Raw genomic sequence first — 576,716 nt, 5'->3', positions numbered from 1 at the left:
TCAGAAAGAGAAAAACAAATACCGTATGCTAACACATATATATGGAATCTAAAAAAAAAAAAAAAGGTTCTGATGAACCCAGGGGCAGGACAGGAATAAAGACGCAGACGTAGAGAATGGACTTGAGGACACAGGGAGGGGGAAGCGTAAGCTGGGACGAAGTGAGAGAGTAGTATTGACATATAAACACTACCAAATATAAAATAGCTAGCTAGTGGGAAGCAGCCACATAGCACAGGGAGATCAGTTCAGTGCTTTGTGACCACCTAGAGGGGTGGGATAGGGAGGGTGGGAGGGAGATGCAAGAGGGAGGGGATATGGGGATATATGTATACGTATAGCTGATTCACTTTGTTATACAGCAAAAACTAACACACCATTGTAAAGTAGTTATACTCCAATAAAGATGTTAAAAAAAATGACATATGGGCTAACCAAGGCTAAAATATAATTATATTAATAATATATATTTTAATAATATATTATAACTTAATTATAATATATTATAGACAGACTATGTCATATTATGTATATATTTCTATATTATATATAATAGTATAGTATACTATAATTTATAGATGTGTGAGTGTATAAATTATTATGTGTATATATACACACACATACACACACCCACACATACACACACACACACAGCAGTAAAGTCAGAGTGCATACATAATTAACAATAAAGCTTTCAACATAGCCCTGACCCCCTGAAAGATGACCCCAACACACATGAGGAGGACCCTTGAGAGTTTAATCAACAAAGTGGAAAAGATGGGGGCGGTAATTGTCTTTCTCTGTTCTTCAGAACAGGCAAGCTAGCAGGGGGTGCAGGATTGAGCTTTGGGAATGAATGAGAGGAAAAGGCAACCTTCAGAGAAAAAAAATTCAGGTTTTCTCCTTTACTTCCTTAAAGATTTCTCAGTTTGGGTAATTATTTCTAGCTGCTTAACAAACATCCCCCAAATCTCAATGCCTTTACACAAGAGAAGTTTATTTTTTCTTCAATGAAACAATTCAATGCAAGGATTCAGTGGGCAGCTATTGACACTGTGATGCGGGGACCCAGGACCTTCCCATCTGGTGGCTCCACAGCCCTCACCACATCTTCTCACCCCTCCCGCACCCACGCAGAGCCTTCCAGTACTCTGTGCCCAGCATATGCAAGTGGAGGCAGGGAGAATGGGGGGGACGGCACAGGAGGTTTGGGCAGGGCTGGGATTGACACACATCACTTGTGCCTAGAGTCCGTTGGCCTGAATTAGGCACCTGGCCACACCAAACTGCCCAGAGCCTGGGACGTGTAATCTAGCTGTGTGCTCCAAAGAAAGAGCAAATGCATTGTCATGAGGGTATAGCAGGTTCTGTCACAGGGGCTTGGTGTTCTGGTCCTTGACTTTCAGAGTGGCTCAGGGAGAGTCTGCCAAATGTTCTAAGCAGCCCTGAGAGGACGCCTGGCAGGCCCAGCCAGGAATCTGGCCAGTAGATGGAGGTCAAGGTTAGATTCCATAAGGCTGGAACTGGGAGCCAGAAGAACAACCAAGCCAAAGGCTACTGGATGAGGGAAAGCTGAAACTGAATCCCCAAAAGACCAGAGTCCAGAGGGAGGAATTTGCAGGTTAAGTTACAAAGCCAGAAAATCAAAAAACAGGAAGGAGGAGGAGGAGGAGAACTTGGGTGGGGGGTGGGGGTGGCAGGTAAAGGAAGAGAAGGAGAAGGAGAAGAGGAAGGGTAGTGGTTGGGAGAAGAAATGAGAGCCATTCAGAAGGAAAGAGCGGGGAAGGGTGCAAGCACAATTGGCCCAAATCCTAATGGAGGTTCCTGGGCCATGGTTAGAGGCCAGTGGCTGTATAGTGTGGACACAGGTCGGATTGGCCCAAAAATCTAGGAACAAGAACTTTTCAGAAGAGTAAGAAGAGGAGAGCATAGTTGACGTTTATGGGCTGAATTGTAGCTTCCCCCCAAATTCGCATATTGAGGTCCTAAGCAGTCCCTCAGATTGTGACCTTATTTGGATATAGGGTCATTGCTCATGTCTTAGTTAATTTAAGATGAGGTCATAGTGGAGTAGGGTGGACCCCTAGTGCAATATGACTGGTGTCCTTATAAAAAGGGGAAATTTGAACTCAGACACACATGTAGGAAGAAATGCCATGTAAAGATGAAGGCAGAGATCAGGATGAGGCTTCTATAAGGGCAAGAAATGCCAACGATTGCCAGCAAATCTCCAGAGGCTAGGTGAGAGGCATGGAGCAGAGTCTCCCTCACAACCCTCAGGAGGAACCAAGCCTGGTGACACCTTGATCTTGGACTTTTAGCCTCCAGACCTGTGAGACAAAAATTTCCTGGTGTTTCAACCACCCGGTTTGCAGTATTTTGTTCCAGCAGCCCCAGCAAACAAAAACTCTATGACGCTGCAGAAATAACTTCAAGAGAGTCAGTGCAGAGGTGGTGAGCGCTGCCCAGGGTGGACACCATCTCTAGCCATCCTGCGACAGGGGAGGGGCGAAGAATGCTAGGAAAGGGCCAAAGCAGCGCTACCTACAACCACTGACCATGTTTGTTATACTCTGTTTCCTACCAATTCATCTTCATAATAAACTGTGCTAACTGCATGTGCCTGGCTCCCAGGGTATGAGGAAAGAACACAGCTGGTCCTATGACGTCATTGTCCCAGGTGCATCCCCACTGAAGGAAAAATGGTATATTCATAAAAGTTTTCATCAGGACCCCTGAGTCGGCCGTAGTTGGCAGGAGGACCAGTAACAAACATAAAGCAGGGCTAAGTGAGTGGTAGAGGAGATCAGAGGAGAAGAGAGCTGGCTGTGACCAAGGCTGGAAGAAGTGGGAATTGACCTGAGCCTTGAAGGTTGAGTTCATTCAGGAAAGCAGAGAATAGAGAGAAAATTCCAGGCAGCTAAAATAGTGCTGTGCACGGCTCTGTAATAGTCCTGCCACGCGTGGTACAGCTTCCTCCTCTACCTCTGGGGCAGCTATGACATGGACGCTGAACAAGCTGGCTTCATGGGGTGCCAGCAGAAAGCAACTTCACCATGCTCTCACTGTCGCTTTAAAATGTATTCAGCTGGGGAAGGTACTCACGCCCTAGGAGGAAAACGTATACAATCCAGTGAGTTTTCTGATCACTCTTAGTTCATAAAAGCTGATGTCCCTTTACACCACCAGAGTCAGATATTAGAATGCCTCTTCATACAATAATCCTTGCTCCAAATTTGACTCCAGGTTAAATTGTTTCTCCTTCCCTAGGTAAGGCTTGTGCTAAATGAGAAGCCTGGACCTGGGGCTTCTCTTCCGTCAACTCGCTAAGTGGTTTCTGCCACACAGCCCCTACCCGGAGTCAGAGAAAGGGGAGGGAGGAAGGTCAGAGGTACGTGAGAGTCCTTGCTTGTCTGGTATTTCTGTAAGCTGGCTTCATGCTCTCCGAGCACAGCAGGCATTTAAAGCTGACTTGTTTTCTTAAGGGATGCTTTTGTGAATCCTTTGGAGACTTCTCCCCAGTTGCTGAGGAGCTCTGGCCCACAGCTCTCTTGATGCAGGGGATGGAGTCCCTGAGTTCCCACTGATGTTTTACTCCTTCCACATGTCCCGGGAATGTGGCCATAGCGCCAGCTGAGGTCTGTGCTCAGCTCTAGGCGGCCCTCTGGAACAGAGTCAGTTACGGTCCCACACCAGCTGTCTTGCACATGTATCCCTGTCTGGTCCATGAAAATAGTCATGCATCCTTATCCCTGACAAACTCCCAGAAGACAGGCTGCCAATGCAGCCACCTTTCCTTTGCATCAGCCATCAGCAGCTGGCCAGCCCATCTCTAACCATTCAAATGTCCCAGATGGGAGTCCGACTTGGGTCCAATGCAACCTCTAACTTCTCTCTTTTTTTTTTTAACATCTTTATTGGAGTATAATTGCTTTACAATGGTGTGTTAGTTTCTGCTGTATAACAAAGTGAATCAGCTATACGTATACATATATCCTCATATCTCCTCTCTCTTGCATCTCCCTCCCATCCTCCCTATCCCACCCCTCTAGGTGGTCACAAAGCACCGAGCTGATCTCCCTGTGCTATGCGGCTGCTTCCCAATAGCTATCTATTTTACATTTGGTAGTGTATATATGTCCATGCCACTCTCTCACTTAGTCCCAGCTTACCCTTCCCCCTCCCCGTGTCCTCAAGCCCATTCTCTACGTCTGCGTCTTTATTCCTGTCCTGCCCCTAGGTTCTTCAGAACCATTTTTTTTTTTTTTTTTTTTAGATTCCATATATATGTGTTAGCATACGGTATTTGTTTTTCTCTTTCTGACTTACTTCACTCTGTAGGACAGTCTCTAGGTCCATCCACCTCACTACAAATAACTTAATTTCGTTTCTTTTTATGGCTGAGTAATATTCCATTGTATGTATGTGCCACATCTTCTTTATCCATGTGTCTGTCGATGGACGCTTAGGTTGCTTCCATGTCCTGGCTATTGTAAATAGAGCTGCAATGAACATTGTGGTACATGACTCTTTTTGAATTATGGTTTTTCTCAGGGTATATGCCCAGTAGTGGGATTGCTGGGTCATATGGTAGTTGTACTTTTAGTTTTTTGAGGAACCTCCATACTGTTCTCCATAGTAGCTGTATCAATTTACATTCCCACCCACAGTGCAAGAGGGTTCCCTTTTCTCCACACCCTCTCCAGCATTTATTGTTTGTAGACTTTTGATGATGGTCATTCTGACCGGTGTGAGGTGATACCTCATTGTAATTTTGATTTGCATTTCTCTAACGATTAATGATGCAACCTCTAACTTCTAACCACTGTCCTGGTGGCCCTGCTGAAGCTCCTCTCCAAAGACATGAGGTGAGGGGAAGCACCTCGCCCCATCACTTCGGAGCATCATAGAGCCCAGCACACAAGCTGCTTTTGCCAAGAAGTCCTCTTCCTACTAAATCATCTCTTCTTCCAACACTTTCGCATCCTGATGTGGGGTCAGAGGCTTAAGAGATAGCTAACTGACTCTTTACCGCATAATTTTTACAAATTCCTCTGGGCGGTCCATCTCATAGAACATTATGATGTATCGTAACCTATTACTTTAGGGTTTCAGCCAAAGCATCCATGTTAATGTCCTTCTATATAACTCTTTACTCTTCTGTAAATTCCCCACAAGCAAAGTCCCGACCTTTTCATCTTTGTAGCCCAGCCCCAGACACACGGTTCAAGAGTTGTTGGTTGAATGAACGAACAAATGAACTGATAGATAGTGGAGAATTCTATACAAAGCATGTTCCTCAAACATTAAGACATCAACCTGGCTGGAGAAGAGAATTTGTTTAGGGAAGGATCGGGAGCCAAGTTGGGAAGAAATACTCAAAAATATTTGGAGCATAGGGAACTATAGACTGGAGATCAAGGAGCGGAGCTGAAACAGCATGAACATCAGGGACTTATGGACGCAGGTGGACCCAGCTCTGCCCCTTGGGTTAACTGTAGACCAGAGGCGAGTTACTTAACCTCCGTGACTCTCAGCATTCTTGTTGCAAAATAAATACTATCATTCCTATCCAGTAAGGTTGATATGAAGTTTCATAGAAACAGTGGGTACAAAGCACCTGCTACAGGGCTTATCAGAGTAAATGATTGACGTATAGTCACAATAACAATTTAAAAACCATCTTTGAGTGCTTGCTATGGGTCAGAGACTGTGTCAAATTCTTTCTAGGCGTCATTTCATTTAATCCTATACAAAGCCCACAAGACAGGGAGCAAGTTAGCCTGATTGTAGCACAAGGAACTGAAGTTAAGTGGCTTGTTCAAAGTCACCAAGCTATCAAGAGAAAGACCTGGGATTTAGAAGCACATCTCTCTTTCTGCAGAGCCTGCTGTCTGTCAGCCTGACATCCTCATGCATCTTTAATGAAGGATCATTGCATGTCTTCCATTTAGAGACTCTAGGAAACAAATCAGAAATGGTGCCAGATCTCTAGGAGCAAACATACTTTAGCCCCCATGCTAAAAGCAATTATGAATTCTCTTTTCTTGACTAAAAACAAATCAGTGATGTTGGGATCAAAATATTTGTTGAAAATCTCTAAAGAAATGGGAAAATAGTAGTATAATTGGACCACATCCTGTGGATAGTGGCCCTTGGAGAGTAACAGATGAGCACATGGGTGAAAATGCTTAGAAATCTGGGAAGTGCTTTTAAAAGGGGGGTGGGGTGGGGCAGAAGGTTTCCAAAAGACTCGGGAGAGACAGGTCCCCCTCCCGCAGGCTCAAGTCCATTTCTCCTGTCAAGATGTTCCTCCCACTGAATGCTAATTGATGCAGTCACTATGGAAAACAGTATGGAGGTTCCTCAAAAAACTAAAAACAGAACTACCATACAACCCAGCAATCCCACTACTGGGCATATACCCTGAGAACACCATAATTCAAAAAGAGTCATGTACCACAATGTTCATTGCAGCTCTATTTACAATAGCCAGGACATGGAAGCAACCAAAGTGTCCACTGACAGATGAATGGATAAAGAAGGTGTGGCACATATATACAATGGAATATTACTCAGACATAAAAAGAAACTAAATTGAGTTATTTGTAGTGAGGTGGATGGACCTAGAGACTGTCATACAGAGTGAAATAAGTCAGAAAGAGGAAAACAAATACCGTATGCTAACACATATATATGGAATCTAAAAAAAAAGGTTCTGAAGAACCTAGGTGCAGGACAGGAATAAAGACACAGACATAGAGAATGGACTTGAGGACACAGGGAGGGGGAAGGGTAAGCTGGGACGAGGTGAGAGAGTGGCATGGACATATATACACTACCAAATGTAAAATAGTTAGCTAGTGGGAAGCAACTGCATAGCACAGAGAGATCAGCTTGGTGCTTTGTGACCACCTAGAGGGGTGGGATAGGGAGGGTGGGAGGGAGACGCAAGAAGGAAGAGATATGGAGATGTATGTATACATATAGCTGATTCACTTTGTTATACAGCAGAAACTAACACACCATTGTAAAGCAATTATAATCCAATAAAGATGTTAGAAAAAAAAGAGTTTCCTCCCACTGAAAGTAGAACAAGAACACTAAGGAGAGAATGAAAGGCCAGAAGAGAAGAGGATATTGTGGGACAGCATCCCCCTAACTTTACAAAGCCCAAACCTCAAAGAAATAACCACCCCTGACCTGGAAAAGCAAACAGAGAAGGGCTGGGGTAGGCTTTGAGGCGACTCAAGTCTTGTTTCATCTGACACTAGGACCAAAAGCAAGAGTGACCTGGATACTAAATTCTAGCAACATTCCAGAATACATTATTAAAAGTAGATTGTTGACATTGAAGAATACAGATGGCAGGTATTAGGCTGCCCAGGTCTAATCCATGAGGCCAGGATGGATGGGCAAACCCAAGGGTTGGATATCGTTGGGGCAGGCTGGGAGAAGAGCTCCCAAGGGTCTGGTGGAGCCAATGGGGCAGGTGATATCCTCAAGCCTCTCCACTGGGGCCTCAGAGCTTCAAACAGACCCATAGCATACTTAGCTAATAACAACAAAGATGATAATAATAACAACAGCAATAATAGCTGCTGTGTGGGTGCACTCAGAGTGTGTCAGGTGCTATACGGAGTACTTTTCATATGTGAGTCACCTTAATCCTTATCACAATCAGAGTGAATATTTTAATCACCAGTAGATGAAGATAGGGCAAACAAGACACGGAAGCATTAAATGACTTGCCCAAGGTCATGCAGCTAGCAGTGGTAGAACCTGAATTTGAACTCAGGTCTCCAATTCCTAAGTCCATATTCATAATCATTATGATACTCTGCACATATTAGAGGAACGAGAGCTAAACTGGAAGCCAAGATGAAGATATGAATAGAGAGTGGGTGGGCAACAGTCAAAAAAGAGAAAAGATATTAGGATCTGGAAGTAGAGTGCCCCAGCTCTATTCCTTGTTATCTAAGTAACCTTCAGCGGGTTACTTCATGTTCCTGTCCTTTAGTTTTCTCATCCATAAAATGGGAATAAAAATACAAAGTATTTCCTAAAGTTGTTGTAAGGAATCTATGAGTGAACAGAGTGCAAAGTACTTGGAACAGTATCTGGCATTCCCCAGTGCTATTTTAGCTACTATCATTATTAAGGTGGGTGGGCTAGGCTAGGTGTTTATTACTCCCTTCCTGAGTGTCAAGACTCATGAGGAACTTCTTCAAGGAGCCATGGTGATTTGGAAGATGATAATATTGGTTTACCTACAGTTAGGCTTGGAAATACATGGATTTCCTTTTCTTAATAGGGTTTCAAACTGGGAATGTTCTAAGCATAGCAAACAAAGCTTTGAGGTTTCCTATGATATTCTGGTAGCAACAGGAAGCACTGGGATCTGGACAAGTGTTGCAGGTGGTGGATTCATAACAGGTAGAGGATGCACCTGTAGAAGTCCATTGATGGATCCATGTGATCATCGTCTACTGGCCTGGCTGGGGCTTTAAACCAGCCATCGGCTTTCTTACTAATTCAGGAGGAGATAAAGAAGGCATGCTCGTCCAGTAGGCAGGTGACTCAAAACTAGGAGAGAAAGCAAATATATGGGATGATCGACAGATAAATGCTCAAAAGGACATAACTTTTCAGATCGGGAAGGAGGGACAAACTTAAAGGATGGAATGTTCAGGAATCAAAGTCCTGCACACAGATTTTGAAAACGGAGACTGGGAAATGTCTGGATGAAAGGGCTTAACAGTAATTTTCACTGAGAAAGAGGAATAAGAAGAAGGAGGAGGAAAAGAAGGAGAGTTGGGGAAGTTCAAGTGTATGCCCAGTGCAAGTCAGCCATATGATACAAAAGCTCAGAAACTGAACGAATGTCAATGATATTTATTAGACATACAAGCCCTTAACAAGAAAGGCAGGAGCCCTGAGCTCTGCAGCAATCAGGTCAAGACTTAAGTGCTGTGTTCGCTTCTGGGGAGTGATTATATGGAGGAAAACAATAACAAACTCAGCTGTATTCAGGAGAGAGGTCGGGGTCTCAGAATCATGTCACATCTGGAGTAGCTGATGGAATGAGAGGTGTTTTCCTTAGAGAACTGAATCTGAAAGGGACCAGGCCAGCTATTTTCAATATTCGAAGGGCTGTCATGAGAACAAGGTATTCAATTAGTGCTCTGTGGCTCCTGATGCAGAGTTCGGATCAAAAAATAGAAGTGACAGGGCAGCAGATTTCAACCCAAAATATAAGAATAAAAGGAACTGAGCTGCTAAAAAGGGTGGGGGATGGATTTCCTGGTGGTCGTGCAGTATTCGGAGTTTTTTGGATCTGCAGAGCCATTTGAAAGAGTTACACTGGGTAACCTTTCAGACTGCTTTCAAATCTAAGACCCCATCATCCTTTGACATGGTGACATGGGCTTTTGTCAGTAGGCAGCAGTAAAAACTATCAGAATTTGCAAAGCTTTTTTGCAGGTTACACGTCTCTTTCATATATTATCTACAAGAATACTCTGCAAACCTGGACTTTTGCAAAAAGGAATCTTTTCATTGATTGACTTATTTACTCATTCAACAGATTCCCCTTGCATGCCTGCTATGTTTCAGTCACTGTTCTAGCCGTAGAGGATACAGCTATTTTTAAAAAAGCACTCTCTGCCTCAGGGGGTTTATAATATAGTGGCTGCAGATAGGTAATAAATACATATGTCAGGTTCTGTTAACCTCTGCGAAAAAAAACAAAGCCATGAAAAGACACAGAAGAATCTTAAATGCATGTTACTGAGTGAAAGAAGCCAGTCTGAAAAGGCTAAATACTGTATGATTCCAACTATATGCCATTCTGGAAAACTATGGAAGACAGTAAAGAGATTAGTGGTTGCCAGGGGTTGGGAGTAAAGGGAGGGATAAATAAGTGGAGCATAGGGGATTCTTAGGATAGTGAAACTACTCTGTATGATACCATGATGGTAGATACATGTCATTATATATTTGCCCAGACTCACAGAATGTATGACTTGAAGAGTGAATCCTACTGTAAACTTGGACTTTGGGTGATAATGATGTGTCATGTAGGTTCATCAGTTGTAATAAATGTACCACTCTGACAAGAGATATTGATAATTGTGGAGGCTGTGTGTGAATGGGAAATCTCTGTACCCCACCATTAATTTTACCATGAACCTAAAACTGCTCTAAAATAGATGATAGATAGATAAATAGATAGATAGATAGATAAATTGATAATAGATGGATGGATGGGTAGATAATAGTTGGATGGATAGGTAGGTAGATAGAACATAGATAACAGGTGGAAGAAAATAAAGAATGAAACAGCACTAAAAAAAATAATAAAATAAAATCAATTTACATCCATTAACTCATGGAAGACACACAACAGCCTGGGGATGTAGATAACTGTTGCCCCTTTTCTACAGCTGTGTAACAATCAAGCCCCAATGTAGGGATAAGACCACAACTATTTTATCACACAAAGAGAATCTGTGGGTCAGGACACGCAGGGCACAGTGTGGGGTGGCTTGTCTCTGCTCTGTGGTATCTGTTGGGCCTCAGTTGGGAAAATGCAAATGGCTGGGAGCAACTCGAAGAGCTGGGGGCTGTGCTCATCTGCAGTTATTCATTCACATGTCTGGCTCCGGGGATGGCATGACTTGAAGACTGTGGACCAGAGGCCTGGCCAAACTGGTGTTCTCTTCATTCTTGGTAGGCAGTTTTCTTATATGCATCTCAGAGCTCCACGAGCAAAAGTACCAGCAAATGAGGCTGAAGCCACCTGGCCTTTTATGACCCCATCTCAGAAGTCACCACATCACTTCTGTTGCACTATGTTCGTCAAAGCAGTCACAATGAATTCATCCAAATTCAATTCACCCAATTCAATTCAATTCCATGCAAATTCAAGGGAGACACGGACCTCTCAAAGAACTTGCAGCCATGTTTTGAAACCACCACACTATTTTTGCAGAGGGAGGAAAATTAACACAATGTGGGTAAGTAACTTGCCCAAGGTCACACAGCTGGGTGGTGAAGAAAGTCTGTCACAATGACTCACATTACTCCTTCCTGACCACCTTGTATAAAATAGCAATCCCGTTCCCCTTCCCAAGACTTCTCATCCTGGTTGCATTACTTTATTTTCTCCACAGTACTGATCACCCCTGACATGACCCATGATCACTGAGACTGTGTCTCATTCACTCTTCTGTTCCTATCCACCAGGACAGTGCCTGGCATGTAATAGATGCTTTAAAAAAAAATGCCAAATGAAAAACAACATCTCCTTTTCTTTGACCAATACCAAGTATTTAAAGAAACTCTAGGCTGAGTCCAAAGAGTAACACACAGAGTGAGATCTCTGAAATAACACTGTTTATGTCAATTAAGTTCTGTACATGCAAAGCACTGTATATCATACCAGAACACCTACAAGCAGAAAGATAAATGTCAAATACTTTAGAATGTTGCCTATGGGGAGAAGAGGATGGGCATCGAAAGGAAAAGCAAATAAAAACATAAATAGATGCAAAGATCAATGAGAGGGGCTTTGCAGGAGCCAATGGTGTTAGGATGACAGTGTGCAGTTAACTAAAGAGCTTAATTAACTCGACCATCTGCATCTGCGGATCAGGTTAAAAAGAAAAGTAGCACAAGTTCTTTGGAGATTTGGGGGGGAAAGACCTCAAATTCTTTGACACCCCTTCCAACGATGCAGCAGAAGTGATGCTACGTGACTTTAGAAGCACTAGGCCATCAAAGGGATTTCCCCTTCCAGAACACTCCCTCTCAGAAGCCAGCTGTCATGCCATGAAAAAGGAAGCCCAAGCCACAAGAGATACAGCATGGAGATGCTGGGTCAACAGTCTCCCTGCTGAGCCCCACCTTCAAGCCATCCCTGACCAAGTACCAAACATGTGAGTAAAGAAGCCTTGTTGGAAGTGGACCTCCAACCACAGCTCTGCCAGCCCCCAGATGTTAGAGCTACCTCCAGCTCAGACTCCAGACATCAAAGAGCAAAGACAAGCCATCCCCTCTGTGTCCCTATTCAAATTCCTGACCTGCAAAATCTCTGAGCCTCATGAGATGATTGATTTATGTCACTACGCTTGGAGACAATTTATAACTCAGTTTACAAACAACAGAAACATGCTACTACTACTCAACTCCCTCTGTTTCCCCCAATGAAAAGGGTGCCTAGATTAGCTGAATATTCTATGTTTTCAAAAGAACTGAAAAAAAAAAAAAATGCAGAATTCTTCTTCTGATTTTTAAAATTTAGTAACTATCCAAAACTTTTTCTAAAATACAGTGGAGGGCAAATAAATCCCATCTGCTCTTCCCAATTGGCCCGTGAGTCACCGATTTGCAAATTAAACTGTAATTGAGTACTGTCTGTCGTTCCCCCAGAGGTTTGTAAGATCACGTATGTTTATCTCCGTGTCCCTCACACTTTACAGCCTGAAGATGAGACTAACCAGGGACTTGATCTCCCAGCACTGGGTTAGGTCAGGAAATTACCACTAACTGGCAGCCCAGCTTTGGGCTTCACCTCACTTCCCTTAACTGACAAATGGGGGCGCCAGTATCTACCTTAGCTGCTTCATGGGCTGCTGTGAGGCTAGTTTCAAACAAGCTTGTGTGTAAATAAGCAATTTGTAAAGGATGATGCCGTGTGTACTTTTAATGGGCCACATGGTGGCTCCCAAAAAGATATGTCCATGTCCTAATCCCCAGAACCTGTGAACGTGACCTTGCTTGGATAAAGGGTTTTTGCAGAAGAGACTAGGTAGGCCCTAAATCTAATGATGAGTGTCCTTATGAGAGACACAAAGGGAAACATACATGCACGGAGGAAAAGACCATGTGAAGATGACAGCAGAGATTGAAGAGATGCAACCACAAGCCAAGGAATGACAGGCACCTGGAGCTGGAAGAGACAAGGAATGAAACCACCCCCTGGAGGTTCTAGAGGGATCGTGGCCCTGCTGACACCTTGATTTCAAACTTCTGGGCTCCAGAGCTGTGAGAAAATAAATTGCTGTTATTTTAAGTCACTCGGTTTGTGGTCATTGTTACATCATCCATAGGACACTAATACAGTACATAGCAGAATGGTCATGGCCTCACTATGGATTCCTTTGAGAGTTGCATATTGTGGGCGCTTTGTAATCCATTGGTCATCTGTCTGGCCACTCTAGCTTGAGGAGTCTCCTCCCTGAAATCACCCATCTGGTCACTAATCAGTAATGCCTTGTGAAATCACATCCATTCTGGGATGAATTATTCAAACCTTGCGTTGTTGTTCAATATTCTCTTTTCTTTCCTGGTGAGAAGCTCCTGGAGGTGGTGAGCCATTGAACATAGCAGACATCCTGGAAGGGTGGTCCCCAAACCACCTTCATCAGAACCATCTAGAACAGGTCCTAGAAATGCTAAATCTCAGACGCTGTCCTAGACTTAGTGAGTCAACTGCCAGAGGTGGGAAGGATAAGAGGGGATTGAGAATCAGTATTTTGAACAAGCTCCTTAGATATCTGCTATGCTCACTAAAACTTGAAAACCACTGACATAGGAAGGAGCTATCGTGGCCTTGAGTCAGACAGCCTGGGGCTGATTTCTAGCCCTGCTCTTCACTATCCATTAAAAGTTTAAGTCTCTAAGGGTCAGTTTCCTCCTCTGTAAAATGGAGATAACAAGGGTGGCCCATCAAAGGGTTGTGCTAAGAGAGAGTTTGCATGAGATCATGCATGCAAATCACCTAGTGCAGTTGCTTAATAAATTCCGGTTATTGTTAACATGATGGGGATGGCGATGGCGATGATGACCCTACCCCACTAATCACATAGGCCCAGGCCACCCATATTCAGTACCACGTGAGCCTCGGGAGTGGTCCCCCCAGTTCAAATCCATCATTCTCCATCATGAGTCACTCACTGCAAAATTCTAATCTGATCATTTTTTTTTTAATCTGATCATTTTTAACTGATGAAATCCATATCACGTTCTCCAAGAAAGAGGACGAATATAATGATGACTCAAATCTGTCTCTTTATTTAGGCCTTCTAAGGCTATTGGAAGACTTTGGCACATGTTCTTCTTAAAGGAAAAAGAAAAAGAAAATCCTGACTTTGTCAGTCCTTTGCTTAAAGTCATTTGCCTACGCATGGCGCACAGTAGCCCATGTGACCTCCTTCAAACCACCTCTCCCATCTCACCTCCCTCAGCCTTCTTCCCTTAAACATTTGCAGCCTGTAAAAAGCCTGGTACAATTTCAATCCCCTATGCCTTTCTACATGCTCTTCCCTCTGCCTCCGATGCCCTTCTCCTTCCCTAGCCCATGCCCACTCATCTGTAGCATTCACATTCATCCTGCAGGACCCAGCTGAACCATTACCTCCTCTGTGAAGCCTTTCCTGATTCTTTTGTCTCACCCCAATTATCCCTAGAGCTGAGCTCTTCACCCCCTTTTCTGTGCCACCTTCTCCCCATCACGTACCCTACATAACCTAGAACCTAGGGTCCCAGGCTAGGACAACAGACTACCTGTGTTTAAAGCCCAAGGCCATGACTTATTCGTTGTGTGATCTGATCTTTCTGGGCCTCCATTCCCTTATCTATACAATCTGAATTGTTATAAACCTTCAATGATGTGATTCTTGTTAAGTATTAAACATGGTGCCTGACACATGGTAAGCAACTAGAAATGTTTGCCACTATGGTTATTATTCTTCAGCATAGTCTAAAAATACAAGTAAGGTCACCTCTTTATTTTGTTTTCCAGACATCCACAGAAAAGTTTTAAAGACCATCAGTGAATCATAGAAGCCCAGGCTTAGGAGGAACCTCAGAGATCATTTGCTCCAACTCACATTTAACCACAACAGGTCAACATCATTGTCACTCAGGGTAGAAGCCAGAGGGCTCTGTTTATGTGACCAACAGACCCAAGACAAAACAAAACACTTTGCAAAAGTCATTCTCACAACTTCCTTGAGAAACAGGTGTGAAGCAAGGACACAGAGCCTCAGTTTTTAGATGAGGAAACTGAGTCACAGAGGTAGCGTGAATGGCAAAAGGTCACACTGTCAGCCAAGAGGGCCAGTTCCTAGATAGCCTCCCCCATCCATCAGTTGATAATCTCAAGACCAGGAAGTTGTTTGGGTCACAAATAATGTTCTTGTGGGAAATGAATGTGAGGAGATAAACATGAGGTTATGAGAACCAGAGCAATGAGGTAATGTTCAGGCTCTTGTTGTTGTTCTTACTGAACATTTGTTTTCTTTAATTCCAGAAAAGCCTTGTTATGAGAATAGGTGATGAAGCATCTGGGGAGGCAGCAGGGCCTCAGAGAAAGCAGGGAGGAGATGTAATCAGATGGAGCTATGCTTAAATCCCCTGACTGCCACTGGATGGAAATTTGGACCCCTCCTGCAGGCTCTGAGAACTTCATCTTCATCTGTAAGATGGAGGTAATGGTAATGCCTCCCTTATGGAGTTCTCAGTAGTATTTTAGATGATGTATCTAGAATCCTTGACACATAAATTCATTCTACAAATAGCTACTATTGTGATTGGACCTGTTAGGACAACTGTAAATGTAAACTCCTTAGAAGGAGGTGGAAAGTGTTTGAAAAGATTGGCTTGAGTGTTAAGGAGTTAGTGCCTAAAGGAAGTAAATATTTGTTGAGCACCTGCTATGTGCCAGGCACTGTTCTAGAACTCTACAAATGTGCTCTCATCTTGGTCTGCTCCACCCCAGGCACAGCACCTAGGAAGCATTCAATAAATATTTGTTATTTATTGTATAAGTTGAAGGTATGAATTGAATGAATCATTCATTCATTGAATCCCCACAGATCTGTCAAATAAATATTATCATTTTCACCTTATAAATGAAAAGAACAGAAGCCTGGAGTGAGGAAACCCCTCCTCCAAAGTCACATAGTAAGTAGAGGAATCAGACAACCAGGCAAGGCCCCTTTTGAAAGTGTTTTTAGCTAAAACACAAAAGATGGGATGGATATAGCTAAGGCAAGAGCATAGGGAAGAGAAGTCTAGGTCGAGGAAATAGGCCATGTGAAAGCTGTGAGGTTGGGTGGAGACCAGCATGTTGGAGGAGCCAGGAAAAGGCCAGTGTGGCCTGAGCACATAGACCGTGGTCTCAGATGAACTCGAGGAGCACGGTGAGGGTCAGAGCAAGTAGGAGATTATGAGCTTCAGTCAAGATTTTGGATTTTATTCCAGGCACAAAGGGAAGCCTTTGAAGCATTTTAAGCAGAGAAGGGACATGATTCAAATCTCATCTTGGTGCTGTTTCGAGAATGGCCAGGAAGAGGGACAGGAGTAGAATCCAAGAGGCTATCGTAGCAGAAACCCAGGCAAGCGTTGCTGTGGCTGGGTCCCAGGTCGAGGGCAGTAGAGAGGGGGTAAAGTGGAGAGTCTGGAGGAAGCTTTGGTTAGTAGACCCACTAGACCATGCTGCAGGTTGACGTGGAAGGTTATAAAAAAGTGAAAAATGAAACTCAGTCCTCTGGCCTAAGCCGTTTCCTGGGGCTTTAAGCTCTAGATGAAAAGCAGGTGGAGAGAAGATTAAAAGCCTTATTGGGGCATTTTAAGGTTGAAAGCCTTGTGAGACATCCAAGTGGAGGTGTTGGGATGAGACCTAAAGGCTGGCTGGAGACCTGCCTTAGAAAGTTCTTCATGGAGGAATGGTATTTAAAGCTGTGGCAACGTATGAAATCACCTTGGTTTGGAGTGGAGGACGGGGGAGTTCAATATAACATAAGAAGTGGACCAAACCCTGAGGAACACTAATATTTAGAGGCTGGGAGGAGGAAGAGAAGGAGAGGAGAACAATAAGAAGCAATTAGTCACCAAGGAGGAAAACCAGGAGGGTTTGGGATGTTTCAGAAACCAGGACCAGTCAGAATGGCCATCATCAAAAAGTATACAAATAAATGCTGGAGAGGGTGTGGGTGAAAGGGAACCCTCCTACACTGTTGGTGGGAATGTAAATTGGTGCAGCCACTATGGAAAACAGTCTGGAGATTCCTTAAAAAAACTAAAAATAGAGTTATCAAATGATCTAGCAATCCCACTCCTGGGCATCTAACCAGAAAAGACAAAAAACTCTAATTCGAAAAGATGCATGCACCCCAATGTTCATAGCAACACTATTTACAATTGCCAAGACATGGAAGCAACCTAAATGTCCATCAACAGATCAATGGATAAAGAAGATGTGGTATATATATGCAATGGAATATTAATCATAAAAAAAATGAAATATTGTCATTTGCAGCAAAATGGATGGACTTAGAAAACATCGTACTAAGTGAAGTAAGTCAGAGAAAGACAAATATTATATGATATCACTTATATATGGAATCTAAAAAAATAATACAAATGAACTTATTTACAAAATAGAAACAGACTCAGAGACAGAAAACAAACTTATGGTTACCAAAGGGGAAAGGGGGGGGGGGCGGATAAATCAAGAGTATGGCATTAACAAGAGAAAAAAAAGAAAGAAACAAGGAGAAGAAACTGTCATCGACACAAAGGACATAGAAATCTAGAGTTAGAAGGTCAAGTCAACTTGTTCAACTGCCTTGTTTTCATATGGGAATCTGCAGCACAGATAGGGGAAGTGGCTTACCCAAGATCACACAATAGATAACCTCAGAAGAACTTTCTAACAATGAGAACTATCGCCCAGGAGTGAGATAGACTCTCCTTAGGCAGTGGACCCTTTGCCACAAAGAGAAGCTGGATGGGACAACTGGATGCTAGCGACAGTCCTGTGTGTCCTCAGGATGATCGGGAGGGGCAGGGGGTGGGGGGATGACAGTGGAGGAGATTTCTCTCAATTCTAAGGCTGTAAAATAGGTGACTCTCAAATATAACTAGAACACTTTGGATCTCAGGATCCCAGCGGTCTCTTTCATGAATGAAAACATGAAGATCCATAAATGCAAATAAATGACCCTGTTGATGAGCAATAGAGTATTTGCACAAATCCGTTTACAAAAGCACGCATCGCAGAAATTTCTTGCTGATGCTCTCTAACGATGCCAGGAAAGAGATAAATTGTATTAGCGGGCTTCCATCTGGCTCCCCACTCTGTTGGGAAACCTCTGTATCTGTACTGTGACTGAAAAGTATCAAGAGCTTAGAGATGAAAGATTCTGCATCTCCAATGTCCCGTGAACTCAAGATGTGAATCCCAGATCCCACCACTCGCGGGAGCCCAGGTCCACGGTCCCCTCCAGGATTCGCGGGCTGGGGCCTCTGTGCAGGCATCTGCAGAACAGAGTGCATGACCTTCTGTAAATATTATCTCCATAAGTTCTCTATGAGACAAGCGGGTGAAGCAACTCAACCCCAACGCTTGGAGGGAAGTGGGGAAAGATAAGGCCACTGAAAGAGCCCTCAGAAGTAAACCCAAAAAACCTTTCGAACATTTTAGGGCTGGGGTTAAGTACCTCTTTCACTTTTCTTCCCTTTTTCACCACTTCTATCTTCCTATGGGCTTTCTCTTTTTCTCGTTCTCTTCCCTCTCCTTCCTTCCCTTCTCTTCCCTTCTCTTAGGCCCAAGTGCCCATGTCATCTGGTCACTTTATTTAGTCCCAGATGCTAGGAGTAGTACAATTTCTAACATGACAAAGATCATTTGGTCCCTAAAACATAAAAGAAGGAGGTAAAGGTGAGTATGAATGAAGATAAATCTTTAACTGTACAGAGGATGAAAGAATGAGAGGGAAATCACACTAGGGGCAGTGATTCTATTTTCTCCCAAAGTAACAATATGGGGTGAGGGGCATTAGGAAACTGAGGAAGAGCTGCCAAGTGGAATAAGAGAGAGAGCTGGCCAAGGGCCACCATGGGAATATTAGATGGCACTGGGCATCAGTGGAGTTGACACGCTGTGAAATCGTGGTGACACCAACCAGCCCAGCTGTGTGTTTTGCTCCAGTAGGGCTCAGAGGCCAGGGTACAGGAGGACAGAGCTGTGGAACTGACCAGATTGGGGGTTTTTGATTGTGACAGACAACCAAGGAGGCAAAGGCATTATCAAGAGAATCCTTCTGATAATCAACCAAGAGCCCAGGTTGAGTAGGGACACAGTCAAGGTGAGAGCCACTGACTGACCAAGAGGAAAACAGATGGGAAAACATGAAGGGGCCAGACATTTGGAAGCCAGAGTCAGAGGAGGAGAGACTGAAGGTAAAGGTTTCAGAGGTGGAGGTATTTGGTGTTGACATTAGACAGAGTATGACTATGGGGTAGGGATGGAGCAGAGGTGAAGACCACTGGAGTGGAAAAGGTCAAAGAATGAGGAAGCAATGATGCTGAAGGCATTGTTCTCATGGACACTGAGTTCAGTCATGAGGAGGGAAAAAGCGAAGTGCAAGGAAAGACACTGAGCCAGGACCAGTCTCCAGTGAATGGTGGGGAAGGGAGAACAGCAGTTAAAGGATGGTGTGAGCCTCCAAGGAGAAGGCAGCATGATAGGAGGAAGGCACAACAAATGTCTGAAAGTACCAGTGGGAAGTTACGAGGGAGCTGATCCACCACTGTGAATCCACCCAGGTGACGGGTTCGTGCAGGTTCATGATGCTATTAGTCTCTCTAGTTTTGAATAAGTTGGAAGTCTTCCATAATAAAAAGTTGGTGGAAAATGGACTTTGATGGGATAAGACCAACAAGAAGATATTTTAACGGGCATACATAAATCCTAGGTTTGAGCTCAGAATGGGGGAGGGAAGCCAGGTGTCAAGAATTCCTGTGAAAATGGTCTGGGAATTTAGTTGGCCCCAGGAACAATGGGCCAGCGAAGTGAGGCATCTGCTATAAAAGTCAATCCAACTTTCGGCCAAGATCCCAACAGGATCCTCTGTGTCTAGGTTTGCTAAGGCATGTCTGGGGTAGTGTGCTCTGTTCTAGACCTAGAATTTACAGGGAACATTGTCGAACCCTACTTACTGCCAAGTTCAGCCTAGAGAAAATAAGACTCAGTTAAGGACACAGAAGGACACGGTGGTGGACTTTCCAGGAAGGCAGCTTTGGGCTAAATAAAGGGATTTTCTCCACATCAGGAAGTAGCCTGGAACATCACACTGCTTCTCGACATTTTTCACTCTATCATCCCTAAGAATACAAGAGGAGGATAAATATATCCCTTGAGGTATCAGCACAGACTAGAAATGTCTCAGAAATGTGTCTGGTCTTTAAAAACTGTGTGGATTTGCATTCTATTCAATGATATCTTGAGCTGGCGAAGATGATGATCTAGAACCTTGCATTCACCTTGCAGCTAGTCTGCCACTAGCTCACTATCCCATATTGGGGTGTAACCCTGGGGTGACTTACCCCAGGGTTAGACTCATAAACATGTAGATAGAGCTCTTGCCACTTCCCAGCTCTGTGTTCTTGAGCAAGTGAGTTAACCTCTATGAGTCTCCGTTTTACTCATCTGCAGAATGGGATTCTTTATATGAACTTTACTGTGTTTAATGAATGGACGAGATACTCTACATAACAATTACAACTATCATTCATTGAGCATCTACTGTGAATTCTGTATAGCCAGTTCTGCTGTAATGCTTATTTGGAGACATGAATTTGTCTCAGCACAATTGATGTATTCGAGAACCGTTGGAGCATAACGCAAAGTCTGTGTTTGCTTATGTGAGATTTCACCTACGAGAAATACTGGATGCACCCAGCTGAACCAAACTATGTAGGAGTGTGCAAAACACCCTTCAAACATCTGCCAGCGATCTCAGTTGCAAACACAGGGTGTGTGTGTTGAGCCTCACCTGTGCACATCTGTATAACAACTTTCCGAGTGATTTCAAATAAGCCTCCTACCACTACTTCACAATAACTCACAAGCTGCAGCCCTTCGGACACGCACTTACCCAAGTAAGCTTTAGCTCTCTCTTATGATAAAGTATCATATTTATTATAGTATTTATGCACTGCTTAACCATTTAATGTGTAAAACTGTATTACTGGGGTTTTTTTTCAAAGATTCTTTACTGAAGCAACATGTTTTGTGAAAAAAATCAAAGTATGAAGCAAATAATTTCAATCTTGCTAAAAAAGATACATACGCATTGCACAAACCATATCTTGGGAAGAAACAGATGAATATGTTCGAAACCTGCTATCTTGGGCTGATGGGATTATGGGTAAATTTATGGTAAATTTTCCATGTATACAAGGATGTATACATCTTTTGTATACATCTGTGTACTAAAAATGCACACAAAATGTTGTATTACCGTTTTGTTAGGTTTCTATATCTACCTATCTCACTTGTGACATTTTTAAGTGTTTTTCCCCAACCCCCTTTTTCCCATAAGCCCTGTGGTTTTTATTGTGTGATTTTTTGCATAGTACCATGATTTTTAGGAACGCATATATTTTGTTCTAACAGATCTGGCTGTACTAAGCAATTTACATGCTTTCCGTTTTCACTAACTCAGTGAGATGGATGCTAATATTGTCCTCACGTTGTAGGTACTCAGTAAATGACAGCTGTTGCTGTTACTAATAATAACATGAAGGAAGTCCAGGATTGTAAAAAGGGCCCTTGTCAGCACTGCCCCTTATTGATGGTCAAGCACTTGAATGATCAATGATGGGTTTTTGTTTGGGTGGTGGGGGCCCTTCCATTGCTCACATTCTCCAGTTCTGGAGCTCTCTGGCCAAGGAGACCTAATCAGAGGCCTTGCTGAGCCAGCCCCGTGGCTGCCATTCACCCAACAGACAGGTCAAGCAAGCCCATGGCTTGGCAGTTCCCTCCTGTTCAGACCTGTGGGATGTCTTCTTAATCTATCCCTTCCTCCGTGACTCAGTGACTTCACTAAAAGATCAACTGATTGATTTGCTGAAGAAGTGTATTATTACAACTCAGCCAAATACTTTCCATAGAATCTGCATAATTACTTATGGCCCAGATGTCTGCAACATCTGTCACTTCCTGTCCTGTGTTCTCCCTGAAATGAAGACCCAGAGTGAGTCACTGGAAGATTCATGCAATGGATTGGGATTTGCTCCAGATGACCACCCAGGTCCCTGTAATTCCCAGTGTCTATTTCTTCAAACCTTCCTTTTGGATTGCTTTTTTGGAATAAGTGACCTCTTGAAATCAAAAGCTAAGAAGCTCATTTGTTCATCAGTCAACACATTTGACTGAGAGCCTCCTTCAGGCTAAGCTCAGTGCAGGGTACTGGGAATAGAGCTGGAAGCAGCACAGCTGACATCGTCCACCCACATGGAGCATACAGTCTAACGAGTTCATAGAAATAATATAACACAGTCTACATATTTTAGGCATGTTTTCAAATTAAATTGTGGGAAATGTGCCCACAATTCTTCTGTTCATCGGATTTCTAGGGCAAAAAAAATGGCAAGTTAAAAATTTCAGCTTTGTTGCTTTCCAGATTTATCACCTTGAATAGTTTGGTTACACTCTGTAAAAGCCTCCATTTTCTCATCTATGAATGGGGACCATGCCTATATTGAAGTGCTGCTATTTGAATTACAAAGTATATGGTACATAACGCATCCAGCACAGTGTTAGATGACATCGAAAATATGTTAGTTGTTTGAAACATGTTAGTTGCCTCCCCTTTCAACTCAACTAGCCCTCATCCTTTAGGGTAGCAGGCACCTAGCACAGCGGCCTCCAAGCCAGTGTTTCCTGAATGTTCATCCATGAAGGAAGGCTTCCCTTATGCTTGGGATTCTCACTCCAGCCCTGGTCCTTGTGGGTTGGGATTTAGAAGACTGGGAAGTGTTAGCCTTGGGCTAAGTTTAGGAGAAACAATTGACCAAAACGTCTTGGCATGAGATAGCCTCACCCCTCTGCAGGCGCCTATCTGGGCCCCCGGAAGACCCTCCAGTGTTCTGGGTGTGATGAAAACCAATCAGTCACTTGGATGGGAAAAGAGAAGCAACAGAGGAAATTCCCTGGTGGTCCAGTGGTTAGGACTCTGTGCTTCCGCTGCAGGGGGCATGGGTTCAATCCCTGGTTGGGGAACTAAGATCCCACATGCTGCACGGCGCAGCGGGGAAAAAAAAAAAAGAATTTCTTGATGGTGACAGCAGAACATTAAATCAAGTGTGGGACTTCTTAAAAAAAAAAAAAGAAGAAGAAGCAACAGAAGCCATGGCTCTCCCTCGTCCACATCTGCTTTGTTCCTCTGAAACTGAGTTTTCTTTCTCTCTCTTAAATGGTCATTTTAATCCATAAATCCACTTCTCGACTGTGTGCGACAGAAACATTTCATTGCTGATTCATTTTTCTCCAGGGGCTAAGGCGGGAATGATTCTGATATCCATCAAATTCACAAAATTTTTTTATTTCATTATGAAATAAATGATAGCTTATTTTCCCAGCATTGTCAGGAAATGAGTTGTGAGAAACCAACATGTATTACTTGCAAGCTGCAGCTTTAGTTTTGGGTCTAGGTATATAAACATGTGAGAGAATTCCAACTGCAGTATCATCTCACTTCAGTCACTTTTCCTGAGGACTTACCAGAACTGCATTAAAAGATGTTGAGTACCCTATGTACTAGGAACTTTATATACAGTATCTCTAACCTCTCAACAATCCTGGAAAATAGGAATGATTATTCTCAGCTTACAAATAAGGAAATTGAGGTCCAGCGAGGTTGAGACCAAAAAAATGCTTACTAGCACACTTCTTGGGATGAGTCAGGAAACGGATGGCCTTTCTTGACTCTTCTGTGTCCCAAGGAATTCGGGGCCAGAGCACCCAACTATGTTCATATAATTAAACTCATCGAAATTGTGTTCAACAATCCATTTCATTTTTTGTTAAGTGCCCACTTGCCCCCTGGTCAGCAAAGTCCACACGGGTAAGGATGGCATTTGTTTTGCTCATTTGGTCAACAACTATGTGAGTCCCCTGGATGCCAAGCTCCAGTCTCACTGCTGGAGACTCAGTGGTGATCATGGTGGCATTAGGTCCTCGAGACATTACAGTACAGCACTGAACTCTGCAGCCCCAGTTCCCAGCTCAGGACCTGGCACACAACAGGCATTCAGTAAATACCATTCACTCCATTAACACCTGGAAGTCAGGTTCCCCATTCCTGAGTCCTCATGTGCCCACGCCTCCACCACAGTGCCTCTTGGTGTGTCCTTCACAAGGTCTTTTGTGATCTGGCTACTTCCTCCTACTTCATTCTCACCCTTTACGACCCAGTAGTGCCAAACCAAACAAACAGTAATCAAACAATGCTCTCTCAGATCTCCCTGACTTTGACCTTGCCATTCCCTCCGCCTGCATTGGAAAGCTCATCTGATTCAAAACTCCACCCAAAGCCACCTCCTCTCCAAAGCCTTCTTTGACCCTAACTGCAGACCTAGCTCACTCCCCTATGCCCTCTTGAAGCATCTGGTTTATACCTGCATTCAGGCATGTATCACAATGTGCTGACATTAATTATTGCCTTGCTGCTTTTGCAACTAAGCTGTGAGTTTTGGTGGATCGATAGGCTCCATGTGTTCCTCACTTGCTTCATCTTGTATGTGTCAGGAAACTTCCAGCTGTAAGAGCCAACCCAACTAAATGGCCAGAAGAGTAAAGACATTTAACAAAATAAGAAGCCTTGGAATAAAGAGACTCCAGGACGGCTTGATTCAAAACCTTAATGAACCCTTCGGGGTCCTCTCCATAATTTCTTTCTGCCCTTCCTGTTAGCAATACCTCTCCTTATCCTTACAAGATGGCAGCCACAGTTGCGGGCATCACACGTGGGCACAGCAATGCCAGCAAAGGCAAAATGTGGAGAATGGAGAAACACACCCTTTCTGATATCTCTTTTTAAGATTGCAAAACCCTTTCTCAGTCATCCAAGCAGATTCTCCCTTACTTATGGGCCAGAAATATGTCACATATCCATAACTAAACCAATCTTGGGCAAGAAGAACGAGACCACCTTGATGGCTGAAACTAATTCTTTTTCTCCCTCCAAAAGACATAGCTTCAGAGGTGGGTGAACAAAATCAGGGCTCTGTTAACAGGGAAGAAGGGTTGGAAATGGATTAACTTGACACACCAGTAAGTGTCTGCTATACCTCTTGTGACTTTTTACTACCCAGATTCACCATTCTCCTAAATAACACAGTTTCGCTGGCTACAGTGAAACTCTTGCTTACGGTAGACCTAGGTAAAAACTGGCTGGTTTATTGGAGGAAGTTACCAGGTCCCCTCTAGCTGGTTTCCACTATACAGGACCAGCTCCATCCAGGTCCTACTGCTTGCTCTGGATTAGTGCTGTGAACTTATTCATTCACTAAGCAGAAATGTGTTGTGTTCCATCCTGTGACAATTCATGAACAAGGTGCTGGGGACAAAGAAAATAAGCCACAGACCTCATCCTCAAGTAGCTCCGTCTACTGCTCAGTCTCATTGGATTTTTTCCACCAAAATATGAGACAGGCAGGGAAGACACTCCCCTTGTACAGATTAGGAAATCGAGGTACAAATTAGCAATGTAATACTCCTCCCAACACAGAAGCTCTTCTCCAACAGAAATGATCAGACATGCAACCAGCCAATTATAGATCCAATCCTTGATTCTGGTCAGTTTACAGACAATGACTCTATCTGAGATTTACTCCATGAGGTAAGGTGGAAGATAAAGCAACTCATCCTATGAGATGTTCCTGGCAAGAAAATGGTTCTAGGATCAAATAATTTTGTGACATGCAGCCTACTAGCCCTACCGTCCCTTGAAGATTCACAAATCACTTTAATGCACTGAAGGCTCTGAGAAGCCCTTCAATAAATAAGCTAGTTCAGCTCAGTGGGTCAAAATTGTATTTGCTCACAGAGCACTTTCTCATTTCATAACCCCTCCTAATATTATTCATGCATTAAATAAATAGTTATTGAGCATCTACTATGTGACATGCACGATATACTTTTGAGCAAAACAAACATGTCTTCATGGAGTTTATAAAGTAATGGAACAAAATTCCACACTACCAAGAACAGTGCTTACTGGGGTAATAAATATCCATATAGAATTTTATGGTTTACTAAGTATTTTTATAACTAATTATTTAAATTGATCCCCACAGGTATTATTATCAATCCAAGGTGGCACAGATGAGAATCAAATCCAGGACTATCTCCCTGAGAGATTATTATCTACATCATCCATGTGCTCTAGAATATCCTTGGGCATATTAGTCAGATGTAGGTACAGTAACAAAAAGCACCAAAATCTTGGTAGTTTAAAAAAACAAGAAACCTAGAGGGGTGGGAATGGGAGGGTGGGAGAGAGACGCAAGAGGGAGGAGATATGGGGATATATATATATATATATATATGTATAGCTGATTCACTTTGTTATAAAGCAGAAACGAACACACCATTGTAAAGCAATTATACTCCAATAAAGATGTTAGAAAAAAAAAACAAGAAAAACATATTTCTAGATCATGTTTCATGTTGATGGCTGAAGGTCAGCAGTGGTAGATCTGTGTAACGGACTGAATGTTAAGTCCCCCACAGTTCATGTATTGAAACCTAATGCTCAGGTTGATGGTATTTGGAGGTGGGGGCCTTTGGGAGGTGATTAGGTCATAAGGGTGGAGTGCTCATGAATGGAATTAGTGTCCTTATAAAGGAGGGTCCAGGGAGATCACTAATCCCTTCCATCATGTGAGGACACAGCAAGAAGACAGCCCCCTACGAACCAGGAAACAGACTCTCACTGGACATTGAATCTGCCAGCACCTTGATCGTGGACTTCCCAGCCCCCAGTACTATGAGAATAAATTTCTGTTGTTTATAAGCTACCGAGTCTATGGTATTTCTGTTACACAGCCTGAACAGTCTAAGACACTCTGCTCCATGTGTCTTGGCATGTTGGGATCAAGGAACAGCATTTATGTGTAGTGTGCTACTCTCATGGCAGAGGGAAAAGGCAAGAGAGCTCACAGAAGCTTGTAATGATTCATAAAGACTTCTGCTCAGACATGGCATGTGTCACATCTGCTCACAAGCTACTGGCCAAACACAAAGTCAGTCAGGAAGGCAGGGAGCTGTCCTCCTTCCTCCTGTGGGAGACACTGCTGGCCACATGGCATTGAGGAGGAGGGACACGTGCAGTCTTTTTACAGGGAAGGGTCAGGGAGTGAGTAATTGTGGATGACAACACAATGACATGGAAGAGAGAAGAACAGTAGTGTGTAGAGTTATAAAGATGGACTCTGAAGCCAGATCAACCTGAATTTGAGTTCAGCTCTGTCAACGATTAGCTGGGGGATCTTGAAGGTAGAAGATAAACTTCAATCCTCAGTTGTTTCATCTATAAAATGGGAATAATGGTGTCTACCTCATCGGGTTCTGGCAAAGATTCAATGAGATAACTCCTAGGTTCTTAGCACAATGCCTGTTATAGTAAAATCCCTGGTGAATGGCACACATAATCATGCCAGAGTTTCCTTCGCATCTAAATCAGTGGTCTGGGCTTCCCTGGTGGCGCAGTGGTTGAGCATCTGCCTGCCAATGCAGGGGACACGGGTTCGAGCCCTGGTCTGGGAAGATCCCACATGCCACGGAGCAACTAGGCCCGTGAGCCACAACTACTGAGCCGGCGCGTCTGGAGCCTGTGCTCCGCAACAAGAGAGGCCGCGATAGTGAGAGGCCCGTGCACCGCGATGAAGAGTGGCCCCCGCTTGCCGCAACTAGAGAAAGCCCTCGCGCAGAAACGAAGACCCAACAGAGCCAAAAATATAAATAAATAAATAAATAAATAAAAATAAAAAATTAAATTAAAAAAAATTTAAATCAGTGGTCTGCAAATGAAATCGCATGAGTGCTTACAATTCTTACTCCTCCTCGTGCCATTCTGACCCTCTCTTGGCAAGTCTGCATCTTCCAGCCTAGAAGAGGCCACTGGGTCCACAGTGAAGTGAAGGAAGAAAAACAAAGAAAAAGATAATGTGACAAGCTGTTCCTTTAGAAGCTGCTTAATCATAGACAAGTCAACCCTAGTGACATATGCAAATGACATGCCCAGGAACAAGTAAATATACCTTGGACTCCTGGTATCCAAATCTGGCTTTGGAAGGAGAAGAAAATTTTCTCAGGAATCAAAAAATGAGTAAGTGAAGGCTTGCAGGAGGAAGGTTAGTGTGGAAGGCCCCAGACTCTCTACTACCAGCCTGGGTTACCAGGAGGACAGGCCATTCTCACCCTCTCTACTCAAGGAGGAAAACAGTCCTGTTCCCACAAGTTCTAACTGTTAGGGGCACAGGCTAGGTACACCTCCTTCCTCTTTGATAAGGGGGGCTGGTTTCAGCAACATGAACTCATGGCCTTGCAAACCGCATCGAGGTCATTGGCAATGGAGAGGTTGCCTCACCATTTTCAGTGATGACCCGTTGAATCTTTGGGGTAAGATGTAGTGTAAGAAGCATCTCAGGGAACTCTGGGACTCCTCCCCTGTTCTGTCAGAGAGAGAGCAAGAGTCTCAGAGTAGCTTCTCTGCTTCTTACGAGAGTGTCTGCAGAGGTTCTGAGTGTCAGGAGTCTTACACCAGCTCTGCAGCCTCTGCAGAGCCCAATAGCTATGAACGTAGACTCCTGCATTAGCCAACCTGGCTCAAATCCTAGCTGTGTGACCTTGGGCAAGTTACATAACGTATTGAGTTTTGGTTTTTCCATCAGTAAAAATGGGGATGTTCATAGAAGTTATTTTTTCCTCCTCATGTTTCAATCATCCTCACAACTCTCATTACCACCATCAGACAGGTGACCAATAAATCATCCACTGAATTAATCTATAAACTGGAATCATTTCTCAAATGAAACAGCAGGACATCAGAGACTTACTTTTTTTTTCTATTTTTTTCCAGCTTTTTTGCGATACTGTTGACATATAACATATGTAGGTTTAAGGTATACAGTGTTATGGTTTGATACAGGTATGTATTACAAAATGATGACCAAAATAATGTTAGTCAAAGGCTCCATCCTCTCACATTACCATTTTTTTCTTTTTTGTGGTGATAACATTGGAGATCTATTCTCTTAGGAACTTTCAAGTTTTTTTTTTTCTCAATTAATATTTGTGTCTCGAAGGACAACTTTTTTTTTAAATTAAAGTGTAGTTGACTTACTATATTATATTAGTTTCAGGTGTATAGTGATTCAATATTTTTATAGATTATACTCCATTTAAAGTTATTATAAAATATTGGCTGATATCCCCTGTGCTGTACAATATATCCTCATATCTTATTTTATACATAATAGTTTGTATCTCTTAATCTCCTACCTCTATCTTGCCCCTCCCCCATCCCTCTCCCCACTGGTAACCACTAGCTTGTTCTCTATATCTGTGAGTCTATTTCTGTTTTGTTATATTCATTCATTTGTTTTATTTTTTAGATTCCACCTATAAGTGATAACATACAGTATTTGTCTTTCTCTGTCTGACTTATTTCACTAAGCATAATACCCTCCAAGTCCACTCATGTTGTTGCAAATGGCAAAATTTCATTCTTTTTTATGGCTGAGTAATATTCCGTGGTATATATATATACCACATCTTCTTTATCCATTCCTCTGTTGATGGACGCTCAGGTTGCTTCCATATCTTGGCTATCGTAAATAATGCTGCTATGACATAGAGGTGCATATATCTTTTTGAATGACTGTTTTCATTTTCAAGTATTATTAATTATAGTTACCATGCTGTGCATTAGATTCCCAGAACTTTTTCATCTTCTAACTGGAAGTTTGTATCCTTTGACCAACATCTCCCCATTCCCTCCACCCCCAACCCCTAGCAGCCACCATTCCACTTTCTGTTTCTATGAGTTTGACTTTTAAAAAAATTCCTCATATAAGTGAGAACATACAATACTTGTCCTTCTTTTTCTGACTTATTTCACCTGGCATAAGGGCCCTCAAGATCTACCCACATTGGTTCAAATGGCATTTTATGGCTGAATAATGTATATATTTTAGGCTAAAAAGGGACATTAGATCCAATAGTCAGGCTGGAACCAGGAAGTTTGAATGGATGACACACTTATTGCCCAAACTATTCACATCCTCTTAGCACTACCACCACCATCACTCAGGTCCTGCCCAGGGAAGGACCAGCCGCAGACTGAGTTGCACAGCTCAGCCCACTGGTACCTCAAACTAGGCCCATCCCAAACCAGCTTCTTAATCTTCTTCCCCAAACCTACCCCTTCACCTGCATTTACTGTCTTGGTAAGGGCACCGCTCTGCCCAGTCACCCAATGCAGAGACCTGGGGATTATCTCAGCTTCTTCCCTTACTTCCCAGACCTAGTTAGTCACCAAGTCCAACTGATGTGTGAGATTTCTCTTCATTCCCTGGCTCTCCTGACCTCATCTCCTCTCACCTGGACGTCAGCAGGTGTTCTCTCCATCCCAGCTCCCTGGATGCTCTAAAACACGGCTGCTGTTGGACTTTAAAAATAAACAAAGCAGGGGGCTTCCCTGGTGGCGCAGCGGTTGAGTATCTGCCTGCCAATGCAGGGGACACGGGTTCGAGCCCTGGTCTGGGAAGATCCCACATGCCACGGAGCAACTAGGCCCGTGAGCCACAACTACTGAGCCTGCGCGTCTGGAGCCTGTGCTCCGCAACAAGAGAGGCCGCGATAGTGAGAGGCCCGCGCACCGCGATGAAGAGTGGCCCTCGCTTGCCGCAACTAGGGAAAGCCCTCACACAGAAACAAAGACCCAACACAGCCAAAAATAAATTAATTAATTAATTAATTTAAAAAAACAAAACAAAACAAAACAAATCATACACGTGTATACAGTCATCTTCCCTGATTTAAAAGGTTGGAGGGAGTAGACTTTAGATTTTATCTGGCTCTATGTTTTTCAAACTTGTTTAATCATAAGAATTACCTTAGGCACTTGTTAAAAATACTGGTTCCTGGGCCCCACCCTCAACCTACTTACTAGGAATCTCCTAGGGAGGCGCCTGGGAATCTCTTTTTAATAAATGCCTCTTATGATTAGGCAAGGTTAGGAAACACTGACATAGCCTACTAGTTAGAATGAGATTCAGCTGGACTGGCAATAGGTCCAGAATCTTGACATAGAGAGGCTTAAATAATATAAAGATTTCATCATCTTACACAACAGAAAGACTGGAGGTAAGTCATTCTGGGTTTAGTTTAGCAGCAGAGTAACATCACTACACTAGGTCAGCATCTTTGCAATTTTCATGGGCTTTCCCTCATGGTTACAGAATGGCTGCCACCACTCCATATATCAATCTCACATGACAGTATCCCAAAAAGGAAAAAGAAATAAAGAGAGAGAAGGCACAAAAGAAGCTTTCCTTCTGCCATTTTCTCCTTTTATCAAGGAGAGAGATTTTTTTTCCCCAGAAGTCCACAAGCAGGGTACTGGTCAGAGCTGGGTCACGCATTCACCTCTAGTCTAGACCAACAACAGGAAAAGAGAAATGGAATTGCTATGATTACATTAAAGCAATGGTGACTTTTCCCTGTGGCTTGGCACACTGCCACCCTAATAAAATCAGGGTTCGGTTAGCAAGGAAGAAAGGGAAATAGCTGTTGGGGGCTCTGGGAATCATCAGTGCTGTTCACCAAATATCTCTAGTTCTCCACCCATTCAAGATACATGGTGGGATTGCCCTTCACATCTCTGTCCAGGGAAATGTGAGCAAGGGTAATCTGTGTCACTTCCGGGAATAGCTTTAGGAGCCAGTACAAGATTTACCACATTCTCTTTTCCTACCTTGAAATTCATGGGTCTGAATTCAAGGAGCTGGGTCCCTGAATGACAATATGAGAATCCCCTGCCAACCCCCAGTGGACAAGTAAATAAGTAAGAAATAAACCCGTGCTGTTATAAACCACTACTAAACAGGGGTTATTTGTTACTGCAGCATAGCCTGGCTGGAAGGAGAGCCTTGTAGGCCACACAATCTGGGAAGTACGGCACGGAAACACCCACTGGGGATACTACCCAGAAGCACCTGCAAGAAAGTTTCATCTGTGGCAGGAGGCATTTCTCCCTTTGGAAGAAGAAAGTGGTACCCATGGAGAAGATGTGGCCATTTTTCTTCCTCTTCCCTGCTGATTCTGCCAAAATCCAGAAGGCAAGTAATCCCTGCAACAGAAGCACTTTACTAAGTGCTTACTATGTGCAGAGGCCTTCAAGTCTATTGTCCACCAGCAACCCCATGAGATTGCTGTTATCACTCCCCTTTTCCAAATAAGGAAATCAACATTTAAAGAGTTGAAGTAACTTGCTCTGCAATGTATAGATAGTGAGTGTCAAAGCTCTGATCCAAAGCCAGTCCATTTGACTCCTCTCATGCTTGTTATATGACAAGGACCTGTGTCCTGGGGCCAAGGAGAGCACCAGCTGTGAAATCTGAGAAGCTGTGGAAGATGCCTCTCTTCCCCAGGGACCAGGGAAGTCCATGATCTGAACATAGCCCATCAGGTCACGTGGTTCATATGAAGTGCACCAAATCACCAGCAAATGGGGCAGATGGAAGTAAAGGCAGCACCCTCCCAAGTCGTCCTCATGCCCCCACTATTTGTCATCTTCTCTCCGTTTCACCTCTATCCCTCACCAGCAGCTACAGGATGATTCCATAACAGCAACATCATCCATCAAGATTATTTAGGCAGGCGCCGGGCTGGCCCAAATCATAAGGAGAACAGAATCTCAGGTTCTAGAAAGGGCAGGAGGGGTGGAATCTAGACAAACAAATGCAACAAGGCTCACAAGGCAAAAGATAACCCTATAGTTGCCATTCACCATCCCAATCTCTATACCTTGACATATGAAATTTTGTCCATATGGGATGTTCCTTCCAACTCCCTTTTACTACACTATATCTCTAGCTCCCCCATTGGACTGAAAAGGTGTGAATCACAGGGAGTATGTTTTATCCACTTTCACATCCCTTGAACCCAACCCATTGCTTGGTACCCAGTGAGTGCTCTGTGAATACACAAATGAATACTATAGCTCAACGGGGTCCTGGATCTTCATGTTTCTCCAGCACTTTACTGCCTACAAAATGCTTTAACTTTGTGCTTCTCAACAACTCTCTGAGTCAAGCAAGGCAGATTGTATCCCCCCTTTACAGAGGAAAAATCAAGCCTCCAAAATGTCAAGTGACTTGGCCAAGATCAACAGTAAGCAAGGGGTACAGCCAAAAAGCAGACCTTGTTAAACACACAGCAGGAGCACAATAAATACTTATTGAGGAGACAGGAAGAGAGGAGGAGAAATCAAGAGAGAGAGGAAAGACAGAGGTGATTTGGATCCAACTCCAACTCAATAGTCTGACCACCTGCTCATGATAGTCTGGTGATACCCATGTTGAGAGACTGAACCAATGATTGTTTTTATAGCCAGAAATAAGTGGACACATTTCCACTTTGACGGATTATCAAACAGCAATTTTAGTAATGTTGTTAGACTGTAGTAGAGATAGAATGCAATTTAGATATGCATATCCTATTTCTCATCACCATTTATCCATCAGCTTTGGAGGTCAAGCTGAGTTCAATCTTCCTCAACAGCCGTACTTTTGGTTTCAGTCTCCCCATAGTGACTCTGACTCCTGTAACTTCCATTCCAGCACATAATGGGAAAGGCACGTGTCCAGAGTCTGGGAAGGTAGGGTGATTCTTTTTTGTTAAAACGAGACAAGGAAGGTTTGTTGTAACACTGGTTTTCCTCAGATACCCAGCCTTGTCCACACCTCCACAAATATACCCTCTCGAACACACTGTTGTATAGTTTAGGAAACTCCTCATGGTTCTGCAAACAGAGATGGCTGTTTGCATGGAGTTTTTAGGCAGCCTTAGCAAGCGTGATGTTTGAATCTTTGGAATCATCTGTTTTTTATGTGTAAATAAACAGTGGGAGGAAAGGAGAAGGCATCCATACAATCTTAATGAACAAGATCCCCATTGGTCACCAAAAGAAAAAAAAGACAGCTTAATGGGCACAAGGAAGCTATTTTTCTAGTAATTTTTCTGCTCAGCTCTCCTGGGAAGAGGAGTGGCTTCTAAATTAAAAAGAAAAAATGATGCTCTTGAGTATATTTTTTTCTGTCATTTCATTGTCTTTGATCTTGCGTTTCCTAAGAAAGAAGCACTTAACCTCGAGTGTCAGATCAATGTTGGAAATAAATGCTTTATTTTAAGATCCTTTTCTGGTGCATAGAAACTCTGTGAATCAGGCCAAATCTGTATCTTCACCTATGAACTTAAACAGAATCAAACAGTGGGTGGCATTCAAACAACCAATATGCCTCAAAGCAATTGGCTGAATTCAGGCATATTACTGGATTTTCCATCCACTCTTAATGAATTATTTTTGAGATAGCAACTATTTTCCAAATAAAATGTATTTAACTAAATTTCACCATTCATAATGTTTTAGAACCAGTTTACATATGGATACTAAACAAGTGGAGTCTCCCTTCACCGAATGGCGGATTCTCCACCAATTTATCTTGAAGGGAGGTGAAAGTCCCCTCCAGTTGCTCAAGCAGTCTATCATGGATCTGTTTGAATTCCCTTTTCAAGTGAATGAAGTGTATTATGTTGCCATAAGGATACTCCATCATCTATAATAAATATTCATTTGCATGTATCGTGCACTTGAGCTGCATGACTGATGAACTCCAGCTCCGGAAATGAATGGGAAACTCGCTAAGACAAATGTCACTTTTCAGTACTGTTCTTACAGATAAATTGCAGTTAGATTTAAACAAAGTCAGTAATTTCATGCTTTCCAACTGGTACCTGATTCAGTTCAGGCAACCCCAAACTCTCTATATAACAATGCTAACACGCAATTTGATTGGTTGGGTTTTGGCAAGTTCTACCAGGGAACAGTCAACAATTTCTGCTCAGTGGTCTTATTACTGAAATACAATTATGCGAAGTACACTTGCCCAGGTATTTATGCAATTTGGCCAATTTAAAATTTGGGCAGGTTCATTCATGGTTGGTAGGAGTATACAAAGGTACAGCTCTTTGGGAAAGCAATTTGGCCACTATGCTATAAAATTGCATTCACTCTTTGACTCAGGAATCCCCCATGGGATTAATCCAAACTATTTGTAAGGGGTCTATTTATCCCCCAGTCCTCTGGGGGATTCTTATGGAGGGAAAATTCTGCACTCTAGAAGAGTCAGAATCCTCTCGTCTCTCATGCTGTTCCAAATGGGAGAGGGAGACTCTTCTGATGGGTGCATTTGAGAGAGTGGGTCCAACGAGAGCCTTCTCACATGTCAGACTCCCTTTCTCCAGGCTGCTTTCCAGGAGGTTTGTTTTGTCCTACGTTGAGCAAGAAGAGATGTGAAGTTCAATCCAGGGGAAAATGTATTAGGAAATCCGTATGGCTGATGTCTTCTTCTCTGTCCATCCAACCCTAGCCTCTCTCTCTCATTGTACTGGATCTTGTGAGAGGAAGAGAAAAGTTTTCATATATTAGCCTTCATCAAACATCAGCAAGTACTAGACTCAAAGATATCCATTGTGGAGTTATTTATTACCCAATAATGGGAAAAAGTGTAGGAGCGTGAGCCACTCTAGGTAATGTGCAATGTTAGGCAGCCATTTCAAATGATGTAAATACAATGTGTAGAATTTGCTCTAAAATAGTGAAGCAAAATTGAAGGGACAGGGGGCTTCCCTGGTGGCGCAGTGGTTGAGAATCTGCCTGCCAATGCAGGGGACACGGGTTCGAGCCCTGCTCTGGGAAGATCCCACATGCCGCGGAGCAACTGGGCCCGTGAGCCACAACTACTGAGCCTGCGCATCTGGAGCCTCTGCTCCGCAACAAGAGAGGCCGCGACAGTGAGAGGCCCGCGCACCGCGATGAAGAGTGGCCCCCACTCGCCGCAACTGGAGAAAGCCCTCACACAGAAACGAAGACCCGACACAGCCAAAAATAAAAATAATAAGTCAATAATAAATAAAAAATTAAAAAAAAAAAATGAAGGGACAGATAAAACAATACTGGCAAAATATCAATAATTGCTGAAGCCACGTGACGAAAATGTTGGTGCTCATCATACTGACTTCTCTCTAAAACTAATCAGAAAACAAATGAGACGTGTGTCACACTCATTTAACTTCTATGAAAACTATTTGAATATTTATTTTATGTAAATGTTTATTTATTTTTCATATACGATAATAAATGGTGCTTGTTACCTGCAGAGAAAGTTTTATAACTTGTAGCAGGGCAGAATGGGCAAAGTTTACTGATGTGACCTAGTTCAAAACAGTGTGTACTGAAACATTTAGATCTGGAAAGTGCTATGGAGTATACATGCCAAGGTGTTCACTTTCTTTACTGTTTTGAGGAAGTAGGAATTGATACCTTCACCCCTAGGCACCTCCCATTCTGTCCCCATTGAGATGTTTCAGGTGCAATTTTCTTGCATAAGTTTGTAGAGAACTCTTAAAAATAAAGTGTATCTAGACTTAACAAATATAAAAGCAAAAACTCTTAACACACAATCCAACAGCTGTGCTCCTTGTTATCTACCCAAATGAGTTGAAAACCTAATGCTCAGAAAAACCTGCATGCAAATATTTATAAGCTTTATTCATAATTACCAAAGCATGGACGCAACCAAGATGTCCTTCAATAGTTGAGTGGGTAAATACTCTGTGGTACATCCAGACAATGGAATATTATTCAGTGATAAAAGTAATTGAGCTATCAAACCATGAAAAGACATAGATGAACCTCAAAATACTGTATTATTCCAACTATATGATATACTGGAAAAGGCAAAATTGTGGAGAACTAAAAGATCAGTGGTATTGCCAGGGACGCAAGGGGAGGAAGGAAGGGATGATTAGGTGGACCACACAAGATTTTTCCAGCGGTGAAATTATTCTGTTTGATACTTTAATAGTGGATACATGTCATTTGTTTGTCAAAACCATGGAATGTACAAGGCAAAGAGTGAACCCTAATGTAAACTGTGAATTTCAGTTAATAATAATCTATCAATATCAGTTCATCAATTGTAACAAATATACCATACTAATGCAAGAAGTTAATAATGAAATAAATTGAGAGTGGGAGTTGGGAGATATAAGGAACTCAACTTTCTGCAGAGTTCAGTAGACCTAAAACTGCTCTTGAAAATGGCCTATTAATTTTTAAAAACTGATAATTCTAACACAATGGCTGCAATATCATCTCTGCAGCCAAATACACAGAGATAGCATCAAAAGTGGTTAAGAGGTCAGTGGAGTCGGCCAGCATGATTATCAGAGCATCACTTCTCTAACACATTCTTTCATGGCCAAGGCCAAGAGAAGTCCTCAGTGACATCTGAGACCGCTTCCTTGGATTCTGCCAGCTCCTGCAGTTCCTTTACCTCTGGGGAAACTTAACATAGTTGGGAATGAGTCAGTGGGTAGAGCATTTGAAAGACTTAAAGCCAGACAACTCATACATTCAACAGCAACATCTAATCGATGATACTAATAATATTTATTAAGACTAAGCAGCAAAATCAAAATGCTTACATAGTACTGAATTCATAAAGGGAAACACAAGGATGCAAGATCTTGTAGGAATGAAACAATGAGGAGAGTGTGCTCTGAATTGAGTGTTATGATTAATATCAGATTCTGGACACCTGTGGTCCTAAAAAAAGTCATTATGTGTGAAATTTGATTGCAATGACAGTTAAAACTGCACTTGAAAATGTAACAGGAAAAAAAAAAGAAGACAGGCAGAAAAATTCAAAAAGAGAGTTGTGATGTCAAGATGTTGCGATGTGTGTGATTATAACATGTCTATACAACTTTCACCATTTAACTACATTTTTTAGGGAAGTTGATCATCAGTCATTTGATTGTTAAACAATGATTCTATGTAAGTACTATGCATTCTTAGGAATTGAATCCTTGGGTATGGAAAACATCTTTTATGTCTCAGGCTCAAATATAAAATGAGGAAATTAAGCCCAGAAATTTGCTGAAGTCCTCTCATTAGTAGAACCAGGACTAAAATGCAAAGCTTGGATCTTAATTCTTTTCTTGGGGAAACATTTCTAACATTGACTGTACCAGCCCTTATTGAAATTCTTGTCTACAGACCCCACTAGATTGTGAGAAATGTTATTCTGATTCATTTCTGTCACCAGTACTCAACCTGGTCCCTGATACGTAACAGGTCCCCAATAAACGAACCAATGATTTCTATTCAATAGTGCCCAGGCTTGTCTTTGAGTTGATCCCTCACCAAAAATTGTCAATTCTTTGGCATCCAGCCTGATCTCATCTTATATTCTTTTAGCATCTTTCTGAACACACAATATAAGGCTAGGAAAACTGTCGAAGACTTGACTGATGTATGAAGAGAAATTTTAAAACTGACCAATTTACCAATTCATTTGGCCTCATTGTGGTTCATTGCCCTTGAGCATTTTAAACCTTACAGAGTTATAATAATGCTTCACATTCTATGTTCCAGAGACTGTATGGGGCATTTTATGTACAATTTCTTAGTCATCACGGTTTTATGCAGTAAGTATTGCTTATGCCCCTATTTTCTAGTTGAGTAAAATGAGGCACAGAACAGCTAAGTCCAAAGTCCACAAGTGCTAAGAAGTAAAGCAGGAATTCAAAGCCAGACCCCAGAGCCCAAGTTCATAGGCATCCCTTTGTCACGCCTGTTCCTTACAAGTAAGGTCTTCTCCGGCAGAATTTTCAGGACAGGAATAAGAATTTTATCCACAAAGGATCCTGGTATGTTTTTGTGATTACCAAGTAAATCTAAGTGGCGTTATAGTGTATTTCATCCTTGTTTCCATACAGCATAAAGTCCGCCAATGTGCTGCCATACTATTTGACTTAACATTGACACAAGGAGATGAGAAGTCAGATCACGGAGGTAACGCTGTCTTGATTTCCAAACAGGTGAAGTCTGGCAAACAACATATTTTCCCACTCGACACTGACTACGACCCCAGAAATTTCTGAAGCTGGCAAAACAAAATGTAAACATTGTCAGTGCTTTTAATAAATGATAGTTAATAAAACCTGAAAAGATTATAGCTCAGAAACTTCACTTCCTGTGTTTCCCATTATTTAATAATTTATTATATGAAATCCATTGACCTTTCAGTGGGCTTTTTTTTTAGAGGAAGCTAGAGCCTGAATTATGGTTTAGTTACTTTACTGAACAACATTAGCATACAAATAGGACATCAATAACCAATTACAATCTCCATCTTGGCGAAGCAGTTCTCTTCCAGAGCCTCTGTGACTGCTAACTCAGCCACTTAAAGGTCTCAGAGCTTAATGATGGTGGCGTTCAAGGCTCTCCTCAATCAACCCCCAGGGGGTCTCTCCAACCTGATGTTTCCAATATCCTGTTCCTCCCTCTGGCCCAGCCGGCCCACCTGCTGCATCCAAGCGGAGTCCAGGCTCACTTGCCAGCGTTCCTTATCTCATGCTGAACCTGTTCACCCAATCTCTGGCTCTTTGCTTGTGGGTTCCATGTACCCACCTCCCATTCTTCATTTATTCAGCAGATGCTTATTGGATCCTGGCTAATACCAGTCACTGGGTGACTTTGGGGAAACACCCCAGGGTCCAGGTAGACATGATCCCTCCCCCCTTGAAGCTACAGGCTAGTGCAAGGGTCAGCAAACTTTCTCTCTTAAGAACTCGGTATTGAATATTGTAGTTGCTGCAAGGCCATACGGTGTCTGTCCCAGCTACTCAGTTGTGCTGTGGTGGTGGGAAAGCGGCCATTGACAATACATAAATGAATGGATATGGCTATGTTCCAGTGAAGCTTTAATTACAGAAAACAGACAGGATGCTGGACTTGGCCTGTAGGACACAGTTTGCCAACCTCTGGTTTAGAGCCTGGACTCTGGAGTCAGAGAGAACCGGGTTAGAAGTCCAGCTACCCTCGCTTACCACTGTGTGGCCTTCTTCAAATTATACTGTTTCTCTGCACCTCAATTTCCTCATCTGTGAAATGGGGATAATAAAACAATCCATAGGGAAGGCCTTGAACAATCTATCTCTCACTGATCTCTCCTAACCCCTTTGTAACCTGTCTCCCATTCCTGACTCCATTTCTGCTGTGTTGATCTGCTTTCCCAGCCCAGTATCATCATAGTGATGCAGTCCCCAATGCCCGGCACTCTCTCCCTCCTACTTGTCACGTGCTCAGCTCCCATCCATCAGGGTCCAATTCCAGACTTGGTTTCCTCTAAGGGGCCTGCTATGCCCATCCCATCTAAAGGCCCCCCCATGCACACAGGGAAATATGTCACTGGTCCTCCTCTGTCTCTGCCCCTCATTTCTTTTTTTTGGAGCACTTAACGCAACTTGTATTTGTTTAATTCTTCATCTTATGTGCCTCCACTAAAATATCAGTACCCTGAGTGCAGAGATTTCACCATTGTGTCTCCAACATCTGGCCCAGTGCTTGCCATGAACTGTCAGTCAATAGACATTTGTGTTGTTAATAAATAAATCAATAAACATCAGTAGGTGAATGCATCTCGGTCAAGGAAACGGCCTGGTGTTTTCTCTCTCCCGCTGTTATATCAAGCGTGGTAGACCACGACTCATGTTTCTTCGCAGACTCCATTTCCTTTCATATTAATTCTACCTTATAACATGGCTATATTGTGATTTCTGGAAGGATTAAATCACTGACTTGCATCATTTAATTTGAGTGTGTCCCCAATGTCCCATGCTGAGCTACCTCTAGAGTTCCTATGGTTATCTTCTTATTTCTGGTGAGATTCACTTCCTTCTATGGCAGAACTGCTTGAGACCAAGGACCAGAAGGACCAAGGTAAGAAAAGCTGAGAGGCCTGGGTTCTGGTCCCAGCTCTCTCCAACTAGCTGTGTGACCCTGGACAATCCAAGTAACCTCTCTGAACTTGGTTTCTCCTACTCTAAAGGAAGACTATGAACAGTTTTAGTAACAACAATCTAATACTCTTCGAAGCACTCCCCAGCTGTTGAGCCACTGGTGTGGGCAGGTAAAAGTGAATAAGAAAAATATTTGAACACACCTGCTTCATAGGAACAAACCGCTTCAAAACACATACTCCAATGCTATCCACTCTTGTAGAGCTCTCAGCCAGAATGGACTTTCCGAGGCCAAGCCAGTCTCTGAAATGATTAATTATTGTGACAGCAGAAAGGTAGATGAAGCGACAGATGGCCGGGGTGAAATAGTCTAGAATCACCTGCTATGAAATTAATTCCACATCTTGGAGGCTCGGGGCTCAGAACACCATGCAAAAAAAACGACTGTTGATAAATCGTGTGTGTTTGCGTGTCAGCCTCTCTGCAAACACCTAAATAATATATGTCGTGTCATGTTTTCTTTCCTCCATCTCGTTTTAATACATTATCATTTATAGAAAACTGTGGGGAACTGTGGACCATCAATCAAGCCATTAATTACTGAGATTATGCTAATGAGATGCCTGGAGTGTTTGTTTCCCGGAATAGCTGCTCCCCCCAGGGAAGGATGCTCTCAGCTCTCCCCAGCTCAGCCCTCCCTGCTTAGATCAGGAACCGGTGCCGTGGTGTTCTTCTTAAAAGGGCACCCAGCACGTCGGCACTGGCAAGGGGAAGATTTACCCAGCCAGAGGGCAAAGGCCAACAGCTTCTCTGGCAAACTGCAGACGAAATGGGAACATTTGAAACACAAAGGGGAGAACTCAGCTAATGAGCTTAGAAGGCCTCTGCCAGTTGTCACTCCCGCCAGGGAGCAAAGTGGAGGAGGAAAACAAAAATGAAAGAAAGCCTCCCAAATAAGATACTCTGTCAGCTGGGATGGCAAGAGGGGGCCAGAACAGCAGTGATTTCTATTCGTGCGGAAGAAAATGAGGGCAATGAGGTTGGTGCCAAAGGAGAAAACCTCGATTATAGTAACTACCGCTCACTAGGCATTTGTTGGCCACTGTACCGCATGGCTGCTCGTCAGAGGAAGGGTGTCACCCCTGCTTTTATCAATAGAGATTGGAGAGGTGACTCAAGGTTGTATGGCTGTGAGGAGATTTGCCCCACCTCCTACTCAGGGTGCTGGAGTCCAGAGTTTGTGTTCATTCTGTTTTGTGTATTGTATACATATTAAAACTCTGTGCACTTAAAGTCACTCTTTTGAAGTCCTCCAGAGAAACAGAAAATGGGTGTAGCGGTCCATATCTTCAAGATGCTTCAAGATGAAAATCGCAGACTAGCTATGGGTGGCACAAGGAAGGCTTGCGGTGACGGAGCAGTTCTGTATCTTGGCTGTGGTGGTGATTGATTAATCGAATCTATATATGTGATACAATTGCATAGAACTACACACACACACTCAGGAAGGCAAGTAAAACTGGTAGCCAGAGTAGGCTACTGAGTAGCTACTGAGTAGCTATTAAATGGGAGGCAAGATGAAGAAGCCATGTATTGGCCAATGTCCATGCTGAATGATTTCCAAAGGTTATTTTGTTTAACATAAGATCATTTTCCCTCCTTACCGAGATGTGGAGGCTGAGTTCTAAGGAAGGCAGCTCAACAATTTCCTGGTTGTAAGTAATGGGTCCAGGATTCAAACCCAGGCCAGCTGGACCCCAGAAATCACCATCCTTCATCCCTTGTCACCTCATTGCCTTTCCTTAAGGTAAATTCTTTTGCAAGCAACCTATTCATTTGTACTTTGGTTGGTGATATTTTGAACCATGAGCCCAGATTCAGGGCTGGCTGGGAGCACCCACTCACCTGAATTTAGCAGCAAGACTAGCTGGGGGGTAGGAGCAGGGTCTTAGGAGACAGATGGATTGAGTTGCCTTTGGAAAGGCTCTAAAACTCTCTGAGCCTCAGTTTCCTAGGCTACAAAATGGGGATAAAAGCAATAGTACTCATCTTGTAGGATGAAAAGAGAGAGTACCGTGGGTCCACATTGTTTGTTTGGTATTTAATGGTGGCAAGAATTAATTTGCTATGTGACCTTAGGCAAATCTTCTTCTGTCACAAACTAATCCAAGCCAACTTGCTCATTTATTAACTATATTATGTTAATAAATATTTACTTATTAATTTTAAAAAAGAAAAGAGATAGTACTTACAGCAGGCCCAGCCTGGTTCCTGGGACAAGGCAAGAACTCCATAAGAGTTAAATATTATAAGTACTTTATGTACATCCATCTTCTTTCTCCAACTAGATTCTAAGCTCTTACTGGATGACAAGTTAACTCCTATTCATTTTGCATTCTGTGCAATGCCTAGAACAATATGTTCTATCTGTTACAGGTTAATCCACAGCGCATTCCCCCCAAACAGTCTTTTACTGGGACTGCAAAATCTGGGAGTGCCCTTTCTATTTCCTGTGGCTTTCCATTCAGGACTCTTGGAAAACTTCAGCCCCAGAACAAATATTAGGATAGGCCAACCTGAGCACGGTTGTCACCAAAAGCTGGAAATTGTGTACATATCAGAATTAAACGGCACATCTTTTAGGCGCTGTTTGGTTTAAGGTGGTTGGTTCGCCTTGTGTTTATCCAGGAAAGACTTTCCCTCCTAGATTTCAAAATCCTAATAACCCATTTTATTATAATTGGAAAACATATACCTGAAAGCACACCTTAAAATGTAGAATGTGAAGTCTTTTGAGAAACAAGTTGCAAAGGTGGCCAGTTTTTCTGGTTGTTATGTCACAGTCAATTAACCAAGGAATATCAGACAGAAAAATGCCAGCAAAAGAAGCATCCCACATTTGTCTGGCTCCAGCACATACAATGTTTCATTTGACCATAACTATAACACCAGTGAAGGTCATTGTTAGACCCATTGTACAGAAGGGAGAAAGTAAGATATCCAGAGGAATAGTCACATGACAAAATACAGAACCATGAGAGGGAAGAAGCAGAATGTAAACTCAAGGCTACTGACTCTAAACCAAGGTTCGTTCCTTAAGACTTATTACAGCAACTACATTTCCAGAAGAACCTCTCCTTTCTGATCAAGGATCTTTTTCACTTTTTACAGTTCAAACAGCTGATTCATTAGTAAGTTTCAACTTTTGCTTGAACCCGAGCGATGACTTTTCCCCTTCTTGACAGCAGTATTCAGCCTTGCCCACCTAGCAAACAAGATGCTTTTTTTTCTAGACCGATAGAGCAAACACACCAGTTAAGAGGTAGGCACTGTAGACCCCAGTCGGAGCTCTCCCATTAATCTGCTGTACAGCTCACTGTGCTCTGCTTTAGTTCTCCAAATGGGAACTGCAGCCGTTAACCATTTCATTGGGTTGTTGTGAAGAGAAACTTAGATAACATATGTAAAGCATTTTGTAAATGTTGCAAGCACTATACAGATGTAGGCATCATTATTACAAAGGCAATAAAAGGATTGATCCCACTGATAAATGGTGAGGATGTTTTCGTGCCTGCGTAGTTTCCAAGAAAGGCAGTAATTGCACTTGGCAGCTAAATCCGCGGCAGTTAACCAAAGCCGAGAGTATTGGAGAAAGGCACAACTTGGCCACATCCAAATGATTTTAAGAGGCTCTATAAAAATAAACACGTATTCCAATATAATTAATTCCAGTTCCGTCAATCCTTCCTGCTACTTGGAGCAATGTAGCTTGTTATGAAGCAATTATCCTTTGAATCCTTTGAATCCCTGCTGACCATTTTCAGTTTTAATTGTCTTGCCGGGTTTGAATGTTATAGTTCAAATGCAGCCAATTAGCACAGGCCCGGCCATCTCGTGATGATCCCCGTGCAAAGAACACTCCTTGAAATCCCTGGTGGACTTTGTTCCAGATTATCCCAGTAGCCACAGTTTATGCCCTCAGGTGCTATTTGGGGGAGGCAGGGCCAGCAGAGGCTCAGAGAGAGCCACGTTCACCAGGGCTCAACAAAAATGTATACAATTCTTATAATGCTAGTGTCCAGGATATCTGGGCAGGACGCAAGCCCTTGTCACTGGAGATGTTTAAGCAGATGACACAGGAGGGATCTGAGCATCTGGATGAGGGTGTGGAGAGGCAGGAAGGTGACCTTTATGATCACAAAGATGTCTTCCTTCCCTTAGGGTTTATGGTCCAATGTGATTTGGTAAGTGAGAAAACAAATATGGTGGAGAAAAAATGGCTTAAGAGTGTCAGCTTTGGATCCAGGATACGTAAATTCCAGTCCCAGTTTTGCCATCCACTAACTGAAAACTGTAAGATTCAGAGCAAGAGGGCACATCTCTTCAAGGCTTGTTCCGTTATTGATAGGAACAATTGGTATTTAACCTCTCTGTGCCTCAGTTTCCTCATCTGGAAAGTGATGATAATAGTAGTATTCACTTCGTAAAGTTGTTCTGGATATTAAATGAGTGAGAACATGGAATACATTTAGCATAGTATCTAGCACTCAAGTGCTCAGTCCTGAAGCCATCTCATCACCATCATCTTTATTCTCTGTTTTTCACTGGTTATATAACTGCTGTTCCTACCTCCTGCCTGGCCCCCTGCCCCCTGCTCCTCTGCTCCTCTGCCCTCTACCCTCCACATTGCTGTTGGATGCCCTCTCTAAATATAAGTCTAATCCTGTTCTTCATTTGAATAAAGCCCTTCTGTTTTCCCCAGCACCTACAAGACAAAGCCCACGTTCCTCAGCCCAGTGGATAATGCCCTTCAGAGCCAGTTCTGCCCTCTCTCTCTCATCATCATTCCTTCCCCCATTCCTCCCGTCTCCCTTGCAGCTTTTTTCCCAACCACTCATTGTTCTTCAGGTCCCCAGTGCCTGCCACACTGTAGGTGCTTAAGGCATATTAGCTATCCCTTTTTTAGGTCAATGATCTTGGTATATCATTCAGCTATTTACGGAGGGAGTTTAAAGTATTGGGAGAAGTTTGAGTCCAAATCTCAATTCTGCTGGGTGGCATTGGGAAAGTGTCTTAACCACTCTGAGCCTCCATTTCCTCATCAGTAACAGATGGGAATAATAATTCGTTTGTCTTAGATTAATGATAAAGAATATATGGGATAACCTGTGTGTTGCTTCTACCGCGATGCTTGGCACACAGTGGGAGCTCTAGAACCTCTGGCTTTCCTCCTTTATTGAAATCTTCCCTGGAGCCAATAAGCAGAGCATCACCAGGAAAGACTTAAACACCCAGAGCAGGCTTCACCTGGCAACAGATTTGGCTGTAAAAATACTCAGTGGTCAATGACCGACACAGGCACTGTGCTTGTTTCTGGGGACAAAGGGGAGGAGCACAGACAGTGTTCCCATTCTCGGGAAGTTTAGTCTCACTTGAAAGACCTCAAACCAGACCTGCGGGAGTTCACTTAGTGAAGCAGGTTATAAGGCAAAGAGGAAATGCTGCTCACCAGCGGGTTCTGAGAGGGCATAAGTTTGAGAACCTAGTCCTTCCCCAAATTGGGGAGAATTAGTCAAGCTTGTCATTTCCCTCATTAAAAGGCCACCAAGAATGAGGGAATAATGTCAGAGACCCCTTCAGGGACTTCCTGATGAGTGGAGAAGTCCAAGCCACATTGACAAAGGCCATGTTATAAGGCTTCACCCTACCCAGCTATGTTATTCAAATCTGAATTAAGTAGCAAAATTATAGAAAGACTGCTTGTCTCAGACCTTTGGGATCACTCCAGGTAGGTGGAATCCAAGGGTGATACATCTTCCGAATCCGTCATCAGCCAAAACCCACCCTCACCATTGGGTCCACCGACTGCCCCATCATCCTCTAGATCCTTCCCTCCCACTGTATGTTGGGTGGATTTCTTTCCCCTTCAAGGTTGATTTTGATACATATTTTATTTCACCTGGTTATAAACATAGGGCAAAGCATGATGCATGACTTATTTGTCTACGTTACTATGCCCCTGGGGGATTATCTGGTGCCTGAACTCCCATATCCTTTCCTGAGAAAAGCCTGGGATTTGGGAAAATGGAAGAGAGAATGGGGGAGAGAGTTAGGAAGAAGAAGAAAGAAAGGGATGAAGGAGGAAGGGAAGAAGGGGGAGCAAGGAAGCGGGGGATGAATTTACCAAATTTTGACCCTGAGGCAAGCACTACCACATGCATGTATCTCATTGGAAACTCTTTGTAATGGAAGTTCTAGTAACAGTATTTGACTTTTATAAACAATGGCGTACATGAATTGAATTAAACAAATATATGGTTTTAAGTGTCCAGAAATGACCAGGCACCCATTTACAGATGAGGACACTAAGACAAAGATTCAGCAACTTTCCCAACACTCCACCATTGGATGGAGAAAAAGGGAATCAAACCCAAGTCTTCTGAGATCAAGTTTTTAGCTCTTACCCCACCAAGAAGGGGGTATTTGGTGACCTCTCTTTTAATTGATGTGCTGCCTTGCTCCCAGAAGGATTTAAGGCACTTTCCATGACTCTTTTCAGTTTCAAAATCCCAGATTTTCCTATTGCATCATCCCTGCAAGAGCAAGCCCAGACCAGGTGACTGCACTTGTGGTCAAGACCACTTGATCCCTGTGTGGAAGGAGCACCCCTTGCTGTGGTCAAGGTTGCCACCCTCAGACATTGAATGGGACCCATGTTAATACGACCATGAACATCAAAGTTTGGGGCAGTATTTCCTGAGTCCCTTTCTGAGCTATTTCCTCGCTGATACTGGTCCATCTGGAGTCGCCCTGAAGGGTTTCCTCTCAAAAGTTAAGGCTAAAATTTGGAAGAAAAAAAAATAGGGAGAGGTTATTCAAAAATCTATACTGGTACTTCTGAAACTCTAATATCCATACAAATTACCTGACATCTTGATAAAATATAGGTTCTCATTCAGCAGGTCTGGGGTAAGGCCTGAGATGTTGCATTTCTAATAAGCTTCTAGAGCTTGACGCCGAGTTGTGAACTAAAATTTGAAAAGCAAGAGTCTACACAACTCATTATTATTTTAACTCAAAGATGCCCAGTAGACTCCCATTTCTGTCCAGGGACCAGATTTACCTTCCAACCTTAAGTTAAAAAAAAAAAAATTTTAGACAAAGCAATAATTTTCAAGACACTGGATCTCAGGTGGTAGACAGTGATCCCTGGGAAGTGGAAAACAAACAAGACGAGCCCTGTAATTGCCCCAGCTTATTGCCTGGAGAGAGCTCCCAGGTCCTAGCACGGGGAGGGGCAAGCCAGGTGGGGCGTGGCACACCCCCAGATTGGAGGAGCTGGAGCTGAGTATCTGGAGAGAACAGGGTGACTAGACTTTGCAGGACTGAGGACCGGGGAGGAATGACTTGCACAGAGAAGGAAACCCAAAGATCTACACAGGGTTCCCTTCAAGTAGTCAGCAGAATACAATTCAGCTCCTGTTTGAGGAGACTACCCAAGTCCAGGGGAAGAACCACCTGCAAAGATTAGAGGGGACACCCTACAGTACACAGCACTCTCACAGAATCAGAAAAAGTGCCTGTTGGCACCAGCCAGACTAGAAAACTCCATAATGCACAGGCTGTGGTGTGGAATGCTCAGAAGGGTATTGCTTCAGTGGGGGAACATCAGCCCTTTACTAAACACAGCCCTAGTCCCACCTAAAAGAGCTTAAAAGTGAGGAGAGACCTGAAAGGAGAAAATTATTTCCAAGGAACTTAACTGCATCCCATAACCACACTCAAGAATATTTGTAATAATACAAAAATATCCAGCACATAACAAGGTAATGCTACATTCACAATGTCTGGCATGCAATCAAATATCAGTCAAATTACCAGACAAAGAAGCAGGAAAATATGACCTCTACTGAGGAGGGAAAGCATTCAATCAAAGCAGAACCCAAACGGACACAGATATTAGAATTAGCAAACAAGTTATAATAACTGTACCCCATAGGTTAAAAAAATATGTAGAGACATGGAAGGTTTAAAAAGAGCCAACTGAGCCTCTAGAGAGGAAAATTACAATGTCTGAGATGAAAAATACACTGGATAGGACTAACAGTAGATTAGATGTTATAGAAGAAAAGACACAGCAATAGAAACTATCCAAATGAAGCATAGAAAGTAAAAAGGAATTGAAAAAAAATTAACACAGCATCAAGGAGCTGTGAAAAAACTTCAAATAGCCAAATATACATATAGTTTGAGTCCCCAAAGAAGAAGAGAAAGAAAAGGTGGCAGAATATTATTTGAAGGAATAATGACTGAAAATATTCCAAATTGATAAAAACTACAAAACCTACCTGCCCAAGAAGCTCAAAACAAAAACAAAAACAAAAATAAACAAACAAGCAAAAAAAAAAAAAAAACCCAAGTTCAATAAACACGAAGGAAACTATATCCAGGAACATCATAATCAAACTGCTTAAAAACAGTGATAAAGAGAAAATATTAAAGCAACCAGAGAAATTGACACTTTAAAAGCAATACCATTTACAATAGCATTAAAATAGAAAATACTTAGAAATAAATCAGACAAAATATGTGCAAAAACTAAACAATGAAAATTATAACACGTTGCTGAGAGAAATTAAAGAAAACCTAAATAAATGGAGAGTTATATTATGTTCATGAGTCAGAAAACTCACTCTTATTAAGATGGCAATTCTCCTTGGCAATCCCAATTAAAATCCCAACAAGCATTTTTGAAAAAATTGACAAGACAATTCTAAAATTCATATGGAAATGCAAATGACCTAGGATTGCCAAAACAACTTTATAAAACAAGAATAAAGTTGGAGGGCTAATATTATCTGATTTCAAAATCAGATAATACAGAATAATCAATAGTAAAGCTACAGAATCAGAGCAGTGTGATATTTGTATGAACAAATATCAATGGAACAAGAGTCCAGAAATAAACCTACACATATATAGACAATAATTGTGACAAATATGGAAAAGCAACAATGAAAAAGGATAGCCTTTTGAACAAATGATGCTAAAACAAATGGATTTTGACATTGAAAAGAAAAAAAACCAAACACATTGGTCCATACTTTACTTCATATACAAGAGTTAACTTAAAATGGATTATAGACTTAAATGTAAAACCTAAAACTATAAAACCTATAGAAAAAAAATTAAGAGAAAAACCTTCATGACCTTGGTTTTGGCAAAGATGTCTTACATATGACCCAAAAGCACAATCCATAAAAGAATAGAATGATCCATCAAACTTCATAAAACCTAAGCATGTCTGCTCTTCAAAAGACACAGGCACAGACTTGAAGAAAATCTTTGCAAATCACAGACCTGACAAAGGACTTATATTCAGAATATATAAAGAACTCTCAAAATTCAACAATAAGAAAACAAAAAAGAAAAACAAAGAGATTGAAACAGACACTTTAAAGAAGATCTGTGGATGGTCAATAAGCACATGAACATATGTTTGTCTCCTTTAATCATTAGGAAATGCAAATTAAAACCACATCGAGATGCCACCACACGTCTATTAGAAAAGCTACAATTAAAAAATCTGATCATGGGGGCTTCCCTGGTGGCGCAGTGGTTGAGCGTCTGCCTGTCAATGCAGGGGACACGGGTTCGAGCCCTGGTCTGGGAGGATCCCACATGCCGCGGAGTGACTGGGCCCGTGAGCCACAACTGCTGAGCCTGCGCGTCTGGAGCCTGTGCTCTGCAACAGGAGAGGCCGCGATAGTGAGAGGCCTGCGCACCGCGATGAAGAGTGGCCCCCGCTTGCCACAGCTAGAGAGAGCTCTCGCACAGAAATGAAGACCTAGCACAGCCATAAATAAATAAATAAATTTAAAAAAAAAAAAAAAAAAAAAAAAATCTGATCATACCAAGTGTAGGTGAGGATGTGGAACAATTAGACCTCATAAGCTGCTGGTCAGAATATAAAATGGTACAATCACTTTGGAAAACAGTTTGGAAGTTTTTTTAAAAGTTAAATATATACCTACCGGGCTTCCCTGGTGGCGCAGTGGTTAAGAATCTGCCTGCCAATGCAGGAGACATGGGTTCGAGCCCTGGTCCGGGAAGATCCCGCATGCCATGGAGCAACTAAGCCCGTGCACCACAACTACTGATCCTGTGCTCTAGAGCCCGTGAGCCACAACTACTGAGCCTGCATGCCACAACTACTGAAGCCCACGGGCCCAGAGCCTGTGCTCCACAACAAGAGAAGCCACCTCAATGAGAAGCCTGCGCGCCACAACGAAGAGCAGCCCCCGCTCGCCGCAACAAGAGAAAGCCCACATGCAACAACGAAGACCCAATGCAGCCAAAAGTAAATAAATAAATAAATATATACCTACCACCTGATCCAGACGTCCTTCTTCTAGATATTTATCCAAGAAAAATGAAAAGATATGCCTATACAAAGACTTTTATATAAATGTTTATAGAAGCTTTATTAATAATATCAGAAAACTAAAAGCCACCACATGTCCACCCATAATGAATGGATAAACAAATTGTGGTATATCCATACAATAGAATACTACTCAGCAATAAAAATGAATATAACTGCATCAATATGGATGAATCTCAAAATAATTATGCTGAGTTAAAAAGCTAGACCAGGGACTTCCCTGGTGGTCCAGTGGTTACGACTCCACACTCCCAATACAGGGGGCCCGGGTTCGATCCCTGGTCAGGGAACTAGATCCCGCATGCCGCAACTAAGAGCCCACATGCTGCAACGAAGACCCGGTGCAGCCAAATAAATAAATAAAATATATATTTAAAAAAAAAAAAAAAGCTAGACCAAAAAAAAGAGTACACAATATTATTCCATTTATGTAAATTTTTAGAAAATGGAAACTAACATCTAGTAGGGAAGGGGGCAAAAAGAGAAGGAGAGATTACAAGGGGGTGCAGGATGCTTTGGGAAGTGACGGGTGTGTTCATTATCATATTTGTGATGATGGTTTCATGGATTTGTACATGTGAAAATTTGACAAATGGGTCACTTTAAACGGGTCATTGTGCGTCAGTTATCAGCTCAATAGAGCTGATTCAAAAAGAAAAGATGCCTGATATACTGAAAAAAGTCTCAGATGAGAAAAGAAGCAATAGCAAAGAAATAAATAAGAGGAGGTTAGGGGGAAACCTGAATCTTAGGTGCAGAATCATGCTCCCCAAACACTTTATTGCCAGAACTGGACTTTGGTCTCCCAGAGTTCAGCAGATACAAAGCAGACTGAGAAAAATATTGAGAGCAGATCAATACGCTACAGCCTCGGGTAAAATCCAAAGTATTCCGGCAGAGCTGGGCTCCTTAGAGATGTGTTTGACTGAAAAAATTGGGTGACTTATTTAGAAGGAAGCACATACATACACACAAACACATACACACACACAAATACACACACACCATACACACACACAGAAGCTTAAAAACAGTGCCAGTAACCAGTGTGAGAAGATGAGAATACATTTAAAACCAACTAATCATTCTGAACTTCTGATATTGCTGATGCATCAGATAGTGGCAGCTGGAAGATAGGAATGTGAGTTGAGAAACCAGGGAGGTCTTAGTGAGTCAAAGTTTCAGACCAGAAAGAGGACAGGAGAGGAGGGCAAGCAGAGGGGCAGCAAGGGGCAAGACAAAGCAGACCCGTGTTCATTTCACTGCCTAGAGGCTCTGCTGAAATGACCAACGGACAAGCATCAGCTTTCAGCGTTTGCTACTAGTTGACACAAGTTAAGAAAGGCTGAAAGGGTTCACCTGAATGCACCCTTCATTTGGGGAACAAAGAAGCTGGAGCTCTCAGGGGAGAAGTGATTTTCACCCTAAAATCGAGCCTGTCATGACTATACACCACACTGAGCTTGTCTTTTTTTTTTTTTTAATTTAATTAATTAATTAATTTATTTTTGGCTGCATTGGGTCTTCGTTGCTGCGCATGGGCTTTCTCTAGTTGCAGCGGGGTGGGGGGGCTACTCTTCGTTACAGCGCGCAGACTTCTTGTTGTGGTGGCTTCTCTTGTTGCGGACCACCGGCTCTAGGTACGTGGGCTTCAGTATTTGCAGGACACTGGCTTAGTAGTTGTGGCTCGTGGGCTGTAGAGCGCAGGCTCAGTAGTTGCGGCGCGCGGGCTTAGTTACTCCACGGCATGTGGGATCTTCATGGACCAGGGCTCGAACCCGTGTCTCCTGCATTGGCAGGCGGATTCTTAACAACTGAGCCACCAGGGAAGTCCCTGAGCTTGTCTTAAAAAGAATCTGAGAGGCAGAAGCAGTAGATGCTAAAGCCAGACTTCCTGGCCTTATGTCCTCTCTCCCCCCACTTCCAGGGAGTTTGACATGTTATTAAGCCTCAGTTTCTCCATTTGTAAAATGGAACAAACTGATAATACCACCTTGCTGGGGCTGTATTAGTCAGGGTTCTTCAGAGAAACTGAACCAATAGGATGTGTCTGTGGAGATAGATTGAGAGAAAGAAATTTTAAGGAGGACTTGGCTCACATGATTGTGGAAATTGGCAAATCTAAAATCTGCAGAGTAGGCTGGTAGGCTGAGACCCAGGGAAGAGTTGCAGCTTAAGTCTGAAGGCAGTCTGCTGGTGAAATTCCTTCCTCCTTCAGAGAGAAGAGAGAATAAACACACTCAACCAAGCAGATCAGCTTAATCCAACTTGGAGTCCAAGGAGACACATGGATTCAAATTTTACCCATAGAGGACGAGTAGTAATAAGAACTATCATTAATTGGCTGTACTGCCAGACCTAACGTTCAGTTTTCATTACCTCAAATCCTTACGACTCTAAGAAGCAGATCTTTTAATCCCCAGGTTAAAGATGAGGAGACTGGGGCTCACAAATCTCTTTTTTTTTTTTTTTTTTTTTTTTTTGGCCACACTGCGCGGCTTGTGGGATCTTAATTCCCTGACCAGGGATTGAACCCGGGCCCCCAGAAGTGGAAGCACAGAGTCCTAACCACTGCACCACCAGGGAATTCCTTGGGGGTCACAAATGGTAAGCAATGTGACCCAGCCTGTCCAATTAAGAATAATAAGGGTATGATTTGCAAAGCATTTTCACATTCATCATGTCATTTGATCTTCAAATCATCTTAACATGCTTCGTTTTTCTCAGAACACTGTGTTTTTTTCTCTACCATTTTACTAAGGTATATATTTCACAGATAAGGAAACAGAGGCACCAAGAGCTTTTGAGGTGTCTTAGCCCAGGTCACATACCTGGTTAGCTGCAGAACTAGGACTTGTGCCCCATTTTCCCATGATAGCTCTTCCTTGCTTTCACTTATATACGACCCTGCCTTTCCACTCACTGCCTTTCCAGAAAGCTGAACTGCTGGTATCTGCCACTTTACCAGGGTGGATGAATACCGGAGTAATTGCCCAACTTAAAATAACCCCTTTAACTTTCTCCACCACCTCCCATCCAAACAATGGGCTCCCACCAGCTATATTTGACAATATAATACCTTATCCCTGCCTTGGTGAATTAGACCAGCAATGGGCCTCTGGCTCAAGCTGAGCTGATCAGATTCTCTGCCTCAAGAATTTGGAATTACACTGAGAGAACGTCTCTTTCTCCATGCGGCCAGTACTGTCATGTGTCTACTTGGAAGCTTAGTCGTAATAATAATGTGGAAATCATTAGTGGTGTTTGCCAGATATTTCCAGCTCCCTGCTTTCTGGGCATGTGGTAGGATTGCATTTTCTGGGCCCCTTGTGATTGGGTGGGTCCCTGTGCCTAGTGCCTGCCAACGAGTCGTGAGTGGATCTGCTACGTGTATTCCTGTGCAGGCTCATTTAATTGCTGCTGCAAGACCTTCCAAAGTTCTCTCTACTTCTCCCTCAGAGGCCAGGAATATCTGGCTGATTTATCAGCCTGGGTCTCAAAACGAGGAATCATTGAGTGGACCTCCCAGCCAACTTGCAGTGGATATGCAGTGTGAGCAAATACAAAACCCTTCTTTGGATAAACTGCTAAAGCTTTGGAGCTGTTTGTTAATGCAGCATAACCTAGCCCATTCTGATGGATAATTACAGAAATAAGAGTAAACCCTTAAAAACCACTGAGGTTTGGGGATTGTAACTGCAGCATAACCTAGACCAAGGGTTGGCCAAGTATAGCCTGTGGGCTGTAGTTTTAGAAATAAAGTTTATTGGAACGCAGCCATGCTGACTTATTTACATATTGTCTATGGCTTCCTTCATGATATAACAAAAGTACTGAGTAATTGCAAAACAGGCCTAATGGCATGTAAAGCCTAACAAAATTTACTATCTGATTCTATCTAGAAAAAGTTGGCTGACCCTTGACTTAGAGCATCCTGATTAAAACAACAATAGCAAAAAATTATATAGGGGACTTCCCTGGTGGCGCAGTGGTTGGGAGTCCGCCTGCCAATGCAGGGGACACGGGTTCGAGCCCTGGTCTGGGAAGATCCCACATGCCGCGGAGCAACTAGGCCCGTGAGCCACAACTACTGATCCTGCGCTCTAGAGCCCACAAGCCACAACTACTGAGCCCTTATGCCACAACTACTGAGGCTGTGCTGTGGAGCCTGCGAGCCATAGCTACTGAAGCCCACGCGCCTAGAACCCGTGCGCCGCGACAAGAGAGGCCCGTGCACCGCAGTGAAGAGGGGCCCCCGCTTGCTGCAACTAGAGAGAGCCCGCGTGTGGCAACAGACCCAACGCAGCCAAAAATAAATAAATTTATTTTAAAAAATTATATAATAGTGTGACTGTGACAGGTGCTGTTCTATGTGTTTGACATGAATTAATTCACTCAGCCCACACACTGACTCTGGTCTCCCTGCCTCCATGCTTGCCTCCCCTGGTCTCCTTAAATCTGTCATCCACACAGGAAAATCAAACCACGTGGGTTTAAAATTATTCAGTGCCTTTCCATCACTACCTCCCACCTGCTATTAAGAAAAAAAAAAAATCCAAACTCTTTCCATGACATACAAGGCCCTCCATAGGCGCATTTCTCTCTCGAACCTCATTTTTACCACTATTGCTATTAATTTTACCCTCAACACATTTTGCCCATGATGTGCCCTCCACCTGGAACATCCTTCCCCTCCTTCTTGGCATAATTAACTCTACACGTCTTGATCAGGTTCTATCTTCTCAGCAACGATTCCCTAGAACCTTCCACCCTGACCCCTCCAAACCTGGCCATGTGTCCACATTCTGGGCCCACACACTGTTCTGTATTTATCTCCATCTTGATCACTTATCACATTCTTTGGCAAGACTAGTTCTTTATCTAGCCATCCATTGGTGGACCATGAGTCCCCTGAGGGCTGGGGCTATGTCTTGTTCACATTTATCCGCTCAGGCCAAGCATAGTTCCTAGGGAGGAAGTACATATTAGACACTTGTTGAAATAATATCAATTTTCTTAGAACCCGCGTTGATATTTATTTCCATGATTATTGACTTGGGGAGGAGTGGGAAGGTGTTTCCTCTCCTCAGTTCAGAACCAAAGGAGAAATAAGACACAGAAGATCCAGATGGAGATCAAACTATCTTCCAGACGGAGATGTGTTACTGAGAAATCTAATTGGAGAATTGAGCTTTAGAGCTGTAGAGTTACAGGGTGGTGTGTTGCTTTAGCACCCTGAGTTAGGCAGACCGACCACCCGCCCTGGCTGAGCTGGAAAATGTGGGGTGTCCCCAGGGCAGGCAGAGCCTGCCCCAGTGAGCTTGAAGAGTGGAGCGTGGAGAAGGTGTGTATCCTAGGCAGGCTGCCCCCAGCAAGAGGGAAGGGTGCCAAGACAATGCTGCTCAGTCCTTCTCCCAAACTGCTCTCCTTAGAGAGGGCGGGAGAGGCGCTAGAAAGGCTGCACGCCACAGAATCCCCTCGGCATGCAAACAGGAAGCCTGGGAAATGGGGAACTCCAATGTTATTTTTTGCATCCACAGAGAACTTTGCAAGTAATAAAGTGCTATGAAATACATGATCTGTCCTGCTCTCCGATAGTATAAACTAGGACGTGCCTGTAAGTGGATTCAACAAACTTCTTCTTCCAGCCATCGATGGGTTAGCTGAGGGTTGGTTGTAGCTCCTATGCTGCCTCCTGGCATGGATTTGTCAGACTTTTCCAAAGGCGGCAGTGCTGTCGGTTGACATTCAAGCCCTCAGCATGACCAGGGCCGGAGCGAGCAGACAGGGGCCTTTGTGCCCACGCCCCTCCACCCCACCACCATGAGATCTGGACAAGATCTTCAAAGGCTGAGGAGCTGAGGGGTGGAATTTTGGAGCATGAGAGACCCAAGATTATGTCATGGCACTGCCTTTACTGGCTGTGTGTCCCTGGGCAATTGACATACTCTCTCTCTGAATCAGTTTTATTTTTAGCCAAACCATTTCATAGGCTACCACGATTGTTTAAGGCAGGGATAGTGGACATCAGACAAGGGTTGTAAGGAGGAAGAGGGGAAAAGTTCAAAAAATACTTCCAAGCTAATTCTGCAAGATTCTGGGAGTGATGATGAAGGTGAGGGAGGAATACAGACTTTAAATTGGGGGTATTGGATGGATGGCGACTCTGTGATTAATTAACATTAACAGATAGAATCAAACTGGGGGAAGAAGACACAATGAAGACTGTTAATTCAGTTTGGGACATGTGGAGTTTAAGGTGTCCAAGGACACCCAGGGAAAGGTGTCCAACAGACAGACGACCCTAAGGCTTAGGGAAAGAGGACCAGGCTGCAGATGGACGTGGGCATCATAATCACCATGTGGGATTTACAACAATGAGTTGAGTTTCACTGAAGTATTTAAATAGTAATATTTTCATACAGTCATCTCTCCCCCAAACCCCATTTTATTGCCTTCATAGCAGCTATTATCATTGATAGACTATATATTTTGAGTGTGTTGTGGCTTGCCTGTCTCCACTATAGGATGTGACTTTCATGAGAGCAAAGATTTTTGCCCATGTTGTTCACTGCTCTATCCTAGCATCTAGAGAGTTACCTGGCACATAGTAGATGCTCAAAACTTTGTTGAATGAATAAATAAATGACCCTACCATAGAAGTTCACCACTGTGTTAGTTCAGGAATGTAACAATGCTAGTTGATGTAACAATTCTCAATATCTCAGTGATACTATTGACATTTGCGTCCATATGCTATTTGAGTTGTGGGGACCATCTCGTGCCCTGTAGGATGTTTAGTGGTATTCCTAGACTTTACATCCTGGCTGCCAGTAGTATGCCCCATCCCCCACTTGTGACACCATAAATGTCTCCAGAGATTGCCAAGGGACACGGTTTATTTTTCACTCACATCACAGTTCATTGTGTATGGTCCAGTGGTCTCCAACGTACTTATTCAAGGACGAAGTCTCTTTCCATCCTGAGGCTCTGCCATTCTCTAGGGCCTCAGAGAGGATTATGTGAGAACCTAGCCTAGAAGGAGCATCTGTCATTCCACCCACATGCTCCACCTAACTGCAAAGAAAGCTGGGAAATATAGTCTACCTCTGTGTCCAGAATGAAAGGAAATGAAGTTGAGTGAAGAACCCTTATACACTGTTAGTGGGAATGTAAATTGGTGAAGCCACTATGGAAAACAGTAGGGGGATTCCTCAAAAAATTAGGAATATGATCTAACCATTCTACTTCTGGCTACTCATCCAAAGAACACAAAAACACTAATTGGAAAAGATATATGCACCCTTATGTTCATTGCAGCATTATTTACAATGGCCAGGACATGAAAACAACCTAAGTGTGCATCAATGGATGAATGAATAAAGACGTGATGTGTGTGTGTATATATATATATACACACACACACACACAATGGAATAATACTAAGCTGTAAAAAAAAAGATGAAATCTTGCCACTTGTGACAACATGTATGGACCTTAAGGGTATGATGTTAAGTGAAATAAGTCAGACAGGGAAAGACAAATACCATAGGATTTCATTCACATGTGGAATATAAAAAACAAACAATAAATAAACCAACTAAAAAAAAAAAATAAACATGTAGATAACAGAGAGCAGAGTAGTCGTTACCTGAGGGGATCAGGGGGAGAGCAAAATGGGTAAAGGGGGTCAACATATGGTGACGGATGGAAACTAAAGTTTTGTGGTGAGCACGCTGTGGTGTATACAGAAGTAGAAATAGAATGATGTACACGTGAAACTCATATAATGTTATAAACCAGTGCTACCTCAATCAATCTATCTGTCTATCTGTCTCTCAGATACTTGTTGCTGGGAGAACTCAACAAACACGATCCAAGGGATTCCTGAAGCCAGCCTCTGTGCTAGGCACAGAGGCCGTTCTCTCCCTCGAGGTACTCAGTCATTCTCTCCCTAAGCCCACTGCAGGCTCTTCCTGAATTAAGGTGGATCATAAACATAGAAGACCTACCTCAAAGCTCATTGTTGGATTACCACCCAGCACCAAGGGAGGAACCATCCTGGTTAAAATTATCAGGTTTGCCCCATCTGAGAATCTCTGGGGTTTTACAGTTTACCTCTTGCAACTATCTCCTCACCATCCCAGAGGTACTATCTGACTCACCTTCAGAACCCTGGTACTTCCTCCCCCAAATCCCTTTTCATCTAACAAGTGAGAATATTCGTAGTGCTGTGTAATGCCAGTCCATAGTAGAGGCTCAATAAATACGTATTGAATAAATGAATGTTTATTATTCTCATGCCTGATTCTGACTTCTGGGAACGGTGCTAGGGGTATCTCCTACCTCAGTCCCAAAATAAATACCATCTTCATTTGCTTCCCTGGCCACATGGATGCCACTGGGCAGTTCCCTCTGAAGCCATTTCCACTGCTAGAATGCCCTGAAGGAGGTCGTTCCGTTCGCTATGTGGCGGCCGCTGTGTCATTTTTAAGCAATGCATATTTTGAATTTCAAAGGCAATGTGTTAAGTAAAAAGGGACATTGTTTCGTGAATTTCCTCCAATGTTATCTCATTTACCTTTTAACTGGGCTTACGTGTTTAAACTTGCCTCTGGAGTCTTAGTCACTCAAAACACAAACACACACTTTGTAGAGAGAGTTTGCCATCCGTAAGATCCACGGGGCAGAGGCATTTGATGATTTTTTTCTTTTTTTTTTTTTTTTTACATGCACTTTCCCCTTCTGCCACTCTGAGCTTAGCTTAGTTGTACCTACTCTCCCTTTTGAAATGCTATCTCTGTCAATCTCGTCTGGCTCATTCCCTTAAGCTGCTGTCTTTCGAGAAGCATTTCAAGGGAAATACACCCTGCACAGTCTCATCAAGCCTCAGGAATGTCTTTTGACGACACATGTTTGATCAATACAGACTCCATTTCTCTCTTCTGCTTTCCTCATCACAATAACTACGGTCCCTCCCAGATATCATCAGCACGCCAGCCCCAGAAGGGCCGTAATGAGGAGGCCTTTCAGGAGATTAGAGCGAACATCTCTAATTGGTCCAAATTTCAGTACAAGAAGCAGAGGAGAGGAGATAGTCTAGGAGGCTGAAAGCGCCCAGGACTCCTCTGAACACCAGCCTGGGGCATCTCTAGGAACAGAGAAAGGCTGGCTGGAGAGTGTGGAGTCCGTCCCCAAAGCACTATCTCTGTTATTGCCACCTCTCACCTACTTCGATGCACGTTAATTCCCAAAGATCAGTCCAGAAGTTAAGAATCTAAAATTCCCCATTCTTGATAATACTCTGCATAGCGCTCATGCTCCAGTCATGATGACTTTTTGCAATGCTTCTGTCATGGGTTGAACTGCATCCCCGCCGAAAGATACACTGAGGTCCTACCCCCTGAAACGTATGAATGTGATCTTATTTGGAAAGAGGGTCTTTGCAGGTGTAATCAAATTAAGATGAGGTCACACTGTAGTAGGGTGTCCTTATAAGAAGAGGAGGTGTGACACTGAGACATGCGGGGAGGGTGCCATGTAAGGACGGAAGCAGAGATTTGAAGTGATGCATCTCCAAGCCAAGGAATGCCAAGGATTGCCAGCAACACCAGAAGCTAGGAGAAAGGCGTTGAACAGATTCTCCCCTAGAGCCTTCGGAGAGAACATGGCCCTGGCAACACCTTGATTTCTGACTTCTACCTTCCAGAAGGATAAACAAATTAATTTCTGTTGTTTTAAGCCACCCAGTTAGTGATACTTTGTTATGGCAGCTCTAAAAAACTAAAACAGCATCCAACCTGCTCCCTCCTGCCTCTTTTCCTCTGTATGGGACATTCCCTCTGCCGACTTGAGTGCACCATCCCCTCGAACCTGCCCCAGGCCCTGGAAGGTTGCCCTTGGTCTTTCATAGCCTCTGCTTCCACACCCTAACACTCTCCAGGGTGCCTTCTGAAGGTCTCTCTGCGCCCACAAGTCTGTGTCTTGGTCAACTTTGAATGCTCTGCACAGAACCCATTGCTTAGTGGACATTCAATAAAGGGTGAAAGAGGAGAAAAGTAAGGGAAGCTGCCAGATGGAGGAGGTGGGTCATGTCTGAGGTCAAAAGTGAAAAGGTTCAAAGGACGTGGCTTAAAAATCAGGGTACGAATGACTAAGGTCATCATTTAGTAAACAAAATTTTTATACAGTTCTAAAACTAGCAGAGGCAGGTGGAGTTTGGGAACAGTAAGTTAAGGGAAAGTCCAATTCGAAATGCAAAACCAGAGTTAGAGAGGCCAATGAAAGCTGGTGAACACGAGTCGTCCGGACAGAGACAGGAGCTAAAACAAGGCACTCGGGCTGGGGGGCGAGGTCGACAGGGATATCCAAAGGAACTTTGAATTGTGCAGAAACATATATTGCTGGCCTGGGACACTTACCTTCCAGTTTCAGCCTTGGACCCATCTTAAAGACAGTGCCCATATGTGACTGGCATGAACAAGGATTCATTTACCAAATCCCAGCACGCTCACCCTGGGGGACAGCGGCAGATGATTCATCTAGGAAACTTGGGAGGATGGCTCTTAGCGAGAACCTCCTGAAATGACTAGTAGTGGGTTTATGGGACTCGTACCCCATAGGATAACTGTTGCAAACAGGTGTACAGTGATAGGGCATCAAGGGCCTCCTGTGGGCCTCCATAACAGTATTTCATTTAGACCCTGCATCCACCAGGTGAGGTAGGTGTCATTATCCCCATTTGATAGATAGGAAGACTGAGACTCAGCCAGGTTAAGTGGCTTCCCGAAGATCACCTACCTAGTGAGTGGTCACCCCATTACCTCTTGCCCTATGTCCTCCCAGGCTACCTGCGATGAATGATGTGTGAGAAAACACGTTGATATTTGTTGAATGCCTTACAGATAGAAACAATAATTACTATTCAGAACTCTATTGGCCAGAGGTGTTCCATAGTGAAAATGGCTGCCTCCAAAAGTTGTATATTTGCCCACCCCTCACTGAAAGGTCACGATAGAGAATATCAGCCCCATAGGTGGAGCAGGTGCCCTCAGAAACCCACCTCGCTCTCAGGTTCCGTCCTGAACGATTTGCCTTCACCTGGTGTTCCTTGTTGCTCCCCTCCTCTTTGCCAGATCTCACTTATTTCTTCATTCTCTCTCTGAGCCCCTCCACTTCCCATCACTCTGCCTGGAGCTTCCCCTGCCCTACTCCTCCATGTATCCTTCTGGACTCAGCTCAGAAGTCCCAGAACTCACTGTGGCTTCCACCTGTGGTTTTACACCCCATCTGCTACACTGGTCTGTTGGCATATCTCTCTCCCCTACTGGGCGGTGAGACCCTGGAAGCCGGGGCTGCATCTCACTGACGTACCCTTAGTGCCCAGAACAGAGCCTGGCACGTCAAGACTGGCATGTTGATTCTACACTGAATGCACAATTACAGACAGAACTCCGGCAGTCCACACGCACTCTGCGTCTCCTCTCCCCTCTCAACTCCGCAATTCCACACACAGGCTTATTGATAAAGATGACGCCAGTGGCAAACTGCAGACCTCTTCTCCTTGTCTGCCACTCTTCTAGAAGAGTTCACCCTCTGCAAAGCCCAATTTGCAGAGTGGTAGAAACGGGGAGAGTCATGGCCAATTCCTAGAGCATTGGAAGGATCTGATGGAGCCTGAGGGGGATGGTTGGGTTCTCTTTTCTTCCTTAAATAGAATTTTTTTGGCTGAGGTCTCCAGCAGGGCACTGGTTTGGTGAGGCATCTCCCGGATTTCCTCTGGTCCCAGGGCCCCTGTGAGATTACATGTCCAGTCTGCATGTACACTTCTGGATAACTTCAGTTAAAAATGAGGAAAATGAAGCAAATTGGAGAGTCCTTCCAAGGGGCTTAGCCAAATAATTAGAAAGGTTGGTCTGGAAAGACTTTGAAAAATTTGACCTTTATATTATTGGAACAAGCAAGAAGGATCCAGACTTCTGAACCAGAGAACATTCCCAAAAGCCCACATACGGAACACGGCCTGTGGGTTCAGGATTCCACCTGGGAACAGAGACACGAGGAAAAACCACGAGTTTATTTCACATTTATAAAATAAGATTACAGGCACGGGCTGGCTTTGGAAGATACAGAGAGAAGAAACTGTCCTTTCCCTCGGGGAATCATAGTAAGTTTGGAAGAGGAAAGTCAGAAGAATTACCCAGCTCAACATCCTAACTCCATGCCCGATATACTCTTTCCAATTCGCATGCTTATCAGATGTTCATTCATGCAGGGCCTTTCAAATTTTTCACGTTGTGGACCACTTCATGGAGGGCAAAGACCATGTACCCCATCAACAGAGCTGTAGGAGGAAAAATTACTAAGAGGTCTGGGATAAATTTGCTTGCAATGCTAGTGAATGCTTTCTTCTTTGTATTAATGTTACAGTTGAATTAATCATTGATACTCAAAAGCAGTATGACAAGAGGCCAAGCCTCAGATCACCAAATAGACCACAGTTGGAGAACATTCATTCCTGTTTATCCTTCCAGACTCATGTAGGATTTCACTTCTTATAGGAAACCTTCCTCCATTCCCTGTTTTATTCAACAGGATAAATTCCTCCTTACCCTTTGCCTTCAGTGTATCATGCTGCACCATCATTTCTCTGTGTTTATTTGTGTGTAGGTCCAGCCTTGGACCACGGGCCAACTTCCCAAGGGTAGGACTGAGTGTCTGCCCTTGCCAACTCCCCAGGATTTATCACTCTGACTAATGTCATCAATGAGGCCTAGTGATGATCTGTTGAATCAAATTGACATGAGTGTAGAAGAGAAACCCAGTTCACAGGCTGTCAGGTCTTATATGTTAACCGTTTGAAAGCCTTAACCTCGTCCTCAGCACAAGTAAATGTGCCTTGGAAAGCCCATCAATCTGAAAATCATAGGCCAACTAGAGGGATACATTGCCTTGCAGAGACACCAACCAAAATGACAGCCAGCTTTCACTGCTCTGAAGTCACCTACCTGTGTGAAACTAAATTCTCCACTAATAACATGGAAAAGTCTACTGAGTCATTCTTGACCAAAACGTGGTTTCCAGTTACCTAAACTTCTCCAACAAAGAGATGATCCATCACCTACGCAGGTTCCTAATTCTCTCAGGGGAGTTTAATAGACTGGCTATTGGCCAGATAAATCATCCAATTAACCTTCCCTGCTTGGCCTCAGCCCAGATTTCCCGCCTCCTCCTGCAGGGTCTGATTCATGCCCTATGACACCTGCCAGCAGGGCCCCCGACCTGGTTCCCAGGGGAGGACAGGGCAGCCTAAGAGAGCAAGGCAGAGAGGCGGGGGTGGGGGCGGGGGGTGGAGGGCACAGCCCATGGCCCTCGGGGAGGGAGGCTTCCCCAGAAGACAGATGTAAGCAGGGCTCCAGGCACACGCCGCGCCTGTTTACCTGGGAGCCTGACACTCCGTGCTGCGAGAGTTCCTTCATGGACAGATTGCAGCCTGCAGATTACTCAGCAGCAGCGCTGGTGAGCCCGAGGGGAAGCAAGAGCCTTCACAAGGAAACCGGCCCACGCCCAGGTTGCATCTTTTCTCCGGGAAATTTGCCCGGGGCCAATTCCTATGCCAGCTGCCAAGAGAAGCCAGGCTGGACTGTACTTGGGGAGGTGGGGCTTGCTGGCGGAGCTACTGCAGGTTGGGGACTTGCTTCTCATCCCTAATCCATTCTCCCTCCACTTGTCTGACTTTTCCTGTGTATTCTAGGGCCTGCCCTCCTGAGGGCCCAGGATGAACCAGTAGAGACAAGCACGGAGGTCCCAAAGAAGGTATTACCAAGGGAAGATGGCAGTGGATGCTCGCAACGGCCTTGACCTCCCTCTCCCTCAACTACTGTCTTGCATCATCTGCTCCATCCTCCACAAAACTCCAGAGTGAACGCCCTAGAAGGCTCATCAGAACCTCTCACTCACCTTCAAGAACCCCTTCAAAACCTCCTTGTTTGCACTCATCAGAACTCATTAGGAAGACAGACACAGCCTCGCCTCTGCCTTCAGTCTCCCCAGACTTGCCTCCAAGGTCCAGGGTAGCACCAAGGAGTGATGGGGAGTTGTGACCCCCATCACCTCCATTGGTCGCACCCTATGACGCGTTGGTCTTTCCCCAATCTCACGTAGAGGGCTGTGCCCACACAACTTCACGGTCCTCTCGATTACCCCCCCAAACCCCCTTGAATACAGAGAATTTGGAGCTATCATGCCGAAAATGCCTAATCACATTTTAGGCTCCAGAGTAAAGCCAACTTGCATTTTCCCAAACACACCATGCTGGTTTTTATCCGTCAAATAGCAATATTTCTGGAGCCAGACACTGGCAACGCCATCAGGAACCACAGTCAGACCCAGCGTTCTCAGAGTCCCCAGGAGGGAAGATGAAACGGAGCAAGCAACTATGCCTTTGCACGGGCTGTGCCCTCGGTCAGGGATGTCCTTTCTCCTCTGCTTCCTGGCCCGGTAGCAAACTCTCACTCCCTCTTCAAGACTCAGCCCAAATGCCATTTTATCTGTCAGGTCGTTCTTAGCCTTTTCCCGGTGATATACCCTCTGGGTTCTCATCCTGTCTTGGTCCATTTTGCTGTGTGTCTCTCCTCATAAGGATGCAACCTCCCTGGGGATAGGAATCACATGATCTCACTTCTGCAGTCTCATGATATGTGCCCAATAAATATTGGTGGGTTGACAGAGCGCCATCTCATAGCCTCTTGGATCGCCTTCAAAATAGAGCCCCAATCTGACTAGCTCACAGCTCCACCGCCCCTGCTAGGGTCCAAGGCCCCCTGGACCTCCACATCAACCACCCTGGTCTCCCTGCTTCCAATCCTTCTCCCTACACAGTTCTCCATTCAGAGGCCCGTAGACCCCTTACAGCATAAATCCCATTACATTGTTCCCAGTTCAAAATCCTCTACACTCAGTCTTACCCCAAGTCCCTGCCACGGCCCACAGGCCCTATGTGAATGGGCCCCAGGTAACTCGGGTACCTCCCCTCATTTTGTCCCCACTTCCTGTCCCTCATGGCAGCCACGCTGACCTGCTTCTGAAACCCACCAAACACGCTCCCACCTCCCAGCCTTTGCCCTGCCGTTCCCTCTTCCCAGACACGTTTCCTTCGACACCTTCACGCCTCACTGCTTCCCTTCCCCAGTTCTCTGCGGGCTTCCCTGGCCTCTATCCGAAACAGCATCCTCCATGACCCAGCCTCCCCTTCCCTGCTTCACTGCTATGTTTCTAGCACTTCTCCTCATTAGCACTGGCCTTGTGAGATGTGCTCATTGACTTGCTATTGGCTGTTGCCCACACTCTGTGCCCTCAGGGGCCTGAGGTTTGCCCCAGGCCATATGTGCCACAAGTCTCTCCTGAGTAAGATGCTCTGGAAGCCCCATTTCCCACTCCTGGGGGCAGACACTAGGGGATCTTGGGGTGGGGGGGCGTGAGGCCGCCTTCTCCTTCTCCCCCGTTCTGGGGTGGAGCCGTGATCATGGAGCTCCTGGGGCAACAGTGGGGCTTGGGGCGCCCACTCACAGCTCGGCACTGATGAAAGGCCTGTTTGTGGGCCCTCCCTCACCACAAGGGCTGGCTCAGGAGGGTGGAGTGTAACCGAGGTACCATCATGTTTTGGCAAAATCACACTCTTCAAACCATTTCCTGGCAGAATATGGGGCAACTTGAGCAGCGAGGACTGTACAGATTCACCAGTGTCTACACTGCAGCTAGGGACATAATCTGGTCACAATCTTCCTCTGCTTGACAGCCCTGAAGGACCCCCTTCGCTTCTTTCCTGGGGCTTCCTGGAGCTGACAAGGCTTTCCAGATGAGGCTCCTGACTTTCTGTCCACACCCGACTCTCTGCGCAGTCAGGAACTCTCCCCACTCCGGACATTCACCACTTCCTACTCTTTGCTCCAGCTCTCCTAAAACCTGCGGTTCCCCCGAGGTGCCACGCTCTCTCAAGCCTCTGCCCCTTGCCTTAAGCTGCTCCTCCTGCCTGGACCACCCTTTCCTCTGTCTTTGGTGAATACCACCCATTCATCTTTCAAGCCTCACTTCAAAGACACCACCTCCATGAAGTATTGCCTGACACCTCCTCAGAATTTGCCCCCAACCAGACACAAATGCTCTCCTGGAGCTGCCTCAGAGCAAGATCAGGTTAGCAAATACTTTGTAACCAAGAATAGGCATCACTGGCGACTTCCCCATAGCTAAAGATCGAAATGCTGTGGGTTTTTTATAAGCAGATTCAATTTAGTTCAACAAGCATTTATTATGTAACTGTTTAAGCCAAACACATTCACAAATACCTACTGAATTATAGTAGATCCCTACACTCATTACCTGGATAACCAAAAATTGACTGTTTTTAAGGTTCATGACTTTTTTTTTTTAATATTCCTAAGCTTCTATAATCTTAGCCATATTATCAGAGTCTCACTGTCAGAAGCATTTGATGCTTGTTCCTAAAAAGGAAGACTAACAGACTTTTCTGGAGTCAGTGCACAAATGAGCTAATTTGCATACTGTTTGAATATAGTTAATGTTGAATTCAAGGCTGCAACGTTAAGCACGTAAGAAGATGAAAAGAAATTAAGTAAGAATCCATCCAGCACTATGGTGGACACAGGCACTGATGCTTTAAAAAGTGTGGGTTTTCACTGAGGTTACAGAATCCATTCAAAATATGAGCTAAACGGACTACATCTACTGTCACCACCCTGATCCAAGTCATCACACATACAAATTATTGCCATAATTTTTCAACTGTTCCACTGGTTTCTTCCCTTGACCCCCAATCTACTCTCCACGCACCATCCAAAGTGACACTTTTCAAAATGTCAGATCACATCGTTCCTTTGCTCAAAAACTTCCAACGGTGTCCTAGAAGCATTGCTGTCCTGACCCTGTGCCCTCTGCCTTCACCTGTGCCAACCAAAGGACATTCACCTGCAACTCTCTGCCTCAGAGCCTTTTTCTGTGGCTGGGAAAGCTCACATAGCCAAGCACAGGGCAAGCAGAACGTGCCAGATAGTTAATGCCCTTGGACACGCCCTCAACCGTCAATGGCTGGGGAACAGCGGACCATGACAGTGTGACGGCATCCTCTACACCGGCCCCCAGAGCTCCCAGGAGGACCAAGCTCTAGCTGCTCACAGTGGCAACCAGCTTGATGATGCCCTATTCTTGGTTTCTTTTTCTTCCCTGTCTCACTTCTCCACCCCTCTCCTGATATTTCCTGGAATCACTTCCCACATAAACCACCCAGATCCTAGTCTCAGGATATGCATCCAGGGGAACCTACACAAGACAAGTGGCTTTACTGCCTCGAGAGTAAGGGCCAGAGTCTGCGCTGTGGCCCACGAGGGCCTCCACGTGCTGCCCCTGCATACGTTCTCCCCCCTGTTCACTCCATTCCAGCCACTTTGGCTTCCTGGCTGTTTCTAGAACATTCTAAGCATGTGTTCAACTCAGAGGCTTTTCTGCTACTTCCTTTTCCTGGAAGACTTGCTTATCTGTTTATAAGTTTTGTGTTTATATGTTTATGGTCACCACCACCATCTCTCCAAGTAGAACATAATCCCAAGGAGGGGAGTGACTTCCTCTGTTTTGGTCACCGTACCATCTTCAGTGATTAGAATAGTGCTGGACACATGGTAGATGCTCAAGAGATATTTGTTAAATTGCTGAATTCATGATGACACGAGTGAAACCTGACTAAGACCAGTGAAAATCCTTGTGAAACACCTGCAGGCCCCTAGCTATTAGTATTGGAACCACTGCAAGGAAGATTTCATCATGAATAATCCAGTCCTTTTACTTTTGATGAGGGCCAGAGAGGGTGAGCACAGTACCTAACATCACACAATTCCTCAGCAGCAGAGCCAAGAGAAAATTCCAGCTCCACCTGGGTTGTGGAGGGAAGCGAACCAGTCAGGCTACGTGTAATCTCAGGCATACCACTTGTAAGCTTTGTGACTTTAATAAATAACCAGGGCAAATTTCTTAACCTTTCTGAATAGATGTTTTTTCATCAGTAAAGGAGGATGGTACAGCTATTTCAACAAATTCAGGTGATTACATACAATAACAAGTATAAAAAAGTTTGGCACATAGTATTGAATAGATGTTCATCAAACCTTAAGAAACACTAAGAGACGCTCAGTAAAGACAGCATGCTGACAATAATAACAGTCATACTTTGTTGAGGCTGACAATGTCCCAGGCACAGTGCTGGGAGACTTCACCTGCACTATTTCATTTAATCCTTACAACATCCCCTGAGGTTGGTACTGATTCTATTCCATTCTACAGCTGAAGAAACTGAGGCTCATAGAGGTTTCCTAGGACTTCCCTGGTGGCGCACTGGTTAAGAATCCACCTGCCAGTGCAGGGGACACGGGTTCGAGCCCTGATCCGGGAAGATCCCACATGCTGCGGAGCAACTAAGCCCGCATGCTGCAACTACTGAACCCCACACAATCTAGGGCCCATGCTCCGCAACAAGAGAAGCCACTGCAATGAGAAGCCCACGCACTGCAATGAAGAGTAGCCCCTGCTCACCGCAACTAGAGAAAGCCTGCGCGCAGCAACAAAGACCCAACGCAGCCAAAAATAAAAATTAAAAAAAAAAAAAGAGAGGTTTCCTAGCTTGCCCAAGATCACGAAGATGAACTCCCATTGGTCTGCCCCTGGACGCTGGGCTCCCAACCACGATGCTGTACTGCTTGAAGAGCACGGCCGTTATGTCCTTGGAGATCTCTTTAATATCAAAGACTTGTGAAATAGAGAGGACACACTTTGCTCCCAGCAGGACCAGGCTAAAGGCATTTCCCCAATCTGAGAATAGCTAACCCTTTGAAATCGCGGTAGAGGGAAACTCTTTGAGCTGCATTAGCCATATGTTCCAGGGCCTCCCAGTTCTAAAATCGGGAATCCAATTTGCTATCATTTAATCCCCTCTTTACCCTAGGTAGGAAACGTTCCTTCAGAAAGTAAAGTCACTGCTTGTGTGTGTGCGTGTGTGTGTGTGTCTTTGTCTCTCTCTATCTCTCTCTCGTCTCTCTTTCTGTCTCTGTCACTGTCTCACACACACACGCACACACGCACACACACACACACACACACACACTCTATCTCTCTCTCACCTTAATTCACTGATCCCTCTAGCCCAGTGATTCTCAAAGTGTAGTTCGTTGACTCACAACATCAGCGTCACCTGGGAAGTCACTGGACATGCAGAACCTCAGGCCCCACCCCAGACCTACAGCGTCAGACCCTCTGGACTCCTTGTTTCAACGAGCCCTTCAGGTGATTCTTACATATACTAAAGTCTGAGAAGCACTGCGTTAGCCTGCAAAAAGCAACCTCTCCATTCTCCCCGCCCCCTTCTCCCAACTGAGCTTAAGAATACATCACAGCTCTTCTTGGCCTTTAAATGTCAAGGATCCTGAGCTCAGAGAACAAGGACTCTGCTGGAAAGGCCAAGCCGAAGTCCTGGTCTGGTAGGGTCGGGGCTCCAGCCTCAGCCAGAGCCGCGTTTGCAGCCCACTCAGAAATCACAGCTTCTCAGAAAGGCGCCTCCCTTTCATGCGGAAAGACAATAAAATCCACAGTTGGAAGGACAGTATAAAAACGGACCTGGTAGGGAAGCAGCAACCTCCAAATGGAAGGAGCTGGCTTCGGGGAGGGGAGGAGGGGCTGAGACGAAGGGACCCTTGGGGCCTGGCAGCCTCTGCAAAGTTACCCCTAAACACTTCCTCGGCTCAGACACCCAGATGGCCTCATTTGGTGCGGCTCACCCACTTCAGTCGTATAAAGAGCGATAAAGGAAGACAAGGGCGGAATAACCTCTAAATAAAAGATGAGGTAATTTTGAAGGCACATTAGGGTTTTATGTGTATTATGGCTCGTGGTTTTTTATTCAAACCCAGGGACAGGCAGCTGCTCAACCGCGCGGGGCTGTCACCCTCATAAAGCACCAAGGCCGGCCATGCAAATGGTCCAGGGCTGGGATCCGCGGCCCCGATGGCTTGGGGAAGGATGGGGAAAAATAGGGAGAAGACATTTTCCATCCTCTCCGCCTGAATTTCATTGCAACAGGCATTGCCACCGCAAGAATAAAAATGAAGTGTTCTGGGCTCTGCCCTGCCTCTCGGGTTTGTGTCTCGCAGAAGGGAGGGTCTCCGGGAGCCCTTCATAGTGCGATAGAGACAGGTCCTGAAATGATGAGCTTGGCTGGCGGTAATACTTGACAATTCAGAGAGCATTGCTTTTGCAGAATCGAAACGTCCAAATATCCCAGAAGCCTGGAAGAAGACAGGAAACACCTTTTCAAAGGGGCCAAGAAGATTCTGGGTAGGAAAACCTGAGAGGACAAAGTGGATGACCCAGTGCAGGGTATTTCACCATTTATTTTTAGGCCCCTCAAGGCAATAAGGAAGTCGAGCTTTCCCAGAGGTTAAACTAACCTAAAACTAACCACGGACTTCTTTGCTCCCTGTTTATCACGTATGAAACTGGGATTGTGCCACAAAGTCACAGCTGAATCATGATCTCCATGAACACCATTAAGGCCAAGGGTGTTCCCTGAGCACTTCTTTGTGTCTGCCCGAAACTAGGGGCTTTACAGGCATATCTTCAGCACCCCGTAGGGTAGAAGATTTATCCCCACTTTATAGATGTAAAAAGAGGTGCAGTAACTCACCCAAGACACAGCAGAGGAGCTAGGACTCAAATCTGGGTCTCCTTGACTCCCAGTATATGCAGCAAATGGTTTGAGGATATTACGTCTATGGCAATAATATTAGAGATAGTTAACACTAGTGAAATACTTACCAAGTGCCAAGCACTGTTCTAAATTCTGTATGACCTCATTTAATCCTCACAACAGTAGGGAATTGAGGCCCAGAGAGGCAAATTGAAGAGTGAAGTTCTCCCAGCTAAGAAGCCGAACATCCAGGCCACAAACCACAAGGGAATGTATACAAGAGTCACATTATGTTCACCACTTTTTACGTTATTAATGTGTTTGCAGCACCTCCTAGTTACCGAGCACCATGGCAGGCACTTGGAGTGGATAGAAGCCCACAAAGATGAGTCAGATGTGGTCCCTGCCTTCAGAGCAGCTTCTAATCTTGTGAAAGAGAGTCTGAGACATGCCGACGGGGAATGAAAGGGGCAGGGTGAGTTTATACTCGGACCTTCTGTAAACGTGAGGCCTTCTGTTGACAGTGAGGTCTCCTACACCTGGCCTCCTAGATGGTTTCACTGGATTTGTTCCCATAGATACATGTAGACACAAGCAAGCTTTGAAAGTCCCCAGTGTCAGCCAGCCTAATTCCCTGGGTTAGCAACAGCCAAATACAGATGCTTCCTGCATCCTTTCAAGGACTAGCTAGCCCAGTGTTTTCCAAATCCTGGAAAGGGCATCCAGGTCTCCATCCCCACCCCTGAGATGCAAGAACTGTACTGTTTTGAGACTGCCTTGGCTATTTGTTGGTACCCCCCTACCCCGGCCTGAATTCCCCTTACCCTAGCAGAAAGGGGCATGGTGAAGGAAGGAAGGGAGAAAGGAAGGGAGGGAGGGAGCAAGGGAGGGAGGGAGGGAAGAAGGAAGGAGGGAAGGAAGGAAGGAAGGGGGAAAGGAAGGGAGGGAGGGAGCAAGGGAGGGAGGGAGGGAAGGAAGAAGGAAGGAAAGAAGGAAGGGAGAAAGGAAGGGAGGGAGGGAGCAAGGGAGGGAGGGAGGGAGAAGGAAGAAAGGAAGGAAGGAAGCAAGGAAGCAAGGAAGGGAGAGAGGGAGGAAAGGAGGGAGACAAACCACAGGATCATAAAATTGGGAAGACCTGGGATTCCTCCTACCCAGGACTTCCACTCCAGAGCTGTATGATCTTAGGCAAGTAGTTTAACCTCTCTGCACGGCTATTTATTTTTCCATAAAATAGAGATAATTGTTGCAGTCCCCTATAGCGAGGTTGTGAGGAATAAACGGGTTAACGCACGGAAAGCTCTTAGAAGAGGGCTACTATCTGGAAAGCACTCCATAAGCATTGCTCATTGCTATTCAATTTACAAATATTTATTGAGGACCAGTGAGGGTTAGGACGACTGATGTGCACATGGTTCATACAAAGCACGGTGTCAGACATATTCCAGCTTTTGCAGCAGCCCTGGGGTGAGGAATCCCAGGATCTCCTCAGGCGGAGAGTTCCAGCATAAAGAGGCCAGGGCTCAGCGGTCCATGGGCTCCAGACAGCCTAGGATCAAGCCCTGATCCCTCACTTACCAGCTATGAGAACTTGGATGACCCAGTTATCTGTTTCTTCATCTATAAAGGGAGGGATAATGACACTACTGCTTCCTGGGGTGTGTTGCAAAGAGATAATCCATGAAAAGCACATACTACAGGGCACAGAGCAAATGCTCAAAAATAGGAGCTATCATGATTATGTTATTATCATCTGACTCATCTTTTCCAACCCGGCTTAAATGGTACCTCTTCCAGGCAGCCTTCCAAGCTCTCTCCTGTTAAAAGTTCTAATCCCTTCTATTGATCTCTACCTCTCTCTAGGGGAACTTATGACTTTTTATTTGATTTAAATTATTTATCTTTTATTTTATCCACCCCACTGGACTATGGGCTTCTTGAGGGCAGGGACTTTGTCAATTTGTTACAATATGCTCTGACCAGTTTCTGGCAAGTAGCAGGTACCCACTAAGTTTTGCTGAATAAATGCATGAAGAAATGACTGAATGAGGGAGGTGATTATGCTATGCCTAGGAGGAGAGGTAGGGTCAAGGCAGGTGGGAACTGGGGTAAGAGTCGAGGTTTACAGGAGCTTAGAACATGTGGGGAAAGTCATGAAGACATGTTTTTGTGTTTTGCTTTGAACTGACACTTTGCGCCAGAAACTTGTCTAAGAGCTTTACGTGTATTGAACCATTGACCCCTCTCGAGAACCTGGTGAGATGGTTTCTATTGTCATCGTCATTTTGCAGATGAGGAAACTGAGAAAGAAAGGGTACTTTGCCCTCGGCCACACAGCCAGCAGGAGACTGAGATGGGGTTTGAACCCAGGCATTTGGGCTATGGGTAATACCATTCAGGTTGAGTGTCATAGGACACGACGACCTGTGAAATGGGCTGCTCAACACTCCCAGATGGCAACCCCTCACTGCAGCTCTAGCTCCTTCCTTCTCTGGCCCCAGGGGATCCAGCCCTTCCTGTCACCACCTCCTCTTCCCATTGCCAGGGTCAAGAGCCCTCTTCAAAGGTCTCCCCCCAGCAAGCCCCATCCAGGGCAGGCCACTCAGCAGGTACAGTCCCGCAGCAAATTTCGCAGACCTGTCCCAGAGTGGAAAAGGTGAGGGAATAGCAAGCTTGGGGTTGCCAGATGAGTGAGTGTGGTGGGAACATCCTTTGTGCCAGCTGAGTTGAGCTCTGCACACCTGGCCACCGGCAGCCCTGGGACATCTGGAATCCTGTAAATGGGGTCTCCGTTCCATCCAGACAGAAACTCCTACTCCTTATTTGGTCCCTCTGTTCAGCTGAGGCCAAACCTACCTCTGGGTAGGGCAGAGGGTGGAGGGGCAGGGCCACCACACAGCCAACACGCCTACCTGGGAGCTCAGGAAGGAGAACTGGCGTTTCATTCCTTCCCCTTAGCCAGACTGTCCTGGTGGATATCCCACTCAAGTACCTTCTATCCATCCAGCCCCAAATCTGTGAGCCCCTCTCCAGCCTCTGCCTGCCCCCCATTATTCGCCCAGGAAGCCCAGGTTCTCATCAGAGGCTGTCCATTGCCTTGAACCTCAAGCCAATCAGCCAGCCAGCAAATGTGCAGTGAAGACTCCCACGAGCCGGGGCCTCTGCTAGACACTGGGGACCAGCCCCCAGCTCCTGGTCTGACAAGCATGAAACCAATATTCACAAATAATGAATTACTATGTGATGAGTGTTTCAAGACACAAGACACAAAGGGAGAGTGAAGGGGAAAAGCCGGCATTTGAAAGTGGAGGGCCGGCTGGGAATCATTAGCTGAACGCCGCTATGTGCTGGGAGGCCTTTCCTTCCCTTTGAGAGGCTTGCCAGGTGGTGTCTGTGGACACAGTCTCCTGAACAGCCCCGCGTGACCCACATGTCGTGCAAGGCACAGGAGATATGGCCTCTGCCCTCCAGGAACATCGCCTTTGATTACTCGTTAACCGATGCAAAGATGGCAAATGAAGGCTACCAGGAGGTTTGCTTCCGCCTATCCAGCGGAGTTAGTCAGTGTTCACCCGGTGCTTCTGGAAAGGAGCCAGGATGCTTCAGCCCCGGCAGCCCAGCGCACCGGGAACAGAGGCGTCCAGTGCATGATTGTCCAATAATTGAATGAGTGCATGATTCAGAAGAAAGTGAGGACAGAAGGAAGAATCTGAATCCAATTAGGGAGAAGGATGGCTCGTGGGTAGGATGACTATATATCCCGGCTTGCCAGGGACAATCCCAGCACATACCTATTATCCTAATGTAATTATGACTCACACCCCCTTTCACTCTCAGAAGTGTCCCGGGTTACATGATCTATTAGATGGTCACCCAGTTTAGAGTACCTTTTGTAAAGAAATGCAGCTTTGTTCTTATTCAGATAGTAACTGCGGATGCAGGTAAACGTTACCTAGTACAGGTGAGCTAGAGAGAGGTCAGCCAATGGCGGCTTGTGTTGAGGGTCTGGGGTGTGCACCGGAATCTAACCTTCAGCTGTGAACTTTGAAAAACTCCAAGGAGGATGAAGATTTGGGTAGAACAACTCACAGGAAGCAAATTCTAAATGGATGGACCCAAGAGTCAGGCCCTTTAATGTATCATCAACAGTGGGCATTATATCTCACAAAAAGCAAATCATTCATTTATTTGCCTTTCTTGAGCTTCAAATTCATGGTCTTTAATATGTAAGTGATAGTACTTGTTCCACCTCCTTGCAGAGCTGTTGTGACTATCCAATGAGTTAATGCATATGCTTTCTAAACTGGGAAGTGCTAAATCAGCACGAGGTGTTATTGGTTATCATTAGTTAATTAGATACCATTATTAAGTCTGAACTGCTCAGTTATATCAGCTTTCACAAACACAGCTGACACGCACTGACTTCCCCTTCCCTATGGAAGGCATGAGAACCAGATCACACTCTTTTTTTTTCTCACTGCCAGCATCTGACCTTCCTCTTTGCTATTCGTCTCCTTTACCACAGGCAAAGCCTGCTGCTTGGCACCTTACAGATGCTCAATAATTTTGCTGACAAATAAATAAAAGAAATCCCAGCTCCCATGTCACCTCTGGGAAACCTGCCTCAACCTCTCCAGGCAGAATTATTCACCAAAGCCTCTGACAGATTCTATCTTCTTTCCTACATTTGTTCTCCAACTGGACTTCAGTGTGAGAACTGAATTAACATCACCTGAATCCTGCTTCTCCAGGGCCTGTGGAGAAGTTTCTCACCTGTGCCTCTCTCTCCTCCTGGTGCCTGACATCCTTTCCAAACAAGGCACTTAGTAATGGTTGTTAAGTGGATGCTTTTGCATCGCTTTAGTTTGGTATGTTTCTGCACATGCTGTTCCCTCTGGTGGTACCCCCTTCCCTCTCTCCATCACTTGTTTATCTCCTATCACCCTCCGGATCCCAGCTGGAACATCACTTCCCCTGAAGGGCCCTTGATGCTTTCCCAGATTTGGAGGAATCCTGGTCTCTTAACCCCCTTGGGAGCATCACAGATCTCTAGTGCTCACCTCAGCAGGAACATTACATTATGGGATTCTTTTTTTAATGTTTGGCTCCTGAACTGGACTGTAAGAAGCCAGAGGGGAACCAGGGACCAGAGCCCACGCCTGTTTTGTGCACCGTCATGTTCCCAAAACCTAACATAGCACGTAAAGGGCAATATAGTGGTCAAATAAATGAATCAATGTGATAGGAGGACACTCTAATGGAAATGTCCAGAAGACGCTCCAAAGACCAGGGTGGGCATTCTGCCAGCTCCACCAAAATCATCATTGTGACCACCTCTGATCAAGTGCCTCCAATGAGTCTGGTCCTGAGATTTGTGCATATATATATATATATATATATATATATATATATACACACACACACACACACACACACACACACACACACTCATTTAATCCTCCCAACAACACACGGAGGAAAGATTCTTATTTTACAGATAAGAAATATGACACACAGCTCCTAAATCTGAATTATATCAGAGAAACACTCAACTGAACAATTTTCTCAACCACGTTGCCCACAAGTCCTTAAAAACTATGAAGAGAGGCGTATACTTGAGAATGCATTAAAGGGCCTTAGAAAATTCTAAGAAATATTATTTAATGATGACTTTTACTTTTTTGTCCTAGTTTTGGTTTCTTGTACATATGAGGGTGTAGGAGGGAGAAAGCAAAGTGATCTGATTTTGTTTTCCTGCTTTCTCCTGAAACTGCATTCTAGCTCTGTTCTGAGAATCCTGAAGGAGGATGGGAAGGACACCCACCTAGGCGTCGTCCTGGGCAAATCTCTTCTCTCTGTGACTGAGTTTCCCCACCTACAAAAGGTAGATAAATAATACTTACCTCACTAGGAGTTTGGAGATTTAATGAATGCTTGCAAAGCACTTTGAGATTGGAGATGAAAGAGCCTTCTTAAGCAACTGTTAGTATCAGCACCTAAGAGCAGTCGGTCTCCGAGGAAATGTAATCAGGATGAGGGATGCGGTGCAGGCCGCTCCTGGGCCACCCTTTCCTCCTTAAGAAGCCATATTGGGCTTTTCCCTGTCTCCTAAACCTGGCATTCTTGCCACCAGGTCCCTGTCCATGCCATTTCCCTGCCCGCAATTCCCTCCCTCCCCTTCACATATTTAAACTCTCTAGGAAGAGTTCAGGTCCCATTTGCTCTGCAGTCTTCCCTAACCATTCATTCATTCATTCATTCCTTCAACAAGGCTTGGTTGAGTGCCTACTGTGGCACTGGGAACACTGTTAATTAAGGATTCTTGTCCCCATACAACAGAAGTGGAGACTGAGGCTCAGACAAGTTATACAATCCATCCAAGATCACACGGCGAGTTACTGACTGAATCAGGATTGAAACTCACATTTCCCAGGCTCCAAAACCCACAGCATTTCATTTACTTTGTGCCACCTTCTGCCACAAATCACAGTACGTGGTCCAACAGGGAAAGAATTCTGACTCACTTGATTATAATTTGCAAGCTCTGTACAAACTAGGTGGCTAAATCTCATACATGGGTTGTCCTTGAAATTCCTTTCATAACTAGGTCCCTTTCAATAGTGTCGCCAAGGGAGTGACTTGAAGTTGGAGTGAGAGGAAAGCAAAACACTTCATTCTAAGGAAAAAACAAACAAACAAACAAAAACACTTCTCACTCTACAGGCTCCACTTCACAAGTCCTCTGGCCAACGCTGCTTCAAATCAGGTATTCACCTCTCAAGTGAAAACTCCAAGCATCTCACACTCTCTCATTTTTGATGCCAGGGAAAAAACTACGGGAGAGTAGATAGTAATGTGGGTTTTGAACAGACCAATAAGAGATTCCTGCCCTGTCTCTTACTGACAGCAAGACCTTGGGAAAATCAGTAAAATTCCCTGGCACTCAGTGTCCTCGTCTGTAAAATGGGCACAATGATGGAGATTGGCACCCTCCCACGGCCACACACCAGTAACTCAAAAAGTCATACAAAGTAGCCAGGCCTGGAGTCTAATTATAGGCATTGTCTTCAGAATTGCACACAGGGCTTACAGTCCACAGTATTCAACTACCTTATGTTCTGTGATTTTGCTCTGACACTTCTGCCATAAGAGTAGTAGGCCATGGACGGCTTTTCCAAGGTGCTGTGGAATTCTGCACATGGACTCATTCTGACTTCCTTTCCTTTTACTGGAGCTCGGTGGAGCTCGGCTGTTATCGAGACAGTTAATCATTGCACCAGTCCCATGGGACTCAGGCTAACCAGGAGGCAGAGGACAAAGTTTTGTGGTCAGCACACAAGAGAAGCTAAATTTCCCCCAGACTCATAAAGAGCTCCTGAACGAGAGGCTGCAAGTGGGGTGCATTTGGCCACTGAGAAGTTTGGGTTGGCCACCCTTTGAAAATTAGATTTTATAATTAAAATTCAATTTCTGGCTTCTCTTGACACATTAGAAAAAACTGGCAAATTTGGGCCTATATTCTGGCATGGCAGCAATCGCCTGGGGCTGAGGGACCTGGGCTGTCCACTTCTCCCTGGCTCCAGCCCTCAGGCACAGCATGCCACACTGGAAACCACCTGCTTCACTCATTTGCATTACTTGCCTAGGCTTGGCAGGCAATTGTTTTCTATCCCTAACTGAACAATATCCAGGACTTAGAACATATTGTTGCTTCTGCCTGGAAGGGCCTTACTACCCCAACGCTCTTTCTCTGCCACACTGACTCTTACTTAGGACTCCTACTCATGCTTCAGGACAAGCTCATGTATCACCTCCTCCAGGAAGACTTTCCTGATGGCCAACGCCACCCTTCCCTGACTGGCTTCCTGAGTGTTTCCATTATCTACTGCTGCATAACAAATTACTTGAAACAATAATAAATTGGTACTGGCCGTTGAGAGGAGGTGTCAGTTCCTCACCACATGGAACTTTCTATAGGGCTGTGTATGTGTCCTCATGATGTGGTAGCTGATTTCTGCTAGAGAGAGTGATCCCCAAAAAAGGGCGGAAGCCACAATGTTTTTTCTGACCTCGCCTTGTAAGTAAGTCTTGCACCATCACGTCTGCAATATCCTTTTTTCTACGTGGGTCAGCCCTATTCATGGGAGAGGGGACCGACTACATAAGGGCATCAAATATGAGGATCACTGGGGGTTGTCATGGAGACTGGATACCACATTGAGTTCCAATCGGCCTCCAACCTCTGTCCTGGCACTTTTCATGCTGTATTAAAGTTATTGCCTTACCTATCTCTCTCACCAAAACTATGACTTATTAAGGGATTGTCTCTTTGATCCTGATATTCCCAATGCTGGCAAATAGTGACTGTAAGCTCCCTGAGGGGACAAATCTTTGTCCGTCTTATTTCCTGATAAAGCTCTAGCACCTAGAACACCGTAGGTGCTCAAAAACTAATCGTTGATGTAAATGAATGGGTGAACCAATTTACTGGTACCTCCTGGTCTAGATGTCAGAAAATTTGCCATATTATTTTAAATCATAGATTAAGAAAATTCAAGATTCTCTTTTGGTTTACAGAGAAGGTTCTAGAGATGCTCAGAGGTGGATCAACCTATGAGCATTTGTTCAGGCCACAAAATGAGATCGTGAGCCAGAGGCTTAGCCCTGTGCTCAGCATGCAGTGGGCGCCCATCCAGGCTCAGATCTTTTCTGTCACCTGTCACCTCTTGATACCCCTCCACCCAGCCTCATCAATCCCCATCATTCCTACAGCGTGATGCTCAAGTGCATGAACTCACTGAGGACGACTGGGGGTCAATCCCAACCTCCCCTCTTCATTAGCTAAAGAAGCTTCAGCAAATCACTGAGCCTCTCTGTGCCTCAAGTTTCTCATCTGTAAAATGGGAGTTAAAACAGATGCCTTCTCGCATGTTTGTGGTGAGGACTGAATGAGATCATGAGATCATGTGATCATGTGTTTCCCTTAGCACTGTGCCTGGCACAACTCTAAGAAGCATTTAATAAATGCTAAATATCATCATTATGCAGCACTGAAGCCGCAAGGCTGCGATGGATTATATTACAAACGTCAAGAAAGGGGCTTCCCTGGTGGCGCAGTGGTTAAAGAATCCTCCTGCCAATGCAGGGGACACGGGCTGGATCCCTGGCCCGGGAAAATCCCACTTGCCGTGAAGCAACAAAGCCCGTGTGCCACAACTACTGAGCCCACGTACCACAACTACGGAAGCCAGCGCACCTAGAGCCCGTGCTCCGCAACAAGAGAAGCCACTGCAATGAGAAGCCGGCGCACCACAACGAAGAGTAGACCCCGCTCACCACAGCTAGAGAAAGCCCGCGCGCAGCAGCGAAGACCCAACGCAGCCAAAAATAAATAAAGTTTTTTTAAAATGTCGAAAAGGTAGATGTAATAAACAAACAGGGTTTTAATGTCCCCGTTAGTAGGGATTCGAGGATTAAATCTATTCTAATCCCTGTTGTCTGGGTAATATGCCAGGTAGGCATCCTCAGATACAAAATCACTTCTTCTACCTTTCGTCTGAGGAGGGAAAAAAAAAATCAATGCATTCTTGTTTTCCTCTCTTATCCTTTGCTTATTTATATACCAAAGAAGGTTACTGTGCAAAACACCATTGTGTGACCCATAAATAATGACCAGCCCGTTCGTGTAGTCAACATCAGCACAGAAAAGTTCTAAATGGATTTCTTTTGTCCGAATCTTTTTTTCTGTCCCAGATCTGACTCTAAACTTAAATACAGGCAACCTGGCTGGCATATAAAAGACCCAGTTGACCTGCTGACCCAGTTTGCAGAGACAACACCGCACAGAACCACCTTAGCAGCGGCTGTTGAGAAACCTCCTGGCTGCACAAGCCGAAAGCCGCTGCTCACTTATTCACTCTGATTAGTCCTGGAGCCCTCACTGTACGTGGGCCCTGGACTCAGAGACGTTCGTAAGCTGTGCCGACACCCAGCTCTGTCCAGGGCTGACTTGAGTCTTGTATCTGTCATGAGCAAAGAGTAACAAAGGCTTTTCTGAAGTTCCTAAGAGAAGTGGCCAACACTACTACTTCTAGATCTGAGAAAGCCCACCCGTGTCAGCTCCAGGATCCAGCTCTTCCCAGTAACAGCGGATTTTCTCTATAGAGCCAACATCCATCTTTTTTTCTCCCTTTGTGTTGCCCTTGTCTGCTGTGCTATTCCTGCTGAGGAGGACAGAAAGGCAAAGCAATCCCACTGGGCACGGCTCTACCCACAGGGATAGGAGACTGAAATAACGGGTGATGTGGGCTCTGCCCTGGGGATCACCCTAAAAATATCATCTCATGCCTACCACCTCAACTTTTGGAAGCTGGTTGTCTGGTAATCCCAGCTGCTCTGTCTTTACTTCCATTGGAATTCAGAGTCCCATAGTCATTGAAGAAATCGCAGTCGGTCTGACTTTTAGCACTTTCCGGCTGACAAAGGCTTATCCTGTGTTGTTATTTCATTTGCTCATATGACCACTCAAGTATGTGTGTCAGCCCCAATGTACAGATGGCAACACTGAGGACTTGTGAGACAAAGTAGCTTGCCCCGAGCCATGTGGTTAATAAGCAGTAAATCCATGAGGCCAAACCATGTTTATCCACGCTGGACCTTGTGGTGTGGCAGAGTGGTTAGGTGTGTGGCCCCTGGAGCTGGCCTGCCTGGGATCAAATTTGAGCTCTTCCCTAGAGCCACCTCATCTGTACAATGGGCACAATGCTAACAGTGCCTGTCTAATAGGGTGACTGTGAAAATAAAAGAAGGAAATGAATACATGTGGCTCGCACGTAGTAAGTTCATATGAAGACTTCCCAGCTGTGACCATCTATGACCCACTGAGACGGGGACTGCTACTTGGCCCCCTTCTTCCAATAATAAAACCCCAGTTTTCCAGCCTTCCAGGCAGCAAAGTGTGGATATAAACTAAGTTGTTCCCAAAGGGATGTAAGTGGAAGTGGGGTATCTTCCAGGAAATGTCCTTTTGGTCAGGAGACGCCCATTTCTCTGCCCCTTCTCTTGGCTGTGGTTCACTGGGCACATGCTCTTGAGAGAACCCTGGAAGGAGAAGATGGAAAGGAGAAGGCAGGGGAAGAGCTAAGCAAAGTGGTGACTTGAGCTGAAATCTAGTCTCAGCCTCATCCCACAGGGAGCCCTAGGATGTGAAGAGCACCATAGATCCACCATTGGCTGTGAACCACCCATGAAGAAGGGATGTGCCCACCTGTGGTCAGGGAGGGTACCTCCCAGGCATCTCAGGGAGAGGGGACTTGTATTGGTAGAGGACAATTCCCCAGAGAAGGGTGCAGTTGTTGGCCTTAGGGACCACCCACCCCAGCAGCTGGATCCAACAAAGGAACTCTGGGTGAGGCTCCATCAGCATCCTCTGTGTTACTACAAGTAACCAAATGCCACTTCCTCCACAGGGTCTGTCCATTCTCCCAACTAGAAGTCATCTCCAAGCCCCCATAGCATTTTTACTTCACCATTCTTATAGAACTTAATTTTTTTAACCTTGTATTGTAGCCATTCTTTATGTGTATTCTCCTCCTACCCCATCCTCATCCCTACAAGAATCCCATGAGACCCACGATGGAATTGTCCATCAAGCCTACCACTGTATCCCCAGTAGCTAGCACAGTGGTTGGCACATGGTAGGCACTCAACAAACTTGAGTGCTACCTTAGACGTCCCAAGATGCTGATAATACAATGCCAGCTCTTGGAAATATGTGGAAGAAAAGATTAATATTGAAATTTGAAAGCCCGGATGCCAATAAAAACTATCTTCTGCAATGAGTGTAGAGGGAGTGTCTGGCGGCTTCAACAACTCAGGGTGTCTAACAGGATGACCTTGGAGTAAGCACCTCTTTAATTTTTTGTCTTATGCACCTCACTCACATCACCCTTGTCCCAGCCCCAGTGCCCCAAATCATAAGATTGGTAGGCAGTATATTCCCTGGGGGTGGTATTCAATAATGTATTTGCCAATGACTTATCCCTGGGCCAAGCACTAAGGTCATGAGTTGAGAAACACAGTCATTTTCTCAAGGAGTTCCCAGAGGAGGATAAAAACATGAATAAAGACAATTTCAACGCAAGGGAAGAGGCATCAAGATGGAAAGAGCTACAAACAACAGCCCTGAACTCTGCATGGGTGGAAGCGATCATGGCAGGCTTCACAGAAGAGGTGATGCTCAAGCTATGTCTTGAAGGTTGAGGAAGAATTTGACACAAAAAGACAATGTGCCGGTTGTTTGATACAAAAGGACAACGTTGAGGTGAGAGAAGGGGCAACGTGGATGCAAAGGGCAGAATGATTCAGAATGGTCAAAACCTTCTGGGTCAGAAAATGGGTCATCTCGGATTCCTGAAAAGAAATGTTCATCCAGGAGATTTCAGGTTGGTGAACACATCAAGGTGCTGGGAGGGTGATGCACCTGGAGGGGGCATGAACGCCCTGGGTCACCACCCCCATACCTTGTCCTATGCATCTCTTCCATTTGGCTGTTGCTGAGCCGTATCCGTTATAATAAACCAGTAAATGCAAAAGAAGAGAAAGAAAGAAAGAAAGAAAGAAAGAAAGAAAGAAAGAAAGAAAGTAAGAAAGAAAGAAAGAAGGAAAAGGAAACATTTATTTTTTAAACATTTTTATTGGAGTATAATTGCTTTACAATGTTGTGTTAGTTTCTGCTGTATCACAAAGTGAATCAGCTATACATATACATATGTCCCCATCTCTCCTCCCTCTTACGTCTCCCTCCCACCCTCCCTGTCCCACCCCCTAGGTGGTCACAAAGCACCGAGCTGATCTCCCTGTGCTATGCGGCTGCTTCCCACTAGCTATCTATTTTACATTTGGTAGTGTATATATGTCAGTGCTACTCTCTTACTTCGTCCCAGCTTACCCTTCCTGATCCCCATGTCCTCAAGTCCTTTCTCTACGTCTGCATCTTTATTCCTGTCCTGCCCCTAGGTCATCAGAACCATTTTTTTTTTTTTTTTTAGATTCCATATATATGTGTTAACGTACGGTATTTGTTTTTCTCTTTCTGACTTACTTCACTCTGTATAACAGACTAATAAGTGAATGGACGAAAGGGGAGAAGGAAGGAGAGGAGCAAAAGAAGGATAGAAAGAAAGAAAAGAGGGGACATGGCTGCTCAAGTAGATAGTAACATTATAATATTATAATAATAATAATCATGTGTTGAGAATCAACAACATTTCAGAAACTTTACATCCATTCCCTATCTCATTTAATCTTCACCATGATCCTGTAAGATAAGAATTAGAAACCCCTGTTTGACAGGTGAGGACCTCCAGGGGTTTAACGACAACCCAGCATCCTCTAGCTGGTTGGAGGCATTGCTTGGGTCCACATTTGGGTCTTTCTGACTCTATCCAAAGAGAGCTAGCTGCTACCCACTGGTATTGACCTTGGTGTTTGAAATCTGTATATCTGTACCTGAAAGGGTTTATAAAAGTTGGTTGAATCCACTGAATTTCTGAACAGTCTTCTTCCCAGTTGATTGTTAATTCCTTAAATATTTTCCCTACCTTAAAAGGATGGCAGGTTCATTAAGCTATGAGACAGTATCCGCTCATTAATGCATGCTAAATTGCCATGCAATTTCTATAGAATTAAATTACATATTCAATGAATAAGCAAATAATTCATCAAAACTAATGTTACTGTTATGAATGCCAAACTAAGATTTGGGCCATTTACTTATCAAATGCTGATTTTTAAACACTCACAATGAAATAGTAAATAAATCATCAACTCAAAAGTTGAATTTGGTATTCTGGCTCAATCAGGAAAATATGCATAGTACCAGGTACCCTCCTTGGTTTCCAAATAAGGTGGCACTCAGAAATATGAGCCCATTCATTTTCATTCAGCTGTGTGATTACAGGTTAAGGCTGTACGGCCAAAATACACACATGCACAAGCTCACGCACACACACATAACCAAGCATAGCATCTGTGCTACTTGATTGGAACCATATGCAAAGGCAGTAAAAATAATTAAAGTGAATGTGATATTTTATGGGTTCTACCTGACCCTGAGCACCAGCAGATTGAGATATGGAAGAGAATCACCGCCCTGCTCTAGAATTCTTGAAGTATAGTCCCTAGACCCACAGCATCAAGATCACCTGGGAGCTTATTAGACATGCAAATCTCAGGTTCCACCCTAGACCTTCTGACTCAGAAACTCTGGGGGTGTGGGGTGATTCCTCCAGGTGATTCTGATACAGCAAATGTTTGCACCGCTAGTCGAGCTGTAAAAAATAGCAAAAGAGCTTGGGATTATCCCTTACATAGACCCAGGTTTGAATCCTGATGGCTACATACCCGTTGTATAACCCTAAAATTTAAATTTTCTGAGCTTTGCTTTTACCGTTTTTTTTAAAAAGGTTAAAAGATGAATGTGACCTCCTTCCTAACACTGCTGGTGGGTTCACAGAGACGACATGGGCATTGCTAGCACAGGGAGAGCCCTAAGGTTAGTTGCCTTCTCCCTTGCATTGGATTGTGTTGAAGATTCAGCACCATCCCTCTCCCTTCTAAGTTCACCTCCTCATTGCACAAAGGAGACAGGGCTCATTTCCCAGGATGCCTTTCCTTGTGTGGCTCCCGGTGAGAGTTGGCCAGTGAGAGAACTCAGGCTGATCTGGAATAGACAGGGGAAGAGGGGCCGTTTGCTCGGGAAGCAGTACCAGCCAGGCTGTGAGCGCCACAGCAGCTTCCCAGAGGGTTCCTGAGAATACCTGCTTTCCTGCCATAGTCCAGGAACTTTGGATGGTGGTTTCCCACACATTCTTGGGAATGAGAGCTCATGAGAACCTGTTTGGCTGCTTCAGCCTGAGACCAGCCGTGGTAGTTTCCCTGATCTTTCCTCCTCCAGCTATTCCAATAGTCCTACATGCCCCTAATGCCTTTTAATAAAACCCTTATTCCCTGAAATCTACAGAGTAGCTCTTGTTCTCCCAACCAAATCCTGACTTATTCACATCTATTTACCTCCCTTACTGGGAAAAATATTCTTCCCATAATAAACTGAAGGATTTCACTTCCTTTAGAATTGGGAGACTCTCCTGGTTACCTAAGGGCACCCCCAGAAAACGTGCAGTCCTCACCACACACGGAGCGTTCTTCCAAGAATCCAGTATGTTCACTGGCATGTTATACTCATATTTCTGGCCTATTTTTGCTATGTTACATAACTGCTTAAAGATTTTCTACACTTCTGAGTGTGATTTTGCATTGTTGTAAACCCCCTGCCCCCATGGAAACCAATCATCATTCTTTATGCAAATCGATGGGGAAATATGATTCAATTAACAGAAATTTGCTTAACTGTCATCAGGCAATGGCTCTTTTTTTTTGTCCTTTTATTTTATTTTATTTATTTATTTTTATACAGCAGGTTCTTATTAGTTATCTATTTTATACATATTAGTGTATACATGTCAATCCCAATCGCCCAATTCATCCCACCACCACCACCCCCGCTGCTTTCCCCCCTTGGTGTCCATATGTTTGTTCTCTACAGCTGTGTCTCAATTGCTACCCTGCAAACCAGTTCATCTGTACCATTTTTCTAGGTTCCACATATATGCGTTAATATACGATATTTGTTTTTCTCTTTCTGACTTACTTCACTCTGTATGACAGTCCCTAGATCCATCCACGTCTCAACAAATGACTCAATTTCATTCCTTTTTATGGCTGAGTAATATTCCATTGTATATATGTACCACATCTTCTTTATCCATTCCTCTGTCGACGGGCATGTAGGTTGCTTCCATGACCTGGCTATTGTAAATAGTGCTGCAATGAACATGGGGGTGCTTGTGTCTTTTTGAATTGTGGTTTTCTCTGGGTATATGCCCAGTAGTGGGATTGCTGGATCATATGGTAATTCTATTTTTAGTTTTTTTAAGGAACCTCCATACTGTTCTCCATAGTGTTTTTATTGGACTTTTAATGTTTCTATAATGTCATATTAGCCATTTTTCTCCCCTCTTCCAGAAAACAATTCTAAATATAAGAGGCAAAATAATAATGAAACCTCCAATAGGTAAAACATTGACAGCACTTCAAAGCCCTGTGATATTTTATCTCTGGTCATCAGGTATTCTCAGATTCATACAGAGGAAGAGACTGAGGCACAGAGAAGGCATGAATGTTACATTGGGTCACAGAGATTGTGAGAGGAAGAATGATAACAAGTACTTTAGTTCCCCCAAATGCCCCAATAAATCCCAGGTCCCTGTTGGTTGGAAATGTCTGTGATTAGATGCTAAATAAATTCTCTGCTCCTTAGGAATAAATTCCTTATTAGCAGAATCAGGTCAGAACCGCAGAAGTGGCGCTCCCTCTCTCTCTCTCTCTCTCTTTCTCTCTCTCTCTCTCTCTCTCTCTCTCTCCCTCTCTCGGAAGAGACTTTTTGGAATTTTACTCATGCAAATCTGAACAGGGATTTGAGTACTTTGGCTAAAAGGTCTTTTCCAGAACATGGGCAGGTTTCCAAACTTTTATTTTCTAATGAAAATTCCTACTGTTTTGGACTTCTTGGTTTTCCAAGGCCATGGCTACCCAATCTAGCTGTGGTAGGGATGTCATTACACTAAATCAGTCAAGTTCTGCAATGCAGAATTTTTCCCAAAACCAATTCATGGAGATGGTATCATTGAGGATATGGAGGAGGGGAATGTCCTAACCAAGACATTGGTCCCATCGATTTTCAAATTGAATACAGAAAATATATGGAGGTAAAAATGGAAGTTGTGGCATATTCGAAAATGAGGTTTTTAAACAAGATGCAAAAGATCATCAAAATAAGTGGCAAAGATCTGTACATAACTTGTTCAAATCTCTCATACAAAATTGAGTGCATAGAAAGAAACTGTGCTGCCCAGAAAATGACAGCTTTTCTCTTCTAGAATGAGTTGGTCTCTCCAGGTCACCCTCTTGATCAGGACCTAAAATAATCCCACAAATAGTTTCTCCCCACGGTCCATAGGAGGTGTAGAGACTGACAGAGGATACTGGGAGATTTCTTTCAAGAGAGCTATTCCCGCATCCAAAGGGAGGTTTGCTTCACTGTATTAGCTATCCTTTACTGCATATCACACACTCCAAAGCTTAGGGCTCAAAACAACAATAATGGTTGGTGACTGCTCATGGTCAGCTCTGGCTTGGGCTCTCCTGAGGTTGCAGTCAAATGTCGTCCAGGGCTGCATCATCCAAAATCTTGACTGGGGCTGAAGGATCCTCTCCAAGGTGGCTCACTCACATGCCTGGCAAGTTGGTGCTGGCTTTTGGCCAGGTCTTCTGTATGATGTAATCACCATAGGGCATCTTGAGTGTCCTGACAGCATGGCAGCTGCCTTCCCCGGAGAGAGAAAATCAAGGGATCAAAGACCTACCCTCGGAAGTCACACCCGCGGCTTCTGCAGTATTCTATTGGTCACACAAGTTAGCCCTAATTCTGTACAAGAGAGCGCGAGAAACAAGAAGCTAGGATCATAGAGCCATCTTTTTTTTTTTTTTTTTTTTTTTTTTTTGGTTCATCCTGGTAGGTTTTTATTTTTTTATTTTTTTTTTTTTAAACATCTTTATTGAAGTATAATTGCCTTACAATGGTGTGTTAGCTTCTGCTTTATAACAAAGTGAATCAGTTATACATATACAATATGTTCCCATTTCTCTTCCCTCTTGCATCTCCCTCCCTCCCACCCTCCCCATCCCACCCCTCTAGGTGGTCACAAAGCACCGAGCTGATATCCCTGTGCTATGCGGCTGCTTCCCACTAGCTATCTATTTTACATTTGGTAGTGGATATATGTCCATGACACTCTCTTACCCTGTCACATCTCACCCCACCCCTTCCCCATATCCTCAAGTCCATTCTCTAGTAGGTCTGTGTCTTTATTCCCGTCTTGCCACTAGGTTCTTCATGGCCTTTTTTTTTTTTTTCCTTAGATTCCGTATATATGTGTTAGCATACTGTATTTGTTTTTCTCTTTCTGACTTACTTCACTCTGTATGACAGATTCTAACTCCATCCACCTCATTACAAATATAGAGCCATCTTGAAGGCAGCTAGCATTCAGCACACTGCGTGTGACTTATGCTGAGAAATCTAAACGGGAAAAGGCTGACTGAAGCAGTAGAGTCAGCAAGTGCGGGGCAAAGGGTGTGGGTCTCCCATGGACCAGGTACGGACCTCTCTGAGAAAGATCCCTGCCGTGGAGTCATCTTAGATTAGAAACAAGGTGAATATTATGGGCTAGAGACAGGGCCGGCTTCACACACACTTCTCAGACCTGGGTTTAATGCTCAGCTACTGCCATTTTGAAATTCTTAATACTTTTTGAACAACGAGCCCCATGTCTGCATTTTGCACTGAGCCACACAAATTATGTAGCCAGTCCTGGCTAGAGGCTAAGGAAGAAGATAATCATCCATGGAAATAAAGATGCCATTGCCCTGTCCAGGAAGTATGGGTGAGAGATCCCCAGTGATGGGGTTCCCTGAAGAACCCATGAACGCATCTCTAAAAGAGCCATCCCTAAACCGCTGAGAAATCTGAAAAGGTATCTAATTCCTAGATTTCTGTTTTAGCCTGGGTTCCTCCAAAAAGCATAGCTTTAGACAAGGTCTTGCAGGCAGGTAGTCTGTTTTGGGAAATGACCACTAGATACAGGATTGGGAGTTCAGGAAGAGCACAGTGCAGGGAGGAGGGAAAGCTGGTCCACGGTTGCTTCATTGAGCTCAGTTGTCTGTGGGTGACCCGGGCTCCGTCTCACTGGGAACCGTCTGGGAGGTTTGTAGGGTGCCCCTCAGGATTAACCTTCTGAGACATGGGGAAGGGGAGCATTTGCCTTTCAGGTGCCACCCCCGCTGGCCAAGTGTTGCCCCACAGGGTTCCGATCCCCTGTGCAGACATCAGAAAGGCTGAGCGGGTTCCATTGGCATCCTGCAGAGTGACAGCAAAGAAACCCTGGGACAGGAAGCAAAGAATACGCTGTGTTTCCGAGTTGCTCCTGTTTGCTACTGGCTGTTGAAGCAAGAGATGGCGTAAACCGTCAGGCTAAGAGGATGTGAGGGGCTCACGTGGCAGTGCCATCTCCGTGCCAGTGTCAGCAGAGTGAAAACCTTCCTGCTCCTCCCTGAATTCCAACGCTGGAGGGCTCAGAAGCCTTGGGTGGCGAGATGGGGAGAGAAGGACCAGCAAAGTATTGGAGAAGCCAACTCTCTACCCCTTCCCCAACTGCTGGCTTCCCTCCTGAGCTGGAGGAAGGCCAAAGTCTCAACCGTAATCAACTTAGAATAATATGGTATGAGACATTTTAATTCCTCCATCGAGACACTGTTTGATGATAAAGTGAAGAGGGACCAGGATAATCCTGGGACCTGAGTTTTCTCCTAGGACCATGAGGGTTAATAGGCCCCCAGAGCGGACTTAAAGGGATGGGGGGCGGGCAAAATAAAGCTCCTTTAAGCTCACCCCCCAACCCCCAACAACTCATGCTTGTTCAACCTAACAGAATATTTTCGAAATATCCAGACTGCACTTGGGTAGAACAAGAAGACGATGTTAAGGAGAGCGAAATGTGCTGTTATCGGAATCTCCTTCACAGCACTGAGATGGAAGCCAGAACCAGGTCCCTTTCACAGATTCTTGCTTTTCCATAGGCTGTTTTGTTTATGTTTTTGTTTTTTAAATGTATATACTTTTTTTTTTTTAAAGGTATGTTTATTTATTTTTGGCTGTGTTGGGTCTTCGTTTCTGTGCGAGGGCTTTCTCTAGTTGCGGCAAGCGGGGGCCACTCTTCATCGCGGTGCGCGGGCCTCTCACTATAGCGGCCTCTCTTGTTGCAGAGCACAGGCTCCAGACGCGCAGGCTCAGTAGTTGTGGCTCACGGGCCCAGCTGCTCCGTGGCCTGTGGGATCTTCCCGGACCAGGGCTCGAACCCGTGTCGCCTGCATTAGCAGGCAGATTCTCAACCACTGCACCACCAGGGAAGCCCCATAGGCTGTTTATTCTGCCTAAAGCCTCCTCTTCCGCCATCCAATTCACCTCCCCCCTTCATGTGTCAGCTCAAAGGTCTCTTTCTGACAGAGAGGGGAGGTGTGTTATTATTTATTGTTGTCGTTGTTATTATTATACCATATTTTTTCTGCCTATAGCAAAAATATCCAAGAAAATTTAAAAATTAGAGCAAAAAATGACATAAATTAAAAGGCTCTGAAGAGGAAAGACAGAAACTTAAGAAAGGCTAGGAAATTACAACAGCATCTAGAATGACTGCCTGTAGCTCTATGCACACCTTCAGTTACTGACAGGTGCTACAGGGGAGCTGAAACTTTGGTTCAAATCCCATCAGCAGCTGATCTGCAAAGGGGCACCCGATCCCGTCCAGTTAAGGCAAAGCTGAACCATTTCTCGGGAAAAAGAGGTTCGTTCCTGATGCTGAGGCCAGTTGGATGATTGCCCTCCTAGCATTCTCCTAAAGAGGACTCACCATGTCCGCATGTTAAGTACCATTCTCCACAGCATCTTTTCACCAATGCTTTTGTATAAGGTCTCCCCACCCGTGACAAAAGCATCACAACCAGAAAAGAATCCCCTAGAACCAGGTTGGTCGCCGGCACCTTTGGGCCACCCTAACGCCCCTGCAGAGCACTTACCATTCCCTGTCGTAATCGTTTCTACATGTGTCTTTCTCTCTTTTAGTCTGGAGTATTTTGATGTCTCACACATCCCTGTGCCAACCCTGGCAAACATTTTGCTTGGTATACATACCAGGAGTTCATACATATTTTCTGCCTAAGTGGGAGAATCACAGATTCACGCTGTTATACTATGTGAGGCAACATTCAGGGCAGGAGACAAATGATGAATAGGTGTCATTTAGTCTGGGGCTCTGGAGAAATAGAAATCATATAGTAACTGGATCAGCTTGCCTCTAAGATGCGAGAAGCCAGGTAGGAGGGAAGAGTCTGAGTGAGGGAATCAGAACACAAAATGCAGAGATCTTGGCTGCAAAATTTCTCAAGACTTGTGTCAGTGCCCATGTTGGTTATTTATTTCTCCTGGTCATTTCCCCATAGGGGTGAGTGATAAAATTCTTTCAAAATAAAAATATCATTTGTGTTAATCTTGAGGCAACAGAGAAGGAAAAACTATCCCACGGTCTGCATCCCTCTTCATGTTGAGTGGATCTGTCTACCCAGAATTTCCCATACTGTATATAGAATGCACGAGCCAATGGTATCTGATCTCCATTCCTTCAACAGTCATTAACTGAACCCTATTGTGCTTGGTACAGAAGATAAAATGATGAACAAGGCACAGCCTTTGTCCCCAAAGACTATTTGTCTATTTGAATCTTTTTAACGATGAACTAGGTTTCTTCAAATCCTAGTGTGGTCTTCTGTTTACCAAAAAAAATACAATTTACCGCACACCTAAGTCAAAACCCACACCAAGACTTAACACACTGCAATCTTGTCAAGAAGACACATCTGAAGTGAAAACCAGAGATGGTATGAATCCTCAGAAGAGGGTAGCAGCCTACCCTGCAGTTTTGTGGTTTCCTACTCAAACCTTGTATTTTCCCACAGCTCTATGGGATAAGCCTTCAATGCCCCTCTTGGGTGATCATGTTCTGGAAGATTCCTGAGATACGGAATGAAAGAACTAAGAACGAGTTAGATTCCTCCTACTCGACTTTCATTACAGAAAAAGCAAATCCACTCCTCCCGTCACTCAGATGGGACAGAATTCTCTTCCATGATGTCACAGTGTTACCTCCTTACTCACATGAGTCCAAAGGTGAAGTACAACTTTCAGAGAGAAAGTTGGCCAACATGTCCAATCTCAACACAAATGTGTGTTATTAAATATACACTAAGCAGAACCCCAAACCAAATCTAAATGTGCTTTAAAAACATTGCTGGGCTGGCTTAAAATATTCTGAGACCCCCTTCCAGAACACTGGGGAAGATATTGTTACACAAAGTCTCATTGCTGGCCAGTGAATATCTGAACAGCGTTTCTCACTATGAACATAATTTGAGAAGAGCGGCTCCCTTCTGAACCCCTATTTTTGGTTCACTCAAAAAAAATTTTCTTTCAGCCCTAAGTTTCTCTGCCTTGGTCTCTAGTCTGAGGACCATGTCCTTTCTGAAGACTTCGGCAATTTCTGTGGAGCCATGTTTAAATTGGGTGAGTGAAAAACTAACTCTCTTTAATAAAAGTGGCATTGTTTTGCAGTCAGGTAATTCCAAGTGGGCTCACTTTTTACTTTCCATGGGAATAGTCCTTGAGGAAGAAAGGGCCTTTGTTGAGTTTTGTTTTGTTTTGAGAACAGTCAATTGGTTCTTTCTACCCTTGCTTCTGGGGTGCCAATCTCTCCGAGAAAAACCACAAAGTTCAAGCAGAAGTAGTGAAAAAAGAAAGAAAAGAAAGAATCTGTACTGTATGTAAACCCAATTTGTCATTATCTGAGGTTGTTTTGTGTCATTCTTGCCCCCCACGCACAGACCCCAGCCTGCACCTTGCACACACAGAACCCCCAGCCCAAAACTCTTTGTTTTGTCCCTACTTCTGCATATAAAGACATGTGGAGGTGAAATTTTGTTATAAATGTCCTCTTTCTGAAGGAATCCTGCTTTCTGAGTTTCTGTATAAGTGACTTCTTACCTTCAAACTTACAGAAGTTGTTCTTGTTTGGCTTCAGATAAGTGGTTGCGATTTTAATTGTTCTCAATTGGTCCGTTTATCAGTGCAACTGTTTCAGTTTCTTCAAGACAAATGATTAGGTCCTCCAGTCTTTATCAGTGTGTTTAAGTGTGTTCTTCAGGTGTGGACTTAACTTTGCCCTCCACTTCCGGCAGCCGTTTCCTTTCCATAACTAGGGTGTCGATAGTTTGAACACACACACACACATTTGCTCTGAGTTATTTTGGAAAGTTTATTATCTACCAGTGACAACAAACCAACCACAAAAGAGTCGATGTTTTCTCAAAAAGGAAGCAATATTCTATATCTGAGTATGGGCTGGGAATGGAGAAAAATGAAAGAAATGAATAAAACAGAGAGTGATAGGAAAAACTAGGAGATCTCAATGGCTGAGAAAAAATAGAGAATAAAGTATACGAAGTGCCTACGCTAGACCAAGCACAGGAATAGATTCTTTATATTTTCTAATTTAATCCTTGGGACAGATTTGAGCAATAGGGAACATTACTATCTCTTCTACAGCTGCAGAAATTGAAGTTCAGAAAGATGAGTTGCTTGCTGAATGTTATATAGGCAATAAGTGGTGGAACCTTGCAATAAGCCCAATCACTTTCAACTTTTTATCAATGAAGTAACAGAGGTTCAGAGATGTAAAGCAACTTGCCCAAAGTTATCCAGTGAATCAGTGGCAGAGCTGCAATTCAAGCTAGGTCTGTTCCTTCAAAATACAGTAATTTCAAGGCAAAGTCCAAAAAACAAGAAATGAAAGTTGTATAAATATATAAGACAAGACAATCTTGCCCTCATTTAAATACATCTCAGCCAGCAACCATCCTAGGAGTCTACCAGAGGAGAAATATAGGTGTTTATTAGTCAGGATAGGCTAAGGTATGCTGCAGTAACAAATAAACCATGAAGTCTCAGTGGCTTAACATAACAGATGTTTGATTCTTACTCAACAGCCACTTCAGGTCACGCAATTCTTTGCAGCTTTCTTTGGTGACTCCAGGAGCCAAGCTTCTTCCATCTTGTGTTTCCACCATCTCATTAGAGCAATTCCATGGTCAGCCTAAGAAGAAAGAGAAAAGGGTAAGTGTGGTGCTCTTAATTGCCTGTGCTTGGAAGTAACACATATCACTGCCACTCACAGTTCAGTGGCCAGAACAAATCACTGGCCCGACCTTCCTGAAGGGGAAGCTGGGAAACCATCTTGTGTGCACTAATGGTCTGTGCAGTATGTCCCATCTTTCCTCAGCACCATTCTTGAGTTTTGAGTATCTCTGTAAAAAATGAACACTACTGAATTCCCTTATAGGCCTATTGGGAGAAGCAACAGGTTAACTGCAAAATGCTTTGCAAATTAGCAGCAGAAAGCTGAGTGATGATGGTGCTTTTTAGAGGCTCTAGATATTCCTGAGAAATCTGGAGATTACTATTACAACCGTCAATGCATAGTTAAGGAAATGCTGGGGGACCCTCCCGCCTCTACTTTGAAGAAGAGCTGATGACACCTACATTTTCAAACACATTATGACTGGTTATCCTCAGAACAAAAGAAATATTCTACATTCAGCTTCTTTAAAACAAATGGAGTGTTTAACATGTCAGACCTTTTGATTCCCACTGGAAGAAGTATCAGGTAAGCTTATATTGTTAAGTGAGATATGTTTAGGGAGGGATCCCTTTAAATAGTCACAGGACTTGATCTTAATGGAGAGGTAATCAGTGAAATCGATCCAAGCTAGCAGGGGATTCAGATTCTTCATCCTCAGGCCTCATCTTCTTTATTCATCACATATATCTACAGCACGCCACACTCTGATTAGGTGAAAGAGTATTAGTCAGCTCCTTTTATTTTTCACAAGTGACAGAAACCCAACTCAAACTGGCTTAAGAATAAGAAGGGAATGTCTTGGCTCATACAACTAAAAAGTGCCACATGGGAGACACTGCCTGGGAGTGAAGCCAACACAGAGGAAAGCAGGCCCAAGAGAAGGAGAGGGTAGAGTTTTGATGAGTTGGCCAAGCCCCTTGATCCAACTGTGCCTGAAGGAAACATGCAGTTAAGTAAACAATAAATTTGGGGTTTTTTTTTTTTAATGTAGTGTATATTGTTTTGTTTGTTTAGACTCATTAGATATTAGTTTCTAGTGTTTACAACTGAAAGACCCCTGACCAGTAAACATGCTGAAGTATTTGGGTGTGGTTTATAGGCCACGGGGAGCTAAGGAAGGATAGGATTAGGAACAAAAGCACACAATCAAGTTTTCCTGTGACAAAAGCCACTGATCTGATCTCATCGTCCTTCCTGAATCAGCATTCACCTATTTATCCCATTGATATTTATTAAACACCGACTAAATGTCAGGCTCTGTTCTAGGTGTTTTATATAGACCTGAAGAGGGCAGCCAAGTCTCTGCCACTGAGAAGTTTATATTTTAGTAGGGGAAGCAGACAACAAACAAATGTGTAGAATGACTGTCTTTGGTCAAGTGGGAAAGTTTGATGAGCACTGCTTTAATTCCAGGGAAGCCTTGTATGTGGAATCTAAAAAAAGGGTACAAATTAACTTATTTACAAAACAGAAATAGAGTCACAGATGTAGAAAACAACCAGGGGGTAAGGGGGGGAGGGATAAATTGGGAGATTGTGATGTACATATACACACTACTATATATAAAATAGATAACTAATAAGGACCTACTTAGCACAAGGAACTCTACTCAATACTCTGTAATGGCCTATATGGGAAAAGAATCTAAAAAAGAGTGGATACTTGTATATGTATAACTGATTCACTTTGCTGTACACCTGAAACTAACATGACATTGTAAATCAACTATACTCCAATAAAAAATTTTTAAAATAATAAAGGAAATAATAATTTTTAAAAAAATTCCAGGGAAGTCTCAATTCCAGGGAGACCAATTGGTCTCATATTCTGACCCTGGAGGAAGAAAAATTTTAGGGTAAATGTCATTCCAACTTCCCTTCCTCACCCCTGAGATAGTAAATTTCCTCTTCTTTTCGGCGCTGTTAGCCATTCTTTTTCATTAGCCAAGAGAGCAGTGGGACATATGGAAAGAACCTCAAGCTATAAGTCCATGGACCTGCAGTGGAGTCCCAGCTCTGTACCAATAAGCCATCCCTCCGGTGCCTCTCTTTCATAGTTTAACAATAGAATGGATTGGACAAGACAAACCCTGCTTTCTGTGGCTCCAAGAGCAATGTGAGAGATTCTATTGTAGACATCTACCATGTTTCCTAGTTCATGGCACATGCACAATAAATATTTACTGAATTAGTTCTTGACTGACTGATTACTGAGGTGCATGGGAAGATAACAATCTAATACCTGCAGCATGAGAACGTGGATATCAGAGAAGACCACAGTTACATAATTCTCTCCAAATTATTTGGCTACAGGGTTTATTGTGTAATTCCCTCCTGGCAAGTTTCCTGAGAGCAGGGATTTTGTCTGGTTCATGGCTGTGGCCCAAGACCTAGAAGAGTGTCTGGCACATAGATGGTGCTCAATAAAATGAATAAATGAGTGAATGAATACACTAAGGATTTACAGAGTGAATCCAGGAAGGTTTATGAAGGCAGCAGCATTTGACGAGAACCTAGAAAGAGTCTTAGAATTTCAAAAGTGAAATTAAAACTTGGCTTTAGCACTAGCAAGTCAGGAGCAGTATTACGATGGATTGTTCACCAAAAGACTAAAATTGGAAAATGGTCCAGGAAATAGGTTGGAAGAGCCAGATTTGGAGAAGCATGAATGGAACAAGGAAGTAATACATAACGGCTATCTACTGCTGCACACAATCTACCCAAAATGTAGTGTCTTAGAAAAAAAGAGTAACTTTATGGTTAAGAAACCTGGCAAACACTCCTTTAACCAAGTGTCAAAGTTAACATCATCAGTGCTGTCAATTGGATCGCATGATAAGGACAATTCACTCCAGTGGTATTTAAAAAAAAAAAAAAAACCCATAACCCTGGCCTAATCATGAAAAAAAACGTCAGACAAACCCAAATTAAGGGACACTCTACAAAATACCCAACTAGTACCCTTCCCAACCTCCAAGTCATGAAAACAAGGAAGACTGAAAAACTGTCACAGATTGGAGAAGACTAAGGAAACACATTAACAAAATGAATGTTGGTGTCTTGGTTTGAATCCTAGAATAGAAAAGGGGTATTAGTGGAAACACTTGTAAGATCTGAATGATATCTACAGTTTTGTTCACAGTAATATACCAATGTTGGTGTCTTAGTTTTGACAAATGTACCACAATAATGGATAAGATGGTAACATCAGGGGTAATTGAAACTGGGTGACAGGTATATTACCTTTTCAACTCTTTCATGAATTTTAAATTGTTCCAGAATAAAAGGTTTATTTTAAAAATGAAATGCTTCCAAATAACAACCATTCATTTAGTGCACAGTCATGTGGGTAGGTGGTTGAGACCGGGCTCAGCTGGTTCTTCTAGTTTTGGCTGGGTTCACTCATGCGCACACAGTCCCCTGTGGCTCAGCAAGGCAGCTCCGCCTCTGGGGCTTGGCTGGCTTTTCTTTTCTTTCTTTTTTTTTTTTTAATAAATTTATTTATTTATTTATTTATTTTTGGCTGTGTTGGGTCTCCGTTTCTGTGCGAGGGCTTTCTCCAGCTGTGGCGAGCGGGGGCCACTCTTCATCGCTGTGCGCGGGCTTCTCACTGTCGCGGCCTCTCTAGTTCTGGAGCACAGGCTCTCCAGACGCGCAGGCTCAGTAGTTGTGGCGCACGGGCTTAGTTGCTCCGCGGCATGTGGGATCCTCCCAGACCAGGGCTCGAACCCATGTCCCCTGCATGGGCAGGCGGATTCTCAACCACTGCGCCATCAGGGAAGCCCTTGGCTGGCTTTGAGCAGGTGCGCCTTGCCTCTGCCCCACCTGGTCTCTCATCCTCCAGCCTTGTAGCCTGAGTTTGTCTTCATGGCGTCTGGGCAGGTTTTCCAAGAAAGAATCAACAGTAGTACACAAAGCTTCTTGAGATCTAGAGTTGAAACTGGCACGCCATCAACTCCATCTTGTCTTAATGGCCAAAGCAGGTCACAGGGCTGGCCCAGATCCATGGGAGAAGAAACAGATATACCTTTTGATCAGGAGCTACACCGGCATGTTACAAGAGGCACGAATTCTTATCATTTCTGCAATCTGTCTTTCATGTGGTGTCATTTAATCCCATTCTCCTTGATCCTTAGAGCAGTTATGTGTGGCCAAGAGAAGTTCAGTGAAACAGCTTCTTGTCATCTGTTTGCAGCCATTGGTAAGTAGAGTCTTGGGGTAGGGAAAGCAAGCATCAGCAGTTCTCACTAGGACTCCTGGTATCTGCAGAAGAACTCAGACCTTGCAGACATAAATCTGAATCCCAGCTCTCCCACCTATCAGCTCTGTCCTCTTTGCCAAATGTTACCTCTCTGCACCCCAGTGTCCTCCTTTATAATATGGGGATAACAGTAACAATGTTAAAGTGTCCTTATAAGGATAGAATGTATATAAGGCAGTGTCTGGCCCCGCCTCCATCCCTCTTTCCAGCATAGACTTGACTGTAGGAGAGGAAAACATCACCATGCAAATCTCACTGAAGAATTTGCAAGCTCAGTGAGGCATCACAGCTCTGCCAGAAGGGGCAACTCAGAGCAGCTTCTGGTTCTGCCTGGTCTCTTGAAGGACCGGACCATCTTCTGTAGAGTCTGAATTGAACAACAGTTAACTAGACACCAAACTTCAGGTTAACACACCCAGTTAAGACGGTGCTACCATTCTCCCTTTATGGAGAACCAGGAATGGAGAGCTTGTCACATAGCTATGGAGTGAGAGAATAAGGATTAGAACCAGGCTGTTGGACCCCAAGCCCAAGCTGGCAACTACAGTTATTGGCCCCACCCCTAGCTGTGTTATCCTCCAACACGAGCCCCCGCTTAACTACAGGCTCAGTTCCAAACACGGTATAGTCCTTGATGGAGACTGGGGTGCCCTAGCGACAAACTCGGAGCAGCGTTTGGTCACTAAGGTTCTACTTTAAAAACTCCAAATACCCTTTACTTTCCCCAGTGGAACTATTTCCAACATTGTTATTCCAACTGCCCTTCCCCCTCCCCCAAGAACTACAGTTTGTTTAGAAGCAAAACATGAGGGAGTAAGATAATGAGAGTTTGAAACTACCAACATGATTCAACCCCAAAGCTCAAATGGAAGAACTTAGAGCTTCCTGTCCTCCCCCACTGATAGTCAGTGTCTCTAAGTCACCACTGAGGAACGAGGAGAGGTGTGAAGATGCAAAATCCTACACTTTCAGAGCTGGAAAGGAGCTAGTCCATTGCACCACTAGTCCAATGCTTTTATTGCACAGATGCAGAAAGGTAAGCCCAGGGAGACCAAGTGACTTGTCCACAAGGCTAACTGGAAACGTGAGAAATCCAAAGTGCTTACCTGCCCAGGACGGCCTTTGACAAGGACATTATGAGGCAGTAGAACACATAATGTTATTTTGCAGAAAAGAGAATGAGTTAGCAGATCAAGGGCATCCAGAGTGTCTGGGCAAAAGCTGGGAATAGGACTGCCTTCTGACTCCTAGTGCATCATGTAGACAACAAAGACTCTGTCTTGTCTTGACTCTGACTCTTTACTGTGTGTCTTTAGGTAAATCATGACTTCTCTGAACCTCAGTTTTCTCATCTATAAAATAGGGATAAGTACAATCATACCACAGAGCTGCTGAAGGGATTAAAAGGAAAGAATGGTAATCATGCTCCCTGATATTTACCCAAAGGAGCTGAAAACTTATGTGCACACAAAAACCTGCACACAGGTGCTTATAGCAGCTTTATTCATAATTGTCAAAACATGGAAGCAACCAAGATGTCCTTCTGTAGGTGGACGGATAAATAGAGTGTGGTACCTCCAGACATGTCTGTTACTCAGTACTAAAGAGAAAGAGCTAAGAATGCATGAAAAGACATGGCAGAAACTTAAATGCATATTACTAAGTGAAGGAAACTAATCCAAAAAGGTTATGTACTGTATGATTCCAACTATGTGACATTCTGGAAAAAGCAAAACTATGAAGATAGTAAAAATATCTTTGGCTGCAGAGCAGGGGGTTGGGGGAGAGGATGAATAGATGGAACACAGAGAATTTTTAGGGCAGTGAAAATACTCTGGATGATACCATAATGGTGGATACGTGTCATTACACATTTGTCCAAACCATGGAAGTACAACACCAAGAGTGAACCCCAAGGTAAACCACGAAATTTGGGTGATTATTATGTATCAGTGTGGATTAATCCTTGGTAGAAGTGTACCATTCTGGGGAGTGTTGTTGATAATGAGGGAGGCCACGCATGAGTGGTGGCAAGGAGTATATGGAAAATCTCTGCATCTTCCTCACAATTATGCTGTGAGCCTAGAACTACTCTAAAAAAAAAATCTCTTTAATTTTTTAATTTAAAAAAGTAGAAAAATGAAATAATGGTGCATCAAGCTCTTGATGTAGAATTTAGCATGTAGCACACATTGCATGAGTGATAGCTGCTTATATGATGATTTTAGTTCCAAATCCCAAATTTTTACAAAATATTACTTAGTAATGGAATATTACTTAGCCATAAAAAGAAAAAATAATGCCATTTGCAGCAACATGGATGGACCTAGACAATGTCATACTAAGTGAAGTAAGTCTGACAGAGAAAGACGACTATCATATGATATCGCTTGTATGTGGAATCTAAAAAAAAGATACAAATGAACTTATATACAAAATAGAAACAGACCCACAGACATAGAAAGCAAACTTATGGTTACCAAAGGGGAAGGGCAGTGGGGGGAGGGATAATTTAGGAGTTTGGAATTAACAAATACACACTACTATATATAAGACAGATAACCAACAAGTATCCACTGTATAGCACAAGGAACTCTACTCAGTATTTTGTAATAACCTATAAGGGAAAAAAATCTGAAAAAGGATAGATAGATAGATAGATAGGTAGATAATGTATAACTGAATCACTTTGCTTTACACCTGAAACTAACACAACATTGTAAGTCAACTATACTTCAATAAAAATAAATTTTAAAAAATATTATGCTTTACCTGGAGTTTTAAAAAGGTTTTGATTGACTCCCTGGCCTCCATTCAACTCTTTTCCTTTTTCTTTTTCCACAGAAAAAGTAATTTAAAGTGTCACTTTAAACACACAGAACTTTTGTTTGAGCTCTGATATATCTAGATGATTTATTCACAGAAGGTAATCTGCTAATTTAGGCACCTTGTTTCATGGCCAAAACTCTTTCCAACTCATACAACTCAGCTTTAGCCACTTCCCCAGAGACAAAATCTAAATGCTGCTTTCTGTGACGGAGATCCCCATTTTGATCCTAAGTAGCAGAAAAGCACTAGGTTTTGTTTTGTTTTGTTTTGTTTTGTTTTGTCTTGTTTTGTTTTGTTCTTCCTAGGCAGCCTAAAGGAACACAATTCACAATCCATGTGGGAAAGCCTTTCCTCTGGGTGTGTCTGAGTCTGTGTTCCCAGTAGACCTTGGGTCCACTCCCTTTCTCCTGATCTATCTCTATGCTTAAATAAGTTATGCAGTCCTATCTCTCAAAAATTCTCACCCATCAACACATTTCACAGCAAGAGGCTTTGTACCTAAAACCTTTGACCTCAGAATTTTATCTTATCCCCTTCCTGGGTCATCCAAGACATTTCTACCAACCCAATGGAGTACAGGTGAGGCTAAACAAATACGTGTTGAAAGAAAGAATGACTAAATATTAACAGGTAACATTTATTGAGTATTTATGATGTGCCAGCAATAGAAGCACATTATATGCATTATCTGATTTATTCCTCCCAAGAACTCTATGAGGTAGATACCATTATTATTCCCATTTTAAAGATAAGAGGACTGAGACTCAGATTTTTGACCCAATTTATAGAGCAGGGACAGCAGGATTTGAACCTGAGGGCTTCTTTTCTCTGACCACTCACTGCCCACTTCATCAATTATGAATGTGAGAATAAACAAGTGAATGGATTATTGATAAGAATGTCCCAATTCTTTCTTCAGGTTCTTGGCCCTCAAATGGCTATGTATGGGTCTGTTGATCTTCCCTGACATCCTATTTCAACTGTTTGATTTAACTGATATCTTTCAGGAAGCCAAGGTTGGCTAATCCCACTTGCAAGGAAAATTTAGCTTTTTTTTTTCTAAATCAGGAGATCTACCACAATGGATCACATTTTCCCAGTGACTTAATCATAATTTTTGCTCTCCAATTTGAAAGTCTCTATTCTGCCGTCTTCACACTGCCTGAGTTTGAATCCCAGCTTCATTGTTTACTAACTGTTTGATCCTAGAAAGAAGATTTAACCTTCTCATGTAGTAGTCACCTCTTCTGCAAGGTATAAATAAGAATGATATGCATCTGAAGGGGTTGCTGTGAGGTCTAAGTGATGAATACATGTCAGTGCTTAGAGGAAAGTTTAAAGATTTCCATCTTTCCATCTTTCCAAATCTTCTCTCCATCCTCTCAGTGTGTCTCTGGAATTGCATTTGTAACCTCATCTGGAGACAAGGGCCAACATCTCTCTGTGAACGAGGGAATGGACTAAATGGGCCTCCTGCCTCCCCCTCCCACTCCCCATCCTGGGTTCCATGTTGAGATATCCCAAAGAAATAAAATATTCCCCTGGTAAATTAAACTAAAATAAAATGTTTGAAGACTCCTAACCTCCCAGGGTTCGCTAAGGCTCTTCCAATCACAACATTTTCCATCTTAAGTCCCGTCACACGCTCTGGGAGCAGCCTCCAGCAGCTCTGATTGTCTACCTGCAATGTGCATATCTTTTCATTGCACTGTCAAGTGTAGCCCGTCGTTTACAGGGGAGCAGGCCTCTACTCTGATAAGGTGTAAAAAATGAGCTACAGAGGAATAGTCCAGCATATGTCCTTCTGCCTTATCTGCAAATCCGCTTATCAGCAGTTTTATTGACGCTGTTCAGGCCACCTCACTCTCTTATCCTCACCAACAAATGCCCTCATTCAGTCTTTCTTGGGCTCCTACAGGAAAATGCACCAATAATGTAGTATCTGCTTTTTTAAATTGGCATATCTATTAAGATGTGCTTCCATTGTTTGTGTAATTATTAGATTTGTCCCCACTGTTAATCAAAGAAATGCAGATTAAAGCAAAGCTTTTCTTAGAATGATAATATACCCAGTGCTGACACTGTCATCTATATTAGGGGCAGTCTAAATCACTACAGCATCTTCTCTCTGCTAGTACTTTAGCAATAGACATAAAGGGCCTTGCAAATGCTTCTGAGTCAGTAATTCTACTTCTGTGACTCTACCCTGAGGAAATAATCCTAAACACAGAAAAAAACCTTTGTGCCCCAAGATGTTCAGATCGGTGTTATTTACCATAGCAAAAGCGATGAAGCAATTTAAACATTTTTTTAAAAAGGAAATGGTTACATGAGTTATTTTATAATCACTTCACAGAATACTTTGTAGTCATTTAAAACTATACTTTCAATTACACTGACAATTTTGTAATATCATGTGAAATGGGGAGAAAAGCAGAATACAAATGTACATATATAGCCTAATTATAAGCATGCAAAACAAAACCTTTTGTTTAAAAGAAAGATGAGAAAATATAAAGACACTAATAAATGAATGTTGTTATGGTAATGGTTCAGAGTGCTGTGAGAGTGAATAAGTGTTCAGATTTAGACTGGAGGGTCAGGGAAACCTCTCGGAGAATCTAGAAGTTAGCCAGGGAAAAGGACTACTCGAGGCAGAGGAAAGAGCGTGTGAAAAGGTGCTGAGTCAGGAAAAACACAACAAATACGAGTTAACTGAGGCACTGGCTACTGGGTGCTAACCACGCATCTGAGTCTTCTTTTCAGATTTGCACTTCTATCCAGAACTGGGAACTAAAATTTCCTTGTATGTAATAAGGGTTAATGTCATCCTCTGAAAAGAAAGCTTGCAACTAAATGCCTGACCTTGGCATGTCATGGGGAAGTGTGGTAGTAACAGCACTTATCTCATGCAGTTGTCATGGAGCTAAGGATTCCCCCACTTAAGCACTTAAAACAGGGCTGGCAAATGGCCAACAAGCGCATGAAAAGATGCTCAATATTACTAGCCATCAGGGAAATGCAAATCAAAGCCACAATGAGATACTGCTTCCCACCAACTAACGTGACTGTAATAAAAAAGACAGATAACAACAAGGGTTGGTGAGGTTACGGAGAAATCAGAATCTTCATACACTGCCAGTAGGAATAAAAACTGGTGCAGCCACTTTGGAAAACAGTTTGGAAGCTCCTCAAATGGCTAAACATAGAGTTACCATATGACCCAGCATTTTCATCCCCAAGAGAAATGAAAACCCATGTCTACACAAAAATGTGCATAGGAAAGTTCATAGCAGCATTATTCGTAATAGTAAGAAGTAGAAACAACCCAAATGTCCATCAACAACCCAGTGGATGAAGAGATAACAAAAATGCGATATATCCATACCATGGAATATTATTCATTAATAAAAAGAAATGAAATATTGATAGATGTTACAACATGAATATTGAAAACATTGTGCTAAATGAAAGAGACTGTCACAAAGGACCACATATTGTCTGATTCCATGAACATGAAATAGCCAAAATAAACAAATCCATGGAGACAGAAAGTAGAGTACTCAATGCCCGGGGCTGGGGTGTTGATGGGAAATGGAGAGTAGCTGCCAATAGGTACGGGGTCACTTTTGAGGGTGATGAAAATGTTCCAAAATTGATTGTAGTGATAGTTGCGTAACCCTGTGAATATACTTAAAACCATTGAACCATGCACGTTTTTTCTTCGGCCGCTGCCTCATGGCTTGCAGGATCTTCGTTCCCTGACCAGGGATTGAACCCGCACCCTCAGCAGTGAAAGCATGGAGCCCTAACCATTTGACAACCAGGGAATTCTCGGAACCATGCACTTTAAATAGGTGAATTGTATGATATGTGAATTTTATCTCAATAAAATTGTTATCAAAAAATAGGGTCAGACAGATGGGCACATAGTATGTGCTTAATGTTGGCTAATATCATCATTATTCAATAAATATTTCTTAAATACCCCTTTTCTCAGGATGAAATTTTTCCTTATAATGAGAGCTATGAATTGACCAGGAAATTTTATAAATCAGGGGTCATAAACTCAAAGGCCCACAAAGACCAGGCAGAAGCCAGAAAGAGGTCATAAATAAAGTGAGGGTGGCCAACATAAGGGAGTGGTAGAGACTGAGGCAAAATGAAGAACCTAAGGCCCTTCTGAAACAGTTGACTGCTTCTCACCTCCATCCACATGGGACTCTAGGCCCCAAATTACCAAAGCTGACTTTTCAAGGGAAGGCAGACATTCAGATCTTTACATGAAATCTATCGACTTCTAAGTATTGGCACCTGTTTTAATATGTTATAAATACTGAGAAGGTGAAAACTTATATCTGAGGCAACATAACAGCAGGCAAATTTTGGTCTTCAAGCCGATTTGCTATCTCTGCCCGAAGTAGTTTAGCATGATTCCCAAAATGGTCCCCTAACCTCCTCCTTCCTCCCTAAATTCTGGTTTACCCTTCACCTCCTCTGCCAACATTTATCCAAGCTACAAAGAGAGACAGAAGAATTCATACATAAATAAAGAGTCTCAAAACATTCTGGTAGATGCCAAAGTAAGGGTAGGGTAGCGAGGAGAGGGGTTGGGGGCACATAGGTTTTGATCCCTAATCCAATTAGAGAATCCTACGACAGAGTTTTTGTTCAAAGACCAAACTTAATTTGCAGTCGTTTATCTCCAGTGAAGCCAGTTTTCATTAATTTCCAGCACAACATTCAGGTAAACTGGCCAGAACTTCAATATGTTCTTATTTAGTGTTTAATCCTTTAATGCATGACAACAAGTTGTTTCAGTTTTATGCCACACTGTCTGCAGCAAGCATCCAAACGGGCACCTCCTGCCTCTCCTCCCACCCAGTCACTCAGAGAGGCGTCAGTATAATTATTTGAGGAGTTGAAAGGTAAAGAGCAAGGAATAGGAAGGGAATTGAGCCCGCAATTATGCACTAATGCTTCGACAGGGAAGCAGATGGCATGCCTTGTATAAATTATTATTTATGCACGGAATTCCCCTCTGCCTATTACCAAACCAACCCTTTTAAAAAATTCTTTGTTGGGCCTGTGAAGTCCCCTGGCCAGTTTCCAACATCGACTCCATCTCCCACATCCCTCCCTGCAGAGATGCAGCGAGGGTGAGAATTCCAAGATGGCCCGCAGGCAGCAGGCAAGGGTTTCTGAAGGTTGTAAATATGTTTGGACTGAGGTCACAGAGAGGAGTCCACTTTCTTTTGCAGACCGAAGGCGGGGGGCAGTGACCACCTGCGTGTGCAAGCAGAAAGCAATGAGCAGGTCACCCAGCCTCTGCTTCACCCTCAGTAATAAGACCTACTGTGTATAGGCACCCACCAAGATGCCAGTTCAGGCAACACAGCTTGGAACTTATTATGCATGCTCTCACAGAATCTTTGCATAAGCCCCCGAGGTAAGCAATAGCACTCCTATCTGGAAAAAAATGAAGAAAGCGGAAGCTGTGAGATAAAGAATTCTGCTAATCCTAACGACAACAAACCAGCTATGATTTTTGAGGACAGCTTGTATTCTCAGTTAACCTTCGGGACAAGTCTGGGGAGCAGTTATGGTTGTCACCATCTTCTACAGATGGGGAAACTGAGGCTCGGTTCAGTGAAGTCATCTCTCGAAGGCTCCACACCCAAAGTCAATGCAAGAATTGACTTACAGGGACTTACAGGGATTCCTAGGACGGCCAAGCTGTGTTCTTTCCTCTGTGCACCACAACTGCCTCTTCCGCTGCCCTCATCCCCTCACCAATACAAAAGTCTACTTCTCAACACAGATATTAGCTGCCTCATGAAATTTTCCAGCAGAGAGAGAACCAAGCCCCTTGGAGGACAAGGACTCGTCTATTTCTCTGTATCCGCTGTCTTGACACTCATGTTGTCCTTGATCCCTTGCCATTATACACCAGGGAAAGGGTAGCAGTGAGAAGTAAAGTGTTCTATTTGACTCCTCCAGCATTTTCTAAAGGAAATTGGCCCTGGTTAGCAGCAGCAGCAGCAGAGACATGGCAAGTGCTGGGCATCAGGGTTGACTGAGGCTTGTGGTGGAGCAGATTCAGCCAAGGCTGTGGAATCAAAAGGATTTGGGTGAGGAATTCCACCTCTACCACTCACTGTGTGAGTTTGAACAAGTTCCTACAAGACCTCAATTTTATCCATCTGTAAAATGGCATATTAATCTACACCTCATAGGATTACTATGGAGATATAATGAGATAATGCAGCGGCTTTCTAACATTTTTAACTGACAGTTAGAGATGCATTGCATCTCACATTATAACCAAGTTCATACAGAGAAAGAGAGAGAGGATTCATAAAACCATACTTAGTAACATTCTTTGATTGCTTTAATATCTTCTATGCTAGCCCACTTTTGTGAACTACCACACCACTACCAATTAAATTGACTTCATGACCCAACAAAGGGTCATCACTTTCCCTGTGAAAAGTCTGACACGAGCTTCTCCCTGGCCCAGGTCCTATGACCATGTTCCCACACCCCACACCTCCCTTCCTCTCTTCAATTCTGGCAGGATTTTCCTCTGGGTGGGATTATAAAATTGTGAGGAAAGAGGCCTGCAGGGGGTGCTGTTGTGAACTTTGGTTTAGTTTTTATTTTCTTGCTTTTGTTTTTTGGTCAGTGAGTCCAGTTCACTGGACTGACTCATCTGGATGACTTCTGCCTTTACCCTCTTCCCCAACTATCTCGGGGCCTCACCTATCATCAAGCACACACGAACAAGGCCCACCCATCAGTGGAATGGAAGCAAGGAGGAATTCTCAAAGCTTCTCTCTCTCTTTGGATTAAAACTGGGCTGGGCTGGGTATGTCTTCCTCTTGGGAGCTCCCTCGAATAGTGTTCATTCAATAAGCATTTACGGAGGGTCCACCATGTGTCGGGCACTGTGCTAGGCCTTTGAGATCACAGACTCCGTGAATGGCAGCCCTGGACTTGTGCAACGTGGAGGCTTTCTTGGTGGATGCCAATGTGAATAAGACACAATCCATCCTGGACTTTCCTGGTGGTCCAGTGGTTGGGACTCCGCACTTGCGATGGGGAGGTGTGGGTTCGATCCCTGATCAGGGAACTAAGATCCCACATGCCGTGCAGCGCGGCCACAAAAAAAAAGAAAAGAAAAGACACAATCCATCCTGGCCAGAAGCTTCTGAGCCAGGAGTCACAAAAACCCATAAGAGCAGTAAACTTTTAGATTTTCTATCACAAAAGCATGAGGGAACAGTTAAGAATCTCAAGGGAAGGGGAAAGTCATCAGGAAAAGCTCCTAGAAGGACATTCTTTAGCTGGCTTACTAACACCTAAAAGCAGAGATCTCAGACAGGCAGCCTGCGGGCTGAATCTATCCCACAGACAGGTTTTGCTTCTACATATAATTTTTTAAATGAGTTGCCAACATTTGAACACCTGAAATTCCACCTTCCCTGAAAAACTGGACACGTTGCCACCAAAGGGCCCATATTGAAGGGCAACACCCCATAGGTGCTGAGTAGCTGCTGCCAGCTTCACACAGGCAAAATGTTCTCCCGTTTTTCACAGTCCCCACCACTCCCTATTGACTTCCTCATCAACATTCCCTGCTGGGCCCCTGTAATCATCCTAGTCTGCAACCCTTGATCTAAAACATGATGGGGGAAATGTGGGTTCGAAGTTAGAAAGAGTTTCTAAATCTGGGTGTTAGGCTATGCTTTAAAGGAAAAGCTTTTCCAATGTCTGGGTCAGCTCACCAGGACAAGAAAACAGATGCAAATTCCAGCAGAAGCCTTATCCGGCCAGGAACCAAAATACTTCCTTGTGCTCCAGGGCTCCCAGGACCACACCCTGGGGATCAGCCACTGGACAGCACATGAATTCAGTCAAAGGAGGGAAATTCTAACATAATGCCTGGATTTGTATTAAATAAGAACAATGCATAATTCAACCTTTCAGATCTTCCAGAATTTTGCTTTTTCTGGATGAAGGGGTCTATAAAATGGCATACGCTTGGAATGGTCAGTCAGTCTTGCAGCAGATGGAGACAGGAGAGGGGTGGGTTAGGAATTAGTCACCAAGCATTACGTAATCTCTTTGGGAGGAGAGACTCCAGGTTCTCATCTGTCCAAAGTCAGGCTTGTATTCATCCACCATTTTTCATGCTTGATGAAGTGATAGGGGACAAAAATGTCACGGAACTCTCTGGGGAGCACCATGAAATACTGATACATTAAACTTCAAAGAGCTCAATCCATAATTTTCTGCTAAATCAGGGATCCATTCTAACAATTGCTAGCATTTCTGAGTGTACGCCAGGCACCAGGCTCTGTATCAAATGCATTATCTCATTTAATCCTTACAACATCCTCAGTAAGAAAGATGTTCTAATGACTGGTAGTCCCATTTTACCGATGAGAAAAGTAGGGTACAGAGACATCATGCAACTTGCCAGATTTAGCAATGAACGAATGAGTGAGCAAGATTCAACGGAGTGGGGCACTAGGAACTCTTAGGAACCCACTGCAAGCCGATTCTAGCAGCTCCCTGTAGTAGGTGAAAGAGGAAGGAGAGGCAACGGGGGAAACGGAAGAAGCAACTGGAAATGTGGCAATAACATCTGGAGAAGGTGGAGTTACCCTGGGATTCTCACCCTGACCTATCAGGGCTGATACATTTCTGTTGCGGGGCTGTCCTGGGCACTGTAAGTCATTTAGAATCATCCCTGGCCGCTACCCAGTGTATGCCAGCAGTAACACCCCTTTGTAACAACCCCAAATGTCTCCAGACATTTTCAAATGTCCCCTGGAGGCAAAATTGCCTTCAGTCGAGAACCACTGATTTACAAAAGAAGCAATTATTTCCAACAGCCATCAGTTTCCCTGGCAGCAGCAAAGTCAAAATGGAAAATGGGAAAGGGCCATTGGCTTTGGTGATCCACAGTCTCTAGGTACGTTCAAGAAATTTCCTTCTGTAGCAAAGTCCATTTAAAAGTAGTTACGGAGGGAACAGAATTTAAAAATAAGAGCAACCAAGGGTGAGCTACTCGCAGAAAGCCAGAAGCTTTGGTTTGGGATCTCCGCAAGCCCGTAAAAGGAACAGGCTCCTAGCCCCCTGGCTTCCAGACGAAAGTCGAAAAGCAAAAGTTTCCCCCTGTGAGTCTCCTTTTCAGTCATCTCCACCTCCAACCCAGCGAGGGTCCATCCTGGAGACAGATGTTGCCCAAAAGGACCATAGCGAAGACAGGCCAAGTGAGCGAAAGTGTGGAAACTTCTGAGATTTGCTTGGGTTTGGCACTTACGGAACAATAAACCGAGCCTTTGAAGAGGCTAAACAAAGGAACCATTTGTCTACTCTAGCAGCTACAAAGTAAGGCAGGATTACAGCGAAGCACTAAGGAATAAAAGAAGAATGCCAAGCTAGAGAGGAGACTAGAGTTTACTGAGTCCAGCTAGGACCCTCCGCCAGAATCTAAGGTCAGTGGGTAAGAAAGCAACTGAACATACGCAATGCGACACAGGAAATGTAGGGTCTAGAGCTTTATGTTAAAAATACTTGCTAATTTTTTTCCTTCTTGGCTGCTTTAATTTATGCAGTATGCTAGAAGCGAGAGTAGGTGGGGCAACATTGAAAAACATGCATTTTTAAAAGGGCACAAAGATTTTCTTCACTGCCGTTTTTGATATCATTCTTATGAATTAATGATGCCAGATTTTATTTGCTTGTCTGCTGGAGAGCTTTCCTGTACTCCTCTCATCGGGACACATGGTCGGCATTAAAATGCTTGTGAGACTTTCTATTCCTCTAACATTCCCTGGCTAGCTTGGATTTTAATCTAACAGCCCTTCTTTCCAAATGATCTTTCTGCTGGAGCTACGTATTTATCATTCTTCCCCCACCCCTTCCTTGACAGGCCTCAGTGACTTGAAGAGTTTTTGAAATAACATGCCAACCACCTTTGAGGGACTTTCTATCTCATCTCCAGGTTGGAGCTAGCTTTTTGATCACCGGGGTCCAGTTTCTTTCCACTACTCTTATCTGTGGAAGACCCATAGGAAACTTTCTGAGGGGTGGGAGAAGAGATATTCAAAGAAGGGGTGGGGGACAGGGACGTGTTATGTCATACAAGTCACACATTCTGAATCTCTCCATTGTGTGTCTGCAAAGAAAGGAGAAAGTCTGGTCAAGTTGCTCATTCTTTCTGTACTTCATTTTTCCTAAGTATGAAAGTGACACACGACTATCACTGTGAGAATATGCAGTTGTGAGAATGAATGACTCTTAGTTATACCATCTGGAGGAAAAAATGTTTCCTGTGGTGACACAATTTTCTCTTCTGTGAGGCAATCTTACTGGACTGTTTACCTGGAGTCCCAACCCTCTGGGTGATAACAGAGCTGCGGTTCGGGCGACCTGCCTCTTCTTAGAAACCCAGCAGCACCCAAAAAAGTAAGGAGAGACACAGCCTTAGAATCTCCTTAGACCAGCAAACAGGGAATATTCACTCAATAGACACTTTCCACTGACTTCCAAAAGGAAGTGATAGAAAGACTGAGGTTGTCCCGTAAAAAGTTTTCTTAAAAGACAAACTTCATCAGCTGTCTCCAGGTGATCAGGTTCAGAAACTCTTTACATTTTTTTTATTCCTTTTTCTACTTATAATGTTTCTTTTACAATAACATACATCCCTTTGGTAGTCTCGAATGATATTATTAGTTTCTATCTCCCCTGCCGTTTCTCAACCTAGCAAATGTCTCTTCTAGGTCAAATGGTTCTTAAAAATTACTAAAAGAAAGACAGTGAAGTCCCTTAAGTCAAGTGTTGCTGAGATGTGACTTTCCATTTCCTCAGCTGTAAAATGGGATGGCTCCTACCTTATTTGGAAGTACAGAACAACTCCAGGCTGTTACTTGAAAATAACACCCCAGGTGATATCACCAGCCAGGGAGAGAAGAAGGATGAGTCCTGAACCCACCAACAGCATCTCTGCCTGGGGTTCACATCTCCTATACCTGGCTGCAATTGTTCAGTAGTCAGACCTTAAGACAGGGTATATCTGCCATCTTTAGTAACTTTCAAAAACTACCCTCTGCAGTCAAACTAGACCTACATTTTTTTTGCTGTTGTTTGATTGATTGGTTTTGTGTTTTTGTGGGTTGGTTGTTTTTTGGTGTTTTGGGTTTTTTTCTGCCCCAATAGAGAGCAGTCATTCAGCCTCCAGCAGAGTAATGCCAAAAGTGCCAGATTCCTGGGGAACCACCCTAAGAGACCTCTTCTAGAAAGGATCCCCTGTTGCCAAATTTCCTGAGGATATATCTAAGTGATCAGACTGTCGAACATCCTTCTCATCATAAAAACCCACTTGAAGGGGACTTCCCTGGAGGTCCAGCGGTTAAGACTTTGCCTTCCAATGCAGGGGGTGAGGGTTCGATCCCTGGTTGGAGAGCTAAGATCCCACATGCCTCGTGGCCAAAAAACCAAAACATAAAAAAAGAAACAATATTGTAACAAATTCAATAAAGATGTTAAAAATGGTCCACATCAAAAAAATCTTTAAAAAAAAAAACCCACTTGAAATATTCACACCTATTAAGCATGCTATGTAAATTTACCTCACATTTCTTCGACCTTTATTGCTCAGTTGTTTTGGTATGAAAACTTTTTATTAGAATGGTCCTTTACACTTTTTTTCAATGGAATCTCAAACCCCGCCCCCATCATTACGAAAAGATCTGGCTATTCACCAATTTTTTTTCATTTAAAAAATAATAAATCAGTGTCTTTCTCTAAAATGTGGTGGTTAGAAGATGATGGCTTTCTAAGATGTGTAGACTAAAGTATGTTTTGCTGCTTTAGAATTTTGCTGTAAATTTTTTTCGTGTGTGTACTTGTTAATTATTTCACGTTTCCCATAAATAGCATCAGTTCTCTATAGGGTGATGCTTATTGTCCATAAGTAGTGATGGATCAATTTTCACCACCACTTATGCGGTTGAAGAGCTGCCTCTGAACCACTTTTCTCTCCAGCGATTCCTCTTCTTCCGCCTCTCCGCAGTCGGCCTGAAGGAATCTGAAAAAGGTGGCTGGAAACTCATTTTAAGGAACCGCCCCATCCTTCGCCCCGCTGGGTACCCTGCACTCCGGCCGCCCCTGCCCCCTCCCGACCCGCACGCCCTCGGGTGGCATCCGGAGGCAGCGTTCTAGGCTGCCAGTAGAGGGCACACTTACTTTACTTTCGCAAACCCCGGGCTCGGGTGCAGCCCTGGGAGGGGGCAGGGAAAGACGCTTTGCAGCAAAGCCCCGACCAGGGATTGGTCACTCCCCGCGTTTGCGGCAAAGGCCTGGAGGCTGGAGTAATCTGCAATCCTTAAAACAGAATTGTGCCGTGTACCTGATTTGGAGGAAGTTACTACTCATTTAACAATTGAACGCCGAGCAGCAAACTCAACGGGTAATAATCTATCTCGAACACAAGCATGTTATACGCGAGCCCCTCCCTGCCCCGAATTTTTTTTCTCTTTTGGAATGAGGGGAGAGGGGCGTGGAAAAGTTTACTTAAAATGTCTTTGGGTGAGGGACCAGGGCTGGGGAAGATTGCCTGTTTTTAAGGCCCTAGTGTAATGCAGAATAGCAAATCCCGAGGGAATATGTATTGTATATTAAATATAGATTCACTGAGGGAGCGAACAAGTCATGTGCCGTGTTGGGCAAAATTCTAGGTCGACGTGTACATGAAATGTACATACATGTACGTGGATTAGGCATACGTACTTCACTATGGTATTCAGAAAAAAATTTATAGAGTCAGTGAACTAGGAAATCAATGCCTGAAATTCGGCCAATTTTTAATTGGCTTTTTTAATTGGCTCAAGACAACCCCCCCTCCGAAAAAAAAAAGACGGAAGTAATACTTGGCCCCTCTCCTTAGATCAGAATCGATGTGGGTTTTGTTTGTTTTTTGGTTTTTTGTTTTTCTGTCCAATAATAAAGAGGAAAGCAGACCCAGAAAGGAAGTCAACGTCCGATTTGTCCGAGGAGGAAAGAGTTAACGGTTTTCTTCACCAGGGACTCTGCTGACTCCCCAGGGTGGATCCGCCAGCTCGCCTCCTTCCCTCTTCTGGGGAGTCTGGTCCCACGGCTCGCGCCTCCCCCCCTCCCCAGTCAGTATCCTTCCGTCTAGCGCCTTTGATTTTCCCCAAACCTGGGAGCCCCAGAGTGTGCAAACCGACACCACGGGGCGCAGAGAGGATTCGTCTCTTTTCTGAAACCCGGCTGCGGAATTGGGAACTCCGAGTGAGAGGCGCGGGGGTGGGCTGGGGGTGCAAACCTGCCGAGAGCGGGCGGGGGAGGGGAGGGGTCCCGCGGCGCGCACCCGCAGGCGCGCTCCTGCCTTACTCCAGCTCCGGGACCCGCAGAAGGATCTCAGGGATTAGCGCGTACTGGGTGGGGGGGAAAGCGGGCTCCCGCGGAGATCCGTGTAGGTCTGCGCGGGCGGGGCCGGGGGTGGGGGGGGGTCGTCTGCAGCTTTGGCAGCAATTTGGGGGACTCATTCTGGGTGGACGGTACCCCGCTGAGATAGCTGCACACACACAGAATGCATAACACCCCCCCCCCAACAAATACAGTGGGTGTTTATTCATAACGCGTTCTCCAAGTATACGTGGCAGTGCGTTGCTGAATTATTTTAATAATTCCAGACACCATTTTCCTCCCTATACCTCTGATCATTTATCCCCATCGCCACTCAATGCCCCACACACTCAGAGCGCGCGCCAGTCAATACCCCCTTCTTTCCGCCTCTCTTCGTAGGACTTATTTTCCAAATGCTACCCTTTCCCCGGCCTTAGGGAGGCGCCCGTTCGCCCGGGACGTGCGTGGCGTGGCCGTGGGTACACGGTGTATGCTCAGCGCGAAGAGCTCAGCTGTTCTGCCCGCGATGATTGAAGCACAGAGGACAAGTATGCTGTTTGTCAAACAGAGCGCTGCCCCAGAGGAGCCAGCAGTAGAGAAAGAGAGAAGGTTTGAGCGGGAGCAAAAGAAAATGGTAGGCGCGCGCAGTTAATTCATGCGGCGCTATTACTGTGTTTACATCCGAGAGCTCGGCGCACTGGAGTGCCAGGCTCAAAGGGCTGAGTCTCCTCCCCTCCGGCCCTCCCTCCCCACCAGCGCCCCTCCCGGGTTCCCAAAGCTGAGGGCGGGGGAGAAAGAAAAAAGATCCTCTCTTGTGAATCCCCGCCCACCGGCCTTTTATAGGCGAGGGTCTGCGCGGCCAGGGACCCCCGGGCTGCGCATCTCGCGGCTGCCCCTGCCGCCGCCGCGCCCCGGCCGCCGCCTGGCTCCCCAACTGCCTCTGGAAGGGCAGGGCTATTCAGAGGCTTGGCGGGAAAAAGAGAACAGAGGGGAGGGGCCGTGCCTTAGCAGTATAAAAGCCGGTTTTCGGGGCTTTATCTGACTCGCTGTAGTAATTCCAGCGAGAGGCAGAGGGAGCGAGCGGGCGGGCCCTCGAGGGTGGAAGAGCAGAGGCAGCCGAGCGAGCGGAGTCGCGCTCCGGGCGCCCGGGGAAGGGAGATCCGGAGTGAAAGGGGGGCTTCTGCGCCTCGGGCCCGGCCGCCCCCACCCCACCCTTCCCGCCGACCCCCGCCAGCGGCCCGCCACCCGCGCCGCATCCGCGAAACTTTGCCCACTGCCCGCTGGAACTTACAACACCCGAGCGACAACGCGACTCCCCGGACGCGGAGAGGCTCTTCTGCCTTTTGGGGGAGTCACTTTTCCCCGCCGCTGCCCACGACCAGCGCCTCTGAAAGGCGCTCCTCGCCGCTTTTTGGACGCTGGATTTCCTTCGGAGAGTGGAAAACCCGGTGAGCACCCGGACCTATTGGCTTTTTAATTTATTTTTGCTACCGCAGTAATGCCGCGATGAGTCGAATGCCCGGATCGGTGTGTCTTTTCTCCCATTCCTGCGCTATTGACACTTTTCTCAGAGTAGTTGTGGTTGGTCGGGGTGGAGTGAAGACGAACCAGAACTGGGTCGGGGTACAGTGACTTGTCAAGATGAGAGAGGGGAAGGCAGAGGGAAAACAGGGTGCGTTTTTGAAAGTAGCCTTGAGAGGTTTTTGCGTATGTAGATGGACGCTGACCCCGGCCGGTTGGACATTCTTCCTTTATTGCATTAATTGCTTTTGGCCTTTTGGGAGGAGAAGAGAAGGGTATGCTTCTCGGTGGCAGAAAACCCTTTACATCCTGAGCTCCTTGGAGTAAGAATTACATATTGCGTGTGTGAGCGAGAGAGCTCCGCAGCCTCTGACTTTTCCCCGTCTCGGAAAGGGCATTTAAATTTCGGCTTACCGCATTTCTGACAGCCGGAGACAGACACACTGCGGCTCGTCCCGCCCGCCGATCCCCGCGGCGTTTCCAATTCGCCCCCGGCTCCTTTTAGAAGTTGGCATTTGGCTTTTAAAAAGGATAATAAAATTAAAGACCTTGGTCTACAGAGAGGTTAAGATTTGGTGTTGGCGAGGCGCGGGGAGTGGGGGGGAAAGGGAGGCTGGGGCAAAGATGTGTCCGATTCTCCTGGAATTATTGACTCGGGGGGAAACGAGGACAAATCTCTGCGCCCAGCCTTGGCTCCCAGGCCGCCTCTGGTGTCCCCGCGCGGGTGTCCCTGCGCCCCTGAGATGCGGAGGACGGCAAGGAGCGGGGCTCGGGGCTTTTCCAGAACAGCTGCTACCCTCGGCGGGTGAGGGGAAGACGCCCGGCTCCGGGCGCGGAATCGTAGCAGGGTCTCTGGCGCAGTTGCGGCGCTGTATTGGGTGTTGAAGGGAGGTGCCCCTGTTATTATTTAATACTCCCCTTTTATGTATTGGCGGGGCGGGGGTTAAGGCTCGAAGCTGAGCTTGCCACTCCAGCCCGCGAGGGAAAAGAAGAAAAGCCGGCAGAGGAAGGAAGGGGGGCGCGCTGGGGGTAGGGATGCAGGAGGCGGAGAAGGGAGGCTGGGAGGGGCGGTGGCGCCGGCGGGGGAAGGAGCGCGGCAAGGGCGCGAGTGGGAACGGGCGCGGCGCGAGGGGCCCCGGCGCGGGAGGGGGCCGCGCGCAGCCGCGCCCGCCGCGGCGCCTCTCGCAGCCTCCTTCAGGTGGCGCAAAACTTTGCGCCTCGGCGTTTGGCAGATCGTATTCCGCACCCCCCCACCACCACCACCACCATCGCCGCCTCCCCCGGCCTGTTAAGGAGGCCAAAGCCGATTTCGATTGCTCGGCGGTCGCCGGGCCGACTCCCGGACTTGGCGCTCCGGGCTCCCGGGGGACGGAAGCTCCGCGGGCGCTACGGAGCTGCTTCGCCAAGTGTGTGTCTGAGGGTCACCCAGAGGGGGTAAAAGGGTGCCTTTTTGTTTTGGTTTTTTGCCCCCCCCCCCGCCGGCCCCATTTGGGAACAGCGCTGGAAGGGGAGTGGTTCTGGATTGTGGCGCGCGCTGCGCGCTGCGCGGGATTTCGGCACCAACCAAGACCCCCTTAACTGAAGACTTGCCCCCGCCTTTGTGTGCCCCCTCCAGCAGGCTGCCGCGATGCCCCTCAACGTCAGCTTCGCCAACAGGAACTATGACCTCGACTACGACTCGGTGCAGCCTTATTTCTACTGCGACGAGGAGGAGAACTTCTACCAGCAGCAGCAGCAGAGCGAGCTGCAGCCGCCTGCGCCCAGCGAGGATATCTGGAAGAAATTCGAGCTGCTGCCCACCCCGCCCCTGTCCCCGAGCCGCCGCTCCGGGCTCTGCTCGCCCTCGTACGTCACGGTCGCGTCCTTCTCCCCCAGGGGAGACGACGGCGGCGGCGGCGGCAGCTTCTCCTCGGCGGACCAGCTGGAGATGGTGACCGAGCTGCTGGGAGGAGACATGGTGAACCAGAGCTTCATCTGCGACCCCGACGATGAGACCTTCATCAAAAATATCATCATCCAGGACTGTATGTGGAGCGGCTTCTCGGCCGCCGCCAAGCTCGTCTCGGAGAAGCTGGCCTCTTACCAGGCTGCGCGCAAAGACAGCGGCAGCCCGAGCCCCGCCCGCGGGCACGGCGGCTGCTCCACCTCCAGCTTGTACCTGCAGGACCTGAGCGCCGCCGCCTCCGAATGCATCGACCCCTCCGTGGTCTTCCCCTACCCGCTCAACGACAGCAGCTCGCCCAAGCCCTGCGCCTCCCCCGACTCCACCGCCTTCTCCCCGTCCTCGGACTCTCTGCTCTCCTCCGCCGCGTCCTCCCCGCGGGCCAGTCCCGAGCCCCTGGCGCTCCACGAGGAGACACCACCCACCACCAGCAGCGACTCTGGTAAGCTGGGACCCTCCAGGCCCGTCAGAGGGGGTGGCTGGCTGTCTTTCCCATTCTCACTGGCTGCCAATGCAAGGGGCCACTTCCGTGGCCCCTGCCTTTTCTCTTTTCTTATATTTGGAAAAGAAATGGCAGGCCTGGAAGGGTCTGGGAGCTCCTCATCCCTGAAACACTGGGCTTTAGTGTTCCTCCCATTCCTTCCCCTAAGATCGCCCTCGTGGCCAGCCCCCTCCTTTCCCCTCCCTCCCCTTAGGAATTTCATTTGGGTTTTTAAATCTTCTAGTTTATCTAGCAACTCAATCCGCTCCCTCTTTACCCCTCTTAAGCATTTTAATTGCCCTGGGGGGGGGGGATCGTGATGAAGTTAAGAGAGGATTGATCTCTTCGAGAGTGAATGAATGACCTCCCTGAACTTCTGAGAAGCTGTTGGAATTTAATGGACTGCAGATCAACAAAAACGAAGAGGGGCAGTGGGCAGAAGTTGGGCAGCCATCCACCTGAGTGCTGTGAGCCAGTGAAAGTGCCTCAAAAATGTATGGACTGAGGAGCTGGGATCTTTCCAGCCTCTTTTGAACACTACAAAGCAAGTCCTTTCCAAAACTGTACTCCTTTTTTCCATCCCCCACCCCCTAGGACTTTTGGCAAAGCTGCAAGACTTTTTTTTTTTTTTTTCACTTCCAGTAAAATAGGGATTGCTAAAGTCATACCAAAGATTTGCAGCTATCATTTGCAACACCTGAAGGGTTCTTGGTAAAGTCCCTTGCAAAGAGAAGGTGCTTGGGAATGTGCTTTGTTTGGGTGTGTCCAGCACCTCATTAAGTCTTAGGTAAGAATTTGCATCAATGTTGTATCCTGGTAAATTGTAATTTTCTTGTCTGTGCCATAAACCCAGCTGTCATTTTCCTCCCTGAGACTGTCTCTTCATGAGAAGAAGAGCAGAGACGATTGGCTAGTTCTCTGGGGATAACTTTGTGCCAGGGTCCTTTTTTTTTTTTTTTTTTTTCTGGCCACGCCACACAGTGTGTGAATCTCAGTTCCCAAACCAGGGATGGAACCTGCACCCCCTGCATTGGAAGCATGGAGTCTCAACCCCTGGACTGCCAGGGAATTCCTCAGGGTCCTTTCTTACCTAATAATGCCTTGTATTTGCACAGTATTGATTTAATCTGGTCACTGATTGCTTTAAGGAAACCTTTGCTAACCGGGTGATTTCTTTTTCTCTTCGTACAGAGGAAGAACAAGAGGATGAGGAAGAAATTGATGTTGTTTCTGTGGAAAAGAGGCAGCCCCCTGCCAAAAGGTCAGAATCGGGGTCACCCTCTGCCGGAGGCCACAGCAAACCTCCTCACAGCCCGCTGGTCCTTAAGAGATGCCACGTGTCCACCCATCAGCACAATTATGCAGCGCCCCCCTCCACTAGGAAGGACTGTCCCGCCGCCAAGAGGGCTAAGTTGGACAGTGGCAGGGTCCTGAAACAGATCAGCAACAATCGCAAATGTGCCAGCCCCAGGTCTTCAGACACCGAGGAGAATGACAAGAGGCGGACACACAACGTCTTGGAACGCCAGAGGAGAAACGAGCTGAAACGCAGCTTTTTTGCCCTTCGTGACCAGATCCCGGAGTTAGAAAACAATGAAAAGGCCCCCAAGGTAGTTATCCTTAAAAAAGCCACAGCATACATCCTGTCCGTCCAAGCAGAGGAGCAAAAGCTCATTTCAGAAAAAGACGAGTTGCGGAAGAGGCGAGAACAGTTGAAACTCAAACTTGAACAGCTACGGAACTCTTGCGCATAAATTGACCTATTGGAGGGAGGAACTGGAATGAATCCCTCATGAAATTTTCATTGGTTACTAAGGGAAAGTGAGGAAAACGATTCCTTCTGACAGAACTCCCTACGTATGAACTTTTTGCATAATGCATGATCAACCTCACAACCTTGGCTGGATCTTAAGACTGAAAGGTTTAGCCATAATATAAACTGCCTCAAATGGGACTTTGGGCATAAAAGAACTTTTTTTATGCTTACCATCTTTTTTTTTTTTTTCCTTTAACAGATTTGTATTTAAGAATTGTTTTTACGAAATCCTGAACTTTATCCAATTTTCCTTTGTAAATATAGCCATTAAATGTAAATAACTTTAATAAAACCTTTATAGCAGTTATACCATAATTTTTTTATTTAAGTACATTTTCCTTTTTAAAGTTGATTTTTTTCTATTGTTTTTAGAAAAAAATAAAATGCCTGGCAAATATAATTGAGCCAGATCTTAAGTTGTGAGTGTTTTGTTTCTTTTCTTTTTTTTTTTTTTTTTCTTCCTCATTCTCTTTTCATCAATTACAAATTAACAGAATTTGGCCCTTAAGGGAGTGAGCTTAGAAGATGGGAAAAGAAGTTATTTAAGAAAGGGTGAGGGCTTTCCTTTGTTCTAATGGGTCTGGGGCCTTAAGGTCTTTAAATTCTCAGGGTTATAAGATGCTTCCTGGAGATTTGTGATAAGGGCTAGAGTTGATACTTCAAAGAATGAAAGGGCAGTAGGCTGGTGAGAGGGTTAGAGGTAGGCAAAAGGGTTAAAGATAACAGTTAAGAACACAAAGGGGGGTGAGGACTGGGGGTTGGGAGGAAGATGAAGGAAAAACTCTGGAGTTTCCATGCCATTCCCCAGCTCCATTGCAGTCCAGGCGTCCTGCCCATTGAAACAGTTGATGGGGGAAGAGCAGGGACCAACTTTTGCTGCTTGCCTGCTCCTACCAGGTGCTCTGGGAGGCAAGTTATTAACCCTATTTTACAAACAAGGGAATATAGAAGCTCAGAGTGGTTATATAACTTCTCCTCAGCCACACAGTAAAAGGCTGAATCCAGGTCCCATGTTTGTTGAAAAACACGTATCACTTTGCTATCATGCTTTAGCTCATCCTGTGTCTGCAGTACAAGAATGCTTTTGGTTTGGGGCCTGATGGACTGACCCAAGGGGTAACTATTTAAGTGCCAGGCATTTTTCTATGCACTTTCCTTATGATAACTCCCCAGCAACCGTATGAAGGAGGTACTGTTGATTTCCCCATAATAGGGAAACTGAGGCACAGCAAGACTTATCCATGTGCCCAAGGTCCACTGATAATGAGGGGTAGAGCAAGGATTCCAACCCAGGCTTAACCTGTGCTAGACCACCTCTCAGACAAGCCAGTAGCAATAAACTGGCCGGTCACGAGGCCAGGAGTCACCAATCAAGTGGAATACGTGACTTGAGGTTCAGCATTTAGGGCTGCTGGGACCTCGGTTCCTCTTTTTTCGTTTTGTTTTGTTTTTGTTTTTATTTTGTTGTTCATTGCTGAATTATTCCTTTCACAATGAGAAACCCACGGCTCATCCACTCCTACCTTAACCATTTGTTAAATGAGATTCACCGGTTGCTCCTGGGAAGTGGCCAATATGGAAATGCTACTGTTCAGATCATAAAATAAAACATAGTTACTCTTTGTCATGTGAGTCATTATTTTGGAAACAACAAACTCCCCTTCTTCCAACCTCTTTCACACGGGGACATGCATGACACATGCTTATCACTAGAACATGAAAAGGCATTTTTGAATGTTGTTATTATTAGTTTTAAGCCTTTGAAAACCCCACGGTCCAAACCAGAAACTAGAACACTGACTACATAGGCAAATGGAAGTTACTATCGCTGTTCTAATTATCTCATTGTCTCAACGTCGAGTAGATCTTCAGATCCCTGTACTCGCTTGGGGATTTAAATCCACCATGACCCATAAATCAATAAATAATTACTGTCTTTGGCTTTGACCCCTAGAATAATTTATTCAAGTCCTTAATGTCTTTTTCTTGATCCTTTATTCTGGATCCTAAGTCCTACCTTAATAGCTTCAAGCTGTCACACCCTACATCCTAAATTCAAAGGGGGATACAACCCACAGAAGTTGAGTAGCTCAAAGTGTTACAAAAGTGGGGGCCATCTTAAAGGATTCACTGTTTGCCCCTTTGTGCCTGGAGTACAGCCCTGGAGTGACTCACCTGGGAACAGGGAAGGTGTTAGTTTGAATCACGAAGTCTGGGCAAGCCTGAGGAATAGGAGAGAGTGTTCCTCACTAGAAAAACAACTCCCCGTTCCAAATTATCAGGAAACAACTTTCGGGATGCAGAGTTTGGCTGTGGAGATGAAAGGGAACCACGCCAACTACCTATCAGGCCCCCTCTTAGCTTTAGGAAGCCAGGGAACGTTCTGAAAACAGAATAGATGCCAACTTCTTTCCAGAAAATCAGGCTGACCTTGACCTCAACACAACTTGGCCCTCATAGCCAATGCAGGGAGTCCCCAGGGTTTATACCATTGTGTAATCTATTTTGTAGGTAACAATGATCAAGAATTGGAGATGGAGGGGCGGAGCTTATGATTTGGTCAGGAATATACAGGAAGGAATAAGTTAATATTAACTATGCGTTTTACCCAGGAGACTGTCCAGGAATTAATGCCTTCCCCAGGGGATTCCTGGAGTGGTTTTGTTTAGGGATGGAATGTATAAAGAGGAAGGAAGTGTTACTGTATGCTGCCATTTGGAAGCAACAAAGGAGATCCACATTATAAAAACAATCAATCAAATTTTTAAATGCACAAAGTTCTCACAACCCCAGCTTCATAAGTAGGTTACTCACAGCTAGGATGTGTAAGTAGAGTTCTCTGCTGGTCTTTAAGACAAAGCTTGGTAAAGATGACAAAACAATCGTGTTAGGGGGTTTTCGGCAGCTTGATTGCAATAGCTGATGAGAATTTGTTAGTATACACAATAAGGGCCCCTTAGAAGAAACACTGTTTCTGGAAGAAACATTTCTTCACAGCAATGCATACCCTTAGGTTAAAAGAGGCTGAAGGGTGTCCCCTGACACTATCTATAAATGCACTAGTAGCTTTACAAGTTTCCTCTTTTAAGGTTATAGACCATTACACACCTATTTCAAAGGAGAAGGAGTGTAGACACAAGCCAATAGGATAAGAACAGGGACCTGTTTAAAAAAAAAATCTAAAAAGACTCTGCCACCCACCACGAAAGCTATAGCAATAACCTTTCTCTAGTCTAGATCCTTCGGCGGAGAATCTAGACTAATTCCATTCGTTATTTTTTGTTTTTATTTTCATCACTCTAGAGACTAATTCCAAATGTAGAAGAAACACCCAAGAATGTTCACTTTGCCAAACTGGTTTGAGGTGATTTACAATGACTCTGAGTTGATTTCTCATTTTGTTTTAAATTTTATTTCTTTCAATATTAGCCTACACTAAGCTCTTTAGGAAGACACAGTTGAGGGGAAGTGTTAACAGGTTGTAGATCTTCTGAGGTTAAAAGGAATGTGCTTTCTGTTGGTGGGAATGTAAACTGATACAGCCACTATGGAGAACAGTATGGAGGTTCCTTAAAAAACTAAAAATAGAGCTACCATACGACCCAGCAATCCCACTACTGGGCATATACCCTGAGAAAACCATAATTCAAAAAGAGTCATGTACCAAAATGTTCATTGCAGCTCTATTTACAATAGCCAGGACATGGAAGCAACCTAAGTGTCCATCATCGGATGAATGGATAAAGAAGATGTGGCACATATATACAATGGAATATTACTCAGCCATAAAAAGAAACGAAATTGAGTTATTTGTAGTGAGGTGGATGGAGTTAGAGTCTGTCATACAGAGTGAAGTAAGTCAGAAAGAGAAAAACAAATACAATATGCTAACACATATATATGGAATCTAAGGGAAAAAAAGAAAAGGTCATGAAGAACCTAGTGGTAAGACGGGAATAAAGACACAGACCTACTAGAGAATGGACTTGAGGACACGGGGAGGGGGAGGGGTAAGCTGTGACAAAGTGAGAGAGTGGCATGGACATATATACACTACCAAACGTAAAATAGATAGCTAGTGGGAAGCAGCCGCATAGCACAGGGAGATCAGCTCAGTGCTTTGTGACCACCTAGAGGGGTGGGATAGGGAGGGTGGGAGGGAGGGAGATGCAAGAGGGAAGAGATATGGGAACATATGTATATGTATAACTGATTCACTTTGTTATAAAGCAGAAACTAACACACCATTGTAAAACAATTATACTCCAATAAAGATGTTAAAAAAAAAAAAAAGGAATGTGCTTTGTTTTTACACAATGCCTGGGAGCAGCGCAGCCACAGTCCCCAACACTTTCTTCCCCTGTCACCCCGTCAGCCCATCTAGGGATAAAAGAGGCCAGTGCAGTCAGGGGTCTCTAGGGGCAGGGAATGGGAGAACTCAGGGAGAGAGAATTAGCCTTCTTTATACACCTCCTATCTGCCAGACCCTCCTTCTCACTGGACCCTCCCAGCAGCCCAGCTGGAGAGCAATTTCTGAATGTGAGGACACTGAAGTTTAGACAAGTTCAATAGTTCTCCCAAAGTCACACAAGCGCCAACAATAAAAACCAAACAACAACAATAGTAGTCAATCTTTACTAGGTGCTAAATACTTTACAGGCATTTATCTTATTTCATCCCCAAAGCAACTCTTAGAAGGTAAATTCAATTCCCATTCCCCAATTTACATATAAGGGGATTGAAAACTTTGAGAGATTAAGTAATTTGCCTGCATTCACAGAGTGGGCAAAATGGTGAGAGCAGGAATTATTCGTTCGTTCATAAATATTTATTGAACACCTACTGTGTGCCCACAGTGTGCTGGGGGTGTGAAGAGGTGCTAAGATAAATGAGATGATAAGGTCCTAGCCCTGACTCACCTATGGATTACTGGAGAACAAAGGAAACAAAGGCAGTTAGACTCTAAGTTATTTTACAAACGCTTTTTGAGTGTACTATGTAGGAGGAAGGGGTTAAAGCTCTGGGAGCTGCTGAAGACCACCCCCCACTGCCCAGGGAAAATGGAATCAAGGAAAGAGCCCAGGAAATGCTGGAAGAGGAACAAAGGAGAAGACACTTTTTTTTTTTTTCTTTTTTTAGGAGGGAGACAACTCTAGGAAGAAGCCCTTCTATCAGAAGTATCAGAGGCAGCAACAGAGGCAGCAGGATGTGCAGAGAATGGTCCACGGGACTTAGCAATATGGAAGCATCTTCTTGACCACAACTCCTCCCCAGTGGGACAGCAGCCCATCCACTCAAGATCCTTCCTCTCCTTCTTTCCTTCCATTCGATCCATCACTTGAAACATCTGCCTAACCATTCTCCCAGCACCCTGCCCTCCTGTAATACCTTCTCCAGGAGTTTCCAAAGTGTGATTCCTGGGCCATCAACACCAACGTGGCCTGTGGATTTGTTGCAAATGCAAACACATTGTCCCCTGAATTAGAATCTCAGGAGATGGGCCCCAGGAAACTGTGTTTTAACAAGCTGCTCTAGGGCTTGAAAAAGTTGAGAACAATTCACTGGCTTCTCCATCATTGCCACCCCCAAGATCTCTCTAAATCACAAATATGATTATGCCCCTCCCTTGCTTAAATCCCTTCAGAGGGTTCCTGCTACCCTCCAGATGATGTCCAAAGCTGTCCTACACTTCCAAGTTCTTCACACACTGGCTTCCACTGACTCAGAAAGATGTCATCACTCTGGTTTCCCAATCAGATGCTTTGTCCCCTCTGCTCAAACACTGTTGACCCACCATCCACCCATCCACCAACACAACGCCCACAAGCCTGGCATGCTCTTATTCATCCTTCATGGTTCACCTCCTAGTATTCTCTGACCACTAGACAAGGTTCCCTAGGAGACCACAACTGACTACCCAAATACTCCCCACTCTTTATAGAAATCGTTTATCTTGCCTTGAGGAATGGAATCACATCAGTCCTGTTCACCAATGAATCTTCACTCAGCGCCAACATAAATGCCTGGCATTGAACAGCAACTCAACAATTTCTTTTTTTTTTTTTTTCAACAATTTCTTGGCGAATGGCTGAATGAAGGGCCTTTTTCAAAGTGTTGTGGGCATTGAAAATGAGTAGGAGACAAAGTAGAAACAGATTCTCAACAACCTTTTCAAGAAGCTAGCTCTCAAGATAAGGAAAGAGATGGATTTATCAAATGAAGACAAGGATCTGTATTTGGTTTGATTTGCTTAATTGGATCTTGATTTTATCTTACTGAAGATAAAGAGATCATTAGTTTGTAGCCTGATGGGATGAAGTTGAGAGGGAGAAAAGTGAAGATACAGGAGAACAGGAATGATGGAGCTAAATGTAAGTATCTCAAGGGCAGCTTCCATCTTTGCCTGGTGCCAAGCACGTTGCCTGGAACTCTAAAGGGGAATATAGGTGGAGTAGGTGAGAGGGGGATGCCTTCTTGAACATGGCCAGTCCTACGGAGAGTGACTCTTCCCAGTCGCAATGTCAAAGGCAAGGCCAAGTCTCTTCCTCTAGGCTCCCAGAGCCCTCTGCTCTCACAGGACACGTTCATCTGTATAGAAATAACCTGTTTAATTCTCTCTCTCTCTTGCTAGACTCTAAACTCCTTGAGGATACATACTATGACTTTCTCCATCACTGTACACCATAGGGCAGGCATAGTATCTAGCATATAAGATTGTGCTGAATGAATGAATGAGTGTATCAACAAATGAATGCATGTATTTGCCATACACTTTAAGTGTCTACATTCTGGAGTTGTCCATCTTTTTTACCCTGTTCAATCCAATGCTCTGTGCTCAGCTCATGCCAAATCTATTCCCCTCTGTGATGTCTACCTAATTCATTCCAGATGGCAGAAGGCTCAGCAAAAGTGTCTCTGAGTCTCAGTCAGGATCTATAGGTTGCAAGCAACAGAAATTCAGCTTTAACTGGTAGACGCGGGGTGGGGGGACAAAAGGTATGTAATTAGTTTATGTAACTGAAAAAGCCCAAGGGTGACTGGATCTAGGGGCTCAAACAAACAGTGGCTTCAGGATTCTTTCCATATCTTCATCTCAGTCAGGATCTCCCCACCTGGGGCAAAGATGGCTGCCAGCAGCAATAGGCTAACACAGGCTCCTCAAAGAAAGCGGGTCCCTCTTTCCCCCTCAAGGAAAAGCCTCAGAAAGGATTCTGATCGGTCCCCTGGTGTCACATGTCCACCCTGAGGCTGGTTGATCAGCTTGGTTCCCAGCCCTCCTCCTTTGGTGGAGTTGGGGGTCACACTTGTGATTGAAAGCCCCATCCAGCAGGGGAAAGACAATTCCTGAAATGCAAAGGTTTGTGCACAAAAAGAACGGCTGTTCCCTAGACTGACTCACTGGGTAACGGTAGTGCATGGAAGAGGCCAGATGTTTTAAAAGCCTGACTAATTCTCAAAATCACCTGAGGATCTTTTCACAAAAGATCCGCCTCAGAGCTACTAAACCAGAACGTCCAGAAGGGTGGGGTCTAGGATCCGTATTTTTTTTTTAAAGTTCCACAAGTGATGGGGATGAAGAAATAAGTTTGGGAACTAATGGTCACCGCTGAAGACACCTTAAGTTTCAGTCTGGCTGTGCCACCTGCTGGCTGTGTGACCCAGAGCAAAGGACTTTGCTGCTCTGAGCCTGACTTTCCCAATTTGCAGGGAGAAAAGGAAATAAAGGGGAGGCTGGGAGTATATGGGAATCATACCTCTCTGTCAGGGCTGTTGAGAGAATTAAATGAGGTTGTATATGAGAAAGGGTCCAGCACTGGTTCAGTAAATGAGAATTTCCTCTTCCTCTTCTCCCTCTCTCCTCCTCCATTTCTAACGCATCAGCAAGTCCTTTAGATCCTGCCTCCTAACTTCCCCTCAGCTCTGTCCCCGTGTCTCCTTGCTGATTGCCACCACTCTCTGCTCACCACCACCTCGTGCCTAAGTCTCCACAGTGGCTTCTCACTGCCCCTAAGCTGGTCTCCTCAAAGCAACAGGAGTGGTCTTTGATCAGATCCTTCCCTGACATACAAGAATTTAGGAGCTCTCCTTACTCTGACTATAAAGTACAAACATCTTTGTACCTCTTCATGACCTGCCCTAGCTTACCTGTCCAGCCTGCTGCTGTATCAGTCCTTACAATTTTATTGAGGCAATTTGCATTTTTTCTCAAATGCCAGGCACATTCCCTCCTCTGGATCTCAGTTCCTCGACCTGAATAGTGTTCATCACACACGTTCCGTGTCTCATTTTGAATGTCACCTCTTCAGGGAAGCCCCCTCTGGTTCCCTTTCGTACACTTTTGCTCACAGTAGCTAATAAGAGTTAAGTACTGTGACAATCATTCAGCAGGTTATTTGCCTGTTTTATTTTATCTCACAACATCCCCATGAGATGAAAACACTTGCTTCCTTATCATACACTTTAGGGTCCTGAGATTCAGAGTCATCAGGTGACTTTCTCAAGGTCATATAGCAAGGCAGTGTCAGAGCAGCGATTCAGCCCTAGGTCACCTGATTCCACGTCACCAGGTTTCTCAACTTCCTGCTGTTTCCCATCTAAAAGCTCCACTGAAATGGCCCAGGTGCTCCTCTTGCTTCCCTGTTGGAATTGGAGCTGCTTGCTGATGTGTCTCGGTATCTCCAATGCTAAGCACTGACTGGGCGTATAGAAGTTGCTCAATTAATGTTGCAAAATAAATGCAGCCAGTGAGCTCATGTACTAAGATCCATGGCCAGAAATAGGCAATAGGTTGATGTTTAAAGGAGTTTCTTCCAGCCACGCTCCTTGAGGGACACATGACATAGAGCTGGAGATAATCTTAGCCTTGGCTTTCTAGAAGCCCCTAGAGAAGCTATAATCTTCCCAAGGGCCCTCTACTCATTTTTGGCTGACTTGGTTCAAGATCTCAGGTCTTTCGAGATAAAGGATTTGTTTCCTTGGCTACGTGAATCCAGGATAATCTCCTAAACTAGGGACAGCCTACCACTGGGATAGATCTTCCAAACTGGCTCAGTTCCAAGGCCACACAAGGTCTTATCCCCATGCCCAGACTACCCAAGTCAACAAATATTTATTGCACACCTCCTGCACACAAAGTAGGCACCAGTGTGGAAGAAATAGTTTCAACGATCTAGTGAAGAACCGTGATATTAAACAAGTATTTACACAAGTAATTCACTAAATAAATTCAAGAACCCAACATAATGGCGTGAGGAAGAACAGAGTGTCATGGGGGTGTCTGATAGCCTAGGGGTTCAGGGAAGGTGTTCAGCCAAGACATGGAAGATGGGTATGAGTTAGTCAAGCCAAATATTCCGAGAGAGGAAGAACCTGGAGGAACGCAGAGCACACAAGAATGGAAGGAGCAGGCAGCACAAGGAGAAGAACATCCCTGGATGGTGCTCAAGGGGTGGACTCCAAGCCGGGTCACCCAGGGGCCCTGTGAAGGGATTGGGACTGTTGTCTAAGGACAGACTCTGCAGTGGGGGAGGTCATATCATTCCTACTATGTTTATCTGGACCCTCTCTGGTCTTGGTGGCACCATCCCTGTGGCCTTGGGTTGTGGTCAAGTTGAAAGTCATGATGCTGAGAGCCAGGACACTGGATTTTCCTCATGGCCATTTTCGGAACCCATTGTATTCCGTACCTTTGTCTGTAACGTGGATCAGTAAGCTCAGACCAGATAATCATAAATATGACATTCTTTCCAACTGGGACATAAAAATAATAATCCAAATAATAATAACAACACTAACATTTATCAAGTGCTTTCTACGGGGCCAGTACTGAGAAAGCACTTCACACGTATTTTTCTCCTTGAATCTTCACAACAGACACACAAATAGGAGACTGTGATTATGCCGATTCTACAGACGAGAAGAAAGATGCAAAGAAAATTTAAGAAAATAGCCCGAAGGCCCTCAGTGAAGAAGCAGAAGAGGTGGAATTCAAGCCCAGGTCTGCTCCGCTCCTCAGCCTGACTTCCTTACCGGCCACTTCATACAGCTACCATCCTTCAGAAAGTCCTGAAGCCTCAAGCACCATGATGGCTTGTGCCAGTCTAAACTATTTTACAGCTGCTTTGAATTTTTGACCAAGTACCCTGTGTGATGCTGGAAGGTCCCAGACGAAGCACCACAGAAGCCTTCCGTGAGGGCTGGGAGCCAAGGCGGGTAGAAACACAGTTGAAGAATCTGGAGTCAGACAGGAACCACATCTTTGCCTCTTAGGTCCCAAACCATCACCAGGTTAACCCAGGCCAGACAGGCATCCAGGGGCTGTTTCTCCAGGAGACGGGCCGGCCCCTGTCTCTCTTTTTAACAGACTAAGCTGTCATTTCCCTCCCCTCACAAATCTCCCTCCCAGGCACTGAGATTGCTGCCTTTTCCACAGGAAAATTGAAAAATTATCGTGGAATGCTTCCCGGGCCGGCCCGGGGGGTTTCACCAGCAGACTTCTCTCTGGCAACAGGTTCCTCAGAAATGGGTCTCTGAGCTGAAGAAGTCAGGACTGGGAGCTCAGGGGTGGGGGGATTAGACACAAGGAAATGGGCGATCAGAGCAGTGGGAGCTGCCAGGGGTCTGGGAATATTCTGGGTGGGAAGCCTCTAATATCACACGAGCTGACCATCCCCTTTTGCAAATGAAAAATTGAGGTGCAGGCAGGGGAAGGGCTGTGTCCGGAGCACACTGACTTTCAGAAGCAGGTTGGGAGAGCGACTCTTGAGTTTCCTAGGCCCACTTTTAGGAGCGCTTGAGGTGCTGGGGCGGCAGGCATCCTCCCCTCTTCTTTGGATAAAGTACCCACATCCACTTTTGGAATTTCCTCTTACCCAATGTAGGTGATCTGGGCAGGTCCAAGGGAGTGCCCTGACCTCTTCCAGCCATGGAGATGACCAGGGGAGACCAAGCAGATTTTTTTTTTTTTTTCTCCCAAGACTTTGCGTCTTGAGTGAACCAAGAACAGAACAGAGAGGTTTGAGCACATTCTTTCTGGTCGCTCCCTGTCCCCAGGGAGACTGAGTTGTCTGGCTCTGTAGGTGTTTGGCATTGCCTGTGTCAAGCCTGTCTCAGCCCTGGCTTCCCAGGTCTCCATCAGTTCTGGGAACTCTCCAATGTCCTTCTAGAAAATTCTATTTAGGATTAAATAACTCAGTAGGAGTTTCTATTTCTTGCAGCTAAAAAACTGTATGATGAAGCATTCTTCAAGTTTTCCCCACAATAGCAAAAAAAAAAAAAAAAAAAAAATGCAGTGAGACAGGGAACTGAAAGCCATAACAAGGTGGAAATACAACCAAATCCTGGGGCCTAACATCTTCTGAGTCTTGTCTCATTGGCTGCATATTTTGTTCTTTGATTATCTACAATTAATTTGTACTGAGGTCCAGGCCCACAGATACAGCCGACACCAGGCCATCTGGATGCTGTAGTGTCTTTACTCTTACTGTCTAGACTTCTTCCTCCGAGCAAACCTGAATAAACTCTGCACAGCTTAAGTGCAATTCTTTTTTTTTTTTTTTTTTTAACTCTCATTTAAGAAATAATTATTTTGGACTTCCCTGGTGGTGCAGTGGTTGAGAGTCCGCCTGCCAATGCAGGGGACACGGGTTCGAGCCCTGGTCTGGGAAGATCCCACATGCCGCGGAGCAACTGGGCCCGTGAGCCACAGCTACCGAGCCTGCGCGTCTGGAGCCCGTGCTCCGCAACAAGAGAGGCCGCGACAGTGAGAGGCCCGCGCACCGCAATGAAGAGTGGCCCCCGCTCTCCGCAACTAGAGAAAACCCTCGCACAGAAACGAAGACCCAACACAGCCAAAAATAAATAAAAAAAAAATTTTAAAAAAAAAAGAAATAATTATTTTGTGACAGGTATTATGCTAAGGGTTTTACATATACCATTTAATCATCTTAACAATTCTATGAATTATGCACTGTTATTAGCTCCGTTGCATTAAGGAAAAAACTGGTCCTCTGAGACTGGGGAGAGGAATGGTAAATGAATTGCCAAGGTCACATAGCTAATAAGTGGTAGACCTTAGAGGTAAACCCAGTTTGGTCCAATTCCAGAAGCTTTACTCTAAAACCCTAAGCTAAATTGTCTGGGAATGAACCAAAGACACCTCATTCAAGCGGTTCTCAGTCAGGAAACCTGAATATCAGGATCTCCAGGGAAGTTGTTGTTTGAAAAGCATATGATACTATTATTTCATATTTGAAAAGTAGAAAATAAAAGCAATCCCAAAGTTTTGTTTGTTTTTATTTTATTTTATTTTATTTTATTTTGTTTTGTTTTGTTTTATGGCCGCGCCGCAGGACATGTGGGATCTCAGTTCCCCAACCAAGACCAAGGATTGAACCTGCGCCCCCTGCAGTGGAAGTGTGGAGTCTTAACCACTGGACCTCTAGGGCCAGGGAAGTCCATTTTTTTTTTTTTTTTTTTTGGTTTGGTTTGGTTGGTTTTCAATACAAACCAGGGCACCATTGAGAGTGAAAGGGGCTGCCGTGAATGATCAGGTCTGGGTGTCCCTCAGGCGTACCTCGATTTGTGATCACCATTTCACAAGTGAGGAAACTTAGCTTCAGGTAGAGAAGATCTCACAGCAAGTAAGTGGTAAAGTCAGAATTGGAATCCTGAAAGAAATAAGGGAGGCCCCCAACATTCCCCTAGATGACTTTTCTGAGAGCCTGTTCTTCTAATCTTTCAAAATTCACTTATATCAGGAAAGCCTTCCTGAATCACCACAGTTGATTCTTCTACAACTCACCTTGTCCTGTTCTTTATTAATTTTCTCTTGATTATAAGCAATTTGTACTTTCCCAGGTTGGGGGGCAGTGCTGTGTATAGACAGTCGTTGCTTTGCACGGTTCCATGTTAACTGAAACTGGACCTCAGTTACCACAGAACCTGCAAAGCGAGGACACGATTCTGATATGCACAAGTTTCGGTTAATACGGTACCTTGCAAAGTGAGGAGTGCCAGCGTTCTGTTTTACTCTTACAATGGTATATCAGATTCTTGGGGCTGCCATAACAACTTACCCCAAACTGTATGGCTGAGTGAACAGAAATTCACTCACACAGGTGTCAGCAGGGCCATGCTCCTTCTGAAGGCTCTAGGGGAGAATCCTTTCTGGCCTCTTCCTAGCTTCTGGTGGATTCCAGCAATCCTTGACATGCCTTGGCTTGTAGCTGCATCACTCCAGTCTCTGCCTCTGTCTTCACGTGGCCTCTCCCCTGCATCTATCTCTGTGTCTCCTCTCTTCTTATTATAAGGATAGTTATTGGATTGGGGGCCCGCTCTAATCCAGTATGAGCTCATCTTAACTAATTACATCTGCAGAGATGTTATTGCCAAACAAGGTCACATTCTGAGATTCCTGGTGGATATGAATTCTGGGGGGGACACGATTCAGCCCCACGAGTCAGTGCAGGTGGGTAAGCCCCTCCAGGGCTGGATGTGTGGCACCGATCAACTCCACTCTCAGTGCCCAAACTGGGGAGCACACAGTAGGCCCTCCACGAGCCTGGTTGGACCCACTGATGTGGGCAGAGTTGGGGGAGGGCAACCAGGAACTCAGTTCACTGGAGGCGGTTTCCTCTCGACTCCAGCACTCTGCCCAGCAAACCACTCCCAAGCCCCTTCCTTCCTTTTTCTGCATGGCTTTCTCTTTCTGCTTCCTACCCACCCTCACCTCCTTTGCTCTGTCCTTCCTCCTCCCGGCCACGAAAGGCTGAACCCCCAGGGGGAGGTGTGTGTGTGCCACTTTCCTGAGATGAGAACTCCCTCTCCATTCGGTGCCTCTGTTCTCCGCATTTTGAGCTCCCTCACTCACCCAAGCATTTCTTTACTCTGCGCCCTGAGGCTGCACGGCCATTCGTGCCCCCCCAGAAAGCCCAACGAAATTCTCAGCCCTTAGTCAAATAGCCTTTCTTGGCCACACACCCTTCTGATTTTTTTTCTCCAGAAGCCCCAAGTGAAAAGTTTCCTCTTGGCAGGCTCTGCCGGTGTCTTCCTCTTTCTTTAGTTTCTGGATATCAGTTCACTTTTTCTGATTAAAAATGATTAGCATGTTGTCACTTAATGAGCTTTTACTCTGTGTCAAGCAGTGTGCCACACACATCACACCCATCGTGTCACTTACTCATTTTTTTGTACGTTGATTTTTTTCTTTATTATTTTTTTATTGAGGTATAGTTGATGTACCAAATTATATGTTTCAGATGTACAACATAGTGAGTCACAAGTTTTAAAGGTTATACTCCACTCACAGTTATTATAAAATATTGGCTATATTCCCCGTGCTGTACAATGTATCCTTGTAGCTTATTTATTTTTTTTATTTCTTATTGAAGTATAGTTGATGTATAATATTATATAAGTTCCAGGTGTACAATATAGTGATTCACAATTTTTAAACGTTATACTCCACTCATAATTATTATAAAATATTGCCTATATTCCCCTTGCTGTACCATATATCCTTGTAGCTGACTTTATACATGAGAGTTTGTACCTCTTCATTCCTTACCCCTGCATGGCATTTATTCTTGACATGATTCTCATCACACAGATGAGATGAGGTCTTGAGCAGCTGTGTAGTTTGCCCAAGGTCAGGCAGCCAGCTCAAGGTGGAGTCAGAATTCGAACCTACATTCATCAGATTCCACAGCACTTTCTCTTCCTCACACTAGGGTTAGGAAAGGAATCGTTGGAGATTATCTTCCTTCACAATGCTTGCCAGCCAAGCTTCCGGAAAACATATGAGACCATTGAGTGTGATCTGTTGCTTTCTTTAAAGAATTAGGCAGACTCTTCCCATTTCCCCTCTCCTCTGAAATCATTTGGAGGAGGAGTTGCTATTAAAAGGGAACCCTGCAGACAAAGTGACAGCCTGCAGATCTCTATCAAAGGTTCTCTTGGAATCAGTTTTTCTCAGAGCAGCTGCTTTGGGCTTCTGGGTGCAATAACTTAAGCCCTAAAATGCAAACTTCTCACAATTTCAAAAAGCTTGTTGGCAGGTTTCCACTGAGCTTGATTCAGCATGCTCTTCGTGCTGGGGACAGCCAGCCAGGGACTCCTCAAATCAGAGTCAGCTAACAGCCTCACATACCCAGCACCCCAATCCTGGTAAATTTCTTGCAGTTTCACGAGCAAACCAGTTCACTCCTGTTTCTTTGCACCTGTTGGTCCCTCTGTCAAACACCTCCCCCTGAACCCAACTCGCTGGGGAGTTTGTCCTTCAAGACACCATACCACCCAGGAAGGCATTTCTCCACCCTACTCCACCCTAGAGGAGTCTTCATCTGAACCCTAAAGCAGCCCCCTGATGGGTTAGTCTCAGGGTAGTAGCGGGGAGGGGCTTTAACACCTGGGCCTTGCCCCAAATCTGCTAAGTCAGAATCTCTAAGGTGAAGCCTGGGAAATACACATCTTAACTAGTTCTCCAGGCTCTTAGGAAGATGTCCTAGGCTGAGCTTCCCAGCTTCCCAGAGTCATTCAAAATTTTTACCCTGATTAAAAAAAATTAACAAACACTTATATTGGGCTTACTGTGTTCCAGACACTGTGTGCATTTCACATGATCAACTCACATGAGAGTCAGAACAACCCTAGTGAGGAAGATACCCTATTACCCTATCTTGCAGATAAGGAAACTGAGGCACAAAGAGATTAAGAAACTAGTTCGAGGTTACCCGTGGAATAAGTGGCAGAACTGGCTTATCTGTGGATTTCTTTCTTTAAATCATCTCATGTTTTAATAAGTTATTTGAATTTGATGTGAAATCTATGAAGGTCAAGATTTTTGGCTGTTTTTTCACTTCTGGACTCTCAGGGGCTAGAATAGCACCAGGCACAGAGTAACCATCACTACATATTTGTTAAACAAATGAATGAATGAGTAAATGAATAAAAATGGAAGCATTTAACATGGGATTCTTTTTCATTTTTTTATAGACTTTATTTTTATTATTTTTTAGAATTTTTATTGGAGTATAGTTGATTTACAATGTTGTGTTAGTTTCAGGTGTACAGCAAAGTGAATCAGTTATACATATACAAGTATCCACTCTTTTTAAGATTCTTTTCCCATATAGTCATTACAGAGTACTGAGTAGAGTTCCCTGTGCTATACAGTAGGTCCTTATTAGTTATCTATTTTATATATAGTAGTGTGTATATGTACATCCCAATCTCCCAATTTATCCCTCTCTCCCCTTACTCCCCTTACCCCACTATGAGTTTGTTTTCTACATCTGTAACTCTATTTCTGTTTTGTAGACAAGTTCATTTGTACCGTTTTTTAAATTCCACACATAAGCGATATCCTGTGATATTTGTCTTTTTCTGTCTGACTTCACTCAGTATGACAATCTCTAGGTCCATCCATTAACATGGGATTGAGGTGTTGGATATATATTTTTTTCTCATTCTTACTCAAAGTATACTGACATAATTATTGCTATTAAAAAAGTGTGTACCACCTAAAATCATGTCATATTTCTATACTGGGATCTCTACCTCAGCTTGGGAAGCCCGGTGCTCCAGTTTTCCCCTATCGTCATTATACTGACCACAGTTGATTGTAATTTTCTCTCCTATACTGTGAGCTCCTGGAAATAGGAGCTGGATTTATTCAACTTTGCATCCCTGTGCCTGGGGTAAAAGTCAACTACTGCATTCTGCATTCTTGCCAGAGGGAACTGATTTTAGATTTGAAATCTAAATCCTTTCAAATCCTTTAAGATCAGAAAAGAGGCAATAGGATTGAATGGATGGCAAAGAATAATTAGGAGTCTAAGGAAGCCAGGAATACTGCCCCAAAAGGGAGGATGCCCTCCTTTGAGCTATTGGGATCAGGAGACCTGAACTCTGGCTGATTCTTCGTACCCCGGAGACTGTCTTCTTTGAGCTGGCGGCCTTTCTCAGGCTGTAGATTCCTTGCAGATAAGGATTTGTCCTTCTTGTTGCTCCCCACTGTATCTTCAGAACCTGCTTAGTGCCTGGCAACTAGAAGACACTCAATAAAAACTGCGAGTTGAATGAATAAATGAATGAGAAATTATTAAATATGTTCTCATGAGAAAAGTATAACATGCCTTCCCACTCATTTCCCTGTTTCCACAGTCTCCTGTGGCTCTAATATTTACATGTAAAATGCCTTTGTGGTTGGCAGTTTGGTTGGAAAGGCTGACTTGAAGTTGTCTGAGAAGAGCATTTTACAGAAGCTGGAAAAATAATAACATAAAAGGTGGTGGGGGAACACTAGAGACTGCCAAGGAGAAGATTCTATGTCCACTCCCACCCCAAGCCCCACTAGGTGCCTGAACTCCATTCTCTTGACTGTCAAATTCTGGAGTTGGTGCAGTGACCTCACCAGATGGCATGAGCTCTGGCTCATTACTCAGAATATTGGTTCTGCTTGGGACAAGATGCCAGCGAGAATATCATAAGCTAATGGCAGGGAGGCAGGGAGGCAGGCAGGCAGGAAGTCAGTGGTAATTAAACTTTCCTTGGTACACAGCCGCCAAGCTCAGAGCACACAGGAAAGATACAGGGCAGAAGCTGCCAAGACCTGAGTAGTGAGGAGAGTATGAAGAAGCAGAACTGAAGAAAGCACCGAGGGCCCCATCTTTGCAAGGAATACCCAATTTTAGAGAATATCCTGATTGGCTGGGGAGACAGCCAGGCCAATGAGAAAAAGAAAAAGAAGGCTGACAGTCACACATCAGATCAGTAGAAAGATTAGATGATTTGTTAAGTTCTCTCCAACCCTGAGACCCCTGATAGAATGATGAGCGCCTCTAATAGCATTTACCCAACAGCTTGCCAACTCCTTTGCATTAACAAAGAGAGTCATCATCGTCTAATATAACAAAGGGCATACACAGGGTCGAAGGAGGGGAAAGGAAGAGAGAGAGATGACAAACGGGAAATGGAGGCTTGGAGAGTGTTTAATACCAGCCAGGCCAGCTGTGTTCATATGTATAAGGGAATATTAAACTATAGCCCCCAGTGGGGTACATCCTATTACAATTACCCTCTTGTGTATAAGGAAGCTCAGGTGGGTTAAGTTGCCTGCCCAAGGTCACCCAATCAGTGGGCGGTAGAATTGGGATTGACAGCAGTCTGACTCCACATCCCATTGTGGTAGGTAACCTCTAGATGGCTCCCACTGGTCCTCATCTCCTGGTATTCTGATCCTAGTGTAATTCCTCTCCCCAAATGTGAACTGGACCTAGAGTGACTCACCTATGACAAATATAATATGGCAAAAGTGATGGGATGTCACCTCTGAAGTTAGGTCATAAAAAGACTGTGGCCCCATCTTAGGCTCTTTCTTGTGCTGTCTTAGATCACCCACTTCACTCTGGGCGAGCCGGCTGCCATACCATGCAGCTGCACTATGGAGGGCCTTGCTTGGTGAGGAATTGATGCCTCCAGTCAACAGGGAGGACCTGCAACCTGTCAAAAGCCACAAGAGCGACCCTGGAAGGGAATTCATTCCCAGTCCAGCCTTGAAATGACTGCAGCTCTGACCAGTCCCTTGAGTGCAGCCTCAAGAGAAAACCTGAACCAGAACCACGAAATAAACTGAGCCTGGGTTCCTGCCCCAGTGAAACTCTGAGATAATAAACATCTGTTGTTTTCATTCACTGATTTTGGGGATCATTTGTTACACAGCAACAGAGGACTAATACACCTATTTTTAAAAATTACTCCATCGGAATAGTCATTAGTTCTGTTCACCAAATATTTCTAGTTCTTCCTTCTTCTGGGAAGATGACAGGATTACCTGTCCTATCGCTTGAGTTGGCTGTGGCCAAATGACCTGCTTCAGCCAAAAAAAATGTGAGTGGAAATGACATCTGCCATCTCTGGGCAAACTTTTTAAGAGACAATATGGAAGTCACTAGGTTGCTTTTTTCCTGTGCAGCAATCCTGGAAATAAGGAGATAGAGCCTCCTCATCTGGGCTCCTGGTTGAGGATGACACAGAGCAGAACCACCCAGTAACCTAGGAGGGACATGTCCTGTGAGTAAAGAAAAACCTTTGTTGTGGCAAACCTCTGAGATTTTGCAGTTATTTGTCACTCCAAATAACAAATATAGGTGGCATTACCTAGCCTATTTTGACTAATACAACCCACACTGTCTCCTTGAGAATTATGACTTAACTCAACCTTCAGTTCGTCAATAGACCACATTATCATTTTGCCCACCTGAGTTGTTAACAATATTTGCATCTTAATCAAAACTTACCTCTAGTCACATGATATCACAAAGTAGTCATGTCAGTAAGGATTGATTCACCATACTCATCTTTATAAGGATCCATACGAGAAACTTCTCTTCTGTCTCAGTACCAAGATAGCTCTTCTTTCTGGAGACAGAGATTATAATCTTAATTTTTAATATTTTTATTTTAAATTCTGGAGGCATTAGGAAAAAAATAACCAATGCTATTTCTTGCTTCACCTTGGCTGCTAGGAAGCTCCGAGTCAAATTAATGTCCATTAATTTGTCCATCTGTAGCAAGTATGCAAGACTTTATGGCACTTATCTTCAGTATTAACCTTGTCCTTGGTTTTATTTTATTTTTCTTATCATTATTTTTCCCTTTCTTACTTTCCTTACCCTGATTTCTTTACTTATTCTTTCCCTTGGTATAATATATATCCGTAAGGTATGTAACATCCATTTTGAAATGAAGGAAGAAAACCAAAATACAAGGAGCATCACTTGGGAACATTTGTGACAGAACAAACTCATGCATTGGCATTAGAAAAAAACTGGGGTTTCAATCGCAGTTTGACCACCTTAGTAGCTGTATGAACTTGCAAGAATTACTCTGCCTCAGTTTCCTTTTTTTAGAAGAGCTTGGGGCAAGGGGAGTACTAATAATACCTCCCTTGAAACTTTGTGTTGAGGATTATATTGGGAAAAGTGCTTGGCCCTTCATAAGTGCTCTTACCAAATTTTAGTTCCTTCCTTCCTCAGCTCAAAACCCCTTGAACAGCTATTTGCTCTTGAACTTGCTCAATCATGTTCCTGGGTGACCTGGTGAGCTCAGAAATATCTGCTGCTGAGGAAATGGATTTTAGCTGTGTCAGGAGAACCTTTGGTCAGAAGGAAGCTGGGGAGAAAGGGCTGGATAAGAGGAAATCACTGCTGTCCAGTGCTTGCAAAGGAAGTTAACATATATGAGCTCATAGAATCACAATGGGAGAGACGGCAGAAATTCAAGGCTGGGAGACACTGCAGTGTGTCCTAAGGACAGCTGTGGGGCTGCCTCTGCAGCTTCCTGAAAAAAAAACCTCTGTAGTGTGTACCTCCTGGAGAGTAGGGGATGGTTATACCAGTGAACGTTTAAAAGATATTCTCCATGCATGTAATTGTGTATGATACACAGAGTATAGAGCTCTATTGACATTTTGGGCTGGATGATTCTCTGTTTGGGGCAGGGGTGGTGGTGTATTATAGAACGTTTGCAGTATCTCTGGCTTCTACCCACTAGATGCCAGTATCCCCGCCTCACCCCAGGTTAAGACAATCAAAAATGCCTCTAGACATTGCCAAACACCCCTTGGGGGCAAAATCGCTCCCTCGCCTCCTCTGAGAACCACTGGTGTAGACTAACAAAGCATCTGACATCTTTCAGTGTCTACTAAGCAAGGAGTTTGGGGAGACAAAACTGCCTACCATGTGGTCTCAGTCCTCACGCAATTTGTAGCCCACGCTCCAGGTGGAGAGATGGACAAGTACACACATAGTCTCTGTTAAGTCTGGCCAGCACAATAGCAGAGCAATAAACTAGGAATGAGGTACACACTGGGCTCAAAGGGAGAGTGACCAGCTCTCCTGAGAGTAGAGAGTAAGCTTTCCTTAGAGTGGAATCTTGACCTGGAACCACTGGTCCCCTTTCTCCCCTCCTCCCACCTTTGTGATTCTTTTTTTCAGCGCTCTGTATGTTTCCTTCAGAGCAACGACTATAATTTGTAATTGATTTTTTTGGTTTGTTTCCTTGTGATTTCATTTGTTTACCTCCTTCACCAGACTATAAACTCCATGACCACCAGGATCTTCCGTCTTGTCTACTCTAGAAATCCTGGCCCCTCGCACAGGGCAGAGCCCAAAGCAGGGACTCAACAACTGTTTACAGAGGAAGAGAACTAGAAAGGAAGGAAAAAAGGGAGGAATGAAGGGAAAAAAAGAAAGAAGGAGAGAAGAACTAGGGATTTCCCTGGCAGGTGAGGTGGGAAAAGCACTCCAGTCAGGGAACAGCATATGCAAAGGCGCAGAGGGGTCAACAGGCCTGGCTGCATTATTTGTAGGGCTCAGTGCAAAATGAAAACGCAGGGTCCCTTATTCAAATGTTGTTATGACTTTCAAGACAGTAATAACAGCATCAAACCAAATGTGGGCCCCTCTACATTCAAGGCCCAGTGTGACTGCCCGGGTCGTTGGCCCACAGAGCGTGCTCTGGGAGATAAACATTGTGGGTCATCATCTGTGTGGTTTGTCTCTCACGTTGGTCCCATGAGGTTGTCAGTGTGACCTCTAGCCACCACATCATGTTATTTCTAGCAGCGAAAGCCGCTTTCTTAGAAGAGAACAGAGCCCAGCTAAGTGTGTTCTTCCAAATTCGATGTTGATATTGAGAAATACTGCAGGACCGGGGAGCTCGGCACAGGTTCTACAACGTGCTGCTTGGTGGAAAGCTCGAGAAACCCTCAGCAAGCCCCAAACAAAGCCGCAGTGTGTGGAGCTCTGGATCCAAGCCTGGGAGCTGAAGGAGGAAAGTGGACTGAGTTTCTACTTAACGAGGCTCATTCAGAGTCTAGTCAAGTCCTTCTCTACTCTGAGCCTGGAGAAAACGACAATTTGTTATCAGCCCCGAGAGTGAGCTGGAGATAAACGCCCTCTGATCCTGTCGTTGGTAAAACTATAATTTACAGGCTATCTGAAGGGATAACTTTAATTAGGATGTACGTGCTGTGTTTTACTTCCAGCTGTGATTACTTAAGTCACTTGCTCAGATCCATCTAAAGGGCACTGTTACTGGAGCAGGTGACTGCGTTGTGTGTGGTGTGAGTGGGTGTGGGTGGACGTGAGGGCGTGTGAGTGTGTGTTCATGCACACACGCATGCCCTCTCACAAGATTTGTACATATAGGATTATGAAAAGTATAACGACTACATTTACCTTGTCTCTTGTAAGCCTAGAGGAAGCTGGTAATCCCAGAACCCTCAGAAATTACATTTTCACAGGTCATATAGAATATAACCTGATTATTAAGATCTCCTTCAGGAATGGAAAGGAAAAGGAAAGGAAGTCTCATTTCCTGGGCACTTGCCTGCCACGTGTCAGGCTCTTTCATGTACCTGATTTCATGAACTTTCACAAGAACCCATTTTACGGATGAGAAAACAAAAACTCAGGGTTTTGGTGATATCTTCAACTCTAACACCACATCAGGATGATAACCCAGGACTTTAAAGCCCTTGTTCCTGCCATGAAACCACATTGCCTCTCAAAGGGGGTGAAAAAGGGATGGAAGAGAAGTGGCGAGTTAATTTCTTTTCCTTGAGTATAAAAAAAAAGCATCCTTAATATGGCCCCATGACTTAGGCATTATTAGCCTAGACCTAACACCTTACTTAGCTGGCACTGAATGTTCCATCTTTTTCTACGTGTTCAACTTCAGAGAGGCAGTGGGAAATCAGTTAGGCATCATGGGTGATTATAATCCATGGTAATGGAAAATCCAAAAGAATAGTAATTTGGATTGTGTATGATTTCAGAAGACATCTTTCACTGCTTCTTTTTTTTTTTTAATTTATGTATTTATTTATGGCTGCATTGGGTCTTCATTGCTGCGCACAGGCTTTCTCTAGATGCGGTGAGCGGGGGCTACTCTTTGTTGCGGTGCGTGGGTTTCTCATTGCGGTGGCTTCTCTTGTTGCAGAGCACGGGCTCTAGGGCGCGTGGGCTTCAGTAGTTGCGGCACGTGGGCTCAGTAGTTGTGGCTCGTGGGCTCTACAGCACAGGCTCCGTTGTAGACAGGCCTCACAGGCCCCGCTCGCCGCAACTAGAGAAAGCCTGCGCACAGCAACGAAGACCCAACGCAGCCAAAAAAAAAAAAAACAACTTATCTTATAGGTGATACTATTATATGTGCAAAGAATACTCCTGGGGTAATATTGGAGTGGGGGAGTAAGAAGTACAAACTACTGGGTGTAAGATCGACTATAAGGATGTATTATACAACATGGGGAATGTAAGCAATATTTGGTAATAACTGCAAGTGGAATGTACCTATAAAAATTGTATAAAAAATAAAAAATAATGCCAAAAAAAAAAGAAAAAAGAATACCCCTGGTAGACTATTCAAAATCCTGAATATAGTGGTTAACCCTACGGAGTAGAACTGAGGGTCTACTAGAGAACATTATTTCACTGCCTATCTTTTGATATTGTTTGAAGTTTTTACTTTGTGCATGATCTGCCTGATAATTGCTTAATTAATTAAAATACATAAAAATTTTAATGTGGTTTGAGTGTGTAATGAAAACTCATAAGGACATGTGTATTACCAGTAGTTGTCTTGCATTGGAGATCACACGGAATTTTTTCCCTTAGTTATAGTTTTCTGGATATTCCAAATTGTTTGCAACAAACAGTCATAACCTATAATGAAATAAAACAATAAAATACTTTCTGTTTTAGAAAAGCAAAAGCAACCTACTAGCTCTAAACTCTTTTACTTTTAAAAAGCTTGAAATAGGTATGAGATTATTATATCAGTTACCTTACTGTATAACAAATTACCCACAGACTTAGTGACTTAAAACAACAATAAACCCTCATTATCTCCAAAAGTGTCTGTGGGCCAAATTTTAGGGACAGCTTAGCAGAGTGTTTGGGCTCAGGATCATTCTTTCTTTCTTCCTTTTTTTTTTTTTAATAATTTTTATTGGAGTATAGTTGATTTACAATGTTGTGTTAATTGCAGGTGTACAGCAAAGCAAATCAGTTATACATATACATATATCCACTCTCTTTTAGGTTCTTTTCCATATAGGTCATTACAGGGTACTGAGTAGAGTTCCCTGTGCTATGCATTAAGTCCTTATTTGTTATCTATTTTATACATAGTAGTGTATATATGCCAATACCAATCCCCCAATTTATCTACTCCCCCATTCCCCCGCTGGTGACCATAAGTTTGTTTTCTACATCTGTGACTCTATTTCTGTTTTGTGAATAAGTTCATTTTTATCTTTTTTTTAGATTTCACATATAAGCAATATCATATGATTTTTGTCTTTCTCAGTCTTACTTCACTCAGTATGACAATCTCTAAGTCCATCCATGTTGCTGCAAATGGCATTACTTCATCCTTTTTAATGGCTGAGTAATATTCCATTGTTTATATGTACCACATCTTCTTTATCCATTCCTCTGTCAGTGGACATTTAGGTCTTCCATGTCCTGGCTATTGTAAATAGGGTTGCAATGCACATTGGGGTGCATGTTTCTTTTTGAGTTATTATTTTCTCCAGATATATGCCCAGGAGTGGGATTTCTGGATCATATGGTAACTCTATTTTTAGTTTTTTAAGGAACCTCCATACTGTTCTCCATAGTGGCTGCACCAATTTACATTCCCATCGACAATGTAGGAGGGTTCCCTTTTCTCCACACCCTCTCCAGCATTTATTGTTTGTAGATTATCTGATGATGCCCATTCTGACCAGTGTGAGGTAATACCTCATTGCAGTTCTGATTTGCGTTCCTCTAATAATTAGTGATGTTGAACATCTTTTCATGTGCTTTTTTGGCCATCTGTATTTCTTTGGAGAAATGTCTGTTTAGATCTTCCACCCATTTTTTGATAAAGTTGTTTGTGTTTTTCTGATATTGAGCTGCATAAGCTAGGATCTTTCAAGAAGTTGCAGCGTGAGCTATGACTACAGACATCTGAAGGTTTAACGACTGCTGGCTATTAACAATGGGTCTCAGTTCCTGGTCATATGGACCTCTCCACAGGGCTGCTTGAGTGTCCTCATGACATGGCATCTGATTTCTCCCAGACTGAGTATTCCAAGAGGGAGCAAAGCAGAAGCCACAATATCCTTTATGACGTCAGACGTCATATGCAGTGGCAGAAGTCAACTCTAATCACCATGGAGGGGACGACATAAAGGCATGAATACAAGAAGGCAAGAATCACTAGGGGCCATTCTGGAGGCTGGCTACCATAATTACATACACGAAGAGTCTTCCAAAAACTTTCAAGTGCTACACAAATGAGAGGGAGTCTCACATTTTCCTCTTCTCTTCCCCAGGAGCTTCCTGACAATAATGTCTATATTTTTTCTTACTTGACCATTCCTTGTTTCAGCCCTGTGTCTTCAAAGAGCCCTTTCTTTGATGTATTCTAAGTAACGTGTAGGACTAAGCAGGGGGTGGGGCCCTAAGAACTTACTGGCCATCTCTTTGCCCGTGGACCATCCATTTTGCAAATGGTATCAGAACACTTTTCACAATCACTGGTGTCCTTCACGCACCTGTCCACCTGCCTGTAGCTGTCCTGTACTCTCCCCAGAAATAAAGAATAGAGCCCATACCAGGCTGGAGCAACCAGGAGTGCCTTCAGGTCAGTACCAGCATTGTATTCATCTCTGTATCCCAAGGACTTGGCACAGTGCTTTTTGATAAGGTTGTTTTTTTTGATATTAAGCTGCATGAGCTAGGATCTGCTAGATCCTAGCAGCTGCTAGATAGTTGCTTGCCAATTTTAAGGAACATAAGGAAACCATAATCTGAGAGGCAAGTCTCCAAAAAAGTAAATGCAAACAATGGCAAAATGATCATTTGACCTCATCAAACCTCATCTCCAATGTTCTGCCTGCTTTCACCTTCTCTGATCATCCTTCAATCTTGCTCCCATCTATGGCTCATCTACCCTTAATTCCCCGTGCTCATCTCCTTGGGTCTGATCCCTGGCTCCGCCATGCATTAGCTATTTGATTTTGTGCAAGTTTCTTAATGTCTCTGAGTCTCAGTTCCCTGATGTGTAAAACAAGGATAATACTTCATCATATAGTATTTTTTTAAGCTGAAATTAAAGAATAATGCATACAGTGCCAGGAACTTAGGAGAATTTAAATAAATATGATTTCCCTCTTGTTCTTTATGTTGTCATGTGCTTTGTGCACATTTCATTCTGTGGTTTACTCGTATCACTTGATATGATTTTGCAATCATTTTTATAAGTTGTCACCTGGTGTTCATAGCTATATTTTTTATTGACTGCATAATATTTTATCAACCGTTTCCAATTATGGGACATGTAAGTCTTTCAAAATTTTTTTGTTACCCATGACACGTCGTCTTGGAGTTTTTTTTTCCATAAGAGAACTTCCCAGGATTGATATTTTCTGTCTACAAGGTAATTTGAGTTTGAAACGTTTTTTGAATTTTTAAATTAATGTATAAAGTTTAGATGTCATTTCCCCAAGTGGCGTTTATACCCCTTGATAGCAGGGGTTATATCTCATTTCCAACGGGCAGTAACGTGTGTTGCTTAGGAGCACAAGATTTGGAACCAGACAGACCTGAGTTTGGATTCTGGCTTTGCCACTCACCGAAACTCAGCATTCCCAATTGAAAAATAAAGATATCTACACCTACACGTTTGTATTAGTACCAGTTCTATATTGCTGCATTACAAACCACCCGAGAGCCAAATGCCTTAAAGCAGCAACATTTATTTCGTTCCTCTATCTGCAATTGAGCGGCACTCAGCAGGGACAGATCACCTCTCCTTTGTGCAGTGAGTTGAGGCAGCTTGGGGGATCCACTTTCAAGATGGCGCACGACTGCCAAGGAGGCTGGTGCCAAGTTTCAGTTGGGAACTCAGCTGAGGCTGTGGTCTGGGATTCTTGGTTCTCCTCCACGTGGATTTTATCATAGATTTCTTGTATTTCCTCACACTATGGTGACTCATTTCCAAGAGTGAGTGTTCCAAGAGCTCCAGTCATAAAATGTATTGCCTTTTTATGACTATACCCCAGAAGTCCTATAGTACCACTTCTATTATAGTCACAAGCCCATCTAGATTCAAGCAGAGGGAATACAGACCCCATCTCTTTTTATTTTTTTTTAATAAATTTGTCTTTTGTTTATTTATTTTTGGCTGCGTTGGGTCCTCATTGCTGCGCATGGGCTTTCTTTAGTTGCAGGGAGCAGGGGCTACTCTTCGTTACGGTGCACGGGCTTCTCATGGCAGTGGCTTCTCTTGTTGTGGAGCACGGGCTCTAGGCACGCAGGTTCAGTAGTTGTGGCACACGGGCTTAGTTGTTCCGCGGCATGTGGGATCTTCCCAGACCAGGGCTCGAACCCGTGTCCCCTGCATTGGCAGGCGGATTCTTAACCACTGCACCATCAGGGAAGCCCCGGACCCCATCTCTTGATGGAAGGAAAGCCAAATAGCACTGTAAGAAGAGCTGATGGGATGGGAGATTTTGCTCAGGCTATTTTTGGAAAGTAAGTGGTTGTAAGGATTTTAAAAGTACATGAATAATATATATTTAAATGCCTGAAAGAGTACCTGGCTCATAGTAGGTTCTCAATTCCTAGTGGACAGTTGACACATGGACAGAGAACCAAGAATATCAGGGACTCAGGGTAGATCTTGAACAGGTATTCTGGGTTGAGTGATTTTCAGATTACCTGTGTTGCTGTTATCAGGATCCCATGTTCTCACCTCACAAGAATAATGAAGAGTTTGTCTGCCCTGATATTTTGCTTACCCAAACGTTCTTTTCTTTGACAAGTTCATAACCCACTTTTTTGGTCAATCATGAAAATCACTAGAAACAGGCAACACTGTGTGGCATTGTTTAGCCACAGCCCATTTGTGTTGTGGTTGGGTCTTTCCAAACTGTCCTGTATGGCTTGGCCCTAAAATAGTTTGTCTACAGTGTGTGAAAGAGGATGTTAGCGATAAGACAGGATGTGGACCTGACCCACTGTCAGGCAGACGGGAGGTTTTGGCTTGGACTGTTCCTGAGCCGCTCGGTCTCAGCTGCAGAGATGCGAGCTGTCAAGCAGAACTTGCCTTTGTCCAGCTGGGTTGGGTGGGGCTAGAAGGAGCTGTCAAAAGGGGCCCAGACGCAGGATGGCATTTGCCCAAGGTCATAGAGCAAGTTGATGTCAGAGTTACAGATTAGAGCAGGGTTTCTCAGCCTCAGCACTATTGACATTTTGAACTAGACAATTCTTTGTTATGAGGGGTTGTCCTGTGATTAGCAGGATGTTTAGAAGCATCCTTGGCCCCCACCCGTCAGATGTCAGTAGCAGCCTCCTCCCCATTTGTGACAACCAGAAATGACTCTACACGTTAGCAAATGTCTCCTGGGGGATACAGCTGCCCCCGGTAATGAACTACTGGACTAGAATGCAGCTCTTCCGGTTACTTGTGAATCTACCCAGCTAGAATATCATTTCCATAGATGCTGAGTTGATTTACAAAGACTAAATTCAGGGTTTCTGAACTGGTCTTCGTGGACTGGTAAAGTTTTTGCTAGAGAAAGAAACCCCCCCAAAAAGGCAAATCTAGAATATAGGACATTGTATGAAATAACTGCCCTGATCCCTTCTAAATATCAAAGTCATGAAAGAAAGGAGGTGAGGACGACTGCTATAGATTAAAAGAGACTCATGACCTTGTCCTTGATTAGGTCTGGTTAAATACACACACAGCGCTATAAAAGATATTAGAGGGATAATTGGGAAAGTTTGAATATTCAAGTATTATTATTATTTTTTAAAGATTTATTCATTGATTGATTGATTGCTATGTTGGGTCTTCGTTTCTGTGCTAGGGCTTCCTCTAGTTGTGGCAAGCGGGGGCCACTCTTCATTGCGGTGCGCGGGCCTCTCACTATCGTGGCCTCTCTTGTTGCGGAGCACAGGCTCCAGACGCGCAGGCTCAGTAGCTGTGGCTCACGGGCCTAGTTGCTCTGCGGCATGTTGGACCTTCCCAGACCAGGGCTCGAACCCGTGTCCCCTGCATTAGCAGGCAGACTCTCAACCACTGTGCCACCAGGGAAGCCCTGAATATTCAATTATTGTCTAACTTTTTTAGGTGTTCCTGTGGTATTGTGATTAAGAGAATGTCTTTGTTTGCAGGAGATGCATGCTGAAATATTTAGGAGTGAAAGAAGAGTTATATCTGTAACATTGTGAAATGGATCAACCATCAAAGGTAGGGAAATATGCCAAAATGTTAATAATTGATGAATCAACATGATAGATCTGTACTATTCTTTTATATTTTTCCATATATTAGTAATTTTTTCTGAATTAAAGTCATGGGAAAATAAGTACACATAAAGGTAAAATGAAAAGAAAAAAATTGAAAAGTTTACGAAAAGAAACCCTCACATACATGCACAAAGATGTTCACTGCAGCATTGTGTATAATATGAAAAAATCAGAAGCAACCTTACTATTCCTCCCTAAGCAATTGTCAAATAAACTGTGACATTCTACATGATGTAGAATACCATGCAACAGTTACAAAGAGCAAGACACAACCCTGAATCTGCTCACAGAAGTGAAAATATTCTGACCTGGTAACAACTGCCAGGAGTACTCCCCGTCCTGGGATGTCAGTTCTCATGATGGCGGTCATGACTCACGGACTCTCATTCTCAGACTGGTAATCAGCAGCCAAAGGACAGCAGCCACATAGATGCTGAGCAATGCAGATGAGTCCCTGCGTAGTGTAGATGGAGGTCTCAATTCAATAATAACCCACCAGGCAAGAAATACAACTTTTATTTTTCTAAAACATACTTTGCATTTTAAGCTTGCATTCCACTGAGATGGTAAGAATTCCACCTTGGGCCATTTAGCACTCCCCTTTTCTCAGAAACTGTGGCTAACTCCTGGAAGAGGTTTTGGATTGAACCATCTGAAATGGTTAATACTTTTAACATTAAAAATGTCAATTTTGTATAGTTCGACCAAAAGCACAAGATCATCTTTATTTGAATGGAATTGGGAAAGGCACTGGGGAGAAGGAAGAATAAGACTGATCTAGATGTCCTACTAGGAATGGCTTTTCAAGATATATTTATTGTTGAGTGTGATATATATGTATATTAAGTGAAAATAGATACGTTGCAGACCACTGAGTAAAACAAGGCTCTATATTTTCCTTGACTGAGTGTGTGTGTGTATGTATGTTTGTATGTATGTGTGTATTTTTTTTTCTTTCCTTAATCTGACTACTTCTTACCACCTGCTACTGCACCCTCCCTGGTCCAAGCTAAGATGCTTGTGTTACTGCTTCCACCTTTGACTTCAGACAGCCATTTAGGTAGCAGGCAGAGGCACCCTTTTAAAAGCTAAGTCATAGTACACCACTCCTCACTCACAACCATTTAATGGCTGGAATCTGACAGAGTATTGTCTTGCATTGTATTCATCGCTGGTCAGGCCCTACACAATGTGGTGTTCCCTTACACACTTGATTTCAGTTCCTGTTCTTCTCTTTCTTGATCATCTGTACCACTCTCACCAGCATCTCTGCTGTTCCTCAAATGTGCTAGGCAAACTCCTGCCTCAGGGCCTTTGCACATGTTCTTCCTTCTGCCTGAAACATTTTTACCCTAGATATTTTTTTACCCTAGATATTCACCTGACTCACCTCCTCACCAACTTTAAGATTTTAAACAATGTTACCTTCTCTGTGAGGTCTTCTTCCATATCCCTATTTAAATTTGCAAGACCCCTGTGTTAGTTGGCTAGGGCTGCTGTAACAAAGTACCACAAACTGGGTGATTTAAACAACAGAAATTTATCATCTCACTAATCTGGAGGCTAGAAGTCTGAGATCAAGGTGCTGCCAAGGCCATGCTCTCTAGAAGACTTTAAAGGATCATGTGTTCCGTGCTTTTTCCTTTTTAGCTTCTGGTGTCACTGGTAGTCCTTGGTGTTCCTTGGCTTGTAATGCATCACCCTGATCTTTGTCTTGGTATTTGCATGGCCTTCTCCCTCTGTATGTGTCTGTGGCCAAATCTACCTTTTTTATAAGGACACTAGTCACACTGGATTAGGGCCCATCCTGCTCCAGTATGAATTCATCTTAACTAATTACATCAGCAATGACTCTATTTGCAAAGAAGGTCACATTTTGAGGATTAGGACTTCAATATATGAAATTTAGGGGGGACAAAATTCAACCCCTACCAACCCTCTGCTCTGCTTCATTTTTCTCTGTTGTATTCATTGCCTTCTAATGTATGGTATGACTTACTCATTTACCTTCTTTCTTGTTTGACTCCCTAAATAGAATGTAAGCTCCAGAAAGGCAGGAATGTTTGTTTCCTTCACTGCTGCATCCGCAGAGCTGAGAAACATGCTCAATACATATGAAAAGACAATCCACAGAAGGGGAAAAAATATTTGCAAATGATGTGACCGACAAGGGATTAGCCTCCAAAATTTACAAACAGCTCATGTGGCTTAATATCAGCAAAACAAACAAACCAATCAAAAAATGGGCAGAACACGATAGTGAGAGGCCCGTGCACCACGATGAAGAGTGGCCCCCGCTTGCCGCAACTAGAGAAAGCCCTCGCACAGAAACGAAGACCCAACACAGCCAATAAATAAATAAATAAATAAATAAATTAATTAATTAAAAAAAAAAAGGGGCAGAAGATCTAAATAGACATTTCTCCAAAGAAGACATACAGATGGCCAAGAAGCACATGAAAAGATGTTCAACATCGCTAATTATTAGAGAAATGCAAATCAAAACTACAATGAGATATCACCTCACACCAGTTAAAATGGCCATCATCAAAAAATCCACAAACAACAAATGCTGGAGAGGATGTGGAGAGAAGGGAATCCTCCTACACTGTTGGTGGGGATGTAAATTGGTACAGCCACTGTGGAGAACAGTATGGAGGTCCCTTAAAACACTAAAAATAAAGCTACCATATGATCCTGAAATCCCACTCCTGGGCATATATCTGGAGAAAAACATGGTCTGAAAGGATACATGCACCCCAATGTTCATTGCAGCACTGTTTACAATAGCCAAGACATGGAAGCAGCCTAAGTGTCCATTGACAGAGGAATGGATAAAGAAGACGTGGTACATATATATGATGAAATACTACTCAGCCATTAAAAAGGATGAAATAATGCCATTTGCAGCAACATGGATGGACCTAGAGATTGTCATAGTGAGTGAAGTAAGTCAGACAGAGAAAGAGAAATATGGTATGATATCACTTATATGTGGAACTTAAAAAGAAATGATACAAATGAATTTATTTACAAAACAGAAACAGACTCACGGGCTTTAAGAACGAATTTATGATTACCAAGGGGGAAGGGTGGAGGGAAGAGATAGTTAGGGAGTGTGGGATTGACATGTACACACTGCTATATTTAAAACGGGTAACCAACAAGGGCCTACTGTATAACACAGGGAACTCTGCTCAATATTATGTAACAACCTAACCGGGAAAAGAATTTGAAAAAGGATACGTGTATATATGTATAACTGAATCACTTTGCTGTACACCTGAAGCCATCACAACAGTGTTAATCAACTATACTTCAATATAAAATAAAAAGTTAAAAAATGTATTTGCTGAATGAATACAAAGAAAGAAACTGAGTCAATTTCTCATGTCTCTCTTTAGTTTTTGACACATTGCTGAGGCTCAGTGCTAAATAAATCCAAATGCTCACAGGCTATTAAAGCTTTAAAGATCTCTAGTGATCATTCTGTATAGTTCTCCCATTTTACTGATGAGAAACTGAGACCCAGAAGTAGCAAGTGTATAATCCAATAACATAGTAGGAGCAGAATCCAAATGTCCTCTTTTCTGGCCTTTTAACTACAACCCCTGTCTTTATTATATGTAATTTTCCCAGCAGCCAGGAAATTCCATGATGACAATTTAAAAGCAATCGGCCTCTTTGTGTTTGACCAATGACAGATGGGCGCATCGTTCTGTTTGCCCTAGATAAGCTGTGCTGATCAAAACATCAAAGACTGCATACCTGATGGGCCAGTCCAACCAGCCTACGATATTTAGGGTTGATGTCAATCCATTATAAAAGGTGATAAACCAACCCCATGCATCTTGGCCATTTATAAGGAAATGCTTCTGTTTAAGAGAACCTGTGCTTCTGGTTCTGGACCAAGAATTGCTCAGTCAGGACCTCACAGTGGGGCAAAAGCTCACAAGATCTTCTACCTGGCTTGGATTACCTGGGAGGCTGGAGGAAAGAGAACATCAATCTCAGAGCTGGAAACACCTGGCATAATGCCTGGCACATAGTAGGCCCTCCAAAGATATTAGCTGAATCTAAGTTAAAAAAAAAACTAAACTAAAGTGTTCTACAGTGTTTTTGCCTCTTTCTTCAAAATCTAGCGATTACAATTATGGACTATAGAAATAGCTGAGTAACCTTGAACAAACCACTGAAGCTTTTGGTGCCTTGGTTTCCTCTTCTATAAAATGGGGATAATAATAGTGTTAACCTCACAGGTTGTTGTAAGACTTCAATGTGGTAACCCACAAAAATCACTCAGAAGAGTGTCTGGCGCATTCTAAGCTCTATGTAAGTTTTGCTATAGTTTCTCCCTTAGTTCACCCATACACTTATTTGACCGTGTATTAACATGTTTGGGCTTCTAAGCTCTGTTCTGGGCATTGGGGAAACAAAAGTGCAAAAAACATGGTCCCTGTGCCTCTGCAGCCCACGGCCCATGGCAGATATTATTCATTGAGAATCCACAGGCCCACAAAACTGGGGGCACAGGTATATGACTTCAAGGTGGAGGACTCATAGTCTTCATTATTGCTCAAAGGGATGCATGACAACCTCCAAAATAGATTTTTAAAACCTGGCTAAGTATCATCATTTTTACAAAAGGAAACAGAAAATTCAGTACATGATCCTAATGCAACGTGTTAGCTGCTATCCTTGAGGTCCGCGTGACGCAGAAAGGAGCCCAGAGGACGAAAGCCTGCCTTCAGGTGTCTGGTCTGGCTTCATGTAGGAGGCAGTCATCTTAAGCATATGATGGCATCTTGGTGCCTTTGTTGAGGAATGGAGAACCTCAGACACACATGGGAAGGTAGGAGAAATGGGAGTGAGAATGTAATGATGCTCAGACTTATTTTTGTTCTGGTTTCTGGAAAAAGAAACAAACTCACAATACATTGAACAAGTCTTTTTGTGATCTGACCCTATTAAGAGAGGGGCAAGGAAAAGGACATGAGTTTTAAAGTCAGATGGATCTTGGGTTGAATTTTCGCTCCGTCACTTACCAGCAGTTAAGAAGTTGGACAAGATTTAATCTCTCTGGAACCCATTTTCTCAAATGCAAAATTGGGATTCATGAAATAATATTGTTATATCTTCATTGTTGCATCTGGCCATGATAGATTAATAGATCATAGTGTTTGTTCACCATTATTCATCTTCTCCCCATTCTTGCCCTATATCGCTATAGGTAGAACATACTTCTGTGCCCATTGACTTTGGGCTCAGCCATGTTAATTACTTTGACCAATGGACAAATGAGTGGGTGTGACATATGTCAAGTCTTAGCAGAATCTTTAAATACACATGCTAGGTTTGGAAATGTCTACCCTGCTCTTACACTCTGCTGTGAAAACAATTTGTCCCATATATGAGCTCATCAGCTCATCTGATCATCTGCTGGGGACTATTACTGTCAAAGATGAACACAGTCAGACTTCAGTTAAAGCAGTGAAAACAAGTATTATTCAGTAACTACTGACAGCAGGGAAAGAGCTGAGCTCCATTCTGACTTGTACACAGGTGACCGGGTGTTTTAAAGGGAGAAGGAAGGAAAAGGGAGGGGGTGAGCGGGGACTCAGTAGAACCAGGGAAGTGAAAAATTACAAAAATTGGGAAGTGGAAGGGGTGGTGGTCCATGTGAAACCCATCTGGGTTTGCTAACGGGTGCTTGTTGAAATTAGGGTCCTTCCCTCCCAACAGAGGCTGGGAAGCAGGGGCCCTATCTTCAGATGTTGGCTGGAACAAGCAGTCAATTCTTTGGCAGGCTTGAATTTTCTCAGGCTGATACTTTTAGTAGGGCTAGGGTCATCCTAGGGGTACTGCCTTGAGCTCTTAGAAACTATGTTAGTGTTTGTTCAAGCCTTTATGGTCCAAGGTTAAGGTCTAATAGAGAAGAGAGCTCAGCAGAGCCTGTCTAGAGTTTGGTCAAGGACAGAATCTTTGTTATCCCTCTACTGAGTTTGTTCCACTAGTTTACAAGTGAAACCTAAGAGACACTGACAAAGATAGGTACAGGCCAAGGGTTTAAGTACTGATAATTCTTAACAATGTTTATTAAGAGCTTACTGTGTGCCGAACACTGTACCACAACCTATACCCGCAAAGCCTCCTTTAGCCCATTGTAGGACTCTGAGAAATAGATGTTTTTATATGTTTATATATAAATATAAATATATACACACACACATACACATACAAGTTGAAGATCTGTGTGGTCAATAACATTTTTCATCATGTGTCTGGAGAGTGGCAGAAGCAGATTGGAATCAGGTCATTTTGGCTCCAAATTCAGCGTCATGACCACACAGCATTGATTTCTTGTGTTCAACAAGTTTGGAAAGACTTGTAGATGCCAGGTAACCCATTTTGACCTGACACCCAAGTACAAAGACCTAGGATGTTGACAGGAAAAGATTCTACTTTTCCAGGGACCCTTGAGCCTGAAAGACCATTGAGTCTAGATATTGGGGTGGATAAAGTGTAGAGGAGCCAAGAATGACAGGAAGATGGTGACCCCAAGAATCAGGACTGAACCAACAGCCAAGGAAACGTGCTGGGAAGGGACAACATGTGCCTAGATTAAACATTAGCTAATGTTTAATCATGAATCAAGTCATAAGTGCCACACAAGACCATACATCTAACTTCCCTTGACTGTGTACATTGGAGTACCCCTAACTTCTCCCCAAACAGAGAAAGGATATCTATGCATTCAAATGATTTGGAGACCATTCTTCTGACTTCCCTTAACTGTGTAGATTGGAGCACCCTAATTTCTCCCAAAACAGAGAAATGATATGCATTCAAATGGCTTGAAACCCAGTGGACAGATAAAAGGCAGAGGCACATCCAGGAAAATGAAGAAGTACCCTGGAGGCATATATACAGTAGAGGAAAGGGACTTTGGGAGAACTCTAACTCTAGCCCTGGTTTGGCCTGTAACTAGCTGTGTCACTGTGGGCAGGTCAGTTTCACCTTTCAGAGCCCATGCACACACAGGAGATTGGTTTGGAAATTTTCCAAGGTCTCTTTTAGCCATGCCAGTCTGGTCATTGGCAGTTGTTCATCTAGGCCAGGTTCCACGGGAGCAGATCTCTCCATAAGGTGTCCTCTCTCCTCTGACAGGACAAGTAAGATAAAAGGTGTGGTCTTTCTTATTTATAGAGGTTGCAACTCGTTCAGAATCACAAAACTGTACCCTGTGGAAGAGCTAGAAGTGATCGTCTCCTTAGGCCCTTTCATTATACAGATAAAGAATCAGAACAGAAGCACATAGAGGGGAAGTCATTTACTAAAGTCACACAGCTCTACACTAGCAAGCCTGTAACTAAGACCCTGCTTTTGGATGCTGAGTATGGGGTTTATTTCAAAACAGCCTACTGCATCGGTATTGGAGAAAGAGTAGAAGGGAATTACTATTTACTAAGCACTTACTATGTGTGAGACTCCACCTTTGATTCTGTACTCAGTGTACAAATACTTAACAAGTTTTACTGAGTACCTGTTATGTGCTAGGCCTTGGGGATACAGAGGTGAACACGACAGACAAAGTCTCTCCTTGGAGCTCACATTCCAGTGACGGGGGAGGGAGGACAACAAATAAACCATAAATAAATAAATAAGAAAGTATCAAATCGTACTAGCAAGTATATACCCAGAAGTGATATCTAGAAAATAAAAGTGCTGCATACAGACCAGGCGGCTTCATTACATGAGGGGACGGAGCCCTCCTCCCAGAGTTTATCTTATCTGACCCTCACAAACATGCTGAAAAGTAGGTATTTTATTATTTTTATTGCTCAGATAAGGACACTGAGATTCAGACTTGCCCCAAGTCAGATAGATAGTTATTAAAAGTTCACTGCAGATCCCATTGCAGATTCTCTCTGGTCCAAAGACTATGCTTCGCTTCACTGTATCCCGCATTGAGTTTTCAAAAAAATGAAAATAGATACAGAAAGTATATACATATTGGTACATACCATAGCTGACTGAGATTAGATGTTTGATAAACGGTAGCTGATTTGTTTCCTTGCAGTTCTTGTCTACTGGAGTCATCTTTAGTATCTCAAACCTAGTATCTCTTTTAAAGACCTCACTCGTGAGGAAGGCACCTGACTTGGTCTGTGGGTAGAGGCTACAGCTACCAAACAGAAATGTCTCTGTGCTTGGAATTGACTAACTTGCGAGTTAGGGAATGAACTCTACCACTTAAGTAAGACTCAGGAGCATTAAACTCGAACCGAAGAGGCTAAATCACCCGGTCAAGGATGAAATTCAGCAACAGATCTCCTTGTCGTCCTGACCTTGCAGGTAAGATTGAGGACGTGGCTTTTAGCACAGACTTCTGAACATCAGCATTCAGATTGCTTTTCAGGATTTGCTGTGTTGATGTGCATTTTCAAGTTACTAGCAAGGTTCCTATTCTCTCCTGCAAGGAAAAGTTCCAGAACTCTATCATCTAAGAAAGCTCAATTTAAGACAGATTAAGAAGTTAAGAAGTTAAAAGGAAACTATTAAAACAACTAGAAGAAAAAAAAAAGTTTCAGGTCTTCTATTTAAGACGTTCTCCAAACTGCAGAAACCTCAACTCAAACTGGTAAGGCAGACACTGCTCGTTGGTTAACACAACCCCGTTCCTTATCCCTTCCTGCTTTGCTGCTTTTGCTACGGAGGTTGGAAAAACCAAGTACTAGCTACTGTAGCTTCACTTGCAGCTAGCAGAGGCCATGTGACAGTTTCAGCCAATGAGACTGGATATCTACCAAGGGCTGCTGGGAAGACTTGCTTTTTTTCTGGTAAAAGGGTCAGACTTGGCTGATGCTGTTCATTTCATTTTGCTCTGCTTTAACCACAGACGTGATGCTTAAGGCTGTAACAGCCACCTGAGAGCTACAAATGAGCCACTGCACTAATACCAAGTAGGCTCCAGAGTACTGATTCGTGGGAAATATAAATTCTTATTTGTTTAAACCACTTCTCCTAGGATTTTCTGTTACCTGCAGCCAAAAGCACTCCTAAGGGTAACCATTGTCTTAAACAACAAAGAAATGTTTTTTTTTTTTTTTTAACCTAAGAAGAGAAATGATACCTTCTTTCATCTCTCCCTTAGGATTGTTTTCACTGCAGTTCCCCAGTAGCTTTCCTTTCACATGCTGTTGTATAGAATTGGATCAGCCAGTCCATTCCTGAATTGATCACTAGCAAGGGAGATAGAATGACATTTTAGACTTACACTGATTGTTGGGTGGAATAGACATTTATTTAGGCATCAACCAAAATATGCTCAACAGTGGATAAATGTGATCACAGGATAGGTAGGGACTTCCTGAACATAAAAACAATAGGAACACATCACACACTCAAGGACTGGTAGATATGAGCTTATTGAAATTAAAGAGTATTCATAAAGCAACCCATTACAAACAAAAAGAAAAAGCAAATGAGAGAGCTGGGAGAAATATTTGCAATTTATATAGCAAATGAAGTATTAATATCTCATAAATCACTTCTGAGAATTTACCCTAAGGAAATCATTGAGGACATATGCAAAGATTTAGTCACAAGGATGTCTGTAGTAGTACTGCGTTTAATAATGAGAATTTGCAAGTGAGATGAATTTCTAGCAATAAGGTACTAGTTAAGTAAAATATGATACAAACTTACAATGGAATGCTTTAAGACTGTTAAAAAGTAATGTGGTTGGGACTTCCCTGGTGGCACAGTGGTTAAGAATCCGCCTGCCAATGCAGGGGAAACGGGTTCGAGCCCTGGTCCGGGAACATCCCACGTGCCGCGGAGCAACTAAGCCTGTGCGCCACAACTACTGAGCCTGCACTCTAGAGCCTGCATGCCACAACTACCGAAGCCCGTGCGCCTAGAGCCCGTGCTCCGCAACAAGAGAAGCCACCACAATGAGAAGCCCCTGTACCGCAACGAAGACTAGCCCCCGCTCGCCGCAACTAAAAGAAAGCTCGCACGCAGCAACGAGGACCCAACGCAGCCAAAAATAAATAAATAAATAAATTTATAAAAAACAAAAAAAGTAATGTTGTAGAAATATATGTACTGTCATGGAAAGATCATTGTGATGTATTATTAAGTGACAAAAGTAGAATACAAATAATGTATATCATGTGATTCTATCTTCCTGCGGAAAGAAGGGCGTCTGTGTGTAAATAAGTATCTAGAAGGCTATGTGTCCCAGAGTTAACAATAGCTATTGCTGGTGGGTGATATATTTGTTGATTTTTTTTTTTATAGTGAGCTACTTTTATTTAAAAAAAAAAAAGAACAAAAGAAAAAAATAAATAAAAGGAACTTAATTTGGGGAACAAATACCAAAAAGCAAAAGAACACCTCCACAGAAAAATGGGCAGTGGGTCTGAGCAAAACATGTTCATAAAAAATGTGCAATGAGCCAAAAAACACATATGGGAGTTCTCATTCTTGGTAATAATCCAACATGCCATTAAAACAAAACTGACATGCAATTATTTTCTTCCCTTCCTTTTTTTCTTTCTTTCTTGCCCATTGAACTGGAAAGCTTCTCCCACAAGAAAAGAATGCTGTTTGGGGGATGGAAGGAAATGTGCAATCTCACAGGTAAAACTTTTCGATGAAAAATTTGTCAATGGGCAGAGTTTCAAAAATCCTTTCTCACTGACCCCACAAGTCTACTTCTGAACATGGAGTCTATGGAAGGGAATAGAGGTTCCCAGTAAGGCTCATGTCCAGAATTTCCATGTCAGTTTTCTCCCTAACGAAGAATGATTGATTGGAAACAGTCTAATTGTTCAGGGAGAGAGAAAGGGCTAAATCTCTTATGCTGGATGCACATGCTACATTATTAAACAAGTATTTGAAAGCATATTTAATTACAGAGATTTAATGCCCTAGGGAAATGTTCAGGATATGAAGAAGAGTTAAAGAAAAGCAGGTTATAAAGAAGCATATGTGATATCCTAATTTTGAAGAAAAGAAACAAAATCATTCATGTGCTTAAATTCAGCATACCTTTAAGAAAGATTGAAATAGTATAAGTCAAAATGTTAATAATAGGTATTTCAGGTAGTGGGATTATGAACAATTTTGGTGTCCTTTACATTTCTGTACTCTCAAATTTTGCATAATAAACATTCATTTGTACTTTACTAACCAGAAAAAAAATCTGAAAACTATAAAGATATGTAATGAGCCCTGTGTGACAACCCTTGTTGAAATTAATAAGCACTAATATCTTTCAGGTACCTACAAAGTGCCAGGCACTATGCTATATGTGAATTGTTTCAATTCATTCTCACAACAATTCTGTGATGAAACTACTCTTTTGGGACCCATTTTATAGATGAGGAAATTGAGGCACAAACAGCTAAAGGGATTTGCCCAAAGTCATACAGCTAATAGATTCAAACTCAGGTTTGTCTGACTCCAGAGCCCATATTCTGAACCAACTCATAAGGACACTATTTCTCCAGAAGGAAAGTCCTACGTGCACATTTCCTCCTTACATTTATTGATTAACTATTATTTCAAAATACAGGTCAAGAATCTTCTGCAGCTTGAGTGATTCATTTGTGATATAAACAAGTCCTCTGTGAAATTTAGTAAAGAGAAAGAGTGTGTTTTTTTTCCCCAGAGTCACTTTTTAAAAAGTTGAGATATAATAGATATACATTTTCTAAGTTTAAGGTGTACAATGTGTTGACTTGTTATACTTATATATTGCAATATGATTACCACCCTAGTGTTGGCTAACACCTCCATCACGTCACATAATTATCATTTCTTTTTTGTGGTTAGAACATTTAGGATCTAGTCTCTTAGCAACTTTCAAATATGCAATACAGTATTGTTATCTATAGTCACCATGCTGTGCATCAGATCCCCACAACTTATGCATCTTCTAACTGCCAAGTTTGTACCCTTTAACCAAATCTCTCCAATTCCCCCACCTCTCGGCCCCTAGTAACTACCATTCGACTATCAGATTCTGTAAGTTCATATTTTTTAGATTCCATATACATGATACCATACAATAGTTGTCTTTGTCTGACTTATCTCACTTAGCATAATACCCCTAGGGTCCATGCACATTGTTACAAATAGCAGGATTTCCTTCTTTCTCATGGCTGAATAATATTCCATTGTGTATATCCATGTCTTCTTTATCCATTCATCCATTGATGGACACTTAGGTTGTTTCCATATCTTGGCTATTGTGAATAATGCTGCTATGAACATGAGAGTGCAGATATCTTTTCAATATCCTGTTTTCATTTCCTCTGGATGTATACTCAGAAGTGGGGTTGCAAGATTATACGGTAGTTCCATTTTTAATTTTTTTGAGAAACCTCTGTACTGTTTTCGACAATAGTCAAACCAATTCACATTTCCACTGATAGTGCACAAGGGTTCCCTTTTCTCCACATCCTTGCTAGCATTTGTTATCTCTTGTCTTTTTGATGACAGCCGCTCTAACAGGTGTGAGGTGATATCTCATTGTGATACATTTCCCTGATAAGAGGGGTTTTAAACTACTGACTTAAATGCAGCTAAATGATCAGTTTTGATCAAAGTTCATAAGATTCTCAAAAAGTAGCTGAATTTAGTGTACCAGGCAATCTAGGTATCAATGTTGGTGAGACATAAACTATGATGGCTCATTTAATTACACATAACCTGTGAAATAGGTATGTCCCCATTTTACTGATGAAAAAACTAAGACTTAATCATTAGGAAAACATGAGACAAACCCCAAACGAGGGACATTTCATACAATACCTGACCAATTATCATCAAAACTGCCAAGGTCATGAATAACAAGGAAAGTCTAAGAATCAGACCAGAAAAGACTGAGGAGACATACTGACTAAACATAATTTTGTATTGTAGATGCGGTCCTTGAATCAGAAAAGGATATTAATGGAAAAACTGGTGAAACCCACATAAAGTCTGGGCTTTAGTTATTAGTAATGTATAATACCAATGTTGGTTTCTCAGTTTTGATAAATGTACCATGGTAATGTAAGATGTTAATAATAATGGGACTTGGGTGATAGAGATAAGGGAAGGTACTACACTATCTTTGCAACTTTTCTGAAAATGTAAAATTATTCCAAAATAAAAAGTTTATTTAAAACACCTGAACAGTCTGTGATTCCTAGAAAATTTAAAACTAGAGTTGCCATATTATACAGCAATTCCACTTCTGGGTGTATACCCCAAAGAATTAAAAGCAGGATCTTGAAGACATATTTATACACTCATGTTCATAGCAACATTATTCACAATAGCCAGATGGTGGAAGGAAGCCAAATGTCCACAGCCTGATGAATGGATAAACAAAATGTGGCATATACACAGAATGGAATATAATCCAGCCTTAAAAAGGAAGGACCTTTCAAAACTTCCTATGACGTGGATGAACCTTGGGGACATTATGCTAAGTTGAAATAAACCAGTTACAAAAACATAAATACTGCATGATTCCACTTATTTGAGATGCTTAGCGTAGGCAAATTTGTAGAGACAGAAAGTAGAATGGTGGTTGCCAGGGGATGGAAGGAGGGGGGAATAGGAAGTCATTGTTGAATGGCTATAGAGTTCCAGTTTTTCAAGAGGAAAAGAGTTCTAGAGTTGGTGATGGTGTCACAACAACATGGACTGTACACTTAAAAATGGTTAAAATGATAAATTTTATGTCATGTGTATTTTACCACAATTAAAATAATCAATGTTTTAAAATCTGAGACTTTGATTAAGCAACTCACTAAGGGTCACCTGATAACTACTGGATTCAAACTCAGGTCTTTCTGGCATCAAATTACATGTTCTTTCCATCCCTGTTGGGATGGTGACAGCCTAGCGATGATCCATGTGGTTCCAGAAGTGTCCATTCATTGAGACCTGCTTTCTCTATCTCTGCTGCCTGCAATACAACCCGTCCTGGCTTCATTTCACCAGGAGGCAGGTGAGCTGTCGGGGACCTAGGCAAGTTGACTTGGTGTTAAGTCCTGGTTCTGCCACGTCCTCGTTGTCTGACCTTAGTCAAGACCAGTGAGCTCTCTGGGCCTCATTTTCCCTGTCTGACTTGACGAATGAGGGTTGAAACAAAGTCTCCACTTGAGGGCTGTTCAGAGGCTGAAGAGGGAGGCGAGGTTGACTCACTAACCACTGGAGGTTGCCAGGCGGGGCTGGTGCCAACGTGACCATGAGTCCTACCAGGAGAAGGAGATGCAGCCTAGAGTATTCTCTGAACCGCTCATGGAAGAGGAGACACTGGGCTCAAGCCACAAAAGTTAGAGCACAGGTGACCCTTAAAGAAGGATATTCTAGGAGAAAGAAAAAGCTAAGGAGACAGGGACAGTGAGATACTAGGTGGCTGGGAGCGGTGGGGAGAAATCTGCTCCTTCTTAAGGTAAACCTGGAGAGACTATTTTTATTCCTTTTGGCAGCATTGCGTGGCTTGCGGGATTTTAGTTCCCTGACCCGGGATTGAACCAGGGCCCTTGGCAGTGAAAGCGCGGAGTTCTAACCACTAGACCGCCAGGGAACTCCCTGGAGAGACTACCTAGAGGCTATAAGAGCAGAGAGATCAGTTACCTGGCACCTTTCCACTCTCATTCTGCTGCCACCAGATCCAGGATGTCCGTTCATTCGTTCACTCATTGGTTCTACATGTATTTACCGAGCTGTAGCTGTGGATGAAATGGTGAGCTGAAGACACTTGATTCCTGCCCCAACAGAAAATGATGACTGCAACTGTTTGCCTGTCTAACTCCATATGCCTTTGTGGAATGACTGATGATCTTGTTTTCATGTGCCTCCAGGCCTTGGCCCTTGTGGTTCCCTCGGCCTGGAACACTCTTCAGTCTGCATGGCTTCTTCCTGCTGAGATGGTCTAGAGTCAGTTCCCCGCCTGCCCCCTCCCCCTCTAGCTCTTCACCCAGATTTACGAATCTCAGTACCATTTATCACTGTTGAAGTTCCTTTGCTTGCTGGCTTGTCTGTCCTTTCTCAGTAGAATGTAAGCCGCTCAAGAGCAGGTTCCTTACCTGTCTTGTTGCCCACAGAGTCTCAGGGACTAGTCCGTGCCTGGTACCGGATCGGGGCTCCATAATGTGTAATAAGAGAATGCATGGATTTTGTAGATAAGGAAGCAGATGCAGAAAAGGGAAAGACTGGTCATGAGCATGAAATTGTATAATTATAGACCCAGTACTAAACGAGCATGGGCATTTCAGTTATGGAATGGAGGGTGGCAGTTTAAAAACAATAACAAAACTAAGAGATAAAGGAGGTAAAGTAAGGGCAGGTGGGAGCAAGGAGTTGCCTGTTTTCTAAAATGGAGATATCTATAATCAACATCTTTTAACATATTTGTCGGCCATTTGTATGTCATCTTTGGAGAAATACCTATAAATAAATAAATAAATAAAATGGAGAAATACCTGTAAATAGATAAATAAATAAATAAAATGGAGAGATCTACAAAGAAAACACCATGACTTCACTCTCCTCTTTTTCCTCATCTCTTTTCTGAACGTTGGTTGCTGAATTATTTAGGAAGCAATATCTCTCACCTGGTAAAGAACGATTTAAAGTTTAACAGTTCCTTCAGCTTCATGTTGGCTTCCTCGTCTTCTATTAAAAGAAAATGGGGCTTCCCTGGTGGCGCAGTGGTTGAGAATCTGCCTGCCGATGCAGGAGACTACGGGTTCGAGCCCTGGTCTGGGAAGATCCCACATGCCGCGGAGCAACTAGGCCCGTGAGCCACAATTACTGAGCCTGCGCGTCTGGAGCCTGTGCTCCGCAACAAGAGAGGCCGCGACAGTGAGAGGCCCGCACACCGCGATGAAGAGTGGCCCCCACTTGCCACAACTAGAGAAAGCCCTCGCACAGAAACGAAGACCCAACACAGCCATAAATAAATAAATAAATAAAAAGACTTTCTCTCTATTTCACTCTTTAAAAAAAAAAAAAGAAAATGAAATAACTTAAATTTAAAAATAGCAACTATAAGGTATTAAGATTTAAAAATAAATGTATTTTTTCTGTCAACCCTGCATCTATCTATCTCGATAAATAAATAAATATGCTTAAAAAGGTGTCTGGGATTTATCTAATATTTATGAAAGTTATTTCTGGCTGATAAAATATTGATTTTCTTTGATTTTCTATATTTTCCTACATAGTTTTAATTTTTTACAATGTACATGTATTGTACCCCTTTTGCAAGAAGAAAACGATTTTTAAAAAACAATTGAAAGCAGGTACACCAAAATGTAATTGATAGTTAATTTTGGATGGTAGGAATATTAAGATATTTTATTTCTAATTTTTCTGAAATTTTAAAATTTTAAACAGGAATTTTAAAAAAGGAAAAATGTGAATTTAAGATTAATGCTTCAGGGATCCAGAGAGGAGGGCAAGCAGAGTCAAGGTCAAGGTTGATGAGTCCTGGGTCAAGGCATCTTTTCAGCCAGGAGAGGCCCCAAGGCAGACAGCTAACAGGAAGGATACCATAGCCAGGTTAGGGTCTCAGGGAATGGAATTGAAGTTGCTATTGGAAGCTGGACCTCTCCTGGCTTGTGGGCACCCAGCAGGAGCACACCGGCTTCCCCCGGGGTGACAGAGGTCGGTTCCAGGGAGAACTTTTAAGCAGTGAAAGGGCTAAATTCTCATAGTTCCTACAATGCCTATACAGATGCTGAGGTTTGACAACTGGAGCTCAGAGACCTACCTGTCCAGACCCTCGCAGGAAGCCAGGCACAAAACAAGTGTTCCGTGATTATAAGTGAATCTGTGTAGTAGGCGGAACACGGAGCATCACCTGAAGTTTTTTTTTTTTCTTTTTCTAGAGAGGAGAACCATTCACTTCCGGAAGAAGCCACTGGAATAGGAGAAACCGCATAAGACAGGGGAGGGAGGGAGGGGCCTAAGGCCGCTGGGTGGGTTAAAATGAAAGGGGAGGTAAGGCACTGGGTGGGGGACAGAGAGGCAGCCTTCGCTTCCATAATGTTGAAATCACACACTTGTGTGTCTATCTTTTCACCGGACTGTGACCTCCTTCTACGGCTTGTATCCCCATCGCCTAGCAGGGCGCCGGTTCCCCTAAGTGCTCCATCGATGATGAACTGAACGGAGGCAGCTCCTTGCTTCGGTCCGGTCCTGGGCTCTTGTAGAGAAAGCAAGATAAACACATTCCCCGCAGGAGGCCAGAGTTCTCTTGTTCCTTTGGGGGAGACTACTGGGCATTCACAGGGGTAGTTTAATACTCCGGAGTGGAGGGATTGGTGCAGACAGCGGGCCCTCTGCATGGATTTGTCAACCTCAGCCCTGGGGGACAGCTGGAGACGTCGAAGGAGGTGGGAAGGTGCGTGAGCCCCTCTTACCAGGCCCGCAGATGCTGGTGGTACCCAGGGAGGCGTCCGGATCACTAGGGATAGAGCTAAGCCAGGGGTCTTCTGCGCGAAGTACTCCCATCTCAGAGGATCTTGGTTCACCTATTTCAGTAAACTCGCCTTCCCCATCTGGCAAGTGGGAAGACTCTCTGCCTCCAGGACCCCTGGGGGCGGGGCGGGAGGCAGAGAACAGGACTGCTGAAACCGCTGCACGCAAGTGAATGTGCATCACCACGGGGTTCGAGCTGGCTCCCTCAGGCCGCGGCGCGAGCGCGGCCAGGACCCGCAGCCCGGTGCGGAGCGTGCCCTCCCCGCGCCATCTGGGCCCCCTGCGGCCCAGGCCCTCCCCGCCTCCGGCGCGGCCCTCCGCGGCAAGATGCCCCGAGCCGCTCCGGCCACGGGCGGAGGGGCTCGCGGGGCGGCGGGCCGGGCGGCGGGGAGCTCGGGGGCGCGGGCAGCGCTGGGGCCGAGGACGCACGCGGCCAGTCGGGCGGCGCGCGCTTTCCCCTCCCCCGCAGCCCGGAGCGCGAGCCGCCGTGACGTCACGGGCCGCCCTCCAGCCCCGCGCTCCAGCGGGCCGAGCGCGTGCGGCCGCCGAGCACATGGGCCCGCGGGCCGGGCGGACTCCAGGCGGCCGGGACCCGGAGGACCAGCGAGGGGCCGCGAGCGAGGATGGGCCCCGGCACGCGCCCGGAGCCCCCTGAGTGGATTTCCACGCCGAAAGGCTGTTGGCGGCCCCGGTGACCTGCGGAGACGCGGTTGGATCCACCTTCCAGTAAGTTAGAATTCTGTCCTCTGCCTTTCTGGAAACTCGGAAACCTCGGCCTTGCGGGTCGGGATGCGCGGTGAGTAACTGGACGGCAGGAAGGGGCTTTCGGATGCCAATGTGTGTGTTCACCGTGCACTTTTCTCATCCCCAGACTCTGGACTGGCAGCGAGTTTGGGCGTTTGGGGGTGGGGGGAGGGGAAGAGGGTGACATCAAATGGCCCTTGCAGTGAGATAATTCTGGATTTGTGCTCTTGCTGAAAGGTGTGTTATTATCTAACCTCCAAATATAGACCCCCCTCCCATCGGTACGGGTTCGGATTCGCAGAGACGGTCTGGAGGCCCCTTTTGCTAACCGAGAGGTCTGTGAACCATAAGATGCGACCTCCATCCTTTGACCATCTCCTCCCCCTTAACCCCTACAAGGTGATTTCCGAAAACTCAGCAACTCTGTTTTTTGAAACTTTCTCTGCTTTTGCATTGCACTTACTGATTTGCCGGGGCCCTCACACCCCTATCATGGTAATTCTTTTGGCATGGATTGTTGATTTGGTTAGATTTATCTTCCCTAGGCTAATGTGCTCTTATTTATGCCAGTGTTTGTGGTCCGGAGTGTAGACTTTCGGGAAGGGCAGCCATGAGGCTGCATGTGTTCGGTGCGTGGATACACCATGAATTTTCCTGATAGTTGGCAGGCATGGGATATTCTTGTGTTCACTCGAGCCCCTGACTTCAGGCCCTTCTGTAAGTTGGGAGAAGAGAGGAAATCCCTTGTGAGGGGTTTTAGGGAGAAGAGGGTGAGGTTGTGGTGTTTCCTTTCTGGTCTTCTGTTCTCCAGAGAGAGGCTGGCAGCCCCGTCTCATCCCTCCGTTCCCCCACCACTTGGCGTCCTGGCTCCTGGAGCTGTTTAGTTGCTGGAGAAAACCCTGAAGAAACGTGTGTTTGTCTGCGGTGGCTGGGCGGGGCCCTGAGGAGGTAGGGACTGCATCTGCTATGCTGCTTGTCATAGGGTGTCGCAGGCCTCTTTTGCATACTGGCAGTGACAAGTTGAGGCTTGTTCATTTGACACAGTCCTGTGGTCACAGCGAATCTCTCTAAAGCTCTAACCAGTGGAGAAGGGGGTTGTATGGATCCTCTGAACTCCGAGTGGGACTTCCTGAAAGATTTATTAGGAGAAAAACCTTCCTGGAAGCAGCAGAAGAACAAACACAGAATCGCTGGCTGGGCAGAGCCTCGTGGCCTGGTCTCCACTGTTTGGGAGCAGTTACATATTGGAGGTGAGGAGTACCTCGTGGTCTGAGGCCTTGGCACGAGGGCCCGACTGGAATTCCATGCATGGGTCTGGTGATGGAAAGGCTCGGTGGGTGCAGGGCAGGTCATAATGCTGTACCCAGTGAACTCCCCGGGGGGATCTGTTACGTGATCACATTTTTGTTTTGCCTGGTTAAGCGTGGCTTTTATTGTTGTTGTTGCTTTGCCGACTTTGAGTGCAGAATTTTGCATAAACCAGGCTTCCCCTGAAAAGTAGAAGAAATCAGTTTCTTTTTCTGGTTGCTTTTCCTCTCTCTTCCTCCGTCTCCGCTCCGTCCCTCCCCCATGCTGTCCGGTTTGTCCTTTCTGTCCAGGGCTGGAGCTTTTCTGGACTGGAAAGAAGGGAGTTCTTCTTCTCAGTTCTGAAATATCAGAACCCACCCCCTCCCGCCCCCCCCCCAGCCCCGCAACTGATTTGTGTGATTGCTGGTCTGAAACCCGTTGAATTCTCACCGTCCATATCCAGTTGATCTCTTGTGCTTTAGCTTTTTTTCCTTCCTCCTAAATGGCAGGCAGGCAGGCTGGGTTTGGGAGTCTGTGTCCCAGGGCCTTCTGCCTGCCCGGGATGGACACTTTTCTCAGACAGCTCAACTAAAGAACCTCCTGGACGATAAGGCAGCCTTCCTTTATTCCTCTTTGTGTGATTCTCTCTGAATCTGGTCACACCAGTGGTGGTGTCGACCCTTTCCTGCGGAAGTGAGGACCTGGGATAGTTGCTGGTCCATATTCTTTGGTGAGGTAGCCGCGGGCCTGCTAGCGAATGGCTGCACTTCACTGTGTGTTTTAGATGTCAGATGGCCTCCTGGATGCTCAAGCTTGTTACTTTGTATTTCCTTTCCTAGTTGGCTGGAGACATGGCATTCTCCTTGTTTTTTTTTTTTTTAAACTCCGGATGCTGGTTTGTAATCTCTTTAAGAGGCCAGGACTCCTCCTTTATATACTCTGTGTCTGCGGGGTGGGGGGAGACCCTGACTCAAGATGGAAACAGAGCAACAACGTGGAATAATTTTGACCATGGATGAGTTCCGTTGGTGGTCACTTCTACCCCTTCCCTAGAAAACCTCAGAAACTCTAGGCCTTACAGGAGAATGCTGCTAAAATGGGTTCTTTGACGGGTTCTTCCTCTATCTATTCCATTTTTCTGGTCCCCAGTAATCTAAGGATCTAATAACAGTAATAGTAAATGATAATAATAATACCTTTCTTTCTTTTTTTTTTTGGCCATGCCATGTGGCACGCGGGATCTTAGTTCCCCCACCAGGGATCGAACCTGCGCCCCCTGCAGTGGAAGTGTGGAGTCTTAACCACTGGACCGCCAGGGAAGTCCCAATAATAGAAGTAGTTTCTGTAGTAACATTGAAATCGTATATCAGGCCAAGCATGTTCTTCCCATTTCATGCTCCCTATAGCCTCACCAAGGCAGTTATGATAAAATGTCTAGCAGTGATGGAGTTCTTATTACAGGCCAGCCTCAGTTCTAAATGCTTTAGATATGTTATCTCATTTAATCTCCCAACCATCACATAAGGTAGTAGTATTATTACTATTATCACTATTTTGCAGATGGGGGACCCACAGCTCAGAGAGATTAAAAATATCCCTACCCTCACCGCCAGGTCACACAGCTAAGGCGTGGCAGAGCCACTGGAATTTGGACCTGGGCCATCTGACTCCCTGGGCCTCCTCCTAGAAGTTAGAGGACAGTGAAACTAAAAGCAAGCAAAGAATGCTTCTCGGCCTGGAGCAGGAGGGTCAGGTGTGTTCTCCAGTCTGCCCTCCTCAGCCTGGCACAGACGGAAACCCCAAACCTTGTGTGAAGACACTGCCTGCTCTGGCTGCCGGCCTGTTCCACTAACATTGGGGTCAAGAAGCCATGGGAGGAGGGCTCCAGTGTTTGGAAAATTCTGGACGGGGGTCTGGGGAGCGGGGCCTCTGGGGCCCACGCAGAGCCTCAGTCTTGGTGTGAAATCTATGGGCATTTGCAAAACGCTACATCCAGGCGTCCTGCCTGGCTTTGTGACCAGCATATAATCACTGTGAACATTCAGAGCAGATGGGAGACAGAGCTCTTTCTGCAAATGATCACATACCCTCCCCCCCCATCCCCTGCCCCCGCCCCCCAAACTATCTGAGTACCTGTCTCTCTCCTGGGTGTGTTTTGGTCCTGTAGCAGCCCTAACAATACAAGGATTGTGGTGGCCCCTTTCCCAACCCTGTCATTAAAAACAAAAACAATGCCAGCCCATAAACACAAGATTCACATACACGAGGCCAAAATGGTCTCAGTCATTTTTTAATTCCAGAATTCTGAATGTTTTTCTTCTATTTTCTCGTCCTCTTTTTTTTGAGGGGGGCAGGCAGGGGTATGGGGTGTTGTTTTGCTGGTGCCTGGTGGGTAATCTGAGCCCCAGGGTTATTTGTTTACCTGCCTCTTTTCCCTCCTGGACCCTGCATTTCTTGGGAGCAGTAGGGGGTGGGGAAGGGGCGGGGGATGCTGGCAATCATCTTTATCTGGTGGCTCACGCAGCCCTGGGACTTTGTTGGATCAGGTGGCTGTCAAGAACTGCTTTATTTTCAAGGAAACAAGGATGCTCGGTCTCCAGTCATTGTCTTCTTACATGTGAAACAGCCCAACACGGGGGGAAGCAGAGGGTTTGCCCTGAGGGAAGGGACAGTGTAGAAAGGCAGGGAGACTGAAAGCCGCAGAAGGCACCTGGGTCGCCTGAGGGGCGGTGCAGACCTGGGTTCCTTTGGGGCAGGTTACTTGACCTCTGTAAGCCTGTTTCCTCGCCTATGAAACGGGGATGGTAAAGCACCAGCTTCACTGGTGGCTGTGAGGAGGAAATAGGGGATGAACAGCTGGCGGGCGTTCAGCACAGCGCCTGGGCTCCTGGTAAGTGCTCAGCAAAAGTTGGCTAATATTATTACTGTTGCAATTATTGGGTTTTATTACTTCCTGTGGCTGCTTGGAGTGGTGGTTTCTGAATATGTTTTAATGTGTAAAGGTAACATTCTGGTTACATAGATCATAAAATGGCAGTGACTTCACTAGTGTTCTTTACAAGCATCTGAACAAAACACTGGGTAATAGATGTAAGAAAAAGGTAGAAATGGGGAGAGGTCTCAGAAAGGACAGGAATCAGAGGGTGCCCCTCAGGTGTCAGCCTGCTTTTTAAAATATATATATAGTTTTTTTTTTTTTTTTTTTTTTGGCTGCGTTGGGTCTTCGTTGCTGCGCACGGGCTTTCTCTAGTTGCAGCGAGCCCTGGGGGCTACTCTTCGTTGCGGTGCGCAGGCTTCTCAATGCGGTGGCTTCTCTTGTTGAGGAGCACGGGCTCTAGGCACGTGGGCTTCAGCAGTTGTGCAGGCAGGCTCAGCTGTTGTGGCTCGCGGTCTCTAGAGCGCAGGCTCAGTAGTTGTGGCGCACGGGCTTAGTTGCTCCATGGCATGTGGGATCTTCCCGGACCAGGGCTGGAACCCATGTCCCCTGCAGGACATTGGCAGGCGGATTCTTAACCACTGTGCCACCAGGGAAGTGCCGTCAGCCTGCTTTTGCAGGTTACTTCAGCTCTCGCTGCTGTACAGAGAGAATAGTTTCCACCTCCCAAGGATGATACAAAGCACTTAGCACAGCGGAAGTAAGCTCTTGAGGAAGACATAAAAATGATTGTTATTATTGGTTATTCTTCAGGGCTCCCTTTCCCTGGTAATTTGGCCCTAACATTTGCTACTCTGTTTAAGATGGATTGGTTGAGCCATTCATTTACTGAGCAGTTGCTGGGTGGCAGGCACTGTTCTAGCTCCCGGAGATCCAGCAAGGGAGAAAAGAAACAAAAATCTTTGTCCTCCTGGAGTTTCCATTCTATCCAAGCCACACAGTGAGGACAAGTTGGTCCCCACAGGGAGCTGGGGAACGGATAGAGGCAGTGCAGGCAAAAACTACACCGACTCCTGACACCACTGTATTAGTAGATGTAAGGTGCTTAGCACAGGGCTGCCATGTGGTAGTGACTATGTAAGTGGTGGTTGCTATATTTATAAGTATTGCCTTCCTTTGGGGGCTACCTCATAAAATAGCAACCTCCCTAACTCTTATTTCCATTCCTGAGTCTCACTGTTGTCCATAGTACTTGTTATGGACTGAATGTTTGTGTTTCTCCAAAATACATATGTTGAAATAATAACCCCCAATGTGATGGTATTTGGAGATGAGGCCTTTGGGAGGTAATTATGGATAGATGAGGTCATCAGGATGGGGTCCTTGTGAGGTGATTACTGCCCTTATCAGAAGAAATACCAGGGAGCTTGCCTCCTCTCTCTGGCCGTGTGAGGACACAGCAAGAAGGTAGTTGTTTACAAATCAGGAAGAGAGCTCTCATCAGAAACCAGATTGGCCACAACCTTGGTCTTGGACTTCCTAGCTTCCAGAACTGTGAGAAATACATTTCAATCATTTAAGCTACCCTGTCTGTAGTATTTTGTTATGGCAGCCTGAGCAGACTGAGACAGTACTAATCATTACCTGATACACCATATATCTGTCTTCTCTCCTGAAATTGTAAACTCTATAAGGCTGAGGGCTTCATTCATTCATTCATTTATTCATTTTCGTCAATTCAACACATACTTATTGCATGCCCACTCTGTGCCAAGCAGGGTTCTAGGTGCTGGGGATGCGGAAAGGAACAAGAAAGATGTTTGCACGAATGGTGCTTGCATTGCAGCTGGGGTAGACATTGGGAACAGCAGACATAATAAACTGAGGACATTCACAGTGTATTCGAGGGTAATGTGTTCTATGGGAACAAGTGGAGCAGAGCCAGGGTCTGGAGGGCTGGGGTGGGCTGCAGTGTTAAGGTGGCTTCAGGGCAGGCTCTGTTGACAAGCTGATACTGGAGCAGCCTTGAAGGAGGTGAAGGGGTTAGTCTTAGAGGATGGTGTTCCTGGCCCAGGGAAGAGCCAGGTTCGAGGCTGACGGCAGGGGTGGGCCTGTGAGAGGGAGGAGCAGGATGAAGAACGGATTGGAGTGGTGAGAGCAAGGTGGACAGAGGTGGAAGGGGAAACCAGAGCAGGGTTCAGCAGCGTTGCACGTGAAGTCTCCAGGCCTTTCTAAAAGACTCTGTCTCGTGCACAGTAAAATGGGGAGCGACTGAAGGGTTTAAAACAAAAAGCTGATTTGCTCTGATTTAGCTTTCAAAATGATCACTCTGGCTGCTGTGTTGAGAAGAGACTAAATCTAGGCCAGAAGCCAGGGCACCCGGGTCAGACCTGCAGGGGATGCAGGTGCTTGGGCCAGGCTGGTAGTGGTGGACAAGAGCTTCTGGACTGCTCACTGTTGTATCCCCAGGCATCTAAAACTACCCTATCCAATGCGGTAGCCACTAGCTTTATGTGGCCGCTGAGCACTTGAAATGAGGCTAGTCTGAATGGAGATGTACTAAAATACACGTCGGATTTCAAAGACTTTAACACAAAAAAAGTGATATATATTCCATAACATCTTAAGGAAAAACGCAAACGAACTTTTTGGCTAACTCAGTATCTCATTACTGAATTCGTTAACGTTGATTATGTATTGAAATGGCATCTTGGATATATTGGGTTAAATATGATATATCGCTAAAATTAATTTCACCTGTTTCTTTTCATCTTTTTTTTTTTTTTTTTAAATGTGGTTACTGGAAAATCTAAAATTACCCGTAGCTCAAATTCCATTTCTATTGGGCAGTGCAGCTCTAGGACAACGCCTGGGCCGTGATAGGCATTCAGTGAATCCAGAGTGAGTGAGTGAGTGCCAGGCACAGGGGATTCGGCACGGAACAAGGAACCATCCCTGTCTTCAAGAAGCTCCCAGTGTGGGGACTTCCCTGGTGGCGCAGTAGTTAAGATTCCGCCTGCAAATGCAGGGGACCCGGGTTCGAGCCCTGGTCTGGGAAGATCCCACATGCCACGGAGCAACTAAGCCCGTGCGCCACAACTACTGAGCCCGCGAGCCACAACTACTGAGCCCGCGAGCCACAACTACTGAGCCTGTGTGCCGCAACTACTGAAGCCTGTGCTCCGCAACAAGAGAAGCCACCGCAATGAGAAGCACGCGCACTGCAACAAAGAGTAGCCCCCGCTCGCTGCGACTAGAGGAAGCCCGCGCGCAGCAACGACTGCTGACCATAGCGGCTGGGAGGCAGGGGAGACAGGTGGAAATGGAGCTGCAGACAACTAGGTCCGGTGTGGCTGAGAAAGCTCGAGCAGGAGGGACGTGGGAGATAGGTCTCCAGTCTCAGCAAGGGCCTTGCAGACAGGGAAAAGAGAGCTGAGGACCCTGGGCCTTGGGACTGTGGCTGAGGTGGGAGGGGCAGGAGTGGCCAGTGGGCCAGCGGGTGGGGCCAGCCTTAATGACCAGCAGAACTGATTTAAATGGGTCCTGCCAACCCTCGGATGGTAACCAGGAGTAAATTCCCAGGTTTACATTTAGAAAGATAACAAATGTAATAGAGGCTGGGTCTTAGGAGGGAGGTGCCTGAAATGGCCCTGGGTGGACAGAACTGTAATTAGGGAAATTTGAATTATCTTTCCTCCAATGAAAAAAATACAAGCTTATCTCTAAAAATCTGGGGGGAAAAGTCTATAAAGATAAATATTATTTCTTCAGTTAAATTCAATCACTGTTATGTCTTTACTGTTGCTTTTTAAAAAAAAGGTTGTAATTATGGTATGTATCAACATGTTTGTGTCCTGACTTTTCTTAGTTATCATTAAGTTGTAAGCATTCCTGAATAGTATTACATATGCTTTTGTCCATGTCATTTTTATTGGGTAGATGATATTTCTGCAATGCTTAGCTCATAATAGAGCTACATATAGCTTATATATATGTTTTCTATTTTTTGTTTAATTTTTTTGATAAACCCCCCATCCTAGGATTATTGCATCATAGCATCTCACTATTTATTTATTTTTGGCTGCGTTGGGTATTCGTTGCTGCACACGGGCTTTCTCTAGTTGTGGCCAGCAGGGGCTACTCTTCTTTGCAGGGCGCGGGCTTCTCATTGCGGTGGCTTCTCTTGTTGATGAGCGCGGGCTTTAGGTGCGCGGGCTTCAGTAGCTGTGGCATGCGGGCTCAGTAGCTGTGGCTCGTGGGCTCTAGAGCGCAGGCTCAGTAGTTGTGGTGCACGGGCTTAGTTGTTCCGCGGCCTGTGGGATCTTCCCGGTTCAGGGCTCGAACCCGTGTCCCCTGCACTGGCAGGCAGATTCTCAACCACCGCGCCACCAGGGAAGCGCTGGGGCACATTTTTTCACGTTTTATAACGTGCCAAAAATAGGAAGTCTGACGCAAGCCTTGGGGAGGCTGTGTGGGGCATGGGGTCCCGTGACTCAGCTAGTGAGCGTGGGGTCGCTTGAGAGACCAGCTGGCAGCGCGCAATGAAATCAAAACATACGTGCAGCCCCACGCCTCGGTGCATTTGAGAATTCACAGCTCATGTTATGTGTTGTTGAAGGATGATTCGAGGTGGGTGTGAATGTCTAAAAAAAAAGGAATGGAAGGATCTAGATCAAATTCACTCTCATCATCCTGGGAGAGAGGAGAGGATGGGGCTGGTGGTGACCGTCAAAGGCTACTTTAACTTTACCTTTAATGTTTTATAAAAGAATATAGGCACATATATCACTTCTGCATTTTGAAAACATAGTAAGGAAAGCAGACCGTGTGTATATATGACAACATGTTCATGGTTGTAAATTCAGGGTTTTAAAAATTTCTTTTAAAAACTAGTTTGAAGGGACGTCCCTGGCGGTCCAGGGGTTAAGACTCCGAGCTTTCACTGCAGGGGGTGCGGGTTGATCCCTAGTCGGGAAACTAGGATTTCGCATGCCGCCAAAGCAAACAAACAAACAAACAACAAAAAAACTAGTTTGAGGGAGAGGTATTCTAGCCCGAGAGGACAGCATGCATGAAGGACCCAAGGCAGGAAAAAGTTTGGGAAGTTCATGATGTCAAGAGACTCCTGTGGGTGGAGTGGAGTGAACGTCCAAGGGTAAGAGACACAGGACCTGGACGGGGTCCAGGGTGGGCAGCTGCCCGGTCTTGAAGGCCTTAAGCACTAGTTCAGGCCCCTGTGGGCTGCTGAGTGGGGCAGGGCCTGGTCTGATTGACAGTTTTGCTCGGTAGACAATGGATTGGATGGTTGACAGTGGTAGCTGGGGCCCGTTTGGAGGCTGTGTGGCAGCCATCCAGATGAGGACCCTGGACCCTGGCTCTAGCAGTGGAGAGGGGGAGAAGAGGACAAGTTCAATATTTATTTTGGGGAGAGAAAGGACTTCTGCCTGGAGGGCAAAGTTGGAAGGGATCCAGGTGGGACTGAAGAGGTAGCCGAGGGCCTTCCACTCCCGGTGAGGAGCTTGGACTTTATCCCGAGGGCGATTGGGAACTGTGGGAAGTTTTGAACAGGGGCAGGGACGAGATCAGAGTGGCATTTCAGGGAGACCTGTGCACATGTGGTGTCCTGGGCCTGGGGTCACTGAAGAACATTCTATAGTTAATGTGGCTGAGAATACACCAGTGACCCTCTTGTTGGAGGCTTGGCTTTTCCTGTTTTTCGAAAGGAAAGAGGAAAAAGAAAAGGGCCTCTGTGTGGGAAGCCCCTGAAATTTATGGGAGAGCAGCTGTCGGAACAGGGGTCCCTTCTGGCATTTATCGTGTTGGGGTTTATCCCTTAGTCCACTTAAGTAATCATTCATCCAACCGGGGTCAGGGGCAGCTTTGGGATCACTTAGCCAATCTTCTCACTGAGAGATTTCGAAGAGAGGTCACTCCTATCCTTGTGGTGTATCGCTTTTTAGAAAACAGACGGTTGCCTTCGGTCCAAGAACAACCTATGAGGCTAAGGCCAGACTGTCCTGGCCGGGTGGACGCTCAGAGAGCACCTCCGGTGGGGACCTGGGGCTTCTCCCGCAGACTGTGCTTCTCAATGTCACTGTATCCAGATCACCAGCCTTGCAGGGCCGCTTTCCCCTCAGGAGATGGCCTCCCAGAAAGTGCTCTTGAAATAGAAGGGGAGCTCGGGGCTGCCCCCTGGCCTTTGCTTGGTGCAGACTTCCGCTGTCCTCTCGCCACGCCTCGAGGTTGGCCAAAGGCAGTGTCTCTTGCCTGTCATTTCCCTGGACAGTCCATATGTGCTTTCTCAGTTAGAGACATTCCCCACATACTTATCCCACTTTTCCCTGCAAAGGGTTTTGAAGAAAACGAGGGGTGCCAAAGGATAGGGGAGATCACTGTATCAGTCATGGTAACGCGTGGAGGTGGTCTCAGCAGCCGCGGCTTAGACAGCAGCGTACGGTTTCCACATTTTATACCTGAGCAGTTGCTGACACCCTTGACCCTTGATTATGCAGCTCTCTCTCCTCTGGTCCAGCAGTGAGACCCGACATCACTGGCGCCAGAACCCCCTCTGGAGGGCATCCGCCACCGGCCCCAGCTGTCTCCCTGCTCCCACTCCTGCCTTCCTCCTGGCTTTCAAAAGGGCAAACTAGATCCTGAGACACAACGACTTAAAAGCTGTTATGGCTTCCCATTATTAGTTGGAGTGCCTGCTGTATAATAGACCCTCATGAGTATTGATTGAATTGCTGAGTGGCGTGAACCCAGTGATGTGTATCTGGGATAAGGACCCAGCCCTCGCCAACCCTCCAGGCTGAGTGCTTTCTGCCAGATGGATGCCTCTGGTTGGATCAGAAGGAAGGCTTGTCTGATTAGAGGCAGCTGGTGAATGTCGGTTTTGAATAATGAAGGTTTGGAATGGCGTTATTCTTTGGAGAGGGTGGGTGCCTGCAGATTCACATCTGACAGTCACGTCTCACCCAGCTGGGGAGAAGGGGCAGGTTTCAATTCCTTTCCCACTTCCTCTTCTAATTAACTCCTGTTGATGCTTTATGACTCAGCCTAGGGGTCACCTCCTTCAGGAAACATTCCTTCATCCCCTCCATGCACCCTGAGTTATCACAACTCACATCCTGTTGTGTTGTGTTGTGGCCATGGATTCCCAACAGGGCTTGCAAACTCAGTTGCTTAGGAAGATGAGCAGATGATGTAAATGCACCAGGTGAACCCGATAGAACACGGTAGGAAGGATGTGGACTGGCCCACAGCCGGTCCCCTCTCTAGACCGGGCGGCTGCTCTGTGACTCCAGCTCCCCCTCTCCGCCTCGCCCTTTCCCCAGGCCAGAAAGGAGATTCACGGCTGCCAGACCTTCTACTTTTGAAAGAGAAGCTGGGTATCATTCTTTTTTTAATGAAAATTCTCCTGATTTTCAAATGTTTCAATTCGGATTTTTAAAGAAGGCTCACAGGCCAAACAAAACACGTGTGGCCCCGATGTGGCCCCGATGTGGCCCCTGGGGCCAGCAGTTGGCAGCCCCTGCCTATGGCTCTCCCTGTCCCATTGCACAAGCTCTTCCAGACACGACGTGCTTTTCTGTGTCCCCAGCACCTTGCAGGGAGCCGGCAGGGCTTGGTGGACGCTTCCTGCTTATACCCTTATTGACTTGGGTGCTGCAATAGAGCACCTCCCGCATAGACGGCATTAACATTTTTTCTCTTACAACTGTTTGCACATAATGCTGTTCTGAGTTGCTTCTTCAGCCCCCTGCATGCTTTTGTGATAGGCTGTGTGTCCCTGGAAAACTAATCATTTCCTAAATGTTAACTGCTCTTTTCCTTTTCCCCTTCCCTCTCCACTCCCTCAACACATGTCGGCCTTTTTTTTGGGGTAGTGGGGGGGAAGCCAGACCTTTTGTATCCTGCTGGGCTCCTAAAGTGTTGGTCAGCTGTTATTAGGCAGTGGTGGTTTCCGGCTAGCTCATGGACTTTTGCCCTCCAAGTTGGTGAGTTTTGCTGATTTCCACGGGGGGAAAATGCATGACTTTCAGATTTCTCTTCGTTTACGGTGAGCCATCGTGGCAAAGTTGCTTAAAGAAACAAGCCAATCAGCTACCAGGAGGAAGCAAAGTCCCACGCTGTTTTGTTCAGTGTTTTCCATCTTGTTATCTGTCTTCACGTTGTGGAGGCAGAATTCAATAAGGTGCTTAATATGTGCCTGAAACTGAGCAAGGCTCTGGGGAGATAAAAAAGAACCGTGGATTTGATAGTCTGCAAGATCCATCCTTACCTTTCAGAAATGCAGAGGGAGAGCAAAACCAATGACAATGACGATGCAGTGTTAGTGCCGCATCACGTTCTTTATTTAGCATTATTAGGAGCTACAATAAAATGGCATCATAGAGATATTAAGCCCTGACTCTGTGCCATCGTTAAGAACTTGTCCATATTAATCCATGTAGATAATAACTATGAACTGATGACACGGAGAAATCACAGTGGAACAGTGACCTTCAGTGACCTGGGATTTACTGTGTGTCTCACTTGCTGATGCTGTGCTAGGGTTTGTAGCTACACTTGGGGATCCCTTGAGATCCCCACCCGTCTCGTCCAGTGCAGGGATACAGACATGTGCTTTTGCACATGGCGACAACACCAGGGTGAGGTCGTGGTTGTCAGAGATGGACGGGGTGATGCTGGTTCTCAGGGGATGAAGCAGCTGATGACGAGGGATGGCTTCAGAAGGCAGGTGCCTTAGGTGGGTCCATGAGTATAGGATGACTGAGGTCCAGCTGGTCTGGGAGGCTTCTTTTAGAGGAGGTGAGCCTTGCGATAGGGTTATGGGTGGCAGAAGGAGAGGGGTTTGCCTGTTACAGAAGGGCTGTAGTCTCTGTTTCTTATCTTGGAATGGGAATACTATTTCCTGCCCCTGGTTGGTTGTAAGGATTTGTACTAATAACAATAGTATGATTACTGACAACAGCTGGTGTTCTGTGTGAGCCCACTGTGTGATGGGCACAGTGCCAAGGGCTTCCCTTCCATTACCCCATATACTGATCAGCAATACCTTATGGGATAGGAACCATCATCAACCCCGTTTTTCAGATGGGACAAACTGAGGCTCAGAGACGTTAACTGACTTGCCCAAGTTCACACAGCTATTAAAAGGTAGGTTGGAACCCAGGTCAGAGTGCAAAGACTAGGTTTGGAACCAATCCATTAACCAATCTATTAACTTCAGATAGCCAGGAAGTATAAATATGAATCCTTTTCCCTAAGAAGTTTCTTTTTATTCCCATCCCTGCTTTCCCATCCCCCTCTTCTTTACGCACCCCCCCCCGCCCCCCTGCAAAGGGCAGGACAGTTTTGACTTTGGCTGCAAATTTTAGCTATGATAACCCACATCTCTGGTTCTAAACTAGACAATCTCTGAATAGAGATTGAGAGAGAAAAGGGGAAAATGAAAGTAGCAGTTGTCCTAGGTGATATGAATTACATTAAAATGGCTTCCAGGTTTTGTTGTTTCTGTGACACAAACCCGTTTTAATTATACCTAGAAATTGGCACTGGTGAGTAAGAGCGGGGGTTGGGGAGGACGATGAACAGGTTGACAGAGAAGCTCCGATGGCGAGGGAAGCGTTTAGGTCTCTGGACCAGCATTCTCCTCTCTCGCTCTGGTCATTACTGTAAGTGGCTCGCAAGCTTTAGGCAGCATGGGTGCTTCTGTCTTCTCAAACTCTGACCCCAGACTGTCTGCTTGGAACCTCAGCTTTGCCACTGAATAGCTGCACGGCCTTCAAATCTCTGTGCCTCCTGGTTTCTTCATCTGTAAAATGGGAGTAACAGCCTTGCTGTTCTAGGATGGTTAAGAGGATGAAATGAGTGAATACACAGAAGGCCCTCATCCCTGATGCTGCTTTCTCCGTGAAGTCACAGTGCGCACCTGACTTTGCCCAGTTTTTTACCTTCCAGTGTCAATCTGTGCTTTCTTGGGGAAATCAAGTCATTATAAATGATCATTGGTGTGGCTCTCCATGGTTCACTAAGTTCTCGCAGCAGCAGAAACGTCTTGATGAAATCTAGGTCCGATCACGTTAAGTCCTGTTCAGAACCCTCGCGTTAAGTCCTGGTCTCCTTCTGGATGAGCCCACAACCTCACTGTGACCTGGCCCAGCTCTGGGACATACGACAGGCTGCCCCCCTCCCGTCATCACTTTCCGTGTGGCTTCTCCACCTTCAGTGTCACTCACCCACCCCAGCACATCCCGGTCCTCTGAGCCGTTTTGTTTCCCTGTTTAGCACCCGCCACAGTCTAAAGTCCAGTCTGAGTTATCTGTCTTGCCTGTGATCCGTAACCCCCAATAGAAAACAAGCTTCAAGGGAATTTTGTTCACTTTATTGTCTCCTGTATTCCCCGTTGTCCAGCCCAAGGGTCATTGGCTGAGTGAATGAATGCAAATAATCTTCGCATTTTAGTCTGACAACAGACCTGTGAATTGGGGCTTATGATCTACATTTTTTTTTAAATTATTTATTTATTTATTATTTATTTATTATTTATTTTTTATTTTTGGCTGTGTTGGGTCTTCGTTTCTGTGTGAGGGCTTTCTCCAGTTGCGGCGAGTGGGGGCCACTCTTCATCGCGGTGCGCGGGCCTCTCATTATCGCGGCCTCTCTTGTTGCGGAGCACAGGCTCCAGACGCGCAGGCTCAGTAGTTGTGACTCACGGGCCCAGTTGCTCCGCGGCATGTGGGATCTTCCCAGACCAGGGCTCGAACCCGTGTCCCCTGCATTGGCAGGCAGATTCTCAACCACTGCGCCACCAGGGAAGCCCCTATGATCTACATTTGACAGATAGGAAACTGCATACTGTTTTCCACAGCAGCTGCACCCTTTTATATTCCCACCAACCATGCACAAGGATTCCCAGATCTCCGCATCCTTGCCAACACTTGTTACATTCTGTTTGTACACTTGCTATTCTGTTTGTTCTTTAATTTTATAATAGTATGTATGTAAGTGGTATCTCGTAGTGGTTGTGATTTGCATTTCCCTAATGATATTGAGCATCCTTTTTTTTTTTTGGCAGCTCCTCGGGCCCCAGCAGTGCAAGTGCCAAGTCCTAACCACTTAACCACTGGACCGCCAGGGAATTCCCTGAGCATCTTTTTATATGCTTACTGGCCACTTGTATATCTTCTTTGGAGAAATGGGTGTTTTGTTGTTGTTGAGTCGTAGAGTTCTTCATATTTTCTGGATATAAGTCCCTTTACAGGCAGATGATTTGCAAATATTTTCTCTTGTTCTGTGGGTTGTTGTTTTCACTCTCTTGAAAGTGTCCTTTGATGCACAGGGGTTTTTAATTTTGATGAAGTCCAACTTATTTATTTTTCCTTTTGTTGTCTGTGCTTTTGGTGCGAGGTGCAGACAATTGTGCCAAGCTTAGCCAGGGCCATCCAGCCAGAAGTGGCAGAGCACGTGTCCTGACCACTCACTGTACTGCTCCGAGTCTCCATCCTTTGGATTCCCATGGCCAGTGCTTACCCTGGCTTGCTGTCTCAGTTCAGCTCTTATGTGTCTTATCTTGTTCATCTTCTCGGCATCTCTACCAGCTGGATGCTCTTACCCCATTTCCCAGCAGTGGAGGGGAGGACCCAGCAATCTGGAACCTGGTAGAGACTCACTAATGCAGCCATCAGCAGCATAGCTGGGGTCATAGTGCACCCACCATGGACATTCCGACTTGCCACGTCACTTTCAAAGTCCTCTTTGGGAGTTGTGCCTCCCACAAAACAAATGATTAGCAAACATTTTCTAATCATTTGGGGAGCGCATTTCGTGTAGTTTCAGCAGTTAGTCCATGATATTCTCTTGATCTCTACAAAAGGAGATGGCGTCATGAGCATCATAGGAAACGAACTCCCGTGAGTCCCCCACCCTGCTTAGGGTGTGACCCGTAATGAATTGCGTCTTTTTTCTGGTCCCTCCCAACTACCACCCCCTAGTATGCTCCCCCTGAGCCAATAGTTATCCTGAATTTTGGTGTTTATTATGTCCTTGCTTAAAATTTTTTTCCTATATTTTTCTCCCTAAATATGATGTTACTTTTCTTCCTTTGGACCTTTACAAAATTCCATACCGTATGCAGCTTGCATTTCTACTCAGCATATGTTGATAAGTCCACGTGGATGTGGTCTGTTTCTCACTGCCGTCATCTGTTCCACTGTGTGAACAGACCACAGTTTATTTATCGGTTCTCCAAAGACATGTGAGTTGTTGGCAGCTTTTTTTTTTCTTTTAATTTTTTTCCGCCACACACAAACAGACCTGCTGTGAGCGTTCTTGTACACCTGGTCACAAGGGCCAGAGTTTCTGGCTAAGGTGGTAGGACCCAAGGCTGCTTTTGGATTTTCCTGGGATCATAGACTTTCAAAATCAGAAGGGATGTCTTCGGCTGAGGACTGTTGACCCTCATCAGTAATCTGAAAAGAAATGCTGTTGGTGTGATGGTGAACAGCGCAGTTCCTGGAATGGGATGGCCGCGGGTTCACTCTTGCCTTTGCCTCATTCTGTTACTTAGTTCATTGTGCAATGAACTTAACTTCTCTCCGCCTGTTTCCTCAGCTGGGAACGGAGGACAAAAGGCCCCGCATCATTTTGAAGTTTTAAATGAGATAGTGCGAGCAACGTGCAACGTGATGAACTCACCTGGGGTGGGGTGATAACAGACACTGAATCAGCCCTCCCTGCTGTTAGCATTGTTCCCTGTTGGCGGTTAAGGATCTCTTACACCCGCCCCAGACTGATGCTGGGGTAGTAACTGATGCCCAGAATGGTCATGAAACAACTCTGGTCCAGTTTACCTTCCCCTCCGTGTGGGCCCAGGATTCCAGGCAGGTTCTCAGTCCAGCTGGATCGCTGCCCTCTGCCAGATGATCTTGGCCTGCCCAGGCGGGATTTCCCCCTCTTCCCATCCATGCTTCCCAAGCTTTTCTGCGTGGAATGTAGGAATGTCGGGCACCTCCTCCAGTGTTTACAGCGGCCTTCAGCTGAGGCACCCCCAGCCAGGATAAACCTTTCCGAAACAGATAAACTGATTGCAGCGGAAGAGAATGGGCTCCCAAGAGGTCTCACCTGGCCTGTAAGCCTCCACGAGGAAACTGTAGCCACATCAGTCCTGCGCTGCGGCCGCCTGCCTCGCATTCCAGCCTTTAGGCCCAAATTATGAGCCTGTTTCATCAGCAAGATTTATTCATTCATTTACGGCTTAGATCCAGAGCCTGGGCTTTTTGCAACCGGGGGCTCTGCCTTGTGTTTTGAATCATTCTGATACTTGATAGCAGAGGGCCACCCAAAGCCACAAATAATCGCTCACCTGCGTGAGAAGCATAGGAAAACAGCATAATGGATAAGAGCGCGGTTTTCTCGTTTGCACAGCATCGGTTTGAGATCCACCTGCCTTCAAAAGTCTTGGATCTCCCTGGAGAAGTTACCCTCTTGAGTCTCAGTTTCCTCATCTGTAAAATTCGAACATAAGTAGTACCGACTAGATACTTTGTTGTGAGCGTTGAATGGGATTTTGTACATTAATGGCTTCCTCCAGAACTGGCATGTAGTAGGTGCTCAGTAAGCACTGGTTATGAGCCCCGCGTAGGCACACGAGGGCTGGGCCTCTAGCCTCCAGGGGGTCAGGAAATGTGGACTGACTGAGCGAAGGTGTTGAGTACTTTCCAGTTTGAAAAGCACATTGATACGTGTTGCTTCCTTTTTTAAATTTCTAGCTTTGGAGTCCAGTCCTACTGTCCCTGCAGGATGACGCTGATCACTTCCTCCCTTGATTTTCTCATCTGCCGAAGCCTGTCGGCTCTCACGTAAATAGCTCCACCTGTTTACCTGCCTCTGTTCCGAGGACTCTGTCTCTATATCTAATCTGTGTATTTAATCCTGACAACAGTCTATGCTGTCGATATTAATTTCCCCATTTTACAGACGGGAAAGCTGAGGCAGAAAGGTGACTATCCAAGGTAACAGCTACTAAGTAGCAGGGCCAGAGCCAAGATTTGAAGCCAGGTAGCCTGCTTTTCAGATCTGTTGGTCTAACTGGTTTGCTCTCCTGCCTTGAGGTCGTCTCTTCCTCAGGGCTCCAGGTCGTTGATTGAAATGTGAGATGAGGAAGAGCTTGGGGGCATTGAGAGAAGTTTATTAACGGTCCCCCGGATTGCACAGCAGTGGGGGGAAGCCCCCCAAGGTGAGCTGAAGTGGCAGAGGCGGGATCAGAAGACAGATGTCCCTTGGGCCATCTTCCCTCTGGTGCTTGGGACTTCATCAGCACGAGAGGATTAGCAGCAGGCTCATTGCATTTGCTCTAGTAGGCCAGGGGGCCCAGGGCAAACACACTCCCTCCCAGCCAAGAAACTGATAGCTGTAAAGTCGCACCCCACCCATCAGATTGACAGTCTGGTTTTCATTGTTGGCGTAATGAATTATGCTTCTTAAGGATGAGAATATCTTCCAGCTGTTGAGTGGTTTAAATTTCCAGATGTTCCTCTGCCCAGGAAGCGGGAAGGATGCATGATTGGATCTCTTTAAAAGTTGCTGTGCAGAATGGCTCATTAAATTTCAACAACTTGCCTGTGGTCCCCAGAGGAGGGAGGGAAGAAGGGACCCATTTGCTAGAGTGGGAATGGTAAGTGAAGATAAGTGAACTGGATTTGTAGGCAGGAGGCCTGAGTTCTGGTTCACGCTGGCTGTGTGACTTTCAGCTGAGCCGACGACCACTCTGAGCCTCTAGTTTCCGAAGCACTTTTTAAGAACTAGAGGAAGCATTGTTTGGTATCATCTGAAAGGGGCTGTGTAAACATTAACTCTTACAATCTATGAAAGCTTGTTGAACTGTAGTTGACAATGAAAGAAGACAGAGATTAAGTCCATCCTTGTTTTTAACATACAAATATAGAGGCCAGAGAGGTTAGGACTTGTTCAAGCTATCGCTGGACCTGTGCTGGCCAGTATGGTCACTGGTGTGTGGCTACTGAGCACTTGAAATGAGGAAAAGTCCGAATTGAAATGTGCTGTAAGTGTAAAATGTGCGTCAGATTTCTAAGTCTTAGTACAAAACAGATAATGTAAAATATCTTTAATAAGTGTTCCTATTGATTACATGTTGAAGTGATAAGATTTAGATATATTAGGTTAAATAAAAATACATGATTAAAACTAATTTTACCTCTTTCTTTCTGGGATTTATTAACGTGGCTACTAGAAAATTTTAAATTACTTATGTGTCTTGCCTTGTATTTCTATTGGACAGCGCCGAGCTAGACCGTGACACGGACGGCAGGCTTCCGAGTTCTGCAGTGAATACGCCCATAATTCAGACTTCTGTGCTTTATCTGCAGGATTCATTCTAAAAGTTGCAACACTGGTAAACAGTGTTTGTGCCATCACGCCTCTAAATGGCCTTCCCCTTACATCAGAGCGGTAGATGCCCAGGCGTCCTGTCTGGAGCACTCTCTGTCCTGGGATTTGAAATTGCCCCCTTCTCTTGAACCACTTGGCTTTATCCTGAGAGCAGCTGCTTTTTGAACTTTCAGTCGGCTTCCCAACACCCACCCCCCCCACCCCCCTTTCTCAGGTCACTCCCTTGGGAACCCCCCTGCACCCTGCTCCCCAGTGTCTGGTTCCTGCGGAGCTGCCGTGGTGTAGATGGTTCCTGGACTCCCCTTCTCTGCTCTCCACTGCTCTTCTGGGCTTGAGCCACTTCTTACTGGATTCCCCCATCAGTCTCTACGTTGGCTCCCTTCTTTTGCAGGACCATGTAACTTGTTAGGAGCATACTCTGAAAAGGAAAGCAAATTCTTCTCTCCATCTCCAATTACACCTCTTGCTCATTTTATCCAGGAGCATGGGCCATCATTTCTTTCAAATAATGCTTATTTTTATAGGGATGATTTGTCTTATAGAAAGATTGGGAAATGTTAAAGAGTATAAGGAAGAAAATAACGTTAACACATTTTGCTGCATTTCCTTTCTTTTTTCTGTGTGTATTTCTTTTGAGTGTGAGATCATCTGATGTTGACACTTTTATTGGATTTTTCGCTTAATGTAATAGAAGTATTTCCACATGGTGTTAAAAGCAGGTTTTTAAGTATCATTTTTCAGGCAACATAACGTTGTAACATCCCGTTGCAAGGACAGTTTGTCATTTTCCCAGTTTTACCTGTAATTCTGAGTATTAAGAATATTTCCCTGTCATTTTCTTTCACAGTAGTGCTGAGATGCATGTTTGTGTGTGTGTGTCTGTGTGTGTGTGTGTATGCAGGTGTGTGTATGTAGGTGTGCACATGTGCAAATGAAGCTATATCCATCTTTCGGATTTCTTTAGGATAGATTTCTAGAAGTCGAATGACAAAGTCAAAGGTTCTTGATGCATATTGTTAGGTCGCTTTCCCATTTGGTTTTGCCAAACTGCAGCTACAAAATGATGACTGACATTTCCCCTTCAGGGAGTTGCTTTCTTGTGAAGTTGGGTTTCTGAGCAAGATGTGGGTCTTGTTGAGGGGAAGGGGATAGCTCTTTAGTGTTTGTCATTGCTTCTCATTATGATTTTGGGTTTCCCTTAAATGCCACACTTTGCTGCTTGGGAGATGGGAGCAGCTTCGTAGGCCTGCAGTGAAGGTTATGCCCTGCGGTTTGCTGTGGCTGAGAGGAAAGAATTCTGGCCTGAGCCTGAGTACCGATCACTGTCAGTCTCACCTAAGAGAACTTTGGAAGGTCACTCAGCTTCCATCAACCTTGTTTTTTCATCGATTAAGGGTAGATTATGACACCTACTTTAGGATTGCTGGAGGGTGAAACTAGCTAATATAATTCCGACTGCTAAGGAGGGCCCTACCCTATTCTGTTTTCAGGCTGCTTTAGTGATAATCAAAAGCATGGGTCTTGGATGCAGAACCGAAGGGTTTAGGTTCTGCCTCTTACACGTTTGGCTGGTTGTGTGTTCCTTGCAGTCAGCCAGCCTCACTGGGGATAAATACCTATGTCACATTGCCTGCAGCTCTCCCCCTGTTATGTGTGTCCCCCAAAACGATGAACAGGAGAGAAGTGCATTTGCATCCTAGCTACCTGCCACTTACCAGCTACGTGACCTTGGACAAGTCGCTTTGCTTCTTGGACCTTAGGGTTTTGTTTTTTTTTTTAACCCTATGAAATGGGAATAATAATACCAGTCCTTACCTCCTGAGGTGGTTGGAAGGTGGGACGAGATGGGGCCTGTAACTTGATTGGCTCAGCGCCTGGCCCTAGGGAGTGCTCAGTAAAGGTTAGTTTACTAGTCACTAGTTAGTTACCAGTGCACTCCAGCAGACCTGAGAGTTCCCCAGAGTTGGGTCTAACCAAGCTGCAGGTTAGCTCCTCAAGCTGGTTGCCCATGGCTCGTGGCAGGTGGGTTCGTAGTTTGGACTATTCCAGGTCAGGAGGCAACCATCCAGGTTTGTCATTTGATGGATGACAAAGTCAGGCTCCAGATGGTGAGTTGTTCTTTTGGAATTTCCTCTCTGTTTCCATTTGTGTTTAAGAGGAAGACCTCTCTCTCTCTGACTCTCAGACACACACACACACACACACACACACACACACACACACACACACACTTGGACTAGGTCATGAAGTATGCACCAAAAGATGGTAATAGTGCCTGCTTCTGAGGAGGCGCATCGGGGGCAGGAGGGAAGCTTAGCATTGACCCTATGAGTCTTTTCAACTCGTTGGAAGTTTTTACCAGTTGTGTGTATCAGTTCTTCAATCAATAAGAAACAAGTTCTTAAAAGACCACTGGGTAGTAAAAGATCTTTGAATGCCATCCTGCTTCCTAATGCGTTAATAAGAAGCCCTAGGAGTTTTAGAGAATCTGTTTCATAGCTGTCCATCTGAGCCCACGTCCCCTGAATCCCAGGCCAGAGGGCTTTCCTCCACTCACACAGACTGTCTCCCGCCCCGTGGTGGCTGGCCTCCCTTTCTGCCTTCCAGAATCTGCCAACCTGAGTCCTAGACAACCGCCCGCCCACCCGCCCCCCAGGCGGCTGACCACCCCTCTGGTCCATCCTCTGGGGTGGCCTGTGTGTGGGGGGAGCCCCGGGCCTGACCGAGCAGGCCTGAGGCTGGAGGCCTTGGCTTCCTCCTGCCCAGCCTGTCCTGCCCCGGCGCCTCCCAGCGTGGAAGGAGAAGTCTGTGTATCCTGTTCCCTACCCTCCTTTGAACCGAGCTCTGTTCCAGGAATTGCAGGGCCTCTCCGCTTGCACGACAGTGTTGAGCTGCTCCCTCAGGCCCCACGCGTGGAGCTGGCAGCTCCTTGGAAAAGTTTCTTTTCCCTTTTCTTTCTGGCATGTAGGGTGGATTCCCCTGCCCGCCCCAGACTGTGCATCTCAGGGGTTATTTGAGTTGAGTCCCGAAGGAGCATCTTGCTCTGTGGCGTCAGTGGGGCAGAAGCAGAACGCTGAAAACCCCCTATCTTCCTCCCTCCCCAAAGCCTTTGATCTCCCCTCCACCCCAGCCTGAAGCCCCTCCCTCATTCCCCCAGCCCCTTTGTTGTCACATCTGTTGAGCCCGGCCCGCTAGGCTCATTGTTGTTTTTGGAGGTCATCTAGTCCAATGGTGAGCAGCTTTTTTTTTCTGCCCGATGACCAATTCAGGAAACACGAAAGCATTTCTAGGTCCACTTTTTATTTTTCCGTCTAAGTTGAAAATAGCCCTGTTGATCCCAGTGTTGGAGGTGGGCAGGGCAGTGGTGTAGCCTCTCACTACTTGGATGATCCACTTCCTAAGAGAGGAGACCCTTACTGAGAAGTGCCGGTGCTCTGGGGCCGTTCACACCTAGGCACATTTCAGCAGAGCGGGGCAGAGCCAGCCTTTTCCTCTCTTCCTTCTCAGTGGACAACTCCGGCCAGGGGCTTCTGAATGTTTGTCTAGTTCCTTGTTTTACATATGAGGGAAACTGAGGTCCAGGGTGGATGTGACATTCCTGAGGGAGAGATTCTTGTAAGATGCTGGGTAAGACTTATTATTGAGAAGAAGAAGAAGGAGAAGGAGAAGGAGAAGAAGAAGGAGAAGCACTAGACTCCACTGCTTTTACTTTTCCGCTGGGACAGTGAAGCCATCTGGCTTTGCCTCCCTTCTGTGTGGCGGCACAAGCCTTGCGGTGTTTGTGTTTCTCCTCAGCCAGGGGTGTACTTTGCAATTTAAATGATAAAGAAAACAAGCTCTGTTTTCACAGAAGCTTTAGAAAACTTGCATGAAACCTCTCATGGTGGTTTTGGGAGCCCAGGTAGGCCAAGTTTCCCTTGAAACGTGGGGCGAGGGGGACATTAAGGACAGTCCGTCCAGAGAGTGTGAATGATTGCATTCATCTTGATGAGGCTCCGTGAATTAGTGTGAGAATGATGCCTGCACGGCCCAGCAAACCCACCCTTTTCTGTATGTGGCCAATTTGTCTCAGCTCGAAATGGAAGGCTGACAAGATGGGCTATTTTTTTCCTGGTAAAAATAATTACATGCCAGATGCCCTTCCAAGTTCTGCGCCTCAACCAGTTAAAGATTTTTGGATCTTTTGCCCAGAATGCTTGTTCAGAAGGTAAGCTTGTTAGCATCTGAGCCAAGTATAATAATAATGATTCAGGCCAGGGACTACAAAGGACTCTCTGACTAGCAAAAAAATAATTACTGCATATTGCATATCCTGAAACCTTTTAAATGTGTGTATGTGTGCGTGTGTGTGTGTGTGTATACATACACACATATATGTACATGAGATGGGATGGTCTCAGCGACAAAAAAATTTATGTTACAACTTCAGAATTAAGCCTCCATCTGCCTTTGTTTGTTCTTAGAAGCAGTTGGTAGCCAGTTCCTCTCTCCCTGGTACCCAGAGCTTCCCAGAAACCCTTTCTGACAGAAGAGCTTCCAGAGGCCTTTAAGGAAGCAGGACATTCATTCAGGTGTTGCTTCGCAGGCCTCCGTTTTTAGCATCTGTTCTATGAAAAGAGGGTGACCCCTCAGCCCAGTGTAAAACACCCGTTTTTCTGGGGTCAGACTGGGGTTGGATCTCAGCTCTGCCACTTACTGGTTGTGTGAACTTGAGCAAGGGTCATCTGCTTCCCACCTGGAGGGTGAGAATGAGAGTTCTGCCTTTGCAGGGTTGGGGCAGGGACTGGAGAGAATATTTATAAGATGCTGCGTTAGTTTCCTAGGGCTGCCTTAAGACCTTACCACAAACCGGGTGGCTTACAACGGACATTTATTCTCTGACAGTTCTGAAGGCCAGAAGCCCCAAATCAAGGTATCGGCAGGGCCGTGCTCTCTCCAAAGGCCCTGGGGAAGCATCTTCCCTTGCCTCTTCTAGCTTCTGGTGGTTGCTGGCAATTCTTGGCGTTCCTTGGCTAGTGGCTGCGTCACTCCAGTCTCTGCCTCCATCTTCACACGGCTTCCTCCCTGTGTGTGTCTCTGTGTTCTTTCCTCTTCTTATAAGGATGCCAGTCACTGGATTTAGGGCCCACCCTAATCCAATGTGGCCTCACCTTAACAGATTACTGTGCAAAGACCTTTTCCAAATAAGGTCACCTTCTGAGATTCTGAGGACATATGAATTTTGGGGGTTGGGGGGGGCATTATGGAACCCAGTGGAGATGCCTTGCATATTATGGCAGATAATGTTTTGGCAGATGACAGCATTTGGTATTTTTAGGGTTGTCCCTTATCAGAGGTCTGGAGAGATAGTCCTCAAATAAGATGGGAGCAAGCCTGGCTACTTGGGGAACAGAAGGACGGCCAGACGGCAGAAGCTGATGAGGGGTGGGTGGCAGGATCGGTGGTTGGAGACGAGGCGGGACGGGATGAGGCAGCTGGCCCTGGAGCTGGGGAGACCACATTTGTTTCATTCCAGGCGACGGCGATGGTGGCCTGCTCAGGGTGGTGACCATGCAAGTGGAGAGAAGAGGCTGCATTCTGTGATTCCCTGTCTGTTCCCTTGGCCGCCCTGGGCCCTGGTCTCTGCCTCGCCGCCTCATCTTGGATGATTAATGCCACTGAGGTTGAGAGGACGGAGGAGAAAATGGAATGCTTTAGCGTCTGCGAGAGAAGTCTGACCCCAGGGCCCCCGAAGGGAGTTGTTTTTGTGGCCTCAGAGCCTGTGAGACTCTGTTACCTGCTAGTTGCTCACAGCCCCCTGGGCCCTGCTGAGCCCCAGGGCATAAGTGGGCGAGGGCTACAAGGCTTGTTGAGGGATTCAGCCAGATTCCCTAGGTCACTTTTGGTCAAGCAGCAGGCATTCCGTCGTCCTTTGTACCTCAGGACGCCCCTGGCCCGGGACTCTGAGCCGTTGCCCGCATTCTTCTCCTGGGACTGGAATGCGGCCGCCATGGCAGTGGCTGCGGGGGAGTTGGAGCCTTTCCTGGCCCGGCTGCCCTCTGCTCTGGCCCCGCTGACCGGCTCATGCCAGCTCCCTTCTGCTTGCTCGGCCCAGTCCCTCCCACGCCCTCCGGCCTGGCCAGGGCTGGCCCCAGCCGGGGTAGCTAGACATCGACCCCGTGGACAAATTATTTTCTAGAAACCACCTTGAGGATCTCAGTATCTTGGCCACCGGGCTTGGGGTTTGCCTGGCCCTAGAGGGAAATGAAGGCGTTTCCCTGGGGACACACCTGCATGTTTGTTAATATTATCAGTCTTCCCGTCCAGGGCTTCTCAGACTTGAGTGGGCATCAGAACCACCTGGAGGGCTTGTTACAACCCAGGTGGCTGGGCCCCGCACGCAGGACTCTAGGGTGAGCCCCGAGCGTCGGATGGCTTACCAGCTCACAGGGAACGCCGAAGTTAAGGATCTCATGTCCCGTCTTGAGGGAGCATTCTCCCTCCAAAGTCCCCTCCTCTCTGCCTCTGATGCTACCCGCCCCAGTGCAGGCCACCATCTTCCACTGCCCGTATGCAGTTTATGACCTGACTGGTTCCCCCTGCTTCCACCGTGGCCCCCTTACAGCCCATTCTACACGTCTGAGCAGGCAGAGTCGTGTCATGTCGCTGCTTGAACCCTCCCCAGCCACCCCTGGCAACCCCTCACTCTTAGGAAGCCCTGAGCGGCCCTGCCCATCACCCAGCCTCGTCTAGTTGCCCTCCCACCCCGGTCTCTTGCTAGTTCCCTGGCACCCGACTCTACGTGCCACAGGACACAGCACTCGCTGGTCCCTCTTCCTGGAACACTGTTCCCCCAGCTCTTTGAAAGGCTGTTTCCTCCTCATCTACACTTCGGTCACCTGCTTAGACCGCTCCATCTCACAGGCCCCTTCCCCAAGCTCCGTTATTCTGAATCACCGGATGCTGATGTTCGTCATGGCACCAATCACAGTCTTCAAACAACTTTTACTGATTTATTTTGCTTCTTGATTTTGATGTGTCTCCTCCACTAGAGGGTAGAAGCTGTGACTTTGACCTTCTTGTTCTCTCTGCTGTTTGACGCTTAGCGTGTGGTTAATAAATATTCTTGCACGAATGAAAAATGAACGAATGCTTGAGTGCAGATTATAGAGGGTCAGGTCAAGGCTGAACCATGTGGTCTGAACTTTTGAGGGACTGCATTTGAATTCCTTCATTGTGGAAGAAAATGGGATGTCCCCACTGGAGCGGACCAGAACTAGACAGTTCTAGAGGCTGGATATGGAAGGAAAAATGCTAATTGCTAATCATAAAATAATGAGAACTTACTGAGCGCTTGCACTGTGTCAGGCACTACTTTATGTACGTTAAGTGTCCATTTTACAGAGGAGAAGACTTAACACAGAGAGGTTAAGAAGCTTGTTTCCCAGACAGTAAGCAGGGGAGCCTGGCTTCGAACCTGGGCACCACGGCTGCAGGATCTCCACAGTTAACTCCTGCACCATGTTTAGGGAGGCTGTGATGAGGCAGGGGAGAGAGAGGAGATGGTCCTCTCACTTGCTCCCTTTTTACAAAGCTTCCATGCCAGGTGATGCAATGCAGTCCTCTAGCTGGAGGGGCAGGTGGACATGGCTGGTTCACGTTACACTTAGCATTCACTAGCGTGTCCCACACCGGACAGTATGGACTCAAGTGGACTCAAGTCCATGGGGCCAGAAGCCAGGGCTCCCGAGGCTGAGTTACTGTTTGCCTGGCAAATGCCAGAGCTCTTTGGAGTCTTGTTCCATTTCACGACTGACAAACGCCCTTCTCCCCAGGGCGGCCATCATTACCACCCAGTACCTACAGGCGAGCCATGGATGAGCTGACTAAGGAGATGCCATCTGGCTGGGGCCAGCAGGTGGGAGAGAAGAGGCTGGGCTCGCCTTCCATCTGGCCCAGGCCTTGCTGGTGAAGGACTGGGCTTCAAACAACACCTTTAACCTGGAAAGAATCAAAAAAGGTTGAGGGTGGACACACCTCAGCTGCTGACATTTTATCATTTAAGCACTTTTTTTTTTTTTTAAACCGGAAATTAAGGGGAAGTTTAGAAACTTCATCATGGCTTCATGAACCATTGCTCTTGGAAAATGGACTTTTTGAAAAATTCCCTTGATTTATTGTTTTTAGGAGGCTGCGGATAACTTTATATTATTCCTGTAAAATTTCCTGAGTTTTCCATGTCAAGCATTTTGTTTTATTAAAGAGGAAAAGAGAACTAATATTGGTTGAGCCCCTCTTGTGTGCTGGGCAAAATGGTCCTTCCTTTTACTTTGGTTTTGTCTACTACAGAGTTATCCTGTGAGGCGGTGGGATGAGAATCTCTACTCTACAGGTGAGGGTGGCCCAGGGGAGGGACTTGCTCATAGCCAGGATTCACACTGGGTCCCAGCATTCGTTAAGTGTGGGGCTGCCAGATGTGATGGGTCCATGTATTGCTTCCTTGACTTTGTTTTAGGCGGGGTTGTGGATATCAGATGTAATATTATATATATACACACACACATACATATATACACACACATATATATGTATATATACACACACATATATGTATATATGTAATTAATATTTTAAAATATATTAATATTATAAAATATATTAATAATATGTATATACATACAATGTGTCTATAACTGTGTATTGCGTCATAATTTGCCTGGAGACGGAGGGTGGTCCTTTCCAAAGCAGTTGTCTCGGGAGGCTGTAGACAGATGTCCATAGTGGGCCTGTACTCAGAAAGTATTGGGGCCATGTAGTTTGAAGGTTTGTCGTTTGGAGGACTATTGAGGAATTAAAGCAAGTGACTCAGCTCAAACCATATGGGATCAAAACAAGACCTGACTCCAGTGATAACAGTAATAATAATAGCTTTTATTTATAGAGTGTTTACCACGTGCCAGGTGCAATTCTAAGTGCTTTCTGTCAATTATTTCATCCTTGTAACAGCCCTATGTTCTAAGTACTGTTATCACCATCCCCATCTTACAGATGATGAACATGAGGCACAGAGAAGTTGACTAACTTGCTCCAAGGTCACCCAGGTAATAAAAGGCAGAGCTGCGATTTGAACCCAGGCAATGAGGCGCCGCCACAGCCTGGGAGGTTAACTGCTGGGTTAATATACCAGTGATGGGTCTGCCTTTCTTGTGGGTCTCATAAGCAGGCACTGAAGGTCAAGCACAAAGAAGCATTTGTTCATTTATTTAAGGAACATTTCGGAGTGTCTTGACAGTCTGTCAGACACTGTGCTAGGTGAGCCGGGTTAGAAAGAGAAATTTAAAAAAGGTCCCTGTCTTAAACTGTATCACTGCTCCTCTTTCTATGGGTGGGGATGCATCCCTCCTCCTTGAAGTGAGGCTGGGTCATGTGACATGCTCTGGCCAATCAAATGTGAGCAGATGGGTGTGTCACTTCCTGGTGGAAGCTTTAAGCGTCCCATATGCTCTTCCCTCAGCTACTGTGGGCGGAGTGTTCCGGATGGTGGCTGCTTCTGCATCCTGGGTCCCAGGATGAGGAGGACGGTGCTGAGCAGAGGACCCACGACAGATGGGCGTGTAGTGCAAGTGAGAATTAAACCTGGAGCAGGGTGTTCCATGAATGAATTTTAGGGGGTCCATAATTGGGACAGACATTTAACTTCCTGAAGTGATGGCATGTATTGAAAACCACACATGCGTCCTCACAACGCTGTCACCTTTATATAAGACCAGGATGCCTTTGATTGTAATGCCGCCTCTGTACACAATCGGGTGACACCTCAAAGTATGGAAAAGCTATCTTTTCCTTAAAAGGCAGGTTTCTCAAACTCATGAAATATATCCCCAAAACTTCACAGAACCAGGTCCTTGGGAATGACTAAATATAGTTAATGTTTCTTTAGCTTGGAACTTCCTCTCCCGCCCCACCCCTTGTATGCATGCTATTAAAAATAATGCATTGGGAAATTATCCCAGCATTTACCATTCAGAGACATAATGATAGCTGCTGCTGCTTTTTTCTCTTTTTTTTTTTTTTTTTTTTTGGTGCCGTTTTGCTTTGTGCCAGACCTTTCACAGTCAAGAGTATTGAATCTTCATGGTCGTTCTGGGAAAAGTAAAGATGATTCTGCCCATTTTACGGATGAGGAAACTGAGGCCTCAGAAATGTAAGGTACCTTGCCCGAGGTCATGCAGCTGGTGAGTAGTGAGGCAGGGATTTGAACCTGTCACACCTGACTTCAGCAATCCTGCAGTCATTAGAAGCCAGCAGAGGACACAGAGTAACCTGAGCTCCCACTTAAAACCGCCCCCCCCCACCCCCACCCCCGCCGGCTTATTTGCAAACATCTGAAGTCAGCTGCCTAGTGGAAGGTCCAGATGGCCTGGGAGAGCAGTTCTGTGCCTTTACAATCAGGCAGGCTGAGTGTTTGCAGACAGCTAGCTAATCTACAAGGACATTCAGGCTCCAGATCTGGACAAAGACCCTCAGAGGCAGGGTTGGACTGAGCAGGCCAGAGTTGGAAGATACTCTTTTGAGTGGGGGCTGGCGTGTTACTGTGTTGGCCACCGTGTATCTGTAGCATCTTAACAGAATCTGGCATGCAGCAGGTGCTCGGTAAATACTTGTTCGTCCTCTGATGGCCACAGCTAACGAGCTCAGCCTTATAAATGCCTGTTAACAGATTCATTCAACACGTAGGAAACACTCACGTGGCCCTGCTCTTGGCATTGGGAACAAAGTTCGTGCTCTGATGGCACTTAAATCTAGAGGGGGTGGGAGTTAGAGTATGTTAGGAAGTAATTTGCACTATGGAGAAAAATAAAACAGAGAGACGGCTTATAGGGGCAGGTGTTCAGAAACAGGAATGAAGTTGGGGAATGAATCGGCCAGTAGCTGGGGGAAGACCGCAGGCAGAGAGCCCAGGAGATGCCCAGACCAGGCATGAGGAGGTTGGATGAGGCAGAGTCCCAGTGGCTCAGCTGAGGAGGGTTTGATGAAGGGGCCATGGACAGAGGTTTGGCAGGTTAAGAACCAACATGGAACATCGTGCAGGCCCAGCCCCGACAAGGGGGGCAGAGGAGGGGCCGCTCGGCAGGGCTGTAGTGTGGTAGGGCCCAGGCTCTGCCACGTGGAGGGGGTCCCGGAATTTCTACCCCGAACACTTCCTCTTTCCGCCCTCTAACCTCCCGCTGGTGCCTCCCATTGGCTGAGCTCAGCTGACAGCCGGTGCGTGGGGGGTGGTGGATGGAGCCCGTAGGCTTGCTTGGTACAGAGTGGAGTGGAGAAGGGTAGGCCCCGGACTGGAGCTGTGGGGAGAGGGCAGCAGGAGAATAACCCAGAGAGTGGGGAGGTTCACGTGGCTGGAGAGGAACGAGCAGGTGAGGGAGGGGAGCGGGGGAGGTCAGGGGGATGGGGATCCACACCACGGCCAGCCTTCGGGCTCTGTTTGGAGGGAAGTGGGAAGCCAGTGGAGGATTGGAGCAGATGTGCTTAAATATCAACACTACCATCAGGATAATGTCTCTGTGGTGGGTGTGGACAGAGGCCCCTTACGATGAGTACTGGGACCCCAGAGCTGACCCCCGGGAAAAACCGGTCCTCCTCCAAAACCCTGGGTGAGGCATTTGCTTGGTCTACGTGCTGTGTGCCTGCCAGCCCGTAAAGGACAGGAAAGAGAAAGGAGCAGTGCGTCTCGAAAGAGGATATTCTGGAGCTCTTGATAATCAGATCCCATTGTAAAGTCATGCTTTGAGTTACAGCATTGAAATCTTTGTTCCAGTGGAAAACTTTTACAGACTGTCCCTGGTGAGCCCGGAATCCTGTTTGGATCTCAGAAGGCCTTAAAATAGTGTGGGATGCTGGTAGACAGACTCTGAAGGGACAAAGGTCATGTGCTTACTGCACTGGCCACACCTTGGTGGGACAGCCCTGGCCACTCCTGCCGCCCCCAGGGCTGGGCGCACGGAGGCTTTCTCGTCTGGTTGAGTTCCCCGAAGTGGCCCTGCCCACGTGGGAGGCTGGTCCAGCCCAGCCAGGCATGAAGCGTTGCCTGGCGTCTTCTCAGGCCAAAGTGCAGCCAAGTCCCTCTTGGTCGGCTGGTTCTCACAGGATGCCCAGGGGCGGGAGGGCACGCTTGTGGGTCTCGGGTCCATCTCAAGTGGGATAACTGAGTGAGGTGGGAGGGCTGGGGCTCGAACAACTTCTTTTTCTGTCCGGTTCTACCACTGTGGCCAAGTAGACCAGAAACCCTTTGCTGGCAGGAATCCTCTTTCTCATCTTTTTTTATCCCCCAAAGCTTGCCCTGGGAGTGGATGGTTTGGGGCCAAGTGTTTCATGTCCTTGAGTCTCAGTCTACCCTCCTGTAAAATGGGGATGATATCCATCTAGGGCTGTTGGGAGTGAGGCAAGGTGCTTGGCACATAGTACATGCTCAGTGAATTTCCTTTCAACTCAGAATTCTATCTTTATCCATCCCTCAGTGGCCAGGGGGAAGGGAAACAGATACTGCTGGCCCCATTTGATAGGTGGTCAGATGAGAAGGCAAGAGGCTGGACACCATGCCTGAAGTGGGATCCGTGTAGAATCCAGGTCTTGACCCCAGACCTTGTGTGCTCCTCATCACAGCAACATTTTTGTACCCCATCATCTGACCAAGGAGATGTACACCTGCATTTTTATTTGCAAAGGCACTTTAGTGCATTTAAAAAACAGTTTTTATTATCTATTATTAGTCTTTTATTATTTATTATTTAAAAAGTATTTTATTTATTTATTTATTATTTTCTTTATTTTTAATTTTATTTTTATTTTTTTGGCTGCGTTGGGTGTTAGTTGCGGCACGCGGGCTTCTCTGGAGTTGTGGTGCGCGGGTTTTCTCTCTCTAGTTGTGGTGCGCGGGTTCCAGAGTGCGTGGGCTCTGTAGGTTGCGGCACGCGGGCCCTCTCGTTGAGGCATGTGGGCTCAGTAGTTGTGGCGCACGGGCTTAGTTACCCCGCGGCCTGTGGGATCTTGGTTCCCTGACCAGGGATCGAACCCTGGTCCCCTGCATTGGAAGGCAGATTCTTTACCACTGGACCACCAGGGAAGTCCCCTATTTATTATTTTTTAAGTTGTATGGTTTATGTTTACATCCTTGGAATTTTATGTCTTTGCTATGACCTTTTATCCATTTTGGGTTTTTAAGACAAAAGCTGGAAAACTGTTTTGCTCTCTGATGGGACTTCACACTGAATTTGTTAAGGCCCCAGTCCGGGCAGCAATTCTTGACTCTTCATGGAATGGCCATGTCTCTGAGTCACAGTGTGTGGCTCCCAGACCCAGCTCCACGGAAGGTCACCTATGTGGGGCCCAGCTGGGTCCACAGTAACTGGTGTGCGTGAGCCCTCCCTCTCGCTGCAGAAAAGACCTGGTTCATCCCCCAGTGGATTAATCAATCGTAGACCATCGGCATCTTGACCCAGCTCGACCACCAGTCCTTCACTGGATACCGAGGGGAATTGGACTAAGTGGCCTCCACCGGTCTGCCCCGTTCCAGGTGTCCTAGATTCACTACTGGGCAGCAAGTAGGGCTCAAGGGCCAGGTCAGAATCCTTTCTCTGGAACCTTCTGTCATATCCAACACGCCCTCAGGTGAGAACGCCACCTTCCTGGTCTGCAGAAGCCACAGGCAGGACCCTGCTACCACTCAGGTTGCTGTGAGGATGAAAACAGGTGATGTGGTTGGAGGAGGTTTCTAATTGGCCAGGTATTCATCAATCAAGCACTTCGTGAGTGATGCTCGCATATTATACGAGGTCGGGATTGCTCATCTTCCTGGGCAGACTTCGAGATCCTCATGCGGAACTTGGGACAGATTCCTTGAGAGAAGCCCCTTTCTTTCCAGAGCGCAGCCTCAAGGGCCATGCCTTCTGAAGCTGCTAAATCCGGGCGGGGGACTCTTGATGGTCTTCATGGTTCTTTTGGGGTGCCTCCTGGCCTCTGAATTATTGATCCATGTCTACATTATTCAGAGGCTCTATTTGCATTAGTTAGCTGAATTTGGTGCCCCTGAGAATAGGAAAGCTGCCTGGGGAAGCCAGTCCTGATCGCAGCCTCACGACTGGTCTGAATAATAACTGTGGAGCAATCTCTGCTCTTTGGTGCTTCTGCTCCAGCCGTACACACGGCTTGTTTCTCTCCTCTCTCTTACCCACGGGGCCTTCGGAACTGAGCTCTCCTCCTCCCGTACTTCTACAAGCCACACAACCCTCCTGCAACTTGTAATCCTCTTTGCTTCTTAAAGATGCAGCAACTCAAGTGCCGCCTCCGCCAGGAAGTTCTCCCTGACTTCCAGACTTGGGGTAGACTTGGGATAGCCGCCTGTAGTAACTGAACAGAGCCCTTCTCACCCCCTTGCGTCAGAATATCTGTCTCATCCACTAGACTGAACTCTGTGGGGATGAACCTGTGTTTCATAGGCATCTCATTGCCTGGGATGGCACCTGTAACCTAGCAGGTGCTCTGTGTGGGGTGTTGATTGCAGTGACGGGGAAAGATTTCTTCAAGAAGGCGGGATTGGAATTGAGCCCTTCTTATGGTCTAGAGAGTGTGTGGAGGGTGTGTGTTGTGAGGGGCTTGACACTGGAGGACAGAGGGAAAGGCTTCATTGTGGGTGCTGAGATGACTACTTTCCTTGGAGCTGATGGGCTGAGTAAGAGCTGTCGGGGATGAGCTTGGGGAGGGAGCGTAAGCCTGGCTTACTGATGCATTAACGGCCTAAGTGAAGAGTATGATCTTGAGTTTTTAGGGACTAGAGGGACCCTCAGGGCTTTTGAGCAGACACTCCCCAAGATAATCGGCTTGTCTCTTTGGTGGACTGGCTAGGGTGAAGAGGAGAGGGAGAAGGTAGAGAGGAAGAGGAGGTCTAGATGCACTTGACATCCTAGACCAGCTGTATCCTGGGAGGGAGAGGAATGAGGTGACAAAGATATTATTTGAGTCTAGAAATTGAAGAGCGCTAGCCCTCGACCCTGAGCACACATGTAGCTGATTCAACCTTGCCATCCTGCATCTGCCAGAGGAGGTTATACAAGTGACATGACCCAGCACACTCTGGAAGCTGGCAGGAGCATAAATAATACATCAGATATGCAGATGAACGGCCCAGGGTGTCTCTGGTCTGGGGGAGAATTCTTAGCAGACCTGAGATATTTGCGGAGCGGAATGTTCCGTCTCCCATCTAGTCCATAGCCTCAAGACATGGCACAGAGTCGTGAGTGCGAGAGAGCTTTCCAACGTGGACGTCTCTCCAGCACCAGTGGTTTTCTGTCCTGAACAGAACTTGAGGAAAGGTCATTCCTGTTTGTCCAAGCTTCCCATCTAACCTGAGGTTCTGAAAGATCCTGTTCTCCCTGGGGGCCCAGGTAGGGCTCTCCCCACCCCTGTCAACCTTGGGGCCAGGAGTGGTCCTTTATCAGAGATGTCCACCCACCTGGGACCCTTTGCCAAGTACACATCCCGGACCCCACTCAGGGCTGGAAGGTGTGTTTTAAAGGCTCTTCAGGTTATTGAAGCTTTAAAAGCCACTGAGCTAACCAGTCATAAAAGCGAACACAGTAACTGCTGTCAAAATACCAATAGAATGTAAAGAAAGGACATTTGCGTTCCCCTCCACTTGCACCATGAGACCCAGTGCTGTGGTCTGCTTGGTGTGACTTCGAGGCCTTGGCCGGCATCCGTGCTGCCTTTAGTCTTTCCCTCCCTCTAACCAGACCCCAGAGTCTGCTGTCTCCTCAGGTCTCCCTGGAGCATTTACCTGTGTGGGGCTCCTTCTGAGCGAGGTCCTTTTCTCTCTGCCTGTCTCTCCAAGGAACAGAAGAAACTTGGAGGCCTTGGCCACGTCCCACCTTCCAGATGTGAAACCTTCCCTGGTGACTCTAGCCACAGAAAGCTTTTCAGTTTTTCCCTTCTGGAACGGTCCTGATTCTTAGCCTGGCAGTCTCGCTCTGGGCTTCCTCAGTCTGTGTTCCACAACTTGAGCCCATGTGATGTGTAGCACCTACAGAGCCTGGCCCGTGGCCGAGGGGCAGCCCAGGATCTGAAGACAGTTCACAGAAGAGGAATCTCATTGAACGGCACCTGAGCATAAGCTCATCTACCCCGTCATAAAAAGGGAAATGTAAATGAAAAATGCCACTTTTTCCTATGAAGATCGCATAATGCACAAGTTGGTCATGTCCTGGATAGTGGACAGAGCTGCGGAGAAGCAGCCCCGCGTGCGTCCGTTGCCGGAGGGAATCGCGTGGGTCCAGCCCCGTCGGGGGCCGCTTTGGCGTTCCTTATCCAAACTGCACATGCGCGTGGTCTTTGACCCAGCAGCCTCACGTGGGGATGCTTTTCCTGGAGATGTACCTGCAGATATTTGTGTGAAACGAACAATGCACACGATTATTCACGGTATGTGTAGAGGAGCATTTATATGGACTCTATATAGAAGACTAAATGTAAATCAAATGTCTGTGAGTCGGAGACTAGTTCATTCAGTGAACGATGGCCCTGGCACCGTGGGCCAGGTGTGGAAGAGTGAAGAGATGCTGTGTGCATGACGCGGGCAGATCTTGGGATGTGTTGAGAAAAACAGCAAGGAGCAGAATAGTGAGCTGTGTAAAACGTGTGCGTGTGTGGCAGGGTTGTAAGAGTTTATATTTGCCCCGATTCTGTAAGGAGGCCCCAGAAACTAACACAAGTGAAAGCCTGTGAGTGTTGAGGGGGGAGGCTGGGCAGAGAGGGAAAGGGGCATGCAGGTGACTTTTGACTGTGGATCTTTGGGCATCATTTGAATTTTGAACCATATTGAGTGTATTATCTAGCATACATTTTATTTATTTATTTTTATTATTATTATTTTTAAAATTTATTTATATATATTTTTATTTTTGGCTGCGTTGGGTCTTTGTTGCTGTGCGCGGGCTTTCTCTAGTTGTGGCGATCAGGGGCTACTCTTTGTTGTGGTGCGGGGGCTTCTCGTTGCGGTGGCTTCTCTTGTTGAGGAGCATGGGCTCTAAGTGCATGGGCTTCAGTAGTTGTGGCTCTTGGGCTCTAGAGCGCAGGCTCAGTAGTTTTGGCGTGTGGGCTTAGTTGCTCCGCGGCATGTGGGATCTTCCCAGACCAGGGCTCGAACCCGTGTCCCCTGCATAGGCAGGCGGATCTTAACCACTGTACCACCAGGGAAGTCCCATACATTTTATTTTAAAAATTCATGACCTTGTTAAGGTGAGACTGGGGTTGTGGGTTTTGGGGAGGAAGACCACAGAGGTAAAGTGCCATTTCTTATCCATTCACATCAAGGGTATGTATTATCGGCACAACTTAATACAAATCCCAATGGAGGGACATTTACAAAATACTTGACCAATATTCTTTAAAACTGGCAAGGTCACCAAAAATAAGGAAAGTCTGAGAAAATGCCACAGCCAAGAGGAGCCTAAGAAGAGAGGACTAAATATAATGTGGGGTCCTGGATGGGATCCTCGAACAGAAGATGAATATTAGGAAAAGACTAAGAAAATCCTAATCAAGGGCAGACTTCCGTTCATAATATTGTATCAGTATTGGTTCACTGTATGAAATGTATCATCTAGTACTAGTATGAGATGGTAGTAGGGGTGACGATATATGATAATATAATTTGGTGTGAAGTATATGAGAACTCTCTGTGCTATACTCAGATTTTTCCGTAAAATCTAAAACTGTGGTAAAAACTCAAGTTTATCTAAAAATAAGCAGAAAAACAATCATGGCCTCATTTGATTCTCTCGATACCCTATGAGTCATTTCTACCTTACAGGTGAGAGGACTGAGTTTCAGAGAGGTTATGTAATGTGCCCAGGTGCCCACAGCTGGGACGTGGTGGTAGGAACCCAGGTGTGGCCCAGCCTGGCAGGGGAGGTGGTGCCAGGCGAGCGTGGAAGGGACCTCTGGGATGTTGTTGGGACACAAGAAAGGGGAGCTAAGTCCTAGCCCAGTGTGTGGATGTGGGCCATCTTGTAGGGAGCTGGGGTTGGAGATACAGCCAGGGGTGAGATCCCAGGGGTCCCCACGAGTGCTCTCATCACATAAAAATTGTCACTCTGTGAAGTGATTGAGGTGTTAACCAGCATCTTATGGTAATCATTTTACAATATATACATGTATCAAATCATCACACTGTAAACTTAAAACTTACTGTTTTCTGTTCATTTTCTTAGACCTCAGAAGACCTTTACCTTCTCAAGAGTCTGCAGTGGGGGTCAGGGCAGTTTGGGGATGGACCCAGATAAACCATGAGTGAAAAAGCTCCCGGGGTCTTCCTAGGCTGGCATCCTTTGAGTCCCTGAGGATAAGGCAGAACTTGCCCCCTCGCCTGGCTTTTAGAACAGCGTGTTCCCAGGAGGCGGAAAGATGGGTTTTCAATCAGATAAAGGAAGGATCCTGCAGAAACTTCCAGGGCCCTGTGGTCCCCAAGAGGTATGTCATCACACTCCAGGCCACACCGGTGAGGTAACGGGGGGTAGAAGAAGAAACAGGGAAACTTAAAAATAGGAGAAAGGAGACTGTGTGTGCTTGTGTGTGTGCCTGCATGTGGCGGCACGTGCGTGTGCGTGTTGGCGCGTGGGGCTTGCATGGCCCTGTGCCAGCCGTGAGGGCCTGGAAACTTCTTTTTTTTTTTTTTTTTTTAATTTATTTTTATTTTGTTTATTTTTGGCTGTGTTGGGTCTTTGTTGCTGCGCACGGGCTTTTCTCTAGTTGCGACAAGCGAGGGCTACTCTTCGTTGTGATGTGCGGGCTTCTCATTGCGGTGGCTTCTCTCTGTTGCGAAGCATGGGCTCTAGGCGCGCAGGCTTCAGTAGTTGCAGCACGCGGGCTCAGTAGCTGTGGCTCACGGGCTCAGTAGTTGTGGCTCGCGGGCTCTAGAGCGCAGGCTTAGTAGTTGTGGCGCACGGACTTAGTTGCTCCGCGGCATGTGGGATCTTCCCAGACTAGGGCTCGAACCCGTGTCCGCTGCATTGGCAGGCGGATTCCCAACCACTGTGCCACCAGGGAAGCCCCAGGCCTGGAAACTTTTTAAATGGACAATTAGGCAAAATTTGTGCCTCCTTTGAAGGGAACCTGATGGTCAGACATCCAGTTTACAAAATAGGTAACTGGGGAGCAGCAGTTTGACATTGATAAGGAACCTTTATTTTGTAAAAGATTTTTAATCTCTCTGGTTTCCCTGATACAACATCTGAACCTTGACCTGGAACTTAGGTCGTATGTACCTGTTGCGGTCATGCGGGTGGTGCTTTTGGTGGTGATGCCACTGCTCCTGGTTCAGGGACTCTAAAAAAGATAACTAATAATAAAAACACCTGATGTTTATATAGGTTACCAGACCCTGTGATTTGACTTAATGACACATAGCAATGGTGTGGACCAGTGCAGAGCTGGCTTTGAATATTGAGAATAGTCGCTTTGCCTAATCTTCGTGGAGCTCATGGCAGTTTTCAAAGCACATAATTACGTCGTGTCTACACATGGGGTTGAGCATTGTAAGATAGATGATGTGAATTTTGTCCTTTGGTCTCTTGTGTAGACTCATCGGTGGGTCGTAATCTCTTTGCCTTAAATTAAGAAAATGCTGTTCCAGAAAAGTCTAAACATTTTTTTTTTTGCTTTGAAATAGAACTTTAATTTAGAAGTATTCCCCTATATTCTTTTTTTTTAACTTTTAATTTTATATTGGAGTATAGTTGATTAACAGTGTTGTGTTAGTTTCAGGTGTACAGCAAAGTGATTCAGTTATACATATACATGTATCTATTCTTTTTCAAATTCTTTTCCCACTTAGGTTGTTACAGAATATTGAGCAGAGTTCCCTGTGCTATACAGTAGGTCCTTGTTGGTTATCCATTTAAAATATTGTAGTGTATACATGTCCATCCCAAACTCCCTAACTATCCTTCTCAGAAAAGTCTAAACATTTTATATGAAAGCAAGAAAGCAGAAGGAATAAAAACAAACTCAAAAAAACCAGGGTATGGGGAATCTCTCCTAAATTTTAAATATAAAACCTTTATGGGGGTCGGTGACAGTGAATAAGGGTGTTGTGAATAATTTATGGACTTTTTTTTGTCACCGTAGCCTCTTGTGCGTGTTGGTCAGGTCAACGTGTTTGGGAGTGGGTACCTTTCCGTGGGTCGGTGACAGTGAATAAGGGTGTTGTGAATAATTTATGGACTTTTTTTTGTCACCGTAGCCTCTTGTGCGTGTTGGTCAGGTCAACGTGTTTGGGAGTGGGTACCTTTCCGCGGAGGTTTTTCACTTTCTTTGGGATGCACTGTGGTTGTGTGGGAAGGACAAAGGTCATGCAGTGGGATATTCCTGAGCTTCTACTCCAAACCAGCCCCAAGCTGTGTGACCTGGTTATGTAACCGCTGAGGACCCCGTCATGGGCCTCATCTGTCTGCTGGAGATGGTGGTTCGCACCTTGCAGGCTTCAGGGCGGAATCAGGTGATTGCCATGAAGTCCACGATGCTCTAATCCCGAGCAGAGACGTGGCCTCGTCTGTCTCCAGTGAGAGGACGCAGGCCAGGGAGTGAAGGGCTCAGGTTAAGAGGCAGGGGTGGTTTCATCTCGGCCTTGGAGGAGGGGCAGTTTGGACCAGGGGTCAGGAGTGGCAGAGATGAGACCTGATTCATTCCGTGTCAGGTCACTAGTTTCTCTAGACCATGGTTTCTCCATGCAGGGGTGAGGTCGGCAAAAGTGGTCTTCCTGGGCTCTGTGCCCTGCTCTTCTGTGGACTGACTTCATCGGAGGAACCTGTCAGGTTTCTCCAGCCCGTCTCTCCCAGGCTGTAATCACCGCCTCTGCTCTCGCCGTCCTGGGTGTGGAGTCAGTGCAGTCGCTCAGGTGAGGGCTCGTCTAGATTTCCAAGTGCTTGTAGCTCCACCGGCGCTTTACGAGGATGACCTGGAGCTGGGTTGCCTGTCAGCCAACGATCTGTGATTTAGGAAGCCCATACTCAGGCTCAGGGGCACTGCGGGAGCTGCCTTGACTTCTGAGTTTAGAATCCTTGGGGCTGAATCACAGCAGCAGTGATTGTGGTGGTTAGTTGTGTTTATTCGGTGAACGATCCCAAACTGAAGCAGCGGTGAGTGCAGCTGGCATAGAGCAGCAGGTCTGCAGTTTCCAGGCAGAGCTGGGAGGCGTCTCAAAACCACATTGCACTAACCCTGCATCCTGTTGCAAGGGGCTGTGAGCCCAGCGGCCTGCTGGAGAGACTCTTGGGGGCTTGGCCAGCTGGATGACTGTCCCTGCCACGAGTAAGCTTGGGGCTCATGTGAGTTATCTAAATTCGGTTCATTTATTTATTTTTTATTTTTTTATTTTTTTGAAGTCTACACATTTATTAAAAAAACTACAAAATGAAAAAATTACACAATTATTATATATATATATATATATATATTTTTTATTTACACAAATATAAAATTTCAAGGTTATTCAAATTTAACCAGAGGACTAAGTCTAATGAGAGAAGAAAAATTAAAAGTAAAGAATTACTAGTCCAGGGGCTTCCCTGGTGGCGCAGTGGTTGAGAATCTGCCTGCCAATGCAGAGGACACGGGTTCGAGCCCTGGTCTGGGAAGATCCCACATGCCGCGGAGCAACTGGGCCCGTGAGCCACAACTACTGAGCCGGCGCGTCTGGAGCCTGTGCTCCGCAACAAGAGAGGCCGCGACAGTGAGAGGCCCGAGACCGCGATGGGGAGTGGCCCCCGCTCGCCACAACCAGAGAAAGCCCTCACACAGAAACGAAGACCCAACACAGCCAAAAATAAATAAATAAATAAATAAATAAATTTAAGAACAGTTTTAATTAAAAAAAAAGAATTACTAGTCCAACAAAGACATGCTTTTATCATGTTTCTGGTACTTTAGGGGACAGGAAGTGTTGGTAAAAAGAATGAATAAGGGAAGGACATGCCACTTAACTTCAAATAGACAGTAACATTTTCTTCCTAAGCAAATGTAAAACCTCTGTATAGTTTTAAATTTAAATGATCATTTTCATGATCATAGCATTTCCAAATATCAGCTCTTCTAATCTATAAAAGAGACAAAAAGTGAAATAAAAACATGAGATCCCTAACCAAAGTTTATACATCCTCATAATGGTAAATGAAATTAATTTGTTCTTAAAACCTAGTACAATTTTATATGAAGGTATACCATACACACATAAAAGAGAAAAATTAAATGAAAATAATATTTGGGATAATCCTGATCAATATCACAGGCTGTAAATTTAAGAGTGAAAAAGACATATTGAGACTTCCCTGGCGGTCCAGTGGTTAAGACTCCGCGCTTCCACTGCAGGGGGCGCAGGTTCAAGCCCTGGTCGGGGAACTAAGATCCCGCATGCCGCGCGGTGCGGCCAAAAAAAAAAAAACAAAACACATCTCATCACACAGAATGATTACATTTTCTCTAAGAAATATAAGATTCAGAGGAGTAAACCAATACTAAAATTATGTCACAGTAAATTCTTAATAAATAGTCTCACAAAATCTCCCACCTTGGCGGAAGTGCTGTTGATGTACTTTTAAAAGCACTTTTAAATATCACATCTTGAAGTGAATGTTCTTCTTGCAGTCTACTCTGAATCAGCTGTAGCATCCTCTGCCGCTCTTTTTGCTGTGGTGAAAGATCAAATGTTGCTGGTTCATAAACTAGACCCTCTGCAGATGCAACCATTGTTTCTGCTAAATCCAATACATCTGCTCCAATATACTGACACTTCATGGCAACAGTAATATCTATATTGATTCTCAATTTGCTAGAAGAATCCTTGTCTAGTTCATATTCATACTTCCTGCATGTATCTGGATATACTGAAAATTCCATTATAGTTAATAAAGCCATAGTGGTAAATGCTGTTAGAGAAGCTGTACCCCCCACTGGCTGAAGTCTCTACAGAGCTGTCAGGAACTTTCGGAAAGGCATCCAACTCTTTCACCAAACTTAAGGTTTTCTTCCGATTCAGTCGCCTCATCTTCAGGAAAACCTTCTTCTTCTTTCACCTAGTCATGCTTGTGCTACGGTCCCAGCAGACCGCCATGTTTCACAGCAGCCCGGTCGCCCGGGCTCCCGTTTACCTCGGTTCATTTAGATATGTCATGTCATTAATCTGTTGGAAGCTTTGGGTCAAGAGGCAGTGCGGTGTAGTGGTTAGTGCATGGCCCCTGGTGCTAGCCTGCCTGGGTTCGAATTCAGCTCTGTGATCTTCAGTGTGATATTTTAACCTCTCTGGGCCTCAGCTTTCTCATCTGTGAGAGAGGGAATTGTGACAGTTCGTTAAGGGAGGTAAAGCCCTTGGCACAAACTAAGGGCTTAGTAAAATGTGAGCTGGTGATGTCGGAACTTTATTACTATTAGTGAACCTGCCCTGGCTTCTCCTCCCTCCCAACCCCATAGCAGCTGATCTCACAGGTCTGCTCCGCTTGGACAGTGGGGCCCCTGAGGGCAGGGCTCCTGGGTCTTGGTCTTTTCTGCTTCTGCTGCGTCTGGTGTGGTGAGTGTCCAGCTGCGTGGAGAGGCGCTCAGTCAACAGTGACCAGGTGTGACTTTGGGGGTATAGAGTTGCTGGGAGAATGAACACGCTTCTCTCTCAGGCTGTGCAGATTTCCGACTGGAAAAAGTTGGGGGCATAAGGTTATCGAGCACCTCTCATGGGCAAGATCGTCTGTTGCCGGAGCCTAGAAGTACACAGTGGAAGGACAGTGGGTCCTGGGGGACCTGGGCTCCAGGAGAGGAAGCCACACGGAACCTCGTAAAGAACTAGCAGCAGTGGAAACGCGGAGCATTAGTAAGAGTGAGTAGGTGAGTTGTCCCAGTAGGAGGCCAGGCAGGGAAAGGGAAGGGCTGGCCTTGAGGATCTCTGGCAGGCTGCCTGGAAGAGGTGGCGTGGGATTGACCTAGGATTTTGGGGGGGGGGAGAATGGTGTGTAGGGGCTTCTTCCAGTAGAGGCTCGGGTTTACCTAAGGGGGCTGCAGGGGAGGCCCCACGGTGAGTCGGAGGGGGCTGCTGGCTGTGGCAGAGGCTTTCTGTAGGGGAAATGCTTATGACTGAACTGTCTAAAAATGAGTGAGAGAGAGGCGGGTAGGGCGAGAACACGAGGGGAAGGAGGAGGGGAAAGAGAGGGATCCAGCGAGGGAGGGAGCAGCAGGATGCTAGTTAAGCCTCTGCACAGCGTAAGCTGCTGGTGGTCACTGTGCCCCAGGGGCACGCTCCAGCCCCGCCCTCCTCTGTCCTGCCACCCCGTCCTTTCTCTTCCAGGCTCCCCGCTCCCCGCACGGCCCCAGAAGCCAGTGAGCGGGCATCCCCGCACGGCCCCAGAAGCCAGTGAGCGGGCATCCCGGCCATTTCCTGCCCCGCGGGCCGCCCCCCCACCTCCGATCCCAGTAGCCCTGTGCAGGCGAGACCTCGCCCCGTGGCCGGGAAGCGGGGCTCCCGTTCCCGCCTGTTTACCCTGGCGCAGCGGCAGGGAGGTGGGGTCACGTGGGGGCCCCCCCACTCCCACCCTGGCATGCCAGCCTCATGAGTCGCCAGCTAAGGGCACAGGTGGGTGGGCAGGGGGCATTCCTCAGGACTGACTCTCCCCAGCCCGCCTGGCATGGGACCCCCTGCTTCTGGGGGTGGCTCTAGGGCAATGGGCCAGCCCAGTTCTGCACCGGGCCGCTGAGTCACGGTCCTGAAGTGTGGCCTCTGAGTCACCCTGCAGCGCTGTTCTCCACAGCGAGTCCTTTGTGGGACTTGCCTGGGCCCGAATGGGCATTTGACCCTGTGTGCCGCTGGCCACCCTCGAGTTCTCTTGCCCCCACCCCGCCCCGTTACAGGCCCCATCCCAAGTCCGCCTCGCAGGATCGGCTACATTCCTTCGTGATCCAGAACCCAAGAGTTTGACTCTAGCCAGCGGCTGAGTTACGGGAAAGAAGCATGGGCAGATTTAGCAAGCTGGGGCAGGAGCGAACCAGGCAAGATCTGGGGGAAGACGGCCGGGTCACCTGTCCTGACAGGGCCACAGGAGGAGTGTTCAAATCTCCTGTGTCTTGCGTATTTTGTGAGCATCTTGAAATGACCTTGAAAACCCACCCCCGTGAGGGAGCAGGTGAGACAGTAACATCTATGTATTGGCACTGACTGTGCTGTGTGCAGTTAATTCCTGTCCAAAGATGTCAGGCTCTGTCCTTATACCCATTTCTGGTGGAAGAAACTGAGGGTTTAGTAGAGGACACTTGCTCAGGGCCCGTGAGCTAGGGAGCGGTGTGTCTGGAGTTTGACCCCAGACCTCAGTTCTGTGTTAGATTCTCTGATTCAAGTTCATTGGTTTGTGTGCTCCTTTCATCCTCTCTCTTTCCTTTTTTTTCTTCTCTCCTTTGCCGCTTAGCTGCTGGAGTCTTCCCCATGGAAGGCAGCTGTCAGCAGTGCAGGAAACCACTTAATAGTGGCAGCTAGTGGAAACTAAAGTGGCATCTGGAGTCCTGCTGTCACTGTAGGTTCAGCCTGCAGCCTGAGCCCTGAGGGCAAGCTGGGGTGTGGACTTCAGCCCCTGGGATGGAGAAAGCAGCTGTAGGCCTTGACAGTGGCGACCCCCAAGGGTCTGTGTCTGGGAGGCGGGGACAGGGACATAGTGGCATAGTGTGAGGAGATTGAGTAGCTCCTTGACTCTGAGGGGAGACCCATGCTGAGGCTGCAGGGTGCTGGGGAAGCCCCCTGGGGTTCAGGTTCTAGATGTACCCCCTCTTTAGTCAGGAGGCTTTGGGAGCGTCATTTTCTTTCTGCTGTTCTCGGTTGGTTATCCCTTACACAAAGAGAGGAAGTTGGGCTAGACCAGGGTGCTAGCACCCCCCTTTTTTTCCCGGGAAGGGGGGAGGGGGGCGGGGACATCTGCATGGGGGTGAGGGGATTGGAATCTGCCTTTGTAACGAGCTCCCCAGGTGAGGTGGAGAACCTCTTTCAGGTCAGCCCCTGAGACGCAGGTGAGGCCTTCCAGTCTCCTGCCCGTGGTGGTCTCAGCCAGCAGGAGTGCTCGGGGCTGAGTGGGCTGCTCCGATACGGTTTTGTTGGGCCTGTGTTTGAAATCACTCACCGTAACAGCCCGTATATTTCGTGTAAAAACTGGGATTTCTGGCTTCACTTGGGGTGGGTGGTGGGTCCTACTTTCCCAGGGCCACCCTGGCTGGAGCTGCCTGTAAAGGCCCCAGGATCTGAATTCAGTTATTATCTTCACAGTGTAAAACCCCAGAAGACTCAGGCCAACAGGGTGGCTGTGAGGTCTCTATTAACTGGAGGTTCTCTCCTGCAGTGGGTGCGTGAGTGAGGTGGGGAGTGCTATTGAAGTGGATGCTTTTTGAAGACAGATGTATTGGCAGAAAGGCCAGATGTTGAAGTGGGGTTTTTGGTCTTGATTGAAAGTTTCAGTGCAGTCTTCTGTAAGGGAATGATGGTGATCTGAGTTTCTAGAACCGTGGCTGGCCCACACGAGGTGGCCAATATCGTATGAATTTGAGTGAAATCTGATATAGAGCATTTCTGTGACCTTTGCGACCACTCCTGACTCTTTCTCCTGTTACTATACCTGAAGATTCATTTTTAAAAAAAATTTTATTTTATTTATTTTATTTTTGGCTGCGTTGGGTCTTCGTTGCGGTGCGTGGGCTTCTCATTGTGGTGGCTTCTGTTGCTGTGGAGCACGGGCTCTAGGCATGCGGGCTTCAGTAGTGTGGCATGCAGCCTCAGTAGTTGTGGTGCACAGGCTCAGTAGTTGCGGCTCACGGGCTCTAGAGTGCAGGCTCAGTAGTTGTTGCGCACGGGCTTAGTTGCTCCGCGGCATGTGGGATCTTCCCGGACCAGGGCTCGAACCCATGTTGCCTGCGTTGGCAGGCGGAGTCTTAACCACTGTGCCACCAGGGAAGCCCTGAAGATTCATTTTTTAATGGCACTTTTAAATGGGAGGAGAAACTGAGTGTTTTTTCCTCCCAGTGTTATCATGCTTGTTGGCAGTTGGCTCCCTCGTTTTGCACAATGTCAGGTGATGGCTCGGCTGTCCAACTCCCTAACTGTATTCTTGCATTCTTAGCACAAACAGAACGACGAAGTGTGGGTTCTTATCTTATTGGAAAGCGGAAGAAAAAATAAGAACCAACATTTCCTGGATGGCCAACCCATGCAGGCATGATGGTACAGGCTCTTTACTAAGGATCGACATGTAGGTTAAGCAACTTGGTCACGGTCACACAGTGGCAGAGTCACAGTTTGAGCCCCGGTGTCTGTCTCTTGAGCTCGCTTTCCTCCCACTACCCTGGACTACTTCTCCTAAATAACTAAGTGGCCAGTATAGTACAAGCCGTAGTGCATAAGAAGCTCTGAGGCTGGGACAGAAATGTCCATAGCTAGCCTGTGGACTGTTCACACAGATCTGATTCCCCACTGGGTCTTGTTCAGTATCTTTGTGCTTTCTGTCTGGATTGAGTAGACAGGCAAGGCTGAACTTGGGAGGCATTGGTGCGAAGTAGACTCATCTGAGGTTGATCTTGGGTCTGGTATTTATTTAACCTGCCTTAGCCTCAGTTTCCTTATCTGTAAAATGGATGCGATAGCGCCTAGGTCAAAGGTGGTTGGATGAGCCTCTCACAGATGCAGTGTCTGGTATCGATACATGGGAGGCCCTCAGCCATCATTTCTTTCTTCGTCCCTACAAGTAGAGGGGCTGAGTTACAGGTCCTGAGGGGAGATCGCTTTCTCTTCCCTCCTTCAATGTGTCATCTCCCTTTCCTTAAGCTTGTATCATCTGGGTGTGGTGAGCCCCAGGACTAAAGCCGCCCTACAAACCGATTGGTGACAGAAAACCCGTGAACACCTCCTTTCACGTGGGGCCCCGTGGCTGGCTGGCAGCTGCCAGCAGTGATGGGAACGGGTGGCGCCCCAGGGGCTGCGGGAACGGTGTGTGCAAATCCGGGCAGGACGACTTACTGGAACCGCTGGGCAGCTCTGTGAAGGGAACTGGCTACAGGACGCAGAGCTCCTTCTGGCGGAACGGGTTCCCCGCTGTGGGCTCTGGGGTGTGGTGTGGGACCAGGAACGGGCTGCTCCCCAAAGGCACCTTCGGGAGGCACAGAGAGGGCTGGGCACCCCAGCTAGGGGCATTTAGGGAAAGGATTTCAGGGGCTTTAGGAGTGGGAGGGGACGTACACGGGGAGACTTGCCAGGCTGGTTGCCTGCTGAGTGGTCTTGTAAAGAAGAGGAGTTGATGACCACTGCCACGTGAGTTCTCACTCTCCTGCCGAGTTTATCACTTCGCTGTGTGGCGGTGTCTCTCTCTCCTGCCGTGTGACCTTCTCAAGAGCAGGCGAACTCCTTGCAGAGTGCCCTTCCCATTGAAACACGTTGATGGCCGTCAATGACCCACAGGCAAGATGTGAACTTTGGGATGCCACTGTGGATATGTCACCTCGCCTTCCCTCTTCTCTGTCGACAGAGTGGCATATCCAGAGTGGCATCCCAAAGACAGAGATGTCTTACTTCATCTCTTTCTGATGGTTTTCCCTCCCTCTCTCCTTTCTTCTGTGCTTCTGTCTGTTCTTCCATCTATACTTCTACACTTCCTTCCACCCTTCCGTGCTTTTTTTTCCTTCCAACCATCCTTGTATATATTTCACTCCACCCAGCCACCCTTCCATCCAGCAGCCATCCTTCTACCCAGCTACCCAGCCACCCAGCCATCTAATAGTCATTGCCTACCTACGATGCATGGGACACTGTGCCTGGCTCTGGAGATGCACAGATGGGTAAGAGCCAACGAGGTCCCTATTCTGAAAGAGTTCATGTTCTGGTGGGAAGCCGTGCATAGAACTAAGTCCTCATAGCACAGTCAGGTAGGTGCTGTAATAGTACTAACAGGGGTACATTGGAGCATGGCGGGGAGTGAGGGTTCAGTGTGGGTGGCCCAGGGACGGTTTCGCTGGAGAACTGCTTGAACTGAGTCTCAGAGGATGACATGGGTCTTGAGGCCTGTGAGGGTCAGGGAGAGGAGGCAGAGGTGAGTATGGAGGCCCCCAGACCTTGCTCTGTATTGATAGAACCGTAAGGCGTGGATGGACTCAGGCCAGAGATCCACCTGCAGATGTTTATTCAATCTTTGTTGCCTTGTCACCCTAGTGCCCAGCGCACAGTATGTTCTTGATAGCCATTGGTTCACTTCCTTTGCTGTCCTTTCCAGAAGTGAGTTCCTTTTGTATCCTTGCCCTTGTCCGCAGTCCTAGTCATTGGCCTGGTGAGTTAGCAGCTGCCGTGAGAAGCATGTGCCCCAGTGGGGTGAGGTGGGCCGTGTCCTGGCAGAATAGCTCTGAATCTCCCCCTTCAGGTCCACCTTCACTCAAGCCCCAGTCTCAGAATCAAGGGGAAATTAACAGGAAAACAAACCTCCCCCCCCCCGCGCCCCCCCCACCACCCCGAGCTTGCTTATTTGTAGAAATGTTGGAAAATACAGATGGCAGATAATCCTGATGCTCCGTGATAGCTGCTCTTACCATCTGGCTCTCTTGCTTCCTGCTTACGATGGTTTCGTATCTCGACTTTGTTCACTTAACATTACATCCTGACCATTTCCCAGTGTCATTCAGTTATGAAAACTTGTTTTGAGCAGCTTTCCCATGTGTCATCGTGCACTTGTGCAAGAAAGGTACTCTGTCACTCATTTTTGCTCCTGTTGTAAAATGAGGATAATCACAGCCCTTTCTCCGCGGGGTTGATGTGAAGGAGAGGTGAGGAAAGTTCGTCCGGGTGCCCCACCTAGGACGGCACAGAGCACGTGCTGCCGGTATTGCTGTCCTTGTCATCTTTGGGCACGTTAGGACTGCTGGGCATTCGTATTTCCTTCTGCTTTGCCTGGTATAATGCATGAACCTTTTCACACATCTCTGGTGGTTTTCCTGGCAGAGCCCCCCAGAAAGGTTTGAGGAGTTTTATAGAGTCTTGATACAGTGCGGCATAACTTTCCAGGTATAGTTCAACACCCAGAACAAAACCATGTTCTTGTTGCTTTTCTTTGACTACTGCTGTGATTGACCAGCTTTTCATGTGTATTGCCTACTTGTGTTTTCTCAACTGGTCATTTCCTTTGGCGTGTTTAGCAGGGTTTTTTTTTCATAGAGTGGTAAGATCTGTCTCGACTAACTTGTGGATTTTGCAGATGGGGCACTGGTGAGTCCCACTGGACTCTTTGTTAGGCATACGGAAATGACGCCTTCCTTTCTGTGGGGTACATTTCATTACAAATCTGCATCTGATTGTGGTAGCAAAACGGTGCTTTGCAAATGAATGCAGGGGGGCCTGTCTCATTAACCTGGGCTGTTGCCAATTTTAAATATTCCTCCCTAAGCGGTATTTGCCAGAGAGCTTCTCCCTTCTCTCTTCCTTCCTTTCCTCATAAGCAAAATAAAAAGTCCTGCTAACTTTCAGGTGTCATTGCAAACGTCAGCTCTTCCAAGACCTCCACCCTGGAACCCCCAGATTCACTGCTGATGGGGGTTGAGCTGACATCTCCTTCACAGCACTGGTGGCAGTTTCTAACGCAGTGGATGTTTTAGGAACATTTGTTTACATTCCTCCTGTAGACTCAAATCTTTTCCAGGGCAGGGACCTTGTCTCTTTTTGCATCGTATGTGTTCCCTCAGCCCCTCGTGCAGGGCTTGGAAGTGGATACCCAGCGTGGTAAAATGACTTGCGTGGATATGGCTGACCCAGAGCTTGACCGGTTTTGTGAGCCCACCTTTGAGCTGGATCTCCCAGGACCCTTTGCATCTGTGGCCAGAGCTTGGCTTTGATGTCTGGGTGAGCAGAGCGAAGGTCGGCTGGCGTGGCAGGGCCTTGTCCCTGCGCCCCGCTGGCGTCAGTCCCTCTGGGTTGTTTTGGCTCATTGAGGACAGAGCAAGATCTAGGGGAAAGGTTGGGACTGGCTTCTAGGTGAGTGCCCAGTGACAGCCAGCTGTACCCTCTGCTTGGCTACACCCAAGTCCTGCACTCCGTGTGGCTTCTTCGGGCCTGCCGTGGAAGGAGAAAGAAGCTTCTTCGTCACAAGCAGAGGCATGAAACCACCAGAGAACTCTGGTTGCACCACTCCAGGGCCTGTCCTGCTGGCAGGAGGAGCCGCAGGTGGCGTGTGGGTTGGCACTGCGGGTGGGGAGGGAGAGGAAGTCTCCACGGTGGTCGGGTAACCTCCGTGCGGGTTGGAATGCTTGGTTCCTGGGTGGGCAGGGCTGGGGGAGGTCTCGGGTTGGAGGGGAGAGAGCCTGCCAGCTGGAATTGGAATCGGGGTGCTGCCGATCCCCTGCTGTGTGAGCGTGGGCTTGGTACCCATCTCCGGGAGACCCAGCCTCCTCTCGGGAGAGTGGAACTAACTAGGCCTACTCTCAGGGCTTGTGGGCAGATGCAGTGACTGGATGCCTGTTCCTGGCACTTAGCAAGTGCCCAGTGGATGTTGCCTTTACTTTTGTTCTCCCCATCCACCTCCGGCTTCCGTAATTGACACACGTTGAATGTGGCAGGAAATTGCTAACATTGGGAAATTCTCAGCGGAGTCAGTGAGAACTCAAATTGGGGGTCCTCAGGGCCACCAGAGCACCAGACGAGAGTGGCGAGGCTGCCCCCCCGTGCGGGAGGGGATCCTGCTAGGAGGCTGAACTCGCAAGTCCGGGACCCGTCTGAGACCTTGGGGTCCGTGTGGGCCGGAACCCCACGTTGCACTCCCAGGCCCGCTCCTTGGAGCTGAACGACCCTGGGTGCGTGTCTTGCCACTCTTCCCTCACCCGTGAAGTGGGCGTAGGGGGGTAACTGCACCACAGGTTGGATGAAGACCCTCGGGATGGGCGGTGGTTGGAACCATCCAAGAGCCGCTGGGATCAGGGCTGGCCAGGCTTTTCCATGGGGGAGGGGTAGGTAGCAGTTTGTGGGGTGCTTCTTTTCTGGGGGCTTTTCAGGCACAGAGCAGCCTGGGGCCTGACATAGATATGGATGTAGTTGGGAGGATAATCCAATAATTACCCCCTGCCCCCCCGAAGACATTCACATCCGAATCCCTAGAACCTGTGCATATTACATGTTATGTGACCAAAGGGGTATTAAGATTGTAGGTGGAATGAAGGCTGACCTTAATATAGGGAGATTATCCTGGATTTTGCTGTGGGTCCAGTGTCATAACAAGGGTCCTTAAAAGTGGAGGAGGGAGACAAAGAGGAGGTCAGAGTGACGTGATGTGAGAAGTAACATTGCTGCTTTTTTTTTTTTTTTTTAAATCTACCACCTTAACCTTTTTTTTTTTTTTTTTTTTTTAAATTTATTTTTGGCTGTGTTGGGTCTTCGTTTTCTGTGCGAGGGTTTTCTCTAGTTGCAGTGAGTGGGGGCCACTCTTCATCGTGGTGCGCGGGCCTCACTGTCGCGGCCTCTCTTGTTGCGGAGCACAGGCTCCAGACACGCAGGCTCAGTAATTGTGGCTCACGGGCCTAGTTGCTCCGTGGCATGTGGGATCCTCCCAGACCAGGGCTCGAACCCGTGTCCCCTGCATTGGCAGGCAGATTCTCAACCGCTGCGCCACCAGGGAAGCCCATCATTGCTGCTTTGAAGATGGGGGAAGAGACCGTCAGGCAGGGGATTCCCCCCACCCCCCAGAGCCTCCAGAAAGGAATGTCGCCCTGCTGACAACCCAGTGAGCCCCCATTTGGACTTTTCACCTCCAGAACTGTATTTAGTTCATTTGTGTTGCATTTAAGGCATGGAGCTTTTGGTAATTTGTTCCGACAGCCCTGGGAAGCTAATGTGATGGAGAAAGCATTTTTGGCCACCCTTTGTTTCCTGGGGGGGGGGGTGGGAGCTGGGGACCATCAGAGGGGAATGTCCTTTGGGGTGTGGCACTGGCAGACAACCCTGTATTTGGGCATGACCATCGGTGACTGGGTCCACCGAGGCCTGCCTGGTGACCTGGTGGGGAAGGCTTGGCTAAGCAGGTGTGCTGAAATCCGTGTGATAAGGGCTTGTGTAAATGCCAAATGCCCATCACCTCTCCCTCTGACAGCCCAGCCTTTGGCTCTTGCAGCTTGGGAAGAATGGTGTAATGGTGCGTTAGGTGCTGGGAGGGACTCCTCCCCGTCCTGCCCTGCTCTTTTAAGTTTTTTTAAAAATTAATTAATTAATTAATTTATTTTTGGCTATGTTGGGTCTCCGTTTCTGTGCGAGGACTTTTTCTAGTTGCGGCGAGCGGGGGCCACTCTTCATCGCGGTGCGCGGGCCTCTCACTATCACGGCCTCTCTTGTTGCGGAGCACAGGCTCCAGACGCGCAGGCTCAGTAGTTGTGGCGCATGGGCTTAGTTGCTCCACGGCATGTGGGATCTTCCCAGACCAGGGCTCGAACCCGTGTCCCCTGCATTGGCAGGCAGACTCTCAACCACTGCGCCACCAGGGAAGTCCTGTTTTAAGTTTTAATTGTCGGTCTGTTAGAGTATTTCTTAAAGCATCTCGGGAGTGCTCGACAGGTGCACACTAGGCTCAGGTGATGAGCCCCTCCATCCAGCAGGTTGGCTGTGCCTAGGCTCAGGGCCCGGCACCTTCTCAGTCTTTCCTGCCGGGGCCCTGCTGAGCTGCCTGTTCAGGGTGTGTGGCCAGCAGTCCCGCTGCCTGTCTGCTTTCCTGCCCTGACCCACGGGGATGGGTTCTCAGGCAGCAGTGGGGGCGGATGGAGGTGACCCTGGCCCCGGCGGTCCCACTCTTGGAATGCAGGCCCCGAGCCTTGCCTCAGTGAGGCCATTTAAGAAGAAGGCATATAGTGTCTGTGAGGGGTTTCTCACTAATACTGTATGTGTGTGTGTGTGTGTGTGTCAGGGGTGGGTTCAATGTATAGGTTGCCATTAAACGCCTCTTTAAAGCCAAGCCAGGACAGTGCCCTGGTCGTCATCACCTGGGCCTGACGGGCACTGGGGTGGAGTGTGGGCTGCTCCCCGAATGGTGGGGCTGTCCCGAGTGAGTGGCTTTTTTTTTGCCCAGGGCCTGACTCGGCTGACCTCAGGTGCCCTCCTCGGTGCTGCTCCAGAGCTGCCTGGAGCCGCTGGCTGGGTCGCCCAGAATGTGAGGAATGGCTGGGGATGCTGCCCGGGCTTGTGTTTGGCCTCAGCCAAGGTCAAGTTGTCAGGGAAGATGAAGCGGGAGAGTCTCACTTGTGGGGAGGACAAGTCTTGCGGGGCCAAGACTGCTGTCTGGCAGCTCTTTTATATGCAAACCCGACCCATCGTCCGCTCCTCTGCCTGGACCGCCCCCATCTCCGCGGCCGAATCCTGGGGTTGGCCGGCAGCATGCAGACACCTGGCCGGAATGACAATGAGCGATCGCGGAGGACGCTCCGCTGGGAGGGCTTTGCTGAGCCAGCACTTACTTCCCTGCATTTCCAGCCCACTCTCCTCTCCTTCCCTGGCAAAGGCCGGGCCATTGGGATGGTAATGCCCTGTGGGCTGGCCTTGGCTCCAGGTGAAAAATGAACTCGGAGGCCTGCCCTTGAGGCTATACAGTCTCATTTCTTTATGCAGATGTGCTGGGGGGATTGGGGTGCTAGGGGAGAGTGGAAAAGGGGCCTGGGGAGTCCTAAGTCATGAAATGGAGGTGGTCTGAGCTGTCACCCCTCCTGGGACATCTCCTTTGATGTGAATGTGCCAGAGGTCCCAGGTCATCTACCCCCGCCCCCTGATCAAATTACCTTGTGCTGCTTCCTGGTGAATCTAAACTATACCTTCACTGAGGGTGGGAGGTCCACCACAAACCATTATGAAAGGAAAATATAAGAAAAGAGCAATGACATAGTCCCAGTGGCATTGTATTTGGGCTTCTGTGATACTGTCCTCATCCACCAATAGTTTTTTCCTTGACTTGTAAAATAATAACGTTTTTTCCTTATTATAAAATAATTCTTTGTTTGGCAAAGAATTAGGTAGCACTTCTTATAAACTAGGCAACTGTTCTAAGCCCTTGGCAAATATTAACTCATTTAATTTAATCCCATGGCAGCCCTGGGAGACGGTGCTGCAAGGCACAGAGGTTAGGTGATGAGCTGAGGGCACAGGGTCGCTTCCTGGAAATGACCAGGCAGTGCTACTGCTTCAGGGTCTGTAACCTTCTCTCTGAAAAGCAGAAACTTAAAAATGTTAGTTCTGCCACCCAGAAATAAATACTCTCAGTATTTCCAGAATTTGGGGCAGAGTATAGATGTATCATAGTTCACTTAACTATATTAGTTTCCCATAATTTGAATCGGTTTCTTTTTAAAAAAAATGGTCCTTGCATATATACTCGTGCATCCTGGCCTTACTTCCTCTTCACATGTTAATTTTTTTAGTGGCATCTCTTTACTTTTGAAAAGTTTACTAGACTTTAAGAATGGCTTAAAATTCCCCCAAACACCCCCATAGGCACTGCCTCAAGGCAGGGTCTTCAGAGCACACTCTGCTGTTGCTTCTGGTGGACGGAGTTTAGCTGTGAGCAGCTTAGGACAGTGTTGACAGCAGTGGTGACCGGAGGCCTGGGGGCCAGGTTTGGGAGGAAGCCCAGTGAATGAATTAACAAACTTGCAGATTGCCTATTACATCTTACAATTAATTATTTAAGCAGTCATTAGTAAATCATTGAAGCTGACATTATTATTCTTTATTATTAAATAACAGGATGTTGCTAATGCTATCAAGCATTAATTATTTAAGTCTCATTACTGGGTATTAAGCTTTATAGCGTTTGACTAACATCGAAAGTCAGAGGAACAAAGCGGATGTGAGACAATGGCAGCTGTTTTCTGTTAGGATAGCCTCCCTCCTCGTTTCCCCGAGAGCTTGAGGACCTGTTTTTTTTTTTAAGCTTTGAGTTTATTTATTTATTTATTTATTTATTTATTTATTTATTTATTTATTTATTTATGGCTGTGTTGGGTCTTCATTTCTGTGCGAGGGCTTTCTCTAGTTGCGGCAAGCGGGGGTCACTCTTCATCGCGGTGCGTGGGCCTCTCACTATCGCGGACTCTCTTGTTGCGTAGCACAGGCTCCAGACACACAGGCTCAGTAGTTGTGGCTCACGGGCCTAGTTGCTCTGCAGCATGTGGGATCTTCCCAGACCAGGACTTGAACCCACGTCCCCTGCATTGGCAGGCGGATTCTCAACCACTGCGCCACCAGGGAAGCCCGAGGACCTGGTTCTATAGTACCGTTCCTTGTAACTCCATGATCCGAAAGTCTGAGAACGTTTGTCAAATTTTATTTTCTAATTGAAGGTCAGAGTAGACAACTATACTGGGTTGAGTAACATCCCCCTGGTTTATGTCTGCCGGAACCTCAGAATGGTGTTATTTGGGCATAGGGTCTTTGCAGAGGTCGTGTTAGCTCAGATGAGGTTGTACAGAATTAGGATGGCTCCTAAATCCAATGATGGGTGTCCCTAGAGGAGAGGAGAGAACCAAGACAGAGAGACATGGGACAGAACACTCTGGAGAGACACGGGCAAAGGCCATGTGACAGTTGAGGCAGAGACTGGAGAGAGGCAGCTACAGGCCAAGGAAGGCCAGGTGTTGCAGGGAGCCTCCAGAAGCAAAGAAGAGGCAAGGGAGGATTCCTAAGACGCCACCAACACAGAGCCAACCTCCCTTCTTTTTTTTTTTGGCTGTGTTGGGTCTTCGTTTCTGTGCGGGGGCTTTCTCTAGTTGTGGCAAGCGGGGGCCACTCTTCATCGCGGTGCGCGGGCCTCTCACTGTCGCGGTCTCTCTTGTTGCGGAGCACAGGCTCCGGACGTGCAGGCTCAGTAGTTGTGGCTCACGGGCCTAGTTGCTCCGCGGCATGTGGGATCTTCCCAGACCAGGGCTTGAACCCACGTCCCCTGCATTGGCAGGCGGATTCTCAACCATTGCGCCACCAGGGAAGCCCCCAACCTCCCTTCTTGAAGGAGAAGGTGGACGGGAGGACGAGCAGCGCTCTCTCCCTTAGGTATAGGCATTTGGTAAATGTTTGCTGAATGAAGGAAAGACGGAGCATGCGGTGAAACTGGCGATTTCATTCTGCGTTCCCTGGCCGCAGCTCTGGGTGCTCTTGCACTGTCCAGACAGATATCCTCTTTAGCTAAAGGAACCTCCTTCTCCCACTTACTAGCTATGGGACTTTGAGAAAGTGGCTTAGCATCCTTGGACCTCGGTAACCTTATTCGTCAAGTACAAACCCATCCTGGGTCATGGTGATGATTAAACGTGATGGTGCTCATAGAGCCCTGGTGAATGGTTGGTGCCCCGAGAATGTTAGCATTTATTACTATTGTTTGCAGAGAGAGGAGTAGTGTCGCTGTGTATGCCGCGTTCCCTATTAACCCTGTAACCACTGGAGTCTCATCTCCCTCCTGTTCCTCCTCCTCCTCCCCTTCCTCCTCTGTCCAGTGACTGGGGAAGATAGGAAGCCCACAGGATAAAATGCTGGATCAGTTTCTCTCCTCTTAGACTGTCTTCCACATCATCTTGTAGGTGGGTCAAGTAGCCATGCCCTGTCTACATCCTCCACGAGAAAAAAATGATAGTGAGGGACTTCCCTGGTGGCGCAGTGGTGAAGAATCCGCCCGCCAATGCAGGGGACCTGGGTTCGAGCCCTGGTCCGGGAAGACCCCACATGCCGCGGAGCAGCTAGGCCCGTGAGCCACAACTACCGAGCCTGTGCTCTAGAGCCCGCGAGCTACAACTATTGAGCCTGCGTGCCGCAACTACTAAAGCCTGTGCGCCTAGAGCCCGTGCTCCGCAACAAGAGAGGCCACCACAATGAGAAGCCCACGCACCGCAACCCAGAGTAGCCCCCGCTCGCCGCAACTAGAGAAAGCCAGCGCGCAGCAACAAAGACCCAATGCAGCTGAAAATAAATAAATAAATAAATTTATATTAAAAAAATCGCGAGAGCAAAGCAGAAATATGCAGTGAAGAGGAATGGTTATTGCTAGATGGGGGCTTCTTCAGGCTCACCATGAGGGAAAAGAGGGCGTTGGAAATTGACGCTGCATAGCAGGTACCACCCATCTGCATTGTGGCCTGTGTTGGCGTATATAACTGCCCTTCTGCTGATTGGACACCCAGGAGTGTTCCCAGGGGATGGCAACCTCAGGATAAATGGGAGAGGGGCAGTGGATATGAAAACTTTCATAATCAAATAAACATTAAGGAGCAGAGGGAAATTCTCCTACCCAGTGTCTTGCTGCCCCTGTGTTTGGTCATGCAGGTCATTGGGGTGAAAGAGTTTTGGGGAAGCATTGAATTTTAGCTTCTGCCATCCCCACAGCAATCCTGTTTCACAGGTTAGGAAATGTGGTCTCAGGTTATTTTGGTTTCATGGCCTTTTCCCAGAGCTGGGGAAGAGCCCGCACGCTCCCTCATGCCTGTGCCCTTGTTCCCTCCCAGTTCTGCCTCATGAGGTCAGGGGGTTGGTGGCAGGGCCAGGTTGGTTCAGATCAGCCCTGCCCGGCTACCTGCTGCTTCCCACCGCAGAAGCTGCTTGCGTCTCTGATTTAAGTCTTTTTTTTTTTTTTTTTAAATAATTTTAGCAATTTCATGTATCTTTTTTACTTTTTTTTGGGGGGTTTATTTAATTAATTAATTAATTTATTTATGGCTGTGTTGGGTCTTCGTTTCTGTGCGGGGGCTTTCTCCAGTTGCGGCAAGCGGGGGCCACTCTTCATCGCAGTGCGCGGGCCTCTCACTATCGCGGCCTCTCCTGTTGCGGAGCACAGGCTCCAGACGCGCAGGCTCAGCAACTGTGGCTCACGGGCCCAGTTGCTCCGTGGCATGTGGGATCCTCCCAGACCAGGGCTTGAACCCGTGTCCCCTGCACTGGCAGGCAGACTCTCAACCACTGCGCCACCAGGGAAGCCCCTCATGTATCTTTATTTATTTATTTATTTATTTATTTATGGCTGTGTTGGGTCTTCGTTTCTGTGCAAGGGCTTTCTCCAGTTGTGGCAAGCGGGGGCCACTCTTCATCGCGGTGCGCGGGCCTCTCACTATCGCGGCCTCTCTTGTTGCGGAGCACAGGCTCCAGATGTGCAGGCTCAGTAGTTGTGGCTCTCGGGCCTAGTTGCTCTGCGGCATGTGGGATCTTCCCAGACCAGGGCTCGAACCCGTGTCCCCTGCATTGGCAGGCAGATTCTCAACCACTGCGCCACCAGGGAAGCCCCCTGATTTAAGTCTTGTTGCTGGGGGCTGGACGTGCTAGACTCCTGGTGCCCAGGGACCCCAGGCTTTATCTGTCCCGAGGCGGAGTCCCTCAGAGCAGGTACAGGGTGTGACCTGCCCCTCAGCGTGGGTCATGGAAAGAAATGATTAGGACACAGTTCTTTGGTGCTTTTGGACCTACAGCCAAGAACTGTTCTGGCACCCAGAGAAGAATATCTGCAAATTCTAGCACCAGATACGGATTCAGAAACAAAACCAAGCAAAACATCTGGAATTTTTCTCCTAATTAATATATGCTTGTTGAAAAATGGCCTCCACACACTTACAGAAACGTAAAAAGGAGGAAGTGACCTTCCCGTGTAACGTCATCCCTGTCGTTTGACAGAGAACGTTAACGAAAGGAGTCAGAAAACCCCGGCTTGGATTCCTGCCTTGACTGTTTCAGTTTCTTAAAGGTCTCACATGAGGGAAAAGTCCTGCCATCTCCAAGGTACTTCATGAGAGTTACAGGAGATGTTTGATGAAATTCTGTCCAGGGCTGTCATTGGTCCTTTGTGGGTTCAATAAGTGTTCTTTGACTCCATCCCTGCCCCTTGCTTCTGATCTTCTAGGAATCCAGACACGTGAGAGTATCCATTCTCTGACCTGTTGCACGGGGCCGCCCTCTCCTCCCCAGCCCTGTCCTCTCGCTTGTGCTTGCACGGGTGTCTGGCTCTGGCTCTCCCGCCCCGGTTAGGCAAGGACAGCGGAGCAGGAGGCGTCCAGCTGGGAGCGGCTGTGGTGTCGCAAGACCTGGGCCTGCCTCTGGCTCCAGGCGTGTCCCCCTGAGGGTTTTGCAGGGAGTCTGGGCAGGTTCTGGCCAAATGCACGCTCCTCTTTGCAGACTCTCCAAGGTGCCCACGACACACACCTCAGTAAGCACGACCTGTGTGTACTTGGCGCCTGGAATTGCCTGAAGGACAGCACTTTCTCATCGTTAGCTAATTTGGAAAATGAACGGAAGGGGGATACCTTTGAATTTCTGCAAGTGTGAAGAATGATGTCTGTCATTCAGGTGTGTTCTTGGCTGCTGAGAAACCATTGGCTGCCTTTCAGTTACTGAGCCGCTGGAGTTGGTAATAGTGGCTAACACGTGCTGAGCTCCTTCTGTGTGTGTGGGCCCTGCCATGCACTTTGCTGCATTATCTCATTTTATCCTCCCAGCAGCCCTATGAAGCCCTATAAGGGCAGGTGTTAATTTCTGCAGAGGAAGGTGAAGCTTCGAAATGCTAATAAATAAGCCTCCTGGTGTGCACAGTGAGTAAGGAGACAGGATGCAAGTGGGCTGTTGTGATTCCAGAGCCTGAGTCTCCAAGGGGCTATTTCCCTTCGAGAATCTCTCTGCTCCACTCCTTCAGCACCGTTCACTTTTCCTTTGGAATCTTTTTGCCTTCTCTCCGTTAAAGCAACAGTCTCCATCATTCTGACCAGGCACAGTAACTGACACAGTAGGTTTGCAGTAAATGCTCAGTGGATGACTATCCAGCGTGAGCATTAATTGAGCAGCTACTAGCTGCTAAGCAGCTGCAGGATTGGGTTCTGGGAAACGGGGAATTTAAGGATAACATAGCTGCTATCCTCAAGCTGCTCACCCACAGCTTTGTAATGGAGAAAGCTCAGATCCAAATGATGGCAGCTCAGTGTGGGACTAGGGCCGTGGAGAGAATAAGGCCTGTGTGCTTTTAGAGCATCCCAGTTCCGCATATTGGGTCACTGTGCCGGAGCAAACGGGCCAGAGGTGACAGGCTTGGGATTTGAACTGATGTGGTGTCTGCCTTTATGTGGTGGGAGCGATGCGGAAGGGGCAGCAGTGGATTTAGCTGTAAGTCACAGGGGTATGATGAGAAGATTGGGGAAGGCACAGTGAGAGAAAGGGCTTTGCAGGATGAGTAGAAGTTCACCAAGAAGGCTGAGCAGTTGGAAAGACAGCAGAAGCAGAGGCCCAGGGGAGAGTCAGTGAGTGACATGTCCAGTGTGCTCAGACTGCAGGGGTGGCTGTAGCTAAAGCTGAAACTTTAAGAGCTGGGACCGTGGGACCTCAATCCCAGCTCAGCTTATTACCGTCTGTGTTATAGATTTTGCGGTTTTTTTCAATACACCAGTTTGAGGTGTGTGCTGCCTAGAAGACAATCGGTAAATATTAGCCGTGGGCATTACCTTCAGCCTGACTGTGAAGCAGTTGACTGTCATCCTGCAGGTTTGAGACCGAGAAGCAAAATGATTAGATGTGTCCCATGATCTGTTCATCCTCAAAGGAAGGTCCTCGTCCTCCTCACGGCTTAGACTGAGGTGCCGCTGGGCGCTCAACATGCGGGTTTCTTTCGACATGACCCTTTGGGTGCCAGTGTGTGTGTAAGAGGAAGCAGGAAGTGATGAGATGTGTTGTGAGCTGTACTGAGTTTTCTGTGCTGACTGGGGGAGAAATCAGAGTATTTTAGCTGCACAGCGGCCCCTCCTGCACCATCTGTGATCTGTTTCTCCTCCCGTTGCTATGGTTTGCGGGGTCCAGGGGGTCTGCTGGGGCTGCATGCTCCCTGGAGCCCGTCTAAAGGATTAGAAGAGCTCCAGCCAGGCGTCGTGAGGAATGAGTGCTCAGGCGTCTATTCTCCTTTTTCTTTTTCCTCTTCCAGTTCCTTCCTCTCCTCTAAACCACGCCACGTTTTCAGGATTTTAGAGTGTATTCTTTTCCTTTTTATCTCTTCCCCCTTTGGAGATGAAAGGAAGTTTACAGTTCTGCTACTTCCTAGTTAGGTGACCTTGGACAAGCCACCCCAGAGAGCCTTAGCTGTTCATCCGTGAGATGCATCAGTAACCGCTTCGGAGGGGTGGGTGGGCACAAAGCGAGACCCTGAGCCTCAGGAGCCCAGCTCGTGGCTGGCCCAGAAGGGTGCTCAGTAAGGGTAACCCCCTCACTCCCTCCCAGCAGCAACCACTCACAGCCTCACTTTATCTCTAAGGCCTCACACTGAAGAGAGAGCAGTTAGCCCCCAGGCACAGAGCTCCTCCAGTGAGCCCTGCCGCATCCCTGCGTCACTGCCTCACCCTGTATCACTGTCGCCCTGTATCACCGTGTCACCCTGCATCACTGTATAATCCTGCATCACTGTCGCCCCGCATCACTATCACCCTGCATGTCTGTCACCTGAGGGACCTATAGAGTAGACCGCTCCTCAGGCCTACTGGTCAGAATTGCTGTGGGTGGACCTTGGGGGGTCTGCATTGTGACAAGCCCCTCGGTGATTCTTAGGCACACTCAGGTGTGAGACCCACTGGCCCAGAGAAACCTTTTGGGAGCCTAGTACTGAAACTCACACTGCGAAGGCACTCGGTAAATAGGGAGTGATTCATGTACACCCCATACACAGCAGTGTGTGTGTGTGTGTGTGTGTGTGTGTGTGTGTGTATGTGCGTGTGCGCATGTGCGTGTGTGTGATGTTGAACTTGACTTGCCATGGATGCTGTGATGCCCTGCCACTCAGTTCCCACAGAGCTCTGGAGACTTAAGTTCCCCAAGTCAGGGTTGTTTTTTTTTTTTTTAAATTAATTAATTAATTAATTAATTGTTTTTTAGCTGTGTTGGGTCTTCGTTTCTGTGCGAGGGCTTTCTCTAGTTGCGGCGAGCGGGGGCCGCTCTTCACTGCGGTGCGCGGGCCTCTCACCATCACGGCCTCTCTTGTTGCGGAGCACAGGCCCAGACGCGCAGGCTCAGTAGTTGTGGCTCACGGGCCCAGTTGCTCCGCGGCATGTGGGATCTTCCCAGACCAAGACTCGAACCCGTGTCCCCTGCATTGGCAGGCAGATTCTCAACCACTGCGCCACCAGGGAAGCCCCAAGTCAGGGTTTTTATTTGGACTACGATTCTGTTATGTTTTTAATGCGTTTGAATTTCTGCTGCTTATTTTAAAATTTTCTTTTCCTCCTTTTCTACCTTCCTCCCTGTTGTCTCCTTTCTTTCCCTCGATAATGTTCATGTTGCCCATGTACTTTCTGTCTCCTGACCCCAGATGCCGACGGGATGGGATGGAAGAGGGGCTTGCCTTTGGTGTGCAGGGGAAGGAGGAGAGGCAGGTGCAAGCCGCTCCGCTTCCCTCATCACTCGCTGGATATTTCAAACTACTCCCTTCTTCCATGGAGCACTGGGGTGACAGCACAGCGGTGATCGCTTCCCGAACCTCACAGCCAGTCTGTTGGATTTTTGTTCTGCCATCTCTGCCTCCTGTCCCACCATTGCCACTTTGGATTTACCCAGTGTCCCGTGGGCAGGCAGCTCGCCCCCCGAATTTACTTAGTGAAATGTGCCCATGTGACTTGAAGGAAAGACCTTTTCCGTGAAAGTCAGAAATGCATTCCAGAGTCACAATCGTGACGTCCCTGGAAGCCCAGCTAATCCAGGTAATAAGAGGAGTTGGAATAAAGGTGATGATTATGGGATGTATGGAGCCGTGGGACGGGGTGGGGAGGGAAGGTGCAGCAGGGTTGTCGGGTGGAAAGTTCTGCTTTGAGGAAACGAGCTTATGCAGAGATGCAGAGGAAGTCAGTCCCCAGCCCCCGAGAGCCCGGGAGCTCAGGGTGTTGGGAACGTGACCCAAATCCTAAAGCAAGGCCAGGGTTTGGCGTCATGATGGATCTGGAGGAGGCTTGTAGTCTGATGGTCCCGAGTTCAGTGCCACCCCTTGAGAGCTGTGTAACATCGGGCAAGATGCCTTCCCTCTCCATGCTGACATTTCTGTAATTTGGGGATTTGAGATCTGTCTCTGGGGTTGTGAGCATTAATGGGGATTAAATGGGGGAATTAAAAAGGGCCTCTTCTGTGACTGGCGATTAATAAACGCTGTTTCTCGTCTTCCTCCTTCTACCCCCCCACTACCCTGAGCGTCTTTTCCCTTCTTCTCAACTTGTACACCTCTCAGGCTGCACATGATCCGTCCATGAAAACAGCTCCAATCCTGCGCAGGGCTCCCTGAGGTCCTGGAGCACGTCCATTGCAGTTTGTGGGCTCAGTCCTTCAGTGCAGTTTGTGGGCTCAGTCCTTCAGTGGACTGTTTATTTCCCGTAGCCCCGTTGCTTTAATGAGATTTGAAGCTCTTTGCAGGCAGGGTGTGAGATCTTGACTTTCCTTCGGAGTTACTTTCTTGGAGAACATAATGCTTCCTAGAGCTTCTCTATTTGGAGTCTTCAAGGGTGGGTTCTACTGTCCTGTAAAGAACTGTCTCTTTAGTCACTGTTGGGTGGCTCAGTTCCGTGGCCCTTCGTCCCCTTTCTTCCTGGGATTTGACTGACAGTTGGGTCTTTGCTGACCTTTCCCTGCGGTTCTTTATGGGAAAAAGCAAAAGGAAGGAACTTAAAAAAAAAGACTTTGAAGGCTTGTCATTTGTAGAAGGAAAGTGTTCATGGCTTTCTCAGCTCATTTCAGTGTCTTAATCACCTTCAGGGTATAAAGGATCATGGAGGTGAGCTGATTAAATGGAAGGTTTTCTTTTATTGAGGACCTATTATGTGTAACGGCTTGTATAGGTTAATTCTAATTTTCCCCCCTAATTGTGCAAGGCAGGACCTATTTTGCAGGGAGGCAAGTAGATTCAGAGAACTGAAGTTCAAGGTTTCACAGCTGTGTGGTAAGCATTGGAGCTAGAATTCTCACCCTGGTCTGTTTGTCTATAAAACGCTGGTCATCGCTGGGCACGGCTTCCCTCCCGCCCACCCTGCTGTCTGTCTTTCCATGCATCCGTCTGTCTACCTGCCTCTTTCTCTCTCTTAAGATTGCTGGTGCTATTTCTCTCTGGTCTGGTCTAGTTAATGAAAAAGAAAGCTATTGTGAAGTAATCCCAGGGATCTGTAATCAAAACAGCTGTACCCCCAAAACGGGTGGGTCTGTAGGACAGTCTATGACGAGTGTGGTGCCATCACATTCTACCTGGGTGGGCGCTGCTCCCAGGTTTCTCCAGGCCCATTTGTCTCCTCACCTGCAGGTGGGGAGAAGCAGTCAGGGGTCAGTTATTTTGGGGAGACCCACTGCCGCACTCCCACCCTGTCATCCCTGAGCCTGGTGGGAATGATGTGATGGGCAAACGTCCCACTCTGACGAGGAGCCTTCTGGAGCAGCACGTTGTGGGCAACACGAGACACTTACCTCGGGAAAAGAGCAAGGCCCGGGACCCACCGACAGGTCATTGGGTCGGGGCGTTCTGGTCAGTTCCTGGCAGTGGATACTGATGCCTCGGGAGTCTCTGTTCGTTGCATTTTCTAGCGACCAAACTCCCAAGAGCCCTCCCCAACTCTGTCTTCCAGAACCTTCTTATCCTGTCACCCTGCCCCCTGTCTTTCCCTCCATATCCCCCTTCTAAGGCAGGACAGCCTAGTGGTTAGGCAAAAAGGCTTTGGAGGCAGAGCGCCAGGGCTCCTATCTCAGGGCCTCCGACTCCCGCATGGCTTTGAGCGTACAGCTTGCTGTGTGCCAGTGTCCCCTTTTGAAAACGAGTTCCTACCTCACAGCATTGTTGAGGTTACACAACATAAGACAACCAGTGCTCTCGGAGCGAGCTTGCAGGAGGTATGGCCCTGCTCTGCCAGGCTTCTGGTCACGCTGGCTTCAGGAGCAGTGCCTCTCCCAGGCATCGTGTGCCCAGCCCACCCTTTTCGCTCAAGATTTGCTTCTTTTTTTTTTTTTTTTTTAATTAATTAATTAATTAATTTATTTATTTATGGCTGTGTTGGGTCTTCGTTTCTGTGCGAGGGCTTTCTCTAGTTGCGGCAAGCGGGGGCCCCTCTTCATCGCGGTGCGCGGGCCTCTCACTATCGCAGCCTCTCTTGTTGCGGAGCACAGGCTCCAGACGCGCAGGCTCAGTAATTGTGGCTCACGGGCCCAGCTACTCTGCGGCATGTGGGATCTTCCCAGACCAGGGCTCGAACCCGTGTCCCCTGCATTAGCAGGCAGATTCTCAACCACTGCGCCACCAGGGAAGCCCCAAGATTTGCTTCTTATTCTTCTGCATCCCACAGGTCTTAGCTAGGCCACCCTGGGCAAGTCACTTTACCTCTCTGGGCCTTGTTTCTCAGCTGTTCAGTGAGGAACTAGATTATTTCCAAGGTTTCTTGTGCTCTGACATGCTGGGGCCTCTCACATTCAGTGTGGTCCAGCCTCTCCTCCTCTGCCGATCACCCACTACCCTGCCATGGGAACCCGGCCATCACCAGCATATCCGATTATGGCCATGCACCATCTGCCCGTTCATATCTCTGCATCTCCTGGTGTAGCCTGAAAGCTCCCTGAAGGCAGGGATCCTGTCTTTCTTGACTGATGTGATTTCCAGCTCCTAGCACCATGCCTGACATTGTGAGCATTCAATGTGCAGTTATGATTAGTCACTTACTATTCCAGCCAACATTTACTGAACCTCTGCTGAGTTCTCAAGGGCTGTGCAGGTCTCCGGGAGCCTGGCTGAACCCGAATGTCAGAATTTTTAAAGAATGGCTCTGATCAGTGGAGGTGGAGGTGGAGGTACCTGGCCTTAGATGGTTCAGTGCAGAGGAACTTCAGTGCCTTGCTGACTTCGGTGAGTGGGGCAGGGCTCAGTCTGCATCTCCCAAGCAACAGTACTGGCTGATCAGGACGGTTGAGGTGATGCTGAGTTTCTGCTGAGTCAGGAGCCCCCGTGGGCAGGTCTGGGCACCGAGCATTTTGTATACAGTCTCCTCCACATAGGAACCCCAGAGGACATGCATTTCGATTCCTCGTTTTCATTCAGCAGGTGAGGAAGCGCTTCCAAAGAGCCTAAGGGCTGTGCCCGTGGCCAGCGAGCGACTGACCCCATTGTGATTCCCACCCTGGTTTATCTGGCCCCCGAGCCCCCATCCTCTGAATGAGGAATTGGGCGAGTGGGGGGGGGAGAGGGGGAGCATAGGCTGGAAGGCTTGGAAATTCCAAGGCAGCTGATCCGTGTCATCCCAGCACACACTGGGGAGAAACTGAAACGAAGCAAAAATAGAGTCAGTCAGCAGTCGGACAGCTGCCGCTTTCCCTGGGAACAAATCTGCTTGATTTATCTCCCCAGGTTAGGCAGGCCCCAGCTCTCGGGGTATCACTGAGAAATAATATGGACACGGCTGGAGAAATTGCCGCCGCTCTCTTCCTCAGAAAAAGATAAAGCAGACACCTGCTTGGTAGCAGCTGTGTTGATGGAGTCTTGCGTACCTGAGAGAGAGCGAGGCCAGCTAAGGTGGTGCGAGCTTTACCGACTGGATCCTCCCCTTGGGGAACTGGTCCGTCCTCCCCACAGCTGGCGCCCCCCCCCCCCCCCCCCGGTAGCTTTCAGAGGTGGCGCGGTCAGCATCTGCTGACTCTTGCTCCTACTAAAATTAACACTCTGACTGATCACTGCTGCAAGAGAGGGACAGACAGAGAGAGAGAGAAAACATACACACGGAGTCCAGGAGACCCAGAAGCAGAGAGAGAGCTTGGAACCCAGCCAGGCACACACTAGGAGACACGCTCTCCGGCTCCCACCGTCACAGGCAGAGAGACTGTGTTTCTCTCCCAGCGTCGGCGCCGGGGGCTGCGTGACCTGGCTTTGTGCATTCCAGTCTCTGCCAACCCTGGATCCCTTAAGCCTTCCTATTCCCAGAGCACTCCTCTGTGCATCCCATCTTGAGGGGAAGCTGGTATTTTAGAAAGATGCTCTGTTGATGTCGGGTAGGACATAGAGGCAGGCTGTTTCTCATTTTTCTTCAACATGTTCACTACCGGGCAGCGGTCAGCTGTTGGAAATACCTGGTAGGGAGGGTCAAGAATGAAATGACCTATTTGGGCCTGACAGAGGCAGAGGCGAAGAGGGGGAAGACTCAACCAAGAGAACCGGGCCAGAGGCTGTATTTTCTTGTGGGGCAATTCCATGTCAAATTCCGTGTCACTAGGCCAGAGCGAGCTTATTTGTGAAGTGTTTCCCTAAGCACCCTCCCCGGGGCAGGGTCAGCTGTAAGGCAGCAGGGCATGAAAATACAAGGTAGAGAATCCTAGAAGGGGCCATTCCCAGGCCTGAGCAGGTGTTGCCACGTCTTCAGTATTCCAGCAAACGTACTTGCACAGGAGACATTAAAAAAAAATGTTACTTAACTTTTTATTGAGGTTACATGCATAAAAAAGCACACATATCAGAAACATATAAAACAGCTTGATAAGACATCCAGTGTAACCGCCACCGGGATGGATAGAACACTGCCAGCGTGTGAGAAGCCCCCTCCTGACCCCTTCCCGTCACTGACTGTCCCTTCCCCCCTCACTCAGATAACCTTGTCCTGACTTCTAACAGCATAGATTAGGTTGACATGTTTATGTCTTTAATATAAATGACATCACAATGCATTCCCTTGGGTCTGGCTTCTTTCACTCAAAATTACATTTGTGAGATGTATTCACATGCTACGTGCGGTTGTAGATCATTCTCGTTGCTCTGTAATATTCCTGTCTGTGTGTGTGTGTCTGTGTGTGTGTGTGTCTGTGTGTGTGTGTGTGTGTGTGTGTGTGTAATATCCATTCTCCTGCTGGGGGGCATTTGAGTAGTTTCCAGTGTGTGGCTGTCACGAGTAGTGCTGCCATGAACATCCGACAACATATCTTTTGGTGAACATCGGTACACATTTCTGTGAGTTTATACCTAAGCGTGGAATATGTAAAGCATATATTCAGCTCCGGTGGATAATGCAAAACAGCTTCCCAAAGTGGTTGTTTGTCTTTCTTTCTTCAGAATGTCTGTGCACCAGCTTGTATGAAAATTCCACTTCCCCAGCCAAGCCAATCCTGGGTATTGCCAGTGTTTTTTATTTTGGCTAATCCATTACAGGAAGAGCAAATGACCCAAAAGGAGTCACCTAGCAGAGGAAACAGAACCGCTCCCTGAGGGAGAAGTGTTGCCGTTTGATGGTCCTAGAAGCCGTGGTGTGCAGCGCCCTGCCTCCTGCGTTCTTGCAGGCGGAGTCCGTGGCAGAGCCGCCTTCTTGCGAGAGCATCAGCTGTGCCCCTGCCCCCTGGTCAGGGACCACCGCTTTGCTGCAGTAATGCCCAACAGACCATGGAATAACTCTTCCCCAGGTGACAGAGCTTTAATGTGCCCAGCCCCAGCAAAACAAACTGGGCTTCGTGTTTGCCTGTGGGCCTCAGTAAACATTTAACAGACTGTGGGCCCCCTTCTCTCCCCTGCCATTAACCGGGGCTGGTGCCATAAATCCCTGCTCCCCTCCTGCCGTAAGCAGCCCCTCTCAGCTGACCCGACTCCAGTCCTAACTTTCTGGTGCGGTGCTGCTCCTGGGCCGGAGCCGAGGAGGAAAGAGGGGCGGGTGTGAGGGGTCCTGGGACAGACCGCCCTTGATGGGTGGGAGGCCGCCTCCATTTGATGTGTGAAATAAGGGCTGACCCTGAGCTCTTGGTGTGTGCCCAGCAACATGCTGAGCGCTTTATGTTCATTATTTCATGTCAGCCTCACAGCACTTCCAAGAAGTGGGTAGATGTGATTTACTCCCATTTTACAGATGAGGAAACCAAGGGTGAAAAATATTTCCCCAGAGTAACATAGCTAGTAAATTTGGTAGCTTGACTTCCAACTCTAATGTTTAAACCACTCTCCTGTACTTTTGTCTTGGGGCCTGATATTTAGACATTTAAGCTTCCTTTTGAACCCATCTTTCTCTTGGGTCTAAAAGCTGTGTTAGGTCGGTTTAAATGGAACAAGGGGAGCTCACTCTTGGACCTCTGGTCGCTGAAGAATGAGTAACACAGAGGATGGATGCCCTTTGGCATGGGTGCAACGATAGATGGAATAATGACCCCCAAAGATGCCCATGTCCTAGTCCCCAGAACCTGTGAATATGTTACCTTACTTGTCACAAGGGACTTTGCAGATAAGATTAAGGTTCAGGACCTTGAGATAGATTATCTTGGATCATCTGGGTGGGTCCAGTGTAATCTCATGGGACCTGAGAAGTGGAAGAGGGAGGCAGAAGAGTCAGAGGAGATGAGATGATGGAAACTGGGTCCGAGAGATGCTGTGATGGAGGAAGATGGAGGGAGGGGCCACTAGCCAAGGAATGTGGGCAGCCTCTAGAAGCTGGAAGAGACAAGGAAGCGGATTCTTCTTAGAACCTTCAGAAAGGAACTCAGCCTGCCAACACCTTGATTTTAGCTTAGTGGGACCTGTGTTGGACTTCTGGCCTCCAGAACTGTAAGCTCATGAATTGTGTTGTCTTATACCACTAAGTACTGGAAAAGGTGTAATTGCAGCAATGGTTGCTCTTGATGACAGTTGGCGTAACGGTCAAGCTCATGGGCTTTGGAGCCAGGTTGCCTGATTTCAAATCCCCGTTCTGTGGTTTTTCTAGCTGTGTGACCTTGGGCAAGTGACTTAAGCTGTCTGGGCCTCAGCTTTCTCATCTCTGAAGTCAGATGAGAATGATCTATAACACATAGGGTTGTGGTGAGGATTAAATGGGGATTTTATGCAGGGGGAATGTCTGGAACTAAGTTTTAGCCATGGCCCTTCGGGTAGGCATCCCGGATCAGGGCGCAGACTTAGGAGACAGACTGGGCTCAGATTCGGGCTGCACTCTTCCTAGTTGTCTATGGCTGTCTTTCCTCATCTGGAAAATAAGGGCAGGAGTCTCAGGGTGGTTGGGGGTTGCATCAGATGGGGGCCAGAGCTTTTGGCAGGGTAAATGGTGCTCCATAAGGGCAGGTATTGTTATCATTGGTGGGTAGGTGGCTGTTGAGCCCCAAGCCGTAAGCATTGTGGATCCGTCTGTTCTTCAGTTATCTTTAGAGTAAGTTAAATACGCTGGGTTAGAAGACCAAGGTCTCCCCATATAGCCAGAACAGTACTGAGTACCTAGTAGGCGCTCAGCAGTTGCTGAAGGAATGAATAAAAAAGGAACAGGCCCCGCCCCGAAGACGTTCAGTTCATAGCACAGGACAAGGCTTGGAAGGATGCCAAGGCTTTGTGGTTATCTTTAAAAAGAAACAAAACAGAGAACTACTTCCTACCAGCTGACCCCAAACCCCCTCAGCTGGGACCTCTGGGCCCTGCAGGGGAGCCCAGGGCAGTGTGCCAGGCCTGGCTGTGCTGGTAACTCCCTAAGCCAGCCACCTAACCTTTCTGGAACTTTCTGTCCTCCTCTTTATAACGGGCATACCCCAGCCCCTTTGCCCTACTTGGCTAGTTCCTAAGGGGGAACCCTAAGCAGTAGAAAGTTCCCTTGGTGAGAGGGCTTTGGTGCCTGTAGGACACTCCGCCCGCCCCGTCTCTGGCCTCACCTCTATTTTAGTGTCAGAGCTGCAGGGCCTTATTTTTAGTGATTCCCCTCTCAGCGTATTAAGTCAAACATAAGGAAGGAAGAATAACTGCTGCTCTGGGTCCGTGATTGTAACAAGATCGATTTTTCTCCTTCCCATCCCCAGGCCTTGATCTTTTGACCAGAAAGGAATTAAAAAGATGGTCCCTCGTGATGGCTGCGCCTGTCAGCCGCGTGGAGCTTCCTTGAAGGATTTTCTGAGCCGTGTGGATGTACAGTGATTCTCGGCGCCTGAGGAGTAACGCTGGTGGAAGCGCTCTCTCCAGTGACGCACACCCGCCCCATTTCTGGATGCTAAAGGTGGTTTTAGGAAGGCCCTGGCTGAGTGCCTCGCGGATTCCTGCAGCCTGGACGCCCCTGGTGGACGGAGGACTGAAGCTTCCTGCCCTTGCTGCCGACAAGGAGTGTTCGGCTGGGGCTCTGCCAGCTCCCTTGGGGGTTCCCTGTGAAACGTAAGGCCCATCTCCTCCTTGTTCACATATCTCCCGCGTGTTCTGTCCAGCACCCACCTGGGCTTCAGGTGCTGCTTCCCTGGCTGGCGGGAGAGAGGTCACCACCACGTGGCCGGCTCTCAGAAGGGGCTGGCATTTAACGAGCTTGCTCTGTGTGTCTGGCATCGTGCTGGGTGTGTGTGGGGGACAGATGGAAATGGAAAGGTGCCTCCAAGGAGCCGTCACTGATGTTGTCATCGTGCCTGTCACCCTCTACTGATTTTCCTCGTTCGTGTGTCTGTTCTCATCTACTAGATCATACGTGCCTTGAAGGCCGGGGCCTCTTCCGCGTGGCTCTGTGTCTCCAAGACACTGTATAGTGCCTGGCACGTCTCCTGCTGCAGAAAGGGTGAATGAGGACACGATCGTTAGCGAGTTAAGACACTGCAGAGTAAACAGGGAGGGTAGGCATGGGGAGAGGATTTTCTGGCTCTGTCCTTACAGCTGGAAACCGAGAACTGAGCGTCCGCTGGGTGCCTGCGGAGCCAGAAGGGCCTGGGTTGGAATCTGTAACCCGTATCTGTGGAGTGACTCGGGACAAGTGACTGCTGGATTCCTTGCCCTTCTCTACTCAGTGGGGGTGACTTATCGTCGTCCTTCATAGGGTTGGTGTTGGTCCCAAAATAGTCGTGCATGTGCCGACACCCAGCGTCGTGCCTGGCACACGGCAGATGCTCAGCACGTGGTAGGGAAGGTCACTCATGGCTGCTTGGGGGAAGGCTTCCAGGAAGGAGGGGTGTTGCTTGGGCCTTGGAAGTCTTTCTGAGCAGAGCCAGGTGGGCCGTGCTGGCCTTTGAACTGGGAACTGCTGGTTGGCGTGGACAGTTGATCAAAGGTCCCAGTCCCCAGAGCCCACGGAAGGCCGAGTGGCCGGCCAGCAGCAGGCGAGGGAAAGGAGCTTCCTGTCCGCGTGAGGGAGGGAGCAGCTGGACTTGGGCCCGGCGACGGAGGACTCCCGCAGTTCTGCAGTTGACAGGCTGTCCTGACCAGGCAGCTGTGAGGTTGGTGGCTCTGAGGGATGTTGGCCCAGCGTTGGGCTGCCCACAGGAGAGTGGCAGCTCCAACAGCCAGTGCCCCGTGTGCTCAGGTCACCTGGGGCCACCTGGCACTTGGCTGCCAGGACGGCATGAGGGGCGGTGCCTGGGGTTCGATTTTGGTTGCGTTCTTTCCGGTTCCGCTCAGGCCCGACGGCACTTCTGAGCACGGCTTTCCCTGACCTCCTCGTGGAAGTAATGTCCCTCTGGTTATTCCTGGCTGTCCTGGTCCACAGCTCCTCCATGCGTTGTAACATTATAACCACTTATGCAAGGTATTTGATTTCCTGTCTTTCTCCCACCCTAGAAGGTAATCTGAGGTCAGGAGACATGTGTGCCTTGTTCACAGCCTAAACACACAGCAGGCCTCTTATTTACTGCGTCGTAGTTGATCAGATCAGGTGGTGATTCAGTGCTTTTATTTCAGCTGCTGTGAAAAGGACAGACTAGAGGCAGACATGCTTTTTGAGCATCTCTGTAACTTGATCAGCCCAACAGTTCCCCTGGCAGGCAGTGGTGTGCCCATTTTACAGTTGAGAATCTTGAGCGACCATGTAACTTGCCCAAGGTTATTTATGCAAGAGAAGGCAGAGCAGGAGGCTGAGAAGGGTGTGTTGTGTGTGTTGTGTGGTGTGTGTGTGAGGTGTGTGTGTGTGTTGTGTGTGTTGTGTGTGTGTGCTGTGTGTGTGCTGTGTGTGTGCTGTGTGTGGTGTTTGTGGTGTGTGAGGTGTGTGTGTGTTGTGTGTGTTGTGTGTGTTGTTTGTGTGGTGTGTGTGTGTGTGTGTTGTGTTGTGTGTGTGGTGTGTGGTGTGTGTGGTGTGTGGTGTGTGTGGTGTGTGTGTGTGTGTGGTGCGTGTGGTGTGTGTGTGTCTGTGGTGCGTGTGGTGTGTGTGTGTGGTGTGTGGTGTGTGGTGCGTGTGTGTTGTGTGTGTGTGTGTTTTGTGTGTTGTGTGTGTGTTTGTGGTGTGTGTTTGTGGTGTGTGTGGTGTGTGTGTGCTGTGTGTGTGTGTGGTGTGTGTTTGTGTGTGTAGTGTGTTTGTGGTATGTGTGTTTGTGGTGTGTGTGTGTGTTGTGTGTGTGCTGTGTGTGTGTGTGTTGTGTGAGGTGTGTGTGTGGTGTGTGAGGTGTGTGTGTGTGGTGTGTGAGGTGTGTGGTGTGTGAGGTGTGTGTGTGTGTTTGTGTATGTGTTGTGTGAGTGGTGAGTGTGTTGTGTGTGTGTGCTGTGTTTGTGGTGTGTGAGGTGTGTGTGTGGTGTGTGAGGTGTGTGTGGTGTGTGTTGTGTGAGTGGTGTGTGTGTTGTGTGTGTGTGTTGTGTGTGTTGTGTGTGTGGTGTGTGTGGTGTGTGTGGTGTGTGTGGTGTGTGTGGTGTGTGTGTGTGGTGCGTGTGTGGTGCGTGTGTGTGTGGTGCGTGTGTGTGTGTGGTGCGTGTGCGTTTTGTGTGTGTGTGGTGCGTGTGTGTGTGTGGTGCATGTGTGTGTGTGTGTTTTGTGTGTGTGTGTGTGGAGCACTGCCTGCTGTGGAATGCTCCTGGGGTCCTTAGGACGGGGTTCCTCTTTGTCACCTGGGAGAGACGGGCTTTCCGGAAGAGCTGTGTGCTCCCTGTATGGCGGAAGCAGGCCCCATGCCGGGCCGCGGGACCAGGCGTGGTTGGAGTCACAGTACAGCAGCCCCTGGGGTCCACGGTCTGCTAGGAGGAATTGGTGACAGTTGCTATGCTCACTGCTGTCCACGGCCAAGCAGGACAGGGAGAGGAGTCCTCCGGGGCGGGCTCTTGAGGGTCTGGGGGTCCTTGGAGGGTTGGGAGGTTGGGCTGGGCTTGCAATGGCCATCAGAGCTCTTCCTGGGGACATGAGGGGCTCAGCTAGGCAAGTGAGTGGGGACACCGAGGCACGGCACTGCCCCTTCCGCTTCTGCCCTCCCAGGCCCCTCGCATGTCTTCTGCCATCTCCCCGCGCCCTCCTGCTGCAGAGTTGCGCCCTCACTTATCACATGGCCCGCAGCCCTGCTTTTTCTCCTTTTATCAGTTACTCCCTAGAATAACCCCATTGTGGTGGTCTGGGTTATCTCACGCTCCTCCTGGGAGGGGGTGGGTGGGCTTGGGCACCAGAAGGCACAGAATGGTCATGGCGAGAAGTAAGGTGCCCGCTTTCCCCCGCTCTGGCTGCTCCAAGCAGCTGCCCCGTGTCTGCGAGGGTGCACCCTGCGGGCACAGATGTAGGAATAATCGCCATTTGTTAAGCCATATTCTGTGCAGGGCACGTGGCAGACCTTATTCCATTCCAGCCCCAGACCAGACCTATGGGGTGGGCCCTAGAACAGTCTCTTTTAGTGTTGAAGTAACTGGGAGCCCAGACAGGCAAAGCAGGTCTCCCCCATGGAACACAGGCAGGATTGGAGCACAGTTCTCACAGATTCCAAAGCCGCTGGTTCACGCGGCTTGGAACTGAGAGACACAACTTCTACTCCCTTCTTAGCCCCCAGTAACTGTGTGACCTCGGGCAGATCACCTCCCTTCTCTGGGCCTTGGTATCCTCATTGCTAGGGAAACTGTCTCATTTCTCTTCTAGCCTGGGAGTGAAGGCAGCAGCACTTACTCTGGGAAGGCAGGTGTAAGCCAGGATGCTTCTGGCCAGGTGCTGACACATGTAAGCCAGGATGCTTCTGGCCAGGATGCAGCCAGGTGCTGCCGGTCCTGGTGGGCCTGGCGCTGCTGCTATGCTGCTATTTTCTGGGTCCACATCGGCTCCTCCAGTTTTTTCCTTTGCAATTGTGTGACCAGTTCGCATTTCTGCTTGGCCTAGTATCATCTCACAAGTCTGTTTTTAGCTGCTTGGAAGAACCCATTTTTCTTTGAGCCCTGTTACCCCAGGCTGCTGCTAGAGCATGCCTGACCTTTTTTAAAAAAAATTTAATTAACTGATAGGCCCCTGTGGTGATTGATAGCACACATTCTACTTGACGGGGGAGGGTCTGGGGGATGCAGGGCTGCCCCCCACCTCCACGGACACCCAGCCAGCATTCCTGGAGATGGCTTAGCGGCCTGGGCCTGTTCTCCCATGGGGAGGCCTGGGCTCCTGGGGTCCGCACAGGCTGAGTCTGGAGACCAGGCTTGTCACTGAACAGCCATGGGGTTGCTTAATGGATGGTGTTTATCAAAGCTTGATTAATCTTCCAACTTGGGGAAGTGGGTGGAACCCCACTTTTACACATGAAGAAACTGAGGTTCAGAGAGATCCGGAAAACTACCAAGATTATCTCAGGAGAGTGCGGAGAAGCTGACATGCCCTCCGATCTGTCAGCTTTCAGCCTCCCTGCTCCTGCTTGGCCTGTGGTTCTCAAGAGTGCAGTGAGGTGTACAAGATGCCTCTAGGTTATAGAGGGGCAAATTTTAAAAAATTGTTTTATATTTATTTTAACTTGAATTAGAAAAAGACCGTGATTGGCATAGGAGACCTGTGATTTTGCAGCTATTACTGCTTAGGATGTAGTTACGTAAGTTAAAAAAAGGTCAATTTTGCAAAAATGTTAAGGTAGCAACATGTGGACACAGCTCTCCTGCAGAGGGCTAAATTTGGAGCACATGTCCTTGCTTCGATTGGCGGCACTTTGGCTGTGTGGCCCCGGCCACATCACTGGAGACAGAGTGTTCCTCAGACTGACCTGAGTAGCTCTATGTCACTGTGCTGTTTAGTCCACTGTGATCCTCCCTAAATCCAGAAGATTCATGATGAAACGATTGCACAGCTCAGTCTGAAGCTAGATTGAAAACAAAAAGAATCTCGGAATGATAGTGCTTTATAATCCTATAATTCTGCGCGAATTGACAAAGCCTACTGATCTCAGCTCTGCCAGCTCTATTCTACTTATTGAGCACCAAAGTTTTCCAATCAACTCCTGTATTACTCTCTGGGATTGGATTATGAAGTAGTAAATACTACCACTATGTAATCAATCCATGACTCATTCATTCATTTTTTTTATTCATTCATTTCTCCTCAGTAAATAGGGGATAAATATTACCTACCCTATGGGCTTATTGTGAGAATATAAATAAGAGATCATATTGAACGGCTTACTTCAGTGCCTGACATATAATCAGTACTCAGTGATTATTCGCTATTTTTAAAGCAAGTGTTAAAATGGAATTAGAGGAGCCAAACATACAGACCTATGGAAATAAAGACCATTGAGGATGCGTGAGTTACTAATATTGAACATTAAGTTTAGTTCTGAGTTCCTGGTTAGCACGACACACTGAGTAGGTTATATTTGTGTCTAAATCAAGGCTTGGCAAACCTTTTCTCTCAAGGGCTGAGTAGTAAATATTTTTGGCTTTGTGGGCTGTACAGTTCTGTCACTACTAGTCAGTATCTGCCTTTGTGTCTGGAAAGCAGCCATAGACATTATGTAGATGAATGGACATGGCTGTGTTCCCATAAAACTTTATTTATAAGAACTGGCAATAGGGACTTCCCTGGCGGTGCAGTGGTCAAGAATCCGCCTGCCAATGCAGGGGACACGGGTTCGAGCCCTGGTCCGGGAAGATCCCACATGCTGTGGAGCATCTAAGCCCGTGCGCCACAACTACTGAGCCTGCGCTCTAGAGCCCGCAAGCCACAACTACTGAAGCCCACACGCCTAGAGCCCCTGCTCTACAACAAGAGAAGCCACAGCAGTGAGAAGCCCGCGCACCGCAACGAAGAGTAGCCCCTGCTCGCTGCAACTAGAGAAAGCCCGCACACAGCGATGAAGACCCAACGCAGCCAAAAATAAATTAATTAATTAAAAAAAAAAGAACTGGCAAAGGGCCTACAGGCTATAGTTTGCCCCTTGGTCTAAATGAAGGAAACCTGTTTGTCTTTGAAAGTGAGAGACTCCTCCTGGATATAAACACTAAAAAAAACTTGTTACAAGATGTAGTCTTTATATGAGGCTTGTTAAGCAGCATATGGATGGTGCTTTCATTGGGGTTTTACGGAAAATACAAAAGACCTTCACACTGTCGGTTCTCTTACCATTTGCATAGCAGACATTTGTTGAAGGCTTACTATGTGCCATCCTCTGATGCTCTGACCCATAGTAAAACCTAAAGACACGTGCATTTTGGCAGGGGCTGCAGCGTTAGCAAGGGGTCATCTTGGTGACTCTTTAGGGTGTCATTTCAGAGGAGTGTTTTCAGTGTTGGATGCTCTTTCCAGCCCCGGAATTACACACAGGCCTCAGTGCTAATTTGAGTGGCAGGCCTGGGCGCCCGGATCCTACCTCACAGGGTGCCTGGGACCGGCTGGGAGATCTTTGCCCTCCTTTGGCTGAGAGCTGCAGTTGTTGGAAGACTGTGGTCTTTGGAGCAAAACACAGCCAGGTTGTGAAACTTTGCTGTTTCATAGCTGTGTGACCTTGCTGTAGTTCCTAAACCTCTCTGAGCCTCACTTCCATCATCCGCAAAGTCAGGACCATAACACCGCTGAATCTTTAGTTCTTACCTGAGTATTTGCTCCGTCAATGTTAGCTCCTCCCCGTGGGGGCCCAGGGGCTGCTGGCCCTCCCTCATCCCAGGAAGCCAGGTCCTGGCTTTTTCAGCTGGAGCCTGAAGTGTGAGAATGGCTGTCCCCTCCTCCTGGGTGAGTGTTTAGTGTAAAAAGTCTTAAGAAAATACTGGCCTGCGGAATTCCGAAGTTAATGAAGGGGGCAGATTCCAGGAGGGTCTCTGTTTGACCTCTCACCCTTTCCCCAACACCCTGTTATCCCTGAGTGGGTTTGGAGGCAATGGAAGGTTTATAGCTACTACACAAAAAATCTCTCACGCAGTGGGGCAGGGCCATGGCCTTGGCCACTGGAAGCCTGGGTCAGCGTGGGTGAGTTTGAGCCTTTTCCCTATGGCGCCTGTTTAACCTGGCTAATGTGAGAGGCAAGACAGGCCATCGGGGGAGAAGGGGAGCATATTTGAGAAAGTTGGGGAATGATTCTCAGTTTCTCCAAAGGAGGGGCGGAGTGAGGGGCTGTGTGAGAAGTTTGAAAGGGGACTCAGTTGCCTTAAAAAAAAGGGGGAACATTTTCTTCATTATTCTGACATTAGAACCCATACATTCTATTCAGTTAGGACTAGTGTAGGATAAAGAGAACACGCTTTTGTGGGTGGCTGCAGTTTCAGGAGATGCTCTCTACTTCTGCTTTATAGAACCTTCAGGGAAAAGGCTTTGGAGGCCAGAGCTAGGCAGTGACATGCCATGGCTTAGGACGCTGGAGGCTGGAGTCCAGCTCTGTCTGTGTCTGCAACTCTGGGACTTGGGTGGCTATGGTGGGCCTTCGAGGAGCTTCGGGGCCTTGGCTGTGCGCTTGTGTTCCCATCTGCCCTGGTTGCTCTCTCTTCTCACCTGTCACCTTGCTGGCACCCATGGTGGTGGGGGGAAGCTTGGTCCCCCTTTCTTGGTCTTGTTAAAATGTCAGCCGTGCTCATAGCTGGTTTTGCAGGGCAGTTGCTGGCAGTGGGGTCTTTCCCTCCCATCTACCTATCTGCTACCCTCTATGACTCCGCATGGGGGTGGGGATTTCTGGGGAGAGGGGGTCGGCTCCACCTAATTACCAGGAACGGCCCTGAGCCTCCCCTCCTCCCCTGTGGAGGCTTATCTGGCTCCAACCAAAGAGCAGCTGCTCCCGGTGAGGTCTCTGAGTCACTCAGAGGTTCAGGACTGGGTTTAGCAGGAGGCGATGACATAAACAAATAAACATTAGCCAGGACAAGCTCCCAGCTTTCTGCTCACGCAGGGGCCCTGGAAACTGCTTGTTGCATGTTCGGGGAATATGAGGAGACTCATCAGAAAGCGAATTTTCCTGATGGAGAAATGCTCCAGGGAGGTGATGGGGATGTGTTAGAAAATCTGGTGTTTCCTGGCTGTGTAATCTTGGGTAGGATGCTTGGCCTCTCTGGACCTTCATCGCCTCCTCTGTGAAGCTGGTTATTGTGAAATTTAGATGACCTCAGTTGTAAAGCCCAGCCAGTGGTTAGTCCCCCTTCTCGGAACCTGACGCAGAGTAAACCCCGGACTTAGGTCAGATTTGCGAGGCGGATTGCTTCTGAGACTGTCCTGTTTTCCGGTTGTTGAGTCAGCTCATGCTGGTCTTGGGACTTCTCTGAGGCTTCAGCTCCTCATCTTTCAATGAAGGGGCGGTCCTTGCCTTGTGCCCCTCGTGCGCTTGTTGAGAGGACTGAATGAGTCACCGCTGGGAAGGTGCCTGAGAGCTGGACAGCGTGGCCGTGTCTGGTTGAGCTTCAGAGCCCAGCGTTGGTGGCTGAGCCTGATTCCTCGGGGAGGGAGTGTGAAGGTTGCACAGGTGACTGGGTCGAGCACATGCCATAGGGTTAAGGCCAAGTGGCACTAGACCGCTGAGGCATGTTCAGGATGCAGGCAGCCCCGCCTCCCTTTAAAGCAGCGGTGCTCTGGGGTTGCTGTGGGTGACCCCAGCTCTCTGCTCCTCTCCGTCCTTCTCGGTGACTCTGCTGCATTTGGGGGTTTCTTTGCATGACGTGAATCATCCAGATCTGAAACACAAACCAAGAAGCCACAAAAGGCCACTTAACAATGGCCCTATTCCCACCCCCCAGGATTAACAAGTGTTACATGATGTTGCGTGTTTGCTTTGGATCATTGCTTTTGTAGATATTAAAAACAAACTAGAGATAAAATGGACGTTTGTAGGGCCTCTTCTCCCGTTCCATTTCCTTCTCTTCATAGAAGTACCACTCTTCTGAACTTGGTCTATTTGGAGGGCATTCGAGGCACCCTTTGAATATTTAAAATTCTTTCGGAAGTGGCATAAGGTAGGGGTGTGATGGCTGCAGTTTGCTCTTTTCACCCCTTGTTATGTTTGGGTGACGCCGCTGCTGTGGCTGATCCTTCATGCCCCTCGTGGTAGACTTTGGGTTGTTTCCCGGTTTTTGCGGCCACAGGCGACGCTGGGGTGAGCTTCCCTGCACACATCTCCAGGTGCACGGGCAGGTGTCCCCAGGGCCGCAGGGCACGGCGTAGGCACACTTTCAGCCTTGCCACAGGTTGCCGCACTGCTGTCCTGAGGCTTCATCTGCTCCCTAGGTAGCACCACCTCCACGTGGCTTTGAGGTTTCCAAGTTGACATTGCGTTTGAATTCAGATAGCACTGGCATTTTGCATCTTCCTGAGGATGATAAATGCTTCGATAGCAACACGAATAATGGTGAAAGGGGAAATGAGGGGAAATTCAGGCTCAGGCTAAGCAGACTGTGGTGTGGTGAGTGGGTGAGAAAAGACTTACGGGCACATCTGGCGTCCTGTGCTCCCAGGTGTCAGGATGCGGGGCGTGAAGGGGAGGACTCTTTTCTTGCTGCCTGGAGAAGCCAGTGCTTTCCTGATGCTTCTATGGTATGATGTTTGAGTCTTGTTCTCAAACGTTCTGTCAAGTGGTCAGGTCTGGCATAGTGGGCATAGCAGGTGTCGATGTGTAGGCATTGATGGTACAGTGCTTGGGTATCTGTTGCCCTTTGTTGAGTTCCTGCGATGTGCCAAGGTTGAACTAATTCTCCCAGCCACCCCGACAGGTGTAAATGCTATCTGAGTCTAACGTCACAGCTGTGAACACGGAGGCTCACGTGGGTTCACACACCCAGCGAGTAAGGCTGAAGCTGGGATTCTGACCTTCCCTGGGACCTGACCACGTTCCCCAGGCTGCCTGCTCCCTGCCCCAGAAATGTCAAAACGCATCGCGGGAAAAGCCAGGACTCTGGTCCCAGATGGACAGAGGGGACCCTGCGGGGGTCCTGGCTCTCTGTGCCTGATGGGAGTGACGCTAGCCTGCTCTATTTACAGTCCCTGGTTCTCCCGCGGTGTCTCCGGAAGTCACGACCTGCTGGCCGGCACTTGGGGAGGACAGGAAGTTGTACCCCGGCTCTGCTGGCTTGCTGGGGGCATGTTGTTCCCGTGGCCACAGGGGAGACGGGGCGGGACGGGCAGGACTGTGGGAACAAAAAAAAAACCCCTACAACAGACAATTCAGGTCATATAGTGGACGACTCCTGGATTATTAGGAGATGACTCAAATGACCAGATTTGGGTCAGGAAGCCTGGGCTGCAGGAAGATAATGTGAAATCTTTGGATTTTTTCCGGGAGTTCTTGCCTTTTAAAGGATTTTGTTTTCTAAGTTATCAGCCGAGGGATCATGGATTTTGGGTTTTCCGAGGCAGGGGTTTATGGGGAATATGGGGGTGTGTGGGGGGGAGGGGTGGGAGCTGAGGAAGAGGAAGATGGGGCAGGAATGGGCACGTTCCACCCCAGCTTCTTCCGGATTCAGTTTCTCTCCCAGGAACAAGGGGCCGATTCACGTGGCTCCAGCGGCCTTGCTGGCCTGGAGTTGGGCCCGTGCCTGCCAGTGACTAAGGAGGAAATGCCATTTCACTTATCCTGTGGCCCTGCATCCTTCAGGCTCTTCTCTATCTTCATTTTGCAGCTGCCTCATCTTTTTGGCATTTGCCTCTTTCCTTTCTTTTTCTTCTGGGTAATATGCTGAGGCGACGTGGGCTACGACTCCACGAAACCCAACCAAACTTCCATCTTCCACACACAGTTGGTTTCGGGCGACCTGGGCTTCGTGTTTTCAAGGCGGTCCGCAGTTTGGAGAGTTGGTCCTTGTGACTTGTGCTTTGTCAGTCCTGTAGGGTTCCAGGCAGTTCTGAATCTGAGGTGGGACTTCTGGTTAAAAACGTCCAGGTGGACTTTTTAGATGGGAGAGCCGCCACTGTCCAAGGGCCACTGTCACAAGGGGGTGAAGTGCGCCACCGTCACCGGTGGTGAGAGGAGATGGCAGATCTGCTGGGCGGCGTTCCACCTCTGCCGGGCCCTGCTGGTCTTGGCTTTGAGCCCAGCTGGGGGGCCTGCAAGGCCTCCTGGCTTCCCTGGCACAGCCAGCTGCTCTGTCCTGTGTGCTCTTTTCTCTGATGTGCTTCTGCCGCATGGGTGTCTCTGCCAGGAGCCCGGGAGCGTTTCTGGTGGGAGGACCAGATTTTGGCTCACCTTGTACTCAAAGCCCTTAACTTGGGGCCAGTTCGTGTTTGCGGATGAATGCAGAGCTCTCCAGAGACCCGGTTGGGACTTTCCAAATTTAAAGGGGATGGGATCCTGCAGGCTGCTTTTCCCCTTGTGTACCAATCAGTGGTTGTAAGTGGATGTGTGCCGTGTTCTCAGGGTTGGTCCTAGAAAGACATGCCTCCCCTTCCCCAAATCAGATGAGACAGCAGGAAAACCGTATAAAAGGGGTTTAATAAAATGATGTGAGGAAGCCTGCGTTTGCACCGTGGCCTTGTTACTCACGAGCAGGTGACCCTAGACCGGGCAGTTCCCTGAGCCTCAGTTTCCCCAGCTGCAAAATGGGAGCAGTACTACCTGCCCACACTCGGGATGGTTTCCTGAGCTGGCGCATGTGTGTTTAATACGGGGAGGGAGCTGTCTGGGGAGTGACCCATGGACACTGCTTTTCATTTATGAGCTCAGTGGGCGAGATGGACCTTTCAGAACCACTGGGCGCTCTGCTGGGGGTCCGTGCTGTCCTTAGGGGGCCTGGTGTGTGGGGGGCGGGTATGGGGGTCCAGGAATGGGGAGGCCTGCATGGTGGAAAGCCAGGCAACGGGCAGCCCCTGCAGAGACACAGGGATTACCCTCTGGGAGGCAGTGACCAGCCATCTGGAGTGGAGGTTGCGGGGAAACTGTTTGGCCAAAGGATTTTGGAACCAGACAGAAGCAGGGCCCTCTGAGCTCTCTTGCTTCTAGGACTGTTGTTCTGGGATTGTCCCTGAGGCCGGGACTCACCGTGTGCCTGCAGCTTGAGAGCGGTAGGCGGTTTTTCTAATTGGGGGCGAGGTGGGGGGCGCAGAGGCCGTGCTTATGGGGCCAGCCCCGAGGCTCCCGCGCACCACGTCCATTCTCGCCCCTGCCTCGAGGCCAGCTCTGCTACATTAGGGCTGGGGGAACGGTTAGCGGGGTGTGGGTGTCCCCTGGCCGTCTGGGGAGGGCGATGGGGTGATGGGGGTGCTGAGAGGTGTGGAGTGATGAAAACATGCACAACGGGGTGACGCTTCTGAAACTGGTTTTTGTTCCTTAACAAATCTCCTAGCTCTGGAACCTGCTCTGTTGCCTGGGCCTCTCTGAGCTTTGGTGTCCTGATCTGCAGACTGTGGGTAGGGACCTCCGTTTTGTGGGGCAGGTGTGAAATCCTGACCTGAAATGGTCATGCTTGAAGGAAGCCGACAAAGAAGTTTAATCCCTCCCTATTTTCTTTTCTTGTTTTTTTTTTTAATTTTATTTATTTATTTATTTATTTATTTATTTATTTATTTATTGGCTGCATTGGGTCTTCGTTGCTGCGCGCGGGCTTTCTCTATTTGCGACGAGCGGGGGCTACTCTTCGTTGCGGTGCGCGGGCTTCTCATTGCGGTGGCTTCTCTTGTTGCGAAGCATGGGCTCTAGGTGTGCAGGCTTCAGTAGTTGTGGCACGTGGGCTCAGTATTGTGGCGCACGGACTTAGTTGCTCCGCGGCATGTGGGATCTTCCCGGACCAGGGCTCGAACCCGTGTCCCCTGCATTGGCAGGTGGATTCTTAACCACTGCGCCACCAGGGAAGCCCCCTCCCTATTTTCTTAACTGTTCTCTGTCGCTGGTAAATCTCTGTTGGACTGATACCCCATGAAGCCCATACCAGTCAGATCAGTGAAGTTAAATGGCTCCCTGATGATAGTAATTAGATTAGTAACAAATAATCAGAGCTGACATTCATCTAGTGCTTATTAAGTCCTGGGCAATGCACATCAGACCTCATCTGTTATAAGATTTAATTCCCGCAATCATCCTAGGACTGCAGCAGTATAAGTAGCCCCATTTTACAGATGAGAAAAACGGAGGATCAGAGAGGCTGAGTACAGTGTCTGAGGTCACACAGCTAAAAAGTGGCTGCATTGGTATTCCAGCCCCAGCAGTCTGGTTCTAGAGCCTGTGCTGTTAATCACTGTACTAGCTTGCCAGGAGGAGGGAGAGAGACAGTGTGTGTGTGTGTGTGTGTGGGGGGGGGCGGTGGAGGGCATTAGAGATCATTGTAAGGCATTCCTGTGCTAACATATTGGTGGGGGAGGCTTGCTTGCAGAAGCTCTGACAAAGACACCACAGTTGAGGATTCTGGAAGGGATGGGGATGTGGGCTTTACTCAGGCTCCCGCAGCTTGTCAGTCCCAGTGCCTGCACTGGGAGGGTCTGGGGCAGGACCTGCGGACACCCACCTGCTCCTCTGCCGGCTTTGCACTGTGTGGGATGAGGAGGGGGCCCGACAGGACTCCCGGAACTGCTTGACCTCCCCATCTGGGCTCCACGTCTCCCCAGCTCCTCTCAGGAACTCCTCCCTCTGGTTGACCGCCAGGGTCCTTTGATCTGGACATTGCTTTTTCGGGCAATGTGTCAGCTGAGTGGATCCAGGTGCATGTGTGTTGGGGACACCCCCCCCCCCCACCTCCAGGAATGCTGCCTCCTGCCGGGTGCGCCCCGGACCCGCACAACAGAGTGGTGGCTGGTGCTCCCGGCTGCCAGGCTTAACCTGCTGGCCTGGCAAAGGCTCTGCAGGGCTGTAGACCGTGACCACTGCAGCCGCTGTGAAGCATGGAGCTGGAGCCCCCAGGGAGACGACAGTCACAAGGAACAGGCTCCTGCGAGCCGGGCGCTGCTTGGGGCTCCCTCTTGTCATGACTACGGACCCCTACGTATTCACTGTCTTACAGACAGGAGACTGAGGCCCAGGGAGGTTAAGGAGCTTGCCCAGAGGCACAGCCGTAGAGCTGGAGCCCAGTGCCAGCCGTGTATCTGCGGGCGTGCTTAGCGCGCTTGTCCTGCTCTGGGAAATCGAGTGTGTCTGTTGTGACCCGGGGTCAGGGCTGCACGGGACCTCCTGGCTCCATCCGGGTCTCAGATTCCTCTTATCTTTCGGCGAAGACAGAAAGTGCGGCTTTCCTTCCCATAAACTGTTTTAACTGAACCTCACCGCAGGTCCCTGGGCGGTGCTGGCTTCAGGATGGATAAAGAATGGGCGCGGCTCGGGGCGGGACGTTGCGGATGGGGAGGGGGCAGGGGTGCAGCCGGCCTTTGGAGGCGACTTGGATTTGAGTGCCCCCGGTTGGGTGAGCCTTGGGCCTTTGGCCGTCTCTTCACTGCCTTGAAGGGAGAGTCCGTTTCCTCAGATGCCGCCTGTTTTTCAATTCTGTGACCCCGTAGTTTGAGCATTTGGAGCTGGGACTCAGCTCGCTGTGCAGAAATCTATACTAAACACCTAGACAGTTGAGGAAGAAGGATTGTCTGTTTCATTGAAGGTTATATAATCCTAATAGCTAAAGTGTAGAGCAGTTCCCGGGCGTCTTTACACATGTCAGTTCACGAAACCCACACAACTACTCTATGAGATCGATACTATTATCACCACTCCCGTTTTACAGATGAAGACACTGAGGCTCAGGGGAGTTAAGTAATCTGCCAGAGATCCCTCAGCCGGTAGGTGGCCGAGTGGGGATTTGAACCAAGGGAGAGGCTGCAGAGTCACGCAGGTGACACTCTGCTGGGTTATAGCACTGCACTCAGAGAGGGGTATCCAGCCTTCTGGAGCTGACTCTGCCCCATGTGACTGGAGAAGTCGCATTATCCCCATTGTGAGAGATGAGGAAAGACGGCTCCGAGCAGTTAAGGAATTTGCCAGAATCCAACAAGTTGTAAATGGCGGCATTAGGATTGAACCCAGGCGCACTGACTCCAAATGCAGGGTCACTCTTATACCCTCTCCTTTCTTCCTAACTTGGAGGCTCCGCTCACGTCACCTGGTCCAGCCGGCCTTTCCGTGCAGGTGCCTGCGCCCTGCTGGTTCGGAGTGGGTGGTTTCCCCAGCGTCCTCCCTGTCAGTCCCTCAGGGTCAAGCCCAGTGTCCTCGTTGCTTCTGCTTCCCAGCACCTCCATTCAAGCCAGGACCTCCTCTGCATGTAGGATGATCAGAAAACGTGGTCCACTGAGCTAGGCCCCGTGTGTGCCCTTTGGTGCCGGCAAGCCACAGGGTGTCAGGATGAATCCCAGGCCACGTGTGACTGTGGCCACTGCCGCCTCTTTGTTGCAGGTGTTTCCACGGGGCATGGCGGCCTGAGAGACCCCTTCAGGGCACTGCTGCTTGGGTGGGTCCCCCCTGTCTGTGCTCTGTGCCAGGTGCTGGCAGATTGTGCCAGGTTCAGGGCCTCGTAAAGCTCTCCAGCCGGGAAGCATTTCCTTCTGCTTGGCCTCACTCTCTCCCCGCGGTGCACATTTCCTTCTCTCTGCCTTGGAAATGGGAACCAGCTGGCCACCGATTCCTTGAAATCACCTCCTCAGCCACTCCACGCAGAGTGAGCCCCAGTAAGGGGGTTAAGTCGCCCCCAGTCTTCCCTCTCTGGTCCTGCTCTAACCTTCCTCGCGGGTCCCTCTTCCCAGGCCGTTTTAACCACGTCTCTGCTCTCCCTGGACCTTCTCCCAAGCCTCCAGCGTCTGCGCCCCCCCCTGCCCTCTGCCTGTCTGTGGGGCCCGTCACCACCAGATCCCTAGTCCTGGGGCAGCATAGGAGTTAGCCGCATCTTTGCTCAAAGATAACAGAGGACTCAGCCACAAAGACTAACAGCCCAATTTAAAAATGAGCAAAGGACTTGAACAGACATTTCTCCAGAGAAGATATGCAGATGGGCAGCAAGCACATGAAAAGATGGAAATGCAAATCAAAACCACGAGGTATCCCTTCTTAATACCTACCAGGATGGCTTTAATAAACAACGGCAACAGCAACAAACAAGCGTCGGCGAGGATGCGGAGAAATTGGAATCCTTGTGAGTTGCTGGTGGGAATGTAAAAGTGCGCAGCCATTGTGGAAGACAGTTAAGTGAAATATAGAATTACCGTATGGCCCAGCAATTACACTCTTAGGTATTACTCAGGAGAGTTGAAAACATACGCCCACGCAAAAACTGTACCTGAATGTTTATAGCAGCACTGTTCACAACAGAAGGTGGAAACAACCCAAATGTCCACCAGTGGATGAAATGAATGGATAAACAAAATGTGGTGTGTGTGCATGTATATATCTATATATACATGCACACACACAGTGGAATTATATATATATATATATGTAATGGAGTATAGCGGAATATATGTTCTATTACCTATCTATACACACACGTACATACACACAATTAAATATTATTGAGCCATAAGAAGGAGTGAGGTACTAACACATGCTACAACACGGATGAACCTGGGAAACATTATGCTAGGTAAGAGAAGCCAGACACAAAGGGTCACGTATTCTCCGATTCCACTTATATGAAAATATCCAGAATAAATCCATAAAGACAGAATGCGGATGGTGGTTGCTTGGAGTGGGAGGTGATGGGGAGTAACTTAGTGGGTATGAGGTTTTACTTTGGGGTGATGAAAATGTTTTGGAACTAGAGGTGATGATTGCACGACATTGTAAATGTACTAAACACCGCTGAATTGTATATTTTAAAATGATTCATTTTATTTTATGTGAGTTTCACCTCAGTTAAAACAAACAAACAAACATGGTGGCATTGCAGGTCCCCTTAGGTAAAAAGAGGAAATGATGGGCCCTCAATTCATGCCAAATACTGTGTCTGACACCTGATCCCACTGAATTCTATAGAGAAGGGACTGGCCCTGTTATAACCATTTCACAGATGAGAAAGTAGAGGTTCAGCTAGGGCACTCAGTTTATAGTGGCCCAGACACAAGTGGACCCAGGGTTTGTCTGACTCTGACCTGCCTTTGATCACTTTTCTATGCTCCTTCTCGGCAACACAGAGGCTTTTGTGTCGTGTTGTTTGTTTTAGATTCTAAGCCCCATGGGGTGGGCCGCACTGACCCCGAGGAGCTCAGTTCTAGGTCCGTTTGTGAGATGTCTGCCCTTTGCTTCCCACGTAGCCAGGTCCCTTGAGGTCCAGCCTGCTCTGGCCACCCGCCTACAGGGATCATTTTCTAATGTGGACTCCTCACATCCCTTACAGGGAGGCAAAGACTTGTAGCTGAAAGAAGACGGAAGACGAGGGTTTGAGTCATGGTTCTACTGTGGGATCCTGGCTGATTCTCTTAAACCCTCAGTTTCCCTAAATGTGCAATGAGAGAGAATGAGAACACCTACCTCATGTCCTTCCTGGGTCATCCGTGCAGGGCAGGTCCATGCTGGCGCTCGACAATGATTCGTTGCACAAACAATTCAATGAATGAGCAGTAGGCAGTCAGGGACCTCAGTTGTGGGCTTGGTCCAGGAGTTAGACTTACAGTTATCCTTTGTATGCGCTCAGCCCAGGACTGAACGCACAGTAGGTCGTCAGGAAATAGTTGTGAATTGATTAGTCTGTACAGGCATACGTCGTTCTATTGCGCTTCGTAGATATTGCGTCTTTTACAAATTGAAAGTTTGAGGCAACCCTGCGTCGAGCAAGTCTGTTGGTGCCATTTTTCCAACGGCATTTGCTCACTTCGTGTCTCTGTGTCACATTTTGGTAATTCTTGCAATATTTCAAACTTTTTCATTGGTGTTATATTTGTTATGATGATCTGTGATCTTTGGATGATTACTATTGTAATTTTTTGGTTTTCTTTTGTATTTTTCTTTTAATTTTTTAATAAATTTATTTATTTTATCTATTTATTTTTGGCTGCATTGGGTCTTTGTTGCTGCGCACGGGCTTTCTGTAGTTGCAGTGAGCGGGGGCTACTCTTCATTGCAGTGCGCGGGCTTCTCATTGCGGTGGCTTCTCTTGTTGTGGAGCTCGGGCTCTAGGCACATGGGCTTCAGTAGTTGTGGCTTGTGGGCTCAGTAGTTGTGGCTCGTGGACTCTAGAGCACAGGCTCAGTAGTTGTGGCGCACGGGCTTAGTTGCTCCGCGGCATGTGGGATCTTCCCGGACCAGGGCTCAAACCCGTGTCCCCTGCATTGGCAGGCGGATTCTTAACCGCTGCGCCACCAAGGAAGCCCCTCTTTTGTATTTTTAAATTAAGGTATGTACATCGTTTTTTTTAGACATAACGCTGTTGCATGCTTAACAGACTACACTATGGTGTAAACGTAACTTTCATATGCACTGGGAAACCAAAAAAATTCGTGCGCCCCGCTTTATTGCCATATCGCTTTATTGCCATGGTCTGGAACCAAACCTGTAATATCTCCGAGGCGTGCTTGTATTTATTCATAACCGAGCTGGAGATGGGCGATTTCGTCCTGGTCTCTGGATTTTGGCTGCTTTTTCTTCCATAGCAGGAATTATTGCAGGGAGATGGAATGGAGGAAGATCAAAGTGCTCTGCTTTGGTCCCCGCTCACCCTGAAGAGGACGGAAGCAGGACTGGCGTTCCTGGTGGCCGTCATCAGGCTGTCGCCTGAAGCTTCCCTTACAACGCCGGTGGGAGACCTACATTTCTTCTGCCCTGATTCCATCACACTTTTAGGAGCAAGGAGCTTGACGTGGCGGAGGCAGTGTCAGTGCCTCTCCACGCACAAGTCAGGGGAGCGTTGAGTGTCATCCTGGTTCTGACAGCAGGATGGATCGCATTTATTCTTGCCAACTGAGGCTGCCCAGAGGCCCTACGTGTTACTGGGGATGGCTTACCCTCAGTCATGTGACCTTGGCAAGGCCACACGTGTTGGAGTCTTAGTTTTCACATCTGCCAAATGAGGAGCGGGGGTGAGGCTTAGAGGATCTCTCAAGTCCCTTTTGGCCCCAGAGTTCATCATGATTCTGGCCGTCTACAGTGGGCGTGTTCCATAGCCCCGTCTTCTGTCTCTCTTCCCCTTTTCTGCCCGTACGCACCGTCTGCTATCCACCCACCCACCCACTTTTACTAAGCAGCCCCCCTGGACCTGGCATAATGCCAAGCCCTGAAGATACAGAGGAGGTTAAAACCGGGTCCCTGGCCTTACACGCTCACAGGCATGAGTGGGACAGAGAAGCTGGACTAAAAGAGGACAAGCAAATGCAATGAGTGCTGTGGTCCAGAAAGGCGCAGGCCTGCCCTGGTAGCAACAGAGGAGGCCAGCAGCCTCTCCTTAAGATCCTTTCCGAGGACTGTGGCCTCCTTCTGCCACAGCTTCAGGACAGGCTTGTCTTGTTGTGGAGGAGCAGTGTCGGTGATGACCTCAAGTGGCCCCTTTTGGCCACAGGAATCTGTGATGTGGAATTCTCAATTGCTGGCTTTGCTGGAGAAGAGGGAGAGAAAGAAAGAAGGAAGAAAGAGGGGCCGGCCGGCCCTCCTGTGCATTTCTGTTTGCGGTCCCAGACCTCCATTTCCTGGGGCTGCGGGCTACGTGTAGGAGGCGCGGTGGCTTGGCCGCCCCGGGACGGCCGTCTGTTGGCAGCTCCCTCCCCAAGCAGTAGTGGCGGCCGGGCCCCAGACAGACCTCCTCTCTGTCCCGTGTGTCAGCATCCTGTGGCGAAGGGCAGAGTGGAGCCTGTGTTTCCCACAGCCCAGCCGCCCCTCAGAGTGATCCTGAGGGTGCAGTGATTCCGAGGGTGATGCCCGCATTTACCCCTCAACCCCGTCCCCCGCAAGGGAGAGTGCGGACAAGGCAGCTTTTCTAATAAGCAGCCTCTGCTTGCCCGGTAGGAGATGAAAGACTGTGTGTGAGAGTGGGTAATTTGGGGTTTTCCTGATGAAAGCAGCTGACATTTGTTTGGACCTCATGCTCACTGCAACTCTGCCTTTCATCTCTGCTGTCAAAGCCCAGCTCATATTTGGCCTGCATCCGGGGCGGGCAGTGCCACCGGAATTGAATTGGGCCAATAGTAAAGTATGAAGGAAACGGCACAGTGACCCTTGCCGGCTATGGATGGTTTAGTGGAGGCCGCAGGGCAAGTTTGACTCTCCTGGTGGAGCGACAGGGGGGTTCCCGTCGGTAGCAGCTTGTGTACGGCTGTTCCCTGCGGGACCGGGGAAAGAGCGTGCTCTTTGGAGTTGGGTAGGGCTGGCTGGATTTGAATGCTGGTTTCTCCACTTACTCACTGAGTGAACCCAGGAGGTTTGTCCTCTCTGATCTGTGTCAGTGGGATAATATTACCACCGACTCTAGCGGTCTTTACAGCTCTCCGTATGCGCCGTCTGAAGCCCAGGAGACTCTCAGAAGTGTTCATTGGCTCCTACCCTAATCGATGAACTGGACCTATTGTGCTCTAGGCATTAGAGGACTGGAACCGGGGCTTGCATTATTCGCTGTACTCTCCACACGGTGCCTGCCGCGTCGTAGGTCCCCTGTAAGTGACTGGCAGATCGCTCGATGAAGAAAGGAGTCTGCGTGTGCCACCCATACAACTCTTCTGGCTTTGCAGAGAAAGAGAGGGAGGGAAGGAGGGAGGGAGGGAGAGAAGGGGAGTGTGTGTGTGTGTGTGTGTGTGTGTGTGTGTAAACCAACCAAGAGCTAGGCCATGTAATTTGACTCTCTGAAACACACCAGGTTGTATACCTTTCCCATGTCCATTCCTGATGTAAGGAGCAAATGCTTAAGACTTGATTCATTCATAAAACCTGTGCTGTAGTCCCGTCTAATCACCCATGCGATAAGTTGAATCCCCAGTTGTAGTGACCTGGCTTCCTGTCTGTCCCCTCAGCCCTTGATTACCTCCACTGATGGGGCACTCACTGCCCTTGAAAGATGGTGCTGACAGTTCTAATGGTCATCCCTCTCCCAAGGCATGGGTGCTCTGTCCTAGCTCTCTGGGTTCTGATCCTTGGGGCCCTCTGATGCAACAAACCCCTCTCACAGACAGCTTTTAAGTTGATGAAGGCAGATGCCATATCCTTTCTGAATCTTCTCCTCCAATGGGTTAACCACCTACCTAGCTGGGTGGCGCGAGTTAGGCCACTTGACCTTGAGCCTCTGTTTCCCCAGCTCTTGAGCGCTATTTAAGGACGAAGCTAAATGGCATCATCTACATGCAGCACACAGGATGTACTGGCTGCACCTTTTCAGCCCGCTGAGGAGCTGAAAGGTCCCTGAGTTCCTTTTTGATGCTGATGATTTCAAGAAATAGAGAGAGAGGTGACTTCTTCTATCACATGGGAGGGAATCAGGTAGCAAAGCCATTCCCTCTTCTTAAGTCTCTAGTCTGGAAAGTTACTTACTTAGCGACACTTTGTCAGTTTGTCTGGATTTCAGGAGGTGGCCCTTGGAGACTGAGTGCTTCTGCCTCCTTTTGTGAAATTGTCTGAGGGGGGGCCTTCCTGTCACCGCTCAGGCTCAGTTGGAGACTGTGGCACAGGGCAGTGGAAGGGACACTAAACTGAGAGCCTGAGGATTGGATGCCTTGTCTCTGCTCCGCCTGGAAGAGCCTCTTTTCGGGATTTTCACCCTCCCCGAGCCTTACCTGTTTAAGGTGTGGGTCAGCCTTTCCAGGCCCAGCAGTGTGGGTGCCCCAGGAGTCTCTAGGAAGGTCAGAAAGTGGAAAGAAAGCCCACAAGGCCTCACCTATAAGCTCACCATCCCGTTTTCTGGTTTCTCTCCCCTTTCCTCCTGCACCGCCTTGCATGCCAGCAGTCTGGGGGGGTCCTCTGACTCTCAGGTCATCTGCCAGAAGCTTCCGCAGGCTGGGAGCACGCTCTGGCCAGTCGCCACACAGGAAGGAACATCTCTAGATGGGGTTAGATCCAAACCCCTTGGCCTGACACGTCTGCCCTTAACTCTGAACCCAGCCTCAACTCTTGCCCCCCCTCCCACTACTAGCATTCACGCTCCAGCCACACAGAAGTTGAGGAGTCCTCCCTATCTGTGCTCCTGCAGACAGATTGCCCAGGGAAGCAGAAGTCATCATAACATGAAACTATGCACTCATAAACTCACTGCTCATGTCCATCCAACCCACCCACATCTGAAGATAATCAGTCATTTACTGATTTCCAGACATTGTAAACATCTGTCAGTCCAGGGCAAGGGTAGCAGAATCTCTTAACTGACCTCCATGTGGCTTCCTCGCTGCGCATTCCCTTTGCACAGCAAACTGAGTGAGACCCCAGGCTCACAGAAGGCTCGGGGCTGGTGGGCTACTCACAAGCCCAATTTCCCCTATTCAAAGCTTTGTTCTGCCCCACCAGCTGTGTGACCTTGGGCAAGTTAAATAACCTCTCTGTGCTTGTATGCTTTATCTGTAAAATCACACTAATACTAGTATCTACCTTCCAGGGTGATTGTGACATTCAATGAGTTAATACATGTGAAGGCTTAGAACAGTGTTTCTTTAACACCTGTTAAATGTCAGCTATTGATACTGGGGTGCCGGCAAGGCTTTTACCACCCATTGATTCCTGTGCTGGCCAAAAGTGAGTTGTGTTGGTAATTGCATATTACATAAACTGATGAGAATTGAGCTATTGCATGAATACTAAGTTTAGTACTTTGGAAGGCACGGAAAACGTTGATTTGCTAAAAAGTTGTCACCAAATCACTTAGAGGCAAAACAGCTGTAAAAAATAGGAAGAAAATATTATAAAACTCTAAGGAAGCTGTAGTCCATATGTTTTGCAGATGACTCACTTTTGCACTACTTTAAAGAAATGGAAATCAGAAATTGTAGAATTGTGAGTATGTATTTCAAAAGAAAGACCATCTGCATCTCGAAAGACCCTGCCTTTCGATCGGCTCATCCATGTGCAGCTAATAAAATATCTGTGTCCGTCCTGTTTATGGCTGCCCACTTGTTCAGTGACATGGCACTGGGAGAGTTGGGTGACAGGGCTTGTTCTATCCAGAGCGGATCCACTGCCAGAAATTTCACGTCTTGCCCAGACTGCAGGGTTTTCCCGATGCAGAAGGTGCTGTGGGTGAGCTGCTTGAATCACGTGCCCTTCCTCCTATGTGCCAGGCACTGATCCAGTGTCTGATACACCAGGGGTGACACAGGGAGCGGCTAGCAAAGTGGACACAAGTCCCTGCCCTCATGGGACCTCACGATGGGTGGGGGAGGGGGGAACTGTAGATGGAACTGAAGGGTAAATATCACGTACTTAACCTCTCCCGTAAGCTCTAAGGAAAGCGAAGCAGGAAGAGACTTGAGTCCTGCCCTTGGGAAGGCCTCGGGGAGCCTGGCAGAATCAGACCAGCTAACCGTGGAGAAGAGAAAGGAACGATGTTGACCTTCTAGGCAAAATAAGAGAGTGATTGAAAAATCCAAAAGATTAAGAGGGGCCTGGGAACACTGACAGAGTCCCGAAAGGTCTTTTGCAAACGATCCTTTTAATCATGAGGGATGAAGGAAGTTTGTATTTTGTGAGAAAACATGTGCTAAAATAGCCTCGGCGTCAGATTCATTCATTCTTTTTTTTTTTTTTTTTTTTTTAAATTGAAGTATAGTTGATTTGATTCATTGTTCTGGTGGCCTAACACTCAGAGCAGAGTTTAAAATGACAACTTCAAATTTAAGTATAAGACAGACGAAGCTTATTTTATATTTAGAATTAAGTTGCCAATGATACATTACACGCTTATAATGTATAAAGGATAAATTAACTTATGAATGTAGGATAGTTTATGTTTATAACTGTTTCCTTTTTCAAGGCAAAGTCGTCCCCCTTAAACAGGCTATAAGACAAGTGACGTGAGTGGCCCAAGTGCCATGAGTGGCTATAAGACAAATGAGAGGTAGAGCCGGGAATCCGAAGCAGATGGTGGGCAGTCTGTGTTTTCGAGATAAAGTTCCTCCCTCCCCAGGACACACACATGCCCTGAATACCTGGACCTCATTTTAAGCGGCTTCGCTCAAGTGGCTTTTTCCGGGGTCCTCTTCTCCACTCGCTCCCAGGTCCCCAGCTCTTTGCTTCCTCTGCTCCGTCTTCCCTCCCTGCTCTGCACCCCTCAGCCTCCTTCTTCCCCCATCACTGCATTCATCAGAGACCCCCCCGTGTGTCTGGCTCATGTGCAGGGGAGAACCCCTGTACCCCCGCGTCCCCCGGGCTCCGCACTGTCCACCGGAGGGACAGGGCGGCAGGCTGGCCCTCCCTGTCCCTGGACTTCTGGACCGGCCTGGGGAAAACAGGATTGGTGGGGGACTCCTAGAAAGAATGGAGAAGGCGGTTTGGAGATTCTGGTGAAGCTGTTCCCCGGTGCAACTGGCAGCGTGAGCTCCGTGTATTAGCCACTCTCCCGAGTGTCCAGGCCCCAGAGGAGTCATGGGGGTCCCAGAGCTGGGGAAGATGAGCGGCCGCCTCCCCATCCTTCAGTTTCCCGGCAGTGCGGAGAGCACCTGACGTGTGTTTTGGGCAGCGGTTTTTTTTTTTGTTTGTTTTTTTTTTAAAGGGTGGGTAGAGAAAGAGTGAGGGCATTTTATTTTATTTTATTTATTTATTTTTGACTGTGTTGGGTCTTCGTTTCCGTGCGAGGGCTTTCTCTAGTTGCGGCGAGCGGGGGCCACTCTTCATCGCGGTGCGCGGGCCTCTCACCGTCGCGGCCTCTCTTGTTGCGGAGCACAGGCTCCAGACGCGCGGGCTCAGTAGTTGTGGCTCACGGGCCCAGTTGCTCCGCGGCATGTGGGATCTTCCCAGACCAGGGCTCGAACCCGTGTCCCTTGCATTGGCAGGCAGATTCTCAACCACTGCGCCACCAGGGAAGCCCTGGGCAGCGTTTTGTAGCCTACAAAGAACATTTCCTCCTCCTGTCTTGTTTATGCTCATGTGCTGATTATGCCACTGAGGAGGGCTGGGACAGTGACCGGACTCTCCAAAGGTCACAGTGGGGTGAGGGCAGGGCCAGGAGTCAGAAGCAGGTGGTGGTGGTCGCCCTCATCAGCGCAGTAATGATGCCCTAAAGGACCGCCTTATTAACGCTCCAGAGTAACTCTGGAAGGCAGGCGGGCCTTTCGGGCATCTTTCACACCGGGGGGAGCTGAGGCGGAGCAGGTGGAAACGGGATGTGAGGCCCAGGAGTTGCATCCGAACGCGTGCCTTTGCTGTCCGGTGTTCAGATTGGGGCTGCCTGGCACCGGGTATCAGACAAGCACGAGGAGGACGACCCTGGGGAGGCCTCAGAAGGTGTTCCTCGTCTACACGGGCCTGCCGCCGGCCCAGTTGGGAGTCCCCGACCCTTTCTGCGTGGTGGGGTCTGTGAAGGCAGACCTCGACCCTACGGCACCCCACTTTCTCAGGAGCTGCTTACAGCCCAGGAAGAGCCATGCGACCTGCGGCTTTTGGCGAAAAGGGCTATTTTGTCTTATTCTGTGGGCACTGGGGAAGAGGAGACTAAACACTGGAGACCCCTCCCAACCTGCGGGCGCTTTGAGGAGGAGGAGGCGGCCGGGCTGGAAGGTGAGGCCGGAGTCCTGGTAAGTGTCAGGCTTCCCGGCGTGGTGTTTCCCTGTGTTGTATAATCAGCTGTCTCTTCAGCATTTCCCTGCACCGGGCTTCGCAAGTACAGATTGAACATTAAACAAACAGTGACTGCTTTATAAATATTTAACTCCCACTGTTTAGGAACTGCTTGGGGCAGGAGACAAAATAAGAGCTCCTGGCTGTCTGCTGTGTTGTCCCTCTTCAGTGGCACTGGATTGTGGGGATCAGAGTTTTTTTGGGGGCAGGGGACAGCAGCCTTTCTGACAGCCTTTTGGCCAAATGAATCGCAGATAGGTGCTGTCTTCTCTCTCTTTTGGGTGGGAGGGTGTGTTTGGGGACTTGTTCAGACCCAGCACGCTGTATTCAGGAGCTACCGGCTAACATGTCCGCACAGTGGCTGGAACCCATCATCGGTGGTGATGTTATTGTCATTCCTTCATATGACAGCAAAACTTTTCCTTTCTTTTCTTCTCTTTCTTTTTTTTTTTTAAGTAACAGCTTTATTGAAATGCAGTTCACATACCCTACAAGTCACGCATTTAAAAGTGTACAATTCAGTGGTTTCTGTATATTCATGGAGTTGTGCAACCATCACTACAATCCATTTTAGAACATTTTATCACCCCAGAAAGAAATCTTGTATCTATTAGCAGTCACCCCCAAGTCCCCCAACCCTCGGAAGCCACTAATCTACTTTCTGTTGCCATGGATTTGTCTATTCTGGACGTTTCATGCACGTGGAATCAAACGACACAGTGGTGTTTTGTAACTAGCTTGTTTCATTTCGCACAATGTTCCCAAGATTCATCCTTGGAAGTAGTAGCATGTATCAATACTAAATTCCTTTTCATGGCTGAACAATATTGCATTGTATGGAGAGACCACGCTTTGTTTATTCTCATCTGTTGTCGGACATGTGCAGACAACAAAACTCTTCAGTTGAAAAAAAATCAAGATGCGGCCGGTTCAGAATCATGAGATGAAGGCAAAACTCATTCACAAATGAGGCTCTCCGCCATTCTGGGAGAGGCTTAGGAAGTTCCCTTTAAGCTTGAGGTGGAGGTTAAAATGTGTACAGCTGACAAGCCTCTCAGCTTTTATTTAGCACTAACTGTATGCCAGGCCTACAGTCAAAACCCATCTGGTAATTGGTTGGAAATATCTGACCATATGATCTCTTGGACAGATCTCCACACTTCTCATAGGCCATCCTGCTAGGTTTTTGTGGGCGGGAGAGTGGGAGAATGAGGTTGTTTTCTCGGCCCGTTTCATGTGATCTCACATGCTGACCCTCTTTAGGAGGGAGGAGCAGAGAAGAGAGCTGACTCTCCAAAGCAGTCTGCTTGTCTCACTCCCTCCAGGCGTGCGTCTCTCCGTCCAGCTCTCTTGTCCCGGGGCTGTGCTCACCCTCGGTGTCTATCAGAATCCCAGATGTTTCCACACTCCCTGGAGAGGCTGATTCAGCCCAGGCCCAGCCTCTGGCTTAGGCAGCCCAACTCTGCAGGAAATGTTAAAAAAAACAGGGCCTGTTATCATTCCTGGTCATCTCCCAGTCATTTAATTATGACGAATTGTAATGGATGCTGTTGGTGTCCTGCCCGGGCCCCCTTTACCAGGCCGGCACACTCACCCCCCAGCTGTTAAAGGTCACGGTCTGGTGTCCCCTTCTCTGGAGATTTGCTGCCTCATCCAGGAATTTGCTCACCCCCCCCCCCCGGCCCCAGCCCCTGCTGACTCAGGGGTACAAAAGGCTGGCCCCCTTGCTTCAACGTGGGGTGAACTCCGTTGTACCATTTACGCACCAGAGCTCCCCGTGGGATCAGGCTGAGGCTGGGGTCCAGCTGAGGAGATCGCATCCTTACTGAGCCCCGCCCTCCTGCCCGTCCCGCGTCCCTCGCTCCCTTTCTCCCGAGTACACTCCCCCGTGAACTCACACACAGGAACTTCCATCTCAGGATCTGTTTCTGGGGAGTGCAGCCTAAGACACTATCTCGTGACAAAGTCCCTCCCAGGGTCCCCTCAGAGGACGTTTCGTCTTGGAGATTCTCTGCCTGAGCTTCCTGGCTTGGCTCCCTGAGTGTTTGGTTTTGTTGGTTTGGGTTTCAAAGTCATTTCAGGCTAATCGGACCCTCGGAAAGGTCTGCACTGAATCATAGTCCTGGCGTGGTTCCCCCCCTCCCTCCCCTCCCCCCCCCATTTCCTTTCTTTCCCTCCCCCACGAGCATCCTTTCCTGTGTCCACAAGGACCTCAGCAGAAAGGAAGAAAAAAAAAAAAAAAACTTGAGAAGGCACATGGGCAGCTAACTAGCCTTGGGACCGGACGGCCTTGGGTCAGGTGTGAGCCCCGCCTCCCTGTAACCAGGTAATCAGCTGCAGTGACTTCTCAGCGCCTTGGCTGGTAATCTCTATTTCTCGGCATTGTCACGAGGATCAGGATAGCTTGGATGGGTGGTACAGTGCAGTGCAGCGATGGGCAGAGTCCCGCTTCAGCACACAGAGACTAGGAGAGCGTCCCAAAGGACTCCTGGACTCCCTCACCCACTCCAGGCTTCAGCCTCAGCAGCCGGCTATTTATTATCTGTCCATCCAGGCCCTTTTCAGGTCTCGTTGCTTCTGTTCACATCGTACTTCCTGGGCTGCTCTTCCTTTTCTCTCTGAGCCCCACTGAAGGCGATGTTCAAATGCCATTTCCTCCTTGAAGCCCTCCCTGGCGCCTGGCAGGAGGGATCAATACTTTCCAGCAAAGCACTACTTGACTTCCTGAATGTGGGGTGTGTGTGGAGGGTAGGATGAAATAGGAGAGTGTGTTCTGGAGTCAGACAGGTGGGCATTGGAATCCTGACCCCGTCCCTCACTAGCTGGCTGGCTTTGGGCCGGTAAGCTGTGCCCACCACCCATGCCTAGGACCCCATGCACATTACAGGTGCTGTGTCAGCAGTGATTTCTCCATACCTGTCACCTCTGAATCAGCCTGCAGCTAGTGGGAAGAGTAAGCAGATACCAAACAAGCACGTGGACTTAAATAAATGCAGAGCTGTGTGAGTTAACATCCAGCTAAGGGTTAAACACTTTCAAAAGTTTTTGTATGTGGTTGGTGGGTGAGACGGGCTGTGGTCCCTCTGGTCACCTTATAAGGGGGCCCAGGGGCCACTTCCTGCCGCCTGCCCTCCATCTGCTCCTCCAGAGCTCAGGCCCAGAGAGCTGAGCTAAAAGGGGGACAAAAAGGACGATTATGTCCCTGGAAATTGGGGCCGAGGCTTGATTCTGAGAGGTGATCGCTGCTTTCACGGGTCAGCCGTGGAGGAGTTCCCTCTTTTGACCACCAGTTGCCCCCGCGAAGGGGCAGGCGACCGGCCACTTCTCATGTCCCTCTCTCTCCGGCCCTGGCCCGTCTCTGGCGCTCGTTGCCTCCCTGTGAAAGGAGCACACAGTGCTGTTCACAGCCCGGCCTGCTGCGGTGGCTGCAGAGAGGGGCCGAGAACAAGCTCGTGTTGGCGGCAGCCCTCCAAACACAGCAGGGCTGCTGGGCTGACCTTTAAATAGACGGGCTCTGGGCCACTCAGTTCCTGGAAGTTTGAAGAAAGTCAGCCTTTCAAGTGATGCGACTTCCAACCTCAGGAAAGGTCCCTGTGTTTGCGAAAGCCATAATTGACTGTTGCTTTTGCACTTCATTATATGTGGCCGTGCAGCCACTGGGAGCCAGCATGCCAGGGCTAGGAGGGGAAAATCCTCAAGTATTTTAATAGCCCCCTTCTTAGAAGCAAGATAAACATACGTATTGTACTTTGCGACAGAGGCAGGGGCTGGGAAAGGGAGCGGCCTGGCACCGCATGAAAGGTCTTTTTAAGCTGAACTCTGAGGTTTCTCTTTTTTTCTTTCTTTCTTTCTTTTTTTTTTTTTTTTATTTGTAAGCAAAGCTGGCATGAGTAAATGATGCCAGCATCTCCGTGGCTGTGTAGATACCATAGTCCCTCCCCAGACTGCAGACTGCTCCATCCCTCCCTGAGTCATAAGCTACCCCCTGACCGGTGAAAAATGATGGGGTGAAGGTTGTCATCACGATCACAGTCGACTTAGAGGATTTACTTTCATCCAGGAAATCTTCCCTCCAGCTCTTGCTTTGCAATTATGGGAAAAAAAAAAAAAAAAAAAGAGTTAATGAAGATGCATACCATGAGTCTAAAGCAAGGCAAACATCAGACAAACCCAAATGGAGGGGGACATGCGCAAATGAAATAAATGCCTTATAATCTGTCAAGTGTCAAGGTCATGAGAGTTAAGGAAAGACGGAGGAACAGTTCCAGATTGAAGGAAAGTGAAGACGTGTGACAACTAGATGCAGTATTTGATTATGCACAGTTGGCAACGCTTGAATGGGGTGTGAGAACTGGATGTCAGTTATGTATCAGTGTCAGCTTCCGGATTTTGCTGGTGGAATGTGGTTCTGGGGAGAACATCCTGGCTTTAGGAAATACACACCAAAGTCTTCTGGGGAGATGGGGCGTCAGCCAGCCGCTTTCTCCCACACGGTGTAAGGAAAAAGGACCTGCACTCTACTCCCAACCTTTCTCTAAGTTTGTGATTATTTTAAAAATATTAGTTACTATGTGTGCCAGCGGATGTTAACTAGACTTGTGATCACTTCACAGTATTCGCACATAGCAAATCATTATGTTGTACAGCTGAAACTAATATAATTTTGACTAATATATGTCAATTATATCTCACTAAAAAAGGAACTCTCAACAAAATAATAGCAGTCATAATAATAATTTAACCAACCAGTGGAGGAGGAAAAATCCCTTTAGTGGAGAGTGAAACAGACCTGGATGTGAATTCTGACCCTTAAAGCTTAACCTAAACTCCCTGTGCTTTGGTTTCCTCATCTTTCAAAATAAAGGGTGTGTGTGTGTGTGTGTGTGTGTGTGTGTGTGTGTACACACACACACGTATTTGTGCATCTGTGTGTGATAGTATCTCCCTAATCGGGTGGTGGTGAGTAGGAAGCGACACAGTGACTGTACCCGAAGGGCATCGTGGGTTACTCCATTCTCTGTGACGTGCACCATGTACAGAGCAGTAGATGGATTTACAGACTCCACGGAGAACTGACTCCCTTTGGGCATCTTCTCTCCGCCTCAATCATGGCATCATGGGCCATGACCAACTGTGCCAGTTGAATTGGAATGAATTTTAAGATTTTGTTAAACTCGGCTATCATCTTCCAACGCCTCCAGCAAGAGCCTAGTGTTTCTTATTTCCGTGTCTCCCTCCTCTGCTGGCTGCTTCCAAGAGGTCCTTGTCCATTTTCTTTTCCAAAGTGCCCGGGGGAAGTGACCGCTCTCCTCCTCCACGTGCAGCCAGTAGACCCTGTCCCCTCTGCCACAGACCCCAAGACCCTTCATTTTACTTTTTATTTTGTTACCTGTCTTCAGAGGTGCGGGCAGCCTGATGTTGATCCCCAGCACCCCACTTGGAACATGGTTGCAAGCTTCTTTTGTGTGACGTGTTGTTCTGAGCATTGTGTATGTAGGTGCCATCCCAGTTCATCCTCAGCAGCCCTGGGATTCGGGTGCAAGGATTTCCCTGTTTCAGGCGGCTGAGGCACAGAGCAGTTGAGCAACTTGTCCGAATCACACAGCTGGCAGGTGGTGGGGTAGAGACTGGTGGTCTGGCCCCTGAGCCCTGGCTTACCCACTGGGCTGCATGGCCGCTCAGCGGATGTGAGCCGATGGAATGAGGGCTGCTGAGACTGAGTCAGCTTCACTCCTAGCACTGAGCCAAGTAGGACTCTGGTCCAGACCTCTCTCCGCCACCCTAATAAAGCCAGTGTTTACACAGGGTAGAGGTGCTCATCAGATGCTTGTGCCAATCCCCAAATACGGCCATGGCCAGAGTGCGAGGGGGGTGCCTGTTATGTAATGCCCTCGGCTGGTCCCCAGACAATGCCACTTCCTCGCTTGGCGATGTGTAACTGCCTAACTACGGGTTACTCATTTCCTTTGGAAAACTTGGCAGGGCCACTGTGCCCGGTTTCCTCCTCCTGCCACATCCCAGGGCTTCGTGTGTCAAATGTGCTCCAGATTCCCGGGAACACCCCCACGGAGGGCCTGGCCTTCTGCTGTGGCCAGTCCAGAGCTGTTGATGGGAAGGGGCGTGAAGAGCAGGGCCTGCGTCATTGCTGGGAATGGCATGCACCCACAGCCCACCTCCCACAATTCTAGTGCTCACAGCAAGTGGAGGTCCAGCCACAGGTGTGGGGAGACGCCAGCGTGCAGATGGTGGGCAGCTCAGGCTGTGTTTCAGCTCCTCCCCCGTCCCTGACAGGTGTTCACTGAATCGAGTGTCCAATTTAGGTTTTACTTCCTTCCTCTCTGCTCGTCTCCTGGCCGAGGGATGAACGGAGGGATGAAGGAATGACGAAGGGGTGGCTTGGGATGGATTTCCTCAAGTGGGCATGAACAGTAGTAGGGCATGTCAAAACTTTTGTTGTATGAGTTTCCTTTCCATCCTGCAAGACTTGGAAGGTGAGTCCTGAAGGCAGTCACTCCTCTCCCAGCACCAGCTTCATCAAACTCCCACAAAAGTGGCGGAGTCCCAGCCTTAGGCGGGCACGTCACTGGATTCCAATTCAGTCTGTGCAGATTCACTGTTTGGGGTCAGTTTCCCTGATGAGCACCGAGTACAGCTTTGCTAGCTGCATCTTAGGCCCCTTCTCCTGTTGTCAGTTAAAAACAGCCACATGCACGCAATTCTGTCCTGATAAGTGTGTACGTACATGCACAATACACCACACAGACGCGCACACGCCCACACATGCGTACGTATATACGTTTATTTACCCCCAGTGCGTGTGGGGAAATTGCACTAAGTTATCGCAACTTTAATTTTTCTCTTTCTGTTTACCAACCATAAAGATTGTCAGAAATTAAGGATGTATTTATACCAACGAGGACCCTAGTTAGCAGTTCTTTTCATGGGCTATTTTATCTTCCCAACAACCCTGGAGGTGATATTGTTCGTTCCATTTTATAGACGGGAATTGATCCATTGTGTAACTCAATGTCACTGATATTTATTAAGTGCCTCTGGTGTGCTGGGTACCACTAGATCCTGGGCTTTTTTTATAAGTGGACTCAGGCCTGCTCCCTGCTTTCCCAGGAGAGAGACACCAGCCCTGTGACCACAGTCCCCTGCGAGGAGCACTCCGGTGGGGCGGAGACTCTGTGTATGGCGGATGGGTTGGATGCAGGAGATGGGTGGGGTGCTGATGCCGTCAGGCAAGAAGAGGTCTTCCTGGGCTTGGTGGGAGGGCAGCCTCTAGAGACACCTGCCCAGCGTGTGGTCACCTTGAGCCCGAGGGCCTTCTCTCTTGATTTGCTTCCTGCCCTCTCTAGGGCTGGCTCTGCTTCCCAGTGCCAAGTAAGAGACAGGCAGAGCCAGGTGCAAATCCCGCCTCTTCCGCTGTCTAGACAGTGGCTCAGCCTCTTCTGCCCGGTTTCTCTAAGTCCAGACCCAGAGCGAGCTCTCCGTTAGCCGTGGTGCCCTGGAGCTGCTTATTTTCTTCAAGTCAGCGTTTGAAATCACCAGACTAATATTCAGGTATAGGGTATGGCATGTATTTCACTGCATTTTGGCGGGTCTCCTTTGCCCTAGTCTTGGCTGTCTGCTGAATGCAACTGAGGAGGCGTCTTTTATATTTGCCAAGGGACAGAGAAGCCCTTATCTCCTGGGGGGCATTTCCCTTGAGTGACAGTAACTGCATGCAATTCTTTTTGGGGGGCAGGATCTTGCTTATTCAATTATTATCATTATTATTATTTTTTAGCAACATGCTTTTTAAAAATTAATTAATTAATTAATTTATGGCTGTGTTGGGTCTTCGTTTCTGTGCGAGGGCTTTCTCCAGTTGCGGCGAGCGGGGGCCACTCTTCATCGCGGTGCGCGGGCCTCTCACGGTCGCGGCCTCTCCCGTTGCGGAGCACAGGCTCCAGACGCGCAGGCTCAGTGATTGTGGCTCACGGGCCTCGTTGCTCCGCGGCATGTGGGATCTTCCCAGACCAGGGCTCGAACCCGTGTCCCCTGCATTGGCAGGCAGATTCTCAACCACTGCACCACCAGGGAAGCCCCTTATTCAATTATTGAAGAGAAATTTATTGAAGACCTGCTTTCCCCAGGTACCTGTGTTGGCAAAGGGCAGTAAATAGGACAGCCCCGTCTTCATCTTCATAAAGCCACCAGGCTGGGGGGTGCGTGGGATGGGGGTGGGTGCCCACTGAGAGGTTGGGCCACCCGGACCTTTCCCTGTGAGCTCCTCCTCCTGGGGAAGGTCTGGGCTCTGGGTGACTCCAGACTGCCTCCTTCAAGCAGCTCAGTTTCCCTTATCTCTGCAGTGTTAGTTTGCAAGTCCCCTTAATGGCTCTCCAGCAGGAAAGCTTAATTCTTCGGGGAGGTTGAGAAGCCCCTGCCTTCCTGACGTTTCCTTGTCAGCAGTTTATCGGAGAACCTGGCGCTGGGGTGGGACTGATCATCGTTTAGACATTCTCCACTTTGGTTGCCCTGGGCCGGCTGGGGTTGGCTAAAAACAATACAGGACAGTTTGGTATTTTGTTTTGTTTTGTCTTCACTGCTGCACCTGGATGCTCTGGTATCCGATCCAGCTAGGTCCTCCTGAGTTTTCTCTTCTTTTTGGGGCTCACTTCTCTTGGGAAGGAAGAAGATAGCCTAATACGTGTGCTGGCTGGCTTCCCCCAGCAGTGGGTGTCTTCGGGTGTTTGTGGGCTGCTGCAGACACCTGAAGTGTGGGTTAATTCATTGTCTTTTTCAAAAGGTCAGCTCAGTCTGCCTGCCTGTCTGTCTGTCTTTCCGTGTGTATGTCTCCCTCCCCTCTCCCCTATGTACCCACCGAGCAGTTGCCATTTCTAGCACCTACTGTGTGCTATGGGTGCCTTCATTCATCAGCGCTGAGGCAGCCGGGTGCAGAGCAGGTGTTGTTATGCTCTCCTGTTGTAGAGGGGGGAGTGAAGCTTCAGAGAGAGATGGCATGTCTTGTCCGAGGTCGAGCAGCGGCAGAGTCGCACTTAAACCCAGGGGTCTGGTGCACGGAGCAGGGGGAGGCGAGGTGTGCGTGGCCCAGTGGCGTGGGCTTTGGGTGCGTGACAGGGGGAGGTTCCTTAGCCTCGCTGAACCTTGGTTTTCTCACCTGTAAAGCGGGGCAGCCATCGTACTTACTCCAAAGAGTCACTGTGAACATTCGTGGAAGTCAGGCCCTCCGCAAGGAGCTTGGGACAGTGCCCAGCGCGCCGTGTGTGCTCCGACGCGCTTGGCTGTTACGATCATCCTGGTTCAGGTGGATTTGACCAGAGCTGCGGTGACTGCCTGGGAGGCCGATGATTCTGAAAGGGCTCGGCGGGAGCAGCGGGCCCGGGAAGGAGTGCTTTGCCCCGGGAAGGGGCAGCCAGATGGCTGGGTGAAGGCGGGGAGGCGGGCGTCCGAGGGAGCACTGGTCTGGGAGTAAGCACGGGGCAGACACTGCTTTCAGACATGGGACCGAAGCCCTGACTTGGCCAGGCCAGAGCTCTCCTCTGTGGTGCGGAGCTCCCCACCCAGCCGGCGCCTCTGCTGTGCTTTGATGGTCTTTCTCAGAAAGGAGGAAGGCTGGGCCGCTGGGTGCGGCCTCTGACTTCCTATGGCTGCCCTGACGCTGGCCGTGCTCTGAAGTTGGCGTGTTGTTGCATCTTTGCCTCTTCCCGGCCTTTGGCCCGGGCCAGGCCCCCAAGCCGTGGTCCCGGTGACATTACTGCCCGCCCCCATGGGTGTCCATCCTCAGAACCACAGAAGGCAGTGAGTTCTGTTGATCGCCTGCCGCCTGCAGGGCGAGGCCGCTTCCTCTCCAGCTTCTGGGTGAGGGCGTGGCTTGAGGCCTTTCCCGGGGGTAGGGGGGCCGCACCGTGAAGGTGGCCTGAGCGGGTCTTTGCCCCACACCTTTGCTGGGAACATACCCTCCTTTGTGACCTGGCTTAGCTCCCACCTCTGCGGGCCACCTGCCCCACAGGACAGCCCCTTCTCCCTTCGGTTGCGTTCTCCAGATGAGCAGGGCCGGCTGTGTATCACCCCGTGTGCCTTCATTCATACATGCACCTCGGGAGCGTTTTGCGCAAAAAAGAATTTGGAGATCGGGAAAATGACCACTATTGTCCGACTCCCTGTCCCCGTTTTAAGTCCAGACTGAAGTGGCCGACCCACGTGGGCTTGGAGTTGGCATCACTGGCCTGGTGATAATCTTCAGTTATCCGGTTCAGCCACTTTGTAACGGGCACCCACGTGGCTTCTCCAAGTAAACTGTGAGCACCGTGATAGCAGGGACAAGGCAGCTGACAAGTCTTGAGCGCAGATCTTGAGACACTTGGCCACATCATCCCATGTAATCTTTCTGAGCATCAGACCAGGTCGTTGTCACCTACGGTTCAAACCGTGACGGCCGGAGAAGTAGGGCACGTTTGGTGTTGCTCGCCGGGAAAGTGTCAGAGCTGGGGTTTGAACCCAGGCGTTTCTGTCCCTCCAGACCGTGACCTTTTCCCCGCTCTGTCCGGTTCATAGCCCCCCTTTGGAGATGGATGATGAAGTAACCAGAGTCTCTCCTTTCTTCCTCTCTTGGCTGTTGTCCTGCATCTTCCAAGACCAGCCTCTTTCCCTCCAGGCTGAGGTCCCTGGAAATCCCTGGCTTTGCAGCCAGCTCCAGGAGCCTCCCTGGGGCGTTGAGAGGAGTAGAACCATTCAGAGAAGGATTGTGTCTCTGCACAGGGCTGGGGAGGGGCTGGGCTTCAATGTTCTCTTTGGCCCCCTGACGTCATTCCTGAAATGGTGCCGCTCTTGGTTTACCAGCTGGAGCTGAGAGGAGACGGCGATGATCAAACGTGAGCGAAGTTGAAAACCTCGGTGCTTTCCAGAAAAAAAACATGGCTGTGCATGGCTTTGGGCCCCTGAGGAGGTCCCGTCCTGGGATGGAAAAGCCCCAGTCGCCTTGTGTTTCTTCTTGGCCAGAGGTTAGCCTCATTCATTTCAAACGGCCGTATCCATCTCTTGATCCTCAAGGGCAGCTGTTCAAGATGAAAACAAGAGGTGCCCCCAGAGTTCTGAGGGGCTTGTGATGTGAACGAAAGGCCTTACCCTGCGGTTCTATCCTGTGGCTCCCCCCAAAATATATATATTTGAAAGCTCCCAGCAATACAGATTACACAGAGGTTAAATATAAGATTCCTTTGGGGTTCTGATATTTTTTTCTTAACGTGTTTAAAGAAAAAAAGAAAATGACACCTTTAAAAAAGAAGGCCATTTGTTCTCGGAGCTGCAAAATTGAGAAAGGTTGAAACGTCCCTGGAAATGAATGAAAATTCCAGGCTGTTTGTGCAAATGTGCAACACCGTGGGTTGATTGCACTTTTGTGACTTCGTCCTGGGGTCTCCGTACAGCAGGTGTGTGGCCTCTGTTAGGTGGTGCTGTCGTTGCGTAGTAGAACGCACCTGATAGTTCACAAAGAATATTCCCATACGGATCTCCCTTGAACAGCCCCTCCCCCTGGTGAGGCAGACAGTGGGGACATCGTGCCCATTTGACAGATGAGGAAACTGAGGCCGGGGGGTATTGAGTGACTCAGGGCTGCGTGATATCTTAGAAGCCCCTTCTCTTTTCTGGTGTTTAATTTCTCTATTGGTGAGGTTAGATTGGGCTTCGGGGACTAGGGGGGTCTTCTTGCTTCATCTTTGTCTCTGCCAAGGCTTTGTGGTTATGAGAAGGAAAGAGCTGGGTGTGTTTCAGCTGCTCAGTGATTCTTCTCTCCCACCTTCCTTCTCATTTAACCAACATGTGTTAGGAGTCCCCCACTGCAGGGGCTGGGTTGGCGCCCTTCCCCACCAGCACTGTGGCTCTGAACGCTGAGCTGGGAAGGGAAGGTGTGCCATGCTTCATGGGCAGAGGAGATGGAAGGGGGGGCACAGGTGGACAGGGGTGGCTTGAGGCTGAGCCAGGTTGGGGGTACGGGGGACTCTCAGAGTCCCCGGGAGTGCTTTGCTGCTCTGTGAAGCTTGCCTTTGGTTTGCTTTTGTTTCTGCAGCTACGCCACTCCTCGAAGCCGTGTCCCAAGGTGCCCTGGTGTCCTTGGTACATACCAGTCATCATGGTGGTTCTTATTAGGTGGGGGCTGAATCCACAGGTTTCAGGCAGCCCTCTTGGGGTTTGCATTTTACCACGGGGTACACTGAGATCTGGAGAAGTGAAATGGCATCCCCGAGGAAGATGGGCGGGGCTCATTCATTGCTTATCTGAAATGATTCCCTTCCCAGTTCAATTTTGTTGCCAAGAAGTGTCTGTTTTGGACCCACTGCTAAGCAGTTTTCTCTACCATTTAGGTGCAGAGAGGGCTGGATTCTTTAGGAAACTATTACCATTGTTTACATTCATTCATTTTTTTTTTTTTCCCTTCAACCAGTCCACATTTATTTAGCATGTTGTTGAGCACAGAATGTGGAAGCAAGAGACCTGAGATCCAGACTGGCTTCCAGGACGCTTGCTGCCCTCTGTCAGCTCTGTGGCCCTAGGGAGAGATCCGTGAAACTTCTGGGCCTCGTTTTGTTTCTCTGAACTAAAAGATTAAAGCTGCTAGCCTCACAGTGGATTGGAAAGGAGAAAGAGTGAGTGATCCATATGGACGTGTACGCGGGTACGAAGGTGTATGGAGATGAGCACAGGCCATCTCTGCACTACACGGAGGCACAGCTGGCTGGGAAGCTGGTGCAGGCCCAGGCCTGAATTGCTGCTGGTCTGCCTTGTACAGGCTCGCCATTTCTTGAATTTAGAGGGCGGATGTGCATGGAGAGGACTTATGGTGATAGGCCTTTCTGCACAGAGTTATTCACCCAAACTTGTGGAGCGATTATTATGCACCAGTTATTCCATCAATTCTATTGAGTACCTAATATTACCCCTGTCCTAAGTGCTAGGGGTATAATGGCAAGCAAGTAGATGTGCTTTCTGTCCTTGTGGGGCCTGTAGGCTAGTGGGAGAAAGGAGCAAAAGGCTTAAGGATTTGTAGAAGGATGAACTCAATGCTAAGAAAGCATCTTTAAGTCTCTCGGATGTTTCCAGGTAACCTTGTCACTCAGAATAGAGAAGAAACGGTGGTGACCTTTATTTTATTTTACCAAAGCAATAAAGTATACCACCACTTCGTTCACTGTCGTTTGTCTCTGAGAAAGTGCTGATTCCCAAGAAGAGGAAAGAAACACAGACCACAGAGGGATAATGGCTATAATATTAAATCGGAATAAAAAGAATAGCTCACATTTGTTGAGCGCTTACTGTGTGCTAGATTCTCTTGTAAGTACTTTGTACAAATAAGGCAGGGAATAGCATTATTCCCATTTTACAGACAAGAAAACTGAGTAAGGAGTGGCAGTCTGTCCCCAGAGCCAGTGCACAGGGGTCAGAGTTTGGGAACAGTGCTTCTCTTTTATCTGGAAGCCGTGGCTGGTCTCATGCTGCTGGAATCCTTAGAATCCCGGAAAAGCAAGTCCCAACTGTCTCCTACTGGCACCACTCAGCCTGCATTTGACCCATGACCCCCATGACTCTCTCCCTCTGACCTTTTCACCTTATTCTTGAATTCCTTTTTCTCCACTTTTCTCCAAGCAGCAAGCTCTGGAAATGATTCTATTCATTTACATAGTAAATATTTATTAAAACGTAGACTTCATTTTCACAGTGGCTTGACAGAGTTAAACCCGTGGTCACGTTTTCATGATGTGCCTCTTGTTTATGACAAGGGATGCCCCGTCGTTGAAAGCCCCTCACATGGTGGGTATTTTGCTCAATTTGCACGTGAAAAACAGAGGCTCAGAGAGGGTAGGTAGCCACACAGCTGGGTTGAATGGATTCAAAACCATGAACGTCTGACTTTTAATGTCGCATTTATATTCCCTTATTGGAAAAGAATTGGACAAGGGGTGGCAAATGAATTTGATCGAAGCAAAATGATAATTACTGTTCCTCAAAGGCTGGTTGAGACAATCTGGGCTAAAATATAATACAACTGTGAACAAGCCCTTTAAAAATTCTTTTGTCCTGAAACCCTATAGTCTGTCCTTGGTAACTGCTCTTTCTGCTGTGTTTCCTTCCTCCTCTTTCCTGCTCAGCCCGAGGCCAGGCACACAGTGAGCCTGCAGATCTGTGGGCTTCAGTTTCCTTACCTCTAAAGTGGGCATAGTAGTCGCTGCCTAATTACATTTGGAAGAATGATGGAGTCAGGTACAACCTCACCCGGCCCTGCCTCTTAGTAGCTTTGATGCCTGGGGCGGGTTTCTGGACCTTTCTGGACAATATCACATGTATACTGAGTGCCTACCAGATGCTGAGTCTGGTGATAGGATATAGAAGAAAGGAAAATGATCACAATTGAGTGACGTTTTCTGAGTCCCAAGGTAACCTTTCCCCTGTATTTTATAAACCCTGGCAAAGAGTGCCTGCTTTACATGTGTACCCTTTGGAGGGGTGGAGGGGCAAATATTATTGTTCCCATTTTGTAGATGAGGAAAGTGGGGGGGGGCACAGAGCTGTTAATTAACTTACCTGACGTTACTCAGCACATAGCAGGACAAGCTGGCATTTGAACACTCATATTTGGTCTCTGGAGGCCACACACCTGATCACTCTATATTGTCCTGGCTCTTGGTAAAACGAGACAATGTACATAAAGAACTCAGCACAGGAGTGCCTGGCCAGTGGGACATGTTGAAGGTAGACCCCCCACTGTGACTGATTGGAACTTCTGTTTTCTGCAGCGAGTCTGGGACGTGTGAATCCCAGGAACCGTGTGTGTGTGTGTGTGTGTGTGTGTGTGTGTGTGATTCTTTCTCTCTCTCTCTCTTCTCCTCTCCCTGTTTTTGGGTCCCAGCTCCTCCCTCACTGTTAACCCCACCAGCCTCCTCTCACTATTTATCCTGCACCGCCCCCCCCCCCCCCATATCTGGTCTTAATTGACTTGGCTCCTGTCCCAGAACAGCCTGGCCCCCAGACCTGCCATGCTATCATATCACCTCAGGTGGTTAAACAAACAGAGGGTGGCATTTATCAAATGCCATGCGCCTGTGAATCTGTCCTCTCCTCCCCAGCTCTGTCCCCGTCTTTCTCACCGTTTGCAGTTTTGAGGGCTGTGGAGTCTTTGCCTCTCTTACGAAGCATCTCTCATTGCTGGCCGGTGAGTGTCAGGCCCCAGGGACTGGGAGGCCCGTGCTAGCTCTGGAGTTACCCAGGCCTTATGGTAAAAACGCATCACCCTGAACGTGGGCCAGCTGAGGCATCGGTCCAACCCCGCCCTGCCCGAGCAGCTGAATCCTGCTGCCCCAGCCTTAGTCACTGGCCAGAGAGACTCTCCTTGTTCAAGCTGAGGCCAGCCCCTCCTCCGACAGCCCGGGTTCCCGGAAAAACTTCATCCGTAGGACGTGGACTTCCCCTCCTACTTGAATCGTTAGAGCTGTCATTTGCTGAGCACTTACTGAGTGTCAGATACCACGCTAAGCACTTTACAAGTATCTTCTCATTTAATCCTCTTAATAAATTATGGGGGCAGGTGCGCCTTTAATCTCCCTGTTACTGATGGGAATGCCAGCTCAGCCTCGTGAATACTAACAATAGAAAGTGTCTCACCTTTCTTAGGTGCTCCTGTGTGCCAGGTACCTGGCTTAACTCCCAGGAACCCTGCAGAGGCATGCTGTTACTTTTATGCCTGTTTCACAGACGGGGACACTGAGACCCGGGCGTTTCTGGGTCCCCTGGCTCGTGTGTGCCGTCTGCCTGTCGAGGCCTCAGCCACGGGGCTGTGCTGTAATGAGGAAATGGGAGCAGAGTTTCCCGAGTGAGCGGGCCTGGCCGGTGCCCCGACTTCAGAGCCTGAACTTTCCCGGCTGCTCCACGCTGCCTCCAGGGGATGGACCTGGGGCTGGCGGAGCTTCTTGCTTTCTCAGATGGGCACCAGGGAAAGGGCTGTGTGGTCACCAAGCACACACAGCGAATTTGCTTAAGGGACGCTTGGGAGAAGAGCTGGCCGGAGGGCGAGGATGTGGCTGGGAGTCATTTAGGGGAGAGAGTAAACACTGACCTGGGCAGGACTGGCCTTCCACCCAGGAGGGCCAGGGCCCCTCCTTCCTGTCCCCTCTGCACACACCCCAGGCTCAGGCTGCAGCCTTGGGGCCAGGTCCCCTCCATGGCCCCCCTGGAGCCCACAGTCCCTCCTCCCCACCTGTCTTCCCCGGTGACCAAGAGGAGCACCCTCCCGCGAGGAGGCAGGGGTGGGGAGGATGGCTGACACAGCCCTCGCCCGCCCAGCACTTCTCCCGCTTACGAAACATTTCATAGACGTGATCTCGTTCCATCGAGCGGTCCCACAGGCATTCAAGCGCCTGCCTACCAACGGGGGAACTGAGGCTTCCGCAGAGAGGGGTCCTGCTCGTTCTCCGCCACTACGCTGCCCGGGCTCAGTAATCCCAAAGCAGGGGGTTCCCTGCACGGAGATGCCCAGGGCCGTGGTAGTCATTCTGCCTGAGCCCCAGCAGTGGCCTCGGGAGCAGGACTCAGGTAGGAAGCCCAGGCAAGGCCAGTGGGTGGAGCTGATGCAGTCTTAGAATAATCCAGAGGAAGCTAGCCTCACAGTGGGGGGCTGCCATCTGAGGAACATCAGGATGTCACAGCATGGTCCTGAAACTAGAGCTGAGTGAAGACTCCTAGAAGGAGAAACGAAGCGGCGTGTAACAGAGCAGCACGCCAGCAACAGCCCCGTCCCTGGGGGGTCACGTGCCTGGACTGTCCTCACCGCGCTGGTCCTCCGCACAGCCCCGCAAGGGGAGAGCTATTTGCCCCATTGTGCAGACCGGGGAGCACATCCAGGATTAACCCCGGGGCTGAGCCCAGACCTCCCTTCTTTCCCTCCCTGCTCTGCTCTTTAGAAAAACAAAAACAGAATTTCTGTCGTGTTGCTCTAGGAAATTTATTTAAAAAAAATTAATTTCCTTCTGTGATGCCTGGCTTGTGACAGATCGTAGATCAGGAGACAGATCTTGGGTCCTTGCCGCTCAGGCAGGCTCCGAAAGGCTGCCCCTACCTTGCGGTGTCAGGGGAGGCTGGGAGCCGGCAGTTTCACTGTCTCTGCAGAGATGGGGGAACCTGTTAACCTGCCTTAGAAGCTAATAAAAAAAAAAAAATCCCAGTGAGATCATGTCTCTTACAGCCCTTTGAGCTCCCTGAGCTCCGAGGCTGTATTATTACGCATGCTGTTTTTATTGCTGACTCAGCAAAAATGTCCCCAGGCTGCAAAGCCCATTCCCTCCTTCCAGCCCCCTTGCTTCCTTATGCATTTTATTTGATGCTTCCTTTGCATCTCGAAGACCTGCCGGTTTCTTTGCTAACGCGCTGTCCTAGAAGGAACTGGCACATTTCGGGGTGCTAATTTTGTGCTAAACTTTTTTATTCATTGACTCCTTCGACCCTTACAGCCATCCTATGAAGCAAGATGTATGTATATTCCCATTTTCAGACGAGGCAACTGAGGTTCGGACTGGGGAGTTCAGCAAGGTCACATGGCTTAGAAAGGCAAACAGGGTCCACTCCCAGGATGTGTATTTACTGGGTCATGCCTTGCTGTAGTCATACCTGCTCTGCTTTTCCTTAACTGGAAGAGGAGAAGGGGCCTCCTGGAATTTGGCCCTGAGATGATGGTGACAGTATGTTGTTCATTTTTGCTGTAAAGGCTGGGCTGGGTCACCTCTGTCCTTTTTGTACTGGAGTTGTTCTGGAAAATCTTGGCCCTGATCTGCTAGGAGGTCACCCCACTGCACCCCACCACCCCCGAACAGGAACGCCTTTGCTTGACTCTTTGCATGAAATGGATGGACGGGTGGACCTTGAGGTTGGAGACACCAGGCTGTGACTTGCCCTGGGAACCTGACCCTACCCCACCTCTGCTGTCTCCATCTGCAAAAATTAGGCTCTTTGTGAAAAATACCTTTATCAGAGGGTGGCTGTGGAGATGGGTGGAGGAACAGTTAACAATAACCACCATTTGTTATGTGTCTAGTATATGCCAACCAGTCTTGCGGACACTGTTCTAGTGCTTGGTTTGTCGGGAACAGCACTGGCCACACTGTTCCCAAACTCACCATAGGTTGAGCAGGTAATTTGCTCCCATTTTACAGATAAGGAAGCCAGAGCTAGCTCAGAGTTGCAAAACTGGGGCTGAAACACAGATTGCCTGACTTCAGGGATGAAACATTCCCCTATCCTGACGTTGTGAGACCATTTCTGTGTGGATTTCTTAGGTGGCTGGAATTCTCTCTCTCTCCCCCCACCCCCCTCTCTTTTTTGGACAATGGCTCAGCTTGGATAGGTGGTCAAAAGCCACCTGGCACACTCTTTCTCCTTCCCAGTGGAATTCTAACTGCAGAAGATGCATAGATAAAGGCAAACCTTGGCTAAGGGAGTTGCCTGCAGGGCTTTGGAGAAAACACCCACCAAATTTCAAATATTAATAATCCTGAATAACTCTTAGTTACTAGCAAATAGACCACAAACATGTGCAAATATGGAAACAGAATCATGGGCTTTTGTCATGCCTTTGGCAAGGACCCAGGAGAAGATTTTCCAGGGAGGTCAAGCTGACCCTCTGTCACTCTTAGCCTTCCTTGTGGGCCTCAGAATATTCTTAAAGAATCATTCTTAGAGGAGAGAGAAGCCTGGCAATGCCTGTACTGTAAGTGGCAGAGACGTTTTCGATGAGCTAATATCTAGTTGTGGTTGTGTGTTCATTGTGACTTAGACTCAGTGTGCAGCCACTTGTACATATGTTGTGCTCTCAGGCCCCACAGAGCCCCTCCCGGTGGGCAGTGTGGCACGCGTGGCCTGGGCCAGCAGACCGCCTCGGCACAACCCCACGGACATGGTCTCCGCGTTCTCCATCTCTCATTCAGATCGTGTCAGGTGGGCGGTGTGTCTGAGTTTGTGAAGTTTTGAGATTTGAGAAGGGCAGCACAGGCCATATATGTCATACCATGCACTATGGGCTGAACTGTGTCTCACGCCCATTATCTGCCATTTATCTGTTGAAGCCCTACACCCCAGTGCCCCAGATGTGACCGTATTTGGAGGGAGGGCCTTTAAAGAGGTAATTAAGTTAAAATGAGGCCATTAGGGTGGGCCCTAATCCAATCTGTCTGTGTCCTCATGAGAAAGTTTGGGCGCACAATGAAACACCAGGGATGTACACACATAGGAAAGACCGTGTGAGGACACAGTGAGGAGGTAGGTGTCTGTATGCGAGCTAAGGAGAGAGGCCTCAGGAGAAACCAACCCTGCCAACACCTTGACCTTGGACTTCCAGCCTCTAGGACTATGAGAAAATAAATTCCTGTTGTTAAAGCCCCCAGTCAGTGGTATTTTGTTATGGCAGCCCTAGAAGACTAATTAATACACCATGTATCTGGGGCAATGCCGTCGACCAACCTAAGAGTTCTATAGCTGAACATATTAATTTTCCTATTAAGTGGAAAAAATAAAATCAATAAGTAGCCTCATGTTAGTTCAAGGTTCAAAAATTACCATAAAGTGTTGCCCTTGAGAGCTTCTTAGATTTGGGAATTGTGCACTAGTCTGTATTAATCATTGTTACTATTTTGCAGATGAAAATCCAAGCTCAAAGAGGCTTGGTAACTTGCCCAAGGTACCTCCTTAGTTTATGGGAGAGCTGGATTTGAACCTAGGTAGTTGGGCTCCATAGCTGTGAATTTACACACAGCACTGTGCCACCTCTTGACAGAGATTGCCTGGGACAGTGTCTTGGAGGAGCTCCGGTTGTGGACAAGTGAGTCAGCAATTGCAGTACAGTTAAAATGGAATATGAGAAGCATGTCTGGGACCCATGTTCAAGCGGGGAGAGCCCCGGCTTTGGCCTCAGCACTCAGCTGCTCCAGGCTGAGCCCTAGTCCTTGTCCGCCAGGGAGGACCATGCTGAGCCAGGCTGGTCGGGCTGGGTTGGTAGCTGTGGCCACAGATGAGCCGCCCCTCCTCTGTCCAGCGCCATCAAAGGCTGTTTCTTGGCTGGCACAGTGGGAGCGGCAGGCCACAGTGTTTGCTCTGGACAGAGCCTGGTCTGTCTTTCCAGACTGTGCAGGGACAGGCAGGGAGCTACGGCAGGGGAAAGCCCGCCTGCCTCTTTCCCATCTTCTCTGCCGCAGCCCATAAGTTTAATTTGTTTTCATTAAGTCCCATATTTCTCTGCAAAAGAAGGAAGACAGGGTCTGCTTTGAACCTAAGCTAGAATCCCCCTTTTTGTAGAGGCTCCTTCTTGTGTATTCAGTTGGCTTTTTAAAAGAATAGTCAATTCAACTCCGATTCAAAAAGATACATGCACCCCAGTGTTCATAGCAGCTCTATTTACAATAGCCAAGACATGGAAACAACCCAAGTGCCCATCAACAGACAGATGGTTTAAGAAGATGTGGGATGCATACACAATGAAATATTACTCAGTCATAAAAAAGAAAGAAATATTGCCATTTGCAGCTGCGTGAATGGACCTAGAGATTATCATACTAAGTGAAGTGAGTCAGACAGAGAAAGACAAACATTATATGATATCACTTATATATGGAATCTAAAAAAATAATACCAATGAATTTATTTACAAAATAGAAACAGACTCACAGACAGGGAAAACAAACTTATGGTCACCAAAGGGGAAAGGCAGGGGAGGAAGGGAAAAATTAGGAGTTTGGGATTAACAGATACACACTACTATATATATAAAATGGATAAGCCACAGGATTTACTGTATAGCACAGGGAACTGTATTCAGGATCTTGTAATAACCTATAATGGAAAAAAATCTGAAATATTTATATACATGTATATATGTATATAACTGAATCAGTTTGCTGTACACCTGAAACTAACACAACATTGTAAATCAACTATCCTTCAATTAAAAAAAATAGTTTTGACTTTGGGAAAAAAAAAAGAATAGTCATTTCACAGGCTTCACTCTTTTTTTTTTTTAAACATCTTTATTGGAGTATAATTGCTTTACAATGGTGTGTTAGTTTCTTCTCTATAACAAAGTGAATCAGTCATACATGTACGTATGTTCCCACATAGGCTTCACTCGTTCATGGTGGGCGCTATTGTTATTATCATCTTCACCATCATTATTAGTTTTTACTCCTTTCTGTAGAAATTAACCAGCAATACCAGCCTAGCTTGCATGGTGTTTTTTGTTGTTGTTGTTGTTGTTGTTTTTTTGGTCGTGCCGCACAGCTAGCGGGATTTTAGTTCCCCAACTAGGGATGGAACCCGGGTCCTGGCAGTGAAAGCACCGAGTCCTAACCACTAGACCGCCCGGGAATCCCCTTGCATGGTGGTTTTTTTTTTTTTTTTTTTTTAATTTATTTATTTTATTTATTTATTTTTGGCTACGTTGGGTCTTTGTTGCTGCGCGCGGGCTTTCTCTAGTTGCGGCGGGCGGGGGCTACTCTTCGTTGCAGTGCAGGGGCTTCTCATTGCAGTGGCTTCTCTTGTTGCAGAGCACGGGCTCTAGGCGCACGGGCTTCAGTAGTTGTGGCATGCAAGCTCAGTAGTTGTGGCTCAGGGGCTCTAGAGCGCAGGCTCAGTAGTTGTGGCGCACGGGCTTAGATGCTCTGCAGCATGTGGGATCTTCCCAGACCAGGGTTCGAACCCGTGTCCCCTACATTGGCAGGCGGATTCTTAACCACTGCGCCACCAGGGAAGTCCTGCGTGGTGTTTTAATGCTTTTCAAAGAGCTTTTGCAACTGCCGCCCTCCCTGCTCCATCATGGGAGAGAATGCCTCACGCTCACTCGGTTCGCATCCCCAGTCTTCTGGGTGCTTCGGGCCAGATGTCCAGCCTCTCTGAGCCTCATCTATAAAAGAGGGATAAGTACGTGCTGTCATATTTTTATAGCGGGGGTAACGTTGGGAGTGGCACCTACGGCGCATGCCTGTGAATTCGCCTTCTCTCCCCCGCCTCCTTCCTCCCCTCTGCTCTGTCTGGCTTCTCAGCTGCATCTTTCCAGAATCCACCACAGCTCCCTTTCCAGAGCCCGACGCCTGGAGAATGAGGACACCCGGGGCATAGCAAGCTTTGATGCTCTTTTTCCTTCCACGTTTACTACCTTTTCCACAGATGCCTTCTCACATCTCTCATCTTCATCTAAGTGTGCACGTAGCTCATCAGCCACAGTCGCAGGGCTGCCGCCTTCCTGAGTGCCAGCACTGTCCAGAAATGGACCAGTTTTCACAGCGGCCCTCAGAGGGAGGTGCTATTTAGCACCCCCATTTTATAGCTAAGGAGACAGAGCCCCAGAGAGGCTGACGCATTTGTGCAAGGCCACACAGCGTTTACACGGTAGCAGCAGCAGGGGAATCGACCCCGGGCAGCCTGGCTTCATTGCCCGTGCTCTGGCCCGCAGTTAGACCTGAGCTCGTCTTGTTCCAGGGGTGGTAGCATGCGTTGTGCAGTTGATGCTGCTGTGATCCCCAGAATTGTCCACAGACAGGCAGTGTCAAAGGCAGACGGAGACAGCGGGGTGCGGGCTGTCGTTCCCAGGTTCCCTGCAGCTCCTTGTCCTGTTAGGCGAGGCCCCGGGGTCAGAGCAGCTATGCGATCCACGGGCGCACCCGTTCTCAGGTCTTGGCTGCGGTTTCTAATTCCCTGGCGCCGGAAGCCCAGCTGAGCGATCAGAGCAGACTGCGAGGAATGGGCGAGGAATCAAACAGGAACAGACAGAGTGGTTCGTTGGCCAATTGGTCTAGGTGTGAGCGAGGCTGTAATTCTTTCATTTAAATAAATATAATTACTTAGCACCTTCAGTACCCACCTTAGAAAGCTTTATGCTTTCTGTTTTATTTGATCCTCTCATTGGGGAAGGCAGAGCAGGTTTATAGATCTGTTTTCCAGATGAGGAAACTGAGGCCCAGAGGCTGCATGGGGAAAGCCAGGATATGACCCAAGGATTTAGGAGTCCAAGTTTAAAGTTCAAGTGTGTCTTGACCTCTGTGATCTAGAATTAGGGTTGTGTGCCTTGCATTGCTCAGTGACTCCCGAACAGTGACTACCTGCTACCTCACTGAATAATAGTGGTAGGAATCGTGATTATGTAGGTACAGGCATGGGCCCCCTTGTGCCAGGCCCAGTTCTAAGCACGTTGCACGTATTAACTCACGGGGTCCTCGTAACTCCCTATGAAGGAGGTACTATCGAAATGGGGACCTTGAGGGCTCAGGAAGTGGTCTCTGGTCACACAGCTTGTAATCGGCAGGACGAAGAATGGAGCCCAGCAGTTGGCCTGGGTCCTTACATTTTGCCGCTGCCCTGCACTGGCTCTGAAGGCTAAGTATTCAGTGGGGTGGGGAGGGCTGGCACCTCTGAGGCTGTAAAGGAGGAAGGGCAGGAGGGGATGGGGGCGTCTGCTGAGCGCTCAGCCATTGAGTGCGTTTCACATCATTCCTCAGACGGCTTCCTGTCTATGTTTTCATCCTATTCGTGCGTTTACTGAGCACTTATTAAGCAACTGCTGTCTTCCAAGTATCACTCGATTCTGGAGATACAGACGTTATAAGACCCAGTACCTGCACTCAAAGGAGCTCTTCCTCCTTAAGGGGAGGAGACAGGAAGCCAACATCTGTTGCATGCCAGGCGCTGCTTTAGGATATTACAGACATGCTCCGTCAAGCTGCTCAGCGTCTGAGGTTCAAGGAGGCTGAGAACAAGCCAGGTGGGAAAGAGGGAGTTAGGAGCCAGGTCAGCTGGCCCCTCAGGAGCCTACGTTCCTGCTTCTCTCCCAGGCGATCACCCCTTCCCTGCTGCCCCGAGGCCAACATACAGAAGCCCCTGCAGAATTCTTATTGGGCCGAACTCAGGAATTCTGGGAGCAGGGAGTTGGCATTCATGTAACTGTCCCTAATGCTGGCTTTCTCTGGTGTGTCTGTCCTTGCCCTGGTCTTTCCCGGATGCAGCAAGTGAGCCTTGGAAGGGCTGTCCTGCACATGGGGATGCTGTCATCCGCAGCGACCCAGGATAACAGAATTCCTGGAAAAATCCCTGATTTCTTTCTGCCTAACAATTCCCCTCTTTTGCTGGAAGGGATTAACAAAGACAGTCACGATATCAATCTTGCCTGTCCGGCCTGGCCCCTGAAATTATTGTTCATGCAGTTTCCGAGTTGGAGGGGCCTTGAACCCACCCGCTTTCTTATCCAAAGGAGAAAGTAGGGAATAACAAGCCCCTGAGAGATGGGCTGATGCAGGTCACGCAGCTGGCGTGACAGGCCTGCAGCGGGGAACCAGGGTCGGGCCTCGGGGGCGGCTCCCTTCCATTTTCTTCCCTGGTCTCTCTCCTCTGGGGGTCTGCAGATAAGAGACACCCTTCCTGGAAGGACAGCAGTTTGGGGACTTGGCAGATAAGGCTGAGTGGGTGTGCCTGGCAGGCCCAGAATAAAAGGATTACCCAGAGAGGTTAGGAATTGACCTTCCTTGAGGTGGGTCCTCCCGATAAAGATGCTTTTGAAGTTCGGTTGGCAGGAGATAGGATCTCTGTGGCAGAGCCTGTCACCCGAGAGCCTTCTGGATGGATGCACCCTGATAGGGAAATCAGCAAGCGAACGATAGGGAAAGAGAACACTTATCAACGGAGGCCTCTGCAGGGCTTGCTTTGAGGTACTTCCTTCCTGTTCACCAGCTTCTGGAATCTGTCTCCACTTTGCAGATGCAAAAACTGAGGCATAGATAATCCTTTTCCTTTTTTTTTTTTTTTTTTTTTTAATCCTGATGGAGGTATCATTGTTTCGATTCCTGGGACTCCTCAAAATGCTGAATGCTCCTCATTATGCAACAGTTTAATTGAGCATATACTACAGGCCAGGCACTATGCTGCGTTCTGGGAGTACAGAAATCAGTAGGGCCCTCTCTTTTCCCTTAGGGAACTTTGGTTCTACTGGCAGGGGAGCTTTAGATGAGAAATCGGGTAATCACAGCAGAAGGTTCAAGGGCAATGCTGAGGATATTGGTTGCCCTAAGCACACAGAGGGTTGCACCGTGTGGACTTGGGGTGGTCAGGGAAAGAAGAACGTAGCCCGGAGAGGAGGAGTGCTTTAGGTCAGAGAAGGGGGGAGAGAAGAGGGAATTGGAAACAGAGACCCAATCCTGGAAAGTCCATTTTGACCTTGTGCCGAGGGCAGTGGAGAGAGATTCCCAAAGTTTAAGCGCTGGCGTAAGAGGATGAAGCTGGCGTTTTAGAAAGCTTATTACCCTTGCTGCATCACTGAGACAGGATCAGAGTGGGGGCTGAAGCTGGCAGTGAGAGGTGATGGGGGCCTCACCTGGTTGAGACAGGAGTGGATGGGAGAGACCCAATAGAGACAGAATCCCCTGAAGGTGGTGTGTGATGAGCTTGGGGGTTTACGAGAAATGGAATTAAATGTGCTGCCACGTGTTTGGCTTAAGCCCCTACACGGATTTATGCCACACACTGCTGCGTAGGACATGCTGGTGTGTGTGTGTGTGTGTGTGGTGGGGAGATGACCTGGTAGATCTGGAGCTGGGACGGGGGTGGATCTGAGCTGGACCACAGAGGGGGCTGCACCCCAGCACAGTGGCGGGTGAACCGCTGAGGGCTGGTGAGACCCGTGCCCAGGGCTCAGGGTGCCGGCCAGGCTAGGTTCTTTCCGGCTGCTGCCTTGACAGCTCTGAGACTGAAGACCTGTAGCCTTGTCTGTGCCACTTGGGTGGAGCCCTTTGCCCCTCACCCAGCATACGTTTCTCTCCTAAAAACCACTGAGCAGCATGAAGGAACGTTTTACAAAATGGAAAAGCGAACACGACGCCTCTTTCCCTTGTCCTGTGGTGTTTCTCTTTAGCCTCACCGTCTAGTCCTCGTAGGAGGGAGTGGTGGGAGCTCCGGGGTCCCCCTGCCTGGGCCTGACTCCTGGCTTCAGTGATAGCTGACAGTATAACCCACGTTCTGGTCTGTGAAATGGGTATAATCATAGCACCTCTGTGTCTTAACAGGTTTGTGGTGTGGCCAGAGGACACAGTGAACGTAGAACTCTGGGCACAGTGCCTGCCATGCCTTTAGGAGTTTGTCACGTTACCCGAGCTTGCACTGCTTTCCAGTTTGATGGATTATTTTGTTTGTTTTGTGTTTTTTTGCTTTTTATTTTATTTATTTTTTTTTAAACATCTTTATTGGAGTATAATTGCTTTACAATGGTGTGTTAGTTTCTGCTTTATAACAAAGTGAATCAGTTATACATATACATATGTCCCCATATCTCTTCCCTCTTGCGTCTCCCTCCCTCCCACCCTCCCTCTCCCACCCCTCTAGGTGGTCACAAAGCACCGAACTGATCTCCCTGTGCTATGCGGCTGCTTCCCACTAGCTATCTATTTTACATTTGGTAATATATATATGTCCATGCCACTCTCTCACTTTGTCCCAGCTTACCCTTCTCCCTCCCCATATCCTCAAGTCCATTCTCTAGTAGGCCTGTGTCTTTATTACCGTCTTGCCCCTAGGTTCTTCAGGACCATTTTTTTTTTTTTTTTTTAGATTCCATATATATGTGTTAGCATACGGTATTTGTTTTTCTCTTTCTGACTTAGTTCACTCCGTATGACAGACTCTAGGTCCATCCACCTCACTACAAATAACTCAATTTCATTTCTTTTTATGGCTGAGTAATATTCCATTGTATATATGTGCCACATCTTCTTTATCTATTCATCTGTCGGTGGACACTTAGGTTGCTTCCATGTCCTGGCTATTGTAAATAGAGCTGCAATGAACATTGTGGTACATGACTCTTCTTGAAGTATGGTTTTCTCAGGGTATATGCGCAATAGTGGGATTGCTGGGTCATATGGTAGTTCTATTTTTAGTTTTTTAAGGGATGTCCATACTGTTCTCCATAGTGGCTGTATCAATTTACATTCCCACCAACAGTGCAAGAGGATTGCCTTTTCTCCACACCCTCTCCAGCATTTATTGTTTCCAGATTTTTTGATGATGGCCATTCTGACCGGTGTGAGATGATATCTCATTGTAGTTTTGATTTGCATTTCTCTAATGATTAATGATGTTGAGCATTCTTTCGTGTGTCTGTTGGCAATCTGTATATCTTCTTTGGAGAAATGTCTATTTAGGTCTTCTGCCCATTTTTGGATTGGGTTGTTTGTTTTTTTGCTATTGAGCTGCATGAGCTGCTTGTAAATTTTGGAGATTAATCCCTTGTCAGTTGCTTCATTTTCAAATATTTTCTCCCATTCTGAGGGCTGTCTTTTCGTCTTATGTATGGTTTCCTTTGCTGTGCAAAAGCTTTTAAGTTTCATTAGGTCCCATTTGTTTATTTTTGTTTTTATTTCCATTTCTCTAGGAGGTGGGTCTAAAAGGATCTTGCTGTGATTTATGTCATAGAGTGTTCTGCCTATGTTTTCCTCTAAGAGTTTGATAGTGTCTGGCCTTACATTTAGGTCTTTAATCCATTTTGAGTTTATTTTTGTGTATGGTGTTAGGGAATGTTCTAATTTCATACTTTTACATGTACCTGTCCAGTTTTCCCAGCGTCACTTATTGAAGAGGCTGTCTTTTCTCCACTGTATATTCTTGCCTCCTTCATCAAAGATAAGGTGACCATATGTGCGTGGGTTTATCTCTGGGCTTTCTATCCTGTTCCATTGATCTATATTTCTGCTTTTGTGACAGTACCATACTGTCTTGATTACTATAGCTTTGTAGTATATTCTGAAGTCAGGGAGCCTGATTCCTCCAGCTCCGTTTTTCTTTCTCAAGATTGTTTTGGCTATTCGGGGTCTTTTGTGTTTCCATACAAACTGTGAAATTTTTTGTTCCAGTTCTGTGAAAAATGCCAGTGGTAGTTTGATAGGGATTGCATTGAATCTGTAGATTGCTTTGGGTAGTATAGTCATTTTCACAATGTTGATTCTTCCAATCCAATAACATGGTATATCTCTCCATCTATTTGTATCATCTTTAATTTCTTTCATCAGTGTCTTATAATTTTCTGCATACAGGTCTTTTGTCTCCTTAGGTAGGTTTATTCCTAGATATTTTATTCTTTTTGTTGCAGTGGTAAATGGGAGTGTTTTCTTAATTTCACTTTCAGATTTTTCATCATTAGTGTATAGGAATGCTAGAGATTTCTGTGCATTAATTTTGTATCCTGCTACTTTACCAAATTCATTGATGAGCTCTAGTAGTTTTCTGGTAGCATCTTTAGGATTCTCTATGTATAGTATCCAGTTTGATGGATTTTTAACCCTTGTTTTCCATCTTCATCCTTAAGCCAGCGCCTTGCGATGGGTGTAATTAACTCACTGATTTTTTTTTTTTTTTTTTTTTAACTGCTGCTGCATCATTGAAGATCATCCAGTTCTTCTCTGACCTTACTTTGTAGATAAGAGGGCTGAGGATCAAAGGCCCTCTTAGGGACTTGGACCTGGATCTCCTAAATTCCAGGCTTGGGTTTTTGTTTTTGTTTTTTTCTGTCTTATGGGAGTTCTTCTCCATTTTAGTGTCCTGCTTTTACCGAGGAACAGGCTGAGACTTACAGCTGGGTGACTGGTGTCAGATCTCCATTGGGGTGGTCAGGGGAGAGCATGGACCTTTGACCTGTGGGATCCAGGTCTGACCCAGCTCACTGCTCCTCTCCGTCTCTTTCAGAATCGAGGTCTCACCTGGCCCGGAAGGTCTATCTTCCTCATGCAGGTGTCTTTCAAGTCACCTCTGGATCTTCCCGGACCAGGGCTCGAACCCGTGTCCCCTGCATTGGCAGGTGGATTCTTAACCACTGCGCCACCAGAAAAGTCCTGGTAACTGTCTGCTCTTCCTTTCAACTGTGTGTTCTGTGCCGGCAGCGAGGGGTTTGCCGTCTCCGGGCCCCTCGTGTCTCTCTCGGTCTTGGGACCTAGTAAGACTTGGTAAATTCTTGGTGAGTGAATGAATGCAGTGATTTGTATCACAGTTGTTATTGGACAGCGTTCAGTCCTGCTCCTCTCAGCCTTTCCTGCCTTCTCAGAGGAAAACGTGGCAGAGAAGTTCCCAGAAGTTCCCGGAACTATGAGCCCAGAGGGAAGTAGTACCCTTCGATAGTCGTTATTTTTCCACTCAGAAGTCTGTCCCTGTTTTTGAGCAGCATTTACAATATTAAGACCAATTTTTCATACCCCCTCCCTGCTTCTCCCCAGTTCTGGGTTCATGTAACAAATGTTCATTCAGCGGATACATACCATGCCCCTACCGTGTGCCAGACCTTTTTAGGCACTTGGGGCACTTCAGGGAACCATCTGTTGGGGAGGAAGCTGATCGAGCAAGAAGTCCGGTTGGCTGGAAGCAGAGGCAGCAAGGCCTTGGGTCTGGGTGTCTTGGGTCTGGCCCAGTCCTGCCCGTTCACTCCACTTCTCTGACCCTCAGTTTGCACACATGTGGAGTGAGCAGTTAGATTAAAAACATCTTCGGAGTCTCTTTCCAGTAACTCTCGTCGAGGGCTGGGGGCCAGTGGAGAGTGTATGTGTCCCCACCGTCAAGGAGTTCACGGCCAGTGGAGGGGAGAACCCAGCCAGAGTTGGGGAAGGAGAGCCACAGGTGTAAGGGACAGCGCGGTGGGACCAGCAGGGCTACAGGACAGCAGTCAGGGTGGCAGAAGGGGGTGGAGAAAGGTGCGCCCGCGCCGGGTCTGGGGATAGCAGCATCTGTCAGGAGACTTTTTCTCCCGTTATCCTTCCAGACTCGGGGGGCCTTGTCCCCCACGGTGGGCCTGCTCCTTCATGTCAGAGCGGAGGGCGGCAGTTCATTCATTCAAAAGTGGTCGTGCCTTTTCCTGCCCCATTCTCAGCTCGCAGGTACAGCTGCCAACAACCGAAGGCACCGATGGGTCCGGAGTCAGACGATGGAGGTTCTCAGGATGGAGGTTCTCAACCCCATTGGGCTTCACACCTCCATCCTGAGTTGGCACGGGCTTCCTTCCTACGCTGGAGGCGAGGGTCCCATATTCGTTTTCTGTGGCTGCCAAAACAAATGACTATAAACTAGATGGTTTAAAACCATGGGCATGTATTCTCTTACAGTTCTGGAGGCCAGAATTCTGAAATCCAGGTGTTGGCAAGGTCGTGCACCCTCCAGTGTCTCTAGGGGAGAACCTTTCTTTGCCTCTTCCGGCTTCTGGTGGCTACAGCCATTCCTTGGCTCGTGGCTGCGTAGCAGGGTGTAGGAAGGACTTTCATGGAAACCCCTTGTCTGTTGAGTTTGACCTTGTCTCTTTTAGGTTCACAGCAGGTAAACCCTGCTGGTGGGGACATCAGAGTCTCGTCCTCCTTTCTCTCCCTGGGACTCCTTTCCCTCCATCACAGGTCCCTGAGCCACGGCAGGTATGCTGGCTGGCTGAGCCAGCCCGAGCCCCAGGCCCCCTCACCCCCCGAAGGGGACCCCCCGGTAGGCCGCTGATGCCTGCTTTGGCAGGCTAATTGGAAGGTGGGACTCCTGACAGCTCCTCGGGTAATGAGTGTTTGTTTCTGGAGGCTCCTGCGACATCACCCCGGGCTGATTGTAGGTTGTGTGCTTTTTACAGAGATGGGCATCCACCCACGGTGACAAAGGGAGAGGTCAGAAGGAGGGCAGGGCCTTTCCTCCCATGGAAAACCGGACCTGAGGCCTCCAGTGGGAGATCAGGAATGAACTGGGCAATGAATCAGGAGGCAGGGAGGTCCACTCCCAGGGGGCTAGGAGGAGGGGTCAAGGGAGGGGAGGACCCTGGGTTTAGTCCATGAAGCCTGGGTCTCTGTCTCCTCCCCTCTCCCCCCATCCCCCAGGCCCCAAGCTGGGGCACAAAGTAGGCTCGAAACACACTATTGGTGGAAAGGAAGATAAATGGCAGAGGCTAGGGTGGGCGCCGCCCTGAGAAGGTTGGACGTTCACCACAAGGTGTGTGTTCCGGATCGAACCACAGGGTCTGCACGTGGCGCTGCCCAGCCCGACATGTGGCTTGGTCCGGCTGGGTCCAAGCATGCTCTGTGGCCCTGCTAAGAACGAGGCCACGTCAGGGAGGGTTCACACTGTGTTTTCCCTGCCCACCTGGAGACATCTCCCAAGGAAGGGGCAGCTTCCCTGGTCGCTGCTACACCTTCCATAAAGACAAAGAGGAAGAGTGCCACGTGCTGCACGACTCCTTTCAATCTCAGGTTCATACCTCTGGGTGAGGAGAGGAGCTCACGCACGGGGCTTCCGAAACTCGCCCAGGGTCACACAGCAGGGTCGTTGGGAAATCTGTGAGCACGTGGGGGCCTCATTTATGGACTAGAAAAGTCTCGTTTTGGACGTCCCTGGCGGTCCAGTGGTTAGGACTCTGCGCTTCCACTGCAGGGGGCGCGGGTTCGATCCCCGGTCGGGGAACTAAGATCCCTCATGCCCTGTGGCGTGGCCAAAAAAGAAAAAAATAAGTCTGCCTGCTCTCTTTGCCACAACTAACATTTATTGATGCCTGTGGATATGCCTGGGAGCTTCCTCGCGAGGCCACTCTGGGGTTTGCAGGCCTGACATCCCTTGACCTTGGAATGCCTCGTCGCTTTCCGTGCTGTCCTTCTCTGTTCACGTCTGCGCCCGGCCAGCAGTCACACACCGGAGAGCAGGAGAGTGGGGCTTGAGAAATATCTGTGGAGGGCCAGGCTGGCTGACTGGACAAACGGATTCCACGGAGTTTTCCAAATGGCGGCTGGGGAGAAGTCCGGGATCTTTCAGAAACCGGGCGGAGGCTCCTGCAGACACCCAGGAGTGCATACACACCTTTTTCAGCGATACCTGCCCACCTGTTCTCTTAGCGAACAGGCTCTGTGTTCAACTGTCCCTTCTAACAGGTGCAGATCTGGGGACCTCTGTTGTCCAGACACCCTGGATCTGGGTGCCCCTTGAGTGAAGAGCTCGGGGCCCGTTGTGGGGTGGGGTGGCCCCCTTTCAAAAAATACCATTAGGAGGAGAAAAATGCGTCTGGGGACACAGCGGTAGGGTCTTCATTGAAAACTCTTTTATCTCTTCTGTGCTTTGTCTTATGAATGACTTCTCTCTTCAGAAAGGTTTGTTTGTTGTTGTGAATGCAGCAGCTCAGACTTCCAGAGATGAGGACCAGGCTGGCACGTGCAGCCTCTCTGGTCTTACAGATGTGCTGTGTGTCCTTGCTCCGTCAGGGATTCTGTGTTAGGGACTGTAATGTGTTCCTGTTAACTGAAGATGCTGGGAGGTGACAGCTTACCCAGACGCTGGTTTAGGTGAAAGCTGACCAGGGGAGCATATCTGGGAGGTTGTGGTGAAGGAGGTATAGTGGGTGGAATGTGTACCCTGTAAAGGTATTTTCACATCCTAACCCTCAGTACCTGTGAGTGTGACCTTGTTTGGAAGTAGGGTCTTTGCCAATGCCATCGAGTTAATGTGAGGTCATATTGGAGTAGGGTGAGCCCTGAGTCCAGTGCATGGTGTTTTTATAAGAGAAAGGGGTCACACACACACACACACACACACACACACACACACACGGACAAAGGCCATGTGAGGATGGAGGCAGATTGGACTCTGTATCTACCAGCCAAGGAACACCAAGGATTGCCAGCAAACCAGAAGCTAGGAAGAGACCAGCAAGGATGCTTCTCTAGAGCCTTCTGAGAAAGCATGGCCCTGCTGACAGCTTGATTTTGGACTTCCATCCTCCGGAACTGTGAAAGAATTGATTTTTTGTTGTTTTAAGCCACCTGGTTTGTGGTCATTTGTTACCTAGGAGCCTAACACAGAAGGGAATCCCATTCTGTCCCAGGCAAGGGCTTTCCCAGACTCTATTTAGGGCCTGCAGTTGTAAGTTTATAAGTGCACCTTCCTTATTTGCCTCTGCTGATATGACTTGGCACTCCCTCATTCAGTCATTCATTATCACTGGGCAGTTATACTGTCATGGGGTCTGTTGTGAAATCCGCTGAAAGCTGTTCTTCCCTATCCTAGTCATTCAAGTCTCCAGCCTATAGTTTGCTTCAACCAGGTGGTAGCCCCATCCTCTGGCTCTCCTACCTCCTTATCCTGATTCATGCCTTTCTCCTCGGCTTGGGGGCTTCTCTGACGTACCTAAAACCTACCCATCCATCTCAGGGGCAGACCCCTCCCAGATACCTTCTGGGACCTCTCGAGGGCTCCCCACACCACCCTGAAGCCCAGCAGCCCTCTGAGTCGGACCACCTGTGGCTCTAGTCCTCGGATTGGCATCTGGTTGTGCAGACGTGCCCCCTGGCTTACTGTGAGCGCTCTGCAGACGCTTTCTCATTTACTCCTCAGAGCCGCTCTGGGAGGGGGTCCTTTTATCATCCCTGCTCAGCAGAGGAGGACCAGACAGGGGCGAGCCCGGCTCACAGCACGTCTGCGAGCAGATGGCATTCATGCCCAGGTCTGCCCGGCCTCCCAGGCTGCCCCCTGAAGCCCATCCCCATGGCCCCCACCCTGTGCTCAGCCCCTGCGGGAGGTGGCCCCGCTCCTCACTGCTTAGAGAGGTTTTCACGAGTTCTCGATCTGTCTGGGGTTGTGTCTGAGGGCTTTAGGGATATCTGGATTAGGTGAGCTCTTGAGAGGATGGATTGTGTCTTTACCCGTGGAGAGTCTCTGCCCCCTCCCCCTCCCCCCCCACCCCCCACCCTGGGCTGGCATAGAGCAAGGATCCGATAATGTAGGTGACCGAAGGGAGGAATCGAAGGAGGAGCAACCCTGGAACCAGGGCACCGTAGTGTCGCACGGGAGAGCCTGGCCTCTGGAACCCCCGAGGCTCCAAGATCCGGCTCTGTCGCATGACCTTGGGCAACGTAGCTGCCCTCTCATGCCTCACCTTCCTCATCTGTAAAATGGGGATAAGAGTAGCATCAACCCCAAAAGCCTACTGAGAGGGTTCCAGGTGTTACTGTGGCTAAGTCATGGAAGGTTCTTAGCCACCTGTCAGTGTGATAAAAACAGGGGCTCTTGGATTGAAGCCCAGGCAGAGTCTGTTGAGGGTTCTTTAGGAATGGAGATGGAAGAGCAGTGTCCTGGCCTTTGAACAGTCTTGCAGTGAGACCTCCAGGCAGGCCAGAGTATTGCGGAGGGCCCAGCAAGGCCCTCTCCTCTCAGGCAAAGCCAGGCTGAGCGCCGTGGTGCTGCTCCGTTCCCCGGGGAGGGAGGGCACCCTGGTCCCCGGCAGCCCTGCAGATTCCTCAGCAGCTGTCGCTTCACCTCTGGGGCCGAGGTGGAGGCAACAAGGCTGGACCTGCGTGCTACGGGGAGGAGGGTTGAGTTTCGCGCAGGAAGAGTGGCCCCCATATCTCCCTTCAGTGGCATTTCACGCCAACCGCAGCGCCTGCCACATTGGTTGAGAGCCTGGCCCAGGGCACTCTCCCAGCCCCCCTGCGGGGAGGGCTACGCCCATTTCACAGATGAGGGTCAGCGGGGGCTCAGGCTCAGAGGTGTGGTCCTCCTGCACTTTACACCCGCCTCCTCCAGAGATGCTGGGCTCACCCCCTCTGAAATCAGTGCCGCTCCCGGAGGCCTGTCTGCTGCCACTGCGCCAGGGACGCACAGGGAGTTCTCAGATGATGGGAAGGAGGCTGAGGTTGGGCAGGGACCGCCCGGGGACTTGTGTTCACTGCCGGCCCATCCGTGTCACTGCCCGCGCTGGGCAGGTGCTTCCCAGTGGCCTCTGCCGGGCAGGCGCTCAGCTGGTCCACTCCACTGCCTTGCAGGAAATCACCAGGCCGAGCAGGAGGGCAGAGAGCCGGGCAACTCCTTGCCATCTGCCTGTCACTCAGAGAGTGCTTGATGGTTCCAAAAGGAGCTGCTGAGCCACGCCCTAAAGAGATGAAGAAAGGCTCCTGCCTCGCGCTCTCTCGGGCTTGGGGGTTTGCAGGAGCAATCACTGGTTGCTCTCGCCTGAGTTAGATGTGCCCCAGGCCAGTGGCACAGTGGCTTCAGCGTCAAAAAACAGCTGTGCCAGTGCCCCAACCACAGCGAATCGGATATATTGATAATTGTGCTGGGAGGGACCGGGACGTCTGGGCGTTTTGAAGCAACCACGTGATCCGAATATCAGCCAGGGTTGAGCTGCATTTGGTCACTTACAGGTGTGCCCTCCTTTGCCACCTAGGCACACGTGGTCTGTGAAGACCTCAGACGAATCTATCAGACGAGGGGACTCCGGAATGAGAGTAACAGTGAGAGCCAGGAGCGAGTGAGTGCCTCCAGCTGGCTGCCAGGCGCTGTGCTGAGTGTGTGTATTTCTCTCAATCCTCACCGTGCCCCTCTGAGGAAAGTTCTGGAAAAATCCCCATTTTATGGATGCGAAGACCTGAGGTCACAAGGGTGAAATACATATCCAAAGGCACAGCGCTGGTAGGGTTGGAGTTGGGCTGTCCACCTGTGACTTCAGAGTGCTGACCGCTAGCTTGACCGCCCCTGCCCGGACTGTGAGTGCGGACAGCGGTTCACTGAGATCGCTGTGGCTCTGGAACTCCCATCTGGATCCTACCCTACAGAAAACGAAAGTTCCAAGTGACCTTGAGCACCACGTGTAGAAACTGGTCTGAGTTGCCTTTTTGAGAAACACCTAGCTGAGGAAGTTCAGTATTCAAATGAGCAGGGTTTTGTGTTTTAGGAAGACGGACATTTACATATACACAGATCCAGGGGTTTCTATTCCTGTTTGAGAGCTGTGGGCATGGCGGGGAAGAGCAAGACTGACTCTCAGAAAGCTGAGATGATCAGATACTGCCGGATGCTCTCTGGGGCCTGGAAGGCTGACGTTGCTGATACGTGGCCCCATTGGTGTCTACATTTTCCATGCTCTGCTTAGAGATCGCATTTCTTTGCGTTTATCCTCAAATGCCTCTGGGTTTGATCGTTTCTCATACCCTGAGTGCTGTTTCTAGTGCGCCAGAGTTCCACTCACTCCTTTCCCATACATTATTGAAGTTTTACCAATACAAATCTTCATCATCATCATCATTATCATCGACATTGTTGTCATTTATTGCACAAACAGCACTGTGATTCCCAAGAACAGAAATGGATGAGAAAGTGAAATCACTAACCACCCTCCCCTTGACCAGTCAGATTGCTTTCAGATATCTGATATGTCTGTCCATACATTAACTTAGGATTTGATACAGGCATAGGTGTAGGGAATATTCTGTAATCTGACATTATATCCTAAGCATTTTTCCATTTTGTTCAAGCACCTGACTAATGACCATTTTTAAAGAAGTTCATCAAGTCGATACATCATCTTCTAAACCGGTTCTCTGTTGTTAAAAAGGAAGGTTCCTAGTAGTTTGCTGTAATATTGATACTTAAGGGTGCTTTGCGCAGCTTTGTGCATACAACTCTTCTGTTCTTGGAAAATCCTTTGGACAGATTCTCAGCAGAAGGATTATTGAGTAAAAAGGCACAGCTTTATGACTCTCGACCCATATTGCCAAGTTACTCTCAAATAAGGTTTTTGACGTTAGTCCCATCAACATGTGGACATGCCCATTTCACCACAACTTCATCAATGCCAGGTATCATCAGCTTAAAAAAATTATAATTCAGTTGATGCAGAACAGTCTCTTGTTAACGTTCATACTTTTTTTATCCCTAATGAGGCCAATTGTTTTTTTTTTTTTTTTTTTTTTTCATCTGCTTGTTTACCAACTGTCTTGGGGAATGCTGATGTTGGCTGCTTCTCCAGCCAAATTCGTGACTTTCCATGTGGACGCCTTCAAGTTGAGCCAGTTGCTACGCGGCCTTTACTTAAAATGAGTGAGCTTCAAAATTGAGCCTTTGTGTGAACTGCTGATTGGCACACGGGCTCCTGGGCTTGGGGGCTGGGATTGAAACCCCCTGCTCCTCACGTGCACCGTGGAGTTCTGTGCGTGATCTGAACTTGCCCTTGTTGTCTTCATGACTTCAGACTTCGTATTTGTCCCCCTAGATGTGTTTACTGAACAAGGCAGGATTTGTCTTCGGAAAGCTCTGCGACATGGCTTTCAACTATTTTTGGGCTTCCTAGCTTTAAAAAAGAAGTGAAGAAAAGTCCCACTGTTTCCTGTTAAGTCGCTTTATTTGTGGTGCTGTTTGTGTTTCTAGATTGCTTTCTCTGATTCTTCTCTTACTTCTTCACCTTGCCACATCCTGTGGGGCTGGGAGGCTCCCCCGAGCCCTGTTTAGCACTCCCTGTCTGTCGTCGGGTGCCTGGAGTCCTCGTCTGGCTCTCCAGCTGGAACCTTCCTCCCCAGGATGGCTGAGGCCACTTGGGAGATGCCAGGATGGATTTTAAAGAGCCTTGCTGTCCCTAAGGAAGAGCAAAGCTTATGTTTTTGGGGTTGTAGGAGTGCCTACGTTCAACTCAGGGGGAATAATTGGATGGGAGTTGGAATTTCAGTTTAGACTTGGAGAATCTTAGAGTGACAGGAAACCTCCAAGGTTATCCCCTCCACAGTGTTTCTGAGGGTCGTGTCACTGTGGCTTGCATCCCTCCCATGCTGGACAACCTGTGTTTTTCTTGTTGAATAAAACAAGGTCGTACAGACCTAATGTTCTTAAAACAAGAGTGTGGGGAAAAAAAGGGTGAGGGACTCGGGAGAGGGCTTTATTAGGTAGATCTGGCTACAAACACAGGACACTCCACACAGTACGTGTTCAAATCTGGCTGTGTGTTGAGGAAGCTCTGTGAGCCTCATTTCACCCATCTGTCACTTGGGGACACTATAGCTGTGTTTCAGGATTGGTGATCACGTGGAAAGCCCACCAGCGCCCAGCACTGAGGAGGCTGGAGACGTGTGGCCGTTATGAGTGATTTCTGTAGGATTGATCCGTTCTTCGATGCCAGGGTTTCCTTCCTTTGTGCTGCTTCTTGGGTTGACAGTTGACCTGGGGTCATGGGAGAGCATTTCCACTTGTGAGAAGTCTTGCTCTTCTGCTGTCCTCCCTGCCTTTGGAGAAGTTGCATGACTGTTTGGCTGGCCCCATGATGTGGGCAGATAGAAACCCATGGGTGACTTCGGACCAGACCCGTCTGAGTGTCTGGGAGCTGTGATTTCTTGACAAGGAAGGGACTGGATTCTTCTTTTTAGTTTCTTGCCTCTCTCATCCCTGACGTTTGTGGACTGAGTCCCATTTCTGCCTCAGTGGCTCCTGGGGCGGTTCTTACCAGGCCCCTGGGTCTAGACCCTGAGCCCAGCTCTGGGGAGCGATCTGAGGAAGACTGTCCCTCTTTTGGGAAGTGGAGGGGTTGCTTTTCCTCTGCCTGGGATCGGATTCTCCACTTGTTGTTCCTTTTGCTCTTTGAACCAAGCTTTGAGGGTCGGGACTTGTGGACTTGCACTTGGGGTGCCAAGGCATTGGGGGTCACCGCCCCCATGCCCACAGAGTGGGAGTCTCATACCCCCAAGCAGCAGACCGACCTCAGAGGACACATCCAACAACCCCAGCCTTTGAACTAACTGTTGGGGAGATTCAGGGTCTCCAGCTGCACCTTCCCTTCCCTACCGCTGACCTGCTGTGTGAGTTTAGATGAGTCCCTTGGTTCTTTTTGTTTTTAAATTTATTTATTTATTTATTTATTGTATTTTTGGCCGCGTTGGGTCTCCGTTGCTGCGCGTGGGCTTTCTCTAGTTGCGGCGAGCGGGGGCTACTCTTCGTTGCGGTGCGCGGGCTTCTTATTGCGGTGGCTTCTCTTGTTGCGGAGCACGGGCTCTAGGCGCGCGGGCTTCAGTGCTTGTGGCACGTGGGCTCAGTAGTTGTGGCTTGCGGGCTCTAGAGCACAGGCTCAGTAGTTGTGGCACACGGGCTTAGTTGCTCCGCGGCATGTGGGATCTTCCGGGACCAGGGCTCGAACCCGTGTCCCCTGCGTTGGCAGGCGGATTCTTAACCACTGCGCCACCAGGGAAGTCTGCCCCTTGATTCTTGAAGCTTCACTTTTTTTCTTTGGTAAAGTAAGAGGATGAATGTTCGAAGCTTTCACGCTGTCTTAAAGCTCTCAAACCCCTTTGGCCCAGCTGAAGTCTGTGTGCAGGCCTTATGTAGATAACCATTAAAGCAGGGCTGTTGGAGTCAAAATGGGGATATGGTCCCCATGCTGCCCCCTCCTCAACGCCATTGAGCCCCCAGGAGGGGCCTCACCGGAGACTCTTGAAGCCCAAGGGATTTGTGGGGAGCAGTTGGAAAGGGTGGCACCGATGGTTCTTACGCAGGCCTGTGACCGATGATTAAGTAACGGCAGCATCACTTCTGAGCGCTCCGGTGCCTTGCATAGGTGCTGTTCGGTCCCCGTGGGCACTCCGGTAGCTTTGTATCGCAGAGGCTCTGGGAGGTGGGTTCTTCCTAGCCCGGGTCGTGCAGGAAGGAAGTGTTGGAGCCTCAGTTCCAGCCCAGATCGCTCGGCAGCAAAGCCTGTCTGCCTGAACTCTGAGCTTTCCTGCCCCTTGACATCTGTACCTTCAGCCTGACACTGAGCATCCCGCTAGCCCTGGAGGTGGGTCTTCTCTGCCTACCACCTGTAATGGCCCCAGCGTTTAGCCTTTTAGATGCTCCCAGCTCAGGGAAGAGTAATAGGCCAAAGTCCTCTGTGTTTTCTAGAATACACTGTCCTGCTTAACAAATAGCCTCTGTGACGTCACTCGTTTCATAATTTTCCCAAGTAAACTTTATCCCTTTCCCATTGTCCTCATAACTTACTCTTGTTTGCACAAATACCAGGCTCCTATTTCTTCCCCTTTCCCTTGGCGCTCCTATCTGTTTCCCTGGGCATCACCCTCAGAAATGAGGACTGTCAGTGGGTTGGGTGGGTGCCTGGGTGAGGATGGCCCCCAGGGTCTGTACATTTCTTAGGGGGACTGAGGCTGGCGTCTGGGGCTCTCCAGTGTTGATTCTGCCCCTGAGGCTGCTGTCTCAGAATGGAGGCTCTAGGCGCCTCCCAAGTCCCCATCTGCTTCGGGAACACGGCAGCTTAGGCATCCCAAGCAACTGTCCAGAACCTAAGGGATGGATGATTTAAGAAATCTTGCACCAGTTCTGAAGCTTAGGTTCCCAGCTGTCACCTAGCGCCTCTGTTTCACAGCCTCGATGGCTTCCTGTCCCTGTAGAATTAAGTCTCCAAACTGCAGTACTGTGTTCAGGACCTTCCATCAACGTTGCTTCCCCTGGCAATGGGAACATCACAGCCCACATACATGGTGATGGATGTAATGGTTACGGAAGGCATTCCCTATCTTACGTCCTGGGCTGTCACGGCAGCCCCACGATGAGAGTGGTTACGTACCGGGTATCTGACGAGCAGTCAGAACTCAGCTGACCAGTGCTAATGCCTCGTTTCTCTTGTTTCATATGCCTTCCTCCATTCTCTCACTTCTTTCAAGCTGCTGATTGCAGGTCACCTTCTCTAGGGAGTTCTCTGTGAGTGGCTTACTTGTCATCTTCATCGTGAATATTTCTTGAGCACCACGATAAATGCTTACATGGATGACATAATTTAACCTATACAGAATCATTATTTTTCATTTGTTGTCTAGCTGCTTTAGGTGTGACTTTCTTGTTCAACCAAGTATGTCTGTTTATATATCCATTGGTCCATCCAGTCATCGCTGAATCATTCAGCAGAGCTCCTTTCCTGTACTGGGTGCCGGGAGAACACAGATGAAGAATATGCACCTCTTCCTTAAGGACCTGGGACTCATCACACGTTAAAACAACTACAGGTGTTTGCTAATTCACAGCTCTCCTTCACTGATCATAGCCTTGAGCCCAGCCTCGGCCTCCTTGTCAATGAGGCAGCTGTCCCAACTAGGGGGGGGGTCTGTTCACTCGTCCTGGCCCTAAAACCTTCATCCTGGTGGCACAGGGCCTGACCATCAATCATGAGAACCTTCTTGCTGTAGGTTGGGTTTCCTGGGAAGCAGATGCTGAGATTGAGGTTAGTAAGTGGGATGTTTATTGTGGGGTGCCTTTGGAATCAACAGCTGTGAAACTGAGGGGGAAGAAATCAAGAAGGAGCAGGGGGAGAAACTGAGCTGTGACAATGGCTAACCAAGACCCCAGCCAACCCCCTGGGAGCCCTGGCGCTAGAATGGCCTTTCAGAATTGCCCAGAATTGAGATGAGGATTGATCAGTCATTGTTTGAAGGCTCCCTTGGGAGGGTGTGCCACCTTGAGCAAGGCAGTGTCTTCAGCCAAGACAGTCTCCAAAGAAGGCCAACAGCTGAGGGTCATCTTCTGCCAGCACGTTCGGCAATTGCTTTGGACGATGGCTGGATGGATCGATGTCTGCTTTGTTCACCATTCTATCCCCAGTACCCAGCACACAACAGGCACCCAGTATTTTGGGGGATGGAATTACTTAAGCTTTATGGAAACAGCATGATTAAGTCATCCAGCAAGTATTTACTATTTTAGCAATGATTTTTTTTAGCATCTGTTATATGCCAGGCACCATTGCTGCGCTTATGGAGTTTATAGGCTACGGGGTTTGGGGAGGGTGGTGGTTCAACACTGGCTTCCTGGAAGAGGGGACATTCATTCTGGGGTGTGACTTCCTGGAAGGTGGGCCCTGGCCCAGTGTTGGACCCGGTGTTTCCTTGGCTCCATAGGAGATGACTTATCGAGATGGAGGGTGAATGGGTAAAGGGCTGTTTTTCTCAGGGAGGGAGGGGACTCTCCATCAAGCCCACCTGTTGCTGCACCTGTCTGCCATGGGAAATTCCCTGCTGAGCTTGCGTCCACTGACGTTTGAACTCCCGGTAGCCTGGAACTTCCCCCGGGCTTCCATTGGCCTAGTGACTTTTGAGTAATTGGAGAGTGGAGGGACCACTCTTCTGAGCTGAGTGGAAACATGTATTTTTTCCTTTGTGAGTCACCAAAAACTACAGCCCAGTGTATGAGCGACCTCGTAGTTGCTTTTATTTTCCTGTATGTAAATCAACTGTCATTACAGTTCAGGAAGTAGAGACTCTGAGCAAGGAGGGTGAGATGGAATCAGTGAATTTTAGATCTGAAAGCGACCTAGAGATTGTGCCATCCAACCCCTTCCTTGGCAAGAGGCCCCAAGTGGGGAAGGGACTTACAAGGTCACCCAGCAGACTTGGACTTGGAGAGGGGGCAGGGCGTCGGGCTCCCTGCAAAGTGTTAGCCAGTACAGTTCGCCGTTTCTTCCCAGCCCACTCCCCTCCCCACTGGGCACCAAGGTGTGCTCCACAGCCTGGCATGTGGCAGGTTGTTTTTATCTTCGCACGTCACCCAAGTGATCTGAGAGGCTTTTACCGAAAGCGCTAGCTTTGATGTTCTGGGTGACAAGACCCAAGTGCAGTGGCAGGAAGGGAGGTTTTTGGGGTTGGAGAATCGAAAACTATTTACCTTGGGGTTGATTTAATGATCTTACACCCCTGGGGTGGGAGGGGCGGTGGGAGGGTGTTCGTGAGAGAAAGTTGAATGTAAGTGCTGGTATGAAAAAGAGAGTTTGGGGTAGAAGGTCAGGAGGTGAAGTGCTGCCATGCTTCAGGAGAAGCTGCCTGGTAAGGCTGACCCTCCAGAAGCCTCTTCCTCCCCCGGCTACCAGTGCACCCTCTGTTTCGATGGGAGGATTTGCCCGGCACTTTACAGTTTACAAAGCATTTTCACAGATATTATCTTCTTCCGTTGACACACGGGGTAGTGCTGTCAAATGCTGTCTCCCCCATGCTTTCAGCTTTTGGGGGGAGCTTGGCTGGGAACCCGGGAATCTCTTGACTCTAGATCCTTTCTTCAGGGGACAGAGGTGGGTCCTCACTCTCCGTCCTGGGGGAAGGGTAGGGTTTAGGAACTGTTTCCGGAGCTAGACTTCTGCACTCCCCACCAGCCTCTCCCCCGCGGAGGACTTGGGCACTGTTCCCACCTATCCCGTGCCTTTGTTTCTTGAGCTGTAAAATGGCCATCCCAAGAGTCCCCACCCGCCTCCTGGATGGCGGTAGGGCTGAGAGCACTGCCCAGTTTTCCTGGCACTGGAGTTGGAGAACTGGGAGAGGACTACTTTAGGTGCTGTCCCCACCTTGCTTTCGCAGCAGCTCTGGAGTTCCAGGGACCTACGGGCTGGTCTCTTGGCCACCAGGTCTTAGCACCCTCAAGTGTAGTGGGTTGTGCTGCTCCTTCTGGGTCTTTAATCATTCTGGTCCCTCCACCCCTGAAAATAGGAGGATGTGTAGTGAGTGACAGCTGTGTACAGCGACGCGGCATTGTACAGCACGGAATGGCTCATACTCAGAGCAGGCTTACACAGGAACTGGGTTGATTTCCTTTCCTAACTTCGTATTAAAAAAATAAGTGAACAAACATTTTTGAAGAGGTAAGTCATTCACAAGACAAGCCACAGAAGGGATAAAAGACTTTTCAGTGAAGACCCCTACCCTTTTTGTCCCCAGACCCATTTTTCTCCTCGCTGATGACGCTGATGTCCCCAGTGTGTCGGGTCTCCCAGAGATCATCCTTGCGTTGCTGAAACTCCTTGAACAGGAAGCTGTGTTTCTGTGACCGCATCTCAAAACAGGTGTCGAGCATCAAATGTGTAGAGTGCTAGGGTGGCCGTGAGGGGAGAACACAGGACAGGGAGCCTGGATCTCAGCCCCCTGTAGCTGCATTGGAAGCTCAGCATTGCGGGGCCTGGGGCCTCGGCTTCAGGGGCAGGGCTGGGCTTGGTGCTGGCTGCTCCTTGGCCTGGAGTGCCTGCCTCCCTGCTGCCTGTGGAAGTCCTGTGGATGCAGCTTGGGCGCAAATCCCAGCTCACTCGTGCTCCAGATTAAACCCCGGGCAGGAGGCTGTCTCCAGCCTCAGTTTCCTGCAGTGTGGAAGCGGAATAACAGTAGAATCTGCCTGAAGGGTTCTTGGGGGAATCAAATGACTCAAGATGCAGACAGCTCTCGTAACACTGCCTGGCACGTAGCGAAAGCCAGCCTTGGCTGCTGTGGTCCATGCTGCCTCTGCCTTCCTCCAGGGTGCCTTCCGCCCCCCGCTGGATGGCAAGGATGTGGGCCCTCCAAGCCTGGCCCTGGGGCGTGGGAATAGAAGTAGCCATCATCTGTCTTTCTTTTTCTTCGCAGGAGGGGTGGTAGTTCAAATTCAACTTCAGTTTTATCCTTTGTAGTATCCTACACAATAAATCATAACATGTATACATCAGGTGACTGGGTTTTGGTGGGAAAGGCTTATGGTTTGGGCCTGCATAGATGGTCTGTACTAGACCTTTAGGCCTGTTACCACCCTCCTGCGCACCCCCCTACGCCCGGCTCTTGGGCATCTTTTACTTGGGTATGATTTCAGACCGGCAGAAAAAATTACAACGATGATACGAGAACTACCATACACCCAGATTCACTGATTGTTAACTCTCTCTGCACCCTGCCCCCGGCACGCACACACACACACACACAATTTTTCTTCTGAACCATTTCAGGGTAAATTGCAGACATTGCCCTTTTATCCCTAAACGTTCTGCGTGTGTTTCCTAAGAACAAGGACATTCTCTTACATAACCACAGTGTAATGATCAAATTCTGGAAATTGAGCATTGCTACAATTGTATTATCTAATCCACAGGCCATGCACAGTTTCATCAGTTGCCCCAATAATGTCCTTTTGGACTGTTTCTTTCTGATTCCAGGTCAGCACTGTGTTTAGTGGCTATGTCTCTTTAGCCTCCTTTTATCCTAGAGCAGTTCCTCGGCTGTTCTTGACCTTGACATTTTGGAAGAGTCCAGGCCAGTCGCTTTGTAGGATGCCCCTTAGTTGGGGTCGGGGCCTTCATTCTTTTTTTAAATTTTTATTTATTTATTTATTTATTTATGGCTGTGTTGGGTCTTCGTTTCTGTGCGAGTGCTTTCTCTAGTTGCGGCAAGCGGGGGCCACTCTTCATCGCGGTGCGCGGGCCTCTCACTATCGCAGCCTCTTTTGTTGCGGAGCACAGGCTCCAGACGCGCAGGCTCAGTAGTTGTGGCTCACGGGCCTAGTTGCTCCGCAGCACGTGGGATCTTCCCAGACCAGGGCTCGAACCCGTGTCCCCTGCATTGGCAGGCGGATTCTCAACCACTGCGCCACCAGGGAAGCCCAAGGGCCTTCATTCTTGAAAGCTCATACTGTACCCCTTGCTTTGCTACGTGTGCCCCTGTAATCCTTGGTGGTGCCATGTGGCTGGTCCATATTTTGTAGATGAGGAAACTGAGGCATAGGGAGGTCAAGTGACTGGTCCCTGGTCACATTCCCAGGAAGTGGCAGAGGCGGGATTCGAATCCAGGACTGTCGGTCTGCCTGCCAGGCAAGAGGAATAATGACAGCGATTAGACACTGAGAATAACAAAAGTGTTAAGCATTTACCCTGGGCCACATGTCGCGTTATACTTTCTACGTACATTGCTGTGGTCCCCACCCCAGTCTCGGAAGGTAGCTGCTCTCAGCAGCCCTGATTTACAGATGATGATCAGAGAGGTTAAGTAGACTGCCCAGGGTGCACGGTGCTGACTGGTGGGAACTAGCTCTGACCCAGACAGCCTGTGTTCTGAGTCTGTACATGTTGCCTCTGCGTTCTGGCCTTCTGGATCCCATAGAATCCGGGGCAAGCGTGCAAGCCAGGCTGGGGCCTTCACCAGCTTTTCCCCCTCCAGGAGAGGCACAGGAGTACCTGTGTTTATGTCCTTTTCCGGGGCCTTCTCCAGGGGGAACAAACACATCCCAAGGCCAGGGCCTGCTCTCAGGGGCTTCCTGGGGGAAGCCGTCTTGTCCTCTGCTCCTGTAGGCACTGCAGCCCACCACTGTGGTCTGTTTGCTGTGAACGGATGGCATTTTGATGATTTCCAGGTCAGGAGTCCCCGTGCGGTCGCTTATTTCATGGCTGGCTCACTCTCTCCTGCCACGCAGCCCAGGGCCCTGTATGGGGTGGCTGGTCCCGGCTGCCATCAGTGTGCCCAGGTGGCCCTGCTGCCCACGCAGCATCCACGTGGCGTCCGGGCCGGCTGCCCGGTGACACGGTGGCCTTGCTCACAGCAGAGCTGGTGATTAATCACCGGTGCTGTATGTCGCACTCTGTGCCCCTTACCTCCTCGTTGGAGAAAGGAAGATGGTACAGCCCCTTTTTACAGGTGGTAGAAAGGAGTAGACGCTCTGGAACTGTGACACGCTTGAGATGCTATAGGCAGAGCAAGGAAGATCCCGGCCAAGGGGCTGGTGTCTGGGCCCCCATCCGCCTCTCACTTCCTTGGGACCTTGGGGGTCAGGGGTCTGCCCGTCATGGGCACTCAGGCTCCCCGTTCATCAGAGCACAGCGCTGGGCCCCAGCAGTGATCTCCCTCCGTCCAGGGCGACATCAGGGAAGTATCGTCAGCACCCCTGTGAAAGCCCGTGGCCCCCTTGGTTCAGGTTCAAGTGTAGAGTATCTCCGTGAGCCCCAGAGCAGGTGAAAGTCTATCCTTTGGACAGCGCGTCAGGCAGGAAGGTCTAGGAGCGGCGGCCCCTTCACCCTTCAGGCCCAGGCCGCGGGCACATGCTACCCGCTGGCCCTCCTCCTGCCGCCCTGCTTCCTCTTCTGCCGGGGTTGCCAGATTCCTGGGAGGAGCGGCCGTGCGCATCCCGTCACCCCGTGCCAGGCCACTCTCCTCTTTCCCTGGCTCGTCTCTCTACGTGACCGCACTGCCTGTCAGGCTCCGTGTGCTGAGGCAGGGCTGTGACCTTCCCGCTCTGTGACCTTCCCACTCCGGCCACCCTGGCCCGCCCAGGCCGCCCTCCCCCCATGCTCTGGCAGCGCGCCTCTCTCTGGCTGGGCCGACTCCTGGGAGAAAGTTAGAAATTTTAGTTCCCTGATTTCCATGGAACATTGCTCCGTGCATATGGTTTAAAACATTAATTAAAAACATGAATCAGTCTGGCTGCCTCGGAGAGAGGTTCTTTTTCTGTAGGAGCCGATGTCCTGGTTCCTGCAGGCTCCTTACAAGGAGGAGGGGTAGGAGTGAGTCCGCGCGCCAACAATTCAGCCACGGATTTGCCGACACCAGTCAGGCAGCCTCCTTAGCCCGAGCTTTAGTTTCCGCATCTGTAAAGGGGAGATGATGGTCATACCTGTGACCTGACCTCCTGGGGTCCTGGTAGGTGCTCACGGAGGTCCGGGAGGATATTCCTTAGCAAAGTGTCCCATACCGAGTGTGCACCTAAGTGGCACTGTTGATACGATTAATTACATTTCCCTAGTATTTGTAGCCCCTTTTGTGTGCACTATCTGACTTCATCCTGGCAGCACATCTGGGAGATGGGGGAAGTGTCATAATCCATTCCATTTCACAGATGAATAAACTGAGACGTGAGCGCCACAGCCAGGCCTGGAGCTGAGTAGCTGTGACGCAGACCTCAGCTTTTAGTGCTGTTTGCGTTGGCTTCACTTGTGCCCTTAGCCCCGTGTACTGAGGCCCCGCACTGAACGAGTCATGGTGGTGAGACAGGAAGAGGGGAGACCTTGTTTTCCTCCCCTGATTGGGAGGAGACGAAGAAGTTAGGGCCCGGTCACGTGCTTAAGTGCGGTATTAATGGCAGCTGACGTTTCTAAGTGTTCCTAACGCGCCAGGCCAAGAGCTAAGCTCTGCAGAGGTTCTCACCTCACACTAAGAGCAAACCTTTAAGATGATAAACTGAGGCTCAGAGAGCTGAAGCCGCTCGTTCAGGCTCCTCAAAGGACCTTTTCAGTCGCAGAGCTGGGATGCCAAGCCAGGCACTCTGACAAGAGCCTACAGTCAACCAGGAAGCTGGGCTGCTGCCTTTTTTGGGTAATGAAGCGAATGCATTTCGACAATGAGGCAAAAAGTGCTTTCCTGGTCAAAATGTCTGAGAAGCGTGGGAGGCTGCCCGCAGAGGGAGCGTGGATGTGCTGAGGATGGCATCTTTCTCAGCGCATGGCTAGTCAAGGGGGCTTCTCTGAGGGAGGGGGGATTTGCCCTCTCCTGCTGGGAACTGGGATTCGGATGGATTAAACCAGCGCTTGATGGGAGCAGACAGGAACTCTCTGGGGCTTGCGGAGCTCTTGTAGGTCGGTCCGTGATGCTAACACATCCAAGGGAGGAACGTGACAACCAGAGGCTTCGGAGAGGCAAACCGGGGCCAAGTTCTTTTTCCTGGAGGAGAGAGAGGGAACTGATGGCGGGGAATCCAAACTGCCTGGCCTCCTCCCTCTCAGCTGAGAGAGCAGCCTGTGAGCTGCTCCGGCTGTCCCACACTTGAGGGCAAATTCCCCTTCAGAACTTGTCAGCCTTCTGTCTCCCGAGTCTGTGCTCACCGAGCCTCTTCTCCCTGATGATCTGGCTGCCACGAGGCTGGGAGTTTTTGCGGGGAGTAGGGGTGGGCAGGAGGGAGGTCTGGAAGGGGAAAGGATCACCCCGTTGTAAATGTGACAGTGTGGCTATCTGTGGGTGCCGCCCCGCCCCTTGAAGGAGAGGAGAGGGTCCGTGTCTGTGCCCACCCAGCTGAGCGTTCAGCCCTGCTTCCTGGGATTTTAGGAGGTCCTCCCAGAGCTGGTAAACCAGGGGCGGCCCCCGGGTCCCATTCCCCACACCACTCCACCCTTTTGGCCTCTTCATGTAAGCCATCTCCATTAGCAGTTAGGATAAGAATCTCTGGCGAGGCTACGTTTTTGGTTCCCTGAGTAACGCATGATGTCCACTGATCCCATGTTACTACATGACAGTGTTGAGGGCAGATAAAGCTTACAACCAAGTTAATCTGATGCAGCTTCCGTGATTCACGTCCTCCCCACCGTCCGTAGAATGGGTTGGGCTTCCAGGGACTGGCCATTCTCAGAATTAAGTTGTTGGGTATGTTTCTCCTTCCCCTCTTCCCAGAATTCCTGGAATCAGATGAACGAAAAAGCTTTAGCGGGGAAGGAAGGGGGACCATGATTGATGGAGGGGGGGCTTGGGAGTCAGGAACACCTGACCCTCTGTGGCCTGGCTGCTTACGTGACTTCTGAAATATGCAGCTGCCAAGACCGATCTCATAGGGTCAAGTGGCTTCATGTGTTCAAATGTCCAACACAGTGCTTGGCGCATAATAGCTACTCAATAAATGCCTGCTCTTCAGATGCTTCTCATTTAGCATATAGTAAATATGCACTTCTTATTTTTTAAATGAATGAAATCTCTCATTACCAAATTCATTCATGTGAGCACTGACACTAATAATTCCCTTTTCTTGTATATTTCTAGCATCCTGTTCCACCTGGGATTTAGGTGCCTTTAATTTGGAAAAAAAAAAAAAATACGTATCCATTCAATACTCCAGAGGGACTTGAAAACTGTTCTTCCCTGAACTAAAGCTGGAATATCAAGGGATGTGAAGAATCAAGGTAAGGGATTTTCTCCTCTTGAGCCTTATGGAACCAAAGATGGCTATTGGAATTGGTGATCTCTCGCAACACAGCTTGGGGTGTGGTTTTTGACTGCTCGGCCCAGCTTCCTGTGCTTGGGAAGCTGGCTTTCCATAACCCTGATACACAGGACCTGGTTCTCAGCGCCTGGACCTTGGGCCAGGGGGCAATCCCTCTGTCCCCAGCTGAGGAAGGAGTCCACCATCTCCTAGGTGGATATACCACACTTTCCCCCCTGGCAGAAGGTGAGGATGGTCCAGCCATCCTGCTGAGATGTGTGGAGCCCACGCTGGGGAGAGGATGGATAAGTCTGGTGGGATTATGTGATCAGGTCAGCAGACCTTCGGGGGCATCCAGAAGTGATCTCTTCCTCTCTCCCCGCCTGCTTGCACTGCGTGCGCCAGCTTCCAAGTCTCAGGCTGCTTGGGGTAACGGGTAAGAGGTTAAAACTGACGGCTTTAGGCAAACCCGTTTTCCTGGTTTTGCTACTTGCCTCAGCCTCCCCAAGCCTCAGTTTCCTCATTTGTAAAATTGGGGTCCTATTAGTGCCCCAGGAGGATGTTATGGGTGCTGAATGAGATGGTGGAGATAAAGAGTTTACCATTCTGCCTTTCATGGAGGAGGAAATGCTCCAAAACAGAAGAGGGTTTTTGTTTGTTTGTCTTCAGTGCATTAATTATACACCAGTTAGAGGTCCTGCCATGCAGCAGGCTATTTCCAAGTCCTTGCTCTGCTGTCCTCTCTGCCTTTCACCTGCCACCAAGTCTGCCTGCGAAACGACTTGTGAATCACCTTCGGTCGTGCACAGCCCCCTCGACCTGAGCGGAGTTGATTGCTCCCCACACTGGGCTGTAGCCGGCAGTTGGAGGCATGCCTTTATGTGCCATGTGACTTCTCCTACCCTCCCCTGCCCGTCCCCTGACTCGTCCCCCCAGTCACTGGTGAGCAAGGACTCTTACACCCCAGCGTTGGGCCTCCCATTGTGGACACTGAAAGAACAAATGAATGAATAATTGAAAAAGAGGGCATAGAGAGGAAAAGCCAGAGTGGGAACCAAAGGGAGAAAGTTTCTAAAGATTTAGAGCAAAGAGTGAGGTCAGTTGCATCTTTTCTTTTTCTTCAGCAAGGTGTTGAGAAGAATAAGTAACATGATGGAAAAAGGAAAAATGAGTCCTACCACACATTGAAGAGCCCTTCAAGGGTGGACATTTGGGTGAGAAAGTGTGAACTGGTGAGGAGACAGTTAGGGAAGCAGAACTGGGGAAGCAGCTGAGGGTCGTGCCGACGTGCTCCTCCTCGTGTTGGTGTGACCCGCAGAGATGGAGAGCACGAGACCTTGCCCTTCGGTCAACGTGGGGGCCGGCCCTGACACACAGAGGGTTCTCCACATTCACCAGGCATCTGGGAGGCCTGGGGAGGGTCCCTTGTCCATTCCGAGAGGCTTCCGGGGGAAGGTGCTGCCCCTTGAGACTCTTGGCAGATGCGTATGAATGAGACCTACCAGGAGCTGAGCTGATGAACACGGGTGAAGCCTTTCCGTCCTCGGGCGCTCAGCGGCCCTGCACGCTCACGTTCCCCACTCGCTTTTATTCCACGATCTACTTGCTGATTCTGGTGTCAGAAGGCAGCTGCAGTGAGTGCAGCTCTCAGGCCATCCTGTGAGAGTGCTGCATGCCTTTTTTGGGCCCTCGAGCACTCAACCAGCCCTTGAGTTTTGTTTCAGAAGCCCACGCTCCCGGTCCAGGCCATCCGCTTGGGCAGCAGGAGTGTGTGCGTGGACGTGCAGTCACCTGTTCTGGGATTCCCCCCTCCCGGTAGCACCTGCAGGGCTGGAGCGGGCTGTTCCCGCGTCCGGGAAAACAGCAGATAGGAGTCCAGCCACTGGGGCGGAGGATCTGAAAGCTGGAAGGACCGTTCTGTTGATGGAGGAAAGGCTTGGCAGGTCTGTCTGGGGAGTAATGGGAGAGGAAGTTCCCTAGAATTCAGCCGCTGGGAGCAGACAGAGCAGGAGGGGACGCTGGGAATCCGAGGCTCGCAGGCCTGAAGGCGTCCCTGGTCAGGGCTGCTCTGTCCTAGGGGCTCTGAGAGAAGCCCAAACATCTGTGCTCGTGCCTGTGGTTCTACTTGTTCTAAAGGCACTGCTCTCCCGCTGGGAGCCTGTCTTCCCTCATCCCTGCCTAGAAATCAGCTCACCTGGGCTGCTCGCCAGCAGCAAGCCTCCACACCCTTCCCATCCCTGGGACTGTTTGCACTGTTCCCGCCGTAACCGGGATTTTACCCCAGTTGCACTTCCCTCTACCCGCTGTGACCCTGGGCAAGTCCTTTATAGCTCTCCACGCGTCTTTTTCTCAGCTGCAGCACCTGGCCTGAGGAGATGGTCAGTGAGAGGGAGCCCTTGTTATCTGCTTCTCTGCCCCCTCCTTACCTGTCTGGCTCCTGACAGTGTGACTCTCTCGCACCCCGGCCCCCCCTCGCACCTGCGCGCAGCGTTGCCTTCTTCCCTTTGACGCTCACCTTGCTTTTCTGGACTCCTCTTCTGGGCCCGCCTCCCTCTGGGAGCGTCTCTTGGGTCCTGCCTGATACTCCCAAGCCAGCCCTCTCTAGTCTTTGGTGAGAGGGTGTCTGAAGGCACCTGCCCGCCTGTCCTCAGACACGAGCCAGCCCTGGTCTTTGGCCACAGGGTACGTGTGTCAAGGTTGCTTCCTTTATTCAGTGTCCGGAGTGTTTGCTGAAAGAATTCCCGACCCACTCGGAACTCTACCCTTGAAACAGAAACGGATTCTCAAAACACCTCTGCTACTGGCCCATTTTACTATTACTGTTTCTTGTGGTTTCATATTGAGGTTTTGGCTCATTGCATTTGACCTGGAGTTTATTTTTAGTAGTGAAGACAGAGTTCAATTAATGTCAGAACAGGAGGGCAAATGCAGAGGAGGGATTCATAAGTCTAGGGGAAAACGTGCCTAGTTTTGCTTATTCTGATAACATCTGTCACACCAGCAGACGCCGAGCTTTCTCGGTGGTGCCCGCGATGGGCTTTGCAGAGGCTGGCAGTCCGAGCCACCCCCTGAAAGCGAAAGTGTTTCTGGGTCTCCTTCAGTCCAATGTATCCAGCAGCTGGCCACACGGATGAGTACCCACCGCAGTTATCACTGCGGGTGATAGTTATTATAATCAATGTTAAAGGCCAGGCTTTGGAACCTGCACTTCTTATCTCCCCAGTGGCTTTGGGTTCCTTCTGTCTCCGGAAGCAGCGTCCAACTCGTGTGAACACCAGCTCTTCTCCCTCGATTGGGAATGTTTTGAGAACAGGCTCTGGGTCTTGCTCTCTCTTTCGCCCCAGCTTTTGGCACCATGACAGGCGTACAGGACATGCTTGGGGAATGTTTTCTTGGATTGCCTGCACTTTTGGACACTGAGTTGGGGTTAGAAAGTCAGAAATCATGCACGGAGTGCTGTTCCTTCAAGGGCTCCCGGGTCTGTTCTGGGATTTTGGGGAAACTAAGCACTGTTTGCTTAGGACTTTATAGAGTTTATAAAAGTTCTTTTTTGTTCTTCCGTCTTTCTTTTATCCCATGACTATTTACGGAGAACCTGCATTGTGCCACTCCACAGGATGCCTGCAAAAAAGGAGGGACGAACCACTGTTCTGGCCCCCAAGGCAATCCGGAGACAGAGGCTGGCTTTATGGATTCCCGTTATGGACTATATGTTCGTGTCCCCCCCACCCCCCCAAAGTCAGATGTAGAAACCCTAATCCCCAGTGTAATGGTGTCAGGAGGTGGGGCCCTTGGGAGGTGGCCAGGTCATAAGGGTGGAGCCCTCAGGATGGGATTAATGCCCTTATAAGAAGAGACACGGGAGAGTAACCACTCTCTCTGCTCTCTGAGATGTGCAGACACAGCCAGAAGACAGCCTTCTGCAAACCAGGAACTGAGTCAGCTGCACCTTGATCTTGGACTGCCGGCCTCCGGAACCGTGAGGAATACATTTCCATTGTTTAAGCCACGCAGTCTGTGATATCTTGTTTATAGCAGCCTGAGCAGGATAGGACTCCTGTATTTCACAGACGGATGCGTTGGAGACGCAGAGCGGTTGTGCTGCTGGGAGCCCCCTGCTAGCTGGTGGTGGATCTCACAAATGAGCGCGATCTTCTGAATCCAGGCACCTGAACCTGCTCCCCCGCTGCCCGCCACGTGATCCGCAGGCGTGTCTGGACTTTCTCTTTGCTGCTCCTCTCTGCTCCATCTGTTTCTCCCTCCCCTCCCCCCCCTTCTCCCTTTTTCTCTGCTGTCCCCCTTTTCCCCTCTCCCAGTTCTTGTTGCTTCTGCAGATGAAGATCTTTCTCTCTGTGGTGCCTTTCGGGGGAAGGTACCTGACGGTAATGGCGTTGTACTTGTGCTCTTCCTGCCTGGGGTGGTGTCTGTCCCACCGAATCCACTGCCCCAGCACCTAGTGTGGGGACTGACGTGATGTAGCAACTTCCTCCCTCCCTCCCTGCCCTCTTCCACTGTCCCACTGTGAGCCAGGTGTTGCACCCAGCTATGGGAGACAACAGAGTAGGTAAAAAACGCCCTGGGGGAGACACGGTATATTCGAACAACTGTTGTTTGCACAGCGTCATGGACCGGATGTTTGGACACCCTCCAAATCCCCAGCTTCGTATGCTGAAAGTCCTAACCCTGAGTGTGGCTGTACTGGAATTAAGGGAGTAATTAGGTTAAATGAGGTCATGAGGGTGGAGCCCTGCTCTGATAGGAGAGCTCACTAGAGACCTCCCTCTCCCTCTCTCTCTGCCATGTGAGGACACGGCGGGAAGGCGGCTGTTTGCAAGCCAGGGAGAGAGCTCTCAAATCTCGAGACCCTTGATCTCGGACTTCTGTGCTCCAGAACTGTGAGAATAAACGTCTGTTGTGTGAGCCACGAAGCCTCTGGTGTTTTGTTATGGCAGCCCGAGCTGACTAAGACACACGGTGGATGCACGTCTCAGGCCATAGGCTGCAGGGTAGTTTGATTGCCTTGGTCCCAAAGCCTCTCTTGTGGCGTCGAGCCGAGGCTGATGCCTGTGAAGCTTCCCAGTCCCATCTTCAAAACAAGGAACCCAAACCGAGTTCTCTTGTCCTGCTCTGTCTGAATCCGGACGTTCAGGGTTTCCCTAAGCTGGACCCAATCCTATGTTTTCACTCTTCTTCCTTGCTCAGGTGTACTTAGGTGTGTACTGAACTCTCCTGTGGTCGTAGCATCAGGCTCCTGGAAGCAGCAGCAGCTCTGGACTCCTGGTCTTGCTCCTTGTGATCCACTGGGCTGCCTCCCTTTTAAGATGCTCTCCCCATGTTATGGGAGATCGTTCATTTCGTTAGTCGTTTGTGCATTCTACTGGTCCATCAGTTTGCCTCCTGAAGTACTAAGCACTGGGTATTCTGATAGCTCCTGTTAGGCACCACTAATAACGTTCTGTCCTTATAGGAGTAGCAGTGGTGCGCATGTTGTATGATGAAGATTCTGCTACTAATACTACCAGTAATAATAGTAAAAATAATAATAACTCAAATGTATTATTCATAGTGTTCCCAACACCTTACATATATTATCTCAATTGCTTTTCAGAGCATATGAGGAAATGGGGATTAACTAATATGCCCAAGATGGCAAATGGAGGCGTCTCTCCATGGGATGGATGTGAAGCCCATGCTAGTGCTGCTATGTGCTTTTGCATAATTGCAAGCTCTCTCTTTTTTTAACTTGAGGCTAACGTTTAGAAGCTTTTACTAATGAGAGGACTGTTTGCTAAATTGATGTAAGCGCTACACATCACCAATAACTCCGTCCTGCTGTGTCTCTCCATGCCTTTTACCGTAGCCCCCAGACGCCTCCTGTTCCCTCCAGGAGACCTCCCAGCTTGGGCTCTAGGTTTTCTCCAGGTTTCACCCATCCTTTTCTGCTCCCCTGGGACCCAGGTTTACCTGGCGGAACTGGACAAAGTGTGAGACCCAGCAGGTTTTTTTTGTTTTTAATTTTTAAAATTTTTATTTATTTATTTTTGGCTGCACTGGGTCTTCGTTGCTGCGTGCGGGCTTTCTCTAGTTGCGGTGAGCGGGGGCTACTTTTCGTTGCGGTGCACGGGCTTCCCGTCGCAGTGGCTTCTCTTGTTGTGGAGCTCGGGCTCTAGGCATGCGGGCTTCAGTAGTTGTGGCACACGGGCTCAGTAGTTGTGGTGCACGGGCTTAGTTGCTCCGCGGCATGAGGGATCTTCCCGGACCAGGGCTCGAACCCGTGTCCCCTGCATTGGCAGGCGGATTCTTAACCACTGCACCACCAGGGAAGCCCCCAGACCCAGCAGGTTTTATCCCTGGTTTGTAATGGAGTGAACAGCAGAGCTCCACAAAGCTGTCTAGTGACCTGGCTTCTTCCGGGACGCAGGTGGCTTTCCGAAACCCTGAGTTGCCAAGGCTCCGGGTCCTCCTTGTTGCTCTCAGTGATGCCTGGTCTGCTGGGAATTCACACTCTTTGGCTCCCAGCCATTTTCTCTCCAGTTCTGTCCCTCTCCTGGAGCTGGTTGTAATGGGTGCCTTTATGAAGAAAATACCCATTGTGGGATGCAAGGCATCTGGAGGATATTTTTTTTCTCCCTCCAAAGATGAAACCTTAAGACTGAGGGATCCACCTCAGTCTTGTAGGCCAAGCGTCCTACAATGTCTGGCCGCAAGGACTCAGAGGGGCATTCTTCTGCTGTTGCAAAGCAGAGGCCCCCGGCTTCATCCCCGCGGGAAATCAGAAGTGGGAGGGCCTTTAAAAAATGTTGGCTTAAGGAAAAGTTTCATCAAAATAGAAGTAAGAGGGAAGAAAGAAAAGGCCATCTAAAGTGTCACCCTCCCTGAGCTGGCCTCTCCCCTGAGTATCAGCACTACCCCTGCTGGAGTGGGAGTTGAATTGGGAAAGCGACTGGCCATGGGGGGCGGGGGTGGGGGAGGGGTACTACACAGGGAGCAGAGAGGAGATGCGTGCCCAGGTCTCTCTGCTTCGCCACCTGCCAGCCCCTTGCCAGCTGGGACGAAGGCTCTAGGTGCTTTTGAGCCTCGGTTCCTTGCTCTGAGGACCCAATGACACGGTTGCCTGTGACTCCTCAAGTCACCGGAGATGCTCCACCCACGGGCGCTGAGCTGAGGAATTCATTGGTCATTTGCTGCCAGGCTTTGAACTTCATTTTCCTCAGCTCTAATTGAAAGCAGAGTGCTGGATGGCTGGCCTGGTCTGTCAGTCCCTCCCAGCTTACACATTTCACATCCACGCCAGTTCCCTTTTCGGGATTGACAGAATGTTTTCAGAGTTTAATGGGAACCGTATACAACAGTCGTCACGAGGAGCAGAAATTGAAGGAAATATTCCAGGTGTCATAATTTTTCCACTCCCCTACACACTTTTCACCACACATTTTTGAAAACAAACTTTATTTTTAGAACAGTTTCTGATTTTACTGAAAAATTGTGAAGATAGTTCACAATTTTGAACTATCTTCAGAGTATGTGGGACGATCCCATATAGCCCACATCCAGTTCTCCCTACTGCTGACTTCTTACATTAGCGTGGCACAGTTGTTACAATTAGTGATCAATATTGATGCGTTATTATTATGAAATACAGTTTATACATTTTTTTTAGGTTTCCTTAATGTTTACCTGATGTCCTTTTTCTGTCCCACCATCCCATCCAGGATACTGTATTACATTAAGTTGTCAGGTCTCCTTAGGCTCCTGTTGGCTGTGAAGGTTTCTCAGACTTTCCTTGTTTTTGATGACCTTGATAGTTTTGAGGAGTACAGGTCAGGTATTTTATAGATTGTCCCTTTATTAGGATTTGTCTGATGTTTTTCTCATCATTAGTGTGAGATGACGCGTCTGAGGAGGAAGAGTGCAGGCGTAAAGTAACCTTGACCACCTGGCTATGCTACTGTTTGTTAGATTTCTCCACCATGAAAATACCTGCCCCCACCCGCTTCCTCACCCTACTTGGAAGGATGTCACACCTCTGGAGTGGGGCGTTTTGCTCCCCCTTGATGGCGAAGTATCTACACAAATTATTTGGAATTCTCCTTGGGAGATTTGTCTCTTCTCCCCCATTTCTTTATATCCATATGGACTTGTGGATATTTTTATAGACTTTGGATGCTAATTCAATATGACTTTATGTTGCTCGTAAAGCAACATTGAGCAACGTTATGTTGCTCAACTTCTTCCAGCTTTGGCCATTGGGAGCTCTTTCAGTTGGCTCCTGGGTCCTTTTGATATACGCCCATCATCATTGCCGGGGGGGGGGGGCGGGGAGGATGTTTGTTTTTTGCTTTTTTTTTTTTTTTTTTTTTTGAGCATTTCCTTACTTTCTGGCATGACAAGGTGCTCCAGGCTCATCCTGTATATTTCCTGCCCCAGACCTAGAATCAGCCATTTCTCCAAGGAGCCCTGGTTTGCTTTATTGGAACATGGTATTAGAAACCAACGTATGGGGCTTCCCTGGTGGCGCAGTGGTTGAGAATCTGCCTGCTAATGCAGGGGACACGGGTTCGAGCCCTGGTCTGGGCAGATCCCACATGCCGCGGAGCAACTGGGCCCGTGAGCCACAACTACTGAGCCTGCGCGTCTGGAGCCTGTGCTCCGCGACGGGAGAGGCCGCGACAGTGAGAGGCCCGCGCACCGTGCTGAAGAGTGGCCCCCGCTCGCCGCAACTAGAGAAAGCCCTCGCACAGAAACGAAGACCCAACACAGCCAAAATAAATAAATTTAAAAAAAAACAACAAAACCAACGTATGGGTGTGAGATGTGTTCATTGCTGCTGGGGCATCACTGCTTCTAAGCTTTCTTAGCCGACAGAGCAATGAAATATGTGTGGGTGTCCTAACCCATGTGTATACACATGTGTATAAATGTTTCCATAGGTATCCATCGTATCTCTGTTAAGCTAACCACGAATTCATACTGATGTTCCAACTCTAATCCATTTCTACTCCATACACTTTTGAACAGACAGACTTATTTATTTGCCCACGTTGGTCGGCAAGAGGAAGGACTGAATGGTAAGTTCTAAAAGTCCACATGGGCAGAGAGCAGTGGGATGAGAACGCTGGACTTTCCCCTGTGGACAGTGTAGTCTCGTGAGCGGAAGTCAAGAGTTGGACACAGTTGGACAGAAACTCAGAAACATGTGCCGCCCAGAACGCTGTCACACTCACAGGCCTTGTGTGCCTTCTGTCCTCCTGGGAAGCCTGTCCTGTCCTCCCTCCCCTCGCATGTTATCCCCACACTCTACCCTCTCCCCGCACACACTCCTAGAGTCCCCTGGGCTTACCCCATCAGAAATATACGCACTTAAAAAAAAATTCTTTGCCTGTCTGCTGCTCCCAAGTAGACCACATCCCTGAGGGAAGCACTGCGTCTCGCAGGCAGTGCCTTGCACAGTCCCCCAAAACCAAAGCCAGGTCCGTCCATTCACTTTCAGAGTTTGTTGGGGGAATAAAGCAGTGGACAAGACACATGCCCCTGCCTTGTTGGAACCTGAGACACACTGAATGCAAATGAAGGAATTCACATACAATGCAGAATCCCCTACCCCATTTCCTTTTTGGCCAGGGGTCTCAAACTCAGTTGTCTACAGGGACCAGGCAGGCAATATAAGTAATGACGTGGGCCTGGTGGGCAACTGGAAGGCGTGCATAGCTGATGAAGAGCCAGGACGTCTGGTGTGACATACCGACCTGGCCGCCCGGCTCAGGCTAGCGTCCTGCCTGATGGCCCGCGGTCTGTGCCTGACTAGTTGTTCCTAAGTTTTTTGACTAACATGCCCAGTATAAACAGGGTGGTGCCCAGTCCGTGGCCGTTGATCATGGTCCTAGAGAACTGCTGGCCTAGCGTGGCCAGATCTGACTGTTCCAGGGAGACTGGAAGCTGGGGAGGTGGGAGAGTCTTGTCCCTTTCTGTTCACTTCTGTTCGTTCCTGATTATCACTGTAGCAATACTTCTTCCCCTGCCAGCAGCACTTGGTCCCAATAGCAATAGTTGCTTCCAGTTTGCAGGGGTTTTTTTGTCCCCTACTCCGGGAACCAGCCTCATTGGCTGCTCTAGAGACGACATCCCCAGCGGGGCTCCCCGGGGTCCCCCAGACTTCTCAGTTTTGATAATCCTACCCCATGCCCCATCCCCATGTGATTGCTCTCTGCAGCTGCTACTTCTCGGCTACCTCGGACTCTCCCTCCTATCTTTTCAGTAAACTGTTCATTCTTTATCTGAAATTCAATGGGTATGTTTCCTCTTCCCATGTTGAGCCTTGATTAATGCGCAAGGTGTATTTCTATATTTCCTACCCTTGCCGTTTTCGCTCAGTTGAGCTCAAAGCAGGTTTCCAAGCCTGTCGCTTTGAGGCCCAGACTGCCGCCCCCCCCCCACCCCCAAACCCACCACCCACCTGCAGCCCTGTGCCCGGAAGCCCTGCGTCTTACGCTCATTGCTTGCCGGCTTCACCCGCTCCTGCTGCTTGCGCACAACCACGGGCCACTCCCGGGGGGCTTGCCAGTGGCCCCTTTCCACAGCCTGCTGCGTCTGGAGATGATGCTTTGGGTTTTCCACAATGAACACTGGTCCCCAGGGTGTGCTGGGTTTCTCTGTGTCTGCAGGGGTGTGTGCCTGTGCTGGTGGAAACAACCTTGTCAAAATAAACCAGGGCTCTGCTGACAGGGGGAAGTGAGGCTGGCCGGAGGAGAAAACGTGGGCCGGGTGCTTCTTGGGGGGTTTCCTCTGTGCCAGTGCCCTGCAGGAGGCGGCCTCTGCCATACTTCCTGGACCCTTCCGACTCCCCCATGGCCCCCGTTGGACCCAAGACTCTCTTGCTACCTTCCCACGTTGAGCCGTTCACTGAACAGTGTGCCTCCAAACCAGCTCTTCTGCCATGATTTTCCCCTTTGCTCTGAACTCACCGTCCTGACCTGACACATCAACAGTCCTTTTGTCACTCCAGTGCTGCAACTTTATGATTTTCAGGGTCCAATGTGATTGATTAAAAATCATGATATTCCTCAGGAATTCTCATCGATCGTGATCATTGTGATGCTCAGCTGTGTCAAACGCTGGCCTTTGTGAGCTGGGCGGACTTACTGGGGGTATATATTAGTTTGCTCGGGCTGCTGTAACAGAGTACCCCACCCATGAGGTGGCTCAAAACAACAGAAATGTTTACTCTCACAGCTTTCCAGGCTGGAAGCCTGAAATCACAGTGTCAGCAGGGTTGCCTTCCCTCCAAAGATTCTAGGGAAGAACCCTTCCTTTCCTCCTACCTTCTGGTGGTTGCTGGCAATCCTTGGCCTTCCTTAGCTTGTAGTTGCATCACTCCAATCTCTTCCTCCATCCTCACATAGACTCCTCTCCTGTGCATCTGGTCCAGATTTCCCTTTTCTTATAAGGATTAGGTCTACCCTAATCTGACCTCATGTTAACTTGATTACTTTCACCAAGACCCTACTTCCAAATAAGGTCACACTCACCAGTACTAGGAGTTAGAACTTGAGCATAACTTTTGGGGGGACACAGTTCAACCTGCAACAAGGATATGAAGAAGTGTTACAGCTTCTATTTTTGTTTATTTCTTTCCTATAAAATGTATGTTTTATAATAATATAGGCGTTTCTGTGTATAAATTATAAACAAATACTTATGCAGATACTGGGGGCTATCCTCAATCATGAGTGATGAGGATATAGTTTAAAAACAAACCAATCAGTCCACTGGTCTGGTTTATGGAGGGCCTGGGTCTTAGTCAACCTGGGCTGCCGTAGATCAGGTGGCTTCAACAACAGAAAATTTATTTTCTTACAGTTCTGGCAGCCGGGAAGTCCAAGATCAAGGTGCAGCTGGTTCAGTTTCTGGTGAAAGCGCTCTTCCTGGTTTGCAGACAGCTACTCTCTTGCTGTATCTTCACATAATGGGGCAGGGGTGGGGGCGTGGGAGAGGAGGCACTAGCTTTCAGGTGTCTCTTCTTATATAAGTGCACTAATCCTGTGGGATCAGGGCTCCACCCTTATGACCTCATTGAACCTTAATTACCTCCATAAAGGTCCGATCTCCAAATAGAGTTACACTGGGGATCGGGACTTTAACATATAAAGTTGGGGGAGGACACAATTCAGTCTATAGCAGGTCCCATCTTCTGGATTTTGTTATACAGTAAGATTCCCTTGGTTCTTATGAATTATAAGAAAAACTTAAAGTCTGGTGTGGTGGATAGATCCCAACTTTAGTTCCACATACACCTTGTTTTTGTCCTGGCTTTCTTATCCCTTTATATTTATTTTTTTAATTTTACCATCAGTAGCTGGGTGCTGTGGGCAAGCTAAATGCCCTCTCTGAGCCTCACTTTCTACCTCTGTGACACAGAGATAATGCCTACTTAGGGAATTGTTTGGGAGGGTAAGTGAGGTCACTAAGTAGATGCTTAGTAGCTGTGAGCAGTTTTCCTTTCTGCCCAGATCTCACTCTTCCCTGCCCTCCAGCAACGGCTGCCCTGCCCCTGCCCAAGGAGGGTGGGAAAGTTTTGAGGGGGTAAATCCTTAGTCCTGGGGGGTGGCTCTAGACAACGTTGTGTCTGAGGCCTTCCTGGGCCCTATCTGTCTTTCTCAGCCCTTGTGTTTGTCATCCAGCTGTGTCTCGTCTGCACTCACCATTAGTAATGTCATCATTTTGCGATTCAACCATCATTTTGGTTTTTGTACGTGGATTGTCTTGACTCAGCCTAGCTTGTAAAGCAGATCTGTGGGATCCAGCCCACGTGTGTACAGCAGGTGATCAGCGACTGTATTTGTTGGGTTTACTGGGTGGGGGAGAAGGGAGGGCTTTAGCCCGGGTGCCAGCCCTCCTTCACTTTCTTACCTTTGTTCATCTCAGAGGAGGCAGGCGGTGGGATGAACAGGCTCTCCTCTTCCCTTCACTGCCTACTGCCCTTCTGCTGATGGCCCAGGGCACGGCCAGCATTAAACAAGGTCTGTATAAGCGTAGAGAGGGGCCCGGTAGTGTGGTCCCTTCCAGAAACATGCGTGGGCCTGGAAGTCACATAAACCCAGTGGGAGTCCTAAGCCTGCCCTTTACTGCTACCAAGGCCTTGGGCAAAATCTTGGTATTCCCTTTTGCAAAATGGAGCTAATAATGGTACCTGTGTCATTAGGTGGCTGAGAGGAAATGAGCTAATGCATGTACGCCCCTAGTACAATAGCCATCCTGACAAGGGGGAGAGGCCTGGGCGGGGAGAACCACTGCTCTCCCGATGCGCTCTGAACTAGGCTTCCAAACACCAAATGCCTCTGTCATCCCCCAGCTGTGCAAGCCCGGCCAAATGCCTTTCCCTCTCTACCTAAGTTTCTGTCTTTGTTTTCTCTAAAGGTTAATAATGCTTTCCGCAAAGTTTAACTTGATGTAATTTACATAAAGTGACATGAAGCAGTTTGTAAAACACAACCCAGAAATTCATAATTATCATTAACAAGTTTGATTGGGAAGCCTCATGACTGCATGTGTACGCTGTTAGACTTTCAGGAGTTATAATTGAAGTCTGGAGCCGAGGCCAGGAGGGGACTGGTGCAAGTTCAAGCTTTTTAAGTCATTCTCCAGTAGCAAACCTATATGGCGTCCTGCAGGTAGCTTAGGGCCTTGTCGGCTTTTTTTCCGGTATCTTTAATACACATGCCTGCTGTTGACTCCTGCTTGGCCTGGAGCCCTGACCTTGTCCTCAGAAAATCCCTTCATGTCCAGATGCACCGGTGCTCCGAGTTCTCCTGCTATTCTCACTGCACCTGTCCAGGGGCTGACCCAGCCACAGCCGGCTTCCTTTCCTCCCATGGTAGGCATTCGGGCAGGTTGTAGCGATGAATGTTGTTGGCAAAGGAAAGTGAGTCTTCTTCTGTGCTGCTGGGCGGTGATGAATTGGACCAGCCTCACTGAAGGGAGAGTTGACACAACTTCTCAGCGTTTAGACTGTGTGCGCCCTTTGACCCGGCAACTACCCCCCTCTCCCCCTCCCCCCCACAATGAGTCTGTCCTCTAGAAGTAGGAAAACACATTTCAAAAAATGTTCTTTCACAGCATTGAGAAAGTAGCAGAAGCTGGAGGACAGCCTCACTGATTAACAGTGTCAGACTCAGCAGTCTGAAGAATGAGGTTTTGCGACCATCTCAAGGCTAGATCAGGAGGCACATGGTACTGGCTTGTCCCATGACTGATGATGTTTACCTTGATCACTTGATGAGAGTGGTGTCTGCTAGGTTTCTCCACCATAAAGTTACTATTTCTCCCTTTATAATTAGTTAGTATCTTATCAGGAGATCATCTGTTACTATCAATATATAACTGTCATGTTTCTCATCATACTTTCACCTAAGTTTAGCCTCCATTGAAAATTCTTGCCTGAAACTGTTATTACTGTTATTGCCAAACAGTGTCTGTTTCCATCATCACTTCCACACTTATCAGTTGGAATTCTAATGTAAGGAAGAACTTTCCTTTCTTTCTCCATTAAAAAAATTCAATTATTGATATCAGTGTGAACTCATAAATTCTTATTTTATTATATTGCTTATAATCCATGACTTTAGATTTTTTCCTCAAATTTTCCTAGAGTTGGCTGATGGGATGCCCTTCAAGTTGGGTTCTATGTCCTTTTGACATTTCCCCATCATTTTTTGAGCACTGCTTTGCTTTCTGGCGCCACGAGATGTTCCAGGCTCATGCTGTGCTCGCCCTGCCCCAGCCCTGGAGTCAGCCATCACTTCTGTGCTATTCTTGCCAGAAGTAGGTAACTTGGATTTAATCTAGAGGAAATACGGACAAACCCAAATTGAGGGACATTCTGCAAAGCCACTGGCCAGTGTTCTTCAAAAACGAAAGAAAGACAAAGCAAGACTAAGGAACGATGCCAGATTAAAGGAGCCTAAGGGGGCATGATGACTAAGGGCAATGTGTGACCCTGGGTTGGCTTCAAAAGACATGATTGGTAAAATTTGAGTAATGTCTCTGGGTTAAACAGTTGGGTTAATGTCTCCAGTTAAACAGGATTATATTAATGTTAATTTCCTGATACAACTTGATCATTATAATGTGGTTATATAAGATATCAGTATTGAGAAATTGCAAGGCTGTGGGAATTCATTCTACTTTCAAACTCTTTTTGTAAGTGTGAAATTATTTCAAAATGAAAAGTAAAAAGAAACTTAAATACAAACAATTGAGATGAATTTATATATACTCATATGGAAAGGTGTCCATAATCAATTAATTGAAGAAGAAAAGTTGTAGTATTTTGGGCATAGAATTAGCCCACCTTTGTAAAAACAAGACAGAACAAAATAGTACATAGGCATATTTGCACATGAGAGAAATTCTGAGAAGGGTATGAACTTCCTGTTAACAGACATTTCCGGGAAATGTAATTGGAAGGTGTGAGAAAGTGGGAACTTTGTGATTTTTTTTTTTTTTTTAAAGAAAAAGCATGTTTTAATACTATAATGGGAAAGTGATAAGCATGTGGTTTGTGTGGGGAAGTGTGCTTCTGCCGGTGAACGTTCGGTTTGATGTCTTCCATCCAACTCAATTTCTATTGCGTTTTCTTCCACAGGCAGTGCCCTGCAAAAAAGTCTTACCCTGTGGACACTCACCCATGTTTTGCCCCACTATCCGCTTTCTCGCTTCTGATTCTTTTTTTTTTTTTTCAAAAATTAATTAATTAATTAATTAATTAATTTATTTTTGGCTGTGTTGGGTTTTCATTTCTGTGCGAGGGCTTTCTCTAGTTGCAGCAAGCGGGGGCCACTCTTCATCGCGGTGCGCGGGCCTCTCACTATCGCGGCCTCTCTTGTTGCGGAGCACAGGCTCCAGACACGCAGGCTCAGTAGTCGTGGCTCACGGGCCCAGTTGCTCCGCAACATGTGGGATCTTCCCAGACCAGGGCTCGAACCCATGTCCCCTGCATTGGCAGGCAGATTCTCAACCACTGCGCCACCAGGGAAGCCCTCGCTTCTGATTCTTAACAAAGACACAAAGGGAACCTGCTGACCATGCTGCTAGACAGTGATGCCAGCTGACTCATCTTACCTTTAGCCAATGAAGCTGGCAATTGTTCACTCTGGAACACTTTAGAGAGAACTTTATTCTTAAGCGTGTATCCTTTCGGTCTCCCCAGAGGAGTGTAAATTAGAAACCTGACAGTCCTCATATTTGCCCCTCTAAGGAGCAATGATTCGTTAAGTGGTGCTTGATGTCTCTAAACCCGATTAATTAGTGAACCACCATCAGTTTCTCCCAGGAATTTGTAATGATCACTAGCCTTTTGTAGTTAATGTACAATTTCACTGAGATAGATTTATTTTTATGTATAGGTTTGTTTTCCCATCTCAGAGCAGATGCTCCTTGATTCAAGCATGGAGAAGAACAAGAATAACATTTCTCGCGGGCCGACTGCGTGCCACGAGCTATTACAGGCTTCGACTAATGTGGCCTCCCTACTACAGTCGGCCCTCTGTATTCTCTGGTTCTGCATCTGTGGATTCAACCAACCGCAGATTGAAAATATTCACCAAAAAAATTCCAGAAGGTTCCAAAAAAGCAAAACTTGAATTTGCTGCATGCTGGCAACTATCTACATAGTATTTACGTCGTATTAGGTATTATATGCAATCTAAAGATGATTTAAAGTATACAAGGGGACGTGTGTAGGTTAAATGCAAATACTACACCAATTTTTTTCTTTGTAAGAGTGACTCATTCCAAAATGAGCCCCTTTTTGTGTGTTTTAGGTGAACCAATCAGTGGGGGGCTGGCCTAGGTGGTCTGCGGAAGTTTCTTCCCTGTTTTGGGGGGGTGGGGTACCACACGGCATGCAGGATCTTAGTTCTCCGACTAGGGATCGAACCCGTGCCCCCTCCAGAGGAAGCGCGGAGCCTTAACCTCTGGACCGCCAGGAAGTCCCACTACACCATTTTATATCAGGAACTTGAGCATCCCCAGATGCTGGTATCCGTGGAGGTCCTGGAACCATTCCCCCGAGGATACCGAGGGAGGCCTGTACTAGGGAACATTCTTCCAGTCTCTCAGTGAGAAAACTGACCCCCAAAAGGTATGGCTGCCACAGGCTCTAGCATGTTCACTGAGTTAGCTCCTGAATGAACTGTCTCCTTCTCTTGCCTGTCCCTTACTCCTCCTGGGGTCCAGAACAGTTGGTGTTTGCTTCCTTCCGCTCCGGGCTGCCCCGTCACCTCCTGCAGCTCCTAAACACCAGCTCCAGTTTTGCCTTCTAAGTACCTTTGCCTTCTTCTGTCGGGGTGTCTCCATGGATGGCTCTCTCAGTAATGATTATAATGACGGTGATAAAAGAAAAACTAGAATATTTGTGGGTAAGTGTCTTTATGCATCCCTTGCTGTGCAGGGCAGAATGCTGAGCTCTCCCAGGCACCATGTCATCGTTCCTTCCAACCACCCGATGAGGTGTGGGGGCTCACGGTGGGCTGGGGACCTGAAATCCGCAGCCGGGTCCGTCTAGGAGCCAGAAGCCAATGTCGGTCCAACACGTGTTTTCCACTTCAGTATTCACTTAGGTAGTTAATAAGCTCTTGCACTAGGTTGGTGCAAGCTAGTGAACACGGCCAAATTATGTCTCCCACAAACTTATAGCCACATATTCCCAGACATTATAAATCTGTGGTTGAACTAATACTCAGACACATCACCATTTTATCAATGACATAATCAAGCTCATAATGAAGGATCCCAATTTTAAGTTACACAGCTCAAAAGCATATAAAATATTAGGTGTGTGCTTACTTCATTAACAGAGGCACTTTTTTTTTCAACCAGAGGGTATGGAAAATAAGGGGAAAAACTTCAGTCTTTCAACAAAAACGATAATCATCTTCCCATAAGTATGGTAAAAGAAATGACAAGATTTTCAGAAACTGTGATTAAAAACTGTTCTGGCTACAGTCAAAAAAATCATCATATAACAAGAAAGTATCTCTGTCTTTTTTAAATTATTTGCTACATTAAAGGGCATATTCTATAAGTTCTGGGTAAAACACAGGTACCCTTATACTGGACATATTCAGTAGCCTCTTTTCATTGTTTCTTTCAGGTCCTCCCTGTCACATTGCACCACAGGGCAAACATTAATTGAACTGTAAGCCTTTTTTGTCTGAAGACATTAAAGACATATATGTGTTATTAAATGAACCTTTAACCGGAGCTTTGTGATTTTTTTCAAAATAGATTTCTATGTGTGTGTGTGTGTGTGTGTGTGTATACATATATATATATACACATATATATACACATATATACACATATATATACATATATATATATATATATATATAAAACAGCACAACATGAGATTTTGAGAAATACATTAAAAAAATCTCCTAACACTTGGCAAATCTGACAAAAGCAATGGTTTTGCCAATCCTGATGTCTCTGTATGTGAATGTCAGCAGTGTAAACATAAGACATACAAGCACATGACTATACAGGCCCTGTCTTCATTGTTTGAAATGACCAAGGGGGAAAAAACCACGCTGTGGCATCCCAATGTTGTGTCAACTAAAAAGTACAGTATTTTAGTATAAAATATTTTAATATTGTAGTAAATTAATGTTTGTATGTGTATTAGTATAAACTATTTTAGTATAAAAATGCACTCAAAATATACAAGTAATGTGCTGGGGATTTGGGCATGTAATCTTTCTAAATTTCTTGTCAATAAAATTCTGGCACAGGAAATAGATTTGAGTAAGAATCATAGCTCAACACAGTGCAATTTCAGGAAAGTCAACTGATAAAAAAGATCAAAGTGTTCTCAAGGCTGGACAGCAAGAATCTCTCACTAAGTGTTGGGATAGATTGACAGGAACCCCAAAATAGAGGTTGCAGTTGGACGGAGCTAGTGCCGTGTAGTGGAAGGTCTTTTATACTTCCTGCTCACCGAGGATCCACCCTGCTGATGTGCGCCTTAAACTCAGATTCCACTTCCACAGCAGTAGCTAGAGGCAGCCCAGTTTTACTGAAGGCAACAGTTGCTTCCGTGACCTCCAAATCGCTGCTTTTACGTCTTCATACTCTGTCCTGCCTTCAGTGAACGCCAGGGCTGCAGTCACCAGGCCTCGCCCAAGGCCTGCAGCACAGTGGGCAGCAACGCAGCAGCCAGCGTCTCCACTAGATTCAGATTGCACAAGATTTAACCTGTCCTCAAGACCTGGGGTTTTGGTGGCAAGTCATCATCAGAAGGGCAAGTCAGTCCTGGTTGTCTACATCTGTCCTCATGGGAACAGTGTCAGAGTGGCTTGGATGGCTCAGCTCTCCAGGACCCCTGGCTCTCCACAATCAGCAAGCGGGTCTCTGGCATTTAGGAGGGCACGAGCCCATCCTTCAGCAAGTACTGATTTATTATCTCCGATGATAAAGGTTGGCTTCAGTGTGGTCTTGGTTTTCCCTCATTGTTTCATGAGATTGCGTCATTGAGCAGCTACTCAGGGCTAGGTACTTAGCTTGGGATGAGGGGTGCAGAGAAATTTGGCATGACCCAGCCCGCCTTGAAGGATCCCACGGCCATAGCTGAAAACAAATCCCAGTTCTGTAAGGGCGGCTGGGTTACCTGCTCTGCTCACAGCTGCTGTTGCAGCTTGTGGCACCGGGTCTGGCATAGAGAACGTGCACCGTCCATAATGGATGGATGAGGATTTCCTGATTTCAGCTCAGGAGTCATCACCTCTACAATAAAAGCTAATCAAAGGGCAGGGCTATGTTTTCTTCCTGCTGTGACCTCTTTGACTTATTTTTGAACTTCCTCTCCCCAGTTTGTGGCCCAGTCTTTCTTATGATGCAGAGACCTCTTACATGTCGACAGTGACCCTCTTTGGACTCTGGTGTCTTAAGGGCAGGTGACTCATATCTGTTTCCTCAGCATATATAGCTAATGCTTTGTAGACATTGTGGGTACTCAATGTCTGAGTAAGAGTTGCTTTTGCTTAGCAAGAGACCCTTCTGGGGAGATGTGCTATGGACTGAATTGTGTCTCCTCCCGCCGCCCCTACCCCCCACCATCCCCTCACACCCCCGCCACCGCAAATTCATTTGTTGAAGCGCTAACCCCCAAGGGGGATGGTATTTGGAGATAGGGCCTTTGGGAGGTGATTAGGTTTGGATAAGGTCATGAAAGTGAGGCCCCCGTGATGGGATTAGCGCCCTGAATAAGAAGAGATGTGGAGAGCTTGATCTCTCTCTCCCCCCACTATATGAGGACACAGCAAGAAGGTAGCCATGTGCAACCGAAAGAGAGAGGCCTCAGAAGAAACCGGACCTGCCTACACCTTGATCTTGGACTTTAGTTTCCACAACTGTAAGAAAATAAATTTCTGCTCAAGCCACCCAGTCTATGATATTTTGTTATGGCAGCCTGAGCTGACTGAGACACGGGGACTAGGGCTGCCTTAGCATCATGGAGAGAAGACTGGAGGGAATTTGAGAGGTGGAGGTGGACTTCCATGATGGTTGTCTCCAAATAATGAGAGCCTGGGAGGAAGGCAGTAGGTCAGATGTATCTTTTATGGCCCCAAAGATTAGAACCAAGACGGGGAAGAGGAAAGAACAGGCAGACAGATAACAACCGAATAAAAGGAAATGGAGCCTTGTGGATGAATGAGTTGTCTCAGACAGTGGTCAGGGTATCATGGTGGGAGGTGTCCACTTAAGAGACCACGTTGGGACGGAGAGGGATCCAAGCATCACACTGTGATGTGACCCTCTGAGGTCCCCATAGTCCCTGAGGTTCTAGGAGCCCACAGTTCATCATTACAAACAAGAACCATCTCCTCTCATTTGTAGAACATGTTACAACTTCCAAAGCATTTTCATATGTACTGTCTCATTTGATTCATAGAACAACATCATGGTTGATGCCCAGTCCAAGTTTCCTGAACGAGGGGAGATGAGTGAGGGAGCCATTGCTACACCATAGATGACAGGAGAGGCAGAGTGATTTCTTGACTCAATAGTAAAGGCTAAGCCTGGCTTGAACCCAGGTCTCTCCCCAGCTTCCTCCAAGTTGACAATGAGAACACTTTCTCTTAGAATGTTATTTTTCTGTGTTCGTGTTTCATCTTAGTAAATTCTTCAACATCCGTATCCCCGTTAATCCTCAAAATAGCCCTTTGAAACAGGCATGATTATTCTTATTTCGCAGATGAGAAAACTGATGCTCGGAGGGCAGAGGGACTTTTGCCAGGTCTCCAGCTCCTTACTGGGCAGAGCCTTAGGTCTGGGGGGCAGTGGGCATCCTCTCCGAGCAAATGCGAGCCCGTCATCTCGTCGCTGGTGGGTGTGCAGGAAGTTCTTGGCCACAGGCAGAGTTGAGGAAAAGCCTGCTTTAGGTTACAACTGCAGGTGAATTGAATAACTGACTAGTCTAGGGAAACAGTAGTCCAGCAGTGAAGTCACTCTTTCTTGTACTCATGCCTGATTTCCAGCAATCTCCCTGCAGTTCCTCCTGCCAGAGCCCTGCTCTGTGCTTCTGGGAAGGCATGGAGTTTCTCAGCCCCGGCTGCATACCGTAGTCACCTGGGAGCTTGCAAAGAACACCGGGATCTGATCCCTGACCCCGACCCCCTAGACTAGGGTTAATTGATCTAGGGGGGGATCCGGGCATCAGTGTTTGTAAAAATCTCTTCGGATGGTTAAGAATCATCAAATTCGTGTTGGTGTGGGCAGATTTGTGCATGCAGGTTATTGTGATGAGGTGTGAAGGCCATGGTCTGCTTTGTTCCCAGGGTCCGTCTAGTTCTGTGCTGGTTGCTTTTTTGCTCTGCAGAAGTGATTTCATTTCTCCTTCCCTCCAACTCTCCTGGTTAGAGGTCATGCCCTAGCAGGACACCATGTAAAGTCGTACCGTGTAAAGTCACACCATAACTCTTGTTGTTACTAGCTCTGTGACCTTGGGAAACCAGCTTCACTTCTCTGTAACATGAGAATAATACTGCCGATTTCCTCATGAGGCTGCTGTGAGCATTACCTCTGGGGGCCACGCCCAGTGAATAGCTAGGGCTCCATAAGGATGGGTTGTGGTTATCATTTCAGTAGCTACATGTTATGTGTGTTTATATAATATTGTTTATGCTTCCTTCATGGCAGAGTTAGCTGCTTCTTCCCATGTGTAAGAATATCACCACTGTAGATACATACATACATACATGATAGATAGATAGATAGATAGATAGATAGATAGGGATCTATATCTATACGTCTATTATGGAATTATGATGTGTCTTTGTGCCTCTAACTTGGTATATCCATTCCAAAAATGTTTACTGAGCACTGCTGGGTGCTGGGGAACGGACAAGAGAGAAGCAGTCTCTGCTCCTTGGGGAATTTCGTCTTTGAAGGGGGCAGATGATGAGCCAGAGGTTATAATAATGTGCAGCGGATGCTATGTTGAGGCAGGTCCCGGAAGCTGTGGAATAGGTAACAGATGGTCCTAATTTATATCTGGTCATTGTGGGGAGACTCCCCTACCAGCACTAACTCCTTCTCCTGCATTATTTCTTTTTTTAAAAAATTATTTGTTTATTTATTTATTTATGGCTGTGTTGGGTCTTCGTTTCTGTGCGAGGGCTTTCTCTCGCTGTGGCAAGCGGGGACCACTCTTCATCGCGGTGCGCGGGCCTCTCACTATTGCGGCCTCTCTTGTTGCGGAGCACAGGCTCCAGACGCGCAGGCTCAGTAATTGTGGCTCACGGGCCCAGCTGCTCCGCGGCACGTGGGATCTTCCCAGACCAGGGCTCGAACCCGTGTCCCCTGCATTGGCAGGCAGACTCTCAACCACTGCGCCACCAGGGAAGCCCTGCATTATTTCTTTACATGCCTGATGTTCTTGGATTTACTGGAATTACCTAGGCACCCTCAATATTAATCTATAATCGTTGCCTTGGGCTTAGGAAATGTGTTTTTGTTCATTTTGGTATTCCCAGTGTGCTTCATTCATTCATTCATTTGTCTCAATTCAATCCAAGCAACACCTTTTGAGAATCTGTGTTATATGCTGGGGTCACACAGACGAAAAGACCTTTACAGAAATCCTCACAGTCTTCTGGGAAAGACAGACGCATAAGCGCACATAGGTTTGGACCATCATGGCTGCTGTGATCGCTGTTGGTCCAGTGAAGAATGGGGACCCAAAGGGTGGTGGCCCCTGGAAAATATGTGGACCCAAGACAAACATGTCTGTGTCTCTCATTAAGCCCTGGGTTTTCAAGGTGAGGAACTGTCTCCCTTGGGTTTAGATCACGGCCTGACACACAGTAGGTGCACACTGAATGCACGGAGAGTCGCTGGACAGACTAAATACCTTTTCTCTGGGAGTTTGTCCTCATCTCTGAACAGAAGGTCAGCTAATATTGTGAAACTCTCGATCAGTGTACACACTTTAGAGCCCTGTGATGGAGGCTGAAAGGATCCTTCCTCGTTGGAGCGACCGAGAAGGTCACTATTTTGCGAAGTCCTCAGATTCTCATCATTGCTAGAAGCTGACTAATTATGAGCAGGGAAGTGAGGGCCTTGAAATGCCCCTGTCTGCACATTTGGCCTCATTGTCAAATCCAGTCCTCATTTCTGATAACTTCTTTAGCTTCTGTGAAGCCACCTGGCCATGCCTGGCCGTGGGCGGTGCTCATAATTAGCCTGACAGCCAGGACAGGCCCGGGGGTGGGGGGGATGGAGACCCAGTAGGTGGAGAAGATGGGCTTTTTTAGCCCATTTCAGAGTAATGAAAAGACTTTGAGAACGGTTGGTGATGTCTGCTACCACAATCGCTTTCTCTGTTTCCACTGAAAATGAAATTCTGGATGGACTGAACCTAAGAAAAGGGAAGGTGGAGAGGAAAGCTGATGACAAATGCGACTGGGTTATTTCTAGAGTGCTTTGTACTTTTTAGAATGTTTCCCCCTGAACCCTTTTTCATTCGAACTCTCAGAACACTTAAAGAGCTCTTAGCGGGACTTCCCTGGTGGTCCAGTGGTTAACACTTCGCCTTCCAATGCAGGGGGTGCGGGTTCGATCCCTCGTCGGGGAGCTAAGATCCCACATGCCTCGTGGCCAAAAAACCAAAATGTAAAACAGAAGCAACATTGTAACAGATTCAATAAAGCCTTTAAAAATGGGCCACATCAAAAAAAAAAAAGAGAGCTCTTAGCATGTCAGCAGCTGGGTGTTATGGAAAGAGCACTGCCTTTAGAAACTTTCCAAGGAACTCATGGGAATCTACACCCTTCCAGCCATGTAACCTTGTCAAGTTCAGTCTACCACTTTGAGCCTCAGTTTCCTCATCCAAGAAGGAAAAAAGAAAAGGAGGCAGTGTTTCGTTTGAGTAGCTTGCTGTGACAAATAAACCTCAACATCCTAGAGGCTCAGCACGAAAGACGCCTATTTCCTACTCACATAACAGCCCAAGGAGGACATTCCTGGTCAGTGGGTGGTGTTTCTTCACGCACTGATTGGAAGACTCAGGCCTCTTCCATGTTGCTGGTCCCCGACTCTTCAAGGACTTTGTTGCCCATCGAGCTGGGAGAGGGGGGAAGGGAAGGTAGAGATGCATATACACCTTGTCCTGAAAGTGGCATACAGTCACTCCACTTGCAAGAAGCAGAGTCTCCTTGGTGGACCTCAGCTGGGAACGGGCGACCGGAGACTCCGTTTTGTTTTGTCTTGTTTTGTTGCCTCTCTGGGAATGTTGGTAAAGGACCGTGAAATGCCGAGTCGTTGGGGCTACAGATAAATTTTAGCAAGTGGGTGAATTCACAAATACAGAATCTGCAAATAGCGAGGATTGACTGAATATATGATAATCAAATGTAAGACGTAGAACCCCAGTGAGCTGCAATTCTAGGGAAGGTTCTGGCAAAGATTTCCAGAGCAGGGGATGTCTTAGGCCAGGGTCGGAAGACTTTCTGTGCAAATGGCCTGGGAGTAAATATTTTAGGATTTGCAGGCCACACAAACTCTGTGGCACCTAAACTCTGCCACTGTAGCACAAAAGCAGCTGTGGACAATACAGAGCAAATGGGCATGGCTGTGCTCCAGTAAACTTTTATTTTTGCACACTGAAATGAATTTCACATAATTGTCATGTCACAATATGCTCTTCTTCTTCTGATTTTTTCCCAATCATTTAAAAATGTAAAAACCATTCTTAGCTTGTGGCTTGAACAAAAGCAGATGGTAGCCAGATTTGGCCTGAAGGCCAAAGTTTGCCAACTCCTGCCTCAGACACTGCTAGATAGGGATACTTACTGATTATGAAAAAAAGGAAATAATTCAGAACCAGACAAAGGATGAAGTTTTAAAAATTCACCTAAAATCCCAAGACCCAGGGATTTCCACAAACGGCACACGTGGCCGACCAGGACCATCCCTGTGGTCCTGTAATTAATTTATCCCTGGAGGATATGTGCTGGGTATCTTTCTGTGTTAGTAAGGCTAGATCTCCGTCATAAGGATAATAGCTAAATGTCATCTTCCACAGCTGGATCATGATTTATGTTAACTCATCCTTTGCTGGTGTCTTTTAGATTGTTTTTTTAATTTTCTGTTACAAAGGATGCAGCATGAATTCTCATACACACTCACCACACAGCTAGGGTTGTGAGGGAGGCATAGATGAGTCACACCATATTCTGCCCTCAGGACACTTACAATTCAACAAGGCACACGGGCGACACGGAGTAGTTATCCTGCACAGACAGTGGTGGTTTCCCGAATCAGAGCTCCAGTGCTGTGGAGGTTGGAAATGCAAAGGGTCCTGGTCCAGGTGAGGACACCAGGCCCCTGCCTTTCCTGGGTCAGCAGCTGGCATCTTCTTGGGTTCCAGAGCCTCGTAGAGTATCAGAAAGGGGACCTCAGAGGTCATCACCCCATCCACCTACAGATGGAAAAACAGAGACTCAGAGAGGTTGAAGGACGCACAGAGGGTGAGTGAAAACCCAGCTGGCCTCAAATCCAGGCGTCCAAGCGAGTTAAGGCCTCCTGACCCTACATCAAGCTCCTTGAGTGCTGACTTTCCAAACACTGTGTATGGGCTTCCTCTGGGCCATGTCAGTGTGTTCCAGGGCAGTGGTGACGTTAGGACAGGTATTGATGGGTAGGTTCACGACATCCCAGAACTCCTGCTGTCTAGTTGATGATACAGTATGAATTGTGTTATCTGCCTCCTGCTTCATTTTTTTAGCATGAGTCGATAGAACCCGGGCACCAACTCCCTCATTTACGTTGGCAGTCATCCTCAGCTGGTCACCTGTCCCCTGCCAGACAGAAGCTCGGTCTCTGGCGCTCTCATTTCCCAGCGTCAGGGATGACGCCGCACATGCCGAGCTGCAGGTATTCTGGGGGTTGGTATTGGTCAAAAATTGGTAGATTTGTTTCAGGGTAACTTTTCAGAATCCTGTTTTGCTTGTGCGCAAAGATCTTGGCCGTAGTGGTATTTGTAACAGTGAAAAATCAGAAAAAGAGCTTCAGGGTCATGGAATATGGGAGTGTTTGAGGGAACTGGTGCATGTGCAGAGAATTCATTATTGGGCCATTTAAACATGGCGATGATGGTTAATAATGGCTACGTTATGGAGAAGAAGGGCAGGATGCGAATTGTTCACATGCATGATGATATGATAAGGAAAGACAAAGATGCTGCGGAAGGTCAGATAAAATCGCCCACAGTCAGCAGTCATGTCATGATCAGGTGCTGTGTGCCAGGCCCCCAGGCTGGGGGGTCAGCGGAGGCTGTCCAGGAAATGGACAGCCGTCCGCCTGTGCCTTGGTTTCCCCTGTTAGGCTCCTGGAAGCCCCTGGCAGTCTGGCTCTGAGCTCATCCCACATCATGGCTGCGTGTCATGGCGTGTCCACCACTGCATGGGATGGCACTCTGTGTGTTCACTGCACTGAGAAGTCACAGAGGAAGAGAGTCCTGGAGAAACGCCAGGGGAAAGATCCTCCTGAAATGTTCCAGGTGGAAAACTCTGTGGTCCACGTGGCGACAGCCGCGAAATCAGGGTAAACCAGGGAGTGTCTGCTTGGGGGGAGCCTCAGTTAGTCTGTGACTGGGTCTCCATCCAGCCTCCTGGGCAGGAGCCCACCTTCTTACCTCTGAGGTCCATGGGGTATGATGAGTGTTTTACTGAGAGCGTGATAAATGAGAAAGCTTCACATCCGCTGGGCCGGTGGTGAGGTTTGCTCTCTGCAGTTCAGGGACCTCCCCGCTGCCGTAAAATCCTCTAGATCTGACAGCACAAGGGGAAGGGCTGACCAGGGAGCAGAGCTGGCGGGCCCTGGAGGAGCTCTTCTTGTTCCTTGATTATCTGCGTATGATTCATAATGATCGTAGCAGATGAGGCATGAGGTCCGTGGCTCAGACTGTAGCTGGTGAAGGCTTTTCCCAGGGAGGCGTGCCCAGCCTGCCCCGAGGACCTGGGGAGGACCTCAGCCATCTGGCTGGCCTGGGCTGCCCGGTTCCCAGCATGCGGTCGGTGAGGAGCAGCCCGTTATCGCTGGGCGGTGGTTCCCGTCTGCCTACGAACGTCAGAGCCCACAGTGCCTGGACCAGCTGGAAGCAGGTGCAGTGTTCAGGATGCTGAAGCCACATCCCAGGCAGAGAGCCTTGAAAAAGGGGGTTAAAGCAGGCTGCGGTTTGTCTTATGTTCATTATCTTAATATCTGGAAAATAATGGAAAAAAATTAACAATCGCTTTAATTGCCCCCCTTTTTACAATTAATAATATAAGGAAGGGAAAGTAACCAACACCACCTTGAAACCCATCCCACCTCTTCCTGAGATAATCCCTGTTACTAGTTTGGTAATTTATGCAAACCCAGTGGTGCACTGTTCAACCTTTCAGGAAGGAATAAAAACCCTGAATTGTAGGTTTGTTGATATCTGTGGTGAAATCCCACCACGGCCGATTTCAGGCTACCAAAGGTTTAAAAACCATTTTGAACATTTAACCATTGGCTTCCAAAAGGCCCCGCATACTCACAAGTGATCACTTTCTTTTTTCTTTTGAGAAATTGGAAACCTGTCGTGCACACTGGTGTGCATATCATTTACATTTCCTGTGTCACAGACCTCTGCCCATACCAGCAGACTCACTTCGCTCCTTTCCCTTGTGTAGTGGGGTTTCCCTGGAGGTACACTGTGTTACTTCTGGAAGGTTCTTGGAAGGGCAGAATCACCCCGCCAGGAGGGAGGAGAGTAACAACAGCTCTTAGCATGCAGGGAGGCTGGCTCTTGCGATACTGTCCACATCTCAGACCTGGGGTGTTTCCTTGGAGTTTACTCTAGCTTCTGGCCTCTTCTAAACACGTTATTCTGATAATCTGTAGGCTAATCAAGTCTGGGGGTGACACTTCCCTTCACTCCTGTTCATCTATATATTCCACTAGGTAATCTCATTTTTCTTCCGGGAAGCCTTTCCTGATATTCCATTTCTGGATCTCCAAGGTGGCAAAGTGCCTCTTCTCCAGGATTCCCTAGAACCCGGAGTTACCGTCTGTGATTGTTCTGACCACACCTTATTATTTATTGTGTGTGACGTTTACCAGTTTCCTGTCGAGAAGCAAAGAAGCCCTGGTAGACAGGAGATGTCCACCTCCTAGCCCCTGGTGTTATGCCTGTGAGTATGTTACTTCACATGGCACAAGGGACTTTTCAGATGTAATTAAGGTTAGTAATCAGTGGGCCGATACAGGGGGATTATCCTGGATTGTGCAGAGAACCTTCTCTGAATGGGATGAGAGAGAGACCTCCAAAGAAGAGTCAGAGAGATTCCAAGTGTGACAAAGATTTGGTGGGCTTCTGCTGGCTTAAAAGTGGGGACCCATGTGCAAAGAGGGAGGCCTCTAGTTGCTAGGGGTGGCCCCCAGCTGGCTGCCAGCAAAGAAACAGGGCTTCAATCCTACAACCACAGGGAACTGAATTTGACCCCCCATTTTTTTTTTTTAATTTATTGAAGTGTAGTTGACTTACAGTATAATGTTGGTTTCAACTAATATTAGTTGCACTATGTATAACATAGTGATTCAATATTTTTATAGATTATACTCCATATAAAGTTATTATGAAATAGTGGCTATAGTCCCTGTGCTGTACATCACATCCTCTGTTTTATTTTATTTTATTTTTAGTAGATCTTCACTGGAGTATAATTGCTTCACAATACTGTGTTAGTTTCTGTTGCATGACAAAGCAAATCAGCTATATGCATACACGAGTCCCCATATCCCCTCCCTCTTGAGCCTCCCTCCCATCCTCCCTATCCCACCCCTCTAGGTCATCGCAAAGCACGGAGCTGACCTCCCTGTGCTACCTCTTAATCCCCTTCCCCCATCTTACCGCTCCCTCCACTCCTTTCCCCACTGGTAAACAGTAGTTTGTTCTCTGTGTCTGTGAGTCTGTTTCTGTTTTGTTATATTCATTCATTTGTTTTATTTTTTAGATTCCACATTTAAGTAAAAACATAGTATTTGACTTTCTCTTTCTGACTTATTTCACTAAGCATAATACCCTCCGGGTTCATCCATGTTGTTGCAAATGGCAAAAATTTCATTCTTTTTTACGGCTGAGTAATATTCCAGTGTGTGTGTGTGTGTGTGTGTGTGTGTGTGTGTGTGTACCACATCTTTATCCATTCATCTGTTTTTTTTTTTTTTATAGTAATCTTTTATTTATTTATTTATTATATTTATTTTTGGCTGCGCTGGGTCTTCGTTTCTGTGCGAGGGCTTCCTCTAGTTGTGGCAAGCGGGGGCCACTCTTCATCACAGTGCGCGGGCCTCTTCACTATCTCGGCCTCTCTTGTCGCGGAGCACAGGCTCCAGATGCGCAGGCTCAGTAGTTGTGGCTCACGGGCCTAGTTGCTCCGTGGCATGTGGGATCTTCCCAGACCAGGGCTCGAACCCGTGTCCCCTGCATTGGCAGGCAGATTCTCAACCACTGCGCCACCAGGGAAGCCCCGCATTCGTCTGTTGATAGACACTTAACGTTGCCTCCAAATCTTGTTTTAAACTGCTGAATTTGTGGTGATTCGTTAAGGCAGCTGTAGAAAACTGATGCAGAATCATAGTGGCTGGGAACACAAGTTCTAGTGCCCCCTTTTCTGACTTCCAGGATGTTTGCTTCTCTTCAGGAAGCCCTTAAGCCCTCGTGTCTCCCTGGCGCCATACCCCAGCCCAGCTGCTGGCTCTCCTGAATGAGGTGATGCCACCGTCTTCCAAACAGTTCCTCTCTCCCGCCATCCATCCAGTCACCACTCGGTGGATTTTACCATCACCGCACGGGGGTCAGCTCCCGATGTCAGGCCCCCTGAGATGCTGCAGCAGCTTCCCAATTCCAGGCCCGGCCTCTTCCCAGCGACCTTCTACACTGCTACCAGCCGCATCTCCCTGAAGCCTGGCTTGGCTTGCATTTCTCCCTCCCCGGTGAAGGCATCTGTGGTTTCCTGTTCCCGCTGACCCCGAGGCCTAGAATTCATAGTCCTTCGTCAGGACGGAAGCACGCCTCTCCAGCCTGGCCTCCCAGGTCTCCCTCTGTGCGTCTGCATCCTGCTCTTGTCCCCTGGCCAGCCCAAGCTTTCCCAGCCCCACGTCTCGCAGGTCTACCAGCCCTGTAGGGCCCTGCTCCTGTGCCATCTCAGCCCTGCCACCCTCGCAGGATCCCCAGAGGTACCGCCACTTAGATGCGCGATGCACCAGGCTCATCCCCCCCTCGGATGGTACGTGCCTTAGAAGGACCTTTCTCCCCTGTCCTCCCCCAGCACCCAGTGCGGTGCTGGAGACATAATGACATCACCCTTGCTCTCTACCTGGTCAAGGGGGTTCCAGAATGAAGGAGAAAAGCAACGGAACACTGAGGGCCTGTCCCCACTATTAGGCATATTCCCTGCCGTCGCTCACTAAAATACCCCTTAAGTGAGTATTCCGTGGATTCGTTTTGTACCGTCTTAAGATGGATGCCTCTAAGATCTTGAGACATGAAGTGTTTTCAGCTCGCTCCTCGCTCCTCCAGCAACAGCTCTTCTGTTTGTAGGGGAGGCTTATACTGAATTCAAAGATGGCCCAAACATTAACGAATAATATTTTACTAAGTGACATAGTATGACTATCACCAATTTTATAATAATCGCTAACACATATTGACCACGTACTGATCATCATTAATCCTTAGGTCATTGAATCTTTACAGTAATGCACTGAGGTTGGGACTGTTAGTATCTACATTTTATGGGTGAGGAAACTAGGGCACAGAGAGGTTAAGTGATTTACCCAAGGTCACACAGTTAGTTAGTAGTAGAGCCCAATTTCCCGCCTAGGTGGTTTGGCTCTGGAACTTTGCAGCATCATGCCCCCTAAGCTGTACCACCTCCCTCTGCAGTCACCGTTTTGTCCCACTCATCAGAGGGAGAACAATTCTTTGTCCCTGGGTGAACATCATTAACATTGTTGCTGTAGTTCATTGTTTGTTGCTATTTTTAAAACTTCACAGGGATGTGAGGCTGGTGGGCCTGGCAGAGATGATTCCCGTTTCATAGATGTGTCCCAAGTGAAATGACCAAGTCCGAGGTTGCGATCCTGCCGAACCCCACTGGGTACAAAGGACTTATGCCCCGGGACTCCTCATCCCGAGGCTGGAATCTCTTCTTCCACAGGGAGGACCTCTGACCAGGCCCTGCCCCACCCCACTCTAAATGTTGCTATTCCCACACCAGGGCAGACCATAGTAGCGGCCACTTGAAGTATTTGCACCAGCCTGAATTGGAAACCATGATGTTTTCTTTAGCATTTCCATTTTGGTCTGTGGATTTTCCATTTGTGAGCTCTTATCCTCTGTTGGGACAAGGGGGCCCATTTTCTTTCTTTCTTCTCTTTTTTCCCCAAGCTGAGGAAACATGGAGTAGGGAGGGAAAATATCTTTCCATATTCCATCCTAGGGAAGCTTGCCAAAGAGTCTGTCCTGTCGGCTGCTGGCTGGAAGCCCGTCCCCATCCTCAGAAACTTCGTCCGCAGCAAGCGCTCCTCGGAGCCACAGCCGGCGCCCGGCCCTAGGGGCCTCCGCCGTGGCCCTGGGCACTGACCGCTGCAGGGAGACGGACCCTGCCTTGGAATGTGCCTTCCAGAACATAGCATCTTCTTGGCTCCAAGATGCCCCCTCTGCTGGGAAGCAGCAGATTTCCTATTCCCAGTCCTACCCCGCCCCCCTCATACTTTTAATAACTACGCAGGAAGTTCCTTTTCCTCCAGTAAAGATGGTCATCATATTTTTCAGCTTACGCCTCGACGTTTTCTTCAAATCCCCAAGAGCCTTGACACGGGAGCGTGAATCACAGTTTAGAGGAGGCGAGAGCCCTGGCTCTAGATTAAATGAGACTAAAGTTCAGATACAGGGCTGGGCCTTGGACTGGCTGTGTGGCCCTGGGCAAGTTGCTTAACCTCTCTGAGGCTCCTTCAGTTCCATGTTTGCAAAAGGGGAGATTTCGGTCCTAGCATGAGGAAGGCATGTTCCTCGCCTGGGTGCACACAGTAGGCCCAGGGGTAACCGCTGCTCTCATGGGGCCCCCTCTTTGGATGGTGACTTCACAGAAAGGGTGGAGGAAGCCAGCATGAAGAGGTGGGCAGAAAATGACAGGTAATATGATGAAGCTGTTTCCCATTGAAAAGGTGTCAGAGAAAGTAGTTCATGACCTCAGCAGTTTTGCTCGAAGATGCTGGGGATGTAAGGCAAGTTCAAGAACTTTATCCTCTTCTCTTCTCTAAGCGCGCTAGAGGACAGGCTCAAGTTTCGGGTGGCAGACAGCACCGCCAGGCAGAATTAATGCCTCTGCGTCTCTGCGGCCCGTGTGTGAGAACCTGGGCCCTGGGGTCAGAATGTCTGCTGACTCCACAGCTTACTGACTCTGGGCCTCTGGACACTTTATAACTTCTCTGTGCCTTATTTTTCTCACCTGAAAAATGGCGCTAAAAATATCCCCCGCCTCACAAAATTACTGTGAGGCTTAGATGTGATAACGCGAGCTCAGGCTTAAAATGGTGCTTGCCGTGTGAAGTGTGAGTGCTTGCCGTGTGAAGTGTGAGTGCTTGCCGTGTGAAGTGTGAGTGCTTGCTAGCTTCTGTTATTACAGAGCTTTCCCTCTTTCTGTATACATCTGGGTGTGTGTGTGTGTGTGTGTGTGTGTGTACGTGCATTTATTTCTGTCTGTTTCCCCACTAGAACGTGAATGCTTTTGAGCTTGGAGCACATATGATCTCTGTGGGGTGTGGAGTGATTTAACAGCTGCATTTCTTCGCCCATCACGGGGAGAAGGGGTTCAAAATGTGAGCTGAAGAATCCCCGTGCCAGAGTCGCCTGGTGGAGTTGATGAAAAATACTCTTCCCTGGGCCCCAACCCAGAACCACTGAATCAGGTGCTGGGTATCAGCTCGGATCCCTATTTGGCCTTTTCTTTCTAGTCTCAACCCAGCAGAGGCAGCAGAGCTGCAATGCAGCGGGGGTTCACTGCCACTCTCCTTATTTCCAGTAAAACCAGGACATTTTGGGGTGGGGACGGGGAAGAGGTGGATCAATGAACATGGAGCCTTTGCTCGACCTTGATCCTGGATTTATGGAGCTTGGAAATGCAGGGAAGATTGCATTCCTTTCTGTGGATCTGCTTCATTCTTACCCACTCGCCCAAGTAAGGGCTGATTCCAGCTATTTGACTCACTGCTATTTGCCCTCATTCTGTGTTGGTTGAAGGAGAGCATTTGATGGCCAGAGCCTATGTGTGTTCTCAGCCTGAAAGTCCATTCTTGGGCAAGGTAGGTATTTCACTACATCTGCTAAGGCCTTCCATACCTAAGATGCACCGAAGCGTTCCCTGGCCTGGCCCAGATCTCCCATCAGGTTCGCTTCATTGGTGATCCAAGTCGTAGCTACCTCTCCTCTGGGCCCGTGCTCTAGTGGCAGTGGCACAGGACTTAGCACAGTCCAAAGAGCCTGGGTTCAAATCCTGACTGGGTCACTTAGCTCAGTAACTTTCTGTAAGTAACATAAATATATACACCCTCCCTTTTCTCTCTATAAAATAATATGGTGAATTGATTTCTTGAATGGTCCAACGCCTCACCCATTCCCTCTATTTCTGTCTCTGGACTCGATTACGTGACTTGCTTTGTCCAATGAAGTGTTAACAGACACACTGCAAGGAGAGCTTTGAAAAAGTGTTTCCATTTGTACCGTTGGACCTCTGCCATCACCACGGGCAGGGCAGTTCCAGGCTGGACTTCTGGCTCCAGGAGAAGCGTGAGAGATACATAGGGCATAACCAGGGTGCTCTAACCATCCTAGTTGAGACCAGCCTCGACGAGCTGACAACCAGTCAACTCCCAGACCCCTCAGCGAGCCCGGCCAGGATCATCAGAGCTGCCTGCCTGACCACCCTGGCGCATGAACACATAGTGCTTATGCCGCTGAGGTTTTGTTGTTATGCAGTAAGTTTTGGTGATAGACTGGGAAATCGATAATGACTCTTAGGTGACTTAAGTTCTCCAAGAGCAGGGGTTGCCTAGTACCGCATGCACTACCTGATACATTAAATCCTTGTTGAATGATTGAATGATCTGATAGGGATAAATGAGGTAACCCCTTCCATGAACATGACAAGCGACTGCCTGGTCCCTCTACGACACAGAGCATCTCTAATCGGCTGGGATCCCTGCCATTTCCCTATTCACTTGGTTTTCTATAGGAGCAGAGGTGCCATGAGTGGATATGCATAGAGTGAAGGGGAGAGAGGGAGAGAGAGAGAGAGAGAGGAAGTGTGTGTGTGTGTGTGTGTGTGTGTGTGTGTGTGTGTGTGTGTGTGTGTTTATGTGTGTTGGGGAATAGAGTAGCCAAGGTTCTAGTTTGAAGAAGCTAAAGGGTAAGACTCTGCCGATCCACTGGGTCCTTCGGGCCCCAAGCCCCAAGGCAAGCCTGTTATATTCCTCGGGGGGAAAGTGATTTGACACAGATATCAGTTTAAGGACTGACCATGGATGAGCTAGAGAAATAGCATCCCCCATATTTTGGGCATTTGCTCCCCACCAGGCACTTTTTGGCCTTTCTCATTTGATTCTCACTGCAAGAGTCTGCAGAGAGGAATCACCCTTCCTATTTTAAAGATGAAGAAACTCAGCTCAGAGACATCAAATGAATTACCAGGGGCACACAGCTAAGAAGGTAGCAGCATGTGCTTTTACCGAAGTCCAGGGCTGCCTGACAGCAGGATAGCCTCTTTTAAACCCCCTCACACTCCACAGGGACCTTAGCCAGCATCCAGGCCAAACCCTTCGTTGTCTCTAACAGGAAGTCCCACCTGGAGAAGGGGCGTGGCTTGCCCAAGGTTCTGCATTGTGACCGGGTTACCTGACACCCCTTCTAGGGCCCTCAGTGAGTCGGGTTGAGATCTCACGGGTCAGCGGGCATCACGGAAATGCCTTGATAAGTTTCCCGTGAAGGCATTGTCAGTTTCCTGGGTTCCACATCAGCTCCTTTAAATACACAATATAGAACAGCAGAGCCGCTGTGCGTGTGCTGTTTCCACCCCACCGAGGAACTGCCGCGGGGAGCCCCCGTCCTGGCACTGACTTGCCGGTTCTCCTGCCTGCCAGCTCAGAGACGGGGCCAGCGCCAGGGAGGTCACGGGCCTCGGCTCAGGCTAGCGCCGGCTGGGCAAGAGGCGGAGGGAACAGCGGGCAGAAGCCCTGCTTGGCCAGACGCCCCGGGCACCTGCCACCCTTGTGTGTTTGCTCAGCGGGTCGGGAGAGGAAGAAGGATGCTTTCCGTTGGGCCCTGGTCGTTCTGGGCCTCGGGGGCCAGCTGCTGGGGCTGGCAACATCTCTGAAGAGCTGTCTCTTGCCCTCTCTGTATCTCCCTCTCTCAACTACCTGACAAGCAGGTGATAATCCCACCAGCACCTGATGTCACTCCGGCGAGACAACGGGAGGCCCGGGTAGCGTGCACAGAACAAACACTGGCAAGGTGCCTGGAGCTCAGCATTAGGCATCTTCAGCCCCAGAGGAAGAGAGGCCCCCCCCCCCCTCCGGCAGAACCCCAGGCCTCTCCAAACGGCCCACCTTGTGCCACGTCAGCAAGTGTTTGCTGGAGTTCTGGCAGGAACCTCCGGTGACACACTGCCTGCCTTGGATTAGACATTAGGAGTGATTTAAATTCATCCAGAGTTTCAGAACAGCTCCCTTCCCGGTAGAACCACGTGAGAGGTTGGTTCTGAGGCCACGTCTTATAACAAGAGGGTTTCTGCCTTGATGAGACAGAACATTGCAGCAAGCAATACGTTGAGAGCTTTATGCTTTGCAAAGCACTTTCTCATACTTTTGCTCACCTTGAGTCTCCCGCACCCTGTGAGTGAAGCATTATTAATAGCCCCATTTTACAGGTGAGGTAACTGAGGCCAGGAGACCTTAGGCAACTTGCTCAGTGCCTTACAGGTAGAAGAAGCATCACCACAGCAGAGACTGGAAGCCAGATCTTCCCTCTAAAATTCCAGACTTCTTTCTAATTCACTCTTTAGTATTAAGGGACCTTAAAGAAGACATGGGTTTTCTATCCAGGGGGTTCCTCCCCCAATAAAGTCGAATAGAGAGAAAGGAATGAACAGTTCCCTGAGTTGCTTTTTTTTTTTTTAATTTTATTTATTTATTTACTTATTTATGGCTGTGTTGGGTCTTCGTTTCTGTGCGAGGGCTTTCTCTAGTTGCGGCAAGTGGGGGCCACTCTTCATCGCGGTGCACGGGCCTCTCACTATCGCGGCCTCTCTTGTTGCGGAGCACAGGCTCCAGACGCGCGGGCCCTGAGTTGCTTTTTGTTTAGGCTCTACCGTGCATGGTGTCCCAGTTAGTCCCTGGAGGCAGGTATTTGCCTTCACGTCACACCCGAGGAAGCCGGGCCCCCAGAGCTGAAATGTCTTTCCCCGAGTGCCAGTTACTGCGGACCCGGGGGCAGAAGTTGGACCCAGGTCTCCGCCTCCAGTGCCTCACCCTTCCTCTCCACGTGCCCCGTTGCTCCCGCTGAGACAGATGTGCCAGGGCAGGCCGGTGGGGCGAGCATGCAGGCGCACCTCCCGGCAGGGCTGGAGCCGCACCCAGAGCTGCTGATGCTCTGCTGGTCCTTTCGCAGGAAAAGCTCAGACGTCAGCCTTCCCTTTACAGCCTCCCCACCGTCCTCTGGTCCAGCATCACGGATCTGTGGTGTGGAAGGAGAGACCCTGTGGGTCCCCTGCTCCGGTCCCCTCGCTTACCAGCCGAGAAGACACGCGAGGGGGATGTGACCGCCCCCACCCCATGCAAGAGATGGCAGAGCTTGGCGTGGAATCCGAGACCCCTGCCTCCCAGGCCTGTGCCCTGAGGCTTCTCTCTCGTCCTGCCTCCTCCTGGTCCCTCTTTCTGCGTTTTTGATCACCTGGAGCTCCCTTTAAGGGTCACCTGTTGTGACTCTCGATCACACGCTGCTGTGCATGGTACCCCCAGTTCCATTTATGCATGATTGTCATCTTCAGGAGGAGCACCAGGACCTCAGAGGCAGGGGCCAGGTGTGACCGTGTCTCTGGAACCGGCTAAAAATCGGGGCTGTGAGTCGGTGTCTCCCACTCGGCCCGTCTGGCTGAGGGCGAGCTGCCTGCTGCCTCTGTAGTGACTGCTTCCTTCCCCCTGTGTGTCCTCCTGCAACAACTGCAACGGCTCCCTGTGGTTGGGCGCCCAGTGCCAGGCTCTCTCACTCTCTCAGCCGCCGTGGCGGTGATTCCCCCGGGAGCTGGCAAGATGCACTTTCAAGAGCTTTTTGCCGGTGACTGGCGTCCTACGTCGTGGGCTCACCCACACCTGCCAGTGTGCTGATGTACTACCTGCCAGTCACACGTACTGAGCGGAGACTGTGCTCCCGGCGCTGAGGCTTGGGGGTAAGTCCCACGCCCGGGGTCACAGTCGGTGATGGAGTCAACGGGAGCCCAGGCATTCTGTCTCTAGGTCCCACATGGGGTCCGAACTTCCGTGGCTCTGCCCGGTTGTCATCCTGGAGAGACCCTGGGGTCCCACCTCCGCAGGCCAGTGGGAGCTGCCAGCACGCAAGCCAGCTGAGGCAGGAGCCCTGTTTTTCTGGCTTACAGCTGGCGCTCAGTGCTACCGCGTGTCTGGCTCCTAGAGGCTGCGAGTGCACGTGGGCCCGAGAGGAGAGACACGTGAATTCTCTGAAACGCACAGACGCCGAGTCCTACGGGTCCCTGACGGGCACGGCGCGTGGCTCTGAGCTGCCTGCCACCTGCCCAGGTGCCTTTCCCGGGCCTCCGTTCCTGCAGTGCAGGGCCCCGCCCCCCCGCGCCCCCCGCCGGCTGCCCAGGGCCCGCTGCCCCTTGCGCCGCTCCCCGCAGCCCTCCCTCCTCGGCCTCCCGGCTCCCGCCGTGGCTCCAGCCCAGCCAGCCCACCACGGCCTCCTTTTGTTCTCCCATCTCAGTTTCAGGCAGACCCGGCCAGCCCGGCCCCCCAGCTCGCTCTGCCCACCCCTTCGAAGCCTGGATGGGCAGCCAACAGAGTTGGCCAAGCGCACACGGCCCGGGGCTGGTGCCAGGGCCCAGGCAGCCCCTTCCCGCCCCTGGGCCTGTGTTCTTAGGCCCGAGTACACGGGAGCAAGAAATGCCCGGATGTTCTCCCGGGCTGGCAGGGACATTCATCCGGGGCTGCCGGATGGGCTCCTCCCGGAGCCCAGAGCCCTTTCTCAGGCCGCACCGCCCCCGCCCAGAAGAGAGGCCCTCAGTCTAGCCCCCGGCCTCTGGTCCCCCCAGAAGGATGTGCAGCCGGAGCAGCCGGGCTGGGTTCTGAGCTCTCCAAGGAAAGGCGGGGTGGGGTGGGGGTAGAGCGCAGGCCTTGGCTCCAGACCTGTGTTGAGCGCCTCACTGTGCCGTCACCAGCTGTGGGGCTTCCCTGCCGCTGCCTCAGTTTCCCCTCTGTAAGCAGGGAGAACAGAGCACCTAGTTCACAGACGTCCAGTGAGGAGGAGAGAAGTGCTGTCGATTAGCCCGTCGTGTCTGATAAATTGTCGCTGGAGCATGTTATCACTATGTGGTGATCGTCACTGTGGTTGTTGAGAGCATCTGAGCCCCAGGAAGGGCAGGAGGCTGTACACAAGCCCAGCTTGGCCTCCAGAGGCCTGGCCTCATCCCCTGTGCGACCGGGTCCTGTTATTCCACGTGAGAATGAGGGGTCATCTGTTCTTATTTTGTAATTTTAAAAGCAATACCTGGTCCCTGTACAGTTTAGGAGATTCAGATAAGCAAAAGGAAAAACTAAAAACCACTTGTAGTTCTGTTGCCCGGATAGGTGCAGACACGTGTACACACATGTACGCATGCACGTACTTAGACATGTCGTGAGGGACTAAATGTTCGTGTCCCCCTTCAAATTCATAGGTTGAAGCCCTAACCCCCAATGGGATGGTATTTGGAGGTGGGGCCTTTGGGAGGTGATGAGGGTTAGATGAGGTCATAAGGATGGAGCCCTCATGATGTGATTAGTGCCCTTATAAAAAGAGAAAGAGAGATTGATCTCTCTCTCTCCTTGAGGGCACAGGGGAAAGGCTATGTGAGGACGCAGGGAGAGGGTGGCTGACTGCAACCCAGGAAGTGAGTTTCATCAGGAATTGAATTGGCTGGCGCCTTGATCTTGGACTTCCCAACCTCTACAGCTGTGAGGAGTCAATTCTGTTATTTAGAATTGATTACCAAGCCACCCAGTCTGTGGCATCTTGTTATAAAGCATCTGAAGCAGGCTAAGACACATATATACCGGAATAGCCAGTTTTATAAGATATATGTAATAGTTCACAGACACACATATATTCTTGCATATACATATATTTGGAAAAGTAAAGTACTTGTCACCAGCTTTTGCCATTTAACATACGGTGAACACTTTTCCTGTTATGAAATGTTTCTACAGGACTATATTTGAAGGCCACGTGGCCTGTCATAATACAAACGTGCCATACCCATTTCACAGATGAGCAAGTTGACCCACTGAGAAGCAACAAAAAGTCCCTCAAGATTACCCAGCTGCTTGGGGCACAGCTGACACCCAGACACTTGGGCAGGTCTTTGTGGTACCCCAGGACAGAGTTAACAAGCTCCATAAGTACAGGGACTGTGTCTGTCTCATTCACCAGTGTCTCCCCAGCACTTAACATGTGGTGGGCCTCAGTGGTTATTGACTGAATGAATAAAGTCCACTTCCTTTATTTATTTATTTATTTATTTATTTATTTGGCTGCTTTGGGTCTTTGTTGCTGTGTGCGGGCTTTCTCTAGTTGTGGCGAGCCGGGGCTACTCTTCGTTGCAGTGCACGCGCTTCTCATTGCGGTGGCTTCTCTTGTTGTGGAGCACGGGCTCTAGGCGCACGGGCTTCAGTAGTTGTGGCACATGGGCTTTCTCTAGTTGTGGCTCGTGGGCTCTAGAGCGCAGCCTCAGTAGTTGTGGCGCACCGGCTTAGTTGCTCCACAGCATGTGGGATCTTCCTGGAGCAGGGCTCGAACCCGTGTCCCCTGCATTGGCAGGCGGATTCTTAACCACTGCGCCACCAGGGAAGTCCTCCACTTCCTTTTTGATGCCGTTTCTTGCATTCAACCTGTCTTTCCACGTGGCCCCCTCACTGGCTTGTGTGCTCCTTAGGCCAGACCCATGTCCAAGGCCAGGCCTGGAGCAGGTGCTCAGTAATGAATATTGGACTGTGGAAGCAGGGATCTCTCCACTCTGGATTCGAGGCCGCGCCCTCACCACGAAGCTATTCTGACCTCTTTCATCACATGCAGAGGTCAAGTTCCCTGGACCTATCGAGGTGCCCGTGATCTTCCTACCATCATTGGTCCAGAGGCAACTTGGACCTCAGCCCCTGCCCGCACCACCTGGCGTTGGCACACCAGGGCTGTTCTGGAACAGACCTCAAGGCTGAGGGTTAAGTCACACCTGGAGCGGTTGTGAGAGCAGACACCTCCTTTTCGTGAATCTCCCAGGCTGTGTGGCGGGTGGCTGGTGGCTGGCAGGGGAGGGCCCCTTGGCACCGCCGTGCTCTTGTATCTGCTGCCGGCAGGGCCTTTGATGCCCTCAGGGGCTGCCTGACCAGCTGAGTGCATTGTAGAAGACAAAAGCTGCAAAAAACAGTGCAAATACCATGAAAACACCCAGGAACTGCCAGGGAGCTTATCACCCTGTTTCCTGGTTTTTGTTATGGGGGTGGGAAGGCGTGGGGGAGTGTTTTCTGGGCCTCTTCATGGCCTGCACCTTGCACAGGCGTGATACAGCATTAACCTCAAAGCTAGCAACCCCTCCCCTGCTCTGTGCTACAGCTTTCTCATATGTAAAATGGGTTTAATAAGACCAAACTCAGCATTCTTGTGGGGATTAGGGGCTGGGAGGAAAGAAGCTGCAGGACAGAAAAGCAGTGACCTCTTCTTCCAAGGGGTGTGGCAAGACACTGGTTTCCCACAAAGTTCCCCCTGCCCCTGCCCCCTCTCCCCGCCCCAGAGGCTAGAACATAGCAGAAGGTTCCTCTTGTAACCCTGGGAGCCTTCGGAAGAGGAGCTCCTGAAATGTCAGTGTCATGGGGAAATGAGGCCCTTCGGCCATTGATTAGCTGCAGCACGCTGGCTAGGGCCTCACCAGTTACATTTCCAGCCTCAAGGATGGAAACTGAGTCGGGGCTCTGGCTTTGAAAATAGCCTCTAAGTAATTGGTTCCTCATGGTAGGGTTGGAGCTTTTTCCTCCTCCTCCTCTGCCTCGCTTCACCCGTGGCAGAGCCCCAGGGAGTAAAGAATGCCAAATTCAGTCTTTGACCTCAATCCTGGAGGCTGTTGCCTAGGATCACTGTTCCCCACTCGCTGACCTTGGGCGCCTCTCCACACTTGTGCCTGGCGTCCCCCGCCAAGGAGACCGGCTGAGGGCGATGGCGGGGTGGTCGGATTTGGAAGGCTGGGTAGCCATCTGCTTTGCAGGCCCACCTCCCCGCCTCTGCTGAGCTACGAGCTTGACGTTGGTATCGTCTACAGCGCTTTTGCCCTGACTTAGGCCTGATAAAAGCAAAGTGCAGAGCCTTGAACAGGGGCGATAAAAACAAGAGACACTGCTCCCTCTCTCCCCTGCCCCCTCCCCTCTGTACCTACTCTGTGCCAAACATCAACCCAGGTATTTATTTACTTTTCCCAGTGAACTAAAGGCTTATAAAGAGGATGCCCTTTCCTCTGCCGGAATGAGCATTCTCTTCCTCCTGGAAAACGCCTATGCATCCTTCTACACCTGGCTGCAGAGCCCCCTCCTCCACGAGGCTTTCCTGTCCCCTAGCTGGAGTTGCTGCCTCTCCACTTAGGACCACCAGGCCTCTAGGGCTTTGTTCTAACCCAGGTGGCACTTCCAGCACTGTTCTGGTTTATCACTGTGTGTGTCGACCCAGCCCTTTGAAGGGAGCAACGGTGACTCTTTTATTTATCTCAGCGTCCCCAGTGCCACAGCGCCGAGCACGCGAGGAGCAGACTTGTGTGTGCACAGTGGGACTGTGACAGCGGGGACACCCTCACCCAGTTCAGCAAGGGCTTGGGCTTCAGATCGCTCGGCTCTGGCTTGGAGGCTGGGTCGCCTGACTGTCACACCCAGCGCCGTCTGCAGACAAAGCCTGTGGCTTCGTGCATGCAATCCAACCCTCATTCTTGGCAAATTTGTGTCCGAGTGGAAAGAGCCCAGCCTTAGCATTTGATCGACTTCTTCCTCTGCCTTTTCTCAGCCGGTGATTTCGAGTAAGTTACTTCTGCCCTGTACCTCTGTTTCTCCACCTGTAAAATGAACGTAGAAAGGTTTATTTTGCCCGATGTGTTGACTAGAATAGAGATGATGTCTGTGAAGCCCTGGTGTGAGCAGTAACTATTATTGTGATCATCTGGTCTCTGAAAAGGAACCGTTCTTAGTATCTCTTGGGGCCGGGGGGACAACAAAAGCATCTGTGGCAAGGATACAGTATGTGAGGCTTCTCTGGTTTTGTTACCTTTCTTACGGGAAAAGTGCCTTCGTCAGGACACAGCAGGAAGCCCGCTGGCTACTCCAGCCCTGCCTAGATTCCCAGGAAGTCGGCAGGAAAAGAGCCACCTACTGCTTCCCGGCCTGCTGTTTCTCGGCAGCCGGCAGCCGTAGCTGTGGGAACACACAGGGGCTGGGGAACAAACACACTACGCACTGGGGATTTCCATCCTCTAGCCAGCAAGGTGCCGACGCCTTGCACTTTGTAAGTGTTCCCAGTAGATGCGTTTCTGCTAGTTGAACCTTCTCCCACTTGCACTTGTGGGGACTCAGGCATGATGTGGGATCTTTAGGACTGTGTTCCTTCCCTGGGCCCTCCTCCTCCTCCTCCTCCCTGCCTTCCGTCCTTCTGTGTTTACTGGGCACTTACTATATGGCAGGCACCGTGCTATATGCTAGGAACATGATGATGAGTGATACACAGTGCAGGAGAAAGACAAGTCAACACACGTGGTTGGCTCAGTAACAGCACCCCAAAGATATCCACATCCTAGCTCCCCCCCCACCCCCCCGCCAGGTGACTGTCACCTTCCATGGCAAAAGGGACTTTGCCATGTGGTTAAGGATCTTGAGATGGGAAGACTATCCTGGATGATCCAGGTGGACCCAGTGTCATCACAAGCAACTTTATAAGAGGGGGATTTGACCACACAAGAGGAGAAGGCGTTGTGACCACGGAAGCAGGTATTGGAGTGATGCTGCCAGGAGCCAAGGAATGCTCACAGCCTCTAGAAGTGGAAGAGGGACCATAGTTTCCTTTGGAGGCTCCAGGAAGAACCAGGCCTGCTGACACCTTGATTTTAGCACTTGAAGACTTCATTTTGGACTTCTGACCTTCAGAACTGTACGAGGATAAACTTGTGCTGATTTCAGCCATGACGTATGTGGTAATTTGTTATGGCAGCAAAAGGGAAGTAATACGTGCTGCTACCATACTATGGGACGAGCTGATGACTGCTAACACTGCTGTTCTCTGGTGACAAAGGAGCCTGCATGGCTCAGTGATTCATCAGGAGCAAGAGCCCTGTGGTCCCAAAGCCTTGGTTCAAGTTCATTTCCACCTTTTATTGATTGAGGGGCTTTGGGGCATGTTACTTCTCAAAGCTTCTCATCTGTAAAATGAGGACAATAATTCCTACCTATGTGAAGGTTGAAGAGCACAATGCACACGCAGCTCCAGGCCTGGAAGGCAGTAGGTGCTCTCAGCACTTGGGCCCCTGCCCCTCGCCTCCCTCTTCATTAGCAGGAGGGGGCTGGAGAGGCACTCAGCAAGGTGCCTAGGTGTAGGGCAACGGCTGGACAGGTTTCCTGGGCGGAGGCTTTTTCTTTCTAATATTGAATTACAGCGGGCTTACAGTATTATATTAGTTTCAGGTGTACAGCAAGATAATTCAATATGTTTATAGAATATTCTCCATTCAAAGTTATTATAAAATATTGACTATATTCCCTGTGCTGTGCGTTACATCCTTGTAACTTATTTATTTTATACCTAGTCGTTTGTACCTCTTCATCCCCTTGACCTATTTCGCCCCTCCTTCCACCCCTCTCCCCACTGGTAACCTTTTGATGGAGGATCATCGGTATTCAGAAGTTGTTGATTTCTTCGGAGCAGTCACTTGCTCCCGACCTTCCCGGAGTACTGCAATTCACAGGAATCCATGCTTTTCCCCTTAAGCGACTCTTGAAGAGACCTAAGTTCTTTTATTGAGTAAACATGTGTCTCGCCCCTGCCACGTGCCAGTCATTGTAGGGCCTCCAGGGCTCCTTCTCAGAGACGTTTGGCTTTGCTGCTGCTCTGGTTGGTTTGTCGGTTGCAGACCCACTGCTGGGATTCTCACTTGATGCTAGGCGGCCTGGGCCCCTTTCTTCCTGGCCAGTCAGCTGCTGCCATCACCAGTGGTGCAGAGGCCGGGGAGACCCCAGATAGTGGGAGGAGCTAAGGCTGCTTAGCACCAGGCACTTCTGGGGCCTAACACTGTGCTGGGCACCTTGTGCCCCTGCGGTGGCCACATCCCTGGGAGGGCGGAGCCATCATGCCCATTTTACACATTGTTCTCCCATCTGTCTGTTGGTCTCTTACTGGGTCATGCCATTCTCTCCTTTAATCTTGCACATGTATTTGGAGATGAGGAATCATTCTCACTGCTTTGCACTTGGGGAAACAGAGGAACAGAGAGACTGACTTGCTCATGGTGACAGAGCAAGTAAGAGGTGATCCCAGATGTGATTCTGGAGTCCATGCTCTTTTGTTTCATAATAGATTTGGGGGGGAGGGTTGCTTTGGTTTGCTGCCGGGTATTTTTCCCTCCACCTGGAAGCACACTTGCCTTTGGTGTTGCGTTGTTGTCACAGTCTGCTGGCACTCCTGAGGCCACATGAGCAGAAGGGTTGGAGAGTGAAGGGCCAGCCTAGAAGCATCCGGGCTGTAAGATGACTCTGTCCAGAGGGTAGACTTTGATGCGTTTTTAGCGTAAATACCAACTGGGCCAGTCGCGCCCTCGGACAGAGGGAGCCCCTGCCATCCCCGGTTCTCTGCCCCATCCCAGCAGCCCGGCTCTGCACCAGGATACTGTGCTTCACAGGATGCTGCCTGCGAGGTGACGAAAAGCAGCGCCCCTCTTCACACTGGGAAGGGAGGTTAGGGTTGCAGTGAGGTTCTGTTGGCTGGTGGAAGAGGGATGCCGTTGGCTCAAGAATGAGAAGGCGCCGCGCTTTTCGCTGAACGTCCACTCTCTCCGAGGCTGTTCCAGGCGCTTCCTGACAGATCATCCCATGAAACCCCACCTCTTCTTCACCCCTATTTCTCAGACGAGGCAACCCTGAGTCTGGAACGTAAAGTATGTGCCTAAGCATTTACCCAACTAAAGGGCAGGGGAGCAGGACTCAAGCCTGTCCTCCTCACTGCACTCTGCCACCTCCCGTGAGCAGCTTGCTGAGGTTACGAGAAGCCGTTCAGATGCTTACAGGAAAACGGAAGAAATGCGAGGTACAGTGGACCTTGCCTATTTACACTAATTAAATGAGGAAACAATTTAAACATCGCCATCCACTGCTGTAATGAGGCCGGAGGACAGCAGGTGCACATACGTGCTGCCCTGGAAATTGGTAGAATGCCGGGAGTGGGTTTTTTGTTAGCAGAGTATGCAGAAATGGGCTTGATAGTGTCTGTGTATTTTCAGTCCATTACCTCATTTCTCAGTTTTATCCTAAGGGGATAATCCAGAGGAAGAAGAAAGAAAATAAACTATTTTGTGAAAATGTCTATTAAATCATGATTTTTTTTTTTTTTTTTTTACTTTGGATTATAGAAAATTTCAACCATCCAGGAAAGTAGAGAGAATAGTATAATGAGCACCTATTTACCCATTGACTAGTTTTAACAATTTTAAACATTTGCTTTATTTACTTCTTTTTTCTCTAACATATTTTCACGTAAATTATAGACGTCATGACATTTCACTTCCAGATATTTCCAGGTAACTTCAGTTAGGATACTAAAAAGTTGAAACCAATCTTGATTAAATGGAGAATGGTTAAATAAACTATGATTACCCACCTAGTATAATATTATGAGATCTTTAAAATGGTCATTTTTGAAGTTCTCATTACCAGCTGTCTTAGGACTCTATACTTTCCCTTTATTTCACTTACCATAATTCCTAATAATTGAATTGCCTGATTATTGAATTAAGGTCTGTTTCCCCTGCTCATTTGATGGGGACAGTGCCCATGTTTGCTCACCATTTTGTCTTGACTGCCCAGCCTGGTGCCTGGCTTATAGCAGGTGCAAAATAAAATTGGTTGAATAAATGCCAAATGAGCATTTTTAGATCCTGGAAATCACAGGCTGGGTGACGCAAGCAAAGCACATCATCTCGTATGAACACGATGTGAAAATGAAAATGCATGTGCATACAGATGACTACCAGAAGGCCGCTACGGGAATTTCACATGTTTATGCTAGCATGATGGGGTGTGTGGGTGAGGTTTGTGCCTCCTGCTTTATTTCCTCCGTGTTGTGGTCCTGCGGTCATAACAGCGCAGGAGTCCATCCCCGCCATCACGGAGGCAGCCGCCGTCATGCGTCCCGCTTGCTTAGCGAAGTCCAAGAGAAAAGGAACACCCGCATGAAGTGGGAAGACTTGGTTTTGAAGCTGTCACTCTCTTTTACCCCCTGCGGAACACTGAGCAATCTCTGAACCTCTCAGAGCTTAGTTCCTCCACGTTGAAAATGTGATCATGGTACCTGCCCCTCTGCATTTCTATAATTAAGTGAAATAAGAAATGGCTCATGGAGGGGAAAACACACTGTAATGTGTTCCTGGGCTAGCTGCTCCCCATCCTTCTCCACCGTGACATCTCGGCCCCGGTCCTCAGAGAAGCCCTGCAACTGTCCTGACGCCGCCTGGATGGAGAATGAATGAGAGGCTCCACGGAGATGCACGTGCATCTTAGGTACTTAGGTGTCCATCTGAAAATCCCCGCTGATGGTAAACGGGGAGGTGATGGCTAATTAACTCGGAGTGCTGTCACTGTGCTCAGCCACCTTGCTAATTGATTGGCCCATCAGTCATCCGAACGTATTTACTGAGTGCTTACTGCATATGGATTGCATATTCATTAGCCCTCAGTGGCTGCAGACCCCACCCAGCCTCTGGATTTTCAGGTGGCACTAGAGTCTCTGGCGCGTCTTGTGCTTACGCTGGTGAGGGAGAGTCAGGGCAGTTCACCCAGGGAATGAGGGGCAGCCTCATGACTTTTTTTTTTTTTTAATAAATTTATTTATTTGTTTATTTATTTTTGGCTGTGTTGGGTCTTCGTTGCTGTGCATGGGCTTTCTCTAGTTGTGGCTCGCGGGCTCTAGAGCGCAGGCTCAGTAGTTGTGGCGCACGGGCTTAGTTGCTCCGCGGCATGTGGGATCTTCCCGGACCAGGGATCAAACCTGTGTCCCCTGTGTTGACAGGCAGATTCTTTACCACTGCGCCACCAGGGAAGTCCCCGGATGACTTATTTTTCACACGGGACTGGACAGCGCCCTTCCCATTCACTATCCCTTTTTTTTTTTTTTTTTTTTTAATTTATTTATGGCTGTGTTGGGTCTTCGTTTCTGTTCGTGGGCTTTCTCTAGTTGTGGCAAGCGGGGGCCACTCTTCATCGCGGTGCGCGGGCCTCTCACTATCGCGGCCTCTCTTGTTGCGGAGCACAGGCTCCAGATGCGCAGGCTCAGTAATTGTGGCTCACGGGCCTAGTTGCTCCGCGGCATGTGGGATCTTCCCAGACCAGGGCTCGAACCCGTGTCCCCTGCATTGGCAGGCAGATTCTCAACCACTGCGCCACCAGGGAAGCCCCACTATCCCTTTTGATTCCGCAACAGTCCCATCGTGCATTCATTCAGACGTGCAGAAAATACTCCTTGGGTGCCTGCGGTGCCCAGCCCTGGAATACAAGGGTGTGAAAGACCGCTGTAACCCTTGCCCTCAGGGATCTTAAAGTCTTTAATGCAGTGAAGAGATGGGAACATGGGAATAAACAGTTCAAATACTTGCAACTTCTGATGAGAAAGTAGAGTGCTGGGGAAGAGAACCCTGGGCTCAGCGGCTCGGCAGAGATGGGCACGTGAGGGGACCTCCTGAACGCCTGGGGACAAGGAGGCAAGGCTTCTCCCCTGAGCAGGAAGGCATCTGCAGAGACCTTGCAGGGGAGAGGAGCAGCAAGAGGGTCAGGGCGGGAGGAGTGCAGGGTGAAGCGGGAGGGGCTGCATTAGTTCGTGGAGGAGGGCAGGGCCAGATCACCTGCAATGAGAGGAGTTCACCTTTTATTGCAGTGACTGCTGGGTGTTCATGAGAGACTTTACAGCTAAATCTGGAATTAAGTGCACTCGTCCCCGACTGCCTTTAGAGTCCGCTGTTTCCCAGCCTCAGCACTGTTCTGGCATTGGCGCTGGATGGTTCTCAGGTGTTTGGCGGGGGGGTCCTCCCCACCGTAGGGTGTTTAGCAACATCCCTGGCCTCCACTCACTGGAGGCAAGTAGCCTCCCCTCCCCAGTCATAACCATCAAAAATGCCTCCAGACATTGGCAAGTGTTCCCTGGGGGCCGGCGGGGTGGGGAGCAAAATCACCCTCCTTTAAAAACCACTTCTATGAGTAAGTCAGAAAGAGAAAATCAAATCCCGTATGCTAACACATATATATAGAATCTAAAAATTAAAAAAAAAAATGGTTCTGATGACCTAGGGGCAGGACAGGAATAAAGACGCAGACGTAGAGAATGGACCTGAGGACACCGGGAGGGGGAAGGGTAAGCTGGGACGAAGTGAGAGAGTGGCATGGACATATATACACTACCAAATGTAAAACAGATAGCATACACTACCAAATGTAAAACAGATAGCTAGTGGGAAGCAGCCGCATGGCACAGGGAGATCAGCTCGGTGCTTTGTGACCACCTAGAGGGGTGGGATAGGGAGGGTGGGAGGGAGACGCAAGAAGGAGGGGATATGAGGATATATGTATACGTATAGCTGATTCACTTTGTTATACAGCAGAAACTAACACAACAGTGTAAAGCAATTATACTCCAATAAAGATGTTAAAAAAAAAAAAAAAGAAAAGAACCACTTGTTTGGACTGGTGAGTCCCAATGTTTACAACTCCAGACATCCCTTGTTATTGGTTCTGCCTCCCTGCGAGGGAGTTTTTCAACTAAACACATTTTGTTAAGTGTTCATTTCTCCACTGTCTTACGTAAGAATATCGGCCAGTTGGCGTTTCTGATCTGTGTCACCAGGCTGAGTTGATCTCATTCTGCCCAGTATCCAGCAAGGAAGCTTGGTATTTGAGGGCCCTAGTGTGTAGTCTCTGGTAGACATTTTAACCAGTTGAGAAATAGCTTGACCCCGGCTCCCCACCCTTCCCAGCCAGGGAGGAATCCCGAGACCCAGCTGTAGTCACTGGTCTAAACTTCCATTTCGCTGTTTGAAATCAAGGCTTTGGATCCATGTCCATGGAAGAAGTTTCCTCTGAGCTCCAGGTTTCTCCAGGAGTCTCCTTCCTGTCTTCTCCCCATGCAGCCTAGAGCAGCGTTATCGTTCAGCACTTACTTATTCAGCGCTTTCCACGCACCCTGCCTTTCCCTGGGCGCAAGGGTGCTGCCGGGAAGGCCTGCGGTCATGTGGGGTGTGCAGATGACAAACAGGAGGCTGAGAAAGAACTCAGGGAATTACCGGTGGCGGCACGTGCTTTAATGGGCTCAAGGGTGGTGGTCTCTGGAATTACAGGACCCTGTTAGTAATCAAGACAGCCTCTCACCAGCCCTGAGCCCCTGCTTAGTCCTGGCTCAGTCCCTTTCAGGATCAGTCCATGTATTCATGAACAGTTCCCATTAGTTGACCGTCGGGGGCAAACTCCTTTATTGCTTAGAGGAACAAGCTCTGGAGCAAGCTGTGTCCTGCTCACTGAGAGCCATCTCTGTGAAGTGGTGAGAGCTGGTCTCCCTCGGCCGCAGTGGGAGGAGACCCCACAGGGACCTTGAACCTGCCCTGGGTGACGAAACGCCCCGCCGAGTAGCTGGGCAGGTCCTGGGAGGTCATCTTAATGTTCTGCAGGATGCAAGATGGCAGTTGCTCTCTCCCTCCCCCAGAGTCTTCAGACAAGGGCTCAGAACACAGAAGGGACCTTGTAGCATGCGAGCCTTTGTGCTCAGGTCCTGTCGAAGGGAGAGGGACTTAGGAGGGTGGGGAGGGAGAATGAGTCCCCTCTCCCTGCCGTCCACTTGGCACCATGCTTTTCCCCTCCTCTGGTACATCGGGAGGCTTTCTTCCTCCTGGCCACAGTCAAATACCGCATCTTCTTTCTATCTTTGTTCTCTGGATTCCTCTGGCTGCGGGTGTGTGAATCGGGAGTAGCCGCTTGGCAGGGTGCTGTTAGAATATGCTGCGCACCTGCACGAGTTCTCACCTCTCCTCCCTCCCCCCGCCCCCTCCTCCTCCCACTGCTTACCTGGCCACCACCTAATTCTTCTTTTACAACACAGTTCAGAGAATAATCCACACCAACTGCCTTAGGGAGTCTTTCAAAGATGCACAACCCGGCCTGTACCCTCCTCTATTTTAGTTAATACCCTTCAGCTCCCCCTGCCCCCCAGCATTGTCCTCAGGTTAATGCTGTAATGTCTTCATGGTCATTACTCGGCTTATAAGGCTCCGGTGGGTGCTGGCTGGGCTTCAGGAAGTGCCCCATCTGGGCCCTGAGAGGTGGGCATTTCACCCCCGGGGAGAAATGTGGTCCAGCCACAAAGAGCAGGAAAGACTCAGAGATGGAATAATTCAGAGAGGGTCGTGGCAGGGATGTTGGCTGTTTCTCTGCTGAAATGGGGCCATTGGAGGCTTCAAAGCAGATCTGACTTGTGTTTTAACTGGATCATTCTAGCTGCTGTGCTGGAAATGGTCTGAAAGTGGCAAAGTTGGAAGCAGATGGACCAGTTAAGAGGCTACTGCAGAAATCCAGGGAAGGGATGATGGTGGCCTGGCCACGTGGTTGCAGAGGAGACTGTGAGAAGTGATCAGATATAAATATATCACAAAGGTAGAATTTGCTGGTGGATTGGATTACAGGGTATCAGAAAAAGGGTGATCCCAAGATTTCACCTTGAGCAAGTAGAGACTGAAGTTTCCATTTATTCTTATGGGAGATCAGTGGAGAAGTGTGGTGGGTAGGGGTAGAATCATGATGTTTGAGGTGTTAGTCAGGCATTGTTAGACATACAAGTGGAGATATTCAGGAAGCAGCTGGCTATATGAATCTGCAGTGTGGAGGTTAATTTCGTATGTCAGCTTGGCTAGGTATCCAGACATTTGGTCAAACACCAGTTTAGATATGACTGTGAAGGTATTTTTGGATGGGATTAACATTTACATCAGTAGACTCTGAGGGAAGCAGATTATCTTCCATGATGTGGGTGGGCCTCGTCCAATCAGTTGATGGCCTCAAGGGAAAAAGACTGAAGGCCCCCAAGGAAGTGGGAATTCTGCCTCCAGACAGCCTTCAGACTTGGGCTGCAGCATCACTTCTTCCCTGGGTCTCCATCCTGCTGGCCCACCCTGCAGATTTTGGATTTGCCAGCCTCTACAACAAATGTGTGAGCCAATTCCTTAAAATTCTCTCTCTCTCTCTCTCTCCTATTATTTCTTTGTCTATTTCTTTGGAAAGCCCTAACTAGGACATGGAGTAAAGGGGTAAGTATTTAGGTACCTATTTGGGAGTCATGTTATTTAAGCCTTGAGACTGGGCGTGAACACCTAGAAGGCACATGTGGACAGAGAGGGTTGGTCCACTGGGCTATCCATCCCAAGTGGCGAGATTCAGAAACCGTATGTGTATGTAATATTTACTGAGCACTTACTATGTGCCGGCCATCCTCCATCATTGGATGCTGCCTCTTCTTAAAACCAGACCCATCTATCTCCTTATTTGTTCTGGAAGGTTGGGAAATGGTCCCAGTGGAGCCACTTATTTATTTGACTGATGTTTCGCAATTCCTGTGTCTCAGCTCCTCCACAGTTCTGGACAGCAGAATGGAATCAGCTGTTCCTTCTCCTGTGTCAGAAACAGATTATTCCAGCATCTTCCTCCCAACCCATCTTCAGTTCCCCTAACCTCCAGCCTCTTGAAGCCATTTAGTGTCTCTTGATACCCAGTGATCCCGTTTATTAAAACCCGTGGAGCCTCCTCTCTGGCAAGTGTTGGTAAAAATAGCTCTGCAGCCCCAAGGAACAGGGTTATTTGAACTTGGTGAGTTAAAAAACCTTTGGGGTGAATAATGAAAAGTGCAGGACTATGGTGATGAATTTCCCTTGCCCTCTTTGTTCCTTGTTTTTTTGTGCGTGAGGCAGAATGTTTAACCTATATTTTCCAAGAACTGTGTAGGTGGGTTGCTGGGGACAATTGATTTTTAGGGAAGTATTGTTCCTCTGGATGTGGAAACCATGAAGCAGAGAATAACATTGAGCAAGAGGCGTCCCGATGACCAGGTCTGGGCTAATTATGGTGCCGTGTGCTTGGGCCCCTGTGTCGTCTGAGGCGTCACTTCTGCCTGAGTTGGATTTTGCTCTGGACTCAAGGTGACACCCAGGATCCTTGTTCTAGCCAGATGTCAAATGGATTGTCTACTTTCTAAGGCTGTGACTGGTTCTAAATGAGAAGAGGTGCAGCCTGGCAGGTAGAAGGGACACAGGCCTTTGTGTAAGGAATACTGAGTTCTAGTTCCCATCCTACCCCTGGCTTGCTGTGTGACCTTGGGCAAGTTTTCTCACCTCTGAGCAGCGGCATCTGCATCTGGGTTGAGTTTGGGCTTGGTCATCTCTGAGGGATGGGGCTCCAGCCAATGGGAGCGTACATACCTTGAATAAAGGACCACCCTGCCCTCAGCATCCAACCAGCTGTTGTCTTGTGTGGGACCAGGGCTGCCAAGTACATTTTTGGACTGTGTAATGAAATTTCCTGAAGTTTTAGATATAGGCAGTTAGTTGAGAAATATTTTAAACATCCTGTGGGTGGAACCTGTAGCCAGAAGGAGCCCGTAGGTTTTCAGTTTGCAGCTCCATGCAAACGCGCTGTTCTTCGTGGGTTATCACGGGCTGGGGCCCAGGAGCGGAGGGTTGCTCATTTGATTCGTTTTGCCTTCAAGGTACCGGGGGACCAAAGCCAGACTAGAAACGGGGTCATAAGATCACTGTTGCCTAGAGGCCTAGAGGGAAGGTGTGGCCTTCCTTTCCTCGTGGTTGGAAATGTCCGCTGAGGCAGTGGACTCGGTCAGCTGATCTCCTTGGGATGTAACCCCAGATCTAGCCACCAGCCTTGTCTCTGGTTCCATGGACTGTATGGCATTCAGATCTAGAGGGAATCAGATATTTCAGTGTATTCGTTTTTCACTCAGCAATATATCTTGTAGCTTTTCTCTGTGTGTCTACATACCTCACTCTTTTTAACTGCTGCATAGTATTCCATGGTTTTTTTCAACTATTCCATATTAATGGACATTTTGCTTTTATCTGTTTCCCCTTTTATTTCTACCTCCCCTGATGTCGTGCCGTAGAATTTTTTTTACTCACCCTCCACTGCACACCTCCTTCCTTCCTCCCCTCCCTCCCTTTCCCTTTTCTCCTTCCCTTGCATCCATCCATCTCTGGATCCACTCACGAAACATGCTCTCCCTACAGATCCTGGGACCTTGCCTCTGGGAGCTCCATTCCACTGGGAAACCAGAGGAAAAGCACATTATGGAGACTCCCTGGAAGCAGGTTCTTCAACAGTCTTTACAAAGGAGCTCTTTCTGGCCTTTTGGAGGATGAGAATCTCCGAGGCAGGTGCCGGTCTTTCAAAGGAGGAGTCTGCCTTCGGGTTGTTACCATGTCTGCTTCCTGCGACCTTGCAGAACCATCATCGGCTGTCCATCCTCTCCTTTTCCCCATTGCTGGAGGCTGTGGCTTGAGCAGAAAAACCCCAAGGTTGGCTCTGGAATGATGACCCTGAGAAGGGAGAGGTGCTGTCGTGAGTTTGGATGGGTGGCTTTTGCCTTTGGTGTGGAAGCCAGCAGGACCTTGAACAAAGCTGCAAATCGTAAGTCAGCCTAAAATGGATGCAGAACCTCAGGTCTTCTTCTTTCGAGGAAATTAAGTAAAGATGAATAAAAAAGGGAGTGAAGGTGTTGTGTCTCTCAGAGACAGACAGAGAGGACGAAGCGTCTGCAGTCACCGCTCCTCTATTTTCCAAATGGGTTTCAGATGTGTATTTTGTGCCAGGAGCTGTGCCTTGCTTCCCTCTCCTTGCGTCCTCTGCTTCTTTCCTCGTAGGCGTCTTGACGGTGATCACAGTGACGATCCACAGAGCATCACTTGCTGGCAAACGGGGGTCTAGGAATGGAAGAATTAGTGTGTGCAGTTCAGAGGCCCGCAACCTACTCTGCTCTTAATCACCTGGGTCACCGGAACAAGTCATTTAAATAACGTTTCTCACTTTTGTCCTCTGTAAAGTGGGGAAGGTATCGCCGTCTTCCTTCTAGGGATGTTGGAAAGGGTACAATGAGTTAATCCATGTGAAACACCTAACCTAACCCTGGAATGGCTACCTGGAATATAGTAAGTGCTCAATAAATATCACACACGTGCATGCACACACACACGTATCTCAAATGTCTCCTTACCTGAGAGGCCGTCCTGGCCACTCTGTATAAACAGTACCCACCTCACCCCCCGTCTCCCTCTCCCGTTCTTCCTCTATTGGTCTCTGTAACACGTATCATATCACCATCTGACCCCCTATGTAGTTACTTGTTTATTTGTCTGTTTGTTGACTATCTTCCACCCCCGCCCCCTCTCGAACCCTGCAAATGCCGAGATCTCTGTTACTTGTATTTAATGCTTTAGTCCCTGGAACGTGGGTAGGTTCCTACTACATATGGGTGGAACAGGTGAGTCTCTATTTTAGAGTTGACCTCCAGGCCCAGACTCAGGCACAGGGAGGTAAAGTGACTTGCTCAAGATCACCCAGCTACCAGCAGTTGAAGAGTCTGGAATCATTTAAATCTAAAGGTTTAAATTCTAATTTAAACCATGAATGCCTCCCTGCCGGTAAAACAAAAAACAGAAGAACTAAGTGTAGTGCCTGCAACACAGTCAGGGTTTAGTAAATGTCAACTAAAAGTAGTAGGGGTCATCATTCTTGCAGCAGCTGTCCCCTGCCCCAGGACACCCCCGTTTGGCTGTACCCCAGCTTTCTGAGCAGTAATCAGGCATCAGTGGGTGTAGTCCTGAGAGGATTAGGTGGCACCCAGGCTGGTGGGCAGGTGTGGCGCCGGAATTAAATTGAGTTCGTGCCCTTTCCTGGAGGGCTGCCCAGTCCAAGGGAGGGAACCGGCTCTCTGTGGAAGACATGAGTTCCCGGTGTGGTGCCTATTTCCAGAGTTGGTGGCAGCTTCCAAAACATGCCAGCGTCTCTCCTGGTTGTGCTTTCATTTGCTGTTTTCTTTCACCCGAGGCCGAGGCGGGGCTTGCAGGGATCTTAAAGGGCAGGAAGTTGTCTCAATTTTCTGGGACCTCGTCCCAGTTGTCCTGTGGTAGGTTTTATTGCTCCCATCTTTAAGATAAGTAAACTGAGTTTCAGGGAGGTGTAAATACTGAAGCCAGGATTCAAACCCAGGCCTGCTGGATCCCAAATACCTCACACCCGTGCCCCACTGCTCAGATGCTCTTAGAGTTGGATTCTGATTTGTCAGCATGTATTTTTTTTTAAGCATCCTTCAACTATTGGACATGTTTATTTTTTTCTTAACTTTTCATTTTATATTGGAGTATAGTTGATTCACAATGTTGTGTTGGTTTCAGGTTTACAGCAAAGTGATTGTTATACATATACATGTATCTATTCTTTTTCAAATTCTTTTCCCACTTAGGCTGTTACATAATATTGAGCAGAGTTCCCAGTGCTATACAGTAGGTCCTTGTTGGCTATCTATTTTAAATATAGTAGTGTGTACATGTCAATCCCAAACTCCCAATCTATCCCTCCACCTCACCCTTCCCCTCTGGTAACCATAAGTTCGTTCTGTAAGTCTGTGAGTCTGTTTCTGTTTTGTAAATAAGTTCATTTGTGTCTTTTTTTTTTTTTTTTTAGATTCTGCATTTAAACGATATCATATGATATTTGTCTTTCTCTGTCTGTCAGCATGTATTGAGCAATAAGTCCAGGCTGGGTGCCACGCCTCATTTTTTTTTTCTTGTTTGCTTGTTATGGTTTTTAAACTGTTTTCTCCAAACGAGGGGACGGTGCGTGTAAGAGGTACACGAGGGAGGATACTTTGTCTTGTTATCTTGTGATTCTTTGGATTACAGCAGCTGTGGGGAAATGAGCCCAAGCGTTGAAGGAACACTGCCCTGAATTCAGATACGAGCCCAGCCTCTAAAGTTGCTGCGTGATCTGGGTCGAGTAATCAGCCTCTCTGAGCCTCAGTTTCCATATTTGTAAAATGGAACAAGAACTCTTGCTTGGAGAGGACACTGAGGATTTGAGATAATAAATATAAAATGGGGCTTCCCTGGTGGCGCAGTGGTTGAGAATCCGCCTGCCAATGCAGGGCACACGGGTTCGAGCCCTGGTCTGGGAAGATCCCACATGCCGCGGAGCAACTGGGCCCGTGAGCCACAATGACTGAGCCTGCGCGTCTGGAGCCTGTGCTCCGCAACAAGAGAGGCCGCGACAGTGAGAGGCCCGCGCACCGCGATGAAGAGTGGCCCCCGCTCGCCGCAACTAGAGAAAGCCCTCGCACAGAAACGAAGACCCAACACAGTCAAAAATAAATAATAAATAAATAAATAAAGTAGCTATAAAATTAAAAAAAAAAAATAAATAAAAATAAATATAAAATGCCAGGATGCTTGGCTGGCCATCAGTAAGTTGTGGCTATTATTATTATTGTTGTCGTTGTTGTGTTTTAGCACATGGTGTTGTACTTAAATGTTACTTCTTTCTTTGCCCTATTTATCTTTGTCCCTCTTAAGGGTGCAGACCGAGCCTTATTCATCTCGGCATCCCCGCCTTCTAACACAATTCTTGGTACGTGGTTGATGTGCACTAGTGCGGGGCACATGAACGAGTGAATGAATGAACAAATAAAGGGGCCCATGGTTTGTCGGGACCACTCCGGCCAGCTGTTGGGGGACACGTTTCCTGGAGTCTTATCCCCTCTTGTCAGATCCAGGCTGGGACAACGGTTCAGTAGTTCCATTGTTCCCAGATAGCACTTCCTATCTTAATGTCTCGGCCAGGGCAGCCCTCGGCCACACCCTGCCCTGCTGTCCTATCACCCACCCCTACTTGGACGCCGGCGGGCTCCCCCCTAGCCTGCCCCGAAGAAAGCTTCCACGGCCCCTCGTCTCCCCCACTCCCTTCAGTCACAACAGTTGTCGAAGGGGGCATTTCCCCTCTCCAGAACTTTTCACATTCCAGTGAAGACCTAGAAAATGCTAAATCAAAATGCTTTGCATGAGCCTGACCCTTCAGAGCTCAACCTACGTCTTCCTGCCTTGCACCCCACTCTCCCTTTGTCTGATTGGTAAGTCAGGACTCATCCCTAGTCAACCGCTGAAGAAACTGAGGCTCAGAGAGGTGGGACTGCTAGTAACACAGCTGGTTAGTGAGAGGGCCTACGGCCACTACTAGCTCTCCACACCTAACCAGTGCTTTTGCCACTAGTTCCCTTCCTGGTTGCATTGTTGGTGTGCGGTGCCCTTCTCGGTTTCCAGAAGAGCTTTGAGGGGTGTGTCACAACGTTAGTGACGCGGGCTCTCTCAGTCTGTTAGCTCAGGGTGGCCTCCCCCTGCCCTGTGAGGTGTTCAGGGTCCAGGCGTCGTCACACCCACCCAGCCGGGGAGGAAACAGAAGCCTGGAGGGCCGAGTAGCTTCTGGAGGTGACACAGCTTGGGGTGGCGGCACTTTTCCTTCTGCCAGCGTTCCCTTTGCTGCTGAATTTGACTCATAGATCAGTTGTTCTCAAACGGGGTTTCACACTGGAATCATCTGAGGAATTTAAATATCTTGCTGCCAGGACCCAACCCCCAAAGATTCTGACTTAATTAGTGAGGAGTGGAGCCCAGGCTTCGGGGTTATAACATCTCCCCCCGTGATTCTCTGGTGAAGCAGCATCAAGAACCACGGTCTCAGATCATCCCTGTTACAGGGCTGTTGGGAAAGCTGACAATTCTAGCAGTTCCCAAACTCTATTTCAGACCGAGTTCCAGCCCTCCTAAATCAAACCTTGCTCGCCTTTGCTCGGATTGATGGCCGCTTGCGTTTCAAAAGAACTGGCAGTGCTGAACGCTAGGGGAATAGGGAGATGGAGCAGTCCCAAAGATGTCATGTCTTGTGCCCCTGTTGTGTACTGGACCCTGTGCTAAGCACCTTACGTCTATTAACTCACCTATTTCACAATCCATGTACTAGCACAAAGAGACCTCTGCTGATGTTATCCCCATTTCACAGATGAGAAGACTTTCTCAAGCTGGTAGGGGCAGAGCTGGGATTTGAAGACAGAGAGCTGGCTCCAGAGGCCACTGTTTTAATCACTGTGTCTGTTGCTCTGCTCTGTGATGAACTGGTTCGCACTCGGCTGAGAATTTGCTCTCACCAGCTGCTCCTTCACGGTGATGCTGAGGCCTCGATCTGATCTGTCACCCTGCTGCTCAAGAGCCTCTATGAGTCCCCATCGCATCTGTGGGGGAAGGGCAAACTCTTCGCACAGCCTGTGAGGGATTCCCCTTACAGTCTGACCGCTGGCAGACCGTTCTTTCACACTCCACGTCACACATGCTGTTAATACTGTTTGAAAAGTTCCCCACCTTTCTCTGCCTGGTGAACTTCTGCTCTTCAATACCTAGCTCAAATATCCTCTTCTCTCATCTACGAAGGAAGAGTCAGTGATGCCTTCCTCTGTTCCCAAAGCTCTTGGTCCCTCCATCCAGGACCACATGGCTCACAGCCTTTTTCTCAGTACCCTCCAGTGGATCATGAGTTCCTGGAGGAGTGGGGCTCTGTCTTACTCATGGTTGTTCTCCTCACTCGGCATCTACCAGTGGATGGCCAGCCTCCCACGTGTAGGATGACGTCCTTTACCTTAGTTCCACTTTATTTCAGCCATGAAGACATATTCTTTTCATCTTCTGAATATCAGAGGATTTTTCTTTTGGTAATGAATTCTTTTCTTCAGGGTGCCTCGGTCTCCACATTGCATAATTGACATTATTTACTGTGTTTTCCTAGGCCGGGCTGAGGTTTCAGAGGCGTTCCGAGCTCCTGTGGAGACTTGCTTCTCTCCAGCCTTGGGCTCTCTGCACTCTTGGACATCTCAGGGCCCAGAAGAAAAAGAAGAAAGCCAACCAGTTCTGGGAGCAGCCTGGGTGAAGAGAGGTAGGTGTCTTGTTTAATGTCCAGCTTGATTCCTGAACTCAACCACCACGCGCCAGACAAGGCAGAAGCAAGAGGAATGGTGTCTCAGCGACCCGAGTGACATTTGTTTGTTTGCTCACGTGCTGTTGTGGGAATGGCAGCAGATGCTCAGCAAGGAGGAGGAAGGTGCTTTTAGGACAGCCCTCCCAGGCTCTAAAGAGGGCGGCACACGGGGAGCCGCTAGCTGTCAAGACCCAGTGTGAGACTTGGCCACAGCTACAGTGAAGGGGGCAGGAAAAGTCGAGCTTAAAGTTGCTGGGTGAACTCTTAGAATTTATTCTGCAGAAATACATGCATAGTTGCAGATGATGTGAATAAGATCTTCATCTCAACATTGTTTGAAATAGCAAACAGTGAGACCTTTTTTATTTACTTATTTCTCTATTTACTTATGGACCTACAATGCCTAGTTTTTATTTTATTTTTTTATTTAAATTGAGGTATATTTGATTTACAGCAGCAGTCCCCAGCCTTTTTGGCACCAGGGACTGGTTTCGTGGAAGACAATTTTTCCACGGAACGGGGTGGGGGACGGTTTCAGGATGATTCAAGCACATTACATTTATTGTGCGCTTTATTTCTATTATTATTACATTGTAACATATAATGAAATAATTATACAGCTCACCATAATGCAGAATCAGTGGGAGCCCTGAGCTTGTTTCCCTGCAGCTAGATGGTCCCATCTGGGGGTGATGGGAGACAGTGATACCTGATGTGTGTTGCTTATGTCCAGTCTACTCTGTAAGATACAGCTTAATTGTCACTTGCCACTCACTGATAGGGTTTTGATAGGAGTCTGCAAGCAATTGATTTATTATGGTCACTGTGCAGTCACACCTCTCTGCTAATGATAATCTGTATTTGCAGCCGCTCCCCAGCACTAGCGTCACCGCCTCAGCTCCACCTCAGATAATCAGGCATTAGATTCTCACAAGGAGCGTGCAACCTAGATCCCTCACATGCACAGTACACAGTAGAATCTAATGCCACCGCTGATCTGACAGGAAGCAGAGCTCAGGCAGTAATGTGAGCGATGGGGAGCGGCTGTAAATACAGATGAAGCTTTGCTCGCTCTCCCGCCGCTCACCTCCTGCTGTGTGGCCCAGTTCCTAACAGGCCATGGACCGGTAGTTGTCCGTGGCCCAGGGGTTGGGGACCCCTGATTTACAGTATTGTATTACTTTTGGGACGACAACATAGCGATTCAAAATTTTTACAGATTAGACTCCATTCATAGTTGTTATAAAATATTGGCTATATTCCCTGTGCGGTACAATATAGGCTTGTAGATTATTTATTTTATATGTAGTAGTTTGTACCTCTTAATCCCCTACCCCTATCTTCAGTGCCTAGTTTTTAATCAGATTACTGGATATGTGAAGTAACAGAAGAATTTGACCCAAACTTAGGGAGAAAAATAGTCAATAGAAAACAGAGGGCTTCCCTGGTGGCGCAGTGGTTAAGAATCTGCCTGCCAATGCAGGGGACATGGGTTTGTGCCCTGGTCCAGGAAGATCCCACATGCCGCGGAGCAACTAAGCCCGTGCGCCACAACTACTGAGCCTGCGTGCTGCAACTACTGAAGCCCACACGCCTAGGGCCCGTGCTCTGCAACAAGAGAAGCCACCACAATGAGAAACCCATGCACTGCAACGAAGAGTAGCCCCCGCTCACCACAACTAGAGAAAGCCCGCACACAACAATGAAGACCCAAAAAGACCCACAGCCAAAAATAAAGAAAGAAAATAAAGAAAGAAATAGGAAAAAAAATTTTAAAAAAAGAAAACAGAATGGAATTGAGATTTTTGAGCTAAACTCACACTTGCCTGATCAATTGATTTTATTATTATTATTATTATTATTAGGTTCACAGAAAAATTGTGTGGAAAGTATAGAGAGTTCCCATATATCCTCTGTCCCCACATGCAGCCTCCCTCACTAGCAAGAATGGTATATTCTCCCTCCTGCGCCAGAATGGTATATTTGTTACAACTGACAAATCTACATTCTCCAACACATTGTTATCACCCAAAGCCCATAGTTTATATTAGGATTCACTCTTGGTGTTGAACATTCTATGACAACTGTATAATGACATGCATCCACCATGGTAGTATCATATGGCATAGTTTCACTGCCCTAATAGCCCTCTCTGCTTCCTCTGTTCATCTCCCCCAATGAGACACAATTTACATGCTCCTCAGTTGGGGATCGGTTGATTAAATCACAATACCTCCATATAATGGAGTACTCTACAGCTGTTAAAAAGAGTGGGTGGCTTTATGAAGTCATACGGAACACTCTTGAAGTTCTATTAACCACTGTCGTCCTTAACGATGTTGATTTTAAAAAATGAAAAAAAGGAGGGCATATCACAGCGTGTAGAGTGTGTAACCTAATGGCTCCACGGATGCATGTCCACCACTCCCAAATCAGCTGCCTGTACCTCCTACGTCCACACTTAACACAGTCTGTGGTTCCTGCCTCTGTCGATCTGTAAGTCCCAGAAGGCAGACCCCTCCAGGAGGGCGGGATCTGTCCATTTGCAAGGATATTATCGCCTGGGCCAAGCCCAGATCCAGGCACACCACAGCCTTTCCATTAGTATCTGTGAACGCATGAATGATGAACGGAGTGGGGAGTTTTCTTTCCACAGTGTCCTTCTGCCTCCTGCTCCTCAAACACATGGGCTGGAGTGGAAGCCCCAGGTGTCCCTTCTCCTCTCCTGGGTACCGTCCCTGGCCTACCCACCCCCGCCCCTTGAGTTTCTATGCTCTGCCAGGCTTCATCATTCCCCAGATTACAAAGACTCAAGAGGATGGGGGGAGAGGCTTGAAACGGACCTTCGAGATGACAACATGTAGCTGACGCTGTCAGTCAGGCCGATCTGACTTAATTGATTAATTTCGTTGTATGAGCCAAGCGACCCAGCAGCTGGGATCGGACTCCTGATCTGACAGCAGGCTGGTGAGTCAGACCCGATGGGTTTGATTCCACGCGCTGGCGTGGCTGCCCATGTGACCTTGGCCATGGTACTTAACCTTGCTGAATCTCAATTTCCTGATCTGTAAAAGGAGGCTAAAAGTGCTTCTCTTGAGGTTGTCGTGAGGATTAAATGCAATCACATAAGTGAAAGTGCCCTTTGAGGAAAGAGGAAGGCGAAAATTCTTATTGGGTGAGGAGAAAAGTGAGGCAGGCCAGCTATTGTCCTCAGGTGCTGCATCCTTCCCTGGGAAACAATCCTAACTCCAAGTCAGAGAGGTTATAATTTGGCTCTTACTCTTTTATTCAGGGCACTTCTCTCAGCCTCCCAGGGCTTTCAGCTTAAGCAAATAAATTATCCTGCACCGCCGGGCTCTGTGTTCTGTAGCCAGCCATATGTTTGAGCATGATAGAGATTCTTATCCAGCCACGTAATATTACACAGCAAGGGATGACATTTCTTATCAGAGGCGCTGTGGAATCAGAGATAGGAGCCCTTTCTTTTTGCCGGCAGCCAGGCCTTCATGTTCAGGGCTGTCAGGGAGGGTAAGAGGGGCAGGCCGGGGCCCAGAGTGGGCGGCTTGGGCTGCAGTGGCATCAGCTGGCTCTCTTCTCTCAAGACAGCCACTCCCGATGGCCTGCCTTGACGGATGTAGGCTATTTTGAGATTTTTGCATACAATAGAAACAGGGCAGGGCCCGGGAGTGTGAATGAGGAAGGAAGGAGAGAGCCTGATGCTGCTGGACCAGCTTGGGGTGGAGGCATGTGAGGCGTCTTGACCTTGTACAGAGAGGCAGGCGGCCTCCTGCTGCAGAGTCCAGGCCATTCGCCGGCCCCGCGGATTGCAGGGTGGAGGCAGCTGAGGCCCAGGTACCTACCAGAGTCTTGGCTGTGGGAGTGACAAGGTGCTGGGTAACCTCCGTGTCCCCGTCAGGAGGCCAACCTGTGTGGATGCAACAGGATGGGTACCACACGGGGCTCTGGTGCCCTCGGGCTTCTGTTTGGGAGGCACTGGCAAGTGGGAAGGCAGGAAGGGAGTGAGGTCAGGGCGTTTACTCCTCCGCTTCCTCCCTGCTGGGTCCCTGAGTGGTACAGGCAAGGTCTACACAGAGGAGCCTGCGTTAGAATCCTGATTCTGGGACGCACTCGCTGTATATCAGGCAAGTTGTTTACCTCTCTGCACCTTGGTTTCTTCATCCAGTTTTCTTTCCATCTCTCACCATTTGCCTTTGGGTTCCATTGATCTCTGTGCCTGTCTTTGGCCCTGAGATGCCAGAGGAAGGGGCACTGCTGGGTCCCCCAGGGCCTGAGGCCAGAGCTCAGTGTGGACGAAGCTCCAGTGTAGACGGAGGTGGTCAGAGTGACCACATGATTTGGGTACCGCGACCTCTGTGGGGGACACGTGCTCAGGGCTCTTCTCGACCTGTGTTTTGGGAAGTCCTGCCCTGCTCTCAAGTAATAATCTTGCTCTCATCAGAAAGGAGAGGAGAAGTGGTTTCTCCCTCTCCCCGGACCCCTTCCAGCCGGCGGCCCTGCTCCTGCTTCCTTCCGGCTGGTCCCACTTCCTGTCTTCCTCCCTCTCTTCCCCTGCCTCTCCCGTGCCGGGCCTCGTGTCGGGCATGCCGAGTTTTCCTGTCCCTCACCTCTCCTCCTCCCCGTGGCCAAGTCCAAATTCTGCAAGCACAGCCCTGACCGTGTCCCTCTCCACTCGAAAATAGTCTAACCTCTTCGCGTGGCGTTTAAGGTCCACCTCACCATCACCCCGCCCTGTGATTTTATCCTGGTCACCTTTGGGTGGGACACTGGTCCTGGTAAGCAGGTCGCCTCCTTGTCTTTTGAACCTGCCACTGTCTCTCTTTGACTTTTATGTTTTGTTCTCGACGTTTCTTCCTCTTTGGATGCCTGAGGGGTCCACGGGCTCTGGCCACCGACAGGGCTGTGTTCAGCCGCAGCTCTACCGGCGGCTGGCTCTGTGACGATGAGCAAGTTGCTTCACCACCCTGAGCCTCAGCGTCCTCAGCCGTGACGTGGGCTGCTAGCTCGTGTGCCAGGGCTCTTGTGGGAAGAACTTGTCTAAGGGCTCCTGCTGGGGTTTGGCTCATGGCAGGTATTCAGTGAGTGGAGGCTCCCCTCTCTCTAATGGGCTATCCCTCTGTATCCAGATCCCACCTGAGCTCAAGTTCCCTTCCATCTTTAGGTTCTTCTACCCTGAAGTCATCTTCCTCTGTTGAAAGGTTTCTGACTTCCTCGTGTCTGGACAGCAGGAATGGACCTCTTCTCTTTCTGCCCATGCTGACTTCCTAGCATGATGTGGATTCCTTTAGGGCATTAACTAGTGACTAGTGGTTATGGTTTTGGCTTGGCCACAGGAACCATTGATTTAGTGACTGATAAGTTGACTCCAAGGGAATGGAAGAGAGTCATCTGTTCTCTCGTTGAACGTAATTCGATTGAGTGCACGTGATATATCAGGCCCTGGGGTTACAAGGAGGTGTAAGATGGCAGCTGCCCTCACAGAGCCCATCTTCCAGCAGGATGGTTGTCCAGGCCTGGACCGCAGATCTGGAAAGACATGGGCCCCTCCCTGAAGGTAGCTCAGAGCCTGGTGTTGGATGGGGGCGGGGGGTATGGGAGAAGTTCTGTGCCCAAGGAGAGGATGCCTCCCTTGAGATGGGTCAAAGAGGATGAGGTCCCCCTTCAAGATACCACTCTTGGCCTTGTCGGGTTGTACATCTAATTTTCAGACGTCTCCCACTATCCCCACTATGGCTTCCCTTCCTGCCAAGGGTGTGGGGGTCAGCTCCGAGGTCACCAGCACCTCTCAGCATGGACCTTCATAAAGCCTTGAGAAGTAAAGTCCACTGAGAGAGATGTTCTAGAACATTCCAAGCTGGCTAAGCAGGATGGTGCCTTGAGCACGCAGGGCAGCTTGTCCGTGGCCAGGACAGTGGGTGAGAGCCAGCCAGCTGACCATCCTGGCCAGCTTATGGACTCTCTCCTCATGAGCCTCAGGCACCTGGGGCTTCAGCTGAGCTTTTTTCTTCCCTCCACCACCAACACTCTTATCCAAGTCACCCTGCCTAGATCACAGCAACAGCTTCCAGATTTGACTCCCTGGATCCAATCTCACCCCTCGGCAATCCCTTCTCCACTCAGCAGCCAGCATGACCTTCTGAAGTGGGAATCCACTTGTGTCTGACCCATAACATACGTAAGCCTTCCCATTTCTGCTCCTAAAGACCAAAATCCCTATGGGGCTCCTGTATGAGTTGGCCCAGCTGCTCTCCTTCTTACTCAGTGTTCTCCAGCCTCACCGACCTCTGCTGAGTGGTACAAAACTACCCTGTCTCCTGCCGCCCCAGGGCCTTTGCGCGTGTCATTCCTCTGCCTGGAATGCTCATTCCCTCCGTCTTTGTGTGGTGAGTGCTTTCTGACCCTTAAGCTGTCCTGTTGTTGTTTTCTCCCATTCACTCCACTTTTCCGTCATAGCGTGATCTATAATGACATGTTTATTTGTGTTTGTTTCACATCTGTTTTCCTCCACTAGGCTGGAATCCTGTAAAGGCGAGGATGAAGTCAGTTTTGTCTACCGCAGTTATGACAATAAAAGCTAGTGCTTTTATCACACCAGCCATATGCCAGGCACTGTTGTAAGTGCTTCATTTTTACCAAACCCTATAATCCTCAGAAGCCCCTCCTGAGGTGTTAGATACTGCAGCAGTCCCCAACCTTTTTGGCACCAGGGACCGGTTTCGTGGAAGACAATTTTTGCACGGACTGGGGTGTGTGGGTGGGGGATGGTTCAGGTGGTAATGCGAGCGATGGGGAGCGATGGGGAGCGATGGAGAGTGGCAGATGAAGCTTTGCTCGCTTGCCCGCCGCTCACCTCCTGCTATGTGGCCTGGTTCCTAACAGTACCGGTCCACTGCCCCGGGGGTTAGGGACCCCCGAGATACTGTTACTGCCTTCATTTTACAGGTGAGGAAACGGAAGCACAGAAAGCTTAAGTAATGTGTCCCAGCTCTCCCATCTAGTAGATGGTAAAACCAGGACTCAAAGTGCAGTAGCTCCGGACCCCTCTGCCAGGGCCTTCCCCAGGGGTGCTCAGTGAATGGGCAGTGCATGAATCAAAGGGCCACTGTCCCATCTCTCAGGGAGGTTCTCCTTGAAGTTTCTGCAGTGGGTTCAGGGCTGGCAGCATGGTAAAGAGAAGGGGACCTGGGTTGCAGTGTGGGCTTCCCCATTCAATAACTGGGTGACTGTCTGCAAATCCCTTAACTTCATTCACTGAGCCTTGCTGTTCTGAGCTCAGACTGGGAGGACTGCCAGTCACCTGCGTGATAGGAAAGGAAAATCTGAGAGCGTGTAGTGTGTGCTCTAAAAGTGTTACCTGCCTTGCTCTCTTAGAGGGCTTCTTGGTTTTGGTTAGAGTATGTGCCACCCCCTTTGAGCTAGAAGTGGGGAGATCTTGGCTGGGGTGACAAGGAGAAGGGCTGAGGCTCAGGTGCTGCAGGACGTGGAGGGGGTTGGACTTCAGGCATCCCCTCCCCTCTCTTCTGTCCTTAGTGTGTCATTACTTAAGTTGGAGTTTTCACTGACACACAGTTACAGGGCCAAGGGAGAGGAGTTTGGTGACCCCCTGCCCATGCCAGGAGATGGAAGGGCCCTCAAGAGCATCCTGAGTCTCTAGACACTGTGGCAAAGAGCTGCATTTTTTACTGGGAACCTCCCTCTCCCAGTGTCTTTCTCTCACTTCTGGGGATCTCTGCAGCCCCTGGATGATGCCCCCTCCTGACCCAGAGACAGTGGCATTTAGAGTCATAGGGACCTTGCTCCAGCAATTAGTAAGTGTAAGCCCTCTACCAATATTCTGAAGGCAGAATGGGTTCTGATCCTGACTCCATCATTTACTAGCAATGTGATCATGGATGAGTTTCTTAATGACCTGGTGCCTTGGTTTCCTCACCTGTAGAATGGGTTGCTGACAGTAGTGTTTGTCATTGGTAGACTGAACTATTGGTCCCAGTTCTTCACTCCTCCATAATAAAATTAACACATGTATACCTTTGCCATGGCCTCAAGGTGGGTGAATGCACTTCTTCACCTTGTGACTTTGGTCTTGGCCATGTGACTTGCTTTGGTTCATGGGATGTTAGCAATATCACCGGAGTGGAGGATGGAAACGTGTGGATGCAGTTGGGCTTGCTTTCCTGTGTGCCTTTCATCATGACAACATGCCTTTGGTAGCATCCAACCCACAGAAGATGAGAGACTTGGAGCAGATTCAGAATTCACACCTAGCACGGAGCCAAGCTCAGACAGACCTTCCCTGTATCATCTAACTGCTAGCTGACTAACAGACACGTGAGTGAGAAATAAATGCTTATTATTGTATGCTGAGTTTGCGGTATTCTGTTAATGCAGCATTCTTGTAGCCATAGTGAGTAATATAACACCTCATGAAATTATTATAAAAATTATAATTAATAAAGTGAGTTGGTTCACGTATTAGTTTCTTATTGCTGCTGTAACAAATGACCACAAATTCAGTGGCTTAAAACAACACAAATTTATTATCTTACAGTTCCATAGGTTAGAATCCAAGGTGGGTCTCACTGGGCTAAAATCAAGGAACACGGGGCTGGTTCTTTCTGGAGCCTCCAGGAGAGAGTCTGTTTCCTTGCCTTTTCCAGCTTCTAAATGTCGCCTGAGTCCCTAGGCTTATGGCCCCTTCCCCCATCTTCAAGGCCAGCCACATGACCTCTTTTCATGCCTTTCTTCCTTAGTCACAGCTTTCTCTTCTGCCTCCCTCTTCCATTTTTAAGGACACTGCTGATTATATTGGACGCACGGAAACAATCCAGGATAATCTCACTATATTAAGGTGAACACATTAGCCATTTATTTCCATCTGCATCCTGAATTCCCCTTTGCCATGTAACCTAATGTAGCCACAGATTTCAGGGATTCAGGCACGGGCATCCTCGGGGGACCACTATTCTGCCTACCACAGCACGTCAGGCACTTAGAACAGGGCCTTGTACGCACTGTATACTTGTATACATACATGTTAGTATTATGATCAGCCTTAGCTTTGACATCTGTGAGATGAGTGAGAGGTAGTCCCATCTGATGTCCACACAGATCCTCTGAAAAGCTTTGTTTTCCTGGACATGTTGCCCCCAGGAGACATATTGCATCCCTTGGTCTTGGATAGACTGGAGGCAGTGGGCTTGTAGGAAGGGGGTGAGGTCAGTTTCCTAGCTGGCTTTGGAGCAGACCAGAGGTTCTTTAGGGTGATGATGGTGCTTTCTGATTAAATATCGTAACGACTCTCCTTTTGTCCTCACTATCAGTCAGTAGAGCCCCTAGCACAGGGGACTGGCCAAACGACCAACAGGGCTGGGGTGAGTCAGTCCAGAGCGGCCAGCCGGTATCTCCATGTGCCCATCTGGTTCCGTCCTTCATTTGACGGATCCCTCTGATCTTCCTGCATACAACAGATTGCAGGGAAAAAGAAACTTCCTGGCACAATTGATACCAATTTGAAGAAAGCAGCTGGTTTTGGTGGGGGCAAGGAAACAAAATCCAGTGACAGTGGTAATGCCTCACCAGCCTGCGTTAATTGAGGAACTGCTGGGTGGCTGCAGGACACGTCCAGAGGTGTGGGAGGGTGTGAATTCCTACATAGGTAACTTAGAATCCAGTGTAGGAGCAGAGTGGTATTAACCATAGGAGGAGAAGAGCCTGGGTTTGGGGTTCCTGGGTTTTGAAGGTTCTATCAGTGACTTACTGTGTTACCATGAGGTCAGTGACACCCTCTGTCCCCTGGTTTCCTTACAGTGGCAAAGTAGAGTTTGCTGGATTTCTTTCCCCCCCGTCAAAAGTAAATGCTATGGCAATGACCAGTGCTAAAGATGAAACTAAGGAGAATCATGAAAAGAACTTGATAGTTCTTTGGACATCACCAAGCTTACCTGGGGAAATGAGGCCAGAGAGGTGAAGTATGGTCTAACATCACACAGCCAGCTGGGGGTAAAGCCAGGTCCTGGAACTCACCATGGTTTCCTCCCTCCTTTTATGTTATTTAATTAATGTATTTATTTAATAAATTTATTTATTTTATTTATTTATTTTTGGCTGCGTTGGGTCTTTGTTGCTGCGCGCGGGCTTTCTCTAGTTATGGTGAGCGGGGGCTACTCTTGGTTGCAGCGCGTGGGCTTCTCATTGCAGTGGCTTCTCTTGTTGCGGAGCACGGGCTCTAGGTGCGCGGGCTTCAGTAGTTGTGGCATGCGGGGTCAGTAGTTGTGGCTCGCAGGCTCAGCAGTTGTGGCGCACGGGCTTAGCTGCTCCGCCGCATGTGAGATCTCCCCGGACCAGGGGTCGAACCCGTGACCGCTGCATTGGCAGGCAGATTCTTAACCACTGCGCCACCAGGGAAGTCCCCCTCCCTCCTTTTAAGTAGACATTCCATGCTGCCATCTTTGTTACTGTCACCTGTTGACCGAAGCAGAGATGGTCCATTTCAACCACGCCTGTTGACCTTTTACTCTAGGCTTATTCGCCACGTGGCTTTGGCGGGGCTGGTAGCTTCTTGCCACATGCTTCAGGCACCCCACGGTTAATTTGACAGGCTCTAACTGCAAGTGTCATTTGTTTTGCTAATTGTGTGATTCGTGACGGTAAATCGTGACCGTGGGCTGGGAATGTTGGGTTCAGGTTTGCAGGGCTAACTGAATCAGAGTGGGGAAAATGCAGTGTGAGCGTTACTTTTATGTGTCAACTGGCTAGGCTATGGGGTGTGTGTGTGTGTGTGTGTGTGTGTGTACACAGGCAGGAGAAATTGACTCCAACTCTCAATGGACAGAAATGGGAGGAATTCTGGGCAGATATCGCTGGACATGGCCTACCCCAGGGTGCAAGTTGTACGTTTCAGTTTATGACTCTCGGTGTCTCCTCTGTTTAACCTCTTGGGTTATCTGTTCTAATCTAGTGAGGGTGCACAGGAACTCTGGAGCCAGTCTACCTTGTTTCAAATCCAGCCTCTACCACTAACTGGCCGTGTGACCTTAGGCAAGTTTCATATTCTCTCCATGCCTCAGATTCTTCATCAGGAAAATGGGCTATTAGTACTACAGTAGAGATATACGAGGATTAGTTGAAATACGTGTGTGTGTGCCTTTACCTGCATGTATATATACACGTGTACATATACACTTGCACATGTATATATATGTGAATATGAGCGCACACATAGGGATATGTATGTATACATAAGCGTGTCTGTATGTATACATGTATATATATATGAAAATGTGTGTATATATACACATTCGTGGCTTTATGTAGACATGTATATGTATATACGCACATGTGGTTTTGTGCATTATACATGCATATGTATACATGAAAGCATATGTGTGTGTGTATATGTGAATATATGGTTTTATATATATATATATATGCACACACACACACATAATATATATAATTTAGTGCATAGCTCATACTGATATTTCCCTGTTTACACATATGTTTGCAGCCTGCAGAGACGTCCCAGCCAGCCTTGCCTTGGGCCCAGTCCCAGTATTTTCCAGAGAAATTTTACAACTGGACCTGAGAGCTGGCGCCCAGCTGGGCCTTGAACTGAGGCCTTCTGAGACCAGCGCCTGGTCCTTTTCTACCCAGGGAGCGGTTCCCAAGCCTGCCCTTGGGGAGTGTGAGAAGCTTCTATGGGGCCTGGTAAAATGCAGATTACTCACAGGCCCCAAGCCAGGCCTCCTGAAACCAAGAAGTAGACCCAGACTCTGAATATTTAACCAGTTGCCCCGGGGTGATTTTGATGGAAACCCACCCCTCGCTGCTCTGCTCCCCGCTGCACTCCCAGCTGCCCGGTGCCGCCTCTAATGGTGCCATCTACACTCTCTGGTGAAGACACGTTCCCTTCCCCTCTCAGAAAAGCCTGGTGCATTCTACTCACGCACGCCAGGATCTCAGAGGGGCACAGAGCACAGGGCCGGTCTCGTATTTGGATTTGCAGTCGAATTTAGCTTTCCCACATCCCTGAGAAAGACATGCTATCCTGGCCTCACCTTTCCCAGGCTGAGCTGAGGTCAGCCTTAGCTCTGGGTAGCCAGACCACCCTGGGCCTCCTCCCCTTTCATAATGAGCTGATTTCCCCCTAGGTACGGCTTCTGGGTGGTGCTACCCCATGGCTTTGTTAGTTCCCTGAGTCGCTCCACTAAGAAAAAGACAACTGCCATTTATTGAATATCTATGCTGTCTACATACATTGCTCTGATTATTACCCTGCAGGAAAGATATTATTATCCTGAAGCTAGGAGATAATAAATAATTTACAAAAGGGCACGGAGCCAGCATTCAAACCCTGTTCACCTAACTAGAAAACCCTTTTTTTTCACTATACCAGAGGTGAGTTATGTAAGATTTATTTTCAAGGCCGTAGGTCCTAAATACTTCCCTTCAGCATATGTGAACAAAACCTTGCAGAGATTTTTTTTTTTTTTTTTCTAATTTAAAATGTACAGACTGTCCTTGGGATTCCAAACACATTCCAAAAGTCAGGAGCTGCTCCAGTGTGGGCCGAGTTGGAAGGCACATTAGGCGTGAGCCCGGCTGAGGCTGGTGACTTGGAATCACGGTGCTCACTGCCTTGCTCTGTTCAGTCTTTCAGTGGTAAACATGTTTTCTTCCCCACACTTTGGCATTCATCATGATTTAAATTCCAGGTTGTCAACTCTTGTAAAAAAGGGGTTCAGATCTTGGCGTTAGATCCTCCCCGTCGTGTGTGCAGGGCTGTACTGTTGTGGAGCGCTCAGCTGATCCTCGTGGCTACCTGGAGAGGTCACCCACTTTACAGATGAGGAAAACAGAGGCTCATGTGGTGGAGTCATCGGCCTAGCTTTAAGTCCAAACACTAGTCTCATCACAGCTACTGGGACTCCTTCTGTTTACTAGATCGTTAGGGGTGAGTTTGTGAAGTGTAATCGAGTCTGCATTCAAATTAGGGGGAAAGATCACTCCCTTCTTCATGAGCTGGGGTCCCCTCTGCAAATATCGTAGAACATCTGACCACCGACTGCACTGATGTGTTTATGTGACCAGCTTCCCCGTGAAACGGGAGCTCTCTCTGCTTCACCTCCCTCCATCCTCCAGTGCATAACCCAGACTTGTGACAGACTCTTCCTAAGATGCATCGGATAAATTAAATGAACAGTGGTTCTTACCAATCAAACCACTCTGGGAGAATTGAACTCTTCTCTGGGCACCAGTTTTCCTTCATTTCTTATTACAAAGCACAAGGTATCTCCTCCAGAAAAATCCACAAACCCAGGCAAACAAAAGGAAGAAGCAAAAAACACTTGTTATCACTCAGAGGTGACTAATTAAATGAACTAAGCATATGCATATATATATATATATATAATATATATATATATATAATATATAATATATATATATACACACACACATATATATATATACACACATATGTATCTATACACACACACACACATATATATACACACATACATATCTATACACACATACATATCTATACACACACACACACATATATACACACATACATATCTATACACACACACATATATATACACACATACATATCTATACACACACACATATATATACACACATACATATCTATACACACACATATATATACACACATACATATCTATACACACACACACACATATATATACACACATACATATCTATACACACACACACTATATATATACACACATACATATCTATACACACACACACACTATATATACACACATACATATCTATACACACACACACATATATATATATACACACATACATATCTATACACACACACATATATATATACACACATACATATCTATATACACACACACATATATATATATACACACATACATATCTATACACACACACATATATATATACACACATACATATCTATATACACACACACATATATATATACACACATACATATCTATATACACACACACATATATATATACACACATACATATCTATATACACACACACACACATATATATACACACATACATATCTATATACACACACACATATATATACACACATACATATCTATACACACACATACATATCTATATACACACACACACATATCTATATACACACACACACACATATATACACACATACATATCTATATACACACACATATATATACACACATACATATCTATACACACACATACATATCTATATACACACACACACATATATATACACACATACATATCTATACACACACATACATATCTATACACACACACATATATATACACACATACATATCTATATACACACACACACACATATATATACACACATACATATCTATACACACACACACACACATATGTATATATACTTGTAGTAGTGTGGCTGTCTACACATACACATTAGTTTGTAAATAGCTATTTTACTAAATATATGATAAATATCTTCCCACATCAACACATGCACTTCTGCTTCATCACCGTTTGAGTGTGGGGACACCCAGCTTCACTGTGTTTCAGCCATAAGTGGCAGAGACCCTCCAGTGTTTCTTAAGCATCTGGGACAGACGCTTGCTTATGAATTCAGCTTCTGCACTACTATAAATGATGCTCGTTGTTAAATCTTTACAACTATATTTTCCTATTTTATTAGGATAGAGTCCCTTGAAATAGAATGGCTGAAACAAGGGCTCTTCAGGTTGTTTAGTTTGCCACATTCCGCTTCAGGAAGTTTGGACAGTTTCTTTTTCTACCACCATGTGGGAGACCACCGTGTCCTGAGCCATCCACAGCAGGACCCTCTTCTCTCAGCACCTGGCAAAGCGCCAGACACATGGCTCAGCCCACGTGCCCCTTCTTCAGAGGCCCTCCCTCCCCGTGGTCTGTGACCTGCCTCTGCTGTTCCTCCTTCAAGCCCTTGGTTTCTGGAACACAAGTCTCAAGTCAATGAAATCATGATTTGTGGTGTTTGGAGCTGAGCCTGAGTGGGTCTGGTTCCCTGTTGTGTCCTGGTGGCCAGCACGGTGTTTTATGATGGTCAGAAGCAAGGGCTTAAGTCAGGAAGACCTGGATTTACTGTGACTCCGCTGCTTGGCTCACCTAAATCTTCACTTTCTCAGCTGAGTTATCACATGACCCACCTCGCACAAAGATGGTGAGGTTGAAATGAGATATGGTGCATAGCTTAATGTGTGGTCTTTTGTGACTGACTTCTTTCACTTGACATGATGGTTTCAAGGTTCATCCACATTATCTCATGTGTCTGTACTTCATTCCTCTTTATGCCCAAACAATGTCCCATTGTATGGATATGCCACATTTTATTTGTTCATTCGTCAGTTGATGGACGTTGGGTTTTTCCATTTTTTGGTTATTATGAATAATGCTGCTCTGAAGGTACAAGGTTTTGTGTGGATGTATGTTTTCATCTTTCTTGAGTGTATATACCTAGGAGGGGAACTGCTGGGTCATATGGTAACTGTATGGGTAACCTTTTGAGTAACTGCCAGATTGTTTTCCGAAGCGCCTACAACTGTTTTTCGTTTCCACCAGGACCTGCTTGTTCTTGCTCATCATTCATGCTCATCTTTAAACATAACATGATTCCATTTATATGAATTTTTGGAGCACACAGAATTAATCAGCATTGCTAGAAATCAGTCCAATGGTTGCCTCTGGGAGGAGGGCAGAGGGTGCTTTTTGGGTGAGGGAAATGTTTTGCATCTTTAGTGTGTGGTGGTTTAGTGTGTTTGGTATATGCATTTGTCAGAACTCATCAAACTGTTCCTTTAAGATCTGGACATTTCACTGAGTGTTAATTATGCCTAAATTAAAAACAAAAAAACAAAAAACATACAAATGACAAAAACCTAGGTGGAGGGGGGGGAAAAGAAAAAAAAAACATAAATTATGTCCTGACATGACTTATCTTACCCACGTTCCCCTGGACAGAGAGCCTGTGCCTGGCAGGCAAGGCCAATTGTAAAAGGCTCTTAATTGATGAGATTAACTGCGTCTCAGTAGGGAGCCTCGTTAACATCAAGGGGGGAGAAAAGGAGGTTGTTTTTCACTCTCCCAGCTTGGGGATGGCTGGAAGGGGGGCCTGGGGTGCATTTGGAGGGCTGTTCCCTGAAGTGGGGGAAGGCGGCAGTGGGAGATCCTAACTCAGACCCTTCTGCATACTACAGCTGCATTTCCCCTTGGTATTAAGACACCTTTTTTTTTTTTGGATCATTTTCTCAGTTGGTGCAAAAACCTATGCTCCATTTTCATCTACGGGGAGGAAGAGACCAACCTGATTTTTTTTTTTTTTGGTACGTTTTCTAAGGCTGCATCATCCAGCAGAACAAAGGACTTAGACAGAACACTCTTTAATCCTTCTGAAATGCATTAGTGGCTGATGAACAGACAACAGGAAACAAACAACAAAGAAGTGAAAGGTTTTTATCTCTCCCTCTTAGAATCTGGGAAGAAATACGGATTGACATAAATTCACAGAAGATTAGGATTGGATAGGCATCACTAATTACCCATGTTTTAAAAAAACATCAGTATTATAAAATTGTTGATAAAATTGCAAAAATTGTATCATTTTATTTGTAGGCTAGAAAAAATATGTTATTTGGTGGGAAGAAGAAACTAATATAAACAATATAAACACCACCATTATTTTGGGGAGGATGTGATTATTTGCGTTTTTTTTTCTTACTGCTTATCTGTGATTTATTTTTCCCAATGACCATTTATTGTTTGTGAATTAAATTTTTAAGGAATTATTTTGGTTTTCTCACTGATTGGAGAGATCAGTTTCCTTTGCCTGCCCTCTCTCTAAAACAGACCCTCCTTTTCCCTCCCTGCCATGCTTGCGGCTTATGAATTTTAAGGCAGCACTGCATAACGCATTGAACATGAACTTTGGGGTTAGCCAGATCAGAGTTCAATCTTACAGGATGGTGGGCAAGTCACAGATCTTTTCTGTGTCTTGGTTTCCTCATCAGAAGAATGGAACTGATAATCCTCTCCCAGATCAATTGATATGAAACGTAGCTGGGAAAACCCCAGCACAGTACTTGGTCCTTCGTATCAGTTCACTCCTTTGCCAACCCCTTTTAGCCTGGCATCTTCCCAATACTTTGGAAACTAGCATTCAGCATTACAGTCCAGATGACTTCTGCCGACTGGGCTACATCTCGAATCATTGCAGAAACTTAAAAGACACCTGCAAATAATGTTTGGGGTGTGTGTGTGTGTTCACGCACACCCACAAGCACCTGTGTAGCACTTGTGCGTGTGGCTCGACATTAAACAAAACCTCCCTCCCCATGAGTGAGTTAGGACTGCTGGAGCCAGAGTCTGTCACTAACCAAAGGTAGAACCAATGGCAGCAAACATCTGGGTGACAGCACTATTTATATATCCTTCTGCAGTACCAGTGCTTTGTAGCGGTGGTTTCGGTCTTCAAGCCTTGTAGTCAACGTGCTGGAAACGCTCTCTTCCCGCAAATCACGAAAGCGGATGCAGACCCAGGCCGCCTGAGTGGGAGTATCAGTTTTTCCAGGACTAGGGGAGGGGCTCCGTAGAGGGTGAGTCAGGGTTTTGCAAAGCGTGTTTACACTGGCGGAACACGCAGGGCGCACGTGGGCAGAAGCGATGTGCACGCATGCAAAACAGGAGCCACTGCACTGTCATCTCTGTTTCGCCTCCCCTTCTTCGGTCCCCTTCACAACCTTCCTTTGTCCTCCAGAATTACCTACCCTAGGTCCTTTTCTCAGCTTCTTTTTATGGCAGTGGTTTTCAAACTTTCGTTTGCAAATGATCACCTGGGAATCTTGCTAAAGTGCAGGTTCCTAGGCTCCTCCACCCGATTTTCTGATTCAGCGTCTTGGCAGGGGGCGTTGGGGGTTGGGGAGTGGTGATGCCTGGAAAAAGGCATTTTCACCGTACATCTCAGATAGGTCCATTTGACTAGGAAAGCACTAAAAGCAGAGTGCCTGGGACCTGTCAGTATTTCAGGCTCCTACAAACAAGGTAGAAAACTAACAGATACAATTATTAGTATCAAAATATAAAAAGGAAGCTGCAAAACTGAAACAGCGTTACCTGTTTGTATGTAACTTTATAGCAGCTTATCAAGTTCTACTCAACTTTTGCAGTTACAGGGGAATTTTTTTTTTTTAGTGGAATCTGGGTAGGTTTAATATATTTGATATGCTGTATGCTAGGCCTACAGAAGCCATGAAAAAACTCCAATCCCATGGTCCCTGCTCTCAGAAGTACAGCCCTAGGTGATTTCTTGTTCCTAGCATTTTCAGTCTGGAAGCACGCTGAAAAATGTTCTTCTCCGATGGTCAGGTTTTACCACCAGGGAGGCTGAGGCCCGGAGGGAGAATGACTCACCCATGGTCACACGGCAAGTTCCTTGAAGCATCCAGACTAGAGCCAGCATTCACAACTCATGCGCGTGTGCGCGGGTTTGTGATATCCCCCCAGCGGTCTCTCCCTCATCTCTCTTTCATTCTGGCTTCTCTTCCATTTGGTCTTGTCCTCAGGCCCGTCGGATATCCAGTCCCAAGCCCTGAGGGGAGGGAAGGAAGGGAACGAGGGTCTCGGGGTCAAAACTGCTAACAATAAATAGACTTTGCACATGGCAAGGCCAGTCTTCAGCTTAGTCCCCAGCAGGGAAAAGAGGGCTGCATCACTCCCTGAAGCTGAGGCGGGAAGAGCCGGCAGACTTCTCTGTAGCTCCTTGTGCGGTACTACGTGCTGGGTATTTCCCTGAGCTGTGTTCCATGTCCTTGTAGTAAGGTGGGCATGTTAGTATCATAACTGGCCTTGGTTGGCTACTGATTCTGTGCTAGAAACGCCTTCAGGGGCTTCACGCGCAATATCCCCCTTAGTGGTCCCAGCACCGTGATGGCGGGTACTATGAGTATTGGGCCAGTTTGCAGAAAAGGAAACTGAGGCGCGGGACGATAAGTAGCTTGTTCACGGCTAAGGAGTGGAGGAGTGGAGCCAGGATGTACCCCCAGATGACTTGCCTCTAGAACCCTTGTCTTACCCACTCTGCCTTAAGGCTTCTGGAATCACTCCCTTCTTCCCCTGGGAACCGTACGGAATCACCGTGGTGCTGGGAGGAGAGCCTGGACAGTGGAGCCAGGTCCAGGCCGTACCATCTGAGCACCTCAACCTCTTTGAGCCCCACATCTCTCTCACTTATAAACTGAGGATAAGGATTTCTACCTCGCGAGGTTGTTAAAAGGACCCACGGAAATGGCAGTATTTGAGGGTGTTTGGCACTTCATAAGTGTTTTTAAACATGTTAAAATAAATTCTTGCTGGTTGAATGAATGGACAGTAAATTCCACGTTCTCTGAAAGGGGACCTGCTCAGGCCATTCGTTTTTTTCTGACTCTCTGCCTTTTGGAGATTAGGATTCCACTGCCTGGCCTGCTGTGACCAGTTCTGGCCAACGAGTAGCAAGCAGACGGACTTGCCTTTTCTGGCCTTCACGTGAAACGCTAGTGAGAGACTTTCCAGGTGCCTCTCTCTCCCTCTCTCTCTCCCCTCCCCCCCCATCCGGCCCTGGCACCCAGCAGCGTAAGGGCTGCCCTGTCAACCTGGTCTGGGCGGTGCTGGCACTGACGTCCGTCTCTGACTCTGATGGGCACAGAGCCTGAATGAGCCAGCCATGAACCCTCACCGTTTTAAGACCCTGGAATTTGAGGCTGTGAGTTAGTGCACCGAAACATCACCTGACTGATAGGACCTGCGAGGCAAAGAGATTTGACCTGTCACCCTGGGTGGATTGGTAGGGGCTGCCAGGATCCCCAAGTGGCAAAAAATTCTGAGGTCCTACCTGGGGTCACGGGGAAGTGTGCTCTGATGGGTGGGTGACGGCAGCCGTGATGGGATGTGAAGGTCCGGTACCCTGTGCCTCCCTCCCTGCTGTGCCTTCAGAGGGGTTTACTAACTGGGTTCTCTCTCTAGTCCGCCCTGAGGGCTGCCCCCAGACCCGTCTCCCCATAAACTTCTCTCATCGGCCACAGGACTGTCTGCAGTCCCCACTCTGTCCTTCCCAGCACTGATTCCTCTGCCTTGCTTTCACGGTCCTCAAAATTCTGGCCCTACCACACCCTCCTAGGACTCCCAGATGTTTTCTTTCTGTTCTAGACTCCAGGGGCTCCTCAGCTGACGTTAGCATGCGATACCCCTCCCCGCATCCAGCCCGTCGCCTCCTAAGTGCTGCCGCCCCTCACCCACTCGCCTACCCTACGGCCATCCTTCACATCTGGGTTCTCAGAGGACTTCCCTTTGCAGCCCGCAGGGACCTGCCCTCCTGCCCCCATCCCATACAGGGCCCACACGCCATCCATCTTCCACTGTCTTGTCTCGTTATCTTTCACTCCATTCCTCCACAGTTATCTGACATTCCTCATGTCAAAGCTTTGACTCCCTACCTAAGTTTGACACTCAAAGAATGGCCTTGGTGTTGCAATTCCGCATCACAGTGTCTTGGCGATAACAGGCACTTGAGAAACAAGTTTTTAAAGAATTGGTTGGATCGGTGGTGCAGGCAGGGGTAGGGAGTAGAAGGGGAGAAACCAGAGCGAGATCAGCTAAGGATCTCTCCCTCTCTTCATTGTCCGCCCTGGCTCTCCCCTCTCCCAGGCCAGACTGTCCTGCCACGGCTGGTACCGTCCAGGTGTTTCTGTCCACTCCCTGAAATGAAATGCTAAGCTTCTAATCAAAAGGTCAGTGTTGAAGCAGCCCAGCTCAAGCCATCGCTGTTACAGACCCTGGGACCAGAGAAGCACAGGATGTCTGGGTAGGGTGAGAGCAGGCAGCGAATCAGCTCTCGGAGGCAGGGGGATGCTTCCCAGGGATACTGATGTTGAAGTTGAGCCGGGAGGGAGGTGTAGGAATTAGCCTGACTGAGGGCAGAGGAGTGGTCGGTGAACACCCCGGTCTGCAGAGAAGCCTGAGGGCTGGGGAGATGGAGTCAGGGGTGAGCAGGAGCCACCAGGGAAGTTAAAGAAAAATTCTAAAGAATGCCCGGAACCCCAGAGCCGTCATCCACCACATTCCAGCTCTGATTTTCACTCCTGCATGTTCCCTTCCATCCCTCAGGTATGTGCAGACATTTTATAGAGTTACTTTCTCAGTGGATGTAGGACTTTTAAACTGCAGTTTTTCATGCAAACGTTTCCATTGTTATTCCTCTGTTTTTCCTTCTTTCCCAGGTGGGCTTAGGCTATTACTCCTCCCGCCCCAACTTTCCCATTATCCCCCTGCACTCTTCAGAACTGCCTGTGTGAGAGCCGTCACTCTGCGTGCAGACAGATCTCATAAGAGGAAAACAGAGCATCAGGGAAGTCGGGGGGGGGGGGGAAAGTAACGCTCACCAGAACAGTGTGACTGTGGCGACCATTCCCCACAAGTCACTAAGAGCTAGAATAATAGGATTTGGAATTTATTCTAAGAATTGGTAAGGAGCCTGGCACGCGCCTCCATGGCTAGTGGCGGCATATATCGTTCTTTGGGCAAAACTATTTGCCAGGAGTTATCAAAGCATCACTTTGACCTTGTGTCCCTATTTGGGGAATGTATTTCAAAGACATGTTCCAGGAGGAGAGAAGGGGGTGGTGTGCGGGGAAGGGGTTTTTTTAGAACCTGATGCATTTAGGGGCAAAACTGGAAAGAAAATGGCGCTCAGGGACACATGGTATTTCTGGGCCACCAAATCTTGCCCAGACTTCTGGGGGATCATGGTGGAGAAGAGGGGGCCACCTTAAGGACAGCAGTGACAATCTGCGATGTGACAGTCACATACGGCATTGTATCCTTCCTGGGATTATGGGAAGTTATAGAGAGAGATCAGCTCTCCATTGGGAAGAAACTGTCAGACTCCTTCCTACTACTTCCAGCGCGTTTGCTCCGTGCCCCAGATGGTACCTACTGTTCTGTTCTGATTAGGTATCTGTTTTTCATTTTGACAAACAGGATCCTGTTACAGATCTCCCTCTGTTTTTCTTTTTACTCAGTACTGTCTTTTTTTAGATCCACTCTTGTTGGTCTGTGTGCACCTAGCTCATGTGAGGGGCTGCGTCTACCCTCCCCTTGCTGTAGGCCCTGCCTTGTTTATTTCCTTCGTCCCCTGCTGACAGACGTTAGGGAAGCCCAGCCAAGTTCGGTGATGAACACCTCACATCTGTCCCTGGGTGGCCTGTGGGAGAGTTTCTCTGGTACAGATCCAGGGCTGGGATGGGTGAGTCATTGTGCCACTCAGACTTCATTTCACAAGTACTGCCAGATTGTTTTCCAGAATGACTGTACCTGTTTGCCTTTCCACCAGTGGTGCTCAGGGGTTTCTGTTTCCCCATGTCCCTCCCAGCACCTGGTGTTGTCAGGTGTATCAGAAGGATGCCTTTGATGGCTCAGGCACATCCGGACACGGGATGCGCTTCTCTGAGACGCCCTTTTCTGCTGCAGTCGTCACCTTATCTCATAAGAGCATTTTGAGCAGGAAGAATGTCAGGCAGGAAAAGGGGGTCTTTCACTGCAACTCTCTATCTTCTCTCAGGGAAGAAAATTTCCCCAGAAATCTCCAGTTGACTTCCCCTTATGTCTCATTGGCCAGATGGGGCCAGATGTCCTCCTAAGCCAGCCTCTGACAGAGGTAATAGGAATGCCTCTTCGTGGATATTGCTGCCTGCTCGGGACCCGAACAGAACATGGACCGTCTGCGTGAGGATGAAGAGCGCATTGGACAGTTACTCCGCCACCCGTAGAGTCTTCCACGCCAGATCTCTGATTGTGCCAGTTTTTTGAGTGCACGCTGCCTCTTCTGTATGAGGGATCTTCCCCCCCAGTTCTGTGTGATGAACCATTTGTGGAGAATTTCAGAAGCACATGTCTATAGCCTTGGAGTTAGAACTGGGCACCTCGTTTCGGAATCTGTCGTTCTTCTTGGCAAGTGCACATCAGACCTGGTCCCCCACAGCTGCCCCTACTTAGATTTCTGTACGAGCTCCCCACGGAAGAGGTCAGTATAGAGACTCAAGGGCAGAGCACCACTGTTCCTGCCTGTGCCGTGATTCCAAGGCAGAATGCCGGCTGAGGACAGGTGGGGAAGGACACCAGTCCAGGAACAGTACCATTGCAGGCAGCAGCCTCCTCATCGTCAGCCACGTGTGTGCTATAGTAACCCTTGTGTTTGTGCTTAACCAAAGAAATTAACTTGTAATGGTTAACTTCTGTAATTTATTGAGCACTTACTCAGTGTCAGGTAGCCCGGTAAGCATTTTATTTTTATGATCTTGTAACACACACAGACACACCCCTGACAGCCTCGTGAGAGCATTTTTTTTGTGATGGTTAAAGCATGGGCTCCAGTCAAACCACCTATGGAATCCCAGTGATGACATTTATTAGCTGTGTGACCTTGGGCAAGATACTTAACCTTTCTGTGCCTCAACTTTCTCATTTGTACACCAAGAACAACAATGGTATGTTACAAGTACTCAATGAGTTGATAAAATGCTTAGAATAACACTGGCTTAGAGTACACACACAGTTCACACTTGATAAGTATTAGTTGTTGTTGCCATTTTAAAAAACGAAGAAACCAGAGGCTCAGAGAGATCCACTTACCAAATGTCAGACAGCTACGAGTAGCAGGGACACAACCCAAGAGTTTCTGATTCGAGAGCTGGCCCCTTATCCATCCAGCTAGACATCATCAGTAGCCACGTGGCTCAAGGGAACACCATCATTACTCTCCTAATCAGTAGAATAAAGTTTCAGCTGAAGACCCAGTGATACTTTTGGTAAAGAAATAGCTTCCAGCCACCAGCCATAAAAACATAGCATAGGGGCTTCCCTGGTGGCGCAGTGGTTGGGAGTCTGCCTGCCCATGCAGGGGATACGGGTTCGAGCCCTGGTCTGGGAGGATCCCGCGTGCCGCGGAGCAGCTGGGCCCGTGAGCCACAACTGCTGGGCCTGCGCGTCTGGAGCCTGTGCTCCGCAACGGGGGAGGCCGCGATAGTGAGGGGCCCGCGCACCGCGATGAAGGGTGGCCCCCACTTGCCGCAACAGGAGAGAGCCCTCGCACAGAAACGAAGACCCAATGCAGCCATAAATAAATAAATAAATAAATAAATTAATTAAAAAAAAAAAAAAAACATAGCATAGTGTTTCCAGCACCAGTAAATGTGTGGATCATTTCTGAAGGTGGCTGGGACACTGGAGCATGAAAGGAAGGGTGTGCCCGGGGACAGCAAAGGTACAGCATTTCACTGCTGATTTCACCACTAACCTTGCTGGGCCTCAATCCTCATCTTTAACATCAGGTTTCTACGATCATTCCTCCCAGTAAGGATGTAGGAAATGCCTTATAAACTGAGCACAGCCAGTGCTGCTTATTCCATGCTTAGGGTTTTCCACATTACCTGACATTTTGTTTCTTATCTCAATTTGCACTTACACATTCACACAAAGTATAAGCGTTATGTCCCCCGACACCATTTTAGTCACTGGAAATCTCTGGAAACCAGGGCTTAAGAACCTTCTGGAAGAGATTTTTCCTTGCCTAACTAAGTGAGCTGGAATCAGGAGCTGCTGGGATTTTTAGAGAGTGGGGTATCTCTATAGAGTGTCTGTTGGTGTGAGGCAAATAGACAAGGTGAACAGCCCGGTCTGCAGAGAAGCCCGAGGGCTGGGGAGGTGGAGTCAGGGGCGAGCAGGTCTGCCACACAGGAGGTCCCCTCGCTGAATTCCTCCACATTTCTGAGCATTTTCAGACATAGGCGTGCTGGGTGTGTGGTCAGCCTGAAGAAAGGGTCACAGGCTAAGTGGTGCGGCTTTAAGCAAAAAAGATGGCTTGATGGCCTGAATTTCCTGGGAGGACTTTTAAACCTAACCCTGTGTAACAAGTGACTCAACTATGTTTTTTCTTTTTTTTTTTTTTAATTGAACGTCCCTCCCTCCCTTTACTTTCCTCTTTCCTTCTCTCTTTCCTTCCCTCCCTCCCTTCCTTCCCTCCCTCCCTTCCTTCCTTGGCATACAGTCACACCACTGAAAAAAGTCAAAAGGTCCAGAAAGATATGCAGTGAAAGTAAAATGTCCCCCTCAACTTCCACTTCCCCAGCCAACAGGTCTTCCTTGCAGGAGGCAGTCAGTGTCAGAAGAGTCTTGTCTGTCGTTCTAGAGATGGTCTATGCATATACAAGACAATCCGTGTGTGTCTAGTGTCGCCTTTTTTACTGGATGCATCTGTGTCTTAGAGCTCCATGATCTGTCTTTCATTCCCACCCTCCTGAGGCCTCCACTCCCATTCGCTTGTTACCAGCTACTGCCATTGTCCTCTTCGCACACAGGGCCTATTCCCCGGGCATGTGTGATGACATGGGACATCCATGATAACATGCCTTTGGACCCCAGAGTAGTCCAGCCTGGTCAGTGGAGAATGCCTTGGTTTCAGGAGGCCCTGGGCTCTGCCTTGATGTCCCCCCCTGCAGGCAGGAAGGCTGGGGGGCAGAGTCCAGAAATGGTTCACACCACAGGTGGCCCTCTGGGGAACCCGCTTCTCCTCCTTGAAGGGCAGCCTTAAGAACACTTTCTCTTGATTCGGGTCACCAGGTGCAGAATCACACACCCGAGCGATGGCTGAGGCCATCAAATTTGAGCCACACATAAACTTCCAGGAGCCCTTATTAAATGCAGATTCTGTGTCAATTCATCCGCGTGGGGCTGAGATTCTGCACTAGTGCTGAGCTCCCAGGCGATGCTGGTGCTGCTGGCCTGTGGCCAGCCCATTCTGAGCACCAAGGAAGCACCTGCTGGTCCTTCCCACCCCTCCCCATCCCTCAGCACGCGGTACCAGACCCCCATCCACGGAGCGCTAGGTCTCTCACACACAGATTCCAGCTCCGACCCCAGGCAGCAGCTTAACGTACATTGTCACAGTTCATCTTCCTCACCATCCACTGAGGTGCGCAAGGGTAATCCTTTTTTTAATTTTTTAAATGAGGAAACTGCTACTCAGAGACGTTAAACAACTTGGCAGATGTTACACAGCTAGTAAGTGACAAAGGTGAAAGTCCAAGGGTGAAGGTCATTTCCGGTCACTGTGGTTCCCCACGAGCCCATGGATGAGTGTGGTCCTCCTGGAATGGGCTGGGTCTGCTCTTAATGAGCACGTTTGGATGGTGAGTGTCATCTTCTCTTCTCTCCCCCTCTTTATCTCCGAGATTTTGATCCTGGCTTCTTCTTTTCAGGAGACTGGGAAACACTTCACAAAGGGGGTGGTCCCAGCAGTAACACTGACCTAGAGAGAAGTGAATCCTTTTGCCCGCTGACTAGAAGACACATGAAACTGGAAAAGGGAGCCTAGAACATCACCGCATTTCCCTCGTATAGGAGCGCACACCCCGCCCTTTCACCCCCTCCCCCAAAACACATAATACCTTTTACTGGTGATTTGGTCAGTGCTGAGCTATCTTCATTTAATGTGGTTTTGACAGAATAGTTGGTCTGGAAATTTTCTTTTCAATTAAACTTCCTTGTTGAACTGCCTTGGTTTTGAAAGGATTCCGCTAGGTTGGCTAATTATATAGCAGTTGTTACAAGGAGATATTTGCACCCAATTTCAGCTCTTCGGTAATTCAAATCAAATGCTTTCTCTTTTCCTCTCTGGAGCTGTGTGCGACCATCTTCCTCTCACACTGCAGGCTTCTCATGAGTTATTTTTGGAATTTCAAATCAAAACAGCAATTTTGGCGGATGGGAGAATGAGTGGATGCTCTAGCCTAGCAGAGTAAACCATATGTACTGATAAAAACAGCCAAAGAGTCGGTGCCTTTAAAAAGCAGCAAAACCATCTCCCTCTGTGAAGAAGGTTCAATTTTGGGGACCTACAAACTATTCCTGGTACTATCATATTCCTCTGTGAACTCTAACCGAAGTCAAAGACAGTTGAGATTCTTTTGAAATTACTGGAGGTTTGTCCATTTGCAAAGTGGTGTCGTGGTCCTTTTGTTTCAAGATGGCGGGTCTCGGCAGAATTTACTGATGATTCTGTTTCGCTGCTGGATCTGCCATGAAACATGGAAATCACTTTATTTTCCCCACTCTGTGCTGTCTTCTTCTTTCACCAGAGCACATGTAACATACCTGATTGTGCACACCAAGCGAGCAAACCTCCCTGCTCACCCATTAGAGTATAAGCTCCTTGTGGGTAGGGGCTGTATTTTTCATTTTGTTTTATTCCTGGTGCGTAGTTGGTGCTCAGATAGTTGAGTGAATAGACAGATGAATGAATAATATCCTATTTCTATTTTTCTCTTTTTCAAAAATCAATCACTTATTACATAACTAGTAACTGAATGTTTTCACCTTGGGAAAAAAAAATCTTTCCAAATAAGGCTAATGTCCTTTTTGATCACCACCCCCAATTCTTGTTTCCTCATCCCCTCTGCTTAGGTTATCACTTTGGAACACATCCTTGCAGACCTTTCCAGTGCATTCACACACACACACACACACACACACACAGACACACACACAGAGTGCTGTTTTTGATAAACAGATTTTTTTTCAACTTGCCTTCTCAAACTCAGCCATATATCAAGGAGTGCTATCCGTTTCAGCTGCCTTACCCTTTGTAACTGCTACATAGTTTTATTACATTGTGTGGATAGAATACCTTTTATTTGGACCAAATGAATCCACTCTTTAGCTGCTTCCATGCTCATTATAGTTCAGGATCCCTTCTCCTGTACACGTTGACAGACTAACCACGTCCACTGCTGTCTTTTGGTAGCTACAATACATTTCATGAAAATCAGCCACCTGCCTTGGAGATTATGCCAAACCTGTGGACAGAATCACGTGAGATGCTCAGGATTGCCGGAGGCACCTGAACGCCCTTGTCTGCAGAAGCCCGGGAAGTGCGCTCGGCCCTGGGGATTCCACAGGTCTGGATATGGGAGTGATGTTAGAGCCGGTGTCGGCTCTGCCCCTAGCTGACTGGGTTTCATTGGACAGGTCATCTCCTCTCCCTATACCTTACTTTTCTCATGTGTACAGTGGGCTCAGTGAACCTCTTTCAGCTCTTAAAGTCGGAATAATAGGGTTTAGACAGTACCACCAGATTGACTTACAGAATATATTAGTTTACATGCCACTTTGTGTCGGAATGGGAAAGAAGATATTTAAAACTATATTTAAATTTTCATTTTAATTAATTAAATATATTTTATTATATTTTAATTAAAATATATTTTAAAATTTTAAAATAGAGATTTGGCCCAGAGCTCTTAGATGTCATGAACAATCCATGATTGCCAGGAACGTATTGACTTCGGGTCTTACTCTTCTTTCTTATTACTTTATTATCCAATTAAAATGTATATATTTTTTCCTTTGCTTTGTGTGGTCTTCTCATTCTAAGCAAGGCAGGGTGGTGTTGGGGAAGGGGGTTATGGACCCCTGAGTTCTACCTGCAGGTTTGTCTAGTTCCAGCTCTGTGTCCTTAGGCAAGTCCCAAACCTTCTCTGAGTTTCCATCTATTAATATTATGATTCCAAATTAGCCAAGTATCCACTTTATAAAAAAGTTAAAAAAACACACTCACTTGTGAATGTCTCACTTGACATTTCTGAGCCCTGTCACCTGCGAATAGATCATCTCTTGAATTGATGAGGCATCTTAAGAGACCACCAAAACCCATGAAATGGTCTCATTTCACATGAGAATTGTGCAGCTGCCTTGGCCCCTGGTGACACACACCAAGTCTTTCAGTGGGTTCCCAGGGAGGCCCAGAGAAGGTTCTGCACTGCCATGATTCATCAGTAGAGTTTCCCCCCTGAGCCCCAAGGCTGGGTTGATCGCGTATTCCCCTGCTTGGAGAGGCAGGACCACAGGGGTCACAGGGGCTGAATCACACCCCAGTGGGTTTCCCTGGGGGTCGCAGGAAGGCTTTCCCACGTGGGGCGAGAGTTCTGGCCCCTTATCTTGGCATTACACATCAGTCTGGAGAGAGCAGGGGTTCTGCAGGTGAAAGGTCAGGGTGAATGGGTGTGAAAGCTGCGTGGGAGCCCTAGCCCACAAGGTCTCTGGGGGTTTGGTTTTCCTGTTCCCAACATGGTTTTGCACCTCTACTGTGAGCTTCTGTTTCTGAACACCCCTTGGGCTAAGCGTTCCCTGGTTGAGCAGGTCTGTATGGGAATGAGGCAGTCTGTGATACTCTTCTCCTGAGAGCTCCTGGGGCAGGTGACTCCACTTCTCCAGCCTCTGCTTCCTGCGCTGCTGGGTCTTTTATGAGAAGACTCTGCGTAGGTGCTCAGCCCTTGTTACCTTCCTTCCCTTTCCCTTTCTTAAATGGAAGAACATAATTTTATAGGCTCTGAATCTGTAACTGAGCTTCCAGAAGCCTAACATAAACATTTTCCACGTGAGCCAAAAGAAAACAAAAAGCACAATGAAAGAATATCATTAACACCATACATATCTTAAATTAGGGAAAAAAATACAAAGGAATGATGGGTGGTTTCCATTTACCAACCCTCACTGGCTGCAAATTTTTCAGCAGCTGCCCACCCCGCCCACCCCCCCGGACCCTGCCCCACCCCCCCTTTCAATAAGCTACTTGTGAATCTGGTTTACATTGTTGCAGATAAATGCAGAGCAGGTTGTGTTGTCTCTCCCTAATTTGATCCTCCTTCAACAGGTCAGTGAGGTTGTAATTCACAACCTGGAAACTTTAAGAAGTGAGTCAACCTGACCTATGATTCACAGATCCTTGAACTGAAATGCTTGATGTCCTGGAGGTAGGGTGGGAGGGAGAGTCAGAAATAAATTCCCTGACCCCCAAATTCAGCTTAAGAGAGGTAACATGGGTGGTGTGAGCAGGGGGGAGATATCATCTTGTGGTTTGTGGGGATGCTTCCTGCCCTCCGGGAGCTGCACTTTGTTGGGGGGACTTAGGGTGACCACATACCCAGGATTGCTGAAACAGTTCCAGTTCAAGCCTGTTATTCCATCCAGCCTTTTATACAGGTAGTGTGCCTTTCCACTAACAGAAGTATCACAGTTTGGAAATACAGGGTTGTGGGGAGACTAGACTGCGGGCTCTTAAAGGTCAGAGGTTTCATTTTATTTGTAAGTCCATCCCCAGTGCCCGGCCTCTAGGAAGCAGTAGATAAAGGCTTGCTGGGTGGGTGAGTGAGTGAATGAGTTCTTAAACGCCTCTCTTGGTCTCTGAACTTCTATTTCCCATCTGTCTTTGTATGCCTAGGGTAACTACTGGCTCTTGTTCTCAATAGTATCTTTTGACTAATAAGCCAGAGCTTCAGATGGCAGTTGCTTTGGTTGCATGTCCCGGAAGGGCCATGCAGCTCTGTGACTTTCAGTGAGTTACCCAAATGAGTTAACAATGTATCAGAGTACCAAGAACCCTGGCTTCCATGATGCAGTAAGCTCCTAAGAAATGGTGGTGGAGGTGGATGTGGTGCTATTGTTATTAGCTGGCTGGCTTTGCCGCCTGTTTTTGTCTTTTCTTTCCCAGGTAGCAGATTCATAGACCTTTCTTTTAAAAAAAAAAAAATAATATCAAAATCTTATAAGAAATTGGGAAAAGACTAAAAAAGCTAAGCTAAACGTACCGTCATGACCTTTGGGAGCAACATAGAAATTTTCATTATCAGTGTACTATAAACCATTGGTGTTGTTTCAATGCAAAGTTTTTCCATAGTGGTTATCTTAAGGAGCGTTGCATTTTTCTTCCATTTGTCTTTTCTGGCAAGCATTGTTCACGTTATTTCAAAACGTTTTCAACTACTTCTTTTTAATTCGCTTTTGTCCATGTGGTTGTTGGTGATGAACCATAGGTTACTTACTTTTTTCCTTCTGTAAATGAAGCTTTCCTTCTCCTATATCCTGCATCTCAGGAGACTCTCAGAAGTGAAATCACTGGATCAAAGATATGAATGTTGTTAAAATCTATCTATATCTATATTTAAATAAATAGACTATTTGTTAGAGAAATTTTAGGTTTACAAAAAATTGAGGAGAAACTGCAGAGAGCTCCCATATATTCCCCACCCCCCACCCCCGCCACCATTCCCCATATTCTTAACATTTTGCATTAGTGTGGTACATTTGTTACAATTTATGAACCAATATTGATATATTACAATTGACTAAAGACTATGGTTTACATTTGGGGTTCACTCTTTGTGTTGTGTGGTTCTGGGTTTTTGACAAATGCCTAATTTTATGTGTCCACCATTACAGTTTTGACAAATGCATTATTTTATGTGTCCACCATTACAGAATATTTTCACTGCCCTAAAAATCCCCTGTGCTTCACCTATTAATCTTTCCCTCCGTCCTCCCAAACCCATGGCAACCACTGATCTTTTACTTTCTTTATAGTTTTGCTTTTTCCAGAATGTCACACAGTTAGAATCATAGGGCATGTAGCCTTTTTTGAGTGGCTTCTTTCACTTAGTAATATGCATTTAAGATCCTCCATGTCTTTTCATGGCTTGATAGCTCATTTCTTTTTAGTGCTGAATAATTTCCATTGTCTGGCTATACCGCAGTTTAATTATCAGTTCACCTACTGAAGGACATCTTTGTTGTTTCCAAGTTTTGGCAATTATAAATAAAGCTGCTATAAACATTCGTGTGCAGGTTTTTGAGTGGACATAAGTTTTCAACTCATTTGGGTAAATACCAAGGAGCAAGATTGCTGGATCACGTGGTAAGACTATTTGCACTTTGTAAGAAGCTGCCAGAGCTTTATGTTTTGAGCATTTGTTCAGCGATTTTAGTTACCGTACCACTAGCACAGTTAATCATCAAAATAATTAATGTCGTTCGGATTAATGTCATCAAGTTTTATTACTGAAAGGAACTCTGAAGATCTTTAAATCTCTAAGCTTCCTGAGAGTAACATCTGTCTCTGGTATCACTGCACCTCCAAGGCCTCCATGGCACCGTGCATGCAATAGGTGTTCAATTAATGTTCATGACACATTGAAAAACCACCTCACTGCACAGATAAAAACATGGAGGTCCAAAGATGGAAAGCAAAGTGCTTCTGGCCAAACAGCATTTTACTGTTGGCAGAAAGAATGCTAAAAGCTAACCCTTATGCTTTGTAGATTGGTGGACCAACATTTTGAGTGACCAGACCCTGGATCACTAAATTCAAGCAAAACAAGTTTCAGGACTCAGGAATCTATACTTACTGTTATAATGAACACCCTCTCCTCACTTTCAAGCCCACCCGCTACCATGTCACCCAGAGATGCTCAAAGTGGTGTGTTCATCTGGATAGAGTACATTGTGGCTACAAAGTCTCACAGCATACAAAAGCAACAACAACAGCAATAATAGTGACAACAATAAAAATAGCCAAAAATTATTGATTGCTTAGTGTTGTCAGGCTCTTTACATGTATTATTTCATTTCACCGCCACAGCCACTCTCTTGTTAGGTACCACTGTTAGCTGCAGTTTAGAGATAAGAAGATTGAGGCTCAAGGAAGTTGAGTAGCTTCCCAAGACTCCACAACTCTTAGTGGAAAGCCAAATGTGCATCCATCCGGTCTTGAGTCCACTCAGCAATGTACCTGGCCATAGTCAAGAGCACGAGATTTAGAATCAGATGGACCCGGACTTCAATGAGTCCGTCTGTAAAATGGGGATAGTAATACCTACCTGTGGCAAATGCTTTCTGCTGTCTCCTCAGTAGCCACTGCCTCCTCACTGCACAGAACCTTGATAGGTTCAGGTGGGAGGAAGGAGGCCCCAGATCTCAGGGAAGACAAGCCCCAATCCCAGCCTCATGAGATGACTCAAGATTGGTTTAAACCAAATATAGTAATGGCAGGTATGTTATCTAGTTTTGTTATGGCAAGCATGCTAGGGAGAGGTTCTCTTTCCAAATAAAAAGACAAAGCCCCCCCACAGGGGGAGTTTATTCTTATCTTTTCTTCCTGCCTGGATCTTGGACACGATACCTGGAGGTACAGCAGCCATCTTGCAACCATGAGGCGACAAGTCAACAGACTAAAATGGTGGAGGGGAAAAGATAGAAAGAGTCTGGATCTTTGACAGCATTGTTAAGTGGTTCCACCAGCCCAAGACAGAAGACTACTTCCAGACTTTGTTACTGAAACAATTCCTACTTGTTTATGCCACTCTTAAGTGGAGTTGTCTTTTATTTGCAGCTGAAAGCATTTCTAATAGATATGCAGATTTCCACCAAAGCACAGTGTTGGACAGCTTCATATGGTGCTAAAGAGCCTAAATTCCAGAGCCGGAGTTTCTGGGTTCTGATCTCAGCTCTGCCACTAACAAGCTGTATGACCTGGGCAAGTCACTTAGCTTCTCTGTGACTCACCGTCCTTATCTATACAATGCTCACTAAATGTGTGTTGAGTATTGGGTGAAGGATAATAGCCGTACGTACCTTGTATGATAGTTAGGAGCATTAACTGACTAAATGTTTTATAAAATGGTTAGAACATTGCCTGGCACATAGTAGGTGGCTACATACATGTTTGTTAAAAAAATTTTTGAGAGAAAAATAGCCACTATCATAGTCTTGGTTTTGCACCTTGATCTATCAGGCCACTTGTGGTACTTAAGCAGAACACTGACGCTGTCGCCACCAAGACTCATGGGGCATGAAAATGCCCCTAAAGGCTCTCTCAAACCAGCAACAGTGGTGGTTTCTTTTTGACGGAAAAGGCTCCTCAGAGAACACTGACTTGTAAAGAAGGAGGGGCTGTGACTACCAAGTCATGTCAAGGAGTGAAAGACCGAAATACCCAGACTCGCCCATGCAAATGGGTGTGGGTCTCCCCTGACGGCCCTTTTAGAAGACTCTAGACATATTTGAACTTGTGTTTGAAAGGGTCTTTCCAGCCAGTGGCTTATTCTTTTGCATCTCCTCACATCTTCCTTGCCGGCGGTTGGGAGGCTGGGGATGGGAAGGAAGGGGTGATGCCGGCAGTCCCGGCCCTTTTGTGCCGGGAGGGGCAAGCCCCCTGGCCAGTGCGTGAGGGGGCTGGTTTCACCTGGGGCTTTCCCACTTTCTACTACCCACATTGCCACCCTCTGTAGAGACTGGATTTGAATTCAGGCAATGACTAAGCGATTTTTGGAGACCTATCATGTTCCTGTAGTTTAAGGATCAATTGGTAGATGTGTCCACTGCCAAATCCTGTGGAATCTGCCTTCGGTCTACGTACCCCTCCCACTCCTTCTACTCTCTCTACCAATGACAGTCCAGACCAGTGACTGTCCACCACCTTCTGCCCGGATTCCTGCAGGAGCCTGCCTCCTAAATGGCCTTCCTGCTTCTACCCTACCTACCCTTCCTTCTCCCTCAGCAGCCAGGGGGATCCTTTAAAAGGGTAAACCAAATCATGCCACTCACCTGCTCAAAATCCTCCAGTGGAATCCCATCTCACTTAGAATAAAATCCAAAGTTCCTAATATGTTTCACAACACCTTCCCTGCCACTTTCCCCCTTGCTCACCCTGCTCTCCACACTGGCCTTCTTGCTATAGGCCAAACATACCTGAGCACAGGCTGGCCTCAGGGCCTTTGCACGGCATGTTCTCCTTTTCTGCAGCACTCTTTTCTCTGTATACCTCCCTGGCTCATTTCCTCATTTCATTCGGGTGTCTGCTCAGGTGTCAACTCCCACAGAGGCCTTTTCTGACCGCCCCCGTGTAACTTAGCTTCCCCTACCCCTCATTTTCTGTCATTATCCATAATTCTCTAGGACTGATGTCTCTTGTGAACCTACAAAGTTGGCCCTGATTCTACTTCCTGGAAAGCTCGGGATATGTTCTGAACAACAGAAACAACACCGGACCAGTGTTTTAAAGGTCCCAAAGTGAATACTTTAAAAGTGAACATGTAGGTGACTGGATGATTCCTCCTGCATTTATTTTAAAATCCTCCTCATCACATTTCGTTCTTTTTCTCCCTTCTTTTGCCTCTGGGTACCAGACAAGCAATCCCACACATGGTGTCTTTTCATCAGTCAGACCAGCGTTTTCATCTGTGATGATTTAAAAACAAAATGGCCTGAGTCCTTGACATTCTTCCCATTGAAAGATGGGATTTATGTCATTTCCTTTAGTCTTGGTAATTGTTCAAGCAGTCAAGTCACAAATGGTCATGCAGCATCCTCAGGTTTCCTTGGATACTGCTTCTGGGGAAGCACGGAGACTGCCTTGCTAAAGAAGCTGCCTGTAGGTGCTCTGGTCTGTGGTCTCAGCTGAGCTCCCAGCCAGCACCCAGGGTTGGCCAATAGCCATGCAAGCTGTCATTTTGGATGTTTAGACCATCTGCACTTTCAAATGACCACAGCCCAATATCTGGCTACGAGGACATGGGAAACCCCAAGTGAGAACCACACAGCCTGGTCCTTCCCAAATTCCTGCTCAAAAACTCATGAGTAACATAAATCGAATGTTGTTTTAACGAGGCTAAGTTTTGCAGTAATTTGTATTCAGCAATAGTAACAAGAAGTCCATGCTCTTTCTCCTACATACTAGGCAGTCATAAGCAAAATTTTCTTAAATATTTCAGGCATCAGATATCTCATATGGAAGTTAGGAGTGACAATATGTTTATGTGGTGGTTGCTCCTAGCGTGGTTCCCAGCACATACTGTATTTCCTCAAATCTAAGATGCTTCCAATTATACAGCTCACGATTAATTTGTGTGCCACGAAGAATGAAGCAAATGCTTCCAATTGAACTACCGAATGCCGTTGGTTGCAGGACACATAACATTATTTGGAGATGCTGAAATTTGAAAAGATGTATATCTTAGGACCTTTGATTCAAAGAGTGAATAACACAAACACCTAGTTAAGCCTGGACACTGAACGAGATACTGCCCCCTCAACACACACACCAGAATTTGAGTTTACGAGGAACGAGAGGAGAGCTTAAAGCAAATGTGCCTTTGTAGGAAAGTTTCTAATCGGCCCTCCCATTCTGTATGCTCAAATATAAAAATTAACAGAGTCAACCTGTGGTCCAGGCAGAAAGTACCTTCCTTGGGCAGCTGTCAAATGGTTACAGTTCAAATAACATTGCATCACAGTTATTTAAGAGGGATGAAGTCAGATCCCTAAATCTGGCTGTGAGCAGACAAGTTCTTTTTAGTGGAAACTCATCTGTAGTAATAGTAATAGACCAAGCCCCATTTCTCTTTGATTTTGGAGTCTCTTCTTTTCTAGGACTTTAAGTAGTAGTTTCTTAAGAGATGTCAGCCAGTGACAGAAGGGGTCTGAGCAGTGGGAAGGCCGGCCGAGGAGACCCAGGCCGCATCAAGTGGAGCAGAAATGCAAAGAAGCATCAGAGTGCTAGCAGGCTTGAGGCTAAGCCTTTGCACAGAGAGCCCCGTGGAGTAAGTACAGCTGCCCAGAGTGTTGGTATGTTGACCCTCATTTGAAAGGTGAGCCCCCTTCAGGACAAGAGAGGTTAAGTCTCTTGCTCAGAGTCACACAGCTTTATAATGTCCACTTAGTCCATCAGACACAGAGCCTGTGCCCTTACCCACAGTGCTGTAATGATCAGAATGTTTGCAAAGACATGGAAATGAGCTCAAATGAGATTCCAGGAAGCCCAGGTCTCTGAGCACAGCTGTCTTTCCAGCCTGACCTAAACAGGGAATTCCTTTTAATACCTACCTTGCCTTTGCCGCTGTGAGTTTTCCACCCATGAGGCTCTTCTTGTCTTCTCCTCTTCCTGTGAGAACAAAAGCACCTCTCAAGGCCCAGCTCTGATGGGGCACCTGAACCCTTGTTCCTACAAAGGTGATTCCTGGCTGTCCTTGGATCCCAGTGCATTGTCCCTGGGGCAGCTTGGTGGCCCTCCTGGTGTTGGTGGCTTTTATTGGTCACTCCTATTAGACTGGAAGTTTTTTGAGGCTCTGGTGTTAGACTGAGTTTGAATCCCACCTCTGTGACTTACAGCTTGTGTCCTTGGGCACGTTTCTTAGCTTTCCCAGGCTTAAATGTTCTTACCTACAAAATGGAAATAACCTGAGTATCCACTTCCCAGGATTGTCTTGAAAATGAAGAGTGTTTGGTTAGGTCTCATGGTAAGGGCTTGGTATTGTTATTATGTGAGAGGCACTTGGAAAGTATCTTTAGGCATCCCCTCGCTTAGTCCTCACAACCAGCCTGGGAAGTAGGTGCTTTTACCAGCAGCCCCATTTTACAGATGAGGAAACTGAGGTGAAGTCGTTTGCTCACATCTCCACAGCTGGAATATGACAAAACTGGACTTTATTCTTATCTTCTTGAACTCCCCTCTCTCAATGGAATCCCACTGGAAACCTCCCATGGACTGAGTTCTGAGGAGGTTTTATCATGCACCAGCCTCTTCAGGTGTGCTTTAATTAAGGACATAATTTTTCACTCATTTTTGTCTCAGTGGTCTTCACCTTGATCTGTAGAAAAATGATGCTGCACCCAGCTTTTTTTCAGTAAAACCCTGTTCATTTGTGCCAATAAGAGGTTCCTCCACCTTCTGGGTCCTATGGGTGGTGGACTGTTAGCACCGCAATTGCCCATTTATATTATGAACTAAAAACATGGATCAGATTATCAGCCTTGAAAAGCTCAAGTAAGCCCTTAATTGAAATTCAGATCCCACTTTATTTCCCAGCCCAAAGGATGCCAGGGCCGCAGTCGTCATTTACCTTGAATGACTTGGCTTGTTGAGTTTCCTTCTGGTAAACCATATTGCTGATCTCATAGGAACCCTCTAAAATGGCAGACAAAGGAAAGCAGGCATTTCTGATAAGCTGCTTCATTTCTTCCTCAAGAGGTATTAGTTAAACTCCCTAAACAAAATGGATTCTATTTGCCAGAGAACATTCTGAGTAAATAGAGCAAAAGCCATCACCAAGTCAAGCTCTCGGCCCACACCTGGGCAGCCCCTTGAGAAGGTTGGGACTCCTAAGAGTGGAGAGTGGGGGGACCCCATTTTGGCAGCACGGTGGAGATCTTCCTGTCTCAGTGTGGACCTGGTGAAAGTCGAGGGGCTCAGAGGGGGCTCCAGAATTAACACACTGTCCCAGCGCACTGCACAGAGAGGGCAGCAAGTGCCATGCCGGGGCCACAGCCGCGTCCTTGGCTGGCAGGTGACATTCCCAGTAAGCTGCAGTAGAAGGATCATAGCCGTGGTGGAGAAAGACATCGGGGTAGAAATGACAGAGGACCTATTCTGTGTCCAGCACTGAGAGAGTTCCTTCAAATAGTTCCTTCAGATTTTCTCCGTATCTACACTTGCTAACTTCTCATTTTTTCCCCACCGTCCTCAGAGATGTTCTGTATGATTTCAGTCCTTTGAAATGTATTGAGACTTATTTCATGGCCCAGCACATGGTCTGTCTTGGAGAAGGTTGCACGTGCACTTGAAAAGAATGCGTACTCTCCGGGTCTGGGGTGGAGTGTTTCCTGGATAGCAATTGTGCAAGGCCCGGTTCTCTGCCTGGTAGAGAAGAGTCTTCACTCTGTGTGCTGCTCAGAGGAGGGGAAAGAGGAACCGTCCATGTGGGTGAGAAGGCACGGCCAGCCCCTGACCCCAGAAGGCAGACCCTATGCCAACTTGTCCTCCACGTGGCCCAAGTGAGAAGAAAAGGCCACGACCAACTCTGAACAGACCTCTGAGGCCGCGAGGAAACATCTAGGGATTTGCCTGAGGGAGGGGAGATTTTCCCATGGACTCGAGGGAAGAAGCTGTGTGCAGTGAAACCCTCCCTCTCCCCGGCTGGTCTCTCTCGTGTGCTCAGCAGACACTAATCAGAGACTTGCTCTTCCTAGCTGCTGTTTCAGGTGCTGGGATATGAGATTCAGCATTGCTCCTGCCCTCCCCAGATCTGCAGGCCGTGAGGAATACACGCAATCAGGCCTATCGGGGCAGGGGGCGTCACTGGAAAAGGACGTGTATATCAGGATACAGTCATCCTTGCTTTGTTTCTCCCCCTCTCTCGGTTATGCACATCTGCAGACAAGACAGGAGGTTTCCACAGGGATGCTGAAAGGTGAGGCAACATGGTACTATCTGTAAACCTGTTAGAAACCTTCAGGGAATTATTTCATGAAGGACAGGGAACTCGTGAGTTCCTAGGGTCTGGTCGTGCCAGGTTCAGAGAGCTTTGGGATTTTTGTTTTTTGGTTTTTTGGTGCCATGGACCCCCTTTTGACTAACTGGGGAAGCTATGGACGCCCTTTTAGAATAATGCTTTCAAAATGCATATAATAGAACACTCAGGACTACAGAGGAAAGCAGTTATGTTGAAACACAGTTCTATGCATGGATCACCCGCCCCCGCTTCCCCTCCCGGGGAGAGGGGGACCTGGACGGTAATGGAGGAGTGGCAGCATGCTTTGCTGACAAGGAAACAGGGTCCTTCCTGAGGTTGGTAATTCTATGTTTATGGAATCGATTACCTCCAAGGCAGGCCCGATGGGAGGTTTTGCTTTCAAGTAGTTTTGGGCAACTCCATAGAAGACTGTCTTCGTCTGCCTGTGGTGAACTCAAGGTTTCTATTTCTCTTCTCACCAGACTGTGTGCCCAAACGTCTAGAAATTAGCCACGTTGGCTCAGCTGAATTTTCTACCTTTTAAATTTCCTTGGTTGTTCCCTGGGTGGAAGGGGGATAATCAACTGGCAAGAGGGTGGGTGGGATTAAAGGCTGACTTTGAAGGAGAGGGAGGAAGGCCTGGGGCTGGGTGATCAGACAACATGTTTTTGGGGGTGGCCTTTGGGGTCACTTGTTGCAACTCTAGTTGGGAGTTCACTGAACAGAGAGTGCAGCCCAGGAGAGTGGGGTGATTCCTTATGGGGGCTCAAGAGAAGCCTGAGTTTCAGAGAAGATCCACGCTCTACTCTGGGAGGTGGCAGAGGCTCTGCGCCCCATGAGACCAGGCACCAGTTACGAAGGAACTACCGGCAGCCACTTCGCTTACATACCCCATCCTCATCACCACCCTAGGAGCCGGGATCCGCATTCTGCCCATGGGACCACAGACACTGGGCATAGTTAATCCAAGGTCACTCAGCTCCAGCTAGAAGTGGTAGAGCTAAGATCTGATTCCATATAATCCCCGGATCTGAGATCTTTTTTCCCATTGCCACATGTCCAGCTGCCCCACTTCAGCACAGAGGCCACGGGTGCACCTCTTGGAATCAGGTTACCTGGGTTCAAATCCCAGCTCCGCTATGGATTAGCTCGATGATCCGAGGCAAGTTCTTGACCCTCAGGCTCCTCATGTGTAAAATGGGATGATTTTAGCACCTTCTTCAAGGACTTTTCTGGATGATTTAAGAGCTAGTGCATGTAAAGCTTCTGAGACCAAATGCCTGACATGGCTGTGCGTGATTAAATATTGGTACATGATTATTATCAGCCCAGCGGGACAGGGAGGATGTTAAGGGGTCCCTGGTGTGCGATCACTCCTCTGTTTACTCCTCTAACTGGCCCAGGTGGCAGGCGTTCATGAGCTTGTTTTCTGGTACGAAGGTTGCCCTGGTGTTCTGGAGTGACCCGGCAGGGCTGAGATGATTATACAACTCCATATGCCAGGCCAAGTTCAGCGCTCACCTTGGCAGCCTGCTAAGCCAGTGCCGCTGTGGAGAGAGCCACTACCCTCCAGCCTGCTTTCTTGCTCTGGAAAAACTTGACCTTTACTTAGAATCATCTTCCAGCCCCCACGTCACACAGCAGGCTCATTCACCCACCCCTCCCCCTGCAGGCACTTTGTCTCCTCATCTGGGGATGTAACAGGGACTCTGGTGTCCCCCAGACAGATGTTTTTCCTTCATCTCTCTCTCCTACTAACTCCGTCCCCCAAGGGTGCTTCTCAGACACTAGAGGAGTATCGTAAGGACGTGGAGGTGTTGAAGGATAAAGGCTGTGGCATCAAACAGCCTGGGTTTAATCCTGGCCGTGGTCTCAGCGCAGTACAGAGCAACCGCCCTACACTTACGGTTCATTGGTGGCATAACGTGTAATGTTACATATATAATATATATAAGGATGCTAAGTTTCTGATTCACTCTTCCATTGTTATGAATGGAATGACCTAGGACGCTGTAGTTAGCCTCACTTAGGCTCAATTTTCCAACCTGTAAAATGGCAACAGTGATACTTACCAATTTGGGGGGTTGTGGAGATTAAATCAGCTAATGTGTCAGGTGTCCAAAACATAGTACCTAGTCATCTATTTTTATAATACCATAAATCATGTATCTGTCAGTTTGGGAGAGAGATATGCAAAGATCTGTGTTACATGTTGTCTGTCCTTCCCTTTGAGAGTCAGGACCCACAGTTAGGAGCCTCTCGGGACCTTGGTTTTGTGAAGTGGTGACAGGGATCTTCCTGGATTGAGTGGCATTTATCAAGCACTCTGCAGTTTTCACTGGAAAGGATTCCTGCCCACTGTGCCAGCTGAGCCATGCTGGCTGCACCCTTGTTCTGCTACCTTTTCATAGTCAGCAGATCTTTTTCTTCCTTTTCCTCCAGAAGGACAGCACAACAGGCTCCCAGATTCCTAACCTCGTTCCCTCCTCACCGCACCATCAGCGCTTCGACAACACCCGCCCTTCCGGTGGAGGCCCCTTCACGCCAGCTGCTGGAAGTCGCTGTGGGCAGAGTGAAGGCAGAGAGGCCATTTTCTAGCTGTGTGACCTTAGGCAGGTTACTAGGCACTTTGCACCTCGTTTCCCTCTTTTTTCAGATGGTGAGGACGATAACTACCTAGTAGGGTCTTTTATTAGAGAGAATACGGTTCCTGGCACACAGTAGGTGCTCAGTATGAAAATGTTTTCTGCAGGGCTCCCCTTCATCCACCGACCCCTTCTCTGGAGAGATTTCCTTTATGACCAGCAAGCGGGCAGCACCTAATTTCCTACCTGGGCACATCCTTATGGGTATTCTCTCTATTGCCATCTGCCCAGACCTCCCTCCCTCCCCCCCGCCATGTGTAGGTATACACATAGAAAACATGCAGCTTTCTAATTTGCTTTCAGTTTAAAATGTGTCATAAGCATCATTCTCTATAATTAAATATCCTTCTACAGAAGAACTTTGCTAATGGCTTCTTTTTGTTTTCCACGTCCACTGTCGTGTTACGTGTGTGCTAGTTTTACTTCCTCAATTGTATTGTAAGCTCCTTAATTATCCATATTTCCCAGCATGATGCCAGTCCCAGGACCGGTTTGTTCATTGATTGATGGAAATATGGGGGCATGGAAAGTAAGTGGGATTTGAAGTAGAAAGACCTGGGTTTAAGTGCTGAGTCTGCAAATTCCTCAAATTTTTCCTTCCTTCCTTCCTTCCTCCCTTCCTCCTTTCCTCCTTCTTTCCCTCCCTCCCTCCCTTCCTCTCTTCTGTCCTTTCTTTAACAAATGCTTTGTTAAATGTTTTAAATATTTATGCAAATTTGCATTTATTTAAATATCCTGTGAGTGCATCCTGTGCTCGGTCCTTAGCAGGTAGTATTGTACCTAGTCGCAGACCAGATCCCTGCTCCCCTGGCGTGTGCTTCCATTAGGGGATGCAGACCCAAACTAGATCGACAGATGAAAAATAAATAGATCGCTAAATCGTGTTTAAATACACCAAGAGGGACTTCCCTGGCGGTCCAGTGGTTAAGACTTCACCTGCCAATGCAGGGGGTGCAGGTTTGATTCCGGGTCAGGGAGCTAAGATCCCACATGGCCTCGCGGCCAAAAAACCAAAACGTAAAACAGAAGCAATATTGTAACAAATTCAATAAAGACTTTAAAATAAATAAATAAGTAAATAAATAAATACACCAAGAGTAAACACAGGGCTGAGAGAGATAATAAAGGGGAACACACTTGAGATGGGCGTCCAGTGAAGCCCTCTCTGCAGAGGTGAGCATTAAGCTAAGACCTAAAGGAGCAGCTGCAGGGAACGGGGAAGATGTTCTGACAAAGGCCCTGGGATGGGAAACACCTTGTCATCTTGAGAAACTGAAGAAGGCAGGCATGGCCACCGGTAACAAGGAGGGAGCAAGGTGCCTGTGGGGAGGCCGGGGGGTCGGCAGGAGACAGGTGATGCTGGGCTCGTAGGTTCCAGTAGGGAGACTGGCTTTACAGTATGAGCAGGGGACAGTCACCAAGGGACTTTCTGTGGGTAATTTGTATTTTAAGGCCCCTCGGCCTGCTGTGTGGAGATTGATCTCTGGTTGGGGAGGGAAGAGTTGAAGCCTCTGGGACTTGGGAATGAAAGAAGACAAGCTTTATTTTGGAGCACTGAAGGAGATATGAGGCCAAGGACTCTGGAAAATGGGGCAAAGAAAAATATAATAACATGGAGAGCTGGGGATTCCAGGAAGAACTCACAGGTGTGTCCCTCCCCTTCCCGCCTCCTGCCCAAATTCCTTCCCAGTCTGCTGTGGTTGTAACTCAGAATCACTCGGAGCTGAAGTTGGAATCCCAGAGCTAGTGGGGAGCCCAGGCGTGATGCGATTCAGTCTTGTCACTTTTAGTTTGGGAGACTGAGCTTCAGCAAGGAGAGGTGACCTGCCCAAGGTCACCCAGCTGGAAGGTGGCGGACAAGAACTTGAAACAAGTCAGGTCCCCCAGGGTCAGAGCTCTTTGTGCCTCATCTCAAACCCGTTCCCACCCTGGGCTGTCCTAGTTGGATGCTGTGTTTAACCTCACCTGTTAGAAGCGTGCTCTGCAGTTTCTGTGCAGTGTCGTCAGCTGCCCCAGGAGTGCTTTCATAGCGTTCCCTGGTGGCACCGACAGCTTCACATCCAAGCTCGAGGAGGCGTGCCTTCCAGGCCCTCCACAGCTGATGCTCCAAGAGCTGTCACAGCCGAACCCCCGTTGGGCCTGCAGAGATACAGCAGTGCTGCCTTCTGATGGCCGGCACCTAGACACGCTTAAGAAGGCTGGCAGATCTCTCAGGGGAGATGTCCAGAGCTGGAGAGGGCTTCCGCCCACCTCGCTCATCATCTCTTCCCTCTTTTGCATCCTGGCTGGTGATGTGGCCCATTGACCCCAGGACAGGTCCCATCACACCTCATCTCTGGTGCAAGAGAGGCTTGTTCTCAGTGTTCCCCCTCCTTCGCATACTTTTTTTTGTGCACCCCTAGCATCCCCTCAGGCAGGCTGCAAAGACCGTTCTTATTCCACTGTTTCCTCCTTCCTGCCACTGGCTCCCAGTGAGGACCTCTGGAGGTGGCACATCTCATTTGCAGAGGAAATTCTCACTTTGCTTGTCTAGACCAGTGGTTTCCAGCCAGCTCCCTGGGATGCTATGCAGAGAGGCCCCTCGGGAAGGTTGGTTGGGCTGCTGTGCCAGAGACAGCTGGTTACAACACTCTACTGGGAGAACTCATGGAAGAGTACCTGGAAGGGTTACATTTTCCTTTCATCTTAATAATAGAATCCCTGGTTTTTAGCTGGGCACCTGGCTCCCGAGAATAAAGACTAAATTTCCCAGCCTCCCTTGCTGCTAGGTATGGCCATGTGACTAGTTTCTCATCAATGGAACTGAAGCACAAGTGTCCTGAATGTGTGTTTTGAAGATTTCTTAATAAGAGGGAAGGAGGGAGCAACCCTTCTTTTTTTCAGCTAGCTGGAATAGAGAAGTGATGGTTGGCACTTAAGCAGCTCCATTGAAACATGAGGTAGAATGTAACATAATGATATTAAAGAATCTCAAAAACTAAGGAGCCCTCTGCTAGTCCTGGACTCCCTCTCTCTTGTCTTCATGTACATGAAGGAAAAATACATTCCATCTTGTTTGACAGCCAAACCTAATCTTAAGGAATACAGCTGTTCACATCACTGTATGTTGGAAATCAAAAGCCCTGTTGCCCTTTTATTCAGTGATCATTTGCTTTGGGGGCCATGATTTGTGTTAGTACCAGAGATGTAAAGCAAAAAAATAGTTTCCTATTTTTCAGTTAGATTAGTTTGCTAGGGCCACCATAACAAAATGCCACAGACTGAGTGGCTTAACAAGAAATTTATTTGCTCACAGTTCTGGAGCCTAGACGTCCAAGAGAGGTGTCAGCAGATCTGGTTTCTCCTGAGGCCTCTCTCCTTGGCTTGCAGATGGCCACCTTCTCACTGTGTCCTCACGTGGCCTTTTCTCTGTGAGAATCTCCAGTGTCTCTCTTATGGATTAGGGCCCTACCCTAACTGGCTTCATTTTAACTTACCTCTTTAAAGACCTTATTTCCAAATACAGTCACATTCAGAGGTACTGGAAGCGAGGACTTCAATGTATGAATTTGAGGGAACACAATTCAGCCTATAACACCAGGAGCGTTATAACACTAGGAGTGAATGGACTCCTAGTGGGAAGGACAGACAGAAACTAAGATTAGATTCAGATTTAAGATAACCTAGTAATTATTGTGTCTGGAGCAAGAGGGAAGAACAGAAAATCCATGTGTGTCAGGAGACCCGTCGTCCTCATTTCCAAAATCCTCCAGGGTTTGTTCCGAGTCTGGTTTTGACTTGACTTTCACCTGTCTTTGACACAGTTAATATGTCCTCCCTTGTAACGTGTCCCTCATTTGGCTTCGAGGTCTCCACTCTCCTGGATTGCCTCCTCTCCCCCCGGCTACTCCTTTTAGGCCCCTTTGCCTGTTTCTCATCCTTTCCCTGAATCTAAATTTTAGAGAGTCACAACTGTTGCCTTGAGGCCTTGATTCTTAATTGTCTTCTCTTTTCTATCTACACACGAGTCCTTGGCAAGCTCCTTTGGTCTTAGGGTTGTTGTGTCCTCCTTACACTGACATCTTCCAAATGTTCCCTCTCCACCGGCCTCCAGACTGGGGCATTCAGCTGCTTCCCTGCCCATCTCCACTTGGGTGTCTAACCATCATTGCAAAATTCTCATCCTCCCCCCGTCTCCCCATTTGTGATCTTCTCCATCTTCATTAACGGCAATGCCATCTTTTCAGCTGCTCAGGCTACTACCTGGGAGTCGGTCAACCTTAGACGTCCCTTGCTCCCCCATCATATCCAGGCCGTCAGTAAAATATACCCAGACTAGTACCTCCTCTCACTCCCCACTGCCCCTACCTTGGTGCCAGCCATCATATTTCTTGCCCACATGATTGTGACAGCTCTTGATGTCCTCCCTGCCTCTGCCCTTGCCCCTCTACAATCCATGCTCGAAACAGCCCAGGGTGACCCTTTGAAATAGAAGCCAGAGCATAAGACTTCTCTGCTTCCACCGCCCTCCCCCACCGGTCCCATCCTATTCAGAGTAGCAGCCATGGTCCTTATAGTGGTCTACGAGGTCCGTGTGATCCAGCGCTGCTGCCCCAGTCATATTCTGTTTTTTTTTTCATTAATTTATTTATTTGTTTTTATTTTTGGCTGTATTGGGTCTTCGCTGCTGTGCATGGGCTTTCCCTAGTTGTGGCGAGTGGGGGCTACTCTTCATTGCAGTGTGTGGGCTTCTCATTGTCTCACTGTGGTTTCTCTTGTTGCAGAGCATGGGCTCTAGGCACGCAGGCTTCAGTAGTTGTGGCACGTGGGCTCAGTAGTTGTGGCTCGCGGGCTCTAGAGCTCAGGCTCAGTAGTTGTGGCACACGGGCTTAGTTGCTCCGCAGCCATGTGGGATCTTCCCAGGCCGGGGTTCGAACCCGTGTCCCCTGCATTGGCAGGCGGATTCTTAACCACTGTGCCGCCAGGGAAGCCCCTGCCGCAGTCATATTCTATTTCCTTCCATCTAGCTCATCCCACCGTGCCGTCCCGTCCCATCGTCTCGCAGACACCCCAGCAGCTCCGCCTCGGGATTCTGCAGCGGCTGTCTCTCTCCCCATCCTCACTGCTCTCTCCGGGTCCTCAATGCTCACCTCCTCCGCACCTGTGCTCCGACGTCTCCATCCGCGAGGCCTGCCCCGGCCGCTGTATTTAACACCCAAACTCCCCCACGCTCTGCAGTGCTCGTTCTTCGCTTTCCTAGCTGGATTTTCCTCTGTTGCTCTCGGCAGCCTTTAATGTGCCTTACGATTGTCTGAGTTGATCCATTAGTTTCCCCGATCCCACTAGAAAGTCAGCTGCCTGGAACAGCATCTGTGACATGGTAGGCACTCAGTAAATACTCGTGGAATAAATACCAAAGACAGCCCGCACAGAAAAGAAACCTTGATTTCAAGCATAAACCTTTTGGTCTATATGATATATATATATATATATATATATATATATATATATATATATATATATATATATATATAAAGTGATAAGACATATGTGTTTTATATATTAATATATGCTTGAAATTTTCAATAAATGCTATAAATATAGCATATATATCAAGATATACATTTTATATATATATATATATATATATATATATATATATGGCATATATCTCTCTCAAAGGCCAAAATATATTTTTTTATATATAGCCAAGGTGCCGTAATTTTTGCAAAGGAGGACACTTTCTCATTTTCTGGTTTCCCCGGCTGCCTGTCAGGATGCACTCAGGCAGCAACTGTGCAGTAAACGGGACAATTTTAGCCTCTGGTTTTCCAGAGCAGAGAGCACATCATTGCCAGAAGGTTTCTGCCTCACATCTGGTTCTCCAGAGTGGCAAGCCAGTCACAGGTGTGGTGCATCAGACTATGCAAACACCAGTGGCCGTGACTCCCTGCCTGCGGTGTGTCAGCCGCTTTCAGGCCCCCTCCAGCATGAGCTGGAAAAGGTGTGCCTTTCTCAGAGAGTGAAAAGCTCCTCCCTGTCTCCTAGGACCGTAGGATGTGGCTCCATCCCACTTTCCAGTTCACCAGGACCGCTTTCCCTCCCCTCACTGTGCTCTAGACACTCTGGCCTCTTCGTGCCCCCAAAGGCGCCATCTCCTGCCCATCCGGCTCCATCTCCTGCCCATCCGGCTCCATCTCCAGCTCAGGGCTCTCGTGGTTGCTCACACACCTGTGTTGCTCCCTGTGTTCCACAGAGCTGAGTCACCCCCACGAGACAGTTTCCAGTCATAGCCTGTGAATGTGACCTTATTGGGAAACAGGGTCTTTGCTGGTGTGATCCAGTTCAGGTGAGGTCGTCCTGGTTGGGGTGGCCTCCACCCAACGACCAGTGTCCTGATAAGAAAGGCACTGACACATACGGGAGAAGGCCATGTGAAGATGGAGGCAGAGATTGGAGTGATGCTTCTACAGGCCCTGGAATGTCAAAGATTGCTGGCAGGACCACCAGAGGCTAGAAGAGGAGAGGAAGGATCTTACCCTACAAGTTTCAGGGGGAGCATGGCCCTTCTGTGCCCTTGATTTCAGACTTCTCGCCTCTAGAACTGTGGGAGACTACATTTCTATTGTTTTAAGCCACTTGGTTAGTGGTACTTTGTGACGGCAGCCCTGGGAAGCCCATACCCAGCCCTTTCATCCTTTGCTTCTCAACCTAGATGCTACCTTTTTGAAGGGCTTGCCTGGACTCCCAACCACAACTCTGGTTAGATACTTGTAACACCTTTTACTTTTTCTCTACCCGGTGCTTATTACCCTGTGCGATTCTCTTTTAGAAACCTCCCAGATAGAATGTCTATGCTCTGGGGCGTCCGTGTTGTTCACTGCATGTCCTTAGTCTCTGTGTCCAGGGAGAATCTTCCACACTTACAGATTTTCTTCATTTAAATCCATCTGTGTCATAAGATCCCCAGTCAGAAAGTTGCCCTGGGTGTTTCCCCTGGAAATCCTCAGTGTACAATTATTCAAATTGAGTTGCTTAACCAATGTCACTCCTCAGTTGCAGTAGACACCAGAGAGATGTGAGAACCTTTGAGAACTTTCCAAGCCAGGGTCCATTCTTACTGTTTAGCCTGAATGTGTTTTCCTGCTAAGAACATGAACCAGAAATGAGTTTTACCAACGGGTTAGCAAAACCTTAAATAGAAAAGAAACTCCAAAAATGTCAGTTCTCTCACACTCCCTCTCCTCCTCAACTTCCCCTCCCCACCTGCTATAACCAGGACCTCCCAGTCTTGGCTCCTGGGTCAGGACGAATGGTGGACCTCTCCAAATTCTGCTGTGTTTTCCCTCCTTGGCTTTTTAGATGGAGATGTCGGCTGGGTGCTTTTAAGTCCTTTTATTTATGCATTTATTTTTTTCCCCAGTGCATATAAAAGTCATGTTTACACCATACTGTAGTTTACCAAGTGTGCAGTAGCGTTATTTTCCTCCAAAATGCAAGTTAGTTCAAAAAATACGTCACTGCCAAAAAATGAAATGCCCAAACAACTACAATAGTAATATCGAAGATCATTGATCACAGATCACCATAACAAATATAATAATAACGATGAAGTTTGAAATATTGCAAGAATTCCCAAAATGTGACACAGAGACATGAAGTGAGCAAATGCTGCTGAAAAAATGGTGCTGATAGACTTTTAAGTCCTTTTAGAATTGACATCTCCCCTGAGACTCGTCTGTCACGTGGTATGTAGGTTTGGACTCTGACAGATACAGAATGGCCTTTATTGAGCACCTACTATGTGCCAGCTTTCAAACTAGGCAGTTTTACCCTCTGTAGCTTCTTTTTCGTTTAATCTGTTCCAGAGATCTTCATTCACTATGAAGTGATCTCAGTTCAGCGACATTTTACTGAGGAGAGCACTGAAACTCAGAGAGGTTAAGTAATTTGCCTAAGGTCACACAGCCACTAAGTGGTAGAGCCCTTTTCAAATCTAGGTCTGTCTGACTTAAAAAGTAGTGGGGTTTTTTAAGCTAAGTTTTGCAACTGTAAAAAGCAACCCTAACTAGAAATTGCCTTATTAGTAGCAAGGGGCTTTATTTTATAAGAATTTCACTGTGCCTGGGACTGCTTTGTCAGTGGTTATCAAGTAGTAGCCTGTTGGCGGGGGTTTTGACTGTTGGATTTATGGACCCAGGACCCTTGGTATGTGCTCAGGACATCCTACAGACCCGGCAAGCACTCCGGCCAGGCGCTATCTGCTCCTGGGACTGTGCTTTCTGACTCTGGGACATCAGGCTAGCCACATCTCTGCTCCAGCCTCAGTGTCCCCGATCATAAAATCAGGACTCAGATTCAATAATCTTTATGCTGCTGTCCTGCCCTGATGATCTAGGATTTTAGCATCATGAGGCTACAACACCCGATTCTTTCATACCCCTCAAACTCAAGCCTTCCAATTATATCTAGAGCACATGGCCTACACCAAAACTTCCAAGGCATCGTGCAAGTCCCTTCTGCCAGAGGCCCAACTCTCACCGTCTCTCCTCATCTCCTTAGCTCACCTCCTCTCCTCTCCTGGAGTCAGTACTGCTGAGGGCCCTGGGGTAACTGTCTTAACGTCTCTGAGCTCCCATGTCCTCTCTGAAATGATCTCAAATGAGTATAAACCCCTACCTCATTGGCTCATTGTGAGGCATACATGAAATGGAACAATAACCTTTGTTCACTTTCCAGGGACCTTGAACTATGCCGAGTCTTGACCTAGAAGCACATATTCTGGATGTGTTCAAATCTTGGCCGCACCTCTTACCCACTTACCCGCTGTGTGGAGCTGGGCAAGTCGCTTTACTTCTCTGTGCCTCAGCTTCTTCTTTGGTAAAGTGGGAACAATACCAACCTACCCATCGGCTTGTTATGAGGGTGAAATGAGTTCCTACTTGTAGAGCACATAAAATAGTGTGGAGCGCATGGCAAGTGCTGTTATAAGAGTTACCAATTCCTTTTTTTTTTTTTAATTTTTAATTTATTTTTGGCTACGTTGGGTCTTTGTTGCTGCGCGCAGGCTTTCTCTCGTTGCGGCGAGCGGGGGCTACTCTTCGTTGCAGTGCGCGGGCTTCTCATTGCAGTGGCTTCTCTTGTTGCTGAACATGGGCTCTAGGTGCGTGGGCTTCAGTAGTTGTGGCATGCAGGTTCAGTAGTTGTGGCTCGCAGGCTCAGTAGTTGCGGCGCACGGGCTTAGTTGCTCCACGGCATGTGGGATCTTCCCGGATCAGGGCTCAAACCCGTGTCCCCTGCATTGGCAGGTGGATTCTTAACCTTTGTGCCACCAGGGAAGTCTCAAGAGTTAACAATTCTTGTTAGGTCATCTAATTCTCAAATCAGCCTAATGTAGGGGGTCCTGGTGTTATCCTCATTTTATAAATAGGGAAGATCAGTAACTTGGCTAAGCCCTGAACCCATGCTGTCTGGCAGGGTCTTAATCTTAAGCTATACTGACACAGAGATGAGAGAGGTCGACGTTTGGAGTTTAAAGGTCTGCCAGAGCCATCTTGAAATTCTCAATAAATTTTATCTTCGAATGTGTGCTTTGTAAGTGAAGTCCTGCCCCAGTCACCTTCTCACCCCCCAAGATGGGTTCCTGGCTGCCCCATCCCTTGCCCTGGCCAAACCCGGCAGCTGCCCTCTGCTCCTGGTGGGGACCTGGGCACGGGGAGGGGCCCGGTGGTCGGGCAGAGCTGTGGGCGTCTCCGAGGGGCTGCGCTACCCTGCAAGTACCCCCGGCCTGAGGGCACAGGACATGAACTAGCAAATAAAAACCCCACAGCAGATAAAGACAGAGATCGCAGAATAAAGTAAAAAGCTTTTCTTTTTCCTTTTTGAATAAGAGGCCTTGCATTTTCATTTTGCACCTGGTGGACCTTGCTAGTTACGCAGCCGGCCCTGGGTACGTAGCAAGTCATGGGTGGAAATGAAATGGTAGCTCCTTTCCCCTTCAAAACAACAACAACTGTAGCAACAAATGCGTATTCCGGGTTCAGTAATTCAGGGCAGTTTGTTCTGACTTTTGATCCACAGGTAGAGACAAAGTCTTTTCATGAAGGCCTCAAAAGGGGGCACTTTTGCCGCTTCCCACAAAGATGGCTTCCCCAAAGCTTCCTAAGCCCTTAGTGTGATTTGCATCCAGAGTATGGGCTGTTTTCCAGCCAGCAGCCCGTTTGGTAGGGGATGATGGGAAAATCTTATTTTTTCCTCCTTCTGTTGCTGTAATTCCCCATGCAGAGTGTTCTCTTTAAAAGATGCTGTGGGCAGCTACTTTAAGCAAATATGGGCACCTCTGTGGCTTGCAAGGCTGGAGCCAGGCCTCGGAGGTCCGGAAGGTGGACCACACGGCCTGGGCATGGAGGCTCTGCCGACGGTCTCGGCAACTCTCAATGCCACCCTCGAGACTCCTGGGAGGCAACTCAGGCCACAGCGCTAGAAGAGGGAGGAATCTCCGAGCTATGGGGCGGGAGAGCTCCTGGTCTGGTCTGTCTCATGTCTAACAGATGAGGACCACTGGGGGCAGAGCCAGCAGCAACTCCGGGCGATTCCAGGGCCACTGCGGATGGGCGTCCAGTGAGGGGCCTCAGATTAGAGTACAACAGCCAATGTGCTCTGCTGGGAGTGACGTCTCCTTGCTTGGGTACAGGCCCACATCCACCATATCGTGAGGATGGAACAGTCCAGGAAGAGTGAGGGATGCAGGAAGATCCTGTTAGGGGAGGCCAGTAAGGGGGAAAGTTGGCCTGGGATTGGATGGGAGTTTGGGGGACAGCTGGGCCTCAGCCGGTTTCCTTACCTTGGATACTGTTCTGTCTTCAAGAGCCCGCTGCCTAAGCAGCTGGGCCAAACTCGTTTCCACAGCTGCCTTGGGCATCTCTGAAACCCTGGATGTAACAGTGTGGGCTGTGGACCCACTGAGGCATCTGTGCATCTTTATTGTTAGTAAGCCTGTTCTCACCACTCCCCCAAAGGTACCCTTTCTGTCCGCCCCGCTGCTTCTAAGAAGAGCATCTTCAGCCAGCAAAACACTCCTTTTCTGTTTCTCTGTTCACGGGAGAAAGAAAGGAAGAGTGGGGAGCTGGGCACAAAAGACTTAGCCCATGGTGCCTTTTTGTGAGTTTTGCCATGTCTCAGATGGGGTTCTCAGGTCAGAATCCAGATGAGCACGCTGAACTCCCAACATACAGTTGAATAATTTATATGCTTTTTACTTGTTTTTACCGTTTTCTGATAGTAGTTGACCTTTACTGAGTCCTGTCTCTCAACTTGGCCCCCTTGCTGAGCTTTCTACACACATGGTCCCTTTCCAATTGTATTGACATTTGATTTACATACAGCAAAATGCAAAGATCTTTAAGTATAGATTTTGGTGAGTTTTGATAAATGTATACGCCCATGTACGCATCACCCCAATACAGGAATATAGGATGTTTCCATCACTCCAGAACGTTTCCTGGGCCTTTTTTCACTCACCCTCCTTCCCCACCTGTACACGAAGGCGGCCACTGCTCTGATTTCTGTCACCGCAGATTCGTTTCTCTCTTCTAGAACTTACGAATGGAAGTTTTGCTTTTTCATGTCTGTCTTCTTTTACTCCGTGTAGTATTTATGGCATTCATCCAGGAATACCAGTAGCTGTTCCTTTTTATTACTATCTAATATTCCGTTGCCTGGATATTCCGCACTCCGTTTATCCTTTGATCTATTGACAGACATTTTTTCAATTTTTTGGTGATTATGAATAAGCCTGCTATGTGCTTTCACATGCAAGCCTTTTTATAGACATGTGTCTTGGGGAAATACCTAGGAGTGGAATCATTGGGTCATATGCTAAGTGTATTTTTAACTTTATAAGCAACTGCCAAACTGTTTTTCCAAGTGGTCATGTCAGCTTTTTACTCCCACCATGAGTGTATGAGAGTTCCAATTGCTCCCCATCCTCACCAACACTTGATATTGACAGTCTTTTTCATTTTGGCCATGCTAGTGGGTGTGAAATGGTATCTCATCATTGTGATTTGCATTTCCCTGATGACTAATGACATTGCACACCTTTTCATGTAGTTATTGTATATATCTTCTTTTGCGAAGCGTCTGTTTATGTCTTTCCCGCACCTGGGGAAGGGTCTTGTTTGTCTTAGCGCGTTGGAAGAGTTCTTAACACGTTCTAGATACAAGTCCTTTGTCAGATATGTGTGCTGCAAATATTTTCTTCTATCTGTGCCTATACTATCCCTTTTAACCTTCCCAGGAAACCTAGGAAGTGGATATCATCTCCACTTTGTTTTACAGAGGCAAAAACTGAAGCACAGAGAGGCTAAGTGAAATACCCAAAGTCACACAGCTACTCAGTAGCCGAGTGGGAATGCAGACCCACTTGTGTGTGACTCAGAGCATTGACATCCAGAAAATTCCAGGGAGAATCTGTCCATACACTAAGCCTTGTATCTCCCTGGCAGCCTGGGTATGCCAGTGCCTGGGCTGGGTTATTTCAGTTCACACTCGCTCCCTCTGCCTTGCAAATACCAGACCATCCTGGGAAGTAGCCGGCTCCCAGAACTCAGCTGGGAGCACTGTCTTCTCGAGAGGATGCCGTGGGGCTTTGAGCTGCTCTGATGAAAGACAAACTGCGGGTATTTTTACGGGTCTCTGAGGATGCTGGCAGGATTACCTCGTGCCAGGAATAACAATGAGGGGCCTAGCGAGCTCACTGCCAGCCCTGCTCTGGGAGACATCACTGGAGGAGGCGAGCCAGGCGGTGGGAAGGGAAGGGGGCCTGCGGGTGGGAGGGCAGGGCTGGGTTGTTTATCCACAGCTGTCTCCAAGGAGGGCTGCTGGATCACCCCAGGGACTCTGAGCCGGGGAAGGGGCCCCTGTGGTAGTCAGAGCAAAAGGCTGGGAGGTGTGTGAGAGTGGGAACCACAGCCATGCCAGTCATCAACATGCTAGTCAGAATAGCGAGCCTTTATTGAGGACCTCTGTGTGCCAGGCACTGTGTTTGCATTTTGCGTCCCCATTAGGTGCCAGATATGGTGTAGGTGTTTTGCACTTACTAGCTTAATACTCATAATAACCCCATGAGATACGTATTATTAAAATGCCCACAGGAGGAAACTGAGGTTCAGGGAGGTTGAGTAATTTGCCTAACGTCACATCGTTTGTAAGCGGTTGCGGTTTGCATAGAGGTTTAGCTAATTCTAAAGCCCAGTCACTTAAATGCTCTGCTGCCTTTCTGTTCACAAACTTGTGTCAAATTCCTATTTGGGTCAAGAAGCACTACACAGGGTGACTTGACCAGGGGAATATAATGTTGAATAAGACCCATCCCTGTCTTTGGGCCGTGTGGTTAGTTGAATGGTGGCCCCCCCAGAAGATATGTCCACATCCCAGAATCTACGAATGTGAGCTCATCTGGCAAAATAGGTTTGGCAGAGGTAATTAAGTTAAGGATCTTGAGATCATCCTGGGTTATCTGGGTGGTCCTAAATCCAATGACAAGTGTCCTTACAAGAGACAGAAGGGAAGACAGAAGAGGAGAAGGCCATGTGAGGATGGAGCAGAGACTGGAGTTGTGTAGCAACAAGCCAAGGGATGCCTGGAGCCTCCAGGCACTGCAAGAGGCAAAGAATTCTCTCTGTGGGCCTTGAAGGAAGGTTCATCAGACCCGACTTACTAGGTCCAGCCCAGACACTGGAGGGGATTATTCAAGGGCTTAGATCCTGGGAGTCGCGATCACTGGGGGCCATCGTAGAGGATGCCTCTCACAGTGCCAGAAGGCAGGACTCCCACCTACTATTTGTGTGGCTCTCCCAAGTCATCTGGCTCCTGACTGTACGTGGAACGTGTGTGGGCTCCTGAGCTGGATTCTTTATACGTATCACACCACGTAGTAACATTGAACCCTCACCTGAATTCAGCAAGGGGAGGCGTTCTCACCCCCATTTGACAGAGGGGGTAACTGAGGCTCAAAAGATGAAGGCCACACCGTAGCATATAGAGTAAACCAGTGGTTCTTGACTTTGGCTGCATCAAAATCCCCAAAGAGAGTTTCTGGGCTCCATGCACAGAACTTTTGATGTAGTAGGTCTAGCATGGAGCTGGAGAGTTTGCATTTCAGAGAAGTTCTCAGGTGAAGCTGATGCTGGAGGTCTGTGGACCACACTTTTAGAAGCACTGGAGGATCAATGTTGCAGGGACAGGGGAACCCTGGAATGTTAGTGAATTAACAAATAAAATGTATTTCTTGCTCAAGTTGCAGTCCTGTTGGGGTTAGTTGGGCTCTCCTCCATCCATGCACTGTTTGGAGCATGTGGTCCCCAGAGTTGCCATGGAAGAAAGAAGAAGGCAAGAGGGTCTTGTAGGATGTTTTAAAGGGTGAGGTCTGGAAGTGACTTTCCTGCCTTCTGCTCACACCCCATTAGCCAACACTCAGTCACGTGGCCCCAAACAACTGCAAGGGAGGCTGGGAAATGTAGTCTTCCTCAGGAGGCGGTGATGGTGCGGTGAACATGCGGGTGGTCAGAGCCAGGCTAGGACTTGATCTCAGGCTCTTTCCCCCTTCATCTTTTGCTTTTTCAAGTGCCCTCAGTGGACTTTCTCATATTAGCCAGATTCAAGGGACTTTTTTTTCCTGTAAAAACTGAAAAAAGAGAAGAGGAAAGAAACGTTTCTTGGGTCCATCAGTGCATTCGGTTGCCAGCAGCCTTGTCTTCTACGGGGCCCAGGTGCTCAGCTGAACAGCTGCCGAGCACTTTGAAAGCTTGTAGCATTTCTGTAGGGGTTTCTTGCATGAGTTTCATTTCTACCATCTTAAGCAACGCAGGGTCACCCTCTCCAGCATTGGAGGAGCCCTCTGGCTACTGCTTCTTCAAGGCCTAAAGCCTGAACTCAGGGCCACAGACAAGCTCCAAGTGGAAAATATGCCGTTCCTGCCTCTCCCCACCCTGCTCCTCCAGACTGTTCCAAACGCCTCCAACACCGGCAGGTTCCAGTTTTCATGCCTTTGGATACACGGTGACATCTGCCTGAATGCGCTGTCTTCCCTCCAGACTCAACTCAAGTGACACCAGCTCCATGAAGCCTTCATCGGTTAGTCAAATGAACATTCAACTTGCCCTCATTTTGGAGCAGAGGTGGGGGAGACAGGCCTCTTTGTCTATGCCTGTGGTCCAGCACTTGCCATGGCCTGTGCAGACTCTAAAGGCTTTTGCCCGTGCCTGTTTCTCCTCGCGGAATGTGAGGTGTTTAAGAGCAAAGACCACGTGGCCTCCTTTCCTGGCTTCTTCATTACCTGCAAGACTGAGGTCAAAAGACTTCCTGTGAAATGCAAAACCCTCCCCAAGATCCAGAGGTGAAGAGTGAAGACTCTGGCATGGGTTGGAATCCCAGCTCTGCCACTTGTGCAAATTTGGGCAAATTCTTAGCTTCGCTGGACTTCAGTTTTCCCATCGGTACAGTTGGGCTAATAATGTTGTGCGTATTCCATGAAATAATATGACTAAAGCCCTTTGAACAGTGCCAAGCGCATGGGAAGCTGTTGAGAAATGCCAACTATCTCTCTGTTATCATCATTACTCTTGGTATTACCCTCTCAACCTTGGCACACACCAGCCACAGCAACTTACTTCCTTGCTGACAGTTTTGGTGATTTTGCACGTCTCTCTGCTTTTGCACTTGGTGTTTTTCAGCTTGGATGTCCCTGTCTCTCACCTATTCATTCATTCATTTAACAAAGTTTTTGCTGAGCTCCCAACTACTCACACTGGAAACTCATCTCAGTCAGCCCTTCCTGGCCAGTCCCACTGGATTTACCACTCCTGTTTCGAAGTCTATTTACTTTTTCTGTATCTCTGTGACTAACTTGAGAGCAGGGGAAAAAAAAAAAGTCCTTTTCCCCACTGGATTTAACTGCTCTGAATCCAGGTCCTAATATCATGGGTGGCACGTAGTAGGAGCTTAATAAATATCTGTTGAATGAATATATGAATGTTGATCATCTCCAAATCTGGCCCCAATGCCAGAGGATGCAATAACTTGGCAGCAGGCATAGCAGGGGGATCTGCAAAGCTCGGGCATTGGGAGGTCCTTCAGGAAGATGAAATCAGCAGCCGTGGAACAGCAGCCTGAGCTGGAATCTCTTTCCTTTAGGTACCAGGGGCTCAGCATCTCCAGAGGTGGGGTGGGGGTGGGCAGATCCCATGTGACATTCTGTTTCCAGTGGATCTGGGCTTTTAAAATGATGATTAATATTATTATTAATGATATTTCCTGATACAAGGAGAGAGGGCATCCTTTACAAGCACAGGGCTTGCTTCATGGAAAGCACCCAAAGTATGTTTGAATGGTGAATGTTGGTCCAGTCTACAGAGCACATCCAGTTGACAACTATGGAGTTGACAACTATGTATTTGATTGCCTTTTAGGGGTCAGGTGCTGCTCTGGGTGCAGAGGATGGGGGGGTGGGAGTTCTGCAGTAAACAAAATACAGAAGACCCCTGCCTTGGGGAGCTCACATTCTAGAGGGAACAAGGAATTGAGCTAAGCTATTAGTTTGAATTTTCTCTCTCCTCCAGAGGTGGCCAGCTGCCCTCCCCCCCCCACCCCCAGAATTTTCCTCTTCTTTTGTAGAGCAGTGGTTCTCAACTAGGGGTGAGTTTGCACCCCAGAAGATATTTGACAATGTCTGGAGATAGTTTTGTTTGCCATGAGCTAGGTGTGTCTGTGTTACTAGCATCTAGGAGATAGACGTTGAAGATGCCACCCAGCATCCTACCGTGCACAAGACAGCCCCACAAGAAAGACTCTTACAGCCTGCAATGCCAGCAGCCTGACGTGGAGAGAGAAGGGGCTTCTTAGCCAGTGACTACATTTCCCAGCTTCCTGTGAGGCTGGGTGTGGCCACGTGACTGGTTCTCGCCAATGGTGTGTGAACAGGAGTGCTGTGCCCACACCCAGGTGCAGAGCTTTTAATAAGTGGATGGACCTCCTTCCGCTTCCTCAGGTTGGAGGAAGAGAACAACAAGGTCCCAGGTGACAACGGAGCCACCCGGGGCCCTAAATCGCCACGTGGGGAGAGCTGTCTAGCCATCAAAGACGCTCTCTTTGGACCGTCATGGGAATAAGAAATAAACTGCAGTGTTTTAACCCTATGCATTTCTGGGTCTCTCAGTGATAGCAATTTAACCTACCCTAACTTCTGTAGTCTTGACAATGGTTTTTCAATGAGAAGAATCGCCAACATTAATTGAGCACACAATATGAAGCAGACACTAAGCTCTTTAAATGTAAGATCCCATTTTGTCATCATACCAACCCTATGAAATAAGTACTATCATTATCCTTTTTTTTACAGATAAAGAAACAAAAGTTCAAGGAGGTGAGCAGGGCACTTAAGTACCAAATGGAAGTTTTATGCCAGATCCCAGTTTCAACCACTGAAAGCCAGTTCCTTTCTCCATCCTTAATATCTCTTCATTTGAGCATCATCTCCCGGCAGGGTCACCGTAACTGTTCTCTCTTTGGTCCCTCTGCCTCCATTTTGGACACTGCAGGTAGGCTGAGTTTTTGAAAACCAAATCTGAACCTGCTTCTTTCCTGCCCAGCTTCCTTCATTGACTCCCCATTGCCCTCAGGATAAAGTATGCCCTCCGTGCCAGGGCAGAACGGTCCCCCTGTGGCCTCCCCCAGCTTCCTCTGCTAACTTCATCATCTCTTGCTGCTTCTCCTTTAGGCCATACACCCTGGGCTTTGGCTGTACTGCAAGAGAAAAGGATTATTCTTTTTCCAAAATTATTCTTGCTCTGCAGAGGGAATCACAGTTAAAGTAACAAGCTTCCCCTGCGTATTCTTAAGAGTTCAAGCAAGGATTGTTTGACCATCTCCTGGGAACACTGTTGAAAGGATTCTTATATTGGGTGGGAGGTTCATTCCAACCAGCCATTGCTACGGTTCTGCAAAACACAGCTAATTGCATAATGTAAAATGAACCCAGTTTTTCAACTTCGTCCAGCTCTCAGATTCTATTTGTTCTATTAAAGACCGTATTGACTTTGGAGAGTAATTTGGCAGTCTTACACTATAGCAACTTTACTCCTAACTATACTCCCCAGAGAACTCTCATGTGCAAAGGAGTAAGGTAGGATTTATAAGGCAAAAAACTGCTAAACTAAATGTCCATCCACAGGAGAATGGACAAAATAAACTCCTACAAGGAGTATGATGGAGGAGTGAAAATAAATAAACTAGAGCTACGTGTGGCAAATACAGATGAATCTCAAAAACGTAATGTTAAGCATAAAAAGCACTTTGAAGAAGGATAAAGTATGATGTCATAAATAATGTTATATATTGTGCCAGTCGGGGTCCCAGCAGGAAACAAAAGGCACACTTGGAATTCTAAAGAGAAAGAAAGGAAAGAATCATTTATAGAGGTGGCAGGTGTGATAGATTGTTTCATGGCCACAAATTCCTCCCATCCCATTATGTATTCTTCCTTTGCTGCTCCTTTCATCCAGGTGAAAGGAATTATTTTCCATCCCTTTTAATCTGGGCTGGTTTTGTGACTTGTTTGAACGAATAGATTATGGCAAAACTGACTTGGAGTGAATTCCAGAGGCCTTACAATTTCTGCCTTCACCCTTTTGGAATGCTTCAGATATCATGAAAAGAAGCCCACACTAGCCTACTGGAGGCCTCCTGGAGAGAAAGACCCAACCACCAGCCAACAGCAACCACCAGGTACCTGAGTGAGACCATCTGGGACCAGCCAGCCCCCAGGTGAACATCAGTTGGTTACAAATGTATCAGTGAGTTCCAGCCATGACCACCGTGAGCAGAAAAGCTTCCTAGCTGAGCCCTGCTCAAATCACCAACCCACAGAATTATGAATTAAAGAACTGGTTAATGTTTCAAGCCGGTAAGTTGTAGGGTGGTTTGTTATGAGCGTACAATCAACCTTGAAGAGTTAAGGAACCAAGAAGTACTGAGGCCTCTAGGAACTACCAAGGTGGGAGTTTCCAAAGCAGTGCAGCAGTGTTTGCTACAGGAATGCAGTGGGGGGCTGGAGTCTCATCAGGGGGGCCACCTCAGAACCCCAGAACCACAGAACTACAGCAGAGATGGAGTTGGGGAGAAGTGAGTACTCCAATCTCTCTCTCTTCCTCCCTCCCGTCTCCTTCCAGGCCCTCCTGCTGGCTGAGCCTGGTCAGAGACCAGAAAGCAAGGGAGACCGGGAGATGCCATTTTTGGGGGTCAGCCCCCTCGGGCACAGAGAATGGATCTGGGTGGGACTGGGGGCAAACGGAGAATATACCAGGCCGTGGTTGCTCCCGAACAGCAGACTGTAAGGACTGCTGTTCTCGTTTAAGGGAATGAGAAACCGCACGTCAGGAGAGAGGTTATCTCTGGGGGAAGAGGCATTTCTACCTTGAAGAAAGTAGGGAGTGCTTTCATATATATGTTTCCGTACATGCTCCACGTGGGAGGGAAGGAAAGGCATTTTAGGCAGGCTCACTGCACCTGACCCTCCACCACGCTCTTTCACAGAAGCCGTATATAAACTAGGTGTGTAGAACCACCCCATGAGAGTGTGGGGTAAATTACCTCTTCTTCCCAGATAAGAGGGTCGGAGGGTGAGGAGGGACCCCCGGCCCTGTTGCTCGGCACAAGGGCTGTTGAGTTTCAGATTTAAGTCTGTCCACCTCCAGCACCTTTGTCTGGATGAAAGACCCTCCCTGGTGTCGTGGTAGGTACATACGTTTTGCCCATATCTCTCTCTGTTCCTTCTTCCGTTTCTCCCTTCTTTTTTTTTTTTTACATCTTTATTGGAGTATAATTGCTTTACACTGTTGTGTTAGTTTCTGCTGTATAACAGAGTGAATCAGCTATATGTATACATATGTCCCCATATCTCCTCCCTCTTGCGTCTCCCTCCCTCCCATCCTCCCTATCCCACCCCTCTAGGTGGTCACAGAGCACCGAGCTGATCTCCCTGTGCTATGCGGCTGTTTCCCACTAGCTATCTATTTTACATTTGGTAGTGTATATATGTCATGCCGCTCTCTCACTTCGTCCCAGCTTACCCTTCCCTTCTTTTCTTTTCAGTTGGAGGAAGAGATAAAATGATCCCAGAATATTATTTGTCTAAAAGGAATGTTTAAGATAAAATAGGGTATGTGAGGCCTGCCATTAATCGTCCCCACAACACCTGGCCTAGGTGGGAGCCGGGATCTATGGTGATGGATAGGAATGTTTTTCGAATTCAGGTGTCAAAGCCCGGCAATCATCCCTGCCTCCTGGGTGGAAAATTTACAGTCTTCCTCTTTAGTGGCATCTTAAGACATACAGGCACTTTTGTTTCCATGGAGAACCCACTCTTCCCTCTAAGGTAAATTGCCCGCTTGCCTACCCTTCCTCCCGTCTTTCCCTCTTTCTCTCTATGTCTCCCTTTCCTTCTCTTTCTCCTTCATTTGCTCCTCAATTTCCTCTACCCTCTCCTCCTTCCACTGAGCTTCCTGCCAGCAGCAGGGCGGAATGATAGCCTTTATTCTCCCCGCAGGGGAGGGTAGTGCGTGTCCTTCCCTGAGGCTCCTGTGGAGAGGTTCTCAGAAGCCTCTGGGGCTGAGAAATTTCACCCTAGATCTTTGGATTGTTGTCTTCCTAAGAGCTTATTCTGCAAAGAGCTCGGAGCCGGTGAGCAAGGCTGGCCCCAGGTCGCGGGAGGCTGTTGCTGGGGGCCCCGGGCGTCTCCCTTCATCTCAGTTTCTTCACTTGCAAAGTGAGTCTCAGTCTCCCCAGACTCACCATGGAAAAATGCTGGTGAGGGTGGCAAACAGATTCCTTCCTGTTGGTCACCCAGGTCACTCCGCTGACACCTCTGCCTTTTGGCCCTGAAGTTTATTTCTTAACAGCCTTCAAAGGGGGATGGGGGCCTCCTGGGAGTGGAGCCCTAGGAGGCCGAGAGCCGTGGGCTCGGGCAGGTGGGGCACTCTGGGGCTGCCTTTGCAGTTTCTGGGGAGTTTCGGAAATGCCAGTAACCATCAAGAGTGGTGCCTGTGTGTTTGGAACCAAAGAGGAAGATAAAGCTAGTCTCCGAGCGTGTGTCTCTTGCCTGTAAGGAGCTCTAAATGTGTGCCTCTGAGGGTGTTTGTACAGTGTGAAGGCGGCTCTGTGCACACGCGTGAGCACACCTACATGTGCCTGTGTCTGTGTGAGTGTGTCATGTGTCTGTGAACGGACAGTATGAAGGTGAGTCTGTGCATACGCACGAGAGTCTGCGTGCATGTACACGTGTATAGTGTGAAGGCAGGTCTGTGTACACATAATCACCGCTACGTGTGCACGTGGCAGTGGTGTGTGCGTGTGTGCGCGTGCACTCTCCCCGTGGGTGGGCCTCAGGCTGTCCGATCAAGAGCCACCACTTATTTTGCATCCGGCTGGAGGGTCCAGTTACAGAATATGAATCCTTAACGTATAGTTAGAATGTTCAGATGTGCAGCTGAGTGGATGAGGTTGGTTTGGGAGGCTCGGTGCCCTAAACAGAAGCCCCTCTATCCCCACACTGCCTGCGTGGGAGTGAGGTCTTCGCCTGAGAGCAGATCTGTGTCCCTGTGGCCTCGTTTTGCTCTGGGATGGGACTTGGGGGCAGGGAACTCAAGCTCAGGTGTTCATGCATTTCCAGAATTTGTCTGATTTTAATCAGGATTTCGTTAGGCGTAACCGCATGTGTGTGTGTGCTTGGCTCCAGCTAAATATGTGGTGATGCTTCTTTCCTTTTATCCTTCCTCCCCCGCGCCTTCCCTCTCCCTCTCCCTCCCACACATACTGTGCGTCTTCTCTTTGCCAGGCCCTGTTCCACGGGCTAAGGATGCAAAGATGATTCAGAAATAGTCCCCATCGTGAGAAACAAGCAGGGTATTTAGGGGAAAAGGTAAGCAAGCTGCAGTGACAGAACATAGCCGTGGAAGGGACACAGGGCATTCTGGGGGCACAGACGGGAGCCCCTAGTCTCTCAGGGACCCCATGAAAGGCTTCCAGGATACAGCGATGCTTGAACTAGATCTAGAAAGTGGAGGAATTCACCAGCTTTGTAAGAATAGCTGCTATTGTTTGCAGGAGATGGTACTTTGGGGCACAGGACAGAGTCATCTACTCATGTTTGGAGGACTCTAAGAGGTCATAGGGTCTTTGTTAAAAATGCTTGGTCTGTGATACAGCTTTGTACTAGAAAGATCATGAAATGGGATGGCAAGCAATGCAGGGCAAGCAAGGATTAGAAGACAAGCCCTCTTTACTTCTTCTATTTGCCAATTTAGACTTCCGAAGGAGGAAGGAGTGAGTGTGAAGAAGGGAATGAGCACTTACTGAGCGCCTACTGTGTGCCAGGCGCCTCTTGTCTCATTTTGTCCTCACCGACAGCTCTGTAGGTAGTAGGTTGGTTAACCCCACTGTACAGCTGGGGAGACTGAGACTCAGGTCTCAGACCAGGCAAAGAACAGGACTTTGAATCACAATCCATATGGCTCAATTCCCAAGCCTGTGCCTCTTTCCAACAAACCCCATTGCCTACAAGAATCTTCTATAGAGAACATAGCACTGTGGCCAATAGGCTTCTTGTCAAGGATCATAAACTTGGAATTCAATATAAAGTCACTACTGTTCCTCCCCAAAAGAAAAACCCGAATGCCTGCCCCTTTTGAAAAAACAGCATGTCTTGGTGGGATGGACTATTAATATACATTGTCATGACATCAGTATTGCAGGCTCTTTCTTTTGGGGGCGCCAGGATGTTGCTGATTTGCATACTGCTTTGCATTCATTTGCATTTACTCTCCATATGCAAAATCAAATGCAGCTAATTAGTGCAACCTTGTTACAATGAGAAGCAGGCCCAGCCTTCTGTGCCAGGGCATATGGAGCCCAGAACTGGGACCCAAACCACCCAAAGCCAGTCACATCTTTGGTCAGACACACTGGAGTGTTGAGAGGGAGATGCACACCCTGAATGAAAACTAGGATGGCTGAGTATCATTATTTTTCAACTATTGTCCCTTTGAAGTAACTATGGCAGAGAGAGAGGGTGAGGAGAGAGAGAGAGAGACAGAGATCGAAGGATGTGGCAGAATTTCCTGGGAGAAAGAGCACAGAATTTGGAGCCCAAAGGCCTCAGATGAAATCAGCATTGGAGTTTGGCTCTGCCACTTACAGCCTGTGGGACTTTGCACTTACAGGCTGTGTGGACTTGTAGGGATTAAATGGGAAAAAAAATGGATGGGAATGTACTTTGCAAATGTTAAAGCACAATATAGATGTCAGGGCTCCCGGCCAGGCCGCCTTGTGACAGAAGGCAGCACCAGGGTCAGCTGGGGACAGAGGCTCACAGTCTTGCAGGGTCCAGACCCCAAATATGATGGGAAATATATCTATGTCTGTGTCTCTATCTCTATCTCTATCCCTATCAGCTAGCATTTAGTGAGCACACGAACCGAGCACTGTGTTAAGTACCTCACAATCATTATTTCACTTAATGATTCCCATGAACACTCTGAGAGGTATGTATTATTATGACCCCATTTACAGATACCACCACGGCAAAAACGTGCCTGCCAAGCACACCAAGATAACTCTGGCCAAATGATTAGAACCTTCTCTCCCGAGCAGTGATGGTGACATTCATGGTTTACACTGCCCTACCCCGCCCCCCTTTTCTAGCCTCCATGCAGACTATGGTCTTTTTACTAAACAACTTCTTTCAGATTTGCCTAGTTGGGACCATTTTGGTTTGGTTTTGGCTTTTATTCTATGTCCTCTGAGGACTCTTTTTTTTTTTTTTTCTCACCTGGTCATTTTGATTAGACTTGAGTATTTCAGCTCCATAGTCACATTTCATTACTTAGGACAGTCTCTGCAGAGAGCAGCTCCCATCGACCAAGGTAGATTGCATTATGGTTCACAAATTGGGATTTGTAAACCATAATGGAGGTGGGATTATACCCCATGAATATATAGCCTGACCACGTGGCTTTGCTCTGGCCAGTGACGTGTGAGTGGAAGCAATATATGTTGCTACTAGGCAGAAGACAGCATGTGGTTTGTCATGTATTTCTTTCCCTTCTGACCTGATGCCGAACTATGTTCTAGATAGAATCTGCTCCACAACTGGGCCCTGGAATAGACGCACCGTGGAACTTCTGGTGGGCAAGTCATGTGAATAAGAAGTAAATCTCTATTGTTGCAAGCCTTCGAGCCTTGGAAGATTATTTGGTTCAGGAGATAACAGCCTATCCTGATGGAAACATTCTCTTCCTATTGAATATTATGAGATTAGTGCTCCTATGAACTGACTAGTTATATTATAGATAACTGGACACTTATCCCTATGATTTTGTCATCACTCAAAATATTTTGTACTTCCATTTTGAAAACTGCTTTAAAATTATAAAAGTACTACTACTACTGATAACAGCTAATGCTTTACAAGCATTATCATATTTAATCTTGACAACAGCCCTGTGAGGTAGGTTCTCTTAACTTCCATTTTCCAGACAAGAGAAACACGATCCCAGAAATGCTCAGTAATGAGTCAAGATCACACAGCTAAGAGGAGGGTCAAGATTTAAATCTGCATTCTTCTCAGGTACAAACCCTAATGTCATTATTTTCTACTCATACTTTCCCCACCAAAATGGATATTAACAAGCTGAGTCACACACCTGACTCATCAGAGATGATCATCAGATATTTTGGCTGCTTATGAAAAATCAAAATAGTTATTAAGTAATGAAAATTACATTGGTCTTGATATTAGACGCTACGGGGGGTCGGTTTGTAGCTGTTTCTTATAAGTGACCTTATTACGTGACCTTGGGCTAGATTTTTTTTTCCTCTCTGCACCCTGGTATTTTCATCTGTAAAATGGAGCACTTTGCTTCAGACCACATGGTTCACGAATCTGAAGGATGGGGTCCTTCAACCCCCTAAAAATGTATGCAAAACATTGTATGTATATTTTTTTCTGGGTAGAGGATCCATAATATTCATCAGGTCCTGGAAAAGTTCTGTGACACCCTAAAGATGAGGAACTCGAATTCTCTCCTTTGTTGAGTATGACTTATCCCTTTCCCCAGAAGAAGTGGGTGTAGAAGCAAGGAGAATTCAGGCTGACTAAATCACATTTGAGTCGTGTAAGTTGAGTGTCAGTTTTATCAAAGAATAACGGGAAGGCAAGCTGTATCAGTTTAGTAAAAATAATCATTAAAAAATGTTTCTGTCTCACATTCCTGTGGCTCCTTGCTGCTTACGCTACACAGAAGCTGTTCTTTTGTCTCCCTGGCCAGGGACTGTGCCATTAGTTGTGGCTATTGGTCATTTCCTGTCTCGCTCAGCCAAATAATCATGTTATTTTGACTGGGATGAGAATGGGTCCAGAGCTGTGAACTTAGTCTCACAGTAACTGGCAGATGCCTTTCCTGGAATGTGGGAGGAAAGGAAAACAGGGCAGGAAAATAACATTCATGGAGTGTCTACACTAACCAGACTCTCTGTTGGCAATTCATTCATTGTGATAAAGTCATGCATGTCTCTTTCCAACCAATGTTTATTGGGTACCTATCATACCTTGGCCACTGTTCTAGGTTCTGGGGATATAAAAGTGAGCAATCAGACAAAAAAGTCCCCACATTCCTGGAATCTATATTCTGGTGGGAGAGATAAAATATATTAGTAAAAAAATTACTAAACTATATATGTTTCACATATGCTACTTCAGGACAGTACGGCAAGATGTCCTGCATAGTATGATCTCAGTATTTCAGATGAGGGAACTACGGATTAGAGACATGAACTAACTCAACCAGTGTCACATAACAGGTAAAAGGAATGACTTGAGCTTTCAAAGTTAGATTTTTCTGACTCCCAGATTGCTTTCCCCTCGGAAAGCAGTGGCCATGACCTATAAGACTATCCTTTAGCTGTGAGCCTTTGAATCAAATGTTCCTGAGGCTAATTCCATCCTGATGGAGGTCTGAGTTTATATAGAGAAGCCTCACTCCCCTACCCTATTTGTACCCAGTTTGAAAACTTTGGGGCCATAATTTATTCAAATCAGTTTCTTCCCCCTTCTATCTTTTACTTCTTCTTGGATTCTAATTACACACGTGTTGGATCATGCTTGACATTGTCTCACAGGTCTCTGAGCTTCTGTTTACTTTTCCTCAATATTTTAAATCTCTATTGTGTGGATTGGAGAGTTTCTATTGATCTTTCTATTACATATTCGCTGGTTGTTTCCTTCATTCTTTATCTGATCCTTCATTAATACCTTATTTTGAAATTTTGTCTGATAATTACAACATCCTTTCCCGTACAATGACATTTTGTATTGCCTGAGTTTTTCACCTGAGTATGCATTCCTCTTTTCTGTTTCTTCGCACGTGTAGTAATTTTGGGTTGAAAACTGGACATTGTAGATAATGCATAATAGTAAATCTGTATTACGTTGTCTTCTTCTGAGGATTATTGGATTTTTGTTATAGTAAGCACTCGACCTGCCTGGATTCAAAGGTATGTAGCACCTGATATTTTTGCTCTATTCGTATGGCTTCCCACTGCTGCTCTTTTAGTGTGGCTCTCTGGGGGTCTCCCAGGTGCCTGTGTAAGTTGGTTATTTGCCAAGAATTTGGGCAGCAATGGGACTCACACTTTCAGTAGTTATTTTTTTCTTCTGTGACTCTCCCCTACTTTCTGGCTTGTCTGCTAATCTCGGGTTCTATTTCCTGCCACGTCAAGCCCATAAAACATTAGTTTTCTGCTACCCAAGCTGTGCAAAATTGGGCATACACGGAGTTAAAGAACAAAACAAAACCCCCCAGAAAACCCACAAATCTCACCCGTTGCAGCTCTACCTTTAAAGAGTAGGCTTCCTCCTGATCTCTGCACGCTTTTTCCTGGCCCCTCTGAATCTCTTCTATAAATGCAGAGTTTAGTGTCAGCCAGGGATTTGGGCAGAGATTACACTCAGTATTTGCATCTCATTACTTCTGTGGTTCTCTCATTGCCAGGAATTCCTCTTTAATTTTTCACCTGCTTTCCTAGCCCTATATTCTGATCTCTGGCACCTTGGATCACAGAGGCTTTGGGTTTTCACAGTTGAAGCCCTGAGGGTTGTGGAGCACCTACGAGTCAGAAATCCACAAATTCCCAATTCTTTCCCCTTACAGTTGTGGTTTTGTCAAAATTAAAGTCTTCTCTGGCTTCTGTTTTTGGATGCTTTCCAAAGCCTTTAAATAGTTTTTTTGTTTGTTTGTTTTTAAATCAGGTTTTTATAATAGTCATCTACAGGAGGAATCATGTGACCATTCCATTCCTGTGCCATTTCTTCTAATTGGATTTGACTCTGGGAAAAATTTAAGATGTGCAGGGTGGGGTGAAGTGTTTGTCTAGTTCAGACATCTTGCTAAGCTGAGTCCCTTCTTTGGAATTTGGTCTCATTTCATTTCTCTTTGTCTCCTGTGTAAGTCATAGAGGCTATGTCCCCAAGTAAAATGTAAGCTCTGGAGGTTAGGGCTCTATATGCAATTGAGCTGGAGTAGACAAAGAGGCAATAATGATCGTAATCCTTGCCTACAAGGAGAAGTCAGTCTCACTGGGGCGATGTGTAGATGAGCCTGGAGGAACTTTGATAGTTCAATGCTGAGTAACATGTTGCTGACCATCATTGTGCTATAGAAGTTCAGGTGCCATTTGCTTTGCAACACATTGATTTAGAGATGCAAGTTTGAACGTAATAGAAAACACCTGTATGCTTTCTTTTGCAAACTCAAGTTTATTCAACTCTGTCACTCTCGTCTTTTGAATCTGTGATTGGAATGTATTGTTTTTGCCTATCCAGTACCTACCCTACCTTCTGGTCCAATATCCCAATTTTTCCTTGGGGGACCATCCTGGAATCATCCACAGGAGTGGTGACTGAGTGGGGTGGGCGTGTATTCAGACTAATTAGAATATCCCCTCCTCTGACTACAATGATTAAAGAATGTAATGTGATCCACGTTGGTCCACTGTGATTCATTCCCTAGACTTTTGTTAGAAACTTAGGGAAAAAGGTGTCCTTCATCTGGAATTGATGAGAAGATAGGATATAATCTTTACTAACTTTGCACTACTAATAACTGCAGATAAAAATAAAAAATAAAATAAAAATGTGGACCTGGCCATTTGTCCTTTCAATCCTATTTCTGGAGCTATGGAAGCCACCTTGACATCTCTTGGGAAGAGTCTGCTTCAGAGAAAGCAACACAAGAGAAATTAGACGTGAGAGATGAGATAAGGCATTCATTTGGGCTCCTGAAAGTAGATATGTCTGACCTTTTTTATACCTGAAGTTTATACCTAAACTTTCTAGTTACCTGAGCCCATAAATTCCTTTTATGCTTATGCCAATTTCAGTTGAGTTTCTGTCACTTATAACCCAAGGAGCCCTGACTAAATAATAATAATTTGTTGTCACTTTAAACCTCTACAAGATAAGATTAGAACTTATGGACTTCATGATTACAGTGGGTTGAATAGTGTCCCCTTAAAATTTATGTCAGCCTGGACCCTCAGAATGTGACCTTATTTTGAAATAGGGTCTTTGCAGATGTAATTAGTTGAGGTCTCTAAATCCAATGGCTGCTGTCCTTACAAGAAGAGGTGAGAACACACAGAGACACAGAATAGACGAAGATGGAAACAGAGATTGGAGTGGTACACCTATAAAGACAAGGAAGTGAAGGATTGCCAGGAGCCACCAGAACTTGGAAGAGGCAAGGACGGATCCTCCGCTAGACCCTTCAAAGGGAGCAGGGCCCTGCCAACACCTTGACTTCAGACTTCTGGACTCCAGACTGTGATGGTATAAATTTCTGTTATTTTAAGCCACTCTATTTGTAGTAGTTTGTTATGACAGCCCTAGGAAATTAATGCAATGATCTAACTCCTACTTATTTTTCCAACCTCATTGTAGAGGCAGCAGATAATAGTACAGACCCTGAAATTGGGCTTTCTGGATTCTGCTTTTGGCCTTTTCACTTTAACCTTTCTGAGTCTCAGTTTTCTAAGGGAGCTAATGACAGTAATAATTCACTTCTTAAGTTTGTTTTGAGAATAAAATGAGTCTATATTTAAAGGCATTTAAAACAACTTTTGACACAAATGATACACTCAGTAAATGATGGTTGTTGTTATTATTATTATTTTGTATTTACATTAGCATCACCACTGTCTCCTGCGAAGTTCCCACAAGTGCTGCTTATTCCAACTATAGGAAACTATTTGCCCTTCCGCAAATGAAACTGAGGCCAGGAGAGTTTAAGGAACCTCCTGCCCATGATCGAACAGCTCCCGTGTGTCAGGTTTGGAATTCAAATCCTGGTCGGCCTGCATCCATGTCAGGCGCTATGGATCATTCCAGAGCAAGAGTAGTGAGTGGCACAGAAGGACCCCCGGTATCTCCCCCTCTTTCCCTTTATCCTGAGCCCTCTCCTCCAGCTCTGCCAAGACTTTTGATACCGTTCAGTTATCAGACTGTTGTCTTGGGTGATGGTGTGCACTCTGAAAGGGATTGTGACTCTTTCTGGGGCTGACTGGAGTTTTCTTCTCGAGGATAATAGGCCCCTCTTCCTGTCTCTAAAATCATTAAATAGCTTTGTTTTTTGGAGGGGGGGGGGAACTTAGAAATCTCATTACTCCCATTTGTGATATTTGCAATCAGTAAAGACATGCCCTAAAAGCACATTTTATATGCTCAGAAAGAGACAGACTGGGAAGGAAGCCTCGTAAACCTGAAGCAGATATTTCTGATAAAAGCGTGCAGAAAACACACTCTTATTTACCTCAATGTTCTGCAAACTTTGCTATGGAAACCTTGTATTGATTCTGTCTCCGTCTCTGTCAACATGGTTACCCTTTGGGTCAATACATCCTGATTATCTATTGCAGGATAGTTTGGAATGAAGAAATGAGTTTCTGATGTTTCTACCCAAGAAGTTTTCTTTGTGTTAAGGTAATTTTTTTGACACTCTGCCAAAACCCCAGAGAGGAGCTACCAGCATCTCTTTCTCTCTCTCTCTCTCTCTCCACAGACACACACACACACGCACACACACACACACACACACACACACATGCTGATCTATGTATCTATCTATGCTGATATCTATATCTGTTTATAGATAAATATACTTATTTATCTATAGATAAGTATCAGAATATATAGAGATATAGATACAGATGTGCATACATATACAAATATATAAATAAATTATATAAATACAAATTACATTATATAAATGAACATACATATTCATATAGATAAATGTACCTATAATATTTAAATATTTAAGTATAATTTGTATATATATTAAAGCTCCCATCTCTCTCATCATAGGTGTTTTCCTTCGTGCCTTCCTTCTGCTTGGCTGTCTCCTCTATGTCTCTGTTTCTGTTCACGTGTCTCCATGGCTCTTGCAGTGCCTTCAGTTTACACAGTTCTCTCGTCTGCATTTCTCCATTTTTATCTCAGTCCTCTTTATCTCTCAATAAAACTGCCATTGTCTATCTGTCAGGAGAAAATAATTTTTTCCCCTAAGTCTGGGAAGAATCGCCAACCCCATTAGCTTTCCCTCCTTCCTAAGTTGTTATGTGTGTATCAAGAAGTCGTTTTTATTTTTTCTCTCCTCCTGACCATTGCCTATCCTGTTACATCAAGTTTTATTCCGTAAGACTCTAGAGCAGGGGCAGCAAACATTTCCTGTAAAGGACCAGATTGTACTTATTTTAGACTTTGCCAGTCGTATAGTCTCTGTCACTGTTACCGGTCTTGCCACTGTTGCGTGCAAGACCATGTGTAAATGGACAGTGTGTACAACTTTGTTTACAAAGATAAAGTAGTTTGCCAACCCCTATTCTAGAATACCCCCTGTGGAAGATGGGGCACCTCCTGATGTAGTTCTGATTTTCTTCCTTGCTCTCACCCTTTTGGTGTGGTTGCCCAAGATTACACAGGAAGAGTGGAGCCAGGATTGGAATGGACTGCCTGAATCCCAGCTGATGCTTATTTCCACTTCACCACACTTTTCTGAAGAATACAATTATGATCTGCTGAGGCAGAGAGTGGAAGTCCTTCTCCTTTGTCAGAAACCTTTAATGGTTCCTCATTGCCCACTTGAGAAGGAGTCGTTCCCTAAGCCTGGCATCCAAGTCCACCAAAGCAGGAATCCATCGTCCTCCTTTGAGTGTCTGGCCCATTGTGCTTTACCTAAAATTTCTGCTGCATCCATCCATATTTGCTCACTCACTCTCCTCTAAGCATCTCAGGTGCATTTCCATTGCTGTTCCCAGCTCTGTATGGCTCCCCTCAATGGAACTCCTTTTTATTTTCCTGCCCACTTATATGTCTTTCTCTTTCCTGATGTCTGTGCATCAGTCCAGGAAAAGATGCTAATGGTCCCCATTGAGTCACACAACCACCACTGGGCAAGTCTTTATTGCAGTGGGATTGGTTTTTGTGATGGGGCTCCTTGTATCCACTCCTGAGCCTGGGGATTGGGGTGGGCTACTCTGATTGAAATTATATTAGGACCATTTGCAACAGAGGAGGGGAAGGTCCTCCAAGGTTGCAGAGGTCTTGGGCAGACAAAAGCATCGTATACCCACTACACAGATGCCTATAAGTGTTCTTAAGACATAGCTTTGATTGTGCCGCTTCCCTGCTGCAAGAAAAAAGAGGGGATCAATGCTTCAGCATGGCTATCAAGGTCTGGGGTCATGAGGCTCCAGCACTGTGGATGTAGGACATTCCGGGAAGAGTTGGTTGGGTCACTGAGTACTTGAGGCCAAGCTCCTGGTACTCCCAAACACTGTCTTTACACGACAATCAAACTGGACTTTCTAAAAAGCACCAGTCATGTTCCAGCTTCCTTCTTATTTGTTTCTGATACTCTCTTTCTGGAATGATCTCTTCTCACTCCTCTGAACCCTCATGGAAGAAGTGCTTTACTTAAGATGCATTCTGATCATCTTCTAAAATCTTTCCTCATATTCCCTCTGCTTGAATCTTCACAGCCTCTAATTTATGTTGATCTTTATTTTGTGCACTTGTATCCTCTCCTCTAGGATAACATTGAGTAAGCTGAGTGCAGGGGTTCCTTTTTCTGATATATTTTTGTATCCTCTCTTGTTCATAGAATGTTCCTTTCACATAGAAGACACAGTATTTGCTGGATTGAGCTTAATTGAACCAAATTGAACATTCTACAGTGTGTGTCATTCATTTAGTATTTACATTTGTCAACTTCTATTGTTAATTACTTATTTAGGCATATTCCTCTAAGTTGTATCACCATTGCCTAGGTCATCAAAAGATGTTTTATTCAATGGGCTAAGTGTTGATTGTGTGCCCGCTCTGTGCCAGGCACCATGTTAATTGCTGTGACCACAGCAGAGAACACGGCAGGTCTGGTCGCTGCCTCTGTAGAGCTTCTAGTCAGGAGTTAGACAATAAAATGCGTACCTATGGAACCAGGTGCTGAGTGCTAAGATGAGAGAGGGACGGAAGAGCTGCCAGAGAATATGAGTGGGTTTGGAGGAAGGTTCACTTCATCCACGTGTGTAAGGTGAATGACTTAGCAAAGTAACGGGTGAAAAATAGCCATTTCCTTTCTTGATTAGATCGGGTATCCCTTCTCCAGTTTATGCTGAACCCACACAGGGCTAAGCCCCTCTTCTATTCTGCTGGGTTTCCATGGTGCTCTCTTTTCTTCTTTCTCAGTGCATTTAACACATTATATTGAAATCCGCTCTTTAAAGTCTGGCTTACAGAAAACAGATTGCATCTTACTCAACCGGTCCGTCTCTGAGTGTCTAGCACTATGCTTGTTGGCACATGGTGCATAAGACGCGTCTGTTTAATGCAAAAATAAGCTAACCAAGGTGAGCCTGAGTTGGGTTGGGAGAAACGAGAGGTTTATCTGAAAGGTGCACAGACAGTGGTCACCTTGTGGCCTGGATAAGGCACTCAAACTGTTCATAATGGCTCCTTGTTACAGAAGGAGGGCGGAAGGCGCCAGGTTACAGGGACAAAGGCTGATGTTCTGATGTTGTTTGAAGCAAGATAATCTTCCGGCTTCAACTAGGGAAGCCTATGACCCTCTGTGCTAGACATGAGGACAAGTGACCTTGACATATAACTGCTAGTTGAGAGATGCAGTTATTATCTTCCACCAAGAGGTTACTGGAAAGTACACCTCCCTCCTAATTCTGAAAGCCAGGGCTGTGACCTTGTCTCGGGCTCTGTCTTGTTTTGAAGAAGTCTGTGCTTTGGCACGTGCATCTGTTTTCCTTCTTTAGAAACAAAAATAGACTTAGTCCTTGGGTAAACTATATTCTCTGGTGGGGGAGGGGTGCCGAAGTGGCATCAGCAAAAGTTGAAAATGAACACTGGACCAGCAGATGCTCTTGGGCATCGTCAGAGATACCCCGTGCAGTGGGAAGGAGTAGAAGAGAGAGCTGTGGTAGTTATGCACTACCGTCGGTGATGTGATCACTACCCACTGTTACCATTGTTCACATTTCACATTCACTGTGCCCTAACTATGTGCCAGGCACCGTGTCCGTCACTTTACATGGACATTCTCATTTGTTCCAGAAAACAACCTCATGCAGTAGGGACTACCAGTATCCCCACTTTGCAGACAGGAAACTGCGGCATGGGATAAATGACTGAGCGCTGCTCTGTTCCAAGCAGCGTGCTAATGGGCACATAGAGCCCGCGAAATCCTCCCAGCAGCTCCCCGAAGTAGGTCCCAGTCTCATCTCTCTTCTACTAGTTATCCACGAGGTAACTTGAGACCCTAAGAGGTGAAGTCATTCACTCAGGGTGAAGCAGTGAATGGAGTTGGAGTTGGAACCATGTTTGCTTGTGTTAGGGACCCACTGAACCCCTCACTTTACTTCATAGGACAAATCTGCCTCTTCTGCCAGATATGTGTTTGCAGGTGACAAGGAGCTTGGGGAGTGTCCGGGGTCCTAAGAGTAACCAGGACATCTGAAGTTCAGAGACCTGAGTTTTTGGGGTTTTTTTGTTTTTTTAATAAAAAAAAACAATAGCACTCATTAACTTTGTGTCCCTATATGCAGGGACGTGGCCCAGATTATTTTAAATTCTAGCAGCTCCTCTATGATATGGTAGCCATTACCTCTGTTTTACAACATGGGGAATTGAGACTTTGGAAGGCTAAACCACTTGCCAAATGTTACTAAGCTACTCAGTGATGAAAGAGGGCTCTGAATCTGGCTCTACCTAAGCCAGCGTGAGCTCTACAATGAGAACTTTCCCCTGGCTTTCAAGTCTATACCCATTACTCCCATTTGATATGAAAAACCACAGGGCAAAAATCTCTAGGGAGATAAAATTACATCTGGAAAGGTTAAATCTTTTAATACAATCCAAACAGTTAGCCATATTAAATGTTTATAGTCAAGACTACTGCCTAGAGTATCATTCTTGAAGGGCTGGCTTCATGTGTATCCAGCCAGGGGATGTCACATAGGGCCCTGTGCTCAGCCGAGCTCCATGCTTGGTGTAACGTTCTGCCATTGCCATCTTGAAATTCTCAATCATTTTATCTTTGATCTTGAATTTTATAAGTGAAGTGTGGAGGGCAATGGAACATGTAAGTGATAAGAGGAGACAGGCACAGTATCGTATCTGTGGTTTAGTGCCACTGCATTCACACATAGTGTCTGCCATGCCCCATGATTCTGGAGGAAACTTAGAAAAATATGCGCATTTAAGTTAATAGGTGTGGGTTCAAGTTGCTGCTCCATTCCTTTTAACTGTGAGACCTTGGATGTCTGCTAAAGTACCTCTCACTTGGAACACTTTCCGTCTGGTTCTTCATCTTCTAATCTGCCCAGACTAATCAGCTCAAATGTGTCTCCTCCCTGAATCCCTACCTGACGCTACTTGAGAAAACTGAGTATAGAGAATTCAGGTATAACCTTCAGGGTCCCACAGTTTAATCTTGGATTCACATCTACCCATTATGCTATATTGTTATTGTTTCTCAAACATGCCATTCTTTCTCCTGCCTCAGGACCTTTGCACATGCTGTGACTTAGGTAAACTCTTCACCACACTCTCAAGCTGGCCTCACAAGCCTGCCTCCTTCTGATCCTTCAGTCCTCAACTTCATTTCCCTCCTGCTTCAGGAGTGCTTCCTTGACCTCCAGTTTTCAGGTTGCCCTAGGGCTCTTCCCTCCCAAAGCACCGTCCTCTCCTTCCTTCATGTTGCTGATCACAACCCTTAATTCTATATTAATTCCTTCATTTGTTGTTTAATTCCTTCATTTGTCTTAATTTGTTAATTAATTCCTTCATTTGTCTTCTTCCCTCTATAAACTCTAACAAGAACAGGGAAAATTATGGTTTCATAACTAGACCTAAACCATTACCTGACCCGTGTCAGGTACATAGTGGGTACACAATAAATCTTTTTTGGGGGGTATAGGATTAAACAAATTAAACAGAAGTTATGAGTCAAGGGAGAGAAGGAGGAGAGAGCTGGAGAATGTAGAAATGCTTATTCTCCCCGTGGAATTTGGTGATGGAGTCCTGCGTGGCTGACTTTCAGAGGATATGGGAGCAAGGTGCCTGGGCACATCCGTGAGGCTGTTGTGTGCTTTATGGCTTGGCCACCTCTGCAGGCACAGCTTCCTAAGGACGCTGCTGGGGCTGGAAAAGGGGATTTCTGGTGAGCACAGCCCTCCCTGCAGTGTGCAGCTGTTGTGGAGGCCGGGGCCCAGCTGGAGCTTGTTGGAGGTCTGGCAGGTGGAGCAGCCTGCAGCGGTTTTCTTGCCTGGGCACTGACAGCATTCTGACTTCAAAGCTGGAACACACTGACCGGGAACACTGTGACCTTTGGCACAATTCCTTCCCTTTCCCTCCCCTGCTCCTGAGCGGGGAGGAGGGAGCCTAGCTCCCTTGCATGGGCTCGCGCCAGCCTGGAGAGCAGGTTTTCCTTAGACCCAGAGACTAGGGGAAAGGAGAGGCAGAGGAGAGCCAGTGGCAGCTGCTCTTTGAGCATCAGGGCAGCCAGATCGGATTCCACCATATTTGGAATTTGGTATTTTGGTAAACTGTGCATTGTCTTGAGAGGCTTTCTCTCCCTAGGCTCCAGCTATGAGTGGGACCTGCTCATGGGGGTGTCTGCCTAGATTCTGGAAAGATTAGAGAGTGGAGCCACCTCCCACCTACCGGTCCCTGTCATCCAGCTCCTCAAGTGCCATCTGCTAATGGATGAGTCAAATTGGATCTGACTTAGCTGACGGCTAGTAAGGGCTCATTGAACCTCAGTTTTCTCATCTTTGAAATGGAGATAATAATAAATTTCCTAGGGCCATTATGAAGACTGAAGCTAATATGCATAAAACGCCTAGCCCAATGTCTGGCATGAGGCAGCAGGCAGTCAATAAATAATAGCTGCCCTCACCTCATAGAGTCATCATAGTTATCCTAGGCTACCTTTTCACTCTGGGAAATAGGGAACCTTATTGACATAACAACTTCTTAGCGGAGAAAACTGAGACTGGGAAGCTATCAAATGACTGTCTCACAACCACACTGCTACTACATGTTAAAATGGGACCATCCCTCCAGATCGGTCCCACTCCATCTTGGGGCTTTCTCTCTCTCTCTTCTTCTTTTTTTTTTTTTTTTTCCTTTGGCCTTGGCTTACTTCCCTGAGCAACAGAAATAGAATATGGTTTACATTGTTGACATCTGCAGAAGGCTTATAATTCTCACTATCACCACTACTATCAAAAACAAACAGAGAGAGAGCTGCCAACATTTGTAGAGGACTTGATAGTTTATGGGATACTTTCACCTACATTGTCTTTTTAGGGAATCCACGATCCTGCTTTTGTAGATGGAAAGAATCTAGAAAGTACTGAGACAATGACTTCCTGGGGATGCTTTCCTCCAAGCTAGGGCCTTATTTGCATGTGCCACAAGGAGTAATCAGCTAATTCCTGGGACATATACTTATGCAACCTGCTTTAATCTCAACTCTGCCATTTATGGGCTACCTGACCTCAACCATTCTGTGTCTGTTTCTTCATCTATAAAATGGGGATAATTAAAACAATATGAGACAACATACAGAAACCACTATCATGGAAGCTGGCACTCATGAGAACTCGATAAATAGTAGACACTATTGTTAGGCTGAGAAACATCCCTGTTCTTTTCTTACACTTCTGTTTTTGCAGCAATGGGGCAAAATCAGACTTAAAAATATTAAGTTGGAGGATACCAAAGAAACCTATGAGCACTGGGGGAATTTGGCAGAAACCCCCAGTGTTCTAGGATAACCAGAAATAGCAGTGACCAAGGGGGTGGCTTTGGTTCAGGACCAAGGACAGCTCCAACTTGCTCCCTGCCCCCTCTATGGGGACACTCCATGTCTATAGAGTCTGTGGAAGAAGTCTTCTACTTCAGGGCTTCCCTATTCGGTACTTGTCACAATCTTCCAATCTCTCTGCATTTGCCCATGCCATTCCTCCCCTTCCTCTCTTATCGTGAAATCTTTCTAACATAGCAAGAAGCACAGGGAATGGAACGGTCACCCTTGCACCTATCACTCCAATTTAACACATGTTGGCATTTTGCCACAGTTGCCTCTGATGTTTTGTTTTGTTTTTGTAAATGACACTTGGCAGAGGCCACTGAAGCTCCCTTTGTGGCCCTCTCCCCCCCATCACATGCCTCTCCTTCCTGCCCAGAGGTGACCGCTGTTCTAAGGCTGGTGGGCAGCCTTCCGTGTCTTCCTTCTACCACCACCAGCTTCCTTCCACCACCACCAGCTTCCTTCCACTCATCTGAGTCCTCTGCATTTTTTAAGATCCAGGTCAAAACCCCTACTCCTCCAGTTCATTATGACCTTTCTTGCAGAGCATTTTGGAGGGTTTTCGAGGATTTCTCATTTATCCTTTTAATCAGCTATCAAACATGTGCTGAACAGGCCCTGTTTGGAGGCAGCGCTCTTTTACTTGCTGGAGTGACGAAAATGAGTTCCACATGGCCCCTGCCTCCGAGAACTCACAGAACATGGCACATGGCTTAATAGCATCTGGCAGTGAGAAAGGAAGCCTGTTGGGAGAGGGGCCCACCTTCAGAAGTCTGCCACGGCTCCCACACAGGAATCAGATCTCACACAAACCCTTGAGACCTTGAGACCAGAAGACTGGAAGCAGTATGAGAATAGGAAGCAAGGTAGAAGTTCCTGTGACATGTCAGGTCTTGTGTGGGGCAATTTAAATATATCATCTCATTTAATGTTCCACAAATTAGGGAAATGAGTGTTACTCCCTTCCAAGGCCTAGAGAACCACCAAACCTGGTCAGAAGTGCAGCTCATATTTGAGTTAGGGCTTTCTAATATCAATGTCTGTATTTATCTGGCTTCCTCTTTCAACTATGAACAACTTGAGACAGAGACTGAACCCAATTCATCTCTGGTTCCCGGGCCCAGCACTGTCCCTTAGCAGATATTTCATTCATGAAAAGTTATACTGTGATCGATCTCTGGGGTACAAAGGAAACAAGGACATGGGGGTCCTGCCCTCAAGGAGTTTACCATCTAGAAAAAAGTCAGGCTTTGGTAACAATGCAGGAGAGTAGTGTACAAATGCCAATCACATAGCATGAGATTACTGCTCTCAATGAGAGATCAGACTATATTTTCTTGGTTGGACTTGCCTTTTAAAAACACCAGACCAAAGCACCTCAGGACACAGCATTCCCTGGGGACCCCTGCATTGCACAGTCAGGCCAGCTCTGTTTTCCCAAGGTCTAACACACCTGGCTCCACCCCTGGCTTCTCCTTCTGCCCTTTGTTCTGTCACCCTTCCGACTTTGGGCACAAACTTGCCATGTGGGTTCTCTGCTCTCTCGTCTCCCTTTGGCATCTCTTGCTGTCTTGATGAACATCTGCTCCAACCTGTGATGCCCTATCAGCTGAACCAAACCCCACCCACCCTGGTTCTCCTTTCTCCTTCCGTTCACTACCTCCAAGGTCAAAAGGACGTGGCTTCAGAAGTAAGCTACAACCTAATGCCCCTTCCAGGACCCATGTCTTCTCTAAAACAGAGTCTAGGGTAGAGGCTCTTAACCTCTGGGTGGCATGAACCACCTTGGCAGATTGGTGAAGCCTATGACCCCTCCTCAAAAAAACCTAGTTATACGGAGATATAGTTATCAGTGGATAGATAACTATATTTGTTACCATTACTGAGCATCAAACACATATTAAAACAACAGACATCTATTTTCTCACAGTTTCTGTGGGTCAGGAATCTGGGCGTGGCTTAGCTGGGTCTTCTGGTTCAGGATCTCTCTAGAGGCTGCAATCCAGGTGTTGGCCAGGGTCGCAGTAATCTTAAGATCAACTGGGGATGGATCTGCTTCCCAAGCTCACTCACGTGGTTGTTGGCAGGATTTGGTTTCTCATGGGAGGTTGAACTGATGGCTTTAGTTCCTCACTGACTGTTGACCAGAGGTGACCCTTACTTCCTCTCTCTGTAGAGCAACTCACAACATGGCAGCTGCTTCATGAGAATGAGTAAGTGAGAAGGAGTAGGATTGAGATGGAAGCCACCATCTTTTATAACCTCATCTTGTAAGTGGCATCCCTTCACTCTCATCATACTCTGGTCACTAGAAGCAAGTAACTAGGTTCAGCTCACACTCATGGGAGAGGATTCTCCAGGGCGTGAATACCAGGAGATGGGATCTTAAAGGATCATCCTAGAGGCCTGGCTACACAAGTACAGTATGCATTTATTTATGAAGGTGTTAAATAAGATCTGAGAGGTCCAATAACTAAGGTGACTTTGAAGTAGACATGAGTACAGGCACACCTCAGAGATAATGCAGGTTCGGTTCCAGACAACTGCAATAAAGCAAATATCACAATAAAGTGAGTCACATGAATTTTTGGTTTCCCGGTGTATATAAAAGTTATGTTTATACTATACTGTAGTCTATTAAGTGTGCAATAGCATTATGTCTTTAAAAAAAAGTACAGACCTTAATTAAACAATACTTTATTGCAAAAATGCTAACCATCATCTGACAACTCAGGGTTGTCACAAAACTTCAATCTGTAAAAAAATGCAGTATCTGTGAAGTGCAATAAAATGAGGTCTGTCTGTACCTGCAACAGCTGACATAACGATAGGAGATTACCTGTGATTTCTGTGGTTGATAAAATCACAGATACTGTTTATACACTGGGGTTTGTTGCCTACATTCACAAGTAATGAAAATGTCAAATTTCAGTTAGAGGTGAGTGAAAATAAAGCTGTATATTTTTCTCATCCAAACTCACAATTCCCCCACCCTCTCAGAATTATGTCCCCTGACCCTTGTAGAATCTATGGACCCAAGTTAAGAACCCCTGCTCAAGAGGTGGGAAGCAGATAGAAATAGCTTATTCATTGATCACAAATGATGTGGACCACTCACTCTAATTCAGCCTGCTTGGAGCTAAAAGTTGTCCCAAGAGGGTTTACAATGTGGCCAGAAATTAGCAGGGTCACTGCTGTCTAGGTTCTGGTTCCCTGCCTTGAATATTTGTAAATTCAATTTTGGGGTATATATCCTAAGGTGATCAGGAATTAAGATTAGATTAAAATTAACTAGATTCGTAAGAGACCAATGTATAATGCATATTTTACTCAATCCGTAGTACATTTAATCATTCATACAGTCTTCCATTCTTTCAGCACACATTGTTAAGCACACATTTACTGACCACTACAGTTTTCTAGGCACAGAGATAATACCAGGGCCAGTGGTATCCAAGTAATGGTTAAAGACATAATCCATGACATCCAAAGGCTCATGGTTGCTCATGGTGGCTCTTGACTTACCTTTTCACCCAGACACATGCATGACCATGACATTGATTCTACAGAGAACCATTCTCTTTTCCAGCCATTCCTGTGTTAACCCATTTCCACATAGAAACTTCTACAGTTTCAGAAGAATTTGGAAAGGAAGCTTCTATCCTGGCTTGCTTCTTTCCATGAAAGAATGGCTTTTTTGACCGGTGAGGCTGGGATTGGGACTCTGGCTGCCACTGACTGCTATTCATTGTTTCTCTCTCTTCAGAGTCACATGTGTTGTCTTGCCTCCTACCTTTGCCATAAGGTCAGCCCGCTGGAGTAGGCCTCACCCTGAGTCAGGGTGATGGAGGGGTAAGAGGGGTGAGGAAGAGAGAGAAGGAGGGAAGGATGGAGGAAGGCCTGAAGTTTTAGAGCTGCAGCTGGGTGAGTGAACCCATCAGAAGGAGAAAGTGCAGTTAGCCTCTTCTGGACTCAGTTCTAAGCCGTGTTCCCCCATCCATATTTACCACCAAAAGGCAAACAGTCTGTCCCTACTTAACTCCCAGTTCTGCGGCTCAGCCAGAGAGGAGAGAGGTATAATTATCACCAAACATTTTACATCCTCCCACGGCCATATCCAGGGTGGCGCACAATTCACCACGCCCTAGCCACAACTTGGACTTTTTTCTCCTATGCAAGAATGTCACTATTAAGGCCATAGTTCATTTCGATGGCTCTTCACTCAACAAATATTTATTAAATATATATTGTGAGCCAAGCAATGGGCAAGATGCTGGGAATTTTTTTTTTCTTTTTTTTTTGTGAGTTAAGTTTTATTTGGGGCAACATGAGGACTGTAGCCCAGGAGACAGCATCTCAGATAGCTCTCAGAAACTGCTCCAAAGAGGTAGGGGGGAAGGTCTGTATATATGTGATTTTGGTGAAGGGAGAGTACATGCAATCGAGCACATATTTTTTGAAGAACGTTGCTGCTAGTTACGAGGAGCAGACGTCATCATGAAGGATTTTAGTGCTTTTCTAGATACGAGGAGATGCAAGAATTGGGCTCATAAAATCTTCTCCTGAAAATATCTAACTATCTGAAGACCTGTTCTGCCAGTTTTTCCCCGAGCACAGAGCGCCTCATTCCTGATCTCTACCCTGAACTCCTTTCAGGGGGTTTTGAAAGTCAGCAGCAGCGGCGGCTCATAATTTAATCCTTGTAGAGGTAGATGGCAAGTGCCAGTTTGTAGATGGCAGGGCCCTGTCATGGTCATAAATTCGACCATGGTTTAGGAGGTCGTCCCACGGTAAGATGCTGGGCATTGAGGAAAGCATAAATCAGAAGAGTTCCTGCCCTTGTGAAGCTTACATTCTAGAAGATAGAGACATATAAGAAACAAGTAAACCGAGATATGGACAAGACCTGGAAGTGCTTTACAAGAAATAGACAGCAGACCAGAGTGAGAACCAGCAGGGGAGACCCATGTTTGACACGGTGGTCAGGGAAGGCCCCTCTCTGTGAAAGAGGCATTGGAGTGAGGCCTGCAAGGCAAGAAGAAGCTGGATGGGTGAAGGTTGGCCAGAGGAGACTTCAGGCAGAGAGAATTGCAAGGGCTCCAAGGCTTGGTGTGTCTGGAGAAAGAAGTTTGCATCCTTGGACTTAATTGTGTTCAAAGAAAAATAACGTGATATGATGCATTCCATATTACGAGTGGTATAAGTGAATATGTAACCACTAAAATAAGTTTTCTTTCTGTGTATATGCCTTAATCGTTTGGCCCACCACACTTTAGGAAAAGGAATCACTTCTCTTAGACCCACACCAGAGAATGCAGAATAATTCTAGAGACTTGAATAGCTACCAGCCGCAGCACCTGTCTTTCTAGAACAGGGCTGGGTAATTCCCATCTTGGCTTTTTATTCTAGGCTCTCCACGCACCATCTCTATGTTGATCTACTTCATCTTCGATGGATATACTTAGACTTTTAAACAATCTGCTTATGTGGCTATTCCTTTATGCAAACTCATCCAAAGAGATTTCTGGATTTCTGTGAAGCTCTGGCCTTTCTTTTTTGTCCTTGCTGAGATCCTTAACCTTTGAGGATCTCTGCAATATTATGAATACTTGCCATTCTGGAGGGCTTTTATTAGCATTCTTTTTTCTGGTTGTTTGTAAGTTTCCACCCAGGGGGTCCAGCTGTGCCAGAATTTCCTTCTCTCTCTGCCTGTCTCCCACAGCAGCTTAGTCAGACCACACTCCATCCAGCTGGCAGATCTTTCTGCCTCCCTCTCCTCTGGGTCCCCTTTGGCCTCAAATGCTAACTGAGGAGCTCAGAAAGAGGACGTTAAAAAGGGGGCTTCCTGGTGGGCATCAGTGAATCACTGTGCAGACAGGTCCTTCTCACCATCTGATGAGTCATGAGTGGGGCTGAGCAGATGGTCACCGGAACAGATAATGTGTCAGTCTCTCTGTCAACTCTGCTTGGCCCCAGATGCCAGAATAGCCTACATCTGGGCCCGTTGGAGGCATGTGATCCAACACTATAAGAAATTTCCACCAACAAGGAGGGTGGTACAGCCATACTTTCTAGAAGGTCGAGCTGAAGGTTAAATATTGTCACAGAGATACTCAAGATAGCTTTGCCATCCCAGCCAGCAACTATCTGAGCAATGTCTTGCTGACTCAAGTCCATTCTCTCCACAAATATAAATGCTCTGTTTTTCATCTGAATGTGTTCTTGTCTTTAAGGTCTCATTTCATTTGTCAGGAAGCAATGCAGAGCAAATGAGAGCTGCTTCCTACAAGGCAGAGAATAATAACAGCTTCTGTGAATTAGGCACCTACTCTCTCAGGCACTTGGCAGCCGTGACCTCATTTACTTCTTACACCTTTTTTTTTTTTTTTAACAGGATGGGCAGTGCAGGGGGCTGGCAGCGAGGGGGTGGGACCAGGCCAGCTAAGCGCCCTAAGATCATTAGAAGATTCCCCTGGAAGGTTTGACCTCCAGTCAGCTAAGCTCCCCCAGCCTCACCTCTCCCTTTTTTTTTTTTTTTAATTTATTTATTTTTATTATTTATTTATTTATTTGGCTGTGTTGGGTCTTCGTTTCTGTGCGAGGGTTTTCTCTAGTTGTGGCAAGCAGGGGCCACTCTTCATCGCGGTGCGCGGGCCTCTCACTATTGCGGCCTCTCTTGTTGCGGAGCACAGGCTCCAGACTCACAGGCTCAGTAGTTGTGGCTCACGGGCTTAGTTGCTCCATGGCATGTGGGATCTGCCCAGACCAGGGCTCGAACCCGTGTCCCCTGCATTGGCAGGCAGATTCTCAACCACTGCGCCACCAGGGAAGCCCCTTCTTACACCTTTTAACACACCATCACGCACCCTGGGGCACAGACCGTGAGACTGAGGCTCAGGGAGTTTCAAAAATCTCCCCAAGTTCTCACGAGTAGGAAGGATAAAGCTGAGTTTAGAATAAGGTGACCATATAATTTATTATCCAAACCAGGGTACTTTTGAGGGTGCAAGGGGAGACTCTTAGGACTTTCACCAGGCAACAGGTGTAAAGCTGGAATGTCTCAGCTAGACAGAATATACAGATGCCTGAGTTTTGAACCAGTTTTTTGGCTCGAAAACCCAGTTTTCCCCACTTATCCTATTGATTCCCAGGAAGGTAATCAGAAGAAATTAGAATTCAGCTCCCACTTCCTTTTGTAACATTTTCGCTTGCTGATTCCTTCCCATCTCTTCCCATCCCAGGATACCTCTGTGCTTTTAAGAAGCCCTGTGGGTGATTCTGATGTGCTGCTGGGTTTGGGAACTCCTGCACTCGATGCTATGGTCTTTGAAGACAGCAAGTCCCTCTCATTCAACATTGTATCATAGAAGCTGACATAGACGAATCCAATATCTGCTTAATAAATGTTTATTCAATGAATGAATGAAATTACGTACAGAGACAATCAAGTATGAGCGTTGTCGCGTGTTTGGGGGGTAGAAATTAGTGGGGGATGTCCAGCATAGAAAGAAAAACAAGACAGAGGTAAGCAGGGGGTGCATCTGCCAGGCTAAGCTTCAATTTCATCCTAAAAGTAGAGCCACCAAATGTTCTGGGTAGCAAAGCGACTTCATTTGGTTTGCATTTTGGAAAGAACATTCCCCATGGTCGTATTCCAGGTTAAGCCCATAAGAAACTGAACACTGGAGGTATTTATTTATTTATTTTTGAATTTTTGAATTTTGTGTTATTTATTTTTTATGCAGCAGGTTCTTATTAGTTATCTATTTTATGCACATCTGTGTATACATGTCAATCCCAATCTCCCAATTCATCCCACCACCACCACCCCCCTGCCGCTTCCCCCCCTTGGTGTCCATACGATTGTTCTCTACATCTGTGTTTCTATTTCTGCCCTGCAAACCGGTTCACCTGTACCATTTTTCTAGATTCCACATATATGCGTTAATATACGATATTTGTTTTTCTCTTTCTGACTTACTTCACTCTGTATGACAGTCTCTAGATTCATCCACGTCTCTACAAATGACCCAATTTCGTTCCTTTTTATGGCTGAGTAATATTCCATTGTATATATGTACCACATCCTCTTTATCCATTCGTCTGTTGTTTAGGTTGCTTCCATGACCTGGCTATTGTAAATAGTGCTGTAATGAACATTGGGGTGCACGTGTCTTTTTGAATTATGGTTTTCTCAGGGTATATGCCCAGTAGTGGGATTGCTGGGTCATATGGTAGTTCTATTTTTAGTTTTTTAAGGACCCTCCATACTGTTCTCCATAGTGGCTGTATCAATTTACATTCCTACCAACAGTGCAAGAGGGTTCCCTTTTCTCCACACCCTCTCACTGGAGGTATTTAAAGCATGTTTTCAGAAGGGCTACTGAGTGCCCAGCATAATACAACATTTTACATATTTGAGAAATCTCCAAGCTGGGGCAAGCACCAGCCCGGATCAGCCTCAGCCTCTGGACACACCCTCTACACAGTGATCAGTCACCCCGGTGGAGCACCTCAGAGCCACACTTTCAGGGGAATAGTTCCCCCCTGGTTGTTCACTGGCTTCTCCCCCAGTATCTGTAGTTCTACCCCGTGGGTGGCTGGGTGGGTGGGAGGCACCCCCCAGAATCAGGAAAGTGAGGATCGGTTTCTTTGGCCAGAGCAGATCCCTTCATGGGGAATTTTCCTCTTCTCTTTTTGCTCCCCATGACCTCCATGCCATCAGAGGGCCTGGGTTCAGTGTTGTCGCTGGGGACAGGGTACCTGAGGGGCTTTCAGACACGGCAGTTTGCTTCCCATCCCCCTCTCCCGCCTCCCGAGTGGGGCTGTGGTTACTATTGCTCTTCCAGGCCAGCCCAGGGGGCCTTGCTGTTTGCAGCCCTCTGCCCTGGGGCTACCCACAAAGCTTTGCCCTGTCTGGCTAGCAGGCTGCCGGGCAGTGTAGATGAAAGACACTGTTCACACTTACGGCGACTGGAATGCTCTCTCTGTAAACCAGGCGATGTGGAGACCCACCCATCAGCACCTCAAAGTCTGATGATGAATGGTGGGTCCCTGGAGTCGACCCTTTCATTGGCTTCCCTCGAGGGACAGGCTTCTTCTGAGATGGTCCTGGGGCAGCTTGGGGTGGGAGTGTCCAGGCCCAGTGCTCAAGGATGCCTGAACACATGCTCTTCCTTTTCTGGACAAAGCCTGCGTCCTTGTGTCCACCCTCATCTTATCCTCTCTTCTAGAACCATCCACCGCCCTGAAGCCTTCTCCTAGTACCCCAGTCCTCACCTCATCCCTCTTGCTGAATTCTGACTCATGCACAGTTTCTACCTTTCTACCTTCATACCCCAAGCATTTTTGCACTACTTGCCAGGCCTGTTCCTAAGCATTCACAGGAATATGATCATTTAAATCTCAAGCTCTGTCAGCACTTACTGGCCGACTTTGGCTTGTGTCTCTTGGGCCAGAATGAGACACACACACCCCTGGCTACAAGGAGGGCTGGGAACTTTGAGATTTGGGTTCCAAGTTCCCATATGGGGGTGGCAATGAGGCGGGAGGGGAAGGGGGTGGGGAGAGGCTTTAAAGCAGTCAATCAGCAGTGTTTGCTCCACTGCTAGCACTGTCATCCCCATTTGGCAGATTCAGAAACTGAGTCACATAGAAGAGAAGTAACTTGCTCCAGATCACCCAGCTAGAGAGTGATGGAGACATGGTTAAAATTCCAGGCTGACAGCTCCTGAGTCTGTTCTTATAACCACCAGTCTTCTGTGGGGACCCTCACAGGGAGAGGGAGGAGTAGATGGATTCATGATATACTAAGAGGTAGAATGGTTCCAGTGGTGGTCAGTTGTTTTGGGGAGAGAGTGGAGTCAAGGACAACTCCAGGATTCTGCCTGAAACAACATACTGGAAATGTAAATAATAGTCAAATTTTTGAAGGATTTCCATGGACAACTCTCTTTAATATATTGGTTATAATTCTGATAACAAGTGTGCATCATTACCTTCCTTTAAAAGATGGAAAAAATCGAGGCTCACAGAGGTTACGTGACTTGTCCAAAGTCACAAGGATGGTAAATAAAGATGACAGCTGGACATGAACTGGGTCTGTGTGGCTTCAAAGTCAAACTGATGACCACATTTCTACGCACTGCCTTCTTATGGGGAAAAAACGGGAACGGGAGGCAATGGCCGGCTTCTGTGAATCGCTTGTTGTTGGGATTCCTGTCCTTCTTTGACCCAGATTTGTAAACAGAGGCTTTGCAAGCCACAGTACACATGGGCAGATGCAAAGAAGCAGTCTCAGCAGGAGGAAGTCGCATGTGTCCTGGTGGGGTGGGTCCGCCTGAATCGTGCGTCCCCGTGGAACCCTGCTGTCTCCATGGCCGAGCTGCCCCAGGCCTGGAGGTCTGCAGATGGCCACAGACTGGCTGCCGGCTTGTCCAGCTGCAGCCTGGGCAGTCTGGAGGGAGGGGGGTGCTGAAGGGGCAGCGTGGCCGGCTGACAGAGCTTCCTTTGCTAGGCTCCTTGCTGAGTCCTTTTAAAGGGAAGAAGGAAAATAAGAAAAGGTATTTGTCATGGGAACCAGAAAGTCCCACTTTAACAACAGCTGTCATTTACTTATTCATTCAGAACTATTGATGGAACCCCTGCCATGCGACAGAGTCTGTCCTAAGTACTGGGGATGCAGCGGGGGTTCAGACAGAATCCTTGCTCTCAGGGAGCTTGCGGTTTAGTGGAAAGCTGTAAATAAGTGTATACTGTGTGCTGTAAGAAAAGCAGTGGGACTTCCCTGGCGGTCCAGTGGTTAAGTCTCTGCACTTTCACTGCAGGGGGCACGGGTCAATCCCTGGTTGGGGAACTAAGATCCCACATGCTGCATGGATGGCGTGGCCAAAAAAAAAGCAGTGACACAGGCTAAAGGGAGAAGGACTAGAGAGGCTGGGGATGCTCTTTTTAGCAAGGAGGGTCAGGAAAACCACTTTGAAGAGGCACCATTTGGGCAGAGACCCGAAAAAAGCGAAGGCGTAGGCTGGGCAGATACCTGGGGCCAGAATGGTCTCTGGCAAAGGGAGCAGCAAGTTCCCGAGAAAGGAGTAGGACCTGGGCTGTCTGGGGTGAGTGGCCAGCATGTTGAAGGGGGAGGGTCTGGTGGCCAGAGATGGAAACAGGTGAAGGAGCAAGGGTGTTGAGGGTAGGAAAGACGAGACACACAACTCACAGAAAACGGTTCACATTTGGAAGGGAGTTAAGATTTTTTCTGGGTGATATCAGACATTGGGATGAAAGACCAGTCGTGGAAATCACTGGAGGCTGATTTCAGTTCCATAAAAAGGCACCAAGCACCAGCTCTGGAGATAAGGGACAAACATGAACTCATTCATTTGAATATTTATTGAGAACCTACTATGTGCTCAACAGATATGTGTGTGGGATTCAGTTATTTGTTTGAATCATTATTTAAATGAAATCCATCCTTTGCAGTTGGTTGATATGTCTCTTAGTTTTCTTTCAATCATAGAGTCTCCTCTTCCGTGTTAGTCAGCCAGGGCTGCCGTAACAAAGTACCACAGGTGGGTGAGTTGGGGTGGGAGAGGTGCTTAAACAGCAGAAGGTTATTTTCTCACAGTTCTGGAGACTAGATGTCCAAGATGAAGGTGTTGGCAGTTTGGTTTCTTCTGAGGTCTTTCACCATGTCTTGTAGATGGCCGTCATCTCCTATCTTCACGTGGTTTTCCCTTTGTACCTGTGTGTCCTAATGTCTCCGAAGGACACTAGCCGTAGTGGATTAGGGTCAACCCTAATGACCTCATTTTAACTTAATGACCTCTTTAAAGACTGTCTCCAAAGGTAGTCACATTCAGAAGTACTTGGTGTTAGGGCTTCAACATACGAATTTTAGAGGGGACACGATTCAGCCCATAGCACCCCCTTTCCTCACACTTTGTTTATTGAATAAACTGAGTTGTCTGTTCTGTCTGAGATTTTCAGGTTGCATCCCTGTGGTTTACTCTATTTTCTGTAAATGGTACTTAGGCACTTGACTGGATTCAGGTTTGATTTTCAGGCAAGAACACTATGTTATTGGGGGTGTATACTCCTGACAGGAGGTAAATGATGCCTGGTTATCTCTCTTTCTGTCACATACCGTATGGTTTCAACAAGAAATTTAGATACGTAAGAACCATGACATACCTTGAATATTTCCATACCTGCTGTTTGTATGAATGGCCTTGAGCCATCAGAATGCTGAGGCGCCTCTGAATCAAACCAAGATTCAGTTATATCCAACATCATTTTAGCAGTGAGTATTTTATGGGGTTTTCCTTTTGCAGATATCATTACGTTTGCATATGAGATGAGATTGCAGGCTGGACCAGAATCCCCCACTGATCTGTGATGTAATGGGACAGAAATTTTATGGAATGGCATGTGGGGTGGGGGGAAACCTTCCAAGTCACTCAGAACTGGATCCTGGTCCATTCTAGGGGACTGAATTGGTTAGTTGTTGCTATGTAACAGATCACCCCAATACTTGGTGACTTCAGATCGCAACCACTTTTCTTACCCATGTATCTGTGGATTGGCTGACTTAGTCTAGACTTGTCTGAGGGGAAGGAGTAGGGAAGTACACTCCATCTTTAGGGAGAAGAACTAAAAAGTCACCTGGCAAAGGGCGTGGATAAGGGCAAAAAAAAGGGATAAAGAATTGGGACCAATAATTCAATGTGTAACACCGATTAAATGAAATAACATATGCAAAGTGCCCAAGGATTTCTGGGCATATGGTCTATGCCTTGTGAATGCTGGCTATTGCTACTACTGTTATTAATCACTAATCTTTATTTTGCACAAATTGTGGCTGGAAATGGAATGCAGAGGTCCGATCTTTGGGAAGGCTCTTATAGACATCCACAATGATGGGTGTCACTCACCATCAGCGCTGTGCCCACAGGCGTAGGGGTCATCCGTGCTAGTTGCCGGTTGACAGAACAGTTTGTTCTCCATGCTGGGTGGCTGTTTGTTCAGAGGAGGCCCTGGGACTGACTTGTCACTTCACGATCAGGTACTGTCAAAACCAGGGAAATCATCGGGATTTCCCTGGTGGTCCAGTGGTTAAGACTCCGCACTTCCAACGCAGGGGGTGCAGGTTCGATCCCTGGTCAGGGAACTAAGATCCCACATGGCGCGTGGCACGGCCAAAAAAAAAAAAAAACCAGGGAAATCATTCCTGATAGCCCACGTTCAGTAGAGATGGAGAACTCAGACCCTGGTTTGAAAGAAGAAATGAATTGCTTGATTGGAGCTCAAACACCTGGACATTCTTAACTAGTGAGAGTGCATTTTGGGCACGTGTTAGGGGGAAGAGGCAAATGAAGAGGAAGCAAATTGGTCTTAGAGATGTATTTTAAAAAGCAATGGTTTTCTTGTATGTCCTGGGCTCAGCACAGCTTTCACTGGAACTCCTTTGCTAGCGGTTCCCACGTGCACCCTGCAGACCGTTAGCACCAGAATCCCCTGGGGTTAGCAACGCATCCACATTCTGATTTGGGAGGCTGAGGGGGCGACACTCTGGTTTTGAAAGCTTTCTGGTGTATGTGATGAGCAGTCGGATAAAGGGGACACTGGTCTCCCCGTTGGTGCGTCCACGTCTATTTACACCATGGCACAGAAACTGGGTTCCCACTCATGGCTTGTCAGGAGTGGAGAGGTCTGGATTCTGAGCTCTTAAGGAGCAAAGGCCGTGTCTTATCCCATCCTTGCATCCGCAGCAAGCTGCCCTGGAGGGGTGTGATGTTGAGCCCAGCATTTGTGGGGCCTTCATTGTGCAGGACAGGAGACAGAGGCCCAGAAAGGCTAAGTGACTCACCCAGGGGTGCACTGCTAAGGCATTCCCCACTCGGTCTCCCCTGCCCCTTGGGATCCAGCCCTTCCAAGCTTCTTCTCGGGAAGGGAGCTCCTAGGTATGAAACACCTCTGACGTGTTAGGCCTTGGGCTAGGTGATTTAAACATGTTATTTCATTTTCTTCTTTCATTAACAAATAAAGCTTGTAAGTTAGCACTATTAACTCCACTTTATAGATGAGAAAATGTACCAGAAGACACACAGCTAATGGGGAGGAAGTGGAAATCCAGTCGAGGTTTGTTGGGTGGATGTAGTGATGGAGAGGGAGTATGAGGAGGGCTCCTGGGGTCCTGATGACGCTCTGGTCTTTGATCTGGATGCGGGTCACTTGGGAGAGGGGGCTCAGGGTGTGAAAATTCATCACTGCGCACTTAGGCTTTGTACACCCTTTTATGTCGTCTCTCTTCAACGACAAGGTAGAAAAACCAATCCAGATGAATCTAGGTTGCAAACCCCTGCTCTTCTGTTATGTCTTGCTGCCTCCCAGGATGAAAGCTTGGCTCCTGTCCCATCAACTCATGACGGCATTTCCACGCGAAGGCACACAGTGTGTAAAAGGAGGGTCTGAGCTAGAAACGAGGCCTTTTTTTTTTTTTCTTGACTAATATTCTTTTCTTCTATATCAGCCACCTCTGGGGAGGTCCCAGCAGATGCTTGAATGTGACTTTTCCTGGGATAACTGAATCATAGGGCAGATGTGTCTCTTAGAGCTCATTTTATGCAAGACTGAGGAGCTTTCAGTATTACTGACATCTACATCTCTGTTTTCTGTAAAAAAAAACCCAACTTTATCTATGTATAACTGACAGATTTAAAGTATACAGTCTATGTTTTGACATACGTATTTACACCCATGTAAACCTCTCTACATCAAGATAATGAAGATAATGAACATATCAATCACCCCAAAAGTTTTCTTGTGTCCCTTTGTAATCCCTTCCTCCAGCCCCTCTCTGTGTGCCCCTCCATCCCCACCTATCCCTAAGGCAACAAATGATCTGCTTTCTGTTGCTGTACTTTAGTTTTCATCTCTTAGAATTTCACGTGAATGGAGTTAATCATTATATGCCCTTTCGTATGTGTGGCTTCTTTCGACCAGCGTAATTATTTTGAGATTCATCCACGTTGTCGCATATATCAATCATTTGTCCCTTTTTACTGCTGTATGGTATTCCATCATAGGGCTGTATCTCAGTGTCTGTATCCATTTACCTGTTGATGGACATAAGGGCTGTTTCCAATGTTTGGTTATCTCAGACAAAGCTGCTACAAACATTCTTGTACAAGTCTTTGTTGGACGTAGGCTTTCACTTCTCGTGTGAAAATATCTAGGAGTAGAATGGCTGGGTCATCTGGTAGGAATATGTATAACTTTTAAAAAAGCTGCCAAGCACTTTGTTTTCCAAAGTGTTCGTACCATTTACTTTTCCATCAGCATGGAAGAGCGTTCCGGTTCCTCTGCATCCCTGCCAGCCCTTGCTATGGTCAGTCTTTTTCATTTTAACCACTCAAATAAGTGTATAGTGCAGACTTTTGAAGACGTCTTTTTGTGCAGCTCTCTCCTGTCTGGTTCTGGGTTCTGTGAGCTCTAGCCACGTTGTTCTACTGGACTTCCAGCTTCATCTCTTCAACTCACCCTGGTTGCTGGGCTCTGACTGAGTTCCTCCTTCCTGTGCTGAGGCCTGGAAATTTTCTCAAGGCAGTAGGTTGGGGCAATTACAGGGCTCAGTTGAGCTAGAACCCAGGTCTTTTGCCTCCTTGGCCAATATTCTTTATTTCCACACCATCTTTCAGGTATCATGCCCATTGCCTGATGTCCAGTGTTCTGTGAATCATTATTTCATTGTCTGCCTTTTGCTTATTTCAGGTGGAAAAGCAAATCCTATCGCTGTTACTTCTATTTGGCTGGAAGTAGAAACCTCTCTTTCTTTAAGGGTCTTCAATTCTCTCTGGTCCTCTACAAAAGTGACTCTGGTTTATCTTTCACACAGAGGTATCAATGACTCAATCGCTTAAAGCATTACTGTTTCAGGTCACTTTGTATGTAGGGAGAGTTCAAATTTTTACATCAAAGTGATGATACTCTAAGGATGAAATTTAGGCATCTGCTTGTGGGTATGAGAGAGTTTTTGTATTCTCCCAAGAATACCTCCCCAATCAGGGTTATGAACAAAACAAAACAAAACCAAGAAGAATAAACAAAAAACAAGAAGCAGCTCATGAATTTAATAAAGTCACCTGACATTGATGACTCAATAAACCTTTATTGGGTACCACTTTTTGCCAGGTGCTTTATTAGGCAGTGAGGATCTAAATATGCCTGTCCTCAATGAGTTTATGCTCTACTGGGTGAAGATATTCATGAACAAGTAATCATAATATATTTTAAGAAGTATAGGATTTGAGTATGTGTCAGGGTGATTCCCAGGAGTGACAGCTGGGAAATCTGCTGTATGTAGTCATTCAGAGACTCTGAGTCTACATCCATCTACATGCCATCTACATCCCATGGCTTCCAAGATCACGCTGATCCCTATCCCAGTCACCTGGAAACCAAAAGAGCATGAAGGAGAGCATCCAAGGAAGGTTCTTAGGGACCAGACAAGGAAGCGTTGTGTATCATATTTTCTCAGTTCCTATTGGCTAGAGCCTGGTCACATGACCAAAACCAACTGCCAGGAAGATTGGGAAATGTAGTCCTGTGTGCCCAGGAAGAAGAGGTAACAGGTTTTGGCAAACTGCTAAGAGAGTCTGTCATATTAAGGATCTCTCTAATATAAGTTTATAAAATACATACTTTTTTACAGCTATTTGTTACAGTGACTCTTACTCAGCATTTGATAAGGGGCTGAAGCTGTCACGGGCATTTGAAATTAACTTATGGCCTTTCTGCAATCAGAGGCAGGTGGAAAGGAACAAGTGGAGTACGGAGTGGTGTCCAGCTGGGCTGCAGAGGTACGCATGTGGTTAACATCTGCTTCCTACCTTTTATAACTATCTGGAATTAGCAGCTTGTGACAAAGGAACAAAAGGCCTCCTTAGTGAGGTGGCCTTGAAGCCACATCAGGGCAAAGAAGTGACAAAATCAGACCCCAGAGAGATAGCTGTCCCCAAGTAAGCTGCAGCCTTCAGTGTGACACAGGAGCAATGTCTATTTTGTTACTCTGAACCTTGACTTTAGGTCACTGTCAGGTCTCGTCTAACTGGCCATGTTACAGAATGACTTTGCATCATAGTCGCAGGTTTGAATCCCAGCTCCTCAGTTGCTGAACTTGTGACTTTGAGTAGGTTACGTAACCTCCTTGTGCCTTGGTATCCTTGCCTGTAAAATAGAACTAAAAAAACAGCTGTTCATCATATTGTAGCCAAGATTAAAATGAGTTTTTACTTATAAGACACTTGGTACAGTGCCTGGAACATCCTAAGAGTTCATTCTGCGATAGCAATTACTATCAGTAAAGTGGGAATCATAATTCCCACCTCATAGAGCTGTTGTGAGGGTCAGTGAGAGGATGTCACAGAGTCTGATCACAGAGCAGGTGTTCAATAAGTGGTTGTGATGATCACGGCAGCTTCACCAGCCGTGTACACCGGCAAGAACGGGAGGTCTAAGATGCCTCACGGGACACTCAGAAGGTAGGACCCCCAAATGGTGCTCACACGTGGTAGGTAGGTGGCTGAGTCATGATGAGGAGCAGAGAAGCAAGTCAATTACTGTAATTAGTACCAAAGGGAAGGGATGAATTAAAGTGTCCTGTGGTGGGATTGATGCTGCTGGGGATTTGGGTAGAGTGAGGTTTGGACAGAGTTTTTATAGGAATGAAGGAGGAAAATATTCTGAGATTCAGGGATAACAATGTGTGTGTGTGTGTGTGTGTGTGTGTGAAAAATAAGGCTCAATTCAGCAGGTGTTATGATGCTTATATGGTGTGTCCATCCTTGGACTAGACCCCCTGAAGAAGACATAGAGAAGCTTCATCCAGTGGAGAAATGACCTACAGCCACACAATCAATTCCAGTACGCAGCATATTAACAGTTCCGAAGCACTTTCCCATACATTCCTCTGTCGAATTTTCTAGAGTCCCAAGGTTTGGTTATTAACATCTCCATTTTACATACAAGGAAATAGAGACTTGGAGATGCAAGATGTGAGATGAGCAATAATGAGGCGGTCAGTCAATACGGAGACCAGAGCTCAAGCAAGTGAAGTGTTGGCTGCTGTGCCAGTCCGACCCGCTCATGAGTTTCAGAGGTGGGATGACCTGCTCCAGGTCAGCACAGACAGAAGTAGAGCGTTACCTAGAACACAGATCTCTTGAATCCGAGTAAAAGGTTTTTCATTTATCTCACCCACCATTCAAAACATCTTTGGGGTGCTGCCTCCTTCTGGAAGGCTTCCTGAACCCTCCATAACCCAGAAAAGTTAAGCATTTTGTAACATTGAAGCATCCTCCAAGCTCTTATTGTTATTCTTATTACGCTCTGTTGCCATGTATTTCCCCTTCCTGTTAGGCAAAGGGGGCAGGGACAGTCTTCTATCACTGCATCCTAATATTTTCCATGGTGCCCAGGAATTGCAGATGCTTAACAGATGTGTCCAAATGAATGACTCAGTGAATCATCTAGAGGACTCACTCTTCTGTACTAGGCTAGGTCTGCTAGATCTTGTGGAAAGAAAGACTTGGGTTCAGTTTTTTTTTTTTTTTTTAATTGAAGTTTAGTTAATTTACAATGTTGTGTTTGTTTCAAGTGTACAGCAAGGCAATTCAGTTATATATATATAACACATACACACATATGTGTGTATATATATGTACATACACATATATATTCTTTTCCAGATTCTTTTCCATTTTAGGTTATTATAAGATGTTGAGTAGAGTTCCCCGTGCTATACAGTAGGTCCTTGTTGCTTACTTTATATACAGTAGTGTGTATATGGTAATCCCAAACTCTTAGTTTATCTCCCACCCCGACCCCGGGGAATATGGGTCAGATTTAGAGAGGCAGAGAAGAGGTCAAGAGCAGTCCCAGTGGAGACCATTGCAGGACCAAAGAGCAGAGGCCGAATGGGTGTCCTCATATTGGTGAACTGTAGGAAGGCTTGGTTGAGAACAGTTTGCATCTTAGGAAGTGGTTTGAAATAAGGCTGGAGTTGGAAACAGGAAACCAAGATATAGTCCCTTTGGGTCCTAAGCTTGTCAGAAAGCCTTGACACTGTTCCTTTTGCATCTGGGGCTGCTGTTAATTAAGGCTTCCTCTTTAACCTGGAAGTCACCATGCTGATTCATGCCCCAGTCACAACCAGTCTGATTCCCCTCCACAGTACTATTCTAGAAACCCCACTCCCCCAAGGCAGACACTTCAGCTGTCATTAGATGCTTATTAAGGGCAGTGAGTCAGGGTGGTGGCTTAAGACACAATTTCCACCCTGCTCCACATCCCCTTCCTCTCCTCTCCCTGCTGTGCTATTTCAAGCACACAAACTCACAAGGTTCTGTGGGGAGTGGAAAGGACATGGGTTCTGAGCTTCTAGACCTCCCGGAAAAATCTCAGTTTTGCAGTTCATTACCTATGCGACCTTGAACAGATTGCTAACCCACTCTGGGCTTCAGTTTCCTCAACACAGAGCAGGGGTGTTGTAAGGATTGAATGGGGTTAAACATAAAGGGTTTTGCGTAGGATCTGGGGTATGGTAGGTCTGCAGGAAGTGCCAGGGGTGCCTGTGGTTTGACATGCATGTGCCCTGAATTGCCCCACTTCGGAACGCTGTCCACAGGGCCATTTTGATGTGGGTCTCCAGCAGGATCCTGGGAAATCATTCCCTCCTTCCTTCCTAGGTGGCTGTTTGTGGATCATCCTTGCAAAATTCCTTTCTGTGGTTCTCTGGGGGTGGGAGGGACACAGCTCAAGTGCTCCCCAAACAGGAACCTTTCACAGCTTCCTGGTCAGCTGCCAGACCCCAGGGCTGGTAGGGCCATGTGAGCTGGTTTCTCCTCTGTGGGTTTCAACCAAGTTGTCCAGACACAGAGCCTCAGGTCTTTCTTCATATCAACTCTTTGGTGACCTGAACAAGCACCAGAGCGGGCGCCCTTTACCTGAATGCTCTTGCTCCAAAATGGTGGGGCTGTTTGTGGAATTGGCTTTTGCTTCCTGACTTCTAGATGGGCTTTCAGACTATGCGGAAGGGCTCATCCGTCCAGCAGCCCCTGACTCCTGTGTGGAGTTCCTACTCTTCTCTCCTTTCCCCATTCCTCAGCCTAACGCAATCCCATTGGGCATAGACACATGCTAGCATTTTCCTGCCTCTGGTACATCCAGCTCGGCCCCAGCCCGGGCACACACTGAGAGCACGCTTCCTTGTTAGTAGTACCCCCTGCCCATGGCATTCAGAACTGTCCTGTTTTGTGCCCCATCCACTCAGGCATCCTTTCCTAGCCTTGACTTCCCCATTGTTAGGAGGTAATGGGCACACAGATGCTGTCAAAGAACCACTCTCACCTTCCAAAAAATAGCTCTAAGGGAGGGAGCTGAGGCAGTGAAGTGAGAGTCATAAAACTGGCATTCCCAGCCCCACTACTCACTGGTTTTGTAATCTCCAGTGGTCCTATTTGAAAGGGTGGGGCTCATGCTAATTGCCTGGTTCCCTCCTCCCCGGACTCCCCATTTACTGTGAGAATGTCTGTGAAAGTGCTCTGTAAACCAAGAGCTGTTATTATATGGAGGAGACCTATTATTATTAAGAACTGGTTTTCCTGATTCTTCCAGCTTTCCCTCCCTCTCCATCCCCTGCACTGGCTTGAGGCTGAGGCTCCGTGGAGGTGTACCTTTGGGGCCAGAAAGTAGAAAAATTCTGCTCTGTTTACCAAGGGAGTCTTCTGAATTGCTATGATTTAAGCATTGTGGAACCAAAGGAGGATAAAGGAGTCTGACACCAAAATATTTCTTGGTTTGGCTTTTTAACATCCTAGTGGAAACTAACATGTTAAGCTCTACACAGAATTCAGAAAGAAAATCTCTGTTCGCCCGGGTGCTCTGGAGTGAAGCTCTCCTTGAAGCCTCTGCCTCCAGGCTTGCCCCCCTTAGTCCACTCATGTACCCCAGTGAGCTCTCTGAATGTCCGGCTCTTTATATTCCTTCTTGGCTCGAACCCTGCGCTGTGGATCCCCATCGCCCTCAAGGGGAAGTCTGATTGTACTCACAGGGGCTCTTGCTGAGCTTTCCAGCCTTACCATGACCTCTCACTCCCTCATGCTTATCCCTTAAGTCATTCTGCTCACCCAGTACCTTGTTCTCTGTTACCACCTCCTCTTCCTGTAGGGATCAGCTTACTTAGATAGCATCCATTTACGAAACTTACCCTCACTCCCCTTGACAAAGTGAGGTGCCTGCAATGTGTTCCCATAGCATCTTGCTTTTCCCTATAGTAGTCTCTCCACCCTTGACTATTGTCACATGTTAGGATCTGTCTTCTCCACGAAGCTGGAAGCTCCATTAGGCCAGGCTCTACCACCATCTTGGTCATTCATTACAGTCATGGCACTCTTGGTCATTCATTACAATCCAGGGCCCAGCAGTGAATGAATGAATGAATGAATGAAGTGTATTAGTGTCTTACAGACTTCATCTTAGGAAGCTGGGGAGCTCAAAAGTCTTCATGGATTGGGCTTCCCTGGTGGCGCCGTGGTTGAGAATCTGCCTGCCAATGCAGGGCACACGGGTTCGAGCCCTGCTCTGGGAGGATCCCACATGCCGCGGAGCAACTGGGCCCGTGAGCCACAACTAAAAAAAAAAAAAAAAAAAAAGTCTTCATGGATAACACAGATGGGCTCATTTTAGAGAAGAATGAATACTTTACTGAACAAAGTGTGCAAACTTTATTAGTAAGTGAAGGAATATTCTTGAGCCCAAGTCTGTTTTCCTCTAAAAGCCATTCTTTGAATCTTCTTTTAATCACTATATCTGACTGCAAGGGTTTTAGTATCAGAAAAATCTAGCTTTGAATTCCCGGGACTTACCAGTTGTGTTCACTGAAGTAAGTTAGTTTATCTCCTTGCACTCCATTCCTTATTAGAGCACTATGTGAATTAAACAAGATATGTTTGTAAAGTGCCTGGTTTTTAGTAGGTTCCCAACTTTAATTGTAAGTTGGTAAGTCAGAGACAGAGTTTAGATTTTCCAAATTCAGGCGATCCTAAAACGAGGGCTGATTACTTTCTTCTATAACATCCCTGAAGAATGGGGGAGGTCAGCATGAAATTGAGCTTCTTACATCTTGGGGAACTTGTCATTTCTTGAGGCAGATTAATTAACACGTCCTTTGACAATTGAGTTTGTGGAGAAGTGCTTTTGCACAGTCAGCAGAATTCTACTGCCCTGTGGTCCTACTTGCTCAAGATCACTAGAGAAAGCTCAGTCGCGGTGCCAAAGGCACCTCCCCAGCCATCTGAGGACAGCGGTCCTGTTCCCACTCTTGCCTCTGGAGTCTGACTTCTCTAGGTAGGATGATACCAGTCAGTCCCTCCACACTTTTCTCAGGGAACAGGGCATAAAGTCTCATTATCCACCCAATTGCTAACCTAGAACCAGCCCCAGTGCTTCTATACAACCTTAACAATAATAGTTAAAAGAAAGACTTAGCTACAAGGATGGTCACTGCAGCATTGGTTACATTTGTGAAAAATTTAATGTAACCACTTAAATACTGGTGATGGAGGACTGGTTGAATAGATTACAGCACGTTCACAGTTCATATGAACAAATACTAAGGAGCCATCAAGAATGACTACAGGAATAAATGTTTGTTGACCTGGAAGTATGGTTATAATATGTACTGGCAAATGTAAAAAAGCTAGTTATAAAATAGAATGTATTATTGTTCAACTTTCAACAATAATATTTATGAATGTACAGAAGAAAATCTAAAAGTATTTAAAAGGGTAAAAGTGTTTAGGTCATGAGATTATGGGGATTTTCTTTTTGTTCTAAATTTTCTATTGGAGGAGGAAGTATAGCTTAGTGGTTATGAAAACGGACTTCAGAGTCAGGCAGACCTGGTCTTAGTCATTTTCTGCCACTTGAGAGCTTTGTCACCTTCGTTTCCTAATTTGTAAAATAGACTAATAATGCCTCCTCTTAGTGTTGTTGAGAAAATGATAAAGATGGCTTTGTTTCTGGAGGGGTTCCTGTTTGCTCTGCTAAGCAATTTACTTGCTTGTTCTTTATCATGAGCTCCGTTCCACAAACAAGGAAACTGAGGCTCAAGAAACTTGCCCTTGTGCTACATAAAGGAGCTTGATTACTTTCTCCATTCTTGCCACTTTAGTCCTTTTAATGTTGCTAAAGTTCAAATTTGTTCTCCTGTCATCCACATCTCCCTGCTGACTCATTCTGGACCAACTTTGACTAAAACCCCCCAAACATTTTCATACCGGTCATGTCTCCTCTGTCCTCCAGTTGTTCTTTTTCTTTTCTTTTTTTTTTTTTTTGGACATGAGTGAACTTATTATGGAGCAGACAGGTGGATGAGAAACCTGGGCATTCAAATCATACCATGAACGATGAGGAAGTCCAAGAATAAGCCTTGTAATTTGGTAGTGAGAAGTTGCTGATCACACTGACTTCACACGCCGGAGCCCCAGGGGTAGTAAAATGCATGAGCTTTGCATTTTCCTTCTCAACTCATCTGGAAAAAGTGACTTCTGATGTGAGAGTGGGTGAGTGGAGAGGCCAGGACTGGTCTAGTGAAGATGTCGTTGGCCGGCCAGGACCCCTAGGAGAAGCTGAGGGCCAGTGGTCATTAGAACTGAGCGAGGAGCACGTTGCAGCAGCAGGCGCTGGGATACCTGGCGGTTCTGAGCTCTGATTCCTGCTCTGTCATTGTGTGGCCGGAGCATGTTAATGAAGTCTCTGAATTTCATCCTCAGAACACAGCCAGTAGTACATAGGTTCTGGAGGTTTTAGGAGGATCAAAATGAGATCATGAAAGACTCAGCCCGGTGCTGGGACCAGTTTTAGCCAACATCTTCTCTTCCCTGTAAGCCCCCCATTCCCTCCTGAGAGATCTGGTAAATGTTGAAATGCAAGAGAATCTGTGCCCCCAGAGGCTGCATGACCAGGGTGGGAAAATCATACAGAACAGAAACTCAGAGCTGCCAGGGAGAAAGAAAGCCTTTGAGGTCAAACTGGCCCAAACCGATCATTTATCCCCATTTTGACAACTTTATTAATTTTTTAAAATTTCAAAATGGATAGGTGTTTGTGTTGAAAAAAATCAAACTAGGCAGGAGCATCTGGAGTAGATAGTAAAAATTCCTTTTGGTCACCCATCAATCCCTCCAGAGAAAAGCACAGTGACAAGTTTCTTGTGTGCCCTTCATGACATTTTCCTGGGGATTTGAAATGTATGTATTCAGACATATATACTTCCTCACCAGAAGCACAAATGTTCTGTGACCTGAATGTTCACAAAACTTTCATGAAGAGAATAAAATGCTGGCAAAGGGAAGAAGAGGTCCCACTGTCTCCATTGCTTCCCCACAACTTTTCTGTGTGGGGTGGATGTCCACTGAATTTGGAAATGGCTGGAAGCCCCTTGATATTCTGACTTTTCTGCATGGCTACCACTTCTAGCTCTGGTCCTTGGGCTTCTGCTTTGGAGGTTACTACCCTAGACCAGATCTGTCTCCTGAAGGACTTGGCCCCTTTGGCTAGAATGATCCTTCCCCATCCAAGGGGAAATGGGACAGGCCCAGGAGGAAATATGTGTCTGGATGACAAATTGCATGAGTCAAAGGGACTTGTGAAAATGACCAATATTATTTTAAAACATATACTGTCTCCAGAGGAGGAAGGCAGTTGCTTCTGCTTTGTCTTTTCTTTTGAGAGTGGGTAGAAGTCCTTCAGAGATGGTGTTGGACACTGTACTTTAACATGGTTAATATTTAAGGGGTGATATTGGCGTTAATGTCCCTTTTGGATACTCAGTTTTAAAGAATGTTATTAATTGGGCTCAATCCAAATAGTCTGAGGGTTGTTGGGAGTACAACAAAAGCTACATGGATTTTCATTTTCTAGATTTTCCCCTACCCGCCTCCTCCGAGACATTTTCTGTGAAATGTGATTCCAACTAAAGGCAGGGGCACAGTGCCTTATACATGGTAGGAATCTAATTGCTGTAGACTGATTTACTTCAGTTGTCTGTATTCTTGCTGACCATTTATTTATTCATTTGCTTATTAATCAAAATGTACTGAGGTGGTTCTGTTTGCCAGGCACTGTGCTCTGTGCTATGTATCAAAGTGCAGATAAAAGAGGAAGCCATCAGTTGTCCTTAGAGCTGCAGCAGGAACAGGCTTTCAGCAGAGGGAATATTTGAGAAGGTTTTCAAAGTAGGAATAGGAGTTTGCCGGGCCAGTGTGGGGGAAGAGCATTTCGTAGAGGGGAAGCACCATTAACCAACCTAGGAAATATAGGATGAGGGGGCAAGATTGTGGGGATGAAAGTCATGGCCTGGACGGATTGACTGGCTCAAGTTGTCCTAAATGAACAAAATCCCAAATATTCATTGGAGAAAGATCTCCTTTTACTCTATCTAATTGAATTCCTTTGAGCCACCGATTTACTCAACAAAGATTTACTCAGCAACTGCTACGTGATTTGCACTGTGCTGGGTGCTAGGAATATGATGCTGACCACTTCCTTTTGGCCATTTTCCTAAAGCCTCAGTAAACGGTATTAAAGTTTAACTTCGCAGTGATCACCATTCTCTTCCGCCCATGACAAAGCATCTTTCTATTTAACGGGCATCTATTGTGAGAATGGCATTAGTTTTTATGTTCTGGACAAAGCAAGGGAGAATTTGAAACACTCTTTTATTGCCTTCTCAAAATATAAATCTAGATATCAATGTGACTCATTGTTTTATCTATTGACGATATGTCAATATGATCAAACCTTATCTTGTGATAGATAACTCATGAATGCCTTAATAAAGATTATAACCATGGCTTTGAATGCCATCATTTGGTTCAACCCTTTTTTTTCCCACAAGGGGGAAATGACTTTACACAATGAGTTTTATAGACTGTGTGGGAGAAACATGGTGGCTGGTCCCCAGGCCACTGCATTCTGATGCCTCCAGAAATAAAGTGTCCGTGTCACACCGTCAGTCAGTCCATAACCAAAACAGCAGTGGGATCTGTCCCGAGGTCAGTGTTATTGCAGTCCAACCTCCTGACCCCTCCCACCTCCACCTCCTTCTCCCCAGCTCCAGAGGTTAAAGGGCAACCAGCTCAATTCTGGACATCCTGCCTTTAGTCTCACTCAGCTTGGCGGGCTGCCTGGTGTCTTGCCCACCTGTCAGTCTTCCAAAAAGAGACGCTTCACTTCATTCTAAAATCTTCTTTGAACAGCCCTTTCACTTGCTACTCCGAGTGTCTTTTTGATTGACAAAAACCACAAACCCAGATGGGCAATTAGGGATTGAGGGTAACAGTGGTGTGGGATTTATTTCAGCTAATTGCTGTCCTATGTGAAAGATTGCATCATCTGTGACAGCTGGCCTGGATAATCACCCCTCTTTAGCAGTAAGTTTTCACCTTCTGTGTAGTGGGGACTTCCAAGGCTATTTTGACTAGTCTGTCCTAGGGAGTGGCAAATCTGAAAAGGTATTGTAGATACCTCATTGGTTGTTGTGAAAATTAAATAGGATACAGCCATCAAGTTCTTGCCATCTGCCTTTTCACAGTAAGCACTTGATTTAGGTTAAGTGTTTTTATTTTTTAGAACCTGTGTATCCCTGACCCTCACACACTGCACCCTGCACTCAACTCCGTTGTCCTCTGTTGCTGATGGCACATAGCTTGTGATGCCTTCCCTTTTTTCTGTACTGGTTTTAGAGATGGAAAGGAGGATGCTGTGATTTGTATACAGTTAGTCGGAAGGTTCTGCCAAGCGGCTGGGGCACTGAGCTCTGGAACATGCTGCAAAGTCTAAATGGGTTTTTTGGGTACATTGAGTTACGTTCTCATTTATACTAGTGTGACAAGGATTGTTACCTTGACTATTTAAGCCAAGGTGGGAGGGGTCCACGGGCAGGGGGCAGAATGGGGAATTAGATGTCCTTATATGTTGCTCTTAGAGTTCTTTGGCAATAAGCGATCGTAGCAGATTTTTTTGTTTTGTTTTTGTTTTTGCTTTTTTTGTTTTTTTCGGGCTCATATGGCCAAGTACAAACCCAGAGAAGGAGGAAGTTAATTCACATTCTTGCTTTCTTCTAAGGACCAAAAAATCTGCCAACCTGTTCCCAAGGGCTCCTTTTCCATCTCTGCTGGGCTTATCAGAGTGTATTGTGAGTCGGTACAAAGGCCTAGGGGGAGGAATGCTGTTGAGAGCTTACCTTTCGGGTCCCTGCCTTTTTTATATGAAATGTGCCCTGGGCTCTGTCTCTGCTCTCCTGACCGGTGTGTTTAGAGTGGATGCAGCCTAGTGGACCACACAGGGAAGCTGCAGGGGGTGTCCAAGTTCACATGTCCTGCATTCCAGTCGAATGTTTTTGACATTGAGCAATAGAATAAGTCTGCCAGGTTTGGGTCTGTCCGATTGGAATGTAACCAAAAAGGAAAGTCCCCAGAGTGATTCAAATACTCACCTCCCCACAACCTCTTCTTGTCTTTTTAGTTCCTTTTAATTCTCCGATGACAAACTCAGCCCAGAGCTCTTACCGACCCCGCAGCACTTGTTGGTGCTGATAAGTGCAACTTCCCAAGAGACAGGAATGCAAATCAGAATATTTTGTTGAGTCATGTGTACTCTGCGGCTCTTTCCCAAACATTGCATCAGACCCGTAATTGGCAGCTCCCAGGACTCTGCTGGATGACATTGAAGGTCCAGGAAAAGCTCCGTCCATTTCTCGAAAAAATGTCCTCTCACTCTCTCCGTCCGTCGGGTTGTAATATCCTGTTCTTAAGAAAGCCGAATCCCTGGAGAGAGCAGAGGCACAACCGGTTTTGTAGATAAATTTGAAAAATATGGCTGTTGGCCTTTCCCACCCACTCCCGTCTCTTAGCAACAGGACAGCTGATGGTATCCATCAGGGAAAAAAACAAAAAGCACAGAACATGTCGGGGAGCCTGTCTGCATTCTTGCCTGCAGTCTGATGTATTTAAACCTTCCTGCATTCTTGGGTGTGGAGACCCAGGAGTCACGTCATGAGATCATTCCCCTGCCCTCCTTGTGACCTCTGCAAATGGGCAGATAGAGGAAAATCTCAGAATGCGATGGACATTCTTTCTCTGCAAAGATCTGCTTTATCTGGGGCGGCCATTTCCTTTGATTTGGGGAGTCACCATTTGAAAACTTTAGCACATTTATAGAGGGAGGTCGACTGGGGTGTGGCTCTGGAAAGAGCACCGGAGTGGGGGGTCTGATGCCCCCGGTGCTCCCTCCCTGGTGCTCTTCCTTCCACCCAGTGTTGGCTTTCTCAACTGCAAAGTAAGGACATTGCATTGGATGTTCTCTAAGGTACCCTTCCGCACTAAATCTATTGTGAGTGTGTATGTGTGTATGTGTGCATTTACATAAACTTTCTACTATATGATGTATCCGTCTGACTTTCTCTCTCTCTTGAACTTTAGAGTTATTAAGTGGTAGAGCAAGAATGTGAGGCCAGGTCTGGCCAAGTCTGAAGCTCATATTCTTAACCACTACCCTATACTTAGGATAGGCACATAGAGGTGCCATGCAGTTGGTATTTTATGTTACATCTCATGATCTTTATATCTACATCTATGAATCCATAGGAGTAGAATTGGGATGTTACAGAGGATTTAGGCTCTAATAGTCAGAGAGATCTGGGTTCACATTCTTGCTCTGCCTCTTTTTTTTTTTTTAGATTTAAGATAAACCTCTATTCCCAGAAACATCAGAGACACCCCAGGTTGCTGGCCTGATGCTCGTGGCCTATCTGCTGCCAGCAGTTCCGACAATTTACTCTTGCTAACTGCTTCATGCTTCCATTCTTTGTCTTTGAAATGCTCCTCTTCCAGCATTGCACTGGAGACAGAACACAGCTTACGAGTCGAAAGTATCTCATCAGATGTTTGTTTGCAGCTTACACCTTCTCCTGCTTCAACATGTATGGAATCTAGGGAAACTCACTCTTCTCTGCATCTTAATAGTTATGTGGGCTTGGGATTCTTGACTGTGACATGAGAATAACAAATCCTATGTGACCAGGTTGCTCTGAGGATTAGGTAAAAGGATGTCTGTAAAGTACCTGACCCAGTGCCTGCTACATAGAAAGTGCTCAGTAAAAAAAGAATTGAGGTTGAGATATTGATTGATTATAGGTTTCCTGATGGTAGGGACTTGCCTTAATTATCATGTGACCCCAACATATTTCGTGGCACACAGGAGACAGTTGTGTTTGCTGAGACAAAGAGATGTCTCTCTCTCTCTCTCACACACACACACATTCACACACACCCCAAAGAGTGATGAATTTTATGACTGCATGTTGCTGGCAGTTTTTGGTAGGACTCTGCATTTTAGAGCACTAAATCATAGCTAAGAAAACCAATATGATTTGGTTGTGGTTGGATGTTTCTTACACAACTTGGAATGTTCTTCAATCATTTTCAAAATATGAACAGTTGCTTTTCAAAGTACCTTTCTTTGGCCAGATATTGTCAGGGTGTTTCTCTCTCTCTCTCCTTCTGTGTCTCTCTCTGTCTCTGTTTCTCTGTCTCTGTCTCTCTCTCTCTGTGTCTCTTTCCTTTTTATTGAGCTCTTACACTGTGCCAGTTGTTTTACATTCATTATTTCAGCTATCCTCATAGCAACTCTGTCAGATAGGTTTTGTTATTCCCATCTCACAGCTGAGGATCTTGAAGCTCAGAAAGTGTGAGTCAACCAAGACCACTGTTGAGACCACAACTCTTACGTGGCAGAGCAAAAATTTGAACAGAGATCCCTCTGACTATTAAAATGGGGGAGGGAGAGAGATCAATCCACATTTTGTCTTGGTTATCGAACCCACTCCTTTGAAAAAAATAGCCATCTACTCCCTTATTAATACTAGGGAACTCTGAGCACTCACTGTGTACCTGGCTGTGTTAAATGCATTATTAGACCTAAATATCAGAGGAGGTAATCATTGAGATTAAGTAAGCCCAAATAACCCAGGCTGGCACAACTGGGGATTTAACTCCGGTAAGTCAGACTCCAGAGTAAACTCTTCTCACAAGCTCATCTACTGATTTTATTAGTGTCCATGAGGGCACATGGTCTCCTTTACTCTGGGGAGCATTATTATGGCTTCTCTAGAACTTAACTTCTGCTCTTTCTGGTGGTGCCCATCACCAGCCTCTCCTCATCCCTGAGAAAAAAAACAGTGGACATTGAGGGTATGAAAGCTTTAGAACAATAGACCCATAGAGTTTCAACATTGAAAGATCTCTTTAAGAAGTCACTAAGTCCAATGGCTTCTAACTGTGGGACATGATCTATTTAGTGGGTTGTAAAATCAATACGGTAGTTGATGATCAATATTCCAAAAGTGAAATGAAAGGAACAGAAAACATAGAATATATTGCACTGAGGGTGAAGTTGTCTTGAGAAACAGTTGATTTAGTGATCTATGTGTGTGTGTGTTCTGGGTCACTGTGTAAAATACATTACTTATTGAGGGTCATGTTTGTCAAATTTCAAAAACACTGGTTTCATCCAGTGGTTTTCAAATTTTGTTCCAAGGAGTCCTCAGATCCCTTAAGGGAGATGGAGATGGAGGTGAAGAAGTTGAGTAGGAAGAGCTTCAAGAATGTGCCCTCTTCTAGCTAAAGTAGCCCATGTTTATCTGTTTTTCAAGTTGGATTTTCATATAATAGTTCATCTTTTAAAAAAAGGACTCTACTGAAAAAATAATTGAAGAGCCACTGATTAACCATTGGAATTGTGTTATATTGAATGTTGATTCATCCTTGTGTGACTTCATGTGGTAACCAAGGACCAGCTGTGTGGCCAGCCAGTATGATGGTTGCCATTGAATATACAGCAAGATTAGAAAATGTGATCACCCCCGTCTTTAACTTGTTGTTAGAACCAATTGTTAAGATAACAACTGTTGCTTACGCCAGATATGGTAAGGGAATACATGACGATATTGTTCGGAATTTGGCAAGTTCTTTAAAAAGTTATACAGAGGATTGTTACAAGAATGGCTATGGAAGGATCAAAGCTGGCTGAAGCAAAGGAGATGAAATTGAATACAAAGGATTATACTTTGGTTCAGATCAACAGCATAAATACAAATGTAATATGAATTTACTTGACAACAGTTCATGACTCAAAGTCTGAACTTGCTAACTGACTTCTAACTCTGTAAGTCAATAGTGCCGTGTAGACCAAAACCTAAGGTAAGCTTGGCTACACTTAATGCATTCATGGACATATGGTATAGAGGACCCCTGTAAGGGGAGATTGCAAACATGGCCAAAGTACTTTGCAACTTTTCCCATATTAGGTAAAGTCTGTTTCCCTACTACTTGATTTTGTGTGGGCCCCGTGATTTGCTTTGGCCAATAGAATGTGGCAAAAGCAATGTGCCATCTGGAACAGATTCCTCAAGCATGCTGCCTGCATTCTGGAACTCTTGGAACTCTGATATGGGCATGTGAATAAGTCCTGGTTATCCTTCGGGAGGAAGGCAGGCAATGTAGAAGAGACCCCAGGTGTCATAGCCAAAGTCATCCTGGACCAACCAACCTCTAGCCAATCTGCCAGCTGATTGCAGATACATGAGTGAGCCCAGAGGAGTTCAACCACACCCAGCCCAGACTGGAAGAATTGCCTCACTGACCTCCACAAGAATGAGCTAGCTTTGGGAGTGTATTGTTAGGCGTCAAATCCTTACAGATGCACCCACTCTCCTGCACTGGCAAATCCACGCTGGAAGACAGTACCATGACCACATCTGATCACCATCAACATTAGCTAGAGATGTTAACGCACTAGAATGTCTACAGGTCGGGATCAGGAGAAGGTTTCTGAGGACGTACCAAGTGGAAAGTAAGGATATTTGTAGGAACATATGCTATACCTTCTGAGAATTGACATTAGTGGGAGAAGTGGGATGGATTCTTTATAACTTCTGTGATTGCAACTTTTATCCCATTGCATCTATTCTTGCCATCACCTTATGGTGGGCAGAGTGTATGTTCTCTTGAGCACTATCTTTGTACTTGGGTTTGGATGCGTAACTTGTTTTGACCAATGAAACATCGGCAGAAGTTAGAGTGCCTCTAGAGGACTCACTCTTCTGTACTTCTGTTATCACCACCATAACAAAATCCCGGTTGGCCCACTGGTCCCAGAAAAGGATGAAAAACATGTGGAAGAGAGCCACCCTCACCACCCTGCAGCATGCAACACAGCCCTTCTGGGCAACCCCTATATTCACAAGTGAAAGATTAATGCTTACTCTTGTATGCTCCTATGGTTTCAATATTGATTTTTACCCAGCATTTTTAGGTGACCAAAAATACTTCTGAGATTAAAATTAGAATCAAGGAATGCAGGACTTCCCTGGTGGCACAGTGATTAAGAATCCACCTGCCAATGTAGTGGACACGGGTTCGATCCCTGGTCTGAGAAGATCCCACATGCCGCGGAGCAACTAAGCCCGTGAGCCACAACTACTGAGCCCACGAGCCACAACTACTGAAGCCCGTGTGCCACAACTACTGAAGCCCGTGCGCCTATAGCCCATGCTCCACAACAGGAGAAGACAGCACAATGAGAAGCCCGTGCACGCCAACGAAGAGTAGCCCCGGCTCACCGCAACTAGAGAAAGCCCACGCGCAGCAGCGAAGACCCAACGCAGCCAAAAATTAATTAATTAATTAAAAAAAAAAAAGAATCAAGGAATGGCCACATCAAGGAAGCACACTTCCATTGCATTTAAGGATGGATCTCTTTGCCGAGAGAAAGAACTGTCCCAAAGTGAAACACATGGTTATATTAGGAGTCTCCTACCCACGGGATATGCAACCATCAGGAATCTGTACATGGTCTTCTTAGTTGGAATGGGGATCAGACTTTCATTTCAGAGTGACTAAGATGCTAAGCAATTTGGGGAATGATTAGCAGATAATTTCATCTGTGTTTCAGCAGGGAGGGCGGATGAGCAGGAGGGGTAAGTGTGTGTGTGTGTGTGTGTGTGTGTGTGTGTGTGCGTGCAGAGGAGGTGTAGGTTAGGAGCAACAGATGCTGTGGGGCGCTTCAAATGTCCCACCAAGGTGTTGACCTTTGATTCAAACCTGTGCCCATTTGTTCTTCAACCGGGAGCCCCTCCTGCTTACATCCAAGTTCTACTCATTCCCAAAGATCCAGCTCAAGTCCAGTTTTCTCTCTGGGAATTTTCCGTGACCTTTCCAGCCTACAGCGACCAACTCATCCTCTCAACTCTTCATCTTGGCTGTAATTCATATGCTGTCTTAGCTTTTTCCTTGACTTTTCCCGGGGTTAGATGGTTGATTTCCATGTGCTCATGTAGCGTTTCCTCAAATTAAAGAACTTGCTGCTCTGTACTGTGGTCTTGTATCTTTCCTTAATGCCATGTGCTGGTTGAAAGCGAGGAACATGGCTTATCCATTCTGGTACCCCCTCTGTCTGCCACAGTGTCTGGCACACTCTAGGGCATCGGTAAATACTTCTTGGATGAATGGATGTAGATTTCTTTCTCTTTCTGACAAACCGTAAATTCCTGAAAGGCAGTTGGTATTTATTGTACATTCCTATAGTGCTCCAAGACCTGTGCATTTATTCATTCAACAAATATTTGATGAATGAGGCTTACCCTGACTTACAAAGCCCTGTTTCATCTGGCTCCTACCCATCTCTTTGACATCATCTTGTGTAACTCTCCCCCTCACTCATTCACCTGCTCAAGCCATACTGGCCTTTTTTCTTTCCCCCAGTTCTTTGTGTCCTTAGATCTCCCATCCACTTCAGGGCTTTTGAGGTCTCTTTGGCTGCAATCTCTACCCTTTGGTCTTCTATGACTTCCTCTTTCTTGTCATTCAGATCTCAGCTTAAAGGTCACCTCCTTCAAGAATCCTGTCCTGAGTGTCCAATCCATGGTACCACCTGCCTCTCTCCATTACATCTTTTAATCCCAGTTCCCTACATGACATTTACCACTTTTGGATAAATAACTTCCTCCCTTTTTTCTTTCTTCCTTTCTTTCCCTCCCTCCCTCCCTTCTTTCCTTCCTTCCTTAGTTGCTTATTGCTTGATTGATTGTCTCTGTCTGCTAAAATATAACCTTTGTAATAATAGGTACTGTTTTTATTCTTACTGCTCTGTTCCTAGTGTCTGATAAATACGTGTTGAATGTATGAATGTATGAATGAATATGGGTTCAGCACTGAGCTGTGTGTCACAAGTCTAGTGGGAAGAGGACCAATGAGGTTCTTGCCTTCAAGGATTTTATAATTTTGCTGAATGAATGATCAGTGTACACACGGCACCACAGCAAAACCAAAACCAAGCCAACAAACAACAAAGACAAAACAAAAGACTGGAGTGTATGTAGCCCATTGAGGTACTGAAGCCTCAGCTTCCTCTGTGAGATGAGGATAATAACACCTAGTTTGCAGGTGTGTCATGAGGATTAAGTGAGAGAAAGAACGGACAGCACCCAGCATCGTGCCTGGCATGCAGCAGGTACTCTGTGAATGGTATTCTCCACCCTCCCCCTCCGACAAGGCAAATAAAATGTATTAAGAAGCTTATATTGGTCTACCCAGATGATCCACTCGAGAGAACTGAACTTCAGTTCCAAGGATGGCTCTTAGGCTTAAATCCAGTTATGAAAATGTTTCTGGTGTTCCACAATGTTGACAGTGGAGGTGGAGCTGATTATAGTTCATTTGTGAGCCATGTACTTTGATTCTTTGAAAGCTTTTGTGTAACCCGGGAGGTCTCATTAGTTGCTGTTCTAGCACGGTGTGGTAGGGAGCTCTGTGATAATTGGCCACAAGCCACTGAAAAAGCATGAAGAGTCAGGAATTGTGTAGCGGGGCTGATCTTCTGCAGAGGTGCAGTTGATAACTACTGGTGTTACCTGAAATGCCATCCTTGGAGAGTTAGTCCTTTAGCTTAAATCACTGCTGGATTAACAACAACAATTTTAGCAATCACTTGCTTGTTTATAAGAGTTTGCTGAATAGCACTGTTCCATTCCGGACCCTGAAATAGATTTTATTCAATTCTTACTTCCAAAACAATGGTGGTATTGAGTGACCAGGGTTAGATCAGGTTGAGTTCGTGTTTTGGGATAGTTCTTTCTGGAGACTGGGTGACTGAGTATCTGGGGAGTCAGGTCCCATTGAAACCCTGGAGAAGGGGCAAGTTTGACCAGTGTGGGGGCAAGGTCAAACACAATTACACAACAGAGCTAGCTCCCAAAGTTAACTCATATCTGTTTCTAATCTGTTTTCCTCTCCCTGTTCCACCTACACAGATGTGCCCTTTAAATATTTATTTGCCCACCTTTGCCGTGTGTGGCACTTGATCCCTTTGAAGGTGTTTACTAATTAGATCAGGCTGGGAAGTTGGGCAACTTCAGATGTATTTATCCTGTGTAAGGTAATTTATCCTGTGTAAGGGCACAAGACCCCTGGACAGCCCCAGGGAGGTCAGCTGCAGCTCCCCTGCTTACTTCCTTTATTGGAGGAAGTCCTAATGATTGCCCAATTAAGCTGAATGACACTGGCTCTTTTTCTGCCATTAGCTCCTGACACAATTCTGAGACAGACATCAGAGAGGTTGGAGCCGGAAGGCTAAATGCTCTTAGCGAACACAATTACGGATCAATTGAACGCTGGGCTCAATTTGACACCATCCACATGTGATTCTTACTCAGTGACACAGCATCTGATCTTGGCTTGAAAGGAAAATTACCGCGGCAGTAATTCAAATTCAACAGACCTGCAGGTCACTGGCCTCAAATATTTTAAAATAATATTTGCTGCAGGAGAATCTGTGCTCATGCATGAGTGGATGTGTTTGACTGGATGTGAGTGGGTCATGTGTGTGTATGTTTGGGCATAGAGATCCAGCTGAAAGAGCTTTTAGGAGAGGTGATGCATTGAGTGAGGGGGGGAAACTCTGTTGTACTGGGTCTTAAGGCAGCCTTGGTCTGTGGTTCAGGTTTATTTGATTCCTTTCAGCCATTTTGGCTATTGTCACTGTTCTGACTGTCGAGGAGAAAGAGGAATAGCTGATGATGACCACATGGGATGTCTATCTGTGGTCTCAGGGGATCCCCTAAGAGATTCTTGCCTCAAACATCTTAGCTTGTTTCAGTGGTAAGACCAAGTACTTCCCACTTCCAGATCAGTGGCAAGAAGCCTGAAAACATGCTGGAATTGATGCCTGATGGCCTGTGACAGAGAGGTAAGTGTCCATGGGCTTTGTTTGCCGTGGCCCTCCTCTCTGCTCTGCAGACCCTTGTTCACATGTCTGCCTCAGTCCATAATTTGGTCTCTTGGTATGTTTACCAGGAGGCTGGGAGCACCTTAGCCTTGTAACCTTAGCACCTCTCTCTATTTCTGGGTCAGCAATGTGTATCAGATGGGCCAAATAGACACATCTCATAGGGAGATCTAGGCTTCCTCTTGACGTTGCTAAGGAATAAAATGGAAGGCAGATTGCCCAAAGTTAGCATTGGTTGGAGAGTCTTGGGGGTGGCAGGGTGGTGAAGGACAGGCCAGCATCCATGTCCCTGGGAGATTTGACTTTCCATTTGGAGAGGGTAGCTTCCCTTTTAATCCTTCTGCCACCATCAGGTTGGCCTCCAGCGTTATTCTGTTTCTTGATTCAACACTTTGACCAAATAGGGATAAACCTCCTTCTCGTGTTTCTGTCCTTTGGGAGTAGAGCTTAGTAGTTAGAGCTTCAGAGCCATACTGTCTGGATCTGAATCCCATTCCCCACCATGAACAAGCTGTGTGACCTTGGGAAATCTATTCGTCTCTCTGTAGCCTTTCATCAGTTTCCTCAATGGTAAAGTGGAGGTGATACTGCCAGATCAATGAAAAGATTTTTTATACCATTTTGAATGACTGCTGAATATTACATAGTATGAATATACCTCATTGTTCGTAACAAATCCCCTGTTTGTAGATATGTGGGTTGTTTCTAAGGCTCCTTCATTATAAATGACACTGTAATGAACATCCTTATACTTGTACATTTTCATGCCTAATTGTTATAATAGAATAAATCCAGTAGTGGCATTTCTGGTTTAAGGGGCATGCACTTTTTGAGGCTTTTGATAAATACTGCCTAGTTGTCCTTGAAAAAGACTTTACCGAGTTCTTCCTCAAATAATCTATTACAACCCTTCCCAATCTAAAAACAAACCCACTTTTTGGCACATATAAGAAAGGATAATTTAGGCACACACAAGAAATGACAGAGGGCAAAGAGAAGAATCTACTGGGGACCGACTCCCCTGGGGGCTTCAGCTACCCAAGAGGGCTGTGGGGAGCAATGTCCCGGCACGATCTTAACCCATCTTTTGTGTATCAGTTCACTGTTCCATACTCTTGGGCAGCTCCTGTCTGTAGGAGTTTACATACATCCCAGAGCTGGATTCTGGTTTCAGAAAGAAGCCATTTTTCTTAGGGAGCAAGGCTAGGAGGTGGTGTTGGCAGAGAATTGGAGAAAAGCCACGGGTAAAGAGGTGTCAAATTTGTGAGCTTTTAGTGGGGTGTAAGCAGCTGTTTGTGGCTTTAAACTCAAGCACGTTTTTCAGGCAACAATTTCTAAGTCACTAGTTATGATGGAGGCTAACTCTGGATCATTTCTTGCTTGTTGGCAGAACTTGGTGAGTCTGAATGAATCATAATGAAGATGCATAACTTGTTGGGGCCTCCCAAGACCTGGTAGACACAGAAAGGAATCTGGACAACCTTTCTATTGAAACTTTATTAGAGAGGTGATGGCAGCAGCTGGTCTTTGTGAAGGCGACTGTGGCTCAGAGCCTTTGTACTTCACTGGGTCTCGTAAAGCTTTTACGAAATCTCTGTCATCCCCTTGGTCAGTCCTGTATCATGAAGAAGGGTGCTGAGCATAAAGAATACACCATCTATGACTTCTCCCAGGTTTCTGATCCTTCCAGGGAGAGAAACTTAGCATTTTTTGTCTCTTCCCAAGAAACCAAATTGCTGAAGCTATGGGACTTGTTCCCAGTGGTAAGATCTTGTTTGATGAGAATGACTGTAGCTTTATGTCATTCTGGGGCTTATTGGCTTGGGTGACAGCTCCCTGGTGTCTGCTGGAATTTGATGACTGAATGATGCAGGGAGGAGAAATGGAGAAGGTGGATGTTTATTGACCCAACACAGACTTGTTAAAAAAAAATACCAACTACATATATGAAGTCTCTTTGCATTAAAAAAGCAAAATTACTAACTCTCAGGAGAGAAAATGATTATCACTCACTGCTAACTCTCCTAGGTAAGTAGGTGGTTATCCATACCTATGGCAAAGAGAAAAGTTTAGCATAGGTTCAAACATGGGTCCCCACTGTGGTACAGCCCCACCATGTATTTTCTGAGGCATCTACCAATGAGACTTCTTAGGATTGACTCTTTCTCTCTATTTCTCTTTCTCTTCATCTCCTCTCTTCTTTTTTCATATGGGAAAATAGAAAAAAAGAAAACAACCAGGATTTAGAATCAGTTTTCCTGGAGTCAAGTCTCTGAGCCTCAGTTTTCCCATCAGCAAAATGGGCCTAATAAGACCTGTCTTTCTGTGTTTGTTTATTCACCACAGGTAAGTTGAATATCAACTACCCAGTTAACAAAAAGGTGAAACATTAGCTTTAAAATTTAGCATATGTTAGTTTTTATATTTTTACTTTCTGTTTTTAAAAATTCTGCTTTTCCTTTTCTTCTCCTGACTCAATCGCTGGACTTCCAGAGATATGCATAGACATCTTTAGCTCTGCTGGTAGAATTATGGGTTCTTGAATTTGGAGGTTATTTGAAGATTTTTTTCCCTTCTGTTCTTGGTGTAAACTCTGCTAGGAAATAATGCCGGAATTAGAATAACTCTTTTTTCCTTTTATGATGTCTTTTTCATTGCTTCCAAACTTTCTAGAGCTTTTCTATTTCTACCTATATTATCTAGGCTGCTATTGTGATAGGATCCTAATTGGTGTCCTTGATTTTTTTCTCTTTCCTTGTCAGCACATCCTATACACAGCATTCATTCATTCCCTCACTTAGTAAACATGTATCAAATATCTGATAGGTTCCGAGCACTATAGTTGGTGCTGGACATGTCCCTGACTAGTTCAAATACCTCCCTCAGATTCCCTTCGCTTTTACTATAAATGTCAAGCTCCTTTACCTCAGATTCAAAATCTCCGCAAATACCTATTTCAACCTGCTTTGTAATTCTCTCAATCCATAATATTATCAACTCTCAGCTCTAGCTGGAACAATCTCTCTCTGCCTTTGCATTTACCATTATCTCTTCTAGGTATGCTGTCCTATCTCTATTTCACTTGTTCAAACCTAATGTTCAGTGGAGAGCTCAGATGTTAATTATTTTGTGAAACTGCCCTGAGTCTCCTTCCCTGGGACCCTTGTCACTTCATATCTGAACCAATATAATTCAAATTGCTAGTTACCTTGTTAAGCATATAGGAAGAGAATGAGATTTCAAGGTGTTTGAATGAAAACAGAGAAACATGTTGGCTTACACGTTCTTTCATCCTCCATAGGATCTAACAATACAGTGTCTTGCTCAACACACACTTGCCTATTTATTGTTTGAATCAAATAATAAAACATACACATTGGAAATAATGTACTGATGGAACTATCCCAGTAGTTTATTACTTCCCTCTCATTTTGGGGGATGATGTCAGATGCTCACTTTGTTCAAACTCTTATCAACAGTGTCTTCTCCAACTTGGTTGCCATGGATTCTTCATTCCTCTTCCGTCAAAGTTCTCTTGCTATGGAAATACATGGTTACCTGGTCTAACCAGGAGATCATGGTATCAGGTAGTATAAGGAGCTGCAGTTTTGCATAGATGTCTAGATCTGGGTTGTAATTCTAACTGTAAACTGTGTAACCCTGGAAAAGTTGTCTTGTCTCTCTGAGTCTCAGGTCCCTCTTCTGTGAAACAGAATTAATAAAAACCATTGCAGGGCTGTTGTGAAAATCAAATATGATAATATGTGTAGGATAATAACTTACTGCTTTGCTCAATCCATACTAGGTGCTCATTAAATTATAGATACTATCGATATTGACCATGAATGCTAGAGTGCTCCACATTTTCTAGGGCACTTTGGAAGGACCATTGGATCTATAAGGATGCATATCAACCTTACATGTGGTGAGCTCTCTTAGACTTCCATTTAGGGAGCTGTCCAGCATCCAACCTCCTCCTCTGTTGATACAGAATCTCTTTTTTTGTAGTCTTGGAGAGAAGTGCCCTCCACCCACCTCAGATGTCAGAGAGTATAGACTCACCCCTCATCCCTAGGTCACCAGAGCTGAGCAAATGTCCAGGGCTTGGCCCATTGGATGCTTCTGGGACCTTGCTTCTCAGATTTGGAATCCTGGCTGTATGACTCTTGCTTCTGAGATTTTTTTTTTTTTTTTTTTTTTTTGGGTTTTCTGAGATTTTGAGGCTAAATGGTCACTTAGAATTAAATACGACTAGGTCAACTTTGACGGTGGTATTCAGCTGCATTCTTCCTTTCTCCTCTAAGATCACTGTTGAGCTTCCTCTTCTTTAATCATCCAGACTGCTATGATCTTGTTCTCTAAGCCTCTTGTTCCTGTGAGTCTCTGATACAGCTCTAGTAAATCACTACCTGTCCCCTCTACCCCATTTTTCCTCTATATGTCACTTGAAACCCATCACTGACAGTGATGTAACCATGCATTTCAGGCACTTCATTCAGTGACAAGGAATCCACGGTTCATCAGCCTGATCTTTGATCCCATCCCCATGATGGCCAGGTGGGTTCTTCTGCTGCCATTGTCTTTGTAGCTGGGCTTCTGCTGTTTACTTTCTGGGAATCCTGAAAACAGAAAGGATGCTGAGTTGTTCTCCAGCTAAGCCACCGGCTTTCAGATCACCTCCCTTCTGTCTTCATAGGGTGGCACTTCTCACCTTGAATTGTTGCCACGTTCCAGTCTTTCTCTCCTGCCTTTAGAAGGGTGGCTCAGCCAATGAAATTCTGATGCCTTTTCTTTCCACACCTGAACTTGTTATGGAGACGTGGGTTGATAATCTTTACGTAAGCCAGTTCATCTCCTTGTTCTTCAGTCTCTTCACCTGTAAACTAGGCTAAGTAGCCACGAGGGTCAGTTTGAGGAGGAAATAAAATGACTGTCATGCTGGGATCTATGCAAAGCAAGACTGATGTGGCAATATGAATATTTTTCACAATAACAATGATAATAAAATCAATGAAGAGACTATTGGGAAGGATTGGGCAGCTTTTGGTGTTTGCTTATTAACCACTGAGAAGAACTGTTCATTAAATAGCAGTGGGGGGACCGAGGGCTGGGGTCAAGCTACTGTTTTTCTTAATCAAGTAGTGACCTCTTCTGGGGAAAGAAAGAGGCAAGCAAGGCCTTAGCACTGGGGGACTCTTAAAACATCTGCACCAAGGAAAGCAATGACAGAGTAGATTGTCCCCAGGGGTAGAATCTCTCAGGGTAGATGTTTGCTCTGGGCAACCAAGTGAAAAACAACATTGAATGAACTGAAGCTGAACATCATTTGCCCAGTAGCCCTGTCTGGAAGAGCTCTCACAGAGCGAGTGAAATCTTGTAGACCCATTGCATGTACCACGGTGAGGCCACTGGTCATGCAAGCTGCCCAGATCTGGGAACCCAACACCAGCCTTTTGGGAGAATGGTTCAAAAAAGGTTCAGATGGGAAATTTTTTTTTTTTTTTTGTATTCCTATCTAGAAAAGAAGAGAAGTACTACTTCTGATGTAGGAAGTAAGGTTCAGAGCATAGCGAGGTCTAGAGGAGCAATGGATTTTGCTCGATTGTCCTTCTTTGGGGACAGGAAAGGGTCAAGCTCCTACTGCAGGCTTGTCAATTGGATTGAGAGTAATGAAAACAGGAAAAGGTTTCTTTTTTCCTCCACTGAATCTCACCATATTCATTTGTTACTTCAGGCTCTTGGAAGGAGGAAGAAGGTAAACCTCCAGGAAGTCCTCTTGGTGACTGCAGTACTAAAGGACTTAGTCTTTACTAGATGATGGATCATTTGGTCAGACGTGGTCTGTATTGGGTGGTGCTACATGGCACATTCCTGAGGACACAGGTCATGGCTTCTACTTAGACTCATGGGCGGGAAGGCTCAGAGTTGATGGAAATCATATTGTTCTACCCCTTGTTGAATGGGGTGGAAGAACTGACTCAGAGAGGGGAGGGGACTCACCCAAGTACAGAAATATAGGGACAGGGGTCCCATGAGAACTGGGTCTTCTGACCCTCTTTTCCTTCCCATTAACAGTCACTCCTCTTGCACCTTTCTCCAACACCCCACTTCATACTAAATCAACTAGTAATGTTAATAAGACCTACATACTAGGTAGATTAATAATATGGTAGCCACAGTTTGTTAAGCAGCTGCTACATGGTAGCCTCTGTTCATTCATTTATTCAGCAAATATTTATTGACTACAATGTGCTAGACACTGGGGTGCAGTGGTAAGCCAAAAACTATAAGCTCAACCACTGTAAAAATCCCAGCCACAAAGATAAAACTAAAACTGTGCAATCTCTGAAGGCAAGGGGTCTGATGCTGTAAGATAAGGCGGGGTTATTAGTCCTGGGAGAGCTTCTCTAAGGAAGTGGCCATTCTATTCATCTATTTGCTCAGACCTGACATCTCCAGGTCATCCTTGCCCCCTCTCATTTTCTTACACTTTACCACCAGCGAACCCGATTGGCTCTGCATCTGAAATATTCCAGAATCTACTTGTCTCAGCACCTCTGCTACCATCCCCCTTCGCTCAGATACCCCCAACCTCTTGCCTGTATTGTTGAGATGTAGTCCCTCTGCTTCCACTCTTGCCTCCTCGTGGTCAAATATGTTCGGACAATTCTGGGTCATACATTTGTTTAAGCTGTGTACAGCAGGACTTCTCAGGGGCTGTCATGTACTATTCAACATGGTGAAATACAGAGGGGGACATAGTATATAACATAGTCCAGACGTATTTGACCACAAATTTTTTCTTATAGAGCATCTCACACAACTGCAGGTCAATGGAAAGCATTCTGGATAACCCAGAAAATGTCAACGCGTATATAACACATTATGTAAAGTATTATTATTATTCCACCTGATGGGAAATGGAGCCACTCACCACAGTTTGGCTGATCTGGGAATCAGGTTGGCTGAGTTTTAGCCACAGTTAGCTTTTTTTGAGCTGTGTCACTTTGGGCAAGTAAGTCATGTAATTTTTCTGAATTTGGGTTCCTCATCTGTGAAATACAGATAATAATTCCTGTCCTGTCTACTTTGCCAGGCTGTTGAGAGAATCAAATGAGATAATGAACGTTAAAGAAGGGACATCCTTACCCACTCCCCCTCACTAAACCAAACCAAACCAAAACCCAATACCACTACTGTGCTACTGTGGACGCCTAGAAAAACATTATTTCTGGTTATCCCATCTCTGTACTTCATCGTAATCAATGAGCAACACATTAACATTTAGTTTATTTATTTGAGCAACCTGGAGTAAAACCCAGGGAGTTGCTGGCTGTTGGCTAGAAGTCAAACAAAACAAAGAATTAATTGGAGCAAACGCTGTGGAGTGTGCCAGTCTGTGACATGCATGGAAGCAGGCAAGAAAAGCCAGTTGCCTGGACAGCATAGCGGAAAGAATGAAAAGAACAGGGATTGTGTGAAAAAGGCTCAGGAGATAAGAAAACCTGAAAACACAACACTGTAGAGAGACTGTAAAACTGCAGTGAGGGGACTTCCCTGACAGTCCAGTGGTTAAGACTCTGCGCTCCCAGTGCAGGGGGCCCAGGTTCGATCCCTGGCCTGGGAACTAGATCCCACATGCCGCAACTAAGACCCGGCCCAGCCAAATAAATAAATAAATATTAAAAAACAAAACCAAACAGAACTGCGGTGATGCTGATAAAGAATGAATGATCATCTTAGCTATGGTGGTGGCATGGTGCCCTGCAGAGTCACTGAAAGGCATTGGGTGTGGTCATTCAGTGAGTGTCAGTGGGACAGTGTGGAGACTCTAGGCTGGCAAAGCTCTGTGGGTTTTTGTGAGGTGCCTATTCAGGATACTTGGTTCATACCAGGTCAGCAAGCTCTCCTGACGTTCCCTTTCAGATCCTAAACACTGCCAGGTTCTCTTTTTCTCTAGGGCTTTTGGTTGTGATTCCCCAGTGACCTTGGGCTCAGGACTCTGATCCCCCAGACTAATTCACGCTCAGCAAATAAATCTTGGTGCATTTGTGGGCCAAGCCTGACGATGATGATAATGATGATGATGATAGTGTAAATGATGACAATAAAAAATATAGCATCCATATGGCAGTTTAGAAAGGCACTCATATCCAACCCCCTCTGCTGTCAGCAGAAAATGAAAATGCCCATCTCAAGATGCCTAGAAGGGGACAGAAATCACCCAGGTGGTATGTGCAGAAGGAGGGGTGTATGTCAAAGCTAGGAAGGGGCTGCCCCCTTTACAAAAGAGCCTGGAGAGATTTGAGTGAATGCATTCATGTTAGCTCTGGGTATTTCTGAATGTCAGCCAGGAGAGCTAATTCTCTGATACTATCATTTCCCATGCCTCCATCTCAATACATATGTGTATCTCCTTGAGTCTCTGCACAGATATCTGTCCCTGCAAAAAAGAAGCTCTCCTAAGAGCCCAGAGCGGAGCCTCAGTGTTTTATATTTTCATAATTTCATGCGTAAAAGAATCAGTAGGGAGTGTATTTATCAGTTTTGCTGCATAACAAAGAACCCCCCTACTCCTTAGATCTCAGTGCTTATAATCACTAGAATTTATTTTCCTTTCATTTTACATGATGCCTACAGTCAGCAGGGCCTCTGCTTCAGGCTGTGTGTTGACTATGGGTCAGTTCCATAGGGTTTTGTTTGTTTTTGCTTTATTTATTTATTATTTTTGGCTGCGTTGGGTCTTCGTTGTTGCACGTGGGCTTTCCCTAGTTGCGCTGAGCGGGGGCTACTCTTCGTTGCTGTGCGCATACTTCTCATTGCAGTGGCTTCTCTTGTTGCAGAGCACGGGCTTTAGGTGTGTGGGCTTCAGTAGTTGTGTCATTTGGGTTCAGTAGTTGTGGTTTGCGGGCTCTAGAGTGCAGGCTCAGTGGTTGTGGCGCACAGGCTTAGTTGCTCTGCAGCATGTGAGATCTTCCCGGACCAGGGCTCGAACCCATGTCCCCTGCATTGGCAGGCGGATTCTTAACCACTTTGCCACCAGGGAAGTCCTCCATAGGCTTTTCTGATCTGTGACTGCATTGGAAGCAACAGTCCCAAAGCACAATGGGCAGTTCTGACAGAAGGCAAGAGTCTCAGAAAGCAACCTCAGGTATGCAGTCACCTTAGACTTTTGCAGGGTGTGGCTCACGGTCCACTGGCCAAAGAAATCCAATGGGCCAAACCTAACAAAAGAATTGAGAAATTCACTGGCCCTGCAGGGAGGTGTGGCAAGGGTTTGTATGCACAAACCTTTTACAGAAGACTGAATTGTAATACAAATCATCACAGGGGTTTTCTAAGCATGCCAATTCCAGGGCCCATCTTCAGCTATTTTAATTCAATAGGTCAGAGTAAGTAATAACAGTAGTAGTATTAATAATAATAAAAACAATAGCTAGCGTTACACTTTGCCTTTTATGAGCCTGACACTGTGTTAAGTACTTAAACGCATGATGTTTAGTTTAATCCTACGATCTCTCTCTGAAATAGGAACAAGTATGATCTCCGTTTACAGGTGAGGAAACAGAAGCTCAGAGAGGTTCAGAAACTTCCCCAGGTCACACAGCTAGTAAATGGTAGAGCAGGCATATGGATCTGTGGAGTGGAACATCTGAGCCCCAAGTCTTTTTCAGTTTCCCAAGTATGCCCATCTCTCTCCTGCCTCAGGACCTTTGCACTTCCTTTCACCTCAGCCTTTATAACATTTCCTTCCATTCATTCACTTCATTTCTCAAGTTTCAAGTGGAAACGTCACTTCCTCAGAGAGGCTCCCTGTCTTTGGCCCCTGACTGATCCACTTCGTGGGTCTCCTAGATTTTCTAAGCCTCTTCTGATCTTCTGTGCTGGGGTGACTTTCTTGATGGTCAGCCCAACCTCCTGAGTATCACCTGGCCTCCTAACACCTCAGGCTGTCTCAGCCTTCCTCAGGGAAGGCAGCAGATGGGAAGGAGCCAATAGATAAATCTCTCTCCCTTCCTTCTCCTGGACAAGCTGTCCAAGTTTTCCCATCTGGCCCATCGTCTGAGCCATTGGCTGTACTTTCTTGCAAGGCTGGTGCCAGCTTGGTAAACATCACCTTGCATCTGCTTTCCCTCATTCCTTGCCTCGCTGGCCTGGACTCCACCTCCCAATAAAGCCTTTGCAAGTAAGCTTTACTGCAGGCTCTGCTATCTTGGAAATCCAGCCTAAGGGACGCCCCCTCCCCCCGCCTCCTACTTACACTTGACCCCCACTTTTCTTTCTCTAATACCCTTTACCCTATACTTTTCTCTCACAGCTTTTCTCATACAACTGGTAATCATATATAATATGCACTTTTTTTTGTCCGCACCATGCAGCTTGTGGGATCTTAGTTCCCTGACCCAGGCCCAGGCAGTGAAAGCACCGAGTCCTAACCACTGGACTACCAGGGAATTCCCAATGCAGTGATGCAGTGTTGTTGTTTTTTTTTTTACCACTGTGTTCTCTGCACTTGGTGCATGCCCAGCACATAGCAGTTGATCAACAAATATTAGTAAATGAATGTACATGTCTAGGCTTGAGTCCTTGCTTTGTCTGTGTTGCTTTTTTGTAGCTTGCTAAAGGTCTCTATGCTTCATTTTGCTTCCTTTTTGGGAAAATGAGACTGGGTATCTGTTTCAGAGGTTCCGAGACCAAAATGTGGTGATCAGTGCAGATGTTCAATAACTGATCATCATCGCTGATATTGTTAAACTAGACCAGCGATGGGCAATCTTTTCCTATAAAGGGCCAGAGAGTAAATATTTTAGGCTTAGCAGGACAAATGATCTCTGTCACAAAGACTCAACTCTGCCATCGTGGTGTAAAAGCAGCCATAAACAATATCTAAACAGGTGGGCGTGGCTGTGGTCCAATAAAACCATATTAGCAAAAACAGGTGAGAGGCCAGATTGGCCCTTGAGTTATAGTTTGCCAGCCTCTGCACTATACAGCCTGAGCAGTGTGAATCTAAAAGTTCGTAGTAAGCCACATCAACAGATTGCAAATATACGTGAACTTTCTAGGCAAAGCTTATCTCTGCATTTCTTTCCAGTGTTAAACACGTGCAATATTTTCCTGGCAGTGACAGTGTACTTTCAGGGAAATCTGTGTTTTCAGAGTTTGTGTTTGTTTACAATATTTCTCTAACAAGTGTGAGTGGTGAGAGTCTCCCCACATATTTCCTCTCTAACTCGTTTTTCCCTGGTACTGGTGTACCTTCTTTACCTACCTCCAGAGCTAGTCTGTGGCGAGAAAACTTGGAATTTGGGAGACTGGAACTTTACTTGTCTCTCAAGTAGAAACTTTGTTATATAGCAAATCTATTTAGAATATGTGGTTTCCTAGAAAAGATAGGAAAGAAATGATCCACTTTAAAAAAAATTAGTCAAGTCTTTGGAAGAGGACAGATTTTTTTTTTTTTTTGCATTGGGGAATTTTTAAATTTATTTATTTATTTTTGGCTGTGTTTGGTCTTCGCTTCTGTGCGAGGGCTTTCTCTAGTTGCGGCAAGCAGGGGCCACTCTTCATCCCAGTGCGCGGGCCTCTCACTATCGCGGCCTCTCTTCTTGCGGAGCACAGGCTCCAGACACGCAGGCTCAGTAGTTGGGGCTCATGGGCCTAGTTGCTCCGCGGCATGTGGGATCTTCCCAGACCAGGGCTCGAACCCGTGTCCCCTGCATTAGCAGGCAGACTCTCAACCACTGCGCCACCAGGGAAGCCCAAGATTTTTTATGTATAAACATATATAAAATGGGGTCAAGAAAACAAGACAAGTCTGCTTTAGAGAGACCATTAGTAGTTTTTTAGGCCTTACTAAGTGTCAGGTATGTGGGAGAGGGATCAGGATACCATGATTGATGGTTCATCCAGAACTGCATGGAATGTGGTTCCCCACAGGAAGACTGAGGTGTGTTAACAGAAGAAGGGGGGAAGGGATGCTAGAGATTAAAGATTGCCACTGCTGTGGGTAAGTAGGAGGTGGCGGTCTCACCTCTTTCCTGTGAGTATCAGCTCATCTCTGTTGTGCGGATGAAAAAAGATATTGTGAAAAGCATCTTATCCATCACCTGGTACAAAATAGAGCTGGAATACATGGATGCTACAGGTTTTCATGTTTCTTTATTGTAATTATGTATAAAACATGACATGCCACACATCCTAAGGAGGATTAAGCCCGTCTGAGCTGATCACATGTTTGCTAGACTCTGATGCACATCGCCGAGGGCCCATGTGCTGCACATCTTTCTGTTCTTCCGTCCTTAGAGTTTTGACAATGACTCTCCTCATGGTTGCAACATGGCTGCCTCAGCTTCAAGCATCATGTCTTCTTAAGACATCGTTTCAGATAAGAAAGGAGGGAATGTGTGCGAAAAGGGCTCCTTTCATGTATTAGGGAGGGAATCTTTCCAAGAAGGCCTCCTCCTTACGTGCCATTGACCAGAAGTATGTCACATGTCCAGCCCCAACCCCGTCTCCGGCAAGCGGAGTGCAGTTATTATGATTAGCTGTAAAGAATCGTGATTCACCCACTGGGGCTGGAACAAGGAAAGGGTCATGGCCATGGGGCAGGCAGTACTTCCTTTGGCATCTCTCTTTCCTTCTCATGGCTAGAGAACATGTCTGCTTTGTTCACAGTTCCTAACCCAGTGCCTGACCTAAAACAGGCACTCAATATATATTTGTTGGGGAATGAATAAAGTAATGGATGAATATATTGAACTAGATTGTCCTTTTTTCTCATTTATTCTGGTTTCCTCATTTCTCTGAGTCTGGCTGTCCTGGAGCTATTCCTCCTGTCTGAAGATGAGCCTTCCTAAATTTGGTAACATGGTAAGAAATGAATCTGACCTATCACAGTGTTCATTTGCAGCCTTTGGTGTGGGTTGATCACTGCGGTCAAGGAGAGGACTGGAAGATACGTTCAAGGCCTGCTTGCACGGGCGTGACCAAGACCATTCTCAGCAAAATGAAAAATCAAGGGACCTTGTTCTCTTTCATCTTCTCTCTGGGCAGTTTCCTATGGCTTTTCAAGCTCATCTATTAGAATGTCAACAAAATCACAGAGATCTGCAGAAAATATTACAGAGAGAAGGTTTGAAGTCACCAAGCACCTTGGAAGCATTAGTTTATTAAGCATTTAATGAGATAATTATAAACCTCTTCCACTGAGCTCATAGCTCAAAATGTCTAAACACCCTCTCTAGGTATCACTTAGTTCATCCAGTTTGAATGAAGCAGTAGAAAATATTTTCTTTTAAGTAGGTGATTCTCCTGGATTTTTCATGATTTCAGTCTTGTTTGCCCCCATTATTGGGTCAAAATGGGCACTTTTATGCTTGAATGCTTGATTCTAGAGTATTCTTGGGAAGGAGATAGAATGATAGAGTGATTGTCTAATCTCAGTTGAATCTGATCTCTATCACTTATTAGCTGTGACTCACCGGGTAAGTTGCTTAATATCTCCAAGCCTCAATTTTCTCATTTGCAAAATGGGGCAATAATTGAGGGCTGTTCTGGCACAGTGTTTGCAGCAAAGTACGGGTGCAATAAATGCTATCTGTAATTGCTTTTGCCAACATGTTATGGTCTTCAGTCTGCCATTGAAATGAGCAGCTTTTACAAAGACAGCTGTAAGTTTGTCATATTTGAAAAACAGATATTGCTATTTGGGAAACCCCAATGTCAGTTCAATAGTTGTGAGGCAGAGAATACATCTGTATTGTTGACATGGTTCTGGGCACTGGGATTATATTCCGAACCTGATGGGGCCTTTCAGGTTGCTGAAAGTGACTCTGACCAGTCAACTAAGGGTGGTTAAAAAATACCCATGGAATTGATGTCTATTGTTTTGTGTAAATGAGTTTCTTTAGGCTGAGTTGGTTAATCATATCAGTCAAATGGCCACTTCAGGTTTCCTGAGTTGATTCCGTCCTGCAGTTGGGTGTGAAAGATGCAGTTATGTAATGTGGCAGCATGGAAGACATAGAGGACCAGGGGCTGGACGATGTCGGTCTTCACCATGCTTTCCACTAACACATGGTCACTTTATCAAGTCACCTCAGCATTCTAGGACCTCTGACCTCTAAAGTGAGAATTTAGTACCCACTCATATAATTTAGCTGGTTATTGCAGAGTAAAGGTGAGAGGATTTTGTTGTGGTGACTATTATTACTGTTATTCAGTGGGGTCTGAGAGGAGAATTTCTTCAGATGCCAGAAATTCCTTGGGTCAAGGACTATGAGAACACTTGTCTTTCTATGATCAGTTCTTTCCAGCTTTCTGGATAAAATTCACACTAAATATAAGAGGAGCTATTAAAAGATCTCTCTGACTGGATCACCTGGAAGTCTGAATGGACTAATGTGGAAGTTTGGTTTCTGAGAAGCACATACTAGGACAGGAAGAAATGCCCAAGAGATTTGTTGGAGGAAACACCTGTGAAGAAAGAGGAGGAAGTAGAAGGAGGCAGGGAGAGCTTTCAGACCCCAGTGCAGGTCTCACACCTGTGAAAGGAGAAGGGGAAGGAGGAATTGGGGAGAAAGAATCTCACATCGGAGTGCACTTCTAAAATCTAGTATTTGGCTAGCCAGTGGGAGTTCTTGAGCCCAAACTGCCCATGACAGCAGTTCTCTGTCCTGCAGAAATGGACTAGGGCTAGTCCCCTTGCCATCCTCAGTCATTTGCAGGGAGCATCCTTTGGGGGGGGGGGTTGGTCTTGGCACGAACGCAGTAGTGGGCCCAGCAACAGGGCATTTAGTCAACTATGCTTCTCATCGCGGAAGAGTTGAGCAGTACATTTTCATGGCCACCCACCAGATTGTCAGAGGTTTTCTCTTTGCAACACAGATCTTAAGGAGTTTGAAAAACAAACCCAAACATTTGTCATAGTGTAGGGTTTGTACCCCAAATCAATGTTCCATTCTGTCCCTTGACTTTCACTTCCTCCTCTGTTTCAGCTAGACCAATCATGTTGAAAACCCCACCCAGGTTTGTAGAGTTCCTCATTTGACAATTAAAAAAAAATCTGTATGTGAATAAGTCACATGAACTGCCTTTGTTTTACCTCCTCAATGAATTATGATTTACTCTCTTGGGTTTCATACGTTTTCTGCCTCTTTACACATCCGTCACTCTTTTAGATGGGAAAGGTCATTGAGGTCAGTTTGCTCCTCTGCCTTCCAGTCTGACCAAATGGACCCAGTTATCCAAAGGGTTTGGACAAGAAGCAGATAATCCAAAAAGATGTATGATAGAAAGGAAGACTTCTAAGGAGGTAATCCACAGATGATGAGAGGGAGGCATTGGAAGTGTCTGTAGGGTTTGCTGAACGTACAGCATTCTTGAAATATGTCATCATCATGGGATACTGCTTGGGTGATCACTGAGGGACTGCACTAGGATTTGGCACTCTAGAGTCAAAGAAAATGGTTGTTTATTAGATGTTTGCACAGTGGTTGCCTTCTTTCAACAGAAAATAGGTTATTTTTCCCATTGAAAAATAAGTTGTGTTGATGGAGATTGTGGCAGAGACTAGCCAGACACTCCCTAAACCTCTTCCTCTTCCTTCTGAGCATAGCACTGGATGAAATTTCCTGCCTCCTTTATAGTTAGATGTGGTTGTGTAATCAAGTTACAGCCAATAGCAAATGGGCAGAAATGGCGAATACTGCTTTCAGATCTGTCGTCCCTGCCAGGAAATTCTCATGTTCTCTCCCCATCCTTTGCCTGCTGGTTGGATACAGAGGGTCCAGTGGAAACTCCAAGGTCCTAGAAAATGTCAGAGCCACTGAATAAAGGAGCCAGGGTCTCTAAATAACCACAAAGAGAAGAAGACGCTGCTGACCCACATTGGGCTGGAAATTGAGTGGGAAAAAGGATTTATTGAGTGAAGCAGCTGAATTTTTGAGTAAGTCAAGGCAGTTGTCTTATCCAGATAAAACAGAGAGTGTGTAGACGCTCTTGATGAAGAATTACGCCCAAGGGAGGGAGAGCTGGTGGAAGGTCAGTGAGCTCAATTCGGCAGGCAACGTTTGAACGACATCTTGAGTGGAGCATCGTGCTAAGTCTTGAGACTAAGGGCGAGTGAGACGTGTTTGCTGCCCTCAAGGGCTCCGTGCTATAGATACAGGCTTACGGTACAGCTTGACAAGGCGACAGCTATTCGCGCAATGTACAGAAGAAGCTAGGAGCCAGAAAAATTAACTTTCCCTGGGAACGGGGTGCAGGAGTGGCTTCTCAGAGGTGACACCTGACCTGGGCTTTGAAGATTAACAAGGTGGGTAAGGACCCAAGCAGCTGTGCAGGGAGCATTTCTGGCAGAGAGAGGAAAAGAGAAGAGCAGGGATGAGACAGACACCAATTCACCGTCCCTTATGTATAACCTTGAAATCTAATATACTGTGAAAAGCAAAATTTTGTAACCCATTTTGGGTAAAAACTGAGCTGACACACTTATTTGGCAGTAACACTTGCCTTGAATTGCCACGAAGTTATCTGTACCCTTTATTTATCCCACTTAGTGTGGGTATTCACATGCTTCACTGCAGAAATATTAATGTGTTTGGTTATGGGGTATACTCTAGTCCCTGCTAAGGTATTTCATAACTTCTCTATACTCACTCCGTTACCTCTCTAAAATCTAAAAACGTGATGAATGACACACCAGGATTCGAGTTTTTAGAACTGTACTATACTAATCAGTTACCTTTGTGGGGTGTTTACCATTCACAAAGTGTTTATGATCACATCGGATGGACGGCTTCTTTCTACAACGTGGAGTCACATGGCGGTTTTCCAGCCCTCCAGCTTCAGCTGGCATCACCCCCATCTCTCTTGCTCGGCCACACTGGCCTCCTTTCTGTTTTGCGAATAAGCCCACTGTATTGCAAGTCTCAGGGCCTTTGCGCTAGCTGTTCTCGCTACTTTGAAAGCTCTCCTCCTGGCCCATTACGAATCTCATTCTCATTCTTGAGGTCTCCAGTTTAACGTCTGTTCCTCAAAGAACCTTGCCCTAAGTCTACCGCCAATGGTGGCCTTCATCATAGCACTTATCAAAGTCTATAATTATTTTGTTTATTTCTTTATTTGTTTATTGCACCTCTCCCACTTAATGTAATGTCCAAGATGGCAGGACCCCTGCTTGCTCTTCACAGCTGTGTTCCTGATGCCTGGTGCGATATTTGTAGAATGAATGGATGAATATATCAATGAACAGGCTATGAAACTCGAATCCTCTCTAAGTCTATGAGCTCCTTGCTGTCAGGGTTTTTGTCTTAGGGTGATGACATATAATGGAAAGACCATAGGTTTTGTTTATGATCAGACATAAATTTGCTGTGTGACCTTGGGCAAATTGTACCACCTCTCTGAGCCCAGGTTTCTCTTTTTCTGCCTAATGAAACTAATAATAGTACCTATCACATGGGAATGTATGTGATAGAATGATAATAAATGTAAACTTTTCAGCATGTTGCCTGGCACATTGTAGGTGCTTAATAAATGCTGGATGAAATGAGTGAATGAGCCTGAGGAAGACACAGAAGCCTTTGCTCCTTTCCCTGCCCTCACACAGTGGCCCTACCCCTATCTAGCCATAAAGGATCCAGGTGAGATCAGGTAGATGGATAAAGGATTGGAACCTAGCAGCAAACAAGCCAATATTGAGCACTTACTGTGTGCAGCTGCTGGGTTAAGGACACTATAGGACAAGTGGAGATGACTGAGGCATATTCCTTGTCCTCAAGGAGGTGGCATTTCAACATGGCATTTAGCATTTGAAGATATTGGTGGATGGAAACGTGTGGGTGAGAAACAGCATGGTCAAAAGACATGGTCATAGGATGAGGATAGCGGTTTGGGGAATGTTGAGGAATCTAGGATGTGGGAAAACAGAGGGAAAGACGTAGCTGGAGAGTTGGTTGGGCTCAAACACACGAGGATTCTGAATGCCAAGCTGAGGAAATTGGACTTGATTCTGCAGATAATGGTGAGTCAATAAAGGCTCTTGAAGAGAGAAGAGAAATGACCCGGCTAGCAATAGGAAGGATGAACTGAGAAGAAAACCCTGAAATGGCCCCAAAGCAGGCAATCCCTCTCAGTGGATTGGGTCAAACACCTTTGTCAATAAACGAGGGTGATAACATCTTTAATTTCATTTTCAGTCAGTGCAGGGACTCTCTAATAGTGGACCATTGGGAACTAGAATTGTTCTCTTCCCTGTGGGGAGAAACATAGGAAGCTGAGGTTTTGATCCCTGTCCTAAATGATCTTACTTCAGTAGAGGGGAGAAGAGTCACGCTCACCTATTAAGTCACATTTGTTCAATCAACTCACAGTTTTCGAGCTCATGTCACAGGTCAGCACTGTGCTAATGGCAGGGGTGTAAGAATAAAGGCACATCACCTGTTCTCAATGGGTTTCACAGTCTACTGGGAGAGGAACACAGTGACTGCAGTGGGTGGCTAAGAGCCACCAAGAATGGAACCAAAAGTGATATGGAAATTTAGGAAGAGAAAACGAGTCATAGAGGCTGAAGTAGTGGAGGAAGACTTCTCAGAGGCCGTGGACTTCAAGTTCAAACTCATTCAAGGGATTTTGAATGATTGCTTTGGGGAACAACACAGAAGAGTAGGAAGACAGCATTATATAGAGTAGGAGAATGAACATTTTGGAGTCTGACTACCTCAGTGGTATGGATTCTGAGTCCACTTCCTACCTGTGTAATAGTTAACTAGAGAAATCACTCTGTTTCCTAGTCTCCTCACCTGTAAAATGGGAAAATGGGGGAAACTCACTTGTAGGACTGTGGAAAGCCTAGAGCAGGTGTCAGCAAACATTTTCTGTAAAGGATCAGATAGTCAATGCATTAGGTTTTGCAGGCCATGTGGTCTCTGTTGTAGCTACTGAACTCTCCCATTGCAGTGTGTTATGACTTGCATATTTGTGTCTCTCCAACATTCATATGTTGAGACCCTAAACGCCCAATGTGATGGTATTTGGAGGTGGGGACTTTGGGAGGTAATTAGGTTTAGATGAGGTCATGAGTATGGGGCCCACATGATGGAATTAGTGCCCCTATAAGAAGACAAAGAATTAATCTCTCTCTGCTCTTCACCATGTAAGGACACAGCGAGAAGACAGCTATATATGAACCTAGAAGAGGGTTCTCGCCAGACACTGAATCTGCCAGCACCTTGATCTTGAACTTCCTGGTCTCCAGAACCTTGAGAAATAAATTTCTGTTAAGTCACTGGTCTATGGTATTTTGTTATAGCAGCCTGAACTAAGACAATGTGGCACGCATTGTAGACAATAGATAAATGAATGGTTATGTTTGTATGCTAATACAATTTTATTTATGGACACCAAAATTAGATTTCACATCATTTTCACATGTCACAAAACATCATTATTATTTTGATTTCCCCCCATCATTTAAAATGTAAAAATCATTCTTAGCTCTTGGCTATGCAAGTGGTGTGCTGGATTTGTTGATTTGGTCTACGAACTATAGCTGCTGGCCCCCGAGATATATTATAGAGCAACGGGTTCTAAAGGTTAGCTGTTATTACTGTTAATCCCACTTATCATATAGGAAAATGGACTTTAGAGAATTCATAAAAGACCCTGGACAAGAATGTCAGTCCTGTGGCTCTTCATCAAGTGCTCTGCCCAGTGAAGAGGGAAGAAGGGCACAATTCAAGGTAACCGACTCTGAGTTCCTTCCTCCCCTCGAATTTCTCTCCACTTAGCATCTCTCTTTACATATTATTTTTAGAACTCTCAAAATGGCAGCCACAAGAAAGCAGAATATCCAAAACAGAAGAAAAAAGGAACTAAGATGAAGGGAAATACCTTTTTCAGTGAACACTAGTTATTTACTTTGAATTCGGCCATTAATCCCAGGACGGAAATGAACCAAAATTTACCCAAAGACACATGAGCATGAAGAGTTAAAAGAAAAAAATATGTTTTGGATTTTTTTACTTTAAAATACATTAAAAATTTTTTTATTGGAGTATAGTTGATTTACAATGTTGTGTTAGTTTAAAGTACATTTTTGAATGTAATGGTCTGTGCTTTGCTCCTCTCTCTTACTTAGCTCAGCCAGCTTCTGTCGTACCCTTGTCCTCCTCATTTTCTGGGGAACAATGGATGTTCCAAATAAAAATAGGTGTAAATCACTGTGCAAATAAAATGAATAAATATGATGTGCCTGGAAACAGAGCTTAATTTGAAGCTGCCTTCTTCCCTTAGCCTGGGGAAATGCATATCTTACATTTGTGTGTTGCCTTGGTTTTCTGAAGGCTTCTGTGTACAGTTAGCTCATTTGTTTTTTGCAAGTTTTTTTAATTGTAAAAGAGGTGTTTGCATGCTCTCCACGCTTACCATTTCTTCTTCTTCCACCCCAGGGTAAATCAAAAGAAATTGTATAGTCAATGAATCGCAATGAACTTTCCCTTAGCTGGTTGCCCTGCCCCTTCCTAGTCTTTAATCAAACCACATTCAGGGTCATCTTTCAGAAGCACACATGCTTACCATCCTTGGGCAGCTCTCCATCTGAAGATTTCTCCACCTTTCCAGTTACATCTCCTTTTCCACTGTGGACTCTGCATTCAAGTCACTCCACAGTTCACAGGAGTCAATGCTTCCTCACATCTCTTTGCCTTCTTTCACACTGTTTCCTTGGAATTGAATGCTTTCCATCCAAGAATCAGCCTACCTTGAGTGCAGACCAGAGAGAACAAAGGATGCAACTTGAGGAAGCTCTATAGCCACCAAGTCTCTCAGTTTTCCCTCACTCCTTTCAAACACCAGTTTCGTCTATTATTTTGAAGAATGAGAAATCCAAGAGTGGGAGTACCAATCCACGCTACAGTCTCAAATGTGTGGAGCATCCGCTATGGACTGGGTGCTGGGAATATACAGCAATGAATCATCCTTCAGTGATCCTGCAGCTAGCAGGGAAGATAAGGCCAGTCCATGAATTCCCAGAACACCAGGCAGGAAGTTATAAGAAGAATATGTATAAATAGAGGGTTCCATATAAAGCTCAGAGGAGGGAAAGGCTATATTAAGCTGAAGCAATCAGAAAAGACATTTTGGAGCATTTGCTATGTGATTTGGACCTTGAAAACGAGAAAGATTTGAATAAGTGAAGATGGTTTAGAAAGTGGAAGAGTGTTGATGCCAGAAGTTCATTCCATGCAAAGCCAAGGAGGTGGAAGAGAGCTGGGCTTTCAGAGAGAACAAAGAGACTCAGCTTAGCAAGAGCAAGGAGGAGCTGAAGAAATAAAAGGAGGAAAGATGGATCAGGGCCAGGTAACGGAGGACGCAAAGGTGTTAGCTGATAACTCACCCACAGATCCCCAGACAACAAGCCAGCTGTACACTCAGAAAGTTTTTCTTCTGATTCAAGCTGGCAAAAGAGGTTGCCTGGCAGGGGTACCCCAGAACTTCATCAGAATGCTGCTTGTCCGCTTTTAGGCAATCAGCACAGTGGTGCCAATGCTTTAGAGCTGTATTAAAATACTTTTGTTAATCTTGGACTTGTATTGAGTTTATTAGAAACATGCACCCTGAAATGAGAGTTAAGGACCACTTGCTGATAAGACCCCAATATTGAACAGAAAAAGCCAGAGAAATGTCAAGTTATTCTGTGTGTACATGTATTCACCTCTTGCAGAGAAATCATAGAGCTTTGCTAATGTCATGCTCCCAGGTGGCTTTTTAAACGTGGTAATTACAGATACGTGAGCAGTAAAAGAAAACTGTACATGAGAATGAAGATAATCAAAGAATTACCTTTATTTGGACATTTTCTATGTAAGACGGTATTATGTTGGCCAGAGATGGACCTTGACTCCTGGGCTGATCAGACTCTAATTAGACCCTGAGTCCCACCACCTATCACAGCTTATCTCAAATGGTAAATGGATTACTTCTTAATTCTTGTCAACAAACACTTTCTGGTCCCCAACTAGGCATCAAGAACTGTGCTATGTGCTAAAGTAGGTGGAGAAATGAAGTGAAATTAAAATCATCCTACTTCTTGACGTCCTTGCAGTCTATTGGGGTAGACACAGATCCACAGACCTTTTCAAAGCAATGTATTAAAGGATCAGATGGCAGTAAGCACAGGTGCCGTGGGAGCCCTGAGGAGGAACATCTCCTTAGTCTGGACTGAAGATTTTGAGAAGGGCCAGGGAGGGTTGACTGAAGAAACTGACACATCAGTACAATTAGAATCTTCTCTCCTGTTGCTCCAGCTTTAAAATCACAGCATCTCAAAGCTGGCTATCCTCGAAGTTAGAACACCTATCAAATTCAATTGTCATCCCTTGCTTAACTGTCTGAGCTATGGTAAACTTCAAAGGACTTCGACTGTTTCTATTTTGCACATAATGTGTCTCCACCACGTAACAGTATCTGACGCCTAATAGGTTCTTATAAATATGGGTTGTGTGTTAAGGAAGAAAATATTAGCCTAGGAATTTTCACCCTCACTCTCCAAGCGCTAAGGGGAATTCTGCTGTAATATTTAATGCATTCCTAATTCTGAGCCAAGTCTGGAAGGAAATGACAAAAGAAGGAAAAGCAAGTTAGAATGTTGGACCAAAAGGAACTTGGAAATCAGCTGATTCTATGCCTCATTTCTACAGATAGAAAATTGAAATTCAGAGAAGTTATATTGTAACTGTTAGTGCAATGTCACCTATGTAATTAGCAGCAGAGCGAGTCTAAACACCAGGTATCCTGTTTGCAGTACTCCCTTCCTGTGAGGCATACGTATTATTTTTCTATCAGCTACAGATATGTAGGGAGGGAAGTGCAAAGGATTCTGGAAAGGGCTTATTTCTTTTGCCACTGTATAGAATAGTCTGGATTCTAAAGGAGCTTCACGTTGCAAGGAAGGCTTTGTTTAACAGAACATTTTATGTGATAGGATTATGCTCTACAAAACCCCCAAATTTTAAAGGATGTGTTCTTCCGTGCTAAGTAATTGCTTCTGGCAGGAGCGTCTTCTACTTTTTAAAAAAGACCCCTTCTCTTGCTTTCATCTGATATCTCAGTAAGGCCCCAGAGGGAAATGTTGGGAACAAATGGTTATTCGAGCTGTAATATTCCCTTGAAAAGTGAAGCTTGAAATCCTTTAGGGACCCCAGTGTTCTTTCAAAATTGATTTTGACATTGTAGAACTACATCCTAACTAACTTCCATGCCAAAATATGTTGTGACTAGTGTTTGGATAGTTGAAAGAATATTTAAAAAATAAGTTTTCATATCAAGAGCAGAAAAACAAATGGTTTGTATGCTGTGACCTGGGGATTTTCCTTAAAAAGCATTTTCTAAAGTGGTTATAGGAAGAAATTATGAGAGTAGAAGATTAATTGGCAGGTATGAGATACTGTCCTAATAGAAAAGATTAAATGAACCCACCCCCCCCCCCAAAAAAAGCACCAGGGAAAAACAAACTAAGAAAACTTGTTATTGTATTATCAGCAATAAAAATCCATGATTTCTAGCGTTTATTAAGCACTCACCATATGCCGGGCACTGCTGTAAGCCCTTATAGGAATTAATGCATCTAATCTTCCCAACAACCCCATGAGGAGGGTATAGTTAATATCCTCATTTTAAAAAGAGTGAAATGAGGCACAGAAAACTAATGTAACTTTCTGGAGGTTACAGTCTAGGAAGCAGTGGCGTTCACGTTCAAACATAGGGAGTCGGGCTCCAGAGTCCATGTATTTTTTATTTTTTAAGTTAAAAATTTAAATACCAAACTAACATGTGTCCTGTGGGCATACCTCATGATCCCAAATTCCACTTAACATGAATGGACAGGTACGCATACAAATATTTATGTACAAGGGTGTTCAGCAAACCATTACTTCCAATAATGGAAATTGGAAACAATCCAAATACTGAACAATTAGGGGTGTATTAAGTGCTCAGTTGAAAAAATGGAAAAAAGAAAGCAAAATACAGAGAAGAAAATGAAATCCCTCATAATCCCTATACTCTGAAATAACCAGGAAGAAATTGCTGAGCTTGTCTTTCCAGCTTTTTTCTATATTTTGTTTCTGATACAAAATTGGGATCATACTGGATATATTGCTTTATAATTTGACTTTTCTATGCAGATAGTATGATAAATCCTTTTCAAGCCACTAGTTATTCTTCTACCACTTATGTTAATGGCTTCAAGGTGTTCCTTTATTTGTACATATCATGATTTATTTAAACGTTTTATTGTTGGATCTGTGCTCTTTTAACCATTATTCTATGATGCCTTAATGGATGGTAACCCACTGATCTCTAAAAGTAGCACAGGCTCTCTAACTTGGAGCTCAAGACATTGCATGATTTGCCCTAACTATTCTAATTTAATCTTCCTGTCTTTTATAATTCACTAACCCTGAATTATAGAACCATTTGTTCTAGAAGTGTAACTGGGCATGTCTTACAGCACTCGTGCAATTCCTCTTATGGCATGAGTATATCTACCTAATGATCTAGCTATATTCTACTAGGCTGAAAACTTATTGCAAGCAGAATGTCTGCCTGAATCAACTTCCTAACCCCATATGGGAGAATTGTGTCATACACTTAGTAGATGCTCAGTAAGTGTTTATGGACTAAATGAAGGCCATACATATTATTTTTAACAGTGTAAAAATTTCAAATATCTAATGATGGGGGCAAGTTGAATATAAACTATGGCATGCTGGTATAAAGAATTTTGAACAATAATTAAAAGGAGAAACACAACAAAAGAGAAAAGGTCTGAAACAAAGCAGAAATAGAGTTAAATTCTTAAAACCAGGTCCCTTCATAGTTCTTCCAAACTTCTGTTCACTATTCCTCCACTTAGTCTGACTTCTTTGAATGGTTCACTGCTCACAAGCCTACAATTCTCAGCCTCCTTCTTATCTGAGAGCTTCTGTAGCTCTTTGTATCACAGTACATATCAGAGAAATCAGAGCACAGCTGGGGCTCAAGGAATGGTTGTTGAATGAATGATAAATGGAGAAATATGGGTAGACAACAAGACTTAGGGCCCTGGTCTTGATGTTGGCATCATTATTCTCCTATCTTAGCAGATTTTCTTAAACTATTCTCCCTGAATCCCCAGGAATCCACACACACACAAATTGTGGCGATTATAATAGAAAAAATATATTTAAACTTATTAGTAATGCACAGGCTCAGCAAAATGTCAGGTTTTTCTAATTTTGCTGGAATGAAATCAATTTAGTGTAGCAACACAGCCTCATGCTAATTAGAAGCCTTAACTGGCATCTTCAATTAAGAAAACTGTGAACCATCAAAATCACTTAAAAATAGTATTTTAAAAAATGGGTACATGATCTTTTAAAAACTTAAAGCCTGTTGGGATAAAAATAATTAGTATACAAAACTGAAAACTGTTTTAAAAAATTGGGATTCAGTTTTAAAATCTGTAAAGTGGAGATTGATTGATCTCCTAGGTAAATCTCAGATATTTATATCCTAGGTACAGATTAAAATTACCTCAGTTCCTATCTTTGTCCATTGTTATACCATCAGAAGGCCAAGGTCCTATCTCTTTGTCTATTCCCGATTCCTAAATCAGAGGTTGGGCTATGTTAGTTGCTAAACAAATACTTGTTGACTAGATAACTGAACAAGCTTTGAACACTTTCTGAAAAGGAAGAAAAGGAATTATATCCCAGGATATAAGTGAACCATTTAGGGAATAATGATGAGTTAGACCATATTGACTTTTACAAATGGGAACTGTGAGGTCACTTGGAAACAGACAATTGGCAAGTTGAATAACTGCATTGCTGGTGGGAAGGGAATTAGATAGGAACTCAATGAACCAAGCGTCTCTTTGGGAATGGTCACAGACAGTGGGAACAAAGAGGTAGCAATTTTCAGAAAGAAGAAAAAGAAACACAGACAATTATTACCTACCGAATTTATCCATCCTTGCTGCCCACAAGTCTCTTTCTTTAGTGCATGAATGAAGAAATAAAAAGAACATGACCCATGAAGACTGAAGCAAGGACTCAAAAGATAGAGTTTGTAATGTGAGGAGGAGGAGGAGGAGGAGGAGGAGGATGACAATGATACTTATCAACATTTTATGATCATTTGCTACGTACAAGACACCTTGCATAACGGAGTAGGACCTAATGGAAGGACAGAAGATGATAGATTAAGGAGATTAAATAAAATTATTAAGTAAAGGACCTTAATCTAAGAGGAATCAATCAACTTTAAGTCTTCTTTTCACCCATTAGGGTCAAACAGACCTATATTTGAATACAAGTGTACCAATTACTAACCATGTGTAGCTTGGTGAGTTGCTTAGCCTCTCTGAGCCTCAAATTGATTACCTGTAAAAAGGGAAAAGGAACACTTAGTTTACAACACTATTGTGAGGATTTAATGAAATATTATATATGGAAGTAATTTGTTAACTGCTATGCAAATATGAGATTTCAAAGATTAGCTATTCCTATTACTCAACAGTTAGATAAGATGTACACAAACAACCAGGAATAGTAAGCAGTGGGTAATTGTGTAGGAGTGGGAAGGAGAGCCATGTGGTAAAAGCTGAGTGGTTGAAATGAGGCAAGAGAACTAATGGGAGCCATATCACATCGGGTCTGCAGACCCATTGTCTGCAAAACACTTTGACTTTTATTTGAGTGAAATGGAGAGCCAGTGCAATATTTAGAGCAGGGCATAAAAGGCATAAAATAACGTGTGTCTTAAGAGGATCACTTTGGCTGCTGTGCTTAGAATAGACCGTAGGGGGTTAAGGCAGGAGGGGAAAAGTCAGGAGGTTATTACAGTAATGCAGGTGAAAGATAATGGTGGCTTGGACCAGAGTGGTAGTGGTGGGTTGGTGAGAAATGGCTGAATTTTAATATTTTCTGAATATAGAGCCAAGAGTATTTCCTGATAAATGGGGGTATGAGAGACAGCACAGATAATTCTTATTCCTGGATTTTATTTTATTTATTTAAAAATTTTTTTATTGGAGTATACTTGATATACAATGTTGTGTTAGTTTCAGGTGTACAGCAAAGTGAATCAGTTATACATATACATATATCCACTTTTTTTTTTTTTTTTTTTTTTTTTATGGCTGTGTTGGGTCTTCGTTTCTATGTGAGGGCTTTCTCTAGTTGTGGCAAGCGGGGGCCACTCTTCATCGCGGTGCGCGGGCCTCTCACTGTCGCAGCCTCTCCTGTCGCGGAGCACAGGCTCCAGACGCGCAGGCTCAGTAATTGTGGCTCACGGGCCCAGCTGTTCTGCGGCATGTGGGATCTTCCCAGACCAGGGCTCGAACCCGTGTCCCCTGCATTGGCAGGCAGATTCTCAACCACTGCGCCACCAGGGAAGCCCCATATATCCACTTTTTTAAAGATTCTTTTCCCATGTAGGTCATTATGGAGTATTGAGAAGAGTTCCCTGTGCTATACAGTAGGTCCTTACCAGTTATCTATTTTTTATATAGTAGTGTTTATGTGTCAATCCCAATCTCCTAATTTATCCCTCCCCCCCACTGTCCCTCCTGGTAACCACAAGTTTGTTTTCTACATCTCTGACTCTATTTCTGTTTTGCGAATAAGTTCATCTGTACCATTTTTTTTCTTTTTTTAGATTTCACATATAAACAATATCATATGATTTTTGTCTTTCTCTGTCTGACTTACTTCACTCAGTATGACAATCTCTAGGTCCATCCATGTTGCTGCGAATGGTATTATTTCCTTCTTTTTTATGGCTGAGTAATATTCCATTGTATATACGTACCACATCCTCTTTATCCATTCCTCTGTCAATGGACATTTAGGTTGCTTCCATGTCCTAGCTATTGTAAATAGTGCTGCAATGAACATTGGGGTGCATGTGTTTTTTGAATTATGGTTTTTCTCCGGATATATGCCCAGGAGTGGGGTTGCTAGTTCATATGGTGACTCTATTTTTAGTTTTTTAAGGAACCTCCATACTGTTCTCCATAGTGGCTGTATCAATTTACATTCCGACCGACAGTGTAGGAGGGTTTTCTCCATACCCTCCCCAGCATTTATTGTTTCTAGATTTTTTGATGATGGCCATTCTGACTGGTGTGAGCTGATACCTCATTGTATTTTTGATTTGCATTTCTCTAATAATTAGTGATGTTGAGCATCTTTTCATGTGCTTTTTGGCCATCTGTATGTTATTCCTAGATTTTCACCTAAGCAACTGGAGAGCTGATTGCCATCTTCTGAGATGGGGAAGCAGCAAATAGCCTAAGCTTGGATAGGAAAGATCAGGAATTTGGTTTAGGACATGTTGAGTTTGAGAGGTTGGTTTGGTATCCAAGTGGACATATCAAGTAGAGAGCTGAATTTTAATCTGGAGTTTGGGAGCTGGGTCTGGGCTAGAGACATAAATTTGGGCATTGCTGGCATGTAGATAGACGGTATTTAAAGAGATGCAGTGCAGCAGACAACTGCTCTTTTCCCAAGATTGATTTCACCTTGTTTTAGCCTAGGTCTAAGAAGTGGGGTTTTCCTTAATTTCTCTTCCTTCCATTCCTTCTACCTCTGCTCTACCCCAATAACTCCATGATACCTCATAGGATAGAACCATCCATTCACATCTTAAGTCTCTTGTACTTTGCTGGTTTATTTTTCTGTCTCTACTCAGCTTTCCCAGTGCAGTGACTGCCACATGTTGTTGGGATTTTGGTCCAAGCCACAGAAGAAGACAGTGAAGCTAAGTGATGCAGGAAGTAAACTCATGACCTTAGATTCGGGAAACTGGTGCACCAACCACTGAGAAACCAGAGATGGAGGATTTTTGCACGAGCATGAGCAGAGTATAAATCAACATCTCTGCCTTCAACAAAATCCGCATCTTAAGTGCAAGTTTATTTACTCTGTATATTCTGGGGGACAAATGCTTGGTATTTATCCAGAGAGGATACTGGAGAACCAGGAGAATTGTCTTTTGCTTTCAAGTAGTGTATACTTTAGAGGGGGAGGTCAATGCTTATTCATGAGAAATCATATCATGTATTAAGGAGAAAAGAAAGGGACAATGGATGGATGGAGGGGTTGCTGAGAAATGAATTACTCTTATTTTACCATCACATTCTAGAATAAATGTCATGCCATCTGGAAAGTCTTCATTAATTCCTCATAAGAATGGTCAATGGATCCATGATTCTCCAGAGAATACTCCTATTATTTTATAAGATTTATTTTATTATTGCAAAAATAATGTACCTTCTTTGTAAAAAAAATCACAAAATAAAAATAAACAAGAGCAAAAACACAGAAAATTTCATGACCAGAGATGACTGTGAGATCACCTTTTGGGTATTTTTTTCTATGTATTTACTTCTTTTACAAAAATGAGATCACACTGTACTTCCTTGTAGCCTTTTTTCTCACTTGACAATAGAGCTGAAGAATTTTCCGTGTCATAAGCATTTGCCTACAACATCATTTGCATATCTTCCTATTATCTGTGTCATGGCTATATTATGAAGGTGATCGTGGGCTTGGGGCTTGTTTCATTTTATTTTTCCTCAGCATCCAGGACAATGCTGGGTAACAGGATGTTCTTACAATCACAGAATATTAGAGCTCAAAGCTCCCTCAGGCATCATCTAGTTAATTTCCTATTTTGCAGATGGAAAAGTTGGGACTCAATGTGTTAAATGGATTGGCAGTTCAGGTGGTCAGAAAGCTGCAGAACCAGAATCAAAACCAAGTGCCTGGACTCCAAGCATCGCATCCTTTCATTACCAAGTTCAGACCCAGAGTAAACCCAACATCTGTGAAATAGACATGCAGTAAAAAGGAAAGGGTATACTTGGGCAGGAGAAGTTTGGGGAGGAAAGGTCTCTTGTGGTCCTTTTGGAACTTTCAGTTTTACTTCAAACCCTGAGATGTCAGAGGTTCATAGAAGGGTGAAGTTGCAGCATGAGGTACAGAGAAGAGGCAGCTTGAGAAAAGAAACTTAGGAGCTCAGGTTTGCAAAACCCACGGTTGTGCAGTAGCTCAGCTCCAGCCAACACCCTGAAGGATGCAACAAAGCACTAGGAGAGTGAATGGCCACCCAGAGCCTCAATTCTGGTTTCACACTATATCTGAAGGGCTCCCATCCCTCAGCATTGGCCTCTAGGAAGCCTAATGACATTTCAACTTTGCTCTTGGTCAGGAATGGTTTTTCAGTTTTGACTTTGACAACCCCGAATGTTCTTGACTTCCCGGAATCACTCTCCAAGCCTCCTTGCTGTGGAGGGAGGAGAGTGGTGCTCAGAAAGCTTCAGAACACATTCAACTGTGAGTGAAGAGCAAGGAATGCTGGGAGTTCCAGCCTGCTGTTGACATGACGCCATCCTGCCAAATCCTCTTCATATTTCCACTGGTGTGATTGACCTGAAATGCACATGGGCTGCGCCACTTCTTCCCTAAAACCTTCCGTGGCCTCAGGGTAAAGTCCACCTCCCTTTGTGTAGCATTCAGGACCCTCTACCGCCTGACATTTGCCCACCACCGCTGCCTCATCTCTGCCATTTTGTCTTCAGCAACACCAAACTTCCTATGGGTTCCTGTACAGAACCATCCTATTTTTTTCATCCAGTTCCTGCTCTCTGGAGTGTGCTTCCTCTTCTTTTATCCATGGTTAATCTCACTTAGCTAGATTTTGTACCCTCTCTGTCTACTTAAGTAACTCTAAAATTCCGTAATCTGTGATAATGTCTGAAATATTCTCGGGAATTTTCAGACAAATGATTGAACTTCATCCTAAATCTTATACTCCCATCTGAGATCAATGCTGTTTCACTCAGTGGCACATTCCAGATGAGATCAGGTGCGTTCAGGGTGGTCATAGAGTAGTGGCACGTTCCAAATCACTGGACACCCGCTAAACACACAACATTAGTAAAGTGGGGAAAAACAACTTACCAGACTTAGAATCTAAACAGAACCCCATTGCTTATTTTTCCCAGCTGCAAGTTATCTGGATGGCATAGACGGTTTTCTCTAGTCCTGCACTTAGAATATTTACTTAAATACTGGCAGTGATAAAATTGTGGGAAAGAAATTGCACATTCATCAAAAGCAGGCGACCTGATAGAAGTGCATAAACATGGCAGTCATCTCAAAATTAAATTACCATATATACATGGTTGGCTTGTCATTTATGTACTTATATATTTCTATACCCATCATCCTTAATCACTTACAAGAATGAATGTGCATTTAAGAACAAATGTTTGTGACATAAGCTAATGGTTAATTGAAAATTTCTTCTTAGAGGAGAAAGCTGGAAGACAATACCAGAAAAGACAAAAGCTTTTTAAAAAGAACAGCAAGACTTGCTAATACCATAGAGTTTGGTTTTAGCTCAACCTAAAGGAAATTCCTGCTGAGATGCCTCAGAATTATTGTTTTTAAAGCATGCCATACCTAGCACAGAGAAACAGATCAGCTTATCAGAAAGAACACTGAATTTAGCATCAGGAAAATTGAGGCCAACTCCTTGCATAGCCTTTTCTGGGTGTGTGATCATAAGAAATTCATGTAACTTCTTCAAGTCTATTTCCTCAAATTTAATCTGGAAATAATGCTGCAGCCTTGCTATTAGGTTTGAAAAACACAAAATACATGAACTTACGTTGAGGTGCTGATTAAATCTCATTTGCATTAATATCTTATTTTTCTATTCCCATCTGTATCATAAAAATCAGGGTCATAGAATCCAAAAATACTACTGCTACTAACACTGTTACAACTGGCGCTACTATTACAGCAACAATAACAACAACTACTACTGCTATTACTAGCTGATATTTATTGAGAGTTCATTATACATCTACATTGTTTTGGCATTTTACATGAATTAATCATTTATGCCTCTTAAAACGCCTAGGAAGTGGCTACTATTATTTTCTCCATTTTATGAGCAAACAACTGGAGACCCAGAGAAGTTAAGGAACTTGCCTAAGATCATACAGTTAGTAATTGCAAGACTGGGATTTGAACCCAAGCTTAAACTCCAGAGTCCTAGCATTAAGAATTATACTTTCTTCCCTATCTAAAAATAATAGTAAAATTACCTTACCGTTGGATTGTTCTTCGTTCTTTCATAGAGATAATCTCATTTTATCCCTCCAGCAGTCCTTTGAAATAGAGGTGATTATCTTTTACAGATATCAAACTTGGGTCAAAAAGATGAGGGGATTAGCCCAAAGTCACCCTCCTCCAGAAGAGTAAAATCAGATGGTTGTCCCACTATGGTGGGGACTAAGAACTTCTCCCATCCTGTTTCTGGCTCGCTTCTGCTTTTGCAGGCACGTCCCCCATTGAATATGCCTTCCACGAAGACCCCAATTGAGTCCTGGTGTGTTTTTATTTGTTTTGAAAGCTCTCTCTTCTCTGTCATTCTTTGTGGCACTGTCTGTGACACGTGAGACTAGTTGTTTCTTCAAGCATCATGTGGTTCTGCAGAGCTTAGAAGGAGTTACAATGGACTTCCAGATCAGATGTCATCGGAATTTAAGGGAGTCATCCTGAGAGGAAGACTCCAGGTGAAATGAACCTCTGAGGTCAAGGTCACCTCCTCTCCAGACGCTGAGCTCACCACTTATCCACACTTCCTCTGAGGGAAACACAAGTTCCTCCTTAAATAGAGCCTCCAGGATGTCATTGCTCTCTGCAAATTTTAAGCGTGCACTCTATTTTCTGTTGTCTGCAGTTTTGAATACTCCATAATCTGGCCTTGATTAACCTGCCTAAGCCCGCCAGCCTGTTGTCTCCCAGTTATGTCATCTTTCTCTGCGCTGTCTCAGAACCCTGCGCTTAGGATGTTCCTTCAATTAGAACTCTCTCTTTAAACCCTTGGCTTGGCTAACATAGTCTCAGCTTATATGTGATCTTCCTTGACTCCCTAAACCACCCCTCTGCTCTTCCATCTCATGTAATCTCTTTAAAAAAGGATGCTATACTCATTTCAGCATTTGTTACATTGCCTTGAGATTGCCTGTTTAATTGTCCATCTCCTGAACTATGCAATGAGCTCTTTGGGGGCAGTGGGTTTTGGTATCTCCTATAATGCCTGCACATAGTAGTTGCTCAATAAATAGCTATTGATTAAATGTTTATTTCTATTTCTGAAGTCACCAAATACTTTGAAAAGATTTCTGATTGATGTCATTGCCTTCTAGACTGTGAGTTTTCTGAAGACATTCTGCCTTATTCAGCGCTGCATCTTCAGTGGCTGGCATGGAGGAGGCACTCAGTAAATGAGGAACTGACCAGAATTTCAGATCCTCTAATCCTGCCCATCAGCCTCTCCACAGCCTGCCCTGCCTCTTCTGAAATGCATTCCTCTTCACAATTGCTCCATCTTCCATTTTCCCTTTATTTTTAATGACTTCGCTTGTGGTTCGATCTACATAATTTAGCATTTGCTTATATTATTTGCTCTCACTTTTCCTGTGTTTTATGTGTTCGTATCCCTCCCCTGCTAATGAAAATAAGTGTAAGCATAAATGGGATAATAATTTTTTGTATTATTATCACTTCTACCCACCTTCTTCTTCATATTTCAAAAATTATATACACTCATCAGTGATAAATGCCCACGTTTAATGAGCTCTTAAAATGTGCTACTTGTGAGTGCTTTTCAGACAGATTACGTTGATCTGCACAAGAACATGAGAAGTAGGCACGGGGGAAACTGAGTCTTAGTAAGGCTCTGTCTTATCCAGGTGGTGAATGGCAGAAGCAGAATTTAAATACAGAGCCCATGCTTTCAACCATTTCTACCTCTGCACCATTGATAATTTAGAAAAGAAGACAAACAATAAAAATAATATTAACAACACCCATAGTTCCGATCCACTACTAGAGGCAGCTACTGCTACCCTTTTGGTACCTGGCTTTTTTGTCTCTGCCTATGGTAAGCAGCCTCTAGCTTGACCCCCACCTCCAGCTATTCACTCCCTTGTGTACTCCCCTGCCGTTGAGTGAGGGCTAGATTTAGTAACTCACTTCTAATGAATAGAATAAAGCAGAAGCAATTGAACATAACTTCTGAGATGAGGTTATAAAAAGACGGCAGCTTTCATCTTGAGTCTCCTTTTCTTTTTCTCTCTGAGATGGCTCATCTGGGGAGAAGCAAACTGTGTATTGTGAGCAGACCTATCGAGAAATCCATGTGGTTAAGTAACTGATGGCTCTGATCCATAGCCAGCAAAGACCTGAGACCTGCCAATAGCCAGATGGGTGAGTTTGGAAGCAACTCCTCTCCTGTTGAGCTTGATGATGGCTGCCCCATCAACACACTGATTCTGGCTTTGTGTGTGAGAAAGAGTGAGCCAGAGGCAGCCAGCTAAGCTGTCCTTGGTGTCCTGACCCAGCGGCTGTGGGATAAACAAATGTTTGCTGGCTTAAAGTAGTAATTTGGGGGGTATTTTGCATACATTGCAATAGGTAAATAATACACAATCCTATAGACATTTATCTAAATATGGTTGATCATCTATGTTTTACTATTTATCACAGATCAAAATTTAATTTATTGAGTGAAACAAGCTGATAAACCTTGCTAACAGTCTGTAAAATTCTTTTTTTTTTTTAATTGTGAAATATAGCCACATACAGAAAGTACGCAAGGCATCCAAGTGCACCTGAAAGAATCATACACAAACACCCTGGTCCCAATTTCAGTATATTTTATATTTTAAATAAAATAAATCTGCAAGGTATATGTAAAATCAGTCACGATATCATCTCCAAAGAGAAGATAAAAGGCAAGCTAAATAGAGGGTACCATTTCAGGATGGTTTATGAATCAGGGTCTCTGAATCTTTCTTTTGTAAAATCTTTCTTATACACTTTTCTTTAACTGTCTAAAGAGGAAATGCTTAACTTTGTCCTCAGGAAGAAGTCTAGGAATTGTGCCATAGTGGAGCATATATAATATGTGGGACAGAGTGGGGCCTCTGTACAAAATTGATAAAGGAATGAATGGACTTGAAATTAAGAACATGGATTTGAGCTCCTTCTCAGCTGATTGGAAGTGAGTGATGTCATCACTTAACATATATGAGATTTAGTTTCCTCATCTTTAAAATGGGAACATGCTCTTGAAGTTATGAGGTTTAAAAAAAATAGCATTGTCTATATGAGGCCTGTTTACAGTGTGCTTAGCATATAGCAAACCCTCAATACATCAATTACTCTTGAGTAATAATTCTGATTTCAGAATACCATGAAATATTGATTTATTACTATATAAGACTTAAGTAAACATATTTATTTTATTATTATAATATTTTTTGGCTGCACCGTGCAGCATGCAGGATCTTAGTTCCCTGACCAGGGATCGAACCCGTGCCCCTGAAGTGGAAACACAGAGTCCTAACCACTGGACTGCCAGGGAATTCCCAACATATGTATTTTAAAACATCACAACTTTATTTCTTATTAAATGATAAATGCTCATAATAAAATAATTTTAAAGAATATTTTTTTTAAGTATGAAGAAGAAATCAGCAAATCACTTCAAAATTCCACCAGCAAGAAATAACCAACATTAACTCTGGTGGACATCATTCCAAACATCCCTGTGCATATACGGATGGGTTGGAAGAATGGAAGGCTAGTTAGGTAGATAAAAAGCTAGCTAACTAATTAGAGATCATAATGCTTTTTAAAATAAAAACGTTACGTAATTACACTTGATTGTAACTAAAGAAAAATAAACTGAAGTGAAACTGAAGAAATTGATGAAATTTAGATCATGTTTCTTTTTTTCTCCATTGCCAGCGATAGTATTTCCTCAAATATCTCTCTAAGAAGGATTAAGTAAAAACTTGATGAAATCAAATGTTTCATTTTTCTCTTTGAATATACATCTTCCAATTTTTTCAGGCAATACTAATTAAAAATAACCTCCTACTATAAAAGATAAAATGTTTTTTGAGAAACCTCCACACTGTTTTCCACAGTGGCTGCACTAATTTACACTCCCACTAACAGTGTACGAGGGTTTCCTTTTCTCCACATTCTCACCAACATTTGCTATTTGTGTTCATTTTGATGATAGCCATTTGACAGGCGTGAGGTGACATTTTATTGTGGTTTCGATTTGCATTTGCCTGATGATTATTGATGTTGAGCATTTTTTCATGTGCCTATTGGCCGTCTGCATTCCCTCTTTGGAAAAATGTCTATTCAAGTCTTCTGCCCATTTTTTAATCGGGTTGTTTGTTTTTTTGACGTTGAGTTGTACGAGCTGTTTATGTATTTTGGACAGTAACCCCTTATCAGTCATATTATTTGCAAATATTTTCTCCCATTAAAAATAAAACTAGCATATGACCCAGCAATTCCACTCCTGAGTATATATTTGAAAAAACCCAAAAATGCTAATTCAAAAAGATGCATGCACCCCAATGTTCATAACAACACTATTTACAATTGCCAAGAAATGGAAGCAACCCAAGTGTCCATAACAGATGAATGGATAAAGAAGATGTGAGATATACATTCACACACATACACACACACACACACACACACACACACACACACACACACACACACAATGGAATACTACTCAGCAATAAAAAAGAATGAAATTTTGCCATTTGCAGCAACATGGATGGACTTGGAGGGCATTATGCTAAGTGAAAAGTCAGACAGAGAAAGACAAATACTGTATGATATCACTTATATGTGGAATCTAAAAATACAACAAACTAGTGAATATAACAAAAAAGAAGCAGACTCGCAGATATTGAGAACAAACTAGTGGTTATCAGTGGGGAGAGGGAAAGGGGTGGGGCAATAGAGGGGTAAGGAATTAAAAGGTACAAACTATTATGTATAAAATAAGCTTCAAGGATATGTTGTACAACACAGGGAATATAGCTAATATTTTCTAGTAACTATAAATGAAGTATAACATTTAAAAATTATGAATCACTCCATTATACACTTGTAACTTCTATAATATTGTACATCAATTATACTTCAATAAAATAAAAAAAGATAAGTGATTCATCCTCTGATACTTTCTCCCACCTCCTTTCTTTAGTCCTGAGTTTTGTTACTTTTACAATTTTAAACTTAAAATGAGTGATAGCACATTGTGTTCAGCAATCAAAAATTTTGCTGTTGTGCTGTTGTTTAACCTTGTTTAAATGAATGTGATCCCCATAGCTAGTTCTTTGAACTATAACTTCTTCATTCTAGAGGTGTGTGTATGTGTGTGTTTTAATAAATTCTTCTTGCGATTGGATTAGTCTTCCAGTATATTTTGCAAGAGGGCTCATATAGTTTCTGAGTTCTTTCATGTTTCAGAATGTCTTCAGTTTTAATATTCTTGAGTTACATTTTCCTTTAGTCAGGGCTTTGGGACATAAATCTGATTTCTTCTCGAAGAATGTTGTTGTGGTGAAGTCTGAGACCAGCTGGATCCCACCTCACTCCCTTTTTATCTGTATGGATAAAGTCTTCCTCTATAGATAATGTTGATCAGGATAAGTTCAGTGCCTCCTTGTAAATTGTACTGTTTTTTTTCTAACATATTAATTTCTTATGATTTGCAGATTTAGTATTTTTCTAGTATCACAAATATATATGAAATGACATCTCTGAAACACTCTCCCATTTGTTGGTTGCTCTCCTTAAGAAATATAAATGATTCTTTATGTGGGCCAACTTTGAAGTCTTTATTCATCATCATCTGTAACTGATTTGTTCATTTATCCTTTTCCTTTGCATTCACTGTGAGGTGCTAAAGCCTTTTCTTTTTGTCATTGTTTGAATTTTTAGTTGTGCCTAGTCTGTTCTCCACTGGTTTACATTTATTTGTTTGATCCGTAAGGATGCTGCTTTGACCTGCAATTGTTTCCTTAACCTGGTAATCTGCCTTTTCATCCCAGCATATTGCTTCATCATCTTGTTTTTGAGTCTTGTATAAATGACTCCATACTGAGTTTTTTATTGTTCTTTTGCAGATTGTCTTTCCTTTCCCTTTTGTGTTCTAGAATGCTTGCATAGTTGAAATGCCATTTTCCTCCCTTTTTTTTCTCACGCTTAGCATGGAGAGCTCTGCCCAGACCTTCTCTTTGCTCTTATCCAATGTGGAAAGACACTATTGTTCCTTTTTTTGGCTTCGTCTTTGATCAGGTGGTCTTGTCTTGTTACTTTTAGTTAAATTGATCAGGCTGAACGTTTCTTTCTGAACACTCTTCTGGAATCTGAGGATACAGGGCATGGGGTGAGAGCTTGGCTGAAGCTTCTGGTTGACCCGACATGGGTTTTCTTCTAGGGTCCCACAAAGTATCCTGTTCTGGGGCCTACCACCGGCCATTTAGATGTGTCTCCTGTTCATCCCACCATCTCAGCATGAAGCCACAGAAAAAGCTGGTCCCCAGTGGCTCTTTCTGTTTCTGTTGAGTCCTCTGTGCCTCACCAGTATTGTATTTTCACTGCAAGTGTGATAACTCTTGTTTAGTGTTATTTGTCATATTGTGTTACGCCCCTGTTCAAAGTCCTCCCAAGGCTCCCATCTCACTCACTCAAAGCCATAGTCCTCCAGTTTTTACTGGGCCATCAGCGTGATGGCCCCTGGTACCACCATCCCAACCCTTGGCTCCCTTGGCTTAAGCCACACTGGCTTCCTTGCTGAGCTTCAAGTGTGCCAGGCCCACTTCTTCCTTAAGAAGCTCCCAGCAGCAGTTCTCCCTGCCTAGAACCCTCTTTCCCAGATAGCCTCATGGCTTCGCCTTAGATTCCTCAAAGCTTGGCTTGGATGTCAGGATTTCAATGAGGTCTTTCCTAAAGATGCTTTTTTATACAGCAGGTAACCGGGAACTCCTTCCCCCTTCTCTAAGAACAGACCCTGTCTCTGGGGCTCCAGTTTAGCCACCTTGCCCAGGAAGAAGCATGCGGGCCTCTAAGTGAGAAAGAGCTTCTGTAGATTGCACGACTGGCTATGAGAAACGGGACTTCACAGACCCGGCCTGGGGCACACAGCAGAGTAGTGGAGAGCCCTCCACTGGGACAGCCTGCAGAGGCTGAGATGTTGAGTGAAAACTAAACTTGCAGTTTGAAAGATTCTGTGAAGAAAATTTACAAAATAAAATAAACTAATCCAAGATGAACTAAAACTTTGTCACCTTTTTTCTCTTGCTCTGCCAAGTTTTCACCCAGACTGTGTAGAGGAGACAAGGACAGGCCACCATGGACTTCAGTTTCGGGGTTATACATATTTTTGACCCTTTGAATTAATAGCTGCTTGGAAATTGAAAAAGTTTGAAGTAAACTACCTGCTGACTTCCGGTTCAAAATGGGAGCTGTCTGGTGGGTCCGCAAGCTAAGCCTTTTAGCTCTTCTTGTTAAAATCGTAGATGCGATGGAACGCTAAGACAGAATGTACAGCCTGATGACAGAAGCTAGAATGGTTCACAGTAATTATGGGGTAGATGGATCTGGATTGAAGATCAGCTACCTCGACTCCAGCATATGGCACGCTCTTGCTTTCCTTCATGAAAAAATTCCCCTCCTCAGGAGTTGTCCTCGAAAATAGTATTATGTCCCCCTCTTCTCCCATTTCCCCCAGTCCAGCCAGATGCTGGGAATCACAGGAAAACCTGAACAGAAAATAGGGAGAGATTGAAGTAGCGTGGGGAGTCAAGTGACCCTGCCAAAGCCGTGAAGTAGTTGCCAAGGCATGAAGTCTCGGGCGGCTTCTGCCTGGCAGGGGTTGGGCTGGTTCCATCCTGCATTGTCTCTGAGAACCAGAGGCTGGGCTGAGATCTGAGCAAGAAGGAAGCGTATTCAATGCATGGCATCCCAGGGGAGAGCCAGCTGTTAAGCAAGGAGTGGACTGAAATCTGTGAGCATAATTTGTGAATTGGAGAAGAGAATTTGACCCTTAGGGCATGCATGGAGCAAATCACTCTTCCTGGCTTTAACAAACACTGACAAACCAACCTTGTCCTGTCCAAGGATGAGTAAAACAAACAATATCATTATCAATACAAAGAAGGGGGCAATGCAAAATCTTGCCCCCAAAAAAAGGTGGGCGGGAGGAATAAGGCAGAGAAATACCGAGAACAATTTATCACAGAATCCAGGTGGTCATTTCAGAAAACTGTATGGTACTCCCACAAACTGCATGAAGGTCTCTCTGAAATGGAAGCAGAATGTCTGGAGGAAAGATCTAGAGTGGAAAAAGGCAAAGCAATTAGATGGAGGAATCATGATGGGAGAAAGCAAGAAAAATATATGTGCTCAATGGACAGTATCGCTATTTCCTGCTGTGTGAAGGTTTACCACGGGTGTGGAGGACATATCTGAGAAAGTCCCTCAGAATTTAGGGAAAAGGAGACAAAGGGTTGAAAGGACGAGAGTAACAATAAGTGAGATTTCAGAAATGTTGGCCAGAAAATGCAGAGCTGTGTGACACCAGTTAGCATTGCTGAGCTAAAGGCACAGAAGGCTCATGGGAGGCAGGAATAAGTAGCCCTGATTCAAGAAAACCCAAAAACAAGAGCCTCAAATCTACGTAGCCTGGTGAGAAGATTAGCCCCCTGAGATAAATACAAAATCCCGTAAATATGCAGAGGTGAAACAATGGGGTTGTTTCATATTAATAAAAATTAACCTAGCCTTCATCTTCTTTCCAGCACACTAAATGACAGAAGATAATTTGGTAGCATCTATAGAGTCTCAAGAAGAAAAGGATGTGATCCAGGAATGTTCCATATATGTTCCAGTGAACATTCACGTATGCAGTGAACAGGATGATATCCCTGGATATGCAAAGGAGACAAAATATATTATCTGCAGTCCCTCCTTGAAAAACTTCTTCAAGACACATTTGCAAACTGAGTAATGAAACACAAGAGCTCAGAATTAGATGGTCACGATATAGAAGGACTCACAGGGAGCAGTGATAACAATTAAAGAAGAGATAAACTTCTATGTCACCATTATGGTTATAAAAAGGAATTAAAGCCTGAAATTCATTCAGGATACAAAATGCTTATAATATATAAAATAATAGTGTCATAACTATGAGCTGGATCCCCAAACTTCAAAGAATTATTAAAAAAGACTGGGAAGTACATGAGGCGGTGTGTGGAAAAGAAAAATAAAGTGCTGAGCTCATTGTCTTACAGAGGGCCTATGAATTTCATCCTTGTAATGTGTTTATAGATTTTAGTTTTCTTTAGGTGTACATGTATTTTCTATTTTTTCTAACCCAGATAAGTATTTACTTGATTAATAAAGAAACAGTAGAAGCTAAAGGAGCTAACAAAAAATAAATAAAATTCCCTGAGACGAATTTGACCTGAAATTTTGAATATCTACATGGGCTCTAGTCTCAAAGGAGCCCTCTCTTTTATTCATGTCTTTGGAAAAATGATACAGAGAGAGGTTAGGGTGGAAGTGGAACCCTACTGTGGCTAATGTCACTGACAATGTTGAGATCTGGCTGTCCCACATTTTCCTGGGATGAAGGGGGAAGGAGGGGAAGTGACAAGGGATGAGCTCAAGCTTCTCCATAGTCTTGCAAAGCTGTAAGGATGTTTCAACCTCCGTGTGACCCAGGAACACTCCATGGAGTTCAGGATTCACTTATAGTAGAAGAATGAGGGTCTCACTATTTTCTCTGGAGGAGAGCAGTGGGTGTATGACCTCAGAAATATTATTTTTACCTTTCTTGATCTTTGCTTCCTCATCTGGAAAGTGGGGGCAATAGGTTTATCTCAAAGGTCCCTTAGAGGATTTCAACACATTAGGTACATAAAGCATCTAATGTAGCAAGAGAAAGTGTAGGTGTTTAATTGATGCATACCTTTACCTTCCCAGCACTTCAATATTTCTGTCAACCTAAACTTTGAGGGAAAGATGAGCAGTCAGTGGGCTGGTGATCTGGAGAGTTCTGATGTGTCTCTGGGAAGGTTAGGAGGGGGCTACCAAGGAGATGGAGGACAAGGTCAAGGTGGAGAGGCTAGGATCTCACTCTGTGCCTTGCCCTGACGGCCACTGTAGTTGGCAGTTTCTTTCTCTTGACACAACTCCAAACTGCCTATGAAACATGTTCTGAGAGAAATCCTTCCCCACTTACATTTCCAATGAGGAAGGTCTTGCTGTTGGATTCAGTAACTATCATTCCTAAATCTCTTTCTCTAGAAGGAAAAGTTGCTTGCAGTTAATCCATTTTGAACACAGAATGGTGAGAAACTCAGGCTATTTATAGCTACCTATTCTTTTGGTTGCAAAAGATGAGCACTTCTTGGGAAGATGGTACTTCCCTAATTCAGGCTCTTGCAGCCTAGAAAGGGAAACTCCTTTGATGAATCATTGACCAAGGCCAGGGCTTGGCCAACCTTGGTCTTTCAAAACCCAGTCTCTGGTACTGTATTCTCTAGGAAGTCTTCCTGAATCTCCCCCATAGCTGGGTTATTTAATATCAACTCCACCTTGTTCCCTGATTGCTTCTACATTCTCCTCTGCATGGGAGAAACTAGCCTGGAAGCACATTCCCTAGAATTTTGCCGACAGGGGTTAGGATTAGATTCTGCTAAGGAGAGGTGCTGGTATGGTGTTTTGAAGGCCGAGGAGAAGGAGAAGTTCTTATTTGCTGCAGCAGCCGTCAAAGAGTAGGTGTCAGTACATGTGGGATGTTGCCAGAGGCTTCCTCGCACTAATTTTCTTGAGAATTCACCACTTCAGCACTACTTCCTGGATTGCAGGGGTAGCAGCTTCCTGGATTCCAGCCCTTGAAGATTTCCCTACTGACATGACTCTAACCCATCCCACAACTGTTCAAACTTTTAATTCCCTGTATTAAGTCCCTTTCTTCTTGAAATACCCAGAAAGTCTCCCATCTTCCATTTCAAACTTAGAAACACCAGACCAAGTTAAGCACTCTGTTCTTGGCAGTTCTTTAGCACCTTTGACTGTTATTGCCCAAATCAACAGCTCGGAGGTTGAGTCCACGGACTGTGGAGTAAAGCAGAAACTTTCACAGCATCTTCAGCTGCTGAGACAGACCAAAGGCACTTAAAAAAAAAAAAAAAAAACCTAATTGGGAAAAGAACTTGTAAAAGAATAGATACATGTATATGTATAACTGAATCACTTTGCTGTACACCTGAAACTAACACAACATTGTTAACCAACTATACTCCAATATAAAATAAAAAGTTAAAATATATATATATATATATATATTCATGATAGAAAAGACATTCAGATTTTTCCCTCTCTTTATGTTAACCAAATAAAAATATTTTTTTGTTAAAAAAAAAAATGTGAGTGTGGGACTTCCCTGGCAGTTCAGTGGTTAAGACTGCGCTTCCATTGCAGGGGTCACAGGTTCCTCTCTGGTAAGGAAACTAAGATCCCGCATGCCCCATGGCATGGCCAAAAAATTTTTTTAAAATGTGAGGGCAAATCAAGAGCCTCCGCAGCTAACTCTGGCATGGAAGTTTTCAACAGTATTTGTAGAATTAACAGAGTACTATGACTATAGAATGGGGACCTAAACCCATGAAATCAGTAGTAGTAAATTCACAGACCCCGATGAGTCATTTCGGTATCACAGGGTTAACCACTCAGATACACTGTGACTCTTCGTGATTGGCCTCTTAGACTGTTGGTTTTTTCTTTGTTTAGGATACAACAAATTTATCTACCAGTGGAAAACCAATAAGTTTCCCAACCGCCTGCCACTTGACAACCACATTATTCTGGTTTTGCAGAACTTGACACCACTCACTAGCATAAAGAAAGGTGGAAGGAATTTGGTAAAAGATGATCCCTGGTCTGCCTTAGAATATGAGGTCCTCCTTCTTTCAGCTGTTCTTGCCATTTTACACCACTTCATCTTGGAGATCTGGGGAGGAAAATGACAGGCGTCAATCATCCGCAGATAAAATACCACATATACCCTAAAGCAGGGGCAGGCAAACTTTTTTTGCCTACAGTTGGATTATAAGACCTTCAACCTTCTTTGCAGACGCTCACTCACGCAATGCATATTTCTGCTCAGAATTACAGTTCTGACTCCCTACTCCTGCCATCCACGCTCTTTAATGGAGGAAGACACCCTGTTTCTGGTTATTCAGGCTCCTTGTAAGTCCCTCACTCACAAAGGCTGAGCACCTGAGCATATGGGCCTAATTTGAGGAGTGCACAAAGCCTACCTGTTTGGTACCTGCAGAAGCCATGGTGAATGCTGTTCCTCTGCAGACAACTGATTCCTTTCCCTGTATTCCAACTTCCACTATCCCTCACTGCTTTTCTCTTGTTATGGAGGTATCTTTAAAGAATCTTAACTACAGGTACATTTTTAGCTGTATAGTTCATTAGTGTTAAGTATAGTCACATTGTTGTGTAACTAATCTCCAGAACTCTTTTCATCTTGCAAAACTGAAACTCTGAACCCATTATACAATAACTCTCTATGCCCCCTCCTCCTAGGCTCTGACAACTACCATCCTACTTTCTGTTTCTGTGAATTTGACTACTTTAGATACCTCATATAAGTGGAATCATAAAGTATTTGTCTTTTTGTGACTGGCTTATTTCACTTAGCATAATATCCTCAAGGTTCATCCACGTTGTATCAGAATTTCCTTCTTTCTTAAGGCTGAGTAATATTCTATTGTACGTAGAGAACATCTCATCCACTGATGGACATTAGGGTTGCTTCTACCTTTTAGCTATTGTGAATAGTGCTGCTACGAGATATACAGATATCTCTTGGAGATCCTGCTTTCAATTCTCTTGGGTATACACCCAAAAGTGGAATTGTTCACAACAGCTTTGCAATGAACCACAGCCTGTCACAGAAGTGTTTATTTCAATGATGTTCATGAAAGCTGAACTTTAGAATTGGTTGGCCATTAGAAAAAAAAGTGGGACATCAAAAGCACAGGCAACAAAAGAAAAAATAGGGAAAGCCATTTTTTGAATGCCTGCAATAGAAGAGTTTGGCCTCAGATGACTAGCTGCACAAAATATGCTCTTCAGGGCACAATTCGGGTATGAGTAATGTCTACCTTTACAAGGTCAAAAATAGATTATCGTCCAGAGCCTCCATGAAGATGGACAGCATGTTGATGGCAATGTTTTCATGCTTTAGGACCAACACATCTGGTCTCAAATATAAGAAGAAATTATTGCAGCAACAATATATAGTTTCCAGATGTAAAGATCAAAAAATTTATAATCGTATTTTTATATTTCTGAGGAATGCCTATACTGTTTCTCACAGCAGCTGCACCATTTTACATTCCCACCAACAGTTCCAATTTCTCTACACTTCCAGTTTCCTCACTTTTTATTTTCTGGGGTGTGTGTGTGTGTGTGTGTGTGTGTGTGTGTGTGTGTGTTTGTGTTTTAATAGTAGCCATGGTTCTCCATTTCTCATAATTTAAAAAAAATGGAATCACACAATATGGGAAACTGCATTTTTCCCTTTAATATCATGAACATATTTTAAAGTCAACAGATATTCATTTATAATAGAATTTCCGATGTCTGCATAGTTTTCTGCTCCATCACTTGCTTACTGGGCAACCCTGGCCAAGTTACTCAACCTCTCTCTGCCTCAATTGTAAAATGGCGTAATGAACAATTTAAGAGACCTTAGGACAATGTTGTGAGGATTAAATGAGAAGAACCTATAATGGCACGTTGTCAGCAATCAATACATGTTAGCTATGATTATCAATACTTTTATTATTGTTTGCCCACTGCATTGGTGGATGTAAGTAATTCTTTATTGACCTTCAGGTTGCTTCTGGTTTTTCACCTGCATGGACATTAGCTACATAGTTGCAGTCATTTCTTCTTTTAAAAACCATCCAAACAGGTCCCTCTTTTCAGGGATTAGTTGACTGAAGGAGAAACTCCAGCCCAGCTGAGACCCAGCCTCTATTCTTGGCTTTCTCAGAACAGCTTTTGGTCACGTAGAGCAGGCCTCCTCACCCCTTCCAGAAATACATTGCTCTGGCCTTGGTTTTTAAACAAGCCCTCTCATAATTCATTGCCAAGGTATCTCACCTGCAGATCTGTGGACCTGAAGTTTTTCTGGGGGCTCGGCATAATGATGCATGGCCCGGAGAAAGCTTAGTCAAATATTTACATGGAGGAATGTGGCATTTCCTACCCTGGTGCTCTGATTACCATCAGAGTCTTATCTTTCCCCATAAAAGGAAGTGTGGACATGTATTAAGTTGTCAACACTAGAAAAATATAAGGTCTGGAATAGAGGGCCTGGGAGACTTCTTGATGTTCTTCTATGTAATAACATCTGAGGGTAAGAAGGAGATTCAGCTGGAAGAGGGGGCTTGTGGTGTTGGGGGGTTTTTGAGGCTGGGAAATCTATGAGGTCAGGTATAATTTGGTGGATAGTGCGTCTGCCTTCTCGTTAAACTCAGGGGTTTTTGAGTGGTCAGAAGGGAAGATGAGAACCCATTGTTCTCATCAAAGGGAAGGAAATGCTAATTGCCAAGACTGACCCCCATCTGAAGAATCTCAGTGAAAGACACACACATCAGAGAAGCCTTCTTCTCTGAAATGAAGCCGAGTGTTACGTAGGGAGAGCGTGAGTTTAGAGGCCAGGCAGAACTGGGGCGAAATTCTGCCTCTGACGCTCTAAACCTCCATTACTCAGCAGGTCACAAAACCCCTCTGAGCCCATATCTTCTTGTCTGTAAGCTAGAGACAGCATGCCCTAACATACAGGTTTCACATAAAGATTAAATGAGATGATACGTCTGAAGTTCCAGTGTGATGGTTTGCTATAGGAGATAAAGAGTGACCACACCAAGTTGATAAATTCCCAGCTAAATGCAGAGAAACTGGGTGGTTTTGAATTTTGGGCACTCTGTAACATGGGCAAACACCCGACTTTTATTAGCTTTTTTCTTGTTTTTTTTTTTTTAATTAATTAATTTCTTTATTTATTTATTTTTGGCTGTGTTGGGTCTTCGTTTCTGTACGAGGGCTTTCCCTAGTTGCAGCGAGCGGGGGCCACTCTTCATCGCGGTGCGCGGGCCTCTCACTGTCGCGGCCTCTCTTGTTGTGGAGCACAGGCTCCAGACGCGCAGGCTCAGTAATTGTGGCTCACGGGCCCAGTTGCTCCATGGCACGTGGGATCTTCCCAGACCAGGGCTCGAACCCGTGTCCCCTGCATTGGCAGGCAGATTCTCAACCACTGCGCCACCAGAGAAGCCCTTAGCTTTTTTCTTAATACTGAAAATAGGACTTCTAGGAGTTGAAGGACTCCAAGTTGGAAAGTATCAATCTAGACCAACATGATCACACACAAGCCTCACTATGAAATACTCATCTTAGCCCGAACTTAAAGACATCATCCCAACACACCCAGCATAATTCACTCATCCATCCATTCATTCTACCAGCACTTACTGAGGGTTTACTGTGCTCCAGAAGCTGCTGCAGGCACTGAGAATCCCAGGTTGGAGGAGACTCAGTCCTTGCCTTTTGGATGACCCTAGTCTAGTGGAGGAGAGAAAACTCTAAATCAACCGTTTCATGTCATAAACTGACAATGTGAGTAACATGCCTAGTTATAGAGGCGTCCCCAGGGGCAGCAGACAATGAAGTTTTAGAATTGGAAGGACATTTAGAAGCCGACCAGTCCAAACCTTACTGATGTGTGGATTCGGCCACCATGGTCTCCCAGCTTTGTTTTCATCATCTCTAATCTCAAGGGTTTCACGGCCCACCCACCTGCACTCCCAGCCCCAGGCAGCCTTTGGGCAGCTCTGACAGTTTGAAAGTTTTTCCTTAGGTTGAGTCAGTATTTGTCTCCTGGTAACCGTCACACAGCTCCGTGGAGTTAATCCCATTCTTTCGCATGACAACCCTTCAGATACTGGAAGTCAGCTCACAGACGACAGGCAAGTAGGGATAATCTTAGCCTCGCATCGCACAGGGGAATACTGGGCAGTCCAGGGACGCATCTGACCTCAAGAAGGGACTCTATTCGAGGCTGAAGACATGGTAGGAGTGTCTCACTTTGGATTTATTTGGATTTTAACTACTAGCCTTAATAATTTCACTGGACTTTATAAAGCACTTTAGTATATATTATTCCGCAGTGACCTCACATTGACCTGGTGAGACGGTTCGGCATGATTTATTATTTCCGTTTTGTTCATAAATAAAACAAGACTCTGAGAGGTGGTGTGCTCAAGGTCACACAGATAGCATCTGGTTGAATTGGTCTTCTCCCTTCCATACAAGTGGTCCTGCATACATTTAGTCCTTCCCATAATCTACCTGTGGTCTCCCCCTAGATTTATCTTCTTAAAATATTGACTACATTGTATCACTCCCTTTATCAAAAATCCTCAGCAATTCCTCTTACGTTCCAGGGTTAACCTCCAAGCCCTTAGAATGACGTTCAAGGCTCTCAAAATTGTCGACTTGCTGGGAGTGTCAGGGATAGCGCGATGGGTGGATGAAATACCAATAAACATTATCACTACAGTGATAGTTCAGCAAGAAATATATACAAAGGGCATCTGGAGAACACACAGGAGCAAGGTGAAGGTCACAGGGGGATTGCAGGAGTTAGGGATGCCTGGGATGGACTTTAAATACATGCATACCAGTAGAAGGTCAACAGGAGCAAAGAGGACTTGGAGGAGAGAAAGCCTGGCGGCTGTATGCAGGGCACCATAAAGAATTTGCCAGACAGGTAGGTACAAGGCTGGACTCAGAGAAAGGTTAGGCTCTACGGGAGGCAGGGCCACTCCCTGTCAGCTATCAGATTAGGGGCTTTGGACGTTATCCTGCAAACTTCGATACGAAGTATAGGATTAAAGCAGGCCAGTGGCAAGTGCGTTTGGTGGCCCTGGCTAGGAGGGGGGACTGGAGTCCGAAGTCGATGGGATGGACGGGAGCCAGTCTGGCTAGAGATGACGCAAGGAAACTGTTGCCATGAATCAGGGGAGTAAAGATAAAGGGCAGAGGAGGTCATCACAGGAAGAGGAAGGGTTTTCACATATTTTAGGAGAGAAAAGCAAACAAATCCGGTGACTGGATGCTTGTGGAGATAAGGAGAGGGAGAAGTTAGGCTGCTAATATGCTCTCAGGAGCTTCCAGGTTGGGAGGAAGATGGCGCTACTCACTGCTATTGCCACACCTGCCCTAGACTTCAAGGGAGTGCTGCAGGAAGGAGGTGTGTAGTACCTACTTGTAGGTACGCTAATTTACTTAGGCTAGTAACAAAGAGCTCCCTCTCATCTTGGTGGGGTGGCCAAGACAGCTGGCCAGTCACTTACACCCCCGTTCCCTCTTCTCCCCAGGTATCCTGCGGGACTTGATTTCCTACGGTTAGGTGTGGCCACGCGACAGGGCCCTGATATTCAGGCCTGGCCTGGGCAGTACTCCTCCACATTTTATCCTTTCTGCCAACTTGAGGCAGAAGAACCTGATGGAGACTTGAGAGGGAATGAAGGTCCCTGTACTGTGTGCAGAAGAGATCTGGCCGCCAGCCAGGAACACCCATTTTAGACATGAGTGAACAAAAAGTAAATTCCTCTCATGTTTGAGCCATTGTGCATAGAATTTCTTTGTTACAGCAGTTAGTCCCACCTAAGCAATGCACCTTTCCTGTTTCCTACCTCATCTGGGTAGGAAAGAAGGGGGCGTTTAGTACATAACTATTTGTGCCGGTCACTGCACTCAATAGATTTATGTACATTACCCCCTTTAATCCTATAAGTGCTCTGAGATGTTTAAACACTCCAGTTATGCAGAAGAAAGGAAAAATCCCTGAAATGTATTGCTTTTGCTTAAGGTTATACCGTGTTCCCTTAGAGACGTCCGTGAGGCTGTGCAAAGCAGACTTTTTCCACTGTTTTTGAATTTTGTTTTCTTTTTCAGCTTTATTGAGATACAGCTGACATATAACGTTGTGTAAGTTTAAGATGCACAACGTGATGATTCACTATGTGGGTATATTGTGAAGTGATTACTACAATAAGATGACCTCAAATAGTTACCTTTTTTGGTGTGTGTGGTGAGAACTTTCAAGATCTACTCTCCTCCAACTTCCAAGTAAACAACACGGTATTGTTAACTATAGTCATCACACTGCATATTACATCCTAAGAACTTATTCATCTCACAACTGGAACTTTGTACCCTTTGAACACCTACAGTTTCTTAGGAAATTCCTTGTCTCTATGTTTCCTACCATGCTTAGAAAGTAGGATCATGATCAAGAAGAACAGAAGGTGGAAGAGGAAGAGAAGGAGAAAAAAAGTTAATCAGTTGAACCCTTCATTTGTTGAGGTCTAACATCTGTAAATATCAGCTGTATTACAGAGCATGTGCGTGGGGTTGAGCGTGTATGTTCACAAGGACTAAAGCCATTACCGATGAGTGCTTTTGAAAGCAATGCCGTCCTTCTGTTGGCCCGGTTTTCATATCTTTTCCTTCCATTTTGGGTCTCTATGCTTTAGTCACTCTGATCTCCTTTCAGTTCCTCAAACAAGTCCTGCTCCTTCTTGACTCCACGACTTCGCAAGTGCTGTTTCCTTTGCCTGGGGTATCACTACCCTCATTCAGTTGGCTGACTTGTACTCATCCTTCTGCTTTCCCTTTAAGCATCATTTTCTCAGGGAAGCCCTCTTTGACCCCGAGATTGCGGCATGTCCCTTGATAGCACTAGTTGCATCCTAAACTCCTGTGGGGCACTCATCAGAATTTTGATTCTATGATCACTTTTACAGTTTGGTGATTGGTAGTCCAGTCTTTCCCAGTAGACTATCAGCTCCATGAGGGCAGAGATGGAGTCTCTCTGGTTGGTTTCTCTATCCCCAGAACCTAGTTAGAATGCCAGGCACATAGCATTCACTCCATAAATTTTGGGTGAATGTGAAAAAAAAGAAGATTTTTCTCTTAGTAAAATAATCAAAAGCAAACCTAAAGAAAGGCTAGTCTTCCAAATGGCTTTCTGGGAAACATACTACACATGCGAAATTCTGAAATGAATCAGGCTACTTAGTAATTTGAGACTGACTTAAATCTAAACCAAGTAAGGTACTGTTCCATTTCACAAGTAAAGAGGCAGAGTGCATGAAGGTCTGACACGGATTCCCCCTGGTCGTGAGTCAGTGATGGGGGCCTCTCTCACTCTCATCTGTCCCTGCTCACTCTTGGTACTTTCTGTTGGATGCTGACTTTGATGGAGACTTGGGAGCCGTATGGCCGTGAGCCCTCGTCCTAAAGGAAAGGGGAAGAACATTAGAGGTGGAACCCTGGCTCAGCTACTGTAGGTGCTATGTGACCTTGGGCGACTCTGAGCCTCCATTTCCTAACTCGTAAAATGGAGAGAATCTACTTGTAGGGATGTTTGCAAGGCTCAAGTGTGCCAATGTGGTTGGAAGTGCTTTACAGAGAGACTGGCAGTTAGCAGGTGCTCAAAAAATTTTAACTGACATCTAGCACTTTCCCAGTATTGGGGTTTATTTCAGATGCTTAGGACATGTTTCATGTGAACTAATAAGTCAGCAACTCCGTTAATAAAGAAAAGAAAGACTTTCCCTTTTGCTGGTGGATAAAAAGGCCGATTTAATTCCTCGCCCAATGACAGAGATCTGAAGACAATGATTTGATTCCCTCATCGTGAATGTGCCCCTGCTTCCAAAGTGTGAGACGCTGAGCCAGGAGCAGTGCCCTGGTGGGGCCGCACTGCACGAAGCCAGTCTTTAGAAGAGCTTGTGAGTGCTCTGCTCGTCATTAGCAGATGTGACGTGGTGAAGGAACTTGTTTCTCCAGATTCAGACAGTTTTGAGGACTTACTATGTGCTAGGTACACCCTGTGGAGCACTTTTCCCATGCTGTTTTGCTTACTTCCTACCCTATTTCTGTGATGAATCTATTATCATCCCTATTTTCATGATAGGGAAATTCAGATTCAAAGCAATTAATGTGTCCTCAGTCACACAGCTAGTCAATAGCAGAGGTGGTGTTTGGACCCATGTCTGATGCCAAATCCCATGCATTTCCAGATACACTATAGTCTCTTCCTAGTAAAACACATTCCGTGGAGAGTGAAGACCAAAAGTATGGATAAGAAAACCTAGTCCGGCTTTATTATTAATAATACAAAATATTATCACCTGATAGCTTCAGAAACAACCAGTTTCCTTTGGAATGTAGTACTTTCCACTTTCTTTTATAGAAGCTCAGTGGTTCTGATTTTCTCTATTTGATGGTGCATGAAAGCCCCTGGGTAGAAAGCTGTTTAGTGGAGTGGAAAAGGGTCAGACTGGGGACTGTTTCTAGCCCTGAGCCTCTCCTCTGCGTGACTTTGGGAAATTCATTCACAATCTTTGGGCCTCATTTTTCTTATGTGTGAAATGAGGACAATTATGCTGCTTACTCACCTATGTTTATGGATTTTGTGAGGATCTACTAAGATAATTGTTGTACAATGTTACGCAAAAGACTCCATGTTATTATTCTAAGGCAGAGTCATCACTTTGTTCCCACTTTCTCTTTGCCTACAGATTCTCTTGGCATCCAATGCCTGATGAGAATTTATGGCTAGTTGGATATAACAGCAAAAGCTCTCTCCCTGTGACTTATATGCATCCTGATGTATTTCAATTTTTGCGTACAGGTTTTCTAGTTGGAGGAGGTGCAATTCTATTTTGAGGTTGTGGACTCAAGGCGCCACTAAACGGAGATTCATGTGCTTTCATTGACGTAAAGTGAATCGTTCATTTGTGGACAGCCTTGCTGCCCAAACCCAATCTGTTACTGCAACCAGTGGGCTTATCTGGTGAGTCTTGTCACTGTCAGAATCAAAGCCAAATATGGCAGGGACTAATGATTTCACTGAGGTGGTCTTTCCTGTGACCACAGAAACCTGCTTTGGGGGTTTCTGTCACTATCAGAGACCCTTGATGGAATTACAGCCCCTGAGTTCATTTTTGTTCTGGTTTATTATCTGGGTAAGCTCCGTACCCAGCTCTCTTTGCCTTATCTGAGGAGCCAGAGCCAGCGGTGAGTGAGTCATAGGATCTGGCCAATTGCGTTTCCACAATTTTATTAGAATGACTGGGTAGATTAGCTCTGTAAAACATGGAATAAGTGTCTTGGGCATTCATCAGAGTCTCCCACAATTCCTAGAATAATTTTGTATTTTTTTCACAGAAGCATCTGTGGAAAGAGAGCAGGGGAGCCAGGAGACCTGAGTTGCTGGATCGTAATTCTGCTAATCCCAGGGGGTAAGCTTGAGTATGGCCAGAACACTTTTGGTCGTGGCTGGTGGTATGGACAAAGTTCCGTAGAGCTCAGGGCTTGGCCAGAGAGGGGCAGGGAAAGTTTCTCTAGGGGAACATTTGAGAGTGGTGTTTTAAATTATGAACTTGATTTCACCAGGCAGACAGAGGAAAGGGCAAGGGGTTTTCAGAGAGAGGAAGCTGACTGAACAGAGCAATGCAAAGTGAAAGTCAGCAAAGGGTCTCAGGAATGGCATCTTTGACTGTGGTGAGAAGGAAGGTTGTACTGTGGAGCCTGAAGAGGCAGGGCGTAGAAGCCAGCTCATGACAAGTCTGGAGGACCAAGCTCAAGTGGTTGCCCTGGGCAACTGGCAACTCCCAAAGGCTGTTGAGCATGGGGAAGTGGGGAGGGAATATGATTAGAATTTTTTTTCATTAAACAGTCGACACACAATATGAGATCATTTGTTGCTCACATTAGCCCTGCATAATAAGTGAACGACCATTGATCTCCCCATTTAGCAGATGAGGAAGCTGAGGCTCGGAGAGATTAAATGTTCAAGGACACACTACTCAAGGAAAACAGAAGATAAAAGTAATTCATAATTCATACTTCTGCCAGATAGGATTCCATTGAATTCTTATAAACTTCAGTTAGAGATTAGGTAACATTTGCTCTGAGGCATTACCAGGGTTTAGACATTCATCCAAGATTCTGAAATGGAAAGAGGCCAACACTGCATAAGTAAAATTCAGAGTCATTAGTAGAGATATCATTAGGCCTCTCTTTTAATCATTTCTTACTCAGAACCAATGTATCATTCTTTTCATTGGCTCTAGGGGAGGCTGGAACTTGTCTGAAGGTGGCTGTGCAACTAAAATTTTTGTAACGTTTTCTGTGTCAGCTCTGATAATGTAGAGTTCATCCACTGATGTTAGTGCCACAGTGGAGGTCTAAAAGATTCTGGGAGAGCAAAAGAGATTTTAGTCTTTACAAATACAGTAGTTGGCCCTTATCCATGGGGGATACATTCCAGGAAACCCAGAGGATGCCCTGAAACCACAGATAGTACCGAACCATACCATGTTTTTTTCCTTTATACACATAGCTATGATAAAGTTTAATTCATCAATTAGGCACAGTAAGGGATTAACAACAACAACTAATAATAAAGTAGAACCATAATAAAAGTTATGTGAATGTGGCCTCTTTCTTTTTCTCTCTCAAAATAGCTTATTGTACGGTACTCACCCTTCTTCTTGTGATGTTGTGAGATGATAAAATGCCTATGATGAGAAGTGAGGTGAATGATGTAGGCATTATGACCTAGTGTTAGGATACTGTTGACCTTCTGATGATACTTCAGAAGGAGGATCATCTGCTTCGGGTGATCCTGGATCATTGAACTGTGATGATGTTGATGATTGGATGCCAGGAGCAGATGATGGTGATGGCTGCGGATCCCAGGCAGGAAGGAGTGGAGTGGCACGAGATTTCATTAAGCTACTCAGAAAGGCACACAAGTTAAATATCGATTGTTTATTTCTGGAATTTTTCATTTAATATTTTTGGATCAAGGTTGGCCATGGATAACTGAAACGGAAGAAAGTAAAACCACAGATAAAGGGAACAACTGTACCTCCAGAGAGGGTGATCCTTTTACACATACTTGCAGATGAACTCAAAGAATCCACTTGCCTGGCTCAAGTTTAACAAGGGTTACAATGTTGCATCTCAGGGCAGGAAAGAGTAGGACAATGAAAGAACTGGAATTTTTTTCCCTGAGTTGTATTTCTAAGGATCATAAAAATGAATTCCTGCTTTTGGGCATGGCACTGGGTATTGGCCAGTCAGGGTTGAGGTACTCACTCTCAACTCACAAGTATAAACTTTGGGAAGTCACTTACCTACCATGAATCTCAGTTTACACAACTTTAAGGTAGATTTAATATCCCCTTCCGTATAGAGGTATTGTGAGAATGCAGTTTGCAAACATACATCTGGAGTGGGTCCAAAGTACTTATAAAAAATTATGTAAATTTGGAATTAGTTCTTTTCCTCAGGTCCTGGATGTTTTTATTGGTTTTTGTTCTCCATTAGATTTTACTACAGTGACTCTAATTTTCTTTTGTCTCCTAGATTCCTCTCCAGAGGCTTGTGACACTGCTTCAGGAAGACTTCCCCAACACCTGAAGAATTTCTGTGTTCCTTTTCCCAGTCTGGGATGTCTACTTACCATATTGCCAGCTTCTGGACCTGTTGTATCTGGGATGCAGGCGGAACCAAAGGCAGGTATCCTTCAAGGCATCCAGATATAAAAATAAGTACATTGGGCTTCCCTGGTGGCGCAGTGGTTGAGGATCTGCCTGCCGGTGCAGGGGACACGGGTTCGAGCCCTGGTCTGGGAGGATCCCGCCTGCCGCGGAGCAACTGGGCCTGTGAGCCACACCTACTGAGCCTGCGCGTCTGGAGCCTGTGCTCCGCAACGAGAGAGGCCGCGATAGTGAGAGGCCTGCGCGCCGCGATGAAGAGTGGCCCCCGCTTGCCGCGGCTGGGGAGAGCCCTCGCACAGAAACGGAGACCCAACACAGCCAAAAATAAATTAATTAATTAATTAAAAAAAAAAAAATAATAAGTACATCGTTGAGATTAGGAGGAAGATCACATTTTGGGGCTCCCCAAAGTTCCTTTATCCCAAGATAAAAATGACATTCTAAAACGTATGAAAACAGACTTGATAGAAAACCAAACTAAAGCTAGAACTTAGTTGGAAAGAGGTTTATTTTTTAAATATATAAAATAAACCATTGTACATCTATTACAAGAGGACTAAGAATCTGTAGCAAAAAAATGAGTCAAATTCTAAAATATCACAAGTTTCTTTTCAAAATGTGTTGGTGCATTTTCATCATCATTGGGTTTCAATTTAATGTCTTCTGCTCTTGAAATTAACACTTCCTCTCCTTTTCTTATCCACAGCTACACCCACCCTCCTGCTCTGGGTTGCTCAGAAATTCCAAGAAATTCCAAGTTTCCTGCTGCCTCACTGGCTGGAACAGAGTGGAATGCACCACTGCTGATAACAACAGAAGAGGCCCCAAACCACAGAGGCAGGCAGCCCCGGGGGCAAATCCTTGTTCCACCGCTTTTCGCTGAAAGATATTGTACAAGTTACTTAGCTTTCATCATAGGTCAGATTTCCTGGGAAAGAGAGTCTAGGTCTCTGAGGGTTGTGTGGAGGAGGCTGACTGGGGGGTGAGCTCAGAAACAACAACAACACGGGGAGGGATGCAGGACTGGGCAGAGGGAGAAGCTGTTCCATGATGCAGTTTCAATGGAGACCTCCAGCAATCCCACAGGGAGCTGGGATGGCCCTTCAGAGTTGTCCCAGCTGAGGACAAATGGTTAGGCTTTTGTACTTCCATGTTGGCCAGTCATAGATGCAGGCTGCCTTCTGAGAAATGGTCTGAGATGAAAGCTCTCTTTGACTGAGTCTTGGAGCAGCAGCTAGAGGTCCTGGTAGTAGGCGGAATGAGTGCCTACATCCTGAGGTGTATCTGGGCAGCCCACCGTACCTGTGCCTACATGTTCAATATATCAGAGATCAAGGAAGTCTCCTTGGCCATTCTACCTGAAATTGCAACCCCTTAATCTCATATCGCCTGTACCCCATCTTACTTTTATCCATCGTATTTATCATGAACTGACATAACATTTTTTTAAAGATTTTTTTTTTTTTTTCAAGATTAAATTGTATTTCCAATGCAATCTCATAAAAGAGTGAAATGGTACAGGGCTAAACCATTTAGACTTGGCATCAATTTACAGAAAATGACAAGCAGATAATTCAATGGTACAGATGGATAATGCAAAAAGAAAAGAATTAAACAGTAAGAAAATCAAAAATTAATGAGTGTGCATGGAGGAAAACAAATATTTTGGTAGAAGTTAGAAAGCAAAGTGAGATTAATCTTCACTATGTATTTGTGAAATATTTTTTTTTTTTCTTCTTCACACACACACACACTGTATTTTATTTTTACAAGAGATAAATCGACTGACACCAAGCATTGTACATGGATGATAAAGATTTTTTTGACTGGACCATTTTTAAAGTCTTTATTGAATTTGTTACAATATTGTTTCTGTTTTATGTTTTGGTTTTTTTGGTCACGAGGCATGTGGGATCTTAGCTCCCCGACCAGGGATCAAACCCGAACTCCCTGCATTGGAAGGTGTAGTCTTAACCACTGGACCGCCAGGGAAGCCCTGAACTGACATCCTGTATAAGAATTCGTCTATTGTCTTTCTGGAAATGCTCTAGAACACACTCCAAGCTACTTGAGGGCAGGGATTTTGTTTTACTCATGACTATATGCCCAGTTCCTAAAACAGGGATTGGCACAGATTGAACACTCAATAAGTATGTGTTAATTGAGTGGAATAAATGAATGAATAAATATAACATATACTGAGTATTTATCGGAAACACTCAAGTTCTAAGCACTTGCAGTGACTAATATAATCTTCACGACAACTCCGTGGAGGGGCACTATTATTATCCCAATGTTTAATTATCTTGCCAAGGTCTTGCAGCTTAGAAGAGCTGTATTCAGGATCAGAACCAGGCAACGGGATTCATACCATTGCCTGGTATGGATAGAGCTGGTCCTCCATCCGAGCGAGTTAGCCCTACCCTTCCTCCTTTCCCCTTTCTGCTGTCTCGTAGAATACATGTCCAGTAATCACATCATTGCATGCTCCAGATATTTTGTTTTATCGCTTCAGACCAAAAGGCGAGAGCTCAGCTGAGTTCCAACTCCTGCCCTTTCTTCCCACTTTCTCAATATTATTACCTTAGAACCTGATCAACTCACACAACTTTTTTTTTTTTTTCTCTAACACTGCCATTGACAGATGCAGATGCAGAGGCTATTATGGTTTATGGTGCTCTTTTGCATGCATTATCTCATTTGATTAGCCCAGTAGCCTTGGGATATGGGCCATACAAGGATGGCCACCTGCAGTTTATAGATGAGGAAACAGAGGCTCAGAGAGGTTACATAAAGCTATTTGGAAGCAGAACTTTTAGTTCTAAGTCCCACGTTTGCTCTATTTTGCTCTTTCTTTTTCCTTGTTGGGGCCCGGAGGGTAGAAGTTAATCCCGAAGCATTTCTGCCCTCCACATTTATTGAAAGTCACTCGGAACATTGGTGAGTATTTATCATTGGCTTCTTCCTACTTGACAAATGAGGAAACTGAGGCACGAAGAGGTTACATGATTTCCTCAGGTTTCATACTGATGTCATTGGAGCTGGGATATTAATTTCAAAATTCACGTGCCTGTATTCCTTAGCACCCTCGCTGCTTCTAAGTTAACAATTCTGGGGTCTATTTCAAACTTCCATCCACCTTTCCTTGAGTAATGTAATAGGATTCATATTTAACATTTAAAAAAATAATGCTAGTTAAAAATAGAAAAGCCCAGTTCACTTTAAAGGCACTCAGGATGCATTACCTCTCTGCCAGCCTGAGAAGATGTCTTAAGGAGACAGTGCTGGCAAAATTTACGTATCATAAAGAGTTCCTTTTATCCAGTTACATAGGCAAAATTTCATGGCATCTTTCAGAGGCCCAAGGAGAGCAGGAACATTTATTCTCCTCTTTGAATTTAATCATAAAGACATCGAGGTCGTCTTCCTGAGGCTGAGCTCCAGGCCACAGATTCCAGACTGGAGAAAAGTAACTTGAAAGAGCCTGTTTTACACAGGCCAGTGGAATGCTTTGTTTTTTTGCTTCTGAGCCTCCTAAGTGGACGCAGATACACAGAAATAAATATTTACTTCTTGAGAGAGATGGTTAGGAGAATAAATGTTAAAGTTCTGTCCTTACAGTGGAGAAACTCAACTGAGAAACTCAATTCAGTTCCTGGACTCTCAGAGCTCCTCATGGCCCCGGCTTGAGAACCATCATTCCAATTAGAGTGATGGTAGCTGTGGCAGTTTTAAGACCTGTCTACATCTTCTTTCACATGCCATCAAGAGGTGAAGTCTAGTTCTCCCTCTGGCTTGAAATGGGGCAGGAATTTATGGCCACCTTGACAAATAAACTGTGGGAGAAGCGAGCTTAAGTCATTTATAAAACTAGGTTAGAAACAGTGATGCAGCTTCAGTCTGACTGTCTCTTAAGACATGAGCTTTTGGATGGCTACCCTGGCCATGCTGGAGAGACCACGTGGAGAGAGAGGTGCCTGAGGACCCTAGTCGATGCCACATAGAACAGAGATGAGCCTTCTCTGTTGAGTTTGGCCCAAATTGCATATTCATGAACTATGCAAATTGTTACTGTTTTATTTACACATTGCATTTAGAGCAGTTTGTTGCAGAATAACAGATAATCTTAACAATAGCCCATGCCATAGATGACGTGCTGGAATGCGAGTCATAGTTCATAGAATTGAACAGGTATGAATCCAGCATCTTGCATCTGGGTTTAAATAACCATTTATACAATGCATTGAACACAAGAGTCACTTCACATGTTTGTTGAATGAACGGATGGGCGAATGAGTAAAGAATCTTGGGGGAGATCTCTCTCAGTAGAATAACACTTGGGGTTATAACTGACCACATTTCTAATTGAAGCCATAGGTTGAGGTTGTTAAAAACCTGTGCAGTCCAAGTTAAAGGAGTAAATGGTTTTCTCATTTCCTGTAGTGATTTGATCACAAGGAAGACTATGATAGCTTTGCGGTTGGCAATTTAATAGGAACTAACAAGCTGAAGGAAGGCAAAGATGATGTTGGTGCTTGAAAACCTATTTTGGGAAAAGGTGAGAGATATTTATTAAGCCTGAAGAAAAGAAGGGGAGACAGAAAAGTTGTCTTAAATCCTTGAAGGAGGTGACAGATTTCTTTTCTGTTATCCAAAAGCTGCATTAGAACAAACAGGCCAATGCTATAAAATAGCAGTTGGCCAACTTTTTCAGTAAAGGGACTGATGGTAAATACTTTAGGCTTTAAAGCCCTGTGGTCTCTGTTGCAACTATTCAACCTGCCTTTGTAGCACAAAAGCAGACACGGTCAATATGTAAACGAATGAGTATAGCTGTGTTCCAATAAAACTTTATTCACAAAAACAAGCTGTGGGCCAGGTTTGGCCCTTGCCTGTAGTCTGTCAATCGTTGCTCTAAAGAAATGGTCTTTTTTTCTATGTAAGCCCAAGATTCCTAATACATAGAGCCATAAAACTTCAGAATTGTCTTGGAGGAGAGTGACATTTCCTTAATATGTTTAAAATAGGCTGGATGTACAGATTGGACAAAAATATTCTCTGTCTCTTTATATATATATATGTATATGTATATGGCATACATTATATAATAAAATATATATAAAATAAATATACATAAAAATAAATATATATAAAAATAAAATATATATAAAAAATAAAACAAAAGCCCTTTGCCATATATATAGATGAATATATATAAAGAACTATATATAGCGAGAATATATAAAGAACTCTTACAACTCAATAATAATAATAATAATAATAATAAAATACCTGCCCTTTTCTCTCCATGGGTAGAAGTTTTGAACCGACACTTCACAAAAGATATAATGATGGCAAATAAATATCAGAAAGATACACTACCTAATTTGTCATCAGAGAAATGCAAACTTAAACCTCAATAAGTTACCAATGTACTTATTAAAGTGGCTGGAATTAAAAAGACTGACAATATCAAGTATCAGTGAGGGTGTGAGCAACTGGAGTTATTGCGCATTGCTGGTGAAAGCATGAAATACTATCATCACTTTGAAGAGGTCTTTGACAATTTCTTATAAAGGTCAACACTCACATATCATCAATCAGCCATCCTATTCCTAGGTATTTATCCAAGAGAAATTAAAACATGTGTCCACAAAAAGACTTGTACACAAATGTTCAGAGCAGCTTTATTCATTCTAGCCCCCAAATGGAACAACAATCCAACTGCCTGTTAACAAATGAATGGATAAAGAAATGGTAATATACCCATGCAATGGTGAATATTACTCACAATAAAAAAGAATAAACTATTGATATTCTCTACAACATGAAAGAATCTCAAAATACGTTGAGGAGAGGAATTCAGACACAAAATACATATACCAGTATTCCATTTATGTAAAAGTTTAGAGCAGGAAACAATAATTTATAATGACATCCCAGATTAGTGGAAAGCAGATTAGTGGTTGCCCGGGACTGGGGCTGGGACAGATGGACTTTAAACGGTTAGAAGGGAACTTTCTAGTGTCATGGACATGTTTTATATCGTGATTGTGATGGTGGTTGCATGAATGTATAAATTTGCTAAAACTCACCAAACTGTACCATGTACTTAACAGGGGTACATTTTATTGCATGCATATTTTTCCTCAATAAAGTTGATTTTCAAAAAGTAGGCCAAATGGCCATCTTTTGAGGATCCAGTAATAATAATAATGATATTAATGGCTAATATTTATTGCATGCTTACATTGTCCCACATATTGTACCATGTGCTTTGATTATCTGTGTTAATTTAATTCTAGAGCTATCTTTTGAAGTAGTAGTAGTGTTATCTCCATATTACAGATGGAAAACCCAAGCCTTAGAGAGATTTAATGATTTTCTCAAGGGCATGCACTAGTTCTTTGCAGAGGTGGGGTTTTAAACCAGATCTTTCAGATCCGCAAACTTCAGCTTTGTTTGTTAGAACGTTGAACCATATAACCTCAAAAGTTTCTCCTAATTTGAAGTTCTAAGAATATAGGAAAAATCAGCCATCTGATGTTGGACTAGCAGATAAGAATCATGTAGTCTATTGCCTAATCTGAGCATATGTCTGAGTTATTTGGGGAATAGCACCACTGCTGACCATTTAGATTGCTTGGAAAGATAATCTGGAACATCATTTGGAGTGTGTGAATGTTAACTCTTAGGCTGAAAAATAAAATGTGGTTGTATTTAGTGTCAGGACTCATCTGGCCGTGATCTCATGGAGAATTTCTGAGGAGATCTGGTGCAATGTTGATATATTGGTACCTATTTTTATCTAAAAATAACTCAGCTGTTTTTTCCTGATAACACTTTCTGAACTTTTTCATAGCATGGAGTGTGGAGTGTTTATTAGATTACGATGCTAAATTCACAGTTGGTTAAGAAGACTGACTTAATGATGAATCAAACCAATCAGGGTAAGAGTTAGGTATTACAAGGCAGGAATCCTCTTCTCTTTGCTCTGCCACTGACTTGTTAGAGCCTTTGGGCAACTCACTCTCCGATCTCAGCTTCCTTATGTGCAAAATGAAATAATGGGCATTTAGTTACTGTTCAAGCTTTCATAAGTGTTTAATTTACAAATCTGATAATAAACGTACCATTTCCACAGCCTCATTGGCAAAGAAGTGAACTGTGTTAGTCAGATTTACTGTAGCATCAAATAACCCCCAATATCAGCGGCCTCTCACTACTAGATTCATTTCTTGCTTATGGGTCTGCTGGTCAGGTTTGGTCTGTGGATTGGGTCTTGCCTGCACTTCAGGTTGAGGAGTACTCCACGTGCCTCTCGTTCCTGGACCCAGGCTGAAGCAGCAGCAGACACTTGGACATCCACTTCTCACGGAGAATACAGGAGTGGGAGAGATAGATTAGAAATACACAAAGCTTGAAACTGACCTTCTGTCATTTCCCACCTGCAGCCCACTGGCCAAAGCAAGTCACATGGCCAAGCCCAGTCATGGAGGCTGGGAATTATGCCCTGTCCACGGTGTTGGAGCAAGGAGAGTGAATATCTCCTGACCAATAATGCAATCTCCCAATGAGTGCAACCTCAAAGACTTAAGAAGAGTCAAAGAGTCTTCTTTCTCATCTACTCAGAGTCTTATTCACCAGTCTCCAGTTTTCTTATCTTCTCATCCCCTCCCTGGGTTCACTGGCTGTTAAGGGTAGACTTAATGCCTCTTTTAGACTCAGAAGTCAAACTGCAGGTCCTTTGAGGGCTTAAGATATTGGTTTTCAGCATTACTGATCATTCATGCAATTTACTGATTCAAATATCATTTTTAATAACATTGACTTGTAGTATTAGTAATCTTTTGTGATCTTGATGGAAGTAGGAAAACATTTACAAGTGGGGATTTATTTTCTGATGAATGGGGGTAGGTCCTATGATATATCTTGCTCCCATACCAGCTGTAATATTCTCTCTGACCACATTGGTTCATGAATGTCAAACAGGCAAAATGAGGAGGCCTGCACTGAATAAACTACCCCTCATTACTGACCCTTCAGCTTTCTTCTTTATTAGGAGGAATTCACAGGCTGGAGGTGACTGATTCCTGCCTTGCAAGCCAGTTATATTGTCTATTGTATTAGTTGAGTCAGGCTTCAGCCATTGTAGCCTGAAAGCATCCATAGAAAATATGTAACTGAACAAATGTGGCTGTGTTCCAATAACAATTTGCTTACAAAAACAGGTGGTTGGCCAGATGTGGCCCATGGGCTGTAGTTTACAGATCTCTGCTCTAAATGGCAGCTCCTCGATAAAAACTGATATTGTTCTGATCGAGACTGATGTTACAACAGAGGGTGATGGGTTTCCAACAAATTCCTCTTTTCTGGAAACTTGATGGCATGCTTTTCTTGGAAAAGCAAGTCTTTCATTTCGTCATTCAACCCCTTACTGTGTGTGTTGTGTATGTGTGTGTGTGTGTATACATTTTAAAATATTTACACAATTTTTTTCCAGCTGTACTGAGATAAAATTGAGATATAACATTGCATAATTTTAAGGTGTTATACAACTTAAGGTATAATGGTTTGATATATGTGTAGATTACAAAATGATTACCACAGTAAGTAAGTTAATACATTTTTTGAACAGAGAGTAGTTGGGTAGGGTAAATCTTAAAGAATAAGGATGCTTTTCATGAGTGGAATAAAGGAGAGAGAAGACGATATCTCCCACTATGTAACATCATCCTCACTGTCACTGATTGGAAAATCTGTGAACTGAGATGTAACATGGTATGCCTACATTTTCACAGAAAAATCACTAGAGCTAGAACTGGAGCCCAAATAGCTTGTCTTTTCTTCAAAGTTTTCTCTACTCACCCATGGTTTCTCAAATACAAATTATCATTGGAGAACCAGTTCAAGATGTTTGACTCAGTTGGATACCATCTGTATTACTGTTCATTTTATATTTTCTTTAGAGTAACTTTTTAAAATCCTAAATAGACGTATGACAGAACAAAAGTCACTCTTACCACTTTAAATGGAAAACAGGTATCAATACTTATCAATAATTATTTAAAATACACTTCTAAACTTTACAGCAGAACAATAACATTCATCTAGTAACATTCACAAAGAAGCATCTCCTGAGTGTGGTCACACTTGAGGAAGCTGAGCAGGACTTCCTGCAGACCTCACCTGTCAGAGGCAGGCTTTGCATAGATGCTGCAGGTTCCATGATTCACCATGTTCCATCTCAGGTTAACTTACAAAATTACGGTCTCCAAAAAGCGAATGTAAATCACATACAAATGAACCAAGCCTTGACCCTTATGAAAAAACAACAAAATGACCAACAAAAAAACAACGCTTATGAAACTTCTGCCCTCATTTTCTTCTCTCAATAAACATAAATGGCACAAAAAGCAGCCTTGGGGAAAGAAAAGGATCAATGAATCTTTTATTCCCATCTCTGGCGTCTGCAGCATTTTTTGATCACCTGCAAGACTGAAAGCCCCTATAGTGAGTGACAAGACCTTGCCCTTGGGGATCATATTTGCGGCTGAATTTGGGGTTATAAACCAACTGGACTCATGATGATTTGCATACAACAATCTTCACTAAGCAGTGGGTGACCAGCTTGCTGCCAAACCTCACCCAGTTATAAGGGCAACTCTGCAGGTGGACAGCCTTTTTAAAAATATTTTTCTTTTATTGAAGTATAGTTGCTATACAGTATTATATAAGTTACAGGTGTACAATACAGTGATTCACAATTTTTAAAGGTTATACACCATTTATAGTCACTATAAAATATTGACTATATTCTCCATGTTGTACAATATGTCCTTGTAGCTTATTTTATACATAATAGTTTGTACCTCTTAATCCCCTACCCCTATCTTGCCCCTCGCCCCTTCCCTCTCCTCACTGGTAACCACTAGTTTGTTCTCTATATCTGTGAGTCTGCTTCTTTTTTCTGATATTCACTAGTTTGTTGTATTATTTAACTTCCACTTATAAGTGATATCATACAGCATTTGTCTTTCTCTGATTTATTTCACTTAGCATAATACTCTCCAAGTCCATCCAAGTTGCAAATGGCAAATTTTCATTCTTTTCATGGTTGAATAGTATTCCACTGTATATGTACACTACATCTTCTTTATCCATTCTTCTGTTGATGGACGCTTAGATTGCTTCCATATCTTGGCAATTGTAAATAATGCTGCTATGAATATTGGGGTGCATGTATCTTTTCAATTAGTGTTTTTGTTTTTTTCAGATACATACCCAGGAGTGGAATTGCTGGGTTGTTCTATTTTCAGTTTTTTGAGAAACCTCCATAATGTTTTCCACAGTGGCTGCACCAATTTATATTCCCATCAACAGTGTACAAGGGTTCCCTTTCCTCCACTTCCTCGCCAACAGTTTGTTATTTGTGTTCTTTTTGATGATAGCCATTCTGACAGGTGTGAGGCGATATCCCATTGTGGTTTTGATTTGCATTTTTCTGATGATTAGCGATGTTGATCATCTTTTTTGTGTACCTGTAGTGGACAGATTTTTTTAATTCTCATTTCACAGATGAGGGTCAAAGAACTTGAGCCATTTTCCACCGGTCACACATTTAGAAAGAAGAGGGAACAGATGAAATGGTGAGAATGCTGGGGTGAGGGGCATGGTTTTCTTTTGTTTGGGGGTGGCAGGTGGAGAGGATCTGAGAGGCAGAGTGGAGGTAGTGGCTAAAACCCAGCCTACTCTTGTGTCTGTCATTGAAAATTGAGAGGGCGTGTTTCTCAGTTGATGCTGATCTATGTGTAACTAATAGAGTGACGGGGAAAAAAAGGAAGCCCGGTTTCTAATTTTATCTTCGTGGCACTTTACTAAAAAGCCCCTCAAGGTGGCCGGAAGTTGGAAGCCCTCAAGGCTTGAAGCCCTGGACCAGCATGCAAAGGTGCTGGGCACGGAGTGAGGGCCCCCGGAGATGAGACACCGCACAGCTTTCCATCTGGGTACCTGGCTCTCAGTAGCTATTAGGGTGTCTTCTCTCCGGCTCCTCATTTGCATAATGTCATACCCATATGGTGTGATTTTATTTACCTCTTGAAGGGGAATGACTACTTTAGAAAGAGAGGAAGCCAGAAGACTTGACCTTCTGAAGGCTTCCTTCTGTCCCTCCCGCCCTGCTACCCTCAATCGTTTACTCTCTCTCGTCTTTGCCTCCCTTTCTCTGGCCATCTTGACTTTTGTAAATGAGGACCTTGCTTGAGTGATAGGATCCATTTCTTCCAGTGAATGGTTGCCAGGGGGCGCTTGTCTTGTTGAAGGGTTTATCCTGGCAACATTTACAGCCGGTGAATTTAAGCGCGACCTACTCCCATTTCTTCACGATGGAGGAACCTTTGAAAGTTTAAGAAGTGTACCGTGGCTGATTCTGCTCAGATAGATCAAGGGCTTGACTTACATTCTGCTTTGCTATTTTTCTGGGATTTCTGAAAACAGACCTCTTCAATTTTGCCATGTTAGGTGTGAATTTTGCAGTTTACACGTAGTTCCTTAGAGCTCTTCAAAGACAGAGTTTGCATCCTGTGTTGGGGGTAAGAGAGCAAATGTTTCAACCTTCCTTTGTTCTTGAAATAATTCTTGGTGATTCACTTATTCATTTATTCGTTCTTGGCTTGCTAGCCTATGGTGGTCAAATGCCTGAGAAGAATTTAAAAAAAAAACCAAAAATAAAACAAATAAAAAAAGACCTTTAGAGATACAGCTAAAGGAGGATTCATTGTTCTTTTAAATACCTTAATTCCGTGTTTATCTATTAAACAAGCATTTATTTTAGGTGCATGACTTGCTGGGCACTGAGTTAGATGCCCAGAATCCAGAGTTGGAGATCTGTTCTCTGCTTTGAATCTGATCAGAGTTAGATAATTTCACAATTTAGAGTATATAGCTACACAAGAGCTACAGAAAAGGGCCCAGGGAAGGCAGAGCTTTAGGAAATTTGTGAATTCCACACATACTTCATGCAAGATTTTATTTGCATGTGTATTTTTCTGGGAAGGGGGTTAATAACTTTCATGGGATTAAAGTATTCATGAACAAAAATATTTTAGAAACATGGCCTCTGCAATTGCAGCAAAAATTTTAGATGACCTACCCCTGGTGTTCTATAAACAAGATCTCTCCTTGCTCAGTCCTGGTGGGTTATCTGCATTTGGGGCTTGGTCTACTGGCCTTTAAGTCTATCTTCTGAGAGTAGACTTCAGAAGATACTGACTCAATGTCTTTGTCATATCTGTCCTCCAGTGCAGGACCTTGTATCCATGACATTTTTACATTTTCCATTGTGCTTAGCTCATGTCTTATAGCAAATAGGAGAAATAAAAACTGCATTGATAACTGCATTGATTAATTATGTTCCAAGCTTGTCATCGAATTCTCTCTTTCAACCCTTGCATGTCCCTGATTCTGCTCCATCTCTGGCCTCTGTGAAATATCCTGCCTCTCCCAAGGCAGGGTGAGAATAAAGAACATTCCTCAATTGGAGTGTGTGCACACACATGCTTACTTGCACCCCTAATGCTTTGTTCTTTGACTATCATGTGGAGAGAGGTGTTTGGGCACCATATTAATAATAGCTCTTAGTATGTATGTGGCACATTCCATTTTCAAAGGCATTTATAAACATTGAAAGATGAAAGCGTGCACCACCCATCTTGGGAAAAAGGGAATGTTAATCACCACCACGTCTGTTCTTTGGAGAGGGTCACAGAATCTGAGAGCTGGAAGGGATGTCAGAGGTCACTTTTCAACCTCTGGTCCCTAGAGGAATTCTCTTTCCTTTGGAGCCCACCGAAGTTGGGGTAGTCCTCAGAATTTCTTCTTGAGTTCAAGCCAGTTCTGCCCTTCTGTAACTTTTCAATTATCTATCTACCTATTTATCTATCATCTATCTATCATCTATCTATCTATCTCTATCTTTCAATCGATCATCTATTCCCTATGTCACTTCCTCCCTTTTCTTTTTTCTCTCTCTCTCTCTCCCTTCCTCCCTTCCTCTCTCTCTCTTTCTTTCTTATTTCCTTCCTTCCTTCCTCTCTCTCTCCCTCCCTCCCTTCCTCCCTTCCTTCCTTCCTCCCTTCCCTCCTTCCTCTTCCTTCCTCTCTTTTTGCAGAGCCCTGCCAAGATTGCAAATGCTTGAACAAAATTATGCTCTTTTAAGACATAAATTTGGGGTTCTTGGTTATGTATCAAAAGATAACTGTAATGCCTGGGCAGACTGGGATATAAGATCACCCTACTTGCAGTGACATTTCAGGCAGTATAATGTCTTGCTACCCTCATGCTGGACCCAGCCTTGATTCTCCTTTCTTTGTTGCAGTTCTCTGATATAAAGGCCCTGAGGATTTCACTTCCATGCCTCTGCTTCTCTCACTTAGTGTAGCATCTTCAGCTGTTACTCTTGTAACTGCTGCTCTGCCTGAGACAAATGTATTCTACCCCTTAAAAGACAGATATAGAGAACTTTAACTAAGTTGTTTTTCCTCTTTTTTGTATAAGAGTCAAAATAAAGGGGACATTTATGTAGTGCCTGATATTTCTCAGGTACAGTGTAAGTACTTTTCATGCACTAAGTTTTCACCAAAACATTATGAGGTAGATGATATTGGTTATCTCATTTATAGATCAGGAAGCTCAGAGAGATTAAGTAACCATCTAAAGCTGCACAGCCAAGAAACAGGAGAACTAAGATTTGAACCCAGTTCTGTCTAGATCTATTAATCAATTAGTGCAATTAATATCATGCTATTAATATCATGCTATTTGTATGGCACACAAAAGGCATTTAACAATTATGATGCATTCCTTTCCACCCTTTTGCTACAAGCAGCCCTTCCATTATTTTTTCCATCAGCAATTGTCTATCTATTTTAAAAGAGTTTATCTACAAAATAACTATATTTATAAAATAGTTATTAATTTATTTTCCAGTGTCTTTTTACCTAAAGCTATCCATATTTTAAGAACAGTAAAAACCTAACCATAGGTATTTTATTAGGATTTGTAAAATGCCACACATTATTTTATTAGCTCCTCAATAACCCAGGGAAGTTGATCTTATTGTCCCCATTTTATAAAAGAGAAAACAGAGTCTTTAAAGAGTTGAGTTCCCCAAGATCACACAACTAGTAAGGAGCAGAGCTGGGATTTCTACTCTCTTTCATTCTAACAACTATTCCTTTGAGCTGGCTCCTTATTTCTGAGCTTTGCAGTTGCTGCCAAAAAGCACAAAGAATTAAAAAAATGTAATCTCTGCAACTATATCATGGATAGTTTTATTATTTTCAAGGACTTCATTGATAACCAGTGAGTTTGCACTAAGATTATCTATAGAAGAGATAGCAGCATCATTGCCAAACTTTGCATTCAGATTTAATACAATTTTTGTGTAAATAATAGAGGTTTAATAATAACAACAATAGCATAATAATGTAACAGTAATGACAATAGCTGCTGTCTGTGGAGAGCTACCATATGCCTAGTTTTGTGCTAAGCACTCCATTCCATTTTCTCCTTCAAATCCTCCACCCACAATATTTAATCTCTCTTTTACAGGAAGCTCAGCCTCTAAGAAGTTAAGTAAGATGTACAAGGTAGTGCTAATGTGCACCTTAGGATCTGGGTCCAGGTCTATCTGGCCCTAAAGCCTGAGCCCTTAATCAGTGCAATAGACTAGAAAACATAATCCACTTTGAAATAAGCATACAGGACTTCCTTGAGAACAAATACCTTATACCTTGAGACAAATGAGGACCGTCTTACACAGTTGTCTGATTCTGTTTCTAAATCATCACGTCCTTGGTAACACAGGAGTAGGGGTGAAGGTGGGGATGGCTGGCATTTCCGAGATCCAGAATTGTAGCCATGGCCATTCTGAATGATCCTTTCTGAATCTTGGTTCTGAGAAGCAGTGGTAAGAGGTGATGCTCATCTTTTCCACTGGACATGAAGCTTCTTGAGTACAAGATGCTTGAAGATATTCCATAGACCTTGGGTACAGTGTATATGGCACATAATAGGGGCTCAATAAATGTCTAGAGTTGCTGTGGAGTTACAGGAGCAGAAATAAGAGATGCCATTCTTTTTTTTTTTTTAATTTTATTTATTTATTTATTTATTTATTTATTTATTTATGGCTGTGTTGGGTCTTCGTTTCTGTGCGAGGGCTTTCTCTAGTTGCGGCAAGCGGGGGCCACTCTTCATCGCGGTGCACGGGCCTCTCACTGTCGCGGCCTCTCTTGTTGCGGAGCACAGGCTCCAGACGCACAGGCTCAGTAATCGTGGCTCACGGGCCTAGCTGCTCCGCGGCATGTGGGATCTTCCCAGACCAGGGCTCGAACCCGTGTCCCCTGCATTGGCAGGCAGATTCTCAACCACTGCGCCACCAGGGAAGCCCAAGAGATGCCATTCTTTGCTTGGAATGTGTAGAGGGAGAGAATGCAAACATGCTAGACTTAAAGGAGTCTTTTTTTGTGGATTATGTTTTCTAGTCTATTGCACTGATTAAGTGCTCAGGCTTTAGGGCCAGATAGACCTGGACCCAGATCCTAAGGTCCACATTAGCACTACCTTGTACATCTTACTTAACTTCTCAGATGCTGAGCTTCCTGTAAAAGTGAGATTAAATATTGTGGGTGGAGGATTTGAAGGAGAAAATGGAATGAAGTGCTTAGCACAAAAGAAGGAAGAGAGGAATTATGAATGAAGCAGGGATGATATAAAGACAACACGTGGGCTCCTCCCTGTTCTGGCAGTGATTAGCTCTGTGGTTTTAGGTAAGTCTGTTTTCTCTCTCTGAGCCCACATTTCCACAGAGGGTAATATTACCTGCTTACCTTTACAAGAAGACTGTGATGAACCCTGTAAGGCAGAGCATATGGGAAATACATGGAAAATAATAAAATAATAAAGATCTAATGGCAATGGTATCAACCACAGCAATGATAAGGAAAGCTTTCTTGTGTTGATTGCCATCCTGGCATTCTTCATACTTTGTCCTCACAAGAACCCTGTGGTCCATTATCTCTAGTTTACAGATGAGGAAACTTTGAGATATTATCATTATTAATTATATAATTATCAAACAAATGCAAAAATCCTGACATTCACTCAGTTTTCTGGGAGATGGCAGAGTAAGAGAGTTGGGGATTCAGAGACAGCACTTTGTTGGCCAAAAAGCCAACCTTCCAGTTAAGTCTAATTCAGATTGTGCTGGGTACTTCTGTGCAAAATTAGATTCACAAGGGATGTCTTCTTTTATCTAAAATCACTTCATTGAGTGTGTGATTGACATACAAAAAGCTACACATGTTTACAACTTGATGAAGTAAAACCATACCACAATCTATGCCATAAACCTACACATCTCCTCCAAACATTTCCTTCCACCTTCTTTATTTATTATTTTAAAGGATTCTTGTAAAGTGGAATTACTCTTCTCATCAAACATTCTGTACTACTCTATGATCCAAAGAAATGCCCAGATTCTTCTAGAATGGGCCCACTAGGGGTGCCTGGATTGAATTAAAGCAGCTGATTCTCAAGCCAAGTGGCCGGAATTTGGACAACTCTACTGGCTCAACCTCTGTGCTGTATGGAAGAAACCAAGATAATGACACTTTCCCAAGGCTGGGGCTGGGTGAGTCTTAATTTGTGAGTGTTTGTAAATGGCTTTGAAGATGGCGGAGGTTATTTAAGTGCTAAGTATTATTATTATTTATTGTGGTTTTAAGCACTGTTTCTCCTTCCCATTGTCAGGCTACAAAACAATAAGGGACCTGGTAAAAGAGCCTCTGGAAGTATCCAAATGTCAATAAATTAGGTAATTTTGGCCTGAGTTCTGTGATGGTATCTGCAAACCTAGCATTAGCTTTGCAGCATTTTTGCGTGGGTTGGTGGTTGCCTAATTTGCCCTTAAACTTGCCAGCAGCAGGCCCTGACATACGTTTGGCACACGCAGGTGATACAAGCACTCTTTGGACAGACCTGTGTTGTTGACATCATGCTTTGCTGTGTGCTCTTTGAGATGCAAATTAGGTTCTGGAGGAGCCCCTGATCCTTTCATCGTTGATGATTAATGGAAGAGAATTAACATTTGTTGAGTCTTCCTGTGTGCCAGACACTTTTACAAACATGATCTCGTTTATTCTCACATCAATCTAGTGAAGTAGGTCTGAATGGTTCCATTTTACAGAGAGGAAACAGAGGCTCATAGAAAGTTAAATAATTTGCCCTTGATCATATAACTAGTAAAGAGGCTTAACTAGAATTGAAATTCAGGACTGTCTGGTTCCAAAGGCCATGCTCTTTTATTATATTAAACTACAGGCAACATATTCTACTTTACTCTTCACCCCAACTGCCCAGTCAAGTTTCCCCAACCCCCTGCTAAAAATCTCTTCAGTGCATTTCCATTGCTTTCAATGGAATAAAGATCACACTTCTACAATAGCCCTGCACAATCTCTCTCTGGCTCTCTCTCCAGCTTCAGTCAATCCCATGTTTGTTTATTTCAGCTACTTGAACATGACAAAACTTCCTACCTCTGCGTTTTTGCACAAACTGCCTGCAAAAGTTTATCTTTCCCTTTTTCTTCAGCTAACGCTTGCTAGGCCTTTACACGTCACTTTCTGGGGATGCCTTCTTTGAAAACGCAGACCAATAGTTCTCCAAGTGTGGTTCCTGGTCCAGCAGAGAGTAGCATCACATGGGAGCTTATGAGAAATGCAAAGTCTCAGGCCTCACCCCATACCTCCTGAATCAGAAACTGGGCAAGTTTGAAAATTACCGGGGTTTTTCAACCTAGACACTATTGACATTGTAGGGTGTTTAGCAGCATGCTAGCTCTTACCTATTCAAGGCCAGTAGTACTCTCGTTCCTGTCCTCACCTTCCTGCAAGTTGTGACAACCAAAAATGTCTTCAGACATTGCCTAATGTCCCCTTGGAGGGTAAAACTGTCCCTGGTTGAAAAAAATCACTGCTTTAGACTGAGGTATGTCTCCCTGTGAGACACTCCTATAGCGTTCTGGACAGTTGAGGTTAATTAGTTAGTAACTTATTGGAATAATTTGTTTAAAGCCTGTCTCCACTGTCATAAACCAGCAGCTAACGCGCTACCGAACACCCAAGTTGGTTCTCAGGAAATACCATTGTACCAAGTGACACGGTCAACTTGCACCGTTACCTCCTCAAGCCCAACCCTATATCTGAATTCTGGGGAGGAAACAGGACTTAAGGCTAAAGTGGGATCACAGGCAAGTGGGATCCTTGAGATTCTTCACAATTTAAAGGTAAGTCTCCTCCATCAGAACCTTGGGAGCAAAGGGGCTCTTTCATGCCCAGCTCAACAGGATCTAAGCACTGCTTTTTAAAAAGTTTAGTGGCAGAGAATATGATTAAATACAAGAGAAAGAAAAAAAAGTCATTTTAGGATGATGCAGAGGGCCCTGACCAAGATAGGCTCAGTGTCGCCGTCACCGAAAGAGAAACAAAACCTCATTCTGCCCGCAAGAGCATTAAGGAGATTGCTGGCTACGAGACCTGTCTCAGCTTGCCTTCTAGTAGCTTGTCTTTCTATCGGTGGTACAGTCACATTAAAGAGGAGGGGGAGAGGCAGATTTTGGTCCTTTTGCCGCCTTATACTTCCTCAGCCTGAGAAGTCATTTCTAGATCCAGGGTAAAGGAGAGCTGCAGATTGAGGAAGAATGGAATTCTTGCTTGTGTTCCTTTCTAAATGTGTCATCATCCTTGCTCCGTATGAAGTGGTTGTGGACCTGAGGCACTCGATTGGCTACATGGACATCTGTCCTTCCTAGGGCTCACACTGCTTCTGGGAATGAGGCCCGCCCAGTTTCATAGGAGGTATTGCAGTCGCCTGGCTAATATCAGGCTTCATGTAACCTACATGATTGTTACAATTTGAGAGTTGCAGTCAAGGTATGGGAAGGTATAGACCTAAGAGGTAATTTTTTTTAAAGTTATACATATAATATATCTTTTCTTTTTTCTCAAAGAAAATGTTAATTTTTTTTGAAGAAATTTTGAAAAGATGAAGGAAAGTGGAAAAAAAAATAGGATTTTTTTTCTATTTCAAAATGCTCATTCCTATTTCATTTTTTTGTTACCAGACTCTACCAACAATTTTCCTTTCCTGCTTTTTCACTTAACATTATCTTTTAAGCCTGTCTCCAAGTTTTTGCAAAATGACATCATTTTCAAAGTGATCCTGGCATTCAATTTCGATTCATTCCCAAATGTAATGTCATTAAAATGCCCCAAACTTAGAAACAGAAATACGATATTCTAGTCACTCAGAAAGCACAAACTAAAGTATTCACTTAAAGCTAAAGACTGAGGTCTCAATTGCTTTGACACTAAGAGCTCTAAATATTCAGTAATTACGAGTTTACTGATTCATGATGGGTAATAAGTTGCATAGGACCAAAACTACGGCATAATTTCAAACATCTTCATTATAGTCTATATGCCAAATTGATTGAAACTATCCCATTGTTGGCATTTGCTGTCATAAATAGCTTTGCAACAAACATCTTATATATGACTTTCCCCCCTGAAATTAAGAGCATTTCCTTTGAAATGAGGTTAGAAATTCAATCATTGGTTTGAAAAATATGAATGCATCTAACCTTGACAAAATTTCCCAAAAAACTACCTTCCAAATTGTATTTCCATTAGTGATGTTTGAGTGCATTTATTTCATTTACTCTAATCAATATCAGGTGATACTGATAGGGAAACTGAGCCTCAGTATTTGCATTTCTTGGATGATGGCTCAGATTGAAGGGGACAAGCTAGTATGAGTATTTGGGTTTTGGCAGACACGCATGACACTGGAGCACAACCCGTTCGTCTTTCACTCTGCACCCCTCCAACATCAAGAACATCAGTTCAGCCTCGATTAGAGTTAAGGTGTTTTTCTGCCAGAGACTTTTTTCAGGCTTATAGTCATGAAATCTGTTTTAAAAACTGGTTAAATGAATGCTTTCCTTCCCATCCCACTCTTGAAATAAATTCAGATTCCCAAAAGAACTGGATCTCTTCTTGCAGGAGTGAAAGATAATTTGTTGGCATGTATATTTTCTTATAGAACCAAATTACTGAAGGGAGTTGTAACCTGGTTTCAAATACTTTTGGGTTTCTTCACTCAGAGCTACTTTTTGTCATTGCAATTAGAGCAGGGGAGACTGGTTTTCAAAGCCAAGTGTGGTTGTCCAGTGAACAAATGGTGGAGAAAACACTGACACAGAGGGGAACTGCTTCTTTCCCTTCCTTTCCTTTTTTCTCTCCCTCCCTTCCTCCCTCCTCACTTCCTTTCTCTCTCTCTCCCTTTTTCTTCCTTCCTTCCCTCCTTTATTTCTTTCTTTCTTCCTTCCTTCCTTTCCCTCAGCTTCTATTTAATCTCAGGTGGACCATATGTAAATAGGAATTCATTAGGATAATGAATACTACAATATCGCTATTAATAACCATGGCTTATCAACAGGTTAAGGTAACCCCCCAATTAACTAGCCTGAATGAGGAATGTAACTTTTGGTAAATTAAAATTTCAAACTAATTAGGGATATTTCAATGAGTTTTTCTCCTTCCACTCTTGATGCTGAAACTCTTTTTTTCCTTAAAATACATTTCTTTGTTTTCATTTCTTAGGAGTTTTCCCATCATGGTGATGAAATTTTCTTAGAGAAAAAAAAACCTTACAAGATCTTTATTCTACACAGGGATCTTGTGTAGGACTGAAGATGTAGTTATTAAGAGACTAGGTCTCACTTCTGTAGCCTCTAGGGTATACTCTGGAAACTGCAATTTTTTGTTATTGTGCTGATGTTAACTTATTTTCCTATTGTCATGGAGACTGTCTAGCAACAAATCTCACCTGTTTCCTCTTCTTCCTGGACACACAGCCTACATTTCCCAACTTCCCTTGTATAAGGTGTGGTCATGTGACTGTACTCTAACCAACAGAGTGTGATCAGAAGTGATATGTCTCACTTCCTGGTCCAGCACATAAGGATTTCTCATGGTCCCTTCCATGCTCTTCTCTGTTGACCAGCCTGGTGCAGACACAGATGAGCCATTCACCTGGGGAGCCCCATGTTGAAGATAATGGAGCCATGAGATGGAGGAGCCTCTTTCCTGGAATCAGGAAGAGGACCATGGCTGATCAATGCCACCCATTTTGGCTTTTACATTTGTGAAGATTTCTACTGTTTGGGACAATACACATTTTTGAAATTTGTTTATAATAGCAGATAATGATACTTTAATTAATGTTATCACTTATTAATAAAAGGAAGATGGAAACCTAAATTTCAATTAACTCATGTTTATGATGAGTTGATTTCCAGGGGATTAAAATTTTCTTCCAATCACTGCCTAGAGTTGTCTCTCAGATTGTAGAGTCAGTCAGTGCCCATGCAGGGGAAGAGATGGAGGTTCAGTAAGGTGGGATCAAGGGCTTCCAAAGTTCTTATGGCCTTTCCTAAGCCATTCCCCAGCCAGAGAACTAATGCCTGGAATGGAAAGGAATGAATATCACCTCTGTTTTTGACCTTTATCTCTGTCAAAATGTAAACCCTCCATATCACGTTAAGCTCTTATTTATTATTTAAACTGTTGTGTACAAGAAGGGTCTAAAGAACAGACAAAACTAATACTGGCCTCTAGATAACATCCATGAAGTGCATTGAGATCCTGGATAAAATTCAGTGTCTTGTTTCTGAATTAAAAATAAAAAAGTATTCTGAAAAAAGGACTGCCTTTAAGTAGAGAATTGTCAGGTAGGAGGCACAATTCTTCTCCTTCCCATTGACTGCACACTATGTTCTCTAGGTGCATCAGCAGTGTACGTATAAATCATCCCTTTGGCATTTGGGAGTACAATTTTGGGGATTTGAGTCAATAATGTAGTCAGCTACCAATTTCTGTCTTGTAGTGTAGGGGTTTGGTTGGGGTGGGTAGAAGGCAAGGATCCAGGGATTTAAGAAAGAGAAATAGACCTTGCCTTATTTCTTTGAACACAAGAACTCAGCAGAGCAATGAATGACATCCTATATGCACAATGGAGATTCTTCTGCAACAGATTGTTGCTAAGTAGCTCTCTGGGTTTTTTTGTTGTTGTTTTTTTTGTTTTGTTCTGTTGTGTCTGGGCTGATGAGGTGCTTTCTGCCCTGGGTGAGTTACTTCTTTCATCTTTGTGGATTGATTCTCTTGTACCTCCTAAAACATTCATGCCTTTCATAAATATTTCTTGACTGGAGGTTGTATATATTTAACTGGGGCTCATAAATATGCCTTTAAGTTTCTTTTTCTTCAGTGTTCTGATTCTTCTTGATATTTTTGATTTCCCATCACCCTTCTGAGCCGCTAAGTTAAAGTAAGTTTGCATATATACTCATATATTTCATAGATGTACTTCTTTATCAGAAGGAGCCCTGAGCTGGAGTTAGGAGGCCTTGATTCAACTCATTGCCACTAACTACACTTGTGGCGGGTCAGGGTAATTCCCCATCTACATGATGAGAGTTGCAAAAGTGTGGGAGACTGTGTTCTCCATGAAATGCCTGCACAGTGCCCAAGAAATGGGGGTCCATTTTCTATAGCATGTCTTCCAGGTACAACATGCTATGATCAAGGGATGTAACCTGTCCCTTATTGCACCTCATTCCTGAATCCTTTTTCTCCATTCTCTTCTCTATTTTTTTCTCCTTCCTCTTTCTCTTGCTGTCTTGGAGAGATCACTCAGTGGTGGAGCCAAGATGATCGATATGCCAGGGCAGCTGAGCAGTCAACTCATTAGGAATTGCCCAGATTGTGGACCATTCATTACATCACTAGACATCTATTATCTAAAATTTGCCAGGTACTGCGCTAAGTAGGTGCTTTTTAAACCTAATTTTTGCCGTGCTGTTTTCCTTATCATACAAAAAGCACAGGTATATCGAGTCTTTTGTGAAAATACCAAAAAAGAGATAATAAGAAGAAATCATTTATAGTCCCACTTTCTAGAGTTTACCACTATTAATCGTTGAATGTATATTTTTTCTACAGTTTTTACTATGTAAGAATACAGTTTTAAAAAGGGAGAGAATGTGAAATTACATTGTACATCTTGTTTTATAACCTGATTTTTCACATTAATAATCCATTGACTTCATTTCACTTCCTCTTTACTTCTGGCTGTTGGATTGGAAGAGGTGATCTTTCCTGTGTGTGATGTAAATTCGTTGCAGGATGTACATAGCAGAAAAACACTACCACTACAAGAGTCCACTCCAATGGACTGTAAACTCCAATTTGGCAAAAAGGAGATGAAGGCATAGATGATGTCCAAAAAGGCCCTTACTATAAATGATTTCCTGGAAACACCGTGGTCAAGTCAAAATCTTTTTGTGAGTGAGAAGAAAATTACAAGACTGAGCAGATTCAAGAGTGAAACTCATCTGTGTCAATGTGTGTTGGCCCAAGTAGGACACACATGCAAACATACTGCCCTTTTACTAACAGATCATTGTTTCAGATGCAAAATAAACAGCTGAAGGATTTCTCAAATGTTTTTCCTAAATAAGATAGGAAATAGCCTGCTCATACAAAATACTCTAATCCAGTCCTAATCTAGCACACATTATTATTATTATTTACAATTAATGTGCCATGTACTGTGAATTATTTAACCATGATTTTATTTTAAAAGTTCTGTACAGCAGAAAGTCAAGTTCATAAAGATGAAAGGATTTACCCCAAATCAAATAGCTAGTAAATAACCGGTCCAGGAGGCAAACTAAAGCTGCCTGACTTTAAATCTGGAGTTCTAAGACTACCACATGCTGCTGCCTCTCCCGTGTGAAAAGGACACAAACTATATTGAATGAATAAATGAATCAACCTATAGTATGGATCTTAATAAATGTTAATTGACTGGGAACCACAATTCTCTCAGCAAATTTGATTCTCCACACCAAATGAGATCATAAATTACATGTAATGAACTTACTGGCCAAACTACGTTTCCAAGCGTTTGAGACCAGCTGAGGTCTCGGGACAGCCACGAGAGTGAGGGGCAGACCATTGGAGGCAAAGCTCTCTCAGCATTGCCTCTGAGTTTTCATCACGGCGTCAAGCCGGGGAGCCCTCCTTCCCAATCATTGCTGTCCAGCACTCAGCTGAAGCCAAGACACCAGGATTTGGTACAGCACCGCTGCTTGGGGCGTCTTGACTCTGTATCTCTGGACCCATTTACTTAACTTAAAAATGAGAAGATTGGTTCAAAGATGGCAGAATAGGGGTTTTCTGAGATTCTTTGCCTTTTCCTGACTCCCAACGTAAACAACAAAGAAACAGAGATTATCATACTAAGTGAAGTGAAGTCAGACCAAGAAAGACAAATATCATATGATGTCACTCATATGTGGAATCTAATTTTAAAAAATGATACAAATGAACTTATTCACAAAACAGAAAGACTTAACAGATATTGAAAACAAACTTATAGTTACCATAGGGGAAACGTTGAGGGGAGGGATAAATCAGGAGCTTGGGATTAATGTATACACACTATCATATATAAGATAGATAACCAAAAAAGACCTACTGTATAGCACAGGGAACTCAATATTCTGTGATAACCTGTTTGAGAAAAGAATCTGAAAAAGAATGAATATATGTATATGTATAACTGAATCACTTTACTGTACACCTGAAACTAACAAACATTGTAAATCAACTACACTCCAATAAAATTTAAAAAAAAAGAATATGAGTAAAGACTTCAATGAAACTAACAGATTGCTGGAGGTCAACCTTACAATGGCCAAACATGGTGATATCTGGGCTAAGGAAAGGAAGGAACATTATATCTTGACCTTGAACAGAATGACAATTACACAAAAAGCAGCTGCCGATATTCCAAAAGGCCCGTTCCATAAGCTTTTGAATGAGTCACAGAAGTAGGGTCATGGAAAGATCTAAGGAGAGGTGACACATGTCCCTCTGGAGATCAGTTTAACTTCGCAGAATAGTATGAAAGAGAAACCAAGCCAACAAGCCATTTCTATCGTCCACAATCCTCCTGGCCAACTAAGACAGATGATGCATTTCTGTTTTTTCAATACCTACCATAATGTCTTGCTCATAGTAGTGTTAATAATCTAAAGGAATAAAAGGCTTAAGTGTGATGGATAGTGTTGAAGAACCCACAAGAATACTTTAAACTTTGTGCTGTGTTTGAACCTCTGGCTTTAACTTACCACGTAATGCTGTGAGGTTCTTCTGAGTCCCTGTCTAGGAAGCACCGTCAGGGATATGAAATGTGAAGAGTATGAGGTCATTCCTTAGTTCTAACATCCAGAGCCTGTGTTTTTTTCAGAGGGTGTCTGAGGTAGCTGATGTCCTATCTAACCCCCAGTTGTATCTGTGGGCTTTGTAGAGAATGAATGTAGATACTCAATCCACCTCCTAATCAACAGGAGAATGAGGCCTGGTGATGCCATCCCTTCTCTGACACCCCACTATGTAACTGTCTTGAAGACCCCGAGGCCCTGGAGCAGGAAGACCTGGTGCAACCCAGGCCTCCCCAGGGCTGAGTCTCATTGAGCCCCTGAGATGACTGTCTCTGAGCTCAGGGATGCCTGGATCACATTGTCATTAGCTCTAGTGAGATGGTCTAGAAAACCTATGGGAGACAAGATGTCTTTAGGTATTGGCCACTGTGATGATTTCTAGAAAACTGGACACCAGGACCATGGGCGCTTGCTTCTCCTCAATTGATTCTTTTTGTCCGTGAGCTGGTGGGAGGATACTCTGCTTCAAGTTCATCTCTGGGCATCCTCCAGTCTGTATCCTGACCCCTCATATTCTCTCTTCTGATGGTGGCTTAAGGGACCATTCTTTCCAGGGATCAAAACTTTACAGTAACAATAGCTAACTTCCCTTGACTATTTCCCAGGAGCTCTGAGAAGGGCTTTACATGCATTATAACATTTAACTCCACAAGGAAGATAATTTTTTTTCTTGGGACAAATGAGACACAGAGAGCCTAAATAACTTGCCCAAGGTCACAAAGCTAGTGAGTTCTAGAGCTAAGAAATAAACCCAGATCGATCTGATTTTACAACCTTAACCTGTACTCTCTTTATCCTGAATAACTCTGATGGTGAATCTTCAGGAATTTATGTAAGGATTTGGGGGTTCAGCTGTGCCTTCCCAGCACCACTGGAGTCAGGGGACCTGGCCCTGAACTCTATGTTCTCTTCATAATAAATTAATAAATATGTGATAACAAAATAATAAATATGTGATTTGGAGATTTCTTCCTTCCTTCCTTTCTTTCTTTGTTTGTTTCTTTCTTTGTTTCTTTCCCCTTCCTTCCTTCCTCCCTTCCTTCCTTTCTTCCTTCCCTCCCTTTTCTTTCTTTTGAGTTTCTTTATCTCTAAATCACAGCCAGGAGCAGGGTAGGGTCCACCCATGTGGTTGTTTTGGGAATTAAATGAAAGGATAAATGTGAATAGGGTCCTCCAGAGGGTCAAAATTCAGAGGGGGAGACAAAACCCCACATAGCTTGTTCTTTAAAAAGACAGGCTAATAGCAACACAAAAGGACACATGTTTCCTGGAACTGACAAGTTTCTCTTTACTGTATTAATGGAGACAGTGACCCTGATCATGTCAGTGGTTTTTAGGGTGCCCTTGGTGATGAGTGGATCTACGGATTGGATATTGCAACTGGACTTTGGCTGTTCAAAGATGACAATGGCTAGGTTGCCTGGATGAAGTCTTTCTGCGTTGCCCATGAGGTTGAACTTCTTATCTAATGTGATCAAAACCTAGGAGGAAAGCGCTTGCTGGATTCACATATTAGTGGATACCCAAAAGACAAAGAACAATGTTTATTACATAGTGGGTTAAGGAAAATGATTGGAGGAGGATGAAAGAGAAAGGAAGATCTAGGAAGAAAGAGGAGAGAGAAAAGAATATGGAGGGACTGAAAGAAGAGAAAAAAATTTGAGACAAGAGGAAATGACTGAAGGAAAATCTGAAAATATATAAAAGGGAGAGAGAGAGAAAGGGAGGGAGAGAGAAAGAGAGAGAGGAGAGGGAAAAGGGGAGGAAGAAAGAAAAGAGGGAGAGGTAAGAAGAGAGGGAAAAGGGAGGGAAATGAGAAGGGAGGGACACTGAGAAAGAAGAAAAGGGAGATAATGAAAAGATACCATTTTAAAGAGACTATTGTGTGCTAAACACTATACTAACTGCTAGATGGGGGGATGTACTTTAGCCGTGGTGGAGCCTTCCTGAAGTCCCAGAAGGTTACAACTGAACAGAGGTATAGAATCCTTATCTTGCTCTTAACACCTTGAACGTTGAACTTCATGCTGACCCCAACTTTATGCATATTCAGGTGATTCATTTCTGAACCCAAATGTTTGAAGAGCATCGAATCTACTGAATTCTCCTTTATCAACTCTCTCCCTTTCCTCTTCATTACTTACTTATTTAATATTTATTGAACACTATCTAGGGACCAGGTTCTATTCTAATTGTTTTAATAACTTCTTCTGAGACTTCTGAGATGTGTTCATTCTTGTGTGTGCGTATATCATTATCATCAGCATCAATATCTTGACCGTTACCATTATTTCCTCATAATCTTTTATGTGCAATCCTCCCCTGAGACTTTGCAAATGATCTTCACATCAGTTATCACATTGTGTGCTCCCAGTACTCCTGAGGAGAGAGAGATTACTCTCTCCACTCTGAAGATAGGAGAACTAAGGCTCAGAGAAGGTAAATGACTTACTCCAGGCCACACAATTCATCAGTAACAGACCTGAGACTATAACTCATCCTGACTCCTCATCCAGGGCTCTTCTCACTGTATGCCTGGGAGGTCAATGTTGCTGATGTGAACTGAAAAGGGTAAATACTGTATACTGCTAAGAGATGATAGTGCATAGTGGTTGAGAGCAGACCTGTGTTCAAATCTCCATCACTTCTTAGTTGTTTGACCTTGGACAATCACCTATCATCCCTGAGTCTCAGTTTGCTCATCTGCAACTTGGGAGTTATAATAATATCAACCTTACTGGATTGCTGGAAGGACTAAATAAGGTAATATGTGGAAAGTGCTTGCACAAGTGCCTGATACAGAATAGGTGCTCAATAAAAGTTAGTTATTATTGTTGTGGACACTGTCATTCTTTGTTTTGGACAATGAGATGTGGCGGCTCAGGACGCACACATGGTGCTGTCAAGGACCCCATTGACTGAAGACTCCTTCGCCTGACACTCACTCTACTGGGCACCAACCCAGAGCTCTAAGGAAAGCCATTGCTTATGCCAGCCAAGGGGAATTAGCTGCCACTTGACATTATGTAATGGGGCTTCACCCATGCCAGTTACAACTTCCTGGGTTCACGTGCCATTAGGTCAGCACTCTTGAAGGTCTTTTCTTTCCTGAGGACCTGGGATTCAGCAGCCCAGGGGAACCGGCCCAAATGTAGT

General features: G+C 46.3%; 1 protein-coding gene and 1 long non-coding RNA gene across 10 annotated transcripts; both read left to right on the top strand.

Annotated features, from left to right (window-relative positions):
* Nucleotides 1-117,948: 117,948 nt before the first annotated feature.
* Nucleotides 117,949-122,672, top strand: MYC (MYC proto-oncogene, bHLH transcription factor). Of its 4 annotated transcripts, XR_009498497.1 has the most exons (4): nucleotides 118,242-118,260; nucleotides 119,728-120,493; nucleotides 120,820-121,319; nucleotides 121,724-121,811. XR_009498497.1 is itself a non-coding variant. In XM_059901887.1 (3 exons), the coding sequence occupies exons 2-3, from the start codon at nucleotides 119,737-119,739 to the stop codon at nucleotides 122,284-122,286; spliced, it is 1,320 nt and encodes a 439-aa protein (XP_059757870.1). In that variant the 5' UTR covers nucleotides 117,949-118,036; nucleotides 119,725-119,736; the 3' UTR covers nucleotides 122,287-122,672. The 4 variants fall into 4 exon arrangements, 3 of the variants coding, with proteins under 3 accessions (XP_059757870.1, XP_059757871.1, XP_059757872.1); XM_059901887.1 differs by lacking the exons at nucleotides 118,242-118,260; nucleotides 120,820-121,319 and adding an exon at nucleotides 117,949-118,036 and having other exon boundaries at nucleotides 119,725-120,493; nucleotides 121,724-122,672; XM_059901888.1 differs by lacking the exons at nucleotides 118,242-118,260; nucleotides 120,820-121,319 and adding an exon at nucleotides 117,953-118,036 and having other exon boundaries at nucleotides 121,724-122,672.
* A 47,060-nt stretch (nucleotides 122,673-169,732) lies between these two features.
* LOC132351676 (uncharacterized) lies at nucleotides 169,733-548,160 on the top strand. 6 transcript variants are annotated; one of them, XR_009498453.1, is made up of 9 exons: nucleotides 169,733-169,942; nucleotides 241,306-241,651; nucleotides 316,458-316,597; nucleotides 376,606-376,752; nucleotides 436,026-436,224; nucleotides 437,328-437,449; nucleotides 526,727-526,853; nucleotides 545,808-545,881; nucleotides 548,016-548,160. It is a non-coding gene; the product is annotated as an uncharacterized LOC132351676 (long non-coding RNA). The 6 variants fall into 6 exon arrangements; XR_009498456.1 differs by lacking the exon at nucleotides 526,727-526,853 and having other exon boundaries at nucleotides 437,328-437,410; XR_009498452.1 differs by lacking the exon at nucleotides 526,727-526,853.
* The last annotated feature ends 28,556 nt before the right edge of the window (nucleotides 548,161-576,716 follow it).

Source organism: Balaenoptera ricei, chromosome 17 (assembly GCF_028023285.1).
Source record: "Balaenoptera ricei isolate mBalRic1 chromosome 17, mBalRic1.hap2, whole genome shotgun sequence".
Classification (NCBI taxonomy): domain Eukaryota; kingdom Metazoa; phylum Chordata; class Mammalia; order Artiodactyla; family Balaenopteridae; genus Balaenoptera; species Balaenoptera ricei.
The sequence above is the reverse complement of the archived record's forward strand: the minus strand, read 5'-3'. Positions and strand labels throughout refer to the sequence as shown.

Excerpts from the sequence above, each read along its gene's own strand:
- MYC (XM_059901887.1), top strand. The coding sequence starts at position 119,737 with ATGCCCCTCAACGTCAGCTTCGCCAACAGGAACTATGACCTCGACTAC. Across the intron at positions 120,494-121,723 it reads CACCACCAGCAGCGACTCTG|AGGAAGAACAAGAGGATGAG; the intron begins GTAAGCTGGGAC and ends CTCTTCGTACAG.